We start from the raw sequence: 524,307 nt of genomic DNA on the forward strand, positions 1-524,307 counted from the left end.
CCATTGGAGCTGTTAGGTGTTGCTCAGCTGTTTTCTTCAGCTGTGGGGAACTTGGAGCTACAGGAGCAGAGCTGGGCATCACAGAAAGGAATGCTTAGACTTGCTGAGTAGTATTTCAGTGCAGTTTTTGATGCCACTTAACGATACTCATTTCAAGTACCACTCATTATAAAAGAAAAACAACACGGTGCGCATGTCCTACATATAAGAATGGTTATGTAATGGAGGGAGGTTGGTTCAATGAGAGAAACTGAAGAGAATCATGTGTATTGATTCATGCTGGTAAGGGCTGGGGGTGTAAGCACTCCCAGGCCCCCCACCAGTCAGGCTTCCAGAATATTTTGGCAGATCGCATTAAGTAATATAGTCACTTGCACAAAATACAGCAACATAACTTTCCAAAGCACATCTAGAAGAGGAAACATGCATTTTCCTTCAGCAATCAGAATACACCCATGTATTTGTTTGTTTTGATCTCACAGTTGTTGTGCGATTTGGTATACTACTTATATAGAACTTGTTTAGCATAACTTGCTTAGCATTAGTAGCTAAATTTGCTGAAGCCTTAGGCCACAAGCTGTGAACTTTCACCTAGATACGTTGAACTTTTACCTAGTCAAGTAAAAGAAGGGCCCAGAGCCAGTTCAAGCTGGAAGATAAGGAGGCTACAATCGTCAGCAAAAGCTGCAACTTTAGAGGTAAGAAAAGAAATGGCCTGCCTAGAGACAATAAAAGGACCCAATGAAGAACGGGAAGACTCCAGACCCTAATATTACTATGGGTCTGAACTGTCGCATGAGGGATGGGGAATTTAGATTGTAAGGGTATAATTGCCCAGGGATTTCTTTGTTCCAGGTCCCTCTTCAGAGGCACCCAGCTTGAGCTGTAGTGCTATTAATAAAAAGGACTTTATAGAAGAATTTCCTTTCAGCTTATTGATTCAGCAGAAACCTGGAGTCGAACCCTATTATGGTGCCTGGCACACATAATTCCCATAACACAGTAAGGGCAGTCAAACATTGACAGCACTTTGTTACAACAGTAATTTGCACAGACTTGTTGGTTCATTTATGAAACTGGTGAACGCACAGACTTGAGGTCTAGGAAAAACGACGGTGTTTAATCTTATCCTAATCGTGAATTTAATTGCATTTTTCTTTCATGTTCAGAAAGCAGCCATGCCCTTCCCAGGGGCGGAACAGCCGAGGCCACCTCCCCACCGCCCCTCCGGCGAGGCGCCAGGCGGCCGCCGGGGGCCGCACCCCCAACCAACCGTCCTGCCGGGCGGAATAACCGCCCGCCGCCGCCGGGGCTCCCAACGCAGCTCCAGGCCGGGACTGCGCGAAGTAACCGCCGGAGCCGCCGGTTCCCGCGGCTGCCCCGCCCCGCACGGGCACTACCCGCTCCTCTGCGGGGAACGCAGGCAGCACAGGGGTATACCAACCCTGGGAGAGAGAGAGCCAGTCAGCCCGCTCCATTCCCAGGCCCACCCTGGCTGCGGCTCCTCACCGTGGCACCGCCCGCAGCTGTACAGTGCTCTCACGCACATGCACACCCCCAGACTACAACTCCCAGAATGCACCGAGCAGTCAAACCGCACCCCTCGCCGCCTGCGTACCCTGTCGTGTGAAAGGTGACTCTGCCGTCACTTCCGCCGCGTGGTGCAGACCGGGAATGCGAGTCGCTATTGGCCGGTGCCTGCCCCGCTTTTCAACTTGCTGGGGAGCAGGAAGCGGTAATGGCGGAGCAAGCGCGGCAGGGCGAGGGGCTCCTTGCGGTGAGTACTTAGCGGAACCGCCTTCCCACCCCGCGGAGCGCTGTGACACCGTGGCGCGACTCGGCCGGGAATTGAAAAGGGATTGATTTAATGCGCGCTTTGATGACGTAATAACGACTGAGGTGGTGGTGCTGCTAAACGTATAGCTCGGGCCGGCACCGGTCGGGTCCCCTCCTTGGGGGCGCCCCCATGGGATACTCACACCTGCCGGCGGTCGCCCACGCCGCTCTCATAAGCGCCCGTGCCCAGTAGGCACTCGGTGCTGGCTAGGCCTTCCGCCTTCTCACGCTCCTGGGACTCGGCGAGCACTCATTGGTTCCTCCGCCTGGGGCGGGTTCTGCCGTCGCCTTACGATTGGCGGTGGTCGCGCTGACTGCCATCAGCGCCCGTCAATGGGGCTGCGGCGTGGAAGGCTGCGGCTGACCACAGGGTGTGCGGCCGTGAGGGGCTCAGGCGGGACCGGGCCTCCGAGAGTTCCGCGGAGTCTCGGGCCGGCGGGGACTGCAAGGGGCACTGGTGGCGGGTCGCGGCGCTGCCTTACAGCCGCTGTGGACAGCGCGGCACCCGGCGTGTGTCCTGCTCGGCTCGGTAGGGGGTGGGTGCTGTGGCTGAGAGGGGACTGAGGGGCTGGCGCTCGCATCCTTGCTCTGTAGCTGTTATTTTCGAAGAAAAACATAACAAAATGCACAAGAAGTTCTCATGTCTGTGTTATCTTGAAGTAACCACTGCGGTTACCCACCAAGCACCCCTCGTTCTCCTTTCCTGAGATGGCTACAACGAGATGGCAGTGGTTTGGCCAGTGCTCAGTCTGCTGATTAGTATTGTCTGAATTGCCATAACTCTGTTCTGCCTGCCTGCATTTGTGTATGATCCATATAGGCAAAGAAAACAAATGTCTAGTGCTGAAAATAAGAGGAGTTCCTCTTGAAGTCCAGGAGTATGGAAATAATAAGATGGCTTCATTGAGGTAGATTTATAAGAACAGATCTGCAAATTGCATGCATATCATGTGAGATGCATCCAGTGTCAGAAGTTGATATGGTTAAGTCAGTAGTCAACTGGGTCTTCCAAGAAAATCCAGGTAAATAACTGAATTAGTCTAGTTTCCATCACTCATCTATGGGCCTGCATGTAAGTGTCAACTTGGATCACTTCTGTCTGCCTGCCTTGGCTTCTTGGTTTTTCTCTGAGGACTGTGCCTTTCACTTCTTGCTCCAAAGTATTCATGTTCTCATTGAACATATGCTATTCTGTTGGGCTTTCTTCTGCAATATCAGTTTTAAATGAGAATACTCAATGAATGCTGCAACTGTGTTTAGATATGTGATAAATTTACTTTTTTTTACTAGTTTTGTGTTAATTCAGGGCAATAAATTACCTATCATAAGTTGTTGTTTTCTTATTCATGATTTTCAGTGTTCTGAGGGAGACTGAAACTCTTAAATGTCTTAGATTTTGGGAGGGGGGCTTGCTTTGTTATTTTGAGGGGGTTTTTTTGTAAGATCTTCCTACAAACATGCAATTTGGAAGTAAATTTTGGATAGGTGGAAATCATGAGATTTGGGGGTCAAATTTTTGTTTGGTTTAACTTTTAGGGAATTACACTTTTAAGTCATCTATCCTTGTACAATGTGTCAAAAATGGGCAAGAAGAATTAAACAGTGAAGTAAATGGCTGACAACTTCCCACATGAGACTTCATGTGGAATACCAGATAATGGAAGAAAGGCAGGAGCTGCTGGTCATCTGTCTTAGACCCATCATTACAGATGAGGTGAAGCGAAGGCAGCAGCAGCATTCTTCCTTCAACCTCACCTTCCCCCTTGCCCTCACAAGATCCTGATAGGTTTTTCAGCATCTGCTTGGCAAAGCAGTGATAGCAGATAGAACTAGACTTCCATAAGCAGTTGCTTCTGCTTTTCTTTTTTCATGCTCTTGGCAAAATGACTTCTCCATGGGACAGTTTTTCTGAGATGCAAGAAAGAGTGTGTTTTGTGGTAAAAACAGGAATTCCACGATTTCCTTTACTTGATGTCTGTTAGTCATAAGAAAATAACTTTGATTTTATCATAACCAGGTAATTCTTGTCCTCTCCATTTCTATTGAACTCCATATACCAGTATGTGTGTTTGTTGGAAGCAAGGTAGAATTTACACAGCTGCACAGGGGAGTTAGCAAGCATGGTGGCATCAGCTCAGATGTGGTTAGTACACATAAGTAACAGGTTTGTGCTCAGGACTTTCCAATTCCAATTGCACACAAAAAATCTGCACCAGAAGTTAGGAAGCACCTGCTATCTAGTTTCTTCTAGCACTCTGAAGATAACTGCTTCTTTGCCATGCCAGAATTTTCCATCTTCATATTCAATGTTTGGTTTGATACTAGCTGCTTTCCTGACTTTCTTCCTTTTGTCCGTGCTAAGTAGTATAGTGAAGGGTATGTCTTAAATTCCTTTAAGACTCATTCAAGCCTCATCATTGTCTTATCTCAGAAACCATATGTTCTTCAAAGTGAGTTAGACTGTGAAAAGAAACAAAGTTTCTGCATTAATGTGACTTTGAAATGTCTTTGCTTTTTTCTGTGACATTCTCAGTGTGAGAGCCATGTGAATGTGGGAGTTGAAGATGAGTGCTGCTGCACAGATCTGAAGTCATTTTGCCTGGAGTTAATTTGTGAAATGCTTTCATTGAAGCACTTGGACTCTCTCCAGAGTTTCTTTTGCATAAGCAGCACACTAACATCTGTGTCTCGTCCACAGACACAGAATTGTTCTAAACCTCTTTAGGTTTGAGAACCTCTGCAACTCCCACCCCCCAACTATGTTTGTTGTATAAGTAAGGGAGGAAGAGCCATCAGATTACAAGCCTACATGTCTCTTTCAAAAGGTTGGCAAAGAATATTTCACCTTGCAGGGGGAGAACTGTAAGAAGGCTGGGTGAATAAGCAGCTCTTTGCTCTTGGATGTGACAACACATTAGATCCCTGGCAACTCCTATGTACTCAGAAGATGGAAAGTGCTGCTTTATTACATCCTTATTTTAAGGAAGTAAACATCTTGTGTTCACTAGATACAAAACGTGACTTAAGCATGAAAATTTTCAGAACCATTCTTCCACCAAGTGGATTGGTAGAATTGCAAGAAGTAACTTTTTAAAGATTCTGACATTATGCTGCTGAGATGTTGTAGAATAGTTAGCTGTGGAGATGTTACATCCCTGCAATATTTGCTTTGAGGGAGGTGAGTCCCTGTTGAAACTGTAGAATAAAGAAATGTACTTACTCACTTTGACTGTTTTTTCATGTGTATAAATAAGGCCATATTCCACTTCATTAACCCTAATGTTTCCTACCTGTCAGCTAAAATCAGGTAAACCTGTTACCAAGACAGTTTGGTGTTTCTATTGGTTTTGTAGTCCCTGAAAAGTGCTAGTTAGTTCATGTTTGTATACTAACCTGACTGTGCGTGGTATTTACTGAGCGGCACAGTGTTCTTACTGCCCTACCACATCTTTTGCAGACTAGTCCTTTTGCCATGGAAGCCGAAGAAATGATGGAATGTATCCAGGAATTCCCTGAACACTATAAAGTTATTTTGGATAGACTGAATGAACAACGTGAGCAGGACCAGTTTACGGATATCACTCTGATTGTCGATGGTATGTACAGGCCTGAGAACCAGTTGGTATACAGAGAATTCTGAAAGCTGTGCTGGGAAGCTGTTGGGTTTGTCACAGGTCAACTGTCAAACCGGGTTGCTAACAAATTCTTGGTTCTGTATTGGTGTGTGAGTTGCTTGCAGAGTTTAATTTAAAATCTTGGGCTGAACAGAGTCTCCAGTAGTGATTAATAATTTTGCTTCTGCTTTTCCAAACAAGGGGCTAAATGTTTTCAGATAGAAGCCCACTTTGAAACTGCTGTACTATATTTAACGTGTTGTCTAAGGATTTCCAAAGCATTGTAAAAATATCTTTCCCTAACTTGAGCTGACTGTTTGCGTGCAGAGAACTTATACAAATATTGGTTGATTGTTTAAAAAAAAACCAAAACAAACAAAAAAACCCCCAGCTTGAAATAAGATTGCCTTCTTGCTTCTCTGGTATCTGCCTACTATTTTAATATATAGTTAAAATAGGGTAGAACAACTCACTTTTTCTATGTGTTCTAAAGACATAAGTATTAGTTTAAAAGGAAGATGAAGATATAAATGCTTATTATCTCATTAGAAAAGGTGGTGTCTGATAGACCACCTAAGATTGCTTCTTATCCCAAATGTATCTTAGAGTGGATGAGTGCTTCAGGGAAGATAGGCAGTGTCCACTAGGACAGACCTAGCTAAAGAAGTACCACCTGATCCTTAAAAGGATAGCAAGAACTCACTTGAAGGAAAAGGGTCCTACAGAGCATGGATTAGAAAAAAGTAAGCAAACGAAGAAAAAATTACTTTTCTGGAATCACCGTAGTTTCACTGACAATGCTTGCACAAAACTTATCCTGAATGTTTGTTTCTGCTCTAGTATTACCAAATCCACATGTTGAGCTCAAAACTGTTTTCTTGTGCAGCTGTGTAGTTCTAATCCATGTTGCTTCTCTTACCTGTGTCCCACGGAGCCTTATGAATGTTCATGCCTGCACCAGGGAGAAGGCAACACAGTGATGGGGAATACACAGTCTGGAAAACAGGAAGAACAGAGCAGAACTACTTCTGTTCTGCAAGGGTCTTTATGCTGGCAGAAGTGATGATAAAATACATCTGTATGTAAGAGCAGCAAAAACCAAGGAGAGCCTGGATAAAACCTGAGAGCTGAGCCCAAGACATACAGGAAAAAGTTTGCACAGGAATTTCCCATAACTTAAATATCTGAAGAGAGAAACACTCTGGAGTGAGTCCTCCAGCTGATTGAGTTGCAGAGCTTCAACAAGGTCAGTGATGTTAGCAAGAATCTGCATGAGATGGGACAGGCTAGCTGCAGTGGTATCCCATGTTACAAGGAGATATACTAAGTGACTATATGCTGCTGGAATAGATTTGTAGACTGGGTGCTTCTGCAGCCATTCCCTTCTCTGCATCTGCACTTATTCTGCACTATGAGTAAGGAAGGTGTTATCCTAAACCAAAATTTTTGTCTCTCTTTGTAGGTCACCATTTCAAAGCTCATAAGGCTGTTCTTGCTGCCTGCAGCCAGTTCTTCTACAAATTCTTCCAAGATTTCACTCAGGAGCCCTTGGTGGAGATTGAAGGTAGTCTGATTCATGCAAATAAAAACCTTCAGAGTTGTGTGCCCAAGCTCAAAATGCATGTAGTATCCTTGGTATGGGCTTAAATGCATGCTTGGTCATATCAATTAGCTTTCTAGATCTCGGCTCTTGAGTTGTTCTGAGGTAGTGTTGTGGTTTAACCCTGGCTGGCAACTAAGCACCACACAGCCAGGCTCTCGCATTCCCCCCTGGTGGGATGGGGGGTGAGAACCAGAAGGGTAAAAGTGAGAAATAAATTTGTGGGTTGAGATAAGAACAGTTTAATAATTAAAAAGAAATAATAATTTTTTAAAAATGGTAAGAGAAAAAATAACAGAGAGGAAAATAAACCCCAAGAAAGACAAGTGATGCAAATGAAAACAATTGCTTACCACCAACTGACCAATGCCCAGCTAGTCCCTGAGCAGTGGTCCCTCTGCCTGCCTCCCCCCCAGTTCTATTGCTGAGTGTGACATCATATGGTATAGAATATCCCTTTTGTCAGTTTGGGTCAGCTGTCCTGGCTGTGTCCCCTCCCAACTTCTTGTACACCTCCAACCTACTTGTTGGTGGGGCAATGTGAGGAGTAGAAAAGGCCTTGACTCTGTGTAAGCACTGCTCAGCAGTAACTAAAACATCAGTGCGTTATCAACACTATTTTCAGCACAAATCCAGAACATAGCTCCATACAGGCTACTATGAAGAAATCTAACTCTATTCCAGCCAGAACCAGTACAGGTAGCTATTGCCACTGGAAAAAACTTCCTCTGAAGAAAAATTAAAAAGGAAAAAGATGCTTTGGCTGGGGTGCAAGAACAGGATAGATGTGGAGCAATACTTGCCTGTTAGGCAAGGTGCAATTTTCTGGAGCAGTACTTCAGCTTCCGGTAACTTGCTGCTCAGAGGTCTCTTGAGAGACATCATATTTTAATATTTAAATTTATACTTTTTATTATTCTATACAAACAGCTTTTTGTCCATCTTATCCTTCCTTTTATCTTTGTCGTGGCATGATGTCATGGTTTAACCCCAGCTAGCTACTAAGCACCACACAGCCGCTCGCTTCCTCACTCCCTCCTTCCCCCCTCCCCCCCCCCCCCCATGGAATGCGGAGGAGAATCAAAAACAGGTAAAACTTGTGGGTTGAGATAAGAACAGTTTAATAATTGAAATAAAAAATAAAATATAATAATTGTAATGAAAAGGAAGATAACAAAAAGAGAGTGAAATAAAACCCAAGACAGGCAAGTGATGCACAGTGCAATTGCTCACCGCCCACTGACCAATGCTCAGCCAGTCCTTGAGCAATGTTCTGCCCCTCCTGGCCAACTGCCCGCAGTTTATATACTGGGCATGACATCACATGGTATGGAATACCCCTTTGGCCAGTTTGGGTCAGCTGTCCTGGCTGTGTCCCCTCCCAACTTCTTGTGCCCCTCCAGCCTTCTTGCTGGCTGGGCATGAGAAGCTGAAAAATCCTTGACTTTAGACTAAACACTACTTAGCAACAACTGAGAACATCAATGTGTTATTGACATTCTTCTCATACTGAATCAAAGACATAACACTATACCAGCTACTAGGAAGAAAACTAACTATCCCAGCTGAAACCAGGACACATGACTCTGTAGTTGTTCCAGATTGACATGTTTCTATAGTGACTTTTTATTCCAACGTGCGCCTTTCAAGGGTGGCATCTTCACGAAACTGGCTGTCAAAGTACCCATGAGCAAAATGGTGAGCAGGCAAGTGTGCAAGACTGAGGAACTGCTAAAAGAGGCTGTTTTTCTTGCTTGTAAACAGGTGTAAGTAACACAGCATTTCGTCACCTAATTGAGTTCACCTATACAGCAAAACTAATGGTCCAAGGTGAGGAAGAAGCAAATGATGTTTGGAAAGCAGCTGAGTATCTACAGATGTTAGAAGTGATCAAAGCACTTGAAATCAGGTAAACACATAAGCCTCTTTTTCTTCCTGATACCAAAATGTAGAGTCTTAAGAATCCTTTTACAAAAGCTGGCTGCCAGTATTTTGCAGTGCTGTTCTTTATCCTTGAACCTCCTAAACTTGTGTGGGACCGTATAATCTTCTAATATAATTATGGGTCAGAATTATATAGGCTAAAAAATTAACATCCCATTCTTTGGGCTATAACTCGATGACAAGTGACATGGCTCGTAAATGTTGCAGACATTGTAGGGTTGTGACTTTGTGGTAACTAATACCAGGTCTCTGTGCTATCTGACTGCCCACACCTGACTGACAGCTGGGTGTACAGTGAAGATGTGCCTCAGGTAATTAGACCACATTAACAAGTTTGTGCTGGTGTGTTGATTTCATGCAGCTCTTTCTGCTTTCAAGAGAATAGGCAGTGATTTTAAAACTTCTTGGTGCAAAATTAATCTCTCAAACTTCTTGAACAAATGTAATTGTTATGATCAGTTTTATATGGGATCAGTACTTAATCAAATGTTGCTGTGGCTCCTTTTATCCAGTATGAGGAACTGTACTCCATTACCAAACTTCAACCTGAGAAGCAGGTGCCATTCCCACATGTTTTTCTTCCCCTTCCTTCTGTTTCACAAAGTGCTGCCATGTTCTCATTCCTTCTGTATGTTATGCTGTTCCTCTGTCATGAAGCAGAGGGAGGGACAATAAATTCTTTCCAGCATTACAGTTATCCTTGCTTTCTCTTCCAGACCTGCTAAAAGGTCTTTGTGTTCAGGCTAAGGAAAGACTGTTGCTTCCTCTTTATCTCCCCATAGACACACTAGCTAAGGAGAGTGGCATTGACCCCAAGTTCCTCTAGTAGCCACACAAAACCTCCACGACACGGTACATTGGAAACTTGGTTTTCAACATCAGTGTTGATTTTTTTTTTTTTTTTTTTTTTTTTTTTTGAATCAACTTATTCTGTGCTTATTCTTTGGATTGGTAGCAGAGCTGAATAAGTATGGTTTTGTTTTGTTTTTTTAAATGGGAAAGATGGGATTGTGCATTTCTAGTCCTACCCTCCAACCCCACCAACACCCTTTTTTTGGTGTTATTAAGATTAAGCATGGTATCACCAAAAGAACTTTTTTTTTATTATTAAGGAAAAAAGCAGACCTTTGCTGTCTGCTTGAGAAATTTAAAAGACACTTGAAACTGAAAAAGTATGTTCTAATCGGTATCACTTTGAGTTTGTGTATGCTGGTAGAGCTGTTGAACCAGGATTCAGATCAGTCCGTCAAGCTAAACTGTCCAGCCTGCAATTATTTCCCACTATCTATAATGTTATGCAGTTTGTTGGTTATGCATCACTATTAAATGCTGTAATTCTTGCATTACAAGGAAACAAACGTTTTGCTTAACAAACACACGTGCAAGCCAGTCTATTCTTGGAGTCATTTCCATTGTTCATAAATTTTGATATTTTTTTTTTTATTTATTTTTGGTGGGGTTTTTTTGGTTAGAAAAACAAACTTGAGTACCACTGTCAGTCTCAGTTTTCTCCTCCACAGTAGGAGGGGAAGAATTGCAATACAGTGCCTCTGTCTGAGCTTTGACTGAAAGGGGTAAGCTTCGGAAAGTTCAGCTAAAGTAGAGAGAGATTATTATAGGACTAAACATTTGTGTAATGCATCAGAGTTGCACATCACATAATCTAGACTACAAAGAAAACCACCAGCTGTTATTCCTTGAAGTACAGTGTGTTGTATGTGTGTATCCCCATTCAAAGCTTCACACCTGAGCCACACAATGTGCTCAAGGATGGTAGTCTTCTCTTTGAGCAGATTATTATTTTGGTACGTTATCCTGGAGCTCCTTGCAGTAATGTGCAAAGTAACTGTCACCTTCTAGACATCAGAAATCCAGACTAGATGAAATTATAAGTTTAGCTGCTCTGTCTTCCTGTATCTGAATATAGTAAGGTGCAATTTAATAAGCTCTATCCTGTATTAGGTCATTAGCCACACATCTCTGCCATATGACATACAGATACTGGAGAAAAACCTTATCTCTCCTATTACTAGAAAACCTGAAAGTGATAGGGAGTAGGTTACATAAAAGGATTCATCAGGCTATAAAGGAAGGTAAAAGCACAAATTACTCGTCAGTCTGATTTGAGAGGAAGATAGCCACTCATTTTCAAAACTGATAATCAGTAGTAAAACCTCCAGCATGTAAGTGCTGTGGATAATTGTGAGGGTGTGACTTGAAAGCATTGGCCCACTCAGCTCTTTCTGTGTTTGAGATGGGATGCTATCCCTGACATCTTGGAGGAAGGGGGTTGTGTGTTTATGGTGCAAGGAGAAGAGGAACAGGGCTGGGGGTTGTGTTTAAGCCCAGAAAATTAAACTAGAATACTCTTTCCATATCCCAGTGGCTTTTTTTCTCTCAGCTGTTAGCTGTGTGCTTTCCTGAAGTACAAGATGTTATAATAATCATTGTGTGAAGTCACAGCTGTAGTGTTTTCTAACAGGCTGTAAGCACTGCAGGCAATTGCATGCACTCCAGAGCTTAAGAGGTGAATAGCGTAGGAAGGACTTGAATCTTATTTCTGAGTAGGCAGGCCAAAGAAGTCCTTCCTTCATGGAAGTTTTCTTTCCAAGTACAGAATTTCACAAGTTTCTTAGATAAACTTATGTCATTAGGTTAACTGGCCTTTCTTCTTGATAGGTGTTGTGTATCGTTCAAGTGAAGCTATTTAAAACACTTTAGTAACCTTGTGTCAAAGGCTCTACAGCTTTAACTATACTATTCTACAGCTCTAAGGAGTATAGATTAAGGACAAATTAGCTTCTGAAATGCATGCAGGTTATGTGGTCATTCATCATTCAGCTTCTTTGAGAAACAGCTAGTGAGTGTTTAATGCAGAAGCTCAGTATCAGGCAGGAATTGTTATGTAAGTGCTTATGGATCTTAACTATGTTTATGCAAATGCTTTGCAGGAACAAAGAAAATTCATCACCCTTAGAATCAAATCAAATGCAAGGTAAAAATAAACTGAAAAAGAGAAAGATAGCTGAAACCTCTAATGTTATCACAGAAACACTGCCATCTGCAGAATCGGAGCCTGTTGAAATTGAGGTTGAGATTGCTGAGGGGACAATTGAAGTGGAAGATGACAGCATCGAAACACTTGAAGTAGCTTCTGCAGAGCAATCTATAAAGTACATACAGACAACGAATACATCAGATGAATCTGCTTTGGCTCTTTTGGCAGATATCACCAGTAAGTATCGTCAGGGAGAGACAAAATGCCAGATCCAAGAAGAAGGTGATAGTGCAACTGATCCCTCGTGCAAACAGGTAGAAGGTATTGAAATTGTGGAACTTCAGCTGTCACACGTGAAGAACTTATTCCACTGCGAGAAATGTAACCGTTCATTTAAATTGTTTTACCATTTTAAGGAACACATGAAAACACACTCTACTGAGAGTTACAAGTGTGACACATGCAATAAAAGGTACCTACGAGAGAGTGCTTTGAAACAACACTTCACCTGTTACCACCTTGATGAAGGTGGTGCCAGTAAGAAGCAAAGACCTGGCAAAAAAATACATATATGCCAGTACTGTGATAAGCAGTTTGACCACTTTGGACATTTTAAAGAGCACCTCCGGAAGCACACAGGTAAGAGCACTGCTATGGTCTTGTACTTGTGGCTTTGGCTCTAGCATTTTAAGTTTTTGCATGTTTTGGGGAAATAGAGAATATGCTGAAGAGAACATGTGAGTCCTGAGTACTAGAAATACTTGGCTTCTAGTTACAACTAAAATGCTGTTTTATTTTATTTTTTTGTTTTGTTTTGTTTTGTTTTCCATTGATATAAACTCTGAGGGATTGAGGTAGTTAAAAATAGGCACCTAAAACCAGAAAGCGCTAATGAAGCTTCTCTCTCAAGTCTATTAAATCTTAAAGATTTTTTTCAAAATAATTTCTTAAAGCATGTTTTCTTCTTCAAAAGTACCAAACTGAGAAGTTACTCTTATTTTCACAATTCTACTAGTAAATGTTTCTGTTGAAATATGATCTGAACTGTGAGCTTCTCAGTGGAATACATAGTTTAAAGGGTTTCTTTAATTAACAGAACTTCTGAGCAAATGCCTATTAATACATTAGACATAAAATACTCCCCTAACAACTCTCTCTTGTACCATCTTGTTTGAAGCTTTCATCCTTGTTCTTGACATCTCATCTATGATTTCATTTTCTTTGTTAATTAACACAGCAAAACATTTCTAGTGACTATAGTAGATTTTTGTTACTGTAAAATTTGCCTCTATGAAATCTGGATAGCATCTTTTGAGTACAAAATGACTTGTGCTCCTTCTGTATAATATGGGAGGTTAAGATGATATTTCTTCATCTCACTGAAAAGTTTGTACTATCTGAATAGGTACTGAGCATTATATAGATAGCTCTCTGAATGTAAAATATATGTTGTCCTGATCTTTCAGATTTTTTTGTTTAATATATCGGTCATGAGTTTGCGGGAGCATAATAATGGACTCAATGACAGATCAATATGATCATAGTTGAAGACCCTTTACTAGAGCATCAGACATCATTTTATACATTGGTTACATCTGTACATGTGCTTAGCTATTTTACTATTGGTTACATACGTTATTCACACGCTGTCCACGCGCCTAGTTACACTTAATGATTGGTTATATCAACACTGTACACGCGCATAAACATAGGACATAATTGGTTATACTAACTAAAACATGCAAAACTTGTCTCAGTCTAATTGGTCAAGATAAACTGCCGAATTGAGGTTCTTTGTGCCAAGTTCCCTTTATCGTGGAATGCGCACCTGTGTTCTTCTAATTGGCATCTTTCTTTTTTTGTCTTCTTGTTTATTCTGTTCAAGGTCTTCTAAAGGCGTCTGAAATGCTCTTGCGACCGTTAGCTAAATATGTTTCCACATGAGTTCATCAGTAAGAATTTAATGGAGGGTAGCAATCCTGTTTCTTTTGTGGCTTGTTGTTGTTGCTAAAGCCTTTTAATTGGAACTTATTTGCATCTGTGTATGGGAGTGCTGAGTATTGATATATGACACTATCCAGTCTACTTCCAATAGCCCCTTAAAAGTTGAATTTATAAAAAGTCTTTGGCAAATCCTTATCCCCCATGAAGTAGGGAATGTTTCTCCATTATGACCAAGCCAAATACAAACTACTTAACAAAAGTCTTTTCAGAGAAAAGTTTGTGGCAGATTAACAAAGTAACCCAAATATCACAGTATGTTGGTTGCTGTTGTGACAAAGGATTTTGGGGATGAAGCAACTTAGCATATCACAGAGGATGCAGAGTACTTTCTAAATATTTACTGATACAAGTATAACACATGGAATCTAATTACTTCTAGTTCAGCATTTTGAAAGCCTTAAGCTTAAAATTAAACCAGATACTACTATTTAACTGTGGTCTCCTAAGGTCAGTGGAAAAACTCCCATTGAGCTACAGGCTTTCTAAGTTCTTAAATCTGTATAGCACTGGTTGAATACAAAAATGGAATTAAAAGGCTAGGGAGAAAATGTCCTACAAAGTATTTGATCCTGTTGCTGCTTAATCACAACACCAGCAATAACATGAAAGTAGCAATTGGAGCAGAAATAGACACCTTATCAGGGTTGGTAATTATTTTTGATGTAGGAATTTGACATTGCCAATGGCTATTATCTTTGTCTCAATAAAAGAAAGGAAGGAGAACTATGGAGTTTCTTTCTCGTGCGTGCATGCAATACCTTAAGCAGCTTCTGAATATCTGGGGAAAAAACCTCAAAATTGTCTTGTATGTCATGTAACTGAATGTACTAACAAAGTCATCTCCAGAACTTCTAAAGAGGGAAGTTTTTTTTGCCTGATCTAATGATTTTCTTTTTTTCCATTTATGAGAATGAATGAGATTTCACTTGCCAATCATAAGTAACTCATAGGACAAATTCTGTAAGGCTGCACTTAAATAATGTATATCTGTTGAGTTCAATAGCTCTAATTTGTCTTACACAAGAAGAGCAATTTCCTCATACAGAACTCAATCTTAGAATGAAGCTACTGCTCTCAATATGCTTGTCTAATCCTGGTATTTTGCAAAGCTTATATCCTCTAGCAGAAAGAAACACTGAATAGCCTTGATTCCCTCTGATTTTACTGGGAATTTTGACTGCTGAATATTTCTCAAAGTTAGGCCTTCTTGATTTTTTTTTTTTTCTTTCTTTTTTTTTCCTTTTATGGAGAGTGTGTGTACTCACATGAGTGAAGGTGGAAGTGAAGGAGTTGTGATATGTTCCAAGCAGCCAAATTAATCAGCCCTTGTCTGAAAACCCTGTAACTGAAGTAATTTGTATGCAGATTATACAAGTTTCTTAGGAAAAATTAATTAAGGTCCTTGCCATTCTTCATAAATCTAAAATATATTTTACAGGAAGTGTACTTTGAACTGCAAATAACATCTTCCATAGGAGTGAATAAAATGGACTCTATTTACATACCTTGAATAAATGATCCCAAGAAGTTCATTTGATAAACGCCTGCCTTGGGGGGGGGGGAGATTAAAAACAAACAAAAAAACCCCAACTTGGCTTACTATTTCTTTTTAAACCCAATCTAAATAATTATATGGCAGCTTTATGGTTATGGTTTAATTCCCTGGTATTTCTTACATATTAGGCAAATAAAAGTCACCATGTTGTTATGAATGTCTTTGAGTTAAAAATTATTTATTTTGGGCAATCTCCTTCCTGTGGCTGTAGGGTTATAAAGGACCAGCACAATATTGGACTGTTTTGGGTCAGAATTTCTGTCCTGTGAGTTACTTATGATTGGCAAGTGAAATCTCACCCATTCTCATAAATGGAAAAAAGATAATTGTTAGATCAGGCCAGAACCTTCCATCTTTATAAAATCTCACTTAGATGAGACTAAACCCATAGTTAGATGACACCCAGGGGAAGAGAAGCAAGTTGTCACCTTTAGGAGAGGAGTTTATCCCCCAGCTTGCCAGTGCATTTCTCAAGCTAGAGGCAGGCTGACACACTCTCTGTGTTTTCCATCACTGCTGTGACCAGTGCAGTCGAGGTTGCAGCATTGATTTGCACTGTGCAAGTCACACAATGTCTTTTGGCTTTTGGATATCTCCACTGTTGTCTTTGAATTGTCACTTTCAGATACTTTTGGCAGAATATGTTGAAGATTATTGAAGAATTTGAGTAAGAATAGAATAAATCTGTCCTTGACTGGGCGGTGCCTTGCTCCAAGTAACTTTAAATGTGACCAGATCGCAGGGCAGGTGAAGGTCTGTGGTGTGAGTTTTGTTCTGTAGTATCCTCTTGGCTCACCAATGTATTTGGTTGCTCACACAAAGTCCGTGACTTTTGATCTACAAGACTGATGGCAGTTCAGCCTTCTCTGCATTAACTGTACAACAGTCTCCAAAAACATAGCCTTTCATAACCATTAAGGGGAATATTCCCACCATTTAACATTTTTCTGTGGCCTTTATAAGCAAGAATTATAGGCTACTTGTGGATTTCATTTGAAAAGCTAGTTAGGTACTTCTGAATATCTTTATTTCTGAAAATACAGGTTTATTGGCTTTCCATCTCAGTAGTCAATAACTACTGCATTCCTGAAAATGTAAGCTTTTAAACTTAATCTAGCTAGAATAGATTCTTACGTTACTCACTGAAATGTCTCAGCCTCTTTTGGAGTTCATTAAGTAGTTTGTTTCAGTAGTTATGTTGGTATCAGTACCTCCACAGATTAATTATCAGACTTTTAGAAGAGACACACTGTTCCTAATTTTTTGTACTTTAATTTCCTTGAATTTCATTGCATTTGTGCATTATGAAATTACTAAACAGAGACACCAGTTGTTCTTTGTTACTACTTGATGATGGTAATAGCAATATACTACTTTGGATGAAAGTTTAGGTTTTTGTTTTGTTTGTTTTAATACTGATGCATTGTTACTTCATGGTCATTCTGTGACAACTTCTTTTTCTGGAGCTCGATTTCAGCTCTCAAGCATAAGCTGTTATTGTTCTTGAAAATAAAACTAGTATTTAAATACTTCCTTCTTTAATGTGTCACTTTGTATATACTAATGTTGAGTCTTTAACTGTTAATGTTATCAGGTGAAAAGAGAGAAATAGCTGCTATTTCTTTAAGATATTTTGTCAGAATAGTAATCTAACTTCCATAAAAACCTAAATGTACCTTAAATGGCACTGGGAATTATGTTACATTGTTGTTTGTTTTTTTTTTTATAAATGAGAGTTATGGCTCCATGTTAGGTTTTTGCCCTTTTATTTACATAAAGTTTACATAGAATGTCTTTCTCTTCTTCTGTAGAATAATCCAGTTGGCCACATCTTTACAGCATGTTTATCAACCTACACAAAAGGGAGAGGGGAAGAAGGGAGAGCTGACCAAAAATTGGCTGGTTTTATACACTTACAAATCCCTGTGTCTGTCTTAACAGGTGAAAAACCATTTGAATGTCCAAACTGCCATGAACATTTTGCTAGGAATAGCACACTCAAATGTCACCTGACAGCCTGTCAGTCTGGAGCTGGAGCTAAAAAGGGAAGAAAGAAGCTGTATGAATGTCAGGTGGGTAATGGAAGTAGCAGAGTCTGAGGTTAGATACCTCCTTCCTGTGCTGAGGGAGTGTGGGAGTACTGAGCAGGAAAGGCAACGAGAGTGAGCTTATGTCTCCAAGAACTACTTTTAGTAAAATAAATTATAAAGATTGCATTCAACCACAACATGAGGGTAAATTCTTATATCTAAATAGTTCCATTTAAAATATGGAATTACTGATATGGAGCTTCATAATGCTTTGTTAATCAGGGAGATTCTCGTGGGTAGGTAAGTGTTCATCTGCATCTTACGGACTTTCTGCTTTCTTTTCAAGGTTCTTGATGCACTGACCTAGGGCTTTCCTGCTTGTGAGCATGCTTCACTAAAGTCCAAAATACAAAGTAGTATTTTATTTCCTATTTTATTCTTCTTCTGTTTAATACCAATATATTGACTTTGTCTGGAAAGTCATTCCAATTTATGATGACAATCTGTAATGTCTTTTAAGCAAATATAAATGCTGTAGATGGATAGCTAGGGTACTTGGTCAATATATGTAGCTGACATTTGAAAAGCTGTTCAGAAGAATGTTACTTAGCTTTTAAAAGTTGATTCTGAAAAGCTAGAAATTATGAGAGCTGAGGTTGGTTGTAGCATTTTTATTTGCCATTTTGCTGCTTCACTGCTGTGACAGTCTCAAATAAGAACACGCCTGCCCCCTAAGGCTATCACCTTATTCAGTTCACAGAATGGCTGTGGTTTGAGGTTAAATTGGGTTGTGTAGTAAAGAAAACTGCTAGATATCGGCTTTATTTGTTCCAAAAAAACAGAGTGATCTTATTCACAGAAAGCAGTGAATACTGCAGGAGATGAATGAATTCTGTGTTGCTAATCAAATTATTATCAGAAGTTTCACCAATGCTGTTGCATCATTTAGTTGTTATGCTAGTCCGAAGTTAATTCTTGGGAACATACCTTTGTCTTAAAGATAAGTTTGTTTTTAACATGAGAACTACTGTATAACACAAAAATGTACCTAGTAGCTTCATTGAAGATACTGTTTTGTCTTTGTGACCCTTTGGTTTAATTGCTTCACCTCATAGCTTTCTCTGTTACAGATATTGTAAATGTGGGTTAGTGTTGTTTCAGCCAGCAGCAACTACAGCAATTCTTGGATAAATTTTTCTTGAATTTTTTTTCTTTTTAAAACTAAATTTGAATAGCGTTCAATAAATAAAATCTTGGCTCACTGAACAAAGAGGAGAAAACAAAATTGCACTTACTTATGAGCACTTTTGGTGCTCTTCCTTGTATGCCTTGAGTGCTGAATTAGGCTTCATGTGGCAAGAACAGTAATTATGTGCTTGGGCATTACTGATAGTCATTACCTTTATGCATGACTAAGTAATTTTGAGTGTTTATCTATAAGGTTAGTATTTTAAGAAGTGTGTATGCAACTTCTTTCTAAAGTGTGAGCCTGGGGGGGGGGGGGGGGGGGGGGGGGCAGGGGACAGACAAAAAGCATGTCACTAGCATCACAAACATGGTTTTAAGACTTCAACAGCAAAATGGGGATATTCAGCTCCATTACACAGACCTGTTCCTTGAGTTAATCCCTGTTAGATACTCCATCATCCTTCGGTGCTGTTGCTGAAAATTGAGGAGATGGAACATTCTGTTTCAAAAATATTTGCCAACAGCGAAGGGGTGCCAACAGTGAAATGCATGTTCTTTGCTTCTTTCTGCAGCCAAGAACACTTGCATGGACAAAGACCCCTGAGCCTGTTTCTTTACTCCGAGCCTGACTCTACCCCACTCTTCTTTCTCTTCTACCCTGGCACCTCATTCATTTCTGCAGTCTGTGTGTTTTCAGGCTACTTACCTCGGTGCCAGCTGAAGGGAAGGAAGTGTGCTCAAGTGCTTTGTGAAAATAGTATGTCTGCAGTCAAAGTAGTACTTTTAGCTGGAAGAGACTTAAAAGGGTTAAGAGATTTTTATCTGCTGAAATCACTCAAGTATTTTTTTTGAAATGGCAAAATGGGAAAGTTTAATCTAGCCAGGTAAATCTTACAACGCCATGAGCAAATGAAAGCTGATAAGGAAAAGTTGACTAGTAGTAGTGCATCTAGAACTTCAGTAAAAGGACAGTTTATATTACGCTTTCATCATACAATATTATTACATAAATGGCTTTCCACCCAAAATTCTAGCACCAGGCATTTATTGGGATGTGAATCTGTATGTGAATTTCACATAAGGTTAAAATAAGAAAACTTTCAAATGCTGTACTGACTCAAATTTTGTAGGTATCCTGTGTATGCACAACTCAAAATGGCACACTGTTTCTTAAAAATAAATAAATACCAGGTCTTCTGTTCATCTGAAGCTGACTTCTCAGCTTTACCTCTAATGTACATGTTTTTTTTAATCCATGTAGCAAAAAGCTACGCTACGTGAAGCTATGAAATAGGCATTATACTTTGTCATACTTCTGTTGGCACTGTTTAATATACTGTATCTTTTGTTTCAGGTTTGTAACAGTGTGTTTAACAGCTGGGATCAATTTAAAGATCACTTGGTAATACACACCGGTGACAAACCCAACCACTGTACCTTATGTGATTTGTGGTTTATGCAAGGCAGTGAGCTGAGAAGGCATCTCAAAGACATGCACAATATTTCAGAACGAATAGTGACAGAAGAGGTTCTTCCAGTGGAAGCCGAACCAGTAACATCAATGACTATAATAGAACAAGTGGAGCAAGTCCATGTCCTACCAGTAATTCAGGTACAAGTGGATCCTGCACAGGTAACTGTAGAACAGATGCACCAGGATCTCATACAGGAAAGTCAAGTGAAAAGCACACAGATGGAGGAACTGCAAGAACAGGTGCAAATTAGTTACTTGGAAGTTGAACACATTCAGACTGAACAAGGTGCTGAAGTTCATGTGGAGCAGTTACATGTTGAGCATGTAAATCAAATACAGATGGAAGAAGTACAGGCAGAACTTATAGGTGGAACAGACCTTGAACAAGTAGAATATGAAAGTGTTGATCAAGTAGAAGCAGAAGAAAAGGAAACTAGTCAAGTAGATGATGTAGATAAGGAAGATCATGAACAAGCAGAAGACTTAAAAACTCAACAATTAGTGGACACACAGAATGAAAAGGTGGATGACTAGGACAAATAACCACACTGTGCAGGTTTAGGAATTAAAAACCCAATTATTTTTGTTAGCTTTTACATTGGTTTTTGAACCATCAGCGGTCATCTTTCCAATATGCTGTCCTTGGGAAGCTGGACAAGTGGACCAAAGTTAGCTTTCTTCACGTACAACTAAACTTCTCTCATATGTGAAAAATAACTTTCCCATTCATGTAATACCATGGAACAGAAACTACCACAAAGATGAACAGCTTTGTGAGGATTTTAATAATGAATAGCTTGTATCACTGTTACACTATCCCCGGGTATATGTAAGAGTAACTTTACCTCTTTTCCTCTTGCCATAGAAGCAAACTCTTGTTATAAATTTGCAGGGTGTCTGTGGCAGAAGAATCAGTAAAATCTGGTGGGTTCTAATGTAAGTGGCCAATTGGGTACCTGTGAATTTTCTTAGCAGACTGTTTGCTGTTTCCTAACAGTGGTCCCTAACTTTCAGGCTGGGGAAAAAAAACATTGTTGCTGTGCCTTTTCAACACTGACTGGTTAAATTTCCACAAAGATAGAGTGTTCAAGAACCTAGTTCAGTAAAAGGTAATGTAGGTAATGTTATAGCGCTTTATATTTTTGCTTAAAATTGTCAACTGCTGATTTTTTTTATTATTTTTTTTTCATTAAATTTGGGGAGGGGTGAGGGAGGAAAGATTCCATGTGGAGGCAGCAGGACACTCTAAAAGGGATGCTTTAAATTAGGAAAAGCTCAGTAGAATCTGTGGTAAACATGAGATGGAAGAAAGCTACCAGCAGACTCTTCTTTTATAAATCATCATTTTTGAAAATGAATATTTTTAAACATAAATATAGAGAGGACTTGTCTGTGTGGTATCAGGTTCCTGTTTTTTTAAAATGAAATTCTGACACTTGACGCAAAGATGTTGTACTAAAAGTAAAAGCCATAGGTATGAGTGCTAAAATGTGGATTGAAAAGTAGGAGTGTAAATATTTTAATCAATATTAGACAATAAAACAATACCAGCCATGAAATATTGCATTATTTGTTTCATCCAATAAATTAGGAACTGAGTGACTGGCAATTACAGTGCCAGATCCCAGTGGCAAGAATCAATCTCATTTTAATAAGATTAAAAGCTCACTACTGTAAAGTTGTTTGTTTAGAAAATACTTGTCTAGCTCTATGTTTAAGGATGCTAAGGACTTCTAATTCTCAATTATTGCCTTGAGATTAGAGGTGCCTCCATACTTCTGAAAAACTTTCTTTTCAAAGCTTTAACTAAAGGGAGGAATTTTTGCAAGGACATTCTATAATGCTCTTGGTAATCCTGTAGATCTTTAGTTAAAATCAGGCTTTTCTATTCAGTCTTCTCCAAATGCAGAATTATTTCCTGAGATTTGTGCTTTTCTTTAGTCTCATTCAAAATGATTCTTGTGTTTCATCATAGCATAGCCTTTGAGAAACTGTTGCAAAACAAACATGGATCTCAATTAAAATTTCAAACAGTTTGATTAACATAACTTGCATTCTCTTTTTATGATGTTTTGTGTTTTCTGAGATGCAAGTAATATGTGATGAGATTCTGTGCAGAGGGAAGAATGTGGCCCAATGTTAATCATGAAAGTAAAAATTGACTATTGTATTTATACCTGGCTTCTGATAAGAAGCCTGTCTTTTGATAACATGCAGGGGACAGGCCTGCTTGCTTAGCTGCATAACTCTAATTTTTTAGGTATTTGTGCATATAGACACAAGGTCTGTATCTGTGGAATTAAAGGAACAATCTGGCTGCGTGTCTAACCACTGAAACTAACTTTTAGGTAATTTAAGGTCCAATGTAAATTGAGAAGGTACATGGTATTGGTAACAGGGCCATGGTTTGGTAAGCACGATTGGGCTATTTTTTTGTTCTGTTTGATCTCCCCTTTTCAACAACAGCTTGCGAATTTGGTAGGAGAGAAACAATGCTCTGTTGTTGCGCCCAGTGGTGCCTCCATCCAGACTTCTGCTGAGTCTGGGTGGGAGTGTGGTGGGGGCATGAGCAATCCCCTTCTCACCCTGAGGGACAGGGTGAAAGGCTCTCCTCAAGTAATAACTCCACTGGAAAGCATTTCCCTTTGTAATTCCCTCTTCGCTAGAATTTCCTTCTGAAACATCTAAAGCTCAAATTGCTTCTACCAGTGGAGTCCCCCATGCCTCCTTACTGCAACAGCTGATACTGGGGGAGGGATGATTGACTTGGAGAGTCAGAAGTTCTGGTTGCTCTCTCTAACAGCCACCACGCTATCCTCTTTCTGCCCCAAATGTCTGTATAGACACACAGACCTCTCCAAACTTTATATATCTACGCACCATTGGAGGAGTTCTTCCCTCTAAATAAGTATATACTGCTGATCCCCAGAGCACCCTGTGTTATGTAGGTACTGGTCTGTACCTTGCAATGGGGTGGGACATGGCTGCACTTGTTGCCTGGGGCCTGTGGTGGGCCATGTCATGTGGGGTGAATGCTTGAATTTATGCCAAATAAACTAATTGGCTAAAGCAGTGGGGTCTAGGCAGTGAGAAATTGAAAAGTGGGAATGAACAAAAACCTGTGACGTGTGTCTGGATACAAAATAAAAAGTGAGCATTAAATTGAGACCAAAGTTAGGGGTAGACTTGTAGATTTTTAGATAATATTTGTGAGAAGCCACAAGCTATTTCTGAAAGGGCAGGGAGGGGAAAGGGAGCTGATCAATAGTTTGAGAGCTGCTGAATTATTCAGACAATATAAGAAAGGATTAGCTGCTTTTTTTGAAAACAGTTGCCAAAGCATGTTTCATCTGCAGGCTTATGAGGATGAAATTAGATGTCAGTCCTGTGTTAAACCGTCACTAGAGGAGGATCATGCAGCCTTTGCTTTGTTTCATGCCTGCAGTGGAACTTTTAATTAGCTAATGGTGTAGAATATGGTACTCTTACACAAATTCTGTAACTCATTATTTTGAATGAGAAAACATTTAAATAGATGTTTAATTTGGTTGCTTATTTTTAAGGACTGAACTATCTCTTCTATAGAGACTATTGTGAAAATGTAATGTGCAGTTAGATTATTTTTTTTGTGTTGTTATTTCTAACAACTTTGTTCTTAAACTGTAGTGTTTGCTGCTAGCAAATAATTTAAAAATTAAAGCAACTTGTTTATAATGAAAATACAAATAATTTGTAGCTTGTCAAACACGTGGCAGCTCAGGCAGGTACAACAGAAGCTGGAGCCCTTTCCTGCTTCACCAGCTCAGATCTAGTCCAGCTTCAGCCATGGCTGGACCCAACTTTGGGAGTGTGCTCATGTTTGCATTGTTGCCACGGCTTAGTGTGTATTGTGAGAAATGCTCTCACAGCTCCCTGATACTTTCTGCCTGCTGGGGTTTTTTCCCCTAACTGGAACCTTGACATCTACAAAGGTCTTTGCTGGGGCTTGTCTTTCCAATTTCTTTAAATGAGGGCTGGTGGCCTTTTGAGGAAATATTTTGTACCATTAAAAGAACTGAAACTAAGAAGGGGGGTGCAGCCTGGAGCTCCTAGGGTGTGGGTTTCAAACGTGGGGGCACGAGGACCTGGAGGGTGTAAGTGGGGTGCGGGGGGCTTTGCCTGGCAGGTGATGGCCGGTCGCGAGACTGCAGCCCGCCGCCGGCGGAGCTGTCCAAGGTTTTGCAGCAAAGGTGGCGGCGGCCCCTCAGCCCGGGCTACCACCCCCCCTCAGCTGGGGCGTCGGCAAGCTGGGGGACGGGGTTAGGCAGGGAGGTCCGTCCCCGCCGCGTGAGGGGAAGAGTGAGGCGGGCTGCCTGACGGCAGCAAATGGCGGGCGGTTGGCAGGAGCTGCGGCGGTGAGGAGGCCGCGATCCGGGGCGGGCCGCCTCTGCCTGGGGTTAGTCACCTGGGAGGTGGGAAGGGGCGGCGAGGCCCTGCGGAGCCGGGGCTGGAGGTGGCAGGAGGGAGCCGGTTTTCAGGTACGACGGCGAGAGCGCGGCTCCAGTGGCAGCTGGCTGCGTCCCCCTGCCCGGGCGCAGATCCGGCCCCCGGAGGTGGCACTGCCTCAGGCGAGCGCCCCGGGGTGGTCCTTGCCGCTCTCCGCCGGCCGATCGCTGCAGGAAGCGGAGGCTAATCCGCTGCGCGTCGCCAGCGCGCTGCAAACACGCGTGGACTCCCTGCAACCGCGGGTGCCGAGTTTTATAGTTCTGGTGCTCTTCCAGCGCAACTGGGTCTTATAGCCTTTGCCACAGTGTGATGGATTGACCCTGGCTGGATGCCAGGTGCCGACTAAGCTGCTCTATTAGCCCCCCCTCCTCAGCTGGACAGGGGAGAAAAACTATAATGAAAGGCTTGTGGATCGAGATAAGGACAGGGAGAGATCACTCACCAATTACCATCATGGGAAAAACAGACTCGACTCAGGGAAAATAATTTTATTTATTGCCAATCAAATCAGAGTAGGATAATGAGAAATAAGAACAAATCTTAAACCACCTTCTTCCCATCCCTCCCTTCTTCCTGGGCACAACTCCACTCCCGATTTCTCTACCTCCTCCCCCTGCACAGCACAGGGGGACAGGGAATGAGTGTTGCAGTCAGCTCGTCACGTCACACGTTGTCTCTGCCGCTCCTTCCTCCTCAGGGGAGAACTCCTCACGCTCTTCCCCTGCACCAGTGTGGGGTCCCTCCCACAGGGTGCAGTCCTTTAGGAACAGATTGCTCCAGCATGGGTCTCCCATAGGCCACAGGTCCTGGCAGGTCGTGGTTTAACCCCAGCCAGCAACTAAGCACCACGCAGCCGCTCACTCACTCCCCCCCCCCATCAAGTGGGATGGGGGAGAAAATCGGGGGAAAAAAAAGTAAAACTCCTGGGTTGAGATAAGAACGGTTTAATAGAACAGAAAAGAGGAAACTAATAATGATAATGATAACACTAATAAAATGATAACAGTAGTAATAAAAGGATTGGAATGTACAAATGATGCGCAGGGCAATTGCTCACCACCCACTGACCAACACCCAGCTAGTACCCGAGCAGTGATTCGCCACCCCCGCTTCCCAATTCCTATACTAAATGCGGCATCACATGGTATGGAATACCCCGTTGGCCATTTTGAGTCAGGTGCCCTGGCTGTGTCCTGTGCCAACTTCTTGTGCCCCTCCAGCTTTCTCGCTGGCTGGGCATGAGAAGCTGAAAAATCCTTGACTTTAGACTAAACATTACTTAGCAACAACTGAAAACATCAGTGTTATCAACATTCTTCACATGCTGAACTCAAAACATAGCACTGTACCAGCTACTAGGAAGACAGTTAACTCTATCCCAGCTGAAACCAGGACAGTATCCACCCCTTATTCTATACCACTGACGTCATGCTCAGGTCCCATACCTTTAGTTACATCCTGACCAATCATCATCACCTTTTCCGTCCCTTTGAGACATATGAACAATGAGAGAGAGATATATATATGTCTGTATGTATATATGCATACACACACAGAAATAGAATTCCTTTAGTTTATGGGTTCATAAAATGCTCGTTGAGTTCATTTAGTTCCTGACTCTGGGCTCCATCTGTCATACCAGTCTGTCTGGGCAGGAGGGATGGTGCAAAGTCCTGTCAGTCGGTAGAGCAGAATAGGGCTTCAGTGCGGTGTGACGAGCAGCTGACATTTGACGCAGCAGGAGGATGGTGTGCACCGTTGGATTGTTGCATGCTGGAGTCAGTTCTGGTTCCATCACTACTGCGCTTTGCTCAGTTTTATCACAGTTCTTTCTTGCTTGATCCAAGTGATTCTTACTATAGTACTATGGATATAGCATATAACAATTATAGTAATGATAACATACAGTAGCAGGGTTATATAGCAACTAATATCATACAGTTTAATTCTGGCTATTTTCACCTAAAATCAAATCCCCTTGAGGTACACATCGGACTTCTCCATATTTTCGCATCACCCACCAAGTGCACCCAGGCCCTTGAGCAAAAGCAATCCCACGAATGGGTTTACCTTTGCCTGAGGCAGGAGTAACCCAGACTGTCTTCCCTAACATGTTTTTTATGTGCACTATAGGGACTTTATCCCCTTCTATAGTATGTAAAAACTCTGATTGGGCAGGGCCACTCCGATTGGCAGATCCTCTAGTGTTGACTAATCAGGTGGCTTTTCTAAGTGTGTATCCCAATGTTTGAAGGTTCCACCCACCATTGCTTTCAATGTAGTCTTTAACAGTGCATTGTATCGCTCGATTTTCCCAGAGGCTGGTGCATGATAGGGGATATGATACACCCACTCAATGCCATGCTCTTTGGCCCAGGTGTCTATGAGGTTGTTTCAGAAATGAGTCCCGTTGTCTGACTCAATTCTTTCTGGGGTGCCATGTCGCCCCAAGACCTGCTTCTCAAGGCCCAGGATAGTGTTCTGGGCAGTGGCATGGGGCACAGGATATGTTTCCAGCCATCCGGTGGTTGCTTCCACCACTGTCAGCACATAGCGCTTGCCTTGGTGAGTTTGTGGGAGTGTGATATAGTCAATCTGCCAGGCTTCCTCATATTTGTATTTCAGCCATCGCCCTCCATACCACAGGGGCTTTAACCGCTTGGCTTGCTTAATTGCAGCACGTGTGTCACATTCATGGATAACCTGCGCGATAGCGTCCATGGTCAAGTCCACCTCTCGATCACGAGCCCATCTATATGTTGCATCTCTTGCCTGATGGTCTGAGGTGTCATGGGCCTACAGAGCCATCAATAGTTCTCCCTTATGTTGCCAGTCCAGGTCCACCTGTGCCACTTCAATCTTGGCAGCCTGATCCACCTGTTGGTTGTTCTGATGTTCTTCAGTGGCCCGAATCATGGGTACGTGAGCATCTACATGACGTACTTTTACAACCAGATTCTCTAGCTGAACAGCAATATCTTGCCACAGTGTGGCAGCCCAGATGGGTTTACCTCTGTGCTGCCAGTTGCTCTGCTTCCATTGCTGTAACCACCCCCACAGGGCATTTGCCACCATCCATGAGTCAGTATAGAGATAGAGCACTGGCCACTTCTCCCTTTCAGCAATGTCTAATGCTAACTGGATGGCTTTCACCTCTGCAAACTGACTCGATTCACCTTCTCCCTCAGGAGTTTCTGCGACTTGTCGTATAAGACTCCATACAGCAGCCTTCCACCTCCGATGTTTTCCCACAATGCGACAGGACCCATCAGTGAACAGGGCATATTGCCTCTCATTTTCTGACAGTCTATTATACAGCGGGGCTTCTTCAGCACACGTCACCTCCTCCTATGCCGACATTCCAAAATCTTTGCCTTCTGGCCAGTCTGTGATCACTTCCACAATTCCTGGGTGACTGGGGTTTCTTATGCGAGCTCGTTTTGTGATCAGTGCAATCCACTTACTCCACGTGGCATCACTCACGTGATGTGTAGAGGAGACCCTCCCTTTGAACATCCAGCCCAGCACTGGCATTCGGGGTGCTAAGAAGAGCTGTGTTTCAGTACCAACCATTTCTGATGCGGCTCGAACTCCTTCATATGCTGCCAAGATCTCTTTTTCAGTTGGAGTATAGCGAGCCTTGGATCATCTGTATCCCTGACTCCAAAACCCCAGGGGTCGGCCTTGGGTCTCCCCAGGTGCTTTCTGCCAGAGGCTCCAGGTAGGGCCATTCTCCCCAGCTGCAGTGTAGAGCACATTTTTAACGTTGAGGATTTCTTGGCTGGGCGAGGGCATGTGAGCAATCCAGCCGTTAGGTGGGAACGAAGCATAAGTTTACAAAGTGCCGGAGCAGACAAGGATGCTGTGTCCTTGTACGCTGGGAAAAAGGAAGATAAGAAGAACCTGACAAACAACTCCTGGATGCCGAAGAATGAGATAAGTAACTGCTGGACACCTCGTGAAGAAGCTTGCACAGCCAGTAGAGGATAAGATAGTGTCGCGTGAACCGGGGTATTGGACCAATTAGAGTATTGTATAAGGCGCGTGCACAAGCACATAAGGTATATAACTGTGCTAAAAGTTGTAGTAAATGGGCTTCACTTGATCACATTGGTCTGTGCGTGATTTCCCCTGTGGATCCTCTGCCGCAGAATTGGACATCACTCAGAATTTAAACCTAGCCGCCCCCAGCCCCTCTGACATCTGAGGATAAACTGGAATGCAAGGGGGTTTATTTTCTGCCAAAATTCTTTACCCTTTAATGCAGCAGGAATTCATTCCCAAACCAAAGGTAGGCAGCACTGCGTGGGTCACCTGCATGGCGAGCATCATAGTTAAGTCTATTTGTATATGTACAGCTTTGCAAAGAAAGATGCTGTACTTTAAGTACACATATAGGTAGTATGTGCCTTTTTTTTGTTGTCGTTGTGTGAATCTATAGGCAGTCACAGATAAATGCTTAGATTTGGATTAGTCTTTAAAGCAGCCAGAAATATTTTTTCTAGATGGTAGATATTACAAGAAAAATTAGTATTTGCACTTTGGGGAGTTAACACATCTTGCCCCATGGCTCAAGCACCCCCACAGTTTGTACAACTGGTCCTGTCCATCTGTTATCTTCCCTGCCCCAGCTCACGGGCTGCAGGGCTATAGGTGCATAAACCCCCAGGGCAGCTTGGCTAGGCATGCTCCTGCCTGCAGCCAGAGTTAGCAAGGTTGCCTTTGTTTCATAGCAAATTTTACTAGTATGGATGAGGCTTTTATTTGGGCACAGTAATTTTTGTAAGAAATTTTATGCCTGCTTTACTGACTCATTTGCAGGGGGTTTATTAACATAAAAATGCTGGGACAGGATATAGGTGTGGGCTGAGTAGGTGCAGGGAAATGAGCTTTGGTACAGCCAAACCAGGGTAGAAGGCAGTGCTGAACTATCCATTATTTTTCTTTTTATAAGCAGAAAAAAGCACCCTATATGCTGTTTCTAGGAAGAAGTAGAAAGGCTAGGTGACTGCAACAAACACTGCAGTTATAAGTATAATTAAGAATTGTCTTCATCTATCCTGTTTCTACTTCTGCCTCTGACAATAATAAAAACTGTTCTTGTTTTCCCTCAGGGATGACTAGTTTTCCCCACATCTTTGTACACTACTATCTCCTGGTTTTCTCATAGTCTTTCTTTTCCAATTTGATTGATTCTCCTTTTCTCCATCATCTTAACAGGTGAGAGAATGAGATATGACCCAAAGCCTTCATGCCATATTATCTGTTATTTTCTCTGACCACCTTGTTCAGCCCAGACTGCAGAGGTGTGAAAGCTCATGTTTACCCCCCCCCTCCAACCCCCTTTCCTCTTGGTTTACATGATCAATATGCTACCACTGTGACAAGGATTTTAGTCTTTCACCCCTAGGGTCAGCAGTCAGAGCTCTCCCAGGAGCAGTGTCATGTGCTGTTATCATTCAAACTGCATTTCCTTCCAATTCAGCACACCACCATCAGCACCATGTAGGAGTAACCTCTTTCCTAGCAGGCTCACTAAAGCATGAAATGGGTAAGACAAAAGCAGCGTAGGGAAGACTGCCTTATACAATGCACAAGGTTCTCGGTGCATCAAGGAATAATTCAGCACCTTTTACAAGAATCACATTTCCTTAGAATATCTGCGTGCTCTGGTAGGGGGATCAATTTATGCATTTTTTTCTTACTAAGATGTAAATACAACAAACAGTTTTCTTGATCTGTACAGAGATATATGTATCTATAGCACTTCTAGAAATGTTGAAACACTAAACTTGAGTTAAATAACTTCAGAATATTAAATAAAAACATTTTGAATGTTTTTATACCAAAACACATGTACAAATGTAATAGCCTTCTTAATCTTCTCTTAAAGGAACAGGTAAACAGTACTAACTTTTTAAATTTACTTCCATGTGCTAGAAAGTAAGGTGAAGTCTTTTTCTAAAAGATTTGATAAAAATGATTAATTGTTAAGAAATGTGTGAATGATTGACTAAGATATTTGTCATGGTTTAATCTTCAGTCTTGGAGGCCTGATCCGCCTGCTGGTTGTTTTGATGTTCTTCAGCGACCCGACCCTTGGGTATGTGAGCATCTACATGACAAACTTTTACAACCAGATTCTCTAGTCGAACAGCAATATCTTGCCACAGTGCGGCAGCCCAAATGGGTTTACCTCTGTGCTGCCAGTTGCCCTTCTTCCATTGCTGTAGCCACCCCCACAGGGCATTTGCCACCATCCATGAGTCAGTATAGAGATAGAGCACTGGCCACTTCTCCCTTTCAGCAATGTCTAAAGCCAGCTGGATGGCTTTCACCTCTGCAAACTGACTCGATTCACCTTCTCCTTCAGCAGTCTCTGCGATTTGTCGTGTAGGACTCCATACAGCAGCCTTCCACCTTCGATGTTTTCCCACAATGCAACAGGACCCATCAGTGAACAGGGCATATTGCCTCTCATTTTCTGGCAGTTTATTATACAGCGGGGCTTCTTCAGCCCATGCCACCTCCTCCTCTGGCGACATTCCAAAATCTTTGCCTTCTGGCCAGTCCGTGATCACTTCTAACACTCCTGGGTGACTGGGGTTTCCTATGCGAGCCTGTTGTGGGACCAGTGCAATCCACATACCCCACATGGCATCAGTTGCATGATGTGTAGAGGAGACCCTCCCTTTGAACATCCAGCCCAGCACCAGCAGTCGGGCCATTCTCCCCAGCTGCAGTACAGATCACATTTTTAACATCTTGTCCTGTCCAGACTGGTCTAAGGGCTACTGCATGAACAATCTCCCATTTAATTTGTTCAAAGGCTTGTTGTTATTCAGGCCCCCATTTAAAATCATTCTTGTTCCGGGTTACTTGGTAGAGAGGGCTTACAATCAGACTGTAATTTGGAATATGCATTCTCCAAAAGCTGAGAACACCTAGAAGGCCTGTGTTCCCTTTTTATGTTGGTGGAGACATAGCTGCTATTTTGCTGACCACGTCCATTGGGACCTGACGACGTCCATCTTGCCATTTTATTCCCAAAAACTGGATCTCCCATGCAGGTTCCTTGATCTTACTTTTTTTATGGCAAAACTGGCTTTCAGAAGGATTTGGATTATTTTCTTCCCCTTCTCAAAGACTTCTTCTGCCATGTTGCCCCATACGATGATGTCATCAATGTACTGCAGGTGTTCCTGAGCTTCACCTTTTTTCAGTGCAGTCTGGATCAGTCCATGGCAAATGGTGGGGCTGTGTTTCCACCCCTGGGGCAATCGATTCCAAGTGTACTGGACACCCCTCCAATTAAAGGCAAATTGTGGACGACACTCTGCTGCCAAAGGGATTGAGAAAAATGCATTAGTATTGTTAATTGTGGCATACCACTCGGCTGCCTTTGATTCCAGTTCACACTGAAGCTCTAACACATCTGGCACAGCAGCGCTCAGCAGTGGCGTGACTTCATTCAGCCCACGATAATCTACTGTTAGTCTCCATTCCCCATTAGATTTCCACACTGGCCGTATGGGACTATTAAAGGGTGAGTCAGTTCTGCTGATCACTCCTTGGGTCTCCAGTTGGCAAATCAATTTGTGGTTGGGAATCAGGGAGTCTCGGTTGGTGCGATATTGCTGCCAGCGCACCGTTGTGGTAGCAATTGGTACCTGTTGTTCTTCAACCCTCAGCAACCCTACAATCGAAGGGTATTGAGAGAGGCCAAGCAAGGCGGACAGCTGTTCAATTTCCTCTGTCTCCAATGCAGCTATACCAAAGGCCCAACGGTACCCTTTTGGGTCCTTGAAATACCCTCTCCTGAGGTGTTCTATGCCAAGGATGCACGGAGCCTCTGGACCACTCACAATGGGGTGTTTCTGCCATTCATTCCCAGTTAGACTCATTTCAGCTTCCAATGCAGTTAACTCTTGGGATCCCCCTGTCACACCAGAGATACAGATGGGTTCTGCCCCTTTAGAACTTGATGGCATTAGAGTACACTGTGCACCGGTGTCTACTAGAACCTTGTACTCCTGCGGGTCTAACGTGCCAGGCCATCAAATCCACACAGTCCAAAAGACCCGGTTATCCCTTTCCTCCACCTGGCTGGAGGCAGGGCCCCTCTAATTCTGGTTAGAGTGTCCAGTACTCACTTCTTATAAAATTGGCTCAGAATTCCCTTCAAGAGGATCAGAAATAAAATCAGCCCTTCTACTATTCTGTTTGGAAACTGGAGCAGCATTTTTCCTAGTAGAATCCCCTTTGTGATGGTTTTTCCTTGCAACTCACGTACCCGTGCATTTAGGATGGAGGTAGGTTTTGCGTCCCTTTTCCTCATGTCCTCTCCAAGATAACATAGGTAAAACCACAGGGCACCTCGCGGTGTGTACCTTCTATGTTCTCTCTCTTGGGCAGAGGAGCGCTCACTCCTAATAGCTGAGACATTGGTCCTTACAAGTGCGGAGTAGGACATACCCTCTTTGATTTGTTGGACATCCTGGGACAGCTTCTCCACAGCCGAAATGCAGGCTTGTAGGGAGGAGGAGAGATTTTCTTCATATTGACGGAGTTGGCGAGCCACTTCATCCACTGTCAGTGCCTCTTCATATTTCCATGTCATTATTGGCAGTGAGTTGCCATAGGACGATGGTGCGCTCCATACAAACTTCCGCCACATGGGTCATGTGCATGGGACTTCATCTGGATCTTTAGGTAATTGTGGGTTGTCCGGGTCATAATGAATCATCTCTAGCACAGCTAATTCCTTCAGATATTGGATACCTTTTTCCATGTTTGTCCACTTGCCTGGTTGATATTTAACATCTTCCTTAAGGGGGTAACTTTCTTTCACGCTGTCCTGGGTTCAGCTGGGATTAGAGTTAATTTTCACAGGAATCTGGGAGGGGGCACAGCCAGGACAGCTGACCTGAACTAGCCAAGGAGCTATTGAATACCATGTGCCATCATGCTCAGTATATAACTGGGGAGCGGGGTGGGGGGGGGCTCTCTCGGCTTTCGGTGGGGGAAGTGGCGGAGTGTCAGGTTCTGGGTGGTGAGCAGTTGCATTGTGCATCACTCGCTTTGTATATTCTTTTATTAGTACCATTCTTGTTGTTGTAACTTCTCTTTTTGTGTTGTCCCAGTAAACTGCCTTTATCTCAACCCTTGAGGTCCCGTTTGTTTTTTTTTCTTTTCTCCTTTCTGATTCTCCTCCCTATCTCAACTGGGGGGGGGGGGGGGGGGGGGGAAGGCAGGCAGGAGAAGGGAGCAAGCAACTGCATGGTCCTTTGTTGCCAGTTGGGCTGAAACCATGACTCACACTTGACAGGTGTCACCTCCAGAGGCTCATGGCTTCTGTCCCTTTTCCAATCACCTTGTCAATGCCACCTTCCCCAGCAAGCGATCCCAGCTGCTTTGCTTCCCTACCTTCTAAGTCCAAGCTATTAGCTCCATTGTCCCAGCATTGGAGGAGCTAGGTACAGCAGCCAAAATCTTTTTGCATATCCTGCAGCTCACTCAAGGATAGGGATCAGGTGATTACCTCTGGTTCTGCCTCTTCTTCCTATTCCCATGATGGCCCCGTCTCATCTTCATCCTTCGCTAAGCAAACTGAATTTTTGTATATTTCTTCTTCTGTATGGGGGCCAGCTGCGGGCTGGTCCACTGGTTCAGTTGCAGTATCGCTCACTGGATTTTGGATAACCGCAGTGCTCATCACTGGGGCTGGAGGGACTACAGTGCCCGTAGCTGAGGTTTGGGTAGCCACAGTGCCTGTCGTTTTGTTGTTAGATCCACAGAGACTTTCTCTTCCCCTTGAGGGTACTGAGTGTTGTCGAACAGGGCTCGATAGGCATGGGCCAGGCCCCAGCATGTTGCAGCAATTTGTATCTCTCTGGAGTTGCCAGGGCAACAGCATACCATTTCCAAATATTTTACTAGTTCTTCTGGATTGTGCACTTGTTTAGGGGTGAATTTCCAAAACATTGGAGGTGCCCACTTTTCTAGGTACTTGCCCATACTACCCCCCCCCCCCCCCCCCCCCCCCGCCACTCATAATTATCCAGCCTCGGGGCAGATCTCTGGGTGATCTTCTTAAATAGCTGTTTAACCTTAAACGAGAGCTGAACCACATTCAGGAACATGCTAGTTCCTAGCAGTAGGGCTAGGACCATGCTGGTCCCAACATCCCAAGATTATTCAAATTTTTCAAAATTCTCAAACACCATTGTAACTGGACTGAAGGAGAAGGGAAAAGGAAAGAAAGGTACCCCACCGATAGATTGGGTCTCTGAGGAGGAAAGGTAAAGGGTGTAATTATTAATAGTTTCCAGCAGATAGGTCCCAAAGTATAATGTAGATATGCTACAGAAACACATAGAACTTAACAGCAGCTTTGCATTACCAGGACAGTGTAAGACAGCTAGATTTGCTGTCTTACAGGATCCCTGCAACTTATTCTACTTCACTAGGTGGGTTTTTTTCCCCTTCCTCAGAATAAAATCTGTGTGGTGTGGATTCATGGCCCACTGTGGCATACAGACCTAAAAACCCAAAATAAATAATGTATTTTTCCTGTATTCTGTACAGTACAAAGAACTACTCGTCCATGAACACGTTGGAAAAACTGGCACAGCTATCCTGAGAAAGACAAATCTCTACAACACTGATTTTGGTAACTGAGAATTTGTGGGGGTAAGAAGTTAAGGAAAAGTTCTGTAAGTCACACCAACTTAAACACACCTTTCCATTATAAACTTGCAGAGTTATAACCAGAGCCCCTAAATTACCCCCAAGTTTGTCTACTCTGAAACAGAGTACCTAAATTTGACACCCCCATTAGTCTGCAAGTACCAGGCTCAGGCCCAGCTCATCTGAACAGCATTGAGCTAACAATGCAAGAGAAAGTGCAGACTTTCTTTACCAGCATTAGACACCAGAAATAGATGCTATAACTTTGGCCATCAGACACATATTAGCTTGATGGCAGTGGAGCACACTAAGACAGCAGATGATTTGATTAGCCCTTGCCAATACTCTACCAGCCTTTAGCTAGCTACATCAGCAGTGAATAGGATGCTGGAGACAGAAAGGAACACAGGTGTTTATGAAACTTTACAGGGCTTAGTAGGCCTCTGCAGCTTAGCTTATACCGATCAGAGGTGAAATTTTATCGCGCTTCTACAACCAAGCTTTGTTATAAGTAAATAGTATTACCATTTTGTACCTATTGCATTAATACCTGAAAAGAAAAATGCTTTTCATGAGAAAGTCACAATTAGGATTTTGGACAAGACAAAGCTAAGATCAGAAGATTCAGCCTTTGCTATCTCGTGAAATATCCAGCATGGAAAACCAGCACCACTCAAATATCATCAGACTGTATGAAGTGGTGGAGACACTCTCAAAACTGCACCTGGTGATGGAGTATGCAGGAGGTGGGGAGCTCTTCACTAAAATCAGTACAGAAGGGAAGCTACTAGAAATAGAGTGTAAAATAATCTTCTCTCAGATTGTATCTGCTGTGAAGCACATGGTAAGTTGTTCTTCCACAGGCATGTTGCCCCTCGCTACTGTAGCAGATTCTGTGGATGTATCTTTTGGTTTCCAACTAGTAGGTTTACTGTTACCAAGGTTTCAGGCCCATGTTTCTGAAGAGCAAAACAGCTAGTGAATAGCTATCTTAAAAGTATCTAAGAGAGCTTTCACATCCACCTCAAGTTACTGCCTCTCTATTGACAGCTTTTGGGAGGAGACTGAACTGGGAACATCCGGTGGGTGGAACCATCCCTTTAGCAACAGCATTCTCCTGGTTTGCTTTAGGTTGCTGTAGGCACCAACTAATAAAGCTTAATATCTTTTCTCCAGCTATTTTAACATAGGATCAGTCACTCTTCCACTAAAAGAAAGTGTTCCAAAGAGGCTTGTTGTTAGGTATTGCAAACAGCCAGCTTGCTTATTAATGAATGTGCAATTTGCAATCTTCACTTTGGAACAAATCTGTGAAGTTAACACCCAGCAAGTCACTTCCCCTTGCCTAGTCTTCAGTATTGCAACTGGATTTAGGATGATGCTATTTGTGTAGAGCCCAAAGCATCTTATAAAGGCAGAAAAGGGCAGTTAACTACTTCCAGTACCATCTCCTCTGAACCTTGCATAGTAACTACAGCTACTTAAAACAACAGCATAAAAACACAGGAAGACTGTTCTGCAAGTTTGAGAAGTAAAACTAGTATTTGTTAAAGTTGGCTCAGGGTGCCCTCCGGCAGCTCATATTCTCATATGCCACATAATAGCCTTGGGCTCTGAAAGCCTGAAAAGCTCTGAGAGTCAAAAGCAAGTGTTCCCAGGTCAGATGTCTAGAAACTACATTACAAACTGCTCATAGTATATGTAAACAGTATGCATTTTTTGTTAATGTATTTTGACAAAATGCTCAGACATCCTGTAAGTGATGGATTAGCTTCAACACCTTTTCCATAGGACAGATATTCAGGAGCTACTGGAACTTACATTTCAAGATTGCATCTATTTCTTAGCATTAAACCCAGACTACCAAGCTGGCCAACCTCTTCACTCATACACAGACTTCTGCAAAAACTTTTTTCTTTTTTTGCTAAGCCATCAAATCCAGGCTACTTAAATCCATTCTCACTGCTGTCAATCCACACAAGGACAGAAGATCCCTGCCTGGTACTGATGACTGTTTAAAAATCTTAGGATGCTGAAGAGTTTCCTTATTGCCTCCAGGTACACATATACCTTGTTAATTCAAAGGGTAGGGCAGAGAAAGCTCAAACACATCGATTCCTCCTAGTTATTTCAAAGATGAAGCTAAACCCTTACTTAATCAAGACAGATATATCTCTACTAAGCAGAGGAAATTCAGTTTGAGTCTTTGACCACTACTGCCATTTTCAAGGAAAAAGAGTACAAGTTACATTAGATTTCTAAAACTTGAAGATACCACTAAACTTGGTGTCCTACAAGGACATGAAATACCACAAGGCACAAGTCTGTGGTCCTTTTCTCCTGCCACCACCAGTTCTTCACGACATTAGATCACAAAAAAATTGTAGCAGCTTTCTTACTTTATATGTGATTATGTTCACTTCATGGCCTTGGTAAACTAGCAGCTTTCACTTTGTGAGTCCACAAACTTACAATACATACAAAAATGGAATTAGTTAAAAATAAATTATTTTGTTACTTACATCATTACAGAAATGTAGTAATTGCAAAGTGTTCTGAATCCTGAAAAAATAAAATACACAGATTTCGCACGTGAAGATATCTAGTCTTGTAGGATCAGCCATGATGCCATCACAAATCTGCTTAATGAAGTTGTTGATATTAGTTAACAAAAGACTGCTATTCTTCTAAAACCAGCATCCTCCTCCTTATCTTCTCCATCTACTCTATTGGTTTTTATCAGTAGAGAATAAGTTAAATTTGTTTAAATACTGTAACTTTTTCAATTTCATTGCAATGCTCATTTCTGACTTTGTCCAAGGTAATTCCCTTTCACCTGTGTGGTAATTAATCAATTAGGGGTAGGCACTTGAGAACTTTCTTGTTAACAAGCTAATACCAAATTTTCTTCTTGTTCTACAGCATGAGAACATCATCATTCACCAGGACTTGAAAGCAGAAAATGTATTCTACACCAGTAACACCTACGTTGGGGACGACGACAACACTTTGGATTCAGCAAAGTAAGAGATGAAACTTTAAATACTTTCTGTGGCTCTCCTCCTTATGCTGCTCCTGAACTCTTCCAAGGTGAAAACCATGTTGGCATTTACACAGCTATCTGGGCACTACCTCATCTCCTTTGTATTTCTCAAGTCACGCTGTAGCGCTCAAATGTGGAGTGCTCATACACTTGTTTGCCCCTTGCTCCAGTGTCATGGTTTAAGCCCAGACAGCAACTAAGCACCACACAGCTGCTCGCTCACTCCCCCCACGGCTGGACAAGGGAGAGAATCAGAAGGGTAAGAGTGAGAAAACTCATGGGTCTGAGATAAAGACAGTTTAATAGGTAAAGCAAAAGCTGCGCGCACAAGCAAAGCAAAATAAGGAATTCCTTCACTACTTCCCATTGGCAGGCAGGTGTTCAGCCATCTCCAGGAAAGCAGGGCTTCCATCACATGTAACGGTTACATGGGAAGACAAACTCCATCACTCCAAACATCCCCCCCCCCCCCCCCCCCCCCCAGCTTTATATGCTGAGCATGACGTCATATGGTCTGGAATATCCCTTTGGTCAGTTGGGGTCAGCTGTCCCAGCTGTGTCCCCTCCCAACTTCTTGTGCACCCCCAGCCTACTCACTGGTGGGGTGGTATGAGAAGCAGAAAAGGCCTTGACTCTGTGCAAGCACTGCTCAGCAGTAACTTCTCCGCATTATCAACACTGTTTTCAGCACAAATCCAAAACACAGCCCCATACTAGCTACTATGAAGAAAATTAACTCTATCCCAGCCAAAACCAGCACATCCAGAAACTTGGTATAGCTAGTGCAAGAACTCAAGTAAAACAGGCAAGAGATCATTTGTGGATATGATATTTATTAAAAAAATCATGTAGTATTTCACTTAACATGCTTGGGAGATTCTCAGTACAGGCATATAACAGCTAATTTCTTGAAAAGTTTTACCTTAGCTTGACACAACTTTACCACTGCAAACCAGAACAATTTTTGCAGAGAACTAAATTTAAGCAGAAACCAGACAATAATCTAAACAACTTCAAATTCTTTTCTAAAACTTCTTCAGCAAATCAAACATGATAAGATGTATATTGGAGCCTTTCTTTTTAAATTTTGTTTCAAGAAATAGCCATGCTGTTGTTGACCATTGTTCCTGATTTGTCACAATTCAGAAAGACAAGTTAGGATATGTTGTTTTAACCCTGCATGTGTGGTTGCAATTCCCAGTGCATAAGATGATTGGGCTACCATCTACTAACCTACTGACACCTTCCATTACTTGTACAATTCTGACAGTCTAAAACTGCTTGGACTCACATTGCACTCCAAAAAAGATAAGCATATTCCAAAACTCATGTAAGTTTTAAATTCTTGCTTTAGCACTAGGTATCACAGTAAGTTGAATACAATCAGTAACAAAATCCACTTATATACTGAGCATTACAGGCTTGTACTAACTTCTGCCATACTACTACCAGCACAAAGCTGATCTTGACACTCTTGACTACTGCAAGTTAAAAGTTCAATAGCCTGACCCTTTCAACTGTTCTGATCATCAAGACCTTCAGCTTTAATCAGGTACTTTATACTTTAATTTTCAATATCATCAGCTCCAATACAAACAGTAGAAGAGTACAGTAGCTGTCCTCTGAACAGGCACAATTGAAATGCCTAAGCTAAGAGCCTATATTTTAGTTAAGGCAAGTAAACCAAGACAAGGTTTAGAGAGGTACAGCTGGTGCTTTCAAATTTAAGGGCAGAGATGCCTTATCTATTATGGGGACTGATGAGATTATCAGTTGACTTTAAAGGAGTAATTAATGTAAATGAGCAACAGAAAGACTCTGAAAAGCCACCCATAGGAATTTGGACTCAGTGAGGCTCAGGTAAGTACAAAGCAAGAACCAATCCCCTTTCACAATTTTTGTGAGAAGGGGATAAAACAATACCATCTTTCATAAGACAGTAATAAGATGAATTGTATTTCATAAGCTGGGAACAAATTCTTCCACTATAAACAGTTTCCATCTGAAAACATTTAAGTTACCTTGAAACACATTCCTGAAATAAGTTTCCCACCAGCCTAAGCAACCCTTTCTTTCCACTTTTGTAATGGAATGATATTAAGAAAGATCCAGAAGGTCCACACAGATTGTGACCCCACAACTTTGGGTTTTCACAGGGACAGTTTCCTTTCTTTCCTGTTAAAGAAAAATGCATCCTGAAAACCCAAGTCAGCACTACTTGAACAGGTTTCAAGTATCTCCAACTTTATTTTAATAAAGGATCAGCCTCACAGGAAGTGAGGTCCCTGTGGTTAATTTTTTGTGCCAGTAGCTCACTTCTTAGCTTGTCCACTGCCAGCAATGGACTTTGTTCCATGGCAATATTTTTTTTCTGGTACCAAGATAAGTTTCACAAGGGCAACCTAAACAAAAATACTTGCAAACACTATCTTCATGCATCATCACTCCATCATTTTCAGCAGAACAAACTGATTAGTATTCATCAATTTATAATAAACGACTATTTTACACCAAGGGTTGACTGTAAAAAATAGTGTTATCAAATCCTAGTGAGTGACATAATACAAACACTTCATTGCACACACACACACAAAATAATTGTAATTTGACAAATAATTTTTTTTTTGCTACTTTGTATTAGATAATGTAGCTTTGTAGAATTAGCAAAGAAATAAAATTCAACAAAACTTCATTCTGTACATTAGCTCAATTTAAGTATATATTACAAGGTTACAAGGCTCATGTCATAGTTCATTTCCAGTCTGGGCTTTAGAAGTCTACCAGAATAGATGCACCATTAGCATTGTGTATCTACCACTTGCAAAATGGATAGCTTTTAGCTTGCATTTGGGGTGGGGGGGAAGACCCCACTCCTACAACATTACCAATAGTGAGAAGAACTTCAAAGTACAAGCCAAATTCAAAGTCAGAAATAGTCTCTTAGAAACGTATTATTTAAAGAATAGTGAGAGGCCAGAGTTCCAGACAAAGTGATCTTCCTCCCTTCCTTAGTTTGCTAATTAAAACAGCTCCATAATATCCAGAAGCTTTATTTGAAAATGCTGCTACCTTAAATACTTCTATTACAGTTAAACAATTCTGAAAGGTGCCAAATCAATGAACCCAAGAAATATACCCTTTTTGTTCTTTAGAAGAAAAAACTACCTCCCTTCTTGTTCCTCTTTCCTCCCAGGGTGCTGGGATTTATAACGCAGGTAATAAAACAGGTAATATGGATATTAGGAGGAATTACATAGTAACTAACACAGTAGGTCAGAGTTTCTTGGGAAAAAAACACACCTGTCAGTCTAGCCATTCTTGATCCAGTCACCTTGACAGGGGCGAGAGACTCTATTCCAGTAATGAATGTTAATTAGTTCTATACCTTTCCCAAAGCAATGGTGTGATGAAAGGTAGACTGGGAGAAGAAAGGGAAAGTGATAAAGAGAAAGACAAGTGCAGTATTCAGAAGACTGATTGCTTACTGTTAAGGCATTGAAAACCCCAACATTAAAAGCTTGGACTATTTTGCCACCCACTTAAGTACAAGTAGAAAAGTTAACAGCGTAGGTTTCAAGTAATTTTACATGGAAAAAGCAAGTAGAAGATACTTTTTTTCTATGTACAAAGATCTTGTAATAGATTACAGCTACTATGCAGCAATTAAATTCAGATGCATTAAGGAATCCACAAAGCCCCTGGCAAGTTCCTTCATCTCCAGTATATTCATTATTTTAGTGTTCTGAAAATACTAAAAGCATCAGCATACCATATTATGAAAAATCTTTTCAAAGGAGTTTAAACAGTTTTTCCATACACCCAATGAAGTACTACTGTACACTGAAATTTCAGTACTACTGCAATCCTTTCTCTCACCCTACCCTCACAACTCTTTTCATTCCCCACCTCACAGAGGTATCTTAATGCTCCCCATTGGAAACGGCAACAGTAACACCTTCAGATTCTGTTGTTGCAGGGATTCTTGGCACTTTCTTAGCAGGGCTTGGGATCTGCTAAGAAGGGGGGGAAAAAACCAAAACAAAACATTAAATATGGTTTTCTAGTTCACAAACATTCATACTTCATGGCTAGTCCAACTCTCAACATTCATGCTACACTGGATGGCTTGGCCTCAAGTCATTTAAATCTGTCATGCTTCATGCAAACTGATTGTGTAAAAAGAGCCAGTTTGTTCTTGTTTCATTCTTGTGCAGTTTTGTTCTTGTTTCATTCTTGTGCAGTTTTGTTCTTGTTATGATGAAATGTGGTTTTTAAAATCCCATGCTCTTTTTTCCCCTGGCTTATATGTTACATATTTTAACAAAGTACCTGCTATAACTTATTAAACCACTTCCTCTTTTAACATACGTGCACATGTTAAGACAAGCAAACTATTCCGCCATTTATATCAAACTAAAGAATGCTGAGTGTTCACCTCATGAACAATGCCTGGGTGGACAACTTCAACTCCTGCCTCCAGAGGTCCATCACCCATGAGCGGGCGCCGTGCATAAGTTCTTCTGTGTTTTTCATCCACACGCACAAGGTACCATGTTCCTTCAAAGAGATCTTCTACTGAAGACTGTGGAATATAGTTGGCTGTAAAAAAGCCAATAACATACCAGTTGGTTCCTGGTGAGAACTTTATACAACACAGGCCTTTGCAGTTTGAAAGTAGTAAGACAAGAAAACCAAGTCTACATTTTTATTTCAAACATACTGGGCCAATGAAGACAAGCTATAGATAAGCACTTTACAAGCTATTCTGAAGTAGAAAGAGTTAAATATTTCCTTTATTCTTGTCCTGGTTTCAGCTGGGATAAAGTTAATTGTCTTCCTAGTAGCCAGTAGAGTGTCACGTCTTGGGTTCAGTATGAGGAGAATGTTGATAACACACTGATGTTTTCAGTTGTTGCCAAGTAGTGTTTAGTCTCAAGTCAAGGATTTTTCAGCTTCTCATGCCCAGCCAGCAGGAAGGCTGGAGGGGCACAAGAAGTTGGCACAGGACACAGCCAGGGCAGCTGACCCAAACTGGCCAAGGGGGTATTGCATACCATGTGACATCATGCCTAGTATATAAACTGGGGGGAGTGGGGGTGGAGGGATTGCCGCTCGGGGACTAACTAGGCATCAGTCAGCAGGTGGTGAGCAATTACATTGTGCATCACTTGTTTTGTATATTCCAATCCTTTTATTACTACTATTGTAATTTTATTAGTATTATCATTATTAGTTTCTTCCTTTTTGTTCTATTAAACTGTTCTTATCTCAACCCACGAGTTTTACCTTCCCCCCCCCCCCCCGCAATTCTCTCCGCCATCCCACTGGGTGGGGGAAAGTGAGTGAGCAGCTGCGTGGTGCTTAGTTGCTGGCTGGGGTTAAACCACAGCAATTCTACACCTTAATAATTTAAATCATGCAAATTAAGCAATGAGTATCTTGCTGTAGGACTAGGAATTATTTATATTTATGACATTCTTACCCAAATTATGCGTTTCCTGTCTAATCTTCATGTTTTCAGCAAATACATCAGGTGCAATGCATTTTCTTGAGTCAAGTCTTGTTTTAAGATCAGAAAGGCTGGCAGTTATTTTGTCCAGTGCAGAACCTACAATATAAAGCCATCATGTAAGGCACCAGTACCAAGAACTGCACACTAGCATGTTAACATTTCAAGCCCATTCAAAATATGTTGCATCAGAGAAGCTGAAGTTTTAGTCATTTAAAAATATTCCCAATTACTCAAACAAAACACTTAAAGCATTAGAAGAATATTATCTATATGCCCAAAGAGACACTTAAAACATTCCCTGGAGCTGGGACATTTTGTTTAACACTACTGTCATTAGGCATTGTTCTGCAGGTTTACTTATGCTGGTGGGCATAACAAAGCATTTAGAGGTGAGCTGTGCAAGGGAGTTAACATATCTTCCTTTCACTCACCAGGAGTGGCATCCTGTGTAACTCTGATGGAATACAGCGTAGCAGCAAAACCAGAGCCATATGAGAACACACTAATTCTCTGTCCTGCAAGCTGCTCTGGGGAGTACCTGCAAACCAAGCAACAGTTGTTTAAAGTGAGAACTAAGCCAAGGTGCCAATTTTAAATAACTAGAAAGCACAGCTAGCTTAGAAAAAGCAGCCAGCAAAATTATATTGGCTACAATACACATTTAGTGTGCTAAATGCATAAATGACAACTTTTAAAAACAGGATTTCAAACACTGCTGTTACACAATGATTTTCAAAGCTACCTAAGCAAAAGAAAACAAAGAAATGCCCAGAACATGATTATCTAAAAGGCAGCCAATTTTCATTCTTAAGTGACCTAAAGCCTAAAATGAACCATCACATCTTAGAATGCAAAGTCACAATAAAGAAAAAAGGACCCAAGAGGAGTGGTTTAATTTAAACTTAACATGATTTTTTTAAATGACAGACTTTTACAAAAACAAAACAAAAAACACAACAACAATGTTAAGTAAATAGTAATTTAATTTGGCTTTGCTTATTATTGCTAGGCAGAGTGGATTGAGAGCAGCCCTGCAGAGGAAGACTCGGGGGGTACTGGTGGATTAAAAACTGATTATGAGCCGGCAATGTGCACTTGCAGCCCAGAAAGCCAATCACATCCTGGGCTGCATCAAAAGAAGCATAACCAGCAGGTCGAGGGAGGTGATTCTGCCCCTCTACTCCACTCTCATGAGACCCTACTTGGAGTACTGTGTTCAGCTCTGGGGCCCCCAGCATAAGAAAGACACGGACCTACTTGAGCAGGTCCAGAAGAGGGCCACAAAGATGATCAGGGGCTAGAGCACCTCCCCTATGAGGATAGGCTGAGAAAGAGTTGGGGTTGTTTAGCCTGGAGAAGAAAGAGCTCTGGAGAAACCTTATAGCAGCCTTCCAGTACTTAAAGTGGGCCTACAGGAAAGATGGGGAGGGACTCTATCAGGGAGCATAACAATAGGACAAGGGGTAATGGTTTTAAACTAAGATGGTAGATCTAGATTAGATATTAGGAAGAAATTCTTTACTTTGAGGGTGGTAAGACACCAGAACAGGTTGCCCAAATAAGTTGTGGATACCCCATCTCTGGAAGTGTTGGATGGGGCTTTGAGCAACCTGGTCTAGTGGAAGGTGTCCCTGCCCATGGCAGGGGGGTTGGAACTAGGTGACCTTTAAGGTCCCTTCCAACCCAAACCATTCTGATTCTAGTGGAACAGAGAAGGCATTCAGATTCTCTTTTCCACTGGGGTGTTTGGGGGTGGGTGTGTGTGTGTGTGTTGAGGCTGGGAAAAGATACACCACCTTACAAATAAGATCCTACTTTGGAAGGCATTAAGCTGCTGTTTCAGATCAGCTTCTGAAAGAGAAATTTTGAATCTGCTTGTCACTTGACCCAACTGTATACACAGATTAATTTTCTAACTTTAGTCTTGCTACTTAAGGCAATCTAGTAGGAAAAGGTTTGCTAGATGGTGCTTTTACAAAAGACTTTCTGGAACAAAAACTTTTTATGTGCCTACATATGAAAAGCTATGACTTTTTCCAATTTTATGCTTACTGAGCTAGAAGAGAAGCAAGGCAACCATAGACTGAAGGGGTATACATATTTCCATTCTGATTGGATATGAGCAACGAAGCTTTGGTTTTCTGATCGAAGAGTTCTGCACTGGCTTTCATAAAAGCTTTTTCCACATCTCTTTCAAAATATGTATCTTCAAGTTTTACATCTCTATTAAAACAAAGGTTCAGAAACAGTTACTAAAATGGCAGCAAGGGAAACCACCTTGGATATTTAACAAATTAAGACTATCTGAATAAGGAAGACAGCAGCCATTCTCACCTGAAAGCTTCCAAACCACCGAAAACACCATTTGCTGTTTCTAGGTTCTGGTCACTGAGAAAGTCATTCAGCAATAGTCTAGCCACAGATTTCTGTACCAGTTTACAGTAGGGAGAATGAAAGATCATGAATCCAAAATCATTCAAGGTGAAATGTCTGTCTGTCCCCTCTGGAAGCAGCAGAAATGTTGGTGTTGCAGCTTATGTTTAGTACTCACTTCAAGTATTAAAATAAAATAGGGGGATGGCAGGATACCAATCATCATAACACATCAGCACACAAAAGACAACCGTAAGACTAACTATTGCTGGCAAGTTCATTTAACACACTGCTGCTACTTCTATTTAAAAATTAGTTTCTTACTGATCTTGTGCACCAGCTAGCAATGTTTGCCCTTTTTCTTCTAGAAGAAAGTTATAAGCTTAACAGAATTGCCATATTTCTACCCAGCATTTTGAAATAAGAAATAATCTACTTCATCTAACTACTTATGCTTCTTAATACAGGTGAAGCAATTACTAAACATATGGGGGTAAAAATAATAATCAGTATCCTTATACAACACATAAATATTAATCTCAATATCTTAAGAGCCTTGGTAGAGGAGAGAACAACACACTTAAGCAAGATATTATACATTACACCAACAAAAGCTTGTAGAGACTACTGTTTATTGACTATCAGGTACTTAGCCACACCAGAAGAGAACTAAGACATTTCTTTATGGGAGAGCACAAACATTTCAATTGTCTCAGAACACACAAACACAAGAGGGACCACGTACTACTCTTTAGATTGAATACTAAAACTTGAAAATACATTGTCTGTGTAGCTACACATTCCAATATTTGCCAGATCTTGCAATATCACATGAGGCTACGTACCCTTTTGCCACTGGGCATGGATTTTGTTGCGATAGACAGCATAGCAGCAATCTAATGCATGGAGGTAGCACTGTATAGATAGTTTACCATCAACTACAGGATATTCAGAGACCATATCTGGTTTATAGAAGTCATATGCATGCTGCATGTGGGTTCCACGCAATCCTGATGGAGAGAAATTGACAAGAGTTGAAAATTACTTTATTCAGCTACTTTGAGTCAGTCTGAACACATTGCTTAAGGTATGAAAAACAAACAATATTTGGCCTCAGTCAAGCAGGTTTTCATAGCACTTCAGGCCCTTTAAGGTAATGTTTCACACAGTTCTCAATCACCTGTTACTCAAGTACGGTAGGACTGAGCATGACAAACACAAGTAACAAATTATTTTCATCATTTCACCTTGAAAGTAGAGCACTGTGTTATTCAGCTCTAGTCTACTCTATCAATTTTATTGGAAAATCCCCAAGGAAAAAAAACAGATAGAAGCATCTCTAGTTGTTTCTTGCTGCCTCCTATAACAGGACTTGGCCAAATTAGCCCAGAGCAAGAGGAGACAAAGTACAATTTCTGACATTAGTGGGAGTTAAGCCAGCCTTCCAGCAACCCACAAAAACAGAGGACGGGCTTCAGAACAGATCCAGTATCTGGCTGAACAGCATTTGTTTCCTCATAGGACTAACCTCTCTCAAAAATTAATGGAGCATTTGGACCAACTAGCATAGCAACAGCACCAGCTCCACCTGTTGGCCTGGCATTTCCAGTGGCATACACAGCTATGTCTCCAGCAACAACAAGTGCATAACGTCCTGTGAAAAACACAGAAATAAGTATGAAAAGTAGCCAAGAATCTAGCACATTTTAATATCCATCAGCAATTTTTAGACTTTAGTTATAGAGGAGATGACTTCAGGATTAAGGGGCTCTTCAATCCTGGCATCCACCAAAACTTACAGAAAAAAACCAGTGATGATTACCCATGTCATTATTTTTTGCATGTAACTGAACTAGTGGCAAATTCCCAGAGCATTTAAGAAAAATACTTCAGAAGCATATAAGAGTTTACCCTCTAGGTTTTACATGGTTAAACATGGACACTGTAATTGCAAGGCAGAACACTCAAAAATAGAGACTGACACAACTTTTCAAGAAAATACCCTGAACTTACCATCCCAAGAACTGGACTCAATCCAATTAATAGCATTTAAAAGAGCAGCAGTGCCTCCATAGCATGCATTCATGGTGTCAATTCCTTCTACATCCGTATTACCAGATTCTTCAAAAAGTTGCATCAGGACAGTCTTTACAGATTTTGATTTATCAATTATTGTCTCCGTTCCAACTTCTAATCTCCCAATACAATCATAGGAAAGGCTGTTCCTCTCCATGAGCTTCTGAACCACAGTCAAACAGATAGAATTGATATCCTCCCGGTCAGAGCAGAATCCCATCTTTGACTGGCCTAACCCAATGGTGTATTTGCCAGCATTCACACCATCATACTTCTCCAGCTCTGCCTGGTCAACATACTGAGAGGGAAAATATATTTCCAGTGCAACAATTCCCACATCTTTGGGCCAGCAGGATTCAGCATTCACTGGAAGAGACCCAGGCATCGTGGTAAATCTTTAAGAAAAAAAGAAAACCACAAACCCAGCTGATTTATTCGCATCCATTTTTAGAGACCTACTTCATACTTTAATTTTCTGTAGATTTATAGAAAAGGTTAAGTTTTAGGTATTCTACAAGTTCATTTGCAAAAGGCAAGCCTTTGCCTCCAGGTGAAATTTTTGTCTGAGCATACTGTAAACATCATTAGAAGTTTTATAACATTTTATGTTAAGATCTTTTAAGCAAAAGTACAATTTCAGCCCTGGAGATGAATATACATAGCTTAAGCCCAAGTTATTTCACTGAAGCAAAACACATGCTTAACAAATGTTAAGCGTTTGAGAAATTAGTCTTAATGTTCATTATTCTACTTCTGCTTATATGCAAAGTCTCAATTTTACACAACCAAGCTGGAAACACTGTGGTATTTTTTTTGTTTTGTTTTTTAAATGTTGCTAGTTGAGACATTAAGTTTAAAGTTTATACTTACCAGGAAATCTTAGCCTTAAAACAGGCCAGGACTTTTCAAAATTGTTTTTTATTTTTAAACTAAGTGGTCCAAGTTGCTTCATTTTGTTTATACTTGTAACAAAAATATAAGTTTTCTTGGTATTTTTGGTTGGGTTTTTTGTTTGTTCATTTGAGGCTTTTTTTTTTAAGCATACTCTGTTTTGGCATTCCTGAACACTGGAACTCCTAATGCCAGGCCTGGAGGAATATTTCACAGACTGAGATAAACACACAGGGATTCTTCCTGGTAGACCAAATTTTCTTGTTTTAACCCTATAACTTTACTATCATTATACTCTAGGATATAGTATATCCTATTAATTTAACGCTATCTACATTACACAGACAGGCACCATCATCCTGTACATTTGCTTACATCCTTACAGAACACTTGTACAGCTGGGCACAAAAGGGACATTGACCTTACCCAGCTTCTTCCATAAAATCACAATGAGCTGTATAATGGAATAAAGCCTTCCTATGCAGGAATGATGACTTTACACAATGCATGTTAAAACAAGTGTTAGGAAAGCATTAAAAGTGCCTTCTGCTACCTGTACAGTTAGATAACAAAGTCTTACATAAGACCTAAAGTAAGAGCACATGGCTTGCCATTCATTTTGATTGCTTCTAACAAAGTTTCAAACATACCTATGATGATCTTAAAATAATCCATTTTAAAGTATTTATAGCATTTATTCATATTAAAACGTGTAAATTGCAGAAGGCTGCTATTTAAAACGGCTTACTGGAGCACTACAGAACAGCCATATATAGTGTACTGCCACAAGATTTCAAGCAAGAAAACCAATTTCGCATTTTTTGTGTGTTCTGCTGCCACCCCAGGCTAACCGCTCACCCGAAAGCGCAGTGCCCGCAAACTCCTCACTACAACGTCCGGATAAAACCGAGCGCCGCTGCTGACCGGAACTTTTTCCTAATCCATCCCGTTGCGAAGCCCCTCAGCTCAAACGATCGCGCCACGGGCTGCAGCGCCCGGCCAGGAGCCTGCCACCCCACTCCCCCCGCCGAACCGGCCCCGCGACGCTACTAAGGGCACCCCTACGCCTCAAGGTTACCCGTGACCCGGCCAGGGAGACTAGAAGGACCCACCGAGGTGGAGGTGTCGCGCCCCCACCCGCAGCATAGGACCCGCCCAGCTCCCGCCGGCCGCGATCCCGACCCTTACACGTAGCGGAATCCCATTGCTGGCTCTCGGCGCGGGGGAGGGGTGCGCGCATGCGCGCGGCGGCGTCCAGCTCGGGCAGGCGGGCTGTACGTAGGCGCGGGAAGCTCGCCTTGCCCGCCCCCCCCAGGCGGGGCTTCATCCACAGCACTCCTGCCGTGCCATTCCAATGGGGTCCCTCGAGGTGAGGGCAACGTTGTTGTCTTAAGCGCCTTGCACAATAAACACAGCAGCACCAGCATATGGAGGCAAACCCAATAAAAACTTGAAATAAAACCCACCAGCATCCAAAATTCCTAGTTTTAACAGTCCCTGACCACAGACTACCCCATCCTGCAGGCACCTCGCCTCTATTAGCATTTAATTTTTAAAGTTTCTCAAATGCTTTTAAGTTGCACCTTTTTGCATACCATGGCAGTAAGGGCAAGTAGCTGCACTACAAAAAAAAAAAAAAAAGAGCAAGCAGCAAGGAAGAATAATTTCTGCCTCCAGGAAGCTGACCCTGGTGGGCAGGATTAAGGATTTGTCATGGCACAACAGCAGTCTTACACTGTGAGAAACAGAGTAGCAGTCATAGCTTTCCTGAAGCCACAGCCAGGGAAGGGAGCACAGTGGCCTGGAGACCCCCCAGGAGATGCCAGGGCAAGTTCACATCTCGTCTCAGCAGCACAACTAGCAAGTTACACACCTTCCGGGGACAAGGAGCAGCACTGAGCTTCAGACCCAGCTCCAAGAGCTGCCTTTTACCTCAAATCTGCACAAGCACTGAAGATGAGAACGAGGGTGGTTTCCTGCTCTCTGTATGAATGCAGACACACTACTGACAGTGAAATTCCCAAGGTTCCATCTGGGAAAAGGACTTTGGGGTCCAGCCCTCTTTGTGGCATAAAACACCTCCCTTTCTTTGAAAGGGGACAAAAAGGAGATACAGACAGCTGCTGGCAGACTTCAGGCAGGTCCCAACTCAGCGTGGTGTCTGGCAGCCACCCTGAGGCTGAGCCTTCTACCCATAGCAGAGCTTGGTTCGGCTCCAAGAGTTAGAAGGATGAAAGTTAGAGGCTACAGAGACTCTTAGATGCTTAATTTTAATTAAGTTATGTACTAAAAGACAATGCACAACTGATATAGAGAACAAACTACTAATTGCTCAGTGATTGTCTCTCTATAACTTTACATATGAGACAAAGACTGGTGTTTGTAAGAAGGAACCATGAACAATCACAAAATCTTGTCGAGAAGACACAAGTAGAGGCCTTGCTTGAATAGATAGGGCTAGCAAAGATACGAACTCCTGCCTTTGTTCTCGTAACCATATGATTCTTGTAACACTGCTTACCAAGGACTGGTGTCTGTCAGGGATTAAGCTTGTCAGGGACCGGTACTCGTCAAGGACGGATGCGTCAACCAAGGAAGTGATAATAAGAACTGAAATATAGGTCTAAGATAAGGTGTATGAGAAGCAACCATAAAACTGTTATAATTGCCTAGTAAGAAGAGAGCATGCGTGAATGACTAAAGTTCATCTAAAGGACAGAAGAGGAAGAAGAAGATAGAACCCCTGAAGAAGTAAACGACCACCAGAGACAAATCTGAGCATGCGCAATGATGACATATACATTTTAGAATTGCTGACACAAGCCTTTTTAATTACTCCGCCTCACTTATGCATATGTATGTTTTTGTATTGAATAACCTTATGAATATGTATATTTACATTGTATAAATTTCTGGTAGATTGTGCAACGGTGTGCACGATAGGTGGAGCGATCCCCCGTGCAACCAGCGCTGTCAATAAAGAATACCTACTTAATAGTTAATCAAACTATTGAGTTAATTTCTTTGAATCACAACAGCACATAATGAACTTGACCTGCAGCAGCCATAGAACAAGAAGGGTTTTTAACCAGGCAGTGAATTAAGAAATTCGATGTGCCAAAAGGATTTACATTATTGGTGAGGGCTACAGAAAACACTCTGCCCTGTGCTTGTTCATTACAGAACTTTGAGATCAAAACTGGCATTTAATTTCATACTACTTGATGCAGTTCTCATCAGAAAACTTTTTGCAGAAGATAACTAAAGGGAGACTTCTTTCTATTGTATTTGCATGGCTCACCAAATACACCTAATATAGCAGCAGTCAGGGCTATCAGGTTATACCACAATAAAAAACACTGCTTTATAAGCTTGCTCTGATCACTTAAGAAAATGGGACATATGACATCTTAAGTCAGTCATTACAGGGGAAAAAAAATTGTTTACTTGATGCAAAACAAACAGCCTTTTGTCCTCTTGGTCAAACTGCAAACAAAATCCCATCACTGAATTTTTCTGAAAATGAAAGAATACTCAAAAGTACTATTTCTTTTAAAACACTAAGAATCCAAAATGCTTTAATATAAAGAAATGAGAAGCCTACTTTTTTTGTGTTCTCTTAAGATTCTATAGGGAACGATGAGCAGCATAAAACAGCCACTACTTTCTGCTAATGCTTCCAGACACCAGAAATACATTCTCCCACAACAACTGGTGGCTTTCATTGTCTTTAAGAATTTGAGACTATTCTGTTAATAATTTGAATCCATTATTTCCTAAATAAGTTTTTAATTCATACAAAACACTTGACTGAAAGTTAGAAAATAAAAACCCAAGCCTGTTTGCTACAAGTAATATTTAGTAATTCCCTTTGGCTTTTGATTTCTGGAGGACTTGTAGAACAGACTTTACTCATGAAAGAAAAGCCACTTCAGGCTGTTTTTCAGAAGTTAAACAGTGATGATCTGGTAGCTTCTGTTACATCATTTAGATAAATCTAGTTATTCCCACACAGCTAAAAGGTTTATAGGTATCGAGTGCAAGTACATGCAAGACACTTGTCACGCCACGAGAGGTCACTGCTTTTACCCGGATTGCTGCGACTCGCCACGACGTGGACTATGCATGAGCATGGCATCACCATGTCCCCCGCTCACCTGAGCCAAAAGAATGAGACTAATTGAGAAACAAGCAAACAGCGTAAAAGCCCCACCAAACTGCAGAAGACAGATCTTTATGGATGAATTCAAGATAATATCTGAAGCGTCTCTCCCCGCGGGGGTCAGCGTGCCACAGGGACCCGAGGTACCCTCCCCTCTGGGTTTAGCCCTGAGCACATTCAGGACCGAGACTCCGTTAGCAACACGGGTGGGCTAGCAGGAAGCCCACACCTGTGCAACAAACACTATTACGAAAGAAAGTGATGGCATCCCTGGGGGCAGCACCAGGCTGCCTTTGCCCTGCGCGATGAGGGGGGGGTGGCACGCCCACCCCGCCGTCTCCGGCGTGGGTGGGCGCCTCTATCGCGACACAGACGATTAAAGGACGCGCTTAGGGCACCGTCGCTTTCGGGTTTCTTTGGGGACACTCCGCAGGCGGGGGAAGAGCCCAGAGGAGCCCCGCAGCAACAGCCCGCGGAGCCTCGCTGCGCAGGGCAGCGGCAGGAACGCGCCCACCATAGCTTCACCCAGCCAGGGTGCTTCTTGGGGGGGGGGGGGGGGGGCGTTGGGCAGCACGCGAGACAGCACCCAGGGTCCTCCAACACCAGGGCTATGGAGTCTTTCACGATGCATTTTGCCTCGCCAGCTACACCGGGCGAGAGCGGCGCTGCTCGATAATGCTCCGGGCATCGCCCAGCGCCGTTTGCAGGCTACCTATCTTAAGTGACACTCAAAAACGCCTCCTTTCCCCCCCTTTTTTTTTTTTCCTCCTCTTGCTGTACTGCAGACACTACTTCAAACGCGCTTACATCCATTGAAAACACCACTCCCAACTATGCCGACCTATCCCCACGCCCCGCGAGCGGCTCCAGCTCCATGCGATGCCGCAGCTCTGCGCCGCGGCCGCCCCCCCCCCCCAGGAGAGGCAGGGGATACCGCCCGGCCCAAGGGCCTCTGGGGGCCGAGCCGCCCTCACCTATCCGAGGCGATAGCTCCCGGTACCGCTCACCACTCCACACCTTCGCTCGCATGCACAGTAAAAAGGCACTATACTGGCGCGCGGCGCCTTTAAACAGCCCCGCCGCCCGGGCTCCGGCCAGCACCCTGAGCGGCGTCTGCCCCGGCCAATCACAGCTGCCACCGTCCAGGTCCCGCCCGCCCGTCGGCCGGCCCGCAGCTGGCGGAGAAGGCGGGAGGAATGGTGTGAGAAAGTGACGCAGCGTGGCCAGAGGGCAGCGCGCCAATGAGGACGCGGCAGAGGCGGTGGGCGCTCAATGGGAGCCGAGCGCAGCGTGGGGGCAGCCAATGGGAGCGCGCTGCCGACCGCGGGTGAAAGTAGGATGACTGTCGGTCCCCGGCGAGGCGAGGAAGTGGTTGCCCGGCAACGGGAGGCGAGGTCCGCCCGGCCCCAGTGAAGGCCGGCTGTCGTGTCGCCTCGGCCCCGGTCCGGGTGCCCTAGCGCTGTCCAGGACTGGGGCCGGGCGCGAAGGGCCGCGGGTGAGGGGCTGGGAGGCAGCAGCGGCGGGCCGAGAGGAGCAGTGGGGCTGGTGGGGGTGCCGAGGCCGTGAGGCGCAGGCCGGGGCGGGCAGGGGTCTGCGGGGGCGGGCAGGGCGCCCGGTGCCACCCGGTGTGGCAGCCTGTGACATCTCCCTTGCCTGTAAAACCTACCCTCCGTCCTTCTCCTTGGTGGGCGAGGACGAGGCACTCGGGGCATGCACGGGCGCTCTGCCAGTGAAATTGCTTCACAGAGGATGTGATGTCCTGTCCTACCTGCCCTGAATCCTCCTGTAACAGTCTCTTCCCAGCTTGTTAAATCCACAGCATATCTCATGGCATTGTTATTTGGCAAATTCACAATTAGCTAATGTATGGGTTTCACATGCCACAGGTTCCAGAGCATCCCCAGAGGATTCCTCCCTGCCAGTACTGGGAGTACAAATGTTTGTTTGCAGATGGGAAACTGCTTGATAAATTCACATGGAAATTTTAAAGCCTGGCTAATTTGGTGTCCTGGTTTCAGCTGGGATAGAGTTAACCGTCTTCCTAGTAGCTGGTACAGTGCTGTGTTTTGAGTTCAGTATGTGAAGAATGTTGATAACACTGATGTTTTTCAGTTGGTGCTCAGTAGTGTTTAGACTAAAGTCAAGGATTTTTCAGCTTCTCATGCCCAGCCAGGGCACAAGAAGTTGGCACAGGACACAACCAGGACACCTGACCCAAATTGGCCAATGGTGTATTCCATACCATGTGACGTCCCATCTAGTTTAGGAACTGGGAAGTGGGGGGCAGGGAATCGCCGCTCGGGGACTAGCTGGGTGTCGGTCGGCGGGTGGTGAGCAATTGCCCTGCGCATCATTTGTACATTCCAATCCTTTCATTATTGCTGTTGTCATTTTATTAGTGTTATCATTATCATTATTAGTTTCTTCTTTTCTGTTCTATTAAACCGTTCTTATCTCAACCCATGGGTTTTGCTTCTTTTCCCGATTTCCTCCCCCATCCCACTGGATGGGGGGGAGTGAGTGAGCGGCTGCATGGTGCTTAGTTGCTGGCTGGGGTTAAACCACGACATTTGGTTATAAAACACCACTCAAGTCAAAGAAATATACTCCCTTAGCAACTGGTGTCAGGTTCTGTGACATCTGATTGCTACAGCTAGCGGAAGACAACACCTTGCTCACCTCACACAGTATCAGGACACTACAACCAGATCATTTCCACCATCTTAGGGACAGGTAAAAATAATGCAAAAAGAAAGGGAAAAACTCTCATTGAAATTCTTAACTCCTACCCTGTTTGTTCAATTGGTTTTGAACTTGTAACCATTCTGCTGTGGTCATGTCAAATCACAGATTTGTCATATAACTCTTTGTAGTGCAAGGATTGAGAAATACTACTGAGAAATTGAAGGAAGTTTTGTTTGCGCATGTTACCCTGCAGTCTTCTAATAAGCTTATGCCAGTCTGTGTACAAGCTAGTTCCATTTGTAATTCTGAAAAAACACGTTGACAAAATGCAAACTCAATAGACCATGGCATAGTTACATCATGTAGATACACTGTATCTTCTGTGCCTATAGACCAAATGGACTTCTTGTTAGAAAAATTGAACTTTTGCTCTGGGAATCTAAAACTTCAATTCCTTCTTCTTTTCCCTTCCTACTACAAAAAAACAACAAACAAACAAACAAAAAACAAATCCATAACTGTGTCCTTGTTCTAGACTTCAAAATGGTTTCCTAATACCAGCCTCTCATTATATAGTTTGGTGGCATAATGTTTCCTCACATCAGGGTACTTTGACTGTTCTGGCTTTAGAGAAGAACAGACGCTCAGTCCATCTCATTGAATTTGCAGGAGCTTACATTAGGGCTGCGAGTGCACCCCGAGACTTTTGCAACCCCTTGCCCACTCCCTGGGGTCTTAGCTGCCTGTGCATGAGGCTGGCTCTGATACAACATGCTCAAGTAGCCTGGGAATGGGGCGGCAGTGAAAAGAGCTGTGTGACAAGGAGCTGTGAGAAGCCTCGGTGGCCTCTTCCCCTTCATTTGGGAGCTTCATTCAAACTTGGGCCTTTGCCTGAGCAGTGCTGTGGGTGTGCCTGTGCCTGGCTACATCCCTTGCTGATCCTGACCCACTGACTTCCCAACTTCACCTCTAACCTGCCTCATCACTACAGACTTGTCCAAAAATCTGGACTCTTGGCTGATCCTGCTTGCTGTCACTGGCCCTGCTCTGCTTTTTTGTTTGGGCACTGCGAGAGCATGCCCTTGTCAGCAAGGTCACTGCCCTGCCTGCCTTGTTGTCATGTTCTGGCTCACCCTCCCTTACAGAGCAGCCTGCCCTTGCTGCTCCCTGACAGCTTAAATGGGCTCACCTGTAACCCTGTACTTACATGGTTGGGTGGGTTTTTTTTCTGATAAATGTTGTATATGCTTTCAAAATGGTAAAGGCAGAATTGGTTTTTGCAATTGTTTTTTGGTGTGTAGTCAACAATATATGCAGATGTAAATAGCAATCTTCTGATTTTTATTATATCTTCACAGATCTTATCAAAAAAGGTGCCAAAATGGCTAAGATTAGCTTGGGGAGACAATCTATATTATTGCTTTCTTTTCCATGGTACGAGTTGATGAATGACTTCCCATAGTCTTTGACACTGTGTTGTAGAAGATAGTATGACATAGACATGCATGAAATAATTGTTATTTATTAATTTAAAATAATGTATTTTTAAAAAAACAAACAACAACAAACCCACCAAATTAACCACCTATAGCCAATAGAACTACAACCATGTTCTCCTATTGTGCCTGTACCAAAGCGCATTTAAAGATTACACCCTGCAGATGATGAAGGAAAGCTAAAAGGTAAAATGTAACAGTTGCTGGATTTTCAGAATTTTAAAACTGAGGTTAAAGGCACAATGCAGTCCTATTTTTTTAATAATTATCTGAAGTTAAAGTCAGGGACCAGGTATCTAATCTACCCTGTTATAAAAGCAGTATTTGTCTCCTAAGGATGTTTCTAGATCCAAATACTACATCAAGTCCAGATGTCCTCCTCTTGCAGACTAGTCCAATGACTAATTCTTTATAGCCTAAGATTTACTACTTTTTCTTATTAATCAGTACAATTTATTTTATAATTGTTGTCAAGAGTGTTATTCCTTTTCTTCAGCTTTATGAGGCTCCTATCTGCTTTTCCTGTCACTGAGTGTATTGCAAGGGAATACTTATAAAAATTACTATTATTTCTTCACAAGAAAGTATCCGCCTATACTGCTGTTGCGATAGAATTGACAACAATTGCTTTATATGGATTTCTCAGAAAGATTGCAATAATAACATTAAAGTTGTTGGTGGATCTTGTTCCAAACCTCTTAGTTAATTAATTATAGTCCTCTAACCAAATTATGCTCCAGACATGTGATTGCCACTATTTCCAGCCCAGCTTGTGAGAATGCAGGTCATTTTCCTTTCGTGACTCTAGAGCTTAACCAATCTGTCCAGTGAGATTTTTCAATCAAGACTGTATTTGGTAATTTGGACCAGTGTACCAAAATGTATGCTGCACCTCAGTAACCTTAGAACTGGAAACCTGAGAAAGGAGAGGTCCATTTACTAAAGATGGTATTACCAAGGAAACTCAGAATAACTCTGAATAACCTTGGAGCAAAAACATGCTCAGATGCTGCTAGTGAGAGGATAAACACACTTCCTCTTCCTCTGTTAAAATCCATTCATTGTTTGAGTCTGTTTTGATAAAAGAGTTTGAATTTGAGTCTCTCACCATTTTTCACTTGTATAAAAGTGGGTGGGATCTCCTAATCCAGTACTGTTTTGAAAGAAAAATGTTTGTGATCCGATGACTCACCTTTACTTCTAGTTTTAAGCCACTGTATCAAATTTAGGGCACTGGTTTTATCTCAATAGACCCAACAGGTTTTTTGCTTCTGTTTAGTAATTCTTAAGCAATCCTATCAGTGACATTTTTTTCTAAAGCCTCCTAGAGATAGAGACTATCATATTAGGTTAATAACTCTTAAAATAAATGAAACAGCTAGATGATTAAAGCTGTTTCTTAAAACTCTTTAAGAGTGAATTTATTGGAATTTTCAAGAATATTAAATGAATTCCAGGCCTAATTTGGATTGAATTCAATAGGAGCTAGGCTTCTAAGTCACTAAAACACTCACTGGGGTTTTCAGACGCAGCCAACTACATCTTTAAGTGCCTAAACCCATTGAAAAAAGACCTTTAGCCAGCATTTTCAGGGAAAACAGTCATGTGCTATAATAATTTCTTCCACAAAACAAGGTGTTGAGATGACTTTACTGAAAAAAATATTGATTTTATTTTGTTGCCAAGTACAAAATAGCAAAGGTCAAAAATAATGCTCGGGTACAGAGAGCGTGAGGTGACCTAAGTGAAGGTTTGGAAACTGGAAGGGTTTTCTTTTACATATTTTTGTGTCAGGGTTCAAGGATAAATGAAACTGTACCAGACAGTAGATCTTTCAAGTGCTGTTTTGATACTTCATATACCAATATTGAGGAAGAAAGTTTTTTAGATTGAATGACTAGTAGAAGTTATTTCTAATTCAATTCCTAAAAGAATGCACAGGAACCCAAACTTGAAATGTACTTGGCAGCTGGGAGATGACTTCTATCTTCTCATAATTTCTGAATTTGATCTACTGAATCCAAGAGAACCTAATATGAGATAACAGACACTCTGAAGAACTGGGAGATGTAAACAAACCTATCAAAGCTTGTCTTTTAAAGTAGGTCCAGTAAATGCAAATATTTCAATAGTATTTGAGTTGCAGATTTGGCTGGGTCTTAAAATATTTGTGATATTGTAACAATCCCAGTTATTAAAAACTATAAAAATGCATTTAGATCACACTTTGCTGCTTTTATACAGTATGCGTAAGAGGAGGAAATGAAGCAGTGTTATAATTTCAAATGCAAAGCAATAATTTTTGATCACCCAAGAATCTAGGATTCGGGAGCCAGAAAAGCTGACAGTATGAAAAGAGGTCACCACTAGGAAGCAGATACTGCTCTCCAAACCGGAGGGAGAAATGAGTGAGCTGTGCTGCATTCTTACAACCAACAGAGGACAGGTCTGCAAGCCAGGATTGTATGGAGCTTCCCAGCAGCCTGTACCTAAACCAACAGGGACTTCTCTTCCCATAACAGACTGAGTATCCTACTCTTGATGGCAGCACTGCTGTGGTCTCATCTAGAGCCTCAGTTTCACTTTTTCTTATCTTTACTGTCAGCTTGACTTTGCTCCCTTCTTTCTCCAATCTCCCAAACTTTCCTGACTTGCCTCTACCATGTGGGAATATTTAATGATTCTGTAAGTGAAACAGTCAGATGGTTCACAGGGGACTCAGACATGCCTGCGTCAGCCTGGAAAGTTAGTTGCATAGCTCTAATCCTGTGAAATGCTGAATACCTCTGATAGAACAGGCATGGAAATTAGGGTACACTCCATACTTTACTCAATACTTAGGGTACACTCAATACACTCAAAAGGGCACTGGTTGCATTGATAGGAAAGCTATGAGGAGCTGAGATATCATAAACCCACCTAGAAATCTATGACTAAAGAGGGAAGCATGAAGGTAAAATCTGGAATCATTAGCAGAACATGAGGAAGAAAATAAATAGAAACAGTAAGATACTGATACCATAGTGTTATTCAGCAATTTGGCGTTCTTGGTGCTCTGCTGACCCAGGTCCACAAGGATTGGATTCACAAAATCATAGAATAATTTAGGTTGGAAAAGACTCTTAAGATCATCGAGTCCAACCATTAACCTAATACTACCAAGTCCACCACTAAACCATGTCCCTAAGCGCTACGTCTACACATCTTTTAAATACCTCCAGGGATGGTGGCTCAACCCCTTCCCTGGGCAGCCTGTTCCAATGCTTGACAACCCTTTCGGTGAAGAAATTTTTCCTAATATCCAATCTAAACCTCCCCTGGTGCAACTTGAGGCCATATCCTCTTGTCCTATCACTTGCTACTTGAGAAAAGAGACTGACACCCACCTCGCTACAACCTCCTTTCAGGTAGCTGTAGAGAACAAGAAGGTCTCCCCTTAGCCTCCTTTTCTCCAGACTAAACAACCCCAGTTCCCTCAGCTGCTCCTCATAAGACTTGTGCTCCAGGCCCTTCACCAGCTTCGTTGCTCTTCTTTGGATGCACTCCAGTGCCTCAATGTCTTTCTTGTGGTGAGGGGCCCAAAACCAAACACAGTATTCAAGGTGCAGCCTCACCAGTGCTGAGTACAAAGGAATGATCACTTCCCTAGTCCTGCTGGCCATGCTATTTATGATACAAGCTAAGATGCTATTGGCCGCCTTCGCCACCTGGGCAAACTGCTGGCTCATATTCAGCTGGCTGTCGACCAACACTGTCGTGGTTTAACCCCAGCCAGTAACCAAGCACCACGCAGCTGTTCACACACTCCCCCCACCCAGTGGGATGGGGGACAGAATCGGGAAAAATAAAAGGTAAAACTCATGGGTTGAGATAAGAACAGTTTAATAGAATAGAAAGGAAGAAACTAATAATGATAATAATAACAATAATAAAATTACAATAATAATAATAAAAGGATTGGAATATACAAAACAAGTGATGCACAATATAATTGCTCACCACTTGACGACCGATGCCCAGTTAGTTCCCTGAGCAGAGATCCATCCCAGGCCAACTCCCCCCAGTTTATATACTAGACATGATGTCACATGGTATGGAATACCCCCTTGGCCAGTTTGGGTCAGGTGCCCTGGCTGTGTCCGCTCTCAACTTCTTGTGCCCCTCCAGCCTTCTTGCTGGCTGGGCATCAGAAGCTGAAAAATCCTTGACTTGAGACTAAAACATTACTTAGCAACAACTGAAAACATCGGTGTTATTAACATTCTTCTCATACTAAATCCAAAACATAACACTATACCAGCTACTACGAAGAAAATTAACTCTATCCCAGCCAAAACCAGGACACACCCCCAGGTCCTTTTCTGCCAGGCAGCTTTCCAGCCACTCTTCCCCAAGCCTGTAGCGCTGCATGGGGTTGTTATGACCCAAATGCAGGACCCGGCACTTGGCCTTGTTGAATCTCATACAATTGGCATTGGCCCATCGATCCAGCCTGTCCAGATCCCTCTGTAGAGCCTTTCTACCCTCAAGGAATGTGTATTCCATCTAATATACATTCACTATATCTGTGTGGTGTCCAGGCAGTGTAGCATCAGAATGCAAATGAAATGTGTGTGCCAATTTCCGCTTGCATCAGCCAGGGTCACATCCTCTGCCTCCCCAGTGTGCTGTACAAGGCATTTGGGAGGAAGAGCTTCTGTGCGTGTTCAAAGTCATAGAGAAAAATCCTGGCTCCTGCTCCTGGCAGAATGTTTTCTACATGTCATTTTAGGAAGCAGAGGATGGAGCTATGCCAAATATAAGTGGTGTACACAATATTCCCTAGAAACGGGAAGAAGAGTTAGATGAGTTGCCTCATCCCTGTTAGGAGGCTGTTGGCTCATCAGAGATGATAATTATGTTTCTTGTTTTATCTATTTTGGAAGGAGTCAGTTTCTTTCATCAGATATCCATCTGTGGGACTGTCCTGGTTTCAGCTGGGATAGAGTTAACTGTCTTCCTAGTAGCAGGTACAGTGCTATGTTTTGGGTTCAGTATGAGAAGAATGTTGATAACACTGATGTTTTTCAGTTGTTGCTCAGTAGCGTTTAGTCTCAAGTCAAGGAGTTTTCAGCTTCTGATGCCCAGCCAGCAAGAAAGCTGGAGGGGCACAAGAAGTTGGGAGGGGACACAGCCAGGACACCTGACCCAAAGTGGCCAACGGTGTATTCTATACCATGTGACGTCCCATCTAGTATAGGAAGTGGGAAGTGGGGGCAGGGAATTGCCGCTCGGGGACTGGCTGGGTGGCGGTCGGCAGGTGGTGAGCAATTGCCCTGCGCATCATTTGTATATTCCAATCCTTTTATTACTACTGTTGTAATTTTATTAGTGTTATCATTATCATTATTAGTTTCTTCTTTTCTGTTCTATTAAACTGTTCTTATCTCAACCCACGGGTTTTGCTTCTTTTCCGGATTTTCTCCCCCATCCCACTGGATGGGGGGGATTGAGTGAGCGGCTGCGTGGTGCTTGGTTGCTGGCTGGCGTTGAACCACGACAGTCCATTTTGGCGTCCAACATGGGGCACGAATGGTTGAGATAACAACAAACCTGACCAGAGCTTGTTAAAACAAATTTGTTGTAAGCATTCATTATATTGGTCTAATAGTCGCTGGTCATTCTCTTGATTTATGTGTTCTTAGAGTTGTTGCTCTGGTTTTTAAAGTTCTGTTATGTATCACCTCGCTTGCTGTATGTAGTTCCTCTTCTGCCGCTTATCACCTGTGGGAGGTGGATTAAGGTTTTTGTTTTGATGTATTGTATAACACTGGTTTATGGTATGATAAAGTCATCGGCTGTGGGATTAATCCGGTATTTGCACTCAGCATTGTCATCTTGATACTGCAGGAGCCATCTGTGGGAAACTGTTGGGAATTGGCTTGATGAAAAAGGACATGGGTCTATAGAAAAGTTGTGCGAGCAGAGTTCTGTGTGAAAGAATGTCAGTTTGAGCAGCAAGACTAGGCCTTGGCCGAAAATAGCTGGCTTTACTGATATTGGGAGAAAAACAACAGCTGGTCTCGCTGTTATCAGGAGAAAGACAGGGACGGTGTGACCTTGGCATAACTTCACAAGTAACTTTTGAAGAAGTTCTCATGAGAAAGTTACTGAACACGCGTAGCTGCCAACCACAAGTGGGTGTGTTTTAGTAATGAATAAACATTAGCAATGTAACAATCATATTAGGACTAGTAGGCATAATTATCGCAAACTGTATAAATATGAGCTATCCGTGCAAATAAAGTTGAATCACTTCTGTCACTCATATTGGGTCGACTTATGTGCATTCCTCTGCCGCTCCAACAAGAAACTATTGATAATTATACCATTTACCTTTCCTCCTTGGAAAACCAGTCTATGGGTGGGGTACCTTTCTTCCCCTCTCCTTTCTCCTTCAGTCCAGTTACAATGGCATTTGGGAACTTTGAAATATTTGAATACTCTTGGGATGTTGGGACCAGCATGGTCCTAGCCCTACTCCTAGGAATTAGCATGCTTCTGAATGTGGTTCAGCTCTCATTTAAGGTTAAACAACTATTTAAGAAGATCACCCAGAGATCTGCCCCAAGGCTGGATAATTATGAGTGGCAGGGTGTGTGGGGTAGTATGGGCAAGTACCTAGAAAAGTGGGCACCTCCAATGTTTTGGAAATTCACCCCTGAACAAGTGCAGGATCCAGAAGAACTAGTAAAATATTTGGAAAAGGTATGCTGTCACCCCGGCAGCTCCAGAGAGATACAAATCACTGCAACATGCTGGGGCCTGGCCCATGCCTATCGAGCCCTGTTCGACATTACTCAGTACCCTCAAGGGGAAGAGAAAGTCTCTGGACCTAACAACAAAACGATGAGCACCGCGGCCACCCAAACCTCGGCAACGGGTGCTACGGCCCCTCCAGCCCCGGCAAGGAGCATTGCAGGCACCCAGAACTTGGTGACAGGCACTGCGATCCATCCAGCCCCGACGACGAGAATTCGGGCTACCCAAACCTCAGCCACAGGCACTGCAGCCCCTCCAGCCGTGGCAACGAGTACTGCTGCTACCCAAACCTCAGCGACAGACACTGCGGTTATCCAAAATCCAGTGAGCGATACTGCAACTGAACCAGCAGACCAACCTGGACCAGTATCAGTTGCCCCCGTACAGAAAAAGAAATATACAAAAAAATCAGTTCACTTAGCGAAGGATGAAGGTGAACCAGGGTCATCATGGGAACAGGAGGAAGAGGCAGAACCAGAGGTAATAACCTGGTCCCTATCCTTGAGTGAGCTGCGGGATATGCAAAAAGATTTTGGCCACCGTATAGGTGAGCATATAATCACCTGGCTCCTCCAATGCTGTGACAATGGGGTTACTAGCTTGGAATTAGAAGGTAGGGAAGCCAAGCAGCTGGGATCGCTTGCCAGGGAAGGTGGCATTGACATGGCAATTGGAAAAGGGACACAAGCCATCAGCCTCTGGAGACGACTCCTGTCAAGAGTGAAGGAAAGGTACCCCTTTAAGGAAGATGTTATATGTCAATCAAGCAAGTGGACCACCATGGAGAGAGATATCCAAAATCTGAGGGAATTAGCTGTGCTAGAGACGATTCATCATGACCTGGACAACCCACAATTACCCAAAGATCCAGACAAAGTCCAATGCACACGACCCATGTGGCAGAAGTTTGTATGGAGCGCACCATCGTCCTATTGCAACTCACTGCCAATAATGACCTGGAAATATGAAGAGGCACTGACAGTGGATGAAGTGGCTCGCCAACTCCGTCAATATGAAGAAAATCTCTCCTCCTCCCTACAAGCCTGCATTTCAGCTGTGGAGAAGCTGTTCGAGGATTTCCAGCAATTCAAAGAGTATATGTCCTATTCCACACCTGTAAGGACCAATGTCTCAGCTATTAGGAGTGAGCGCTCCTCTGCCCAAGAGAGACAATATAGAAGGTACACACCGCGAGGTGCCCTGTGGTTTTACCTATGTGATCATAGAGAGGACATGAGGAAATAGGACGGAAAACCTACCTTGGTCCTAAATGCACGGTTACGTGAACTGCGAGGAAAAACCACCACAAAAGGGGATTCTACCAGGAAAAATGCCGCTCCAGTTTCCAAACAGAGTAGAAGGGCTGATTTTATTTCTGATCCTCTTGAAGGGACTTCTGAGCCAATTTTACGAGAAGTGAATACTGAATACTCTGACCAGAATTAGAGGGGCTCTGCCTCCAGCCAGGTGGAGAAAAGAGATAACCGGGTCTATTGGACTGTGTGGATTCGATGGCCTGGCACGTCAGACCCACAGGAGTACAAGGCTCTAGTAGACACCGGTGCACAGTGTACTCTAATGCCATCAAGTTGTAAAGGGGCAGGATCCATTTGTATTTCTGGTGTGACAGGGGGATCCCAAGAGTTAGCTATATTGGAAGCTGAAGTAAGCCTAACTGGGAATGAATGGCAGGAACACCCCATTGTGACTGGTCCAGAGGCTCCGTGTATCCTTGGCATAGACTACCTCAGGACAGGGTATTTTAAGGACCCGAAGGGGTATCAATGCGCTTTTGGTATAGCTGCCTTGGAGATGGAGGGCACTGAACAGCTGTCTACCCTGCTTGGTCTCTCTCAAGACCCTTTGATTGTGGGGTTGTTGAAGGCTGAAGAACAACAAGTGCCAATTGCTACCAGAACGGTGCACCATCAGCAATATCGCACCAACCGAGACTCTCTGATTCCCATCCATAAGTTGATTCGCCAACTGGATACCCAAGGAGCGATCAGCAAAACTCATTCACCCTTTAATAGTCCCATATGGCCAATGCGAAAGTCTAATGTGGAGTGGAGACTAACAGTTGACTATCATAGCCTGAATGAAGTCATGCCGCCACCGTTGAGTGCTGCCGTTCCAGATGTGTTAGAACTTCAATACAAACTAGAGTGAAAGGCAGTCAGGTGGTATGCCACAATTAACATTGCTAATGCATTTTTCTCAATCCCTCTGGCAGCAGAGTGTCGTCCACAGTTTGCCTTTACTTGGAGGGGTGTCCAGTACACTTGGAATCGATTGCCCCAGGGGTGGAAACACAGCCCCACCATTTGCCATGGACTGATCCAGACTGCACTGGAAAAAGGTGAAGCTCTGGAACACCTGCAATACATTGATGACATCATCGTATGGGGCAACATGGCAGAAGAAGTATTTTAGAAAGGGAAGAAAATAATCCAAATCCTTCTGAAAGCCAGTTTTGCCATAAAAGAAAGCAGGGTCAAGGGACCTGCATGGGAGATCCAGTTTTTGGGAATAAAATGGCAAGATGGACGTCGTCAGGTCCCAATGGACGTGGTCAACAAAATACCAGCTATGTCTCCACCAACTAATAAAAAGGGAACACAGGCCTTCTTAGGTGTTGTGGGTTTTTGGAGAATGCATATTCCAAATTACAGTCTGATTGTAAGCCCTCTCTATCAAGTGACCTGGAAGAAGAATGATTTTAAATGGGGCCTTGAGCAATAGCAAGCCTTTGAACAAATTAAACGGGTGATGGTTTGTTGAGGATTTCTTGGCTGGGCGAGGGCATGTGAGCAATCCAGCCATTAGGTGGGAACGAAGCATAAGCATACAAAGTGCTGGGGCGGAAAAGTGTAGGGTTCAGCGTCCGGAAGATCTCACGATGTTACGGAAAGACGGAGGGTTAGTCGCAGCCCTATGACGTATCTGTAACCCCGCCTACCCTTGTTAATAGAAAAGGAATCAACTGTGCGATAAAATGCGGAAGTTGGCACTCACACTGTGTGTGTTATCTGTCTCTTTCCCTGGTCCGGGTCGACCAGTGATCTAATCACAGCACCTTGATATGTAGCAAACGCTACATAGTGGTGACCCCGACGTGATCGGTCGCACAGGCGACGATGGAACTTGCACAGGTGATTAAGGTATTGAAGGTGTTAGCTAATGAGGTGGGTGCCCGCGGAACCATTAGGAAGGGCCCCACGGGCGAATGCATCCAATGGATGTTGCGCCGGGGAGGTATTGGTTCTCCTAGAGAAGTTTTAAACCCCCAAAAATGGGGAGAGATTCGGGAGTCTTTGCTCCAATCTGCACTCAGGGGCGAGCGCAGAGCTGCAGAACGATTACAAACTTGGGGAAAAGTGGAGAGGGTGGTTACGGAAGGACAGAAAGCCAGGGCGTGCTGGTTGGCGGCGCCTTTGAAGCAAGTTTTGCAAGGGGGTACAGGCGCCTGTCACCGATGTGGGGGTAGGGGCCATATAGCGAGGAATTGCACAACCAGACCCGGAGGGTTCCTCAGGAGGTGGGGCGGGCAACGTCCGTTGTTGGAGATGTGGTAAGCCCGGAGACAGAGCTCGAGACTGCCGTGTACCCAGGGCCCAGCGGGGGACTCCATGGTATGCAAAACAACGAGAACCAATGTCGGGAAACGAGATGGGGGAAGGGGTGGGGTCCGGGCTCTCCCCTTTAAATTTTGTACAGGACCCAGCGACAACAACTCAGGATCAAACGGTGCTTCCGTGGAACTGACCGCCAAGAAGGAGGGACAGGATCAGTGCAATGTAACAACCGTTCTGGCAGTTCCTCCTGTTGCCCAAATAGCATTGACCATGGAAGATTGTGAGCGGTTTGCCCTCTCTCTCCCGGAAAGGAACCATCAAGTGCCCATGCAACGGTATCAGTGGAAAATGCTCCCCCAAGGCATGAAAAATTCGCCAACTCTCTGTCAGACCGCGGTGTCTGCTTTACAGGGTGCATTAGCAGAGTTTACGGGGACAATAGCGAGACATGAGGTCCATCCTTGTGGGGAGATCTTGCATGCCTTACCCATTCTTCCAGCACAGCAGGTGGTGAAACACCCTAATGACGAGTGCACAATTTTTACTGACGCATCCTCCAAGACCAGCAAAGCCGCTTGTGTTTGGAAAGAAGATGGGGCATGTCACCAGGTAGACTATACTGAACCAAGTTGCTCAGTACAGTTTTTGGGGGCCACGGCAGTGACCATGGCATTGTTACATTGGCCGACAGAGCCCTTAAATGTGGTCATGGATTCACTGTATGTATATAAGCTTTTGGTTGCAGGGAAATGCGCACTAGCTTCTTCTACGGAGATAGCCGGTATGCTGCTGAACGCCTTGCAGTTACGTAGTGCACCAGTTTTCCCTATTCATGTTACCAGTCGCTCTGGTCTCCCTGGACCATTAGCTGAAGGGAACAGCCGTGCTGACCAGGCAGCACAAGCGTTGTTGGCTGTTGTTGGTGATGATAACATTACGCCACCAAGGGCACGTGCGATAATGTTACACCGCCTTTTGCATTGTGGCCCACAAGGCCTGGTGACACTAACGGGTATTTCTCATGCTGAAGCCAAAGAAATTGTCGCGGCTTGCCCTCATTGTGCCCAAGGACCCCTTTGGGAAGCTGGGGTCAACCCTCGTGGTTTGCGGCCAAATCAGATCTGGCAAACAGATATTACAGAATATGCTCCTTTTAAGCCACAGCAGCATTTACATGTTACAGTAGACATTTATAGTAGATGTATTTTTGCTACACTGCATACTAAACGGAATAGTTTGGCAGTTATACAACACTGGTGTGTTTGCATAGCTCAACTAGGTATTCTGCAACAGACAGACAGACAATGGTGCAGTTTATACTAAGGAAAAGGTGGAACGGTTTTGTGCAACCTGGGGTATTAACCTTATACATGGCATCTCTTGTAATGGCAACGGCCAGGCCATTGTAGAACGAGCACATCGAACCTTAAAGACCTTGCTCGATCGGCTTAGGGAGGGGGAGCAGGAGGAGCCCTCCTGGTTACAGGATAATGTACCTGTTCTCCGTATACAGTGTCTTCTGTTAACTGCATTAACTTCATTAAATCAGACAGTTCGAGGGGACCTGGAGCAGACGGTGGCGCAGCGATATTTTACGAGCATGGAAGAGGAAGGTCCCTACCCATTGGTCTGTGTGCGTGACTTTCAGACACGCCAATGGGAAGGGCCATTTGAGCTGCGTGGTCTCGGGCGAGGGTATGCCTGTGTACAGATGCCTGAAGGGCTACTGAAATGGGTCCATAGTCATATGGTTCGTCCTGCCCTAACCTCGTAGTGTTTGAGTGTTTTTCTTTATAGATCGCTGTCATCCTATCCTGGCTTGTGATGCCTTGGGTATCCGCTACAAATTTCTGGCAGTGGATGCAGGGCCAGTTCGGGAGACCGATGCGTGTCCGGATGATGTCCCTCTCAGAGTCCATCAATGCGTGCCTTTATGGGATCTGGCTGTCAGGGACGGAGTTGCAGAGTTGCTTACAGCCAGGAATCTGGATGCCCCAGACAATAAGCCTTGGTTTTCCATTTACCATTTGTGTGGATTACATTTATGTGTGTTTAAGATATAGTGTTTAAACTTAGTTGTAGAAATATGCTTATGTTTATAGTACTTTACACAGTTAGTTCTTTGTGCGAAGCTGTTTATAAGAATAGAAACTAGTTAGTCATAGGGAGGGGGAGATGTAGGGTTCGGTGTCCAGAAGATCTTGCGATGTTACGGAAAGATGGAGGGTTAGTCGCAGCCCTATGACTTATCTGTAACCCCACCTACCCTTGTTAATATAAAAGGAATCAACTGCAAAATAAAAGGCGGAAGTTGGCACTCACACTGTGTGTGTTATCTGTCTCTTTCCCTGGTCCGGGTCGACCACTGATCTAATTGCAGCACCTTGATTTGTAGCAAATGCTACAGAAAAGGACGCTGTGTCCTTGTACGCTGGGAAAAGGAAGAAAAGAAGAGCCTGACAAACAACTCCTGGATGCCAAAGAACGAGATAAGTAATCACTGGACACCTCGTGAAGAAGATTGAGAAGCCAATAAAGGATAAGATAGCGCCGCGTGAAACGGGGTATTGTAACAATTAGAGTATTGTATAAGGCGCATGCATAAGCACATAAGGTATATAACTGTGCTAAAAGTTGTAATAAAGGGGCTTCACTTGATCACATTGGTCTGTGTGTGATATCCCCTGTGGATCCTCCGCGGCAATTGTTCATGCAGTAGCCCTTGGGCCAGTCCGGGCAGGACAAGATGTTAAAAATGTGCTCTATACTGCAGCCGGAGAGAATGGCCCTACCTGGAGCCTCTGGCAGAAAGCACCTGGGGAGATCCGAGGCCGACCCCTGGGGTTTTGGAGTTGGGGATACAAAGGATACAAGGCTCGCTATACTCCAACTGAAAAAGAGATCTTGGCAGCATATGAAGGAGTTCGAGCCGCATCAGAAATGGTTGGTACTGAAACACAGCTCTTCTTAGCACCCCGACTGCCAGTGCTGGGCTGGATGTTCAAAGGGAGGGTCTCCTCTACACATCACGTGAGTGATGCCACGTGGAGTAAGTGGATTGCACTGATCACAAAACGAGCTCGCATAGGAAACCCCAGTCGCCCAGGAATTTTGGAAGTGATCATGGACTGGCCAGAAGGCAAATATTTTGGAATGTTGCCAGAGGAGGAGGTGGTGTGTGCTGAAGAAACCGACTGTATAATAGACTGTCAGAAAATGAGAGGCAATATGCCCTGTTCACTGATGGGTCCTGTTGCATTGTGGGAAAGCATCGGAGGTGGAAGGCTGCTGTATGGAGTCCTACATGACAAGTTGCAGAAACTGCTGAAGGAGAAGGTGAATCGAGTCGGTTTGCAGAGGTGAAAGCCATCCAGCTGGCTTTAGACATTGCTGAAAGGGAGAAGTGGCCAGTGCTCTATCTCTATACTGACTCATGGATGGCGGTAAATGCCCTGTGGGGGTGGTTACAGCAATGGAAGCAGAGCAACTGGCAGTGCAGAGGTAAACCCATCTGGGCTGCCACACTCTGGCAAGATATTGCTATTCAACTAGAGAATCTGGTTTTAAAAGTACGTCACGTAGATGCTCATGTACCCAAGGGTCAGGCCACTGAAGAACATTGAAACAACCAACGGCTGCCAAGATCGAAGTGGCTCAGGTGGACCTGGACTGGCAACATAAGGGTGAGCTATTTATGGCTCAGTGGGCCCATGATACTTCAGGCCATCAGGGAAGAGATGCAACATATAGATGGGCTCGTGATAGAGGGGTGGACCTGATCATGGACACTATCGCGCAGGTTATCCATGAATGTGAAACATGTGCTGCAATTAAGCAAGCCAAGCGGTTAAAGCCCCTGTGGTATGGAGGGCGATGGCTGAAATACAAATATGGGGAAGCCTGGCAGATTGACTATATCACACTCCCACAAACTCGCCAAGGCAAGCGCTATGTGCTGACAATGGTAGAAGCAACCACCGGATGTCTGGAAACATATTCTGTACCCCATGCCACTGCCCGGAACACTATCCTGGGCCTCGAGAAGCAGGTCTTGTGGCGACCTGGCACCGCAGAAAGAATTGAGTCAGACAACGGGACTCATTTCCGAAACAACCTCATAGACACCTGGGCCAAAGAGCATGGCATTGAGTGGGTGTATCTTATCCCCTATCATGCACCAGCCTCTGGGAAAATCGAGCGATACAATGCACTGTTAAAGACTACATTGAAAGCAATAGGGGGTGGAACTTTCAAACACTGGGATACACATCTAGCAAAAGCCACCTGGTTAGTCAACACAAGAGGATCTGCCAATCGGAGTGGCCCTGCCCAATCAGAATTTTTACACACTATAGAAGGGGATAAAGTCCCTGTAGTGCACGTGAAAAATATGTTAGGGAAGACAGTCTGGGTTACTCCTGCTTCAGGCAAAGGTAAACCCATTCGTGGGATTGCTTTTGCTCAAGGGCCTGGGTGCACTTGGTGGGTGATGCGAAAAGATGGGGAAGTCCGATGTGTGCCTCAAGGGGATTTGATTTTAGGTGAAAATAGCCAGAATTAAACTGTATGTTATTAGTTGTTATATAACCCTGCTACTGTATGTTATCATTACTATAATTGTTATATGCTATATCCATAGTACTATAGTAAGAATCACTTGGATCAAGCAAGTAAGAACTGTGATAAAACTGAGCAAAGCGCAGTAGTGATGGAACCAGAACTGACTCCAGCATGCAACAATCCAACGGTGCACACCATCCTCCTGCTGCGTCAAATGTCAGCTGCTCGTCACACTGCACTGAAGCCCAATTCTGCTCTACCGACTGACAGGACTTTGCACCATCCCTCCTGCCCAGACAGACTGGTATGACAGATGGAGCCCAGAGTCAGAAACTAAATGAACTCAACAAATGTTTTAAAAACATAACTCATGAACTAAAGGAATGATATCTCTGTGTGTGTATACATATATATATCATTGTTCATATGTCTCAAAAGGATGGAAAGGTGGTGATGATTGATCAGGATGTAACTAAAGGTATGAGAACTGAGCATGACGTCAGTGGTATAGAATAAGGGGTGGATACTGTCCTGGTTTCAGCTGGGATAGAGTTAACTGTCTTCCTAGTAGCTGGTACAGTGCTATGTTTTGAGTTCAGAATGAGAAGAAAGTTGATAACACTGATGTTTTCAGTTGTTGCTCAGTAGTGTTTAGACTATAGTCAAGGATTTTCCAGCTTCTCATGCCCAGCCAGGGCACAAGAATTTGGCACAGGACACAGCCAGGGCAGCTGACCCAAACTGGCCAATGGTGTATTCCATACCATGTGACGTCCCATCTAGTTTAGGAACTGGGAAGTGGGGGTGGGGAATCGCCGCTCAGGGACTAGCTGGGTGTCGGTCGGCAGGTGGTGAGCAATTGCCCTGCGCATCATTTGTGCATTCCAATCCTTTTATTACTACTGTTGTGATTTTATTAGTGTTATCATTATCATTATTAGTTTCTTCTTTTCTGTTCTATTAAACCATTCTTATCTCAACCCACGAGTTTTACCTTTTTTTCCCCTGATTTTCTCCCCGATCCCACTTGATGGGGGGGAGTGAGTGAGCAGCTGCGTGGTGCTTAGTTGCTGGCTGGCTGGGGTTAAACCATGACAGTAGAGAATCCGGGAGTGAAGTTGTGCCTGGTAGGGAAGGGAGGAGTGGAGCGAAGGTGGTTTGAGATTTGGTTTTATTTCTCATTACCCTACTCTGGTTGATTGGTAATAAATTGAGTTAATTTTCCCCAAGTTGAGTCTGTTTTGCCTGTGACTGTAATTCATGAGTGATCTCTCCTGTCCTTATCTTGACCCATGAACCCTTTGTTATATTTTCTTTCCCCTGTCCTGCTGAGGAGGGGGAGTGATAGAGCGGCTTTGGTGGGCACCTGGCATCCAGCCAGGGTCAACCTACCACAAGGTGAGAAGAGGAATCCCGCTGAAGTCCATAGTGCTGCACAGGACAGAACCAACATCGAGCTTCTGCTCAGGGTGGGGCTTTGAGTCACATTCATCCCCAGCAGCCAGGAGGTAGAGTCAGGTATTAGTTCCTGCAGCTCACCACTTGCTCTGTGGCTGTGCTCCTGCAGCTCCTAGGAGGAATGGATGTGAACTTGGTCACTGTTTTAGCTATTCTAATAGTCATGGTTAGTCAGACATCTGAGAATAAGTAAAATTGTACTTTATCTATTTCTATAATTTAATCTCCTAAAAGTAAAAAAAAATAAAAGACCCAAAGGGTGTCTACCTGGAATTGTGTCTGGTTGAGCCTTTGCAGCTCTGTATGGGATCAAAGATGATAGCTTGAAGGTCTGTGTTAGCGTGGGAAGATTTTAAAAGTGAAACCTGGCTCTCAAACTGTAGAGGGAAAGTACGGAGCAAGGAATACTTATCATCACTGGAGGAGGACCAAATTAGGGAGCACTTAAAAAAAATGGACATACATAAGGCCATGGGGACTGATGGGTTGCACCACCCACAAATGCTGAGGGAGCTGGCTGATGTCATTGTAAGGCCACTGTCAACCATATTTGAACAGTCATGGCGACTGGGAGAGGTTCCTGAATACTTGAAGAGAGCAAATATCACTCCTATCTTCAAAAAGGGAAAGAAGGAAGATCCAGGGAACTACAGGCTGATCAACCTCACCTCAATTCCTGGGAAGGTGTCGTGGTTTAACCCCAGCCAGCAACTAAGCACCACGCAGCCGCTCACTCACTCCCCCCCCATCCAGTGGGATCGGGGAGAAAATCAGGGAAAAAAAAGTAAACCTCCTGGGTTGAGATAAGAATGGTTTAATAGAACAGAAAAGAAGAAACTAATAATGATACTGATAACACTAATAAAATGACAACAGTAGTAATAAAAGGATTGGAATGTACAAATGATGCGCAGGGCAATAGCTCACCACCTGCCGACTGACACCCAGCTAGTCCCTGAGCGGCGATTCCCCACCCCCACTTCCCACTTCCTATACTAGATGGGACGTCCCATGGTATGGAATACCCTATTGGCCACTTTGGGTCAGTTGCCCTGACTGTGTCCTGTGCCAACTTCTTGTGCCCCTCCAGCTTTATCGCTGGCTGGGCATGAGAAGCTGAAAAATCCTTGACTTGAGACTAAACACTACTGAGCAACAACTGAAAACATCAGTGTTATCAACATTCTTCCCATACTGAACTCAAAACATAGCACTGTACCAGCTACTAGGAAGACAATTAACTCTATCCCAGCTGAAACCAGGACGGGGGGCACAGGGGGATGGGGAATGCGGTTTACGGTCAGTTCATCACACATTATCTCTGCCACTTCATCCTCTTCAGGGGCAGGACTCATCACACTCTTCCCCTTCTCCAGCGTGGGGTCCATCTCACGGGCTGCAGGGGGACAGCCTGCCTCACCATGGTCTTCACCATGGGCTGCAGGGGAATCTCTGCTCCAGTGCCTGGAGCATCTCCTCCCCCTCCTTCTTCACTGACCTGGGGGTCTGCAGGGTTGTTTCTCTTACATGTTCTCACTCCTCTCTCTGGCTGCCATTTCTGTGTGTTCCGCAACTTTTTTCCCTTCTTAAATATGTTATTACAGAGGCGTTACTACTATCGCTGATTGGCTCAGCCTTAGCTGGTGGCGGGTCCATCTTAGAGCTGGCTGGTATTGGCTCTGTCGGACATAGGGGAAGCTTCCAGCAGGTTCTCACAGAAGCAACCCCTGTAACCCCCCCCGCTACTATAACCTTGCCACACAAACCCAATACACACCTATAGATGCATAGTTAAGAGTTTTACCAGATGGGAAAATAGGCTTTTATCACTTAGCAGCCCCAAGGGTGTACTTCCATATGGCCAGATCCTACCAGCCCTCCTCACTGATGAGGTTCTTCAACTACAGAAGTGCTGAGGGTGGAAATACTTCAGAAACAAACATTTGCAGGGTTAGGTCAGAAGAAAAAGATTTTGCTATTAGATATTGTCTCTATGTGAAAGCTAAACATGCAATGTCTTGGGCCAAACCTGCTGTAGTATAAACAGGCACAACATCAAGAAGCCACGAGCCTTGCACTAGCTTTGCATTTGACCTATGTGTTTTCAGCCTGTCAAGACTCTTGTCGTGGTTTAACCCCAGCCAGCAACTAAGCACCACACAGCTGCTTGCTCACTTCCCCCCCACCCAGTGGGATGGGGGAGAGAATCAGGGGAAAAAAAAGTAAAACCCATGGGTTGAGATAAAGACAGCTTAATAGGACAGAAAGGAAGAAACTAATAATGACAATAATAATAATAATAAAATTACAATAATAATAATAAAAGGATTGGAATATACAAAACAAGTGATGCACAATGCAATTGCTCACCACTCGCCAACCGATGCCCAGTTAGTCCCTGAGCAGCAGTCTGCCCCCCCCAGCCAACTCCCCCCAGTTTATATACTAGACATGACATCACATGGTATGGAATACCCCTTTGGCCACTTTGGGTCAGCTGCCCTGCCTGTGTCCCCTCCCAACTTAATGTGCCCCTCCAGCTTTCTCGCTGGCTGGGCATGAGAAGCTGAAAAATCCTGGACTTAGTCTAAACACTACTGAGCACCAACTGAAAACATCAGTGTGTTATCAACATTCTTCTCATACTGAACCCAAAACATAGCACTGTACCAGCTACTAGGAAGACAATTAACTCTATCCCAGCCAAAACCAGATCAGTATCCACCCCTTATTCTATACCATTTAGGTCATGCTCAGGTCCCATAATTTCCAATATATCCCATTTAATCACCATCACCTTTCCCGTCCTTCAAGATATATATATACACACACAGAGATATCATTCCCTTAGTTTATGGGCCATCCCTATAAAATGTCTTTTGAGTTAATTTAGTCCATGACTTTGGGCTCCATCTATTATAACAGTCTTTCTGGGCAGGGGAGATGGTGCAATGTGCGATGAGTTGCCAGAGCAGGATTGGGCTTCGTTGTGGTGCAGCAGGCGGGTGACATTGGGCACAGCAGGAGGATGGTGTGTCGTGTTAGATTGTTGCATTCTGAAGTCGGTTCTGGTTCCATCACTACTGTGCTTCATTCAGTTTTATCAAAGTTCATTCTTCCTTAATCTAAGTGATTCTTACTGTAATAGCATTGATATAGCATATAAAAGCTATAGTAGTGATGGGATACAGTGGCAGGGTTATATAGCAATTAACATCATACAGTTTAATCGATTGGCTATTTTCACCTAAAATCAAATCCCTTTGAGGCACATATCGGACTTCCCCATTGTTCCATTCCCCATTTAAAATCATTCTTCTTCCGAGTCACTTGATAGAGAGGGCTTACAATCAGACTGTAATTTGGAATATGCATTCTCCAAAGCCCCACGACACCTAAGAAGGCCTGTGTGTCCTTTTTATTAGTCAGTGGGGACATAGCTGCTCTTCTGTTGATCGCATCCATGGGGATCTGATGATGTCCATCTTGCCATTTTATTCCCAAAAACTGGATCTCCTGTGCAAGTCCCTTGACCATACTTTCTTTTATGGCAAAACTGGGTTTCAGAAGGATGTGGATTATTTTCTTCCCTTTCTCAAAAAGTTCTTCTGCTGTGTCGCCCCATACGATGATGTCATCAATGTATTGCAGGTGTTCCGGAGCTTCACCTTTTTCCAGTGCAGTCTGGATCAGTCCATGGCAAATGGTGGGGCTGTGTTTCCACCCCTGGGGCAGTTGATTCCAGGTGTACTGGACACCCCTCCAAGTGAAAGCAAACTGTGGCCTGCACTCCGCTGCCAAAGGGATTGAGAAAAATGCATTAACAACGTTAATAGTGGCGTACCACTTGGCTGCCTTCGACTCTAGTTTGTATTGAAGTTCTAGCATATCTGGAACGGCAGCACTCAGCGGCGGCAGCATGACTTCATTCAGGCTATGATAGTCTACTGTTAGTCTCCACTCCCCATTAGACTTTTGTACTGGCCATATGGGACTATTAAAGGGAAAGTGAGTTTTGCTGATCACCCCTTGGGTCTCCAGTTGGTGAATCAACTTGTGGATGGGAATCAGAGAGTCTCGGTTGGTGCGATATTGCTGATGGTGCACTGTTGTGGTAGCAATTGGCACTTGTTGTTCTTCAACCCTCAGCAACCCACAATCAAAGGGTCTTGAAAGAAACCAGGCAGGGTAGACAGCTGTTCAATTCCCTCTGTCTCCAAGGCAGCTATACCAAAAGCCCATCGATACCCCTTTGGGTCCTTAAAATACCCTCTCCTGAGGTAGTCTATGCCAAGGATACACGGAGCCTCTGGACCACTCACAATGGGGTGTTTCTGCCATTCATTTCCAGTTAGGCTTACTTCGTCCTCCAATACAGTTAGTTGTTGGGATCCCCCTGTCACACCAGAAATACAGATGGGTTCTGCCCCTTTATAACTTGATGGCATTAGAGTGCATTGTGCACCGGTGCCTTGTACTCCTGTGGGTCTGACGTGCAAGGCCATCAAATCCACACAGTCCAATAGACCCAGTTGTCCCTTTCCTCCACCTGGCTGGAGGCAGGGCCCCTCTAATCCAGTATTCACTTCTTGTAAAATTGGCTCAGAAGTCCCTTCAAGAGGATCAGAAGTAAGATCAGCCATTCTACTACTCTGTTTGGAAACTGGAGCAGCATTTTTTCTGGTAGAATCCCCTTTTGTGGTAGTTTTTCCTCGCCACTCATGTACCTGTGCATCTAGGATCAAGGTAGGTTTTCCATCCCACTTCCTCATGTCCTCTCCGTGGTCACACAGGTAAAACCACAGGGTACCCCATGGTGTGTACCTTCTATATATTGTCTCTTGGGCAGAGGAACACTCACTCCTAATAGCTGAGATATTGGTCCATAGAGGTGGGGAATATGACTTTTTGATCAGTTTTTTGAACTTTTCAGACAGCTTCTCCACAGCCAAGATGCAGGGTCGTAGGGAGGAAGAGATTTTTTTCTTTGTATTGCCTGTTCGTCTTTCCAGATCAGTACTGCTAGTGGGTTGGCATATGACAGTGGTGTGCTCCATACAAACTTTCCACCACATGGGTTGTGTGCATTGGACTTCATCTGGATCTGTGGGCATCTATGTTTTGTCCGGGTGATAATAAATCATATCCAGCATGACTAATTCTGTCAGATATTGGATACCTCTCTCCATGGTGGTCCACTTGCCTGGTTGACATACAACATCTTTTTTGAAGGGGTACCTTTCGTTCACGCTTGACAGGAGTCGCCTCCAGAGGCCGTGTTACAGATGCACGACTAACCAAATCCAACAGGTGTTAAGACTCAGATTTATTCTTCAGCAAAAGTTAGTTAGAAGTCCGGTAACATTTTATAAAACCATAGGCTCAACAATGTAAAGAGAATTAATACTACACGGCCGACTCAAGAATCCCCAAGATTTAAAGTGATGGCTCAAAATGTGCATATCACTCACCTAAAAGCTGAGGGCTCTCTCCCTCGAGGAGTTACCTCGGGCAGTGCCCTGACCTGAGGGGGAGTTCCCGACTGCAGACCCGCTGCTCTGAGGAGGACTGCCAACATGTCCTCCAGCGGGACCCCATTTATACCCCTGTCGAATCTGACCTGTGGTCATTTCATCCCTATTGGCCAGGAGGGTCACCTTGGTGTACCTGGGGCATCTCGACTGGCCAGTTCAATTTTCAACCTGCAGCCTCCAGGGTTTCCTTCCCCTTCTCCCTTCCTGGAGAAGTTTCGTTTCCTGCTGGCGGGATGGGGGCGGGATGTACTGCCACAGGCTGAGGGCTTGTGTCCCTTTTCCAATTGCCTTGTCAATACCGCCTTCCCTTGCAAGCAATCCCAGCTGCTTGGCTTCCCTACCTGCTAATTTGAGGCTACTAGCCCCATTGTCCCAGCATTGGAGGAGACAGGTGATGATGTGCTCACCTATACGATGGCTGAAATCTTTTCACATATCTCACAGATCACTCAGGGATAGGGATCGAGTGATTATCTCTGGTTCTGCCTATTCCTCCTGTTCTCATGATGACCCTGGTTCATCTTCTCCCTTCACTAAGCAACCTGATTTTTTTGTATATTTCCTCTTCTGTATGGGGGTGACACAGGTTGGTTCTCTGGTTCAGCTGCAGTGCCTGTCGTGGGAGTTGGAGCAGCTGCAGTGCCTGTTGTGGGGGATGGAGTAACCACAGTACCTGTCATTTTGTTGTCAGATCCAGAGACCTTCTCTTCCCCTTGAGGGTACTGAATAGTTTTGAACAGGGCTCTGTAGGCATGGGTGAGGTCCCAGCACATTGCAGTGATTTGTGTCTCTCTGGAATTGCCAGGGTAACAGCATACTTTTTCCAAATATTTTACTATTTTTTCGGATTCAGCTGTCGCGGTAGAGATGGACACGACAAGTAATAGATCACGCAAAATGGCTACTTTATTGTTCTAACACACCTTTTTATCCCCTTCTTCAGAGTATGTGTTAGTATATGATTGGCTTAGTTAGTTACTAACAATTCATGATTGGTGAGTTTGTCAGGACGGTTCTTCTTATCACTATCTTGTTTTCATATTGGTCTTCTCGGATCTTTCCAGACTTCTCAAGGATATAGTACAAGCTGCTCAAGGTCGCGCTGTTCTTGAACTGTCAGGAATTCCGTAGACTCGTTGCATCCCCCGACAATTCCCCCTTTTTGTATTTGTGCTAAAAATATCATCCCGGCTGCCCTCTGCAGGGCCCTTTGCAGAAGGCCGAAAAGACAGGGCAACATTAGGAGCATCGTTATCACAATCAAGATCACTACCCCCACAGTCTTGAGCAGAGATATCAACCATCCAGATAATCCCCAACCCTCAAATATCTTTGTCCTTCTGCTAAAAGCAAGAAATCAATTGCAGCTCTATTTTATAGCGTAGCATGTCTGACACTATCCATGTCTAGCAGTAAATCTGATAATACTACACCAGTCTGTATTCAGGGACCCCAGAATTTGTGATTCCTGGGGTGGCAATGAGGGTTAATGCCCGATCCGTGAAAACCAGGCATTCCCATCCATTGAGTCCATGACCTGCTGCACAGGGGTCTCCATCAATAAGTTCTTAAACTTTGTTGATGTCAGTGTAACCCCCTATTAAACCTGTGAAAAAGGGATTGCTTGGTGTTGCTGTACTAAGGTATAAGCAATCTTGTCCGGTCACGTCAGCCAGGGTCATCCAGATGTTTTCTTTGGTTTGCGGTGGTATCCATGACTACGTCCATCCGAGGACTGTGAGGTAGATGAACCATCTGTACATTCTTGTGCTGTCTTGCTCCGCAAATTCAGCCCAGCAATAGGTAGGTGCCAGCTTTATGTGGGTGTCCCCACGGAGGCAACAATGGCCTTGCCGTACACCAGTCCGATGCTCTTCGGAAAATCCCGGTATTTATACATTTGTAGAGGAACGGATTTCAGCACACGTGGCCAGCGGGTGCCAAAAATCCACCTCATTTGCAACGTATGACACATGCGCTTGCTGGCCAGGTGCGCTGCATGAGTCATAGTCATCCTGTCTATTGGTTCATGGACTTTGTGATGCAGTTGCAATGCACAGAGAATCTTGACCTGTTATATTGGTCAAGGTGACCTACACTTAGTTTTTGGTTGAGGTGGTATTCATATTGCCGCACCCTCTGGGATGTTCCAGGTGATGATGGTCGTACAAATCAAGCGGGAGTCCATTGTGGGCCTGTATCTGTAGAAACACAAGCATAACCTCGCCCCCAGGTTAACAGCTCACATGGTCCACTCCACTGACCAGTAACTAAATCTTTAACGTGCACTTTGATGCCTCTTTGCAAATTCTGTGTTGAAAAAAGTGTTGACAAAAGGAGCTAGAGAAGAATTATCCCCGTAATAGAGAAAGTTAAGAACATAAACCACGTTATCTAAACATGCCTGTGGTGGTTCCCCAATCATTCCCCCTTTTTGTTTTTGAAGCTGCTGCTTCAGTGTGCCATGTGCACGCAGCTCTACTATTTGTGGAGAACCATTTTGATACACTACTGTGCTGTTCCAGTTGTTGTTTTCATACCACACTACTGCTGCTTTACCTGTTTTTCCAGAACCATCTGTGAAGACAGTGGGGCCTTTCACAGGTTCCGGCTGGCTTAAGCTTTTCTGACCAAATGGTATTTCTCGAGCAAATTTCAGGAGCGGGTGCGACGGTAGATGATACGAGATCTGTCCTTGAAAACCCGCCATAGCCACTTGCAGCTTGTAATTGTTTGCCAGACACCATTCAAAGTACCAATTTTGAACAGCTAAAACAATCGTAGCTGGATCACGTCCTGTTAGTTCTACACATCGTTTTTTGGCTTTTATGATTACATCAGCAATAAGTTCAAACAAGCCAGGAGCAGTTTTTCGTGGCTAGAAATGACAAAAACATCCATTCTAAAATATGTAATGGGTCATCCCACTCAGAATTCCACTGCACCAAAGCACCAAAAGGCACGGTTTTGTCAATTAGTACAAAGAATTGTACCAATTGAGACAGATCAATTTGAGAAACAAATTTCTTGTGTATACATTGTTCCACCCTGTGAATTACATTTAACGCTTCCTTATTCAATATTCTGGGTTCTGTTGGATCATTGGAATTTTTTAATAAGTCCAATAAAGGTTGTAACTGCGAATTGGTCAGTCCAAGATAGGGCCTGATCCAGTTCAAGGATCCCATTAATTTCTGTACATCACTGAGTGTCTTAACTGCAGGGTTAAGTTTCACAGGTTGGGGCACAACCTGCTTATTTGTAATTGTCATTCCCAAATATTTCCAGGGTGCTATTTTTTGCTCTTTTTCAGGGGCAATAACTAACTCATATTGTTGTAGCAAATTCATAGCCAAATTTTTCATGCCATTCAACTGCTCCTTGTTGTCTGATGCTAACAGAATGTCATCCATATAGTGATAACTATAACTAGTAGGGAATTTTTCCCGTACAGGTGACAGAGCTTGTGCAACAAACGATTGACAAGTGGTTGGTGAATTTTTCATGCCCTGCGGCAGAACTCTCCATTGATATCTTTTTGCCGGTTCTGCATGATTGATAGAAGGCACAAAGAACGCAAAAATTTTTTAATTTTTTTTTTTTTTTTTTGCCTAGGGAAGCTAATGGAATTGTAAAAAAAACCCAACCCTTAAGGTCCATGACAATGATTTCCCAATCTTGAGGGATCATGGCAGGTGAAGGCATGCCTGGTTGCAGAGCCCCCATCATGGCCATGACAGCATTGACTTGCCACAGGTCATGCAAAAATCGCCATTTTCCTGATTTCTTTTTTTTTTTTTTTTTCACAAACACTGGAGTATTCCACGGACTGTGAGATGGTTCAATGTGTCCGGCAACTAGTTGTTCTGCTACCGATTCTTGCAGGGCCTTTAATTTTTTCAATTGGTAGGGGCCACTGATCCACCCACACAGGGTTATTTGTTAACCAAGTTAAAACAAGCGTGGGTTGTCTAACACCCTGCAGCACAGTGGCCCCCGTTAAAAATCTGTGATAATTCTCACCCCCTACTGCGACAAGCAATCCCTCCCCCATAAATTGAGGGGAGCTGCCATCACATATGGTTTAACAACTGCTTGGTGGCCCTCAGGATTGGTAATCAGAACTGGAGTGGCTGCTATCTTTGCACATGTGGATCCTCCCAGCCCCACTACTCCCATACCAGCCTCCTCTGTTGGCCAGGTAGACGGCCACAGATAATCGGCAATAATAGTCACATCGGCTCCGGTGTCCAGGAGCCCTGCAAGCCTTACTGTAGTCGGAGATCTTCCATGATTTGACAGCGTGCACGTCATATGTGGTCAGGATGATGAGACAGTCTGAGACCAGCAGACCTGAGGGGGTCCCATAGAGCCGAAGCCTCCATCGCATCGCAGTCGCTGTTCTGCTTTTGAAATAGAACTCGAAAAAGGAACAAGTTGAGCAATGCGAGTACCTTTAGGGATTGGTACTGGTGGGTAGGGGGTCGAAATCATCGTGCAAATTTGACCTGTAAAAGCAGCATCAATAACTCCCACATGCACGATTATTCCATTCAACGTGCTACCTGATCTTCCCGGTAGCAATGCACTCAGTCCCCGTCCTATAGGACCCCTTGCATTAAGAGGGACCTTAACAATGTCTTTCGTGACTAGAGTTACTGTGTCGGCGGTGGATACATCCAGTCCTGCTGAGCCAGCTGTTGCAGCTGACAGTTGTTCGCAGAGAGGAATTGGCCGGCTGTCAGGAGGGGATTTGTTCTCCTCACGCGCCCTCTCGCACTCGTTTTGTGGTTTTCCTGTAGCGGCTGTCCATTAGCATGAAATTTGGAACGACATTGTTTTGCAAAATGTCCTAATTTCCCACATTTCTTGCAAGTAATCTCTGGTGAGTGGTGCACCGGTTGTTTACCTGGTGATGTTTTGTGTGGAGAAGTTACCATGATGTGCCCTTCACTGCCACACCCAAAGCACTTTCCAGAATTTCTCATAGCATTGGCTAGGGTGGTCACCGTGTGTTCCAGTGTCCCAACTTTAGAACATGCAGCCACCATGTCGGGAACAGAAGGATCTCCTGGTAAAGGCTGTATGATCTTTTGACAGTCCTCATTAGCATTATCTTTTACCAACTGTTTGCACAGCATTTGTCTTAAGACCTCATCTTCTACCTGTTTTTCCAGGGCAGCAGATATTTTTTCTACAAATTGTAAAAAGGGTTCTGTGGGGCCTTGGCGGATAGTGATGTATTTTTGCTTTGGAGCTGCCATATCCATGGTTCGCTTTATTGCCATAAGGCCTATATTTTGTGCTTGTTCGAGAGCCATCGGACGCCATGTAGCCTGTAGCTGAGGGTTACTATACTGCCCTTCTCCAAGCAAAGCATCCTCTCCAAGGCCTAATCTTGGGTCACCCTGTGGCAGTCGTGAATTATGCAGCACCGCCGTGCCATCTGCCTCCAGGTGGATTGAAATACTTGCAATTGTATGGGCTGAAACAGCACTTGTGCTAGATGCATAATGTCATATGGACACAGCAGATCTGTGCTAATTATACGAATAAGCTGCATTACCTCAGGAGAATTGATTCCAAATTTTTGTACTTTATTCTGCAAATCCTGCACTACTCTCCAGCCTATTGGATTGTGCTCATCGTGCCGGTTTGTGCCTGCAGCAGCTTTGAAAACAGGAAATGTAACAGGAGCCTCTGCTGCGTTATCTAGAGGCTTTAGAAATGCTGGTGTTAGAGAGCACGGGCTGAGGCGTTCTACTAGATCCCAGTTGCCGGAGTCGGCAGCACATCTTCTAACTCCCTCCCAAAATTGATCAGGGGATCTTGGGACTACAGTTATTGTGGATGGAGGGAGAGTCCGTGGCAGGGGTTCTTTCGGTATGGTTTTATCTGCGAGCTGCAGAGATTGCATAGCGTCAATAGCTTTTTCTGCCTCAGTTTCATTTTGGCTCTCACTTTCCGTTCGGCCCTCATATTCAGTTTGACTCTCACCATCCTTTTGGCCCTCAATTTCATTACGGCCCGCACTTTCCGGCTTGGTGTTAGGCACCGCATTTTTCTCCTTGCGGGGGGCTGATGGAGTCATCCCTTCCGCTGCTGCACCACTAGGTGAGGAGGGCCTCTCATCGCCTGGTAAAGTAATTAATGGCGTAGGAGGAGGAGGTGAATAAGGGTATGATCTGATTTTGCTTGTGAGGGGTTTTCTGCCCGCAACTGCTGATATTGCAGCATCGGCCACAGCTGTTACTTGAGCAGCAACTTTTGCATTGATAACATTTTCTGATTTCTCATCTTTCTTTTGCTGATCATTTGCATCACATTCTGCTTTCCATTCCTTCAGGGTCTCGCGTAATAGACGCCATACGATTGCCAACTTACACAGCTCTTTCTGTCCTTTAGAGATCTCACCAAACATTTTCCAGCCCACTGCTTGCCATGCACCCACACTGAATGCAGTAACTGTTGTGGCTGTAAAGCCTTGCATCTTACACCGTATTAAAATCCTTTTCAGGCTTTGTTCTGGGGTTTTAACCCCTTTTCTTTTTAATAGGACTTTCCAGGTAGACAAATTTGTCTCCTTTTCTTTTGTTAATTGCTGCCCCATTCTAACAGTTTGGTCCCCGGTGACTCACCTTTTTAGGTGTCTAGGCTCAGGTCCAGACCAGGCAGATTCCATTGCTCTCAGCTTCACCGGGCTCTATCTCCGCAGCATTTCTCGCTGCCGGTATACTCTTTCGCAGCTCTCGTCGCCGCTGGTATACTCTCTAGTGCTGGATTTATCGCCATTAGATGATCTGTTCGCTCAGACACATCGGGGTCACCATTTGTCGCGGTAGAGACGGACACGACAAGTAATAGATCACGCAAAATGGCTACTTTATTGTTCTAACACACCTTTTTATCCCCTTCTTCAGAGTATGTGTTAGTATATGATTGGCTTAGTTACTAACAATTCATGATTGGTGAGTTTGTCAGGACGGTTCTTCTTATCACTATCTTGTTTTCGTACTGGTCTTCTCGGATCTTTCCAGACTTCTCAAGGATATAGTACAAGCTGCTCGAGGTCACGCTGTTCTCGAACTGTCAGGAATTCCGTAGACTTGTTGCATCCCCCGACATTCAGCACTTTTTCAGGGTAAAGTTCCAAAACACTGGAGGTGCCCACTGTCTTAGGTACTTGCCCATACTACCCTACACACCCTGCCACTCATAATTATCCAGTCTGAGGGTAGATCTTTGGGTGATTGTCACAACCCGGGCTGGACAGACCAGGGAGTCGTGTTGAGTTTGGAATTCCCTCGGGGTAAATTAAGGTGAAACGACATCAAATGATCAGTTAAACATTTTACCCATGGAAGAAGCAAACTGAACTTGGAAGGCATTAACAATAGGTGGCGGGGTTTCTCTCAACAGGAATTGGCATGAACTATCTCAGTAAACCGTGTAACCTGTGGTAGCCATGTACATCAATTCAGGGAAGAAGGAAAGCCCTCCTGTTGAGTCACAAGGTTCAGAGTGGACCCCCTTGCTTTCTAGACTCCTTCTTAGAGAAGAGCCTAGGGGCAGCTGGATCCACTCCTAGTCCCAGACTTGGTCAACAGGTTTATGAATAAAGGGATGAGGTGTAGGGATTATGAAAAAGGAAAGAGAAAGAAAGAGCAAGATAGAGAGAGAAAAAGGAAAAGAAAAGAGAAAGATTTCACTGGTACTTGGTCAAGCGTTGGCCCAGCCAGTCTAGAGGTCCAGTTCCGGAGGGCATGCACATGGAGCTTCAATTTGTGTCCTTTTATAATCTCCTTGCCCCTCCTTCAGGTGGGCACTTGAACTCATTAGGCTAATTAGGTGTCATGCTTTCCCATCCCAAAGTTGGAGTGCACACATGCACAGCTTGTGCTTTCAGAACCTTCGGGAAATGGGTCAGTGGGCTTGGGGGTCGTTTGGGGAGTAACTTCCCCTTCCCTGCAGGTATGACCGTTCTTTGACCTTTGGCCATATATGGTGAGCTGCCCTGCTCAGTGTATCAGAACACAGAACTGCGCACCCTCTGGCCTGCCCTCCCCTTCCTGTTGCTGATGTCCTGTGCTGATGGGCTTCTTTTCACCTGTGGTTCCTTGCTATGCAGGGTTCGTTGTTATGCAGAGTTCGTCATTAAGCGGAACTTGCCCCACCACAATGTTTCAGACATTAACTCCTTCAGTCTCTCACAGTGATATTCTTAAATAGTTGTTTAACCCTAAACAAGACCTGAACCACATTCAGGAACATGCTAGTTCCTAGCAAGAGGACCATGCTGGTTTCAACAAGGATATTCAAAATTTCCAAAATACTCAAACACTATTGTTATTAGCCTGGAGGAGAAAGGGAAGGTGAAGAAAGGTATCATCTCACCCATAGATTGGCTCCCCAAGGAGAAAAGGTAAAGGGTGTAATTATTAATAGTTTCCCACAGATGGCTCCCGAAGTATAGAGATGATGACAATGCTGAGTACAAATACTGAATTAGTCCCACGACTGATAATTTTATCATAACATAAGCCAAAGTTATATAATACATCAAAGCGAAAACCTTAATCCACCTCCCACAGATGATAAGCAGCAGCACAGGGACTACATACAGCAAGCGAGGTGATATTGTTGCCGAAATCTGGAATAAAACTCCTTAACAGCAATGTGAAGTTAAGAAGCAGGCACTTCGTTTATTGCAGCGCTGGATGCACCGGGGATAGTTCCACCTAGCATGCATACCACAACTTTAGCACTAACAGGTTATATAGAATGACTAATTGCATATTAATCGGATTATGCCCAGTATAGGTATGGAAGCTGGGGAAGAGGAAAAAGAGCTTCAAGACTTCTTTTATGCTTCTCATACCCTGGGCTAAGAAATAAGAGGGCAGCACTAACAAAGGATGTTTCTTTTCTGAAAGGGCCCCCTGGCCCACTGAACGTGAAACAAGAGTGGTATGTTTTCACCCTGGGTCCTTGCATAAATTTCCTATCTATGGTCATCCTGTTTCAGGATCTGCCAGGTAACTTGGCAGAAGTGGGGAAAACTCACCATGTAAGGAGCATTCATCCAAAACAGCTTCTTCCCCATACTTTTTTGATTTTTTTATTTCCTTTTTCCCAGAAGGGCACAAAAGAACTTCAGTATAAAACTCAGTCATGTGTTATTAAGAAACACAGTAGGTAGGACTGCAGCTGGGTTAATGTTGTAATTTCCACTGCCTACTTCATAGGAAATCTGATATGCACAGCTTTTGAAAAAGGCCATACTTTACCAACAATGGGAGACATAATATTAAAATTCTGAACAGTAAAATGATGCATGAGTTGGATATAGATCCTTCCCATCCTCCTCTGTGATGTCACTGTCTATGGAAAATCTATTTAAGATATTTTTTTAAAAGATAATTTAAAAAAAAATATATGCGTCGGCCTATTTTTGGCAGCTCTCTTTTTGGAATACCAGATGCATGAGTTCCATAAGTCCAAGGGGTATGGGAAATGCCAACATTTTGAAAAAAGAAGTTCTAATTTGCATTTATAAAGTCTGTTACTTGAAGCTAAACAAGATCAGAATCACTGCCTCCATTTTCATATTTTTATAGTTAAATGTTATCTACATGATATAAACCAGATTATTTAGATTGTAAGACTACTTGAGCAGGGACTGTCTTATTGTTACACACCAGTTAACATAATGAGTAACTGAAACCTTCCTGCATTACCCAGAACAAATACATTAATAAGAATGTTGTTAATATGCTCGCTTCTGCAGTTCTCACTCACTAATACTGGAAAGAGCTTTGGTTGCTGGATTTGGCCTGCTTTGCTTTTGAATTCCACTTAAAGTAATGTGATCACCAATGTATTGGTTTTGTGTGGCAAGGTTTTGGCAGCGGGGGGGGGGGGGGGGAGGTTACAGGGGTCGCTTCTGTAAGAAGCTGCTGGAAACTTCCCCTGTGTTTGAGAGAGAGCGAGCCCATACCAGCCGGCTCTAAGACGGACCCGCCGCTGGCCAAGGCTGAGCCAATCAGTGATAGTGGTAACGCCTCTGTGATAACATTTTTAAGAAGGGAAAAAAGTTGGGACGGACAGAAAAACAGCTGCCGGAGTGAGGAGTGAGAACATGTAAGAGAAACAAGCCTGCAGACACCAAGGTCAGTGAAGAAGGAGGGGGAGGAGATGCTCCAGGCGCTGGAGCGAAGATTCCCCTGCAGCCCGTGGTGAAGACCCTGGTGAGGCAGGCTGTCCCCCTGCAGTCCAGGGAGGTCCACAGTGGAGCAGATCTGCACCTGCAGCCTGTGGAGGACCCCACGCCGGAGCAGGTGGGTTCCCAAAGGAGGCTGTGACCCCGTGGGAACCCCGCGCTGGAGCAGGCTCCTGGCAGGACCTGCGGATCTGTGGAGAGAGGAGCCCATGGAGCAGGTTTTCTGGCAGGACTTGTGACCCCATGGGGGACCCACGCTGGAGCAGTGTGCTCCTGAAGGACTGCACACCGTGGAATGGACCCATGCTGGAGCAGTTCGTGAAGAACTGCAGCCCGTGGGAATGGCCCACGTTGGAGAAGTTTGTGGAGGACTGTCTCCCGTGGGTGGGATCCCACGCTGGAGCAGGGGAAGAGTGTGATGAGCCCTCGCCCTGAGGAGGTGAAGCGGCAGAAAATAACGTGTGATGACCATAAACCCCATCCCTGTCCCCCTGTGCCGCTGGGGGGGCTTGGTGGTGAAATCCGGGAGGGTAGTTGTGCCCAGGAAGAAGGGAGGGGTGGTGGGAAGGTGTTCTGAGATTTCATTTTATTTCTCATTACCTTGCTCTGGTTGATTTGTAATAAATTGAGTTAACTTTCCCAAATTGAGTCTGTTTTGGCCGTGACGGTAATTAGTGAATGATCTCTCCTGTCCTTATCTCGACCCGCAAGCTTTTTGTTATAATTTTCTCTCTCCCCTGTCCAGCTGAGGATGGGGGAGTGATAGAACGGCTTTGGTGGGCACCTGGTGTTCAGCCAGGGTCAACCCATCACAACCAAATATTCCTCATTTGCAATAAAGGTTACACTATGAAACTTGCACAGTGAACTAAGTTAATTTCTCTGCTAACAGATCAAGGCTGTACAGATGTAACAGAGTAAAATTTGATCCAGAAAAATACACAGGAACAAATTTGCACTCAAATCTCTTTTAGGTTGTTACCCACTTAAAGTTGAGCAAGTAAATATTCCCTTTTGTTTCATCTCATTTACACTCAGGTACCACTGACTGTATGTTGCCAGTTAAAGATGGGCCACCCTGACTTGTCCACTCCTTTAGGGATCCAGTCTTTGGGTTGCAACAAAAAAACCCCAAAAACACAGGAAAAAGAGACAAACTTTGCAGTAATTACTGACTGTTCTTCCCAGGGGTGATTCCATGCCCTCCAGAGGACATGACACACACTTGCTGCTGTAATCTCTTTCACTGCCTTTTTTTCAAATTATCCAATGGTTTCCACTCCATCAAATACTTGGATGGAAGAAGAGTCTTGCACATTTGTATTTATTGATTAACTTGGGGCAGGGAGGTGATTTACTTTGGCAAGTGAATTTAATATCTTAGTTCCTCATCATTATTCCAAAGCCTATTTCCTGGCATTGGAAAGTTGTTTGCAATAACCTGCTCTCTTTTTGTAGTTTTAAAACCCAAACTGTTTCATCACTTTAGGTCGGCTAGCAGGAAGTGACTGATATATATCATTTAACCATGGAGTTTCATGGTTAGTAATTACAGAGTTTGAAACAAGTTTCTTTCTAGAGCAGTCTTTTTCTTGAAAAACTACATTTCATCCTAACATTCCCCAGTCAGGTCTACTTCTTCATGTTTGAAGAATTTATCTTTGAACACACTTATCTGGCCCAGCTTCCTCATTTGTTCATAGAAGACAATAAACCTTTTTTTTTTTCCCGTAAACTACTTAGGGGCTTAGTGAGATTAGGTAATGCTTATAAAACACTTTGGAGATAAAAGTAGCTGTGTGAAATTCTACCACCAGGTGACTCATGGAGATAGGAATACTAGAAGAAAGCAAACAGGTGTCAGTTAAGAAGTTTTACTTTGATAAATTATGAAGGGATATAACATTCCGATAGCATTAAAGTGTATTTTATGCATGTCATAGGACACCTCTCTTCAACTGTTTTGATATTGAAAGCCTAGCTGTTACCTCCTCCAGAAGGTCTGTGTGCTCTGAGTAACACAATAAACCTTACAGTCACTCTCACAACCTAAAAAAAGGCCATACAGCTCTGGCAATAAACAAACAGGTTGGTAAACCATTTTCTCCTGTATGTACCTCTGCATGTCCTTTCCTTCTCCATAAAGTAGACTATTCAATTATTCCTAAAGGCCAGCAAGTATGGGTTACTTTGGGATAGAAAGTAAGCAGAAATACCAAATACCCTCTGTAAACATGACAGAAGAGTGTTTTCAAACAATGTCTTAAACACAAAGTATTCTGCCACTTTTTTTTTTTTTTCCCCAAGTCTGGATATGGTACAAACTTGGAAAATTTTAGTAGAAGCTGATCTCATTACACAGAGAAAAATCAATGTTTGTTACCTCTGTAGATGTAATTATGTCAGTGTGCCAAATCAGCTGGAATCTCAAATGAAAACTAAAGCTTTTATCTCCATCAATACAGTAACTCCTGCCAGGGAAGCTGGAGTGATATCCTGGCATAAGGAAATATCACTAGCACCAGGGAAATAATCTGTTCTCTACCTTCAATCAATACTACTCCTTTTGAGAGATGCTTCCCCCACCTCCCCAGTTGGTATCACATACCATCAGCAACTCGGGAACAGAGCATTCTGCTATAATCATGCAATTCACCTTCACCTGTGCACTTGAAACCTTTCATCTTCCATGAAATGTAGAGTATGTGTACACTATGGGGCAATGCAAACAAACTCACTAGAAGGCCGGTCCTTCTGCAAGTTAGGGAGGTAGAATAACCGGATGAAGAAAAAATTAGAGCAAAGCAACTCTGTCTTCAATGCTTTGTTTTTCTATAGCCTATTTTATGATTTCACTTACTTTCTTCCAGGGGAGATGCATCTACAGTCTGTTGCATAAGCAGTTTGGACAGATTCTGATTAAATGCTCAGTATATGCCTAGTCCAAAGCATTTCCCATCTTTTATTAAATACCTTTCATGACCATGATAGGTGAATGTTTGTAAACATGTGCCAAAGGCAAAAAAGTTGTACTCAACTTTTTTCCAAATTTTTGTATCCGTTCACTATAAAGAGGGAAAATGCTCACACTCTTGATGACTAAGAAGACACTACCTTTTCTTGCAGAGCTAACCCAGTGTTGTGGTTTAAGCCCAGCTGGCAACTAAACACCACACAGCCACTTGCTCATTCCTCCCCACCCCTGGTGGGATGGGGAGAAGAATCGGAAGAAAAAGGTAAAACCTCGTGAGTTGAGAAAAGGACAGATTAATAGGACAACACAAGGAGAGATGAAGTAATAATAACAATACTACTAATAAAAGAATGTATAAAGTGAATGATGCACAATGCAATTGCTCACGACCCAGAACCCAATGCTCAGCCCATTCCAGAGCCGCAATCCCTTACCCTTGCCTGGCCAGCTCCCCCAGTTCTATACTGAGCATGACATCATATGGTATGGACTATCCCCTTGGCTAGTTCTGGTCAGCTGTTCTGGCTGTGCCCCCTCCGAGCTTCTTCTGAAAATTAACTCTATCCCAGCTGAACCTGGGACATTATTCAATCCTTATTCTATACCATCTACATCATGCCCAGATCCTACACTTGCCAATTAATCACGACCACTTTCCCTGTCTGTGAGATATATATTGTGGTGGTGTGATGGGTTGACCCTGGCTGAACACCAGGTGCCCACCAAAGCCATTCTATCACTCCCCCATCCTCAGCTGGACAGGGGAGAGAGAAAATTATAACAAAAAGCTTGCGGGTCGAGATAAGGACAGGAGAGATCATTCACTAATTACCGTCACGGCCAAAACAGACTCAATTTGGGAAAGTTAACTCAATTTATTACAAATCAACCAGAGCAAGGTAATGAGAAATAAAACGAAATCTCAGAACACCTTCCCACCACCCCTCCCTTCTTCCCGGGCACAACTACCCTCCCGGATTTCACCACCAAGCCCCCCAAGCAGCACAGGGGGACAGGGATGGGGTTTACGGTCATCACACGTTATTTTCTGCTGCTTCATCCTCCTCAGGGGGAGGGCTCATCACACTCTTCCCCTGCTCCAGCGTGGGGTCCCACCCACGGGAGACAGTCCTCCACAAACTTCTCCAACGTGGGTCCTTCCCATGGGCTGCAGTTCTTCACGAACTGCTCCAGCATGGGTCCTTTCCATGGTGTGCAGTCCTTCAGGAGCACACTGCTCCAGCGTGAGTCCCCCACGGGGTCACAGGTCCTGCCAGAAAACCTGCTCCTTTGGCTCCTCTCTCCACGGGTCCACAGGTCCTGCCAGGAACCTGCTCCAGCACGGGGTTCCCACGGGGTCACGGCCTCCTTTGGGCATCCACCTGCTCCAGCGTGGGGTCCTCCCCGGGCTGCAGGTGGAGATCTGCTCCCCCATGGACCTCCCTGGGCTGCAGGGGGACAGCCTGCCTCACCAGGGTCTTCACCACGGGCTGCAGGGGAATCTCTGCTCTGGCACCTGGAGCATCTCCTCCCCCTCCTTCTTCAGTGACCTTCGTGTCTGCAGGGTTGTTTCTCTTATGTGTTCTCACCCCTCTCTCCGGCTGCAGTTTCTGTGCCCCCTGCAACTTTTTTTCCCTTCTTAAATATGTTATCCCAGAGGCGCTACCAGTATCGCTGATTGGCTCAGCCTTGGCTGGTGGTGGGTCCGTCTTAGAGCCGGCTGGTATTGGCTCTGTTGTACATATACACACACACACAGAGTGATATAATTCCCTTTGTCTATGGGCCATCCTTCTAACATGTCTGCTGAGTTCATTTAATCCATGACTTTGGGGCTCCATCTGTTGTAACAGTCTTTCAGGGCAGGAGAGATGATGTGTGGTGTTGGATTGTTGCATACTGCATCCAGGGCTTGCAGCGGGTGTATTTGGCATGGCCTGTGCCCATGGTCTGCAGGTTGAAGATGTCAATCTTGAGGAAGTTGCTGGGCACCAGTTGCTGAAGCCAATTCAAGTTCCATCACTGCTGCACTTCGCTCAGTTTCATCAAAGTCCATCCTTCAGTGATTTGGGTGATTCTTACTGTAGTACTATTGATATGACATATAGCATCTGTAGTAGTGATGACATAGAGCAGCAGGGTTATTTAGTAATTAACATCATACAATATAATTCACTGGCTATTCTCACATAAAATCAAATCCCCTTGAGGCACACATTGGACTTCCCCATCCTTCTGCATCACCCACCAAGCGCACCCAGGTCCCTGAGCAAAAGCAATCCTGCAGATGGGTTTGCCTTTGCCTGAGGCAGGACTAGGCCAGACTGTCTTCCCTAACATATTCTTCATGTGCGCTACAGGGACTTTATCCCCTTATACAGTACGTAAAAGTTCTGATTGGGCAGGGCCACCCCCATTGGCAGATCCTCTGGTGTTGACTAACCAGGTGGCTTTTGCTAAATGTGTATCCCAATGTTTGAAGGTCCCACACACCCCCATTGCTCTCAGTGCAGTCTTTAACAGTCCATTGTATTGTTCGTTTTTCCCAGAGGCTGGCGCATGTTAGAGGATGTGATATACCCACTGTCATGTCCCAATTTCTCAAGACGATGACTCAGGTTCGCCGATTCCCAGGTCAGGATTAAGGTGAAACAAAACCAGGGATCCTTTAACTCACAAAACTCAACTTTTATTCACTCACAACAAGAATTGGCATGAAACTATGTCAGAAAACCATATAATATGTGCTAACCTTACGTCACCAAACATATACTACAATCCTCGATTATTTGGGGATCAATTCAAGGAAGAAAATAAGGAGAGCCCTCCTGTTGCATCACAAGGTTCAGAGTGGACCCCCTTGCTTTCTAGACTCCTCCTTAGAGAAGAGCCTAGGGGCAGCTGGATCCACTCCTAGTCCCTGACTTGCTCAACAGTTTATGTCTAAAGGGATGAGGTGTAGGGTTTATGAAAACAGAGAGAGAGAGAGAGAACAAAAGAGAAAGATTTCACTGGTCCTGGGTCCAGTGTTGGTCCAGCCAGTCTAGAGGTCCAGTTGCAGAGGGCGTGCGCACGCAGGGCTTCAATTCATGCCCTTTTATAATGTCCTTGCCCCTCCTTCGGGCGGGCACTTGAACTCATTAGGCTAATTAGGTGTCATGAGCAGTTTGTGCTTTTAGAACCTTCAGGAAATGGGTCGGTGGGCTTGGGGGGTTATTTGAGGAGTAACTTATCCCTCCATGCAGGCATGAGCATTCTTTGACCTTTGGCCATATATGGTGAGCTGCCCTGCTCAGCGTATCAGAACACGGAATTGTACATCCTAAAAGTCCTGTTGCTAACCGTCTTCTCACCTGAGGTTCATTGTTCTTATGCAGAACTTGCCCTGCCACAATGTTTGAGACATTAACTCTTTCAGTCTCTCGCACACACTTAATACCATGCTTTTTGGCCCAGGTGTATAGGAGGTTGTTTTGGAAGTAAGTCCGGTTATCCAACTCAATTCTTTCTGGGGTGCCATGTCGCCATAAAACTTGCTTTTTAACACCCAGGATAGTGTTCCCGGTAGTGGCATAGGACACGATATATCTTTCCAGACATCTGGGGTGGTTGCTTCCACCATTGTAAGCACATGGCACTTGCCTTGGCGAGTTTGTGGGAGTGTGATATAGTCAATCTACCAGGCCTCCCCATATTTATATTTCAGCCATCACCCTTGTCGTGGTTTAGCCCCAGCCAGCAACTAAGCACCACGCAGCCACTCACTCACTCCCCCCCATCCAGTGGGATGGGGGAGAAAATCAGGAAAAGAAGTAAAACTCATGGGTTAAGATAAGAACAGTTTAATAGAACAGAAAAGAAGAAACTAATAATGATAATGATAACACTAATAAAATGAAAACAGTAGTAATAAAAGGATTGGAATGTACTAATGATGCGCAGGGCAATAGCTCACCACCCACCGACCGACACCCAGCTAGTCCCTGAGCGGCGATTCCCTGCCCCCACTTCCCAGTTCCTATACTAGATGGGACGTCACATGGTATGGAATACCCTGCTGACCACATTGGGTCAGGAGCCCTGGTTGTGTCCTGTGCCAACTTCTTGTGCCCCCCCAGCTTTCTCACTGGCTGGGCATGAGAAGCTGAAAAATCCTTGACTTGAGACTAAACACTACTGAGCAACAACTGAAAACATCAGTGTTGTGATGGGTTAACCCTGGCTGAACACCAGGTGCCCACCAAAGCCGTTCTATCACTCCCCCATCCTCAGCTGGATAGGGGAGAGAAAATATAACAAAAGGCTCGCGGGTCGAGATAAGGACAGGAGAGATCATTCACTATTACCGTCACGGGCAAAACAGACTCAATTTTTTGCAAAACATACTCAATTTATTACAAATCAACCAGAGCAAGGTAATGAGAAGTAAAATGAAATCTCAGAACACCTTCCCACCACCCCTCCCTTCTTCCCGGGCACAACTACCCTCCCGGATTTCACCACCAAGCCCCCCCAGCGGCACAGGGGGACAGGGATGGGGTTTATGGTCATCACACGTTATTTTCTGCCGCTTCACCTCCTCAGGACGAGGGCTGATCACACTCTTCCCCTGCTCTAGCGTGGGGTCCCACCCACGGGAGACAGTCCTCCACGAACTCCTCCAACGTGGGCCATTCCCACGGGCTGCAGTTCTTCACGAACTGCTCCAGCATGGGTCCATTCCACGGTGTGCAGTCCTTCAGGAGCACACTGCTCCAGCGCGGGTCCCCCACGGGGTCACAAGTCCTGCCAGAAAACCTGCTCCGTGGGCTCCTCTCTCCACAGATCCGCAGGTCCTGCCAGGAGCCTGCTCCAGCGCGGGGTTCCCACGGGGTCACAGCCTCCTTCGGGAACCCATCTGCTCCGGCGTGGGGTCCTCCACGGGCTACAGGTGGATATCTGCTCCACCGTGGACCTCCCTGGACTGCAGGGGGACAGCCTGCCTCACCAGGGTCTTCACCACGGGCTGCAGGGGAATCTTCGCTCCGGCGCCTGGAGCATCTCCTCCCCCTCCTTCTTCACTGACCTTGGTGTCCGCAGGCTTGTTTCTCTTACATGTTCTCACTCCTCACTCCGGCGGCAGTTTTCTCTCCGTCCCAACTTTTTCTCCTTCTTAAAAATGTTATCACAGAGGCGTTACCACTATCACTGATTGGCTCGGCCTTGGCCGGCGGCGGGTCCGTCTCAGAGCCGGCTAATATGGGCTCTCTCTCTCTCTCGAACGCAGAGGAAGCTTCCAGCAGTTTCTTACAGAAGCCACCCCTGTAACCCCCCCCCGCTACGAAAACCTTGCCAAACAAAACCAATACAAGTGTTATCAACATTCTTCTCATACTGAACTCAAAACATAGCACTGTACCAGCTACTAGGAAGACAGTTAACTCTATCCCAGATGAAACTAGGACAGCCCTCCATACCACAGGGGCTTTAACCACTTGGCTTGCTTAATTGCAGCACGTTTCACATTCATGGATAACCTGCGTGATAGTGTCCATCGTCAAGTCCATCCCTTGATCACGAGCCCATCTATATGTTGCATCTCTTCCCTGATGGCCTGAAGTATAATGGGCCCACTGAGCCATAAATAGCTCACCCTTATGTTGCAAGTCCAGGTCCACCTGTGCCACTTCAATCTTGGCAGCCTGATCCACCTGTTGGTTGTTTCGATGTTCTTCAGTGGCCTGACTCTTAGGTACGTGAGCATCTACGTGACGTACTTTTACAACCAGATTCTCTAGCCAGAACGCAATATCTTGCCACAGTGTGGCACCCCAAATGGGTTTACCTCTGCGCTGCCAGTTGCTCTGCTTCCATTGCTGTAGCCACCCCCACAGGGCATTTGCCACCATCCATGAGTCAGTATAGACATAGAGCACTGGCCACTTTTCTCTTTCAGCAACATCTAACGCTAGCTGGATGGCTTTCACCTCTGCAAACTGACTCGATTCACCTTCTCCTTCAGCAGTTTCTGCAACTTGTCATATAGGACTCAATACAGCAACCTTCCAACTACAATGTTTTCCCACAGTGCAACAGGATCCATCAGTAAACAGGGCATATTGCCTCTCATTTTCTGGCAGTTTCTTAAGCAGTGGGGCCTCTTCAGCATGCGTCACTTCCTCCTATGGCAACATTCCAAAATCTTTGCCTTCTGGCCAGTCCGTGATCACTTCCAATATCCCTGGGTGATAGGGGTTTCCTATGCGAGCCCATTGTGGGATCAGTGTGACCCACTTACTCCACGTGGCATCAGTCACGTCATGTGTAGAGGAGACCCTCCCTTTGAACATCCAGCCCAGCGCTGGCAGTCGGGGTGCTAAGAGGAGCTGTGTCTCAGTACCAACCACTTCTGAGGCAGCTCAAACTCCTTCATATGCTGCCAATACCTCTTTTTCAGTTGGAGTATAGCAAGCCTCAGATCCTTGATATCCTCAACTCCAAAACCCCAGGGGTCGGCCTCGGGTCTCCCCAGGTGCTTTCTGCCAAAGGCTCCAGGTAGGGCCATTCTCCCCAGCTGCAGTGTAGAGCACATTTTTAACAGCTTGTCCTGCCCGGACTGGTCCAAGGGCTACTGCATGAACAATCTCCCGCTTAATTTGTTCAAAGGCTTGTTGTTGCTCAGGGCCCCATTTAAAATCATTCTTCTTCTGGGTCACTTGATAGAGAGGGCTTACAATCAGACTGTAATTTGGAATATGCATTCTCCAAAAACCCACAACACCTAAGAAGGCCTGTGTGTCCTTTTTATTAGTCGGTGGAGACGTAGCTGCTATTTTGTTAATCACGTCCATTGGGATCTGACGACGTCCATCTTGCCATTTTATCCCCAAAAACTGGATCTCCCATGCAGATCCCTTGACCTTACTTTCTTTTATGGCAAAACCGGTTTTCAGAAGGATTTGGATTATTTTCTTCCCTTTCTCAAAGACTTCTTCTGCCATGTTGCCCCATATGATGATGCCATCAATGTATTGCAGGTGTTCCAGAGCCTCACCTTTTTCCAGTGCATCCTGGATTAGTCCATGGCAAATGGTGGGGCTGTGTTTCCACCCCTGGGGCAGTTGATTCCAAGTGTACTGGACACCCCTCCAAGTTAAGGCAAATTGTGGACGACACTCTGCTGCCAGAGGGATTGAGAAAAATGCATTAGAAATGTCAGTTGTGGCATGTCACTTGGCTGCCTTTAATTCCAGTTCATATTGAAGCTCTAACATATCTGGCACAGCAGCACTCAGCGGCAGCGTGACTTTATTCAGCCCACGATAGTCTACTGTTAGTCTCCATTCCCCATTAGACTTTTGCACTCGCCATATGGGACTATTAAAGGGTGAGCGAGTTCTGCTGATCACCCCTTGTCTCTCCAGTTGACGAATCAACTCATGGATGGGAATCAGGGAGTCTCGGTTGGTGCGGTATTGCCCCTGGTGCACTGTTGTGGTAGCAATTGGCACATTCAGGAGACATAGCGATAAGAGCATGCTGGCTTGAACATCCCAAGGTTATTCAAAATTCTCAAAAGCTGTTGTAATTAGCCAGAAGGTGAAAGATCAGGAGAAAGTATCCCCTTGTCTTCCCCATAGATTGCGTGCAATTACTAATAAATTCCAATAGAAGGCACCTGAGGTATGGGCATGACAGCAATGCCACATACAGATACCAGCTTAACCTCATGACCAGTGATGTAATCATATCATAAGTCGACATTACCCAGTACAGCAAAATGATAGTCCTGATCCCTCTCCCAGAGGTGCTAAACATCACCGCAGGGAATACATAGTGCATGTAAGAACTAACATAACACCGCCATGTGAACAAATGAACCAACATTGTGACCAGCGATTATTTAACTAATGTAAGAAATGCATATAACAAATTTGTTTTAACACGCTCTGGTCAGATCTCTGTCGTTATTTCAACCCTTCGGGCCCTACGTTGGGCGCCAAAAACAACTCTCGTGGTTTAGGCCCAGCTGGCAACTAAGCACCACGTGGCCACTCACTCACTCCTCCCCCCCCAGTGGGATGGGGAGAAGAATCGCAAGAAAAAGGTAAAACCTCATGGGTTGCGATAAGGACAGTTTAATAGGACAACACAAGGAGAGAAGAAATAATAATAACAATACTACTAATAAAAGAATATATAAAGCGAGTGATGCACAATGCAATTGCTCACGACCCAGAACCCAATGCTCAGCCTGTTCCTGAGCCACGATCCCTCACCGTCCCCCCCAGCCAGCTCCCCAGTTCTATACTGAGCATGACATCATATAGTATGGACTATCCCCTTGGCTAGTTCTGGTCAGCTGTCCTGGCTGTGCCCCCTCCCAGCTTCTTCTGAAAATTAACTCTATCCCAGCTGAACCCAGGACACCCAGGCAACAGAGAACCACAGAAATGTGTCAACATTCAGCCCTTTGAAATAGACAGCAAGAATATACTTTCTTGTAAGACTAGTCACAGCCAAACTGGTTTTCTTATCTGAAATGAGTTTTCAAGAAGTTTGATCATTCAACAAGCCTTTTAGTGGCAGACATTAATTGGGAAACAGCTCACTCTTAGAAACTCAGGATTGTATTTTTAACAGAAGCAGGTTTTAACACCCAGGGGAACTGCTGAAGCATGGAACCCCATATATCACATACTCAAGCCTCAGTTTTCCTTAACTAACAGTGCAGCTCACCTTTGCACTGAATGTGCAAATGGCAGCAGCAAGTACAACACACATCTCCTTGATAGTGCCAGAGAGTAATATCAGAGGTTTCTAACTGCTTTTACAAATATTTATTGTAGGGTTTAGGGTTATTCCATGCGGGGCCTGGAGGATAGAACACCAATATGATGATTAAAGTCGCCACTTTATTGAGCCTAGCTGATCATTCTTATATAATTCTCTAAGTTCCTAAGAAGCTTTGATTGGCTGCTGCATGCAAGCATTTGGTGTCCACACGCACAAGCATAAGCGGTGATTGGTTACATCGATACTGTCCACGTGTATAAACATAAGATACAGTTAGTTATACTCACTCTGTACATGCACATACACACAGGACATAACTGGCTATGTTAACTAGAGCATGCGAAACTTGTCTAAGTCCGATTGGTCAAGATAAGCCCCTGAATTGAGGTTATTTGTGCCAAGTTCCCTTTATCGTGGAATGTGCACCTGTGTTTTTCTAATTGGGATCTTTCTTCTTCTATCTTCTTGTTTATTCTGTTCAAGGCCTTCTAAAGGCGTCTGGAATGCTCTTGTGACCATGAGCTACTTTCAGGCCCAGTAACTAAGTTCCATATAATTGAACCCTACAATTTATCATGACAATAACAGGTGATCAGCTTTTATATATTGCCATTAAGAGAGACTGACAGTAAGTACATAGTACAAGCTCCACTGTAGGATACTGTCCTGGTTTCAGCTGGGATAGAGTTAATTTTCATTCTAGTAGCTGGTATAGTGTTATGTTTTGGGTTCAGTATGAGAAGAATGTTGATAACACTGATGTTTTCAGTTGTTGCTAAGCAGTGTGTAGACTAAGTCAAGAATTTTTCAGCTTCTCATGCCCAGCCAGCAGGAAGGCTGGAGGGGCACAAGAAGTTGGCACAGGACACAGCCAGGGCACCTGACCCAAAGTGGCCAACGGGGTATTCCATACCATGTGATGTCACATCTAGTATATAAACTGGGGGGAGTGGGGGTGGGGGGATTGCCACTCAGGGACTAACTGGGCATCAGTTGGCAAGTGGTGAGCAATTGCATTGTGCATCACTTGCATATTCCAATCCTTTTATTATTACTGTTGTCATCTTATTAGTGTTATCATTATCATTATTAGTTTCTTCTTTTCTGTTCTATTAAACCGTTCTTATCTCAACCCACGAGTTTTACTTCTTTTTCCCAATTTTCTCCCCCATCCCACTGGATGGTGGGGAGTGAGTGAGTGGCTGCGTGGTGCTTTAGTTGCTGGCTGGGTGTGGTGGCTTGACCCTGGCTGGGCACCAGGTGCCCACCAAAGCCACTCTATGACTCCCCCTCCTCAGCTGGACAGGGGAGAGAAAATATAACAAAAGGCTCGTGGATCAAGATAAGGACAGTTTAATAAAAAAAAAACTAAGGTCAAGCATGAAAACAAATGATGTTATTTTCTACTTCCCATCAGCAGGCGATGTCTGGCCACTTCCTGGGAAACAGGGCTTCAGTACGCATAGTGGTTGCTCCGGAAGACAAAAATGCCCCCCTTCCATCTCCCTTTACTTAGCTTTTATAGCTGAGCTGATGTCATATGGTATGGAATATCCGTTTGGTCAGTCAGCTGTCCTGGCTATGTCCCCTCCCAAGATCTTGCCCAGCCCCAGCCTGCTGGTGAGACAGCCTTGATGCTGTGCCAGCACTGCCCAGCAGTAGCCAAAACACTGGTGAGTTATCAACACCTTTCTAGCTACCAATGCAGAGCACAGCACTACAAGGGCTGCTATGGGGAGAATTAAGTCCATCTCAGCCAGACCCAATACACTGGGGTTAAACAACAACAGATACACAAGTAGAGCCTCTTCTAAGCCTTATAAATGGAAAAATCTGGATCAACTTTCAAGGGAGAAAGAGGTGCAATCTTATAACAAATTTTATGTTCCTAGTCCAAGTCCCCATACATTGGAGCTAGAGCAAATTATTTTTTTCAAAGAAATGTAAACTGAAGCAAAGACTTAGCATTGAAAATTTCAGCCACAATAAATGTAAGCATACTAACTGCAATTGTTAAATCTTTTAGAGAAACTCCTGGCTTTGGACAGATTTTGATTTTGAGAAAGAAAGTGGTCTAATTTTACAATAAATGTTTGGTTTGCATTAAAAAAGTTACAATTCATTTGAAAAAGCTCCACTTAGCACCCTGACTGCCAGTGCTGGGCTGGATGTTCAAAGGGAGGGTCTCCTCTACACATCACGCGACTGATGCCACGTGGAGTAAGTGGGCCGCACTGATCACACAACGGGCTCGCATAGGAAACCCCAGTCGCCCAGGAATTGTGGAAGTGATCACGGACTGGCCAGAAGGCAAAGATTTTGGAATGTCGCCATAGGAGGAGGTGGCGTGTGCTGAAAAAGCCCCGCTGTAATATAAACTGTCAGAAAATGAGAGGCAATATGCCCTGTTCACTGATGGGTCCTGTCACATTGTGGGAAAACATCGGAGGTGGAAGGCTGCTGTATGGAGTCCTACACAACAAGTTGCAGAAACTGCTGAAGGAGAAGGTGAATCGAGTCAGTTTGCAGAGGTGAAAGCCATCCAGCTAGCTTTAGATGTTGCTGAAAGAGAGAAGTGGCCAGTGGTCTATCTCTATACTGACTCATGGATGGTGGCAAATGCCCTATGGGGGTGGCTACAGCAATGGAAGAAGGGCAACTGGCAGTGCAGAGGTAAACCCATCTGGGCTGCCACACTCTGGCAAGATATTGCTGTTTGGCTAGAGAATCTGGTTGTAAAAGTACGTCATGTAGATGCTCACATACCCAAGGGTCGGGACACTGAAGAACATCGAAACAACCAGCAGGCGGATCAGGCCACCAAGATTGAAGTGGCTCAGGTGGACCTGGACTGGCAACATAAGGGTGAGCTATTTATGGCTCAGTGGGCCCATGATACTTCAGACCATCAGAGAAGAGATGCAACATATAGATGGGCTCGAGATCGAGGGGTGGACCTGACCATGGACACTATTGCACAGGTTATCCATGAATGTGAAACATGTGCTGCAATTAAGCAAGCCAAGCGGTTAAAGCCCCTGTGGTATGGAGGGCGATGGCTGAAATACAAATATGGGGAAGCCTGGCAGATTGACTATATCACACTCCCACAAACTCGCCAAGGCAAGCGCTATGTGCTGACAATGGTAGAAGCAACCACCGGATGTCTGGAAACATATTCTGTACCCCATGCCACTGCCCGGAACACTATCCTGGGCCTTGAGAAGCAGGTTTTGTGGCGACATGGCACCCCAGAAAGAATTGAGTCAGACAACGGGACTCATTTCCGAAACAACCTCATAGACACCTGGGCCAAAGAACATGGCATTGAGTGGGTGTATCATATCCCCTATCATGCACCAGCCTCTGGGAAAATTGAGCGATACAATGGACTGTTAAAGACTACATTGAAAGCAATGGGGGGTGGAACTTTCAAACATTGGGATACACATTTAGCAAAAGCCACCTGGTTAGTCAACACCAGAGGATCTGCCAATTGGAGTGGCCCTGCCGAATCAGAATTTTTACATACTGTAGAAGGGGATAAAGTCCCTGTAGTGCACATGAAAAATATGTTAGGGAAAACAGTCTGGGTTACTCCTGCCTCAGGCAAAGACAAACCCATTCGTGGGATTGCTTTTGCTCAAGGGCCTGGGTGCACTTGGTGGGTGATGCGAAAAGATGGGGAAGTCCGATGTGTGCCTCAAGGGGATTTGATTTTAGGTGAAAATAGCCAGAATTAAACTGTATGTTATTAGTTGTTATATAACCCTGCTACTGTATGTTATCATTACTATAATTGTTATATGCTATATCCATAGTACTATAGTAAGAATCACTTGGATCAAGCAAGAAAGAACTGTGATAAAACTGAGCAAAGCGCAGTAGTGATGGAACCAGAACTGACTCCAGCATGCAACAATCCAACGGTGCACACCATCCTCCTGCTGCGTCAAATGTCAGCTGCTCGTCACACTGCACTGAAGCCCAATTCTGCTCTACCGACTGACAGGACTTTGCACCATCCCTCCTGCCCAGACAGACTGGTATGACAGATGGAGCCCAGAGTCGGAAACTGAATGAACTCAACAAACATTTTAAAAACATAATGGATGAACTAAAGGAATGATATCTCTGTGTGTGTATACATATATATATATATATATCATTGTTCATATGTCTCAAAGGGATGGAAAGGTGGTGATGATTGATCAGGATGTAACTAAAGGTATGGGAACTGAGCATGACGTCAGTGGTATAGAATAAGGGGTGGATACTGTCCTGGTTTCAGCTGGGATAGAGTTAACTGTCTTCCTAGTAGCTGGTACAGTGCTATGTTTTGAGTTCAGTATGAGAAGAATGTTGATAACACTGATGTTTTCAGTTGTTGCTCAGTAGTGTTTAGACTATAGTCAAGGATTTTCCAGCTTCTCACGCCCAGCCAGCGAGAAAGCTGGAGGGGCACAAGAAGTTGGGAGGGGACACAGCGAGGGCACCTGACCCAACGTGGCCAACAGGGTATTCCATACCATGTGACGTCCCATCTAGTATAGGAACTGGGAAGTGGGGGCAGGGAACCGCCACTCAGGGACTAGCTGGGTGTCGGTTGGCGGGTGGTGAGCAATTGCCCTGCGCATCATTTGTACATTCCAATCCTTTTATTACTACTGTTGTCATTTTATTAGTGTTATCATTATCATTATTAGTTTCTTCTTTTCTGTTCTATTAAACCGTTCTTATCTCAACCCACAGGTTTTACTTCTTTTTTTCCTGATTTTCTCCCCCATCCCACTGGATGGGGGGTGTAGTGTTTGCTACATATCAAGGTGCCGCAATTAGATGACTGGTCGACCCGGACCAGGGAAAGAGACAGATAACACACACAGTGTGAGTGCCAACTTCCGCCTTATATTGCGCAGTTAATTCCTTTTATACTAACAAGGGCAGCCGGGGTTACAGATGTGTCATAGGGCTGCGACTAACCCTCCATCTTTCCGTAACATCGCGAGATCTTCCGGACGCCGAACCCTACATGGGGGGAGTGAGTGAGCGAGCGGCTGCATGGTGCTTAGTTGCTGGCTGGGGTTACACCACTACAATTAGCATAGTAAATGAACCACTGAAATAACGGTAATATTTTAGTGATATGTCTCACACATTGTGCATGGAAATTATTAGCTTGAGTTTGTTAACAATTTTTCTGTAATTCACATGCTTTTTGTATTTCACATTTAATCTTTATTGTAATGCATGCAGTAAAGCACAAATTCATTAAGATATGTTTTTAGTATCTTAGTTTATTTTTGCCATAGTGTCCTGGATTCAGCTGGGATAATTAATTTTCTTCCTAGTAGCTGGTACACTGCTGTGTTTTGGATTTAGTGTGAGAAGAATGTTGATAGCAACAACTAAAACATCAGTGTATTAAGTAGTGCTTATCCTAAGTTAAAGATTTTTCAGTTTCCCATGCTCTGCCAGCAAGCAGGTGTATAAGAAGCTGGGAGGGAGCATAGCCAGGACAGCTGACCTGAACTAGCCAAAGGGATCTTCCATACCATAGAATATCACACTCAGTATATAAACTGGAGGGAGTTGGCCAGGAGGGGCAGATCACTGCTCAGGCATCAGTCAGCAGGTGGTGAACAATTGCATCGTGCATCACTTGTCTTTTCTTGGGTTTTATTTCTCTCTTTTTATTATATTCCTTTTCATTACAATTGTTATTGTTATTATATTTTATTTCAGTTATTATACCATTCTTATCTCAAGCCACAAGTTTTACTTTTTTTTTTTTCTCCCCAATTCTCCTCCCCATCCCACTGGGAGTGGGGAAGAGTGAACAAGCAGCTGTGTGGTACTTCATTGCCGGCTGGGGTTAAACCACGACACGTGGTTTTCCTACACATGGCAGGTATCAATGCATAGTTAGAAATATCAATGAATTTGATATGTACATGAAATACTGGTAAGGAATTGTTAGGAAATTCGTTCGTAATAGGGAGGTCTATCTCCTAAGTGACATGGGCTGAAACAAATATTTAACTTCACCTTTGTTCTCTAAGCTGGCTACCCACAAATTACAGCATTACATGCAACATGTCAGTTTACCTTAAAAAGTTGTCAGTGGCCTAAGCTAAAGCTGCCTAAATGTCAGAAGGAGGCGTGAGACTGCCCTGTCTGTTTGGAGGGAGAGAGAAAAGTTATGCGTCACATGTGCTTGCTGCTTTCCTTAATACATTTCTGAGTGGTGTTCATCTATTGCTGTGGTAGAACTGGTATAAGAACATGACCAGAAAAATAATATTTTGAAATACAGCTGAAAATTCCTTAGTTCCAAACTAAATAATATTCAGAATTAATATTTTTTTTTTAAAATTAAATAATTTGGTCAATACACATAATACTGTAACCAAACTGTCTTTTCCTTTCTAACCACAAATAATAGCTAGTAATCATCTGTGAATTGAGTATCAAGCAACTACAAAGGAATAGAATTTAGTAGAAACACTATATTATAGCAGCATTCAAAGAGGTGCAGATATGCAGCTGCGCATTGTGAAATACAAACAGCATTTCCTTTAAAACAGTTGAATACAAGAGTTCAGCAGGAAAATAAATAAATTCAAAAGGCTAATTGATGTTTTTTACAAGTGCCATAAACTACTAAATTCTCACTAATACTTAGCATTTATATAGTACTTTACATTTTTGAAGCACTATAGAAATTCTATCTAGATGAAATGTATTATCTAAAGGCAAAATACAAATCCAAAGTGAATGGTGATCAGATGAATGGCACCATGACAGTAAAATGTAACGCAATTACTACAGAGAGACTGAGTACTTTATAAATCAGCTAGCTATGCATGAACTATAATGGAAGACCACATATTTTACAAGGGGAATGTTTAGATATGAAATTATTACCATTCATGAAATAGGTTTCTATGAGCACAAGGAATTGACACAGGAGCTGTAACTGGCTCCACAGGCTTAAAATGCGTACCTTGGAAATCATAGGGAACATAAGGAAACCACTTCAGTGATAAACAGACAGCTTATTTCAAGTGCTAATATAAACAACATTTAAGATACATCATCCTTATACATCAATGTGGATTCCATGTTTTGTAGACATTAATTCTCTAGTGCCTGTTAAATACATAATAAATGAACATAGATGAGGTAAAGATGCTGTAATTGCCACATGCAGCCAATATGGCAAAGGAGGAGTTTTTCCAAATGGGCAGATCCAGAGGCCATGATGAATCCCATCACGGACATGATGAGAAGTCCAGGATATGAACAACATCCAGGGAAGAAAGCACCATGAGTCCTTAAGCCTGAAAAGGTGCATAATAAACTTTAATGTCAGAGCCGCAACAGGAATCACAGTAGAACAATGAAGTGGTCTCAGTGGAAGAATCAGAGCAGCCTGCAGAAAGGAAAAATATAATTGGCAATAGCTACAATTGTGACAAGAAAATAAATGTTTCATGGATGTTTACAGGCATATTATCAAAGTGGAAGTGCAAAGAAAAACATACTGTTCCTTTCCACTGCAGCTGATCAAAATCAACGATTTGACTATTTAGATGTACAAGAGCTGTGTGATGCCCTGTCAGTAGCAGGGCTCAGGGTACTGGGACAGGCTTTTCTCTATTGTATGATATGAATCATGCATCCTACTAAGCAGTACCAATGGCAAAACAGGGAGGGAGAGGGATGAGGTATGCTATTTGTCATATAGTCATGTGGTATATAGGAACATATATAGCATGCTGCACTGATTGTATGTATTTAATTTCAATATAATTAAAAGGAAAACAACCATACAACATACTTTAAATATTTCATATGCTTTACTTGAAATATTTAATATGCTCTAATGCCATTTCTTTACAAAAATACATCCTGTATAATACTATTATAATGTATATGCATAATACACCTGTGAAGTTATTTTAGTTCGACAATATCTAATACAGAGCAGTAGTTTCCAATGCAACAAAATTGGACGGGGAAAAGACACGTTCAGAAGCTAACATCTGAGTCATTTGTGATTGGGGTTTTTATATTAACAACTTTGCCTAATGTTAACTCAGTTGAAAGCCTGATATTTGGACTTAATAAAGGTGAACATCATGCTAGTGAGAGTCCTTGCTACAAAGGAGATTAAATTTAGCCATTTTAAGAAGTGATAATTATCAGTTTAGTATACATACTTGAGAAAATATTTTGGATGTACTTACTAGCAACAGCTAGAACTATCTCCACAAACTATAAGACAGTAAAAAAAAAAATATTTTTTTATTTCAGAGAACTTGTTTAAGCAACAAATAAGTAGATTCTTGTTTCTGTAAGCACAGGAGAAATGATAGCACATTACTAAAAGATCTATACTGGTGAAAAACGAGAGGCATGACTAGCAAAGCAGGGTGAGCCCCTCAGCAAACTCTGGTTACCAATGCTTAGTAACTAACATTCACCAGTTTCATCAGCATGACTGTAACCAGCAGCAAAGAATCTCCAACAGTAGTAACCTTCAATCTTCTCTCCTAGCTTTCCAGAAGTAATTGATTTTTTGCTCATTTAACCCTATTTCCTTCACTGCTTTCCAGAGACTGATCAGCCTAGTCCTCAGTATCTTCTGTTCCATAAACATAACTACAATTTGCTGATATAATATTAATTGGCTCAATTCAGATACTGGTGAACATTTGGAAAGACTGTAACAGGCCCCAGAGACATACTCTTTGCACATGATGGTGCATCTGACTTAAGTTGAACATATCCCTCACTCCATCAAGCAAACAAACATCACTACAAGACACAAGCCAGTAACAGGTCTTTTCCAACCTAAATGATTCTATGCAGGGGAGGTTTAGGTTGCATATTAAGAAAAACTTCTTTACTGAAAGGGTTGTCAGGTATTGGAACAGGCTGCCCAGGGAAGTGGTTGAGTCACCATCCCTGGAGGCATTCAAAAAGCACGTAGACAAGGCACTTCAGAACATGGTTTAGTGGGCATGGTTGATGGTTGGACTCGATCTTGAAGGTCTTTTCCAACCTAAATGATTCTATAACCCATTAATACTTCAGTTGTGTTAATTGTTACAGGATTCATCAGCTATGGTACCTGCAACTATGGGACTCTGGAATAGCTTAATTGAGTTCTCATGGATAATTTAGACAACTGCTTGGAACCCTGTCTTCTCTGTAAGGAAACTGATGTAGCCAAGAAATGGGAAGTTGCGGACTGTAGGGTTTAGGGATTAATCCGTGCGGGGCCTGGACGACGGAACACCAATGTGATGATTAAAGTCGCCAGTTTATTGAGCTTAGCTAATCATTTTTATACAATTCTCTAAGTTGTTGAGAGACTTTGATTGGCTACTACATGCAAGCACTTGGTGTCCACACGCACAAGCATAAGCGGTGATTGGTTACATCGGTACTGTCCACGCGCACAAGCATAAGCGGTGATTGGTTACATCGATACTGTCCACGCGCACAAACATAAGACATAATTGGTTGTGTTAATTAGAGCATACAAGACTTGTCTTAGTCCAATTGGTCAAGATAAGCCCCTGAATTGAGGTTGTTTGTGCCAAGTTCCCTTTATCGTGGAATGTGCACCTGTGTTTTCCTAATTGGGATCTTTCTTCTTCTATCTTCTTATTTATTCTGTTCAAGGCCTTCTAAAGGCGCCTGGAACAATCTTGTGACCATGAGCTATTTTCAGGTCCAATAACTAACTTCCATATAACTGAACCCTACAGCGGACTACCTTGGAATATAACAGCCTGTGCCCTAAACCAAAGCCAATGTTAAAAGGCTTACAGAAAGCTTTCTCTATTAGCTTCCCACCACATGCTTGTCCATGACTCTCTCAATCAGGTGACAGGGTTAAAAAGTTCAAAAAACATCTCAACACCTTTTAACTGTGATGGTACGGACCCAAGTCCTTTAAGTTGGTGCAAAGGGTGTATTTTCTGCAACTTCATTTCTGTGTCATACAAGCAGATTGGTCACAGATTAAAATAGAAAAATCTTGTGATGGTGAAATTGTTTATCACCTACCCTACAAAGATAGTCAGATTTTTGTTACTGTCAGCAAGAGGCTAAAACGTTCATACTAGCCTATTTTTGAAAAACCACCCTGGATGGCAATAAATTTTGGCAGATATCCTATTGACTGATCACTATTTCTGCACTTTGGGGAATAAATAAATAAATAAATAAAATCAGTGAAGCTTTCAGTTGCAAAGTCCAAATGATTCTTTTTCCCTCTGCCCTATGGAGGTTAGGTGCCAACAGCAACACAGTGAATAAGGAGAATTTGAATGTTGATTACTTATGCAATTTATCAGTATTAGTGCTGATCTTTATCCAGTTTTGGGGAGGTGATGTTTGAAAGTTTTTCATACAGAATTTTAGATGGTAGGGTTGTTCATACAGCAAACCTGAGCGCTCAATTTTAGCAAGAGAAAACCCTATTTTGTAATTGCAGTACAGTCATCAGGCTTCTGAAATGCTGTTGCCCAAGTTCTGAGAAGAATAGTCTGTTTTCTCTTTTATATTCTGTAACTAGAGGAATATTTACACCCTTGAGTTGCTAAGCCCAAGAGACAGACACATAGTTCTATTTGGCAATATAAGCTGTTATACTCTTTCTCCTAACAGGCAAATTTGTTTGCTTTTAGAAATCACCAGATTTAATAAACAAATAAATAAATAATACACAAGCCTTTTCTGTTTTAAACCTCCTGGAAAGAGATCATCATGGTTTGGGTAGATTTAGGGAGACATCTACCATGAAAGAGATCAGGCTGCAATTGCAAACAGAATTTATTCACAACATAAATGACCTTTTCCATTTGCCTAAATGTTCAATCAGGTGCAAGATCTTCTTGAAGTTCCTGCTCTTCCAGCCCCTCAAACACTACAATGAGCAGCTAGAGACAGGAGACAACAATCACATCCAGCAGAACCCAAGCAAACTCTTTGCTTTAATGCTCAAGGGGACAGCAAGGAATTTACGTGACAACATGGGCTCCCTTGCTCATATTCTGTGATGCTTCCTTCATAAGCCTGAAGTCCTTAGTTTTGAGGCTGTCCAGATCTGTAAATTCAATATTAAATTAATTGTATATGTGCAAAGCTTATTCTCCAGTTCCAGAAATGCTCCTGTGCAGCCCAGGTTGGTCAGCAATGGCACATTAACCAACTCTGTAATGTACATTTGCTGGTACAATCTTGTTTGCCACCAATTGCATTCTCTACACTTTTAGAAGCTAGTGAGTCTTAAGTAGCAAGCTAGCAATTTCTGCACGTCTGTTCCACAACATGAGTGTTTGGGCTAAAATCCTGGGGGATACTTCTCATTGAAGTCATACCTGTATCACATTTAGCCCACCATGCTGCTCTTGTTTATCAATGCTGAATGTGATGGCAGGCTGCCATAACTTTCACCTTTAGAGCTAGTCAATGAGACAGATTCTTCAAACATGGATTCTTAGATTCTTCTACATTTGTGTGCACATAATACATAGTAAAAACAACCTGGAATACAAAGAACTACAAAATCTAAGTAGCAAGACCTTTGTAGACTTAATACTTGTTACAAAAAATAATGTGGACAAAAGGGCAGATCACATGCTACTTGGTACACAAGTATTTATCAGGGTAAACATATAAATACCACAGGTGACTATTTACCCTGAATACTCCAGAAAAATAATGATGAAACCGTGAAAAACAGCCCAATAGCCAAATAGTCCAAGCAGCAAGCTGTGTCAGCAGGAACAGGAGCAGATGACTGGAGGAGTGTGAAGGTAGCAACTGGAGGTAGATGGCAATACTGCCTTGTACTGCACAGAAAGGTTACTTCAAAAAAGTAACCTGTCATCAGATTTAAGAGTGATGATGAAGAGCTTTATAGATAATTGTATATAGTAATGTGAAAAATACCACTGTTACAAATTAATAATAGTGGTGTGGTTAGGTAATTAGATTTCTTAATTTATTAGTTACTTAGTAATGTGTTGCATAAGCAATAAACATTGTAGTCTCTTAAATCAGTTACTCTCAATCCTGCAATTTAAAGAGGAAGAATGGGACTGGAACTAACAAATAAGTAGTAAAAAAAGTATCCCATGAAGTAATAAATTACATAGGCAACAGCCTGAAATTATGACACGAAACTGAGAAGTGCATCATAGTAAGGTGAGGAAAGCAAAATCACATATTATAATCAGGTCTAGCTAGCCAGGCAACAACACAGCAGAAAAGTTTATGGGGATTACGTTATATCACAAACTAAAAAGACTCCGATGGCATTACAAGAAGACATAAGACCTGTAACAGATTTTTTTTTCCTTTTTAAAAAGACAGAAGTGTTGTTTGCATGTGACATTAAAAGGAATTAATTTATGCTATTTGGCTCAAATTAAGTCTCACCTAAAATACTATACACAGTTTAGGACAGGACCCTTTAAAGATAATTTAGGCAAAAGGCAATCCAGAGGAGACCAGAAAAATGGTAAGAGCTTTAGAAAACTTAAATCCAGGTCCTTCAGCCTTTTCTTGTGACTTAGTCAAGAAGAGACTTTTTGTAAAGCATAACGGTTTTTCAAATTGTAAGAGTAATGCTGTTACTGCTGTAAGGGTCTAGAGACCTACACAGGATATGGTTTACAGGTAAACATCCTTTATTAGCCCAATTAACATATGGAAGGGGCAGTGTAGGAGTCAATTATATGGAACTTAGTGACTGGGCCTGAAAGTAGCTCATGGTCGCAAGAGCATTCCAGACGCCTTTAGAAGGCCTTGAACAGAAGGAACAACAAGACAGAAAAAGAAAGATCCCAATTAGAAAAACACTGGTGCACATTCCACGATAAAGGGAACTTGGCACAAACAACCTCAATTCAGGGGCTTATCTTGACCAATTAGACTGAGATAAGTTTCGCATGTTTTAGTTGATATAGCCAATTATGTCCTATGTTTATGCACGTGTACAGAGTGAGTATAACCAACTATATCTTTATGTTTATACGCGTGTACAGTGTCGATATAACCAATCATATTTTATGCTTGTGCGCGTGGACACCAAATGCTTGCATGCAGCAGCCAATCAAAGCTTCTTAGGAACTTGGAGAATTATATAAGAATGATCAGCTAGGCTCAATAAACTGGTGACTTTGATCATCATATTGGTGTCCTGTTGTCTGTCACCGCATGGAATTTCTCTACAGGGGAGGATTTGTAAAACATTTTTGGAGACAGCATAGCAATCAGCTGTCTTTTGCAGAGAAGCCTTAAAGAAAACAAGATCTAACTGTCAACAACGATAATTTAGGCTGGATATTAGAAAAACAATTTCTAGCTCCTTGGCAATTGAAAAAACACAGGAACAAATTAACACATTAAATTGCAATAATTTACTTTGTTTGGGATACTAGGGATAGGCTACAAATATTCTCCATCATGGAAAGTGTAAGCATATTTAACCTTGCCTCACTGAAGACAGTAAAGAGACAGGTCACCTCCCAATTCTATGATATAATACTCAACTTCCTAAACAAACACTGGTGACGTGTGTCATCTAGTGGTCATAATTAAGACAAAAATACTGGTGATAATATCAAATGCAAGAATAAGTAGCAATAATATTTTAACAATACTTTTTAATAAGTAGTCATTACTTGCATTTACTGATTTTCAAGTACGAAAATATACATGAGAATAATTATAGATTTAAATGCTATACCAAAATGTTAATATTATAGGACCCATTAATCAACCAAACTAACTTTCCTTTTCTTTATGTGGTTTTATAATTTTACAGTATTTCCATATACACAAAAAGTACAGAAAAGGGGAGAACTAGGGACTACCTAGGAACAACCCCAGGTGCCAGTACATGCTAGAGGCCAACTGGATAGAAAGCAGCTTTGTAGAAAATGACCTGAGGGTCCTGGTGGACAACAAGTTGAATATGAGCCAGCAACATGTCCTTGCGGCAAAGGCAGCCAGTGGTATCCTGGGCTGCACTAGGAGGAGTGTTGCCAGCAGGTGGAGGGAGGTGATCCTTCCCCTCAGCACTGGTGAGGCCACCTCTGGAGTGCTGAGTCCAGTTCTGGGCTCCCCAGTACAAGAGAGACATGAAGCTACTGGAGACAGTAGTCCAGAGAAGGGCCACTAAGATGATGAAGGGACTGAGAGAGCTGGGACTGTGCAGCCTGGAAAAGAGAAGGCTCAGGGGGGATCTCATCAAGGTGTACAAATATCTGAAGGGAATGTGTAAAGATGACAGAGCCAGGCTCTTTCCATTGGTGTCCACTGACAAGACAAGAGGCAACAGGCACAGACTGAAACACAGAAGGTTCCTCCTGAACTTAAAGAAACACTTTTTTACTGTGAGGGTGACTGAGCATGGGAACAGGTTGCCCAGAGATGTTGTGGAGTCTCCATCCTTGGAGATATTAAAAAGTTGTCTGTACATGGTCCTGAGCAACTGGCTCCAGGTGAGCCTGCTTGAGCAGAGGATTGGAGAAAATGACCTCCAGAAGACCCCTCCAACCACAACCACTCTGTGATTCTGTCTGTGAAAATGCCCTCTTTGTCAAAGACAAATAAAGGGGAAACTGATCATATTAAAAGGTCTACCAAATGCACAAATAGGAAAACTTTTACCTACAACAAATAGCAATACTGTAGGTAAACAAAAACCTATTTTCCCATCAGAAGCCTAATTTTTACATCTCAACTATAACCAGTAATACTGCTTGCATTTATCTGTCTCCTACATATTTAAAAACAATAATTGATAAACCATTTTGTATTGTTCTTCTTTAATTAAAGGATTACAAAGAACATCAATTTTTCCCTCCACCTCCTTCCTTCCTAGGAGTTATTTCTTCTGTCATCCACGTGAAGAGTGTAACACTACTCTGAGCAAACTGAGGGAGAAGGCAGCAAGATGGTCAAACTACTAACCTATTCTCTGGTTGAATAAATAAAGGCTGGTATCTTTCCCTTTTCCTGTGCAACAACAGCAGGTCAATGTGTAGGTGGGGGTGTACATTTTTGGGGAGGGGAGAGTAAGTAGCATGTATGTATATGTATGCTAGCAACACCAGCATAATCAAACTCTGAGGACTTGTGTTGCTGAGCAGAGCAAATTCCTGATAACAAGCAAGAGTGGCCAGGTTCTAGCTATGGGGACCAGAAGCCAGCTGAGGGCAAGGAGTGTCTGCCCAAGGTATGAGATCTGGAGGGCAGTGTTAAGAGAATTGTGGCCTGGGCTGGCACAGATGGAGCTTGCAGAAGGTACAAACGTTTTGGAGAGTATACAGAACAGACTATTGTGGTCAAGGAAAGCTGGGTATATATGTTTGGAGCAGGCAAGAAGACAGGGATATATGTATGTGTGTGAATGGAGGAGCAGGAACAGGATACACCTAAAACACTGGAGAACCACTGAAAAAGAATGCCATAATCCAACAGTACCAATTCTATTGAGAAACTCTCTCCTAACAAGCAGTTCTGCAAATGGATGATGATCACATATATTCTTTCACAGGAGCCAATTCACTTTTTTCTTTCCATTAAAAAGTTTGACACTTGATTTATTATTTTGTTTTTACAGCCAACTATATTTAAGGACAAACTCAGACTGCCTTTTTAAAGGTGAACAGCTCATATAGCTTGTTTGTGGGAGAAATATTTAGGGTTGGCTAAAACCAAATATACTACTACTCAGTAAGACTGAATGAAACAAAACAGCAGCTGGATGATCTACTTTCTAGATATTTCTACACCTTATTGTAAACAGAAATGGAATGACCCACTTTATACACAAAGCAGGCATAGCAGCACTTAACTGTTTAACTTGGATAACAAAGCAAATACGTGATACACATAGGATATAATGTACAAGGGCTCTCAGAACTCTTTTTCAGAGCCTTGTAAGAGGCAGAACTTAACAGTGGATATAAAATACATTTTAGGGCTTTTAAAAATCATAACAACTGTATAAAAAAATAATTCCCATATATCTTTTAAAAATTTATCTAATTAAATTATCATTGGAATTTTTAGGGTTTTTTTAAGGATATGGTAGAAGAACAATAAAGTAAACAGTAATGAACAAAAAAAATAAGCAATCACTGGTCTATTGACTTACCTTTAATGACAGGGAGCCAGCAAGAAAGAAGTAGTCCACATCAATGATAGAGGCAAGGAAGCCAGCCAGAGTGACTTCAGTGCAATCACTTTTCTTCCTGAGTCCAATCACTATTGCCCAGGACCACATTCCTAGTATACCATGCACTGCATTATCAGAGAAGGCTCGGAGCCAGTCATTTTGCTGAATGAAGGAAAACTGCAGAAGTCTGTCTGCTACAAAGCAGAATATTCCCAAACCTAGACTAGAAATAACTGAAGCTGTGCTGAAAGTTTGGAGAAGAGCATGGGCCTTTTCAGTCTCAGATGCCATGGCAAAAACCATATCACAGCACACAAAATGTCATCAGGATATACGCTGTGCATTGTCCTTTGTATCATCAGTTGTTCTGTAAATGTCAGAGAACAGAAAGAAAACTATTAGAGAAAAAAATCCATTAGCACAAAGCATTTGTTATCACAGCTACAACCGAGCATAAAAAAAAACCAATTCAATGTTTGCATTTAATATTCCTAAGGAATCTTTGATTTCAGCTAAGTTAATTTGTTAACTTGAACACTACAGTTCTGAATTAAAACACTTGTCCTGTTTTAATTAGAACAAGCACCTTCATAACATGGAAAGCTCTAACTCCACTTTCTGAAATCTTCAATTTTACAAAATAATTTGCAACATGTCTATGATAATACATTGAATATGTTTCAAGCTTTCTTCTGGGCTTAAATACATGATATTCACCAAATTAAATCCTTTACACTGTAACAGCAACAACAACAAGATTCAATTTGGAGGATTCCTAGGACTGATACTCAAAAATCCCAAATCTCTCTATGCAACAACTGTTAAAATTGAGTTTCTAATCTATAATCCCAAAACAGTTCATTTGCATACTTTGTAAACATATGTATTATCACCCTAGTATCCCTCTCTGAGCAACTCCTTCTTTATCTTGGAGACTGGCACGTAGAATAAGCATTAAGAAAACCAGAACTGCTAAAATATCTTCACTATTTATCATAAACACAAAGACAACAACCATTCAGTCAAGCAGAAGTAACCAAAACTAACTCCTTACAGAGAAAAACTACATATACTTGTAGGGGTCAATTATATGGAACTTCGTGACTGGGCCTGAAAGTAGCTCATGGTCGCAAGAGTGTTCCAGACGCCTTTAGAAGGCCTTGAACAGAACAAACAAGAAGATAGAAGAAGAAAGATCCCAATTAGAAAAACGCAGGTGCGCATTCCACAATAAAGGGAACTTGGCACAAACAACCTCAATTCAGGGGCTTATCTTGACCAATTAGACTGAGACAAGTTTCGCATGCTCTAGTTAACGTAGCCAACTATGTCCTGTGTTTATGCGTGTGTACAGAGTGAGTATAACTAACTGTATCTTATGTTCATACGCATGGGCAGTATCGATATAACCAATCACATTTTATGCTTGTGTGCGTGGACACCAAATGCTTGCATGCAGCAGCCAATAAAAGCTTCTAAACAACTTAGAGAATTGTATAAAAATGATCAGCTAGGCTCAATAAACTGGCGACTTTAATCATCATATTGGTGTCCTGTCGTCTGGGTCCCGCATGGAATAACCCTATAACTGGCAACCTCCGATGTGATCTGGTAAGGAACAAGAGGGAACGCTAACTGAAAAGGCGGGGGAAATTGCTGTGGGTGCCAGCGGGCTTAGAAGAAAAGCGCCAGGCTGCTTGAGAGAGGCAGGAAATCGTAAGCTTACGTGATAAAAGGCAGCATGGGTTTCGCAGCATCTGCGAGGGAAAAGGCAGATGTAAAGACATTTATGAGGCTGGTTGAAAAAACAGAGACGGATATTAAAACGGACTCTCCCGTAAAGGAGGTGAGCGGTCGGGGGAGGAGATGAGGTCTACGCTTTCCAAAGAAGAAGAAGCGGTAGTTAAGCTCCCCCAAAATATACTCTCAGAGAGAGACATAAAATACGATAAAGCCTGTTTAAAGCGGTGTGTGGGGTTGACCCTGGTTGGATGCCAGGTGCCCACCAAAGCCGCTCTATCACTCCCCCTCCTCAGCTGGACGGGGGGGAGAAAACATAACAAAAGGCTCGTGGGTCAAGATAAGGACAGTTTAATAAAGTGATAGCAAAGGTTGCGTGCATGAAAGTAAAGAAAAAACAAATGATGTTACTCTCTACTTCCCATCAGCAGGCGATGTCTAGCCGCTTCTCGGGAAGCAGGGCTTCAGTACTCATAGTGGTTGCTCTGGAAGTCAAAATGCCTCCACCTTCCGTCTCCCTTCACTTAGCTTTTATATCTGAGCTGACGTCATATGGTATGGAGTATCTGTTTGGTTAGTTTAGGTCAGCTGTCCTGGTTATGTCCCCTCCTGAGATCTTGCCCAGCCCCAGCCTGCCATTCAGGGGAGGGCAAAAATGTTGGAGAGCCAGCCTTGATGCTGTGCCAGCACTGCTCAGCAGTAGCCAAAACACTGGTGTGTTATCAACACCTTTCTAGCTACCGATGCAGAGCACAGCACTGCGAGGGCTGCTATGGGGAGAATTAACTCCATCTCAGCCAGACCCAGTACAATCTCTACCCCTTATTCCATATCATTTGCGTCCTGCTCAGGTCCCACATAATTTAATACACGTATCTTCTAACCATATTATTGTATTTAATTCTCATTACTGAAATCCTTTCTTACCAACACTTACAACTGAAACTACATACTTAAACAACTTTTATACCCAACATACAGATTTATACATTCTTATTAATTACTATCCCATGTCCTTTAAGAGATAGATATTCCATGGGCTTCTTCCACTCCTACAGATGTTCACACACAGGTTATGATTTGGGCCCCATCTGTCAAGATGAGTGGTCAGAACAGAAGCAGTATGTTCGATTGTTGGGCACCAACACCGGCTTGGTTTGGGTCACCGATGCACTTGTCTGGTTCCTTGCGAAGTTCACTCCTCTGCAGTTCAGGTCATTCCTGCTATATTACTTCCTACAACATACAACTCGCATCACAGATTATTTTTCCCCCAAGGTTAAATGTCCTTGAGGCACACACTGGGTCTCCCCATCCTTCCACATTACCCACCAAGTACACCCAGGTCCCTGAGCAAAGACAATCCCACAAATGGGTTTGCCTTTTCCCATGGGAGGTGCAATCCACACTGCCTTCCCCAGCCACTTCCCTATGTGCACTACGGGGACCTTATCTCCTCCCACAGTATGTAGGGGTTTTGTTTGGGCAGGACCAGGACGGTTAGCAGATCCTCTGGTGTTAACTAGCCAAGTGGCTTCTGCTAAATTTGTATCCCAATGCTTCCATGTCCCATTGCCTAGCGCTCTCAACATACTCTTCAACAGTCCATTATATCTCTCAATTTTTCCAGATGATTGTGGGTGATAGGGTATGTGGTACACCCACTCAATGCCATGTTTCTTTGCCCAGCAGCACGTTTCACATTCATGAGTGACCTGTGTGATGGCCTCCATGGTCAGGTGCACCCCTCGATCACGAGCCCACCTATATGTTGCATCTCTCCCTAGATGTCCCGATGTCTCATGGGCCCATCGAGCTACAAATAGCTCACCTTTATGCTCCCAGTCCAGGTCCACCTGAGCTACTTCTATTTTGGCAGCCTTGTCCACCTGTTCATTGTTTCGATGTTCTTCAGTGGCACGGCTTTTGGGCACGTGAGCATCTACATGACGTACCTTTAGAGTCATGTGTTCTACAAGGGCAGCAATGTCCTGCCACAATGCTGCTGCCCAGATGGGTTTACCCCTGTGTTGCCAATTGGTCTTCTTCCACTGCTGTAGCCACCCCAATAGGGCATTAGCCACCATCCAGGAGCCGGTATAGAGGTAGAGTACCGGCCACTTTTCTCGTTCAGCAATGTCTAGGGCTAGTTGGATGGCTTTCACTTCTGCAAACTGACTTGACTCACCTTCTCCTTCAGTGGCCTCAACGACTTGTCGTGTGGGACTCCACACAGCAGCTTTCCACTTCCGATGGTTCCCTACCACACGACAGGATCCATCAGTAAACAAAGCATAACACCTTTCGTCTTCTGATAACTCATTATATGGTGGTGCCTCTTGGGTACGAGCCGCCTCCTCAGGTGATGCTCCAAAATCTCTGCCTTCTGGCCAGTCCATGATCTCTTCCAGGATTCCTGGGCGGTTAGATTTCCCTAGTCGAGCCCGTTGCGTGATCAATGCTATCCACTTACTCCATGTAGCGCTGGTTGCATGATGTGTAGAGGGGATGTTTCCTTTGAAGATCCAGTGTAGCACGGGCAATCGTGGTGCCAATAGGAGACATGCTTCCGTACCAACAACTTCTGAAGTGACTCAAACCCCCTCATATGCTGCTAGTATCTCTTTTTCAGTTGGGGTGTAGTGGGCTTCTGATCCTCGGTACCCCCGACTCCAAAACCCTAATGGTCGACCTTGGGTTTCTCCTGGTGTTTTCTGCCACAGGCTCCAGGTGAGACCATGTTCCCCAGCTGCAGTGTAGAGTACATTTTGTACATCTGGTCCTGTCCGGACAGGCCCAAGAGCTACTGCACGAGCTATTTCCTGTCTGATATGCTCAAAGGCTTGTTGTTGCTCAGGGCCCCATTCAAAATAGTTCTTTTTCCACATTACTCAATAGAGAGGGCTCACAAGCTATAACCTGGAATATGCATTCTCCAGAACCCCACAAGGCCTAGGAAAGCTTGTGTTTCTTTCTTGTTAACTGGTGGAGACATAGCTGCTATCTTGTTAACCACATCCATAGGCACATGACGGCGTCCATCCTGCCATTTTATTCCCAAGAACTGAATCTCCTGTGCAGGTCCCTTGACCTTGCTTTTCTTTATGGCGAAACCAGCTTTCAGAAGAATCTGAATTATTCTTTTTCCCTTCTCAAACACTTCTTCTGCCTCGTTGCCCCACACGATGATGTCATCTATGTATTGTAAATGTTCAGGGGCATCGCCTTGTTCCAGTGCCATTTGGATTAGTCCGTGACAAATGGTAGGACTGTGCTTCCACTCCTGGAGCAGTCGATTCCAGGTGTATTGGACACCTCTCCACGTGAAAGCAAACTGTGGCCTGCACTCTGCTGCCAAAGGAATGGAGAAAAATGCATTGGCAATATCAATTGTAGCATACCACATGGCTGCCTTTGATGCCAGTTCATATTGGAGCTCTAACATGTCTGGTACAGCAGCACTCAGTGGCGGTGTCACTTCATTCAGGCCGCGATAATCTACTGTTAACCTCCATCCTCCATCAGACTTTTGCACTGGCCATATAGGACTATTAAAAGGTGAGTGAGTCTTGCTGATGACTCCTTGGCTCTCTAGGTGATGAATCAGCTCATGGGTGGGAGCCAGGGAGTCTCGGTTTGTCCGATATTGCCGACGGTGCACCGTCCTGGTAGCGATTGGCACCTGCTGTTCTTCAACTTGCAGTAATCCCACAATTAAGGGATCTTCCGAGAGGCCAGGCAGGGTAGATAGCTGTTTGATCTCCTCTGCATTTACAGTGGCTACACCAAAAGCCCATCGGTACCCCTTTGGGTCCTTGAAGTACCCTCTCTTGAGGTAGTCTATGCCAAGGATATAAGGAGCCTCTGGGCCAGTCACAATGGGGTGTTTTTCCCACTTGTCCCCTGTCAAGCTCAAATCAGCCTCCAATATAGTCAATTCTTGGCATCCCCCTGTCACTCCAGAGATCCAGATGGGTTCCGTGCCCCTGTACCCTGATGGCATCAGCGTACACTGTGCACCAGTGTCTACCAAAGCCTTATACTTCTGTGGGTCTGATGTGCCAGGCCATCGAATCCACACAGTCCAGTATATCCGGTCATCCCTTTCCTCCTCCTGGCCGAAGGCAGGGACCCTCTATTGCTGTTCCTCATCAGAATATTCACTGTCCGATCCTTGCGGTACCAGACCAGAAGTCCCCTCACCAGAATCAAGGAAAGTAGTTTCAGTTCTTCTAGGCCTGGAGGATCGCTGAGTGCTTTCTTGGGCCTCTACAGCAACGACACTGACAGCCTTCTTCTTGGGTGACCCCTTCTTAACAGCTGTCTTCCCTCTCAGTTCACGTACACGGGCTTCCAGCTTAAAGGTGGGTTCACCATCCCACTTCCTCATGTCCTCCCCTTGGTCACGCAGGAAGAACCAGAGTGTACCACGTGGCATACACCTTGGGCTCCCTTTCCCTCTGACCGGGGCAGGAGAGGACTGATTTCTTGGAGCATCCCTAACAGCCAAGGCACTGTCCTGTAGGGATGAGGAGACACAGAGATTTTCCTCAAAGTTTTGGAGCCAAGACGACACTTTCTCCACAGTAGGTGTTTCCATATCTGGGCAATACATTGCTGCCAAGCTGTTAGAATACGACCCTGGGGCACCTTGAATCACCTTTCTCCACATGGTCCGTGTGCACAGAACATCCTCTGGATCTTTGGAGACTTCCTCATCATCCAGATCACTGTAGATGACTTCCACCACTGCTAACTCTCTCAGGTACTGGATGCCTTCATCTGCGGTAGTCCACTTTTCTGAGGAATTGACAAGATCTTCCTTGAATGGATATCTTGCCCTCACACTTGAGAGGAGCCGGCTCCAGAGACTGCAAATTGCTGCCTCTTTTCCAATTCCTCTCTCAATTCCCCGGTTTCTAGCGAGGGATCCCAGCTGTTGGGCTTCCTTGCCTTCCAGTTGCTGACTATCAGCCCCATTATCCCAGCATTGGAGCAGCCAGGCAGCAATCCGCTCACCTGGCTGGCAGCTGTAATCTTTCCGCAAGTCCCAAAGTTCTGAGGACGTCAGGGACCAGGTAGTTTCCGCTTCCTGTTTAAGTTCCCTCACTCTTTCCTCCAATTTCTTTATCAAAGGACCAGCTTCTAGATCAAGCCTTTCCTCTTCTTCTTCTTCCCTCACTAATCGATGGTATGGATCCGTTGATCTCCTTGTCCACTGTTTCCTTTTCACTATTGGGGCAATTACTATAGTTGTTGTTTGTTGGAGCGGCGGAGGAATGCACATAAGTCGACCCAATATGAGTGATAGAAGTGATTCAACTTTATTTGCACGGATAGCTCATATTTATACAGTTTGCGATAATTATGCCTACTAGTCCTAATATGATTGGTACATTGCTAATGTTTGTTCATTACTAAAACACACCCACTTGTGGTTGGCAGCTACGCGTGTTCAGTAACTTTCTCATGAGAACTTCTTCAAAAGTTACTTATGAAGTTATGCCAAGGTCACACCGTCCGTGTCTTTCTCCTGATAACAGCGAGACCAGCTGCTGTTTTTCTCCTGCTATCAGTAAAGCCAGCTATTTTTGGCCAAGGCCTAGTCTTGCTGCTCAAACTGACATTCTTTCACACAGAACTCTGCTCGCACAACTTTTCCACAGGCCCATGTCCTTTTTCAGCAAGCCAGTTCCCAACAGTTGTTGTTTGGGTCCCTATCTTGAGCATGGTGTCCTTAGATGCAGTCTGGGTCCCTGCCTCAACCATGGTCCTCTGAGAGTGTTGAACTGTGGCTCGGTAGGCATAGGCCAGGCCCCAGTACAGTGCGCGAAGCTGCTGGTTTTCATTGGGATAAGCATGGCACCCTTCTATCAGGTGGCATGTCAGTTTGCCAGGGTTACTTGCCTGTTCGGATGTAAAATCCCAGATTATGGGAGGTGATAACCGTCCTAGGAATCTGCCCAAATCCTTCCATATACCCTGCCACCCAGGGACCGGTCGCTTGAGGGCACATTTCAGTATTGCCTCACCTAAAACTTGCCTTCTCTTATACCAGGACGAGACCAGATTCCACAATACCCATAATATGCCTCCAGTATTAATTATTAGTATTGAACAGCTCACATAAGGGTGAACAAGGACCTCAGGAGCCTGCATAATAAAACCATTCACATCAATGCCTGGTAGGGAGAGAGAGATGTATTCCCTCATCTCCTCCACAAAATAGCTCCCACAGCACAACAAAGCCATCAGTGCCAGGACAAAGCACACAGCCATTATTTGTATTAACATGTTCCCAAACTCAGCAAGATAGAGATAAGCAAGCAGCTAACAAGCTCCGTGACCTGCACAGCAGCTTGCCACTTAATAACTAGCTATAGAATGCTTAATGCAAAACTGCCGTTGTTGAGCCCCACGTTGGGCGCCAAAAAGGACTGTGGTGGGTTGACCCTGGTTGGATGCCAGGTGCCCACCAAAGCCGCTCTATCACTCCCCCTCCTCAGCTGGACGGGGGGGAGAAAACATAACAAAAGGCTCGTGGGTCAAGATAAGGACAGTTTAATAAAGTGATAGCAAAGGTTGCGTGCATGAAAGTAAAGAAAAAACAAATGATGTTACTCTACTTCCCATCAGCAGGCGATGTCTAGCCGCTTCTCGGGAAGCAGGGCTTCAGTATGCGTAGTGGTTGCTCCGGAAGACAAAATGCCTCCACCTTCCGTCTCCCTTCACTTAGCTTTTATATCTGAGCTGACGTCATATGGTATGGAATATCTGTTTGGTTAGTTTAGGTCAGCTGTCCTGGCTATATCCCCTCCTGAGATCTTGCCCAACCTCAGCCTGCCATTCAGGGGAGGGCAAAAATGTTGGAGAGCCAGCCTTGATGCTGTGCCAGCACTGCTCAGCAGTAGCCAAAACACTGGTGTGTTATCAACACCTTTCTAGCTACTGATGCAGAGCACAGCGCTGAGGGCTGCTATGGGGAGTATTAACTCCGTCTCAGCCAGACCCAATACAAGCGGCTTCTACAATGGAGCAAGGACAGAAACCTTTTAATGAGTGTGGGTACAGCTTTTCAGCTTAGTACCTGGGAAGCTATCGGAACCTCCCTATGGGATGAAATTAGTGGCGGGCCTAAAGAAGTTAAAGGTCTTGCAACTTTATGGAAATTGATTAAGACAACTCTGCAAGAAATGAAAGCAGATCGTAAAGCGTCTGCATCTGCTTTTGCTGCTCTCTCTCCAACCGCAAGCTAAGGGGAAAAGCGGGGAGAAAAACATAATGCAGCGAGAGAGACTTTTTGGAGCTTGTTCGCCTGCTCCTGTGCCCTTGACTTCTGCTCCACTCCCTGGGACTGCCGATATTAATCAGCCATCTGACAGTTCCCAAGCCTCCCTAACCGTACGATTAAAGGAAACCCTACAGAATCAGGGAGTGAGTAAAAATCCGCCTACGAGAAAACAGCCCCCAGATACTACCGTTCAACATGAACAAATTATACCTCGCATATACCCTGATTCAAATAATGCAAACAAGGATTTGGCTACTATAATACAAGAACAAGAGAAAGCTAAAATACATGCTGAAGCTCACGCTGCAGGGCTCGCGGTAGCATTACGACAGATGGTGCAATGGGGAAAAGGAGAACACAGCCCACACAAAGACCCCTTAGCGTGTTATCGGTGTGGTCAACCGGGGCATTTGAAACATATGTGCCCTCAGCGCATAGCAACGCAGCCTCGATCTATGCCAGCACTAACAGCAGTCAGTCAAACTTTCCTGGGGTCTGTGACAAGTGTAACAAGTTCGGACACAAAGCCAGCGACTGTCGATCAAAGTTTAAAAAAGACGAAACGCCATTAACACTATATCCGGGTTTGCAAGTTGTGGAAGCCTCTGTCCACAAAAGCTGTCGCTACATAAAGACATACGAAATATACATGATGTACAAAAACTTGTCGGGGACCTACAGTGCATTCGGCCTTATTGTGGTATTACCAATACAGACTTACAGCCGCTGCTGGATTTATTGTGGGGCAGCGAGATCTTAACTTCTGCAATACAACTAAGTGCATCAGGGCAGCAAGCCTTGACAGCAATTGAGCAGAAAATCACATCATCTATGTCTGGCAGATATGTCCCTGATTTGTCCATAAATTTATATGTATATAACTCAGATAAGGAAGTTGCGGGAATTTTGGGTCAGTGGGATGAGCGACAGAAACGAAACCCATTGGTAATACTAGAATAGATATTCTTGCCTGCTAACATGTCAAAAACTGTAGTCACTAGAGTTGAAGGTCTGGGAATGTGCATTCAAAAAGCAGGGGCAAGGGCGACACAAATTTCAGGAAAGCAAATGGACAAAATTATTTTACCTATGTCACTTGATATTGTGGATAATGCTATGATGAAAAATGACTGCCTTGCAGTAGCTCTGATGGGCTTTAAGGGGGAAGTGGATAATCACTACCCCCCTCACCCATTGTTTAAAACAATGTTGACAGTGGAACCACGCTCTATTTGCAGCGATAAGCCGCTGGAGGCCATTACCGTTTTTACTGATGCTAACAGCGGAACAGGTAAAGCGGGATTTGTATATCTTCAGGATGGATCCTGGAAATCCGAAGTTGTTCTGTCAGAGGGGTCAGTACAGGTGCTTGAGCTATTAGCCATATGCTCTGTTTTCAAAAAATGGGATAAAACATCTGTCAACATTGTTTTGGATTCTCAATATGTCGTTGGGATAGTCAAACATATGCATAGATCCTTGATAAAAACTGTAAGTAATAAGCAGCTGTTTATGGCACTTTTGAAATTATGGACGTTATTAGAAAGACGAACAGACTTATTTTTTATCGATCATATCCGTAGCCATACAACGTTGCTGGGATTTATTGTGGAAGGTAATGCGCGCGCAGATCGACTGGTAGTAGCCAATGCAGACATCTGTTTTAATACACCCAAACCTGATTTGTTTGGACAAGCACTGCTATCCCATAAATTTTATCATCAGTCGGCAAAAGCGCTGAGTAAGCAATTTGTTCTCCCATTGCAGCAAGCCAGAACTATTATTGCTGCTTGCCCTGACTGTGCAAATATTCCAAACTTACAACCACAAGGAGTGAAACCCCGGGGACTATCACCATTGCAAATTTGGCAAACAGATGTTACGGAGTATCCCAGTTTGGGGAAATATAAATACGTTCATGTATCTATTAACACATATTCGAACCTTATGTGGGCTACTGTTCATGTATCAACTAATGCCAGATCCGTAATTAAGCACCTTTTGGCAGCATTTGCTGCCATGGGAGCACCAACAGAAATTAAAACAGACAACAGCCCAGGATATCGCACACAGTCATTAGAAACATTTTTACAGCTATGGGGGGTAACTCATAATTTTGGCGTACCCCATAATTCTACTGGTCAAGCTATCGTTGAACGTGCACATCGGACCTTAAAGGATCGTTTAAACATTTTAAAATGGGGGAAGACATGCGGCATTGTACCCCCCAAGAGTTAATAAGCAAAGCACTATATGTTTTGAATTGGCTACAGCCACGTGGTACTGAGGATCAGATCCCAACTACTAGGCATATGTGTGGGAGCAAAAATGTTGATAAAAACCAGCCACAAGATTCCATATTTGATCCAGTTTTACAGCAATGGCAGGGACCTTGCAAGTTATTCACGTGGGGAAGAGGGTATGCTTGTGTTTCCACAGGTAATGAACAGCCCCATTGGATACCAGCAAAATGGGTCAAGCCACGGATTGAGCAATCAGATGTCACAAACAACTCAAAAGATAGGGAACAAGAGGCAGTGGAGACTTCAGCAGGTCCTGAAGCCCTAAATAGACTGCCTAGACAAATCACGACAGAGACCGACAGTCAATGCGGAAATTAAGAACACGTGTGAAAAACACGGAGTACGGTGCCAGCCTTGGATATGCATCTTCGTGTGAGTGGGTGAAAGGGATAGAAAATTTTTTTGTCTGATCATTGTGACAGAAATTTAACTAACCAACTAACCTTGCGTGAGCAGGCAGATTTTTCAATAGATCGCTTACTGATTTTGGCTTTGTGTATGCTACTAATCGTATAGAGAATAAGAAGCTTAGAGCTATTGCAGCAAATATATATGATTTAATGTTGATCAGCATCCGGCTAAACATTACTCATAAGAGCAGAGTGTGGAAGTAGTATTAAGATACCCTGATATGTAGTCATTTATGACAAAGACTAAAAAAAAAAAAAAAAGGATTTGGAAAAGCAAATGGTAGTGATAATGATTGTGATGACCTTAGTCACAGGATCTGTATTTAAAATTGACTGATTTTTGTCTGTCCTTAGCTATACCAGGGGATCCTTTTCGCACATGTCCAATTGGGTATCTAGACTTTAACCCTAAATTTTACAGCTCATGGTACAACCAGACTAATTACAATATAGAATTTGAGAAATTCAACATCATGACAACAAGCAATGTGGTGATGTGCATAAAGATTGGTGAAAAGTGGTGGCCCTCTTTGATAGGAGCTAAACAGCAACAATTGCTTGTGGAAAACCTTCTGATTAGTGCGAGCTTGCCCCTTCAGGAAGTGGATCTAATGTTTTCTTTACCCCCGGTTGAGGTAACCGATATTTCCCATTTAAAAGGATTGTCGATATCTCCGATCACAATTACAACCATATAATGGTATAGGAGTGATATTTTTTGGGGGGACACCATTTTGGTAAAGAAGGAGAAAGAGCGATCAGGGTCATACTTTATAGGATGGCAGAACATAACAGGGTTACCTTTATGGCCTGACGTTGATACTGCAAGTTTGGAAGTAAATGCTGCGGGGGGAAAGTTGTTGCCCCCAGGAGTGTTTTTGATCTGTGGAGATAGGACATGGGTGTGAAGAGTTTGAAGGAATGTGTTGCATGAACCTGTTGGACCATTCTATAAGCATTCACAAACAGTTAAGTCAATTACAAGAGAACCTAAACAAGATCGGATACTATACTGACCCATTTAGTGACTGGTTAGGATCATTGGGGTTTGGGCCTTGGATACGGCAAATATTAAAGTGGTTGATTTTCTTGGTGGCTCCTATATTCATACTCTTGGCTATTATCCCATGTATGATTCGATGCTTGCGAATGAAGGTGAGTAGATCTGTTAATGCTCTTTAAAAAAAAAAAAAAAAAAAGAGTAGGGAATCTCTCTCCACAAGAAAAGTTAGATAAAGCCAAAATTAGGGGTAAGGTCATGGTCTTGGTTAAGAATCTAGAAACAGGGCAATGGGAAGGTCCATTTCCATTAATAACCTGGGGGCGAGATTATGCTTGTGTTTCCACAGATACAGGCCCACAATGGAATCCTGCTCGATTTGTACGACCATCATCATCTGGAACATCCCAGAGGGTGCAGCAATATGAATACCACCTCAGCCAAAAACTAAAGTATAGTTCAACTTGGCTAACATAACAGGTCAAGATTCTCTGTGCATTGCAACCGCATCACAAAGTCCATGAACCAATAGACAGGATGACTATGACTCATGCAGCGCCCCTGGCCAGCGAGCGCATGCATCATAGGTTGCAAATGAGGTGGATTTTTGGCACCCGCTGGCCACGTGTGCTGAAATCCATTCCTCTACAAATGTATAAATACCGGGATTTTCCGAAGAGCATTGGACTGGTGTATGGGAAGGCCATTGTTGCCTCCGTGGGGACGCCCACATAAAGCTGACACCTACCGATTGCTGGGCTGAGTTTGCAGACCAAGACGGCACAAGAATGCACAGATGGTCCATCCTTGTATGTTGCAATGTGTTCAAAAATTAATTGATAGATCAAGTAAGGCTGTGTTAATTGACAAAAAACAAAAAAGGGGGAGATGTAGGGTTCAATTATATAGAACTTAGTGACTGGGCCTGAAAGTAGCTCATGGTCACAAGAGCATTCCAGACGCCTTTAGAAGGCCTTGAACAGAAGGAACAACAAGACAGAAAAAGAAAGATCCCAATTAGAAAAACACAGGTGCACATTCCACGATAAAGGGAACTTGGCACAAACAACCTCAATTCAGGGGCTTATCTTGACCAATTAGACTGAGACAAGTTTCGCATGCTCTAGTTAACGTAGCCAATTATGTCCTGTGTTTATGCGTGTGTACAGAGTGAGTATAACTAACTGTATCTTATGTTTATACGCGTGTACAGTATCGATATAACCAATCACATTTTATGCTTGTGCACATGGACACCAAATGCTTGCATGCAGCAGCCAATCAAAGCTTCTAAGCAACTTGGAGAATTGTATAAGAATGATCAGCTAGGCTCAATAAACTGGCGACTTTAATCATCATATTGGTGTCCTGTCATCCGGGTCCCGCATGGAATAACCCTACATCTGCTTTTCCTCAGTACGTGCTCCAGTAGCAAACTCTACTGTTACTTTTAGGACTTGTCTACCATGTGCTACATTACCTTCAACAGCTCTTTTTGCAGAAAAAAAAAAAATAATTAACTAATCCCAGTCATTTTACTTTTGAAAAGTTGACCACTGTAATTTGAAAATAAAGGCATTGTTATTAGCATTAATAATCACTCAAAAGTCCTTTAAAACTATTTATGTTCTGTAATTATTATGAAACCCTCTTGTACAAGGTGATTTCTTGGGGAATAATTACCCCGTCCTTAAAGAACTGCTTGACACCTCAGAAGAAATTCCAAAAATAATTCAAGGTCTAAAAGGCCCCCCACAAGAAGCAACTACAGGATACCTGGATTATAAAGACAGAGTACTCATTTCTGTGATAACATTAAAAAGAACACTTTTGAAATAAAAATCCTCATATAAATGATGTATTCCCTAGCTTCATTATGTTAAACACACTGAAAAGCAGACTTTGAAGGACAGTATCAATTTTAACTGTCCAACTATCTGTCTTTTGGGGGAGCCAGGGAGATAGGATGTAGGCTTTGAAACTGTGGTCTATCTAAAAATGGATTCTTCCCAAGAGGTTACTATTTCTGTGCAATATGTTAAATTCTGATAATCCTTCTTACAGTTGTATCAGGTAAATTTTTATTCTAAATGGGCTTTTTATGAGTGTATTAGACTTCCTTTAAAAATGAATACTTCTAACAACATTGATACATAATATTTAATGATTTTGATCACATTGATTATAAGCCCCAGAAAATATAAAATGTTTTTTCTAGCTTATTTACATGCCTGTTTATTGTAGAATTATCCCCAAGACATGACTAACATTGATCTTCATAGAAAAAAAGCTCACTGAAGCATTCATTTAGAAAAGGTTAAAAAAAGAGAAGAAATCATGAATAATACATAAGCTTTGCACACAGATGAAAAAAAATGGGGTCAAGTTTAGAGTCTGTTAACCATGACTGTGCCTCTTCTGAACGAACACATAGACACAGTATTTCCTGAAACACTGGAACTGTCATTTTCTGGGCGGTGACTTTACAATATACAGTACATTTCTGAATAAATTCCATTTTAAGGAACAAATGGTGATATCTTCAAAATGTTTCTTCTATATAACCATCACGTCAGACTGGATTTTATTTAAAATTACCATAAGATCTGTATAAGAATCCAATCTGGGAAGAGCTGATATAGCAACATACCCTTAAAAAGCATACCAATATTCAAAGTCAAACTTACCCCGGGACTAGGACTTTTTTTTTTCCATTGCAGATGCTTTATTCCTGTAGGAAATGCGGTCTATGCCTCAGAGTTGAGCCTCTGTGTTTGCTGAATCCAGTCCATCCAGTCCAACGCAGGAAAGACCAAACACAGTGTGTTCCATACCTAAATAAATCAAATGAGGCAACAGTAAGCACTAATACTACACAAAGCTCTACAAACCCTGTACAAAACATACATGAAAACTGAATAGTCAAAAATACAGAAGGAAGCAACATCTTTTTAATGAATTCCTGAACAAATATAATTGAGCTAAAAGCAACTTCAGCTAGGGCTTAGAAGCTCTGTTAAAGAAAGCAGGGGAAAAAAAAAAAGTCAAAACCATAAAACAAGAGAAGGGCACAAAGATGGAACAAGATGATAATTAAAAGATAATAAACCCCTATGTCATAAAGTCAGAAAAGGGCACTTCCAGCTTTCTGTTTTAAGTAACCATATTTTAAAATATACAGAAATCCATTTTAACAGATTTTTCCTTTTAACTGTGTGCCTGAAAGATTCCCACCTAATGAAACGTACATGAGTCACATTCAGGGATGTCTTTTTAATTTCATCCCATCAATTAGTGACCTTGGTATAGATAAACAGAAACCTATAAATTCAAATAGCAACAGAGGTCTGTGTCGGTTCTGTGGTAGGCTTACACTGCTTTACTATGGATATTATTAACATGTGCATAAAGCATACAGGAAAAGTATCACTACAGACTTTAAAAAAAAATCCAAAAATGAATATGTTCTGGGAATTATGTACCATGAGTGAAATAAAGGTATCAATACCAACTGGAAAACAAGGACAATACGTGGATGGGTGTCTTTGAGCAAGAACGAAGAACAGAAAGCAAAAACGTGGCTTCAGATTATCCTTACTCAAGAGCCATGTCTATGGCATAACTGTTCTTTTTAAAACAGTCTGTCTCTGCCATCTCTTACAGACAAAAATGACCGCTGTCTTTGGAAAAATCAAGTCATGTTCCCAAGTACAACAGCATAAGTATAAATGTTCTGCGGGTCAAGAGTGAAATCAGACTAGAAAAAGCAAAACTCTGTTCCACCAAAATAATCTTTGAAATTATTATTTTTAATATAAAATTAGAAACTGTATTTTAGTCTGAAAAAAAATCTTTTCAGAATGTTTACAAAATATTGCAATAAAGTGCAATAGGTTTTTCTATCCTATAAATCTCAGAAAGCATAGTTGTGGCGCTTACATGTTAAAACAGAAAAGTGGGAAATAGATGTATTGCACAAGAATGCTTAGAAAGCTAACTTCACAACTAAAGAGTATGGGTGGTCAGTACAGTTAACTTATCGAAGAAAAGATTTAGGTTGGGTTTACATAAAACACATGCACACAACAGTTGATATAACAACACTACTTAGAGTTGTGATTTCTCATATTTTTATATGGGATAAAGCATTAAAGCATTATCTCTGCCTATACCCACAAAATGCAATTTTGTTGATATATTTAATTTCATTTAAGAAAATTATAAAAATAATTTTAATAAATGCACAGTTGACATTGATCTAAATATTTTGTTGTGTCCGTAACTTACAAAGCTGTAAATATGCATTTGAGGAAATACCTGACACTAAGAGGCCTTTCAACTCATGGTGTAAGACCAAAACAAAAATCCAAGGGCTAAAATTACCATTTAGAAATATTATCACTCTCCAAAATTTTTGCTCCAATTTTGCAAGAAGTTATCGGGTACATGAATACATATAGGAATTTAATGCATAAAATTCTATTGTCCATTTTATGCAAGAACTGAAAAGATTGCAGTAGTCCCTTATAGTTCTATAATCTAAAAAAACATTATTTGATGTTAATTTACGTTAAAAATTTAATAAAATTACCTTTTAAGACACAAGCGCAAACCTTTAATGCATTATCTCCTGGAAAAGCAGATCCAAGCATAAAACAATCTGTGATGGACTGATAATTCAAATATTTTGGGGTCAGATAATTATAATGGTGTTTTTGAGGTTGGAGGATAGAAGGAGGTTGAAGAGGAAAGAGGACAAAAGCACGCAATACATCAGTAGGATTTTACCAAGATAGTTAGGAACAAACTGAATTAAAACCAAAAGGAAATTGAGACAAATAAGCAAACAATTAAACAAAACAAACATAAAATCAGGATCCACACTGTTTAATTAAATTATTTATTTCAGGGACCATAAATTGAAGTGTTTGAAAACAGCCTTCCCAAGCTACTAAAATACAGACCTTCTCCTTAACGAGTACTTCGGAACTGAGGTGTATCTAAGAGGAAAGAAAGAGTTGAAAGAAATATCCTAAGAGTATTTAGTAACTTGAAACAAACCATAGTACTATCCAGTTGAAAAAAATTCATTTGTCATGCTAGACAAAAAAAAAAAAAAAAAAAAAAAGCATAAGCAGTTTTCGTATTACCCTCATTAATTACAACAGCATTCGGATCGTAAACAGCTAATCCAATTTAAGATTTAAATACAGTCAGTATGCATAACTAAAGAGAGGGATAAAGGAAAGACAGACATGCAGCAGAGACATGCAAAATTACAGACATCAGCAACATTTTTTTATGTCTTGAAGTAAGGGTATTCTTTGTCTCAACATCCAGCACCAAAACCCCTCATTAACCATGTCCTCAGTCATTAAAAAATAAAAATATACTGTCATCTTTACCGCAAAAATGGAACCAAGAGTCTTACGACAGCCTTCTCCCGCTTTAGCTTCTTCTCAGTAAAAAACATCGTATTGGAAACGCTTGGCCCCGGGTTCCCCTCACCAACGGACCCCGAAACCGAAACCCCAACCCCGCCGCAGGCAACCCGGAGCGATAAGGAAAAGCCCACGCCTCCCGCTGGCGGGGGCTGCCCAGCTAGTTGTCGGCAGGCCGGCGGAGGGCACACTACGCGGGGAAACGCCACCTTCCGCACCACAGGGAGCGAGGCCGCCGAGGCAGGGCGCAGCTCTGCCCAGCCCGGGCAGAGGCAGGAAGCCGGCCACCGCCACTCCCTATGCCCACCCGACGAGCGGCGGACCGCCAGGCACCTCATGAGGTGAAACGGAGCCGACCACCTCGAGCCCCGTCGGCGCGGGGCTAGGAAACATGCGTAGCCGCGAAGAACGCTGGGACTGCGACCCGCCCACCACGGCTGGGGGAGCGGCCCGTCTCCTTCCTCTTCGCCCGGGACCGCACTGGGGTGAAGGGAGAAATTTTTTTTAGAAAAATTGAAAACAGTTTGAGTATTTCCCACAAGATTAAGTAAAGCGCTGGGGAAAAAAAAGCAACGGTAAAAGGTTAGTGTTCTATTACTAAAGATAGCGTGCACCACCAAGTGACTGACCACACACCAGAAAGGACTAAACACACTTCAAATAAATATTTATTTACTACAAAACAGTGGAGTAGAAAGCATTTGGAAAACTTTTTACTCTATTCAATACTGGACTACTTGGTGTAAGCTTATGAATAAAAGAACGTTTTTACAGTTAAAAACTGCTTATCCCTACTCTAGTCACTTGAGCAGTTTAGCTAAGATGTTTGCACCATCCTCTATAAAATTAAACTATTCAAACAGACATTCATACATTTGTAAAGTAGCACTGTCATGTCAGCCCTGTCATATTTATACAGCTGTGCTCTATTATTTCACCCATATTTTTTGCCTATCCACATTATACAATTGTGGTATTTTAATACCAAATTAAACACTTTGCTAGTCCTGAAAAAGCATTCAACTACAGCTTCAGCCTTTCTTCCTCTTACACCTCTGTAGCCATATGTTTGAGTTAATGCCTAGGCTGTGGTGATACTGCTTAATTTAGGGTTAAACATGATGCATTGTCCTTTAAGGAGGACCATTACTCCATAGTTTCACTATGCAGGCCCCATTACTTTGTATCATACCTTACTAATGACTATGCCCTCAAAGAGGAACTAAAGACTGATAAAAAGGAAACACCCTACTCCAGAAGGCACCAAAGGCAGGATGATTGCCAAAGAAACATGAAGTCAGAAAAACAGTGATAACTAGGGGAAAGGGAAAGGCAGCAGGAGGAAATAATGACCACGGACTCAACTCAAGACTGGAAAAACTTGACAACCCCCCCCCACACACACACACACTTGCAAGCAGCATGCTTGCTAATTTACATAGCAAGCGAGGCTAATTTAAATGTAACTAACCAATAGTAGATGAGATGGTGACTACTAACCAATGAATGTAAATTTAGGCAGGTTTTTACTAATCATGTAACAGGATCAATACGCTGTAGTTCTTTGATGTGGTGTGCTAGCTTTGTGGAATTATCACCTGTTGCAGAGGACCCACAGGGGACATCACACACAGACCAATGTGATCAAGTGAAGCCCATTTACTACAACGTTTGACAGTTATATACCTTATGCGCTTGTGCACGCGCCTTATACAATACTCTAATTGGTCCAATACCCCGGTTCACGCGACACTATCTTATCCTCTATTGGCTGTGCAAGCTTCTTCACGAGGTGTCCAGCAGTTACTTATCTCATTCTTCGGCATCCAGGAGTTGTTTGTCAGGCTCTTCTTATCTTCCTTTTCCCAGCGTACAAGGACACAGCATCCTTGTCCGCTCCAGCACTTTCTAAACTTATGCCTCGTTCCCACCTAACGGCTGGATTGCTCACATGCCCTCGCCCAGCCAAGAAATCCTCAACAAATCCCCCTTTTTGTTTTTGAGCAATCCAGGCTTGCTTAAAATTTTGTGATGCCATTTTTTCTTAACAAGCTAAACAAGGTAAAATTATTACAATAGCTGAAATCACAATAACTACAACAATGCCCATAATTCTTTCAGCCAACCCGTTACCCCTAATGGCCCAGACCATGAGGACTATGAGGAAGATGAACCATCCATACATTCTTGTGCCATCTTGGTCCGCGAACTCAGCCCAGCAATCGGTAGGTGCCAGCTTTCCGTGGGCGTCCCCACAGAGGCAACGATGGCCTCACCGTACCCCAGCCCAATGCTCTTCAGAAAATCCCCGTATTTATACATTTGCAGAGGAACGGGTTTCAGCGCACGTGGCCAGCGGGTGCCAAAAGTCCGCCTCGGTTGCAATCTATGATGCATGCGCTCACTGGCCAGGCGCGCTGCACGAGTCATAGCCATCTTGTCTATTGGTTCATGGGCTTTACGATGCAGTTGCGATGCACAGAGAATCTTGACCTGTTATGTTAGCCAAGGTGACCTATACATTAGTTTTTGGCTGAGGTGGTATTCATATTGCTGCACCATCTATGATGTTCCAGATGATGATGGTCGTACAAATCGAACAAGAGTCCGTCGTGGGCCTGTATCTGTGGAAACACAATCAACCTCGTTCCCAGGTTATTAATGGAAATAGACCTTACCCCTAATTTTGGCTTTAACTTACTTTTACGTTTACCCCACACTGTCTTCCCGTAATCACACTATGCTTAATCAAATTATGCTTAACACACTTTTTACCTAAAGCAAGTTCTATATACAATAAAGCACGCTGTTCTAAGTCTTCTACAAGTGATAATTCCTTATAATGCCCTAACCAGAAAACCTCTCTGAAGGACTCAATGTCCACTAGTCCTCTAAAGTGTACTACTCTATTAGTCGGAATCTGTCGGATCAGTGGCTCCAGCACCCACCGGTGCCGCGCCAGTTGCCGTTGGGACAATTCCGGGTCCAGCATCAGTGCGAAGCCATGGCTTGGCCCACTTAGCCAAGATCCAGCGAAGGCCTCGATCTGTAAGCAGACGCATATACCCTCTCCCAGTAAGCTTTACTTCTGCGGGTCCGCACCATTGCCCGGACTCTGGGTCCTAATACATTACCATGATTCCTGTAATTTGTTGCATCCTTTCGGCCTGTAAAAGAGCATGATGCACTACCATCGGTGGGTCTTTGTGATCACCTGTCAATCTAAGATAATTTAGCATAAATAAGGCTTTGGCCAAATGTTCCTCTGGGAGTAAGGCCTGGGTTCCCCCCTTTTGTCTTTGCAGCATGCTCTTTAAGGTTTGGTTGGCTCATTCAACAATAGCCTGTCGTGTGGGAAGATGTGGAATACCCAACCATGGTGAATTCCCCACAAATTACAAAATCGAGCAAATCGTGTAGAACCATAGGCCGGGCCGTTATCCATCTTAATTTCCTTAGGCACACCCAGCACTGCAAAGGAAGCGTGAAGATGTTGTTCAACATGTAAGGCCTTTTCTCCAGTTTGTGCTGTGGCCCACATGGCAGCAGAATAGGTATCAATACACACATACACATAACGCTTTGCACCAAACCACGTGACATGGGTGACATCCATTTGCCACAACTGTAATGGCAAGAGACCTCGTGGGTTAACCCCACAGCCCAAGCCCAGCCCTTCCTTTTGACAATTGGGGCATGCTTTAACGATACCTTGGGCATCAGTGAGCGGTAAGTCAAATTGCTTTGCTAACATCTGTCCTGGGTTCAGCTGGGATAGAGTTAATTTTTACAGGAACCTGGGAGGTGGGGGGCATAGCCGGGGCAGCTGACCTGAACTAGCCAAGGAGCTATTCCATACCATGTGCCATCATGCTCAGTATATAAATGGGGAGCGGGCCGGGGGGTGGTCTCGACTTTCGGTGGGGGAAGTGGCGGAGCGTCAGGTCCCGGGTGGTGAGCAGTTGCACTGTGCATCACTCTTTTTGTATATTCTTTCATTAGTACCGTTGATGTTGTTGTAATTTTTTTGTGTTTGTCCCAGTAAACTGCCTTTATCTCAACCCTCGAGGTTCCAGGTTTTTTTTTCTTTTCTCTCCTCCGTCTCCCCCCCATCCCACTGGAGGGGGGCGGAGGAGTGAGTGAGCGGCTGTGTGGTCCTTTGTTACCGGCTGGGCTGAAACCACGACACATACTAGCAGGTTGGAGCAAGAACGCATGTGATTGCCGTGCTTGTTGAAAACGATTCCCTGGAGGAGGCTCCCATGCCGCTGCAACCAGTTGGGCAGCTCTGTCATTTCCCTCTGACAAACCTGGTAGCTTTTGATGACTTCTTATATGCGTTATAAAATACTCTATGCTCCGAGAGTTCAAGCACCACCCCAACTACATAAAGAGAATCGGATACAATATTCAGCAGCTCCTTAGCCCAATGCTGCAGTGCCCAAATCACAGACTTTAATTCTAGCATCTGTAAGGAATCCCCAGGTTCTCCTTTTTCAACATGGTCATACCACTGATCGTTAGCATCTTTCCACATACAGGGGGCCGTACCTGTCTTTTTCCCAGCATCAGTAAACACTGTTACCCTGTGTACAGGTGTTTCCGACCTCCATGGTTTTTGCTCAAAGGTTTGCTGTTCCAATGGTGACCACAGCTTATGCTTTGGATATTGATTACTTACTGTACCTCCAAACCCCGCTAATGCAACTTGTAGCGCTACAGAATGCCGAATTCCCCATTCCAAATACCATTTTACCAGAGGTATCAGTATCATTTCTGGTTCCGTCCCTGCAATCTCTACAATCCTCGTTCTTCCCCTAATGATCAGTTGTGCAAATAATTCCAATTGGGTTACAATAGATTTGTCTGGCCATATGGCCAAGAAGACCCATTCCAGAATTCTCAAGGGATCTGAGCGCTTTGTGTCCCACTGACAAATTACCGCATAAGGGTGTTGTTTCCGAGAGTCCCCTGTACTAATGATCATCAACATGATCGGTAAATCCTCATTGCATCTGGATGCAAAGCTAGATGCAATTTTCTTTGATATATATTCTAAGGCTTTTTGCTGTTCTGTCATTTCCCATTTCTCATCTGCACGTGCGCTCGTACCCAAGAGTTCTACCAGAGGGGTCATATCGCCATTAGTGATACCGCAAAGATTCCGCACCCACTGGATATCTCCCACAAGCTTCTGGACATCATGTACCGTTGAAATTTCTCATGTTATTTGAACCTTCTGAGGTTTAACATTGCTAGCATCTATGTGCCACCCCAAATACTTCCAAGGTGCTGACATTTGCGCCTTTTCAGGAGTGATTATTACTCCGCGATGGCTTAAGATGTCCTGCAATTGAGTTAAAATTTCACCCTGTGGCAAGTTCCTTCCCGCTATCAAAATGTCATCCATATAATGATAAATAATTGACTGAGGAAACTGCTTTCTTACAGGCTCTAATGCCCAGGCCACATACACCTGACACATCGTGGGGGAATTGCGCATTCATTGCGGTAACACGACCCAATGGTATCTCTTATAGGGCTCTGCCTTGTTAATCGATGGTACCAAAAAGGCGAACTGTTCAGCGTCATCTGGGTGCAAGGGAATGGTGAAAAAACAATTGTTGGGAACTGGCTTGATGAAAAAGAACATGGGTCTATAGAAAAGTTGTGCGAGCAGAGTTCTGTGTGAAAGAATGTCAGCCTGAGCAGCAAGATTAGGCCTTGGCCGAAAATAGCTGGCTTTACTGATAGCAGGAGAAAAACAGCAGCTGGTCTCGCTGTTATCGGGAGAAAAATAAAAACAGTGTGACCTTGGCATAAGTTCACAAGTAACTTTTGAAGAAGTTCTCATGAGAAAGTTACTGAACACGCATAGCTGCCAGCCACAAGTGGGTGTGTTTTAGTAATGAATAAACATTAGCAATGTACCAATCATATTAGGGCTAGTAGGCATAATTATCGCAAACTGTATAAATATGAGCTATCCGTGCAAATAAAGTGGAATCACTTCTATCACTCATATTGGGTCGACTTATGTGCATTCCTCCGCCGCTCCAACAAATGGCGCCCGAACAGGGACCGAAGAAAGGGGGATTGGAGCGACGGACACTGAGAAGCACCGGTAGCAGCGACCGGGGGGCAAAAGATTAACCGAACGCTGATCGTCTTGGTTGGTGTGTTAACTCTCGTGCCTGGACCGTCCAAAAGGGGTTCGCCGTCAGTGAGGGCTACTGGAAAAAGGCTGCAAAGACTTTTTAACTGAGGTGCCTTAATCAAGGTAGCACCAAGGAGTATCAAGAAGCCGGCCGGCAATGGATCAAGAGGTAGCCCTAAAATTATTACAGTGCTTTTTAGAAATGCGGGGGGTAAATTGCGTTAAGCAAGTTTCGGGATTAGTTGCTTTAGGTCATGTTAAGGGATGCTTTAGGAATCCGGATTTATTATTTAAGGAGAGTGAATGGCGTAGATTAGGAGACGTATTATGGGATATGGTAATTGACGATGATAAATCAGCTAAAAAACTAATGAAGCAAGGACAGAAACCTTTCAATTAGTGTGGGTACAGCTTTTGAGCTTAGTACCTGGAATGCTATCGGAACCTCCCTATGGGATGAAATTAGTGACGGGTCTAAAGAAGTTAAAGGTCTTGCAACTTTATGGAAATTGATTAAGACAACTCTGCAAAAAATGAAAGCAGATCGTAAAGCGTCTGCGTCTGCTTTTGCTGCTCTCTCTCTCCAACCGCAAGCAAAAGGGAAAAGTGGGGAGAAAAATATAATGCAGCGAGAGAGAATTTTGGAGCTTGTTCGCCTGCTCTTGTGCCCTTGACTTCTGTTCCACTCCCTGGGACTGCCGATATTAATCAGCCATCCGACAGTTCCCAAGCCTCCCTAACTGTACGATTAAAGGAAACCCTACAGAATCAGGGACTGACTAAAAATCTGCCTACGAAAAAACAGCCCCCAGATACCACCGTTCAACATGAACAAATTATACCTAGCATACACCCTGATTCAAATAATGCAAACAAGGACTTGGCTACTCTAATAATAGAACAAAAAGAGACAATGTTAGAATTGTTAAAGGAAATGGGGAAAAGAGACGGGGAAACCAACCGCACCCGCCATAGACGCGGAGCCGCTTGTAATAGCCGCTGCAGAAGAAAGGCAGAGACATTGGAGGGGTGTAATAAAAGATGCCATTATAGAAGGGACTATGCTCCAAGCATTCCCAGTTATTGCATCAAATGGACAGAAAAAATGGGAGGTGTTTGACTGGAAGGTCATTGAGAAATTAAGGAATGCTGTGAGTCAGTACGGAATCAAATCTGCGTTAACTCACCAAATACTGCAATTCATTTTTTCTGCTGATACGCTGATTCCTCAAGATATTAAACAGCTAGCACAGTTGATTTTGACACCCGCCCAAATGTCAGTGTTTTTCCGGCAGTGGGAGAAGCTCTGTGATAGGGAACAAGCAACACCACGACAATAAACAGATCCCCTATGGGGAGTAACCATGCAGATGCTGATGGGTACTGGACCCTTCGCATCAGGGAACGCTCAGTTACAATGTATCACTGAGGTTCATCATCTATCACAGATCTTGGTGTATCAAGCTTTTCTTACCATACCAGACAATATGCGCAGCCATGCTTTTACCCAGGTGTCATGGTTTCAGCCCGGCCGGTAACAAAGGACCACGCAGCCGCTCGCTCACTCCTCCACCCCCCTCCAGTGGGATGGGGAGGAGACGGAGGAGAGAAAAGAAAAAGAAACTGGAACCTCGAGGGTTGAGATAAAGGCAGTTTACTGGGACAAACACAAAGAGATTACAACAACAACAACGGCACTAATGAAAAAGTATATAAAGAGAGTGATGCACAGTGCAACTGCTCACCACCCGGGACCCGACGCTCTGCCACTTCCCCCACCGAAAGTCAAGAGAGCTCCCCCCAGCCCGCTCACCATTTATATACTGAGCATGATGTGACGTGGTATGGAATAGCTCCTTGGCTAGTTCAGGTCAGCTGCCCCAGCTATGCCCCCACCTCCCAGGTTCCTGTAAAAATTAACTCTATCACAGCTGAACCCAGGACATTATCCACCCCTTATTCTATACCATCTACATCATGCCCAGATCTTACATTTTTTTCCAATCAACCACTACTACTTTCCTGGTCTTATATATAAGTATATGGACTCCACCCCACCCCGACCTCACACACACACACACATGGTGTTCCTTTAGCCTATGGGCTATCCCTCTAATGTGTCCATCGATTTTGGGGCTCTATCTGTTGTAAAAGTTCTTCAGGATAAGAGAGAGACGGTGTGAGATGTTGGGTTGTTGTACGCTGCCTCTGGAACTTGTGGCTAGTACAGTTGGTGCAACTCATGCCCTTGGTCTGCAGGTCGAGGATGTTGATCTTGAGGAAATTGCTGGGTGCCAGTTCAAGTTCTATCGCTGTTGTACTTGGCTCAGTTTCAAAAGTCCATCCTGTAGTCATTTGGATAATTCTCACAATAATACCCTTGATATGGCATATAGACACTATAGATACAATGACATGCATTGGCAGGTTATTTAGCAGTTAAATATCATACAGCCCAATTCACTGGCTATTCTCTCCCAAAATCAAATCTCCCTGAGGTACACATCGAGCTTCCCCATCCTTCTGCATCACCCACCAGGTGTACCCAAGTCCTTGAGCAAAAACAACCCCTTGAATGGGTTTGCCTCTGCTTGAGGGAGGACTAACCCAGACTGTCTTTCCTAACATACTCCTCATGCGCACTACAGGGACTTTATCCCCTTCTACAGTATGTGGAAGTCTTGGTTGGGCGGGGCCAGCCTGATTGGCGGATCCTCTAGTATTAACTAACCAGGTGGCTTTCGTTAAATGTGTATCCCAATGCTTAAAAGTTCCACCCCCCATCGCTCTCAATGTAGTTTTCAGCAGTCCATTGTATCGTTCAATTTTTCCGGAGGCCAGTGCGTGATAAGGGATGTGATACACCCACTCAATGCCATGTTCTTTGGCCCAGGTGTCTACGAGGTTGTTTCGGAAGTGAGTCCCGTTGTCCGACTCGATTCTTTCTGGGGTGCCCTGTTGCCATAAAATTTTCTCTTCAAGGCCCAGGATAGTGTTCTGGGCAGTGGCATGGGACACAGGGTATGTTTCCAGCCATCCAGTGGTTGCTTCCACCATTGTAAGCACATGGCACTTGCCTTGGCGTGTTCGTGGGAGTGTGATATAGTCAATCTGCCAGGCCTCCCACTGTTTATATTTCAGCCATCGCCCTCCATGCGACAGGGTTTTTTGCCGCTTGGCTTGCTTAATTGCAGCACGTTTCACATTCATGGATGACCTGTGCGATAGTGTCCATGGTCAAGTCCACCCCTCGATCTCGAGCCCATCTATATGTTGCATCTCTTCCCTGATGGCCTGAGGTATCGTGGGCCCACTGAGCCATAAATAGCTCACCTCTACGTTGCCAGTCCAGGTCCACCTGAGACACTTCAATCTTGGCGGCCTGATCCGCCTGCTGGTTGTTTTGATGTTCTTCAGTGGCTCGACTCTTGGGTACATGAGCATCTACGTGACGTACTTTTACCACTAGCTTCTCTATCCGAACAGCGATATCTTGCCACAGTGCAGCAGCCCAGATGGGTTTACCTCTGTGCTGCCAGTTGCCCTTCTTCCATTGCTGTAGCCACCCCCATAGGGCATTTGCCACCATCCATGAGTCAGTATAGAGATAGAGCACTGGCCAGTTTTCTCTTTCAGCAATGTCTAACGCTAGCTGGATGGCTTTCACCTCTGCAAACTGACTCGATTCACCTTCTCCTTCAGCAGTTTCTGCAACTTGTTGTGTAGGACTCCATACAGCAGCCTTCCACCTTCGATGTTTCCCCACAATTCGACTGGACCCATCAGTGAACAGGGCATATTGCCTCTCATTTTCTGGCAGTTTATTACACAGCGGGGCTTCTTCAGCCCGTGTCACCTCTTTCTCTGGCGACATTCCAAAATCTTTGCCTTCTGGCCAGTCCGTGATCACTTCTAACATTCCTGGGCGACTGGGGTTTCCTATGCGAGCTCGCTGTGTGATCAGTGCGATCCACTTACTCCACGTGGCGTCAGTCGCGTGATGCGTAGAGGAAACTTTCCCTTTGAACATCCAGCCCAGCACTGGCAGTCGAGGTGCTAAGAAGAGCTGTGTTTCAGTACCAACCACTTCTGAGGTGGCTCGAACTCCTTCATATGCTGCCAGTATCTCTTTTTCAGTTGGAGTATAGCGAGCCTCGGATCCTCGATATCCCCGACTCCAAAACCCCAGAGGTCAGCCTCGGGTCTCCCCAGGTGCTTTCTGCCAAAGGCTCCAGGTAGGGCCATTCTCCCCAGCTGCAGTGTAGAGCATATTTTTAATATCTTGTCCTGTCCGGACTGGCCCAAGAGCTACTGCGTGAACAATCTCCCGCTTAATCTGTTCAAAGGCTTGTTGTTGCTCAGGCCCCCATTTAAAATCGTTCTTCTTCCGAGTAACTTGGTAGAGAGGGCTTACAATTTGACTGTAATTTGGAATATGCATTCTCCAAAAACCCACAACACTTAAGAAAGCCTGTGTTTCCTTTTTATTAGTCAGTGAGGACATAGCTGCTATTTTGTTGATGACGTCCACAGGGATCTGACGACGCCCATCTTGCCATTTTACTCCTAAGAACTGGATCTCCTCCGCAGGTCCCTTGACCTTACTTTCTTTTATGGCAAAACCAGCCTTCAAAAGGATTTGGATTATTTACTTCCCTTTCTCAAAAATTTCTTCTGCCGTGTTGCCCCATATGATGATGTCATCAATATATTGCAGGTGCTCTGGAGCTTCACCTTTTTCTAGTGCAGCCTGGATCAGTCCATGGCAAATGGTGGGGCTGTGTTTCCACCCCTGGGGCAGTCGATTCCAGGTGTACTGGACGCCCCTCCAAGTGAAAGCAAACTGAGGCCTGCACTCCGCTGCCAAAGGAATGGAGAAAAATGCATTAGCAATGTCAATTGTGGCATACCGCTTAGCTGCCTTTGATTCCAGTTCATATTGAAGCTCTAACATATCTGGCACAGCAGCGCTCAGCGGTGGTGTGACTTCATTCAGCCCACGATAATCTACTGTTAGTCGCCATTCCCCATTGGATGTGTGCACGGGCCATATGGAACTATTAAAGGGTGAGTGAGTTTTGCTGATCACTCCTTGGCTCTCCAATTGGCAAATCAGCTTATGGATGGGGATCAGGGAGTCTCGATTGGTGCAATATTGTCGCCGGTGCACCGTCGTGGTAGCAATTGGCACCTGTTGTTCTTCAACCTTCAGCAACCCCACAACCGAAGGGTCTTGGGAGAGACCCGGCAGGGTAGACAGCTGTTCAATCTCCTCCGTCTCCAATGCAGCTATACCAAAGGCCCAACGGTACCCTTTTGGGTCCTTGAAATACCCCCTCCTGAGATAATCTATCCCAAGGATGCACGGGGCCTCTGGGCCAGTCGCAATGGGGTGTTTATGCCACTCATTCCCGGTTAGACTCATTTCAGCTTCCAATACGGTTAGCTGTTGGGATCCCCCTGTCACACCAGAGATACAGATGGGTTCTGCCCCTTTATAACTTGATGGCATTAGGGTACATTGTGCACCAGTGTCTACTAGAGCCTTATATTCCTGTGGGTCTGATGTGCCAGGCCATCGAATCCACACTGTCCAGTAGACTCGTTTGTCCCTCTCCTCCACCTGGCTGGAGGCAGGGCCCCTCTAATCCTGGTTAGAATATCCGTTACTCACTTTCTGCACACGTAAATCAGAAGTCCCTTCAAGGGGATCAGAAATGAGATCAGCCTATCTACTGCGTCTGGGGCACTGCTCACGGGAAACTGGAGCAGCAGTTTTCCAAGAAGAATTCTCTTTTCTGGTTGCTTTTTCTTGCAACTCCTGTACCCGTGCATCCAAGACTGAAGTGGGTTTTCCATCCCACTTCCTCATGTCCTCTCCATGGTCACGCAGGTAAAACCACAGGTTAGCCCGTCGAGTGTACTTTCTCTCTCCTCTCTCTTGGGCAGAGGAACGTTTACTCCCAATAACTGCGATGCGGGCCTGTACAGGTGAGGAGGAGGACAGATCCACTTTGAATTGCTGGAACTCTCGGGACAATTCCTCTACAGCTGAGACACAGGCCCGTAGGGAGGAAGAGAGACTCCCTTCGTATTGCCGGAGTTGGACAGCCAATTCATCCACCGTTTGTCCATAGCCTTCTCTCCAGGACATTACTGCCAATGAGTTGGCATAGGTTGGTGGTGCACTTCGTAGAAACTTCCGCCACATGGGTTGTGTGCATTGGACTTCATGTGGATCTGTGGGTGACTGTCCATTTTCTGGATCATTGTAAATCACCTCCAGCACGGCTAATTCTCTCAGGTACTGGATACCTCTCTCCATGGTGGTCCACTTGCCTTGGTGACATGTAACTTCATCCCTGAAGGGGTATCTTTCCTTTACACCTAACAGAAGTCGCCTCCAGAGGCTGAGGACTTGTGTTTTTCTCCCAATTGCCTTGTTGATGCCCCCTTCCCTAGACAGAGATCCCAACTGCTTGGCTTCCTTACCCTCTAATTCCACACTACTAGCCCAGCTATCCCAGCATCGGAGCAGCCAGGTAACAATGTGCTCACCTGGGTGGCGGCTAAAATCTTTTCGCATGTCACGCAACTCATGGATAGAGATCGGGTAATTATTTCAGGTTCTGCCTCTACCTCCTGTTCTCGCGATGACCCTGGTTCATCTTCATCTCTCGCTAAGCGAACTGATTTCTTTGTGTGTTTCTTTTTCTGTACAGGGGCGACTCATACTGGCACAGGTTGGTTCTCTGGTTTAGCTGCAGTGTCTGTCACCGGGGTAGGGGTAGTCACGGTACCTGTTGTCAGGGTAGGGGCAGCCACAGTGCTTGTTGTCGGGGTAGGGGCAGCCACAGTGTCTGTTGTCGGGGTTGGGGTAGCCACGGTGCCTGTTGTTCTGTTTTCCATCTTTTCTCCCTGAGGGTGCTGCCTAGTATCAAGCAGTGTTTGGTAGATACTGGCCAGGGCCCAGCACAGTGAGGCGAGTTGTACGTCTTTGGAATAGCAGCAGCATTTTTCTTTCAAATATTCTGTCACGTCATGAGGGTTCTGTAGTTGTTCGGGAGTGAACTTCCAAGCCACTGGCGGTGAGAAGTTCTCTAGATACCTGCCCACATCCTCCCACATGCCGTGCCACCCATGAATATCCAGCTTTGGGGGAGATCTCTGAGTGGTACTCTTAAAGAGCCTTTTTGTAGCCCTAAACAAGACCTGAAACATATTCAGGATGCATAGCACTAACAGCACACTGGCTTGCGCATCCCAAGGATATTCAAAATTATCAAAAGCTGTTGTAATTAGTCGGAAGGAGAAAAGGGAGGCGAACGGACGAGGGGAAGTATCCCCCCCAACTTCCCCGTGGATGGGGTGTAATTACCAATAAAATCCGACAGAAGTTGCCCAAAGTATGGAAATGATATCACTGCTTCATACAGATTCCAGCTTAACCTCATGACCAGTGATGTAATCATTTCACAAGTTGACATTGCCCAGTACAGCAAAATGATAATCCCAATCACTCTCCCAGAGATGAGATACGCAAGTACAGGCAAATAGAGCATATAAGAGCTTACAAAACGCCACCATGTAAACAAATGAAACAACTAACAGATGTGACTAACATCTATTTATCTAAGAAATGCGTTTGGCAAATTTGTTTCAACACGCTCTGGCCAGATCTGTCGTTATCTCAACCCTTCGCCCCACGTTGGGCGCCAAAAAGGACTGTCGTGGTTTCAGCCCAGCGGGTAACAAAGGACCACGCAGCCGCTCGCTCACTCCTCCGCCCCCCTCCGGTGGGATGGGGAGGAGACGGAGGAGAGAAAAGAAAAAGAAACTGGAACCTCGAGGGTTGAGATAAAGGCAGTTTACTGGGACAACACAAAGAAATTACAACAACAACGGTAGTAATGAAAGAGTATACAAAAAGAGTGATGCACAGTGCAACTGCTCACCACCCGGGACCCGACGCTCTGCCACTTCCCCCACCGAAAGACAGAGACCACCCCCCGGCCCGCTCCCCATTTATATACTGAGCATGATGTCACATGGTATGGAATAGCTCCTTGGCTAGTTCAGGTCAGCTGCCCCGGCTATGCCCCCACCTCCCAGGTTCCTTTAAAAATTAACTCTATCCCAGCTGAACCCAGGACACCAGGTGAAACAGGAGCATAACGAACCTTTTGCACAGTTTATTAATAGACTGCATAGGGCAATCTATGAGCACCCTGACATGAATGAGAGCATGAAAGAAAACATGTTCAAAATACTTGCTTTTGAAAATGCTACTGAAAAGACACGCAAAGCATTTTGTAATTTGCCGAAAAATGCAGACGTCGTTGATATGATAGAATACATGGATCGATCAGTGGACTCACAGAAAGTAGCCTATGCTGCCACAGCTCTACAACGAGCTACAAAGAAACACAAGGCCAGTAAGACACCCTTGTTCAAGTGTTCTAACTGTGGCAAACGTGGTCACATTAGGAGCAAATGTACAGGTACTGTTAACAGTAAGTGCTGCAACAAGTGTAAGAAAGATAACCATACCACCAAGAATACAGGAAGAAGGGAAAATTCACACCGAACGCGAAGGCCCCTCACACAACGACACAAATGCAAGGGGCTTGGGCTGCCAGCCCTCAGGCAGCCTCGCATCCACCAGATCCGCCACCGCAGGAAGCTCCAGAGTGGATGTGGAAACCACAGTCAACATAAAGGGACCATTGGGGTTTGGACTTAGTGCATTTTTAATGGGGTGATCTTCAACAGCTCTAGAAGGAATTCTGGTGCTCCCAGGGCTTATTGATGCAGATTATTGTGGGACTGTGAAAATTATGATCCATGTTTTAATCCCTCCTGTTTCTATTCCTAAAGGTACCAGAATAGCACAATTAGTTCCATTCAGGTCGTGTGTTCCGAACCCAGGTGAAGTACAACGTGGAGATGGTGGATTCAGCTCCACAGGGAAACCGCAGGTATACTTTGCCATGGACACAACAAGAGGTAAACCAGAAAAGGTAGTGCAATTGAAAGGGCCTGACGGAGTTGTCGTCAAGAAACCAATGACATTCGATACAGGAGCTGATGTTACGATTATTTCACGATGCATTTGGCCTCCATCATGGCCATTGATCAATCCAAATTTTGGCATTGCAGGGATAGGGGGCACACAAGCCACCTTAGTAAGTCAGCTACCGATTACATTTGTGTTCCCCGACAGTGAACACATTACGATGCGTCTGTATATCATGACTACCCCAACTGAATTGTTTGGCCTCGTAGGCCATGATTTATTGAGCCAAATGAAGGCAATGTTAGTGACCCATCCTTTTTAGGAGCGGTCACTGAGGGGCAGCCAATCCTGAAAATTAGCTGGAAAACAGATGAGCCTGTGTGGATTGATCAGTGGCCGCTAAATTCTGAAAGGCTGCTAAGAATACAATAGTTAGTTGAGGAGCAATCGAGAGCGGGACATGTTGTTCCTTCTACTAGTCCATGGAATACACCAATATTTACCATTCCCAAGAAAAGTGGGAAATGGAGACTGTTACATGACCTTAGAGCTGTGAATGCGGTGATGCATAGTATGGGAGCCCTGCAGCCAGGTTTGCCATCTCCAGTTATGCTTCCAGAAGAATGGGATTTGCTAATTATAGATCTAAAGGATTGTCTTTTCACCATTCCCTTGCACCCAGATGATGCCGAACAGTTCGCCTTTTTGGTACCATCGATTAACAAGGCAGAGCCCTATAAGAGATACCATTGGGTCGTGTTACCGCAATGAATGCGCAATTCCCCCACGATGTGTCAGGTGTATGTGGCCTGGGCATTAGAGCCTGTAAGAAAGCAGTTTCCTCAGTCAATTATTTATCATTATATGGATGACATTTTGATAGCGGGAAGGAACTTGCCACAGGGTGAAATTTTAACTCAATTGCAGGACATCTTAAGCCATCGCGGAGTAATAATCACTCCTGAAAAGGCGCAAATGTCAGCACCTTGGAAGTATTTGGGGTGGCACATAGATGCTAGCAATGTTAAACCTCAGAAGGTTCAAATAACATGAGAAATTTCAACGGTACATGATGTCCAGAAGCTTGTGGGAGATATCCAGTGGGTGCGGAATCTTTGCGGTATCACTAATGGCGATATGACCCCTCTGGTAGAACTCTTGGGTACGAGCGCACGTGCAGATGAGAAAGGGGAAATGACAGAGCTGACCAATGGGTTGCAGCGGCATGGGAGCCTCCTCCAGGGAACCGTTTTCAACAAAGCACGGCAATCATATGCGTTCTTGCACCAACCCGCTAGGATGTTAGCAAAGCAATTTGACTTACCACTTACTGATGCCCAAGGTATCGTTAAAGCATGCCCCGATTGTCAAAAGGAAGGGCTGGGCTTGGGCTGTGGGGTTAACCCATGAGGTCTTTTGCCATTGCAGTTGTGGCAAATGGATGTCACCCATGTCACGTGGTTTGGTGCAAAGCGTTCTGTGCATGTGTGTATTGATACCTATCCTGCTGCCATGTGGGCCACGGCACGAACTGGAGAAAAGGTCTTACATATTGAATGACATCTTCATGCTTCTTTTGCAGTGCTGGGTGTGCCTAAAGAAATTAAGATGGACAACGGCCCAGCCTATGGTTCTACACGGTTTGCTCGATTTTGTAATTTGTGGGGAATTCACCACAGTACCGGTATTCCACATCTTCCCACACAACAGGCTATTGTCGAATGGGCCAACTAAACCCTAAAAGAACATGCTGCAAAAACAAAAAGGGGGAACCCAGGCCTTACTCCCAGAGGAACGATTGGCCAAAGCCTTATTTGTGCTAAATTATCTTAGATTGACAGGTGATCACAAAGACCCACCAATGGTAGTGCATCATGGTCTTTTACAGGCAGAAAGGACACAACAAAGTACAGGAATCATGGTAATGTATAAGGACCCAGAATCCGGGAAATGGTGCGGATCAGCAGAAGTAAAACTTACTGGGAGATCCCGGCTAAGTGGGTCAAGCCATGGCTTCGCACTGATGCTGGACCCGGAATTGTCCCAATGGCAATTGGCACGGCACCGGCGGGTGCTGGAGCCACTGATCCGACAGATTCTAACTAATAGAGTATTACTAGCGGACACTGAGTCCTTCAGAGAGGTTTTTAGAACAGCGTGCCTTATTGTATATAGAACTTGCTTTAGGTAAAAAGTGTGTTAAGCATAATTTGATTAAACATAGTGTGATTACGGGAAGACAGTGTGGGGTAAATGTAAAGTTAGTTAAAGCCAAAATTAGGGGTAAGGTCTATTTCCATTAATAACCTGGGAACGAGGTTGATTGTGTTTCCACAGATACACGCCCACGACGGACTCCTGTTCGATTTGCACGACCATCATCATCTGGAGCATCATAGATGATGCGGCAATATGAATACTACCTCAGCTGAAAACTAATGTATAGGTCACCTTGGCTAACATAACAGGTCAAGGTTCTCTGTGCATCGCAACTGTATCGTAAAGCCCACGAACCAATAGACAAGATGGCTATGACTCGTGCAGCGTGCCTGGCCAGCGAGCATATGCGTCATAGATTGCAACCGAGGCGGACTTTTGGCACCCGCTGGCCACGTGTGCTAAAACCCGTTCCTCTGCAAATGTATAAATACCGGGATTTTCCGAAGAGCATCGGGCTGGTGTACGGTGAGGCCATCCTTGCCTCTGTGGGGACGCCCACGGAAAGCTGGCACCTACCGATTGCTGGGCTGAGTTCATGGAACAAGATGGCACAAGAATGTATGGATGGTTCATCTTCCTCATAGTCCTCATGGTCTGGGCCATTAGGGGTAACGGGTTGGCTGAAAGAATTATGGGCATTGTTGTAGTTATTGTGATTTTAGCTATTGTAATAATTTTACCTTGTTCAGCTTGTTAAGAAAAAATGGCATCCCAAGTTATTACGCAAGCCTAGATTGCTCAAAAACAAAAAGGGGGAATTGTTGAGGATTTCTTGGCTGGGCAAGGGCATGTGAGCAATCCAGCCGTTAGGTGGGAACGAAGCATAAGTTTAGAAAGTGCTGGAGCAGACAAGGACGCTGTGCCCTCGTATGCTGGGAAAAAGGAAGATAAGAAGAGCCTGACAAACAACTCCTGGATGCCAAAGAATGAGATAAGTAACTGCTGGACACCTCGTGAAGAAGCTTGCACAGCCAATAGAGGATAAGATAGTGTTGCGTGAACCGGGGTATTGTACCAATTAGAGTATTGTATAAGGCGCGTGCACAAGCACATAAGGTATATAACTGTGCTAAAAGTTGTAGTAAATGGGCTTCACTTGATCACATTGGTCTGTGCGTGATTTCCCCTGTGGATCCTCCGCAACAGGTAACCACTACTGAGAAGGTAATTGAATCATGAGGTTTGCCTTCAAATATATCTGCCCAAAAGGCTGAATTGATAGCTCTTACTCAAGCACTGGAACTACGTCAAGGGAAGCGAGTCAACATTTGGACAGACTCAAGGTATGCTTTTTGAGTAGTACATGCACATGGAGCAATATGGAAAGAGAGGACTGTTATCTGCACAAGGAACCACCATTCAGCATGCAGAACAAATACTGAAATTGTAAGAAGCTATTCAAAAGCCAACAGCAGTGGCGATAATGCACTGTAAAGCACATCAGTCAGGTAGGACTGTCCCTGAAACAGGTAACCGATTGGCTGATAGAGCTGCTAAAGAGGCTGCAGAAAAAGGCATCCTAGCACTAGTTCCAGAGAAAAGTGTAAATTTGCCTAAATATGCTCCAAATTATAATAAAAAAGATGAAGAATTAATTATTAAATTGAAGGCTAACAAAAATGAAACAGGATGGGCTGTAACATCGACAGGTCAAATAATAGTCCCACCCACAATAATGAGAGAAATTGCCCAGGCTGAACATAACAAAGTACATTGAGGAACAGAAAACCTTGTTAAACATTTACAAAAGTGTATTTTGAATAGAGATATGACAAAAATTATTAGAACAATTACAAGTAGATGTGAAATTTGTATACGTAATAATCCCAAAACTGATAATAAATCATTTTTGGAATTACTAAGCAAGGAAATTCTCCAGGAGAATATTGGCAAATTGATTTTACAGAATTGCCTCGAAAAGAAGGATATTGACATATCCTAGTTCTAGTTGATACCTTTACTGGGTGGCCTGAGGCTTTCCCTTGTTGCACCAACAAAGCAAGAGTAGTTATCATCATTGTTATAATCTGTGTTGCTTTTAGCTGTCTTAAACGAGCTGTGACACAATCTATGTTCAAGTGAGACTACTAAAAGAATTAGTAGCCTCAAACAGAAAGGAGGGAATTGATAACATATTTCCATACATTCTGTATGGTATGTCTAAATATTTTGATGGTTTTAATATTTTGTACCAGCCGTGGAAACTAGTTTGCTGCTAGGTGACTGTAAAAGTGAGATTTGGTGAATAATTATTAGAAATCTTATACTAACACTATGACTGAAACAATAGACAAAAGTGTAGCCAAGCAATTAACTAGTAGAGGTAGTTCCTCATAAGTTTTGCAGTTCTTGGCTCTTATGACTAGATGTTCCTGTACGCTAGAGGAGAACAATGTCGAAACTGACCACATGTGATTGAAGCTGCGTTAAGCTTCAAGATCAAACAACAAGGACAAGAACAAACACTTCAAGGACAGCCAACAGAATCTCCAATGGGTCGGTGGTTGTAAAAGCAGCCCTTCGTCTTGAATTCTTCATTGTGCATGATCAGATGTAGGCAGTACTTTGATAATCAGTTACAATAATTTTTATGTATATATATACTAATCTGATTAATATGCAATCAGTTATTCTATATAACCTGTTAGTGCTAAAGCTGTGGCATGCACGCTAGGTGGAACTATCCCCCGTGCATCCAGTGCTGCAATAAAGAATGCCTGCTTTCTAAAACTACAAAATGAGTCTTAGAGAGTTTCTTCGACCGGCTTTTTGGTATCAAAGGTGTGACTCAAATATATCCCGAGACCCCAGAACCGGCTGCTGACACAAATAAACCCCGCGCTTCTTTGTTGTTGGAAATCGATCCGGGGGAGGGGAACGAGACGCTGACTCATCAGTTCTGAACACGTGGGGTTTGCAACGCGGCCCGAAATCCGGGCGAGAGCCTTTAACTCGTGGCAGCCGAACTGGCCTCCTCGACGGTGGTAGCTCTCGCGGATACCCCGCCTGGTCCACACCTGCGGGAGGTAACGGCGCGAGGCGCGGCAGCCCGGGCACCCCTCGGGACGGCGGAGCCGCGGCCGCCTGGCGGGCCGCACTCCTCCCACTCCCGGCGGCGGGCTGTGCTAGGCCCCGGCGGCGCCGATGTTGTCGCGAGGCCGCGAGGTGGCGCTGTGAACCGCTCTGGGTCGCGACCATCGTGGCGGTGCGTGTGGGGTTGAAACTGAAAGTGAAGGGCTCGGGCCGCGGCGAAGCGGGACTCAGTCGCTGGCTCCTTCCCATGAGCGCCTGAGCCACCCCGGCCCGAGCATGTCGGATAGTTTCGATCGAGCTCCAGGTGCTGGCCGGGGCCAGGGTCGAGGAGGCGCTGCTCCCCTCAGTGGTGCGGACTTATCGGAGAGTAGTGGTGAGGCCTGCTTCGGGGGCAGTGGTTCCTACAGCTTAGGCTCGGCTGAGCAGCAGCAGAAAACAGGCGGCCTCTTCCCGCAGCAGGAACCGTTACGGCCTCCGAAGACGGCGCCGCTGGGCACCGGAAACGCAGGTACTAGCCGCCATGCAGCGGCCCCCTCCCCGCCCTTCCAGAAGCCCCCGATGGCGAAGGTGTCGGGGAGCGGCCCCCTAAAGCCCGCCCCGCTCCCCTCTCTCTTGCGCGCACCGCCCTGCTCCTGCTTCGCTTGCTGATCTCTCCCCCCCCCCCTTCTCTGTCCCACTGAGAGTGGAGCCCTGGGGTTTCCCTTCCCACCTCCCTTCGGCCTGGTCACGGGGATGCGTCCTTTCTCCCATCTCCCGCACCTAGGGGCTGAGAGGTCACCGTGGCCTTGAGGGCCAGCATTCTCGCATCCGGGGCGCCTGCCTGGCTCCTCTTGGCACCGCATAGAGATGAGCCGCGTAGGGGTCCTGGCAACTGCAGTTTTCCTTAGATGAGCGGTCATGTTTCTGGGCTATGGACCTGTGCTCAAGTAAAGGTGTGATGTTGTGTTGCAGCCTGCTTGCAACACCTCTCTGTCCATCCCTCCCTTTCTGTGCCCATACATCCGTATATGTGTTTTATCTATTAATCTGACTGCAGATGGTCTCGGTCTTCCCCTTATTGAAGAACTCTTTAACTCTGGTCTAAAGGTTTGCCAAAAAATAAACCCAATCCAACAGTAACATAAAGTGTTGTTTGTTGGTTAGCTTTTTCAGGTAGATATCAGATTCTGTTTTCAATAAATTTAGGAGCTAATCTATAAAGATAGATTTGGAAAATGTGGTTTAAAAAACACCTTCATTGGATTTTTTTGCAAATGGTGTACGAGAACAATGATAGTTAAGTGTCTTTCAGGATTATGTTAAAAATTAGTGATGTCTTCCATTTATTGACCTTCAAAGTCTTGCCTTTGCATCTGAAATCTATGAAAACCCCACAAAACCAGCAAGTATATCATAAGATTTACTAGTTTCTCAGGTTAGCTCTTTTAGAAAACATGTTTTCATGGGGGGGAGAGGGCTCTTTCCCCCACCCACCCCTTTTTTTTTTTTTTTTTGGTCACCTTCACATGAACATTGTGTTCACTTTCTGTCATGTAGAAAGGCATCTAGAGTTTGCTAAAGTGAAAACTTTATCCATATTTAAGAAAAATCAATATATTTGAAGTATACTTGAAAATATATTTATAGTATAAGTAAAAGTATATTTAAAGTCCAAAAAGTGATGTGTTCTGTGTGTACTCTGTGTGAATACATACTAATTTAGTGATTTCTAAGAAAAACTCTTAACAAACTTTTCAGAACACCTGCAACAGGCAAGAATTCCATCTGGATCACAAGATAAAGTTTCAGTTCCTGATTCTGGACCGGAAATGGCTGAATCTCAGGTGGCTGTGGCTCCTGTGGTAAAGTCAAAGTTGTCTGTTAAAGCACCTGAGTTTTATCCATCAGGATACAATCAGAACTTCAATCAGAACTTCACAGTAAGTGTTTATCTTCTCTTCTTAGTATATGCCAATTTACTTATATTCACATTAACAATGTTTTCTTGAGATCTTGTGTATCAGATAACTCGAATGCTGCATTTGCCAAAGAGATTCCAAAAAATTTGGATGATAACCTCCAGAGACACAGTCAGAATGTTAAGTGATAATGAGTGAATATTATGCTGTGCTGAGAGCCTTTAGTGTGGGATATTTTGCTAAAGCTTGCTGCAGATAACATTCCTTGTTGATTACACCCAACATCAGAGTAAGCTGTCTTTTTGGTGACTGCCTCTGTTGTAGTTACATCTGCACTGCATTTTAAGTAAAAGCTTAGCTGCACTTTTATTCAGGTTTCACAGGCTTTTGAAGCAAGTGTGGGAGAAAGCTTGAACTTTAGCTTTTCTAAGCCCAGGCTTTACTTTTCCTAAATTTACTGTGCCATGGATATGATTGGCCATGACTGCCTAACTTTATGTACCGTCGTGTGTCTTTTAATTCCTTCAGTGATATTGTATCACCAAAGGGCAAAAAAGTAGGGTTGGGCTCATTCCTAGCAGTTAACCTACCCACGTATGTAATATGAAATATATTTGCAGCCAGACTAAGGGTAATGTCGGATCAATATTGTAGATTCATCACATAATAAAAGTTGGTGGTGCTTATTTTCTACTCCCCTTGTCTTCCATATTATTGCTACGGTAATTCTATTCCAGGGAAGATCTATGTGAATTCTTGGAATATCCTTTTGTTATGCAAGCAGACAAACTCTGGTACTATATATAAATAGGTGGGAACTATTATTTTTACAAATCCAATCAAATGATAATAAACAATTATACCGAAACAAATACATTTTGAGTAACTTGCAGAAAAATACTTGATTTGAATGTTAAACATAGTGGTTTGGTGTTTTGAAGTTTTTTCCTTGCCAGTAGAATTTATGTTATCTGGATGTTACCAGTTTTGCCATCTTACTGAATAAAATAACTGTCTTGTATATTGGCTGTGGGTTTGTATTATCCAACTGTTGACAAATGCCAATGTGAATGTGCTTCAGTGAATGGATAATCTAGGGGAAAAAAACCCCTACTTTGACCCAGTATATTACATGTTTTCTATAAATAAAGAAAAAATGCCATTTGGAATGGCATGCATGTGCATATGTATAATTACAAAGTTTTGAGGCCAGCAATGTTGCTTTTCAGCTGTTTTGCAAAACCACAGAAGCATGTGGGACTTCCTGGTTGCTATGTTGTAGGAATATGTTATGAATAGAAGTGACTCATCTATTAATTAAAATAACTCTTAAAATGCTAGTAAAACCTAGAAGATTTATTTGAAAGTATGTTGCAGGGACCCTAATCTAATCAGAGTATACTGGGCATAGAATAGTGATGTTTCAGACTTTTTAGTCCTTCATTATTACGAAGTTTGGGGTTTGTTTTTGGTTTTTTTTGTTTGTTTTTTACTTTAATGACTGAATTAATTTCATAAACTGGGTCCACCTGCAATAAAAATAAGGAATTTAGCACACTTTACACAGATTTTCACCATGAGTTTTAAAATTTGAATCAAAACAAAGTTTTGAGAAATTTCTGTTTTTCTGACTTATAAATGAAAGCTAAAAAGTATTAATTCTAATGTTCCCTGGAATTTTTAGATCTGAAAACTCACATTGGTTTTGCTATTTATTAAGCATTTCTTGTTTTAGAAATAATGTACAGTCAAACAAGGAATCAACACATTACTGTAATTACTATGTGTGTCCATATAACGCTTGATTATTAGATTAGTTAATCTCCAGTTAGTTCTGATACTCAAAACTATCAGTTACCTGTGAAGATACTTTAAGGGGTACAGCATCCAAGGCATACTAGAATTTTCAGAAAAACTTTACCAGGACTTTGGGGAGGAAAGACCTCCATGGGATTCTCTGTTTGCATATAGCTGTCCATCCCATAGGAAGTTGTGGATGTCTGCAGCAGAATTGGTGACAAGATTTAGGTTTGGATTGCCTGTAGGAAATGTCAGACTTGTTCTCTGGCATGGGTATATAAGAATAATATGGCTGTCACTCCATCAGAAGGGCATAATGTTCTCACTTCATAGTTTTAGGAGTGAGATTTGTATTATTTTAGGTGGAATCATCCCCCTGCCCCTCCCCCTTCCCCCCCCCCCCCACCTAATTTAAAAAAGGAGGCTAAGCAGCCTCAGTGGTGGGTTTTATACTTTTAGCCAAGCATGAAGGTGCCACTTAACCTCATACAACATGAATGGGTGATTTTGTACTTAATTTTGCGATAACTTTATTGTTGAGTACATATAATCTGAAGGGGGGGGGGGGGGGGAAGCTTGTTCATAGGAAATCTGAAGAAATCAAATCAATGATAAACTGTTGGTGACTAAGTTCCTAAGTGGAAATGTTGTGAATACTTCTCGGGTATAGGAAAGTGGTAATTAGCACACTGAAACAGACCCTGAGAGCAGATTTGGATCATGGATCTTTTCTATAGACTTTCTGGGTTTTATCTTTATGTAAATGGGAGGGATTTTAGTACCTACTTAGCCTTTGCATTGTTATGTCTTTAAACTCATGAAGTGACTCTTAGTAGAAGAGAAGCAAATCTATTACCTTTAAGTTAGTGACTATTGTGTTTTGTTGTGAATTAATCCAGGATCCAGTCCTATAGCTATCAAACATAAAGGAGAAGGATTAGACAGTGTTGGCCTGACTGAGAAAACATTGAAATGAATGGAAAATTTCTAGTTGACTTTCATGGCTTTGAATCATAAATTTGTAATGAATGTGTAAACTTATAGCCTCCTGTTAGCCAACTATTGTTTAAAAATAACCAAGAGGAATTTGCTTTACTTTCCCTTAGTTGATACAGTATGTGGGGCTGTCTTCTCTGCTAAATCTTAAAATCTGCCAATGAGAAACATGAGTGGTTTATGTGTAGAAGTTACTGGACTAAATCTAATTAGTTTTTAAAGTATTGAGTGTTACTAATTTAGCAATATACAACATATAATAATGTTTGAATTATTAATTTATCTCCCATTTGTTCTGTTCCCTGGCATAGTTATTAAACCTAGACCACCTTTGGAGTTGCCTATTTGGTATAGGTAGATGAATGTGGTGCTGAGTTTAGTTTCTGTGTTTAGGCTTTTAATTACAAAATGGGAAGAAGAGTATGAATACAGGGACACCAATATACCAAATGGGATTGGAGCCCCTTCCAGAACAAGGATGCTTTCCTCCAAGATTGAATTTTTATCAGTTGAGGATGAGAGGAAGATACCTTCTTCTCTGCTAAATGAGGATCCCATAACAACCTGATGGCTGTCAGAAAGAGCAGCTTCTCTTACTAGCTACAGCAATTGCATCCCCTGCAACCTGGCTGGAGAGTTTTCAGACAGGTTGTTTGAAGAGATGCTAGTTCAGCTGTATGTGACTAAGCTGCAGTTGTTGCACAATAACGTCATAGTTCTGTGGAACAAAATAGTTTAACTTTATTGTACAGAGCTTTTACTGGGCTATTTGAAATTGCCTAGTAAAAGTTGATTTCCTTTAGAGAAATAGAATATTTAGCAAGTTACACAGAGGCCTGATAGCTTTTATTCTTTGGCATCATAAGCTCCAAATCGTTAGAATTGTAGAATAATTTAGGTTGGAAAGGACCTCTGAAGTTCCTCTGGTCCAATCCCCAACTCAAAGCAAAACCAACTTGGATTAGGTTGTTGAAGGCTTTATCCTTATGAGTAGTAACAATTTGCCACCATTTCCTTAAACTCGTATTTTTTTTTCCTATTTCTGGTAGGCCACATCAAGTAACTTTGTCTTCAGTATTATTTACTGGGCAAATATTCTACTTAATTAAACATCATATGAAATCGTTCTAGTTATTCTTCTGTTATATTGATGTGTCCCTGTCCTGGGTTCAGCTGGGATAGAGTTAATTTTTACAGGAACCTGGGAGGTGGGGGCACAGCCAGGACAGCTGACCTGAACTAGCCAAGGAGCTATTCCATACCATGTCACATCATGCTCAGTATATAACTGAGGAGCGGGCGGGGGGGGGGCTCTCGGCTTTCTGTGGGGGAAGTGGCGGAGCATTGGGTTCCGGGTGGTGAGCAGTTGCACTGTGCATCACTCTTTTTGTATATTCGTTCATTAGTACCGTTGTTGTTGTTGTAACTTCTTTTTTTGTGTGTTGTCCCAGTAAACTGCCTTTATCTCAACCCTCGAGGTTCCAGGTTTTTATTTTCTTTTCTCTCCTCTGTCTCCTCCCCATCCCACCGGAGGGGGGCGGGAGGAGTGAGCGAGTGGCTGCGTGGTCCTTTGTTACCGGCTGGGCTGAAACCACGACAGTCCCTTATTAGCTTAAGTTGTATACCCTTACAACGTGGGTCTTTCAAGAATTTTGGAAAATCTGCATTTTCCCCACACACATTGTAATAAACTTTGCATAACCAATTTGTTAATCAAACCTGTTGGTTGTTAAAATATATTGATCTCTACAACTTAGTAATTAAGCTGCTTTTAACCACACTAACTTATTAGACAATAAGCACAGCAACAATTGTAGAAACTAGATATTGAGCTAAGTAAGCAGGATGTGCCTGTCTTGATTACCTTATCATATAACTCCTCAAGAGCAGTTTTCTGAGAAAATAAGGAACTGGTCCCAGAAACTGTCCAAGGCCTATTCCGTGGCTTGGACAGATAAACTTGAGGGAGTGTCCTCTTGGAACTAATTGTAATACCCCTTGGAAGTAATTGTAATACCCCTTGGAACTAATTTTAATACGAAGCGGTAATAGGTCATGAATATGTGTAGGCGTACCAGGAAATCCCATACATATATAACACTTAACTGTTTAACTGTGAAACACGTTACCATATCAGGTGCGCGCCGTTGGTGGAGCGGAGACTCCCCGGCCGCCCAGCGCTGTTTTGCCTGCTTGATCGCTTGCTTCAATAAACCTTGATTGGATTATCCATGGGCTGTTGTACAAATTTTCGTCGCAACTTATAACAATTTGGTGCCGTGACTCGGATAAGGTTAACTTGGTTTGGAATCTAAACTCTGGGGAGGCGCCCCATCCTTGGATGGCCCCGGAGTGGACGATATCCTTTCCAAGACCCTTACCGCCGAACCCTAAATTTGCCAAGCAGGCAAAAGAACAATGCAGTACCCCATAATTTTCGTGCACGAAGATCTGGACGAAGACTCCAGGTTAAGTGAGTATTGAAAGTGTTTCCCGTTCTGTCAGGGTGGGTTTCCCGAAGTGCGCATACACGAGATGCTCCCGAGAGGAGTGAAGTGAGTGCGGACCCTCTTGTAGTGCGGTTCTCATTGCCCGCGAGGGTGTGAGCCACGAACAAGGGGCGCGAGTGTGTGTGTGTGTGTGTGTGTGTGAGAGAGGCACTTCGGAAGATGGGGCAGAAGAAAAGCAAGCCTTCTGACTCCATGGTGGGTTCCCCGGGGTGTAATTCGCCTGGGAAGATGGGGCAGAAGAGAAGCAAGCCTTCTGACTCCATGGTGGGTTCCCCGGGGTGTAGTTCGCCTGGGAAGAGGGATGACTCCATAGGGCATCCTAAGGTCAGTCTCCCTATGATACCGCCAGATAGTCCTTTAGGGGTAATAATTGCCCATTGGGATGACTGGCTGCCCAGACAGGGCAAAAGCAGAGAAAAAATGATATATTATTGCATACAGGTGTGGGGTGGTAAACAAATTAGAAGAGATCAGGTATTTTGGCCTGGTTTTGGGACGTTTGAGGATTGGATGTGTCGAGCCCTAAACATATATGTAAATTCTAAGGAACCCTTTGGTTTGGAGGAGAGTGAATATGCTAATTTGTGGATGGGATTGGATACCCGAATCCATGTGTTTGCTCTGGGTGAAAAGAACCATGGGAGGAGGACTGGAGGCCCCGAGGAGCTTCCCACACCTCCTCCCCGTTGTGTTCCCCCTGCACTCACGCCTGGCCTGGCCCACCCCCTTCCTCCTCTTCCCCGACAGCCCCGGACCCAGACTTGGACCCTCCGAGTTCCCCTGAAGAGAGCGGGGGAGTGGCAAGGAGTCAGACCAGAAAGAGGGAGCAGTCAGGGGAGAAATTGTGCCCCTTGAGAGAGATGGCTGGGGGGGGGGGGTGTCCACAGCCTGGCGTGGGATTTGTGTCAGTACCCTTGAATTCCAGAGATGTAAGGGAATTCAGGAAGGAGATGGGGAACCTTTTAGAAGACCCCTTGGGAGTATCCGATAGGTTGGACCAGTTTTTGCATCCTAATATATATATACTTGGGAAGAGCAGGAGTGAGAGTTTGGGATCAGCAGCACCAACACGGTCCAGGCACAGATATTAAATGGCCACTACAGCGGCCAAACTGGGATAACCAGAATGCAGAACATAAAACTCATATGGCAGATCTGCGTACTATAATTGTTCAAGGCATTAAGGAATCTGTTCCCCGAGGACAGAATATTAACAAAGCATTTAGTGGACACCAGAAGAAAGATGAGACCCCCACTGAATGGTTAGAGAGATTGAGAAAGAATCTGCAGCTCTATTCCAGGCTGGATCCTGCCACTTCAGTGGGGCAAGCCCTGTTAAAAACTCAGTTTGTGGCGAAATCATGGGTAGACGTTAGAAAGAAACAACAGGATGAACAGATGTTTGGAAATGAATGGGGGGGGGGTCGGGGGCTCTACTTATTGGGGACTGAAACATCTGCGGAGCCCCGAGTAAAATTGAAATTAGGTCCCCAAAAGGAGGAGGTAGAATTTTTAGTAGATACAGGAGCCGAAAGATCCACCGTTCAAAAACTACCCTCCGGTTGCACCCTTACTAAAAACACCATAAATATTGTAGGTGCAAAAGGGAAACCTTTTAAAGTCCTTAGTGATTTACTCTTGCTCCCTGAGGCAGAATACAATTTATTAAGAAGGGATTTGATTTTGAAATTAAACTTAAGCATTCAAAGTCGAGGAGAGGGGTCCGGCTCCGTGCGGTCGCGGCGGAGCCGGCGCTGCAGCAGCAGCGGGCGAACTCCTTTGTTGCAGCCGCGGCGGCGGCAGCAGCAGCAGCAGCCGCGGCGGTAGCGGCGGCAGCGGCGGGGGCAGCCCCCCCCCTCGGCAGCGGCCGCCGCCTCTCCTCGCGCCGCGGGGCTATAATTGAGGTCAACTCTAAACAGCCAAAGAGAGTGGGGCTTTCTGTGCGACTGCTGTATCGCTATCGATGAAAACAATTAAGATGGACCGTGCTACCACAAGGGTTCACAGAGTCACCAAATCTATTTGGACAAACTTTAGAGAAAATTTTACAAGATTTCATTCTTACCCAGAGAAGTAAAGTTATTACAATATGTGAACGATCTATTAGTAGCGGGAGAAACTAAAGAAAGAACCTGAGAAACCACTATTAAATTGTTAAACCCCCACAAACTAAAAAGGAAATTCGACAAATGTTGGGATCACTAAGATATTGTAGACCATGGCTTGAAAGATACAGTGAAAAGGTGAAATTAACTAATAACCAACTTAAAAGGTCTACAGAAGATGATCAGAAATTGGAGGAAATTAAAAGGGCATTAATACAAGCACCTGTATTAAGCCTCACAGATCTTAAAAAAAAAAAAAACAAACAAAAAAACCCCAAACCTTTTTTTTGTGAATAGTCCTTGCTCAAGACTGGGCAGGAATTAAGAAACCCGTGAGGTATTGTTCTAAGTTACTTGATCCAGTAAGTAGAGAATGGCCTACTTGTCTCCAAGCTTTGGTCACTAGGGCGTTATTAATGGAGGAAGTTAGAAAGATTACCTTTAGTACCCCTTTAAAAGTGTATACTCCACATAATGTCAGAAATGTTTACAACAGAAGTGGAAAAATGGCTAACAGATAGCTGGATCCTAAAATATGAAGCAATATTGATTGACTCCCCTAATTTAGAACTGAGAGTAACCTCTGCTCAGAGTCCAGCACATTTTGTTTGGAAAACCATCGGAGAAATTGCAACATAACTGCTTAGAGGTAATTGAGACCCACACTAAAGTGAGACAATAATTAATAAGGACCTAAAACCTGTGGAATCAGGACCTCTAAGCCCATCATGGTCAGCTCAGGCTTGTGAGCTGTATGCCCTATATAGGGCCCTAGAATTAATTAAAGAAAAAAAAAATTGGGACTATATTTAAAGATTACAAAAATACATATGGAGTAGTTCACACTTTTGGAAAAATTTGGAAAGAAAAAGGTTTGATTAATACTCAAGGGAGGAATCTTATACATCAGGAATTAATAGCAAAAATTTTAAGAGCATTAAGAAAACCAAGGGAGATAGCAGCGGTACATATGAGAGGACATCAAAAGAGATTAGATTACCGAATCAGAGGGAATAATTTGTCAGACAGAGAGGCCCAGGAAGCAGCCCTGAGGACTCAGGTCACCAGAAGTAACATAGTAATTTTCTTTGTGTTCCTATATAATGGTTCTAAGGGTCAAATATGTTGCTCTGCTGTAAAGCCTCTGTGCCAGGGAATTGTGTTTTGCCTCTGAATATTTAAGGTTGCCAATAAACTATTCTTGTTGGCAGGTTAATAAGAATATAAACACTATACAGTCCTGTGTTAATACTTAATTGTGTTTATAGGCAAAATTAAGACTTTACTAGCTATCTGAGAAGTAATACTCATTTTAAGTTGTTAAATGCCAATTGAACACCCAAAGATAGAAGAAAAATTCTTACAGGAGTATATCATTGAACTCATGAAGAGACGGCAAGAACTAATAAAGAAAGGACTGATAGTGCAGAGGCCACCCTTAGATATTGCAATACACAAAATTACGCCTGGAGATAAGGTATTGATCAAAACCTGGAAAGAATCATTTCTAACTCCCTGTTGGGAGGGACCGTTTCTTGTTCTGCTTACTACAGACACTGCAGTCCGGACTGCCGAAAGAGGATGGACTCATGCAAGTAGAATCAAAGGACCAATTCAAAGTTCTCACTGGGAGGCGACCAGAGACCCTGACAGCTTGAAAATTAAGTTCCGAAGAAAAGTGGATGAGTGAGACTATCTTTTGTAAAGATCCTCACTGTATATGTTATCCCTTTGTATGTTATAGGTGTAAACTCTGTAGAGAAAAGTGGTGGACACATTGCTCCTATGGGTATTCCCCTAGTGGTATTTGCCACAAATGTTATAATTACGAACGGGAATTAACTGAGCAAGCATTACGTGTGGGAGTATCAACCGGGAAAATTATAAAGGACTCCAAAGAGTGGTGGGATATTTTTGCTAAAGGCATAAACCCTGAGAGGTGTTGTCTTTACGTAAACGAGCCATGTCCAACGAAGGCTGAAATAGTGCAAGTATCTTGCAGACGAACAGTGGTCAGAGTGGGATGGGGAGCTTGGAAAGTGAAGGATAAAAACTGGGACGCATATAAGTCAAAGCAAATCAAATATAAAGGAGGTTCCCCTGAAGAATACAACTGCTGCCGAGAAGATGGTACACCTCGCTGCTCTAAGCAACAGAGTAGGCAGAGAAGAAGGCAGAGACGTACTGCTGTGGGGATTAAGGTTGATGAACCACCTCCAGAGAAGGCTCACGGAGCCTCTTGACTTATTACTCCCAAACAAAACGTCCTCAGAGCTTCCCCAAAGTCTCCCATCTGTCACCAGGGATAAAGACAAAAACCAAAATTATTATCAACACCCTCGGAATACCTGTCGCAAGGGTAAGGGTACACCACTTTTCTCGAACTTAAAATTAAGCACTTGGATGATAAGACTGTTACTAATGCTGACAGGGATAACCCAAGGGAACGGGAACCCCCACCAACCTTATAAATGGACGCTCTATAGGTGGGAGGATCAAATGATATTACAGCAAGTAATTGCTACCGGGGCCCCAAGTTTTAATCAATCTTTATGTCAACTCGTACCCAGAGACCCATGTCTACATAACTCAGGCTTTTATTTTTGTCCTAGTTCTAACCCTGGAAAGGGGTATTGCACCCATCCCAACTCTTACTATTGTTCTTATTGGGGTTGCGAAACTATAGCTTCTGACTGGACTCCTGGGGGAGGTCCAGATAAATTCCTATCCGTAGGATGGGGACCTCATGGATGTACACCTGCTTCACATGGTTGGGATGGAAGCCAAACAGGACCATGGAGTGGAAATTGCCCATATATTTATATTAATGTAACCAACCCAATAGATCCTGCTTGGTTAACAGGAAAAACCTGGGGAGTAAGATATTGGGAACCTGGTATTGATAGGGGAGGTCTTATCTTTATTAAGAAGAAAGAATAGAAAAATCAATAACAGCATTAGAAAAATCTTTAACCTCACTATCAGAAGTAGTGCTACAAAACCGGAGAGGAATGGATCTCCTATTCCTACAGCAAGGAGGGCTCTGTGCAGCCCTAAGAGAGGAATGATGCTTTTATGCTGATCACACAGGAGTAGTTAGAGATACCATGACAAAATTACGAGAGGGATTAGAAAACCGGAAAAGAGAAAGAGAAGCCCAACAGAACTGGTATGAGTCCTGGTTTACTAAATCCCCTTGGTTAACTACTTTGTTGTCAACCATAATAGGACCAGTAGCTGTATTAATGTTGATATTAACTTTTGAACCTTGTATATTGAATAGAATTATTGGATTGGTAAAAAAAAATCGATTAGAAGCTGTACACCTAATGTTGATAAGAAGACACTATAAGCACCTAGAAGAAGACGAGATTGTTAAAGAAACTCCCCTTCTCTCCCTAGCTCGAGAAACTCTTGCCCGGTTTGATGAACAAAATAATAAAAACAAGAAGGGGGAATTGTAATAAACTTTGCATAACCAATTTGTTAATCAAACCTGTTGGTTGTTAAAATATATTGATCTCTACAACTTAGTAATTAAGCTGCTTTTAACCACACTAACTTATTAGACAATAAGCACAGCAACAATTGTAGAAACTAGATATTGAGCTAAGTAAGCAGGATGTGCCTGTCTTGATTACCTTATCATATAACTCCTCAAGAGCAGTTTTCTGAGAAAATAAGGAACTGGTCCCAGAAACTGTCCAAGGCCGATTCTGTGGCTTGGACAGATAAACTTGAGGGAGTGTCCTCTTGGAACTAATTGTAATACCCCTTGGAACTAATTGTAATACCTCTTGGAACTAATTTTAATACGAAGCGGGAATAGGTCATGAATATGTGTAGGCGTACTGGGAAATCCCATACATAGGTAACACTTAACTGTTTAACTGTGAAACATGTTACCATATCAGGTGCGCGCCGTTGGTGGAGCGGAGACTCCCTGGCCGCCCAGCGCTGTTTTGCCTGCTTGATTGCTTGCAATAAACCTTGATTGGATTATCCATGGGCTGGTGTACAAATTTTCATCGCAACTTATAACACACATTCTTCACAGGTTGTGAAATTAATGTCAGTACTTGATTTTCAGCAATGCGTATCTGTCTGTCTCCACAGTTTGTATCCAGGGCTTTTTATCTTTCACAGATCCATGTTGCTTCACAGTACAAGAGAGACTGAGGCATTTTGAAGATAAAGTAAAGGATATCCCCTCATTAAGGGAGGGATGGTGGGGAGAGGGAGAATATAATTATAAACCTTATCAATGTATTTATGTCCACTAAGTAAAGACAAATTGGTTTATCATTTTTAGCTCAATTTTTCATTACAGTAGATATATTTTAAATCTTTTTCATGTGAAATAGTAGATCAGTTGAGAATTCTGATATCCTGTATGTTACCCTTATTTCTTGAATCACTAATTATAAGTCAGTTCTTTAGCAATCCCTCTTCAGGCTCCTGCTTGCACTTCTGAGATCTCCTATGTGATACTTTTCACAATCTTTTGTATAGTGTGACAAAGTGAATTATTTGTACTGTGTTATTACTAGTTACATCACAAAGTATGTTGCTTCCTATGCTATTTCTCTCATACTAGCATTGTAATCATCCAGCATTGACTTTAGAGACTGTTATGTACATTCATTTTTGAATGGACAAAATTAGCAGCCTTCTGTTCCATCAGCAGGTGCATAAACATTGATAAAGTGGTATTGTTCTAGCTCCTCCTTTCTTTAGGGACCAGGTGTGTTTTACTGTCTGTTTTTTAACTTTAGTTAACTGCAAATTAATGCAATACCATTTGAATAGTTTCATTTCATGCCTTGTAGTTTTTCATCCATTGCCAAGAGATGCAAATTTGCTGATTTTAAAAGATCAGTTTTCCTGGCTGTATTTTATATATGGGAACACTACACTGTATTGTATTTCTGTAATTTCTCCCTCTCCTGCGTATTTTGGAGCACTTTTGCGCTCTATGTAAGCTCAAAATATTTTGTTTCCAATTTTCAATTATTTTTCCTTTTACAGTTCATCTATCTGCAGCACAGTCTGCACATCAGGAAAGGGTGTTGAGCCTCAGTTTGGTAGTTTTATTCTTAACAGGTATACTTACTTGTTAGTTTGTTAGTTAATCTTACACTCAACTTGGCAAACTGATTTCTTTTTTAATCTGTCTTTTTGTCCTTGTTTTGGCTGGGATAGAGTGAATTTTCTTCTTAGCTGGTACGGTGTGTTTTGGATTTAGTGTGAGAAGAATGTTGATAACACACTGATGTTTTCAGTTGTTGCTAAGTAGTGCTTAGACTAAGTGAAGGGATTTTTCAGTTTCCCATGCTCTGCCAGCAAGCAGGTGTACGAGAAAGCTGGGAGGGAACGTAGCCAGGACAGCTGACCCAAACTAGCCAAAGGGGTATTCCATGCCATAGAACATCATGCTCACTATATAAACTGGGGGGAGTTGGCTGGGAGAGGTAGATGGCTGCTCAGGCATCAGTCAGCAGGTGGTGAAGAATTGCATTGTGCATCACTTGTTTTTTTTCTTGGGGTTTATTTTTTTTCTTTTAATTTTATTATATTCTTTTTCATTACCATTATTATTATATTTTATTGTTATTATTGTTAGTATTACATTTTATTTTACTTTAGTTATTAAATTGTTCTTATCTCAACCCATGAGTTTTACCTTTTTTTTTTTTTTTTCCCCTCTGATTCTCTCCCCCATCCTACTGGGTGGGGAGGAGTGAGCGAGTGGCTGCATGGTGCCTAGTTGCTGGCTGGGCCTAAACCATGACACTTTTGATGTGTTTTGCTGGGAGACCCTAATCTCTATAAAAACATGTTACCTAGTTCTTGAGGTGATAGGAGTACTGGAGCTTTCTGATGCATTGAGGTCTATGCTCCTTAAAAATGTTTAAGTGAACCATGTAATAAAGATCACTCTCAAGTATGCAGAGTGTCAGGAGTTACTCAAGACTAAGGGCTATATGGTTACTTCTGGAGGTAGTAAGTGTAACAACTTTATTTTAGGTTCCTTTTAAATAGCTGGTATATTCTTTTACTGCTATAGGATTCTTCCTTTGAAGATGGATATGATGGCTATCTGACTTTGGCAGAATATGTACAAGACTTCCTAAATCACCTCACCGAGCAACCAGGTTGTTTTGAAACTGAAATAGAGCAGTTTGCTGAAACACTGAATGGCTGGGTCACTGCAGATGAAACTTTGCAAGAACTTGTTGAACTCGTATATCAGCAGGTAGCCTGTGTATTCTGTCTTATAACATGGATGTTATGCCTCTCTTACCTAGTGTCCAAGATATGCATATTAGTAGTATTTGTTATATCATTGTACCTACATAGTATTTTAATGGTTTGAATTTTTCTTTTTAGACTTAAACGTATAGGGAAAGTTTTTTCTCAATAAACTGAAATGATAGCTCAAGTGTGGGATACTTAGGTAGTTGATAAATTTCCCCTACTTACTCTGTTTCCTTTGCTGTGTATTTGAATCTTCTGGGTCACATACTAGAGCTGAAATTACAGCAGTTAATTAAAGGAGTTATATTTGAATTGCTGGTTTTATATAGTAGAGACTGAAGAAACTCTTAAGCAATGTCAGTTGTACATTTTTATTCTATCCTACAAAAAAATTCTTCATAATACTTAGATATTTTTCATTCCTTGGTATTTTAAAAAAAATTATACCTACTGTACACGTCACATTGGAAAATGCTCTTTTACTGACAGGCTTTGTTATTCATTTGAAATTATACCTATTTCAGAACAGCATAATTGGAAAAAAGGAAAGCTAGTCTGCTGGTAACTAGGTCCAGTCCCATTGATGGGCATGGAAATGAGGACAGAGACCTTGAACTGAACTCTGTACTAATTGGGGGAGCCATTGGAAAGAACAGCTTAATCTGTGTTGCTAAGCAAATGAGCTGCTGTTACGGTCTTCTGGGCTTGCTGCAGAGAATGAAGTCACACTTGTGCTTGCTATTTATTACATTGGGTCTCTCTCGCTTTCCTGAGTTGCTTTCAAATTCTACCTTGAAGAATGTAAACTTTATTTACCTTTTAAGTGCAGATACTTGCAGAATTTTTTTACTGTGAAATAATCTGGGGTATGTAGAAGCTGTGTAAATGGTTGGTCATTGTACAGAACTGTAGAGTATTAAGTTTCTTATTATAATACAGAATTGATGCACATTTAATTCAGAACAGTTTAGTTAGACGTTAAGATTACCTGTGCTGTGTTTGGCAGCAGCATTTTCCCATCCTTTATTTGGACACATGGAGAATAGTTAATAAAAGATGAAAATATTCCATATAACTTCATTGGAAGAAAAAAAGATGAATTTATCCTATTTATAACTTCATATATGTTAAATAAATTGACTCTCATTTAATGGAAGTCTTTTAATGTTGCCTCTTCTCTCCCCCTATTTAAAACAAGTCCAATGTTAGGGTTGGCTGTGCCTTCCTTAACTGAGAAGCATTGAGTGTTATCAGTCTGAAATATAACAGTTTTATATGAAAAATAAAACTTAGCTCAGTGCAAAATGCTGTTCTAGTATCCAAAAGCATATGATTTTAGCTTTGTTGTATGTCAGGGATATGATAGTGTTTGAGTGTCAGTCAACTATGCTTATTAATTCTTCTGTCTTGAGCTTCTGCTCAAGTATTTGTTTCCTCATCCTGGTTTATCACAAAACTTCAATTAAAATTGCTGAAGTGTGTTTATAAGCATCTGCTTCAGTGATGTTTGAGCAGATTTACAGATGTTAGATTTGTGAAGGAAAAAGGCTAAAATGAAAGAAACCCAAGTCCTGTACAGTCTTTCCTTCATCTGGGTATTGGGTATCTTAGCCTGTCTATAAGAATTAATTATCTACTTCCCCCGTTCTTCCTAATCCATTTATGTCTCAACAGGGTGAAGTGCCAGTTCTCTTGTTTTCCAAAAGCTGAACACTCTGACTTCATGGGTTAAGAATCTTGACTGTTGTCTAGTTAATACAGTGGATTGTTGCTGTTACAGCAACTAAAATTTCTCAAGATATGTATTGGTAGACTAGCCTTCATGCTTAGATTGTGACTTTTTTTGAGTTGGAAATAAGATGGGATTACCAAACAACAATAATTCAGGGAAGGCATTATTGCACTATAATGATTGGTTATTAAGATGATATGAGGTGGTTTTCTTTGGTCTCTGTGTACTATACCAGGTCATAATACCCCAAATTGAATTGTTTCAGTATATGATGCAACCACAAATACAGACCAGCTAATTGGGAAGATAATGGTTTAGAAAAACACAGATGAGGTTTGAAGAAGTTATGGGTTTTGGTTGTGTGGTGTTTTGGTGGGTTTTTTTGTAGGTTTGTTTTGTTTTGTGGTGGGTTTTGGTCGGCTTGTTTTGTTTTGTTTTAGGAAAGAGAAGTGTAATTTAAGTGATGTATTTTGCCTTATTAAAAGGGGGACACCTCTTCTAGTCCAAGCAACTGATTGAACCAAAGCACCAAAAAGCTCATTAGCTATTTCACGTGCCTCTTTACTGGAAACTGAAGTCGATTTGGCTATCTTAATAATTTAAATTTGTTGTATCTTCCAAAGATACCTCAGTTCTTTCCAGCAACATTATGCACATAGAACAGTTACATTGAGTGTATATTTTCCTCTGCCTGTAGGAGGTAACTAGCTATAATGCATTGACATGCTAACAGCAAGATGCTTTTTTCAAACATGTTAGAAGCAGAAGCATGCAAGCACATCTATAGCACTGATAGATGATCAAGATGTAAAGGGAATGTTCAAAGATGATAAAGCCAAAGGATAAGTTTAATGAATTCTTAGTATCTCTGGGTTTTTTTTGGCAGAGCTGATTGAGTTACTTAGACCAGAGCCTCTTTTCCCTGAAGCTGTATTTGAGAAATAATCTCAAATTCAAGTCTTATTAGAAGAGAGTTCAAAACAAATGAACAGTAATAAACTGCCAAAATAAGGGGATGTTCTGCTTTAAGTCCTAAGAGAGATTGAATGTAGACACTAATGAATTCCCAATTACTTTTTCCACCTCTTGGAATTTTCAAGTATCAGATTTAAAGCAAAATATTTTTCAGACAGTGTGTAACTTATGTTGTGGAATTTCATTGCCACCACCTGTTTTTAGATGATAAAAGTATAAATGTTCAATGGTAACAGTATTTGCTTTAGAAAAAAGGACCCATCAAGAGCTATTAACTGTAATGATAGAGTTTTAATATCTGAATCAGGAGTTTGCTATTCTGCAGTTTGTTGGAGCATGTACAGGAGAAAGTATTTATCTTTACTTGTCATGTTCTTGTGCTCTTTCCCTGGGCATTTGCTATTGCCAAAAATAGATTTTGGGATAAAAAGCACTTAGACTGAATGAAGGTGATTTATTTATTTATTTTGTTTTAATGCACTCATTGCTCCTTGAGAGAGTGCATGTCCTTGAAAAAGTGTCTTAATGTCCACTGTTGATTTTTTTCTTCTTCTTTTTTTTTTTGTATAAACAGTTTGTAAGTGACTTTCAGACACTCTTTGGTGTAGGTCACAATGGAGAAGTAGAATCGAGGTCACATGGCATAATGGTGGTTGTTTTTCTTAAAGCCACAAAATCACAGTATAATGAACTTTTAAGTGCTGAAATGCATATAGCAAAGTGTTGATGAGATTACAGAAAGTAACAGTAGAAATAGTAATTATTAATCTTCTGCTCTTCAACTGTCTAGTCAACTGTTGTTAAACACAGTTTTCCAAAAAGCTTTTAAAGATATTTCCTGATAAACTAATCATGGCTTTTATGACTAATTTATTTTTCCACTTTTATTTTGGAAGGCCACATCTGTCCCAAATTTTTCCTACATGGGAGCACGGTTGTGTAACTATCTATCTCACCATCTAACCATTAGTCCGCAAAGTGGGAACTTCCGACAGTTGTTACTTCAAAGGTCAGTATCAGCATGTCATTTTAAGCCCCTTACTTTCTCAGGTTAAGTGTCTTCCTCTTTTGTATGTAACTCTTAACATAGCATGCAAAGAGGTATATATTTAAAATAGAAGTTTAGATTGAGGATTATTAAAGCGCAGGTATGTACTGGATATCAAATACATATATTTTAAAATATTTTTATATTTTTTAATATGGAAATAGGACTCAATTTGGGGTTCTGTAGGCTCTTTTGAACCAAGTATATTAGGCTGATACTGAATTACAGGGTAAATTTGAAAGCTAGTCAACTTTAAAAGTATACTAAATGCACATATATGTACTGTACTTGTCCTTTGACTCTTGCCAGGACTTATTTAATTGTGTTTTTTCTTTAATTACTTTTCTGGCTGGAGTTGCTCTGTAAGGTTTATTCATTGATTGGCTAACTGACTTTACACCTATGAAGTAGATGCATAAAATCCAGAAGGATAAATTTCTTCAATTTTCAGTTACTACAGAATTTGGGGGCTTACGGTTTAATAATGATTAGACTTCATAGTTGACAAAGATGCAACATTTTTTAAATGGATGTATTTTCTTTTTAAATTTTACTGTATGACATTTGAAGGAGTAGTACACTTCAGAATTCTTTAGAAATTAGCCTTTTTTCTTTAGGGACTTTTGGTTTTCTAAGCTTCAGACTTGCTTCTTATTTTAAAATAAGTTTCACTTAGTCTACCTATGTTTAGGAGCAAAAGCATGATAAACTTAAAAGATAATCAAAATGCATTGCTGTTAATCGGGAGCAGTACCTTATGGAGAAGCTGAATTTCTGAGCCTTTTTGCCTTCAAAATTATCACTTTTATTTTGTGTGGTTTTGTTTTGGTTTTTTTTAACTATGTTTGTTACTTGAACAATACCATGAAGGAAATCCCTGTTAATGTTGGATTATCTGATTCCTGGTTTTAAAGCCAACCCAATAGATAATATTCCTTTTAGCACCCTGAAGCCATAAATTTAAAGTTGCTTATGTTTTTATTGCTAATATGGATGGAATTGGGGGGGAAAGGAAGAGGGAGATAAACAAGCTAACAATATGAATACAGAGAACTCCTGTTTCTCAGCCCAAGTTTCTACTTCAAATTTTTTATTTCAACTCCTTAGATTTTTCAGTTTCTCAGGTATTTCTTAATCTATTACATAACCATTGAGAATACATTGGAGGTTGTCTTGCTTTCCTTTTTATTTCAAATATTTTTTAATTTGTTTTTGAACTGCTATGTAAATGTGTATATTTTTGACACCGTTGTTGAATACTAGAAAATTACCTCACTGCCATGTTATCTTAATCCTCAGCATTTGCATTTATATTTAAATTATGCATTGCTGTCACTTAAAATGGTAGGATAAAGTATTTATCGAATAAGTGTAAAGGCATCTAAGACAATGTGGGCAGCACCCTGAAAGGGGGAAAATGTCTTTCAGAGTATACCTACTTTTTATTTCTGTTGATGTTTGGCTGCCTATGTTAAACTTCCTGGACCCATATTCTATTATATAAATTGTGTAACTGTCTTTTACATGTTGCAATTTGCTCTATTTCATTTTGCTGTCTCGGATATTTCAGTGCTTGAAAACACAATCATGTAGTCATATGTATTCATCTAGAGGACAAAAATCCACATTGTCTTTGCGAAGTCCTCTCACTTCCTTCACAAATCATACTTCCTAGCATTCAGCATTTAACAGTTTTAATGCAGTGAATAAGTTCTTAGCATTCTACTAAATAAGTAACATTACATATGTTGGGATGTCTACAGATTATATGATTTTTGGTTTAATGTTTTCAGGTGTCGAACAGAATATGAAAACAGAGATGAAGCTGCCAAAGGAGATGAGACTACTCGAAAACAATTTCATGCCTTTGTGTTGTTCTTAGCTGAACTTTACCTTAACCTAGAGGTAAGAAGAAAGTTGTGTCAGATGGTTCTTCATTAACTTTTGTTGTGTTTAGGTAAACACTAAAATGGAATATAATTTGAGGTGTGTGGTTTTTGGTTTGTTTTGTTTTTTTAAAGGGAGAGGGGAATAAAGTAGAAGAACTTTAGAACAGTTTCATTATAATGTGTGTCCAAGAAACAGACAAACAAAAAAAGACAAGATCATCAGAAGAGAAATGTATAAAGATTAAAAAAAAAGTGTAAGAATTCATAAAAAGAACCAACCATAAACCACCTTTGGAATGAAGCTTTTGGTATTTTCTTTTGTCTGGTAAACTCACCAGATTACTACACTTAACCAACATAGGAAATGTTACAACCTAGCAGAAGCAGGTCAGGATCAATAACCCATCAAATGCTTGAGGAAGTATGGGAATCTTCAAAATGAGCAATTAAAAATGCAGACCTTTAAAGAGATTTCTTCTGAAGGTTGAGTCCTTGACTTATGCATGAAGCCTGAAATCTTGTATTTAAATCAGTTTTTTGTATCTGATATGTACAGAAAAGTGTATGTACACATAAAAATTCTTTGACTCTTATACCTGTGAGTTCAATAAGTTCACTGACTGCTGTAGTGTCCTTAAAAATATATTTTTCACTGGATTATTTCAAGGATTTGATTTAAGCAGGCACTATAAAAATGTTCTGCTGGCATGAGGAAAGAAAACTCTCTGACTCTTCCATTTTTGTTCATAAGTGGGCCTTGAAATCTAATTTTCACTTGCTAGAAGTAAAAAGGAAGCTTTCCAAAGGATTTGGGGGAGGAGGAGTTGCCCAGTTTGGAGTACACCATTTATTTTTAAACCATTTTCTATAATTTTTAAATATATAAAGAGTGCCTTCTAGAAGAAGTAAGCTACTCTACAGCTGTAGAGAATGTATAATGTAGGATGGGGAAGAGCATAGGATTCTGAGAATTTGGGATGATGTGGACCACTTGCCAGGCATTTTGCAGCTTTTCTTAGCAATTTATTAGCAAGGAAACAAAATGCTAGACAAGCATTGTTATGTATATGTCAGAATAGTAAGGATACTACTCAAAGTCTGTGTTCTAGAATAGTTACGGTATTTGGCATATTCTTCCAACTGAAGAGTTCAACTATGTTAATCACAAACCAAATCATACAGCATTTGAGAGAGAAAATGTGACTAAATTAATTTCTAAAACTTAAGTCTTTTAAATATGGTTTGGTTTTGGTTTTTTAAATATATTTTGCAGATTAAAGGAACAAAGGGACAGGTAACGCGAGCAGAAATTCTTCAAGAAGGCCTTCGGCAATTACTAAATGCGCTCTTCTCTAATCCTGTGGATAATAATTTGATGTGTGCAGTGAAACTGCTGAAGGTGAGACAGTAGTTTTAAAAGAAGGAAAAAAAAAAAAAGTTGGTTTTTTTAAAAAATATATCATCATAGTCCTGAATGAAAGAGGGAAGCTCATGAGCACTACTTGTTTATATAATTATATGTAGATCATAATATATTTTAAATGCAAATACTAAGATCTTTTTTTTTTTTCTTCTTGAGATTTTTTTCATCTGGGATAAGTAAAAATAGAGTACATGACAGCTGATGGTGAACTGGTGGGGGGGAGAAAAAAAATCAAGTGAAAGCCTATTTTTTTGTGCCACAGGCTAGAATGGATTCCTGGGCCACAGATTCAAGATTCAGGCTAACAGAGGTAGCCACATCACACAATTCCTTCTGTAGGTCAGTGCTATAGTATGTGGTTAACAGCTCTAATTAAATGAAGTAATATGGAGAGGTTTCTAATTATGGGTAATTAGAAATTCAGAATTTATTAGGTAAAAGGAGGGGAAGGGAGTGTTTTGTCTCTTAATCAGTATGAACATTATTGGAGTTAAGCAACTGTCCGTCATTCTTGGATGTCCAGCTCATATGCTTCCATGCCCTGCAAATGCTTTAATTGGATGCCTCAAAAGAGAAATGAGCAATGCATAAAGTCAGTGGGTTGTGCTTCTGGAACACATAAAGTGTAGGTGACAGTGTCTTATGAAAGTATTTCTTGTCAGAAAGATGAGAATTTTTGCATATCTAAATGAAGTGCTTGAAGATTGGGAAGAGAAAGTGGAGAGGCTTTGCCCTACTAGACAAGGAAATGTATGCAGGGAGCATTCATTATGTTTCTTTTTGAGACAATGGATGTACCTTCATACCTTTGGGAGCAGTGGAGGAAACAACTGCAAATGAGGAAATATTTATGGGGTTTTATGCATTACATCATTAGTGGAGCAAGCTGTACTTTTTTTTTTTTTTTGTAGTACCATTATGAAATTGAGCAAACAAACAAAAAAAAAGTAACATACTACTCTAAAAGTAAAATGCAAGGCCATTTGTGTACATATAAGAGCAGTAGAACTGAAGCCAAGGTGCAAAGGAGTAAGCAGTCCCTTTAGCGCTCTCTTTGCCACTTCTGGTGTGGGAGAAAACTGTAACCAACTTGAATGAATGTGGGGTTTTGGGTACATTCTCTGTTCTGAAGAACACTTGGCAGTTAGGGTTTATCGCTTGAGGTTTGTTTCTTTTTTTTTGTGGCAAAATGTTCTTCATATCAGTTATTTCCTACTGTATTGTCTGCATCATTACTAATGTAGAAATATATTTCTCTTTCACGATGAAGACAAGCCTCTTTGCTCTTAAATTTTACTTAGGAAAAAAATTATTAAGCTTTATGCAGGGAGAAACTTTTATCTTCACAAGCCATGGTTATACTTGTAGTTGGGAAGACAGCTTATTTTAGGAATGAAGGTCAAAAGCTAAACAGTATTTTTGTGGAGGTTTTTTTCTGTTGTTTTTTTTTTTTTTGTGGTTGGTTGGTTTGGTTTTCCTCATTCTTCCTCCTACTATAATTTTTTTTCAGACTCTTCTATCTTAAATTCCAATTCTGGGAACTTCTTTTGATATGGTGAATAGGGAAGAGAGGTTTTACATCCTCCAATTTAAGCCCTTCAAATGAAGTTTGGATGTTTAAGCAGATTGCTTCACAGCAAGTGTGAGGTTGTGTTCAACAAGCATATTCACTCCTGTGGTCAATCCTTATGTTGAAAGTGCTTCCCTGAGGCAAGGCCCACTGAAGGACCTTTCAAAAAGACAGTACACAAATTGGGAAACTTTCCAGTGCTGCTGTGTTTTCTGATTGTTCCCCAAAGAAGATGGAGGGCTCACTATTTCTGTGAATATTCACAGAAATATTTATTTGGCTTCACTGTCCATTCCAGAATAAAAGACAGTTTTGTGGGGTTTTTGTTTTGGTTTTTTTTTGTGGGTGTATTTTTTGTTTGGGGTTGGTTGTTTTTTTTTAATGCAAGTGTTTTCTGATGTCTCGAAGTATCTACAAATGTTGGAGTGTATCTGTAGCTAGACAGGGCTACCTCATGAAACCTTGGTTTCACTACTGAAGCAATAAATGTCTCCTGTTGTCCTTTCCATTTAATATAGTGATAGATACAGGGTTTTCACCTATTTGCTTTGCAATATATTTATTTTTAATTAAACCTTCTTGGTGCTGTTATCTAATTACCTAGTATCAAGGCAGGACCACAGTAGAAAACTGGGAATGTGAAACAAGTGCTGACCAAGATGCTTGCTTTTATCTTTGCGTTTTATTCCTTTGTATCATCAGATGCCATTCCAAGCATTTTTGGATCAGGTAATATTTATGCTGAGTTGTCATGGTTTAACCCCAGCCAGCAAATAAGCACCACACAGCTGCTCACTCACTTCCCCCCCACCCAGTGGGGTGGGGGAGAGAATCAGGAAAAGAAGTAAAACTCGTGGGTTGAGATAAGAACAGTTTAATAGAACAGAAAAGAAGAAACTAATAATGATGATGATAACACTAATAAAACAACAACAGCAATAATGAAAGGATTGGAATATACAAATGATGCACAATGCAATTGCTCACCATCCACTGATCGGCACCCAGTTAGTCCCTGAGTGGCGATCCCCCCACCCCCACTCCCCCCAGTTTATATACTAGACATGATGTCACATGGTATGGAATACCCCGTTGGCCAGTTTGGGTCAGGTGTCCTGGCTGTGTCCTGTGCCAACTTCTTGTGCCCCTCCAGCTTTCTCGCTGGCTGGGCATGAGAAGCTGAGAAATCCTTGACTTTAGTCTAAATGCTACTTAGCAACAACTGAAAACATCGGTGTGTTATCAACATTCTTCTCATACCTAACTCAAAAACCTAGCACTGTACCAGCTGCTAGGAAGACAATTAACTCTATCCCAGCTGAAACCAGGACATGAGTAGATCAGGAATTGCTATTAACTCTCACCTTAGTGACAAACTAATTTTTCCTAGTTTAACTCTTATGTCTTACTGTTCAGTTATTGGGCAATGAAGTACCTATTCTTAACAGAAAAGGCTTTCATCCACAGCAGTTCTAGACTGTCTGCTGCTAAAGCTCTCTCAGCAGCAGCTTAAGTTTCAGGCTGGCTTGGTCAGATAATTCTTGGCTCCTCTTATATATGCCCAGATGAAATTCTCTGGCATGTCTGATGCTAGGTATGTTGACTGAAGTCTTTCTAAAGCTTACTTAAACTATTGTTATTCTCGGGTAAGTGTGTGGCATTATCTGCAAAAATATGGTCTCTTTTTTTCATAGCACATACTTAAAGCAATTAAGATCTAATAAATGCTGTTAGTCCTTTCAAACAGGATTCAGAATGTTGCAATATTTCTGTGTCAATGTGACCCAAGGAACAGTATGGTTAAATGCAATCTCTGTGTCCCACTGATGCACAACTTCAGAAAGATGAAGAAGTGTGATGATTTTTCACAAGAAATCACTGCAATATTAAAAAAAAAAAAAAGGTTACATGTCTACGTTTTGTTGTAATGCACCTGTTTCACAGTGTAATTAAATCGCTGGAGAGTTGTTTCAAAATCGTGTTTCAAGACTGAAAGGAGGGAAGTGGCTATGAACTTCTAGGCAACATAAACATTGGACAGAGTTACCATATTGTCTGTAGTCTAAAATAAACTATTTACAAGGTCCATTAATCTGTTTAGTAAAAAGATGTAGGAGATTGGGACCTTCAACCCTCAGGTAGTCACACAATGCATCTAAATGTTAGGGATTGTTACAGAATCTCTTCTGTTGACAGTTTCTTGAAGTTTTATAATTTGCTTTTTAAAAAAAATAAAATTATTAATCCCTTGTCTTTAGTTGACAGGCTCAGTTTTAGAAGATGCCTGGAAAGAAAAAGGAAAGAATGATATGGAGGAAATGATTCAGAGAATTGAAAATGTTGTGTTGGATGCAAACTGTAGCAGGTGAGAAGATAAATTTATGTGCAGTGTTCTGTTTTTATACAAAACAGAACACCTTAAAAATCTTCAAGAATAATGAACAGGCCAAAACATTACCTTAAAAATTTTCATTTATGATAAGTAAAGTGATATTTGGGTCACTTCCCATGTAACAAAAAGTAATTTTCAGTTGGGGGTGCGTGTGTTTGTTTAATTTTTGGTTTTCTTTATCTTTTGCTAGAGATGCATCTTCCACTTAATGAGATGGTGGTGTGTGGTAGTTTGTTTAACCCTTTAGGTGTTGAAATCTCCCTTAAGTGCTTTAGGCTCTAAAAGCATGTATAAATAGAATAGTGGCAATATCTCATAGTTTATACTTTTTAAATCTGAATTTAACAGCATTAAATATAGTATACAAATCACTATAAATGTAAGGGCAAAATGGAATAATCTTTTTTTTTTTTTTTTCCTGGAAAATGGACCTTTTTGGCAGGTTCTTACTACAGGCTGGAAAAGATTGAGTAGTTGGCTAATTTATTCTGCTTCTCAATTTGCAATCAACTGCATGCATGAGGTTATCTTATTCTGCTGTATTTCATTCTCATTCTTGCAAGCTTACTAAAAACCTATAGAGGGTTCAAACACTGTGACCTGATCTCTTCCCATATGGAGGGAGGACAGCAGGTAGCTGGTAGCATCTGTTGGTTGTAATTTAGCTGCCTCCCAGGGAGGATGAGGAAAATCTTGCTTAAGGAACCAGAGAAAATAGATAGCACAAGCCCAAGGCTTCAAAGACAGAGAAGCATGAACCTCTTTTAATAGAGGAAACAACTGAAGGTATTTTTAATTTATTTTTTTTTCCCTTAATGAGACTCACTGAACTTTTCTCCATGGACTTGCTTAAAAGAAAGCAATTTCTCTTATTTTAGGGATTAAATGGGTGGTGGCATCTAATGTATTGGAGACATTACTTTTCACTGTTGACTACAGAATTTCAATGTGATTTAGAGGGCTAAAGTTAGGAGCATAAATTAGATGATTAAAATACAATTTGAAGATCACCCCTGTTTTCCTCAGTACTATCCTTTTATAAGAAAAGGATTTGTTCCTCAACTTGTGCTGCAGGTTTGGTATCTTGATTTAAAAACTATAGCAATTTCTATTTCATATGGACACCTTACTTTACCACAGAGGAAGCGGAGAGAGTGTTTAATAATTGAGAGGGATACACAAAGCATCTAGACTTGCAGGGAGAAAAACCCCCTAACTCAAAATTATCTGCAGACTGGACCAAATTTTGTCCTTTTTTGAGCTTTTTTTGAGATTTAGCTATCTAGTATATGCAAGATATAGCCCAATTATTGCTTAGCATAAAACACTCTAACTTTTGTGGAGCTTCTGTTTATTTCAGAGATGTAAAGCATATGCTTCTGAAACTAGTAGAACTACGATCAAGTAACTGGGGTAGAGTTCATGGAACTTCTCCACATACAGAAGCTACCCCTGAAAATGACCCAAACTATTTTATGGTAAGAATGTACTGACACTTCAGTTCCTTAATTAAATGTGAATTTAACTTGATTCGTAGACAGTCACATTGCTGAAAGCTACAAACAGCTGCCTCTCTGAACACATATAACTTACTGTATAACTTTATTCTTAGAATGAACCAACATTTTACACTTCTGATGGCGTTCCTTTCACTGCAGCAGATCCAGGTACATCACAAGCTTAGTATACCTGTCTTCTCAGTCTTCTTTAAAAAGTTGTACTTAATTTTATGTCCTGTTGAAGTACATAAAAAGTTGTTCTTAAAATATCTGAAACTCGTACAACTTAAAAGAGAAAATTACGTCTGAATTCCTGGCTTTGTATAACACATGCCTTATTCTGTATTAAAAGAAGGTAAATGTTTGAGATGGAGAATGTGCATTTGAGTTCATATAGTTCAGAAGAATTTGCACCATAGTCCTCAGCACTTGGTCTCTCCAGGAAGCCAGAAATCTTCATCTTTTGTTTGTCCGTTGTTAGTAGCAAAAGGGTTTGTTTCTTCCTTGGTTTCTTTGTTTTCTATAATCTGAGTGCAACATGGCATGACATCATTTGAGGTAAAGACATCTGTGACTACCTTACAGTTCTCTGGGAAGATAGGTATCATTCTTAGAGGTTGATTGATGTCCTGAGAAAACACTGTAGCAGGAGTTTTTTCTAGAATATGTTTTATGCCATTTATGGTTTCATTAAATAGGCTATTTTCAAACTGTATAGATGTATGTTAATTTAGATGACTAGTCATATATTACTTGGTCTCATTTTTACTATGCCAGATTACCAAGAAAAATACCAAGAGCTGCTTGAAAGAGAGGATTTGTTTCCAGATTATGAAGAAAATGGAACAGATTTATCGGGACCTGGAGATCAGTATGTTTTCTTTTTGAGTGATAGTTGGGGGTTTTTAACACTAGCTATTTTTACTGCAGACTTAGGAATCAAATCTTGACAAAACCTGAAACTAAATAATATTATTTAGCCCTACAATGGAAGCTATGTATTTGTTCAAGTGTAAGTTGGTTTGTAATCAATCACATAAGTTTGAAACAGACTTTATATTTATCCAACTGAGTAGGGCAATTACATTTCAGATATTTTTGCACACGTGCAAACATTCTCTCTTCTGCACTTAAAAAAAATAAATTTACAAGCAAAATGAAGCACCAGACCTTCAAGTGTTGGTAGTGAGGCAACCTGAATTAATTTGACTGATGTGCATACACATCCTAGCTAGAGATAATTAAAAAATTTTCAGTGTCTTTGAGGGAGGTGGTTAAGTTTCTCTCCTCAGGATAAGTAGTAGTCTCTCAATTAAATGGCTATTCAGTATTCCTGTAGAACAAGAAAAGCAACCTAATGGCAAAAGGGGAAGCAATAGATGGGAATATAGTCTGACTTTCTGATACTGGTTTATAAGAATTTGATAGGAAACCAGTGAAAGAAATACAGTTTAAAAAAAATTGCTCTGAGCTTTGTACTCATCTGGTTGAAGGAGGACTTTCAGGTCATGATTTAATACCCAAAAACATTTTCAGTGTTGTGTTTATGTGTGATAAAAGTGCTGGTCTGGATTGATATTTTTGTTAGTAAATTAGAAAACTTCTAGATGGCACCTAGTTGAGGGGAGTTGCAGGAACTTTGGAAGATAAATCAGGTGTCATCAGAAATCAACAAGCTCATACTGTGGAAAAAAACTACCCTCATGAACTGCTGTGCTTAGAACAAATTAAATACAAAATGGAGACAAACAGCAGTTAAACACAGCAAATCTGAAGAGTGACATGTAGAAGATTGTGAGTCAACCTTCACACAAGGTGACTGTGGAACCTTCTTTGTTGGAGGCTTAAGAAGAGCTTAGACAAATCTATCCTGATCCTCTGTCAGCTATTTCTCATGACTGACATCAGGGAGAAGGGTTCTATGTTGAGTTCCTTCTCAAGTCTATACTTCTACAGGAAAGGAGGAACAAATAAAATGTGTAGACTGTTTCTTTAATGCGTATGCCAATTCCCTTGTTTGGAACTAAGGCACAGAAGATGATAAACTGGGCACCTGAAACTAATGCACACTTTCTGAGAGTCAATAGCTGCTGACTTTTTTAAGACTGTTTAGAATTATATACACTATCATGTTCAAGTTACAACTCCATTGTCCTAGTTTATGGTGATGAATGCTCCAGTTGGACCTAGCGAAAACAAGGAACACTCAAGTTACTTCCTAATAACTGTGAGGAGAAAGCAAGCTGTTAAGTGATCTCCATCACTTCCCAGCTTTATTTTGAAACTCTGTAGTAGTCTCCATTCTGTGCAATATTGATTATCATTAGTGGGATCCAGTCTTTTCTCTTACCTAAATGAGACAGATCATTTCTGAAAGACTGGTTACCATGTAATAGAAGGTAATATAATGCAGATGCAAAAGGGAGGTGAATTAAGGTTGCCTTCTTTCATCTATCAACAAATAGGAATACAGGTTTTCTATATAAATATATTTTTCTGACTAGTGTGCAACCAAGATGGCTGATGCAGTATTTGAACTAGGATGTTAACCAACCAAAAATATGCTAGTATGATGTTAATTATGTTTTTTGTAAATACATCAGTGCAAATGCATTATTAAATTTTTGAAAGCTTGTATTGCATTTTTCTATCATCTTGGAAACTATTTCTGTCTCAACCTGTGGACAGCATAAGATGATCTAAAATGGTGACAAACACTGTAGCAATTTGTACATATCTATGCTGCTTTGAGGTTTCTGTTTGTTTTCCTAGTACCCATACTTTTTTCTTCTTCATCCCCTTTTAGTAAATGTCATAGTTAACTACTATTTATAAAGCTCTGTTTTATTCTTGACATCTACATAAATATTTCACCTATTTACTGTTTCTGAAAATCTGTACATAAATCTGATTATTATTTTTTTTAGGTATTTTCATGACCTTGATGACAAGATGGATCCAGAAATTGAAGAAGCATATGAAAAATTTTGTCTAGAATCAGAACATAAGAGAAAACAGTGAGATGTTACACATTAATGTTAGTTTATTAAACCAGTTTAGGTATGGTTAGAATACAGGGGGACACAAAACGTTTGTACCAAAATAAGGAAGTTTAGTTTCTCTAAGTACTAACTAAAGTTATACAATTTCCATTTTGTTAAACAGAATCTGCTAAAAATTGTAAACTTATGCCCTGTAACTTAAAATGTTGTGTATATATCATAGTTTATTTTATGGACAGGTATATGAACAATGCTTTGGCTGCAATAAAATTGATTTTAAAAGTATAATGGAAATGAAAATTTAATGGGGAACTGTCCCAAAAAATTTCCGGGGGGGGAATAACTTGATCTAAATTTAATTGCTTGCTTGGTTTAGTATACATTAGGACTTAGCCTTTTTACCATATACAAGATCTGGTATTTAATTTTTTTTTTTTTAAATAAGGACCATATGATCCAAATATGGATTTTATTTTTTTTAATTTTTTTTTCTGTAGATCACAATCATGAAATCATGAGAAGTGGTTTGTGAAGGGTTTGTTTTGTGTGTGTGTGTGTGGTGTTTTGTTTTTTTTCCTTTTCCTTCCTCTTTGTGGCGGTGTGCTTCCCCCCCCCCCCCCCCAACCTGACCTGTATTTCCCATAACCCTGCTCAAGTGATAACCACCAGTGGCAGTCGTATCCGGCTCAAAGTAGATTCAGGGGACACAGATAATACAATAGACACGGGCTAATTTGAGCAATGCACCCACCTAACCACAATGCCGGTCAATGTCTGACTCGAGCCAAATTTGGAAGAAACTAACACCTGTAGTCAGTATGCAAATATGACTGAGTCAATTATCTTACTCCATAAATAGTGGACAGCCCAGGGCCTGTTGAGCTCTCCTCTGTGGCAGTGGGATACATGCCAGGATCTTCCCTTGAGTAGGGATGCCTCTCAAGGTTGAGAGATTACTTGCTGCAACAGGTTCTCAGTAAGTGATTAATAGCATACTAAATTTTGAAAGCTAAGTGATATAAAGGATTGATTGTGCATATATAATCCTTTAGACTTAAACCGTTGACCAAGTCTGGGACTAGGAGTGGATCTAGGAGACTCCTCTCTGAGAAGGAGTTTAGAACGCAAGGGGATCCATTCTGAACCTCGTGCCTCAATGGGAGGATCTCCCCAACAGTTTTGTCTGACCCTGTCCTCTGTGCAGTAAATATCAAGTGAATCTTGCCATCAAATCTTGTTAACCCACTGTCGCGTTTACTATCAAACTTTGTTAAATCGATGTTTTATATCAATAAACATATTGCTACTTCTCTCTCATGAGTGAAGCGCGTCACTCCATCCGCGACACTTCTAAAACACATGAATGAGATCTGGACTCTTTCCTGGCATAAACATGTTATATGTTGATATGTGAAAAAGCCAGCAGTATTTTGGAAGTTGGGTGCTTTCAAGACCTTTGGTTCAGGTAAGCTTATTTTCAACTTTTACAAGCAAAAAATATCCTTTAATTTGCTCTGTTCTTCAAGACTACATGAATATAGTTATGTTTTAACCCATGCTTCTCCAAGAGTATGTGCATTGCTTGATATATTTTTTTAAGGTATCTTGTCGGGGGATGCAATGAGTCTATGGAATTCCTGACAGTTCGAGAACAGCGCGACCTTGAGCAGCTTGTACTATATCCTTGAGAAGTCTGGAAAGATCCGAGAAGACCAGTACGAAAACAAGATAGTGATAAGAAGAACCGTCCTGACAAACTCACCAATCATGGATTGTTAGTTACTAACTAAGCCAATCATATACTAACACATACTCTGAAGAAGGGGATAAAAAGGTGTTAGAACAATAAAGTAGCCATTTTGCATGATCTATTACTTGTCGTGTCCGTCTCTATCGCGACAGTATCTAACATGTCTAACCTTCCAGCAACCCCTGTAACTTTCTCCATTCTTCTAGTTATTTTATATAGTCTGTTTTAATTTTGTATTTTGAGTAAATTCATGTATTTCATAAATGTTAACATTCTGAAGCCAACTGCTCTTTTTTGACCCCATATAATCATGTTAGTCTTCCTAGGATACACCATTGTTGTTGTTGCCAAACTCAGTTGTACTTCTTCCTCTTACCTGTTATTGGTTAAACTGAGTAGAGCCCCTTACCAAAACCAAATGGGAAATATTTCCCAAAACATAGCTACTATAAAGAACACATTGCAAATATGCATGTAAATAAATATGTTATTTGTTTGGTGAAATAACTTGTGTGTCTGCTAATACAGTGAGCACTGACTGTTTTTTGGATGTTTATTTAACACACTCGTTTAGGTTGGAGTTTTGGAAAAAAAAATGAACTAGCTTTACTTCATTTGGTATAATTTCCACTGTCTTGTCTTTTTTGCTTTTAAAAAAAAGATTTTTAATTTTTTTTTTAATTCAAATATGCATTATAGTAAGGTAATAGTGTTTTCAAGGGACTCTGCATTATGTGTTTAGTTTTGCATCTTTTGATTTTTGTACAGTCTTTTTTCCTGAAAAGTAGCTTTCAGACTCCACATGTATGCTCTGTCGTGGTTTAACCCCAGCCAGCAACTAAGCACCACACAGCCGCTCACTCGCTCCCCCCCCACCCAGTGGGATGGGGGAGAAAATCGGGGAAAAAAGTAAAACTCGTGGGTTGAGATAAGAATGGTTTAATAGAACAGAAAAGAAGAAACTAATAATGATAACACTAATAAAATGACAACAGTAGTAATAAAAGGATTGGAATGTACAAATGATGCGCAGGGCAATTGCTCACCACCAGCCGACCGCCACCCAGCCAGTCCCCGAGCGGCGATCCCCCGCCCCCACTTCCCAGTTCCTAAACTAGATGGGACGTCACATGGTATGGAATACACCGTTGGCCACTTTGGGTCAGGTGCCCTCGCTGTGTCCCCTCCCAACTTCTTGTGCCCCTCCAGCTTTCTCGCTGGCTGGGCATGAGAAGCTGAAAAATCCTTGACTATAGTCTAAACACTACTGAGCAACAACTGAAAACGTCAGTGTTATCAACATTCTTCACATACTGAACTGAAAACATAGCACTGTACCTGCTACTAGGAAGACAGTTAACTCTATCCCAGCTGAAACCAGGACATGGGACTGGCAAGGTTTTGGTAGCGGGGGAGGGGGGGTTACAGGGGTGGCTTCTGTAAGAAGCTGCTGGAAGCTTCCCCTGTGTTCGAGAGCGAGCCCATACCAGCCGGCTCCGAGACTGACCCGCCGCCGGCCAAGGCCGAGCCAATCAGTGATAGTGGTAACACCTCTGTGATAACATTTTTAAGAAGGAAAAAAAGTTGGGACGGACAGAAAAACAGCTGCCAGAGTGAGGAGTGAGAACATGTAAGAGAAACAAGCCTGCGGAAACCAAGGTCAGTGAAGAAGGAGGGGGAGGAGATGCTCCAGGCACCAGAGCAGAGATTCCCCTGCAGCCCGTGGCGAAGACCCTGGTGAGGCAGGCTGTCCCCCTGCAGTCCAGGGAGGTCCACGGTGGAGCAGATATCCACCTGCAGCCCGGGGAGGACCCCACACTGGAGCAGGTGGGTTCCCGAAGGAGGCTGTGACCCCGTGGGAACCCCGTGCTGGAGCAGGTTCCTGGCAGGACCTGCGGATCTGTGGAGAGAGGAGCCCACGGAGCAGGTTTTCTGGCAGGACTTGTGACCCCGTGGGGGACCCACGCTGGAGCAGTGTGCTCCTGAAGGACTGCACACCGTGGAATGGACCCATGCTGGAGCAGTTCGTGAAGAACTGCAGCCCGTGGGAAGGACCCATGCTGGAGGAGTTCGTGGAGGACTGTCTCCCGTGGGTGGGACCCCACGCTGGAGCAGGGGAAGAGTGTGATCAGCCCTCGCCCTGAGGAGGTGAAGCGGCAGAAAATAACGTGTGATGACCATAAACCCCATCCCTGTCCCCCTGTGCCGCTGGGGGGGCTTGGTGGTGAAATCCGGGAGTGAAGTTTTGCCCGGGAAGAAGGGAGGGGTAGAGGGAAGGTCTTCTGAGATTTCATTTTATTTCTCATTACCTTGCTCTGGTTGATTTGTAATAAATTGAGTTAATTTTCCCAAATTGAGTCCCGTGAAGATAATAGTGAATGATCTCTCCTGTCCTTATCTCGACCCCCAAGCCTTTTGTTATATTTTCTCTCCCCTGTCCAGCTGAGGAGGGGGAGTGATAGAGTGGCTTTGGTGGGCACTTGGTGTCCAGCCAGGGTCAACCCATCACAACAAAATAAGTAGGTAATCTACATCTCCAAGCTTTAGAAATCAAACAAAAATAACTATAAAAGCAATCTTCTCCATTTAACTTCCATCTACAAACTGAGCGTTTAGAGAGGATCCTAAATTAAAACTGTCAAGAAAACTCAGAACATTGTATGTAGAAAAAGAGAAAAATACAGGGTTTTATCTCCTTAACCTGATTTCGGGAAGTAGCCTGTAGCAAAATGTTGTCAACAAATATTAGAGATTGACTTAGAGAAAGGAGAAGTTTTGACTATATGCCACATGTTCTGGGATGGGAAAACAGGATAAAAAACCTGTCTATCTTCTAAGGTACTCTAACATCAGCTTTAAACAAACCACCTCACCTGTTCTGAAGGTGAGGACATATTCCGAAGAACAGCAATATGATGTTTGGGGAGAAAAAAAAAAAAAAAAAAAAAGGAATGGTACAGAAGATTAAACAAACACCTCTTCTTACACAAGTAAGGAGATACAAAAAACCCACAGAAATTAAAAGAGAATGTCTATTGTTTATAAATAATGTACAGCTTATCTAGAGAATTAATTGACAATAAACTGTTATAAGTTTAAAAGTTCTGCAAGGTTTAGGAAAAAAAAAAGAAGGAAATTTTAAGAAAAAGGCAGAAAAATAAAAAGGACATTAAAAATCCTAAGATAGAGAGGGGTAAAAGTCACAGAGCTGTAGGACAAACCAATCTGGAAGCATATTGGAAGCCTCAGAATTGGTCACTCCATAAGCACCTTTCCCAGGGTTTGGAAAAGTTTTGCATCTGTTTCTGAAGCATCTGGTGCTAGTGACTATTTGAGATAGGTTACTGGAACACTTGTTTATTCCTGTATGAAAATTCCTATGTTTCTAAGTAAACAAAGAAAACAGCAGCAAAATAAATAGCAATAAGAAAAGTATCCATCCTCCAAGTTTACTTTTCAACCGACTCCAAATCTCTTCACTCCCCAGGCAGCTGTTACTCCTGTATATAGCATATCCTGGACTAAACGTAAGCTAATCTGAAAGAATGGAAGTAATAACTACAGTCTTAAGAAGAATTACTGTGACACTAGTCTTTTTGGAAAACTTACTCTTCTTAGTATTACAGTGATTTTACCAAGTGTCACTATAATCAAAGACAATTTCTAAAAGCAAGAATAAAACGTAGTTATTGTATATGCTGTTAAATTTTGATTCAAGAGCACTTAAAAAGTATACATATGCAATAGTACTGCTGCTAATTTGTCATTCAATTTCTGTCCCAGACTGAGAAGACCCTAGATCAGCACTGAAGCAGGGTCTCTAAATTCCTTCAGGGAGACACGACCCATGCAGGATAATGGACAAAACCATCATTAAACCAGTTTTACATATTTTCCAGTCTTCTAGCTGTCAGGCTATGCACAGTGTAGGACAGAGCAAAAAAAAGTCAGTTCTGATTTTCATACACCTGGCTCACATCGTAAGCTGGAACCAAGGATGCCCCCCTCCCCCCGAAAATACTTCAATCTGTCTGTTATCTGCACTAAAATGTAATCAGTACAAATATACCAACAAACCCTACGTGAAAAGATGCAGATCAAAAGTCCTTCAAGGTGGTACAACATAAAAGTTTCCTGAACAAAGAGATTATTTTAGATGGGATAATTACAACTACGTATAGTCATGCTTGCAGATGCTCTCTTTGTGAGGGCTGTATTTTCCCCTGCATGCACACACAGAGTTGCACTACCAAAACTCGTGGGGAACTCAGGCTTTTAACCAAGAAAAACATTTGTTTAAATACTTCCCTCAAGCAAGGTTTCAGCAGGAGCTCTGACCACCTACCCTTAAAGACTATTTGGATCCAAAGTATTCATAATAAACACAAATACCTTCTGCATAAGCCCTTTAAAACCAGTGTAAAATTGTACTGCAACTGACTGACTCAAGTAAGCTGACGACATCATTTAAGAGTGTTCTTTTTATTTTAAGTCTTTTCTGTACTAACGCATATCCGAAAGAAAAATTCAAGCTATCTTCAAGTGTAGGGTTCAATTATATGGAACTTAGTTATCAGGCCTGAAAGTAGCTCATGGTCACAAGAGTGTTCCAGACGCCTTTAGAAGGCTTTGAACAGAATAAACAAGAAGATAGAAGAAGAAAGATCCCAATTAGGAAAACACAGGTGCACATTCCACGATAAAGGGAACTTGGCACAAACTACGTCAATTCAGAGGCTTATCTCGACCAATTGGACTAAGACAAGTCTTGCATGCTCTAATTAACACAGCCAATTATGTCCTGTGTTTATGCACGTGGACAGAGTGAGTATAACTAACTGTATCTTATGTTTATGCGCGTGGACAGTATCATTGTAACCAATCACCGCTTATGCTTGTGCACGTGGACACCAAATGCTTGCATGCAGCAGCCAATCAAAGCTTCTAAACATCTTAGAGAATTGTGTAAGAATGATCAGCTAAGCTCAATAAAGTGGCGACTTTAATCATCATATTGGCGTTCTATCGTCCGGGCCCCGCACGGAATAATCCCTAAACCCTACATTCAAGTTTTAAAATAAAAGATTATTTGCGAGCAGCGGAGGAATGCACATAAGTCGACTCAATATGAGTGATAGAAGTGATTCAACTTTATTTGCACGGATAGCTCATATTTATACAACTTACGATAGTTATGCCTACTAGTCCTATTATGATTGGTACATTGCTAATGATTATTCATTAATAAAACACACCCACTTGTGGTTTGCAGCTATGGTTGTTCCGCAATTTTCTCATGGGAAGTTTCTCAAAGTTGTCTATGAAACTCTGCCAAGGTCACAGTGTCCTTATCTTTCTCCTGATATCAGCAAGACCAGCAGTTTTGGCCGAGGCCTAGTCTTGCTGCCCATGCTAACATTCCTTCACACACCACTCTGCTCGCACAACCTTTTTATAGACCCATGTCCTTTCTCATCAAGCCAATTCCCAACAATTCCCCCTTTTTCTTTTTGTGCGAGTAGAGCTTGGTTGGTCAGCTTTGAGAATCCTCTCATCATGCACCCATACACAATCCTGACTATTACACAGACCAATATCAACATACCTAAGCATCGTAAGGCTTCCTTAATCAATGACATTAGCCATGGTGTTATCCCGCCAAATATTGACTGTAACACTCCATCAAACCAACTAGTTTCTTGTTGGATCTTTTGCGTATGTTTCTTCAGCCAATCTATTTGTTTGTATATAGTTTGAGAATGATCACTTAAATTAAAGCAACACATCCCATCAACATCTTCACACCCGTGTTCTTGTGCCAACAACAGAAAATCAAGAGCTGCTCTATTTTGTAAAATTTTAACACCTGCTGTATTGCCCTTTGCAAAGATCTATGAACACAATTAATTAAACACAGTAAAAGCAACATTATACCTAATAAAATACATAAGAATAACAGACTGTTCAGGTAATGCCAATGACACACAAAAAGAGGTTTGATTAATAGCTTTAGCTAGTGACACCCAAACATTCTTACTGTCCCATGGCGTTAACCGATGTGGATCAATCACCGCTGTCACTGTCATGCTGCTTACTACAGTCAGTGTGTTCCATATCAATCTCAGCATAAGGTTGCAAATTTATGGGTAAATCAGGAACATATCTGCCAGACATGGATGATGTGATTTTTTGTCCAATTGCTGCCAAGGCTTGCCATCCCGGTGCACTTAGTTGTCTTGTAGAAGTTAAGCTATCACTGCACCGCAATAAATCCAGCAGCGGCTGTAAGTCTGTATTTGTAATACCACAACAAGGTGGAATCCACTGTAGGTCTCCGTTTAAATCTTTCTCCCTCTTTGGGCATTATTTCCCCTTTTTGTACACACAAGTCAATCAATTCCTGCATTTTATCCTTGGGGGATTTCTCTTCCACCTTACCCACTACTTTGGCAAAAGAGTCCATACTTTCTACAATCGCATTTGCTGTTTTTTCATATGCTTTTTTCGTCAACGGTTGCCTACACTTACCCCCGTCTCTTTTCCGCATTTCCTTTAACAATTCTAACATTGTCTCTTTTTGTTCTATTATTAGAGTAGCCAAGTCCTTGTTTGCATTATTTGAATCAGGGTATATGCTAGGTATAATTTGTTCATGTTGAACGGTGGTATCTGGGGGCTGTTTTCTCGTAGGCGGATTTTTACTCACTCCCTGATTCTGTAGGGTTTCCTTTAATCGTACGGTTAGGGAGGCTTGGGAACTGTCAGATGGCTGATTAATATCAGCAGTCCCAGGGAGTGGAGCAGAAGTCAAGGACACAGGAGTGGAGCAGAAGTCAAGGGCACAGGAGTAGGCGGACAAGCTCCAAAAAGTCTCTCTCGCTGCATTATGTTTTTCTCCCCGCTTTTCCCTTTCGCTTGCGGTTGGAGACAGAGAGCAGCAAAAGCAGACGCAGATGCTTTATGATCTGCTTTCATTTCTTGCAGAGTTGTCTTAATCAATTTCCATAAAGTTGCAAGACCTTTAACTTCTTTAGACCCATCACTAATTTCATCCCATAGGGAGGTTCCGATAGCTTCCCAGGTACTAAGCTCAAAAGCTGTACCCACACTCATTAAAAGGTTTCTGTCCTTGCTCCATTGTAGAAGCCGCTTTAAATCCCAAAACTTGCTTAACGCAATTTACCCCCTGCTTTTCTAAAAAGCGCTGTAATAATTCTAGGGCTACCTCTAGATCCATTGCCGGCCAGCGTCTCGATGCTCCTTGATTAAGGCACCTTGAATAAAAAGTCTTTGCAGCCTTTTTCCAGTAGCCCTCACTGACAGCGAACCCCTTTTGGACGGTCCAGGCACGAGAATTAACACACCAACCAAGACGATCAGCGTTCGGTTAATCTGTTGCCCCCCGGTCGCTGCTACCGGTGCTTCTCAGTGTCCGCCGCTCCTATTCTCCGTTTTTCGGTCCCTGTACGGGCGCCATTTGCGAGCGGCGGAGGAATGCACATAAGTCGACTCAATATGAGTGATAGAAGTGATTCAACTTTATTTGCATGGATAGCTCATATTTATACAGCTTACGATAATTATGCCTATTATGGCAATCCTATTATGATTGGTACATTGCTAATGTTTATTCATTACTAAAACACACCCACTTGTGGTTTGCAGCTATGCATGTTCCACAACTTTCTCATGGGAACTTTCTCAAAGTTGTTTATGAGACTCTGCCAAGGTCACAGTGTCCTTATCTTTCTCCTGATATCAGCAAGACCAGCAGTTTTGGCCGAGGCCTAGTCTTGCTGCCCACGCTAACATTCCTTCACACACCACTCTGCTCGCACAACCTTTTCATAGACCCATGTCCTTTCTCATCAAGCCAATTCCCAACAATTATTTACAATAGTTTAATCAATTTACCTGGCTTTGGAGCTGCCCGAGACCTGAACATCTGGTGGATTCTAAACATTCGCAAACATAGCATCTTTGCAGAATGCACCTTAGGTGGTAACACATTGCCAAAACCAGGAGTTGAGCACCCACTAACAGCAACACGCAGAAGGCTCGCCATTTCACCCAGACCTCACAGCAGACTCCTTGCCCTGTATGGAATCCCTGCTGCACACGTAAAAACAAAGCATGAATTATTAATGATACTAGATAGAAGGTATGTAAACTCAGCAGCTTAAGTCCAGTCAACTGATGCTAGCCACGAGATGATCATTTCTCCCCACCTTTTCTTTCTAGCTAGAAAACAAAATCCACTGGTTTTCCAAACTGAGTAAGGCAAATATCAAACTGAAGCAGTAAGCCCATGAGAGAACTGACATTACAAGTTGACCTACTGGTTTGGGTTTGTGTGGTGGGATTTTGTTAGCGGGGGAGGGGGCCACAGAGGTGGGTCCTGTGAGAAGCTGCTAGAAGCTTCCCCGGCTCCAAGTCGAACCTGCCTCTGGCCAAGGACGACCCAATCAGCAACGGTCAGAGAACGTATTTAAGAAGGGGAACCTGTCAGCGGGGGAGGAGATCGGAATGTGAGAGAAACACCTATGCAGATCTGAAGATGGCCATGACTCCATGGGAAAGCCTGCACTGGAGCAGCCTGTGTCTGAAGATCTGCAGCCCGCAGAAAAGACCCATGCCAGAGAAGTTCATGAAGGATTGCAGCCCGTGGGAGGGACCCCACGGTGGAGCAGGGAAAGAGTGCGAGGAGTCCTCCCCCTGAGGAAGAAGGAGCGGCAGAGACAAGGTGTAGCGAACTGACCACAACCCCCATTCCCCGTCCCCCTGCGCCGCATGGGGGGAGGAGGTAGAGAAAACCGGCAGTGGAGTTGAGCCGGGAAGGAGGGAAGGTGTTTTTAAGATCTGGGTTTTACTTCTCATTATCCTTGTTTTGAGTTGATTGGTAGTAAATTAAATTGATTTTGTTTTTTCCCCCGAGTCTTTTTTTTTTTTTTTTTTTTTTCCCCGTGACCATAAGTGGTGAGTGATCCCTCCCTGTCCTTGTCTCGACCCATGAGCGTTTCTTTATATTTTCTCCTCCTCATCCCAATGGGGCCGGGGGCAGGGGGGAGGAGCGAGCGGCTTCGTGGTGCTTTGTTGCCGGCTTGGCTTAAACCACGACACCTACAGATTGATATTTCTGTGACTCAAGACCGTGTTCTCTTTACACCCTTGCTCTAAACAAGCAACTCCAACAAGTGAAAACCTCCTGTGCCCCAAAGAACCAGACAAACAATTCAAACCCCAGCCAGAGCTCCCAGAGGAGTTACCCTGAGCAGGACAGCAGCTTACAGGTGTCAGGAGACATACCAAAGCAGGCAGTTGACGTGGGAAAGGCACCACTGGGGAAAGTGGGGCAGCGGGGAACGGGCAGAGGAGCTGGTGCGCGCTCCCCGCCGGCTGCCAGGCCGCCCTCGCTAGCAGGTGGCTACTGGCTGCTGGTAGAGGGGCTCTTCGCCCGGAATCCCACTGTCCGCATTTATGGAGGCACTAACGCGACGTCCCATCCCTCCCCATGGCTCACAGCAGCGGCCCACCGCTCTAAGTCAAGGATTTTTCAGCTTCTCATGCCCAGCCAGCACGAAGGCTGAAGGGGCACAAGAAGTTGGGAGGGGACACAGCCAGGACAGCTGACCCAAAGTGGCTGTGGTGGGTTGACCCTGGCTGGGTGCCAGGTGCCCACCAAAGCCACTCTATCACTCCCCCTCCTCAGCTAGACAGGGGGTAGAAAATATGACAAAAGGCTCTTGGGTCAAGATAAGGACAGTTTAATAAAGTGAAAGCAAAGGTTGCGCACGAAAGGAAAGAAAAACAAATGATGTTATTCTCTACTTCCCATCAGCAGGAGATGTCTGGCCACTTCTCAGGAAGCAGGGCTTCAGTACATGTAGTGGTTGCTCCGGAAGACAAAATGCCCCCATTCCGTCTCCCTTCACTTAGCTTTTATATCTGAGCTGACGTCATATGGTATGGAATATCTGTTTGGTTAGTTTAGGTCAGCTGTCCTGGTTTTGTCCCCTCCCAAGATCTTGCCCTGCCCCAGCCTGCCATTGAGGGGAGGGCAAAAATGCTGGAGAGCCAGCCTTGATGCTGTGCCAGCACTGCTCAGCAGTAGCCAAAACACTGGTGTGTTATCAACACCTTTCTAGCTACCGATACAGAGCACAGCACTGCGAGGGCTGCTATGGGGAGAATTAACTCCATCTCAGCCAGACCCAATACAGTGGCCAAAGGGATATTCCATACCATGTGATGTCATGCCCAGTATATAAACTGGGGGGCGTTGGCTGGGTGGGCGGATCACTGCTCTGGGACTTACTGGGCATCGGTCAGTGAGTGATGAGCAATTGCACTGTGCATTACTTGTTTTATGTATTCCAATCCTTTTATTATTATTATTCTCATTTTATTACTATTATTATCATTATTATTTTCTTCCTTTCTGTCCTATTAAATTGTCTTTATCTCAACCCACAAGTTTTACATTTTTTTTCCCCTGATTCTCTCCCTCATCCCACTGGGTGTGGGGGAGTGAGTGAGTGAGTGAGTGGCTGTGTGGTGCTTAGTTGCTGGCTGGGGTTAAACCATGACAATATGAAGGAGAGTCTAGGGAAAAATAGTGGGAATCAAAAAATGGCAAAGAAACCTAGAGAAAAAGTTAGATTTTGAATCATGGCTTTTTCTTTCAGATCCAGGTGTATTGCTTTAATGCCTTCAATTTTATTGGCTTGAATTACTAGAGTATATTTCTCATCGAAATAACTACTTCTTTTGTGAATTTTCATGTTAACATAGGTACATCAGAACTGCAATAGAATGGTGTAAAGTTTTGCATGAATGTAAGGAGATTCCTGAATATACTGCACACTGTGTAACTGAAGAAAATTGGTAGTTATCTTTATCCTAAATAATTGGCTACAAATATTGTTGAAAATAATGGTCAGAAAGACTATGAACTCTGAAATTTATAGACTGCATTTCTTAAAGGTCAAAAATGAAAACTGTAAATCCATTTATTTTGTATGGTTTCTTATTTTACTTATAGTGTTTAAAATGTTAGATGAGTTTTAGGTGAAGCTTGTTTCATTGTGCTTCTGCCTGTCTTATTTAAAAATCAGAATTATGGTTACTTTGCCAAAGTAGGATTAATGTTGCAGAAATAGTATCTTGCAAGGTGAAAAGGAGAAACTAGACTAAGAAATGAATCTTTTAACAGAATACCAAGCAGTTCAAAACAATACTTTGAACTGTTAAATGACATTTGGATCTCTTGCTAATATATTTGTCCTTTTTAATACATGCTAGTGACCGAAGGTCTACTGACATCATATACAAACATAATTGGGAATTAAAAATGTGTTAATTGAAATCGATTACACAAGCACTTGTTATTCAAATTATAGCAGATTCAGTAGCTGATGAAATGAAAATTATATCTATATTTATACATATATACGGCAAAGAGACTATTCTTAGCAGAGCCCTGATTTTTGGAAACACATGATTGACAAATGGCAGCCATTGACTAGTGATATGAAAGACAAAAATAAAGCATTTTTTTCCATGTGGATTTTGTTCACCTAATTTTCGCTATTGTTGGAAACTATTAAAAATTAAATCTGAAGTAGAAAAATACATTTGAGAACCTTTTTTGATACTAAATTGATTAACAATCTTTTTTTTTTCTTGGACAGGTCTGCTGATGCTGAGCTTGAAAAAAATACAGGGATTTAACTATCTTTTTGAAAGCTGTAAAGATTTTTCACTTTTATATTCCGTAATTCATCTGCACTTTTAGATCATCAAAGGCTCTCTATCCTGTTCTCACCACCTTCTACTGTTTTACCCACTTCTTAAAATTAGCTTTTTAAGACATTTTTTGTTTTCTCATCATTTTTGTTTTATCATATATCTTATCCAACTTGTGTGTAACAGCACCAGAAACAAAAACAGCAGCAGAGTTAAAAACTAAAATTTAAAAATTCACCAAAAAAACCACAAACCCTTTAATGGGTATTGCATCAGTTTTGCTAACACTCATCTGCTAATCTGCTCTTGAAAGAGGGATGATGCAGTTGCCTTTGGGCTTGTTGCAGTACAATACCTTTTTGTTTATCAACTACCTCAGTATTGTTCCACAGTTCAGCCAGCTCAAAAATGTATGCAGCACTGCATGTCTTTAAGCTAGCATTCAATTTTATTAGTATGAAAAGTACATGCTGTTAAATTGTGCAATGTCACATCAGATAGTTTCCTTTTTAAAGTAACTTTTGGATGAATTGAAGTCTTAGTAAAGACCTTTTCTAGAAATGTTATAGATGTTTTAAGTAACATACTCCCCCCCCTTTTTTTTAGCTTTATGTAATTACCATGCTATGAAATGTGATACTTTGTAATGCAGAATGATGAGTACAAATATAGAGAAGCATTTTTCTCCTTATTAGGGGGATGTCATGGATTAAGCCCAGCTGGCAACAAAGCACCATGAGGCCACTTGTTCACTCCTTCCCCCAAGTGGGATGGGGAGGAGAAAATATAAAGAAAAGCTTGTGAGTTGACACAAGGACAGGGAGGGATCACTCACCACTTACGGTCACGGGCAAAAAAACAGACTCAACTTGGGGAAAAAAACCAAAATCTATTCAATTTACTACCAATCAAATCAAAACAAGGATATTAGGAAGTAAAACCAAATCTTAAAACACCTTCCCCCCATGCCACCTTCCTTTCCGGGCACAATTCCACTCCCAATTTTCTCTACCTTCTCCCCATGAGTGGTGCAGGGGGATGGGGAATGGGAGTTGCAGTCACTTCATCACATGTTGTCTCTGCTGCTCCTTCCTCCTCAAGAGGAGGACTCTTCACTCTTCCCCCTGCTCCAGCGTGGGGTCCCTCCCACAAGTGACAGTTCTCCATGAACTTCTCCGATGTTTGTCCTTCCCATGGGCTGCAGTCCTTCGTGAACTGCTCTAGTATGGGTCCTTTCTGCAGGCTGCAGTCCTTTGGTCACAGACTGCTCCAGCATGGGCAGTCACAGCCATCTGTGGGGGTATCCCCCTGCTCCGGCGTGGGGTCCTCTCTCCCCGGGCTGCAGGTGGGCATCTGCTCCCCCGCTCCCCTCCATGGGCTGCAGGGGGACAGCCTGCCGTCTCACCGCGGGCTGCAGGGGCATCACCTCCTTCGGTGCACCTCCTCCCCCTCCTTCTTCAATGACCTTGGTATCAGCATAGATATTTCTCTCACATTCTACTCCCCTCTCTGCTGCAGGTTTCCACTTCTTAAATATGTTATTCTGGGACACTACCACCGTCACTGATTGGGTTGGCCTTGGCCAGAGGCAGGTCCGACTTGCAGAATAGGAGTGTTATATTCTGAAGAGCATTCAATTAATAGTCCGAACTTTATAAATTCCTCTATAATACTTTTCACTCCTCGCCTGTCTTCCAATTCCAGGGGATATTGCTTTATCTTAACAGTTCATGCTCCTCCTTTGATTTTAACAACAACCAATTCTGCATTTTTAGCCTTTCCAGGTATTCCTGAGGCCCATACTCCTGGGTATACCTGGTCTTTTATTTCTTGTACAATTTCCTTTTCCCCAATTTGGGGTTCAATAAGAGCCAAACTTAAAATTTCAATGTGGTTTTCCTCTGGTATTTTAAATTCAATTTCACATCTTTAAATTTTATCCCAGCATTCAATTGTTCTAATAAATCCCTTCCCAAAAGTGGTCTAGGAGCTTCAGTTTCTAATGCACTGAATTTTGTACTTTCAATGAGATTGGCTGCACCCATTATCTTTGCCGTCTCAGATTTCAGTGCCTCCTCCTGTGCACAAGTTAGACATGCTCCAAAAATAGTGCACAGGATACCTTTAACTTTCCCATATTTTTAAATATTTTTTTTCTTTCTGACTGTCGTGGTTTCAGCCCAGCCGGTAACAAAGGACCACGCAGCCGCTCGCTCACTCCTCCGCCCCACTCCGGTGGGATGGGGAGGAGACGGAGGAGAGAAAAGAAAAAGAAACTGGAACCTCGAGGGTTGAGATAAAGGCAGTTTACTGGGACAAACACAAAGAAATTACAACAACAACAACGGTACTAATGAAAGAGTATACAAAAAGAGTGATGCACAGTGCAACTGCTCACCACCCGGGACCCGACGCTCCGCCACTTCCCCCACCAAAAACAGAGAGCACCCCCCGGCCCACTCCCCATTTATATACTGAGCATGATGGCACATGGTATGGAATAGCTCCTTGGCTAGTTCAGGTCAGCTGCCCCGGCTATGCCCCCACCTCCCAGGTTCCTGTAAAAATGAACTCTATCCCAGCTGAACCCAGGACATTATCCACCCCTTATTCTATACCATCTACATCATGCCCAGATCTTACATTTTTTTCCAATCAACCACTACTACTTTCCTGGTCTTATATATAAGTATATGGACTCCACCCCACCCCGACCTCGCACACACACACATGGTGTTCCTTTAGCCTATGGGCTATCCCTCTAATGTGTCCATCAGTTTTGGGGCTCTATCTGTTGTAACAGTTCTTCAGGATAAGAGAGAGATGGTGTGAGATGTTGGGTTGTTGCATGCTGCCTCTGGAACTTGTGACTAGTACATCTGGTGCAACCCACGCCCTTGGTCTGCAGGTCGAAGATGTTGATCTTGAGGAAATTGTTGGGCGCCAGTTCAAGTTCTATCGCTGTTGTACTTGGCTCAGTTTCAAAAGTCCATCCTATAGTCATTTGGATAATTCTCACAATAATACCCTTGATATGGCATATAGACACTACAGATACAATGACATGCATTGGCAGGTTATTTAGCAGTTAAATATCATACAGCCCAATTCACCGGCTATTCTCTCCCAAAATCAAATCTCCCTGAGGTACACATCGAGCTTCCCCATCCTTCTGCATCACCCACCAGGTGTACCCAGGTCCTTGAGCAAAAACAACCCCTTGAATGGGTTTGCCTCTGCTTGAGGGAGGACTAACCCAGACTGTCTTTCCTAACATACTCCTCATGCGCACTACAGGGACTTTATCCCCTTCTACAGTATGTGGAATTCTTGGTTGGGCGGGGCCAGCCCGATTGGCGGATCCTCTAGTATTAACTAACCAGGTGACTTTTGTTAAATGTGTATCCCAATGCTTGAAAGTTCCACGCCCACATCGCTCTCAATGTAGTTTTCAGCAGTCCATTGTATCGTTCGATTTTTCCGGAGGCTGGTACGTGATAAGGGATGTGATATACCCACTCAATGCCATGTTCTTTGGCCCAGGTGTCTACGAGGTTGTTTCGGAAGTGAGTCCCGTTGTCCGACTCAATTCTTTCTGGGGTGCCGTGTTGCCATAAAATTTTCTCTTCAAGGCCCAGGATAGTGTTCTGGGCAGTGGCATGGGACACAGGGTATGTTTCCAGCCATCCAGTGGTTGCTTCCACCATTGTAAGCACATGGCACTTGACTTGGCGTGTTCGTGGGAGTGTGATATAGTCAATCTGCCAGGCCTCCCACTGCTTATATTTCAGCCATCGCCCTCCATGCGACAGGGGGTTTTGCCGCTTGGCTTGCTTAATTGCAGCACATGTTTCACATTCATGGATGACCTGTGCGATAGTGTCCATGGTCAAGTCTACCCCTCGATCTCAAGCCCATCTATATGTAGCATCTCTTCTCTTATGGCCTGAGGTATCGTGGGCCCACTGAGCCATAAATAGCTCACCCCTACGTTGCCAGTCCAGGTCCACCTGAGACACTTCAATCTTGGCAGCCTGATCCGCCTGCTGGTTGTTTTGATGTTCTTCAGTGGGACGACCCATGGGTACATGAGCATTTATGTGACGTACTTTTACCACTAGCTTCTCTATCTGAACAGCGATACCTTGCCACAGTGCGGCAGCCCAGATGGGTTTACCTCTGCGCTGCCAGTTGCCCTTCTTCCATTGCTGTAACCACCCCCATAGGGCATTTGCCACCATCCCTGAGTCAGTATAGAGATCGAGCACTGGCCACTTTTCTCTTTCAGCAATGTCTAATGCTAGCTGGATGGCTTTCACCTCTGCAAACTGACTCGATTCACCTTCTCCTTCAGCAGTTTCTGCAACTTGTCGTGTAGGACTCCATACAGCAGCCTTTCACCTCCGATGTTTTCCCACAATGCGACAGGACCCATCTCAACAGGGCATGTTGCCTCTCATTTTCTGGCAGTTTATTATTGTTGCCTCTTGTGAGGCAAGGCGACCCGGTTCGGAGAAGACACGACGGCAAAACGTACAGGCCGTTCGGGCTAGTCACACACGGACACCAATGTGGTGGATGGCGAAAAGCGTTTATTTCCCGTGTTGCTTCCTTATATAGCCACGGTGCGCTTGCGTCATCACTGAACTGCTATTGGTTAACGTAACTGGAGGGGGTGGGGCCCTACCTTTCCGTACATGGCGAAATCTTCCGATCGGGTTACCTGTCTAACCACATTTCCCCCCCCTCCATGAACAAATAAACTTATATAACTGTGTTAGTAACAACAAGCAAAGACAGATTACTGACAGATACACAAAACTGCGACTATAATACGTTAGTTACTTATCATAATGCGTTTCAAGCGAATTGTTATCACTACACAAGCTGCCTTTGTTCTAAGTACATAATATCAATTTGATTTAGGCGGGCTTTAACAAATTGAGCTAGCTTGTTTAAAAGGCAAGGACCGATTATAAGCGTGAGAACAATAACAATAACTGGTCCCATCAAAGTAGATATAAGGGTAACGATCCAGGGGGATTGGGTAAAGAGCGAATTAAACCAATTTTGCTGAGAATATTCTTTGCGGCGTTGCTCCAGCCTTTCTTGGAGCTCTGCCATAGATTTTTTAATTGTTCCTGAATGGTTGGTATAAAAACAGCACTCTTCATTAAGGGCAGCGCATAGACCTCCTTGATGCATAAGTAGGAGATCTAGTCCACGCCTATTCTGTAACGCCACTTCAGATAGGGAGTTAAGGGACGACTCTAGGAAGGAAATGGATTGCTGAATTTCGCGTAAGTCTTCATCGATAGTCATCTGCAGTTGCGTCAGGCTTTGTTCCTGGGATACTAACGCTGCGATGCCTGTCGCTGTACCTGTCACACCCAAACTTAAAAGCACCGCGAGACTAATAGCGGTTACTACCTCCCGTTTCTGTCGTGGGAGATTTTCCTCAAAGCTGCGAAGTACTTCATCATCGGAATGGTACAGGATTCTAGGAATAATAACAACCTGAACACAAAAGTCGTTAGCTTCATTAAAGTCCTTGATGGAAATGCATGGGGTGACACCTGTGGAGTTGCAAGCCCATACCCCTGAAGGGACAGCCCAGGAGTAGGTCCCATCCAGGACAACAGAGGTATTGCAAATATGTCTGTTACGCTGCACTACCTGTTGATTGCCTATGCAAACTCCTTCACCCGAAACTTGTTCTAGTGTGATTCCCTTTCGAGGAGTATTCCACAAGCATTGACTGGGGCTACTTTCTTTGGAGTAACTGAACTGGGCGCTAAGGGCTACACCCTCGTAAAAGGGCGGAATGGTGTCATAGCAAAGCCAACAGGAATCAGTAAGGTCTGGCTTTGTTGCGTTTAGTGATAAAAATGCTGCATCTAGCATGCGGTAAAATAAGGTAAAAGGAGTCGTTTGAGGCACTCTATAAGGGGGTGCTAAAACCGTATTAGGTTCTGGCGTAGCGCCAATAGGGTCAGGTGCTGGGGTGTTACTTAAGCTTTTACGTTCTTGAGCCATAATTTGGTTAGGTCCAACGGCAGTATGATGCTGCGGTGGAAATCTAATAACTTCTACGACCACGCTTGGGTCTTGACCCCATTTATGAATGAATACTGACCACATTTTGCCCAACGTCCAGCCTACATCTTGGGGTCGCAAAACTGTTACATTTAAGTGGGAACAACTTCCCCTTTCACTAACCATCCCGTCTACAGCAAAGGTGGGTTGTTTGCATTCTTGCGGCCAGTAGCTTACGTACAGGAAGCTATCTCTCTTAGGCGGTTTCCACCGATTACTAGTTACGAGAGTTTCACAGCCCCAATATCCGCAGAACCAATAACCGGGATAGGTACAGTAGCTTTTCCCGGGGTTGGAACCGGGACACCAATACGTTTGCCAGTTAACGCGATTCTCTCCTCGAAAGTTAAATATGTCTTTGAGACTAACAATAAAACTAGGGGTGTTAGACACGACTTGTGCTATTACTCTACCATCTGTAGGGTTGCGAAGTGTCCAGGTGCATGGCTGATAAGGGTGAATGTCCGATCTTGCCTGTACTGTATAAGTTAAGCTCAGGAACAGGGAGACACAGAGGCATAGATGCTGTCGCGGGATCGACGGTGTTCGCTCTGGCGGTGAAATGTGAAACTGACGAGGGGAATCACAGCTGCAGACCTGTTAAAAGAAACTCAGAAGTTTCGTTAGTTTCGTTACGCAACGTGGGTTTTATCGACTTTAAAGGACACCACTTAATAATGTTGTCTTTTTCTACTGCCGCATACCCCCAACTTGTCAGGACTAACTTCCATCCTGACTCCCAATTTCCTAGCTCATTTTTGATACTAACTGGTGGACCTTCTTTTAAGGCTTCGGTGGCCCAGTGCTTTTGGGAAGGGGTCTGTGTTTGATCTCCCCTTGGAAATTGATTTAGCGCTAGCATGGCGGTGGCTAACAAGCGTGGTTGTTCCGGCGGAGGGATATTGTTCGTGAACCCTTCTGCTCTGGCTAGAGTCTCTAGCTTAGATTTTAGAGTTTGATTCGCCCTTTCTACGATGGCTTGTCCTGTGCTATTGTAGGGGATGCCTTGTTTTAAGGTGATGTTCCATTTTGTGGCGAACTCTTGAGTTGACTTGGAAATGAAGTTTGTACCATTATCTGTTTTAATTTGTTTTGGAATGCCAAGCCATGCCATAGCGGTTAGCCAATGCTGGATTGTCACTTTAGAGTTCGTTTTCGCATGCTGGGTTGCAACAATCATGCCGCTATATGTGTCGACTGTTACGGCGAGCCAGACTCTGGGTTTTAACAATTGGCAGAGGGTAAAGTCTGTTTGCCAAATCTCCGAGGCCCTAAGACCTCTGGGGTTAACTCCACTGGACCACAGGGGCGCTTTTTGGCAATGGGGGCAGGTGGCCACTATGTGCCTGGCGTCTGCTATTGAGATGTCGCACTTTTTGACGAGTGCTTTGGCTCCGACGTGCAGTGACTCATGCAGTTGTCGCGCGTCTCGCAGAGTCCAGAGTCCCTTTGCTGCGGCATCAGCTTTATCATTGCCAATTTGATATAATCCTTTGACAGGGTCGTGGCTGTTGACATGTATAACTGACACAGTACCTTGATGCGAGAAAAGTGCTTCTTCGATCATGGCTGCGGCAGGGGATGCTGAGATGCCTGGTCCGGACATTGCTTGGCAAAGTCTGGCAACGAACATGGAGTCTGTTACGATGTTAAGGTGCTCAGATTGAAACAGCCCACACGCCAAAACTACAGCAGAGGCTTCTAATAGTTGGACTGACAGCAACATATCTGTCATTTTGATACATTGCCACTGTTCTTGTGCTCGCCACACCACGGCTGCGGTAGAGGTGGTTGAGGAAGCGTCGGTGAAGATGGTCTGTCCTGGTAGTGGCCGGTCTCTGACCTTTTGTGGAAGGTCAATATCTACTATCGCTAGCAGCTGAGTCCATGGGGGTTTTATGGCATAACAAAGCTCTCCTACAAATCCAAAAAGGGCCAAGGCAAGATGCTCTGAGACTGCCACTGATGATGTTGGGATTTGTTTCCGGAAAGGTAAGTATATTTTTGCAGGTTCGAAACCCAAGTGACTTAGGGCAAGTTTTCTGCCCTTCATAATGAGGCTTCCGAGACACTCTACTCCCGGGGTAAATGCGCGTGAGGTTTTTCCGAGGGCTATCCATTGTACTGGTTTAGCTGTATCAGGGGGTCCTTGTGCTAGCACTCCCACTCCTCCCTCTTTGGTGAAATGGACGTAAAGGTCCAATGGTAGGCTTGGATTCCATCTGGAGAGGACCGCTGTAGACAACTGTCGTTTGATGAAATCGAGTGAGCGCGTGGCCTTGTCTGAGAGGGTCTTTTGTTCCCATGGATGCTTGCCGCTAACAAGCTCATACAGTGGAGACATAACTTCTGGTGGGATGAGGATGACGTTGCGCAACTACTGCAAAGATCCTACTAGCTGCTGTGCGTTGTGAAGCGTTTTGATACTACGGCGAATTTTAACTGCCGGGGGTGTTACATGGGAGCTAGCGATTTTTACACCTAAAAATGTAACTGAAGGACCTCTTTTTATTTTTGCTTCAGCTATTTCAAAGCCATTGGCCTTTAGAACCTTGGAGATTGCTGACACGAGGTTGTCTACGAGGTCTGGCGTTGGAGCTGCAATGAGAATATCATCCATATATTGGATAATGGTAGCTTCTGGGTTCACTGATCGAACGGGCACTAAGGCTCGGCCTACAATAATTTGGCATATGGTAGGAGAGTTAACCATTCCTTGGGGAAGAACCTTCCAGTGGAATCGCAAACTGGGTTGCTGACCATTAGGGAACACAACAGAAAAGGCAAATCGTTCTCTGTCTTGTTCGTGTAGGGGTATAGAGAAGAAGCAGTCCTTGATATCGAGTACCGCGCATGGTTGGTTCGTTGGAACGAAGGAGTTGACGGGTAGTCGTGTTTGTACTGGGCCCATGGCCTGGATTTTTTTGTTGACAGCACGCAGATCGTGGAGCAGACGAAAGCCTTCACCGCTGCGTTTCGGTATAACAAACCCTGGTGTGTTCCACGGGGAAGTAGATGGCTGAATATGCCCTTTTTCTAATTCTCGCTGGAGCAATTGAAGGAGGATTGACAATCGAGGCTCGGGGATGGGCCACTGCTCGACCCACACCGGGTCTGACGATTTCCAGGTTAGCTTGATTGGAGGTGGAGGGTATACTGCAGTGGCCCTTAAGGTAAATTTGTCACTCTGACGTTCAGCCGGGATAGAGCGTCTCGTCCGAGCAAAGGTGGGATGTTCGAAAGAACGTAAACATGTATTTGGACTTCTGTTTCGGGCCTTCTTTTGTCGTAGAGGGTTATTGATATTAATTCAATGCTTTTCTTTGCGATGGAAACTCCTCCTACTCCGCCTACGGTGGGGGCATCTTCTAACTTCCAGCCTGGGGGCCAAAGCGTCTGCGGAATGACTGTTACATCCGTGCCGGTGTCGATCAGGAAGGGGACACTGATTGCGGTATCACTGAGCCGAGAGCGGTTTGAAGGGCTGTTACCGGGGATTATGTCGGAGTTGTAAAAGTACTGCCGGCAAATTCCCCATATTATTGGCGGGGTATTGCATTGTACTGCCAGGGCCACTCGAAGGTTTTGATCTCCAAATTGTCCTTCGAAGTTGCGAATGTAGTTAGGTCTGGCTGGGTCATCGGCTGGGGGAACGACTGCTGTGGGGGCATTGGCTGGGCCATAAAGTTGGTGGCTTCTTGAGGAGGTAGCGGATTCGGAAGCTGCTCGCCCCATGCGGGGTTCACATAACTGGGCCGCCGAATATCCCAGCTGGGAGGGGGCCTCGTGCGGCCCGCAGGTCCCCTCCCCTGCCCGTTTCCCTGCTTTTTTAGCCTGCATTCTCTGGCAATATGACCTTTTTTGCCACAAGCCCAGCATGGCCCTCTCAGCTTGCCTTGGGGTGGGGGATCAGGCGGTACTGGTTGGCTGTGGCCATGGCGACTTTGGACGGCCATTACTCCGGCCACGGCAGCGCTCACTGCAGCGTGAATTGGGGTCAGATGTTCTTCCCTTGCCACATGCTTGATCATTGCCGCAACACTAGAGCCTGGTGGCACTGATCGCAAAATTTCTTTGGTGTTTTGGTTGCATTGTTGTCGCAGGCAGTTGGCGACGACTGGGCCTTTGGCTTCTGCTGGCAAGTTGGAAGAGTCTACGGCAGCTTGGAGACGGTCTACAAATTGGGTGAAGCTTTCGCTTTCACTTTGTTTTATGGTAGACCACGGGGCTGGCTTAGCGACTATCCCGCAAGTGGTACGGATGGCTTCCCTAGCTGTGCGAGTTGTAGCCGCGATTTCTGGGGCTCTCATCTTTTGGGCTTGTGCCTGAGGAGTGACCATTGTTGGGTCTCTGCCCATTAACCGCTGTAGGCTAGAGTTTCGCAATGGGTGGTCGTCCCCGGCAACCTTGGCCAGCATATTTGAGCAATTATCCTCCCATTCTTGCTTAAATACTATCATCCCTGCGCCATCGAAAATCATTCTGCACGTTTGTTTAATGTCGAAAGGGAGCATATCATCGTTGCCAAACACACTGTCAATTAGGGTGGAAACCATCGCGGAGTTTATTCCTTTTTCAGCAATTGCCTTAACGATTGCTTGTATGTCTTTAGGGTTAATTGGAGAGCAAGTCTTTTGGCCGTTTATTTCCCTGACCGGGAAAGCTAGCGCTGTGGGTGGGGCCCACTCGGCACACACCCTTTGAATTTTTTTCCAATCTGTGAGCGGCGTAGATTTTTGCAAGCTTTTCTTGACCATATATGACGAGGCCAAGCCTTTAAGTTTGTTAGAGCTTGCTTGCATTTCCTCATTATCCGAGTCGGAACTTGGGCTGGATGTATAACACTTTGCATCCCACACGCGCCACTGGCCACCCCCGTCGTCCTCCGAGTCAGAGGCGGAAGTCGAGTGGTCCGAGACTTCCGGGCTACGGTATCTTTTGTTTGGGCTCCGCCCTCTCCCCTTTCCGCGGGTGGGCTTCTTCCCACCCCCTCTCCGCCTCCCTTCCGGGGAGTTTCTTTCCTTATAAGGAAACGCCTTAGGACGCGCGCCCCGATTGGGCCCCGGGCTCCCCTCCCTTTTTCCGTCCGCGATCTCCTCCCACTTTTCCTTGGATTCCCGACTGCGCATGTTTGTGGCGGGAAACGGCTCACCGCCCCGCCCCGCCCCTCTCCCTCTTCACCGGCGCCATTTTGTGGCGCATACGGTGGGGGTCTTTCGCAAACCTCCTCGGGACCCTCGTTGTTAAACGCGTTCTCGCGCACATCGACATTATCACATTTTTGCCGCTGAACCTGTTTTACGGCCAAATTGGGGGTAGGACTGGGGGACCGAGACAACGATTGCGGGCAATCTTTGTCTTTGGATGGTGGGTCAGGATCGGCAGGACAATCACTAAACATCGTTTGAGTAGTTGCTCCAACCCCCACTTTAGGAGTAACTTTCAAACAACTTTGGGCCGCTTTCCAGGTCTCTTGCTCTTGCAATGCTTTTCGCAATGCTTGCGTAACCCTCCCCCAACTCTTAAGACACTTGCTGGACCCTGAACACATTACGTCCTCTGCAAGCGTTTTCGTACATCTGTCCCAACACTCTGAGTGAAGAATGTCTACAGGACGCTCAATGGTGCTTAATTTAAGCAATCTTGTAACCGCGCATTCGAAGTCTTTAGCCTTACAGTCAATCCCCCACTGCTTATGCAGTTGCGAAACTACCTTGCCGAGAGCTTCCATCCTGGCGGTACGGGAGCGTCCTCCCCGCCGAAGTTGGTCCCGCCGCTCCGGCCATCTTCTCGCGTCCGTTGAGTTTCCCAATATCCAGGCCGCGCCTTCCCGTGTACTGGGGGCGCGGTTATTTTTCGTCCTGGGTTTCGGCACCACTATGTTGCCTCTTGTGAGGCAAGGCGACCCGGTTCGGAGAAGACACGACGGCAAAACGTACAGGCCGTTCGGGCTAGTCACACATGGACACCAATGTGGTAGATGGCGAAAAGCATTTATTTCCCGTGTTACTTCCTTATATAGCCACGGTGCGCTTGCGTCATCACTGAACTGCTATTGGTTAACGTAACTGGAGGGAGTGGGGCCCTACCTTTCTGTACATCGCGAAATCTTCCGATCGGGTTACCTGTCTAACCACAATTATACAGCGGGGCTTCCTCAGCCCGTGTCACCTCCTCCTCTGGCAACATTCCAAAATCTTTGGCTTCTGGCCAGTCCATGATCACTTCTAACATTCCTGGGCGGCTGGGGTTTCCTATGCAAGCTCGCTGTGTGATCAGTGTGATCCACTTACTCCATGTGGCGTCAGTCACGTGATGTGTAGAGGAGACCCTCCCTTTGAACATCCAGCCCAGCACTGGCAGTCGAGGTGCTAAGAGGAGCTGTGTTTCAGTACCAACCACTTCTGAGGCAGCTCGAACTCCTTCATATGCTGCCAAGATCTCTTTTCAGTTTGAGTATAGCGAGCCTCGGATCCTCGATATCCTCGACTCCAAAACCCCAGAGGTCGGCCTCGGGTCTCCCCAGGTGCTTTCTGCCAAAGGCTCCAGGTAGGGCCATTCTCCCCAGCTGCAGTAGAGAGCACATTTTTAATATCTTGTCCTGTCCGGACTGGCCCAAGAGCTACTGCATGAACAATCTCCCACTTAATTTGTTCAAAGGCTTGTTGTTGCTCAGGGCCCCATTTAAAATCATTCTTCTTCTGGGTCACTTGATAGAGAGGGCTTACAATCAGACTGTAATTTGGAATATGCATTCTCCAAAAACCCACAACACCTAAGAAGGCCTGTGTTTCCTTTTTATTAGGCGGTGGAGACGTAGCTGCTATTTTGTTAATCACGTCCATTGGGATCTGACGACGTCCATCTTGCCATTGTATCCCCAAAAACTGGATCTCCCATGCAGATCCCTTGACCTTACTTTCTTTTATGGCAAAACCAGCCTTCAAAAGGATTTGGATTATTTACTTCCCTTTCTCAAAAACTTCTTCTGCCGTGTTGCCCCATACAATGATGTCATCAATATATTGCAGGTGCTCCGGAGCTTCACCTTTTTCCAGTGCAGCCTGGATCAGTCCATGGCAAATGGTGGGGCTGTGTTTCCACCCCTGGGGCAGTCGATTCCAGGTGTACTGGACGCCCCTCCAAGTGAAAGCAAACTGTGGCCTGCATTCCGCTGCCAAAGGAATGGAGAAAAATGCATTAGCAATGTCAATTGTGGCATACCGCTTAGCTGCCTTTGATTCCAGTTCATATTGAAGCTCTAACATATCTGGCACAGCAGCGCTCAGCGGTGGCGTGACTTCATTCAGCCCACGATAATCTACTGTTAGTCGCCATTCCCCATTGGATGTCTGCACGGGCCATATGGAACTATTAAAGGGTGAGTGAGTTTTGCTGATCACTCCTTGGCTCTCCAATTGGCAAATCAGCTTATGGATGGGGATCAGGGAGTCTCGGTTGGTGCGATATTGTCGCCGGTGCACCGTCGTGGTAGCAATTGGCACCTGTTGTTCTTCAACCTTCAGCAACCCCACAACCGAAGGGTCTTGGGAGAGACCCGGCAGGGTAGACAGCTGTTCAATCTCCTCCGTCTCCAATGCAGCTATACCAAAGGCCCAACGGTACCCTTTTGGGTCCTTGAAATACCCCGTCCTGAGATAATCTATACCAAGGATGCACGGGGCCTCTGGGCCAGTCGCAATGGGGTGTTTCTGCCACTCATTCCAGGATAGACTCATTTCAGCTTCCAATACGGTTAGCTCTTGGGATCCCCCTGTCACACCAGAGATACAGATGGGTTCTGCCCCTTTATAACTTGATGGAATTAGGGTACATTGTGCACCAGTGTCCACTAGAGCCTTATATTCCTGTGGGTCTGATGTGCCAGGCCATCGAATCCACACTGTCCAGTAGACTCGGTTGTCCCTCTCCTCCACCTGGCTGGAGGCAGGGCCCCTCTAATCCTGGTTAGAATATCCGTTACTCACTTTCTTCACACGTGAATCAGAAGTCCCCTCAATAGGATCAGAAATGAGATCAGCCCATCTACTGCGTCTGGGGGACTGCTCACGGGAAACTGGAGCAGCAGTTTTCCAAGAAGAGTCCTCTTTTCTGGTTGCTTTTTCTTGCAACTCCTGTACCCGTGCATCCAGGACTGAGGTAGGTTTTCCATCCCACTTCCTCATGTCCTCTCCATGGTCACACAGGTAAAACCACAGGTTAGCCCTTCGTGAGTACTTTCTCTCTCCTCTCTCTTGGGCAGAGGAACGCTTACTCCCAATAACTGCGATGCGGGCCTGTACAGGTGGGGAGGAGGACAGATCCACTTTGAATTGCTGGAACTGTCGGGACAACTCCTCTACAGCTGAGACACAGGCCCGTAAGGAGGAAGAGAGACTTCCTTCATATTGCCCCCCCCTAATTCCCCTGTTTCTTGTGGAGTAACAGATGGGGGAATTTTTTCGGCGCCAACGGCCTGGCTGGGTATGGGCAAAGGCTGCGTCTGTGCAGGCGTCTCAGCATTAACAGAAATGGATGTCAGGGGTGGTGGAGATAGTTGTGTAGAGAATGTCCCCCCAACTCCAGCGGGGTAGGCTGACGTGGCAGCCGTGGAGGCAGCAGAGGGGGTCACGGCCGCGCAGGCAGGGGTGGCGGCCTGCCGGTCTGCCCTCATTGCCTTCAGCATGTCTCAAATTACTTTCCCGAGCGCTGCATATTTTTTCATCTCCTTTATCTTACCCCCCTTGCAGTTAGCAGCGTCCCACAGCGCCTTGCCTATTTTATCCCAGGTCGCTTCTTCAAATGCGACATTTACATTCGGGATAAGTTCTTTCTTCCAGGCCCATAAAAGTAACCCCTTTAACACAGAATTACCGAATTTCAGTCCTCTCTCAGAGAGAAAATGACGAAGGAGCTTTAGGACTGCTTCCTGCATTTTGTCCAACCCCATCTCCTTCCCGCTCACCTAATCAGGGCAAGATTCAAGCTTCCGCACGTCTCCTCGTTTTCCCAGCTCAGGGCGAGATTCAAGGTTACGCGTGTCCCAGCTCAGCTGAAGCTCATGTCGTGCTTCCCAGCTTAGCTGACGCTCATGCCATCCTGCCGGGGCAGCAGGAACACTTTCGGCTGGCTCCTCCGCTTCCTCGTCGGTTCAGCTGCACCAGAAATTCCCATAGAGACGATAAAGTGCTGATCTGAGGGTCCCTGTTCGGGCGCCAAATGTTGCGGAGGATCCACAGGGGAAATCACGCACAGACCAATGTGATCAAGTGAAGTCCATTTACTACAACTTTCAGCACAGTTATATACCTTATGTGCTTGCGCACGCGCCTTATACAATACTCTAATTGGTACAATACCCCGGTTCACGCGGCGCTATCTTATCCTCTATTGGCTGTGCAAGCTTCTTCACGAGGTGTCCAGCAGTTACTTATCTCATTCTTCGGCATCCAGGAGTTGCTTGTCAGGCTCTTCTTATCTTCCTTTTTCCCAGCATACAAGGGCACAGCGTCCTTGTCTGCTCCAGCACTTTGTAAACTTATGCTTCGTTCCCACCTAACGGCTGGATTGCTCACATGCCCTCACCCAGCCAAGAAATCCTCAGCAGTTACCGCATATCCTGATAGACGTTTTCCTTCACGGATTAAACTGCTTCCGTCAGTATATAGTTCCCAATCTGTTTCTTCCAGTGGCGCATCTCGGAGATCCAGTTGGCTGTAGTAGACTTCTTCAATTGTCTGCAGGCAGTCATGTTCCAGTTCTCCTTCAACTTGATCAGTTGTTAAAAACACAGCAGGGTTAACGCTGGTAGTAGTTTTTAAGTAAACATCATCTTGCTCCAGCCACACCACTTGGTATTTCAGCATTCCACTAGGGTATAACCAATGCCCCCCTTTCTGTTTGAGCACAGTAATTACCACATGGGGAACATACACTGTAATTCTCTGTCCTAGGGTGAACTTGTGAGCTTCTTAGATCAATAGCACAGTTGCAGTGACAGCTCTCAAACAACCAGGCCATCCCAGACTCACATTGTCTAATTGTTTCGAGAAGTAGGCCACAGCTTGCCAACTTGGTCCCAGATATTGGAACAGGACACCCAGAGCTATACCTTTTCTTTCATGAGTAAAGAGTTCAAATGTCTTTGTGAGATCTGGCAGGCCTAGGGCTGGCGCCCCCATTAGAGCCTGTTGTAGTTCTTTGAAAGTAGCTTTCCCGGCATCAGTCCAATCTATAAATCCATTGTTTGAGGTTTTGAACTGCTCATATAAAGGTCGGACCAGCAGGCCATAATTTGCAATCCACAGGCGATGCCACCCAAACATTCCCAGAAAGGCTTGCAATTCTTTTAGAGTCTTAGGTTCAGGGAGATGGCAAATTGCCTCTTTTCTCTCAGTTCCTAATTGTCTCCGTCCTTTAGGATTTCAAAACTCAAATAAGTTACTTCTTTCTGGGTTATTTGGGCTTAGTCTTTTGACACTCGATATCCACTGATTCCCAAAAAGTTCAAAAGGCTAATAGTTAACTTTGTGCATTGTTCTTCTGTCTCAGCTGCAATTAACATACCATCCGCATATTGCAACAAGATCCCTTCATTATTTTCTTTCTTCCAAATCTCTAATTCTCATGCCAATTGGTAGGGCTGTTCTTAAAGCCTTGAGGCAAGACTGTCCATGTATATTGTGGTTTTCTCCCAGTCTCAGGATTTTCCGGACTCAATCCTGGCTTTAAATCAATTCTCACAGGCTCTGCTCCTTTGGATTTACCAGGATTTAATCTTTTGGATTCACCAGCTCAGATGATTGGAATTACAGCATTATTTACTTTGACTGGTATGATCCCCTGCTTTCGGTGACCGTCCTGTAACAACAAAGCCACTGCTTCGATATGTTTAGTTTCTGGAATTAGAATTTTAATCTCACCATTTTTAAATTTAATTTCTGCTTCCAATTTCTCAAGTAGGTCTCTCCCTAACAGGGGTTTAGGAGAATTTGGCAAATACAGAAATTGATGAGTGACCCATTGCTTTCCTAATTTCATTGTCAAAGGTTTAAAGAAGGGTCTAGTCTCTCGTTCACCTGTCGCACCAACAACACTAATTTCTTCAGAACTTAATTCCCCCTCTAAGGTGTTTAAAACTGAAAAGGTGGCTCCAGTGTCAACTAAAAATTCAATTTTCTGTTCTCCCAGGTTAGCTGTAACCAGAGGTTCTGCTGGGAGACTCCCCTCTGGTCCCCATCAGATACTTTCACCCAACTTTCCCAAGAAAGGGTGAACTTGCTGAGATTGTGCAGTCAAGATTGGGATCACCTGTGACCTTGTAGATCTCAGGGGACACTCCCCTTTCCAGTGTCCTTCTTGTTTACAGTATGCACACTGATTCGGTCCCAGGGGCTGGTTTAATCCCACTGGTGACCCCAATCCAGTTCCTCTCCCTCATTCCATTCTTCGACCCCATCCCCTTCCTCAAGGAATAACTCCTCTGCCTCATCCCACGCCAGCTCCTACTTCCAGAGCAGCTACTAACCTTGTATTCATTTCACTCTGTAATTCATCTCTATTTCTATATGCCAGCCAAGCAACTTCTAATCATTTTCCCCAATCTCGAGAATCTGCTCCTTGTTATTTTTGTAATTTCCTTCTCATATCATCAGAAGATTGTCCTATAAATAAAGGAGCCAATTGAGCTTTTCCTTCTTCAGACTCAGTATATTTCCTAGCAGCATCTTTTAATCTGCTTAGAAATTCAGTGGGAGACTCTTTTCTATCTTGTTTAATTTCATATAATTTAGACATGTTAATTGCCTTAGGCATAGCATTTCTGATTCTGAATAGAACCCATTTTTTATATTGATCTAGCAATCTTCTCTGAGCCAAATTATTAGGATCCCATCTGGGATCAGTAGATGGAAAATTTTGTTCCACCGTTCCCTGTAATACTCCAGAAGCTACTTGTGCTTCTACCTGGGTTCTAGCAGCCCTCCGGATCATGCGGCAGAGGATCCACAGGGGACATCACACACAGACCAATGTGATCAAGTGAAGCCCATTTACTACAACTTTCAGCACAGTTATATACCCTATGTGCTTATGCACGCGCCTTATACAATACTCTAATTGGTCCAATACCCCGTTTCACGCGGCGCTATCTTACCCTTTATTGGCTGCTCAAGCTTCTTCACGAGGCATCTTGTGGTTGCTTATCTCGTTCTTTGGCATCCAGGAGTTGTTTGTCAGGCTCTTCTTATCTTCCTTTTCCCAGCGAACAAGGACACAGCGTCCTTGTCCGCTTCAGCACTTTGTAAACTTATGCTTCGTTCCCACCTAAAGGCTGGATTGCTCACATGCCCTCGCCCAGCCAAGAAATCCTCAGCAGGATCATATCTCTTTCTGCGCTATTGTCATGGGTTCAGCTGGGATAGGGTTAATTTTTACAGGAACCTGGGAGGTGGGGGGCACAGCCGGGACAGCTGACCTGAACTAGCCAAGGAGCTATTCCATACCATGTGCCATCATGCTCAGTATATATCTGAGGAGCGGACTGGGGGGAGTTCTCTCAACTGACTTTCGGTGGGGGAAGTGGCGGAGCATCGGGTTCCGGGTGGTGAGCAGTTGCACTGTGCATCACTCGCTTTGTATATTCTTTTATTAGTACCGTTGTTGATGTTGTAACTTCTCTTTTTGTGTGTGTTGTCCCAGTAAACTGCCCTTGTCTCAACCCTCGAGGTTCCAGTTTGGGTTTTTTTCCTTTTCTCTCCTCCGTCTCCCCCCCATCCCACCGCAGGGGGGCAGGAGGAGTGAGCGAGCGGCTGCGTGGTCCTTTGTTACCGGCTGGGCTGAAACCACGACAGTCCTTTTTAGCGCCCAACGTGGGGCAACGAAGGGTTGAGATTGAGATAACGACAGATCTGACCAGAGCGTGTTGAAACAAATTTGTCATATGCATTTCTTATATTGGATAAATAGACGTGAGTCATAATGTTGGTACATTTGTTTACATGGTGGCGTTTTGTAAGCTCTTATATGCTCTATGTATTGCCTGTAGTTGCGTATCTCATCTCTGGGAGAGTGATTGGGATTATCATTTTGCTGTACTGGGCAATGTCGACTTGTGAAATGATTACATCACTGGTCATGAGGTTAAGCTGGTATCTGTATGAGGCAGTGATATCATTTCCATACTTTGGGCACCTTCTGTCGGATTTTATTGGTAATTACACCCAATCCATGGGGAAGTTAGGGGGGGACACTTCCCCCCGTCCGTTCGCCTCCCTTCTCTCCTTCCAGCTAATTACAACAGCTTTTGAGAATTTTGAATATCCTTGGGATGCGCAAGCCAGTGTGCTGTTAGTGCTATGCATCCTGAATATGTTTCAGGTCTTGTTTAGGGCTACAAAAAGGCTCTTTAAGAGGACCACCCAGAGATCTGCCCCAAAGCTGGATATTCATGGGTGGCACGGCATGTGGGAGGATATGGGCAAGTATCTAGAGAACTTCTCACCTCCAGTGGCTTGGAAGTTCACTCCCAAACAACTACAGAACCCTCATGAAGTGGTAGAATATTTGAAAGGAAAATGCTGTGGCTATTCCAGAGACGCACAACTCACTGCATTGTGCTGGGCCCTGGCCAGTATCTACCAAACACTGCTTGATATTAGGCAGCACCCTCAGGGAGAAAATGGGGAAAATATGGAAAATAGGGCAACAGGCAGCGTGGCTACCCCTACCCCGGCAATAGGCAGTGTGGCTACCCCAACCCCGGTGACAGGTACTGCAGCTAAACCAGAGAACCAACCTGTGCCAGTATCAGTCGCCCCTGTACAGAAAAAGAAACACACAAAGAAATCAGTTCGCTTAGTGAGAGATGAAGATGAACCAGGGTCATCATGGGAACAGGAGGAAGAGACAGAACCTGAAATAATTACCCGATCTCTATCCCTGAGTGAGTTGCGTGACATGCGAAAAGATATTAGCCGCCACCCAGGTGAGCACATTGTTACCTGGCTGCTCCGATGCTGGGATAGCGGGGCTAGTAGTGTGGAATTAGAGGGTAAGGAAGCCAAGCAGTTGGGATCTCTGTCTAGGGAAGGGGGCATCGACAAGGCGATTGGGAGAAAACCCCAAGTCCTCAGCCTCTGGAGGCAACTTCTGTTAGGTGTAAAGGAAAGATACCCCTTCAGGGATGAAGTTACATGTCACCAAGGCAAGTGGACCACCATGGAGAGAGGTATCCAGTACCTGAGAGAATTAGCCATGCTGGAGGTGATTTATAATGATCCAGAAAATGCGCAGTCACCCACAGATCCAGATGAAGTCCAATGCACACAACCCATGTGGCGGAAGTTTCTACGAAGTGCACCACCAACCTATGCCAACTCATTGGCAGTAACGTCCTGGAGAGAAGGCTATGGACAAACGGTGGACGAATTGTCTGTCCAACTCCGGCAATACGAAGGAAGTCTTTCTTCCTCCCTACAGGCCTGTGTCTCGGCTGTAGAGGAATTGTCCCGAGAGTTCCAGCAATTCAAAGTGGATATGTCCACCTCCCCACCTGTACAGGCCCGCATCGCAGCTATTGGGAGTAAGCATTCGTCTGCCCAAGGGGGATGAGAGAGAAAGTACACTCGATGGGCTAACCTGTGGTTTTACCTGCGTGACCATGGAGAGGACATGAGGAAGTGGGATGGAAAACCTACCTCAGTCCTGGATGCACAGGTACGGGAGTTGCGAGAAAAAGCAACCAGAAAAGAGGATTCTTCTTGGAAAACTGCTGCTCCATGTCGGGGGATGCAACGGGTCTGCAGAATGCCTGACAGTTCGAGAACAGCGCGATCTTGAGCAGCTTGTAGCGTATCCTTCAAAGTCTGGAAAGATCCGAGAAGACCAGTACAAAAACAAGACAGTGATAAGAAGAACCGTCCTAACGATCTCACCAATCATGAATTGTTAGTTACTAACTAAGCCAATCATATACTAACAGATACTCTGAAGAAGGGGATAAAAAGGTGTGTTAGAACAATAAAGTAGCCATTTTGCATGATCTATTACTTGTCATGTCCGTCTCTACCACGACAAATGGTGACCCCGATGCGCCTGAGTGAACAGATCATCTAACGGCGATAAATCCAGCACTAGCAAGAAGTATACCGGCGGCGACAAGAGCTGCGAAAGAGTATACTAGCGGTGAGAAGAGCTGCAGAGATGGAGCCTGGTGAAGCTCAGAGCAGTGGGAATCTGCTTGGTCTGGACCTGAACTTCGACACCTAAAAAGGTGAGTCACCGGGGACCAAACTGTTAGAATGGGGCAGCAATTAACGAAAGAAAAGGAGACGATTTTGTCTACCTGGAAAGCCCTGTTAAAAAGAAAAGGGGTTAAAACCCCAGAACAAAGCCTGAAAAGGATTTTAATACGGTGTAAGATGCAAGGCTTTACAGCCACAACAGTTACTGCATTCAGTGTGGGTGCATGGCAAGCAGTGGGCTGGAAAATGTTTGGTGAGATCTCTAAAGGACAGAAAGAGCTGTGTAAATTGGCGATCCTATGGCGTCTATTACGCGAGACCCTGAAGGAATGGAAAGCAGAATGTGATGCGAATGATCAGCAAAAGAAAGATGAGAAAGCAGAACATGTTAGCAAGGAAAAAGATTCTGACCAAGGAACAGCTGCAGCCGATGCTGCCGTATCAGCAGTAGCAGGCAGAAAACCCCTCACGGGTGAAATCAGATCATGCCCTTATCCATCTCCTCCTCCTACGCCATTAAATACTTCACTGGGCGATGAGGGGCCCTCCTCACCTAGTGGTGCAGCAGCGGAAGGGGTGACTCCATCAGCCCCCCCCCCCCCCAGGAGAAAAATACGGCAACTCCGGCAAATAACACCGAGCTGGAAACTGAGGGCCGAAAGGAAAGTGAGAGCCAAACTGAAACTGAGGCAGAAGAAGCTCTAATTGACGCTATGCAATCTCTGCATCTTGCAGATAAAACCATAACGACAGAACCCCTGCCATGGACTCTCCCCCCATCCACAATAACTGTAGTCCTGTTGAGGATTTCTTGGCTGGGTGAGGGCATGTGAGCAATCCAGCCTTTAGCTGGGAACGAAGCATAAGTTTACAAAGTGCTGAAGCAGACAAGGATGCTGTGCCCTTGTACGCTGGGAAAAAGGAAGACAAGAAGAGCCTGACAAGCAACTCCTGGATGCCGAAGAATGAGATAAGTAACTGCTGGACACCTCGTGAAGAAGCTTGCACAGCCAATAGAGGATAAGATAGCGCCGCGTGAACCGGGGTATTGTACCAATTAGAGTATTGTATAAGGCGCGTGCGTAAGCACATAACGTATATAACTGTGCTAAAAGTTGTAGTAAATGGGCTTCACTTGATCACACTGTTCTGTGTGTGATTTCCCCTGTGGATCCTCTGCAACATTTGGCACCTGAACAGGGACCCTCAGATCAGCACTTTATCGTCTCTATGGGAATTTCTGGTGCAGCTGAACTGACGAGGGAGCGGAGGAACTGGCTGAGAGTGTTCCTGCTGCCCCGGCAGGATGGCATGAGCGTCAGCTAAGCTGGGAAGCACGACATGAGCTTCAGCTGAGCTGGGACACGCGTAACCTTGAATCTCGCCCTGAGCTGGGAAGATGAGGAGACGTGCGTAAGCTTGAATCTCGCCCTGATCAGGTGAGCGGTCGGAGAAGGAGATGGGGTTGGACAAAATGCAGGAAGCAGTCCTAAAGCTCCTTCGTAATTTTCTCTCTGAGAGAGGACTGAAATTCGATAATTCTGTGTTAAAGGGGTTGCTTTTATGGGCCTGGAAGAAAGAACTTATTCTGAGTATAAACGTCGCATTTGAAGAAGCGACCTGGGATAATATAGGCAAGGTGCTGTGGGACACTATTAGCGGCGGGGGGGATAAGGCAAAGGAAGCAAACAAATACGCAGAGCACTGGAAGGTAATTCGAGATGTGCTACAGGCACTGAGGGCGGACCGGCAGGCAGCCGCCGCTGAGTGCGCGGCCGTGACCCCCTCTGCTGCCTCCACGGCTGCCGCGTCAGCCCACCCCGCTGGAGTTGGGGGGACATTCTCTACACAGCTATCTCTACCCCCCCGAACATCCATTTCTGTTAATGCTGAGACGCCTGCACAGACACAGCCTTTGCCTATACCCAGCCAGGCCGTTGGCGCCGAAAAAATTCCCCTGCCTGTTACTCCGCGAGAAGCGGGGGAATTAGGGGGGGCCGATTGTCGCCCGGCAGGTCCGGAGCCGACAGACTCGGGGGTGACTAATGCGGATAAACAGGTTGCGGGGGTGAGGGAACCATCTCCATCGGGTAGTGCGATGGAAGAGCTGAGGGAGGTGGTGCACCAATTACAAAAACTGACAGTACGGTCGGGAGAGCCAGAAGTGAGGGAGAAACGTTCACCCTCCCGAAAGGATGAACCGAGAAGGCAAGAGAATGAAGATTCCGGCCGTATACCAGTCCCGCTCCCTTCCCCCCCTTCTCGCCACCCCCTCCGCCCCCTCCCTCGACCCTCCCCTCCCGCCCCCTCCCTCCGCCCCTCCCTCTCCGCCCACCCCCCCCCCCCGCCCGTTTGCAGCGGCGCGTGTCAGCCGGCCATGGAGTGGCCGCCGCCAGCCGCGGCCGTGGCCGGCCCCCGGGCAGAACCGTCCGCGCCCCCGCCCCCGCCCGTTAATCCATCCCGCCTCTCGGAACCAGAGACGGTGAAACCAACTGCGCCCGCGATAGACGCGGAGCCGCTTGTAATAGCCGCTGCAGAAGAAAGGCAGAGACATTGGAGGGGAGTAATAAAAGAGGCCATTATAGAAGGGACTATGCTCCAAGCATTCCCAGTTATTGCACCCAATGGACAGAAAAAATGGGAGGCGTTTGACTGGAAGGTCATTGAAAGATTAAGGAATGCTGTGAGTCAGTACGGAATCAAATCCGCCTTAACTCACCAAATACTGCAATTCATTTTTTCTGCTGATACACTGATACCTCAAGATATTAAACAGCTAGCACAGTTGGTTTTGACACCCGCCCAAATGTTAGTGTTTTTCCGGCAGTGGGAGACGTTCTGTGATAGGGAACAAGCAACATCACGACAACAAACAGATCCCTTATGGGGAGTAACCACACAGATGCTGATGGGTACTGGACCCTTCGCATCAGGGAACGCTCAGTTACAATGTATCACTGAGGTTCATCATCTATCACAGATCTTGGCGTATCAAGCTTTTCTTACCATACCAGACAATATGTACAGCCATGCTTTTACCCAGGTGAAACAGGAGTATAACAAACCTTTCACACAGTTTATTAATAGACTGCATAGGGCAATCTATGACCACCCTGACATGGACGAGGGCATGAAAGAAAAAATGTTCAAAATACTCGCTTTTGAAAATGCTACTGAAAAGACACGCAAAGCATTGTGTAATTTGCCGAAAAATGCAGACATCGTTGATATGATAGAATACATGGATCAATCAATGAACTCACAGAAAGCAGCCTATGTTGCCGCAGCTCTACAAGGAGCTATAAAGAAGTACAAGGCCACTAAGACACCCTTGGTCAAGTGTTTTAACTGTGGCAAACGTGGTCACATTAGGAGCAAATGTACAGTTACTGCTAACAGTAAGCGCTGCAACAAGTTGTAAGAAAGATGACCATACTGCCCCAGAATTCAAGAGGAAAGGAAACTTCACTCTGAGCGTGAAAGCCCCTCGCGCGACGACACAAATGCAAGGGGCTTGGGCTGCCAGCCCTCAGGCAGCCTCACAACTACCAGATCCGCCAATGCAGGAAGCTCCAGAGTGGATGTGGAAACCGCCGTAGACGTTACGTTGATGGATGCAGGGGTACACTTGGTGGATAGCAACATAAAAGTGACCGTTGGGGTTCGGGCTTAGTGCATTTTTCATGGGGCGATCTTCAACAGCTCTAAAAGCAATTTTAGTAGTCCCAGGGCTTATTGATGCAGATTTTTGTGGGACTGTGAAAATTATGATTAGTGTTTTAATCCCTCCTGTTTCTATTCCTAAAGGTACCAGAATAGCACAATTAGTTCCATTCAGGTCATGTGTTCCAAACCCAGGTGAAGTACCACGTGGAGATGGTGGATTCGGCTCCACAGGGAAACTGCAGGTATACTTTGCCATGGACATAACAAAAGGTAAACCAGAAAAGGTAGTGCAATTGGAAGGGCCCAATGGAGTTGTCGTCAAGAAACCAATGACATTCGATACAGGAGCTGATGTTATGATTATTTCACAATGCATTTGGCCTCCATCATGGACATTGATCAATCCAAATTTTGGCATTGCAGGGATAGGGGGCACACAAGCCACCTTAGTAAGTCAGCTACCCATTACATTTGTGTTCCCCAACGGTGAACACATTACGATCCGTCCGTATATCATGACTACCCCAACTGAATTGTTTGGCCTCATAGGCCATGATTTATTGAGCCAAATGAAGGCAATGTTAGTGACCCATCCTTTTTAGGAGCGGTCACTGAGGGGCAGCCAATCCTGAAAATTAGCTGGAAAACAGATGAGCCTGTGTGGATTGATCAGTGGCCGATAAATTCTGAAAGGCTGCTAAGAATACAAGAGTTAGTTGAGGAGCAATTGAGAGCGGGACATGTTGTTCCTTCTACTAGTCCATGGAATACACTGATATTTACCATTCCCAAGAAAAGTGGGAAATGGAGACTGTTACATGACCTTAGAGCTGTGAATGCGGTGATGCGTAGCATGGGAGCCCTGCAGCCAGGTTTGCCATCTCCAGTTATGCTTCCAGAAGAATGGGATTTGTTAATTATAGATCTAAAGGATTGTTTTTTCACCATTCCCTTGCACCCAGATGATGCCGAACAGTTCGCCTTTTTGGTACCATCGATTAACAAGGCAGATCCCTATAAGAGATACCATTGGGTCGTGTTACCGCAATGAATGCGCAATTCCCCCACGATGTGTCAGGTGTATGTGGCCTGGGCATTAGAGCCTGTAAGAAAGCAGTTTCCTCAGTCAATTATTTATCATTATATGGATGACATTTTGATAGCGGGAAGGAACTTGCCACAGGGTGAAATTTTAACTCAATTGCAGGACATCTTAAGCCATCGCGGAGTAATAATCACTCCTGAAAAGGCGCAAATGTCAGCACCTTGGAAGTATTTGGGGTGGCACATAGATGCTAGCAATGTTAAACCTCAGAAGGTTCAAATAACATGAGAAATTTCAACGGTACATGATGTCCAGAAGCTTGTGGGAGATATCCAGTGGGTGCGGAATCTTTGCGGTATCACTAATGGCGATATGACCCCTCTGGTAGAACTCTTGGGTACGAGCGCACGTGCAGATGAGAAATGGGAAATGACAGAACAGCAAAAAGCCTTAGAATATATATCAAAGAAAATTGCATCTAGCTTTGCATCCAGATGCAATGAGGATTTACCGATCATGTTGATGATCATTAGTACAGGGGACTCTCGGAAACAACACCCTTATGCGGTAATTTGTCAGTGGGACACAAAGCGCTCAGATCCCTTGAGAATTCTGGAATGGGTCTTCTTGGCCATATGGCCAGACAAATCTATTGTAACCCAATTGGAATTATTTGCACAACTGATCATTAGGGGAAGAACGAGGATTGTAGAGATTGCAGGGACGGAACCAGAAATGATACTGATACCTCTGGTAAAATGGTATTTGGAATGGGGAATTCGGCATTCTGTAGCGCTACAAGTTGCATTAGCGGGGTTTGGAGGTACAGTAAGTAATCAATATCCAAAGCATAAGCTGTGGTCACCATTGGAACAGCAAACCTTTGAGCAAAAACCATGGAGGTCGGAAACACCTGTACACAGGGTAACAGTGTTTACTGATGCTGGGAAAAAGACAGGTACGGCCCCCTGTATGTGGAAAGATGCTAACGATCAGTGGTATGACCATGTTGAAAAAGGAGAACCTGGGGATTCCTTACAGATGCTAGAATTAAAGTCTGTGATTTGGGCACTGCAGCATTGGGCTAAGGAGCTGCTGAATATTGTATCCGATTCTCTTTATGTAGTTGGGGTGGTGCTTGAACTCTCGGAGCATAGAGTATTTTATAACGCATATAAGAAGTCATCAAAAGCTACCAGGTTTGTCAGAGGGAAATGACAGAGCTGCCCAACTGGTTGCAGCGGCATGGGAGCCTCCTCCAGGGAATCGTTTTCAACAAGCACGGCAATCACATGCGTTCTTGCTCCAACCTGCTAGTATGTGTCGTGGTTTCAGCCCAGCCGGTAACAAAGGACCACACAGCCGCTCACTCACTCCTCCGCCCCCCTCCAGTGGGATGGGGGGGAGACGGAGGAGAGAAAAGAAAAAAAAACCTGGAACCTCGAGGGTTGAGATAAAGGCAGTTTACTGGGACAAACACAAAAAAATTACAACAACATCAACGGTACTAATGAAAGAATATACAAAAAGAGTGATGCACAGTGCAACTGCTCACCACCCGGGACCTGACGCTCCGCCACTTCCCCCACCGAAAGTCGAGACCACCCCCCGGCCCGCTCCCCATTTATATACTGAGCATGATGGCACATGGTATGGAATAGCTCCTTGGCTAGTTCAGGTCAGCTGCCCCGGCTATGCCCCCCACCTCCCAGGTTCCTGTAAAAATTAACTCTATCCCAGCTGAACCCAGGACAGATGTTAGCAAAGCAATTTGACTTACCGCTCACTGATGCCCAAGGTATCGTTAAAGCATGCCCCAATTGTCAAAAGGAAGGGCTGGGCTTGGGCTGTGGGGTTAACCCACGAGGTCTCTTGCCATTACAGTTGTGGCAAATGGATGTCACCCATGTCACGTGGTTTGGTGCAAAGCGTTATGTGTATGTGTGTATTGATACCTATTCTGCTGCCATGTGGGCCACAGCACAAACTGGAGAAAAGGCCTTACATGTTGAACAACATCTTCACGCTTCCTTTGCAGTGCTGGGTGTGCCTAAGGAAATTAAGATGGATAACGGCCCGGCCTATGGTTCTACACGATTTGCTCGATTTTGTAATTTGTGGGGAATTCACCATGGTTGGGTATTCCACATCTTCCCACACGACAGGCTATTGTTGAATGAGCCAACCAAACCTTAAAGAGCATGCTGCAAAGACAAAAGGGGGGAACCCAGGCCTTACTCCCAGAGGAACATTTGGCCAAAGCCTTATTTATGCTAAATTATCTTAGATTGACAGGTGATCACAAAGACCCACCGATGGTAGTGCATCATGCTCTTTTACAGGCCGAAAGGATGCAACAAATTACAGGAATCATGGTAATGTATTAGGACCCAGAGTCCGGGCAATGGTGCGGACCCGCAGAAGTAAAGCTTACTGGGAGAGGGTATATGCGTCTGCTTACAGATCGAGGCCTTCGCTGGATCTTGGCTAAGTGGGCCAAGCCATGGCTTCGCACTGATGCTGGACCCGGAATTGTCCCAACGGCAACTGGCGCGGCACCGGTGGGTGCTGGAGCCACTGATCCGACAGATTCCGACTAATAGAGTAGTACACTTTAGAGGACTAGTGGACATTGAGTCCTTCAGAGAGGTTTTCTGGTTAGGGCATTATAAGGAATTATCACTTGTAGAAGACTTAGAACAGCGTGCTTTATTGTATATAGAACTTGCTTTAGGTAAAAAGTGTGTTAAGCATAATTTGATTAAGCATAGTGTGATTACGGGAAGACAGTGTGGGGTAAACGTAAAAGTAAGTTAAAGCCAAAATTAGGGGTAAGGTCTATTTCCATTAATAACCTGGGAACGAGGTTGATTGTGTTTCCACAGATACAGGCCCACGACGGACTCTTGTTCGATTTGTACGACCATCATCATCTGGAACATCATAGATGGTGCAGCAATATGAATACCACCTCAGCCAAAAACTAATGTATAGGTCACCTTGGCTAACATAACAGGTCAAGATTCTCTGTGCATCGCAACTGCATCGTAAAGCCCATGAACCAATAGACAAGATGGCTATGACTCGTGCAGCGCGCCTGGCCAGTGAGCGCATGCATCATAGATTGCAACCGAGGCGGACTTTTGGCACCCGCTGGCCACGTGCGCTGAAACCCGTTCCTCTGCAAATGTATAAATACGGGGATTTTCTGAAGAGCATTGGGCTGGGGTACGGTGAGGCCATCGTTGCCTCTGTGGGGACGCCCACGGAAAGCTGGCACCTACCGATTGCTGGGCTGAGTTCGCGGACCAAGATGGCACAAGAATGTATGGATGGTTCATCTTCCTCATAGTCCTCATGGTCTGGGCCATTAGGGGTAACGGGTTGGCTGAAAGAATTATGGGCATTGTTGTAGTTATTGTGATTTCAGCTATTGTAATAATTTTACCTTGTTTAGCTTGTTAAGAAAAAATGGCATCACAAAATTTTAAGCAAGCCTGGATTGCTCAAAAACAAAAAGGGGGATTTGTTGAGGATTTCTTGGCTGGGCGAGGGCATGTGAGCAATCCAGCCGTTAGGTGGGAACGAGGCATAAGTTTAGAAAGTGCTGGAGCGGACAAGGATGCTGTGTCCTTGTACGCTGGGAAAAGGAAGATAAGAAGAGCCTGACAAACAACTCCTGGATGCCGAAGAATGAGATAAGTAACTGCTGGACACCTCGTGAAGAAGCTTGCACAGCCAATAGAGGATAAGATAGTGTCGCGTGAACCGGGGTATTGGACCAATTAGAGTATTGTATAAGGCGCGTGCACAAGCGCATAAGGTATATAACTGTCAAACGTTGTAGTAAATGGGCTTCACTTGATCACATTGGTCTGTGTGTGATGTCCCCTGTGGGTCCTCTGCAACAGGTGATAATTCCACAAAGCTAGCACACCACATCAAAGAACTACAGCGTATTGATCCTGTTACATGATTAGTAAAAACCTGCCTAAATTTACATTCATTGGTTAGTAGTCACCATCTCATCTACTATTGGTTAGTTACATTTAAATTAGCCTCGCTTGCTATGTAAATTAGCAAGCATGCTGCTTGCAAGTGTGTGTGTGTGTGGGGGGGGGTTGTCAAGTTTTTCCAGTCTTGAGTTGAGTCCGTGGTCATTATTTCCTCCTGCTGCCTTTCCCTTTCCCCTAGTTATCACTGTTTTTCTGACTTCATGTTTCTTTGGCAATCATCCTGCCTTTGGTGCCTTCTGGAGTAGGGTGTTTCCTTTTTATCAGTCTTTAGTTCCTCTTTGAGGGCATAGTCATTAGTAAGGTATGATACAAAGTAATGGGGCCTGCATAGTGAAACTATGGAGTAATGGTCCTCCTTAAAGGACAATGCATCATGTTTAACCCTAAATTAAGCAGTATCACCACAGCCTAGGCATTAACTCAAACATATGGCTACAGAGGTGTAAGAGGAAGAAAGGCTGAAGCTGTAGTTGAATGCTTTTTCAGGACTAGCAAAGTGTTTAATTTGGTATTAAAATACCACAATTGTATAATGTGGATAGGCAAAAAATATGGGTGAAATAATAGAGCACAGCTGTATAAATATGACAGGGCTGACATGACAGTGCTACTTTACAAATGTATGAATGTCTGTTTGAATAGTTTAATTTTATAGAGGATGGTGCAAACATCTTAGCTAAACTGCTCAAGTGACTAGAGTAGGGATAAGCAGTTTTTAACTGTAAAAACGTTCTTTTATTCATAAGCTTACACCAAGTAGTCCAGTATTGAATAGAGTAAAAAGTTTTCCAAATGCTTTCTACTCCACTGTTTTGTAGTAAATAAATATTTATTTGAAGTGTGTTTAGTCCTTTCTGGTGTGTGGTCAGTCACTTGGTGGTGCACGCTATCTTTAGTAATAGAACACTAACCTTTTACCGTTGCTTTTTTTTCCCCAGCGCTTTACTTAATCTTGTGGGAAATACTCAAACTGTTTTCAATTTTTCTAAAAAAAATTTCTCCCTTCACCCCAGTGCGGTCCCGGGCGAAGAGGAAGGAGACGGGCCGCTCCCCCAGCCGTGGTGGGCGGGTCGCAGTCCCAGCGTTCTTCGCGGCTACGCATGTTTCCTAGCCCCGCGCCGACGGGGCTCGAGGTGGTCGGCTCCGTTTCACCTCATGAGGTGCCTGGCGGTCCGCCGCTCGTCGGGTGGGCATAGGGAGTGGCGGTGGCCGGCTTCCTGCCTCTGCCCGGGCTGGGCAGAGCTGCGCCCTGCCTCGGCGGCCTCGCTCCCTGTGGTGCGGAAGGTGGCGTTTCCCCGCGTAGTGTGCCCTCCGCCGGCCTGCCGACAACTAGCTGGGCAGCCCCCGCCAGCGGGAGGCGTGGGCTTTTCCTTATCGCTCCGGGTTGCCTGCGGCGGGGTTGGGGTTTCGGTTTCGGGGTCCGTTGGTGAGGGGAACCCGGGGCCAAGCGTTTCCAATACGATGTTTTTTACTGAGAAGAAGCTAAAGCGGGAGAAGGCTGTCGTAAGACTCTTGGTTCCATTTTTGCGGTAAAGATGACAGTATATTTTTATTTTTTAATGACTGAGGACATGGTTAATGAGGGGTTTTGGTGCTGGATGTTGAGACAAAGAATACCCTTACTTCAAGACATAAAAAAATGTTGCTGATGTCTGTAATTTTGCATGTCTCTGCTGCATGTCTGTCTTTCCTTTATCCCTCTCTTTAGTTATGCATACTGACTGTATTTAAATCTTAAATTGGATTAGCTGTTTACGATCCGAATGCTGTTGTAATTAATGAGGGTAATACGAAAACTGCTTATGCTTTTTTTTTTTTTTTTTTTTTTTGTCTAGCATGACAAATGAATTTTTTTCAACTGGATAGTACTATGGTTTGTTTCAAGTTACTAAATACTCTTAGGATATTTCTTTCAACTCTTTCTTTCCTCTTAGATACACCTCAGTTCCGAAGTACTCGTTAAGGAGAAGGTCTGTATTTTAGTAGCTTGGGAAGGCTGTTTTCAAACACTTCAATTTATGGTCCCTGAAATAAATAATTTAATTAAACAGTGTGGATCCTGATTTTATGTTTGTTTTGTTTAATTGTTTGCTTATTTGTCTCAATTTCCTTTTGGTTTTAATTCAGTTTGTTCCTAACTATCTTGGTAAAATCCTACTGATGTATTGCGTGCTTTTGTCCTCTTTCCTCTTCAACCTCCTTCTATCCTCCAACCTCAAAAACACCATTATAATTATCTGACCCCAAAATATTTGAATTATCAGTCCATCACAGATTGTTTTATGCTTGGATCTGCTTTTCCAGGAGATAATGCATTAAAGGTTTGCGCTTGTGTCTTAAAAGGTAATTTTATTAAATTTTTAACGTAAATTAACATCAAATAATGTTTTTTTAGATTATAGAACTATAAGGGACTACTGCAATCTTTTCAGTTCTTGCATAAAATGGACAATAGAATTTTATGCATTAAATTCCTATATGTATTCATGTACCCGATAACTTCTTGCAAAATTGGAGCAAAAATTAGGCATCAACTCAAACATATGGCTACATTTCCCCCCTTTGAGACTCTAAAAGAGGAACCTCAATGTGGTTTCTCTTATATCAATCTCACCTCAAATTATTTTCTCATAAACCTTCACAACTATTATATAGCTCAATAACCTTTTTACCCATAAACTTAAACTGGGGAACCAGGAAGTCAACCATTTAAATGTTTCTTCAAATCCGTAAGATGTGTCATCCTTTTGTATCTCATGGAGCATTTTAGTGTGTCTCAAGGTTTCTTCTAGGTCTGTAGAAATTCTACCACTCTGATCCACATATACACAGCAGCTAGTATTTAGAATTGTGCATACCCCTCCCTGAGAGGTTAACATCATATCAAGAGCCATCCTATATTGCAAAGTGATTTTGGCCAATTCTGATACTTCTTCCTGCAAAGCTTTAATAGGATCATAGAGAAATGGAGGGGTATTCCTATTAAAGGAATACCTTTGTTAGAATGCTCAGGAAGATGAGTACAGATCCAACAATTAGACTTGTTTGCCATTTGTACTGTTTTTTGCATCAAACGCCAATTCTGCTCCCATGGATTTCCTGATTCTCCACAGAACACTGTGGCATTTTTTAACTTTATTCATAGGCAACAGAGGAATATTACCTCCTTAGCTCCTTCATTTATTTTCTTAAAGAAATCTGTATATATACATAATTTACATTAACAAAGGTATGAAAACAATAATCAAAATGCAATACAAAGACACTAGGCCTTGTATACAGTCTAACTCAATATATGACTTTTCAGAGTGTTATCCCAAAAACTTGGGTCCGTTACCCGGTGTGCATTGCCCAATTTACACACAAAGTCGAGGTATTTTCTTTTATTGTGTAAATGGGCAGATACAGGTGCATGGCATAAACCAGCACCCTGTCAGTACAAACTGACAGTTATTTATACACAAAATTTAGTCAGCTAATACATATTCATTGTTATTCTATTAAATGATTGCCTAAAATTCTTCGCCTATCATGTAAATAGCTACTCATGCCCGCCACGATTTTTGAGACCTTTGCTTCCTTAACTTTTTGGGTTGGTAGGTTTCTTGAGTGGGTGGTCCTTGAGTCGGTGGTCGTGATCTCCCCCATCAGAATTACCTTTCCTCTAGTTTCACTTAAACTTGGCAACACTAAGCAGTCCTTTATGGACCTTTAACAAAGCAAACTATCATTCAATTTGGGGTTTTGTTCTTAGACAGCAATATCCTGGTTTACAATGCTAAAGTATTGTTAGGGTAAAATGAACTAAGTTAATCTTTATCCATATCAAGAGTCCCAGCCACAGTTCATTGGGATCGAGAGAGCTTCAGCTTCAGTGGTCCCGTTTTTTCAGAGATCCATTCCTTCCGTGGAGCTTTCTTCACACGGGTATAGTGTATCCATGAATCTATATGCTTTACTTTCACAGTGGTATAAGTAATAAGTAGCACCAAGTAAAGTCCATTCCACCTTTCTTTCAAAGGCTCATCTTTCCAGGTGTGGATGTAAACTTCATCTCTGGGTTGAAATTCATGCACCAGTGAGACTAAAGGCAAAGGAGCTCGCTGGTTAAGGTACCCGTGCAAGGAAGCTAAAGTCTGCAACAAGGATAATAAGTAATTGATCAACATTTCCTCTCCCTTCATGTGCATTTGGTCCCCTTTTCCTGTCGTCAAGTTTACAGGATATGGTTTCCCATACAGAGTTTCAAAAGGACTCACTCCTTCTGTTACTCTAGGAGTAATTCAAATTCTCATTAATGCTATAGGTAGGACATCTACCCACTTCATCTGTGTTTCTTGACACAACTTTGAGATTTGTCTCTTTAGGGTCCGATTAATCCTTTCTACTTTCCCACTTGATTGGGGTCTCTAAGGTATATGTAGATCCCATTGTATTTGTAGGAACTTGGTGACTCCCTGAACTACTTCAGCTATAAAGTGAGGGCCATTGTCTGATGACATCCCTTCTGGGATGCTGAATCTCGGAATCTCTTCTTTGAGCAAGATTCTAACTACTTCTCTAGATTTGTTGGTATAGCATGGGAAGGCTTCAGGCCACCCAGAAAAAGTATCTACCAAAACCAAAAGATACTTAAACTGATTATATTTTGGTAATTCAGAAAAATCTATTTGCCTGTATTCCCCCAGGGTTCGGCCTCATCTCACTTCTCTGAAAGGAGGCTTCCTTTGAATTTTTGGGTTATTCTTGCAACACTGCTGACATTGTCGTACAATTATATCAGATCATTTTTGCATTTTTGGTCCTACAGCATATCTTTTAACGCTCTCGCAACCAGAGCATCTGCTCCCATATGGGATTCATTATGGGTTTTCTTCGATATTTCTCTTACCATTGAGGTGGTGATCAATACCTGTCCGTCTTTAGTTACCCACCAACCTTCCTCTGATTTGGTACATTCCAAATATTTGGCAAGCCGATCCTCCTCTTCAGAATATTCCGGAGGTTCCCATTGAACTCTTGGTGGGATCAATGCCCCAATCAATGATCCCCTTTCTGCAACTCTTTTAGCCATTTCATCTGCCTTTTGATTTCCTTTTATTATCTCAGTTTGTCCTTTCTGGTGAGCTTTGCAGTGTACAATTGCAACTTCTTTTGGTCTTAGAACAGCTTGCAGCAGTTTTAAAATCTCTGGTCCATATTTGATAGGGGTTCCTTGAGAGGATAACAATCCATGCTCTTTCAAAATGGCTCCATGTGTGTGGACCACTCCAAATGCATATTTGGAGTCTGTATATATGTTTATCTTTTTATCTTTGGATAGCTCTAAAGCTCGAGTTAGAGCTATGATTTCTGCTTTCTGAGTGGAGGTATTGGGTGGCAATGCTTGCGCTTCAACCTCCTCTTGTAGGCTTACCACAGCATACCCAGCTTTCCGTTCTCCATTCACCATGAAGCTACTTCCATCTGTAAAAAGTTCAATTTCTGGATTGATTAATGGTACATCTTTGAAATCAGGTTGGCTAGAGTATACCTGTTCCATAACCTGCAGGTGTTGGAGCGGCGGAGGAATGCACATAAGTCGACCCAATATGAGTGATAGAAGTGATTCAACTTTATTTGCACGGATAGCTCATATTTATACAGTTTGCGATAATTATGCCTACTAGTCCTAATATGATTGGTACATTGCTAATGTTTATTCATTACTAAAACACACCCACTTGTGATTTGCAGCTATGCGTGTTCCGTAACTTTCTCATGGGAACTTCTTCAAAAGTTACATATGAAGTTATGCCAAGGTCACACCGTCCCTGTCTTTCTCCTGATAACAGCGAGACCAGCTGCTGTTTTTCTCCCAATATCAGTAAAGCCAGCTATTTTCGGCCAAGGCCTAGTCTTGCTGCTCAAACTGACATTCTTTCACACAGAACTCTGCTCGCACAACTTTTCCACAGGCCCATGTCCTTTTTCAGCAAGCCACTTCCCAACAATTCCCCCTTTTTCTTTTTGTGCGAGTAGAGCTTGGTGTGTCAGCTTTTAGACTCCTTTTTTCATGCACCCATAAGCAATTTTAACTATTACACAGATTAATATCAATATACCCTAACCATCGTAAGGCTTCCTTAATCAATGACATTAGCCATGGTGTTATCCCGCCAAATATTGACTCTAACACCCCATCAAACCAACTAGTTTCTTGATGGATCTTTGTGTATGTTTCTTCAGCCAATCTATTTGTTTGTGAATAGATTGAGGTAAAATTTTAACACCTGCTGTATTGCCCTTTGCAAAGATCTGTGAACACAATTAATTAAGCACAGTAAAAACAACATTATACCTAATAAAATACATAAGCACACAAAAACAGATTTGATTAATAGCTTTAGCTAGTGACACCCAAACATTCTTACTGTCCCATGGCGTTAACCGATGTGGATCAGTCACCGGTGTCACTGTCATGCTGCTTACTACAGTCAGTGTGTTCCATATCAATCTCAGCATAAGGTTTCAAAATTATGGGTAAATCAGGAACGTATCTGCCAGACATGGATGATGTGATTTTTTGTCCAATTGCTGTCAAGGCTTGCCATCCCGGTGCACTTAGTTGTCTTGTAGAAGTTAAGCTATCGCTGCCCCTCAATAAATCCAGCAGCGGCTGTAAGTCTGTATTTGTAATACCACAACAAGGTCGAATCCACTGTAGGTCTCCGTTTAAATCTTTCTCCCTCTTTTTGTTTTTGAGCAATCCAGGCTTGCTTAATAACTTGGGATGCCATTTTCCTTAATAAGCTGAACAAGGTAAAACTATTACAATAGCTACAATCACAGTAACTACAATAATGCCCATAATTCTTTGAGCCAACCTGTTACCCCTAATGACCCAGACCATGAGGACTATGAGGAAAATGAACCATCCATACATTATTGTACCATCTTGCTCCACGAACTCAGCCCAGCAATCGGTAGGTGCCAGCTTTCCGTGGGCATCCCCACAGAGGCAACGATGACCTCACCGTACACCAGCCCGATGCTCTTCGGAAAATCCCGGTATTTATACATTTGCAGAGGAACGGGTTTTAGCACACGTGGCCAGCGGGTGCCAAAAGTCCGCCTCGGTTGCAATCTATGACGCATGCGCTTGCTGGCCAGGCACGCTGCACGAGTCATAGCCATCTTGTCTATTGGTTCGTGGGCTTTACGATACAGTTGCGATGCACAAAGAATCTTGACCTGTTATGTTAGCCAAGGTGACCTATACATTAGTTTTCGGCTGAGGTAGTATTCATATTGCCACATCATCTATGATGCTCCAGATGATGATGGTCGTGCAAATCGAACAGGAGTCCATCGTGGGCCTGTATCTGTGGAAACACAATCAACCTCGTTCCCAGGTTATTAATGGAAATAGACCTTACCCCTAATTTTGGCTTTAACTAACTTTTACATTTACCCCACACTGTCTTCCCGTAATCACGCTATGTTTAATCAAATTATGCTTAACACACTTTTTACCTAAAGCAAGTTCTATATACAATAAGGCACGCTGTTCTAAAAACCTGTCTGAAGGACTCGGTGTCCGCTAGTAATACTCTATTAGTTAGAATCTGTCGGATCAGTGGCTTCAGCACCCACCGGTGCCGTGCCAGTTGCCATTGGGACAGTTCCGGGTCCAGCATCAGTGCGAAGCCATGGCTTGACCCACTTAGCCGGGATCTCCCAGTAAGTTTTACTTCTGCTGATCCGCACCATTTCCCGGATTCTGGGTCCTTATACATTACCATGATTCCTGTACTTTGTTGCGTCCTTTCTGCCTGTAAAAGACCATGATGCACTACCATTGGTGGGTCTTTGTGATCACCTGTCAATCTAAGATAATTTAGCACAAATAAGGCTTTGGCCAATCGTTCCTCTGGGAGTAAGCCCTGGGTTCCCCCCTTTTTGTTTTTGCAGCATGTTCTTTTAGGGTTTGGTTGGCCCATTCAACAATAGCCTGTCCTGTGGGAAGATGTGGAATACCGGTACCGTGGTGAATTCCCCACAAATTACAAAATCGAGCAAATCGTGTAGAACCATAGGCTGGGCCGTTGTCCGTCTTAATTTCTTTAGGCACACCCAGTACTGCAAAAGAAGCATGAAGATGTCATTCAATATGTAAGGCCTTTTCTCCAGTTCATGCTGTGGCCCACATGGCAGCAGGATAGGTATCAATACACACGTGCACAGAACGCTTTGCACCAAACCATGTGACATGGGTGAAATCCATTTGCCACAACTGCAATAGCAAAAGACCTCATCGGTTAACCCCACGGCCCAAGCCCAGCCCTTCCTTTTGACAATCGGGGCATGCTTTAAAGATACCTTGGGCGTCAGTAAGTGGTAAGTCAAATTGCTTTGTTAACATCCTAGCAGGTTGGTGCAAGAACGCATGTGATTGCCGTGCTTTGTTGAAAACGATTCCCTGGAGGAGGCTCCCGTGGCGCAGCAACCAATTGGTCAGCTCTGTCATTTCCCGTTTCTCATCTGCACAGTGTTCTCATACCCAAGAGTTCTACCAGAGGGGTCATATCGCCATTAGTGATACCGCAAAGATTCCGCACCCACTGGATATCTCCCACAAGCTTCTGTACATCATGTAACGTTGAAATTTCTCATGTTATTTGAACCTTCTGAGGTTTAACACTGCTAACATCTATGTGCCACCCCAAATACTTCCAAGGTGCTGCCTCTTGCACCTTTTCAGGAGTGATTATTACTCCGTGATGGCTTAAGATGTCCTGCAATTGAGTTAAAATCTCATCCTGTGGCAAGTTACTGAGGAAACTGCTTTCTTACAGGCTCTGATGCCCAGGCCACATACACCTGACACATCGTGGGGGAATTGCGCATTCATTGCGGTAACACGACCCAATGGTATCTCTTATAGGGATCTGCCTTGTTAATCGATGGTACCGAAAAGGCGAACCGTTCAGCGCCATCTGGGTGCAATCTTTTAAACTTATAATTAACAAATCCCATTCTTCTGGAAGCATAACTGGAGACGGCAAACCTGGCTGCAGGGCTCCCATACTGTCCATCACCGCATTCACAGCTCTGAGATCATGTAACAGTCTCCATTTCCCACTTTTCTTGGGAATGGTAAATATTGATGTATTCCATGGACTAGTAGAAGGGACAACATGTCCCGATCTCAATTGGTCTTCAACTAACCCTTGTATTTTTAGCAACCTTTCAGAATTTAGCAGCTACTGATCAATCCACACAGGCTCATCTGTTTTCCAGCTAATTTTCAGGATTGGCTGCCCCTCAGTGACCGCTCCTAAAAAGGATGGGTCACTAACATTGCCTTCATTTGGCTCAATAAATCATGGCCTACGAGGCCAAACAATTCAGTTGGGGTAGTCATGACATACGGACACGTCGTAATGTGTTCACCATCGGGGAACACAAATGTAATCGGTAGCTGACTTACTAAGGTGGCTTGTGTGCCCCCTATCCCTGCAATACCAAAGTTCGGATTGATCGATGGCCGTGATGGAGGCCAAATGCATCATAAAATAATCGTAACATCAGCTCCTGTATTGATTGTCATCGGTTTCTTGACGACAACTCCATTGGGCCCTTCCAATTGCACTACCTTTTCTGGTTTACCTCTTGTTGTGTCCATGGCAAAGTATACCTGCCGTTTCCCTGTGGAGCCGAATCCACCATCTCCACGTTGTACTTCACCTGGGTTCGGAACGCACGACCTGAATGGAACTAATTGTGCTATTCTGGTACCTTTAGGAATAGAAACAGGAGGGATTAAAACATGAATCATAATTTTCACAGTCCCACAATAATCTGCATCAATAAGCCCTGGGAGCACCAGAATTCCTTCTAGAGCTGTTGAAGATTGCCCCATTAAAAATGCACTAAGTCCAAACCCCAATGGTCCCTTTATGTTGACTGTGGTTTCCACATCCACTCTGGAGCTTCCTGCAGTGGCGGATCTGGTGGATGCAAGACTGCCTGAGGGCTGGCAGCTCAAGCCCCTTGCATTCGTGTCGCCGCGCGAGGGGCCTTCGTGGTCGGTGTAAAGTTTCCCTTCTTCCTGTATTCTTGGTGGTATGGTTATCTTTCTTACACTTGTTGCAGCACTTACTGTTAACAGTACCTGTACATTTGCTCCTAATGTGTCCATGTTTGCCACAGTTAGAACACTTCCAAGGGTGTCTTACTGGCCTTGTGTTTCTTTGTAGCTCGTTGTAGAGCTGTGGCAGCATAGGCTACTTTCTGTGAGTCCACTGATCGATCCGTGTATTCTATCATATCAACAACGTCTGCATTTTTCGGCAAATTACACAATGCTTTGCGTGTCTTTTCAGTAGCATTTTCAAAAGCGAGTATTGAGGTATCAGCGTATCAGCAGAAAAAATGAATTGCAGTATTTGGTGAGTTAAGGCGGATTTGATTCCGTACTGACTCACAGCATTCCTTAATTTCTCAATGACCTCCCAGTCAAACACCTCCCATTTTTTCTGTCCATTTGATGCAATAACTGGGAATGCTTGGAGCATAGTCCCTTCTATAATGGCATCTTTTATTACACCCCTCCAATGTCTCTGCCTTTCTTCTGCAGCGGCTATTACAAGCGGCTATTACAGGCGGCTCCGCGTCTATCACAGGTGCGGTTGGTTTCCCCGTCTCTTTTCCGCATTTCCTTTAACAATTCTAACATTGTCTCTTTTTGTTCTATTATTAGAGTAGACAAGTCCTTGTTTGCATTATTTGAATCAGGGTGTATGCTAGGTATAATTTGTTCATGTTGAACGGTGGTATCTGAGGGCTGTTTTTTCGTAGGCAGATTTTTACTCACTCCCTGATTCTGTAGGGTTTCCTTTAATTGTACGGTTAGGGAGGCTTAGGAACTGTCAGATGTCTGATTAATATCGGCAGTCCCAGGGAGTGGAGCAGAAATCAAGGGCACAAGAGTAGGCGAACAAGCTCCAAAAAGTCTCTCTTGCTGCATTATGTTTTTCTCCCCGCTTTTCCCTTTCGCTTGTGGTTGGAGAGAGAGAGCAGCAAAAGCAGACGCAGACGCTTTACGATCTGCTTTCATTTTTTGCAGAGTTGTCTTAATCAATTTCCATAAAGTTGCAAGATCTTTAACTTCTTTAGACCCGTCACTGATTTCATCCCATAGGGAGGTTCCGATAGCATTCCAGGTACTAAGCTCAAAAGCTGTACCCACACTAATTGAAAGGTTTCTGTCCTTGCTTCATTAGTTTTTTAGCTGATTTATCATCGTCAATTACCATATCCCATAATACGTCTCCTAATCTACGCCATTCACTCTCCTCAAATAATAAATCCGGATTCTTAAAGCATCCCTTAACACGACCTAAAGCAACTAATCCCAAAACTTGCTTAACGCAATTTACCCCCCGCTTTTCTAAAAAGCACTGTAATAATTTTAGGGCTACCTCTTGATCCATTGCCGGCCGGCTTCTTGATATTCCTGGGTGCTACCTTGATTAAGGCACCTCGGTTAAAAAGTCTTTGCAGCCTTTTTCCAGTAGCCCTCACTGACGGCGAACCCCTTTTGGATGGTCCAGGCACGAGAGTTAACACACCAACCAAGACGATCAGCGTTCGGTTAATCTTTTGCCCCCCGGTCGCTGCTACCGGTGCTTCTCAGTGTCCGTCGCTCCAATTCCCCTTTCTTCGGTCCCTGTTCGGGTGCCATTTGTTGGAGCGGCGGAGGAATGCACATAAGTCGACCCAATATGAGTGATAGAAGTGATTCAACTTTATTTGCACGGATAGCTCATATTTATACAGTTTGCGATAATTATGCCTACTAGTCCTAATATGATTGGTACATTGCTAATGTTTATTCATTACTAAAACACACCCACTTGTGGCTGGCAGCTATGCGTGTTCCGTAACTTTCTCATGGGAACTTCTTCAAAAGTTGCTTATGAAACTATGCCAAGATCACACCGTCCCTGTCTTTCTCCTGATAACAGCGAGACCAGCTGTTGTTTTTCTCCCAATATCAGTAAAGCCAGCTATTTTCGGCCAAGGCCTAGTCTTGCTGCTCAAACTGACATTCTTTCACACAGAACTCTGCTCGCACAACTTTTCTATAGACCCATGTTCTTTTTCAGCAAGCCACTTCCCAACATGCAGGCAGTCATATTCCAGCTCTCCCTTTTCATCTATTGGCATTAAAGTGGCAGTATTCAAGGTTGAAGACATTTTTAAAGTGACATCAGCCTGTTTGATCAGCACCACCTGATATTGGGCTAACCTGCTAGGAGAGATTCAGCAGTGCCCCTTTTGTTCAAGTACAGCTATCACTGCGTGTGGTACAAAAACTGTGATAGGCTGCCCCAAGTAGGATGTCATCTACATACTGCAGCAAAGTAATGGAAGGATTCTTACCTTGCCAATTTTCCAATTCCTTGGCAAGTACATTACCAAACAGTGTTGGGCTATTCTTGAATCCTTGTGGAAGCACGATCCAGCAGAGTTGTATTTTCCTCCCTGTGGTAGGACTCTCCCACTCAAAGGCGAATATCCTCTGGCTTTCTTCTTCCAAGGGGATGCAAAAGAAGGCATCTTTTAGATCTAACACTGTAAAATACACACTATCTTCTGGTATTGCCAACAAAAAGGTATAAGGATTTGGGACAACTGGATGTACATCAACTGTGAGTTTATTAATTTCTCTCAAGTCTTGTACCAACTGATACTCTTGAGTTCAAGGTTTCTTAACTGGTAAGATGGGAGTATTATACTCTGATTGACATTCCTGCAACAGTCCATACTGCACAAAAGTATTAATCAACAGTTCTAAGCCCACTCTGGCCTCTAATTTCATAGGATATTGTTTTTTCCTTAACCAGTTGAGCTTCTGATTTTAGTTCAACTTTTACCGGAGTAGCATTCTTGGCTTGTCCAGGTTTCTTGGAGGCCCATACCAGGGGTATTACAGCATCCAAAATTTCCTCTGGGATTCTGGTCTGTTCTTGTTTTTTTTCAGCCAATAGACACAACTGAGCTCTCCATACTGTCTCCTCAGGCACGTGTAGCTGAATAGACTCATCAGAAAATGTTAGTTGCACTTTCAATTTACAGAATGGGTCACATCCCAGCAATGGGAGGGGGCATTCTGGCATATATAAAAATTCATGAGTCAATGTAGTATTTCCAATTGTACATTCCATAGGTTTTAAAAATGGCTTAAAAGCTCGTTTTCCCGTGACCCCAACAATCAGCATATACATTTTACTTAAAGGCCCCTTACAACTAGTTACTACTGAATGGGTTGCTCTGCTATCTATCAGGAAATCTATAACTTTGTTCCCCAGCTTTACGGGAACCAGGGGATCGGCTGGGGAAATCTTGATATTCTCCCCCAGTCCCCTTCATTCAGTATCAGATGTCCCTAGCATGATTAGGTTAGTATCTGATTCTGGCCCTCCTTTTCCTGAGGATTCAACAAATAATTTTTCTCTCTGCAGGCATTTATTTTTTCAGTGTCCTTCTTTTCTGCAAAAAGCACACCGATTAGGACCCAAAGGGGTATGATTCAAGGAGTTAACTCTCTGTCCTTGTCCTTCTCTGTTCCATCCACTTCTTCCCTTACCTCTACTTTGGCCCGCATCTTTATCTCTACTGGGGCCCTCAGCAATTGTCACTGCCAACAACGAGGCTTGTAATTTTATTCCTTTTTGCTTTTCCCTAAATCTTTCCTTCCTTTCTCTCTCCTCTCTATTATTATAAACCTTGTATGCTATTTCTATCAACTGAGATATAGACATTCCTCCAGCTCCATCTACACGCTTGTATTGGTTTTGTTTGGCAAGGTTTTGGTAGCGGGGGGGGGGAGGTTACAGGGGTGGCTTCTGTAAGAAGCTGCTGGAAGCTTCCCCTGTGTTCGAGAGAGAGCGAGCCCATATTAGCCGGCTCTAAGACGGACCCGCCGCTGGCCAAGGCCGAGCCAATCAGTGATAGTGGTAACGCCTCTGTGATAACATTTTTAAGAAGGAAAAAAAAGTTGGGACGGAGAGAAACTGCCGCCGGAGTGAGGAGTGAGAACATGTAAGAGAAACAAGCCTGCGGACACCAAGGTCAGTGAAGAAGGAGGGGGAGGAGATGCTCCAGGCGCCGGAGCGAAGATTCCCCTGCAGCCCGTGGTGAAGACCCTGGTGAGGCAGGCTGTCCCCCTGCAGTCCAGGGAGGTCCACGGTGGAGCAGATCTCCACCTGCAGCCCGTGGAGGACCCCACGCCGGAGCAGGTGGGTTCCCGAAGGAGGCTGTGACCCCGTGGGAACCCCGCGCTGGAGCAGGCTCCTGGCAGGACCTGCGGATCTGTGGAGAGAGGACCCCACGTTGGAGCAGGTTTGCTGGCAGGACTTGTGACCCCGTGGGGGACCCGCGCTGGAGCAGTGTGCTCCTGAAGGACTGCACACCGTGGAATGGACCCATGCTGGAGCAGTTCGTGAAGAACTGCAGCCCGTGGGAATGGCCCACGTTGGAGGAGTTCGTGGAGGACTGTCTCCCGTGGGTGGGACCCCACGCTGGAGCAGGGGAAGAGTGTGATCAGCCCTCGTCCTGAGGAGGTGAAGTGGCAGAAAATAACGTGTGATGACCATAAACCCCATCCCTGTCCCCCTGTGCCACTGGGGGGGCTTGGTGGTGAAATCCGGGAGGGTAGTTGTGCCCGGGAAGAAGGGAGGGGTGGTGGGAAGGTGTTCTGAGATTTCATTTTATTTCTCATTACCTTGCTCTGGTTGATTTGTAATAAATTGAGTTAATTTTGCAAACTGAGTCTGTTTTGCCCGTGACGGTAATAGTGAATGATCTCTCCTGTCCTTATCTCGACCCACGAGCCTTTTGTTATATTTTCTCCCCCCTATCCAGCTGAGGATGGGGGAGTGATAGAACGGCTTTGGTGGGCACCTGGTGTTCAGCCAGGGTCAACCCATCACAACGCTGCAGCTTCTTTCTAATGTTGGAAGCAGATTGTCCTATAAACAACATATTAAACATTTTCTTATTGGCTTCATCCTCTAGATCTAAGTCAGTCTACCTGCGGGCAACCTCGCATAACCTCTCATATAAGGCTGAGGGGTTTTCTTCAGACTCCTGTCTCACTTCATATAATTTTGACACATTTTTAGGTTTTGGGACTCCATGTTGAACCCCATATAGGATCAGTTGTTGATATCGTTTCAACATAGGTTTTCCTACAGCTCTATTCGGGTCCCAGTCAGGTTCTGTCTTTGGCATATAGTCATCTATACTCCCTGCTGCATTTCTTCTTTCGCATTCCTCCCTTGCCTTTTCTAACACCATTCACATTTCTTCTGTTGTGAAGAAAGTATTCAATGTAGCTTGTATATCCCCCCAGTTTGGATTATGACTCAACATAATAGTTTCTAACAATTGATGTATTCCTTCTGCATTATCCCAATAAGATCCCACTGACTGTTTCCAATTCAATAAATCTGAAGTAGCGAACGGGACATGTACAAACACTGGTTTTCCCTCCATTCCTATTGCCTGTCTCAAGGGAGCTTGTATAAGGGGACACTGTCCCCTCATTCTCCTGGAGACCGGACTAAAATGTGCTTCATTATCACCGTCATCACTACTGTCGCTACCACTACTATTTTGCGACTTCCCTCCTTCAGCCCTTCTCTCCATGTTCGCCAAGTCCCCCTTCAGAACCAACATCTGCATATCCTCAACCTCCCCACCATCCTTAATGCACTTATTTTCACATTCTTTGTCACCACTCTTTTTCTTTCTTTTTCCATTAACACTTTCTGCTAATACATACATCCCATCAGCATCCTCCATCAACAATTTACATTTTTTACAAGTTTCATGATCACGTCTCAGAACAAAAACCAAATCAACATATGCAACTTCATCCCACTTATCCATTCTTCTACAGAATAACATCAACTGTAAAATAGTGTTATAGTTCAATGATCCATTCTCTGGCCATTTTTCTCCACCATCCAATTCATATATCGGCCACCATTGTGCACAATGAGCTTTTAATTTATCTTTCTTTAGGGGATCCCCTTCAAACTTTTTCCAATTTTTCAAGATGCATCCTAAGGGAGTACACCGGGGTACTTCGGTAGAAGCAGCCACACCCATACTATACCAATTTCTGACCCCCTGTCAGACCAGGATTCCTCTATCTAAACTCTGTTGCGGGCCTTCTCCTGGCGTGTCTTATGCAGAGCAGTACTGAGCTACTCTAAAAGCAGCTAATTGATATCTGACCCCTGTGGGACTAGGAATCCCTTTTAAACTCTGTTGTGGGCCTTTCTGGGTGTGTCTTATGCAGAGCAAGTCTAAGCTTATGCAAAAAGCAGCTACTCACCTCCGTAGTCCCTTGCCTCCTTTTAAATATCTTGTATTGGTGTTGCACCGTTGGGTTGCCTGTTGTCCATCCGCAGAGAGGAACTGGAGGATTCCCTGATCAAAAGGTCGGTGCACGCTGGAGTCCTTCCTGGTCCCATCTCCTGTCTGGAGCAGCAGGACAATCCAGGCAAGGCTTAAAATGGCTGTCCCACCTGGGTGACCAGAAACTGTTGTCCCACAAGCAGAGCTCAATACCCAGTGTGCAATAAGCCAATCTTACACACAGAGACGAGATATTTATTTATTTCATGTCTGCACAAAGATGGGTGCTAGGTGATAATTCCACAAAGCTAGCACACCACACTAATGAACTACAACGTATTGATCCTGTTACGTGATTAGTAAAAACCCACCTAAATTTACGTTCATTGGTTAGTAGTCACCATCTCATCTACTATTGGTTAGTTACATTTAAATTAGCCTCGCTTGCTATGTAAATTAGCAAGCATGCTCCTTGCGGGGGGTGGGGGCAAGTCTTTCCAGTCTTGAATTGAGTTGGTGGTCATGATCTCCCCCTGCCGTCTTTACCTTTCCCCCAGTTCATGCTTCTTTGGCGATCATCTGACTTTCGGCACTTTCTGGATCAGGATGTTTCCTTTTTATCAGTCTTTAGTTCCTCTTCAAGACCACAGTTGTTAGTAAGGTATGTCGCATCCCAAAGTTGGAGCGACTCAGGTTCATGGATTTCCTTTGTCAGAATTAAGGTGAAATGACACCAGGGGAGTCCAAACAACGATCAACATTTATTCGACCAAGTTAACCTTGCCCAAGTACAAGTGAACTTATCAATATGAACCTTGCATCATGTCATTAAGCCACTGTTTGAAAAGAGAAGAGAGGTGTAGAAAAAGAAGCAGAAAAAGGAACATGAAACTGTGTCAGAAGGAGAGCCCTCCCGTTGAGTCACGAGGTTCAGAGCAGACCCCCTTGCTTTTTGGACTCCTTCTCAAAGAGGAGCCCAGGGGCAGCTGGATATACTCCTAGTCTCAGACTTGGTCAATGGTTTATGTTTAAAAGGATGAGGTGTAGGGACTGTGGAAAAGAGAGGGAGAGAGAGAGGAAGAAAGAGAGAAGAAAAGGGTTTCACCAGTCCTGGGTCCAGTGTTGGTCCAGCCAACCTAGAGATCCATTTCCAGAGGGCGCATGCCAAGAACTCGTCCTCCCTTCTTTTATACCTAAAGGGGTCTGCCTGTGTGGGTGTGGGTTTGCCATCATTGAGCAAGCGCAGTGTGAGCTTAGGAGTGTTCCAGAAATGAGTCGATGGTCTCGACATGCGCAGTTCATGTTCCCGGGATTCTCTGGAAATGGGTTGGTGGGCTTGGGGGGTCATTGGGGAGTTGCCTCTCTCTCCCTGCAGGCATGACCGCTTAAGATAGAAGCACAGTCCCACCCTCTGTGGGGCCCTCTCCTCCAGCCACGTTTTCTTGTTCACACAACTCCAGCGCTTTTACAGAGGCCATCTTCTCCACCAAAGTTCTTTAACAAATGTTTGAGACATTGACTATAATTTGTCAGACCTTCACAAGGTATGATACAAAGTAATCAGGCCTGCATAGTGAAACTATGGAGTAATGGTCCTGCTTAAAGGACAATGCATCATGTTTAACCCTAAATTAAGCAGTATCACCACAGCCTAGGCATTAACTCAAACATATGGCTACAGCATCACACCACACTGTGCATATACAGCTGATTTCCACAAGAAAGGGGTTTGTGTAAATTGTAAATTTAAGCCAACAAATTTAAGCCTCCAATGTGACATTATTGTACTGTTAGGTCTACTTAATATAACTGTTCAGAATAATGTATTTTATGTAGAATTTATACATGATGTGATAACAAATGGTCTTCTGATTTAATTTTTAAAACCTTCTATGCCAACAGGAACTAACTGAAGGAGACGGTCCATGTAACGCATTTTTCTAATATTATCACCTTAACTGCAAATTATTTAATTCACACATCCATTCACAATTTAATTCACCTATTTATGTTCAATTTTAGTCCAGAGTCTTGCTCTACTTGCTTTGCGAACTCTAGATTACAATCTGCTTTCAAGATTAGGAAGATAACTGAGAACTGGGATGCCCAGAATACACCTCAGCTGATGTTTGTATTTTGTCTCCCTTGTCCTGGTTTCAGCTGGGATAGAGTTAACTGTCTTCCTAGTAGCTGGTACAGTGTTATGTTTTGGGTTCAGTATGAGAAGAATGTTGATAACACACAGATGTTTTCAGTTGTTGCTAAGTAGTGTTTAGTCTCAAGTCAAGGATTTTTCAGCTTCTCATGCCCAGCCAGCGAGAAAGCTGGAGGGGCAAAAGAAGTTGGGAGGGGACACAGCCAGGACAGCTGACCCAAAGTGGCCAAAGGGGTATTCCATACCATGGGACGTCATGTCTAGTATGTAAACTGGGGGGAGTTGGCCTGGGGGGCGGATCACTGCTCAGAAACTAACTGGGCATTGGTCGGTGAGTAATTGCATTGTACATCACTTGTTTTGCATATTTCAATTCTTTTATTATTATTATTATTATTGTCATTTTATTATTATTATCACCATCATTATTATTTTCTTCATTTCTGTCCTATTAAACTGTTCTTATCTCAACCCATGAGTTTTACTTTTATTTTCTGATTCTCTCCCCTATCCCACTGGGTGTGGGGGGGGAGTGAGTGAGCAGCTGCATGGTGCTTAGTTGCTGGCTGGGGTTAAACCACAACACCTATATTGTGACCTCTGGTCACATTTGTAGACTTTATCTTACCAGGAAGAGAATGAAAAGCTTACATTAATGTGAAAAAGAAAGTTGAGATTCTCAATCACTCGATTCAGGATCCTGAGGCTTTAAGAAAATCATCATTATATACTGGCATCACATTTAAATATGCCAATCTTTTAAGAAAGTAAATCTAATTCTTCAAGTTATATACCTATGAGGAATTAAATGCCTCAGGTTATCATTACTGAACCAGACAACTTTTCACATTCTTTTCACTTAGCAGACATTCTTTATTATCTTAATTTAATGACTGCTTGGCAACTACTTACCATGCAGAGTGGAATGTGATCCCAGATCCATCTTTTCATTACAGATATACTACTGAAGTTTGGATGAGAGCAGTTGTGTTTGGTTGGGAACCCAATTTCTCCTCCCCAATGTAGACACCTAAAAAAAAATCTTTCAGGCAGTTAAATCCAAAATTACAATCCCCAAATACTACCTACAATAGTCAATCCCTTTAGACAATGCCTGAAATTCTGCTTAGTGTGTTCTGGCCAGAGTAGCTGAGGTCCTGTCAATTACTTCAGTCTTCTGAGACCAAACAGCAGAAAACTTGAGATAGCTAAGCTAGCAAGACATATCCTAAGCACCCAATAACTGGATTAAAACTTTCACCAAATGCAGTTATGACTGCTTATAAATATCCACTAGAGGATTTACCTGCTTTATCCTAAGTATGTTACCTAATAGTCTAAAACTTAATTCAGAAGCAATACTGCACAGACCTGCAGTGCCTGGTGCTGAGAAACCACAAACTGCAACTTTGTCACTGTTCAGAACACAAGTGCTATATGGTAGTTGATATATATTCCAGATGTCAATTATATTTTGTAGTTTGTAAGCAATAAGTAGGTACAAGCAGAATATATGGTTTCCTTTAATGAGATAAGACATCCTGCAACTCAAGTAATTAAAGGATGTGTAGATAGATTTGTGAGAACACAGGAAAACAGACATATGGACTCAAGGATGAGAAAAACTGAGAACGCAAGTAAGAAGATAAGGGGTGATTTGTTGGCATGAGAACAGTACTTTGGAGGTCAAAGATTATTTGGCATGAAAGATACAAGAAGAACAAAGGAAAAACAGAAGTTTAATATCAAAATATTGAAAAGGGTAAAGAACGGTTAAGCGAGGAAGAGGATGATAAGACCCCCAAAGAACACCCGCCGACCACCCAAGGCAACAACTGCGACTGTGCAAAGGGCATTTGCATATGTTAATTATTTCTCAGAAATGTAATGAATATGTATAAGGTTTCTGGGAAATGTAATGAATATTTATATCACACATGTATTTAAACTTCACTAATGAGCTTTACGGTGTGCATGATAGGTGGAGCGATCCCCCGTATACCCAGCGCTGAAATAAACATGCCTGCTTTATAATTCACTCTCTGAGTTGTAAAGTTTGTTCCACGTGTCACAAGCACTTTTACATGTTTGGGGTTTTTTTTATGCTGACAATATATTTCTAATTAGAAAGACAGAGAGGGCTGGTTCTACCTTTTAAAACAGCATTATTAATAATTGGAATTACATTGATCCATATCATACTGATGAGGCACATTTTTGCACTAGTCAGTGGTTACTGAACCCAAAAACCAAAGCACATATTAGCACATAAGCTGTAACTCTAAATGGAATTTTTCTCACAAATTTATTTAAAAGCACAGTAGTCTCCTGAACATCTAGTAGTAGGGTATCCTATTAGTCACTCTGAGACTCTATTTTCAGCACTTCCAGTCATAATTCACCAGTTGTGAGACTGGAAGCTGTATGACACCGTAAAATGCCTCAGGCAAAGCATATTTTGCATAAACAGTTGCACAGATGTAAATAAAAAAAAGCCTAATTTATACCTAGAAATTACAGATTGTGTGAAATAGGACAACATACACAAGCAATAGCGTAGGCAACCTGACAAGCTGTTCTCTGTAAATTGTCTCTTTAATAGCACGTTCTCTTTATCGATTCATATATTAGTATTTATACAGTTGCAAGAGTTCCTCTTTTTCTTTTATCCTCCCATATAGTAGAGAGCCGCCGGGCCACCCCTCCCCCGCGCGCGGGTGCCTAAAGCACGAGCCGCCGGCGGCACGCAAGCGCCACGTGACGAGTACCTTTCGCTGTCCCCTTCCAGAGTGGGTAGAGAGACGCTGCGTTTTCCTCACTCCTTCCGGGTTGGCGGGCGGGCAGGCAGGCGGGCCTGCCCTGGGACTGCCTCGCCTCAAGGTTGGTTAGTACCGCGGCGGGGCAGGTGGGTGTGTAGTTCTGTGGTGCGGTGGGAGGCCCCTCCCTGGCGCGGGCGGTCGTCGTCGAGGAAAAGGCTGTGGTGTCCCGCTTTCGCAGCGCCCAGGGAGCGGTGGGAACGAAGGCAGGTGGGCGTGTGGAGGAGGCAGGTGACACGGAAAGGGGCCTCCGGGAGTGCTCTCAGGCGCGGGACGGAGAGGCGGTGGCTCTGGGCTTCCTCCTGGGCAGGCACGATGGCCGTCGGCCATTGTGACTGTGGGGAGCGGCGGGCCCGGGTGGCGAGCCGCCTGCCCAAGGTCAGTTAGTGGCCGCGGGCTATAAGTAGCGGCAGCATTGAAACGGGGCCGCTGCCCTGTAGGCCGGGCTGGCGGGGAGCGGCGGGCCACCGGCGCGAGCCGTGGGGAGGGACGAGACGTCGCGTTAGTGCCTCCATAAATGCGGACAGTGGGATTCCGGGCGAAGAGCCCCTCTACCAGCAGCCAGTAGCCACCTGCTAGCGAGGGCGGCCTGGCAGCCGGCGGGGAGCGCGCACCAGCTCCTCTGCCCGTTCCCCGCTGCCCCACTTTCCCCAGTGGTGCCTTTCCCACGTCAACTGCCTGCTTTGGTATGTCTCCTGACACCTGTAAGCTGCTGTCCTGCTCAGGGTAACTCCTCTGGGAGCTCTGGCTGGGGTTTGAATTGTTTGTCTGGTTCTTTGGGGCACAGGAGGTTTTCACTTGTTGGAGTTGCTTGTTTAGAGCAAGGGTGTAAAGAGAACACGGTCTTGAGTCACAGAAATATCAATCTGTAGGTGTCGTGGTTTAAGCCAAGCCGGCAACAAAGCACCACGAAGCCGCTCGCTCCTCCCCCCTGCCCCCGGCCCCATTGGGATGAGGAGGAGAAAATATAAAGAAACGCTCATGGGTCGAGACAAGGACAGGGAGGGATCACTCACCACTTATGGTCACGGGGAAAAAAAAAAAAAAAAAAAAAAGACTCGGGGGAAAAAACAAAATCAATTTAATTTACTACCAATCAACTCAAAACAAGGATAATGAGAAGTAAAACCCAGATCTTAAAAACACCTTCCCTCCTTCCCAGCTCAACTCCACTGCCGGTTTTCTCTACCTCCTCCCCCCATGCGGCGCAGGGGGACGGGGAATGGGGGTTGTGGTCAGTTCGCTACACCTTGTCTCTGCCGCTCCTTCTTCCTCAGGGGGAGGACTCCTCGCACTCTTTCCCTGCTCCACCGTGGGGTCCCTCCCACGGGCTGCAATCCTTCATGAACTTCTCTGGCATGGGTCTTTTCTGCGGGCTGCAGATCTTCAGACACAGGCTGCTCCAGCGCAGGCTTTCCCGTGGAGTCATGGCCATCTTCAGATCTGCATAGGTGTTTCTCTCACATTCCGATCTCCTCCCCCGCTGACAGGTTCCCCTTCTTAAATACGTTCTCTGACCGTTGCTGATTGGGTCGTCCTTGGCCAGAGGCAGGTTCGACTTGGAGCCGGGGAAGCTTCTAGCAGCTTCTCACAGGACCCACCTCTGTGGCCCCCTCCCCCGCTAACAAAATCCCACCACACAAACCCAAACCAGTAGGTCAACTTGTAATGTCAGTTCTCTCATGGGCTTACTGCTTCAGTTTGATATTTGCCTTACTCAGTTTGGAAAACCAGTGGATTTTGTTTTCTAGCTAGAAAGAAAAGGTGGGGAGAAATGATCATCTCGTGGCTAGCATCAGTTGACTGGACTTAAGCTGCTGAGTTTACATACCTTCTATCTAGTATCATTAATAATTCATGCTTTGTTTTTACGTGTGCAGCAGGGATTCCATACAGGGCAAGGAGTCTGCTGTGAGGTCTGGGTGAAATGGCGAGCCTTCTGCGTGTTGCTGTTAGTGGGTGCTCAACTCCTGGTTTTGGCAATGTGTTACCACCTAAGGTGCATTCTGCAAAGATGCTATGTTTGCGAATGTTTAGAATCCACCAGATGTTCAGGTCTCGGGCAGCTCCAAAGCCAGGTAAATTGATTAAACTATTGTAAATAATTGTTGGGAATTGGCTTGATGAGAAAGGACATGGGTCTATGAAAAGGTTGTGCGAGCAGAGTGGTGTGTGAAGGAATGTTAGCGTGGGCAGCAAGACTAGGCCTCGGCCAAAACTGCTGGTCTTGCTGATATCAGGAGAAAGATAAGGACACTGTGACCTTGGCAGAGTCTCATAAACAACTTTGAGAAAGTTCCCATGAGAAAGTTGTGGAACATGCATAGCTGCAAACCACAAGTGGGTGTGTTTTAGTAATGAATAAACATTAGCAATGTACCAATCATAATAGGATTGCCATAATAGGCATAATTATCGTAAGCTGTATAAATATGAGCTATCCATGCAAATAAAGTTGAATCACTTCTATCACTCATATTGAGTCGACTTATGTGCATTCCTCCGCCGCTCGCAAATGGCGCCCGTACAGGGACCGAAAAACGGAGAATAGGAGCGGCGGACACTGAGAAGCACCGGTAGCAGCGACCGGGGGGCAACAGATTAACCGAACGCTGATCGTCTTGGTTGGTGTGTTAATTCTCGTGCCTGGACCGTCCAAAAGGGGTTCGCTGTCAGTGAGGGCTACTGGAAAAAGGCTGCAAAGACTTTTTATTCAAGGTGCCTTAATCAAGGAGCATCGAGACGCTGGCCGGCAATGGATCTAGAGGTAGCCCTAGAATTATTACAGCGCTTTTTAGAAAAGCAGGGGGTAAATTGCGTTAAGCAAGTTTTGGGATTTAAAGCGGCTTCTACAATGGAGCAAGGACAGAAACCTTTTAATGAGTGTGGGTACAGCTTTTGAGCTTAGTACCTGGGAAGCTATCGGAACCTCCCTATGGGATGAAATTAGTGATGGGTGTAAAGAAGTTAAAGGTCTTGCAACTTTATGGAAATTGATTAAGACAACTCTGCAAGAAATGAAAGCAGATCATAAAGCATCTGCATCTGCTTTTGCTGCTCTCTTGTCTCCAACCGCAAGCGAAAGGGAAAAGCGGGGAGAAAAACATAATGCAGCGAGAGAGACTTTTTGGAGCTTGTCCGCCTACTCCTGTGCCCTTGACTTCTGCTCCACTCCCTGGGACTGCCGATATTAATCAGCCATCTGACAGTTCCTAAGCCTCCCTAACTGTACGATTAAAGGAAACCCTACAGAATCAGGGAGTGAGTAAAAATCCGCCTACGAGAAAACAGCCCCCAGATACCACCGTTCAACTTGGGAGTCACAATCTTCAGGCAATTGATGAGTTGTTCTTTTTTGCCTTTCCTCAATTTTCAAATCCTACTTGTTTAGGAGCAGTGGGGCTAATCTCCCAATTGAGCAAGGGCCTCCAGTGATTTTGGATGGGACATAAGTATAGGCTAGTCACCCGCAAAGTAAAAACCATTCCAGAGGTAGTTGAGTGTGGGCCCAAGCATAACTTACATTTTCTGTTTCTTTACATGCTGAAGGGGGTTGCAATTGCATTGGATTGTCACACTTTGAAGAACAATTCACAAAAGTAGCGCAATGTCTTGCAGGTAGAGTTCCTCATACCTTTATTCTCAGCATTCCCCTTTCTTTGATTTTAGTAGTTCTTACCATTGTTGTGGTTTAACCCCAGCCAGTAACTAAGCACCACGCAGCTGCTCACTCACTCCCCCCCATCCAGTGGGATCGGGGAGAAAATCTGAAAAAAGAAGCAAAACTCGTGGGTTGAGATAAGAACGGTTTAATAGAACAGAAAAGAAGAAACTAATAATGATAATGATAACACTAATAAAATGACAACAGTAGTAATAAAAGGATTGGAAAGTAAAATGATGCGCAGGGCAATTGCTCACCACCCGCCGACCGACACCCAGCTAGTCCCCCAGCGGTGATTCCCTGCCCCCACTTCCCAGTTCCTAAACTAGATGGGACGTCACATGGTATGGAATACCCCGTTGGCCACTTTGGGTCAGGTGCCCTGGCTGTGTCCTGTGCCAACTTCTTGTGCCCTGGCTGGGCATGAGAAGCTGAAAAATCCTTGACTTTAGTCTAAACACTACTGAGCACCAACTGAAAACATCAGTGTTATCAACATTCTTCACATGCTGATCTCAAAACATAGCACTGTACCAGCTACTAGGAAGACAGTTAACTCTATCCCAGCTGAAACCAGGACAACCCAAATTATCAAAATATTTACAACTAGCAACTTCATTATTGTTTCTGCAAAAATACTATACTGTAACTTAATATTGGGTTTTCTTTAGTTTCAATTTTAAAGGTTCTTCTGATGTGGAAGTCCACAAGGGGGATGGTATCTTCTTTAGCCTTGTATAGTGAATCCAGGATTCAACTCCCTGGAGCTTCACTGCAGTGTTTGTAGTCAGTAGCACTTGATAGGGTCCTCTTCACTTCTCTGCAAGTGGTTCGTCTTTCCACATCCACAGATATACCGAGTCTCCCGGCTTGAAGGGGTGTACTGGTGAATCCAAAGGCACAGGAGCTTTAACCAGGATGTATCTATGGAGAGAATTAATTACTTTGCCCAAAGATATTAATCCCCCAAGATCTGTTCTCCTTTCAGGTGCATCTGACTATCTTTTCCTGTCAAATTTGTAACATAAGGCCTTCCATATAATATTTCAAATGGACTAATCTTCTCTTTTGTCCTAGGTGTTATTCTGATTCTAAGTAATGCCAGAGGCAAGACTTCAATCCATTTCATCTGAGTTTCCTGACATAATTTTCTAGTTTGTTGTTTAATTGTTTGAGTCATTCTTTCTACTTTCCCACTAGACTGTGGTCTCCATGGAGTGTGTAAATCCCATTTTATCTGTAAGAATTTAGAAATTTCCTGTATGATTTCTGCTACAAAATGGGGTCCCCTATCTGAAGAAAGTCCTTTGGGAACTCCAAGCCTAGGTATTATTTCTTTCAAAAGCACTTTTAGTACCTCCCTGGCTTTGTTGGTGTGACATGGGAAAGCTTCTGGCCAACCTGAAAAGGTATCAACAATTACCAATAAATATTTATATCCTTTACACTTTGGTAATTCAGAGAAATCAATTTGCCAGTAATTCCCAGGTATAAAACCTCTTCTTACCTCTCCTGGTAAGGGTCTTTTTTGAATTTTGGGATTATTCTTCAAACAAATTTCACAACCTTGTGTAATACCTTTAGCAATTTTTAGCATGTTAATGCCTATTGCATATGTTCTCACCATTTCTACCAGGGCCTCAGCTCCCATATGAGTGGTATCATGTGTTCCTTTCATAAGTTCCCTCATTATTTGAGGGGTAACAATACATTGTCCATCTGAAGTTTTCCATCATCTTTCAGAAGTCTTAATACATTTTAGAAATTCAGCCAATTTACCTTCTTTCTCTGTATATTCAGGGACATGAACATTAAAAGCTCTTTCAGGAACTAAGGTTGCAATGTTTGTAAATGAAGCGGCTCTTTTTGCAGTCTCATTGGCCTTTCGATTTCCTTTGATTATATCAGTCTGTCCAGATTGGTGTGCTCTGCAATGTATTACTGCCACTTCCTTTGGTTTATTGACTGCTTTGAGTAATCTCAAAATTTCTTTGCTATATTTTATAGGATTTCCTTGTAGTGATAATAATCTTCTCTCTTTCCAAATTGTACCATGTGCATGTATTATTCCAAAGGCATACTTTGAGTCAGTATAGATGTTGGCCCACTTTCCTTCTGAAATCTCTAAAGCTCGGGTTAATGCAATTAGTTCAGCCTTCTGAGCAGAAGTGTTCACTGGCAGCGACGTTGCCTCTATCTCTTCTTCCAGAGTAATGACAGCATATCCAGCTTTCCGTTCCCCATTGATGACAAAACTGCTTCCATTGGTGAACAGTTCCCAATCAGGATCTCATAAAGGGACATCTTTCAGGTCTGCATGGCTGGAATATACCTGCTCAATAGTTTGCAAGCAGTCACACATCAGTTCTTCTCTTTAGTGTAGGGGTAGCAGAGATGCTGGATTTAAGGCACTAGATACTTTCATTATTATGTCTTCTTGTTTGAGCAGTATTGCTTGGAACTGTACCATTCTGCTCAGGGACAGCCAATGATGTCCTTTCTGTTCTAACACTGCTGTAACAGCATGCAGCACATAGACAGTAATTTTCTGTCCCAAGGTCAGCTTTTGTGCCTCCTGTATCAACAATACAGCAGCTGCCACTGCCCTTAGGCATCCTGGCTACCTGGAGCTTACTTTATCTAGTTGTTTTGAAAAGTAAGCTACCGGCCTTTTCCAACTTCCCAAAGTCTGCACCAGTATTCCCAGTGCCTGATGTTCCCTTTCATGCACATAGAGTTCAAAAGGCTTCGTCAGATTCGGAAGGCCTAAAGCCGGAGCACTCATGAGAGCAATTTTTATTGCATCAAATTCTTTTCTACAATCTGGAGTCCATTCTAATAGCTCCCCTGGCCCCTTAACGGCTTCATACGGGGGTTTAGCCAGTAATCTGAAATTAGGAATCCACAAGCGACACCATCCGGCCATTCCCAGAAATGCTCAAAGTTCTCTTTTTGAGCTAGGAGGTGCAATTTGAACATATCGCTTCCTTTCTTTCGATTCCTAACTTCCTCTCTCCCCGGGATATCTCAAATCCTAAATAAGTCACAGTTGTCTGAAAGACTTGCACCTTTTTCCATGACACTCTATATCCTGCTTGCCCCCCAAAGTTTAATAAACTTATGGTTGATTTTTTTGCATTCCTCAGCCGTGTCTGCCCCCAGCAGTATGTCATCTACGTACTGTAACAAGGTAACGCTAGCTTCCTTACCTTGCCACTGCTCCAGTTCTTTCAAAGTATGTTACCAAAAATCGTGGGGCTATTCTTGAATCTTTGGGGAAGCACTGTCCAGCATGACTGCATCTTTCATCCTGTCGAGGGACTTTCCCATTCAAAAGCAAACAGTTTCTGACTTTGTTCTTCTATAGGGATGCAGAAGAAAGTATCCTTCAAGTCCAGTACTGTAAAATAAACATTAGAATCAATAATAGTCATTAGCAAGGTATAGGGATTAGGTACCACTAGATGGACATCCACTACTATTTGGTTGATATCTCTTAGATCTTGTACTAATCTGTATTCCTGTGAATGTGGCTTTTTGACAGATAGAACTGGAGTGTTATATTCTTACTGGCACTCTAGCAACAGTCCATACTTGAGGAAGTTGTTTATGATAGGTTCCAATCCAACACAGGCTTCCAATTTTATAGGATACTGTTTTCGTCTTACTGGCTTAGCTCTTGTCTTCAATTCTATTTTTACCAGTTCAGCAGATTTAGCTCTTCCAGGTCTCTCAGTTGCCCATACAAAGGGAGTTACAGCATCTTCTATTTCCGCAACAGAGTTGACTTCCTTTTCTTTGTCTTCTGCTGTCCCAAGTACTTCCTGTAACACATATATCTGCGCTTCCCAAGCATTATTTTGTGGAATAGGCTGCTTTTTATAGGTGTGGGGGTGGCCACGGTTGCTCTGGCAACACCCAGGCCTCGTCAGCATCTCTCATGAGAGCTGCTGGCTCCTGGTGGGTCTTGCTACTGCCCTGGTGTTTCCCTGCCTCAGGGAATCCCCCTGTATGCCAAGATCTTCCACTGCACTGCGGATTGGGCTGTCTCTGGAGCAGCTCGCCTCGGTGGCTTCTATTCCCTATATGATATAATTTATTCCTTCCTTCTTTTGTATTTGTGCACTGCAAAAACTTCTAAAAGGAGAAAGGGAAGGTAGTATTCCAGTTTTTATTTTCTCAGTTCTTCTTGAGAAGCTTTTTGCCTTCTGTCCTGGAGCTACTTCCTTTCTAAAATTATGATTCATCTCTGTTATTCTAACATATTTCATTTTTCTAGCTTTTGTTTCTGCTTTTAAAAGACAAGAGAGCTCATTTCTGCTCAGTTTGTTTAATGAAAACCAAAAGCAGGACTTTTATTGTGTAGTAATTAGGAGAAGAGGTGAGGGGAAAGTTCTCCTCAAATGATGAGGGTAATTTGTATGAGTGACAGCAACAGTTACCATAGCTTTCAAGTGGCTAGTGCTGCTGTGATAGGGATGCCCTGAGTTGCACAGTGATGCTTAGATGTGGTGTATGCTGATGAAGCAAATCTCTGCAAAGCATTGTTACCTTTGTGAGTCTGTTGTTTTAGATGCACATTCTTGCTCCTGTTATGACTTTGTGTTCCTTTAAAGCATGTTTTTCTGAATTTGATTTTGTGTTGTAATTTAATGAATTTTAAATGTTCTCCAACGTATTAAATACAAAACCACTTGCGGTCTCAAATTATTTCTTACCATTTTATTAGTTTAATTTCAAAGAGAAAGCTAAAATAAAATTTAAAAAAGGTAAAAATAATTAGAAGTAATGCACTTCTTTGGTCATCTTTCATTCTGTCTTCTTTTTGGATGTGTTCAATCATTAGGTTTTTTTCAATGGGTGAGACGACTGACAAGTACAGGTAGATATTTAAGTACCAGTTCTTAGCGACTCTGTATTGTTTTAGATTAGTAACTCTCATGATACTATCAACTTATGTTCTGAAAATACATTTTCAGATGTTCAATTTTAAGCACCTTGCAGTCCCAGTTTTATTTCATAGAGAGATTTAGATTTAAAAATATCAAAATAATTAAATTCCTCAAAGTTCTTATAGTGTGGTATGTTTTTGGCTTTGTTTTGATTGTTTCTATCTTAAAAAACAAACAGGAAAAAAAGTGAAAAGCAGGCCTTCCTAAAACATGCAACACATTACTAGTCTGGTAAATTTTTTTGTAGCAAAATGCATAGTATTGGTGGCCAAATTAAAAGCAGATTTGTAATTTAAAAGAAACCTTTCATCCTTTTTTTTGTGTGTGTGTTTGGTTATGGTTTTTGGTGCTGTGTTGTGGGGTTTTTTGATTTTTTGTTTGTTTGTTTGCTTGACCTTTAATATGAGTGATTGCTTAGGCTGCTTAAGTTATATTTCATTAATATATATGTGGTGTAGGTCTCTCATGTATCAATGTCACAATCCAGGTTTAAATTCTGGATAGATATCAGTGAAAGCTGTTGCGGATAGACGTCAGCTAAAGCTGGTGTAGAACTGGGCCTGATTGCTGGACTGCATGCTGTCTAGTGTAATTGAATCAATGTGGTAGTTTGATATACTATTATTCTGCCTGAGTCCGTGTATTTAGAAATAATGTATTTAAACACTTGATTGGATCAGAGAAGTTTAACTGTCAGATATTAGACTGGAAGCCTGCAAATTGTACATGAACAAAGTTAGATATTTGTAATTTGAAACCTTAAGCTAAAACTGATAAATTACATCTTCTGCAGTTTTCTGGTGTTGTTTAGTAGAGCTTGGAACAAGTTAAGACAAGGAGATAACATTGAAGAGAAGTATAATTGAATAAACTAGTAGACTGATATTCCATTATTCTTCAGCTACTCCTGAATTCACATTTTTAATTTCTGTTGCAACTCTTAGAGTACCTTATCAATGTAATTGTGCCTTTCAGTGTACTTTTGTGGTACACTCATTAATAGTGATCTGAGACAACTGTGATTTGGTTTTGATAGACATTTAAAACATGTTCAGTTAAAATGCAGTTCATCTGTTCAAGCTCATTTGTTTATTTCTTCACAGTAAAGTTGAAGTAACCAGAGAGGGATTTAAATTCTTCTTACCCCCGTTAGAATGTGTTATCACCAGAACACTGTGTATTGTATAATTGGTATTCTGATTTATACAATCAGAACTGTATAATTTCAGATGGGTATGACCTGCACCAAACACTTGTTATTGTTTGTGTGGCTGATTGTGATGACCTGCTGATGCCTGAGAGAACAGGGATTTCTAGAAAGATGGTGTAATTTAAGGAAATGTAAACTACACTGAGGAGGGAGAATTGCTGGTGTGACATGTCTACATGTGTCTGTACAACACTGAAGAGTTCTGTTAATATAAATTCAATAATCTTTAATGCAACTAATGCTGTCTTATCTGCCACTCTTACAGGAATTCCTTATAAACAGCTGACTGTAGGTGTCCCCAAGGAGATATTTGAGAATGAGAAGAGAGTGGTTCTATCACCAGCTGGAGTTCAAGCCTTGGTTAAACAAGGCTTCAATATTGTAGTGGAGTCTCGTGCTGGAGAAGCTTCCAAATTTTCTGATGACCATTACAGAGAAGTCGGAGCAAAGATCCAGGGGACCAAGGTAGTCCTGGCTTCTGATCTGATTATCAAAGTAATTGCTTTATTAATATATTTCCTACCACATTCTTTTTGCAGAAACATATAGGTCAAACTTTTTGAATAGTCTGCTGAAAGTTCAGTAAATAAGCTCCTTTAAATTCATATTTTCCATTCTAAGTTCTGATTTAATTTTAGTATGTTTTTTTTTAATAGCTCAGATGTGTACCTACAGTAATAAACTAGTAAATGGCAGCATTGAAAAAAAAAAAAAGAGGATAACTTCTTATCAAGTTTTTAACTACCTTGGAGAAGTTGTGTTTTCTAGAGCAAGGTAGACTAGTTCCGGACTCTAATCAGACAGGATCCCTGCTCTAAGAAACCTTTGCTCAAAGAGTAGCAACGTACAACTCCAAGTTACTCTTCAGAGAAAGTTGCTTGGAATTTTGAAGATGCGGGTTTCTAACTTTTCTCAATAAGACATCCAACAACTTTACAGCAGCAGTGTGTTTCAAAAGTACTTCTAACTAGAGGAGTTGTAGCTGGTCTGGGAAGACCACTAAAAGTAAAGTTGCTTGAGAGGTATTAGGTTGTGCAGAGTCCTGAAGGGAAAAAAAAAAACAAAAAACCAAAGACCTTAAACTTGATGTTGAGGCTTCCTTTTAAATGTTTTATATGGAGTTATCCTGTCAGGATTGAACGCAGAATTTCTGTGTGCTAGTTTGTGAACAACCCTTTTAAGTAGGTTTCTTTTTGAAGAAAAGTGAGAAATTCCAAAGAAATGACTACAGATCAAGATGGGTTTCTTCTGGACTTCATGCTTCAAATTCCCTGTCTGATGGTGCATTGCAAACTAATTAGTGATTCTTAGCCTGTAGAGTTTAATTGGCACATCTGTTCAGTAATAATTTTGCCTGAGAATGGCTGGTTTTGGGGCAGCTGTCTGTCATTAAAAGCCAGTAAAGCTGGTTAGAAGCCATCAGAACTTTCTAAAACTGTGTGCTGACTATTACTGCTCTGTCGCCCATCTGCCTAGAGTTAATTCTAATATGTGGACTGCAACTAAGGAGTGCAGTTAATCAGTTTAGTTGTGTAAACTAACATGCTCCTTCCTCGTGTACTTTGTGGATGGGAATAGACAGACAGCAAGCTGGGAGAAAGGAAGTGGAGTGTGCACTGATTTACTTCTGATTAATTTGGAAACCTCTCCCTTTCTTCAGGTGAGGGCTCCTATATATAACTCGGCTCTAGGTGTACATGAGGCAGATCTTTTTAAGACAGCAGCTACCCTGATTAGTTTTATCTACCCAACACAAAATCCAGACCTCCTGACAAAACTTGCAGAAAAAAAGACTACTGTCTTGGCTATGGATCAGGTTCCACGGGTCACCATTGCTCAGGGTTATGATGCACTTAGTTCCATGGCCAACATTGCTGGACATGAACCTTACATTTTATTTTATTTTTTTTTTTCTCTAGCTTGATTAAGTATAGCTGGATTAAAAGCTATGCACTTTGATATTAGGTATATCTAAACCAATTCTGCATCTCTATTTTCATATAGCTGTTTCAAGCAGGATGAAGCTGTTGGAGGTGCCAAACAACTTTTTAAGTTTCTTATGGTCAGCTTTGCAGCAGATCAGAGGAAACCTTTTTAAAAATAAACAAACAAACAAAAATTGAAGGCAATTCTTCTAATTCCTTGACTGCTTTGTCTAGTGCCTCTTTGTTCTGAACTAGATCAGAGCAGGCTCAAAGATATCCTTAAGACAGGTTGAACACAGATTGTCTGTCATTGGGATCTGATGTCATTGGGAGAAGGCTGCCAGATTATTTTGTGGACAGCAGCAGTATATATCAATGTTTGGTTGATTCTCTGTGTTTTCATTCTGTGTAATTTTACTAAAATATCATAAGACTATTTAAAGGTATAAAATCTACAAGCTATATTCCAAATTAAAACTGATTTTACGGCATACAGCCCTCCATATGTCCCTGTTAGGGATGGGAAAGAGAGTAGAATGGGACTGTTGAGTTGAACCACAACAGTGCTAGTAAAAATGCAAGAAAATGTGCACTGTTGTTAAGAAAAGACATAACTGCACGTTAATCTGCATTTTCAGATAGCTCTACTGATGTTAACTTGGTGTCCAGCTGTTCATTCTAGGATGGCTAAAAAGCAGATGGGGCAAAAGAAGCAGCAAGGTTAAGCTACTTGCCCTAAGCCACATAGCTCTGCAGAGTTAGGGTATCTGGGCATCTCTTTTGAATGTGTGCTTGCTTGCCTAAGTGAGCTTACTGCAAAATTACCCTGGGTTTTGCAATTGCTCGTTTGCGTTTCCTTCCCTAAACAAGCCTCAGGTTACAGCCTTTGAAGGTAGCTTCAAAGATGACAAAGTTAACATTTATTAATCATTTAAAATTTTATTTGAGTGAATAGTTGTGGACACCCAGTATAATTCTCTCTGAAAATGCATTCCATGATTAAAAAAAAGCAAGAAATATGAACAAAGACAGAGACTATTAAACTTGTGCTCAATACTAAAATATTAAACTTGCTTTATCCTATGCATGCTATGGTCAAATGTACATCCTTGTGATTGCTGTCATGAATGGAATCGTGCTGAGCCTGGGAAAATACTGATATGTGTTTGTCCTTACTTGACAGTTACAAGGCTGTGGTACTGGCAGCAAATCACTTTGGTCAATTTTTCACGGGTCAGATCACAGCTGCTGGTAAAGTTCCTCCAGCGAAGGTATGTGCTATTAAACAAATACTGTGGCAGAAGAATATGTGAGTTCCTGCGCACAACTAACCACTGCTGAACCTGTGTTAAAGGCTTTTTTCCTGCCTTGGGGCTAGTTCTAGAGACTTTGGAAACCCATATAGTTATTCCCATACCAATTTTTGTTCACTACCTGTAGTGTAGTTTGGTTTTTGGTATGGTGGTTTGTTTTTTTAATAATAGAATAATTTGAGTTTTATGTAAGCTTGCTTAGTTTTAAACTTCAGACTAGCTATACATGGATGGGAGGGGTTTTTTTTGTTGTTTTTTTTTTCCCAGATGGGGAAAGGCAAGGAAGCAGTTAAGAAAAGTCAGAGATGTTGAGATTTCTGGTGTGTTGAAGGCTGTGATGGAAGGGATTGCTTGATTGGAATTGCAGGTGGCTCAGGATGAAGAGAAATGAAAGTAAAAGAATTAGAGGAGAAAAAAAAGGAAGAGAAATTAAGTAGAAAACCTGTATTTACTTACATAAACTGTTAGCTACAGATGAGTCTGCTCTCAAATAAGTGAAGTTAGCAGTTACGGCTTAAACCGTTACATTTACAGGGCAGCTTTACCGAAGTCATTTTTGGTTCTGTGTTACAAAGGTAACTTAAATCGCTGGTTAATGAGGTGTATCTGCTGTTGCAAAAGCAGTATAATGCTGATGCTTTTCTAACCAGCTCTAGTTTTAGTTTATGCTCCAAGCATGATGATGGTATCATTCTAGGTCTTAATCATTGGAGGAAGAGTTGCTGGCCTGGCTTCTGCAGGAGCAGCTAAATCAATGGGTGCAGTTGTTCGTGGATTTGATACTAGGTAGGTATGTGGAATGGTAGTAGCAATCTAAAATTATTTTAAGATTAAGTAGTTTGTAGCTGTATTACAGGTGAAAGCACTTGTACTGTACTGAATCACAGTTCCCTTGATACCATTTTTATTCCTGTATTATTCCTCCATTTTATTATTCCCCAAAGCAACCAAACCTTCCAAAGAGTCCATCTCATTAAATCATTCAGAACTATATGAATAAAAAATCATTGCTTTATGAAAATGAAAGTTAGGGCTTTTGTCCAGAATTTAATGTCCACCCAGTTCTTGGGGACATAGGGAAGAATAGTAAAGAAAGAATCTGTATGCCCTCATTTAGAGCTTGCTTTGATCCAGGTTCGTAGCTGCATACTCTCATTCACCTCTACTCTCCTGATCCCAGAGAGACCAGCTAGGAACATTTTGGAGACACACTTCTTCAATCTGCTGAAGGAAAGACAGACATAAAGTTATTTTATATATGAAACTCAAGATGAAAGATCAGGAACTGCAGTTGAAGCTGCTGTCTTGGGGTCTCTCCTTTATGTTCAGAAAGATTTTTTTTGTCCCATAGGCATTTTCAGAGCAATAGACTGGGAAAATTACAGACCACAAACATTTTTCTTCTTATTGCTACAGGAACTGCAAACTTGATTAATTTTTTTTTCTATTAAATGCCCTTGTTGTATTAAGCACATATAAATTCAATATTATATCTGCATTAAAATTACTTATATGTGTTTGGTTTTATGCAAAAGTGGCATCTAGTGTTACTTAGCTATATCTAATATAAAAGAATATATCTCCAGGTTTATGATGTGCAATATGAAAAAACCTTTACTCTGGTTAGAAAATCTGCATATGCCTTAAAACAAACTGGAAAGAGTTTCTTAAAAGCATGATCAAAACCTGTCTAAAACTTTTCAGATTATTTTTTTTTTAATTCCCTTCTCTAAGCATCCTTGTATACTTTTATCTTGACGTGCAAGTGTAGTGTTCGCTACATATCAAGGTGCCGCGATTAGATCACTGGTCGACCCGGACCAGGGAAAGAGACAGATAACACACACGGTGTGAGTGCCAACTTCCGCCTTTTATTGCGCAGTTAATTCCTTTTATACTAAACAGGGCAGGCAGGGTTACAGGTGTGTCATAGGGCTGCGACTAACCCTCCATCTTTCCATAACATCGCGAGATCTTCCGGACACCAAACCCTACATCTCCCCCTCCCTATGACTAACTAGCTTCTATTGTTATAAACAGCTTCGCACAAAGAACTAACTGTGTAAAGTACTATAAACATAAGCATATTTCTACAACTAAGTTTAAACACTACATCTTAAACACACGTAAATGTAATCCACACAAACGGTAAATGGAAAACCAAGGCTTATTGTCTGGGGCATCCAGATTCGCGGCTGCAAGCAACTCCGCCCCTGACAGCCAGACCCCATGAAGGCATGCGTTGATGGGCTCCGAGAGGGATGTCGTCCAGACATGCATCGGTCTCCCCGACTGGCCCTGCATCCACTGCCAGAAATTGTAGCGGATACCCAAGGCATCACAAGCCAGGATAGGATGACAGCGATCTATAAGGAAAAACACTCAAACACTACAAGGTTAGGGCAGGACGAACCATACGACTATGGACCCATTTCAGTGGCCCTTCAGGCATCTGTACACAGGCATACCCTCGCCCGAGACCACGCAGCTCAAATGGCCCTTCCCATTGGCGTGTCTAAAGGTCACGCACACAGACCAATGGGTAGGGACCTTCCTCTTCCATGCTCGTAAAATGTCGCTGCGCCATCGTCTGCTCCAGGTCCCTTCGAACTGTCTGATTTAATGAAGTTAATGCAGTTAACAGATGATGCTGTATACGGAGAACAGGTACATTATCCTGTAACCAGGAGGGCTCCTCCTGCTCCCCCTCCCTAAGCCGATCGAGCAAGGTCTTTAAGGTTCGATGTGCTCGTTTTACAATGGCCTGGCCGTTGCCATTACAAGAGATGCCATGTATAAGGTTAATACCCCAGGTTGTACAAAACCATTCCACCTTTTCCGCAGTAAAAGGTGCACCATTGTCTGTCTTAGTCTGTTGCGGAATACGTAGTTGAGCTATGCAAACACACCAGTGTTGTATAAGTGCCAAACTATTCCATTTAGTGTGCAGTATAGGAAAAATACATCTACTATAAATGTCTACTGTAACATGTAAATGCTGCCGTGGCTTAAAAGGAGCATATTCTGCAATATCTGTTTGCCAGATCTGATTTGGCCGCAAACCACGAGGGTTGACCCCACCCTCCCAAAGGGGTCCTTGGGCACAATGAGGGCGAGCTGCGACAATTTCTTTGGCTTCAGCACGAGAAATAACCGTTAGTGTCACCAGGCCTCGTGGACCGCAATGCAAAAGGCGGTGTAACGTCATCGCGCGTGCCCTTGCCGGCGTAATGTTATCATCACCAACAACAGCCAACAACGCTTGTGCTGCCTGGTCAGCACGGCTGTTCCCTTCAGCTAATGGTCCAGGGAAACCAGAGTGACTGGTAACATGAGTAGGGAAAACTGGTGCACTACATAACTGTAAGGCGTTCAGCAGCATACCGGCTATCTCCGTAGAAGAGGCTAGTGCCCATTCCCCTGCAACCAAAAGCTTATATACATACAGTGAATCCATGACCACATTTAAGGGTTCTGCCAGCCAACGTAACAATGCCATGGTCACTGCCGTGGTCCTCAAAAACTGTGCTAAGCAACTTGGTTCAGTATAGTCTACCTGGTGACATGCCCCATCTTCTTTCCAAACACAAACGGCTTTGCTGGTCTGGGAGGATGCGTCAGTAAAAATTGTGCACTCATCATTAGGGTGTTTCACCACCTGCTGTGCTGGAAAAACGGGTAAGGCATGCAAGATCTCCCCACAAGGATGGACCTCATGTCCCACTATTGTCCCCGTAAACCCTGCTAATGCACCCTGTAAAGCAGACACCGCGGTCTGACAGAGAGTTGGCGAATTTTTCATGCCTTGGGGGAGCATTTTCCACTGATACCGTTGCATGGGCACTTGATGGTTCCTTTCCGGGAGAGAGAGGGCAAACCGCTCACGATCTTCCATGGTCAATGCTATTTGGACAACAGGAGGAACTGCCGGAACAGTTGTTACATTGCCCTGAACCTGTCCCTCCTTCTCGGCGGGCAGTTCCACGGAAGCACCAGTTGATCCTGAGTTGCTGTCACTGGGTCCTGTACAAAATTTAAAGGGGAGAGCCCGGACCCCACCCCTTCCCCCATCTCGTTTCCCGACATCGGTTCTCGTTGTGTGGCATACCACGGATCCCCCTGCTGGGCCCTGGGTACACGGCAGTCTCGAACTCTGTGTCCGGGCTTACCACATCTCCAACAACGGAGGTTGCCGGCCCCCACCTCCTGAGCCAACCCTCCGGGTCTGGTTGCGCAATTCCTCGCTCTATGGCCCCTACCCCCACATCGGTGACAGGCGCCTGTACCCCCTTGCAAAACTTGCTTCAAAGGCGCCGCCATCGGACACGATTCTTGTTGCTCCCTTTCCAGTACGTGATGTATCATTTCGCCCAGCGATGAGCCTGCTGGCAAATGAGAGAGAAACGCTGCGGTCTGTGGGTTGGCTTGAGCCTTAGCACACTCAACTACAACCGCTTCCTTAGCCGCCTCCGGAAGGTTTGCAGCCTGTACAGCAAGCTGAAGCCGATCTAAAAAGGCAGTAAACCTCTCGGCAATCCCCTGGCGGATCTTCACCCAAGGAGGATCTGCGCTCTGTCCATAGCCGCGACACGTTTAAATGCGGCCAAGGCGGTAGCCGCGACTGCCGCAAAGTCACGCCCGCGCATGCCCTGTGCCTGCGCCTGAGGTGTCGCAAACTGCCCCTCCCTCATGAGTTGTTCTATGGTCACTCCCGCCAGGTGGTGACCAGGATCCTGAGCATCAGTCACGACCTTAAGGCACTGAGCTCGCCATTCCTCCTTAAACAACAGCAGCAATGATGGGGGCAGCACCCCTCTCGTCAGCTGCATCACATCAAAGGGCGCAACAGGCGTTGAAAGCAGACACTCGAACAAAGTGAGCGCCTGCGCGGAATTCACTCCATGCGCCTGCACAGTACTCGCGAGTTCCCGAACGGTCTTTACGTCAAAAGGTGTCCACTCATACCGTCCCCGCGCCGCTGCCCGAATAGGGAGAACGACCGGCTGAAACTGCACCCCTGAAAGGCAACATTCTTTGGCAATCAGTCGCCAGTCTGTGCCCTCTCGGGTGCCCTCTTACTGGCCATCCCCGGCCCCCTGTGTGGGGGGCACTAGCGGCACTGCACGCTCCGCATTCTGTATGGCCCCCTCAAGTCTCCGCAACAGACCCTGTACTCTCTGCAAAATGTTCGGTCCCTCCTCTATTTGAGTCTGTGGCGCAGGTTTTGACGGCCTCCGTATTGCACCACCCCCCTTCTCCTCGTCAGAACTATCGGAATTGCCCTGCGCTGGCACCTCGCGCCACTTCCGCAAGGACCCAGACGAGGGTTTAACCCGTTCCGGCAAAGGCGCAGTAGGCTTAGGCTCAGCAGGCACAGGAGGCTCAATCCGCTCTCCCAGCAAGGGCGCCTGATCTCCTTCACAGGGGGGTGTTTCCTCCTCTGCCACCGTCTCCAACCCCCACAGCCTCCTAACTGCTCCCTCCGCGGGTGGCCGTTCCTCCCGCTCTCTCAACTTACAGTATAAATGTCCCTTAACATCCCTGTCTGGAACCCAGTCCAAGAGGCATTCCTCTAAGCCCTTCCGAACCACCCGCCGTAATTCTTCCCAGGGAAACTTCCGAGGGGGGGCGTACCCGGCCCCGCTGGTGCCGTTTCAATAGGAAAACCCTCGGTCTCCGCCGCACCTCCCGCGTCCCCGCCCTTAATCAGAGAGAGATCGGTCTGCGAGCCCCGCTCCACGACCGCCCACTCGTCTGAGTCTGACTCACTGTCCCCGAGGGCACCGTCTCCCGCTGTTCCTGAGGCGGCGCCTCATCCGCAAACAAAGCAGCTCGCGCCGCCAACCAGCACGCCCCGGGTTTCTGTCCTTCCGTAACCACCCTCTCCACTTTTCCCCAAGTTTGTAATCATTCTGCAGCCCTGCGCTCGCCCCCGAGCGCAGATTGGAGCAAAGACTCCCGAATCTCTCCCCATTTTGGGGGGTTTAAAACTTCTCTAGGAGAACCAATACCTCCCCGGCGCAGCATCCACTGGATGCATTCGCCCGTGGGGCCCTTCCTAATCGTTCCGCGGGCACCCGCCTCATTAGCTAACACCTTAATCACCTGCGCAAGTTCCATCGTTGCCTGTGCGACCGATCACGTCGGGGTCACCACTATGTAGCGTTCGCTACGTATCAAGGTGCCGCGATTAGATCACTGGCCGACCCGGACCAGGGAAAGAGACAGATAACACACACAGTGTAAGTACCAACTTCCGCCTTTTATTGCGCAGTTAATTCCTTTTATACTAACCAGGGCAGGCGGGGTTACAGGTGTGTCATAGGGCTGCGACTAACCCTCCGTCTTTCCGTAACATCGCGAGATCTTCCGGGCGCCGAACCCTATATGCAAGAATGTTTGTGTTAAAGTCTCTGCATGTTGTGAATGTTCACCTCACACTGGAATTTAGTCTTTCATTATTTACTGTGATATCACATGATGCAAAATGAATGACAGATTTACAGGATAACTGTAAAACAAAAAAATCCCTGTGAAAAAACAGACTTGCTGTTATTTCCCATTTCACAGCCTGTGGCCCTCTCTTTAATCTGTGTATTTATCACCTATCTTAGGCATCTATGTTTGGACTGTAGACTTACCTAGCCATGACAAGAGAAATGGGTGAGCAGTGTTAGTCAACATTTAAGCTCCCAGCTTTGAGTCTCTTCTCGGAGCAACTGTTGACTATACAGGAAACTGTAGGCTGCCTTCATTCCTTATCCAAGTATCTTCATTAGGGACCTAAAATTAGTGATGCAATTACTTTTTTCACTAAACACAGAAAGTTGAGGACTTTAGTTATGGTCTCCTAGTCCTCTTGTCTGAAGAAGACTACTACTAAAAAGACCAGAAAAGTCATGGTGGATTAAGGTGCCTCTAAAGATCGATCTCCTTTTTAAAGTAGTGGTTATGTGTCCCCCGCCCATGTCTGTGTCCTGTCCCGTGTCCTCTGTACACACACACACACACCCTCCCACACACCCCAATTTTCTTTCCCTAGATCTGCAGCTCTGGAACAGTTCGAGTCTCTTGGTGCTGAGCCTTTGGAAGTAGACTTAAAGGAATCTGGAGAGGGACAAGGTGGTTATGCTAAAGAAATGTCCAAAGAATTTATTGAAGCTGAAATGAAACTCTTTGCCAAACAGTGCCAAGACGTTGATATTATCAGCACTACAGCACTTATTCCAGGTATGTTTTACATGCAAGATACTAATTTTTTTTTAAATCTTGTGTAAGTTTGCATGTTTTGGAGCTGTGCCTGCAGTGAAAACAGAGGTGTTAATGAATTATCTCCATGTAAGCATGTACCTTTCCCCTTCCCTGATAAATGCCTGTTTTTAAAGTGTGTGTCTTTTTTTACAACTTTTGTTTTCACAAACTAGCAGTCTTTGGCTCAATATCATCATGTTTTCTTATTAAACAAGGACTAGATAGTAATAAGGTAAGAATATATAATTCTCTTGCATAATTATTGCATCACTGCTACTTCTGCTATGCAGCTTGTGCACTGCGAAACAAGTCTATTGAAACAGTACTGTCTTTTGTTATTGAAACATAGTAAGGTAGAACTTAGGTTTTAGTACTTTGTATTGCACAACATCTGTCTTTTAATAACTTATGATGTGGTGTTTCTTCTTTTCAGTTATGACTTGAATTGTAAGATTGGATGTTGTGTGTTTACTGAGGACAAACTTGGACTTGCCAGCATCTTTGGTAGACTGCCCATGCATACCTCTTTTTTTTCTTTTATATGCTTGGGAGCAAGATGTTTTAGCATCTCTTCTCTCTGCCTGTATAAACAAACGCTCTGTGACGTTTCATCTTAGATATCAATTAGTTGAAAACTTTGCTTACAAAAATAAGATAGAGAGAGAGAGAAGGGGAGAACTTATCTCCTGAGCTCTACAAATAAAAGCTATGTTTTGTGTTTAACTTCCTATGCCTTGTCTTGTCAGGCAAAAGAGCTCCCATCTTGTTTAAGAAAGATATGATTGAATCAATGAAGGAAGGTTCAGTTGTGGATTTAGCTGCAGAAGCAGGGGGAAACATTGAGACTACAAAGCCTGGATAAATATATGTTCATAAGGTGACCATTTTGGTCTGCAGATCATTCTCTGTTTGCATGAATTCACATTGTATTTTGTAAACTGTATGCTGAAAATGAGTAGCTGATTTTGCTATTTAGGCTTAAGTAATCCTTTAGATTTGCATTTGGTCACTAATCATCTCTACGTATAATAATTTGAAGATTTTTAAAGAAACAAATACCTTTGTATAGTGTTAATTTGGTTGGTAAGTATGGAAGTGTTATTTCTTAGACTTCCAAGTCCAGTGATTTGTCTCTGATTTGAGGGTGTGGTTTGATGTCTATTTCTTGGTATACCTAAAGAGACAGCAGTAGCAATAGATTTTTTGACTTGCTCATCACCTCCCACAACTGGAGGTTACAATCCCTGTCACAAGTACAGCTAAACAGGTTCAGACTATGTCAGTATTTACTTCAGTGCAAAGTCTCTGGCTTAGCTCAATATAATTTCAGCTTCAGGAGGGTGCCATCTTTGTGTGTCTTTATCTTCACCAACATGAGTGTGTCTGCCCTAGAGTATCCAAACCACTTGTAACCCAAACTAGGAGTAGCATGAATTGGTTCATTAAACTAAGCAAATTTGCCCTGGACTGAGCTAACTACTTTGGGTTTGCTCCAGTGTTCATTGGCTCAGTTGAGAGCTTGTTTTCTGGGTTTTGGGGGTTTATTTTTGGTACCTGTGAGAAACCTACTAGCAGTTATAGAAATCTGGGTGATGAGATTTAAAGTAGCAGATTTCCAAGTTTGTTATTTGGTAATGTAAGGGTGTCGTGGTTTCAGCCCAGCCGGTAACAAAGGACCACGCAGCTGCTCACTCACTCCTCCCGCCCCCCTCCGGTGGGATGGGGGGGAGACGGAGGAGAGAAAAGGAAAAAAACCCTGGAACCTCGAGGGTTGAGATAAAGGCAGTTTACTGGGACAACACAAAGAAATTACAACAACAACAACGGTACTAATGAAAGAATATACAAAAAGAGTGATGCACAGTGCAACTGCTCACCACCCGGGACCCGACGCTCCACCACTTCCCCCACCGAAAACAGAGACCACCCCCCGGCCCGCTCCCCATTTATATACTGAGCATGATGTCACATGGTATGGAATAGCTCCTTGGCTAGTTCAGGTCAGCTGCCCCGGCTATGCCCCCCCCCCCTCCCAGGTTCCTGTAAAAATTAACTCTATCCCAGCTGAACCCAGGACATTATCCACCCCTTATTCTATACCATCTACATCATGCCCAGATCTTACATTTTGCCCCTCTAATTTGTCTATCGATTTTGGGGTTCTATCTGTTGTAACAGTTCTTCAGGATAAGAGAGATGGTGTGAGATGTTGGGTTGTTGCATGCTGCCTCTGGAACTTGTGGCTGGTACATTTGGTGCAACCCATGCCCTTGGTCTGCAAGGTGAAGATGTTGATCTTGAGGAAATTCCTGGGCGCCAGTTCAAGTTCCATCACTGTGGTACTTGGCTCAGTTTCAAAAGTCCATCCTGTAGTCATTTGGGTAATTCTTACAGTAATACCCTTGATATGGCATATAGACACTATAGATACAATGACATGCATTGGCAGGTTATTTAGCAGTTAAATATCATACAGCCCAATTCACTGGCTATTCTCTCCCAAAACCAAATCTCCCTCAGGTACACATCGAACTTCCCCATCCTTCTGCATCACCCACCAGGTGTACCCAGGTCCTTGAGCAAAAACAACCCCTTGAATGGGTTTGCCTCTGCTTGAGGGAGGACTAACCCAGACTGTCTTCCCTAACATACTCCTCATGCGCACTACAGGGACTTTATCCCCTTCTACAGTATGTGGAAGTCTTGGTTGGGCGGGGCCAGCCTGATTGGCAGATCCTCTAGTATTAACTAACCAGGTGGCTTTTGTTAAATGTGTATCCCAATGCTTAAAAGTTCCACCCCCCATCGCTCTCAATGTAGTTTTCATTGTATCATTTGATTTTTCCGGAGGCTGGTGCATGATAAGGGATGTGATATACCCACTCAATGCCATGTTCTTTGGCCCAGGTGTCTACGAGGTTGTTTCGGAAGTGAGTCCCGTTGTCCGACTCGATTCTTTCTGGGATGTCGTGTTGCCATAAAATTTTCTCTTCAAGGCCCGGGATAGTGTTCTGGGCAGTGGCATGGGACACAGGGTATGTTTCCAGCCATCCAGTGGTTGCTTCCACCATTGTAAGCACATGGCACTTGCCTTGGCGTGTTCGTGGGAGTGTGATATAGTCAGTCTGCCAGGCCTCCCACTGTTTATGTTTCAGCAATCGCCCTCCATGTGACAGGGGGTTTTGCCGCTTGGCTTGCTTAATTGCAGCACATGTTTCACATTCATGGATGACCTGTGCGATAGTGTCCATGGTCAAGTCTACCCCTCGATCTCGAGCCCATCTATGTGTTGCATCTCTTCCCTGATGCCCTGAGGTATCGTGGGCCCACTGAGCCATAAATAGCTCACCCCTACGTTGCCAGTCCAGGTCCACCTGAGCCACTTCAATCTTGGCGGCCTGATCCGCCTGCTGGTTGTTTTGATGTTCTTCAGTGGCTCGACTCTTGGGTACATGAGCATTTATGTGACGTACTTTTACCACTAGCTTCTCTATCTGAACAGCGATACCTTGCCACAGTGCGGCAGCCCAGATGGGTTTACCTCTGCGCTGCCAATTGCCCTTCTTCCATTGCTGTAGCCACCCCCATAGGGCATTTGCCACCATCCATGAGTCAGTATAGAGACAGAGCACTGGCCACTTTTCTCTGTCAGCAATATCTAAAGCCAGCTGGATGGCTTTCACCTCTGCAAACTGACTCGATTCACCTTCTCCTTCAGCAGTTTCTGCGACTAGTCGTGTAGCACTCCATACAGCAGCCTTCCACCTTCGATGCTTTCCCACAATGCGACAGGACCCATCAGTGAACAGGGCATATTGCCTCTCATTTTCTGGCAGTTTATTATACAGTGGGGCCTCTTCAGCCCGTGTCACTTCCTCTGGTGACATTCCAAAATCTTTGCCTTCTGGCCAGTCCGTGATCACTTCTAACATTCCTGGGCGGCTGAGGTTTCCTATGCGAGCCCATTGTGTGATCAGTGCAATCCACTTACTCCACGTGGCGTCAGTCGCATGATGTGTAGAGGAGACTTTCCCTTTGAACATCCAGCCCAGCACTGGCAGTCGGGGTGCTAAGAGGAGCTGTGTTTCAGTACCAACCACTTCTGAGGCAGCTCAAACTCCTTCATATGCTGCCAGTATCTCTTTTTCAGTTGGAGTATAGCGAGCCTCGGATCCTTGATACCCTCAACTCCAAAACCCGCAGGGGTCGGCCTCGGGTTTCCCCAGGTGCTTTCTGCCAAAGGCTCCAGGTAGGGCCATTCTCCCCAGCTGCAGTGTAGAGCACATTTTTAACATCTTGTCCTCTCCGGACTGGCCCAAGAGCTACTGCATGAACAATCTCTTGCTTAATCTGTTCAAAGGCTTGTTGTTGCTCAGGGCCCCATTTAAAATCATTCTTCTTCCGGGTCACTTGATAGAGAGGGCTTACAATCAGACTGTAATTTGGAATATGCATGCTACAATACTCCACGACACCTAAGAAGGCCTGTGTGTCCTTTTTATATTAGTTGGGGGAGACATAGCTGCTATTTTGTTAATCACATCCATTGGGATCTGACGACGCCCACCTTGCCATTTTACTCCTGAGAACTGGATCTCCTCCGCAGGTCCCTTGACCTTACTTTCTTTTATGGCAAAACCAGCCTTCAAAAGGATTTGGATTTGTCCTGGGTTCAGCTGGGATAGAGTTAATTTTTACAGGAAACTGGGACGTGGGCGCATAGCTGGGGCAGCTGACCTGAACTAGCCAAGGAGCTATTCCATACCATGTGCCATCATGCTCAGTATATAAATGGGGAGCGGGCCGGGGGGGTGGTCTCTGTTTTCCGTGGGGGAAGTGGCGGAGCGTCGGGTCCCGTGCATCCTTGGTATAGATTATCTCAGGACGGGGTATTTCAAGGACCCAAAAGGGTACCGTTGTGCCTTTGGTATAGCTGCATTGGAGACGGAGGAGATTGAACAGCTGTCTACCCTGCCGGGTCTCTCCCAAGACCCTTCGGTTGTGGGGTTGCTGAAGGTTGAAGAACAACAGGTGCCAATTGCTACCACGACGGTGCACCGGCGACAATATCGCACCAACCGAGACTCCCTGATCCCCATCCATAAGCTGATTTGCCAATTAGAGAACCAAGGAGTGATCAACAAGACTCACTCACCCTTTAGTAGTCCCATATGGACCGTGGGGTCACAGCCTCCTTTGGGCATCCACCTGCTCCGGCGTGGGGTCCTCCACGGGCTGCAGGTGGAGATCTGCTCCACCGTGGACCTCCCTGGGCTGCAGGGGGACAGCCTGCCTCACCAGGGTCTTCACCATGGGCTGCAGGGGAATCTTCGCTCCGGCGCCTGGAGCATCTCCTCCCCCTCCTTCTTCACTGACCTTGGTGTCCGCAGGCTTGTTTCTCTTACATGTTCTCACTCCTCTCTCCGGCTGCTGTTTCTGTCTGTCCCAGCAACTTTTTTTTCCTTCTTAAATCTGTTATCCCAGAGGCACTATCACTATCGCTGATTGGCTCGGCCTTGGCCGGTGGTGGGTCTGTCTTAGAGCCGGCTGGTATTGGCTCTGTCAGACACAAGGGAAGCTTCTAGCAGCTTCTCATAGAAGCCACCCCTGTAGCCTCCGCCCCACTACCAAAACCTTGCCATACAAAGCCAATACAGAGTGGTGCAGTCTCTCCTTTCATACAACACATCTTTCCTCCCAAAATTTTGCTCTGAAAATAACTTGTCTTTCATGTTTTCTGCTTTCTTTTTTTTTTCTCTCCTTAAACTACGTGTTTTGAAGAGGGGGAAAAAAGAAAAATTTCCTAACAGTGACCTGTAAGATGCATAACCTTATAAATATGTAAGATTTTATATATCTCTGTGTGTATATACGTGGCAGGTTATGAGTCTGATCTATTTTGACTATTAAAAGCAAAGTTTCTTTTATCGAACAAGTACTTGGAGGCTGACTCTGTGCTTGAGGTACTGTACTTCAAAACTACACTCATATACTATTTTTTTTCTTTTGAAACATTTATATTGCTGAAAAAGATCATGGCAGTCTTTGTTTAAGTAGTAATGTGGAGAGTAGGGGTAAAAATTTGAGCTGACTGGTATTTTTTTGACAAGTGGAAGGAAACTTGCTCTAGGTATAGAGCCTTTTAAGGTTCAGTAACACTTTTTTTCCCTTTCAATAGGACTAACTGCAGTTGGTGGACTGGTATTGATGGGTGGAAACTATCTCCCTGAAAACATTCCTCAAAGTCTAGCAGTGCTTTCAGCCTTTATCTCTTCAGTCAACATTGCAGGTATGAATGTTAGGTGGTAGGGTTTTTTTGTTGGTTTCTTCCCCCCCCCGAGGCTAAGTTAAAGCACTTGTGTAATTCTTTTAATTCTTCTAGCTCTTACAGCGTGTAGATTCCAGAAATATTCTGGGAATAGGATCCGAGAACATCATCAATAAAGAATAAAAATCAACCATATTTCATGGTAGCTACTGTATCTGGTTCACACACCCTGTGGTGTAATCTTTTTTTATGGAAGCATTTAAATGTGTATTTTTCTTTTACGGTATCCTTTGGGTGATGACTACATAAAATAGCTTTTTTCTGTTGTCCTGGTTTCAGCCCAGCTGGTAACAAAGGACCACGCAGCCGCTCACTCACTCCTCCCGCCCCCCTCCGGTGAGATGGGGAGGAGAATCAGAAAAGAGAAAAGAAAAAAAACCCCGGAACCTCGAGAGTTGAGATAAGGACAATTTACTGGGACAACACAAAAAGAGAAGTTACAACATCAAGAACGGTACTAATAAAAGAATATACAAAGCGAGTGATGCACAGTGCAACTGTTCACCACCCGAAACCCGACGCTCCGCCACTTCCCCCACCGAAAGCCGAGAGAGCCCCCCCAGCCTGCTCCCCAGTTATATACTGAGCATGATGGCACATGGTATGGAATAGCTCCTTGGCTAGTTCAGGTCAGCTGTCCCGGCTGTGCCCCCTCCCAGGTTCCTGTGGAAATTAACTCTATCCCAGCTGAACCCAGGACACCTGTATATCCCAAGACGGTACTGCATTTGTCTTTGTATTCCTTTTCCCACTTGAAAAATATACTGGTGTTATAGAACAAAATTCTGCTTGCTCAATCTTCAAAAGTCCTAGCTTCATGAATAAAAAAAGATGCGCAAGTGAGCAATGTGACTTATAAATACTATTTTTCACTAGAGTAGACAGGAAAAACAGCATAGTCGTAAACTAAGCTGTACCCTATAGTTCAGCGTAGAGTATGGAACCAGAGCAAGTCCTCCAGGCTTTCATAAATTCCCTCCAAAGGTTAAAAAAGGAAACAGGATCTCACCCTGATTACACCTTTTTTTTCTGGTGGTTTTCCAGCTTACTAGCTTTTCAGAGACTTTATTGGTGTCAGTTGCTAACTTTGTGTGGTAATATGGTTTAACCAAATATTTCTCTTTTAGCTTGGTATATGCTTAGTTTTAGATTTTGTTTCTTAAAAATTGTTGTTTTCTTTTGGCCAGGTGGGTTTCTAGTTACACAGAGAATGCTGGATATGTTCAAACGTCCTACAGATCCTCTTGAGTACAACTACATGTACTTACTTCCTGGCAGTGTATTTGTAGGAGGCTATGCAGCTGCTCTCAATGTTGGCTATAATATTGAACAGGTAAGAAGATAACTTTCTGGCTCTCAGCTTGCTGTTCACAGCAAGGTATGCTTCTTCACTGCTTACTCTGTTAAGGAGTTGTCGTGGTTTAACCCCAGCCAGCAACTAAGCACCGTGCAGCCGCTCACTCACTGCCCCCCACCCAGTGGGATGGGGGAGAAAATCGGGAAAAGAAGTAAAACTCCTGGGTTGAGATAAGAACGGTTTAATAGAACAGAAAAGAAGAAACTAATAATGATAATGATAACACTAATAAAATGACAACAGTAGTAATAAAAGGATTGGAATGTACAAATGTTGCGCAGTGCAATTGCTCACCACCCGCCAATTGACACCCAGCTAGTCCCTGAGCGGCGATCCCCCACTCCCACTCCCCAGTTCCTAAACTAGATGTGACGTCACATGGTATGGAATACCCCGTTGGCCAGTTTGGGTCAGGTGCCCTGGTTGTGTCCTGTGCCAACTTCTTGTGCCCCTCCAGCTTTCTCGCTGGCTGGGCATGAGAAGCTGAAAAATCCTTGACTGTAGTCTAAACACTACTGAGCAACAACTGAAAACATCAGTGTTATCAACATTCTTCACATACTGAACTCAAAACATAGCACTCTACCAGCTACTAGGAAGACAATTAACTCTATCCCAGCTGAAACCAGGACAGGAGTAAATAGCAAATTAGCCATGCATGGTCTTTTAATCAGCTATGTATTCCAACAAAGCCAATATGAAGTTGATTAACTTAAGCTTGTAATCATACCTCAAATGCTGAATCTGCAAATTTTAAAAGTGTCAATTCAACCCCCCCCCCCCCCCAAGCAGCAGATACTTTGTTATTTATTGGACAGTTTTCCTAAATTACAGCTTAAATATTAGAGCAACTGTAGAAACCAGTCTTTGGTTTAAATATTTCTGAAAGATTTACTTGGAGTGACAGTTAAAGTAGGTATGACATGTGGATGGGATGAAATTTCAGCACAGAGGGATATACAGGGATTGTACCTATAGCACCTTTTATGATAGACCGACTTCTGTTTGCATTTGTTTTAATAGTAAGAAAAATCAATGTGTATTGCCTTCTGTGTTTTGAAAATGTGAATCCAAGCATAGGTTTATCCTGGGAGCTTGCAATACATTGAGGTTTTTTTAGTTATCTAGACATGTATAGCTCAGTTCATCTAAGCTTGTTTATACTTTTTGAAAACAGGAGTTCAGATGTACCATAAGCAGTTCCAAAGCTATACCTATAATGAACAGGACAGTTTAGCTTTGGGATTGTACTAAAGAAAAACTTGCTTCTGAACTGATGAGGAAAGTTGGCTTGATACAAGTTTAGTATTCACAGTAGAGATAAACCAAGTTCATAAAGTAGGGAAAAAGTTTTAATAGATATCACATATTAATTGGCCAAAATCACATCCCATACAATTTCTCACAGTCAAGAGTTTGACTTCTACTTTGGTTAAGAACAAGCCATCTGGTGACTTATACGCATCCTGGAGAAATTTGCCCTTTTGTGTAATAATCAGAAAGATTTTTATAATGATTATGCACTTTGTGCCTCTACTTCATATATGCATCTTGATGTTTTTCTTATTTTAAAGATGATGTATCTGGGCTCAGGCTTATGCTGTGTTGGTGCCCTGGCTGGTCCATCCACCCAAGGAACAGCTCGTCTTGGAAATGCTTTGGGTATGATTGGTGTTGCAGGAGGTCTAGCAGCAACTCTTGGAGGCCTTAAACCCTCACCTGAATTGTTGTTGCATATGTCAAGTGCAGCAGCACTTGGTGGTACCATAGGTATGTGTATGATACTATAAACTAACAATATATGCTGTATATGTGCATTTATGCAAGCTGTATATATGCAAAATATTGTATAGGTCACAGGCAAATTGACTAACTTACATTTATGGCTTGCTTATGTTAGTTTGCAAGTATGTGAACAAAGAATCATAAGTCCCAGGGCTTTTATTAATGCATCAGGATGCAGTAAAGAATGGAGAGAGTGGTGGAAAAGCAGGTGCATCATCTCTGTTAGGGAAACTGGGTATGCAGAGGTGAATGAACTTGCCCAACTTCATACTTCTGTTCAGTTGCTGACTGAATGCTGCCAAATTCACTTTTTCACACTGTGCTTTCTTAACAGAAAATATTGAATTTCTCAATATTTAATGAAGCTTCTAAGAACATGATATGCTTTAATCTTCTCTCTAATTTCCATTATATCCTTACTGCACAAAATACACATATGCAGCTTTCAGTTAAATGCCATAGCAATTTCTAGTATAGAACAAATTTTTCCATTGGAACAGGCACGTGTGTGCATGTATTCATTGCACACTGAACCATGATTTATCAGTTTCTAGCTGCATAGATTAGATGTGTTTTGTAAGACTTCCCTCCTGTCTTCAACTCTTAATAGGTTTGACAATTGCTAAATGCATCCAGATTACAGATCTGCCTCAGCTAGTGGCTGCTTTCCATAGTTTGGTTGGTTTGGCTGCTGTGCTCACCTGTGTAGCAGAATATATGATCGAATATCCTCATTTTGCTACTGATCCAGCTGCAAACCTCACCAAGATTGTGGCGCACCTTGGCACATACATTAGCAGGGTGACTTTCAGTGGCTCTCTTGTTGCTTATGGAAAACTGCAAAGTGAGACCTTCCATTCAGAACTAAGTATTTGTTAAAGCTGTCCGTCCCCTGTTCCCCCCCCCCCAAGATTTAGCTCTGCCTTTAGACGGCTGTGTAATTGGAAAGAAACATTGTATTTTGCATCAGCTAAAAGTTTATATGTTTAATTATTATGAGTGTACTTTTTAAAATTCTCTTCTTGCTTGTGTACAGCTTTAGTTATGAATGGTTTGTCTTCAGTGCTTCGACATATTACTGCTATTAATTACCAAATCATATAAGCTTCCCTCAGTTCATCTCATCTAGAAATGAGGGTTGCTTTATTGTTGTTAAGACACTGTACCTGACTCTATTTTATTTAACCCTTATGATCACAACTTCGTCTTCCTGAGCAGACATTTTAATTGAAACCCTGGTGTTGCTGGACTCAGTGAGCACTGCTAATATTTATGGGACTTTGTTCTTAGCATTGCAGGCTTCATTTAGGTAGGTAGTTTTGCAGTATCAGTTAAGACTGACTCACTTTAAACCATCCAATCCACTATCTATTTACCTACTATGCAAACTCCATGCCTCTTACTGTTTTAGTAAATATGCCTTCTAAATTAAACACTCGCTAATTCCTGATTCTTATGCACCTGAAGGTTTCTTTATTGCATTTATTTTTGGTTTTGTAAGCACACAGCTTTTGAGAGACTGAGATAGCTGGAACTTCTTAGTAAAGGTAGTAAGAGCTTCCTATTACTAATCTTGTTATTAGCCTTGCAATAGTTTCTTTGGGAAACATCTGTTTGCTTTCTTCAGTGTTTATGAGACCAGCCATTGAAGGAGGAAGCATGATATGGATGGAAAGCAGTCTTCTCTAATAATCTTTTGAAGGCTTTTTCAGTAGTATGTATTTCTGAGAAGAAATAAATGAGTAACTACTTGGCAATTATTTTCTTTCTCCATCTTCCCCTCTCCACCCCTCCTAGTGATTTGTGCGTATGTCCCTAGTGAACTTCACTGCCTGTTTCAGCCCACTCTCCTGGTTGGTTTTTTTTGTGTTCTCCCCCCCCCCCCCCCTTTGTCATATCAGCACCATAATAGTAAGCTTGTCTATACTATTGAACTAGAGGTAGCAGGTCACACACTTTGATCAGTTCATTCTTTCTCTTGAATTCAGCTAAATGTAAATGAGACACTCGGTAAGTAGTTACTTACACCAAAAGTAATGGATAATTATTTTTACTCTTTGCTGTGTTGTTTTAAAGCCTAGGGTGACGATAAATACTTGTTTGTCTTTTTAAACTGAATCACACAAATCCCCAAACCTCTCTTCCCTTCAAGACTCTGCCAATGTGGGAAGTCTGTGTGACTGAGGGTACTGGTGAACTAAAGCATTTGAAAGCAGGAGTACTTTATATTTGGGGTTATCTGTGTAGTCATATTTTTTCTAAGCATACAGCTGTTGAGTGACTGAGATATGTTGGGAATTGGCTTGATGAAAAAGGACATGGGTCTATGGAAAAGTTGTGCGAGCAGAGTTCTGTGTGAAAGAATGTCAGTTTGAGCAGCAAGACTAGGCCTTGGCTGAAAATAGCTGGCCTTGCTGATATTGGGAGAAAAACAACAGCTGGTTTCGCTGTTATCAGGAGAAAGACAGGGACGGTGTGACCTTGGCATAACTTCATAAGTAACTTTTGAAGAAGTTCCCATGAGAAAGTTACGGAACACGCATAGCTGCAAATCACAAGTGGGTGTGTTTTAGTAATGAATGAACATTAGCACTGTACCAATCATATTAGGACTAGTAGGCATAATTATCGCAAACTGTATAAATATGAGCTATCCGTGCAAATAAAGTTGAATCACTTCTATCACTCATATTGGGTCGACTTATGTGCATTCCTCTGCCGCTCCAACAGAGATAATACCTGTACTAAGAAGTTCCAGCTAAGAGCTTCCTATTACAGCGGTTCATGCACAGCATGCAAAGACTTGGGGCCAGAATTTAAGTAAGTTTAATGAAGAAAAAAAAAAAAAAGAGGTGCTTTTCAAGAGGAAAGGAGGTCTTTGTGATTATTCTGAAACACCTGAGAGAGATTAGGAAGTAAAACAAGAGTTTAAGCAGGAGTATTTGAGAATCTAGAATAAGTCTGAATATGTTGCAGTACTGAGTCAGCACAAGGTCTCAGCTTCAACTAACTTGTTTTATCTTCTGCTCCTCCTTTTTTTTTCTCTTCTTTTTTATAATTTTTCTTTTGCTGAGGTATTCAGTCTTCTCTGGGGCAAGAGACAGGTTCTTCTGTATGTATGTGTCAATCTCTGAATATGCGTTTGACTGCAGGTGTCCTGAATTCTGCACCACTGCTCTTGCCTGGTCGACATGCATTGAATGCAGGATTGCTGGCTGCCAGCGTTGGAGGAATGGTTCCATACATGATTGATCCTGGTTACACTATTGGAATTACTTGTTTAGGTTCTGTATCAGCTCTCTCAGCCATAATGGTAAGTTGGAAGGTGAAACAAATTAAACAAGCAGTTCATTCTTCAGCTTTGCAAGTTTCCTCTTGATGATTGTATTTTACCATCCTGAGTCACTATCATCATAGTGTCAGTATGTTAACTTGCAGTAGCAAGTAGCAACTGACTTTCCTAAATCTAGCTATAAAACAGAACTGTTCCAAAGAACAGGCATGTGTGCATATAATTACTTTTTGCAGCTATGACTTAATGGAGGCTTTTATATAATAAACTGATATTTTAAAAGACTTTTTGGAAAGTTCATCCTTAAAATACTTATAAAGGCACTGGATGTACAGGTTGTCATGATAATAAGATTATCCCCATGTGTAACTTCTCCCATTCACTCACACCAGTTGTTGCAAAATTTACCCTACGTATTACCATTCTGTAAGCTGAGTCTTGCAAAGTCTGCTCAGTATGAATACTTTACTGGTATGAACAATTCCATGGAGCTGGTAGGATATTTTTGTGAGTAAAAATATGTGACTAAGCACAGGATGAGGACAGTGGAGTGCCTTCCTGTCCTCTCTCAGAAGGTAGAATCGGTAAGTCAAATTCTCAGGCCACAGCTTGATGTCTCCTACGTTGAAAATACTTGGATTGGGTTATTAAGTAACATCATATTTATTTTTTAATGCTACAGGCAGACTGTCCTCTTTGCATATTCTCCTTAGTCGTGGCTTATGCTGAAGTGTATATTTTCTTTCCTTTTCCAGGGTGTCACTTTAACAGCAGCTATTGGAGGTGCTGACATGCCTGTAGTTATTACTGTCCTGAACAGTTATTCTGGATGGGCTTTGTGTGCTGAGGGCTTCCTACTGAACAACAACTTGCTGACCATTGTTGGTGCACTCATTGGCTCCTCTGGTGCCGTCCTCTCTTACATCATGTGTGTGGTAAGAAGTGAGCAGAAATTGTGCTTGTTTTCAAAGTAATGAGAAACCTTATTCAGCATGTTTGCTAGGAAGATAAGCAATCAGAAGACCAGACTGCTAGGTGTTTAAAGACTAGAAAATTCTTGACTGAAACTGTTGGACTAGATGTCAGTCATCTCTCTGGTTTGGAGAGATACCCACTTCAAAACTGAGGAAAGCCTTTGCATTGACTTAGGCATTCAGGGTTTGAATCTGGGCTCAAATAGATATGATTACTTGTGCTCAGCTGTCTTTTTAGTCATGTCACTCTGCAGTGTTGTTAAACTAAATTTAAAATTTATCAGTAGGAGATAAGTAGTGAGTTCCTTTTTAAAAAAACAAAACAAAACCCAACAACAAACCAACACGTTTGGTTTGACTAGAGAGTAATTTAAAGTTTGGTTTCGGAAGGATAGGAGTGTGCTACTTTCTTCAGAGCAGCTACTTTGAAGCACCACGGGGTGGCAGCAGGCTTGCATTAATGTATTGCTGATACTAACGTCTGTGTCGGAGCAAACTTGAGCTTCAACTCTGTGTAATCATATTGCATTATTAGTAATAGTCTCCTTTTTTCCTGGAACATTTGTACAGAAGTGTCTTGTCTTCCCGTGTGTGTCTCCTTTTTGTTTTTGAAGATGGAGAGGTAATGACTTAAAGAAAACTGTTCACAGTGCAACAGCTGCCAGCCTCCTGATTCTCTGTTGTATAATTCTGTTTAACTTCTGCTCTTGTGTTCTTGTATGATCAGTGTTGCTATTCTCCTGTCCTGATGTTTTTCTATGGTCAGTCCTGGCTGTCGACTTTTACAACCTCTCTACTGATAAATAGTGTTGTTATCATGTTAGGAATGTTCAGTATCATTCATTTTCATCTCTCTTGAGGAACAATTTCAGAAAAGCTTAAAAAAGTATTTTTGTGCAGCTTCATGGAGGTGAGTTCAAATGAACAATCCCAGGTATAAATTTTAAAGAATCTTGTCCTTTCCTGAACATTTTGTATCTCCTTATCAAAAGGAAATCAGATTATGTGGTTTATAGGATATCTTTTTATATATAAATATATATAATTTTTTGTATACAGTCAGAAATTTAGTAAATATCAGTAGAAAGATGATGCTCATGGGGTAACACAGGTATGAAAAGTATGTTCTTTAAAGATCAAATTCTTGTAAGTCTTGGTGAAAATATGATCTGTTGGATACGTATTTACCAGTAGGCATAGTCATTATAGCTTCATTTTTCTTTTACTTTCCCCTTTTTATTGCTAGCTCCTCTCAGAACTCACAAAATTTTGAGATACTTGCATCTGTTGTTTGGAAGGATCTAGGTAAATAGGAAGACTGGGGAAATAATTAGCAAAATAGTTATGCAGTGACAGTGGCTTTCCTCTATGTATTTCTCAAACTTCAGGAAGTTTAGTTTTTGAGGTAATATTCTAGAAATCTTGTGCTGCTTCACATAAGCTTAGAAAATTAAAGTTGATCAGCTAGTAAAATTAAAATTGTTTTGTATAATTTCTAAACAATAAGCAGAATAACTTGTTTCTCCTCCAGCATTTTTCTTTTCTGCTTTACTTCCTTTAATGGAAATCATTACTTTTAAAAGTGTTCCTATAATCAAGGGATTCAGTATCACTGTCTTCAAGCTGTGTTTCAGGAGAAAAAATGTTCAAGAGTTTCAATAAACTCCTGCTTTAGGCTGTTGCAACCTGTGCTAATGAAGCAACACAGTTCCCCCCCCCCCCCCCCCCCCCGTATGACTTTCATCTAAAGCAGTATATTTATTGAAGCTTATCTAGTACAGATTAAAAGGTGTTTGTGGAAACATCTTAATGGTTGAAAACTTCTTTTTACAACATTTCCAATTACTTTTTGTGATAAAACTGTAGCTTAATCATCCAAAGCCTATCCAGATAATCTCTTAAAGCTTTTACATGAGTTAATAAAATTGGCCAACATATATTCAGATAATATCTTAATTTTTGCACTCATATCAGTTTGATTTTTCCACCCATCCCTCTTTTGTGCCTATTGAGGTGAGTTAAGGACAAAAAAATTTAACTTCAAAACAAAAAAGCAAAGTCCTGTACTGTTCGCTCATCCTGTGAATTGTGACTTCTTTTAAAACACTAACACAACATAACTTTTTCAGAAAATTTGATTGTATTAGCATGTCCTTCTCTCTCTCTCTCCCCCTCCCTCCCTTTCTCCCCTCCCCCCCTCGAGTGAATACTTGATTATTGCAACTGTAGTATTAGAATCAGTATGCTTAGGGATGAGGAAAATGCTTCAGGTAGAAGAGGAACCATTAATTGGGGTGATGAAAGAGAGCAAGAGAAGGGACAAATTGTGTTACTATTACAAATTGTATGCTGGCCCATCACCTGTACTAGCTGTGTGGTTTATGTGGGCACAGTGTGGTATGCAAGGACTTGGAGTTCTCAGGGATGAAGGGTTTGGTTTTCCCTGGCTTGGAAGCTCCTGGCCAGTATCACCTGTGTATGCACAGCAGAGAGGGCTTTTTGCTGGTAGTTGGATTATCTGTGAATGGTGAAGCCTGCACTTTGTTCATATGTTTGTGGTCTGTGGTGGTAAAGAAGGTGAAAGAGGCTATAGAGGACTTACCACAGTGCCCCATGGTGGGTAGGTCTTAGCTGCGTTGATTAATTGTTGCTTGATGAGGCCTTGGCTCATTTTCATAGAATCATAGAATCGTTTAGGTTGGAAAAGACCTTTAAGATCATCGAGTCCAACCATCAATCATGCCCACTAAACCATGTCCTGAAGTGCCTTATCTACACGCTTTTTGAATACCTCCAGGGATGGTGACTCAACCACTTCCCTGGGCAGCCTATTCCAATGCCTGACAACCCTTTCAGTAAAGAAATTTTTCCTAATATCCAACCTAAACCTCCCCTGCCACAACGTGAGGCCATTTCCTCTTGTCTTATCTCCAGCCACCTGACAGGAGACCAGCACCCACCTCACTACAACCTCCTTTCAGGTAGTTGTAGAGAGCGATAAGGTCTCCCCTCAGCCTCCTTTTCTCCAGACTAAACAACCCCAGTTCCCTCAGCCACTCCTTGTAAGACTTGTGCTCCAGGCCCTTCACCAGCTTGGTTGCCCTTCTCTGGACACACTCCAGCAACTCAATGTCTTTCCTGTAGTGAGGGGCCCAAAAATGAACACAGTACTCAAGGTGCAGCCTCATCAGTGCCAAGTACAGGGGACAATCACTTCCCTGCTCCTGCTGGCCACACTATTTCTGATACAGGCCAGGATGCTGTTGGCCTTCTTGGCCACCTGGACACACTGCTGGCTCATATTCAGCCGGCTGTCAACCAGCACACCCAGGTCTTTTTCTGCCAGGCAGCTTTCCAGCCACTCTTCCCCAAGCCTGTAGTACTGCACGGGGTTGCCGTGACCAAAGTGTAGGACCTGACACTTGGCCTTGTTGAACCTCATACAATTGGCCTCGGCCCATCAATCCAGCCTGTCCAGATCCCTCTGTAGAGCCTTCCTACCCTCAAGCAGATTGACCCTGCCTCCCAACTTGGTGTCGTCTGCAAACTTGCTGAGGGTGCACTCGATCCCCTCGTCCAGATCATTGATAAAGATATTAAACAGAACTGGCCCCTATACTGAGCCCTGGGGAACACCACTTGTGACCGGCCACCAACTGGGTTTAACTCCATTCACCACAACCCTCTGGGCTCATCCATCCAGCCAGTTTTTTACCCAGCAAAGAGTACACCTGTCTAAGCCATGAGCTGCCAACTTCTCAAGGAGTATGCTGTAAGAGACAGTGTCAAAGGCCTTTCTAAAATCCAGGTAGACAACATCCACATCCTTCCCCTCATCCACTAGATGGGTCACCTGGTCATAGAAGGAGATCAGGTTGGTCAAGCAGGACCTGCCTTTCGTAAACCCATGCTGGCTGGGCCTGATCCCCTGGTTGTCCTGCACATGCCATGTGAGCGCACTCAAGATGAACCACTCTCTAATCTTCTCTGGTACCGAGGTCAGGCTGACAGGCCTGTAGTTCCCTGGATCCTCCCTCCGACCCTTCTTGTAAATGGGCGTCACATTGGCAATCCTCCAGTCATCTGGGACCTCCCCCGTTGACCAGGACTACTGATAAATGATGGAGAGTGGCTTGGCAAGCTCCTCCGCCAGCTCCTTCAGTACTCTCAGATGGATCCCATCTGGTCCCATAGACCTGTGAGTGTCCAGGCAGCATAGCCGGTCATTAACTATTTCCTCCTTTTGAAGCCTTCTGTACCACCCCCTTTTTGCCAGACTTCCCTCCTCTTTCCTCAGCTCCGTGGTGCATAGCCAGGCAAGAGTGCTTCAATCTCATGCTTGCTTTGTGTGGATTCTCAGATTTCTAATATTTGAACTTTTTTCCTTTGCTGTGGTCTTACTGTTGTCTTTCGGTTTAGATATGAGTAGAAAGTGCTTTGCTGCTTGTAAGCTTAGCGTGTGTAACATCTGAAGAGGATATTCTTCTGTCTGGACTGTCTTACCTGACACTTAACTGATGCAGTATACTAAGTAGTCTGTTTTTCTCTTTGAAGGTTTAATATTGTGATACACATCTGTATTGGTTTTGTGTGGCAAGGTTTTGGTAGCGGGGGGGGGGGGGGGTTACAGGGGTGGCTTCTGTAAGAAGCTGCTGGAAGCTTTCCCTGTGTTCGAGAGAGAGAGTGAGCCCATACCAGCCGGCTCTAAGACGGACCCGCCGCTGGCCAAGGCCGAGCCAATCAGTGATAGTGGTAACACCTCTGTGATAACATTTTTAAGAAGGAAAAAAAGTTGGGACGCGGAGAAACAGCCACCAGAGAGAAGAGTGAGAACATGTAAGAGAAACAAGCCTGCAGACACCAAGGTCAGTGAAAAAGGAGGGGGAGGAGGTGCTCCAGGCGCCGGAGCGAAGATTCCCCTGCAGCCCGTGGTGAAGACCCTGGTGAGGCAGGCTGTCCCCCTGCAGTCCAGGGAGGTCCACGGTGGAGCAGATCTCCACCTGCAGCCCATGGAGGACCCCACGCTGGACCAGGTGGGTTCCTGAAGGAGGCTGTGACCCTGTGGGAACCCCGTGCTGGAGCAGGCTCCTGGCAGGACCTGCGGATCTGTGGAGAGAGGACCCCATGTTGGAGCAGGTTTGCTGGCAGGACTTGTGACCCCGTGGGGGACCCACGCTGGAGCAGTGTGCTCCTGAAGGACTGCACCTTGTGAAAGGGACCCATGCTGGAGCAGTTCGTAAAGAACTGCAGCCCGTGGGAATGGCCCACGCTGGAGGAGTTCGTGGAGGACTGTCTCCTGTGGGTGGGACCCCACGCTGGAGCAGGGGAACAGTGTGATCAGCCCTCCCCCTGAGGAGGATTGAAGCAGCAGAAAATAACGTGTGATGACCGTAAACCCCATCCCCATCCCCCTTGTGCCTCTGGGGGGGGCTTGGTAAAGAAATCCGGGAGTGAAGTTGTGCCCGGGAAGAAGTGAGGGGTGGAGGGAAGGTGTTCTGAGAATTGGGTTTTATTTCTCATTACCTTGCTCTCGTTGATTTGTAATAAATTGAGTTAATTTTCCCCAAACTGAGTCTCTCTTGCCCATGATGGTAATTGGTCAATGATCTCTCCTGTCCTTATCACAACCCGCAAGCTCTTTGTTATATTTTCTCTCCCCTGTCCAGCTGAGGATGGGGGAGTGATAGAACGGCTTTGGTGGGCACCTGGTGTCCAGCCAGGGTCAACCCATCACAACATCAGAGGCAGCATGTTCTTAGAGGATATGAACTACTGCCCACTGCAGTCAGTAGAAAGATGCTGATTTCACAGAGCCTGCATTTGTGTGCCTGCCTTACCGTATCTGAAATGGTGATGACGTATTGACGTGTGGAAAACAGACTCCACAATCAGTGAGATTGTAAAGTAGGTATGTGTAGGGTCAGTTATATGGAACTTAGTTATTGGGCCTGAAAATAGCTCATGGTCACAAGACCGTTCCAGGCGCCTTTAGAAGGCCTTGAACAGAATAAACAAGAAGATAGAAGAAGAAAGATCCCAATTAGGAAAACACAGGTGCACATTCCACGATAAAGGGAACTTGGCACAAACTACGTCAATTCAGGGGCTTATCTTGACCAATTGGACTAAGACAAGTCTTGCATGCTCTAATTAACACAGCCAATTATGTCCTGTGTTTATGCACGTGTACAGAGTGAGTATAACTAACTTTATCTTATGTTTAGGCGCGTGGACAGTATTGCTGTAACCAATCACCGCTTATGCTTGTGCACGTGGATACCAAATGCTTGCATGCAGCAGCCAATCAAAGTCTCTGAACAACTTAGAGAATTGTATAAAAATGATCAGCTAAGCTCAATAAACTGGCGACTTTAATCATCACAGTGGTGTTCCGTCGTCCGGGCCCCGCACGGATTAATCCCTAAACCCTACAGGTATGTTCATTCAGCGCTGGGCAGCACGGGGGGTGGTCCCACCAAAGTCGTGCGCACCTGACTCGGCAGTTCGCTTCAAATTTATACAGTCAAGTGTTACATATACATAGAGTTTTGCAATGCACCTATACATAGGCATGACCTATCCCCGCTTCATATTAAAATTAGTTCCAAGAAGTCATTTCCCTAAATTCTTCCCAACTGCGCCGTGCTTCCTTGTGGTGGTCGTCGGGGGTCATGAAGATGAAGGCTGTATGTCTTCTTCACGGTGAACTCTTAACCTTCTGTCCCTGCGCAGACTCAGTCGCTCCTTGGCATTTATCCAAATCACAAGGCCCGTCTTGGCTGGTTCTTGGGGTCGACTTCTGCTTATCAGGGACTATCTCTTGCCCCAGCCAGCCTCAACAATGCAAACGTTAAACATCACCTCTCATCCCCTTGGGCCATGTCTACCTCTATTGAAATTTCTTTAACTTCATTATAAGCTAGATAATTATTAAACAATTCCTATCTACATCCATATATCTACTATATCTACTAAGGTTCCTTTGGCTCCCTGTCTCAGTATGTCCTGTTCCACTTGGTGGGCTCGGGGGAGGTTATCTTTTAGATAGTCCATTGCTGCACACAGGAGTCATGACGACTCAGGAAGGACAGGGAAAATTTCAATACCCCATTTCGCTCAGTGAATTGCAGGGCAGGAGTCACGACAATAGCTCCTAAATGCTTGAAATATGTTTTATTTAACTTATAACACAAGCGTGGCTAAATTTGGCATAGCAGATATTTTGAATAAAAAACTTGACACCTAACAGCCGTAGCAAAATATTCCTAACAACAAGGTAGGAGGAAGAGAAAAGAGATAAGAAAGAGAAAAAAGGAGAGGTAAGTATCACCACCCTTGGATCCAGCGAAGAAAGAGTCTCAGTATTAGCTGTCTGGATTCCTCAGGCATCGGGCATGCACCTGGGGTTGGTCTCCCCTCCTTTTATACCCTCCTCCGAGAGCTCTTCACGTGTGCATCGTGGAGTTTTCTTGAAAGTTCTTTAGGAGGGTGTGTGTGGGGGATGGGGTGTCACTGATGCCCCCTTATCCCATTTAACTTGTTTACACAACTGCTGTGGTAAGGGCCTGTGGCAAAACTCCGAACCTGTGACAAAATGTTCGAAGCACAACCGCTAGAAAGCTTCCCAGAAAGACAATCGCCAGAAAGCCTCTTTGAGGCACAACTTCTAGAAAGCTTTCCAGAAACAGTTTACTACCCCACCTCTGCAGGGCACATCCTGTCTTGGCTGCTTGCGGCTACCTGCTTGGTTGTTTGAGACAAAATGGTTGCCAGTCTCTCACGGTGTCTTGGTCCCTCACAATGTATCAGGATAAACAAAAGTTCTAACATCTTTGTTGTGCTTATTTGCTAGATGTGGAATTTCACAGAATCACACATCTTCTCAGGCTATAGCAAAAACCTGTGGAGTTGCATGATTTGAAATGTCAGTGGAAAATGGACACTTGGAAGCATACTTCTGTGTGGGTGTTTCCTTTTGCTTGTATGTGTGCCTCTCCAGATCCATTCTTAAATTTTGCTGTGGTTTCTGAGCTAGCACAGCAGATGTATGACACATATGTTTGTTTAAAGAAGCGATTTATCCTGTTCCTTTCCTGCTTCTAAAGTTTTATTTACTGCAATTTTGCCTATTTCCAGATATTGCTTTGGGACCATGTTCACAAGGAGACATGCCAGTAAAAGCATTTAGCCAGTTGCTTTTCCTGGCTATGTATCTACAGAGCCAAATTTTCAGGATGTGTTCTCTTAAAGCTCCTAGTCTAAGATCTCTTGTTCCCCTTTGGTGCTCTGACAGTAAGTTAATGGCCCCTTTTCAGTTCATTACAATTTGTTTTGAGTTAGCATTTGGTTAGTTTGGTGTGGCTACTTAGCTTTGTTCTGTTCTTTTCTGTCTTGCTGTAGGAGCTTTGCTTCTGTGCTATCTCTAAGAGATATGTGGCTTCCATGCTGTTATATAGCAGTTCTGTGCTTATGTGTTGAATTGCTCAAGAACTAAAGAAAATATCTTGCAAAAATTGTGTGTATATTTTATTTATATATATACGAAAATAAAAACCTCTCACCAAATATGCATTCTTTTATAGCCCTCCCTTTTAAGAACAGAAAGATTCCAATATTTGCTGAGATATTTTTTTTTTAATTTGTGTTGTTTTGTTCTTTGCCTTGGGGAAATGCTGATGATCTCTTGTTACATGTGTAATGTGTTAGAAGCTGATGTTTGGCTATTGCTGTTTTAATCTAGGTCTATGTTTTAAGGAGCCTGTTTTAAGAAGTTTTGAGTTGAAAACAGGCAAAACCAGCAGACAAAGACTATTGTCAGGAAGGTTTTAATATCTTCAGAAGTTTTATTTGTGGTCATCTCCTCTCCTTTGTTTTTGGATTTCATCTTTAGCTGATCAGAAAACTCTTGTCTTTCAGGCTATGAACCGTTCCCTTGCAAATGTGATTCTAGGGGGCTATGGCACCACATCAACAGCTGATGGGGAGCCCATGGAAATTACTGGAACCCACATGGAAATCAATGTGGACAATGCAATTGAAGTGATAAAGGAAGCCAATAACGTTATTATTACTCCTGGTAAGATGCTCTTGACTCACACAGCAAGATGTTCAGAGGATGTATTATTAAAAAAAACCAAACCAACACAACAAAAAAAACCCGAAACCAAAACAAAAACCCTGTAGCCTGTCTTGCAGTTGCAACATAGCAGCAGCATGTCAAATGTTAACTGGGATTGTGGGATCTGTTTTTGTTCACAGGTTAGTCATCATTTCTCTGTGTAGAAATGTGTACGTCACTTTATTTTTCCTCGTGTGTGTCTTTTCAAACTTTGTCCTATTTAACTTAGATTTTAAATTCTTCAGGACAGAGGCTCTCTTTTGTAAATTATATTTACAGTTCATTTTGTGTACAGCTGTTGTGGTGCGAGTTTCCAAGCACTACCACAGTACCAATGGAACAAATAACAAAAAATCCGTCCCTTAAGTTACTGAAAGAGAGGATTTTGTTTATGCTTCTTGTCTACTTGCTCAATTCTGCATTGTTTTGTTAAAAAGCCTCCAGAAAAAAAAAAATCAAACTTAATTAGTATCCAATAAATACTGGAATTAAAGTAGAAAAAACCTGAAAACCAAAATCCTGAGTGCTCTGAAACTCTTATGTTGGCCATAGGCTTATATAGTTCAATAGCACATTTCCTGTTAGAAGTCAGGTGGGGAGTAGTTCAAGACTTGTTTTCCTTCAAATGAATGGCACAACCATTTTGTTAAATTATATTTTAGCATCGGAATGAGGAGAATGCTAAAAACTGAAGTAGTCTTTCATTTTGCTTCAGCTTAAATGAAAACATCAGTGAGATGGGGTTCTAATTTGGGAAGTTAACTTTGTTTCAAACAAAGCTTGCAAACATCTTCAAGGAGTTTGTCTCTTGCTCCTGTGGTCAAACCTTGAGGACACCATTAATAATTTATACTCTGCATTTTCTTCCTGGGCTTTATTTATTGCTCTGCTGAATTAATTCAGATAGAAAGACTGAAAAGATTATTTGCTGCTAAAAGCCATATTCAGCTACTGAATTATAGTGGTCAGGCTGAAACTCCCCTGGGAATATATAAGTATCTGATGTATATATTGTTTATTTTTAATTATGAGAGCTTCTGTTTGTGTGGAAGGTACACTTATTCCCCATAACTATTCTGTCTGCACTGAAACATAAAACATAGCTTAAAATTTGGAAATTCTTTCAGGTTATGGTTTGTGTGCAGCAAAAGCTCAGTACCCCATAGCTGATCTAGTGAAGATGTTGAGAGAACAAGGGAAAAATGTCAGGTAAGTACTTTACTTGGTGAAAAGTATTATTAATTTTTTTTTAATTCCACGAAAATCTCCTACAAGTCTGTGTTTTGGTTTAATTTTTCTTTCAGCAGTCATTCTTATGCTGATCTCTCTCAGAAATACTAGCTGGAAGAATGCTCTAGTCTTATTAACTTATAGCTGAATATCTAGACATTTCATGCTTTAGTGTTGTCGTGGTTTCAGCCCAGCCGGTAACAAAGGACCACGCAGCCGATCGCTCACTCCTCCGCCCCCCTCCGGTGGGATGGGGAGGAGACGGAGGAGAGAAAAGAAAAAAAAACCTGGAACCTCGAGGGTTGAGATAAAGGCGGTTTACTGGGACAAACACAAAGAAATTACAACAACAACAACGGCAATAATGAAAAAAAAGTATACAAAAAGAGTGATGCACAGTGCAACTGCTCACCACCCGGGACCCGACGCTCCGCCACTTCCCCCACCGAAAACAGAGACCACCCCCCAGCCCGCTCCCCATTTATATACTGAGCATGATGGCACATGGTATGGAACAGCTCCTTGGCTAGTTCAGGTCAGCTGCCCCGGCTATGCCCCCACCTCCCAGTTTCCTGTAAAAATTAACTCTATCCCAGCTGAACCCAGGACAAGTGTAAAAGGCATTTCTACCTTTTACTATTTCAGGGAATTAAGATCCCTTAGACTGTTCTTAAATTTGGGGTTTGGAAGTAGCCCCAGCAGTTGGAGAATAATTTTATTTCTTGTTTCTTTGTTTGGTGTCATGCTCAAGTTTAGTTAAAAAGAATGGTTTTAAAATTTAATACTACTTTATTGTAGCAACAAAATCTTACTTTTTTTTGTAAGGTAAGTTAGCTAGCTCCTTTAGATACATACGTTCTGCCTTTAGATATAGTAGTATTTTTCTACAAAAAAAGCAGTGAAGTTTTTTGAAAAATAAAATTTCAATGTAGCTTTTTGTATTCTGTTCAAGAGAACAGTTAGCAACCTTTTCTAAAGGTGGATTTTGGAGACCTCTGTCGAAAATTGTTACTGTGTGGAGTAATTGCAACAGCTGACTTCAGTGCAGGGAGAATAGATTTTCCTCTATGGGGAGAGAGAACAGGCCTAACTTAAGTGCTTTGAATTGCCTCCTAGGGAAACCTCCATTAAGGAGGATTGTTTACTAGGCTAAAGTAGCTTTATTTTATTTAAGTCCTAATTTCCTAAGGAAACTGACCCCTCTGCTTGTGAAACTGTTTGTGAATAGTTAAAGGGGTGCAATGGGAGGAGTTGAGGATTCTAGGCAGGAAATGAGGGCCTCCTTGCAGTATGGAGAAAGTGTTTGCTAGGGTCAGTCTGGTATGAAATGGAAGAGTAGATCAGGTAGCAGCCTCTGCACCAAGAACACAAGACTTATTTCTTTCCTGGGATTGCAGCGACTGAATCAAGCGCTCAAGCTCTCTGTGCAAGATTCCCTTTATTTCACAAAAGAATCCAACTTATATATGTTTCAACAAAGATCTAGAAAGAACTAACGGCATACAGCCAACTACTAACGCAGGAGGGCATATCTGGCTCAGCTGGGATGTTTGCCAGTCCTCAGAACAGTTAAAGATAAAAACATTCCATAGACATACTCGTGACTGTCTTCAGCCACATCTTCCCAGGCCTACACAAGGCCATCCTCCAACCTGACCTTGTGAGACTAGTTCTTCAAAGGCTTGGCAAACATGCAGCACAACAAATCCTGACGTTCACTCTTGAAAACAAATGCCAGGTGTTCAGAGCTGCTCCCACAGGGATAACTGACTTGCATTAATAGCAACCAAAAAGAAAAACCCACCCAAAAAAACAAACCACAAACCAATAAACCACAAAAAACCAAAAAAACCCACAAACAACCCCCCCCCCAACCAAGCAAATAAACAAAAAACCACCCCCAAAACCCAAACCAAACAAAAAACCACCACCCCACAAAAAAATGGACAGTAACATCCAATTCTGACTGGCATGTTTGAAACAATGCTGGAAAAAATTTAACCACATTGTAATGTTAGATGCCCTCCTTTGGTTAAAAATCCACAGTCTACATTACCTTTTTACTCTTCTACTAACCCCTTCTGCACTCTGGGATAGCTAAAGACATTCAGTGTGTATTGATGAGAGGTGTCTTGCAGATGTTCAAGAGCTCCTGTGTTTGGACTGATGCACTGCACACAGTGTCTCTGTTAAAAGTACATCTCCTGTGTAGGGTTCAATTATATGGAGCTTAGTGACTGGGCCTGAAAGTAGCTCATGGTCGCAAGAGCATTCCAGATGCCTTTAGGCGGCCTTGAACAGAATAAACAAGAAGACAGAAAAAGAAAGATGCCAATTAGAAAAACACAGGTGCACATTCCACGATAAAGGGAACTTGGCACAAAGAACCTCAATTCGGCAGTTTATCTTGACCAATTGGACTGAGACAAGTTTCGCGTGCTCTAGTTAATATAGCCAATTATGTCCTATGTTTATGTGTGTGTACAGAGTTAGTATAACCAACTATATCTTATGTTTATATGCATGTACAGTGTCGATATAACCAATCATATTTTATGCTTGTGCGCGTGGACACCAAATGCTTGCATGCAGCAGGCAATCAAAGCTTCTTAGGAACTTGGAGAATTGTATAAGAATGATCAGCTAGGCTCAATAAACTGGTGACTTTGATCATCATATTGGTGCCCTGTCATCCGTCCCCGCATGGAATTTCTCTACTCTCCTGTCTGTTATATTCCTTGAAATCCTCATAAGTCAATCCATGGGATCTTATGTTAGCAGCAGAATTTTAGCTTCCACAGGATATACTGCCTGATTTCCGTTTGCCTCTTCCAAGCATTAGGGCTGTGGTATCTTCTCTCACACCATGCTTTTAAGGTTTCTAAAGTCAACTAGAGCAGGTTGCTTAGGATCTTGTCCAGTTGGATTTTGAATATCCAGTCTCCAGGGATGGAGATTTGACAGCCTCTCTGGGCAATCTGTTCCAATGTTCAATGAGTAAATGCACCACCACACACCCTTAGAGTAAAATGGGTTTTTCTTGTATTTAAATTTGTGACCATTGCCTCTTGTCTGTTCACTGGATACCACTGAGAAGAATCTGGCTCTGTCTTCTTTACTGCCCTCCATCAGTATTTATACACAGTGATAAGATTCCCCTGAGCCTTCTCTTCTCCAGGCTGAAGAATCCCAGCTCTCAGCCTTTCTTCTCATGACAAATACTCCAATTCCTTAAGCATTTTAGTCCTACTCTTATCAGGTTCCCATAAATTTTTGCTATTGCAAGCAATAGTGTTATTAGAGTTCTTTGAGTGTTGCATGGAAGGATTATTGGAGTGCATATGGCCAGTCCCATGGACTTATTCTGCTGGAGTGCTACTCCAAAAACCAGAGATAATTCTTAGGTGCTAGTATTGGCCCAATTCCTTTCCTCCTTCAGTTTTTCATAGACCTTATAGGTATTGAAAGTACTGGAAAGCTAACATCATGCCTCCCTTGCTGATTGATTGGGAAACTATTTTCTAATTATGGTAATTAATATTTTAAAATCAGTCAAGGTTCAGTTTTCATTTGAAACAAGATATTTGGACAGATGCTGGTTAGCCAGACTAATTCTCTGATTTCTATGTGATTATTTCAATCAGATGGTGACTTTCCTTTGGAATCAATACTCCAGCAGTTAGTGGGTGGTTTTTTTGTTGTTTTGCTTTTCTTCTTCCACTGTTTTTTCAAGTTCTTGGAAAAGTTGCATATATAAGTCTTCACAGTGTTTTACAGCATGTATTGTGATGGATAACAGCAGGGTTGTTGTAGGGTTTAGCAGCAATTACTGGTTAGCGTTCACCCAGAATGTTGCAATTTTGCATATTAAATTGCTTTTTAGATGTATTTGTGCATGCATACATGAGAAATGAGGGTGTGTGCTGGCGTATCTGATTCCTGGAGCAGTTCTTTTAACACCTTATTTCTCCATGTTTAGCAAAAGCTGTACGTGTGTCCAAACTGCATTAAAAACTTTGAAGACCCATTAGTTGTGCAACAAAAGAACCTTTCTTGGTGTCCTGGTTTTGGCTGGGATAGAGTTAATTTCTTCCTAGTAGCTGGTATAGTGTTATGTCTTGGATTTAGTATGAGAAGAATGTTGATAACACCGATGTTTTCAGTTGTTGCTAAGTAATGTTTAGTCTAAAGTCAAGGATTTTTCAGCTTCTCATGCCCAGCCAGCAAGAAGGCTGGAGGGGCACAAGAAGTTGGGAGGGGACACAGCCAGGGCAGCTGACCCAAAGTGGCCAACAGGGTATTCCATACCATGTGACGTCATGCCCAGTAGGTAAACAGGGGGGAGTTGGCCTGGGGACTATACTGGATTTGTGTGGCAAGGTTTTGGTAGCAGGGGGGATACAGGAGTGGCTTCTGTGAGAAGCTGCTAGAAGCTTCCTCTATGTCCGACAGAGCCAATACCAGTCGGCTCTAAGACAGACCCGCTGCCGGCCAAGGCCGAGCCAATCAGTGATAGTGGTAGGGCCTCTGTGATAACAGATTTAAGAAGGGGAAAAAAGTTGCTGGGACAGACAGAAACGGCAGCCAGAGTGAGGAGTGAGAACATGTAAGAGAAACAAGCCTGTGGAGACCAAGGTCAGTGAAGAAGGAGGGGGAGGAGATGCTCCAGGCGCTGGAGCGAAGATTCCCCTGCAGCCCTTGGGGAAGACCCTGGTGAGGCAGGCTGTCCCCCTGCAGCCCAGGGAGGTCCACGGTGGAGCAGATCTCCACCTGCAGCCTGTGGAGGACCCCACGCCAGAGCAGGTGGGTGCCCAATGGTGGCTGTGACCCCATGGGAAACCCGGGCTGGAGCAGGCTCCTGGCAGGACCCGTGGACCCATGGAGAGAGGAGCCCACAGAGCAGGTTTTCTGGCAGGACTTGTGACCCCCAGTAGTGTGCTCCTGAAGGACTGCACACCGTGGAATGGACCCATGCTGGAGCAGTTTGTGAAGAACTGCAGCCTGTGGGAAGGACCCACGTTGGAGAAGTTCGTGGAGGACTGTGTCCCGTGGGAGGGACCCCACGGTGGAGCAGGGGAAGAGTGTGATGAGTCCTGTCCCTGAAGAAGATGAAGCGGCAGAGACAATGTGTGATGAACTGATCATAACCCATGTTCCCTGTCCCCCTGTGCCGCTTGGGGGGCTAGGTAGAGAATCCGGGAGTGAAGTTGTGCCCAGGAAGAAGGGAGGGGTGGGGGGAAGGTGTTTTGAGATTTGGTTTTATTTCTCATTACCCTACTCTGGTTGATTGGCAATAAATTAATTTTCCCCAAACTGAGTCTGTTTTGCCCGTGATGGTAATTGGTTGAATGATCTCTCCCTGTCCTTATCTCAACCCAGAAGCCCTTTGTTATATTTTCTCTCCCCTGTCCAGTTGAGGATGGGGGAGTGATAGAACAGCTTTGGTGGGCACCTGGCATCCAGCCAGGGTCAACCCGCCACAGGGCAGATCTCTGCTTGGGAACTAACTGGGCATCAATTGGCGAGTGGCAAGGAATTGCATTGTGCATCACTTGCTTTGTATATTCTAATTCTTTTATTATTATTATAGTCATTTTTTTATTATTATCATTATTATTAGTTTCTTCCTGTCTGTCCTATTAAACTGTCTTTATCTCAACCCACGAGTTTTACTATTTTTTCCCCAATTATCTCCCCCATCCCACTTGGTGGGGGGGGAGTGAGCGAGTGGCTGTGTGGTGCTTAGTTGCTGGCTGGGGTTAAACCATGATACTTGGCTAATGTGATGACAATGTTGCATACTTTTGGCTTTCCTTTCAGTGCTTCTGTGTCGGCAAGTTTTATTTTTTATCAACCTTGGTGATATAAAAGATTATTGGTTTTGCCTTTTATGTTGGCTTTGCAGGGGAGAAACGTGAATGAATTCTTGAAATAACTGGCTTATACTTGAAATGAGTCAATTTCAGGAAGGGATCACTGCAGTGGTTACCTAGTATTTTAATTAAATAAATCTGTATTTACAGTTTGTGGTCATTTAGGCCTTTCATCACTTTGCGGAGCTCCATGGTGTTCATTGAGTGCAGCTGCTGTCCCTCTGGTTTCAGTAGGCCTGGAGTGCCTCAGACCCTAGTACGCTCACCATCCAGATGTAGTGACACTCTCACACATCTACTGTGGAAGGGTGCCAGTGTGGACATACGGTTGTTTATAATGCCCCTACTGTGCCAAGAAAAATTGCATCTGTCATATGGTCTTTTTTTGCTTCATGGCTCATGATTCGTCTAGAGACACTGCTGTTTTCATTTACTTTGACTATAGCCATAACATTCTCAGTGAAGAGCACAGATTATATAACATGATGCATAACCTTTTATGACTAGGGTTTAAATTTAGAAATAGGGGAGAGTTTGGAAACTTCAGACTGTTTTATTTATTAAATTGCATAGCTAACATCATCACTTACTTGAGATGGTCTTGCAGATCACATCTTTAATGCATTAGTAGGATCGCGTAGAAAGCTGGATACTGCTGACCCTTCATTATAGCTTTTCCTTGTTATGGATGGGAAAAACAACAAAACTTTTCATAGGTTAAATCCCACAGTCCCCAGAATTCATTGGCCTTGGAGAGGAAATGCATGTTCTACAACTAGTGTTGTATTTCTGCAAAGTTACAACTGAATAAATTGGTAAGGTGAGAACTTTCAACAAAGTTCTTCAACCATATGCTGTGTTGTTTGTAGGCCCCTAGTTGTGAAATTCAGACTTCTTATATATAATTAAATTATATTCTATAATAATTCTATATATAGTATATATAATTCTTCTATAGTATTATAATAGAGTTTAAAACTATACATTCTTATATGTGCATGGGTAATTGACACTGTCCATGTCCACATAAAGTTAAGTATCTTAGCTTTTGCCACAGCATAACTTTCCTAAGACTTTTTCTATCAATGTGGGTTTTTTTCCTGCATAGTACTCTTAATGAGAAAATTGAATTCCAGGGTACAAGGAGTCTTGAAATTGTGCTTTGTATGGACTTTCTAAATCTGACTCATAAATAAAGTATGGTGGTTTTCTGGTAACTCTCATAGTTGAGGGAAATGCAGATTATCTTTTTAACAGCCTTTCAAATTAGTTGCTACTATGTTAGTGTGATTTGTGTAGGTTTGATTTTTTTTTAACCCTAATTTTTATAGGTGGATATCTTGGAGGACTTGCATTTCTGTCTTTTGATGCTGGAGAATCTAATTATTTTTGAGCACATGGAAACACAGCTTTCTTATATATTTGAAAACGTGACAGAATGGATTCAGTGTTATATCTGTATTTTTGCATATCTGAATTTTTATTGTTACCTCTACACCTGAGCTCTAATCAAATGTGTTTAGGGTTCTGTTGTTTTTTCTCTCCGTGGTTCTAATTGCTTGTGAGTAATAGAACATGTGAATGGGTACCACTTGCACATTTCTCTAACTTAATAAATAGAAATTATTAATTTTAATTGTTTAATTATTTCAGTTTACAGTCATCATTCTTTGTTGCTCTACAAGAAAATCTGGAAGAATTTTAAAGGATGAGTGGTTAAGATACTGTCCCAATCAATCTTAACATACTGCATAGCTCAGGTGTGCATAAGATGGAAATTACCGTCACAGTGCTGAATGGCAGCTTAAGAACAATGTGTGCTGATGCAAGTTTCTAGGAAGCTGAAGTATGTTTACTAGGAAGACACTAAGTGTGTATGTGTGTGTCAGTTCTCGGTTTCTTTCTTATAGTCAAATTAACTGGGTGGGTTCTGAATTATTAATGCTGCAGATGGAGGGACAAATGGAGTCTAGCAGATCTGTTAGCTCAAGTGCTGTATCGGTGTAGCTAGAGAGAATTAGCAAACCTTTCTGTACCTGATCTGCTTCTGTAAGGATGCGTCTGTAGCTGCATGCTCCTGGGGGTGTATTGTAGGTATGCCATTGGTTCCATATGGGTCAGCTTAGCTCTGGGTGACCCTACTAGGTCAGTTTGTGGAGGCAGGCTCTTCTTTCTTCCCTGCAGTTGGGTTCTTGGGAGGGTTATTACATTGAGCTAAGGTTCATGCCATGTACTTGGATCTTGCCCTTGCTGTGATAAACCATAGTGGTCAGAAATAGGGAGCCAGTACCAACACTCACTTAAATATGCTTAATTTAACTAATTAAATTCAGTTTAAATTTAATTGACCTGACCCCAGCAGAGCCACTGAGCTTAGTCCATGCTGAAGTACTGTTTCTGGGGACATCTTGTTGCTTCAGGCATGTTACCAGGATGAGATGGGTTGACCCTGGCTGAACACCAGGTGCCCACCAAAGCCGTTCTATCACTCCCCCATCCTCAGCTGGACAGGGGAGAGAAAAATATAACAAAAAACTTGCGGGTCGAAATAAGGACAGGAGAGATCATTCACTAATTACCGTCATGGGCAAAACAGACTCAATTTGGGAAAATTAACTCAATTTATTACAAATCAACCAGAGCAAGGTAATGAGAAATAAAATGAAATCTCAGAACACCTTCCCACCACCCCTCCCTTCTTCCCGGGCACAACTTCACTCCCGGATTTCACCACCAAGCCCCCCCAGCGGCACAGGGGGACATGGATGGGGTTTATGGTCATCACACATTATTTTCTGCCGCTTCACCTCCTCAGAGCGAGGGCTCATCACACTCTTCCCCTGCTCCAGCGTGGGGTCCCATGTTGGGGGATGCAACGAGTCTATGGAATTCCTCACAGTTCGAGAACAGCGCGACCTTGAGCAGCTTGTAGTATATCCTTGAGAAGTCTGGAAAGATCCGAGAAGACCAGTACGAAAACAAGATAGTGATAAGAAGAACCGTCCTGACAAACTCACCAATCATGAATTGTTAGTTACTAAGCCAATCATATACTAACACATACTCTGAAGAAGGGGATAAAAAGGTGTGTTAGAACAATAAAGTAGCCATTTTGCGTGATCTATTACTTGTCGTGTCCGTCTCTACCGCGACAAATGGTGACCCCGATGTGCCTGAGCGAACAGATCATCTAACGGCGATAAATCCAGCACTAGAGAGAAGTATACCAGCGGCGACGAGAGCTGCGAAAGAGTATACCGGCAGCGAGAAAAGCTGTGGAGATAGAGCCCGGTGAAGCTGAGAGCAGTGGAATCTGCCTGGTCTGGACCTGAGCCTAGACACCTAATAAGGTGAGCCACCGGGGACTAAACTGTTAGAATGAGGCAGCAATTAACAAAAGAAAAGGAGACGACTTTGTCTACAAGGAAAGCCCTATTAAAAAGAAAAGGGGTTAAAACTCCAGAACAAAGCCTGAAAAGGATTTCAATACGGTGTAAGATGCAAGGCTTTACAGCCACAACAGTTACTGCATTCAGTGTGGATGCATGGCAAGCAGTGGGCTGGAAAATGTTTGATGAGATCTCTAAAGGACAAAAAGAGCTGTGTAAGTTGGCAATCGTATGGCGTCTATTACACGAGACCCTGAAGGAATGGAAAACAGAATGTGATGCAAATGATCAGCAAAAGAAAGATGAGAAATCAGAAAATGTTATCAATGAAAAAGTTGCTGCTCAAGTAACAGCTGCGGCCGAACAACTGAAGCCGGTGCTGCAATATCAGCAGTTGCGGGCAGAAAACCCCTCACGAGCAAAATCAGATCATACCCTTATTCACCTCCTCCTCTGTATTGGTTTTGTTTGGCAAGGTTTTGGTAGCGGGGGGGGGGGGGGGGGGGTTACAGGGGTGGCTTCTGTAAGAAACTGCTGGAAGCTTCCCCTGTGTTCGAGAGAGAGCGAGCCCATACTAGCTGGCTCTAAGACGGACCCGCCGCTGGCCAAGGCTGAGCCAATCAGTGATAGTGGTAACGCCTCTGTGATAACATTTTTAAGAAGGAAAAAAGTTGGGACGGAGAGAAACTGCCGCCGGAGTGAGGAGTGAGAACATGTAAGAGAAACAAGCCTGCGGACACCAAAGTCAGTGCAGAAGGAGGGGGAGGAGATGCTCCAGGCGCCGGAGCGAAGATTCCCCTGCAGCCCGTGGTGAAGACCCTGGTGAGGCAGGCTGTCCCCCTGCAGTCCAGGGAGGTCCACGGAGGAGCAGATATCCACCTGCAGCCCAGGGAGGACCCCACGCCGGAGCAGGTGGGTTCCCGAAGGAGGCTGTGACCCCGTGGGAACCCCGCGCTGGAGCAGGCTCCTGGCAGGACCTGCGGATCTGTGGAGAGAGGAGCCCACGGAGCAGGTTTTCTGGCAGGACTTGTGACCCCGTGGGGGACCCGTGCTGGAGCAGTGTGCTCCTGAAGGACTGCACACCGTGGAATGGACCCATGCTGGAGCAGTTCGTGAAGAACTGCAGCCTGTGGGAATGGCCCACGTTGGAGGAGTTCGTGGAGGACTGTCTCCCGTGGGTGGGACCCCACACTGGAGCAGGGGAAGAGTGTGATCAGCCCTCGTCCTGAGGAGGTGAAGTGGCAGAAAATAACGTGTGATGACCATAAACCCCATCCCTGTCCCCCTGTGCCGCTGGGGGGGCTTGGTGGTGAAATCCGGGAGGGTAGTTGTGCCCGGGAAGAAGGGAGGGGTGGTGGGAAGGTGTTCTGAGATTTCATTTTATTTCTCATTACCTTGCTCTGGTTGATTTGTAATAAATTGAGTTAATTTTGCAAATTGAGTCTGTTTTGCCCGTGACGGTAATAGTGAATGATCTCTCCTGTCCTTATCTCGACCCGCGAGCCTTTTGTTATATTTTCTCTCCCCTATCCAGCTGAGGATGGGGGAGTGATAGAACGGCTTTGGTGGGCACCTGGTGTTGAGCCAGGGTCAACCCATCACATCCTCCTACGCCATTAATTACTTTATCGGGCGATGAGGGGCCCTCCTCACATTCTGGTGCGGCAGCGGAAGGGGTGACTCCATCAGCCCCCCGCAAGGAGAAAAATGCGGTGACTAGCACCAAGCCGGAAAGTGCGGGCCGTAATGAAATTGAGGGCCAAAAGGACGGTGAGAGTCAAACTGAATATGAGGGCCGAACGGAAAGTGAGAGCCAAAATGAAACTGAGGCAGAAAAAGCTATTGACGCTATGCAATCTCTGCAGCTCGCAGATAAAACCATACCGAAAGAACCCCTGCCACGGACTCTCCCTCCATCCACAATAACTGTAGTCCCAAGATCCCCTGATCAATTTTGGGAGGGAGTTAGAAGATGTGCTGCCGACTCTGGCAACTGGGATCTAGTAGAACGCCTCAGCCCGTGCTCTCTAACACCTGCATTTCTAAAGCCTCTAGATAACACAGCAGAGGCTCCTGTTACATTTCCTGTTTTCAAAGCTGCTGCAGGCACAAACCGGCACGATGAGCACAATCCAATCAGCTGGAGAGTAGTGCAGGATTTGCAGAATAAAGTACAAAAATTTGGAATCAATTCTCCTGAGGTAATGTAGCTTATTCGTATAATTAGCACAGATCTGCTGTGTCCATATGACATTATGCATCTAGCACAAGTGCTGTTTCAGCCCATACAATTGCAAGTATTTCAATCCACCTGGAGGCAGATGGCACGCGCGGCGGTGCTGCATAATTCACGACTGCCACAGGGTGACCCGAGATTAGGCCTTGGAGAGGATGCTTTGCTTGGAGAAGGGCAGTATAGTAACCCTCAGCTGCAGGCTACATGGCCTCCGATGGCTCTCAAACAAGCCCAAAATATAGGCCTTATGGCAATAAAGCGATCCATGGATATGGCAGCTCCGAAGCAAAAATACATCACTATCCGCCAAGGACCCACAGAACCCTTTTTACAATTTGTAGAAAAAATATCTGCTGCCCTGGAAAAACAGGTAGAAGATGAGGTCTTAAGACAAATGCTGTGCAAACAGTTGGCAAAAGATAATGCTAATGAGGACTGTCAAAAGATCATACAGCCTTTACCAGGAGATCCTTCTGTTCCCGACATGGTGGCTGCATGTTCTAAAGTTGGGACACTGGAACACACGGTGGCCACCCTAGCCAATGCTATGAGAAATTCTGGAAAGTGCTTTGGGTGTGGCAGTGAAGGGCACATCACGGTAACTTCTCCACACAAAACATCACCAGGTAAACAACCAGTGCACCACTCACCGGAGATTACTTGCAAGAAATGTGGGAAATTAGGACATTTTGCAAAACAATGTCATTCCAAATTTCATGCTAATGGACAGCCGCTACAGGAAAACCACAAAACGAGTGCGAGAGGGCGCGCGAGGAGAACAAATCCCCTCCCGACGGCTGGCCAATTCCTCTCTGTGAACAATTGTCAGCTGCAACAGCTGGCTCAGCAGGGTTGGATGTATCCACCGCCGACACAGTAACTCTAGTCACGAAAGACATCGTTAAGGTCCCTCTTAATGCAAGGGGTCCTATAGGACGGGGACTGAGTGCATTGCTACCGGGAAGATCAGGTAGCACGTTGAATGGAATAATCGTGCATGTGGGAGTTATTGATGCTGCTTTTACAGGTCAAATTTGCGCGATGATGTCGACCCCACCAGTACCACTCCCTAAAGGTACTCGCATTGCTCAACTTGTTCCTTTTTCGAGTTCTATTTCAAAAGCAGAACAGCGACTGCGATGCGATGGAGGCTTCGGCTCCACGGGACCCCCTCAGGTCTGCTGGTCTCAGACTGTCTCATCATCCCGACCACATATGACGTGCACGCTGTCGAATCACGGAAGATCGCCGACTACAGTAAGGCTTGCAGGGCTCCTGGATACCAGAGCCGATGTGACTATTATTGCCGATTATCTGTGGCCGTCTACCTGGCCAACAGAGGAGGCTGGTATGGGAGTAGTGGGGCTGGGAGGATCCACATGAGCAAAGATGGCAGCCACTCCAGTTCCGATTACCAATCCTGAGGGCCAACAAGCACTTATTAAACCGTATGTGATGGCAGCTCCCCTCAATTTATGGGGGAGGGATTGCTTGTCGCAGTGGGGGGTGAGAATTATCACAGATTTTTAACGGGGGCCACTGTGCTGCAGGGTGTTGGATAACCCATGCTTGGCCCCTACCAATTGAAAAAATTAAAGGCCCTGCAAGAATTGGTAGCAGAACAACTAGCTGCCGGACACATTGAACCATCTCACACTCCGTGGAATACTCCAGTGTTTGTGAAAAAAAAGAAATCAGGAAAATGGCGATTTTTGCATGACCTGTGGCAAGTCAATGCTGTCATGGCCACGATGGGGGCTCTGCAACCAGGCATGCCTTCACCTGCCATGATCCCTCAAGATTGGGAAATCATTGTCATGGACCTTAAGGATTGGGTTTTTTTACAATCCCATTAGCTTCCCAAGACCAAAAAAAAAAAAAATATATAAAAAAAAATTAAAAATTTTTTGCATTCTCTGTGCCTTCTATCAATCATGCAGAACCGGCAAAAAGATCTCAATGGAGAGTTCTGCCGCAGGGCATGAAAAATTCACCAACCACTTGTCAATCGTTTGTTGCACAAGCTCTGTCACCTGTAAGGGAAAAATCCCCTACTAGTTATTGTTATCACTATATGGATGACATTCTGTTAGCATCAGACAACAAGGAGCAGTTGAATGGCATGAACAATTTGGCCACGAATTTGCTACAACAATATGAATTAGTTATTGCCCCTGAAAAAGAGCAAAAAATAGTACCCTGGAAATATTTGGGAATGACAATTACAAATAAGCAGGTTGTGCCCCAACCCGTGAAACTTAAGCCTGTGGTTAAGACACTCAGTGATGTACAGAAATTAATGGGATCCTTGAACTGGATCAAGCCCTATCTTGGACTGACCAATTCGCAGTTACAACCTCTATTAGACTTATTGAAAAATTCCAGTGATCCAACAGAACCCAGAATATTGAATAAGGAAGCGTTAAATGTAATTCACAGGGTGGAACAATGTATGCACAAGAAATTTGTTTCTCAAATTGATCTGTCTCACTTGGTACAATTCTTTGTACTAATTGACAAAACTGTGCCTTTTGGTGCTTTGGTGCAGTGGAATTCTGAGTGGGATGACCCATTATATATTTTAGAATGGATGTTTTTGTCATTTCTGGCCACGAAAAACTGCTCCTGGCTTGTTTGAACTTATTGCTGATGTAATCATAAAAGCCAGAAAACGATGTGTAGAACTAACAGGACGTGATCCAGCTACGATTGTTTTAGCTGTTCAAAATTGGTACTTTGAATGGTGTCTGGCAAACAATTACAAGCTGCAAGTGGCTATGGCGGGTTTTCAAGGACAGATCTCGTATCATCTACTGTCGCACCCGCTCCTGAAATTTGCTCGAGAAATACCATTTGGTCAGAAAAGCTTAAGCCAGCCGGAACCTGTGAAAGGCCCCACTGTCTTCACAGATGGTTCTGGAAAAACAGGTAAAGCAGCAGTAGTATGGTATGAAAACAACAAATGGAACAGCACAGTAGTGTATCAAAATGGTTCTCCACAAATAGTAGAGCTGCGTGCACATGGCACACTGAAGCAGCAGCTTCAAAAACAAAAAGGGGGAATGATTGGGGAACCACCACAGGCATGTTTAGATAACGTGGTTTATGTTCTTAGCTTTCTCTATTATGGGGATAATTCTTCTCTACCTCCTTTTGTCAACACTTCTCTTTTTTCAACACAGAATTTGCAAAGAGGCATCAAAGTGCACATTAAAGATTTAGTTACTGGTCAGTGGAGTGGACCATGTGAGCTATTAACCTGGGGGCGAGGTTATGCTTGTGTTTCTACAGATACAGGCCCACAATGGACTCCCGCTTGATTTGTACGACCATCATCACCTGGAACATCCCAGAGGGTGCGGCAATATGAATACCACCTCAACCAAAAACTAAGTGTAGGTCACCCTGACCAATATAACAGGTCAAGATTCTCTGTGCATTGCAACCGCATCACAAAGCCCATGAACCAATAGACAGGATGACTATGACTCATGCAGCGCGCCTGGCCAGCGAGCGCATGCGTCATAGGTTGCAAATGAGGTGGATTTTTGGCACCCGCTGGCCACGTGTGCTGAAATCCGTTCCTCTACAAATGTATAAATACCGGGATTTTCCGAAGAGCATCGGACTGGTGTACGGCAAGGCCATCGTTGCCTCCGTGGGGACGCCCACATGAAGCTGGCACCTACCTATTGCTGGGCTGAGTTTGCGGAGCAAGACAGCACAAGAATGTACAGATGGTTCATCTACCTCACAGTCCTCAGATGGACGTAGTCATGGATACCACCGCAAACCAAAGAAAACATCTGGATGACCCTGGCTGACATGACTGGACAAGATTTCTTATACCCTAGTACAGCAACACCAAGCAATCCCTTTTTCACAGGTTTAATAGGGGGTTACACTGACATCAACAAAGTTTAAGAACTTATTGATGGAGACCCCTGTGCAGCAGGTCATGGACTCAATGGATGGGAATGCCTGGTTTTCACGGATCGGGCATTAACCCTCATTGCCACCCCAGGAATCACAAATTCTGGGGTCCCTGAATACAGACTGGTGTAGTATTATCAGATTTACTGCTAGACATGGATAGTGTCAGACATGCTACGCTATAAAATAGAGCTGCAATTGATTTCTTGCTTTTAGCAGAAGGACAAAGATATTTGAGGGTTGGGGATTGTCTGGATGGTTGATATCTCTGCTCAAGACTGTGGGGGTAGTGATCTTGATTGTGATAACGATGCTTCTAATGTTGCCCTGTCTTTTCGGCCTTCTGCAAAGGGCCCTGCAGAGGGCAGCCAGGACAATATTTTTAGCACAAATACAAAAAGGGGGAATTGTCGGGGGATGCAACAAGTCTACGGAATTCCTGACAGTTCGAGAACAGCGCGACCTTGAGCAGCTTGTAGTATATCCTTGAGAAGTCTGGAAAGATCCGAGAAGACCAGTACGAAAACAAGATAGTGATAAGAAGAACCGTCCTGACAAACTCACCAATCATGAATTGTTAGTTACTAACTAAGCCAATCATATACTAACACATACTCTGAAGAAGGGGATAAAAAGGTGTGTTAGAACAATAAAATAACCATTTTGCGTGATCTATTACTTGTCGTGTCCGCGACAGCCCCACCCACGGGAGACAGTCCTGCATGAACTCCTCCAAGGTGGGCCATTCCCATGGGCTGCAGTTCTTCACGAACTGCTCCAGCATGGGTCCATTCCACGGTGTGCAGTCTTTCAGGAGCACACTGCTCCAGCATGGGTCCCCCACGGGGTCACAAGTCCTGCCAGCAAACCTGCTCCAACGTGGGGTCCTCTCTCCACAGAACCGCAGGGCCTGCCAGGAACCTGCTCCAGCGCAGGGTTCCCACGGGGTCACAGCCTCCTTCGGGAACCTACCTGCTCCGGCGTGGGGTCCTCCACGGGCTGCAGGTGGAGATCTGCTCCACTGTGGACCTCCCTGGGCTGCAGGGGGACAGCCTGCCTCACCATGGTCTTCCCCACGGGCTGCAGGGGAATCTTCGCTCCGGCGCCTGGAGCACCTCCTCCCCCTCCTTCACTGACCTTGGTCTCCACAGGCTTGTTTCTCTTACATGTTCTCACTCCTCACTCTGGCAGCTGTTTCTCCCTGTGCCAACTTTTTTTTTCCTTCTTAAAAATGTTATCACAGAGGCGTTACCACTATCACTGATTGGCTCAGCCTTGGCCAGCGGCGGGTCCGTCTTAGAGCCGGATGGCATGGGCTCTCTCTCTCTCTCGAACACAGGGAAAGCTTCCAGCAGCTTCTTACAGAAGCCACCCCTGTAACCGCCCCCCCCCCCCCGCTACCAAAACATTGCAACACAAAACCAATACACAGGCCTGAGCTAGCTTAGCTAGCTATGTGCTTTGATGCTTGTCCTGGTTTCAGCTGGGATAGAGTTCACTGTCTTCCTAGTAGCTGATACAGTGCTATGTTTTGAGTTCAGCATGTGAAGAATGTTGATAACACTGATGTTTTCAGTTGTTGCTCAGTAGTGTTTAGACTAAAGTCAAGGATTTTTCAGCTTCTCATGCCCAGCCAGGGCACAAGAAGTTGGCACAGGACACAACCAGGGCAGCTGACCCAAACTGGCCAACGGTGTATTCCATACCATGTGACGTCCCATCTAGTTTAGGAACTGGGAAGTGGGGGGCAGGGAATCGCCGCTCGGGGACTAGCTGGGTGTCGGTTGGCGGGTGGTGAGCAATTGCCCTGCGCATCATTTGTACATTCCAATCCTTTTATTACTACTGTTGTCATTTTATTAGTGTTATCAGTATCATTATTAGTTTCGTCTTTTCTGTTGTATTAAACTGCTCTTATCTCAACCCAGGAGTTTTACTTCTTTTCCCGATTTCCTCCCCCATCCCACTGGATGGGGGAGAGTGAGTGAGCGGCTGCGTGGTGCTTAGTTGCTGGCTGGGGTTAAACCACGACAGTCCATTTTGGCGCCCAACGTGGGGCATGAAGGGTTGAGATAATGACAAACCTGACCAGAGCTTGTTAAAACAAATTTGTTCCAAGCATTCATTATGTTGATTTATGTGTTCTTAGAGTTGTTGCTCTGGCTTTTAAACCTCTGTTATGTATCACCTCGCTTGCTGTATATAGTTCCTCTTTTACTGCTTATCATCCGTGGGAGGTGGATTAAGTTTTTCGCTTTGATGTATGGTATAACACTGGTTTATGGTATGATAAAGTCATCGGCTGTGGGATTAATCTGGTATTTGCACTTAGCATTGTCACCTTTATACGGTGGGAGCCACCTGTGGGAAACTATTAATAATTATACCATTTACCTTTCCTCCATGGAAAACCAGTCTATGGGTGGGGTACCTTTCTTCCCCTCTCCTTTCTCCTTCAGTCCAGTTACAATGGTGTTTGAGAATTTTGAAAAATTTGAATACTCCTGGGGTGTTGGGACTAGCATGGTCCTAGCCCTACTGCTAGGAATTAGCATGCTTCTGAATGTGGTTCAGGTCTCATTTAAGGTTAAACAACTATTTAAGAAGATCACCCAGAGATCTGACCCAAGGCTGGATAATTATGAGTGGCAGGGTGTGTGGGGTAGTATGGGCAAGTACCTAGAAAAGTGGGCACCTCCAGTGTTTTGGAAATTCACCCCTGAACAAGTGCAGGATCCAGAAGAACTAGTAAAATATTTGGAAAAGGTATGCTGTCACCCCGGCAGCTCCAGAGAGATACAAATCACTGCAACGTGCTGGGGCCTGGCCCATGCCTACCGAGCCCTGTTCGACACTACTCAGTACCCTCAAGGGGAAGAGAAAGTCTCTAGACCTAACAACAAAACGATGAGCACCGCGGCCACCCAAACCTCGGCAACGGGCGCTGCGGCCCCTCCAGGCCTGGCAAGGAGCATTGCAGGCATCCAGACCTTGGCGACAGGCACCATGACCCCTCCAGCCCCCACAACGAGAACTCGGGCTACCCAAACCTCAACAACAGGCACTGCAGCCCCTCCAGCCCCGGCAATGAGCACAGCAGCTACCCAAACCTTGGGAACGAGCACTGCGGTCCCTCCAACCCCACCGACGAGCACTGCTGCTACCCAAACCTCGGCGATAAGACACTGCGTTTATCCAGAACCCGATGAGCAATACTGCAACTGAACCAGAGGACCAACCTGGACCAGTATCGGTTGCCCCCGTACAGAAAAAGAAATATACAAAAAAAATCAGTTCGCTTAGCGAAGGATGAAGATGAGCCAGGGTCATCACGGGAACCGGAGAAAGAGGCAGAACCGGAGGTAATAACCCGGTCCCTATCCTTGAGTGAGCTGCGGGACATGCGAAAAGATTTTGGCCGCCGTATAGGTGAGCATATTATCACCTGGCTCCTCCGATGCTGGGACAATGGGGCTAATAGCTTGGAATTAGAAGGTAGGGAAGCCAAGCAGCTGGGATCACTTGCCAGGGAAGGTGGCATTGACAAGGCACTTGGAAAAGGGACACAAGCCATCAGCCTCTGGAGGCGACTCCTGTCAAGTGTTAAGGAAAGGTACCCCTTTAAGGAAGATGTTATATGTCAATCAAGCAAGTGGACCACCATGGAAAAAGGTATCCAAAATCTGAGGGAATTAGCTGTGCTAGAGACGATTCATCATGACCCGGACAACCAACAATTACCCAAAGATCCAGACGAAGTCCAATGCACACAACCCATGTGGCGGAAGTTTGTATGGAGCGCACCATCGTCCTATGCCAACGCATTGGCAGTAATATCCTGGAAGGATGAAGAGGCACCAACAGTGGAGGAAGTGGCTCGCCAACTGCGTCAATACGAAGAAAATCTCTCCTCCTCCCTAGAAGCCTGCATTTCGGCTGTGGAGAAGCTGTCCCAGGATGTCCAACAAATCAAAGAGGATATGTCCTACTCCGCACTTGTAAGGACCAATGTCTCAGCTATTAGGAGTGAACGTTCTGCCCAAGAAAGAGAATATAGAAGGTACACACCGTGAGGTGTCCTGTGGTTTTACCTACGTGATCAGGGAGAGGACGTGAGGAAATGGGACGGAAAACCTACCTCAGTCCTAAATGCACGGGTACGTGAAGTGCGAGGAAAAAACACCACAAAAGGGGATTCTACCAGTAAAAATGCCGCTCCAGTTTCCAAACAGAGTAGAAGGGCTGACTTTATTTCCGATCCTCTTGAAGGGACTTCTGAGCCAATTCTATGAGAAGTGAATACTGAATACTCTAACCAGAATTAGAGGGGCCCTGCCTCCAGCCAGGTGGAGGAAAGGGATAACCGGGTCTATTGGACTGTGTGGATTCGATGGCCTGGCACGTCAGACCCACAGAAGTATAAGGCTCTAGTAGACACCGGTGCACAGTGCACTCTAATGCCATCAAGTTATAAAGGGACAGAACCCATTTGTATTTCTGGTGTGACAGGGGGATCTCAAGAGTTAATTGTATTGGAAGCTGAAGTAAGCCTAACTGGGAATGAATGGCAAAAACACCCCATTGTGACTGGTCCAGAGGCTCCGTGTATCCTTGGCATAGACTATCTCAGGAGGGGGTATTTTAAGGACCCAAAGGGGTATCGATGGTCTTTCGGTATAACTGCCTTGGAGACGGAGGGCACTGAACAGTTGTCTACCCTGCCTGGTCTCTCTCAAGACCCTTCGATTGTGGGGTTGCTGAAGGTTGAAGAACAACAAGTGCCAATTGCTACCACGACGGTACACTGGCGGCAATATCGCACCAACCGAGACTCCCTGATTCCCAACCACAAATTGATTCGCCAACTGGAGACCCAAGGAGTGATCAGCAAAACTCGCTCACCCTTTAATAGTCCCATATGGCCAGTGCGGAAGTCTAATGGGGAATGGAGATTAACAGTTGACTATTGCGGCCTGAATGAAGTTACCCCACCGCTGAGTGCTGCCATTCCAGATTTGCTAGAACTTCAATACGAGCTAGAGTCAAAGGCAGCCAAGTGGTATGCCACAAGTGACATTGCTAATGTGTTTTTCTCAATCCCTCTGGCAGCAGAGTGTCATCCACAATTTGCCTTTACTTGGAGGGGTGTCCAGTACACTTGGAATCGATTGCCCCAGGGGTGGAAACACAGCCCCACCATTTGCTATGGACTAATCTAGACTGCACTGGAAAAAGGTGAAGCTCCGGAACACCTGCAATACATTGATGACATCATCGTATGAGGCAATACTGCAGAAGAAGTCTTTGAGAAAGGGAAGAAAATAATCCAAATCCTTCTGAAAGCCGGTTTTGCCATAAAAGAAAGTAAGGTCAAGGGACCTGCACAAGAGATCCAGTTTTTGGGAATAAAATGGCAAGATGAACGTCGTCAGATCCCAATGGACGTGATTAACAAAATAGCAGCTATGTCTCCCCCAACTAATAAAAAGGACACACAGGCCTTCTTAGGTGTCGTGGGGCTTTGGAGAATGCATATTCCAAATTACAGTTTGATTGTAAGCCCTCTCTATCAAGTGACCCGGAAGAAGAATGATTTTAAATGGGGCCCTGAGCAACAACAAGCCTTCGAACAAATTAAACGGGAGATTATTCATGCCGTAGCTCTTGGACCAGTCCGGACAGGACCAGATGTTAAAAATGTGCTCTACACTGCAGCTGGGGAGAATGGCCCTACCTGGAGCCTCTGGCAGAAAGCACCTGGGGAGACCTGAGGCCGACCCCTGGGGTTTTGGAGTCGAGGATATCGAGGATCCGAGGCTCGCTATACTCCAACTGAAAAAGAGATATTGGCAGCATATGAAGGAGTTTGAGCCACCTCAGAAGTGGTTGGTACTGAAACACAGCTCCTCTTAGCACCCCGACTGCCAGTGCTGGGCTGGATGTTCAAAGGGAAAGTCTCCTCTACACATCATGCGACTGACGCCACGTGGAGTAAGTGGATCGCACTAATCACACAACGGGCTCGCATAGGAAACCCCAGCCGCCCAGGAATGTTAGAAGTGATCACGGACTGGCCAGAAGGCAAAGATTTTGGGATGTCACCAGAGAAGGAGGTGGCACAGGCTGAAGAGGTCCCGCTGTATAATAAACTCAGAAAATGAGAGGCAATATGCCCTGTTCACTGATGGGTCCTGTTGCATTGTGGGAAAGCATCGAAGGTGGAAAGCTTCTGTATGGAGTCCTACACGACAAGTTGCAGAAACTGCTGAAGGAGAAGGTGAATCAAGTCAGGTTGCAGAGGTGAAAGCCATCCAGTTAGCATTAGACATTGCTGAAAGAGAGAAGTGGCCAGTGCTCTATCTCTATACTGACTCATGGATGGTGGCAAATGCCCTGTGGGGGTGGCTACAGCAATGGAAGCAGAACAACTGGCAGCGCAGAGGTAAACCCATTTGGGCTGCTGCACTGTGGCAAGATATTGTGTCCCGGCTAGAGAATCTGGTTGTAAAAGTACGTCATGTAGATGCTCACGTACCCAAGGGTCGGGCCACTGAGGAACATCGAAACAACGAACAGGTGGATCAGGCTGCCATGACTGAAGTGGCTCAGGTGGACCTGGACTGGCAACATAAGGGTGAGCTATCTATGGCTCGGTGGGCCCATTATACTTCAGGCCATCAGGGAAGAGATGCAACATATAGATGGGCTCAAGATCGAGGGGTGGACCTGACCATGGACACTATCACGCAGGTTATCCATGAATGTGAAACATGTGCTGCAATTAAGCAAGCCAAGCGGTTGAAGCCCCTGTGGTATGGAGGGCGATGGCTGAAATACAAATATGGAGAAGCCTGGCAGATTGACTATATCAAACTCTCACAAGCTCACCAAGGCAAGCGCTATGTGCTTACAATGGTAGAAGCAACCACCGGATGTCTGGAAACATATTCTGTACCCCATGCCACTGCCCAGAACACTATCCTGGGCCTCGAGAAGCAGGTTTTGTGGCGACATGTCACCCCAGAAAGAATTGAGTCAGACAACGGGACTCATTTCTGAAACAACCTCATAGACACCTGGGCCAAAGAGCATGGCATTGAGTGGGTGTATCATATCCCCTATCATGCACCAGCTTCTGGGAAAATCGAGCGATACAATGGACTGTTAAAGACTACATTGAGAGCAATGGGGGGTGGAACTTTCAAACATTGGGATACACATGTAGCAAAAGCCACCTGGTTAGTCAACACCAGAGGTTCTGCCAATCGGAGTGGCCCTGCCCAATCAGAATTTTTACATAATGTAGAAGGGGATAAAGTCCCTGTAGTGCACATGAAAAATATGTTAGGGAAAACAGTCTGGGTTACTCCTGCCTCAGGCAAAGGTAAACCCATTCGTGGGATTGCTTTTGCTCAAGGGCCTGGGTGCACTTGGTGGGTGATGCGAAAAGATGGGGAAGTCTGATTTGTACCTCAAGGGGATTTGATTTTAGGTGAAAATAGCCAGAATTAAACTGTATGATATTAGTTGCTATATAACCCTGCAACTGTATGTTATCATTACTATAATTGTTATATGCTATATCCATAGTACTATAGTAAGAATCACTTGGATCAAGCAAGAAAGAACTACGATGAAACTGAGCAAAGCGCAGTAGTGATGGAACCAGAACTGACTCCAGCATGCAACAATCCAACGGTGCACACCATCCTCCTGCTGCGTCAAATGTCAGCTGCTCGTCACACCGCACTGAAGCCCAATTCTGCTCTACCGACTGACAGGACTTTGCACCATTCCTCCTGCCCAGAATGGTATGACAGATGGAGCCCAGAGTCAGAAACTAAATGAACTCAACAAATGTTTTATGAACATAACTCATGAACTAAAGGAATGATATCTCTGTGTGTGTATACATATATATATATGTCATTGTTCACATGTCTCAAAGGGATGGAAAGGTGGTGATGATTGATCAGGATGTAACTAAAGGTATGGGAACTGAGCATGACGTCAATGGTATAGAATAAGGGGTGGATACTGTCCTGGTTTCAGCTGGGATAGAGTTAACCGTCTTCCTAGTAGCTGGTACAGTGCTATGTTTTGAGTTCAGCATGTGAAGAATGTTGATAACACTGATGTTTTCAGTTGTTGCTCAGTAGTGTTTAGACTATAGTCAAGGATTTTTCAGCTTCTCATGCCCAGCCAGGGCACAAGAAGTTGGCACAGGACACAGCCAGGGCAGCTGACCCAAACTGGCCAACGGGGTATTCCATACCATGTGACGTCCCATCTAGTTTAGGAACTGGGAAGTGGGGGTGGGGAATCGCCACTGGGGGACTAGCTGGGTGTCGGTCGGCGGGTGGTGAGCAATTGCCCTGCGCATCGTTTGTACATTCTAATCCTTTTATTACTACTGTTGTCATTTTATTAGTGTTATCATTATCATTATTAGTTTCTTCTTTTCTGTTGTATTAAACTGCTCTTATCTCAACCCAGGAGTTTTACTTCTTTTCCCAATTTACTCCCCCATCCCACTGGATGGGGGGGAGTGAGTGAGCAGCTGCGTGGTGCTTAGTTGCTGGCTGGGGTTAAACCACGACATGCTAGTAGTCTACATAGTCATCTATAATGTTTGATGAGAGCATTATACTGTGATACTTACAAGTCATGCAATACTGCAACTGTTATATGGCAGGATTCAAGCTGTGGAATATCTGAACGATGTACTTCTCAGTTCATCTAGGTTGGTGGGTGGTTTGGGTTTTTTTTTGGGGGGGGGTGTTTTTTGTTTTTTTTTCTCCTCCTGTTACCTTGAATAACAGATTCTTGTTTGTACTGGAAACAGAGCTGGAAAGGTGTCAAAACACAAAGTGAATGGGGGTGAAGAGGGGTGAGGCAAAAGCCTTGGGCAAATTATTCTCTGTATATACAGCTTCTAAAGTGTTGAGTAAGCTAAATTAGGCACCAGCCAGATGTTTCTTGCATCACTCTGTCCAGTTTTGGCATAATGACAAGAATCCTATCTTTACATGGATGAAGTGATCCTGAAACACTTCTGCATTGGGTTAGGTAGGTGCTAGCTCTTTCAGTATTTATGACAAGAATATTATCTAGCCAGCTGTAATAAAAATAGATGCTGACTTAATGAACTACAGAAAAAGTAATTTTCATCCTGAAATTTTTCAGTAATTTTTAATGCAATAGTTGTCTTTTTCATACTACTATAATTATCTTCATACTACTTTAAGTAACTCCCCACCCCCTGTCGCAAGGGGGGAATTAAAAATGAGAGAGAGGTTCGGATCGCTTAAAGAATTACCTCCAATTGTATTAACTATAGAAAAATGATTTAATAGAAATTTGTATAAAAGTGCGACTTCACAGAATTTGTTGGCAAGGTTCACTCTATTACGTAGTGCATGGATGAAATGCACACAGGAAAATTAAATCAGAATCAAACTAAACTTATGTATATAGGGACCAAAAACATAATAGGGTAAAAGGGAATGTGTGAAAGGGTAAGGGAGACCCTCCCGTTGAGTCATGAGGTTCAGAGAAGACCCCCCTGCTTTCTAAACTCCTGTCGGAGTCTAGGTGTGGCTGGATTGACTCCTAGTCCCAGACTTGGGAACGGTTTATATCTAAAGGGATTATGAATGCAATAGCAGCCTAAAATTCATTCACAGTTGAATAAAAATCACAACAGTAATTTAAGTATAAATTTGAAAGTATTAACTTATTATATACTTGCTATAACATACTTAATAACTTACAATATACTTTCTATGACTTAATATCTTATAATGTGCTTGCTATAACTTAATGTAGACTATTGAAGTTAGTACACGCGCATGCATAAATACACTAAGAGAAATAAATAAAAGAATATAAAAGAGAGTAAAAGAGAGAGAAAAAGAGGTATAGCTGTTACAAATTTCCCTCGAGGTCAGTGAAAATATTCATGTCGAATGCTTCGGCTCAAGCCTCAAGGAGCGAAGTGAATCATCTCAGATTGTGTCGGCTTTTGGTGACAGACCTCTGATTTTCGCAAATGGGAAAGCTTGCAAGCTCTGAGAGGTGTCCCACTCAGAGGGAGATGCTGGTTGCAGCCCGCTGCGGTCCAGGAGAGCTCAAAGGGCCTCACTTAGTACTGCTGTTTATAGGTTCGGGATGTGATTGACTTTCATCATTAACAAATTGCTAGAATCCCAGCTGCACTGGAAAATTCCAAGACTGTTGGAAAATAACTCAAAACAGATACAGAATGCTCCAAGATTGTCAGGGGAGGATTGTAATGTCTCAAGGTTATTATGAGAAAGAACTGGCTGCAGGTTGTTATGAGAACTGGCTATTTCTACTCCCATCTCCCTGCCTTCGCCAGGCAGCAGGAGTCCTTGAGACACACAGCATATCTCCCTGTCTTAGCTGTGTAAGAGTTCCTGGCACAGTCAAGAGTCGCTTAACTGCCGGACTCATTACACTTATGCTAAGGCCTAGTGAGCCTTCCTGAGTTCATAAATCAGCCTGGAGAGGGGGAAAGAAATGCACACACCCCACACCTCCCCTGCCAATTTAAATGCTTTCTGTGCTGAAAGTGCTGTCCTAGATATGCCATGTATGTTGGGAGTTTTAGATCTTTAGTCTAAATTTAAAAGAAAATGTTGCATTCTTTGTATTATAAGAAAAGGTTCAAAATAAGAACTAATTTTTCAGTGTTCTGTGTTGTCTTCCTAAATCTAAAAAGTATCCGAAAGAGGCCGATTAAAAAGGCTGAATATTCTTTCCTGGTACTCATACTGTTTAGGTGTGAAGTCTGTTACTAGCAAGGAGGTGTATGCTCACTTCAGTATATCTGACATTTGGAGGTGATAAGCAAGCCCCATGTTATACAGTCAGGGTCAAGAGAGAAAAATTCCTGGTGAATTCTGTGTTTTGGTGAACTACCAGAATAATCGTTTCAACTCAGATATACATCATGATTGTGAATCTTTGTTTTGGGTGAAGTATATGTAGACTGAAAACTTAATGTCAGGTAAACAGAAAGTCAAAAGGAGTGTGAGATTTCTGCTTGATTTAAAACCAAACCAACCAACCTATAGGAGTTCTTGCCTAACTGATATTAAAAGCATATCAAAGAAACTTAGCAATTTTTCACTTTAAAACATTTTTATCATAAAACATGCTTCTCAATTCATGTTTTGAATTTTTACATATGAATGAGGTTCATACTTTGAACATCTGGGAGAGCCTATGTGACAAAATGTTTCTGCCATAATGCACGTAGCTTTGAAGAACTGCTACTGTTGAGAGTCAGGCGCAAGATACACAGCTTTTGTTAGACATGCTGTGAACCATCAAGGATTTTAGCTATCTCTCTTCCATGCTTACATGAATTCTGCTGTCAATTGGACAGGCTAATTTCACTCCAGATATATGTAGGTCTTATCTTGTGAAACAATGAAAGCCTTAGAGAGGAGAATATTTTTTATGATTCTTTTTGACACACTTGTACATCCAGTTTCAAGAGGTACTGGAAGGCTACCGTCATATTTGGTTAACAGGCTCTCAGAAGCAGACTTCTGGGAGTCACTTCAATATTTGTCCAAAAGGCTTTTGTATGAGCAGCTTTCTCAAACTTTGTGAATATGCAGTATGTGGTTTCAAGCAGTCTGTCAGAAGTCTCTAACTACTGATGGTTCATGCCATAATTCTTCTTGAATTAAGATTACTTGTCCCTTTCTTTTTCTTTCTTTGCATCTTGCCAGGAATGGTGAAATCAAAGGTGAAATTCATTCTCTTGGCAGCTTAAAATTTGGCTTTCCAGCCCTTGAAATAAGATTGTATATAGTATTTAATAGAAACCTCACAAGTATTTTGTTTTGTGTATTGCCAAAGCAGCTTTGGATACAAAGACGCTCAAATAATTTTATTAGAAACAAAAGAGAATTTTGTTGGAAAATCTATTTGCGCTGCCAGAGGACTGATGGGCTTTCTCAAGTGTACTTCAGAATAAGAGTTCTCCTACTGTACTCTAAGTGATTGAATTTGGTACACTTTAGGACTAGCTGCAGTAGTACACACTGCTTATATTACTGAGTGGTGTGAAACGTAAGCTATTAATGTTTTGTCTTGTATATTTGCTTTCATTTTTCTGATTCTAGTTATTATCCTTTGCAACAGGATCCCAAATGTTTACTAGCTGAATACAATCTATTCTCTTTGGTTTTTTTTTAAAGCTAGCTTTTATCCTGCTGTTTGACATAGAGCTTAAAATTGTAGTATATTTAGCATTATGTGGATTAGTCATACGTCCTTAATTCTGTTTCTGGAGTTCCAATTGTCTCATCTTTGCATTGTCTTAATGTTGTCTTGCTGATGGAGCACTGAGTTGACCTTTTAAGGATGTATTTGTACAGTGTTAAATTCATAGAATCATAGAATAGATTGGGTTGGAAGGGACCTTTAAAGGTCATCTACTCCAACCCTCCCTGCAACGAGCAGAGACATCTTCAACTAGATCAGGTTGCTCAGAGCCCCATCCAACCTGGCCTTGAATGTTTCCAGGGATAGGGCATCAACCACCTCTCTGGGCAACCTGTGCTAGTGTTTCACCACCCTCCTTGTAAAACATTTCTTCCTTGTATCTAGTCTGAATCTACCCTCTTTTAGTTTAAAACCATTACCCCTTGTCCTATCACAACAGGCCCTACTTAAATGTCTGTCCCCATCTTTCTTAGAAGCCCCCTTTAAGTACTGAAAGGCTGCAATAAGGTCTCCCCGGAGCCTTCTCTTCTCCAGGCTAAACAACCCCAACTCTCTCAGCCTTACCTCGTAGGAGAGGTGTTCCAGCCCTCTGATCATTTTTGTGGCCCTCCTCTGGACCTGCTAAAACAAGTCCATGTCTTTCCTGTGCTGAGGACTCCAGAGCTGGATGCAGTACTCCAAGTGGGGTCTCACTAGAGCAGAGGGGCAGAATCACCTCCCTCAACCTGCTGGCCACACTTTTGATGCAGCCCAGGATATAGCTGGCTTTCTGGGCTGTGAGTGCACATTGCCAGCTCATGTCCAGCTTTTCATCCACCAGTACCCCCAAATCCTTCTCCACAGGGCTGCTCTCAGTCCCTTCATCCCCCAGCCTGTATTGATACCAGGGGTTGCCCCAACCCAGGTGCAGGACCTTGCACTTGGCCTTGTTGAACTTTATGAGGTTCACAAGGGCCTACTTCTCAAGCTTGTCCAGATCCCTCTGAATGGCATCCCATCCCTCAGGCATGTCAACCATACCACTCAGCTTGGTGTCATCTGCAAACTTGCTGAGGGTGCACTCGATCCCACTGTCCATGTCCCCAACAAAGATGTTAAATAATACTGGTCCCCATACAGACCCCTGAGGGACACAACTCATCACTGATCTCCATCTGGAAATTGAGCTGTTGACCACTACCCTCTGGATGTGACCATCCAACCAATTCCTCATCCACCAAACATTCCACCCATCAAATCCATATCTCTCCAGAGGTGAGGCTGACAGGTCAGTAGTTCCCAGGGTCCTTCTTTCTACCCTTTTTAAAAATGGGTGCAATGTTTCCCCTTTTCTAGTCACCAGGGACTTCACCTGACTGCCATGACTTTTCAAATATCATGGAGAGTGGCTTGGCAACTACATCAGCCAATTCCCTCAGGACTCTGGGATGCATCTCATAGGGTCTCATAGACTTACATATGTTCAGGTTCCTCAGGTGGTCACAAACCTGACTTCTCTTGCAGTGGGAGGGACTTTGCTCCTTCCAGTCCCTGCCTTGTGGTCCATCCACTTGAGAGGTGTGGGAAGAGAGGTTGCCAGTGAGGACTGAGACAAAAAAAGTTTTTGAGTACCTCAGCCTTCTCCTTGTCTGTTGTTACCAGTTTGCCAGTTGTGTTCATCAGCAGGGGTACACTTTCTTTGACCTTCCTTTTCTGGCTGACATACCTATAGAAGCCCTTCTTATTATTCTTTGCATCCCTTGCCAATTTCAGCTCCAGCCACACCTTGGCCTTCCTGACCCTATCCCTATACAACTGGGCAGCGTCCCTATACTCTTCCCAGGATACCTGTCCCTGCTTCCACTGCCTGTGCATTTCCTTCTTGCCCTTTAGTTTGACCAGCTGGTCTCAACTCAACCATGTTGGTCTCTTGCCTTCCTTTCCTGATTTCTTATGCCTGGGGATCAAGAGCTCTTGCGCTCTATGGAAAGTGTCCTTAAAGATCTGCCAGCTCTGTCCTGCTCCCTTGTCCCTGAGGGCAGTTTCCCAGGGGGTTCTATTGACTAACTCCTTGAACAGCTGGAAGTTTTCTTTCCTAAAATTCAAGGTTCTTACTTTACTCTTTGCCTGTCCCATATCCCTCAGGACTGCGAACTCCACCAGTGCACGATCACTGCAGCCCAGGCTGCCTCCAGTCTTGACGTCACCGATTAGCTCACTTGCGTTGGTGACCATCAGGTCTAGTATCGCATCCCCTCTGGGTAGGGCTGTCTATTACCTGGCTTAAGAAGTTATCCTCAATGCACTCCAGGAGTCTCCTGGATTGCCTGCAGCTCGCTGTGCTACTTTTCCAGCAGATGTTGGGGTGATTGAAGTCCCCCAGCAGGACGAGAGCCTGCGAGCGCGATGCCTCCTGTAGCTGGAGTAAGAAAGCTTTGTCAGTAGATTCCCCTCGATCAGGCAGCCTGCAGTAAACACCAACCACAAGGTTCCCTTTGTTGCCTCGGTCTCTGTTTGTTACCCATAAGCTTTCAACCTGCTCGTGGCTATTCTTCAGAGACAGCTCTTCACAATCTATCAATTTCTTGATGTAGAGAGCAACCCCTCCGCCCCTCCTTCCTCGCCTGTCCCTTCTGAACAGCCTGTAGCCATCGATAGCTGTGTTCCAGTCATGGGATTCGTTCCACCAAGTTTCAGTAATGGCAACTAGGTCATCGCTTTCTAGCAGCATGGTGGCTTCCAGCTCCTCCTGTTTGTTGCCCATGCTGCGTGCATTGGTGTAGAGGCACTTCAGTTGGGCTGTTGGCTGTGTCACCTTTTTAGAGGAACACCCCTTAATTCCTTTGAGGTATTATTTCACTGGTGTTTCCCTGTTGGCTCCTATTACCTCAGGAGCCCCTGGCTCCTCTCTGTAAGACTTCAAGTGTGCTCCAGTATACCCAGTATGTCTCAGAGCAACAGGCTGAGGGCCCTCGCTAGCACCCTGTCCCTCTAACCTTGGCGTGTCGTCCGTTGGCTTGCCACGGGCGAGCCTGATATTATCCCCCTCCCCCTTCAAGTCTAGTTTAAAACTCTGTCAACAAGCCCTGCTAGCTCATGAGCAAAGACCCTCTTCCCCCTTTGAGAAAGGTGAATCCCATCTGACAGCAGCAGGCCTGGTGCCGTGTAGACCATCCTGTTATTGAAAAACCCAAAATTCTGGCAGTGACACCAGCCACAGAGCCATGTATTAATAGACCGAGTCCATCTGTTTCTTCCAATGTCACTGCCTGCAACTGGAAGGATAGAGGAAAAAATTACCTGTGCTCCAGATTCCCTTACCAACTGTCCCAAGGCCCTGAAGTCTCTTTTGATTGCCCTTGGACTACGTGTTGCAACTTCATTGCCACCCACATGGAAGAGCAATAATGGTTAATAGTCAGCGGGCTGTACCAGACTAGGAAGTTTCCTGGTGATGTCCTTAACTCAGGCCCCAGGGAGGCAGCAGGCTTCCCTAAGAGGAGGGTATGTCTGGCATATTGGACCCTCTGTTCCCCTCAGAAGGGAGTCACCTACAACTATAACCCCTCTTTTGTTCCTCGTGGAGGTGGTCGTGATATTGGAGGGTAGGCCTTTCTGACCTTGGCAGCACCTCTGGTGTAGATGAGATGGACCATTGTCCACTGACTGGCCTTCCACATCCAGAGCCTCATACCTGTTGTACAGAGGCACCTGGGAAGGCGAGGTAGGCAAGGAGGGGGTTCGCCTGCTGCCCCGAGTGTGGACTTGCCTCCATTCACGCCTTTCCTTTAAGCTACTGCCTTCTGCCTGGTGGGGAGAGGATACAGGATCCCCTTGATCTTGTGTTTTTTTCTGGTGGCTGTTCCTGTCTCGGGGAGGGCAGAGCATGGTTCCACCAGTCTATCTCTTTCTCAGACTCCCTGATGCTCCTTAGCCTTTCTACTTCCTCTCATAGCTCTGCCACCAAGCTGAGCAGATCATCTACTTGGTCACACCTGTGATGGGTTAACCCTGGCTGGACACCAGGTGCCCACCAAAGCCACTCTATCACTCCCTCTCCTCAGCTGGACAAGCAATCGCTCCCCCATAAATTGAGGGGAGCTGCCATCACATATGGTTTAACAACTGCTTGGTGGCCCTCAGGATTGGTAATCAAAACTGGTGTGGCTGCCATCTTTGCTCGCGCGGATCCTCCCAGCCCCACTACTCCCATACCAGCCTCCTCTGTTGGCCAGGTAGACGGCCACAGATAATCGGCAATAATAGTCACATCGGCTCTGGTATCCAGGAGCCCTGCAAGCCTTACTGTAGTCGGCGATCTTCCGTGATTCGACAGCGTGCACGTCATATGTGGTCGGGATGATGAGACAGTCTGAGACCAGCAGACCTGAGGGGGTCCCGTGGAGCCGAAGCCTCCATCGCATCTCATTCGCTGTTCTGCTTTTGAAATAGAACTCGAAAAAGGAACAAGTTGAGCAATGCGAGTACCTTTAGGGATTGGTACTGGTGGGTAGGGGGTCGAAATCATCGCGCAAATTTGACCTGTAAAAGCAGCATCAATAACTCCCACATGCACGATTATTCCATTTAATGTGCTACTTGATCTTCCCGGTAGCAATGCATTCAATCCCCATCCTATTGGACTTGATCTGTTTTGCAAAATATCCTGATTTTCTGCATTTGTTGCAATTAATCTCCGGTGGGTTGTTCACCAGTTGTTTACCTGGTGATGTTTTGTGTGGACAAGATACCTTTATGTGCCCTTCTCTGCCACTCCCAAAGCATTTCCCTGAATTTCTCATAGCATTGGCTAGGGCGGCCACGTGTGCTGCCGAGTGGACGGCCACCATGTGTTCCACTGTCCCAACCTTAAAACATGGAGCCACCATGTCGGGAACAGAAGGATCTCCTGGTAAAGCCTGTATGAACTTTTGACAGTCCTCATTAGCATTATCTTTTGCCAACTGTTTGCACAGCATTTGTCTTAAGACTTCATCTTCTACCTGTTTTTCCAGTGCAGCAGATATTTTTTCTACAAACTGTAAAAAGGGTTCTGTGGGGCCTTGGCAGATAGCGATGTATTTTTGCTTTGGAGCTGCCATTTCCATGGTTCGCTTTAATGCCATAAGTGCTAGTTTTTGTGCTTGTTTGAGAACAATCGGAGGCCATGTTGCCTGCAGCTGAGGGTTACTAAATGGTCCTTCACCAAGCAAAGCATCCTCTCCAAGGCCTAATCTCGGGTCACCCTGTGGCAGTCGTAAATTATTCTGTGCTGCTGTGCATGCCATCTGCCTCCAAGTAGACTGAAACACTTGCAACTGTACAGGCTGAAACAGCACTTGCGCAAGGTGCATAATGTCATATGGACACAGCAGATCTGTGCTGATAATTCGAGTAAGTTGCATCACCTCAGGAGAATTGATTCCAAATTTTTGTACTTTATTCTGCAAATCCTGCACTACTTTCCAGCTGATTGGATTGTGCTCATCGTGCTGGTTTGTGCCTGCAGCAGCTCTGAAAACAGGAAATGTAGCAGGAGCCCCTGCTGTGTTATCTAGAGGCTTTAGAAATGCAGGTGTTAGAGAGCACGGGCTGAGGCGTTCTACTAGATCCCAGTTGCGAGTGTCGGCAGCATATCTCTTAACTCCCTCCCAAAATTGATCAGGGGATCTTGGGACTACAGTTATTGTGGATGGAGGGAGAGTCCATGGCAGGGGTTCTTTCGGTATGGTTTTATCTGCGAGATGCAGAGATCGCATAGCGTCAAGTAGAGCTTCTTCTGCCTCACTTTCATTTCAGCTCTCGCTTTCCGGCTCAGTATTATTCGCTGGATTCGCCGTATTTTTCTCCTCAGAGGGGGCTGATGGAGTCACCCCTTCCGCTGCTGCACCAGTAGGTGAGGAGGGCCCCTCATCGCCCAGTAAAGTATTTAATGGCGTAGGAGGAGGAGGTGGATAAGGGCATGATCTGATTTTGCCCGTGATAGGTTTTCTGCCTGCTACTGCTGATACTGCAGCACCGGCTTCAGTTGTTCCTTAGTCAGAATCTTTTTCCTTCCTAACATTTTCTGGTTTTTCATCTTTCTTTTGCTGATCATTCGCATCACATTCTGCTTTCCATTCCTTCAGGGTCTCGCGTAATAGACGCCATACGATCGCCAACTTACACAGCTCTTTCTGTCCTTTAGAGATCTCATTAAACATTTTCCATCTCACTGCTTGCCATGCACCCACACTGAATGCAGTAACTGTTGTGGCTGCAAAGCCTTGCATCTTACACCATATCAAAATCCTTTTCAGGCTTTGTTCTGGGGTTTTAACCACTTTTATTTTTAATAGGGCTTTCCAGGTAGACAAAATCGTCTCCTTGTCTTTCGTTAATTGCTGCCCCATTCTAACAGTTTGGTCCCCGGTGGCTCACCTTTTTAGGTGTTGAAGTTCAGGTCTGGACCAAGCAGATTCCCACTGCTCTGAGCGTCACCAGGCTCCATCTCTGCAGCTCTTCTCACCGCTAGTATACTCTTTCGCAGCTCTCATCGCCGCCGGTATACTTCTTGCTAGTGCTGGATTTATTGCCTTTAAATGATCTGTTTACTCAGGCGCATTGGGGTCACCATTTGTCACAGTAGAGACAGACACGACAAGTAATAGATCATGCAAAATAGCTACTTTATTGTTCTAACACACCTTTTTATCCCCTTCTTCAGAGTATGTGTTAGTATATGATTGGTTTAGTTAGTAACTAACAATTCATGATTGGTGAGTTTGTCAGGACGGTTCTTCTTATCATTATCTTGTTTTTGTACCACTCTTCTCGGATCTTTCCAGACTTTGAAGGATATACTACAAGCTGCTCAAGGTCACGCTGTTCTCGAACTGTCAGGCATTCTGCAGACCCATTGCATCCCCCGACATGTATCCATTCGCATGGCTACAGCAAAAGCATTGGCCATTAATGTAGTTTTATGCTCCAAAGACCCAACTTTGTTACAGGCCTCTATCATATCTACTAGTGTCACTCTTCCTGGCATCGATTGTAGTATGTTTTTTACAATCTGCATTTGCATTTTCCACGGCCAATTTTATTATCAATGCTTCTTTGGCATCAGCATTATCTATTTGCTTTTCAATAGCATCTCGCAGACGATCAATAAAGGACATGTAAGGTTCCGTATTACCCTGCCTTATACTTGTAAATGATTGTTCTGGCTTTCCAGCTTCAGGCAAGGTTACCATTGCCTTCAGAGCTAAGGAAGCTGATTCTTGTAATGCTTCCACCGGTAGCCTTGCTTGCCTATTAACATCTGCAAAGTCACCAGTCCCCATCATTTGTGCAGCAGTGATCATATACCGCGGATCTCCTTCTGGGCGGTCGAAATTTCTTAGTGCCGCTAAATCACATAATTCTGCCCATTTCACCTTCCATAACAGACGCTGAGTCGGGGTTAAAATCATTGTAGCCAATTGTGTACAGTCAAAGCCCGTTAAAATTTGACCAGAAAATATATTCTCCAATCATGCCTGACTAAACGGAGCAGACAGTCCATTAGCCATTACTGTTTTCCGTACTTCTTTTATTAAATCCCAATTGAAAGGTTGCCACACATTTGGGGCATTCTGCCTGACTGTAACTGGAAAAGCCACAGGATTAAGACCTTTGGTTAACATTTTATCATTTATGTGCTTCCATCGCTTTTTCATAGCTTCTCCTGGGGATGTATCTGCCTCATAGGGAGGTGCAGAGGGGATAGGTCTCTGCTCGAGAGGCAGGTTACTTAAAGGTTGATCGTTGCCTCCATTAATGACATCTCCCTCGGTGTTTAATTCCTCATCACTGTCCGAATTATTTACCACCTCGCCACACACACTTTTGTTTTTTTCCGGGGTATCTTCAATTGAAATTTTTGCAGCGGCAGCCACCTCCTTTTCTGCCTTAAGGGCTTTCAACATTTCCAGCACCAATCTCCATGTAGCAGAGATTTTCTGAGCCTTCACGTCCCCACGCAATACAAAGTCCCAAATTACTTTTCCCATTTCTTCCCAATTTTTAACTTCAAAGACTTCTACATTCGAAGTGGGGGCACCATGGTCCTTAAGCCACTTCAGCATCATACGTAAATTATTTGAATCATACTTAATCCCTCTCATGGAGAGGATATGGGAAAGCATTCGTACAATTGCCCCTTCTTCCACAAACATCTGGGCACCTGTTTTAATCCTTCTAGCCGCTCACCTTACTTCTAAACGAGCAGGGTGATTGATCTCCCGGGAGAATGTTGTCCACTCAGTCCAGCTGGCTAGACGATCGTTCGGCTAGAGTCTCCTCCGGATGCGCCTCCAGCAATTCCAGCATTTTCTCAGCTCGCAGTCACATCGGGGTCACCATTTGATGAGACTGAAGTAGACGGACGCCTGTAATCTTGAAAGCAGACGACAGACGACCCTTTATTGCTAAAACACACACATACTTATAGTCACATATTCTGCAAAGTCACTGTACACGCGCACAAGCATAAAATATGATTGGTTATATTGACACTGTACACGCGCATAAACAAGATATAATTGGTTATACTAACTCTGTACACGCACATAAACATAGGACATAATTGGTTATATCAACTAAAACATGCAAAACTTGTCTCAGTCTAATTGGTCAAGATAAACTGCCGAATTGAGGTTGTTTGTGCCAAGTTCCCTTTATCGTGGAATGCGCACCTGTGTTCTTCTAATTGGCATCTTTCTTTTTTTGTCTTCTTGTTTATTCTGTTCAAGGCTTTCTAAAAGCATCTGGAATGCTCTTGTGACCGTTAGCTAAGTATGTGTCTACATCCTCCCACCTTCCTTGCAGAAATGTTGAAGATCCAGAAATAGAAAAAGCCAAAAATTGCTGTTTTGAGCCCTTCTTGGTCACATTAAATCTATTATGAGTTTTGCCCGTAAATCTATTTGAATTGGGACAGGAGGCTGTGTGAGAATATTTAATGTGGCTGAGACAAACAATCCTACTTTTTTCCCACCAGAGAAAACTTACTAAATGGTAAGAAAATGAAAATAAGTGATGTAATCAGGAAGCTTTTTTAGCCACACTGATGGTTTGCAGAAGGGTAGGTGCCATACAAACAATGCTGCATGAGCCTCAAAACCTCCTGGCAGGGAAGTCAGTTCTGAATGAAAAATCCTTGCCAAATGCACCCTGTCATATTTTCCATCAGTAGAGCTGGATATTTGTGTATAATTCCTGTGGGATTGGAGGATAGTAATGTATACATACAGAAAAAGTTCAATTTCAAGTAGTTGTTAACATCCAGTAAACAATATGTTCCAAATTCCTTTGAAGGCTCCTAGAACACTGAATTTTTTTCTAAACACTGCCATTTTCTGTGATGTTCAAGAATATTGGTGAGAAGCCTTCATAACTATAAAAAGAAAATAATTGGACACAAAATATTTTGTATTGAAGCTGCAACAGATAGTGTGCCTTCCTCCTAGCCACAGTCTTCTATTTTCACTGTAGCCATCACCATGGCATTTTGGCAAAAAAGGATTCCAGGCTACTTCAAAGCTGTGTGCCTCCATGCTGTTTTCCTGTTTGATAATATCAGATGGCCTTGCTACAGTTCATTTTTTTATCATCATAAAATGGGGAGAATCTAGACCCTTATACTACGGTACTTTATGACCAAGGCAGGCAGAACACACAAAGCTGTTGTTGGTACTGAAGAGGCACTGAGAACTCAGGAGAGTTTGAGATGCACCTCTGAGTTCACTGACTTTTTAAAAAGGAAATAAAATCCCTGCTCAAGGTTTTTTTCAAAGCATCACATGCATGTATTTGTGTTTATGCATACTCACAATGAGCAGAACCTTTGCCTAGCCACATGGCAGCATTGCAATCCCTATCCTCAACAGTAAGGTTACAAAAGAAAATTTCTGTGTTTAACCCACAGTTTGTTTCTTCACACAGCACAGGCCATAAACATCAACAACTACAGCTCATCCAAACACAATGAATTCCCTTTCAACTCAAAGGCCTGAAGAGTGCATGGATGTATGCATACATACATTCCTCACTATTCTCAAAGGCCTCTCAGACAGCCTCTTGCACACTTGCCATTAATGCTGTCAAGAGAATGAAGCTGCTTGGGCTTCATTTAAAGAGGAAGAGACATGATGGGTCATACCTGAGAGCCGGAATATTTATTCAAAAGCTTATGCAGTGCTTCTGGATATTCAATAAACAGACTTCAAAAGACATGAGGATAACTTCAAAATCATGACTTGGCACATCATAAAATGTACCATGCTTTGCCTTTTGAGTTTGAACTTTTAGTCATGAGGGATGTGCATCTTTAAACCTCAGCATGAGAAACTCTGTTTGGTACCCAGGCCATCTAACCTGTGGCTTCATTTTAACCACATCAGGACACTACTCCCGGATCCCTTTCTCATCAAGGGAGAGAGGGAAGTGTCTTTGGAGGCCTGTAGAGGGAGATCCTGTCTGCTTAAGTTTTGCAGGAAGGATAGATTCTTTGGGTGCTTCAGGGTTGCCATACAAGTTGAGTGCTTAAAGTAAGCACCGGATGCTCCTGCTTAAAACCAGAAAACTGAGGTTCTTCATGAACTGGGATTTTAAGAAAAATATAATGTACTGGAATATTCTTGATAAAATCCTTTGAGCTGACAACACTATGAGTGAGCAGGTAACAACAATACAGTTTTGTTTGGATTACTTAGGGCCATTGAATGCCTACAACTGCAGATCTCAGCGTTTCCTTACCTTCTCCTTATCTTCTTCCTTAATCACAAATTATGATTAAAAGGTTTGTTATGTTATGATGAAATACTATTAATTGTCAAGCCACAAACTGTACTCCAGAAGTAGTTGAATACATGGCTATCCTGTGTTTATAAGCTGATTTTCCAATAAATTCTCAAAGTGCAAATGATGAGTGATTTGGACTGCACGTATCACAGTGGATGGACACACTGGATTGTGCCCGTTCATGTGTGTCTGAATAATCTTACTATTGTGAGTCTTATGGAGAGCTTGCTAAGAATTTGCAATGCAGTTGTTTCCAGTCCTCACAAGCTTATCACACCCTTACACAAATAAAATAGGAACTCAGAATCTTCTGACTCCTGATGGCTAACATCACTAGGTACTTCTACCCCCTGCCTGGAGGCTAAAATGACATTTTTAATCATCATTTGTGATTATGAGGTGAATGTGTGTGACGGATGCTGAGTTTAGTTAACAACAGAGAGTAAAGGTAAGAAAGGAAATTTTCCCATCAGTTGTAACAGAAATGGATCAACCTTGAGGTCTGTGAGTGTAGATCAATACTTATTTGTTTTTGCTGCTTTGCTAGGATTATTCATAGGTTGAAAATTAATCATTTGTATTGCATTACTGCTTTCAGTCACTGACTATGTGGGCGATGCTGAAGTCAAGGGCCTTCAGTTAATCTCTATCTTTCAAATAAGAAATAATTTCACTAGAGAGGATATAATTTACCTTGTAAAAGCTGTCATTATAATGTTAGCTACTGTATCACTGCTAATATCATATACTGTCCCATGAACAGCTAAAGCCCATAACATTTTTCCTATATGTCACACCTCCAATGACTTCATCCTTTGACTTTGTGCAGGACTTCAAACACAGAAGTAAAAAGCAGGATCCAAACAGGGTGACATTCCACTAAACTGGAGAAGAACATATTTTGAACTTTACTAGTAAAAACTGATTTTCTGTTCTAATTGGTGAAAGGCATTGCCATGTCCTAAATAAGTTGTGAACTGAGAGAAAGAAAAAATTTCCATGTTTTAAAATATGGAATCAATCATTATGACCTGTGAGCAGGAAGGTTCATCACACTGGTAGTTTTATTTGTTGTGCAAGCAGTCTAGCTTCTATTGACAAGATAACAAAAGTGCCTAAAAATGTTTCCAACACTACTGGTTAAATATAGCCATAAATGGCAATTTATGAAGCAGCTTTAATAGGTGTGATAACACTTTGCATTTTGAACAGGGCCTGTTATCTAAGCTAGAAGACTTATAAATATTAATTGAGCTTCAGAAAATTCTTGTAAGTATAGTAAATATAGCAATATTAAGTTTAGAAGAAAGATTATCTAAAATGTTAAGCAACTTGTCAAAAGTCATATAGTACCCAGTGCCTGACCTGGGAATACAGCTCTCAAGTTAATGCTCTAAGTTGTTAGGCTGCACTAGATTACAGTTCACTGGAACTGCAAATGAACTCAGAGCAGTCCTAGCACATATGGAAATGATGCCTTAATGTCTTCTGTCAGCAAATTACAAGGCAACATCAGCCACACTGGAACTTACCAGAGAATTTGATGCTGGAGCAGTTGGAGTCAATAATGCAACTAATTATACTTGATGTGGCATTATATGAAAGGGTTCTCCAGCACATACAGAAATGACATGTTTGTTTTGAGAGTAGGAGAATCCCATCTTGGGAAAGTCAGTTGAGTATTCAGGCTTGACTTTGAAGCCTTTGATGAGAGAAGCATGTCTGGTCTAATCTCTGAGTGATGGGTTCATAAGTGCACACACTACAGTTGATACGCTAATGGCCATATTATGCTCTGCTGATTTTCTTTGTCCTGCTCATTCAATTTCCTTAGAGACATCCAGAGATGAAAGAGAAAAATGCACAATATGTTGTAAAGACCAAAAGGAGTTTTTGTTTGCAAACTCTCTTATTATCAAGCAAAGCATTAGAAATGTACGGCAGCTCATGTAACTTAAAGAGGCCATGTAGTATGAAAGAATACCAGTCTTTTAGATGAAAACCTGTCAGTGTCCATGAGAGGTTGTCGGGGGATGCAACGGGTCTGCGGAATGCCTGACAGTTTGAGAACAGCGTGACCTTTGACCTTGAGCAGCTTGTAGTGTATCCTTCAAAGTATGGAAAGATCCGAGAAGAGCGGTACAAAAACAAGATAATGAGAAGAAGAACCGTCCTGATGAACTCACCAATCATGAATTGTTAGTTACTAACTAAACCAATCATATACTAACACATACTCTGAAGAAGGGGATAAAAAGGTGTGTTAGAACAATAAAGTAGCCATTTTGCATGATCTATTACTTGTCGTGTCTGTCTCTACCGCGACAAGAGGTAAACGTAGATTAGTGAAGATACAATGTCACTGAGAACTGCAGGCTTCTGTCTTTGCTCACATTGCTGGTCACATCTATGGAAATAATTTGCTATAAATTATTATTCTCTCCTGCTTTATGTCATGATGTGACTTATAAGCAGAAGAACAATTGGCTTCGGTTCTTACTAGGGAATTCTTCCAGAGTAGGATGAAACAAGTGTTCTGCAAGTGTGAACTGATGGTGAAAACAAGGGTTGCTATAATGCTGTATCTCTTATTGGTAGCTGCTAAAGCTGCACTGAAGCTCTAGGCAGCTGGGACAAAAATAAAAAAGTAGTCTATGAGCTGTGTGAATGTAAAGCAATTGAGTGAAGGCCACTGATTTTCTGTGCATCCAGCAGGGTAGAAAACTCTGTCTCTGTAGCCCTTAGCAACAGCTGGTACAGAACATTACCAAGTCCATCATACAAAAATCTTTGGAATCTTTGTTTATTCTGCTTCAAAATCAAGTAATTTCATAGAGATAGTTTCATTTGATGCCCCACTGGAAAATCATCTCTCTTTAAGATCTCTGAGTTTAATTCTTGGTATATGATTTTCTCTTACAAAAGATAAAGTGAAAATGCTAGTCTTGCATTCATAGGCAAGATTTCTTGCCAGTTTTATAGGCATAAAACTATTAATCTTGCCATTAACTGTTTTTTAAAAAAAGTGTATTAGAGCCTGGGTTGCAAGAAAATTATATAGCTCTTGTAGCTATATTTTCTCATTTTCAAATGTCCTCTCATGTCAAAAGCTTAACTACATTAATTCAGGGATATGTCATGCTGTGGAAAAGAGCACTGAGCTGGGATGCTGGGGTTTATCCCCAACAGTGCCACTCTCCTGTTCGGTGGCCTATGGTGAGTAACCTTCCAGTATAGCATGTCTAAATACTCCCTGCCCTTTGCCCACTCAGAGCTTACGCACTGTCTCCTGCACTCTAGAAAAAATGGGATTCTATCTTGATTAGGCATTAAGAGGCATTCAAATGATGATTAATAAAGTTTATTTGTACATCTTGATAGTGAAAAGTAAGACAATGGGTAGGAATCCACTTAATACTCTAAGATTCCCTCTCTCCCTCTATGCTCCTCTTCTTTCTCTCTCTCCCCAACCCCTGAGTGTAAAAGGGACCAAAAAGGCTATGAATAGCAGCTGTGCTCTCCTCTATGACCTTGGTGGGAACTGAAAATCTGAAAATACAGCTCACAGTTGATAATAAATTTGGAAGCTGACTCCTGTTACTGAAAACACACTGCTCCTCCTCAGCCCTTCCCTCAGTTTGGACGTATCTGTTAACTGCACAAGGGAGCTGCATTCTTCTTTGATTTGAATGTCTGGAAAACCATCACCTTACTGTAATACCACATGACTCTGAGATTTGCAGCCTGTTCTTTTTTACATGCTGTTGTGCCCATAAATGCTCATCAAATATTTGCTCTTTGCTGTCTGTTGTAACTGTCCCCAAAAGTATCATCTGGCAAATATATTCAGTTATAAATCTAAAGGTTTATTATGGTACTATAAAATTGCCTTCAACTGACTGGGTCAGAGCAGTAGATAAGTCATGTCAATTTTTACATGTATTTTCTGTTGGACAACTGTATTCTTTGGATTCTTGTTGCATGCAAAGGGTCTAGACACAGCCATAAAAAAATACATATGGATTAGTTAATATTTGTGTGATCCCTTTGTGCTGTTTCATCTACCTATTTAGGTGAATATATGCATGGTGTAGTCCTAATGGTGTGTAAGATACTCCATTCTTCAATGCAGACTGTCCTTATATGCACTCTATATGGCTTGATGATCTGCCTTCAGATCTATCTCACTAGCAAAACATTTGGTCCATTTCTTCGTGCTCTTAGGAAGTCAGCTGGATAACAAACAGCTTGCATTGCTTGATGCTCCTGTCCCCTCAGTGAACTTGATGCCTCAGCCAAGTGACATTTCATTTCCAGTGAGCGTGAAATGACGAGAGCTGGACACAGGACACCACACAGTTCTGTTCTCTTCTTTAGCCTTTCTCTGGTCCCTAGGTCAATAGATACTGGGATTGCAGTGAGACTGGTGTATGTCATGTGCAAGGCCTCAGAGACCTTCCTGGCAACCTAAGGAATGGATCATCCTACTGGACTTTGAAGATCCTTTTAATCATTGGCAGGCAGTGTGTGATGACTGTTAAAAGCTGTTTTGTGGATGGGGTATAAGAAAACAGAATAGCTTTCTCTGAGCTCTGATTATCCCAAGCAATTGATCTTTGAGCTGTTATAACAGAGCATTTATTAATTTGGCCTAATTTGCATAATACTCATAAATTAACATAGTAAGTTATAAAACTACTTTTTCCAGGCAGATAGATACCTTATTAGTGCAGCTCAGTTCATAAACTAAAATAATGCAACACCTTCCTCCCATGTTGTAATTTACAAAAATTGCATCAATAGCAGAGAAAGAAAAAAAGAGCATTCGGGCACAGATGAGCAGCTTTACAGATGAAAAGTAACAGAGATGGATGGAACCCTGAAAGAAAAAGAGCAAGAAATAGCATTCAAAAGGAAAATATCTTTTAGTAGTATACTTGCTTTATAGGAGACTGGGCTAGAAAACAGAAAGGCAGAAATCCTAAGTCCTGCAGTATAGCTGTCTCTAAGTTTGTGCACTTCAAAGCCCTAATTACAAGACCTGCAGCGGTCTTAATACATTGTTATCAGAGAATGTGTACTAACAACTTAGAAAATAAGGAAATAGAGAGGTTTCAGAGGGTTATTTCTTTCATACAAGGCAAGGTAATGGGTTTGCTTACAAAACAGGTGATATACAATTTGACTCAATTGATCACTGTCTCACTTTTGTGATTTGGTTTTCTAACTGAAGTGAGAAGCATATCTAATACTGTCAAGTAGAACTGTAATTAAGAGAGGGTATGAGAGTACTTTGTTTTTAGAACTTAATTAGGCTTGTAATTAAGCCATTAGTGAGACAGAAAAGAAGACAAATAAGAGTATTACATTGTGCCACAGGAAAGTTTAGTAGCATGAAAGAAAAGTTGAAAAGATGGAATAAAATGTTTGAAGGGATAAACAGAAGATATGGAATGAAGGAATAATTAGTATTAAGAGGATTTGCATAACCATCAGTACACGCTGTCCCTCATACTCTGAACAGAATGCTAGAGCTTGTCATTGATATTAATGGAAATGGAGGCTCAGTCCTTCAAAGAAGCTGACTCTGCAGAAACTAAAAAACTAGAAGGCCCTGTGAAACAGAGAACCAGGAAAAGTAATGCAGAGCAAGGAGGGGATACAGTCATGGAATCAAACATTAAATGCAGAGGAGGAACAGAACGATTACATAGTGAAGTTGAGAGAGTAAAAGATAAGAAAAGCAATACTGGCAAATGAAATTAATACTCTGAGATTAAGATAATAGAATTTCCAGGAAAGCGGATAGTGCATGAAGTCAGTAAAGAAAGGAGAAGGGCCTCTAAGAGCAGCCTGAATTAATTTACTGCCAGAAAAGTTAGAAATTGCTAAAATCTCTTTTAAAGCTGTGCCCCTGCAAAAAGGAATTCAGCACAAATGAAGAATCTGGCAAACTATGGATCACTTGAAATATTATGTAAAAATGCTCCTGAATCTTAAATACAATTACATAAATGTTAGCCTGTAGGTTCAGTGAGAAAGGGGAGTTGACTCCCTTTGAATGAAGACCTAGCTTGGAAGCAGAATGCTACGGCGAAGCCCTTTCCTCCCTGTGAGAGTGGACCTTCGATGACCAAATCAGTTTGATTGAACCTCTAGGTTTTGGGTCCTGGGCAGTCTAGCTCTGTGCCTCAGGAATCTGAGGCAGTATTACAACTCTTGGGCAGTCAGCTCCATCTGCACAAAGAGGTTGGGTCTTCCAGAGACTTCGCTGACAATAGGCATTCCCAGCACCATGCTGCTTGGATGTATTTCCAGAGAGCCTACCTGGTGGTGGAGCTCTTGTTTCTAATTTTTAGGGATAAAGTAGCAGGCAGGCAAGGAGCTTGGGCTTAGCCAAACCACAATCACTTTTACTCTGGAAAACACTAGACAGTTACAAAACAACATCCTGTACATAACCTCCTCCCTCGCTTAGTGTGATCTCATCTCTCCTGGGAGTCCCGGTTTGGACATCTTTCCTGCCTTTTCATCAGGCATGTGGTAGTGGTTTGGCCTTTTTACTTACACAATCAACTTTTATCATGGTCTCTCTCCTTTTGTTTGCATACTTCAACTGGGAGCAGTCTAGTTTGCATACTCCCCAGCCTCCCCTGGCTTCTTTACACAATCTGCCAAAGCAATGACCTTACTGGTAGAAACCCCCTTTTTCCAGTAAAGAGAGATTATCAAACACCAATGGATCTTGACTGCTCTCTCATTGTTAATCCCCTCTGAGGTCTCCATATGCCAGCATGAGTGTTGTCAATATTCAAAAGAGAGTGAGCTTGAGGCTCAGTTGGTCAGTGGGGACATTTGGATCTGAGGAAAAGTTACATCAAAATGGTATTTCCCAAAGGAGGAGTCATTCCTGGGATAATGTAAACAGATCCCAGTGCAGAAGTCCAGTTGTCATCTCTAAGATAAAAGAGGAGGAACTGGGTCATTTAAGTGCAAGTATCACACACTGGTACAGCATAAAGTTTTGCTCCCACAACCCACCTGTTTTACCCTTTCCATACCATAAAATCAGTACTCATACATTGGTAACTTGTATTTACAAACTGCAAGTCAACTGCTAACCCACTTCACACCATTCAGGTGCTTTCCAAGTCACTAGAGAGGTTGATGAGCTCTCATGTTCTCCAGAGCCCATGCTTTTGCTTGCAATTCTTTCCTCTATTGACCCTTTTCATCTCAGTTTGGCTTCTTTTCTTTCAAAATGTTCATTTTGTAGCTGACTGAAAATCTCTTAGATTGTCTTGATCCAGATCATTGTGAGGATGAATTTACATCACAGAAAAACACTGCTACTATGTTTGGCTTTAGCTGAGATCCTTGCTGGCTGTTTGAGCAGAGAGGCCAAGGATTTAATTTATCAAGGGACTGAATTTTTTTGTTAGCTCTCCTATGATTTGGTCTCTACTCTACTTTGGACTCTATCCAATGCTAAGTCTGGCATTGTTTTCAAGCAGCATAACACTTGCATCAAAGAAGAAAGGGGGGCAAAAAGGCACTTTAAAATGTTCTTTCAGTTTTTACTTGTAAACACCCCCATGGGAGTAATTTACTGTGATGATCCAAACATGCTATTTTGCAGTAGTGTTTTAGAACTCTACTGCAGAATTGGTAAATAAAGAATTAAACTTTCCTAAGTTGAGATGAATGGACCAAGGCTGGAAATCTAGAATGGGTCAGTGCAGATGAAGGTGCTGGAGAGGGTCACAGGTGAATATATTTCTCCTATAGTGTTAGTTTACTTGTTACCAACTGCTGTGGTTTCATAAAGGAACATTTGGTAAAAGTACATGATTCCAGTGGGGAAAAAAAATCCAAATAGTGTTTTGCCATCTTTTATTTTTTGGCTTTTTGGGGACTGCTGTCTGTTAGAAGGAACATAGTTGTTTGAGCACTGTGCTGTCTCAGTACACAGAAAACACTGCCTTTTTTCTGCTCAGTTAATGAAAAGGCTCCAGTAATGTTGGTCATGTCTGGTAGAAAAAAATAAATATTTATTTCATATTTGGGGAGCTATTCATATTTTTGTATCCTAATACTTGAGAATTTTTTTTGTCCCTGTCTTTCCAAACAAGCTGTGGAGGCTTCTTTTAGCTGCATGCCATATTATGGATATTTGAGATTAAAGTGACTGCAGTGGAAAGAACAGCTGATACTGGGGAAGGAGCATTATAAATCATTCCTGTCTCTAAATCAGTTTTGTCTCAGACATATTTTTGTCATATTTTTTGACTAGCCCCTGAGTTTAATTTTCCATAGTGAAAGCTAAGATGGATATCTTTTTAATAGCTGTAAGAAAACAAAAATGATTCCATTGCACACATATGGATGAACTGAAATCGAGCCTTCCAGGAAATCCATTCTCTCTACTGCTATTTTGAGAAATTATTGTGCTGTCTTATTTAGGATTATTTTAAATACTCTGGTTTATTTGCAAGAAGTATTATTTCCTGATTTATAACTCTTGCAGCCCTATTGACTTATATGGAGAACTAGACAGTATCAGACTCATTGCCATTCTCAAAGGTATGTAAATAACAGCTGTCAGTACAAACAAGACTGCAAAGGACCTTCCTTTGGAGGCCATGCATGAAGTCTGGCTGTTTACTTAGTGTTGGAAGAAAAGTGGCTTAATGTGTTCTCTGCAGGCACTGATCCAAAGCCAGTCTGTCACGACAAGGCATCTCTTTGTCAGAGCATTTTGGGGGGGGGGTGTTTGGAGTGCATTTTGCTATTTTTATAGAGTATAAACTCATGCCTGGAGTAACCCCACTGAAGGCAGTAGAGCTATCTTGGGAAGCTGAGTTCTTTTTGCCATATGTACAATCTGTCTTGTGTGGGGTATGTAGATAGTAGAGAGTTGGAAACTGGAGGATCATAGGCTGCTTGTGTGGTAACTGTAAAAGATATAATTCTGTGATATACAGTATTGGACTCAATTTCTGACTAGAAAGCACAACTGGATTACTTAATTAGAAAATATAGCCAGCTAGCTCAGCATTTGGTCTTATAGAAACTCTTGTAAGATTATTGTTTCAGTCTGAGCCAAATGGCATACTTCTAATTAACCAGATAAGAGATGGGAGCATTGTGTAAGTGATAGTATCAAACCATGGCAGTGCTGTGTAGGGGAGAGGAGATGATAATGTCTTATCCAGGAAGGCATCTGTGAAACAGATCTGGTGGAGTCAGAAAGCATGGAAGATGCTTGAGAAGGCAGTGAAAGCTGGCTTTTATTCATAGCTCCTTTGGCAGGAGCAGTGCTCTGAGGGAAAGCAGAGAATTAAAGGGGTTTTGTTTGTTGTTTTTTTAAAGCAAGCTTCTCGCTGACAAAAAAAGTATGTTAGAAATTGACTCGATATTCAGAGGAGAGATGAAACAAGGGAAAGAGAAAAGCTTATTTATTTAAATAGCAAATTATTTTAGTTACCCATTTGATGCGCACAGTTGTCAAAAAATCACCATAAATATAGTAGTAGCTCTCAGTGTTCACAACAGTTTATGTATTTGTAATATCTTGTATAGTGCATAGTATTGGTAGGAGACATGCTTATATCTTGGTCCCAGCTATATGTAGAGCTGGATGCAGCCACATACTGATAGAGGGAAAGAGGTGGAGTATGACATAGTGTTGCAAAAGGTGATAGTCCAACTCCTGCATAGACTAGAATCACTGTTGAGAGGAGAGCAGTTGCTCTTGCAAAGTAATCTACAAGCCTATGTGTGAAACTGCAAAGTTACAGTGCTTTGTCTCTTCTTTTTCACGTGTTGCCAGGATTTGTTTTCCTTTTCCAAAGCACTCTGCTTGGCAAGCCTTCTGTTTTGATTTCAGCAGGGCATTTCTTCCTAAGGGCTTCTACAAATACCAGTGCATACACTGTTTGCTACTATTCCTACTGTTGTCCATAAAAGTTCCAGCTAGATTAAAGGCAAAACGTAAAGGAAGAGAAAAAACTGTGTGTACAGTTTATACCTAAAGGGCAGTTGTACCACAGACTAGGTACAAACTTGTACTCAGATGCAAAGGTTTGCTAGAATAAACCCTCCTCTACATTTCTGCTATTGCTAGTCTAGAAAGTGCTCTGCAGCATTACAGAATCGACAAGGTGTCAAGTAAAGATGTGAAATAGCAAATGTAGATTTTGCTGAATTCTTCCATTTTGGAATCTCCCTCAAAAGAAATTGCCTCTGAACCTCATATGCTTATTTTCTGCCATTTGCAAGTCCCCGTCATTGTTGTTACCAATTTATCTGTAGGTGGAAGGGAGCCGGTGTTTTCCAAATTCTTTCTAGTTCTGTGGTTGTAAGCACTCCTCCTAGGGGATGTTTGCTCTTCTTCACTGTATATGTTTCATTCTTTTACTTCATTATTTTCTGGGTGCACTATTCTCCAGAATATGCAGAGGTACATATTGTATAGTTTCCTCTTTCTTTTAGAATTTGAGAATCTAAATAGCCTTAATAGCTGATCTCTCCACACCTGTAAATTTCCATAATTTCTTTTGCTTTATTGATTTTTATTGCTTTCCTTTTTCTTGCATAAAATGACCTTTATGTTGCACATTCTATGTGTAAAATGATTAACAAAATTCTCCACAGATCTTTCTCTTCCACATCCCTAAGCAACTTCTCAAAACAATTTTAGTGCACTTTAGATGACAGCATTCTTAAGAAGGAAACAATATGTAAGGATTGAAAAAAAAAAAAAGATGTGGGCATCAGTGTGGAACAGTAGGAGGAAAACAATTGGAAAATAAAGAGGTCATAAAGAAATTAATTTGGAAAAAGAAGTAAATTAAAATACTTTTTTAAAGTAGACTGGAAGCTGAGGACAGAGCTTTGTGAGGAGATAAAGGTTTATGCAGAGAAAGACTGGCAAAACCTTACAACATTATTCTGAATTAGATTTGGACTCGATGATCCTAGAGATCTTTTCTAAATGTAATGATTCTATTCTATTCTATTGCAGGGGAGTTGGACTAGATTACTTTTAAAGGTCCCTTCCAACCCAAATTACTCTATGATTTAGGAATTAAAACAAAAATATTCTGAGAGTCATGATCTGCAGAGTACATATCTTACTCTACGTAGCTTTCCTTTCAAACTGTTGCGCAAGTTGTTATTACCAAAATAAACTCTCCTGTTGGCTTCAGCTGGGCTTGCAAGATCAGACCCATGTCAATGGAACTGGAAGAAATGTCTCCTCATTAACTTCTATCAAGGAGTTCTGCAACCTATTGTGGAGTTAAATGAGGCCTGAGGCTGCTTTTCAGTCTTCCATGTAGACTTAGGAACAGGATCAGGCTACAGTGGTGGGGTAGGGCTACAGCTCTAATTATCTTTTAGATAATCTTTGCAGTAGCTTTGCTAAGTTTCAGGTTCCTGTTCTTATCCTTTCTGATGCATGTTGCTTTTAGGTCAGAATTCTTAGAGTTGCTACTGCTCCTGACTTCTGTAGAAGCAATGGGGTAATGACAATTTTTAATGCTTCTTAGCTAAAGGCAGGCTGTTCCTAGACATATGCAGAGCTCCTAGAGGAAGCAGCAAGGGAATAAGCTGAACAACATTCATAGAGAGGGGGTTGAAGGAAAGGAAAAAGAAATAGTTCCTGCAATAATTACTAGACTCTCAGTTAAAATTCAGCCTGGGTTGTTGAAATCTAAAAATGTTGCTATGAATGTGAAAGACAATTTAGTGGGGTCACATGGGAGTCCCACCTGGCACTCTCCATTTAGAGATGAAATTAGGGAATAGACCGTGTGTCTATTAATAATGCATTTGTGATGTTGTTGTTCTGTACCTGCTCCATGGATAAAGAAGAGATTCTAGCCTTCATGACTGTCAAGCCAGGCCTTTTAATGAATATTAGATATCTACATTGCAAAGTAGCTTTAAATCATTGTTGTGGTTTAAACCCAGCCGGTAACAAAGCACCACGCAGCCGCTCACTCACTCCTCCCCCTGCCCCGGCCATGGTGGGCTGGGGAGAAAATATAAAGGCAGGCTCGTGGGTCGAGACAAGGACAGGGAGGGATCACTCACCACTTATGGTCACGGGCAAAAGACAGGCTCAACTTGGGGAAGAAACAAATCAGTTTAATTTACTGCCAATTAAACCAAAACAAGGACACTGAGAAATAAACCCAACCTTGGAACACCTTCCCCCCACCCCTCCCTCCTTCCCGCCTCAACCCCACTCCGGGTTCTCTCTCCCTCCTCCCCCCGGCGGCGCAGGGGAACAGGGGGTGGGGGTTGGGGTCAGCTCACCACACGTTGTCTCTGCCGCTCCTTCCTCCTCAGGGGGAGGACTCCTCACTCGGCCCCTGCTCCACCGTGGGGTCCCTCCCACAGGAGACAGTCTTTCACGAACTTCTCCAACGTGGGTCCTTTCCGCGGGCTGCAGTTCCTCACAAACTTCCCTGGCGTGGGTCCTTTCCACGGGCCACAGATCTTCAGTCACAGACTGCTCCAGCGTGGGCTTTCCCATGGAGTCACGGCCATCTGTGGGAGCATCCCCCTGCTCCGGCGTGGGCTCCTCTCTCCCCGGGCTGCAGGTGGGCATCTGCTCCCCCGCTCCCCTCCATGGGCTGGGGGGGACAGCCTGCCGTCTCACCACGGGCTGCAGGGGCATCCCCTCCTCTGGTGCACCTCCTCCCCCTCCTTCTTAACTGCCCTTGGTATCAGCATCAGAGGTATCCTCTCACATTCCAATCTCCTCCCCCAGAGTAGTTTCCCCTTCTGAAATCTGTTCTCCCAGAGGCGCCACCACCGTCTCACTGATTGGGTCGGCCTGGGCCAGAGGCGGGTCCGGCTTGGAGCCAGGGAAGCTTCTAGCAGCTTCTCACAGGAGCCACCCCTGCTACAAAAAAACACCCCTGCGCCACACAAACCCCTAACAATCACGAAGAGAGTCTTGTCAACTTTACCATTTGCTGACTTGTAAGAAGAAAGTGAGGTGTGAGCTCTTTATTTTTGTGTGAAATAGTGTCATCACAAATATACACCATAGCTGCAATGTAAGCATCTCAATGGGATTTGAAAGTATGGCACAGAGTTCAATAAACTATTGCATGGTAACTGGAAGGAATGAGTTTACCTGATCCAAAATGTAATTAGAAAGCAGAGATAACACTAGCAATGGTGACCCTTTCATTATAAAAAAAAATATCTTGATGTAGGTGATGACTTTGGTTTTACTATCTCTCTTTAGTGATAGTGCCAACAGAGCACAGTGTCACTAAATTAAAACTTGCTCTCAAATTAATAGTCCAGAGCCAAGCACCTTTGGAATTCATCAGTAATGGTTGGGCCAGTTTGGACTTCTCTATCAGCCTCAGAGCCACTCAGTTTACACTGGGTGCATTTAGTAGTTTAGTATAGCTATTAGCTTAGTCACTGCCATCCTAATGTGACTTCATTATCTCATTTGTATAGTCCTGCCAGTAACTGGATATCTAACCTTATACTAGAGAGGACAGAAATTATTTCTTTAAACCCACTTCCAATTTTCCAGTAATTTTGATTTTTGGTCAGTTTGAAATGTTAGGAATATGTAATTGGAAATGAATGGTTAAGATTATAAAATGTTTGTGCTTTCAGTGCTGCAGCATTTTTAGTGAATTAGCCTCAGTGTTTACAAGAGACTTGCAAAGTTAAGCCTTCAAAGCTTTAAAGTGAATTGTACCATTTGTATAATTCTCTGAGGAGGAAAATGTTTTTGCAAGGTTCTTGGCATGACTTTCTTTGAAATTCTTAGGGCCTTTTATTTACTCAGCAGTGTACATTGTTAAAAGTAAAACTTCCCCTGTGCTCTAAATTTTGGCCCAGTTAATCTTTCAGGAGTGCTGAAAACAGGGTTTTAATTAGCAGCTTTATCAGTTAACTCAGTCACTCATCACAATGCTTATCTGATACCATGTCCATGCAGGCACTTGGGAACATCAGAAAAAGGCTGACTTGTCAGTGGGACAGTTGAGAGGACCTTGGTGGCAGGGGAAAAAAAGAGACCACAGAAATGGATGGCATTAAATGGAATTTGATACAAATCTGAAAGGAATTATCTGACCAAAGTAGCCTAGGATAGGCATGGATTTCTCTTGTATTTCTCCCTGATCTTCTCTTGTATGTCACCCACAAGAATACAGTGGAAGTCAATGGTCCCTTGCAGTGCAAAAGTAGGGCCTGGTGTGATTGAATTCCTTCGCTGAGGAGGTGCTGACTGAGCTGAGAATAAAACTGCACTGATGCTGTCATCGCAAGAACAGTTGGCTCAAGCCAGTGTGGGGCTCTCAGCCAAAGTGCTCATTAAGCACTTTTGCTGTCTTCAGTAACAAAGATTTAGTGAGCAATCTTCTCCCCCTACTTGCCTCTATTTTTTCTGTTTTCTGTTTAAGGGAAAGAGGGTGTGTGTATATGAGTGTAGTTGAGGGGCTGACGTTGGTTTTAGGAAGAGTGGACGGAATATCATACATGCTTGCCTGTAAAGGGAACTGGGAAGAATAATGGATGAAGACTTTCTGGTAGATGGCCAGAGCAGAGGAAACCCATGCTGATTTGTCTTGGGGATCAAAAGGGAAGACACCTTGTTTCCATAGGGTGAGCCTGTCATCACAGACCTCATCTAGCAGAAAGTGGCTCAAGCTCCAGTTCATGCAGCACTCAATCATTAGCAGTAAATGTTATGTGAATACTTCAGTCTGTGCCTGGTGGACTCTGTGACCGGTCAGGCAGGGCTTATCCTATGGCTTTAGAGGCCCTGGCTGGTCCTCTGAAACAATTAAATAACAACACCCAAGGACTTAGGGGGAAATTAAAAAATAAGCCAAACCAAAAGAACTTAGGTGATCTGCTTCAAGTACTCCTGCTTAGTAATAAATATGGAAAGTAAAAAATAAAAATCAGAAAATAAACATGGAAATTGCAAAGAATGAAGGCTATTAAAAAAAATCCACAAAAAACATTTTGGGGAGAGCTGGAATTTCATTTTATTCTTCACTTCATTTGTGTTTGCGAAGTAGTCTGTAACACTTTTTGTGTTTAATTTAGTCTTTCACATGGCATCATTTGTGATTCAGAATTCTTACTCACCTCATTTTTTCCCCTAAACAAACATGTACCATTCATGTAGTTCTAAACCTGTCTTGTCAGCAAAAAATCTGTAGCTCTCACCAATGCAAGGAAGTCTGATATTAAAAACATGAATTTCTTTGCTATCTTAAGATGAACTTAAAACACTTGACCAAGGGTGTCTTACTGGCCTTGTGCTTCTTTGTAGCTCCTTGGAGAGCTGTGGCAGCATAGGCTACTTTCTGTGAGTCCACTGATTGATCCATATATTCTATCATATCAACGACATCTGCAATTTTCGGCAAATTACACAATGCTTTGCGTGTCTTTTCAGTAGCATTTTCAAAAGCGAGTATTTTGAACATGTTTTCTTTCATGCTTTCATTCATGTCAGGGTGGTCATAGATTGCCCTATGCAGTCTATTAATAAACTGTGCAAAAGGTTCGTTATGCTCCTGTTTCACCTGGGTAAAAGCATGGCTTCGCATATTGTCTGGTATGGTAAGAAAAGCTTGATACGCCAAGATCTGTGATAGATGATGAACCTCAGTGACACATTGTAACTGAGCGTTCCCTGATGCGAAGGGTCCAGTACCCATCAGCATCTGCGTGGTTACTCCCCATAAGGGATCTGTTTGTTGTTGTGATGTTGCTTGTTCCCTATCACAGAACGTCTCCCACTGCCGGAAAAACACTAACGTTTGGGCGGGTGTCAAAATCAACTGTGCTAGCTGTTTAATATCTTGAGGTATCAGTGTATCAGCAGAAAAAATGAATTGCAGTATTTGGTGAGTTAACGCAGATTTGATTCCATACTGACTCACAGCATTCCTTAATTTCTCAATGACCTTCCAGTCAAACGCCTCCCATTTTTTCTGTCCATTTGATGCAATAACTGGGAATGCTTGGAGCATAGTCCCTTCTATAATGGCATATTTTATAACACCCCTCCAATGTCTCTGCGGCTGAAGAGTAAGTTCAAGAGAGAAATTGCATTAAGAGGATGGAGTGACTACCTGGTGCCAAGAAGATATTTTATGCTTGCTCAAGCAGTTCTGATGAGTTGATAGCTGAAATGTTAATGCTTTTATTCACATAGATAGCATACTAAAGATGTCTATTTTAAAAAACAGATAATCCAAGTGGTGCATTTATTTTGTGATGTAACTGTGGCTGGTGTTCTAGGGCTTGCAAGGTTTGCTCCTGCTCTTGTTGACTTCTAGTTGGGCTCTGCAAAGCTAGGCCCTTGACTTCTTTCCAACCTGAAAACAAAGGCAAAAAAAACAAACAAAAAAGGAAGACGTACTGGCTGTAAATTTTGTGTTCCTGCTGATGCAGAATACAAATGCAAAGCATCGTAACGATTTTCACTCCACTACTAAAATGTGTAAAGTCATGAAGAGTTCTGTTTATAAATGGAAAATTTGGGTCTCAGGAATGTCTTAGTGTTTAACACTCTGATATACAGGATTTAATGAAGCCCAGTTCCAAATGGCTGTTTGATATGATGCAAGAATTTAAATGTCATCAGCAACTTCACTCTGGGGGATCCTTCAGACCTCATTTCTTAATTTTTCTTATGTTCTGTCACCTTCTTCAAACTGCCACACTCGCTACCTTTCATTGCTCATTTCCCCCAACAGCTATTATCTTGTTTTTCTCATTCTTTCTCTGGGAAAAGGAATAGTATTGTCACTACATTATCCTTTAAAAAAGAAAAGTGCATTTTTTTTCCTGCCTGGATCACTTAATATCCCCAGCATCAGATCTTGGCTGCATATTGAGACCAGTGGTTTATGTGTCCAGTCTTACATTCTTAGTCTTTTTTTCCACTTTATTGTAATTCTAGAACGTGTAAGGGACTTTTTAACATAGAGCCCACATAAAAAGAGCCTAGATACTTCTTGCAGCTTCTGGGCATTTTCACCTGTCTATGGAGGGGTATTTATTTTGATATAGCTTCTCACACATTCAGAAGATGCATTAAACTAGAGTAATCAAAATAAAACAAGCATAAAAGGAACAATAAAATATTTCTTTGACATCTGTTTATCCTATACTTAACCACTTTCATCCTTTCTTACAAATCCTCTCCCCTGGTAATCGTAGGTTAGTAGGCCATTATAATAATTTCTAGATGTATGTTACTGTCCAGACTATTCCAAAACCACAAGAGGCTGGTCCAGCTTCTTGTATTTACTGCAGCTGAATTTATCGTTAGCTGGGGCAACCTTTCGTTGACAAGCTTCCCATGCAAGCAAATTTCCGGTGTCTTTGTAGAAAAGCTGGTTGAAAAATTAAGCTATGTAAACTTTTCAATCTTTTTCTCCAAAGGAGTGACATTTTACCAAGCCACTTGGTAGTTTCTGTGATAGATTATGTAGCTAGTGTTATGACACCTCCTCAGTTTGTATCACTTATGTCTATTCATTGCTGTTAGTATTTGTCAAGGGCTGCACAACAGTGACTGCCATGTGCCATCTCTGTTTGGGATTGCTCATGTGTGATGGGTTGACCCTGGCTGAACACCAGGTACCCACCAAAGCCGTTCTATCACTCACCCATCCTCAGCTGGATAGGGGAGAGAAAATATAACAAAAGGCTTGCGGGTTGAGATAAGGACAGGAGAGAGATCATTCACTATTACCGTCACGGGCAAAACAGACTCAGTTTGGGAAAATTAGGAGCAAATGTACAGTTACTGCTAACAGTAAGTGCTGCAACAAGTGTAAGAAAGATAACCATACCACCAAGAATACAGGAAGAAGGGAAAATTCACACCGAACGCAAAGGCCCCTCACGCAACGACACGAATGCAAGGGGCTTGAGCTGCCAGCCCTCAGGCAGCCTCGCAACCACCAGATCCGCCACTGCAGGAAGCTCCGGAGTGGATGTGGAAACCTCAGTACACATCCAACATAAAGGGACCATTGGGGTTTGGACTTAGTGCATTTTTAATGGGGCAATCTTCAACAGCACTAGAAGGAATTTTGGTAGTCCCTGGGCTTATTGATGCAGATTATTGTGGGACTGTGAAAATTATGATTCATGTTGTAATCCTTCCTGTTTCTATTCCTAAAGGTACCAGAATAGCACAATTAGTTCCATTCAGGTTGTGTGTTCCGAACCCAGGTGAAGTACGATGTGGAGATGGTGGATTCGGCTCCACAGGGAAACCGCAGGTATACTTTGCCATGGACACAACAAGAGGTAAACCAGAACAGGTAGTGCAATTGGAAGGGTCCGATGGAGTTGTCGTCAAGAAACCGATGACAATCAATACAGGAGCTGATGTTATGATTATTTCACGATGCATTTGGCCTCCATGATGGCCATCGATCAATCCAAATTTTGGTATTGCAGGGATAGGGGGCACACATCCACCTTAGTAAGTCAGCTACCGATTACCCATTTGTGTTCCCCGACAGTGAACACGTTACGATGCGTCTGTATATCATGACTACCCCAACTGAATTGTTTGGCCTCATAGGCCGTGATTTATTGAGCCAAACGAAGGCAATGTTAGTGACCCATCCTTTTTAGGAGGGGTCACTGAGGAGCAGCCAATCCTGAAAATTAGCTGGAAAACAGATGAGCCTGTGTGGATTGATCAGTAGCTGCTAAATTCTGAAAGGCTGCTAAAAATACAAGAGTTAGTTGAGGAGTAGTGAGAGCGGGACACGTTGTTCCTTCTACTAGTCCATGGAATACATCAATATTTACCATTCCCAAGAAAAGTGGGACATGGAGACTGTTACATGATCTCAGAGCTATGAATGCGGTGATGGACAGTATGGGAGCCCTGCAGCCAGGTTTGCCGTCTCCAGTTATGCTTCCAGAAGAATGGGATTTGTTAATTATAGATCTAAAAGATTGTTTTTTCACCATTCCCTTGCACCCAGATAACGCTGAACAGTTCGCCTTTTCAATACCGTCGATTAACAAGGCAGAGCCCTATAAGAGATACCATTGGGTCGTGTTACCACAATGAATGCGCAATTCCCCCACGATGTGTCAGGTGTATGTGGCCTAGGCATTAGAGCCTGTAAGAAAGCAGTTTCCTCAGTCAATTATTTATCATTATATGGATGACATTTTGATAGCAGGAAGGAACTTGCCACAGGATGAAATTTTAACTCAACTGCAGGACATCTTAAGCCATCGCGGAGTAATAATCACTCCTGAAAAGGTGCAAAAGGCGGCACCTTGGAAGTATTTGGGGTGGCACATAGATGCTAGCAATGTTAAACCTCAGAAGGTTCAAATAACATCAGAAATTTCAACAGTACATGATGTCCAGAAACTTGTGGGATATATCCAGTGGGTGCAGAATCTTTGCGGTATCACTAATGATGAGATGGCCCCTCTGGTAGAACTCTTGGGTACGAGCGCACGTGCAGATGAGAAAGGGGAAATGACAGAGCTGACCAATGGGTTGCAGCGGCATGGGAGCCTCCTCCAGGGAATCGTTTTCAACAAAGCACGGCAATCGCATGCGTTCTTGCACCAACCCGCTAGGATGTTAGCAAAGCAATTTCACTTACTGTTGGAGCGGCGGAGGAATGCACATAAGTCGACCCAATATGAGTGATAGAAGTGATTCAACTTTATTTGCACGGATAGCTCATATTTATACAGTTTGCGATAATTATGCCTACTAGTCCTAATATGATTGGTACATTGCTAATGTTTATTCATTACTAAAACACACCCACTTGTGATTTGCAGCTATGCGTGTTCCGTAACTTTCTCATGGGAACTTCTTCAAAAGTTACTTATGAAGTTATGCCAAGGTCACACCGTCCCTGTCTTTCTCCTGATAACAGCGAGACCAGCTGTTGTTTTTCTCCTGATATCAGCAAAGCCAGCTATTTTCGGCCAAGGCCTAGACTTGCTGCTCAAACTGACATTCTTTCACACAGAACTCTGCCCGCACAACTTTTCTATAGACCCATGTCCTTTTTCATCAAGCCAATTCCGAACAACTTACCACTTACTGATGCTCAAGGTATCGTTAAAGCATGCCCCGATTGTCAAAAGGAAGGGCTGGGTTTGGGCTGTGGGGTTAACCCACGAGGTCTTTTGCCATTGCACTTGTGGCAAATGGATTTCACCCATGTCATGCGGCTTGGTGCAAAGCGTTCTGTGCATGTGTGTATTGATCACTATCATGCTGCCATGTGGGCCACGACACAAACTGGAGAAAAGGCCTTACATGTTGAATGACATCTTCACGCTTCTTTTGCAGTACTGGGTGTGCCTAAAGAAATTAAGATGGACAACGGCCCAGCCTATGGTTCTACATGATTTGCTCGATTTTGTAATTTGTGGGGAATTCACCATGGTACCGGTATTCCACATCTTCCCACAGGACAGGCTATTGTCGAATGGGCCAACCAGACCCTAAAGAACATGCTGCAAAAACAAAAGGGGGGAACCCAGGCCTTACTCCCAGAGGAACGATTGGCCAAAGCCTTATTTGTGCTAAATTATCTTAGATTGACAGGTGATCACAAAGACCCACCAATGGTAGTGCATCATGTTCTTCTACAGGCAGAAAGGACGCAACAAAGTACAGGAATCATGGTAATGTATAAGGACCCAGAATCCGGGAAATGGTGCGGATCAGCAGAAGTAAAACTTACTGGGAGATCCCGGCTAAGTGGGTCAAGCCATGGCTTCACACTGATGCTGGACCCGGAATTGTCCCAATGGCAACTGGCAGGGCACCGGCGGGTGCTGGAGCCACTGATCCGACAGATTCCGACTAATAGAGTATCGCTTGTAGAGGAGTTAGAACAGTGTGCCTTATTGTATATAGAACTTGCTTTAGGTAAGACGTGTGTTAAGCATAATTTGATTAAACATAGTGTGATTACGGGAAGACAGTGTGGGTAAATGTAAAGTTAGTTAAAGCCAAAATTAGGGGTAAGGTCTATTTCCATTAATAACCTGGGAACGAGGTTGATTGTGTTTCCACAGATACAGGCCCACGACGGACTCCTGTTCGATTTGCACGATCCTCATCATCTGGAGCATCATAGATGATGTGGCAAAATGAATACTACCTCAGCCGAAAAGCAATGTATAGGTCACCTTGGCTAACATAACAGGTCAAGATTCTCTGTGCATCGCAACTGTATCGTAAAGCCCACGAACCAATAGACAAGATGGCTATGACTCGTGCAGCGCGCCTGGCCAGCGAGCACATGCGTCATAGATTGCAACCAAGGTGGACTTTTGGCACCCGCTGGCCACGTGTGCTAAAACCCGTTCCTCTGCAAATGTATAAATACCGGGATTTTCCGAAGAGCGTCGGGCTGGTGTACGGTGAGGCCATCGTTGCCTCTGTGGGGATGCCCATGGAAAGCTGGCACCTACCGATTGCTGGGCTGAGTTCGTGGAGCAAGATGGCACAAGAATGTATGGATGGTTCATCTTCCTCATAGTCCTCATGGTCTGGGTCACTAGGGGTAACGGGTTGGCTCAAAGAATTATGGGCATTGTTGTAGTTACTGTGATTTTAGCTATTGTAATAATTTTACCTTGTTCAGCTTGTTAAGAAAAAATGGCATCCCAAGTTATTAAGCAAGCCTGGATTGCTCAAAAACAAAACAGGGGAATTGTTGAGGATTTCTTGGCTGGGCAAGGGCATGTGAGCAATCCAGCCGTTAGGTGGAAACGAAGCATAAGTTTACAAAGTGCTGAAGCAGACAAGGACGCTGTGCCCTTGTACGCTGGGAAAAAGGAAGATAAGAAGAGCCTGACAAGTAACTCCTGGATGCCAAAGAATGAGATAAGTAACTGCTGGACACCTCGTGAAGAAGCTTGCACAGCCAATAGAGGATAAGATAGTGTTGCGTGAACCGGGGTATTGGACCAATTAGAGTATTGTATAAGGCGCGTGCACAAGCACATAAGGTATATAACTGTGCTAAAAGTTGTAGTAAATGGACTTCATTGATCACATTGGTCTGTGCGTGATTTCCCCTGTGGATCCTCCGCAACACAAATCTTTCTGAAAGCCGGTTTTGCCATAAAAGAAAGTAAGGTCAAGGGACCTGCATGGGAGATCCAGTTTTTGGGAATAAAATGGCAAGATGGACGTCGTCAGATCCCAATGGACGTGATTAACAAAATAGCAGCTATGTCTCCACCGACTAATAAAAAGGAAACACAGGCTTTCTTAGGTGTTGTGGGCTTTTGGAGAATGCATATTCCAAATTACAGTCAAATTGTAAGCTTTCTCTACCAAGTGACCTGGAAGAAGAAGGATTTTAAATGGGGCCGTGAACAATGACAAGACTTTGAACAAATTAAATGGGAGATTGTTCATGCAGTACCCCTTGGGACAGTCCGGACAGGACAAGATGTTAAAAATATGCTCTATAGTGCAGCTGGGGAGAATGGCCCTACCTGGAGCTTCTGGCAGAAAACACCTGGGGAGACCCGAGGCTGACCCCTGGGGTTTTGGAGTTGGGGATACAGAGGATCTGAGGCTCACTATACTCCCACTGAATAAGAGATATTGGAAAAACATCAAAACAATCAACAGGTGGATCAGGCTGCCAAGATTGAAGTGGCTCAGGTGGATCTGGACTGGCAACATAAGGGTGAGCTATTTATGGCTCAGTGGGCCCATGACACCTCAGGCCATCAGGCAAGAGATGCAACATATAGATGGGCTCAAGATCGAGTGGTGGACTTGATCATGGACACTATCGCACATTTTATCCATGAATGTGAAACATGTGCTGCAATTAAGCAAGCCAAGTGGCTAAAACCCCTGTGGTATGGAGGGCGATGGCTGAAATATAAACAGTGGGAGGCCTGGCAGATTGACTATATCACACTCCCACAAACTCGCCAAGGCAAGCACTATGTGCTTACAATGGTGGAAGCAACCACCGGATGGCCGGAAACATATTCTGTACCCCATGCCACTGCCCGGAACACTATCCTGGGCCTTGAGAAGTAGGTTTTGTGGCGACATGGCACCCCAGAAAGAATTGAGTCAGACAACGGGACTCATTTCCGAAACAACCTCATAGACACCTGGGCCAAAGAGCATGGCATTGACTGGGTGTATCATAGTCCCTATCACGCACCTGCCTCTGGGAAAATTGAACGATACAATGGGCTGTTAAACACGATATTGAGAGCAATGGGGGGGTGGGACCTTCAAACATTTGGTTACACATTTATCAAAAGCCACCTGGTTAGTCAACACCAGAGGATCTGCCAATCGGAGTTGCCCTGCCCAATCAGAACTTTTACGTACTGTAGAAGGGGATAAAGTCCCTGTAGTGCACATAAAAAAACATGCTAGGGAAGACAGTTTGGGTTACTCCTGCCTCAGACAAAGGTAAACCCGTTTGTGTAATTGCTTTTGCTCAAGGACCTGGGTACACTTGGTGGGTGATGTGGAATGATGCGGAAGTCCGATGTATGCCTCAAGGGGATTTGATTTTAGGTGAGAATAGCCAGTGAATTAAGTTGTATGATGTTAATTGCTATATAACCCTGTGTCGTGGTTTCAGCCCAGCCGGTAACAAAGGACCACGCAGCCGCTCGCTCACTCCTCCGCCCCACTCCGGTGGGATAGGGGGGAGACGGAGGAGAGAAAAGAAAAAAAAACCTGGAACCTCAAGGGTTGAGATAAAGGCAGTTTACTGGGACAAACACAAAAAAATTACAACAACAACAACGGTACTAATGAATATACAAAAAGAGTGATGCACAGTGCAACTGCTCACCACCCGGGACCCAACGCTCCGCCACTTCCCCCACTGAAAGCCGAGACCACCCCCCCGGCCCGCTCCCCAGTTATATACTGAGCATGATGTCACATGGTATGGAATAGCTCCTTGGCTAGTTCAGGTCTGCTGCCCCGGCTATGCCTCCCCCCACACACCTCCCAGGTTCCTGTAAAAATGAACTCTATCCCAGCTGAACCCAGGACACCCTGCCACTGTATGTCACCATTACTATAAATGTTATATGCTATATCAATGGTATTACAGTAAGAATGACTTAGATCAAGCAAGGAAGAACTGTGATAAAACTGAGCGAAGCGCAGTAGTGATGGAACCAGAACTGACTCCAGGATGCAACAATCCAACATTACACACCGTCATCATGCTGCGGCCAATGTCACCTGCTCGCCATGCCGCACTGAAGCCCCATCCTGCTCTGCCAACTGAGAGGACTTTGCACCATCCCTCCTGCCCAGAAAGACTGGTATGACAGAGGGACCCTAAAGTCATGGACTAAATGAACTCAACAAACATTTTATAGCGATAGCCCATAGACTAAGGGAATGATATCTGTGTTTGTGTATACACATATATCTCAAAGGATGGAAAAGGTGATTGTGATTGATTAGTTTGTATTGGAAAGTATGGGACTTGAGCATGACCTAAATGGTATAGAATAAGGGGTGGATACTGGTCTGGTTTTACCTGGGATAGAGTTAATTTTCTTTCTTTAAGCTGGTATAGTACTATGTTTTGGACTCAATATGAGAAGAATGTTGATAACACTGATGTTTTCAGTTGTTGCTAAGTAGTGTTTAGACTAAGTCAAGGATTTTTCAGCTTCTCATGCCCAGCCAGCAAGAAAGCTGGAGGGGCACAAGAAGTTGGCACAGGACACAGCCAGGACAGCTGACTCAAAGTGGCTAACAGGGTATTCCATACCATGTGACATCACATCTAGTATATAAGCTGGGGGGGGAATGGGTCTGGGAGGAATTGCTGCTCGGGAACTAACTGGGCGTCAGTCGGCGGGTGGTGAGCAATTTCATTGTGCATCACTTGTTTTGTATATTCAAATCCTTTTATTATTACTATTGTCATTGTATTAGTGTTATCATTATCATTATTAGTTTCTTCTTTTCTGTTCTATTAAAGCGTTCTTATCTCAACCCAGGAGTTTTACTTCTTTTCCTGATTTCCTCCCCCATCCCACTGGGTGGGGGGAGTGAGTGAGCAGCTGTGTGGTGCTTAGTTGCTGGCTGGTGTTAAACTACAACAGTCCCACAAGCCAACAAGACAATTTTGGCAGACTGGATCTCTTAAAACTTTGGGTGAATGTGGAACGTTTTGGTTTTAGCTGCCTCTGATGCAACATTTACTTCTTTGTCTCTCCCAGATGTACAGCATTGCAAGTGGAATTATTTAGGGTTTCATCAGTTGTGTTTAATTCTTCTGGGCTTTCCTGCTAACCACATGGAGGTTATTACCCATGTACCCTTTTTCAAAAACCATCTACATATAATCTTTGTATGGAATAAGAACAAAAGAAAGCATAACTTCATAGTGCTTTTTTTCTTTTCTTCTTAGAAATACAAGATATTTGATAATCTAAGTACTTTGCATTTGCATGTACTGCTTCTTAGTGCCAAGTCCTGAGGGCTTGTGACCAGCTCTATTTGTAGATTGTGTTTCCACAGGATGCAGAGAAGCAAAGCAGCATGGCAGAAGATCTTTCATTCTAGTGCTTGAAGTAATCTGCTGTGGGATGGTACCTCTGAGAACAAAGAAAGGTCACTGATCATGATTCAACACCTTCAAAGTGTTGCCGAAATCCGGAATAAAACTCCTTAACAGCAATGAGAAGTTAAGAAGCAGGCACTCCTTTATTGCAGCGCTGGGCACACAGGGGATCACTCCACCTAGTGTGTGCGCCTGTCTGGTTTAATCATGCAGGTTAAATACACACCTGTTATACATATTCACTAAATTTCTGTAAAATGTCATACATAATCATCAACTTTCCAATAATTCTTTAGCGTATGTAAATGTCCCTTTATGCAGGTGCAGTGAAGTCTCTGGTGGTCTTCAGAAGCCCTCTGGTGGTCTTCCATAGTCTTCCTCACTTTGTCCGATAGTTGACCTCTCTTATGTGATTCTGCACAGTACGATTTTCGCCATCATGTATTAGATTACATAAAAATACATTCTATGTTAATTCTTGAATTTAATGTTTCTAATGATTGGCCCTTCAGTCACACCACCTTATCAATATTCTTATACTAAAACAATCATTGGTTAATCTTACTTAATTCCACTAACTGGAATCTTGATCAAAGTGGGGTTTCTAAGCAACAGAACTAAGGTCCATTAACGATCTCCCTTAATTTCTTAAAACAAAACACTACAGACTAACAAATCTGTCAAAGTTTCTATGGTTAACTAATTTTAGACAATACTTTTTTTTTTTATGATTGTATACAACACATCTTGTATGTTCCTGAGTTTCTATGACTACATTGCGAGCTTCAAACCCCTATGTTCTACGATCTTTACCTTTTGATCAAACCCAGCTTATAAAATTTTAACTTTTATCAAAATATTTGTAACAAAAAGTCTTCCCAGTAAAAATTCTTGACACCTACTCTCTCCTTACTTTTGTCCCATCCCTGTTTTAAATTAGTTCTTCCAGAAGAGACCAGGGAAAACATGACTGTAAAGATGCAGATGTAAAAGTGAAAGATAACATGCCGCTATGTTTTTTTAACAAATCGGTTATTAGGAGTGACTTGGAAACTGGAGGCTATGTGAAATTCATGTGTGCAAAGAAAATGTGTGGCAGATGCCTCAATGTCATGGCATGGCTATTTGCACATCACTTATTTTGGTGCTGGAAAGTGCACATATATAACTGTGATGTGGCATGAATTGCTCCATAAAGCAAATTTAACTTGAAAACTTGAAGTCATCTTGAAAGACTTGGCTCATGGTTAACAGCTCAAAAAACCCAGCTGATCAATACTGTGAAACAAATACTTAAGAAGGTGTGGTGGTGCAGCCCCCTGGGGCCACTCTGAGATCTCAGGATAATCTATGCATGCTTTGGGAAAAACCTCCCATTGTGCTGTTATCTCGGTTGCAAGTGCAGAGACTTATGGGTGCTAGGCACCCCCTGGCCACACCTGGGCCAACTGCTGCCTGAATTGTATATCAGAATGACTCAGCACAAATTGTGGCCAGAATGTAAAATAATGACCAAAGCAAATAATCTCTGAGACCCTATAAATAACGACACAAGGTGAGACCTTTTGAGCTCTCTGGGACTGCAGTGAGCTGTGTGACCCAGTATCTCCCTCTGAGCTGGGACACCTCTCGGTAGATTTTGCGAGGATCATCTGTTGACGATTTCACGAGGACTTAAAGGCCTGATTTCGGTTCACTGACCATCCGTTGATGAATGCCGGCACATAAAAGTGAGTAATTCATGAAACTCATGAAAGGGAAATTTTAATCATAGGTTAACCTCTGTGTGCATGTGTATAAAATTTGGTTCAGAACTGTTGTACCTGTGCATGTGCATTTGCAGTTTGGTTCGGAACTATTTGCCTGTCTGTGTATGGTTTGGTTTGGAACTATTTTGACTGTATGTGTGGTTCAGAACTGTTTGTCTGTGCGTGTGTGTGATTTGATTTAACCTCCATCTGTGTGTAACCCTGCTGTAAGTTTCGGGTGATCCTTGCCATTTTCGAATCTTTAACCAAGTCGCAAATTTGATTGTAACAAATTCCATCGAATCACTCTGTTAAACTGGCTGATGATTAAGTGCTGTTAAAATTATACAACCTTGTTACCGAAATCCGGAATAAAACTCTTTAACAGCAATGAGAAGTTATGAAGCAGGCACTCCTTTATTGCAGCGCTGGGCACATGGGGGATCGCTCCACGTAGTGTGTGCACCTGTCTGGTTTAATCATGCAGGTTAAATACACACCTGTTATACATATTAACTTAATTTCTGTAAAATGTTATACATAATCATTAACTTTCTGATAATTCATTAGCATATGTAAATGTCTCTTCACGCAGGCACAGTGAAGGTCTCTGGTGGTCTTCAGAAGCCCTCTGGTGGTCTTCCATAGTCTTCCTCACTTGTCTGCTTCTTGACCTCTCTTAGGTGATTCTGTGCAGTACGATTCTCACCATCATCTATATTAATTTACATAAAAATGCATACTATGTCTATTCTTAAATGTAACCTTTCTAATAATTGGTCCTTCAGTCACACCATCTTATTAATATTCTTATGTTAAAACAATCATTGGTTAATCTCACTTAACTCTACTGATTGGAATCCTCGATAATTAGATCGAGGTGGGAAGGGTAGGGGTGTTGCCGAAAACCTCGGAATAAAGAACTTATCAACACCAATTTAGTGCAGATAAGCAGACACTTCTTTATTAACGGCCGGGTGCGTGGGTGAGTCCTCTCAAAAGACCACGCACACCGAATACCAAAATCATACACCTTATATTGAACTTATTCATTCATATTCATTAGATTTCCGAGAAAGGTTATACATATCCATTAGATTTCTGGGAAGTCATTAGCATATGTTAATGTCCTTTACGCATGCGCATTGAAGGTCTCTGGTGGTCTTCTAGAGTCCTCTGGTGGTCTTTCATAGTCTTCCTCACCTTGTCCGATAGTTGACCTCTCAGGTGATTCTGCGCAGTACGACTTTCGCCATCATGTATTTGATTACATAAAATACATTCAATGTTAATTCTTAAATTTAACCTTTCTAATGATTGGCTCTCAGTCACACCACTTCATCAATATTCTTATGCTAAAACATTCATTGGTTGATTTTACTTAATTCCATTAACTGGAATCTTGACCAAAGTGGGGTTTCTAAGCAACAGAACTAAGGTCCATAACGATCTCTCTTAGTTTCTTAAGACAACACTGTAAAACTAACAAATCGGTCAAAGTTTCTATGGTTAACCAATTTTAGACAATACATATTCTTTTGTGATTGTATACAGCACATTTTGTATGTTCCTAAGTTTTTATATGTTCTTATTGCTTATTATCTAAATTCTAAATGTTCCTACTAAATGATTTTGGCCAATTCCTTCGGCCTTGGTACCGGGTTATACAGAGGGTTTCACAGCAGCTGTCGGTTGTTAATTAAATGTGCAAAATACAATAGAGGTACTTTTGCTAAACTGCTTCTTACCATTTTATATTCTTATTAAACATGAGCTATTCTACCTACTACCAAATCAATAATAAATCAAAGCTACTAACTAGTCAATAACAAATAACATAATCAATAACCAATCAGTAACAGGGGGTTTCCAAGCAGCAAACTGGTGTCCATAACAGTTTCCTTAGTTTCCTAAACCAAAACACTACAAATCAACAAATCTTTGTCAAAGTTTCTGTGATTAACTGATTTTGGACAATACTTGAATTCTTATGGTTACACATAGTACATTTTCTAAAGTTCCTAAGTTCCTATGACTACATTTCAAACTTAACACTCCCATACCTATGCTTCACAATTTTCTACGTCTTAATCAAACCAAACTCCTTTATGTGATTAAATTTTTATTTCTTTACCAGAATATTTGCAAACAACCTACTCTTGTGATCTATCTCAAAAATATTAATAAATCCTAAATTGCTGCTAAACCAAAGCCGTGTAACAAAATCTCATTCATGACAGACAGTTCAGTCAATTCTATATATTAATCTGATCTCTAGGCCTCCTGGGACATTTAAGGCAAGACAGGAGAGAACATTGTCAGACTGCCATGTGAAAAATATCTATATCTTCTCCCTACTGAGAGCCCTTGAATTACAATTATTGTTTTTTTCCCACTGAACACTGAATTTGGACTGTTTTGGGTTCTATTTATGATGTCAGATATAGAAAATTCTTTTTTAAATTAAGTTAATAATTTTCAAATTCAAACAATTTTAATAATACCTAGAGAAGTAACCAAGATCATTCTGACCCTTTCTGTTCTTCCTGATTGATGATACGTCCCTCTTGGCAGGATGTGCTGGGTTCAGCTGGGATAGAGTTAATTTTTACAGGAACCTGGGAGGTGTGGGGGGGGGCATAGCCGGGATAGCTGACCTGAACTAGCCAAGGAGCTATTCCATACCATGTGCCATCATGCTCAGTATATAAATGGGGAGCGGGCCGGGGGGGTGCTTTCTCGGCTTTTGGTGGGGGAAGTGGCGGAGCGTCGGGTTCCGGGTGGTGAGCAGTTGCACTGTGCATGACTCGCTTTGTATACTCTTTCATTAGTACAGTTATTGTTTTTGTAACTTTTTTTGTGTTTGTCCCAGTAAACTGCCTTTATCTCAACCCTCGAGGTTCTGTGTTTTTTGGGTTTTTTTCTCTCCTCCGATTGTCCTCCCTATCCCACCGGAGGGGGACGGGAGGAGTGAGCGAGCGGCTGCGTGGTCCTTTGTTACCGGCTGGGCTGGAACCACGACAATCATTTCCATACGTCGGGCACCTTCTATCGGATTTTATTGGTAATTACACCCAATCCATGGGGAAGTTAGGGAGGAGATACTTCCCCCTGTCCGTTCCCCTCCCTTCTCTCCTTCCAGCTAATTACAACAGCTTTTGAGAATTTTTAATATCCTGGGGATGCGCAAGCTACTGTGCTGTTAGTACTATGCCTCCTGACTATGTTTCAGGTCTTGTTTAGGGCTACAAAAAGGTTCTTTAAGAGGACCACCCAGAGATCTGCCCCAAAGCTGGATATTCATGGGTGGCATGGCATGTGGGAGGATATGAGCAGGTATCTAGAGAACTTCTCACCTCCAGTGGCTTGGAAGTTCACTCCCAAACAACTACAGAACCCTCATGAAGTGGTAGAATATTTGAAAGGAAAATGCTGTGGCTATTCCAAAGACGTACAACTAGCTGCACTATGCTGGGCCCTGGCCAGTGTCTACCAAACACTGCTTGATATTAGGCAGCACCCTCAGGGGGAAAAGAGGCAAAATATGGAAAATAGGGCAACAGGCACCATGGCTACCCCTACCCCGGCAATAGGCAGCGTGGCTACCCCAACCCCGGTGACAGGTACTACAGCTAAACCAGAGAACCAACCTGTGCCAGTATCAGTCGCCCCTGTACAGAAAAAGAAACACACAAAGAAATCAGTTCGCTTAGTGAGAGATGAAGATGAACCAGGGTCATCGTGGGAACAGGAGGAAGAGACAGAACCTGAAATAATTACCCGATCTCTATCCCTGAGTGACTTGCATGACATGCGAAAAGATTTTAGCTGCCACCCAGGTGAGCACATTGTTACCTGGCTGCTCCGATGCTGGGATAATGGGGACAGTAGTTTGGAATTAGAGGGTAAGGAAGCCAAGCAGTTGGGATGTCTGTCTAGGGAAGGGGGCATCGACAAGGCGATTGGGAGAAAAACACAAGTCCTCAGCCTCTGGAGGCGACTTCTGTCAGGTGTGAAAGAAAGATACCCCTTCAGGGATGAAGTTACATGTCACCAAGGCAAGTGGACCACCATGGAGAGAGGCATCCAGTACCTGAGGGAATTAGCTGTGCTGGAGGTGACTTCTAAGGATCCAGAAAATGTGCAGTCACCCACAGATCCAGATGAAGTCCAATGCACACAACCCATGTGGCGGAAGTTTCTACGAAGTGCACCACCAAGCTATGCCAACTCATTGACAGTAATGTCCTGGAAAGAAGGCTATGGACAAACGGTGGATGAATTGGCTGTCCAACTCTGGCAATACGAAGGAAGTCTCTCTTCCTCCCTACGGGCCTTTGTCTCGGCTGTAGAGGAATTGTCCTGAGAGTTCCAGCAATTCAAAGTGGATATGTCCTCCTCCCCACCTGTACAGGCCCGCATCGCAGTTATTGGGAGTAAACGTTCCTCTGCCCAAGAGAGAGGAGAGAGAAAGTACACTCGACGGGCTAACCTGTGGTTTTACCTGCGTGACCATGGAGAGGACATGAGGAAGTGGGATGGAGAACCTACCTCAGTCCTGGAAGCATGGGTACAGGAGTTGCGAGAAAAAGCAATCAGAAAAGAGAATTCTTCTTGGAAAACTGCTGCTCCAGTTTCCCCTGAGCAGTGCCCCAGACGCAGTAGATGGGCTGATCTCATTTCTGATCCCCTTGAAGGGACTTCTGATTCATGTGTGCAGAAAGTGAGTAACGGATATTCTAACCAGGATTAGAGGGGCCCTGCCTCCAGCCAGGTGGAGGAGAGGGACAACCGAGTCTACTGGACAGTGTGGATTCGATGGCCTGGCACATCAGACCCACAGGAATATAAGGCTCTAGTAGACACTGGTGCACAATGCACCCTAATGCCATCAAGTTCTAAAGGGGCAGAACCCATCTGTATGTCTGGTGTGACAGGGGGATCCCAAGAGCTAACCGTATTGGAAGCTGAAATTAGTCTAACCGGGAATGAGTGGCAGAAACACCCCATTGCGACTGGCCCAGAGGCCCCATGTGTTGGGAATTGGCTTAATGAGAAAGGACATGGGTCTATGGAAAGGTTGTGCGAGCAGAGTGGTGTGTGAAGGAATGTTAGCGTGGGCAGCAAGACTAGGCCTCGGCCAAAACTGCTGGTCTTGCTGATATCAGGAGAAAGATAAGGACACTGTGACCTTGGCAGAGTTTCATAGACAACTTTGAGAAACTTCCCATGAGAAAATTGCGGAACAACCATAGCTGCAAACCACAAGTGGGTGTGTTTTAGTAATGAATAAACATTAGCAATGTACCAATCATATTAGGACTAGTAGGCATAATTATCGTAAGCTGTATAAATATGAGCTATCCATGCAAATAAAGTTGAATCACTTCTATCACTCATATTGAGTCGACTTATGTGCATTCCTCCGCCGCTCACAAATGGTGCCCGTACAGGGACCGAAAAACGGGGAATAGGAGCAGCGGACACTGAGAAGCACCGGTAGCAGTGACCGGGGGACAAAAGATTAACCGAACGCTGATCGTCTTGGTTGGTGTGTTAACTCTCGTGCCTGGACCATCCAAAAGGGGTTCGCCATCAGTGACGGCTACTGGAAAAGGCTGCAAAGACTTTTTATTCAAGGTGCCTTATAAAGGAGCATCGAGAAGCCAGCCGGCAATGGATCAAGAGGTAGCCCTAAAATTATTACAGCGCTTTTTAGAAAAGTGGGGGGTAAATTGCATTAAGCAAGTTTTGGGATTTAAAGCGGCTTCTACAATGGAGCAAGGACAGAAACCTTTTATTGAGTGTGGGTACAGCTTTTGAGCTTAGTACCTGGGAAGCTATCGGAACCTCCCTATGGGATGAAATTAGTGACGGGTCTAAAGAAGTTAAAGGTCTTGCAACTCTATGGAAATTGATTAAGACAACTCTGCAAGAAATGAAAGCAGATCATAAAGCATCTGCGTCTGCTTTTGCTGTTCTCTCTCTCCAACCGCAAGCGAAAGGGAAAAGCGGGTAGAAAAACATAATGCAGCAAGAGAGACTTTTTGGAGCTTGTCCGCCTACTCCTGTGCCCTTGACTTCTGCTCCACTCCTGTGTCCTTGACTTCTGCTCCACTCCCTGGGACTGCTGATATTAATCAGCCATCTGACAGTTCCCAAGCCTCCCTAACCGTACGATTAAAGGAAACCCTACAGAATCAGGGAGTGAGTAAAAATCCGCCTACGAGAAAACAGCCCCCAGATACCACCGTTCAACATGAACAAATTATACCTAGCATATACCCTGATTCAAATAATGCAAACAAGGACTTGGCTACTCTAATAATAGAACAAAAAGAGACAATGTTAGAATTGTTAAAGGAAATGCGGAAAAGAGACGGGGGTAAGTGTAGGCAACCGTTGACGAAAAAATCATATGAAAAAACAGCAAATGCGATTGTAGAAAGTATGGACTCTTTTGCCAAAGTAGTGGGTAAGGTGGAAGAGAAATCCCCCAAGGATAAAATGCAGGAATTGATTGACTTGTGTGTACAAAAAGGGGAAATAACGCCCAAAGAGGGAGAAAGATTTAAACGGAGACCTACAGTGGATTCGACCTTGTTGTGGTATTACAAATACAGACTTACAGCCGCTGCTGGATTTATTGCAGGGCAGCGATAGCTTAACTTCTACAAGACAACTAAGTGCACCGGGACGACAAGCCTTGACAGCAATTGGACAAAAAATCACATCATCCATGTCTGGCAGATACGTTCCTGATTTACCCATAAATTTGAAACCTTATGCTGAGATTGATATGGAACACACTGACTGTAGTAAGCAGCATGACAGTGACACCAGTTATTGATCCACATCGGTTAATGCCGTGGGACAGTAAGAATGTTTGGGTGTCACTAGCTAAAGCTATTAATCAAACCTCTTTTTGTGTGTCATTGGCATTACCTGAACAGTCTGTTATTCTTATGTATTTTATTAGGTATAATGTTGTTTTTACTGTGTTTAATTAATTGTGTTCACAGATCTTTGCAAAGGGCAATACAGCAGGTGTTAAAATTTTACAAAATAGAGCAGCTCTTGATTTTCTGTTGTTGGCACAAGAACACGGGTGTGAAGATGTTGATGGGATGTGTTGCTTTAATTTAAGTGATCATTCTCAAACTATATACAAACAAATAGATTGGCTGAAGAAACATACGCAAAAGATCCAACAAGAAACTAGTTGGTTTGATGGGGTGTTACAGTCAATATTTGGCGGGATAACACCATGGCTAATGTCATTGATTAAGGAAGCCTTACGATGCTTAGGTATGTTGATATTGGTCTGTGTAATAGTCAGGATTGTGTATGGGTACATGATGAGAGGATTCTCAAAGGTGACCAACCAAGCTCTACTCACACAAAAAGAAAAAGGGGGAATTGTTGGGAATTGGCTTGATGAGAAAGGACATGGGTCTATAAAAAGGTTGTGCGAGCAGAGTGGTGTGTGAAGGAATGTTAGCATGGGCAGCAAGACTAGGCCTCGGCCAAAACTGCTGGTCTTGCTGATATCAGGAGAAAGATAAGGACACTGTGACCTTGGCAGAGTTTCATAGACAACTTTGAGAAACTTCCCATGAGAAAATTGCGGAACATCCATAGCTGCAAACCACAAGTGGGTGTGTTTTATTAATGAATAATCATTAGCAATGTACCAATCATAATAGGACTAGTAGGCATAACTATCGTAAGTTGTATAAATATGAGCTATGCGTGCAAATAAAGTTGAATCACTTCTATCACTCATATTGAGTCGACTTATGTGCATTCCTCCGCCGCTCGCACCCATGCATCCTTGGTATAGATTATCTCAGTAGGGGGTATTTCAAGGACCCAAAAGGGTACTGTTGGGCCTTTGGTATAGCTGCCTTGGAGATGGAGGAGATTGAACAGCTGTCAACCCTGCCTGGTCTCTCTCAAGACCCTTCGGTTGTGGGGTTGCTGAAGGTTGAAGAATAACAGGTGCCAATTGCTACCACGACGGTGCACTGGCGGCAAGGTCGCACCAACCGAGACTCCCTGATCCCCATCCATAAGCTGATTTGCCAGTTGGAGAGCCAAGAAGTGATCAGCACAACTCACTGACGCTTTAATAGTGCCATATGGCCCGTGCGGAAATCTAATGGGGAATGGAGACTAACAGTAGATTATCGTGGGCTGAATGAAGTCACGCCACCGCTGAGCGCTGCTGTGCCAGATATGTTAGAGCTTCAATATGAACTGGAATCAAAGGCAGCTAAGTGGTATGCCACAATTGACATTGCTGATGCATTTTTCTCCATTCCTTTAGCAACAGAGTGCAGGAATCAGTTTGCTTTCACTTGGAGGGGCGTCCAGTACACCTGGAATCGACTGCCCCAGGGGTGGAAACACAGCTCCACCATTTGCCATGGACTGATCCAGGCTGCACTGGAAAAAGGTGAAGCTGCAGAGTACCTGCAATACATTGATGACATCATCGTATGGGGCAACACAGCAGAAGAAGTCTTTGAGAAAGGGAAGAAAATAATCCAAATCCTTTTGAAGGCTGGTTTTGCCATAAAAGAAAGTAAGGTCAAGGGACCTGCACAGGGAGTAAAATGGCAAGATGGGCGTCGTCAGATCCCTGCTGACGTGATCAACAAAATAACAGCTATGTCCTCACCGACTAATAAAAAGTAAACACAGGCTTTCGTAGGTGTTGTGGGCTTTTGGAGAATACATATTCCAAATTACAGTCAAATTGTAAGTCCTCTCTACCAAGTTACTCGGAAGAAGAACGATTTTAAATGGGGGCCTGAGCAACAACAAGCCCTTGAACAAATTAAGCGGGATATTGTTCATGCAGTACCCCTTGGACCAGTCCGGGCAGGACAAGATGTTAAAAATGTGCTCTACACTGCAGCTGGGGTGAATGGCCCTACCTGGAGCCTCTGGCAGAAAGCACCTGGGGAGACCCGAGTCCAACCCCTGGGGTTTTGGAGTTGGGGATACACAGGATCCGAGGCTCGCTATACTCCAACTGAAAAAGAGATATTGGCAGCATATGAAGGAGTTTGAGCTGCCTCAGAAGTGGTTGGTACTGAGACACAGCTCTTCTTAGCACCCCGACTGCCAGTGCCGGGCTGGATGTTCAAAGGGAAAGTCTCCTCTACACATCATGCAACTGATGCCACGTGGAGTAAGTGGATCGCAATGATCATACAACGGGCTCACATAGGAAACCCTAGTCACCCAGGAATTGTGGAAGTGATCACGGACTGGCCAGAAGGCAAATATTTTGGAATGTCGCCAGAGGAGGAGGTGACACGGGGTGAAGAGGCCCCACTGTATAATAAACTGCCAGAAAATGAGAGGCAATATGCCCTGTTCACTGATGGGTCCTGTTGCATTGTGGGAATGATTTGGAGGTGGAAGAATGCTGTATGGAGTCCTACACGACTAGTCGCAGAAACTGCTGAAGGAGAAGGTGAATCAAGTCAGGTTGCAGAGGTGAAAGCCATCCAGCTAGCGTTAGACATTGCTGAAAGGGAGAAATGGCCTGTGCTCTATCTCTATACTGACTCATGGATGGTGGCAAATGCCCTGTGGGGGTGGCTAAAGCAATGGAATCAGAGCAACTGGTAGCGCAGAGGTAAACCCATTTGGGCTGCTGCACTGTGGCAAGATATCGCTGTTCGGATAGAGAAGCTAGTGGTAAAAGTACGTCACGTAGATGCTCATATACCCAAGAGTTAGGCCACTGAAGAACATCAAAACAACCAGCAGGCAGATCAGGCCGCCAAGATTGAAGTGTCTCAGGTGGATCTGGACTGGCAACATAAGGGTGAGTGTTGGGAAGTGGCTTGCTGAAAAAGGACATGGGCCTGTGGAAAAGTTGTGCGAGCAGAGTTCTGTGTGAAAGAATGTCAGTTTGAGCAACAAGACTAGGCCTTGGCTGAAAATAGCTGGCTTTACTGATATTGGAAGAAAAACAACAGCTGGTCTCGCTGTTATCAGGAGAAAGACAGGGACGGTGTGACCTTGGCATAACTTCACAAGTAACTTTTGAAGAAGTTCTCATGAGAAAGTTACTGAACACGCGTAGCTGCCAACCACAAGTGGGTGTGTTTTAGTAATAAATAAACATTAGCAATGTACCAATCATATTAGGACTAGTAGGCATAATTATCGCAAACTGTATAAATATGAGCTATCCGTGCAAATAAAGTTGAATCACTTCTATCACTCATATTGGGTCGACTTATGTGCATTCCTCCGCTGCTTCAACAGGTGAGCTATTTATGGCTCAGTGGGCCCATGACACCTCAGGCCATCAGGCAAGAGATGCAACATATAGATGGGCTCAAGATCGAGTGGTGGACTTGATCATGGACACTATCGCACATTTTATCCATGAATGTGAAACATGTGCTGCAATTAAGCAAGCCAAGTGGCTAAAACCCCTGTGGTATGGAGGGCGATGGCTGAAATATAAACAGTGGGAGGCCTGGCAGATTGACTATATCACACTCCCACAAACTCGCCAAGGCAAGCACTATGTGCTTACAATGGTGGAAGCAACCACTGGATGGCTGGAAACATACCCTGTGTCCCATGCCACTGCCGAGAATACTATCCTGGGCCTTGAAAAGAAAATTTTATGACGACACGGCACCCCAGAAAGAATTGAGTCGGAGAACAGGACTCACTTCCGAAACAACCTCGTAGACACCTGGGCCAAAGAACATGGCATTGAGTGGGTGTATCACATCCCTTATCATGCACCGGCGTCCGGAAAAATCGAACGATACAATGGACTGCTGAAAACTACATTGAGAGCAATGGGGGGTGGAACTTTCAAACATTGGGATACACATTTAACAAAAGCCACCTGGTTAGTTAATACTAGAGGATCCGCCAATCAGGCTGGCCCCGCCCAACCAAGACTTCCACATACTGTAGAAGGGGATAAAGTCCCTGTAGTGCGCATGAGGAGTATGTTAGGGAAGATAGTCTGGGTTAGTCCTCCCTCAAGCAGAGGCAAACCCATTCAAGGGATTGTTTTTGCTCAAGCACCTGGGTACACCTGGTGGGTGATGCAGAAGGATGGGGAAGTTCGATGTGTACCTCAGGGAGATTTGGTTTTGGGAGAGAATAGCCAGTGAATTGGGCTGTATGATATTTAACTGCTAAATAACCTGCCAATGCATGTCATTGTATCTATAGTGTCTATATGCCATATCAAGGGTATTACTGTAAGAATTACCCAAATGACTGCAGGATGGACTTTGAATCCGAGCCAAGTGCAACAGTGATAGAACTTGAACTGGCGCCCAGCAATTTCCTCAAGATCAACATCTTCGACCTGCAGACAAAGGGCGTGGGTTGCACCAAATGTACCAGCCACAAGTTCCAGAGGCAGCATGCAACAACGTAACACCTCACACCATCTCTCTTATCCTGAAGGACTGTTACAACAGATGGAGCCCCAAAGTCATGGACTAAATAAAATTGATGAACACATTGGAGGGATAGCCCATCAAGTAAGGGAATACTATTTGTGTGTGTGTGTGGGTGTGGGGGTGTGTCCATATGCATATATATATATATAAGACAAGGAAAGTGGTAGTGGTTGATTAGAAAATGTAAGATCTGGGCATGATGTAGATGGTATAGAATAAGGGGTCGATAATGTCCTGGGTTCAGCTGGGATAGAGTTAATTTTTACAGGAACCTGGGAGGTGAGTGGGGCACAGCCAGGACAGCTGACCTGAACTAGCCAAGGAGCTATTCCATACCATGTGCCATCATGCTCAGTATATAAATGGGGAGCGGGCTGGGGGTGCTCTCTCGACTTTCGGTGGGGGAAGTGGTGGAGCGTCGGGTTCTGGGTGGTGAGCAGTTGCACTGTGCATCACTCTTTTTGTATACTCTTTCATTAGTATCATTGTTGTTGTTGTAACTTTTTTTGTGTTGTCCCAGTAAACTGCCTTTATCTCAACCCTCTAGGTTCCAGGTGTTTTTTTTTTCTTTTCTCTCCTCCGATTATCCTCCCTATCCCACCGGAGTGGGGCGGGAGGAGTGAGCGAATGGCTGCGTGGTCCTTTGTTACCAGCTGGACTGAAACCACGACACAGGAAAATGAAACATTGACCCAATACAGAGCGACTTAGCAGTCAAAGTGAGGGGGGATATCTGCCTGAACGACCACCGAAGACCCCCACACATGCGGAGAAGGCATTTGATGTGTCATGGTTATATAAACCTATGCATATGCATTAAATAGATTGAATATGTACTAGTTCGGAGTAGTTTAATGAATTATACGCAATTGTTACTGTATAAAAGAGACACACCTGATGAACCTAGTGTGTTTGATTTGTAGAAAGTCCACTGAGCACCTAGGCCTGAATAAAAAGCAATATCTCTCCTGAGTGTGTGAGATTGGTCTATTGCACAATGGTAACAAATCTGCTTTTAGGACATTTATGTCTCTCTGGGAAGTGATGGTCATTGCAGAACTCTAGTCTCCTTTTCCAAAATACTTCTGACTTACGTAAAAACATTTGTCCCATCAAGGATGACAGTGTTTTCCGACACTTTCCATGGTTTTCTGTCTTTTCTTACAAAAGCAGATTTTTTTTGCGTTCACTGAAGTGCATTCACTGGGTCGAGTGCATTACCATAAACCCATATCTTCAGCACTTACCTGATTGTTGCTTTTCTCATCAGCTCTATGAGAAAGGAAAAAAGCCCTACACTTTTTCTCTGTCTGGATGATATTATGAATAATTAAAAATGTCTACTTCATTTCTTATATAAGTCATATCAGATTCTAGGAGTGAAACTCCAGTTTCCTTTCCTTATCTTCTGGATTCAGTGCAAAATAAGGCAAATTAATTACCTTTCCAGAAGATATTTAGGATGTCCAAGAGATACTGAACTACTGTGCCTTGGCAGCTTCTTTCTGTTTGATAAATGTATAAATCCATAGTCTGCTGTGTAATTTAGAGTGCTCCCTTCCCATCCTGGCACAAGGTTAGTATTCCTTCTCTTCCTGCACTGAACTACCTTAGACACTTTTATGAATCATGTATCTTAACATTTAAAACAGGCTTTCAATTGATTGTGATTAAGAATCAGGTAATAATGTACAGGTTTTTCTAGGCAGTTTATCTGAACCTGTATGCATTTGAATAATGGGATTTTACTGGGAAACCCGTTTAAAGGTGTATGCAGAAAAATGTGTGGTAGAAATTCTTGAGTTCCTTTCCAAGCAGAGAACGGATTTAGGGAACAAGACTAACATGTGTTTTGAGTGGGTATGATCTGTGCTTTCAAGCACATCACATTCTTGGTCACTCATCCAACTGATCACAACTCAGTAGCATAGCTCAAATTTCAGATATGCAAAAACACTTGATGAACTAAGCAAGTATCTCAATTCAGTGAATATCAAGTAAGTTCAGTGAAAATGATCTATCCACAGATGTGTGATAAGTAGAGAAGGAGCTTAAAACTCATGCAATTACTTTTGTAGCAAATTAATCACTCAGTATGAGATGTGGTCCACTTCCAACCAGAAAGAGCACCGTCTTTGGTAAAGACAAGATACCGAAGTGCACATATTCCATTGTTACATCTATCTCCTGCTTTCTAAGGTATTTCCTGTAACATGCTGTAAAATTCTATAGCAAACCCCCACTCTGAAATGTATATTTCTCAAGTTTCTTTTCTCCTTTTATTTGTAAATATTTACAGAGAATTTCTAAATAAGTGTAAAGGGTAGAATGGAATTGATTCATTGATCATTCTGTTAGAACAAAATAAAATCCTCTCTGAACATATTAAAGCTTAGAAAAAGTCCCATATTTAATTTTTGGGAAACCCAGTGCCAATTTAGGGCCTCTTTCAAGGTGCACTGAAGTTAAATAGAAAGACAAAGTTTAAACCAGACCCACATTCCTTAAATGGCCCCTCTACCTTTATGGCAATCCTTAAGATTAATCATAATGGCTGTGTTTACATTGATGGGCTGGAGCAGCCCAAAGGTCAAACTGGAGAATAAATTTACTGCCTGTCATAATATTTGCCAGTAGGAGCAAGTCTAGGAAGTAGGATTCGTCTCTGAATGAATTCAAAAAGTCTATGGAAAAGTCTTATCAGGTGAAAGAGAAGGCCAAACCCCTTAAAAAATGTATACTATAGTTAGCACATACACAAAATCATGTGCAGGTATTCAGATGATCATTTCATGTCTGCTTCAGTCTCCATTGAAACTGCTTTTTTTCTGATTTCAGTATGCTTGGTAAGTCTACTGTTTTATCCAACTAGTATAGCTTCAAGTATGAAGCTGGGTTTCAAAGAAGCTAGCTGGTGTTTTCTACTTATTCAGCTTTAGCTGATGTTGATCATAGCATGTTCCCAGTACACAGGAGGACAATTTTCTCTGCAGCAGTGCAGTAGTGCACCTTTTGTGCATCAAAGAGATCCTCTTCAATGTGTACTGTTGAGGCTTTCCGGTTGTCTACATTTCCCTTGTGCACAATTTGGTTATTTTGAGTGGTGTCCTGGTTTCAGCTGGGATAGAGTTAACTGTCTTCCTAGTAGCTGGTACTGTGCTATGTTTTGAGTTCAGTATGCAAAGAATGTTGATAACACTGATGTTTTCAGTTGTTGCTCAGTATTGTTTAGACTATAGTCAAGGATTTTCCAACTTCTTGTGTCCTGGCTGGGCACAACTATATCCCAGCTGAAACCAGGACAGTGGTAAATGCTATAAGCATGCAGCATAGATACCGCCTCTGACAGAAGTCCCCCTAAGCCTCCCCAGGGGTATGGGGGGGCATACCTTCCAGCTGTAGGCAGTGGGATTGTGCTGGCTCCTTAGTTGCTAAACCGCAAAACAAAAGCTGCCTTACAGCTTCTGTGTGCCCATGACTTTGATTTGCACCTGCAAATGCCTCTTGGCTGTGAACATGACAAATCAAATGTAGTCCTGAATCCTTACTGATGTGAAACATGCTGTACATATGGGTGCCCAGGCCACAAACACAGCTTCTGTGGCTCTGACAGGTTCTGGGGCAACAAGTGGAAGATCAGCATTTAAAAATATATTTCTCAGTATTCTTACTTTAAATTTAAAACAGATCCTTGATATTATTATAACAGCTTTCTATTATGTTTTTATCTTAATGTTAAACTGAAGAGTGAAACTGTGATGCTGGAGCCGAGGGACCAGGTTTTGTTAGGAAAAACTTGTGTTACGCTGTACTATTTCATGGGCAGCTAATAGAGACACGTGTTGGTTCTTTTACATGTGACAAGCTTCCTACTTGAGTGGCAAGTGGAATATGATTTGAAAAGGTAAGCAAGAGACTGCACTTGCACATCTGACCCTCCTTCACCGAAATCATAGTCCCAGCGTATAGATGTGCCCATACTGTAATTAGTTTTCTTCCTCCAAGCCTCCTGTCTTGCCTGCTTGAAGGCAGAAGGCACACAAATGTGAGGAAAGCCCTGGCTCCCACTCTGGAGATATAAAACAGCCTATGTAGCTATTTCATGAGCAAGTTATATGGCACCTAATTCACAAATGTAAAAAAGCATATAAGTTTAGAGAATGGAGAAAACTTTTAGGAAGGGAGAGCAGCAAAGACAGATCACATAATCTAAATATGTGACATATCTTTAGATAAAGCTGAAACTACAGCCAACAACTGCTGCTGGAGTCTGCCAGGGAGTAGGTGCCATGACTAGCAAATATGCTTCCTCTGCTTGGTGTATTGGTAGTGCTGACTGTTGACACCACAAGTACTGGAAAGAACCAAGAGAAATGGGTCAGTAAATGTATTGGGTTTGTGTAGCAAGGTTTTGGTAGCGGGGGAGGCAACAGGGGTGGCTTCTGTGAGAAGCTGCTAGAGGCTTCCCCTATGTCTGATAGAGCCAATGCCAGCTGGCTCCAAGATGGACCTGCCGCTGGCCAAGGCCGAGCCAATCAACAACAGTGGTAGCACCTCTGTGATAACATATTTAAGAAGGGGAAAAAGTTGCTGCGGCACAGAAACTGCAGCCAGAGAGAGGAGTGAGAACATGTAAGAGAAACAACCCTGCAGACCCCCAGGTCAGTGAAGAAGGAGGGGGAGGAGGTGCTCCAGGTGCCGGAGCAGAGATTCCCCTGCAGCCCATGGTGAAGGCCATGGTGAGGCAGGCTGTCCCCCTGCAGTCCATGGAGGTCCACGGTGGAGCAGATCTCCACCTGCAGCCCAGGGAGGACCCACGCCAGAGCAGGTGGGTTCCCAAAGGAGGCTGTGACCCCATGGAAAGCCCGCGCTGGAGCAGGCTCCTGGCAGGACCTGCGGATCTGTGGAGAGAGGACCCCACGTTGGAGCAGGTTTGCTGGCAGGACTTCGAGACCCCACGGGGGTCATTGTTCAGAAGAATGCTTATTGGTGCTTATTTACCTTAAGAAAACAGTTGTGAGAATCATGTTTTCAGCTCTGACTGCACCAGACTTCCACGTTAGCAAGTGCAAGTGATGATTATTCCCAGTTCAGCAGAGTATTCGGGCACAGCTTAACTTCAGTTCTTACTGCAGTTGAATTTAATACCACCTAACTAAATTCAGTAAGCGCTTTGTTGAAATGTGTCTTTGTATGATGTACAAAGTTGTCATGATTTAGCCCCAGACGGCAACTAAGCACCATGCAGCTGCTCACTCACCTCCCTCACAGTGGGAATGGGGAGAGAATCAGAAGGGTAAAAGTGAGAAAACTCGTGGGCTGAGATAAACACAATTTAATAGGTAAAGCAAAAGCTGCACACACAAGCAAAGCAAAACAAGGAATTCATTCACTACTTCTCATCGGCAGGCAGGTGTTCAGCCATCTCCAGGAAAGCAGAGCTCCATCATGCATAAGAGTTACTTGGGAAGACAAATGCCATCACTCTGAACGTCCCCCCTTCCTTCTTCTTCCCCCAGCTTTATATGCTGAGCATGACGTCATATGGTCTGGAATATCCCTTTGGTCAGTTGGGGTCAGCTGTCCCAGCTGTGTCCCCTCCCACCTTCCTGTGCCCCCCCCAGTCTACTTGCTGGTGGAGTGGGGTGAGAAGCAGAAAAGGCCTTGACTCTGTGTAAGCACTGCTCAGCAGTAACGAAAACATCTCAGCATTATCAACACTGTTTTCAGCACAAATCCAAAACATAGCCCCATACTAGCTACTATGAAGAAAATTACCTCCATCCCAGCCAAAACCAGCACAGAAGTGCATCCCAAATTATGTTTTTCGTGGACTTCAGAAGTATAAATTTAGATGTTTAGAATTTAGATATTTAGACTTTAGAATATCCACAAAATATCAGTCACTGGTGCTGTTTAAATATTCAGCTGTTTACAGTAACTTACCTAAATGCTAGTCATTGCTTGCTCTTGCAATTAGGTGTACCTGGGGCTTTGTTACTCTAAAACCTAAAAAAGAAATTGATTTTAAGGTATAAAAACTCCTGATGCCCTGGTTAGAATATACATATCTAGCTTTTTATAGGAACTGTTAGTTTTCTTTATTTTTTTGTAAATTAAGTTGTGATAAACTAGTAGGAAAATGTCTGGCATTTAAACAAATGTGATCTTGGTATTACATTTTAACTACTATATTTCAAAATTATTATCAATTTGGTTATATATGAAGACTACTTTGATTACTTCATGTTCTAAGCTATTGGATAAGTTGAAACAATTACTCAGCTATGGTTATGGCTGCTAGCAAATTTTCACTCATTATAAGCACTATGAAAATATTAAATCATTTTGAAAAAAGCTTGAAACTACACAATTAGTGCTAGTTATACCACTCATCTTGTTGAATTGTAAATTTTATCCAACAATATATGCCTGTGGATCCTCATTGAATTTTTTTTTTTGTTATTGATAAGTAGTTGGAGTGTAGACCTTGGACATGGATGAAACCTTTTTCATCCAAGAATCTCCAGGCACCGTTAAATGAAATTACACCGCTGAATCAAGACTTTTTGATGCAAATAGTAACATTCCTATGCTACAGGTAGATAAGGTGACGTATCTGTAGATATAAAAGTGGTCTGCTGAAAGTCACAAAGCAAGTGACTGGCAAGGAACCAGGAATGTAGATCTTGGGACTTTGGTATATAAATATGCACCATTTATTTCTATCTAAGATGCAGAGTACAAAACATCAGTGTCTTATTGTTATTAAAATTATTTGAAATACATTGGGATTTCTTATAGATTTATTACTTACATCACAGCAGTACTGAGATCCCTAATTCCATTTTGCTGGGCAATGTGTACCTAAAAAAAAAAATGCAGTCCCTGTGCTGAGAGGAGACATAATAAAGATATGCTGTGTCTTTTGCTGTGCAGTTCAAGGACATTACTCTGATCTTTTTACTTTTTAAACCTTGAAAGCATACCATTTTGAACTGAATGATGATTATATGGGCAAAGTATCACAACATGCATAGGTTATATTTGCAAGGTGCCTTATCTAGGAATAATCCTCTTACATTTTTCCTCTAGTGCCAGGACACCATAACACACAAACAATGTACTATAAGTATATATTTTGCTGGGCTCCCTTCATTCTTTTGTTTAATAAAGAGTGGTTTCCATCATTTGCAAGGTAAACTATAAAAACTCCCTACTAATGCTGATGCAGTACTGAAAAGTGAGCTGCAATATTTCAGCAGACGGCTCTTGCTTTGTACATTTGTATCACAGAATCCCAAAGCACTAATGGAATCTTTACAAGGAGGAAAATAAAGTAGTAGCTGACAACTCAAAGACATACCTTATCTGAATAGTGTTATTATGAAGAGAGTAGACTTGTGAACAAAAGATGGAAATTACAGAAACAGGAATCAGATATCACAGGTCCAGAATACGAATGGAAAATAGAATATGGGGCAAAAGACTCAAAGTCTGAGTGACCGCTCAAAGACAAGATGGTATTTCCATACATTTTCTAGACATTGCTTCTGTGCTTTCTTCAAAGAAATTTTAAAGAATAGTGAGTGTTCTATAGATAGGAAATGTGTGTGTGCAAGTAGGAAGGGAATGGATGATATTTACCCTTTTCTCACTATGATCAGTTCTATTTAAAAGTATGTGAATCTTGAGGACGTAAATGTATATTAGTGTGAAACTGAATAGTTTCAAGTTAAGCATAGCAGATTTTTTAGGGGGGGGAGGGAGCAAGAGGAAGGAAAAAAAGCAAATGTGTGTGGAAATAGTTTGAGGTCTTGCAAACCGATGACATAAAAACTCTTGTCTGATACTATAGTCCAATATAGGTGCTTTGAAGCATGTTTTCTTCTGTTGCTTCCTCTCAGGGTTTAGTCCCTTGAAATTATACTCTCTTGGAGCAGAGGCAGAAATGTTTTGGGGAGTTTTGTGACAATACAAGGAAAAATCAGTTTTGTACTTATAGGATAAGTTAAAATTGTAACCACAGGGAATCAGGTGCAATGAATCATGTTAGGTGTAACCATAGAAACCTCATATAATTTCTAATGAATTTTGTGTTTGACTATGGAAACTAACATTATGATTGAAACAGTAGAGGTAATTACAAAAGTGTAGTCAAGTGATTAACTAGTACTCATAAGTTTTGCAGTTCTTTGCTTTCATGACTAGATGTTCCTGTACGTTAGATGAGAACAATATTGGAACTGACCACCTGCAATTGAAACTGTGATTGAAATTGTGTTAAGCTTCAAGATCACAGAACAAGAACAAAGACTTCAAGGATTCCAATCAGTAGAGATAGGTCTGAGTGACCAATGATTACTTTTAAATAAGAATATTAATAAAGTTATGTAATCAAAGAACCAATCATTATAAAGGTTAAATTTAAGAGTGTAAGAGACTGAATTGTTATCTCCAGCCATTTGCCTCAAAGATTGTTAGGTGTGAGGGACTGGACTGTCATCTCAAGGAACTGTGAACTGTTTATCTCGAGCCCTTTGTCTCTGAGATGGCCTGTTTAAGCAGGACACTCCTCTGTCCATAAGGACGATTACCAGGCCATTGAGGCATTCAGGGGAGGAAACTGGGGCTGGAGCTGATAAGATACTGGTTTCTGGTGTTGATCACATGAATGTCGTGTGATAGACAAAATCTGCAGCACATGACATCATCAAAATATGCCCTATAAAAACCATGGAGACAAGCCGTGGGGGCTCCCACCACCAAAGAATTGAAGATTGAGGACCAACAGGACGCTGCTGGATCCGTAGTGGTGACCATCCTTGCAACTCCCACCACCAACTGCTTGCCTGAGGACCAACGGGACGCCACTGGATCCATGGTGATGACTATCCTTGCAATCCTATCCCAACTGCTCACTTGATTTCTGCCTTTTCTTCCCTTCTATCCTATCGCCACTATTTTCCAATTTTGATACTTTTGATAATAAAAACTCTTTTGACTATACGGCATTTGACCTTGTTTGTGTCTTAATATTGCTCTTGGGATCATATCGAAACCTTCCCCGACATTGGAGCGGGACAAAGAGTGAGCATAGTATGCATTGTTATGTAAAAGAACTTATGTAATAATGCCTGAACAGAAAAAGTGTATAAAAACTGATGGATTTTGATACCAAGGTTGGTGTATTGGGTTTGTGTGGCAAGGTTTTGGTAGCGGGGGGTTACAGGAGTGGCTTCTGTGAGAAGATGCCAGAAGCTTCCTCTATGTCTGACAGAGCCAATACCAGCCAGCTCTAAGACGGACCTGCTGCCGGCCAAGGCCGAGCCAATCAGCGATAGTGGTAGCGCCTCTGGGATAACATATTTAAGAAGGAAAAAAAGTTGCTGGGACACAGAAATGGCAGCCAGAGAGAGAGTGAGAATATGTAAGAGAAACAACTCTGCAGACCCCAAGGTCAGTGAAGAAGGAGGGGAAGGAGGTGCTCCAGGTGCCAGAGTAGAGATGCCCCTGCAGCCCGTGGGGAAGACCATGGTGAGGCAGGCTGTCCCCCTGCAGCCCAGGGAGGTCCACAGTGGAGCAGATATCCCCCTGCAGCCCATAGGAGGACCCCATGCTGGAGCAGGTGGGTTCCTGAAGGAGGCTGTGACCCCACGGAAAGCCCGCGCTGGAGCAGGCTCCTGGCAGGACCTGCAGATCTGTGGAGAGAGGACCCCACGTTGGAGCAGGTTTTCTGGCAGGACTTGTGACCCCGTGGGGGACCCACGCTGGAGCAGTGTGCTCCTGAAGGACTGCACACTGTGGAAGGGACCCATGCTGGAGCAGTTCGTGAAGAACTGCAGCCCATGGAAAGGACCCATGTTGGAGAAGTTTGTGGAGGACTGTTTCCCATGGGAGGGACCCCACGCTGGAGCAGGGGAAGAGTGTGATGAGTCCTGTCCCTGAAGAGGACGAGGTGGCAGAGACAACGTGTGATGAACTTACTGTAACCCCCATTCCCCATCCCCTGTGCCTCTGGGGGGGGGGTGTAGGTAGAGAATCCAGGAGTGAAGCTGTTACTGATTTGTTATTGATTTGTTATTAGTTAGAATTAATCATATTCAATTTAATAGGAATATAGAATTATATATCTCTATTGCATTTTATACATTTAACCAATAGCTGCTGTGAAATCCTCTGTATAACCCTGTACCAAGGCCGGAGGAATTGGCCAAAATCATCTAGTAAGAACATTTAGAACTTAGATAACAAGCTTAAGATTTAAGATAATTTGGATATAGTAGGAGTATATTATAACCTAGAATAATGTATAAGATGTCAGAATTTAAAATTAATGGAAACTGATAAGTTCTTTATGAAGCAACTTGTGGTTATCTGCCAAGAAACAGTTAATTACCTGCCAAGGGCCAAACTGCGCAGAATCACCTAAGGAAGGTCAAGAAGCGGACAAGTGAGGAAGACTATGAAAGACGACCAGAGGACTCTAGAAGACCACCAGAGACCTTCAATGCGCTTGCGTAAAGGACATTAACATATGCTAATAACTTCCCAGAAATCTAATGAATATGCATAACATTTCTCAGAAATCTAATGAATATGAATGAATAAGTTCAATATAAGGTGTATGATTTTGGTGTTCAGGTGTGCGTGGTTTTTTTGAGAGGACTCACCCGCGCACCCGGCCGTCAATAAAGAAGTGTCTGCTTATCTACACTAAATTGGTGTTGATAAGTTCTTTATTCCAAGTTTTTCGGCAACAAAGCTGTGCCTAGGAAGAAGGGAGGGTTGGGGGAAAGGTGTTTTGAGATTTGGTTTTATTTCTCATTACTCTGCTCTGGTTGATTGGCAATAAATTAAGTTAATTTTCCCCAAGTTGAGTCTGTTTTGCCCGTGACGGTAATTGGTTGTAGTGATCTCTCCTGTCATCTCGACTCATGAGCCCTTTGTTTTATTTTCTCTGCCTTGTCTAGCTGAGGAGGAGGAGTGATAGAACGGCTTTGGTGGGCACCTGGCGTCCAGCCAGGGTCAACCCTCCACAGTTAGACATGTTGGGTGGAGCTATCCCCCGTGTCCCCAGCGCTGTAATAAAAGAAATGCCTGCTTATCTATTTCGTGTAGATGAGTTTTTCTTCCCATCACTAACAGTTTGACATGGAGTTGCTATTCATTTGACAATGCCTTCTAGGTCAGTCATTTCTGAAAGAGCAATATGTTTTGCACAGGATATTTTGGTTTTTAAATCTCTGAGTTGCTCTTTTAATTATTCTTAATTTGGACTATTTATTCAGATTTATACTATATCACAGTCAAGTGATGACTGGCAGGTTATGAAAGTTGAGGAAACAGGGAGATGAACAAGAACTATATGAGCAGAATATACAGGATTTGTACCCAATTAACTGGTAAGTAATGATAATGGAAAAAAAGTAGCAGAATAGGGAGAATGATGAAGGGAAAAAGTTGAGGAAGGCTGTCTCATTTCATTATATTGTTCCTCTATTTTCAGAGCTGCTCCAAAAATATTTTCCCTAGTTATTTTTTTTAATTTCTCTCTCTTCTTAGCTATTTGCAAAATTTGCAGTTGTTTTATTTATCTTGTAATGCATTTGGAGTGATATTATATATGGAACATGTTACCTAAAAAAAGATATACTGCATATTTATAATTTCTTCTATGACATAGGGCCAAATTCAGCCAGTATATAAACAGGTTCAACTCAGTTTGAGGTCTACAGTATTCATACTCATTTATATCAAGACTGAATTTGGTCCAGAACATATCTGTAAAAATCTATGCCTCTTTCTTGTGGACCCAGTCTTCATGCATCACTAACCTAATACATTTCTGTTTTTACAATGATTATACAAATTCCTGCTTCATTTTAGAAAAGCTTGAAAGTAGAAAAAAAACCATAGAGCCTAATAAAGAAGCAGTCTTGATCAGGATAATTTTACTCCAACAATATAAAGACAGTGATATTAAGATACCGGATGTTTTGTCAGAGCTACAATTATAACTGAATTGATTTGGAATTCAGTTTGCAAGAACAGTGTGTTTACATCATAGCAAAGCAATAGATGAATATAGCCTAAGAGTAATAGAGCATCCTGCCTGTCAGAAGTAAATACCTAGAATTTAGGCATTTTACATCCTACCTAAATCTCTGCCCAGGGCACTATTATAGCACCTGAGCTCTTTACAACCTTTGCATGTGTCTGTTCTCAGTACAGTCCTGTAAAGCTGGCAAATAAAGAACCAAAAGAAGACACACTAGAAGAAATGGTATATCCTTAGTCATACAGAAGATCAGTGATATGGTACGATCTAACTGCCAGCTTTTAACAGGAAGTATTAAAAAGTAACCCAAGTCTAAGAGATCAGTTTTATAGTTTCTTTACTTCAACTGTCTTTTGTTTCAGCCAATTGTCTGCCACATCATGTGTTCCTGTCCCTTCTGCTCTTACTTTTCTCCCCTTACTTTGCAATTCCATTGCCTCCCTCCCTTAAAAACAAAAATTTACCCTTCCTTTTTTTCCTTGCCTGGGTGGAATAAGCTTCTAACCACTTACACATGACTCAGTTTGCAGACAAACCAAGATAAAAAGGTCAGCAGTTGCGTATAAACCTGTCTATAATTTCTTTATAAGATGCTCTTCTACTCTATCCTTTGCTCTTGTGATGCTAATGAAAGGCATATATATGAACACTCAGCAAGTCATCTGACCTGATCTAAAGTGGCATCAAGCAGAATGTCTCATTGGCTAATTCACCTGCTTAGAGGCAAAATTCAGACCAGGTTGTGAAAACCCATGTTTGGACTGCTTTATATAAGGACAAGTGTAATAAAGACACAGCTGCTTTGGTTTTGTACTAAATTCTTTTTTTGCATTTGGCTATAGATCAGATTATAAAGAGTGCTTTCTCTTTCTAGTTGAGTCTTTGCATAGCTCTCTCTTTAGAGATCTTCCCTTACAGTAGCCTCCTACTTAGCATGAACTGAGCTCTCGAGATCCATTTCTACTTTCTGAAATCACTGCCTAAAGCTGCAGGGACTGTTTTGTAGCTAGGAGTTCTAGGGATCTTTTCATAGCTAGTGAAAGCCTTTCAGAGATATTTGCATCATGAAGTCTTAAGATTATACAAAATGAAACATATTTTCAGATATGTCATCCTTTCCCACACACCATGGCTCTTCTCTCAGAAAAGGGCTGGCTAAGAAAGCTTGCATCTCTGACAATATCCTTCCTGTGGAGAGGCAAAAGCAAAAGTTATGGCTTCTGGGAAAATACTGTGTTAGTAAGAGGTGTCTTTAATGCTTTTTACTGAGATCAAGGATTATTGTGGGTCTAAATTGGTACTTTAATTGGTGACTGAAAAGAAGAAGTAATGAGCTTGATATCAACATTTATGTGTAATATTAAAGTGCCTGGGAGGAACTGAGCGCATAGTGAGACTACAGAAATATTGCAGCAGAGGTTGGAGAGATGGGAAAAAAAATCCTTTACTTAGGAAAAAATGTAAACCACTTAAAACTGTGTAAAGATAACCTGAAATAGTTATCCAGTCAGAGGAAGGAGTCTAGAGTGGGTGTTGGTCCAGAGATAGCTAGTTGTGTAATGTAAATTAGACTTTTCCACTGAAGTTTTGTCATGCCTTTTGCTGCCTAAATGACAAAACGCATATGAAAGAGCCTCTATGCTGAGTCTCAAATAATTGTTTACAGGCATGGAAGAGCCAGTTACCTACTGCCGCTCTATTGAGGCTTACAACAGCATCTAACAAACTGTTTTGGGTTTGTGTGGTGGGTTTTTTTGGTAGCGGGGGAGGGGCTGCCCAATCAGCGACTGTGGTAGCGCCTCTGGGAGAACAGATTTCAGAAGGGGAAACTACTCTGGGGGAGGAGATTGGAATGTGAGAGGATACCTCTGATGCTGATACCAAGGGCAGTTAAGAAGGAGGGGGAGGAGGTGCACCAGAGGAGGGGATGCCCCTGCAGCCCGTGGTGAGACGGCAGGCTGTCCCCCCCAGCCCATGGAGGGGAGCGGGGGAGCAGATGCCCACCTGCAGCCCGGGGAGAGAGGAGCCCACGCCGGAGCAGGGGGATGCTCCCACAGATGGCCGTGACTCCATGGGAAAGCCCACGCTGGAGCAGTCTGTGACTGAAGATCTGTGGCCCGTGGAAAGGACCCACGCCAGGGAAGTTTGTGAGGAACTGCAGCCCGCGGAAAGGACCCACGTTGGAGAAGTTCGTGAAAGACTGTCTCCTGTGGGAGGGACCCCACGGTGGAGCAGGGGCCGAGTGAGGAGTCCTCCCCCTGAGGAGGAAGGAGCGGCAGAGACAACGTGTGGTGAGCTGACCCCAACCCCCATCCCCTGTTCCCCTGCGCCGCCGGGGGGAGGAGGGAGAGAGAACCCGGAGTGGGGTTGAGGCGGGAAGGAGGGAGGGGTGGGGGGAAGGTGTTCTAAGGTTTGGATTTACTTCTCAGTGTCCTTGTTTTGGTTTAATTGGTAGTAAATTAAACTGATTTTTTTTTCCACAAGTTGAGCCTGTCTTTTGCCTGTGACCATAAGTGGGTGATCCCTCCCTGTCCTTGTCTCGACCCACGAGCTTTTCTTTATATTTTCTCCTCCTCATCCCACCGTGGCCGGGGCGGGGGGGAGGAGTGAGCGAGCGGCTTCGTGGTGCTTTGTTACCGGCTGGGCTGAAACCACGACACAAACAAACGTCAGCGAACTCCTATTCAGCATTCATAGACTGTCTTATTCCTCAGTTTGTGGTTATCATACAAAAACCTATGCATCAAAACATGCTAGTGGAATAGGGCTGTGTACAGATTCATGTCAAAAAGGTGGGTGGTAACGTTCCTTCTGCCAGAAAGGTGCTATGGTTGTACCTGAAATATGATCTGGGCAATGCAACAAATGGTGCTGCCAGCATGATACTGACAGGAGGGGGAATTCAGCATTAAGGAGGGCTGCTGTAGAAATGGAGCATAGACATTTTTCTTGAAGAATTAAGCATTTTAAATATGACTAAACTCTTGAAGGAGGAGAAGCTGTGGACAACATATGCATGAACATATGTAGAGATGGACACATCAGCAATACAGAGTAATTATTTAAAATCGCTTAGCAATACGGGAGTTAGCTAAGAACAGTAGGAGAGAAGGAAACTTTTGGGCCATGAGAGCTATTAGCAGTGGAATAATCCCCCCCCGGGGAGGAGCAGAGACTCTGTCCTATGGAACATGAAAAGCCAGACTGGATAAAATGCTGCTAGAAATACAAAATGGGTTATGCTCCTGCACTGAAAGACACTTAGAACAGAGGAGCCTGTAGGTTATTATTTGCAGATCCTATGATTACTGAAAGGATTGATAGCTCTCCTCTGCCCCCACAAAATGGCACCCTGCTGCTCCTTTTGGACAGTGGGATAAAACTGACCCTTTCTGCACAGGAGGAAGGCTCAGATACCTGTACACAAGTCACTTCATCTGGATTAATGCCCAACCATATTTTTGTTGGTGGTGGGGTTTCTTTTGTTTTTAAGCCCTAAGGCATACTTCTGCTTCCATCTACCCCTGCTTAACTAGCTGGGTTGTACATTTCAGAGGTTTACAGCCTGGCGCTGCTATTCAGACTCTTGAAGCTTTTGACAAGATCTATCATATTTTCAGAGAAATGCTGGCTTTCAGGCAGCTTCCTCAAATAATTCAACAAATTCTGGATCTAACCATGCCATTCTGAGAATTGAGTGGTTATAAATCAGGGCAGAACTTGCCAGAATGCTTTGAGACTCAGCAGGGGGAAAAAAGATATTAAAATAAACGGAGCATCTCATTTGATTTGAAACACTGACAATTAACATTCTCCAATTTTGCAAAGCTTGCTAGCAAATATATGGGTAATGCTAAAATTTTCTGACCCAGAGAAGAAATTCAAGACAGACTTGTCTTTTCTGCATGTTATAATTCTCGATGCATGGCCATTCAACATATCCTTTATTCTTTAGAGAGGTGTAAGTCTATGAAAATGGAACTGAGGCTTCTTCATACTTGATTGATAAATGTATAAACCACCAGTTGCATGATTTCTTTTAATTAATCAAATTTTGGATACTATAAGGGATCAGTGACTACCCCTATATAGAGGCTGGGAGTAAAGAAACACTCACATCCTGGGAAATTTGCCCTTCCTGGGGCAGAAAGATTCTACCTGAAAGCTTCAAGTGGTACCTCACATGCATTCCCAGCAAGTAATCCACCTACAGGAAGAGTAAGTTCTCTTCAGAGATTCACTTTTAGTGTGATTTGTGGATGAGAGAACTCCTTTAGGCTTGTTTCCACTGAAAATGAGACATTCATGCATGCATGCACAATATTTTCAGAGCATACGAGTGTTTAAAATGCACTTGCATGCTGCAACAACTGGGAATCACCAGGACCTCACCTTATTGTTATATACATCTTAAAATGAATTAATAGGGAGTGGCTCAAATCATCACTATCATTTCTTCACTGCACACAATGAGAACTTCTGTTCCTCCCCTAATTATTGTAAAATTATGCTAGTAGGCAGAGTATGCTCTTTCCAGTTCAGGAATAACTGAAGAAGCAAGCTGTTAGGGTGAGGGGAAATACTTTCTCTGTCATTTGGGAGAATAGAAGTCACTGCCTGTCCCGGGTTCAGCTGGGATAGAGTTAATTTCCACAGGAAGCTGGGAGGGGGCACAGCCGGGGCAGCTGACCTGAACTAGCCAAGGAGCTATTCCATACCATGTGCCATCATGCTCAGTATATAAGTGGGGAGCGGGCTAGGGGTGCTCTCTCGGCTTTCAGTGGGGGAAGTGGCGGAGCGTCGGGTTCTGGGTGGTGAGCAGTTGCATTGTGCATCACTCGCTTTGTATATTCTTTTATTAGTACCATTCTTGTTGTTGTAACTTCTCTTTTTGTGTTGTCCCAGTAAACTGCCTTTATCTCAACCCTCGAGGTTTCGGTTGTTTTTTTTTCTTTTCTCCTTTCTGATTCTCCTCCCCATCCCACCGGAGGGTGATCGAGCGGCTGCATGGTCCTTTGTTACCGGCTGGGCTGAAACCACGACAGTCCTTTTTGGCGCCCAACGTGGGGCAACGAATGGTTGAGATTGAGATAACGACAGATCTGACCAGAGCGTGTTGAAACAAATTTGTCATATGCATTTCTTATATTAGATAAATAGATGTTAGTCACAATGTTGATTCATTTGTTTACATGGTGGCGTTTTGTAAGATCTTATTTGCACTATGTATTGCCTGTAGTTACGTTTCTCACCTCTGGGAGAGTGATTGGGATTATTATTTTGCTGTACTGGGCAATGTCGACTTGTGAAATGATTACATCACTGGTCATGAGGTTAAGCTGGTATCTGTATGAGGCAGTGATATCATTTCCATACTTCAGGCACCTTCTATCGGATTTTATTGGTAATTACACCCAATCCATGGGGAAGTTAGGGGGGAGACACTTCCCCCTGTCGGTTCACCTCCCTTCTCTCCTTCAGACTAATTACAACAGCTTTTGAGAATTTTTAATATCCTTGGGATGCGCAAGCCAGTGTGCTGTTAGTGCTATGCCTCCTGACTATGTTTCAAGTCTTGTTTAGGGCTACAAAAAGGCTCTTTAAGAGGACCACCCAGAGATCTGCCCCAAAGCTGGATATTCATGGGTGGCACGGCATGTGGGAGGATATAGGCAGGTATCTAGAGAACTTCTCACCTCCAGTGGCTTGGAAGTTCACTCCTGAACAACTACAGAACCCTCATGAAGTGGTAGAATATTTGAAAGGAAAATGCTGTTGCTATTCCAGAGACGCACAACTCACTGCACTGTGCTGAGCCCTGGCCAGTATCTACCAAACACTGCTTGATATTAGGCAGCACCCTCAGGGGGAAAAGAGGCAAAATATGGAAAATAGGGCAACAGGCACCATGGCTACCCCTACCCCGGCAATAGGCAGCGTGGCTACCCCAACCCCGGTGAAAGGTACTGCAGCTAAACCAGAGAACCAACCTGTGCCAGTATCAGTCGCCCCTGTACAGAAAAAAAAAACACACAAAGAAATCAGTTCGCTTAGTGAGAGATGAAGATGAATCAGGGTCATCGCGGGAACAGGAGGAAGAGACAGAACCTGAAATAATTACCCGATCTCTATCCCTGAGTGAGTTGCATGACATGCAAAAAGATTTTAGCTGCCACCCAGGTGAGCACATTGTTACCTGGCTGCTCCGATGCTGGGATAATGGGGACAGTAGTTTGGAATTAGAGGGTAAGGAAGCCAAGCAGTTGGGATGTCTGTCTAGGGAAGGGGGCATCGACAAGGCGATTGGGAGAAAAACACAAGTCCTCAGCCTCTGGAGGCGACTTCTGTCAGGTGTGAAAGAAAGATACCCCTTCAGGGATGAAGTTACATGTCACCAAGGCAAGTGGACCACCATGGAGAGAGGCATCCAGTACCTGAGGGAATTAGCTGTGCTGGAGGTGACTTCTAAGGATCCAGAAAATGCGCAGTCACCCACAGATCCAGATGAAGTCCAATGCACACAACCCATGTGGCGGAAGTTTCTACGAAGTGCACCACCAACCTATGCCAACTCATTGGCAGTAATGTCCTGGAGAGAAGGCTATGGACAAACGGTGGATGAACTGGCTGTCCAACTCCGGCAATACAAAGGGAGTCTCTCTTCCTCCCTATGGGCCTGTGTCTCAGCTGTAGAGCAATTGTCCCAAGAGTTCCAGCAATTCAAAGTGGATCTGTCCTCCTCCTCACCTGTACAGGCCCGCATCGCAGTTATTGGGAGTAAACGTTCCTCTGCCCAAGAGAGAGGAGAGAGAAAGTACACTCGACGGGCTAACCTGTGGTTTTACCTTCGTGACCATGGAGAGGACATGAGGAAGTGGGATGGAAAACCCACTTCAGTCTTGGATGCACGGGTACAGGAGTTGCAAGAAAAAGCAATCAGAAAAGAGAATTCTTCTTGGAAAACTGCTGCTCCAGTTTCCCGTGAGCAGTCCCCCAGATGCAGTAGATGGGCTGATCTCATTTCTGATCCTCTTGAAGGGACTTCTGATTCACGTGAGCAAAAAGTGAGTAACAGATATTCTAACCAGGATTAGAGGGGCCCTGCCTCCAGCCAGGTGGAGGAGAGGGACAACCGAGTCTACTGGACAGTGTGGATTCGATGGCCTGGCACATCAGACCCACAGGAATATAAGGCTCTAGTAGACACTGGTGCACAATGTACCCTAATGCCATCAAGTTATAAAGGGGCAGAACCCATCTGTATCTCTGGTGTGACAGGGGGATCCCAAGAGCTAACCGTATTGGAAGCTGAAATTAGTCTAACCGGGAATGAGTGGCAGAAACACCCCATTGCGACTGGCCCAGAGGCCCCGTGCATCCTTGGTATAGATTATCTCAGGAGGGGGTATTTCAAGGACCCAAAAGGGTACTGTTGGGCCTTTGGTATAGCTGCATTGGAGACGGAGGAGATTGAACAGCTGTCTACCCTGCCGGGTCTCTCCCAAGACCCTTCGGTTGTGGGGTTGCTGAAGGTTGAAGAACAACAGGTGCCAATTGCTACCACGACAGTGCACCCGCGGCAATATTGCACCAACCGAGACTCCCTGATCCCCATCCATAAGCTGATTTGCCAGTTGGAGAGCCAAGAAGTGATCAGCACGACTCACTGACGCTTTAATAGTGCCATATGGCCCGTGCGGAAATCTAATGGGGAATGGAGACTAACAGTAGATTATCGTGGGCTGAATGAAGTCACGCCACCGCTGAGCGCTGCTGTGCCAGATATGTTAGGACTTCAATATGAACTGGAATCAAAGGCAGCTAAGCGGTATGCCACAACTGACATTGCTAATGCATTTTTCTCCATTCGTTTGGTAGCGGACTGCAGGCCACAGTTTGCTTTCACTTGGAGGGGCGTCCAGTACACCTGGAATCGACTGCCCCAGGGGTGAAAACACAGCCCCACCATTTGCCATGGACTGATCTGTTGGAGCGGCGGAGGAATGCACATAAGTCGACCCAATATGAGTGATAGAAGTGATTCAACTTTTTTTGCACGGATAGCTCATATTTATACAGTTTGTGATAATTATGCCTACTAGTCCTAATATGATTGGTACATTGCTAATGTTTATTCATTACTAAAACACACCCACTTGTGGTTGGCAGCTACGCGTGTTCAGTAACTTTCTCATGAGAACTTCTTCAAAAGTTACTTGTGAAGTTATGCCAAGGTCACACTGTCCCTGTCTTTCTCCTGATAACAGCGAGACCAGCTGTTGTTCTTCTCCTGATATCAGCAAAGCCAGCTATTTTCAGCCAAGGCCTAATCTTGCTGCTCAAACTGACATTCTTTCACACAGAACTCTGCTCGCACAACTTTTCCACAGGCCCATGTCCTTTTTCAGCAAGCCACTTCCCAACAATTCCCCCTTTTTCTTTTTGTGCGAGTAGAGCTTGGTGTGTCAGCTTTGAGACTCCTCTCATGTACCCATACGCAATTCTAACTATTACACAGATTAATATCAATATACCCAGCCATCGTAAGGCTTCCTTAATCAATGACATTAGCCATGGTGTTATCCCGCCGAATATTGACTGTAACACCCCATCAAACCAATTAGTTTCTTGCTGGATCTTTGTGTATGTTTCTTCAGCCAATTTATCTGTTTGTGAATAGATTGAGGTAAAATTTTAACACCTGCTGTATTGCCCTTTGCAAAGATCTGTGAACACAATTAATTAAGCACAGTAAAAACAACATTATATCTAATAAAATACATAAGCACACAAAAACAGATTTGATTAATAGCTTTAGCTAGTGACAACCAAACATTCTTACTGTCCCATGGCGTTAACCGATGTGGATCAATCACCGGTGTCACTGTCATGCTGCTTACTACAGTCAGTGTGTTCCATATCAATCTCAGCATAAGGTTTCAAAATTATGGGTAAATCAGGAACGTATCTACCAGACATGGAGGATGTGATTTTTTGTCCAATTGCTGTCAAGGCTTGCCGTCCCGGTGCACTTAGTTGTCTTGTAGAAGTTAAGCTATCGCTGCCCCTCAATAAATCCAGCAGCGGCTGTAAGTCTCTATTTGTAATACCAAAACAAGGTTGAATCCACTGTAGGTCTCTGTTTAAATCTTTCTCTCTCTTTTTGTTTTTGAGCAATCCAGGCTTGCTTAATAACTTGGGATGCCATTTTCCTTAATAAGCTGAACAAGGTAAAACTATTACAATAGCTACAATCACAGTAACTACAATAATGCCCATAATTCTTTGAGCCAACCTGTTACCCCTAATGACCCAGACCATGAGGACTATGAGGAAAATGAACCATCCATACATTCTTGTGCCATCTTGCTCCACGAACTCAGCCCAGCAATAGGTAGGTGCCAGCTTTCCGTGGGCGTCCCCACAAAGGCAACGACGGCCTCACCGTACACCAGCCCGATGCTCTTCGGAAAATCCCGGTATTTATACATTTGCAGAGGAACGGGTTTTAGCACACGTGGCCAGCGGGTGCCAAAAGTCCGCCTCGGTTGCAATCTATGACGCATGCGCTCGCTGGCCAGGCGCGCTGCACGAGTCATAGCCATCTTGTCTATTGGTTCGTGGGCTTTACGATACAGTTGCGATGCACAGAGAATCTTGACCTGTTATGTTAGCCAAGGTGACCTATACATTAGTTTTTGGCTGAGGTGGTATTCATATTGCCACATCATCTATGATGCTCCAGATGATGATGGTCGTGCAAATCGAACAGGAGTCCATCGTGGGCCTGTATCTGTGGAAACACAATCAACCTCGTTCCCAGGTTATTAATGGAAATAGATCTTACCCCTGATTTTGGCTTTAACTAACTTTTACATTTACCCCACACTGTCTTCCCGTAATCACACTATGTTTAATCAAATTATGCTTAACACACTTTTTACCTAAAGCAAGTTCTATATACAATAAGGCACGCTGTTCTAAAAACCTCTCTGAAGGACTCGGTGTCCGCTAGTAATACTCTATTAGTTAGAATCTGTCGGATCAGTGGCTTCAGCACCCGCCGGTGCCGTGCCAGTTGCCATTGGGACAATTCCGGGTCCAGCATCAGTGCGAAGCCATGGCTTGACCCACTTAGCCGGGATCTCCCAGTAAGTTTTACTTCTGCTGATCTGCACCATTTCCCAGATTCTGGGTGCTTATACATTACCATGATTCCTGTACTTTGTTGTGTCCTTTCTGCCTGTAAAAGACCATGATGCACTACCATTGGTGGGTCTTTGTGATCACCTGTCAATCTAAGATAATTTAGCACAAATAAGGCTTTGGCCAATCGTTCCTCTGGGAGTAAGCCCTGGGTTCCCACTTTTTGTTTTTGCAGCATGTTCTTTTAGGGTTTAGTTGGCCCATTCGACAATAGCCTGTCCTGTAGGAAGATGTGGAATACTGGTACCTTGGTGAATTTCCCACAAATTACAAAATCGAGCAAATCGTGTAGAACCATCGGCTGGGCCGTTGTCCATCTTAATTTCTTTAGGGACACCCAGTACTGCAAAAGAAGCGTGAAGATGTCATTCAATATGTAAGGCCTTTTCTCCAGTTCGTGCCGTGGCCCACATGGCAGCAGGATAGGTATCAATACACACATGCACAGAATGCTTTGCACCAAACCACGTGACATGGGTGACATCCATTTGCCACAACTGCAATGGCAAAAGACCTCGTCGGTTAACCCCACGGCCCAAGCCCAGCCCTTCCTTTTGACAATCGGGGCATGCTTTAAAGATACCTTGGGCGTCAGTAAGTGGTAAGTCAAATTGCTTTGCTAACATCCTAGCGGGTTGGTGCAAGAACGCATGTGATTGCCGTGCTTTGTTGAAAACGATTCCCTGGAGGAGGCTCCCATGCCGCTGCAACCAATTGGTCAGCTCTGTCATTTCCCTTTGACAAACCTGGTAGCTTTTGATGACTTCTTATATGCGTTATAAAATACTGTACGCTCCGAGAGTTCAAGCAGCGTAGTAATGACAAAAACAACATGCCCAATCTTTTGTTTGTGACCTCCTTTACCATTGCTCTTTCCATCCTTTGTACAACCCCAACTACATAAAGAGAATCGGATACTATATTAAGCAGCTCCTTAGCCCAATGCTGCAGTGCCCAAATCACAGACTTTAATTCTAGCATCTGTAAGGAATCCCCAGGTCCTCCTTTTTCAACATGGTCACACCACTGATCGTTAGCATCTTTCCACATACAGGCGGCTGTACCTGTCTTTTTCCCAGCATCAGTAAACACTGTTACCCTGTGTACAGGTGTTTCCGACCTCCATGGTTTTTGCTCAAAGGTTTGCTGTTCCAATGGTGACCACAACTTATGCTTTGGATATTGATTACTTACTGTACCTCCAAACCCCGCTAATGCCACTTGTAGCTCTACAGAGTGCCGAATTCCCCATTCCAAATACCATTTTACCAGAGGTATCAGTATCATTTCTGGTTCCGTCCCTGCAATCTCTACAATCCTCATTCTTCCCCTAATGATCAGTTGTGCAAATAATTCCAATCGGGTTACAATAGATTTGTCCGGCCGCATGGCCAAGAAGACCCATTCCAGAATTCTCAAGGGATCTGAGCGCTCTGTGTCCCACTGACAAATTACCGCATAAGGGTGTTTTTCCTGAGAGTCCCCTGTACTAATGATCATCAACATGATCAGTAAATCCTCATTGCATCTGGATGCAAAGCTAGATGCAATTTTCTTTGATATATGTTCTAAGGCTTTTTGCTGTTCTCCTGTCATTTCCCGTTTCTCATCTGCACATGCGCTCATACCCAGGAGTTCTACCAAAGGGGCCATATCGTCATTAGTGATACCGCAAAGATTCCGCACCCACTGGATATCTCCCACAAGCTTCTGGACATCATGTACCGTTGAAATTTCTGATGTTATTTGAACCTTCTGAGGTTTAACATTGCTAGCATCTATGTGCCACCCCAAATGCTTCCAAGGTGCTGACATTTGCGCCTTTTCAGGAGTGATTATTACTCCGCGATGGCTTAAGATGTCCTGCAATTGAGTTAAAATTTCACCCTGTGGCAAGTTCCTTCCCGCTATCAAAATGTCATCCATATAATGATAAATAATTAACTGAGGAAACTGCTTTCTTACAGGCTCTAATGCCCAGGCCACATACACCTGACACATCGTGGGGGAATTGCACATTCCTGCGGTAACACGACCCAATGGTATCTCTTATAGGGCTCTACCTTATTAATTGATGGTACCGAAAAGGCGAACTGTTCAGCGTCATCTGGGTGCAAGGGAATGGTGAAAAAACCAATCCTTTAGATCTATAATTAACAAATCCCATTCTTCTGGAAGCATAACTGGAGACGGCAAACCTGGCTGCAGGGCTCCCATACTGTGCATCACCGCATTCATAGCTCTGAGATCATGTAACAGTCTCCATTTCCCACTTTTCTTGGGAATGGTAAATATTGATGTATTCCATGGACTAGTAGAAGGGACAACTTGACCCGCTCTCAATTGGTCATCAACTAACCCTTGTATTTTTAGCAACCTTTCAGAATGTAGCAGCTACTGATCAATCCACACAGGCTCATCTGTTTTCCAGTTAATTTTCAGGATTGGCTACCCCTCAGTGACCGCTCCTAAAAAGGATGGGTCACTAACATTGCCTTCATTTGGCTCAATAAATCACGGCCTATGAGGCCAAACAATTCAGTTGGGGTAGTCATGACTTACGGACGTGTCATAACATGTTCACCGTCGGGGAACACAAATGTAATGGGTACCTGACTTACTAAGGTGGCTTGTGTGCCCTCTATCCCTGCAATACCAAAATTTGGATTGATCAATAGCCACAATGGAGGCCGAATATATCGTGAAATAATCGTAACATCAGCTCCTGTATTGAATGTCATTGGTTTCTTGATGATAACTCCGTCAGGCCCTTCCAATTTGTCGTGGTTTAACTCCTGCCAGCAACTTAGCACCACACAGCCACTCACTCACTCCCCCCCATCCAGTGGGATGGGGGAGAAAATCGGAAAAAAAAGAAGTAAAACTCCTGGGTTGAGATAAGAACGGTTTAATACAACAGAAAAGAAGAAACTAATAATGATAATGATAACACTAATGGAATGACAACAGTAGTAATAAAAGGATTGGAATGTACAAATGATGCGCAGGGCAATTGCTCACCACCCGCCGACCGACACCCCGCCAATCCCCGAGCGGCGATTCCCCGCCCCCACTTCCCAGTTCCTAAAGTAGATGGGACATCACATGGTATGGAATACACCGTTGGCCAATTTGGGTCAGCTGCCCTGGCTGTGTCCTGTGCCAACTTCTTGTGCCCTGGCTGGGCATGAGAAGCTGAGAAATCCTTGACTATACTTGACTATACACTACTGAGAACCAACTGAAAACATCAGTGTTATCAACATTCTTCTCATACTGAACTCAAAACATAGCACTGTACCAGCTACTAGGAAGACAGTTAACTCTATCCCAGCTGAAACCAGGACACAATTGCACTACCTTTTCTGGTTTACCTCTTTTTACGTTCATGGCAAAATATACCTGCGGTTCCCCTGTGGAGCCGTATCCACCATCTCCACGTTGTACTTCACCTGGTGTCGTGGTTTCAGCCCAGCTGGTAACAAAGGACCACGCAGCCGCTCGCTCACTCCTCCGCCCCCCTCCGGTGGGATGGGGAGGAGACGGAGGAGACAAAAGGAAAAAGAAACTGGAACCTCAAGGGTTGAGATAAAGGCAGTTTACTGGGACAAACACAAAGAGATTACAACAACAACAACGGCACTAATGAAAAAGTATACAAAAAGAGTGATGCACAGTGCAACTGCTCACCACCCGGGACCCGACGCTCCGCCACTTCCCCCGCCGAAAAACAGAGACCACCCCCCGGCCCGCTCCCCATTTATATACTGAGCATGATGTCACATGGTATGGAATAGCTCCTTGGCTAGTCCAGGTCAGCTGCCCCAGCTATGCCCCCACCTCCCAGGTTCCTGTAAAAATTAACTCTATCCCAGCTGAACCCAGGACACGTGGGTTCGGAACACACGACCTGAATGGAACTAATTGTGCTATTCTGGTACCTTTAGGAATAGAAAGAGGAGGGATTAAGACATGAATCATAATTTTCACAGTCCCACAATAATCTGCATCAATAAGCCCTGGGACTACCAGAATTCCTTTTAGAGCTGTTGAAGATCGCCCCATTAAAAATGCACTAAGCCCAAACCCCAGTGGTCCCTTTATGTTGCTATCCACCAAGTGGACTCCTGCATCCACCAACGTAATGTCTACTGCGGTTTTGTCCTGGCAAAGCGGCAGAAAATAACGTGTGATGACCATAAACCCCATCCCTGTCCCCCTGTGCCGCTGGGGGGGCTTGGTGGTGAAATCCGGGAGGGTAGTTGTGCCCGGGAAGAAGGGAGGGGTGGTGGGAAGGTGTTCTGAAATTTCATTTTACTTCTCATTACCTTGCTCTGGTTGATTTGTAATAAATTGAGTTAATTTTGCAAATTGAGTCTGTTTTGCCCGTGACGGTAATAGTGAATGATCTCTCCTGTCCTTATCTCGACCCGTGAGCCTTTTGTTATATTTTCTCTCCCCTATCCAGCTGAGGATGGGGGAGTGATAGAACGGCTTTGGTGGGCACCTGGTGTTGAGCCAGGGTCAACCCATCACACTCTCGCATTCCAATCTCCTCCCCCGCTGCAGGTTTCCCTTCTTAAATCTGTTCTTCCAGAGGCGCTACCACAGTTGCTGATTGGGTCGGCCTTGGCCAGAGGCGGATCCGACTTGGAGCTGGGAAGCTTCTAGCAGCTTCTCACAGGAGCCACCCCTGCAGCCCATCCCCTGCTACTAATCCCTCGCTGCATGAACCCAAAACAAAGGACAATGGGAAGAAAGGACTGAAGTGCTATCATTGAAGTGGAGGGTGTGAGAGGGAGAGAGGGAGGTTGTTATCTCGCTTCTGCTGAAATCAAAGCTCTGTCCTTCTTTACTATCCTGCTGCTGGGCTGTAGTGCGACTGAACAGGTGTCTCTTCTTACAAATGGGTAAGACCTCGTTCCTTGGCACTCTTGAGTGATGGCTATCTTGAAGAAATAGGGTCCTTCAGTGTTTCTGTGTATGAAGGAAGTTTGCTTTTGAAAATTGTTGAACACTGCTTGAGTCTTCAGTGGGTATTAAAAAAAAAAAAACAAACGGGGAGCTTGCAACTGGAAGAGACAAGGTCTCTATATAATTTGAGACAAATATCTTGTCATTTGAACCTTTTTATGCTTTTTAGTTTAACACAGGATGCTACAAGAAATTTCCTTCAGTGACTAGGAGCACATCCAAGACACAGCCAGGCCTTAGCAGGTGTTTGCCACATGCTGTTGTGATGGCTAGGATTAGTTGGGTAACAGTGAGCCAACATCTGTCTTGTATTATTCATACAGACTTTGTTTCAGTTCATATCAATGTTCCTATCATTATGTAATGATTGATTTGATTCTCCAAAGTTCAGTACAAGGGCTGGTGGCAATGTATCCAGTAAATGTGTCTTTCTATGCAGGGACACAGTTTCTTCCCAACGGTGCTGACAGGACTTCCCAGGTCATCTGAACATGAAGAAAGGAAAACTTTCCCAATCGGTATGTGAGGGTTGTTTCCTAACAATTTTTTATTCTGGCTATACAAAGCAAATAAATCTTCAAAACATATCTTACCCAAAAGCAAAGTTTACCATAGTAAACTCCAATGGGAAATTAAACTATCAGGAAACAATGTTTATTTTCTAATGTTTTGCCAGCTGCAGAACAGAGTTCAATAAGTAGAACAGACCTGACGTGTTTGGTTGTTTCCTCTCTTGTGGCCAGATTTCTCTTGCTAGTCCTTTCTCAGTCCTCTTTTAGGCTATTTATTCTCCCCTACATACTGACTGGCAAACAGAAATCCAGGCAAAGAAAATATGTAGGAGACATTTCCTAATGTTTCACTTGCCGTTAGGAAAGGAAAACCCAGTTGAGATTACAAAGAGTGTAAACCTGTTATTTATGTAGTAAAGAGCAGCGTGATGCAGATAAGGTAATTAACCCTGAGGAAAAGTTTCCATATGAGAAAAAAATGAGGCTGCTGTCAGGGCATAACTCCATTTTCACAGATTTTCTTCTCTGGCTCTTGCAATGGCTTATTTAAGTTCTCTTCAGGGAACTGTTCTGGAGTTTGCTCCTCAAGATGTGTTGAGAAAACAAAGGAGATTGGCTTTTGAGCTTTTGTTTACTTAGTTGGGTTTTTTTGTCCTAGGAAGTAATTCAAGATTTTACAATAAACTTGTTGATCTGAATTAAGATGAAAAGGTGAAATCTAAAAAGCATACAAAGCCAGTCAGAAAAATTTACTGTTATCAATCAAAACATTTTGGTAATTTTAGAGGATTTTGTTGCATTTTGTTTTTCCACCCAGCCAGGGTGAGGAAGTCAACAAAATATTCTTTAAACAACTGGAGGAAGTCTCTATATCACAAACCTTGTTTACTGGGGGGAACTTTAACTTCCCTGACATCTGCTGGAAGGGCAACATGGAGGGATGCAGCCAGTCGAGAAGACTTCTGGAGGGTGTAAGGGTGTCACGTGCCAATTTCTCAGGACGAAGACTCAGGTTTGCTGATTCCCAGGTCAGGATTAAGGTGAAATGACACCAGGGATCCTTTAACTCACAAAACTCAATTTTTATTTGCTCACAACAAAAATTGGCATGAAACTATGTCAGTAAACTGTGTAACACATGCTAACCATACATCACCAAACATGTACTACAGGCCTTGCTTATTTGGGGATCAGTTCAGGGAAGACAATAAGGAGAGCCCTCCTGTTGAGTCACGAGATTCAGAGTGGACCCCCTTGCTTTCTAGACTCCTTCTCAGAGAGGAGCCTAGGGGCGGCTGAATCCACTCCTAGTCCCAGACTTGGTCAACGGTTTATGTCTAAAGGGATGAGGTGTAGGGATTATGGAAAAGGGAAAAAGAGAGAGAGAGAGAAAAAAGAGAAAGATTTCACCGGTCCTGGGTCCAGCAATGGTTCAGTCAGCTGAGGAGTCCAGTCAGCCGGGGGGTCCAGTTCTGGTGGGCTTGCACACCTGGGGCTTCAGTTTGTGTCCTTTTATCATCCTTGCCCCTCCTTTGGGCAGGCACTCAAACTTATTAGGCTAATGAGCAGTTTGTGAGCCTTTGGGCTTGGGGGTTGTTTGGGGAGTAACTTCCCCTTCCCTGCATGGTGAGCTGTCCTGCTCAGCATATCAGAACAGCACCTCAGAACAGGGAGCTGTGCACCCTCCAGCACATCCTCCCCCTCCTGTTGCTGATGGGTGCTGATCCGCTTCTTTTCACCTGTGGTTCCTTGCTAGGCAGAGTTCCTTGTTATGCACAGAACTTGCCCCACCACAATGTTTGAGACATTAACTCTTTCAGTCTCTCACAAAGGGGTAACTTCTTGATAATGGATTGGCCAACCAAGGGTGAGGCACAGCTGGATCTTGTCGGAGTGGGAGACGGTCCCGGAGTAACGATGTTGTCTCAATATATGATCATTTTTTTTTATTACAGGGTTTACAGGGTTTATATAGAAAAAAGCGATAGCGCGCACTAACAACAACGTTATTATTGGCTAAGCTTCTATGTCCACGCACCTTAAGCATTATTGCGATTGGAGCAGCGCTTTGTTCACACGAAGTGGAGACTCGACTCTTATCAGCTAGATTTCTGCTTATTCTACTTGCAGCACCACCTGCGTACATCTGGCTGGTCACAGAGAGTCCAAGGCCACCTCCTTTGGGCCTAACTCTTGCTCAAAGCCTGGGTTGCTCAGTGGTACGAAATTGTGTCCCTTCTCGCTCAACCATGTTTCCACAATTCCCCCTTCTTGTTTTTGAGCAATCCAGGCTTGGTCAACTATCTTCATCATGGCCTTTTTAGCGCAGCTAAGTGCTACACACAGAAAAATACCTAAAATTAAAAAAGTAATGAGAATGTGTAAGCCTTCAGTAAGCAACTCTAACAGCCAAGTCGGCAAGCTCCCAAAAATACTAGTCAGCCATCCGTCAAGAAAGCCATGGTTCTGATGAATCTGATTGGCATGCGTTTTTAACCATTGCAACTGCTTATGTATGGATTCACTGTGGTCAGACATTTTTATACAACACATACCTTCAAAATCGTTACAACCATGTCCTTGAGCCAATAATAAAAAATCTATCGCTGCTCTATTTTGTAAAATTGTGTGACGTAGGCTCTTTTGGTCATCTAAAAGTGCTTCTAACACTTCCGTGGTAGCATTGGCTTGTTTCTCTGCCCAGCAAGCTAGTTTTCCTAGTTCATTTAGCGCTCTTCCTGCAGCTGCACCTGGAACAAACAATGATAAAAACACCCGTTCTGTGGGGCTAAGTAGGGTGACCTGATCATTACAGTCAGGAGCGAGACCTGTGACGCTTCGCTTCTGACAACCAGATATACTATTTCTGTTTAAATTTTTCCACCAATTTTGATTTGGAGCCAGCAATGTTAATTTGCCTAGATAACACGGTCCGCCAAATACATTCTTTGGAATTCCCTGCCATGCTCTATCGCCATATATTAAAAAGACATCAGGAGGCAGGGCCTTGGGTGTGCCATTGTTCCAGATGGGCAGACCGCCTCTAGCTTCTCCCCCAAGGGCTACTAGTTCCTGCGGCCACGAGGTGTCATTTGTACCACAAAAGCTGCCTATGTCCATGTAGTCGTAATAGGTGGCAGCTGAGGTGATATTTGTCCATCCTGACCAATTATAAGATCGATAATAGTTCAAACCAGTGAGGCCAGGTCCTCCAAAAATTATACCGTTTTGGGTCCAATTCTGTGAAGTGTTACCAATGCGCATTGAGCCTAACAAGTTCAATTCTTGGGGGTCCCACGGTAATGTGCGGTTCAAGTTATTCAAAAGCAAAGCAGAACAATGACTAACACTTATTGCGGCAGTACAGTTTGTTGTACTATAAGTGGCAAAATTTTCTGCTTGAAAGCTAGGCACTCCTATTAAACAGGTTCGAAAAGGCTCTGTTGCAGAAGCAAGGGATAGACAAAAAGCAGGTTGGCCTGTCATGTTCGCCCAGGTAACCCACATGTTTTGTCTGGGCTCAATGTGATGGAGGGTCGTTGTCACTGGTACCATCATACCTACAATCAAAATCCTGATCATTACAGTAACTTCCTGCCCTTTCTCAGTTTCCATGCAAATCGCTTTTGGCATTTTTCTTTCGCTTGGGTCCAATCTGGTTTGGGAACAGCCCATATAGCGGGCACTAGGTTTGTTCTGCTACACTCGAGGTCACAAATTAACACTTCTTCTGCCTTTTTAAACACCAAATTGGCCCAGTCTCCACGACTATGCAAATAACAACTACTCCCCAATGTTTCGTGCCCTGTGACATGCAAGACCTTAGCTACATCAACTTCCTTTTGCAAACAGCTATCACACCAGCGTCTGGCAAGTGACACCCGACGCCACCATTCCTTCATAAAAATATAGCAAATACACAAGACCCAGGGTTTACAGGTTGCACAAGAAGTACAAACTATTTCTGTAATAAGCGTTTCCTTGTACCCGCTCATATAGAGTTCTTTTCTACTTATGTTACTCCTTCTCTGTTGTCTTGGTCCTTTTCAAGAGATTCTCCACTTTGCTGATCAGACGGCTGGTCTCGGTGATCCAATGCAGGCTTCACTGCTCGGCTGGGCACCCACACTGGACCGCGATCTGTGGAAACACACATAACCTTGCCCCCAGGTTATTAATGGAAATGGACCTTCCCATTGCCCTGTTTCTAGATTCTTAACTAAAACCATGACCTTACCCCTAATTTTGGCTTTAGCTAACTTTTCTTGTGGAGAGAGATTCCCTACTCCCCCTTTTTGTGTTTCATCAATTAACACCTGCTGTATTGCCCTTTGCAAAGATCTATGAACACAATTAATTAAACACAGTAAAAGCAACATTATACCTAATAAAATACATAAGAATAACAGACTGTTCAGGTAATGCCAATGGCACACAAAAAGAGGTTTGATTAATAGCTTTAGCTAGTGACACCCAAACATTCTTACTGTCCCACGGCATTAACCGATGTGGATCAATAACTGGTGTCACTGTCATGCTGCTTACTACAGTCAGTGTGTTCCATATCAATCTCAGCATAAGGTTTCAAATTTATGGGTAAATCAGGAACATATCTGCCAGACATGGATGATATGATTTTTTGTCCAATTGCTGTCAAGGCTTGTCGTCCCGGTGCACTTAGTTGTCTTGTAGAAGTTAAGCTATCGCTGCCCCGCAATAAATCCAGCAGCGGCTGTAAGTCTGTATTTGTAATACCACAACAAGGTCGAATCCACTGTAGGTCTCCGTTTAAATCTTTCTCCCTCTTTGGGCGTTATTTCCCCTTTTTGTACACACAAGTCAATCAATTCCTGCATTTTATCCTTGGGGGATTTCTCTTCCACCTTACCCACTACTTTGGCAAAAGAGTCCATACTTTCTGCAATCGCATTTGCTGGTTTTTATATGCTTTTTTCATCAATGGTTGCCTACATTTACCCCATCTCTTTTTTGCATTTCCTTTAACAATTCTAACATTGTCTCTTTTTGTTCTATTATTAGAGTAGCCAAGTCCTTGTTTGCATCATTTGAATCAGGGTATATGCTAGGTATAATTTGTTCATGTTGAACGGTGGTATCTGGGGGCTGTTTTCTCGTAGGCGGATTTTTACTCGCTTCCTGATTCTGTAGGGTTTCCTTTAATCGTACGGTTAGGGAGGCTTGGGAACTGTCAGATGGCTGATTAATATCGGCAGTCCCAGGGAGTGGAGCAGAAGTCAAGGGCACAGGAGTAGGCGGACAAGCTCCAAAAAGTCTCTCTCGCTGCATTATGTTTTTCTCCCCGCTTTTCCCTTTTGCTTGCGGTTAGAGAGAGAGAGCAGCAAAAGCAGACGCAGATGCTTTGTGATCTGCTTTCATTTCTTGCAGAGTTGTCTTAATCAATTTCCATAAAGTTGCAAGACCTTTAACTTCTTTAGACCCATCACTAATTTCATCCCATAGGGAGGTTCCGATAGCTTCCCAGGTACTAAGCTCAAAAGCTGTACCCACACTCATTAAAAGGTTTCTGTCCTTGCTCCATTGTAGAAGCCGCTTTAAATAAACTTTATCATATATTTTGCCTCTCTCTGAGAGTATATGTTGGAGGAGCTTAACTACTGCTTCTTCTTTGGAAAGCGCAGACCCCATCTCCTCCCCCGACCGCTCACCTCCTTTACGGGCGAGTCCTTTTTAATATCCGTCTCTGTTTTTTCAACCAGCCTCATAAATGTCTTTACGGCTGCCTTTTCCCTCGCAGATGCTGCGAGTTGTTTTACCGTTGTCTCGATCCCTCTCTTAGAGAGGATACTTGCGAGCAACGTCGCTGCAGCTTCTATTTCCATTGCTGCGCCTTGTCCTCTGGGAGACGAGAGGCCACCTCGAACCGTGTCTGCTCTGACTATGCACCCAAGCAGCACTTCTCCCAGCCGTTTAGTTTTCCCACTCCCCTCCTCTCGCTGCTTACCACAGTCTCGGAGAATTCAGTCGTGCAGAACCATCCTCTGCTACCAGATATCGGAGTGGGAGACGGTCCCGGAGTAACGATGGAATCTCAATATGAGTATGATCATTATTTTTTTATTACAGGGTTTACAGGGTTTATGTAGAAAAAAGCGATAGCATGTGCTAACAACAATGTTATTATTGGCTAAGCTTCTATGTCCACGCGCCTTAAGCATTATTGCAATTGGAGCAGCGCTTTGTTCACGCAAAGTGGAGACTCGACTCTTATCAGCTAGATTTCCGCTTATTCTACCTGCAGCACCACCTGCGTACATCTGGCTGGTCACAGAGAGTCCAAGGCCACCTCCTTTGGGCCTAACTCTTGCTCAAAGCCTGGGTTGCTCAGTGGTACGAAATTGTGTCCCTTCTCGCTCAACCATGTTTCCACAGGATCTCCTATTCAATAACAGAGAAGATGTGATTGGGAACATGATAATCAGTGTCAGCCTTGGCTGTAGCAACCATGAACTAGTGGAGGTCAAGATCCTGAAGGAAGTGAGGAAAGTGAGTAGCAGACTTCAGCTCATTCAGAACACTGGTAAATGGGATCCCATGAAAGGCAGCTCTGAAGGGCAAAGGAGATAAAGAAAGCTTATGGATCTTTAAGGACAGTATCATCAAAGCTTTTTTTCTTATATTCAGGAGAAAACAGGCATATCAGGAGAAAATGCAAAGTTGTGCATTGCTAGTCATACCTGGGAAGGCAGAGCCCCTACCCTTTGCAACAGTCCAGGCTGGGTACTGGCTGCCTGAGCAGCAGCTCTGTGGATAAAACCCCAGGGCTTTGGGAGACAGTGAACTGCACAGGAATGAGCCGCCCATGGGGCTGGCAGCAGCAAAGATCAGCACCATCCAGTGCTGTATGAGCAAGGACACAGCCAGGAGATGGAGGGAAGTGATTATTCCCCTCAACTTGGCAGTTCTTGGACAACACCTAAGCACTGCATCCTCTGGTTTGGTCTTCTGAATCCAAGGTAGACATTGCCAGACTTGAGTGAGCCCAGTGGAGGGCTGCCAGGATGCTCAGAGGCTGGAGCACCTGCCCTGTGAGGGGACCTTGAGAGACAGGGCTGCTTCAGCCTGGAGAAGGCTCAGAGCAGCCTTCCCCTACCTATGAGTAGGTTATTGAGAAGATGAGGCCAGGATGTCTGCAGCAGTGTGTAGCAGCAGGGCAGGAGACAACAGCCATAAGTTGAGAAGTTTGGACTGGATATAAAGGGAAAACTTCTGCATGAGGACAGTTCAGTGTGGAGCAGGTTGCCCACAGAGGCTGTGTGGTCTGCGTCCTTGGAGCTTTTCAAGACCAGTCTGGAGAAAGCCCCAAGCCACATGGTCTGATCTCCTCAGTGATGCTGCTTTGAGCAGGCAGTTGCAGTGGGGGACCTCCTGATGTTCTTTCCAACCTGCATATGATTCTATGACTTTTCTGCTTACAGTTATCGGAACAGAGAAACTGTTCTGTATTTTGAACAGAAAAACCATAGAAAATGTCAAAAGAAGCATTTTCAACATTTCTGATTTTTTCCCTACTTTTTTTCCCAGATGAGCGTGATAGCCTGGTTTTGAAGGCTCAGTTTTCTGAAAGACAAAATATTTTGTTGAAAAATAGCTAACCACCTCTACTGTGGCAATTGCATTTCATACTCTAGCTCATGTAAGATTAAAGGAAAGGTTCAGAATGATATTGGGTCAGTATGAAAGAAAGGCTTTATTAGTAAAAAGATCTTTGTGAGAGGTGCTTTGTTGGCAGACTTCCTTCTTCCACCCTTGCTTTGCTAAAGCCCATACCTGTTAGCCTGCCAGTTGTGCTGAGTTTTCAACTGCACTTTGCCATATGGCAGAAGATGAAAGTGATTGGAAACTAAGGAGAGTTCTGTTTATGGGCATTCCCTTGGTTCTACTCTGATTTTTTAAAATATCAGATCATGATTTAAATTGTCTGTGCATTTAAACAGATGAGCCAACTGAAAATGCTGTCCTAGCTGTTGAACACTGGGGACTGAGAAAAAGTAACTCGTGTTACTTTGAGTAATTTTGACAGATTTAGTGCATTTTTTAATACTTTGGTATTCAGCAGCTATTACTTTTTCTGAAAATTAATAAAATTAATTCACAACATCACTTTTGTGAATATTCTCAGCCAAAGACAGGCTAGGCCCAACAAGATATTTTTAGTATTTTATCCAGAACCAGTCATGAGCAAGTTGTAAATGTTGTTCATGAAACAAGTAGTTGTGACAGTTTATGTTTGCAGCCATCTGCTTTTCTTCTGTGTCCAGAACTGGGTAAGAAAAATATGTAACAAAGGAGTCAAACTACAGTAGATGACATAGCACTCATTGAAAATGAATGTTTTTGACATAATCGGAGTGTTTGGAAATGACCTAGCCTTATGAGCTGTTGCAGATACATCTCATGTGGTTTGAAATCCCCTTCCCCACATCAGCCACTGGGTTATAAGGGATAGATCTTTGATGACAGAATAGGCAACAAGAAACATGCATGATAGTCTTTCATACCAGATCTGTGTGGCTTTACTCAGTAAGTTGCCTTGATTTGAAATAAAAAAAATTTTGCCTCTAAAGGTTAATAAGGATTCAATTACTTATTTGGGGACCTGACAATGACAATAATAAATGATTTGGTGAGAATGAGCAGTAGCTTTCATGCATAAATATTTTCAAGGTCTTGTCAAAATTGTAAACTTTCTTCGAGAAAATATTTGGCCAAAGAAGTTAGATCATCTGGTTACACAGAGCCTGCAGCACATAGACAATCTGGTGATGAGTAGCTGTAAGTGAGAACAGATTGTTAAGACAAGTCTGTAATCAGATGTGGAGACTTCAGAACTACCTAAGATGTAAATAGGTCAATGAATCAATAATTCTGTATTGCAGTTTTGATTCCGTTCAGTGCTGAATCCTGGTGATTAAAAAATAAGGCACATTGTTGCCTGATCAAGGCCTGATCAAACTCACTGAAATGAATATTTAAACTTTCTGTGCCATCAGCATGAATCACATCATCCACATGGAACTCATTCATAGGAAAACTAAAATACTTTATCACCTATGCAAATCAAACAAAAATGATATAAAATGAACCATTTATTTCTATATATTTTTAATGCCTTACACTTTTCTGAAATTCCCTTTGAAAAATTTGAGACAGTATTTTTTCTATATTATCTTTTTATTTTCTCACATTAGTCTTATCATTTCAGATATATTCTATAAACCCACAATCTTCTGCTTATTTAAATCTTCATGTACTAATGGCATGGTTATTTAGTTCAGTCTGTTCAAGATCCTAAATCACTGCGTTCAAACTACATTCCATCATCAACCATATATATTGCTTTCCTGGAAATTGTATTATTTATCATTGGTTCTTTTTTGACATGATGTTTTTGAAGTGATACTATACAAATGTGGATAACTCAGTAATGCCAACTGTTGCCTTGACTTACATCTTTTCTCTGGTTAGTGTATACATCTACCTTAAAGTTTTGCTTTGTTATGATACCAAGAAAAAAACAGCCAAACAAGAAGTGGAACATAACCCTCTTGATGATGGTTGGGCTGCTGATATACTGAGGCTATTGTGCATCTTGTTATCCGTATGTCTTTAACTTTTTCCTTTCCTTTCCTCCTATTGCCTCACACTGCAGTGACAGGGATTGGTTTCTTGTTAAAGGACCATACAGTTCCCAGCAAAAAGGGGCTTTGGTCCATAGCTGTAGCTCCTAAGCATTATAGTAATAGAAATTATAACAGATGTTTGTAATCAGAGAAACTGTGTGGTGTTTTTGAGACAAATATATTTGGACCATATCCTAGAGTTTATGTCTTTGTTCCAAACAAGTGGTACATATAAATAAATAGTAATTCCACTGAAGTCTACTGTATATATAAAGAGTAATTCCATTCAAATTCTTGAAATTACACTAGTGTAAAACATTTTATTTACATAATCCTTTGGTGTACACCTAAAATACTGAGCATATTCTACCACATCTTTTCCATTAAAAAGGCCAGAAAAAAATTTTCCCCAAATTTAAAATTTGACCTAAGTTCATAAATCAGCTTACCTTGGAAGAATTAGCAAACTGTTCCACTAACATTGTTTAGAGCAATCTCTGTAATCTCCGTTGTCTGTCATAGAAACATACTTGCTATAATTTTTTATTACAGTCTCATGATAAAATAGTTGTGATGAACCATCTTGCTTCAGAAAACATGTGAACAATGTTTTTGTGTTGATTAGTGATGATTACTTGTTATGGTTGACTTCACAGGTCGGTGATTTTTGGATTTAATCTGAAAATAGACAGCAGTTTTGGGGAAATTATTTTAATTCCTTACCTTTATCATAACCATCTGATGCTCCCAGTCATCCATATTCCGAAAGCTTGCAATTTTTGGTGAGGAAAGAAAAGGACACTGTCGTGGTAGAGACGGACACGACAAGTAATAGATCATGCAAAATGGCTACTTTATTGTTCTAACACACCTTTTTATCCCCTTCTTCAGAGTATGTGTTAGTATATGATTGGCTTAGTTAGTAACTAACAATTCATGATTGGTGAGTTTGTCAGGACGGTTCTTCTTATCACTATCTTGTTTTCGTACTGGTCTTCTCGGATCTTTCCAGACTTCTCAAGGATATACTACAAGCTGCTCAAGGTCGTGCTGTTCTCAAACTGTCAGGAATTCCGTAGACTTGTTGCATCCCCCGACAATTCCCCCTTTTTGTATTTGTGCTAAAAATATCATCCCGGCTGCCCTCTGCAGGGCCCTTTGCAGAAGGCCGAAAAGACAGGGCAACATTAGGAGCATCGTTATCACAATCAAGATCACTACCCCCACAGTCTTGAGCAGAGATATCAACCATCCAGACAATCCCCAACCCTCAAATATCTTTGTCCTTCTGCTAAAAGCAAGAAATCAATTGCAGCTCTATTTTATAGCGTAGCATGTCTGACACTATCCATGTCTAGCAGTAAATCTGATAATACTACACCAGTCTGTATTCAGGGACCCCAGAATTTGTGATTCCTGGGGTGGCAATGAGGGTTAATGCCCGATCCGTGAAAACCAGGGTTCAATCAATAAGTTCTTAAACTTTGTTGATGTCAGTGTAACCCCCTATTAAACCTGTGAAAAAGGGATTGCTTGGTGTTGCTGTACTAGGGTATAAGCAATCTTGTCCGGTCACGTCAGCCAGGGTCATCCAGATGTTTTCTTTGGTTTGCGGTGGTATCCATGACTACGTCCATCTGAGGACTGTGAGGTAGATGAACCATCTGTACATTCTTGTGCTGTCTTGCTCCGCAAATTCAGCCCAGCAATCGGTAGGTGCCAGCTTTATGTGGGCGTCCCCACGGAGGCAACGATGGCCTTGCCGTACACCAGTCCGATGCTCTTCGGAAAATCCCGGTATTTATACATTTGTAGAGGAACGGATTTCAGCACACGTGGCCAGCGGGTGCCAAAAATCCACCTCATTTGCAACCTATGACGCATGCGCTCGCTGGCCAGGCGCGCTGCATGAGTCATAGTCATCCTGTCTATTGGTTCATGGGCTTTGTGATGCGGTTGCAATGCACAGAGAATCTTGACCTGTTATATTGGTGTCCTGGTTTCAGCTGGGATAGAGTTAACTGTCTTCCTAGTAGCTGGTACAGTGCTATGTTTTGAGTTCAGTATGAGAAGAATGTTGATAACACTGATGTTTTCAGTTGTTGCTCAGTAGTGTTTAGTCTCAAAGTCAAGGATTTTTCAGCTTCTCATGCCCAGCCAGGGCACAAGAAGTTGACACAGGACACAACAAGGGCAGCTGACCCAAATTGGCCAACGGTGTATTCCATACCATGTGACGTCACATCTAGTTTAGGAACGGGGAAGTGGGGGTGGGGAATCGCCGCTCGGGGACTAGCTGGGTGTTGGTCGGTGGGTGGTGAGCAATTGCCCTGCGCATCATTAGTACATTCCAATCCTTTTATTACTACTGTTGTCATTTTATTAGTGTTATCATTATCATTATTAGTTTCTTCTTTTCTGTTCTATTAAACCATTCTTATCTCAACCCAGGATTTTTACTTTTTTTTCCCGATTTCCTCCCCCATCCCACTGGATGGGGGGGAGTGAGTGAGCGACTGCGTGGTGCTTAGTTGCTGGCTGAGGTTAAACCACAACAATTGGCCAAGGTGACCTACACTTAGTTTTTGGTTGAGGTGGTATTCATATTGCCACACCCTCTGGGATGTTCCAGATGATGATGGTCGTACAAATCAAGCGGGAGTCCATTGTGGGCCTGTATCTGTAGAAACACAAGCATAACCTCGCCCCCAGGTTAATAGCTCACATGGTCCACTCCACTGACCAGTAACTAAATCTTTAACATGTACTTTGATGCCTCTTTGCAAATTCTGTGTTGAAAAAAGAGAAGTGTTTAAAAAAGGAGGTAGAAAAGGATTATCCCCATAATGGAGAAAGCTAAGAACATAAACTGCGTTATCTAAATATGCCTGTGGTGGCTCCCCAATCATTCCCCCTTTTTGTTTTTGAAGCAGCCGCTTCAATGTGCCATGTGCATGCAGCTCTACTATTTGTGGAGAACCATTTTGATACACTACTTTGCTGTTCCAGTTGTTGTTCTCATACCATACTACTGCTGCTTTACCTGTTTTTCCAGAACCATCTTTGCAGACAGTAGGACCTTTCACAGGTTCCGGCTGGCTTAAGCTTTTCTGGCCAAATGGTATTTCTCGAGCAAATTTCAGGAGCGGGTATGACGGTAGATGATACGAGATCTGTCCTTGAAAACCTGCCATAGCCACTTGCAGCTTGTAATTGTTTGCCAGACACCATTCAAAGTACCAATTTTGAACAGCTAAAACAATCGTAGCTGGATCACGTCCTGTTAGTTCTACACATCGTTTTTTGGCTTTTATGATTACATCAGCAATAAGTTCAAACAAGCCAGGAGCAGTTTTTCGTGGCCAGAAATGACAAAAACATCCATTCTAAAATATATAATGGGTCATCCCACTCAGAATTCCACTGCACCAAAGCACCAAAAGGCACAGTTTTGTCAATTAGTACAAAGAATTGTACCAATTGAGACAGATCAATTTGAGAAACAAATTTCTGGTGTATACATTGTTCCACCCTGTGAATTACATTTAACGCTTCCTTATTCAATATTCTGGGTTCTGTTGGATCATTGGAACTTTTTAATAAGTGCAACAGAGGTTGTAACTGCGAATTGGTCAGTCCAAGATAGGGCCTGATCCAGTTCAAGGATCCCATTAATTTCTGTACATCAGAGAGTGTCTTAACCGCAGGGTTAAGTTTCACAGGTTGGGGCACAACCTGCTTATTTGTAATTGTCATTCCCAAATATTTCCAGGGTGCTATTTTTTGCTCTTTTTCAGGGGCAATAACCAACTCATATTGTTGTAGCAAATTCGTGGCCAAATTTTTCATGCCATTCAACTGCTCCTTGTTGTCTGATGCTAACAGAATGTCATCCATATAATGATAACAATAACTAGTAGGGAATTTTTCCCTTACAGGTGACAGAGCTTGTGCAACAAACGATTGACAAATGGTTGCTGAATTTTTCATCACTGATATCTTTTTGCCGGTTCTGCATGATTGATAGAAGGCACAGAGAATGCAATTTTTTTTTTTTTTTATCTTGGGAAGCTAAAAAACCAATCCTTAAGGTCCATGACAATGATTTCCCAATCTTGAGGGATCATGGCAGGTGAAGGCATGCCTGGTTGCAGAGCCCCCATCATGGCCATGACAGCATTGACTTGCCACAGGTCATGCAAAAATCGCCATTTTCCTGATTTCTTTTTTTTTTCACAAACACTGGAGTATTCCACGGAGTGTGAGATGGTTCAATGTGTCCGGCAGCTAGTTGTTCTGCTACCAATTCTTGCAGGGCCTTTAATTTTTCAATTGGTAGGGGCCGCTGATCCACCCACACAGGGTTATTTGTTAACCAACTTAAAACAAGCATGGGTTGTCTAACACCCTGCAGCACAGTGGCCCCCGTTAAAAATCCATGGTAATTCTCACCCCCCACTGCGACAAGCAATCCCTCCCCCATAAATTGAGGGGAGCTGCCATCACATATGGTTTAATGACTGCTTGGTGGCCCTCAGGATTGGTAATCAGAACTGGAGTGGCTGCCGTCTTTGCTTGTGTGGATCCTCCCAGCCCCACTACTCCCATACCAGCCTCCTCTGTTGGCCAGGTAGACGGCCACAGATAATCGGCAATAATAGTCACATAGGCTCTGGTGCCCTTACTGTAGTCGGAGATCTTCCGTGATTCGACAGCATGCACATCATATGTGGTCGGGATGATGAGACAGTCTGAGACCAGCAGACCTCAGGGGGTCCCGTGGAGCCGAAGCCTCCATCGCATCGCAGTCGCTGTTCTGCTTTTGAAATAGAACTCGAAAAAGGAACAAGTTGAGCAATGCGAGTACCTTTAGGGATTGTTACTGGTGGGTAGGGGGTCGAAATCATCGTGCAAATTTGACCTGTAAAAGCAGCATCAATAACTCCCACATGCACGATTATTCCATTCAATGTGCTACCTGATCTTCCCGGTAGCAATGCACTCAGTCCCCATCCTATAGGACCCCTTGCATTAAGAGGGACCTTAACGATGTCTTTTTTGACTACAGTTATTGTGTCGGCGGTGGATACATCCAACCCTGCTGAGCCAGCTGTTGCAGCTGACAATTGTTCGCAGAGAGGAATTGGCCAGCCGTCGGGAGGGGATTTGTTCTCCTCGCGCGCCCTCTCGCACTCGTTTTGTGGTTTTCCTGTAGCGGCTGTCCATTAGCATGAAATTTGGAATGACATTGTTTTGCAAAATGTCCTAATTTTCCACATTTCTTGCAAGTAATCTCTGGTGAGTGGTGCACCGGTTGTTTACCTGATGATATTTTGTGTGGAGAAGTTACCGTGATGTGCCCTTCACTGCCACACCCAAAGCACTTTCCAGAATTTCTCATAGCATTGGCTAGGGTGGCCACCGTGTGTTCCAGTGTCCCGACCTTAGAACATGCAGCCACCATGTCGGGAACAGAAGGATCTCCTGGTAAAGCCTGTATGATCTTTTGACAGTCCTCATTAGCATTATCTTTTGCCAACTGTTTGCACAGCATTTGTCTTAAGACCTCATCTTCTACCTGTTTTTCCAGGGCAGCAGATATTTTTTCTACAAATTGTAAAAAGGGTTCTGTGGGGCCTTGGCGGATAGTGGCATATTTTTGCTTCGGAGCTGCCATATCCATGGTTCGCTTTTTTGCCATAAGGCCTATATTTTGTGCTTGTTCGAGAGCCATCAGAGGTCATGTAGCCTGCAGCTGAGGGTTACTATACTGCCCTTCTCCAAGCAAAGCATCCTCTCCAAGGCCTAATCTCGGGTCACCCTGTGGCAGTCGTGAATTATGCAGCGCCACCACGCGTGCCATCTGCCTCCAGGTGGATTGAAATACTTGCAATTGTACGGGCTGAAACAGCACTTGCGCAAGGTGCATAATGTCATATGGACACAGCAGATCTGTGCTGATTATACGAATAAGCTGCATTACCTCAGGAGAACTGATTCCAAATTTTTGTACTTTATTCTGCAAATCCTGCACTACTCTCCAGCTGATTGGATTGTGCTCATCGTGCCGGTTTGTGCCTGCAGCAGCTTTGAAAACAGGAAATGTAGCAGGAGCCTCTGCTGTGTTATCTAGAGGCTTTAGAAATGCAGGTGTTAGAGAGCACGGGCTGAGGCGTTCTACTAGATCCCAGTTGCCAGAGTCGGCAGCACATCTTCTAACTCCCTCCCAAAACTGATCAGGGGATCTCGGGACTACAGTTATTGTGGATGGAGGGAGAGTCCGTGGCAGGGGTTCTTTCGGTATGGTTTTATCTGCGAGCTGCAGAGATCGCATAGCATCAATTAGAGCTTTTTCTGCCTCAGTTTCATTTTGGCTCTCACTTTCCGTTCGGCCCTCATATTCGGTTTAGACTCTCACCATCCTTTCGGCCCTCAATTTCATTACGGCCTGCACTTTCCAGCTCGGTGTTAGGCACCGCATTTTTCTCCTCGGGGGGGGCTGATGGAGTCATCCCTTCCGCTGCTGCACCAGTAGGTGAGGAGGGCCTCTCATCGCCTGGTAAAGTAATTAATGGCGTAGGAGGAGGAGGTGAATAAGGGTATGATCTGATTTTGCTCGTCAGGGGTTTTCTGCCCACAACTGCTGATATTGCAGCATCGGCCGCAGCTGTTACTTGAGCAGAAACTTTTTCATTGCTAACATTTTCTGATTTCTTATCTTTATTTTGCTGATCTTTTGCATCACATTCTGCTTTCCATTCCTTCAGGGTCTCGTGTAATAGACGCCATACGATCGCCAGCTTACACAGCTCTTTCTGTCCTTTAGAGATCTCATCAAACATTTTCCAGCCCACTGCTTGCCATGCATCCACATTGAATGCAGTAACTGTTGTGGCTGTAAAGCCTTGCATCTTACACCATATTAAAATCCTTTTCAGGCTTTGTTCTGGGGTTTTAACCCCTTTTCTTTTTAATAGGGCTTTCCAGGTAGACAAAGTCGTCTCCTTTTCTTTTGTTAATTGCTGCCTCATTCTAACAGTTTAGTCCCCGGTGGCTCACCTTATTAGGTGTCTAGGCTCAGGTCCGGACCAGGCAGATTCCACTGCTCTCAGCTTCACCGGGCTCTATCTCCACAGCTTTTCTCGCTGCCGGTATACTCTTTCGCAGCTCTCGTCGCCGCTGGTATACTTCTCTCTAGTGCTGGATTTATCGCCGTTAGATGATCTGTTCAGTCAGGCGCATCGGGGTCACCATTTGTCGCAGTAGAGACGGACACGACAAGTAATAGATCATGCAAAATGGCTACTTTATTGTTCTAACACACCTTTTTATCCCCTTCTTCAGAGTATGTGTTAGTATATGATTGGCTTAGTTAGTAACTAACAATTCATGATTGGTGAGTTTGTCAGGACGGTTCTTCTTATCACTATCTTGTTTTCGTACTGGTCTTCTCGGATCTTTCCAGACTTCTCAAGGATATAGTACAAGCTGCTCAAGGTCACGCTGTTCTCGAACTGTCAGGAATTCCGTAGACTCATTGCATCCCCCGACAGGACACTTAATCCTGGATGTAGATACCCAAGGGAATGTCTCATTTGAATTAATTTGATGCAACTATTTCAAGATCCCTCTGCTTTTTACTCAGGGTAAAAAAAGAGATATGTGTATATTTTTAAGTACTCTTTCTCTCATATTTCATAGGAAAGGCAGTTAACACAGTCAAATGCAATTTTGTGGTTTTGGTTTTTTTTGTCTTGCTTGGTATCTTTCACTGTCATGGCTGTGCTTTGCAGCAGGTGTGGTCAAAGGCATTCTACTGCATTTGAACCTTCTGGCTTCCTTGGGCTTCTTGTCTGAGAAGGTATTAAAATATCTCAAGAACATTTTTGCTCTTGGAAACTTCTGTACTAACAATGTTAAGTAGCAGTTGTTTCAGAAATCCAGTTGCTCTGGACTCTTCATGAGAAGGTGGCAGAATAGACAATAGTCACTTTTTTCCCTTTGCAGCAAACATGCACAGTCATCAGTTTGATAACTGGCCATGCAGTACTTATTATTTTAATAAACTTGCAGTATGTCTTTCCTGTTTTAAGCAATAGCTTTAAAACTAGAAGGACCTAGGAGTTCAGCTTCAGTTATGCTGTGTCGTTATCTTGGGTTAAATGAGGCCCTGCACACTGTTTTCTGACTCCAGCCTCTAAGAGCACTTTGTAGCTTCTGCCAGTTTACGTAGATTACTACTTAGCTCCTTAAAATAACAAATCTTTGATAACCCTAAGTCTAACTGAAGGTTTAGACAGGGGCATAACAAGAGTATCAGGCAGAACAGACTGTAGAAGGAATGGATTTGTGGTTTGCAGCTCTATACAGTGAAAGACAACTCTTGCCAAGACTGTTGTTTCTTAAATATAGCACCCATGCACAATGACTTTCGTTAGGCTATCAAACCATGATTACTGAAATATAAGTCAACATATGACAGCTAATTTAGTTATTGTTTTTGGCTCTTCTAGCAGTGAGAGACTTGCACTAACATATCACCTGGGGAAATTGTGCTCATCTACCAATGCCTGGATACTGATGCAAAATATCAGCCCATCTAAGGGATTTTGGAGGGCATTTTGACCCTCAGTGGTTCAGGGATCAAATAACAAAATAATTGAGAGCTACCTTTCCCTCTTTACACTAACGAGGTCTTGTAGGACTGGATTTTAGGACTCAGGCCATAGATTACAAAAAGGCATTCTTCTGGGAGTTATTTTAGACAATTCATGCTTGCTACTTTCTTAAGGAAAACCAGGCAGTATTTTCTGTACCAGCAATAATTTTCTGAGTTAATTATCATTATTTCACTCCCAAATCAAGTAGTCTAAAAAGATAGTCTTTCTTTCTCTCTTTCATAAGAGTTGTTTCCTCTCTGCCTTTCCAAATATCGACAGCTATTTCTGGTAGACGATTGCTCCAAGTACATGCAGTGTTATATATGGTGCTAATAGGGCATAGATCTTTGCTGACTGTCACTCTTCTGACTGAAAAATGAGGCTACAGAAATACCTGCTTGGCATGAGCTTTGTCTAAAATACCATGTAAGAACCTTTTCACTCTCACACAGGCTGGACCTGAAATATTAGAATTTAGTCATCTCTGACCTAATGTCTATGTATGGAAAAAAGGGGAAAACAATTTTCATTAGTTCAATCTATTATCTGAAATGCTGGAACATCCTCTTAATTCTTGTCTTTTAGCAAAAACCTAAGAATAATCAAAGGGCATGTCCAGACTGCCATCAGACGAGAGAACATGCTGTAGATCTTCCTTTTTCAATGCATCCAGGTTTTCTTGCTTGGAAATCATAGAATGGGGGTGTCATGAAATGGAGTGGTTTGAACTGCTTAAAGAATCACTTCTAATGGTATCAACAAAAGAAAAATGATTTAATAGGAATTTATATGAAAGTGCAACTTCAAGGAATTCGATGGCAAGGTTCAATCTATTACTTATGTGGTGGGTTGACCCTGGCTGAACGCCAGGTGCCCACCAAAGCCGTTCTATCACTCCCCCTCCTCAGCTGGACAGGGTAGAGAAAATATAACAAAAGGCTCGTGGGTTGAGATAAGGACAGGAGAGATCATTCACTAATTACCGTCACGGGCAAAACAGACTCAGATTGGGGAAAATTAACTTAATTTATTACCAATCAACCAGAGTAGGGTAATGAGAAATAAACCCAAATCTCAGAAAACCTTCCCTCCACTCCTCCCTTCTTCCCAGGCACAACTTCACTCCTGGATTCTCTACCAAGCCCCCCCCAGCGGCACAGGGGGACAGGGAATGGGGGTGGCGGTCAGTTCATCACACATCTCTGCCGCTATTTTCTCTTCAGGGGCAGGGCTCATCACACTCTTCCCCTGCTCCAGCATTGGGTCCCCCCCACGGGAGACAGTCCTCCATGAACTTCTCCAACGTGGGTCCTTTCCACAGGCTGCAGTTCTTCACAAACCGCTCCAGCATGGGTCCATTCCACGGTGTGCAGTCCTTCAGGAGCACACTGCTCCAGCGTGGGTCCCCCACGGGGTCACAAGTCCTGCCAGAAAACCTGCTCCAACGTGGGCTTCTCTCTCCCCACAGATCTAGAGGTCCTGCCAGGAGCCTGCTCCAGCGCGGGCTTCCCACAGGGTCACAGCCTCCTTTGGGCACCCACCTGCTCCGGCGTGGGGTCCTCCCCAGGCTGCAGGTGGAGATCTGCTCCACCGTGGACCTCCCTGGGCTGCAGGGGGACAGCCTGCCTCACCAGGGTCTTCCCCACGGGCTGCAGGGGAATCTCTGCTCTGGCGCCTGGAGCACCTCCTCCCCCTCCTTCTTCACTGACCTTGGGGTCTGCAGAGTTGTTTCTCTTACATATTCTCACTCTCTCTCTGGCTGCCATTTCTGTGTCCCAGCAACTTTTTTTCCTTCTTAAATATATTATCCCAGAGGCGCTACCACTATCGCTGATTGGCTCGGCCTTGGCCGGCAGCAGGTCCATCTTAGAGCTGGCTGGTATTGGCTCTGTCGGACATAGGGGAAGCTTCCAGCAGCTTCTTATGGAAGCCACCCCTGTAACTGCCCCCCGTGACCAAAACCTTGCCACACAAAGCCAATACAACTCTAGTACATGGATGAAATGCTGTAGTGGTTTAACCCCAGCTGGCAACTAAGCACTATGCAGCCGCTCACTCATCTCCCTCACAGTGGGATGGTGGAGAGAATCAGAAGGGTAAAAGTGAGAAAACTCGTGGGCTGAGATAAAGACAGTTTAATAAAAACTGTAAAGCAAAAGCTGCACACACAAGCAAAGCAAAACAAGGAATTCATTCACTACTTCCCATCGGCAGGCAGGTGTTCAGCCATCTCCAGGAAAGCAGAGCTCCATCATGCATAAGAGTTACTTGGGAAGACAAATGCCATCACTCTGAACGTCCCCCCTTCCTTCTTCTTCCCCCAGCTTTATATGCTGAGCATGACATCATATGGCATGGAATATCCCTTTGGTCAGTTGGGGTCAGCTGTCCCAGCTGTGTCCCCTCCCGACTTCTTGTGCACCCCCAGTCTACTCGCTGGTGGGGTGGTATGAGAAGCAGAAAAGGCCTTGACTCTGTGTAAGCACTGCTCAGCAGTAATGAAAACATCTCAGCATTATCAACACTGTTTTCAGCACAAATCCAAAACATAGCCCCATACTAGCTACTATGAGGAAAATTACCTCTATCCCAGCCAAAACTAGCACAAATGCACACAGGAAAATTAAGTTAGGATCAGACTAAAATTAGGTATACAGAGACCGAAAGCGCAGTAAGTTAAAAAAGAGAAATATACAAATAAAAATCGAGTTAGAATTAATTTTTCATGATTTGTACAGAGGTCATGAATGTAAAAAGGGTAGGGGAGACCCTCCCGTTGAGTCACGAGGTTCAGAGAAGACCGCCTTGCTTTCTAAACTCCTGTTGGAGTCTTGGTGCGGCTGGATCAACTCCTAGTCACAGACTTGGTCAACAGTTTATATCTAAAGGGATTATGAGTATAATAATAGCCTGAGATTCATTCACAGTCGAATAAAGTTCATGACAGTAATTTAAGTATAGATTTGAAAAGCAATAACTTGCAATATACTTGCTATAGAATATTCAGGTTAGTATACACACACATGCAGTAAGAGATATACATATAAGCAGGTAAAAGAGGTATACCTGTGTCCTGGTTTCAGCTGGGATAGAGCTAACTGTCTTCCTAGTAGCTGGTACAGTGCTATGTTTTGAGTTCAGTATGCGAAGAATGTTGATAACACTGATGTTTTTCAGTTGTTGCTAAGTAGTGTTTAGACTATAGTCAAGGATTTTCCAGCTTCTCATGCCCAGCCAGGGCACAAGAATTTGGCACAGGACACAACCAGGGCACCTGACTCAAATTGGCCAACGGTGTATTCCATACCATGTGACATCCCATCTAGTTTAGGAACTGGGAGGTGGGGGGCAGGGAATCGCCGCTCGGGGACTAGCTGTGTGTCAGTCGGCAGGTGGTGAGCAATTGTCCTGCGCATCATTTGTACATTCCAATCCTTTTATTACTACTGTAGTCATTTTATTAGTGTTATCATTATCATTATTAGTTTCTTTCTTTCTGTTCTATTAAACCGTTCTTATCTCAACCCAGGATTTTTACTTCTTTTCCCGATTTTCTCCCCCATCCTACTGGGTGGGGGGGGGAGTGAATGAGCGGCTGCGTGGTGCTTAGTTGCTGGCTGGGCTTAAACCACGACAACCTGTTATAAATTCTCCTTGAGTTCAGTCAAAATATTCGTGTTGAATACTTTGGTATCTTTCTGAACGGGCGAAGGGTAGAGCCTCAAGTAGCAAAGAGAATCAGCCCAGATCATGTCAGCTTTCGGTGACAGACCTCCAATCTTCGCAAACAGAAAAGTTTGTGATCTCTGAGAGGCGTCCCACTCAGAGGGAGATGCTGGTCGCAGCCTGCTGCGGTCCAGGAGAGCTCAAAGGGTCTCACTTAGTACCGCTGCTTATAGGTTTGGGAGATGATTGGATTTAGTCATAAGCAAATTATTGGAATTCCAGCTGCACTGGTACTGTTTCATGTGTTTTGATTCAGATAAGGAGGGCTCTGGGGCTGTCAGAGAATGACTTAAGATTCAGATATGGGATGCTCCAAGGTTGTCAGAGGAGGGCTGGGATGTCTCAAGGTTGTTATGAAAGAACTAGTTATCTCTACTTTTGTTTTTTGTTTTCACCGGACAGCAGGAGTCCTTGAGACGGTCCACATGACTCCCTGTCTTAGCTATGTGAGAGTTCCAGGTATGGTCAAGGGATGCTTAACCGCCTGACTCATTACACTTATGCTACGGCCTAGCGAGACTTCCCGAGTTTATAAATCAGCCCAGAGAGGGGGAAAGAAATGCACCACCACAGGGGGGAAGTGGCACAAGTAGGAACACACTAAGAATCCACCTGGCCTTGGGAGCTGGAAGTGCTCTGGCTTTGACTCACGCTGTTATGAGTCACACTGGCACTCATGTGTGATAACCTCACATTTGTGTGTACAGACCAGCTTTACAGGCATTTTCTAGGCTCTGCTTTCTGCAAATGTTTTCCATTGATCGTTGCTTCAGGTTTTTTTTCCCCAGTTCAACTCTTAATCAATTTTACCCACTGATGCTGTTTACCAGAATCCTTTTGGAAAGCCAAAGATTAGAGGGACAGCAGCATAGCAAGTTCAGCAGACTTAAGAGAACTGGAAAAAAAGTAGCTACTAAAATGAATTAAGAAATTATCTTATCCTGTGTTCACAGTGCTAGAGGAGCTTGCCATTCAGCAAGGCTTCCAATTCAACACAACTTCAGTTTCTTAGTTGACCAACTTTTAAAGTTGCTTATTGCTGTTCACATCATTGTTATGCCACATGAATTTTCTTTCATCTCCAGGTTCAGGTTTTGGATACACTGTCTTCTGTATATATTTCAAAGCCAGTAAGCCAAGGGCTTATAGTGCTGAAGAGGTTAGTCATAGCTTGGTCCAAATTCTGAACAATGATTAAACTTAGGATTTCTGAAATATTTGTGTAAGTTGTGTCTTGTATTGTTTATTGCTGTTGTTGATACTAACATGTACAGTCCAGATGACAGAATAAGATCTGCATTTGAGATTATGTGGTGTATTGTAAACTCAATTTTGCAGATGTACTTCTAACTAATCAAAGACAGAGGAATTGCTTTGAGTAACATGTTGGAAAGTTAATAGGGATGTTTAACACAACTCTTCCATTTCTAACTTGGAGAAGCTGACAGACACAAATAACTGGAGGCTTAGTGAGACATTTCTGAAGCTACTAACAGGCTCCTTTCTTTGGAAAACCCTAAGTGCAGCTGAAAGAGAACTCTACAAATTATTTACAAAATAAAATAATAATTAATACCTGTTGGTGGGAGCAGACTTAATAAATACTGAGTGTTCTGAAAAGTGATCTAAACTAATTCCCTCACAAGAGTCACAACATATGACTACTCCCATGTTGCAGCTGGGGAAAAAGATGCAGACTTTCATATCATGGGGACATAACTAAGCCTGGAGCCTTATTACCAGAATTTCCCTCTCAGTCTGCTGCAATAGCTGCATAACTCTAGGAAACAAATCATTTTTAGGATGAATGAGATGAGACGGGGATCATTTTTCTCTGAGAAGTACCAACAAAGAAGTAAGTAGACTGGATTTCTGGAAAAGGTTAGGATCAGAAGTCCGGTGTGGTCATTGTACCAGATTCGAGAGGTTTCCATCCCTATTTTCCTGTACATCTCATATTTGTTTTTATCTTTGTCAGGCAGCTGCTGGACATCCTCTGCACAGGTAGGTGACCTGTGCCTGTCCCCCTTTATTTGCTATTTCCATGGACAGGGAACCAGTTAGACTTCCTGTTACACTAAGCTGGATGTTCTACAAATTACAATTTCATTAGGCTCCTCTGTCCTTTTATTGTCCTCTTGAAAATGATTTATCTGTGATAACATCTGATGTGATTTAGCATAAGGAACTTTGCATCTTTATTACGTAAAATATTTAATATCTTTAGCTGTACTAAGTGCTTTGCACAGGAGAAACTCTTCCTGTTTTCTACTTATCTTTCAGCTCTCTCTAGAAATTATATACTTTCAATGTCAATGCTTTTTTAATGAGCAATATGTTCTGCATGCCTTTGTTCTGGTGTTACGATGATGCCATACAATGTGAGTAATTTTTTTTATAAACCACATTGCTTGTCAATAAATTGCAAATATGTGCTTTATAAAGAAATAAACCACAGCCTAATTACCTACAAATGTGGTGCAGCCTTGTTTCTTATGGTTTTCGTTATTACTGCAGTATTGATAAACCATTAAGAAACAAAAAGGAACACTGTTGTTTTTTTTAATACTTAACACAAGTTTTACATGTGTTTATGTGAAAAGAAGTAGGTGTTATGAATGATCAAACAAAATAAATCTCAGTAGCAAAAGCCCCCAAAAGCCAAATGTATACTTTTTTTCCACACTCAAAGATTTTGATTTATGAATGTTTTAACATTGTTATTCAGAAATCACCAAATATCTCCAGGTGTTAATATATTTAAATTTAGTTTCACCACAGTAAACATAGCAACTAGAACTTAATTTGGATTTCATTTGTATTGTTTGAAATATGATCTTGTAAAATTGGGTCACATTTCACCATTTGTATTTATATATCTCCTCCCGTCAAATATAAATTTGAATTATACAATCATGCTACGTGAAACGCATTGTTTTAGTACCAAAGCATTTCTCTAATCTCTTTTGCTGTTTAGTATTATTTGTTTTGTAAATATTTACAAGTTTGTTTCTAAAAGCAAGAATTTTAAATTAGGTAGGAAAGACAAACACAACAAAAGTAACAAATCAGGAAAGTATTTTTTCTTGGCTATAGACTGATTGGCTTCAGAGGCTGATGAGTGTTGCAACATAGCAGTTGCACAGAGGTAGGGGTTCCCTTTATCTTTCTCCCACAATAGCTAACACTGTACATACCAGACTTTTTCATCTTTGTCAGCTGATCTTTACATTTAACCACATTCTACAGCAGCTTTTTGTAGCTACACTAGAACAGCAGAGCTCAGATGTCACCCCAAACTTCTTTATTTAAATTCTGATACACTGACCTTTTAAAGGACAGTTTGTCCTCCTGTTTTGAGAGAAGCCTTATGTAGTGATTTTTGAATTGTTATCTAGAAAATAGTTTTATTTATTCATATGTTTATGTTTGATTTCTATCACTTTTCATTAAAGTTGCATTGTGACAGTTTTAACAAGACTGGGTTTCATGCAGAAGTTACTTATGTTGAAAATCTAGCCAGAAATGTCTACAGAGATTCTTCTGAAGGAGAACGGGAGAAATTTCCATCACGATAACATGCCATCTAGGACATAAACAAGCTCTAGGGAGTGGGACTGGCCAAGAGAATAAAACAGAGCAGTCTTTATTTGATCTGAATGAGACAGAAACTGTATGCAAAATAAATGGCAGAAGCACTCAGAGAACTGCAGAAACAACTTCTTGACACTGGGAGAGCATGGAAGCCTTTCACTGAAATGGGGATGTGGCTGGACAGAGCTGGGTGGATGTTGCTTATAAATATTTATTTGACTCAAAGGTGCAAACTTCATGCTGATTCATTCCCTTTTCTCTCTTTACTGCAAGCATTTTATGAAAGAAACTTTATTTGCAGAAGTACCCTTGGAGAAGGAATCCATCATTGTGTGGTAGATTTACCCATGCAGTCATATAGGAAATATATGCAAACCCATTTTGAAAACTCTTCACTTGTTTGAGGATTGTGCAATCAAAGGAAAGATGATGGTAAAAATCAGATAAATCACACAACCAAGTGCACTGAATTCTGCAGAGTGTAAGTTCAAGACACTGAGCATGGCCATTACTTAATAAGCAAAAGACATGGCATCAACAATTCACATTTGTTTTAAAATGGAATAATTGACAGTAATTAATAATGGAAAAAGGGCTGAAGTCTTTAAATTTTTTAATTTTTTTTTGTATCCTACAGGAAAAAACCCCTCCTCCTGGATTGCACTACAGCTTTTTATTTTCTGTGCCTCCCTGCATACTAAACTGTGTCTTTTTAATGCCAACTTCACAGTGGCCATCTCAGCCTTTGTCTACTGTGCTCTTTTCTGCTAGCAGCTCCTGTCTCTAGGAAGCCTATTCCAGTGTTTGACCACCCTCTCAGTAAATAAATGCTTCTTAATGTCAAGTCTAAATGAAAGCTTCCAAGAACTGTTTTCATAAGTTATATATGCATAGTACAGGGAACCAAATCAAATTGTTTCAGGATTTCAAGTATTAATCTCATTGTCAAATAGTCTATTCAATTTATGACATTTTTTTCAATTTCTAAATTTCAAATTCGATTTGACTAGTAGTTTCCATATTGAAGGTAGTTTCACAGTATAAGCAAAGTAGGCATTTTTACCATGAAAAGAACACTAAAAATTTGAACAATATTCATCAAGTGTGATAGAAATGGGAAGATGCAGTCTCTCTTTGAACACAGAGGTCGTGCAACCACGTGCTTGTTCCACACAGGACAGTATGTGCCAAGCTGGTTGGTGCTCGACAAGTCCCAAGGCACCAGTAAATATCAGCCTAAAACTGTGGTGTCCAATTGTCTGAGTCCTGTGAGTGATATATGAATGAATGGAGTGTCTTTTCTATTGCTGAGTTAAAACCTCACAATTTTTTAAATACTAGATCAGGTGATGATTTGAGATACCTGCCTCCTGCAAATACATTTGGAAAGATTGTGCTGGAGACAACAGGCTTTAATATGCTCTTATAGAATTATGCATTCAGGGTTTCATTCATATTAATTCATATTATATATAGGTGTATTGGGTCTGGCTGAGATGGAGTTAATACTCCCCATAGCAGCCCTCATAGCACTGTGCTCTGCATCAGTAGCTAGAAAGGTGTTGATAACACCCCAGTGTTTTGGCTACTGCTGAGCAGTGCTGGCACAGCATCAAGGCTGGCTCTCCAACATTTTTGCCCTCCCTCAATGGCAGGCTGGGGCAGGGCAAGATCTTGGGAGGGGACATAACCAGGACAGCTGACCTAAACTAACCAAACAGATATTCCATACCATATGACGTCAGCTGAGATATAAAAGCTAAGTGAAGGGAGACGGAAGGGGGGGCATTTTTGTCTTCCGGAGCAACCACTACGCGTACTGAAGCCCTGCTTCCCGAGAAGCGGCTAGACATCGCCTGCTGATGGGAAGTAGAGAGTAACATCATTTGTTTTTTCTTTGCTTTCGCATGCGATCTTTGCTATCATTTATTAAACTGTCCTTATCTTGACCCATGAGCCTATTGTTATATTTTCTCTTCCCCATCCAGCTGAGGAGGGGGAGTGATAGAGTGGCTTTGGTGGGCACCTGGCATCCAACCAGGGTCAACCAACCACAACAGGAAAAATGTAATGCTGAAAAAAGATTTTTAAAGTGTATAATTTAGTAATTTCATAGGTGTTGATGAGGTATAGTTGATCACTTTTAATATAAAAAAAATTACAGGAGAGTAAATAAAATAAGAATCAAAATAATTTCTTATCAAGAATTTTTTTAAGCTGCTTTTCAGTTTGACAGTTGCTGTAAATTCCAGAAGTGTTTAACCCCAGCCAGCAACTAAGCACCATGCAGCCGCTCACTCACTCCCCCCCATCCAGTGGGATGGGGGAGAAAATCAGGAAAAAAAAATAAAACTCCTGGGTTGAGATAAGAATGGTTTAATAGAACATAAAAGAAGAAACTAATAATGATAATGATAACACTAATAAAATGACAACAGTAGTAATAAAAGGATTGGAATGTACAAATGATGCGCAGGGCAATTGCTCACCACCCGCCGACCGACACCCAGCTAGTCCCCAAGCGGCGATTCCCCGCCCCCACTTCCCAGTTCCTAAACTAGATGTGACGTCACATGGTATGGAATACACCGTTGGCCAGTTTGGGTCAGGTGCCCTGGCTGTGTCCCCTCCCAACTTCTTGTGCCCTGGCTGGGCATGAGAAGCTGGAAAATCCTTGACTGTAGTCTAAACACTACTGAGCACCAACTGAAAACATCAGTGTTATCAACATTCTTCACATGCTGAACTCAAAACATAGCACTGTACCAGCTACTAGGAAGACAGTTAACTCTATCCCAGCTGAAACCAGGACAGAATAGCATGTACTGTATGTTAGAATATATGTTATTATATAAATTGTAGATACTGTTACTGCTGTCACTACAGTGGTAGCCCATGAGTTACAGCTACACTAACTCATCTATCACACTCATTTATGATATTGCTGATATGCATTCAAATCCTCTCTCTGGCTTGGAAGACAGATTTTGGTCCTGGACCTTCCATATTTGAAGACGTGGTCTGTATCTCTGAACTGACAAACAACATTTAGACTCTCCTGGTGAAGATGTTTTAATTCTCTGAAGTTACATAAGAATTAGTTGGGCCAGTAGTGTGGTGGTGACTGCTGTGGTGATACAGACAGCCAGCACTGAAATATCTTCCCAAGTGAAGCAGTGGCAGGGTTTGGAATGGACTCTCCTGCATCTCAGGTGCTCTTGAATCTAAGTGGAGAACTAGCTCCTTTTTACAGTAAAGCCTGATCTGATTTAGACTGCCTAACTCTGGGAAATAGTTAATTTCTGAGGACATGTAGCCAGGTTGCAAGGTTAAACATGTGGCCTCTTGAGGAAGATGAAGCCTAGAAATGCATTTCTTTGCATTTCTTAGCTCTGTGTTCAGTGCAGGAATTTCAGTGTTGTGTTCAACTCTCACCATTCCTGCTTTAACTGGCCAATGCTGTGATGCAAATCCTACAGTCAAGTTGACAACTGAATCTCACTGACAGCTTTTGAAATGTCTTTCATTTAATAGAAATTAAATTTTTGACAAGCTCCAGTGATAAGCACAGCAGAGCTTTCAGCAGCATCTGCCCATTCATCCAGCTCTTCCCTTCATGTCACTTGTGACTGAAAACTTTCACAAGCAACAAGTACAGTGAAATGCCAATGGTTTTCATTCGGAACTGACAAACCTTACCTCAAGCTTCAGTGGGATTTCGGCACAGAATCAAAGGATAATTCAAGCTGGAAGACTTAAAGTTAACTGGAAGCTTAAATTCTTTGTTGACTGTAAGTCTTTAATGTTTATATGTTGGGTTCTAGTCTTCTGCAATACCAAGTGACTCTCAAACACATATTAAAAACCTCAGCTTCCCACATGACCACCACATTACAGAGCAGGAAAGCAAGGCCTGGAGAATTTATGAGTGGCTTGGATAACACAGGAAGCCATAACTAGAACATAGCTTCTGACTTTTAATGATATTGACTCTTGACTCTGTTTTTGTCATGGTAATATCCACCATAGTAGGAATGAGAACATGGATTTACTGATCACCAAACACATTTTTGGATTATGTAGCACTGTTAAGAATATTTGTTTCTAGTTTGGATTAAAGAATCACAAATAAAGGAATGTTTTAAGGGTCACTTGCTTTTAATTTCTTGTGGGCACATATGCCTTTTTAATCAGTATACACATAATTTTAATCAAGCAAATCCAAATTAAATTCAAACAAATAAGAAGATTCTAGCCTGTGGAAGTATGGAGAGATCATTTAGCTAGGCAAAATGTGATTATCTCTGCATAGAGTCTGACCAACACAGCAGGACTAATGTATGTTCTGTTAGAATGGTGGTGCGACATTTTTCATGACACGAATAAGCATTACGTACACATTATATGACAGTTGAAATATGGTGCTTCCAGCAGTCCTGTATTTCTACTTACAGCAACAGGTTGACATTAGCCAAGAGAGGAAAATACATCTTCTTGTAACTCCCAGGCTCTCTTATCTATATTTTAATTTGGCCTGCATCCAAGACTTAGTTTATGACCTCTGATGAGCTCACACTACAAAGTAGAAAAGACACAACTTTCATACGCATATTCTTACCCATTTCCCTTCTATTATATTATTTCTCACTGTTTCTGTAACTTTCCATGCTTATATTAACGTTGCACAATTTATTGGCAATGTAGCTTAATTACTTGTTTTTATTAAAAATTAATTTATATTGGAAACCCATGCTCTGGAGATACTTATGAATGGAAATTTTAGTTTTAATAACTAGAAAAAATAACAGTCTGTAAGTTGAACTCTTTTTATGTGGCATATTTTGTAGGGGTTTTTCCTTTCACATCTCATCAACTGCTAGTCAAATGTATAACATTAATAAAATGTAAGTAGAGAATATCTGATGACAGGAATATTATTTTCCTAAGCCATAAGCTAAGCTTAGTGTTTTAATATCATCATCTATGGTGGGTACATTAAGATACCTTATGCCTTTTTCATTTGTATGCCAAACTTTAATTTTTTATATTCCCTCTTATTATTAAAATAAGATTCTGTTTTAATTTAATACAAAGCAGTATGTTTCTTAAATTACCTGAGAGCACTATTAATTCACAGTAGTAGAGTTTATCTGAGTTAGCTGAGACAACTATTCTAAATCAGCATTTTTGAACACTGAGGTGGTGACTTCTCTGAGGAGAACTGAAGTCTTGTAATAGAGACTCAAGAAGGACCTAGGAAAATAAAAAAATAACCCCAATTTTTCTTTCTTATTAGGTCTTTTTCTTCTGGGACCTACTAAAGGCTGAACTATTTATTGAATATCCTGTAAGCATTTTGGTTTCTGTGTCCTAAGTGTAAGAGAGCAACTAGCTAGCTGCTGTGCTCTTTCTGGGGTGAGTGAACAGCAGACTTGGTCAGTGGGGGAGTTGCTTTTTCAGTTCTTGGCTGGGATGGCCATCTCCTCTACACTGCATGGTGGAGGGAGACCTGGAGGTGAGAACAGGACTGTTCAAAGGCCTGGGGATGGGCAGGGGCTTTGGGGTTTTGGTAGTATGTTGAAGACATCAACTCTGTGCTGTGATCAGCCAGGGTGGACATTCACGCAGCTGCTGTGGCACATGAGTCTCATTCACTGCACTGGAGATGGGCATTGTTTTCATTCTATGTCCTCTCTATCTGCTGGCATAGATAACAATTGTAAAGATGGTCTAGAATATTAGCAGACACAACTTCAATACCTTCTCAGTTCCTGCCTGTCTCCTCTCTGTCATAACAATCTAGCATTTGGTAGGGTCTTTTGTCTGGCTGCTGTGCAAGTGGAAACTTCTTTGGACATGGCCAACCCATACCACTTCCCTGTCAATTTACCAATAACCTTAAGATCTCTTTGTATGTAAATTCATGTTATTTCTTCCAATGGTGCTGCTGGGCAAATATCTCTTTCAATTTCATACATAATGTGCTACAAAGTGTCCAAGAAATAAATGTATTTTATGCTGAAAATCTTTTTTTTAAAATTACTTCTGGGTCATTTGATGGGTAAGGCTATCACCAGGATTCACAATGAAGGTCAGAGGCTATTTTAGTCTGTGGCCAAGTAGTGAAAGTAAAGAGTTCTTGCCCTTGACATTCCCAAACTAGAGGCAAACAAGGACAGAAGTACTCATTTAAGCACTGGTAGTGGCATGCTTAACAATAGAAGTGGGAAAATGGATGCATCGATGTAATTAAAATAGATTAAACAGACATGGAATGTATTAGTCATGGAAAAATCACAGCTTCCAGCTCTTGAGGAGACAGTTTCTGGAAGGCTATTTTCATGTTATGATTAACTTCAAAATGGAATCCACAATGCTTTGAGAATTATCTGGAGGCAAGACCAGAAAATGCATTCAAAATATCATACATCAGTGTTGGGAATACTGACAATTTGTAAATAGCACTTCCAATGTTTTCTGAAATGCCCTGCTACTTGGGAGCTACTGTGGTTGCCTTCCCTTCTGCAGGCTAAGAAAAAAGGCAGTGCCCTGCTTTCTTTTGCACCCAGTATGGGAGCAGCGGGGACGTGGAGAGAGGTTGGGTGTTGGAGCGGCAGAGGAATGCACATAAGTCGACCCAATATGAGTGATAGAAGTGATTCAACTTTATTTGCACGGATAGCTCATATTTATAGAGTTTGCAATAATTATGCCTACTAGTCCTAATATGATTGGTACATTGCTAATGTTTATTCATTACTAAAACACACCCACTTGTGATTTGCAGCTATGTGTGTTCCGTAACTTTCTCATGGGAACTTCTTCAAAAGCTACTTATGAAGTTATGCCAAGGTCACACTGTCCCTGTCTTTCTCCTGATAACAGCGAGACCAGCTGTTGTTTTTCTCCTGATATCAGCAAAGCCAGCTATTTTCAGCCAAGGCCTAATCTTGCTGCTCAAACTGACATTCTTTCACACAGAACTCTGCTCGCACAACTTTTCTATAGACCCATGTCCTTTTTCATCAAGCCAATTCCCAACAATTCCCCCTTTTTCTTTTTGTGCGAGTAGAGCTTGGTGTGTCAGCTTTGAGACTCCTCTCATCATGTACCTATACGCAATCCTGACTATTACCCAGATTAATATCAATATACCTAACCATCCTAAGGCTTCCTTAATACATGCCATTAGCCATGGTGTTATCCCGCCGAATATTGACTGTAACACTCCATCAAACCAACTAGTTTCTTGCTGCATCTTTTGTGTATGTTTTTTCAGCCAATCTATTTGTTTGTGTATAGACTGAGGTAAAATTTTAACACCTGCTGTATTGTCCTTTGCAAAGATCTATGAACACAATTAATTAAACACAGTAAAAGCAACATTATACCTAATAAAATACATAAGAATAACAGACTGTTCAGGTAATGCCAATGGCACACAAAAAGAGGTTTGATTAATAGCTTTAGCTAGTGACACCCAAACATTCTTACTGTCCCACGGCATTAACCGATGTGGATCAATAACTGGTGTCACTGTCATGCTGCTTACTACAGTCAGTGTGTTCCATATCAATCTCAGCATAAGGTTTCAAATTTATGGGTAAATCAGGAACGTATCTGCCAGACATGGATGATATGATTTTTTGTCCAATTGCTGTCAAGGCTTGTCGTCCCGGTGCACTTAGTTGTCTTGTAGAAGTTAAGCTATCGCTGCCCCGCAATAAATCCAGCAGCGGCTGTAAGTCTGTATTTGTAATACCACAACAAGGTCGAATCCACTGTAGGTCTCCGTTTAAATCTTTCTCCCTCTTTGGGCGTTATTTCCCCTTTTTGTACACACAAGTCAATCAATTCCTGCATTTTATCCTTGGGGGATTTCTCTTCCACCTTACCCACTACTTTGGCAAAAGAGTCCATACTTTCTGCAATCGCATTTGCTGGTTTTTATATGCTTTTTTCATCAATGGTTGCCTACATTTACCCCATCTCTTTTTTGCATTTCCTTTAACAATTCTAACATTGTCTCTTTTTGTTCTATTATTAGAGTAGCCAAGTCCTTGTTTGCATCATTTGAATCAGGGTATATGCTAGGTATAATTTGTTCATGTTGAACGGTGGTATCTGGGGGCTGTTTTCTCGTAGGCGGATTTTTACTCGCTTCCTGATTCTGTAGGGTGCACTTAGTTCTCTTGTAGAAGTTAAGCTATCACTGCACCGCAATAAATCCAGCAGCGGCTGTAAGTCTGTGTATTGGGTCTGGCTGAGATGGAGTTAGTACTCCCTATAGCAGCCCTCATAGCACTGTGCTCTGCAGCTCTGTAGCTAGAAAGGTGTTGATAACACACCAGTGTTTTGGCTACTGCTGAGCAGTGCTGGCACAGCATCAAGGCTGTCTCTCCAACATTTTTGCCCTCCCTCAATGGCAGGCTGGGGCAGGGCAAGATCTTGGGAGGGGACATAACCAGGACAGCTGACCTAAACTAACCAAACAGATATTCCATACCATATGACGTCAGCTCAGATATAAAAGCTAAGTGAAGGGAGACGGAGGAGGGGGGGCATTTTTGTCTTCTGGAGCAAGCACTACGCGTACTGGAGCCCTGCTTCCCAGGAAGTGGCCAGACATCGCCTGCTGATGGGAAGTAGAGAGTAACATCATTTGTTTTTTCTTTGCTTTCGCGCGCAACTTTTGCTATCATTTTATTAAACTGCCCTTATCTTGACCCACGAGCCTTTCGTTATATTTTTTCTCTCCCCCTTCCAGCTGAGGAGGGGGAGTGATAGAGCGGTTTTGGTGGGTACCTGGCATCCAGCCAGGGTCAACCCACCACAGTCTGTATTTGTAATACCACAACAAGGTCGAATCCACTGTAGGTCTCCGTTTAAATCTTTCTCTCTCTTTTTGTTTTTGAGCAATCCAGGCTTGCTTAATCACTTGGGATGCCATTTTCCTTAATAAGCTGAACAAGGTAAAACTATTACAATAGCTACAATCACAGTAACTACAATAATGCCCATAATTCTTTGAGCCAACCTGTTACCCCTAATGGCCCAGACCATGAGGACTATGAGGAAAATGAACCATCCATACATTCTTGTGCCATCCTGCTCCACGAACTCAGCCCAGCAATCGGTAGGTGCCAGCTTTCCGTGGGCGTCCCCACAGAGGCAACGATGGCCTCACCGTACACCAGCCCGATGCTCTTCGGAAAATCCCGGTATTTATACATTTGCAGAGGAACGGGTTTTAGCACACGTGGCCAGCGGGATCCAAAAGTCCGCCTCGGTTGCAATCTATGACACATGCGCTCGCTGGCCAGGTGCGCTGCATGAGTCATAGCCATCTTGTCTATTGGTTCGTGGGCTTTACGATGCAGTTGCGATGCACAGAGAATCTTGACATGTTATGTTAGCCAAGGTGACCTATACATTAGTTTTCAGCTGAGGTAGTATTCATATTGCCGCATCATCTATGATGCTCCAGATGATGATGGTCGTACAAATCAAACAGGAGTCCATCGTGGGCCTGTATCTGTGGAAACACAATCAACCTCGTTCCCAGGTTATTAATGGAAATAGACCTTACCCCTAATTTTGGCTTTAACTAACTTTTACATTTACCCCACACTGTCTTCCCGTAATCACGCTATGTTTAATCAAATTATGCTTAACACACTTTTTACCTAAAGCAAGTTCTATATACAATAAGGCACGCTGTTCTAAAAACCTCTCTGAAGGACTCGGTGTCCGCTAGTAATACTCTATTAGTTAGAATCTGTCGGATCAGTGGCTTCAGCACCCGCCGGTGCCGTGCCAGTTGCCATTGGGACAATTCCGGGTCCAGCATCAGTGCGAAGCCATGGCTTGACCCACTTAGCGGGGATCTCCCAGTAAGTTTTACTTCTGCTGATCCGCACCTTTTCCTGGATTCTGGGTGCTTATACATTACCATGATTCCCGTACTTTGTTGCGTTCTTTCTGCCTGTAAAAGAACATGATGCACTACCATTGGTGGGTCTTTGTGATCACCTGTCAATCTAAGATAATTTAGCACAAATAAGGCTTTGGCCAATCGTTCCTCTGGGAGTAAGCCCTGGGTTCCCACTTTTTGTTTTTGCAGCATGTTCTTTTAGGGTTTAGTTGGCCCATTCGACAATAGCCTGTCCTGTGGGAAGATGTGGAATACCCGTACCATGGTGAATTCCCCACAAATTACAAAATCGAGCAAATCGTGTAGAACCATAGGCTGGGCCGTTGTCCATCTTAATTTCTTTAAGGCACACCCAGCACTGCAAAGGAAGCATGAAGATGTCATTCAACATGTAAGGCCTTTTCTCCAGTTTGTGTCGTGGCCCACATGGCAGCAGGATAGGTATCAATACACACATGTACAGAACACTTTGCACCAAACCACATGACATGGGTGACATCCATTTGCCACAACTGCAATGGCAAAAGACCTCGTGGGTTAACCACACGGCCCAAGCCGAGCCCCTCCTTTTGACAATCAGGGCATGCTTTAACGATACCTTGGGCATCAGTAAGTGGTAAGTCAAATTGCTTTGCTAACATCCTAGCGGGTTGGTGCAAGAACGCATATGATTGAGATCTATAATTAACAAATCCCATTCTTCTGGAAGCATAACTGGAGATGGCAAACCTGGCTGCAGGGATCCCGTACTGTGTATCACCGCATTCACAGCTCTGAGTTCATGTAACAGTCTCCATTTCCCACTTTTCTTGGGAATGGTAAATATTGATGTATTCCATGGACTAGTAGAAGGGACAACTTGACCCGCTCTCAATTGGTCATCAAGTAACCCTTGTATTTTTAGCAACCTTTCAGAATTTAGCAGCTACTGATCAATCCAAACAGGCTCATCTGTTTTCCAGCTAATTTTCAGGATTGGCTACCCCTCAGTGACTGCTCCTAAAAAGGATGCGTCACTAACATTGCCTTCATTTGGCTCAATAAATCACGGCCTATGAGGCCAAACAATTCAGTTGGGGTAGTCAAGACATACGAACACGTCGTAATGTTATCACCATCGGGGAACACAAGTGGGTAATGGGTACCTGACTTACTAAGGTGGCTTGTGTGCCCCCTATCCCTGCAATAGCAAAATATGGATTGATCGATGGCCATCATGGAGGCCAAATGCATCGTGAAATAATCGTAACATCAGCTCCTGTATTGATTGTCATCGGTTTCTTGACGACAACTCCATCGGACCCTTCCAATTGCACTACCTTTTCTGGTTTACCTCTTGTTGTGTCCATGGCAAAGTATACCTGCCGTTTCCCTGTGGAGCCGAATCCACCATCTCCACGTTGCACTTCACCTGGGTTCGGAACACACGACCTGAATGGAACGAATTGTGCTATTCTGGTACCTTTAGGAATAGAAACAGGAGGGATTAAAACATGAATCATAATTTTCACAGTCCCACAATAATCTGGGAGCGCCAGAATTCCTTCTAGAGCTGTTGAAGATTGCCCCATTAAAAATGCACTACGTCCAAACCCCAATGGTCCCTTTATGTTTACTGTGGTTTCCACATCCACTCCGGAGCTTCCTGCAGTGGCGGATCTGGTGGATGCGAGACTGCCTGAGGGCTGGCAGCTCAAGCCCCTTGCATTCGTGTTGTCGTGCGAGGGGCCTTTGCGGTCGGTGTAAAGTTTCCCTTCTTCCTGTATTCTTGGTGGTATGGTTATCTTTCTTACACTTTTGCAGCACTTATTGTTAACAGTACCTGTACATTTGCTCCTAATGTGACCACGTTTGCCACAGTTAAAACACTTGAACAAGGGTGTCTTACTGGCCTTGTGTTTCTTTGTAGCTCCTTGGAGAGCTGTGGCAGCATAGGCTACTTTCTGTGAGTCCACTGATCGATCCATGTATTCTATCATATCAACAACGTCTGCATTTTTTGGCAAATTACACAATGCTTTGCGTGTCTTTTCAGTAGCATTCTCAAAAGCAAGTATTTTGAACATGTTTTCTTTCATGCCCTCGTTCATGTCAGGGTGGTCATAAATTGTATTCTCCTGTTTCACCTGGGTAAAAGCATGGCTGTACATATTGTCTGGTATGGTAAGAAAAGCTTGATACGCCAAGATCTGTGATAGATGATGAACCTCAGTGACACATTGTAACTGAGCGTTCCCTGATGCGAAGGGTCCAGTACCCATCGGCATCTGCGTGGTTACTCCCCATAGGGGATCTGTTTGTTGTCATGATGTTGCTTGTTCCCTATCACAGAACGTCTCCCACTGCTGGAAAAACACTAACATTTGGGCGGGTGTCAAAATCAACTGTGCTAGCTGTTTAATATCTTGAGGTATCAGCGTATCAGCAGAAAAAATGAATTGCAGTATTTGGTGAGTTAACGCAGATTTGATTCCGTACTGACTCACAGCATTCCTTAATTTCTCAATGACCTTCCAGTCAAACACCTCCCATTTTTTCTGTCCATTTGATGCAATAACTGGGAATGCTTGGAGCATAGTCCCTTCTATAATGGCATCTTTTATTACACCCCTCCAATGTCTCTGCCTTTCTTCTGCAGCGGCTATTACAAGCGGCTCTGCATCTATCACGGGTGCGGTTGGTTTCCCCGTCTCTTTTCCGCATTTCCTTTAACAATTCTAACATTGTCTCTTTTTGTTCTATTATTAGTGTAGCCAAGTCCTTGTTTGCATTATTCGAATCAGGGTGTATGCTAGGTATAATTTGTTCATGTTGAACAGTGGTATCTGGGGGCTGTTTTTTCGTAGGCAGATTTTTACTCACTCCCTGATTCTGTAGGGTTTCCTTTCATCGTACAGTTAGGGAGGCTTGGGAACTGTCAGATGGCTGATTAATATCGGCAGTCCCAGGGCGTGGGGCAGAAGTCAAGGGCACAAGAGCAGGTGAACAAGCTCCAAAAAGTCTCTCTCGCTGCATTATGTTTTTCTCCCCACTTTTCCCTTTCGCTTGCGGTTGGAGAGAGAGAGCAGCAAAAGCAGCCGCAGACGCTTTACGATCTGCTTTCATTTCTTACAGAGTTGTCTTAATCAATTTCCATAAAGTTGCAAGACCTTTAACTTCTTTACACCCATCACTAATTTCATCCCATAGGGAGGTTCCGATAGCATTCCAGGTACTAAGCTCAAAAGCTGTACCCACACTAATTGAAAGGTTTCTGTCCTTGCTTCATTAGTTTTTTAGCTGATTTATCATCGTCAATTACCATATCCCATAATACGTCTCCTAATCTACGCCATTCACTCTCCTCAAATAATAAATCCGGATTCTTAAAGCATCCCTTAACACGACCTAAAGCAACTAATCCCGAAACTTGCTTAACGCAATTTACCCCCCGCATTTCTAAAAAGCACTGTAATAATTTTAGGGCTACCTCTTGATCCATTGCCGGCCGGCTTCTTGATACTCCTGGGTGCTACCTTGATTAAGGCACCTCGGTTAAAAAGTCTTTGCAGCCTTTTTCCAGTAGCCCTCACTGACGGCGAACCCCTTTTGGATGGTCCAGGCACGAGAGTTAACACACCAACCAAGACGATCAGCGTTCGGTTAATCTTTTGCCCCCCGGTCGCTGCTACCGGTGCTTCTCAGTGTCCGTCGCTCCAATTCCCCTTTCTTCGGTCCCTGTTCGGGTGCCATTTGTTGGCGCGGCGGAGGAATGCACATAAGTCGACTCAATATGAGTGATAGAAGTGATTCAACTTTATTTGCACGGATAGCTCATATTTATACAGTTTGCGATAATTATGCCTACTAGTCCTAATATGATTGGTACATTGCTAATGTTTATTCATTACTAAAACACACCCACTTGTAATTTGCAGCTATGCGTGTTCCGTAACTTTCTCATGGGAACTTCTTCAAAAGCTACTTATGAAGTTATGCCAAGGTCACACTGTCCCTGTCTTTCTCCTGATAACAGCGAGACCAGCTGTTGTTTTTCTCCTGATATCAGCAAAGCCAGCTATTTTCAGCCTAGTCTTGCTGCTCAAACTGACATTCTTTCACACAGAACTCTGCTCGCACAACTTTTCTATAGACCCATGTCCTTTTTCAGCAAGCCAATTCCCAACAGTTTGGCAAGGTGTAGAGGAAGAAAATGGAATAGGCCTGATGAGACTAGAAAAGTAGGAAGAAATCTGCAATTCCAAGTACAGCTGATCAAGACAAGCACAGATCTACCCTAATACCTACAAGGTGATGTGAGCTTGGTGACCATGCAGCTTCCTCTCTCCCCGCCATATAGTCAGAGTTGCATCTGCTCCTACTCAAGCTCATAAATTGCTCCCTCCAAGTCAGCTCTTCCAGCTGATATATCACCTGTTTACTTGGGAGTTTGGAGAGCAGTGGAATATTTGATCTTAATGAATTAAGTAGAATTTTTACACTGGGAAATGGTTTCCTCTCTTATGGCTACAAGTGGATTCAAGTAGTAATAATAAGAATGCTATGTGCATGAAGAGCTTGACTTTTCTCTGATTAGAGACTCTCATGCTCATCAGAGCTTTAAGAAATTTTATAACCTGTTGTATGTGTGGTGCTTTATAAACAGAGTTTATCTTCAATGATTACATGATGCAAGGAAACAGATGTGTTTTATAAACAGTTTTAATATTTTTGAAGGGAGCAAAATACTTTGAACAACACAATGAAAATATCAGCCATTACTTGTCCAAGCCAATGCACTAAATTAACATCATATTGTTCTCTGTGTGAAAAATAAGAGGTCTGATTCTGAAGCAACCTATTTAAATATTTCACTAGTGTAACATTCTTGACCTTAAGAGAATTGTATGAGATTCATACCTGAGCAAAATATACTCAAAGTTGAATAATATTTTTACTTGTGTGATGAGAAAGACTGGGAGAGACAAAACTCTTTATGAAGCTGATACATTTTTCAGGTATCTTAGGACAAGCAGCAAAATATAAAGCAGAGATATTTATTATAATGTTTCCAATCTTAAGTTCCTGGGCCCTACCAAAAGGCTTTGAAACTGTCAACATGGCCCCTTATAAGTTTATTACTTGCCTATAACTGACATGTGTTTTAGATTTGTTAGAGGAAGTTTTCTAATGTACACTTTCAGTGTTTCTCTACTGTAAACAACTCTTAAATACAGAAACTTGTACTGTGAGCCAAGCTGGACTTTTGCTGATCACCAGGGTCAACTGCAGAACCAAGTCTGACCTCCAATCTCTGACTTCAGTTAGTCACAGAACTAATTTATTTTTCATTTTCCAGGCCATTTGTCTTCTTGGAAACCACAGTGACTTATATGATTCCAAGAGTTGCACTTGGAAAAAATTATTGTAGTGTGTTCGTCTGTATTTAGTTTTAACATGTATTCATACCAGTGATTTATACATTACAAAAGGTGCTAGTTTATTTGAATTAGAAGATTTGGTGGTTCTGTTAGTATTTGTGTCTGGAATATGTTGGGGATTGGCTTAATGAGAAAGAACATGGGTCTATGGAAAGGTTGTGCGAGCAGAGTGGTGTGTGAAGGAATGTTAGCGTGGGCAGCAAGACTAGGCCTCGGCCAAAACTGCTGGTCTTGCTGATATCAGGAGAAAGATAAGGACACTGTGACCTTGGCAGAGTTTCATAGACAACTTTGAGAAACTTCCCATGAGAAAATTGCGGAACAACCATAGCTGCAAACCACAAGTGGGTGTGTTTTATTAATGAATAATCATTAGCAATGTACCAATCATAATAGGACTAGTAGGCATAATTATCGTAAGCTGTATAAATATGAGCTATCCGTGCAAATAAAGTTGAATCACTTCTATCACTCATATTGAGTCGACTTATGTGCATTCCTCCGCCGCTCGCAGGAATATGTTCTTTTCAGGATGAATGTGGTTTGATTTTGATATTTTTATGGTTTCCTAAGCATAGGTACATAGGTATACTGGAGCACATATCAGGTTGTCATGTTTTAGCTATTTGGTCAAATTTTCTACTGCTCTATATTGTGAACAGCACTGCAGGAATCTTTTAAAAACACAGTTTCTATTAATTTGCACTAAAATTAAATGTGACTGTTCAGTGAAAAAAAGTTTTCTTTGCACCTATTGGAGTTACAATAGCCATATGATTTCCAGAATTTAATAAATCATAGGCTGTGGTATACCAGCAGTATTTTTTCACCACTGAATAAGAATTACATTTCCTTTGTGGTACAGTACTATGTACACACAATTACCATGAACGATAACTAGAATTATGCACATTGCTCATCATGAGGTAGGGTAAATAATAATCTCTAAATGTCTTTCTAGAGAGTTAGATTTTTTTTAGATTTTAGATTTAGATTTTAGATTTTTTTTCTAGATTCTAGATAATATACATAATATATGCATACACACATGAAAGGCAAATATCAACATTAGCAGTGGAAGTTTAGACAATGATAACTAGGAAGACTACAATCAGAAAAGAAAAAAAAAAAGCAGATGTCACAGGTCAAGGGGACCCACAGCATGTCCCTGTAGTCTAGACATAGCCTCACTCTTCTTCAGCTGAAACAGCTGTGCCACTACAGCCTGGTCTTAGTATAAGCTACTGGCTACAATCTTGCAGCAAGACAGGATTAGGTTGGGAATCATGCCTCTCTCTGAAAACACTCTGTCCCTGAGTCCTTCTTACAGCTATGGTGTCCTGGCCTTTTTGAAGTTTAAATTTGCAAGTGCACAATTTCTCCCTTCTTGATTACAAATCCATTGCTCTGATACAAAAGCACATGCACGAGCACACTGTGTTTTTCATAAATCTATGAAAAAATATGATTTGAAAAAATATCTTCTTGAATGGTAGGAATTTATATATTAATTCTATTTGTGTCAAGCTATTTAAATTGGGGTTTTTTGTTTTCTACTTCTAATCTTGGAACACATTGTCCAGGGAGACAGACAATGGAAGAATTTTGAGGTTGATTTCTAAAAGCATCCCAATTTCTCTGTTCGTAACATCTGTGGGATTTTTTGGAAGCCATATGGAATGCACTTTTTACAGTTTTCCAGTGAAACATCCAGTATGGGCATTCTCAGAGCCCTTACATTCTTTCTAGATTAGCAGCTAAACCTTCTCCCACTAGAGCTTCAGCTGATAGATGACATATTGCATGATATCGCTTTAAATGACTTTAGCAATCATTGTATGAAAAACACACAGTACTGCTTATGTTTTCTTGAGAAAAAGGAAGAAAAAATAAAAGTTTTTTGTACACATTAGCAAGTCAGTGGGAAGATGAGACCTTGGATTTTTTCAGATGAGCAGTGGAAACAGGCTAATTATAAGCTGACAGTGGAAAAATAGCTTATATGGTTTAATGCTTTAGATATTCTGCAGAAAGTGAAGGCTCAGAATCTCACTGGTGATCTAGCTGTTTTAAAGGGGCCCTTGAGAGACTTATTTTTCATAGTGCAGGCACTGTGGTAGTCTGCTGTAAAGATGTCTTTGGGGATCCTTCTAGAAGTCCTGTTGTGAGAGGCAAACTAGAATGGCGCTGAGACCAAGGAGACTGCTGTGGTATGACTGCACTGTGCAGCACTGGAGAGTCTGGGAGACTCTGAGGCTGACAGGGAAACCCTGGTGCCTGATACATTTGTCCTGAGGTGCGAGTAAAAGGTAATGTCTGAGACGTCTTGGGTTGTCAGATTAGGTATGGAGGAGCTTGCTCATCTCACTTCCCGCCTTGCAAGTTGTGCTATAGCTTGCCTGTGCAATGTGTATGCATATGATGCATATCCATCTACATCCATTGAGAATACATCTCAGTTTACTAGACTTAAAAAATAAACTAACAACCCTAAAACTAATATGTAAAGTCTATTGGAAGTCTAAATAAGCAGGAAAATGTATGAGTGGATGCTATAGAAAACAAAACATAGAGCATTTTCAGAAATAATGATAAGGAAAAATAATGAGACATATTGTTAGTCTCTGACTCCAAGAGACAATTTGGGAAGAAAAAGCTCATGGATGGCTCAGGATGTTTAAAATTCTAGATTCGCTGTACTAGAAAATTGGTACTTTATGCAAAAATCAGTGTAAGAAAGTAAAATGTCATATGGGTTTCCTTTTCCAAGTAGAGCCACACCTGAGCATTGCATGAAAGACTAAAGACTTCAGATGAAAGATTTGGAAATTTCTTTTTTTCTGTAACACAGCAGAGAAATTTCTAGAAAACAACTTATGGATAATAAGAATAAGATCATTGCCAAAGCTTTTTCCTGGGATATACTCCTAAAAATCTAATTAAAATGTTTTGCTGTTTCCTCCTTCAGATCTTCAGTTGAGGAAGAGATAATCAAAGCATCACATTCTTTATTTCTAATGCCTTTGACATATGTCCCTTCACTCCATAAATGCCTGTATCTGTAAGCTGAGCTTCAGCGTCCAATGTGTGAAGCCTGCTTTCTTTGCTTTAGGTTTCACCCAGAATTGTTTGTTTGTTTGTTTGCTTTTTCCATTTTTGCTATCATTATTAGCTCACTTTGTGAGGTCAGTGCAGTGCAAGATATAGAAAGAAGAAATCTCTGGCTGATTCCTAAAGATGCTGACCGCCTGTTTTGCCATAAATATAAAATGAAATGCAGGGATTCATCATGTTTCCAATAATAAGGACTCATTCATTTTATGCTGTTTGCTAGATTGCTGAATATTTCTAGTCATTTACCACAGTTATGGTCAGTCAATCAATATAAAAGAGGAGGAAAATAGTAAAGAGAAAAAAAGAATGAGCAATAAAGGGACCATAAAGAAAAGTTCAAATCAAAGGAAGAAAAAAACCAATCCAAAGAATAAGAATAAGGAAAGAATCAGAAGCTTGGGGGGGAGGTTTTCAGAACAAGCAATATGTGGAGGAGAGAGAACCATTATATAACAGAATTTGGAAATGCATACTAGGCAGACATACAGCTTTGGTTTAACAGCAAGAGAGCCTGAGGCCTGACTCAGTGTTGGATTCATATACCTCCCATATTGCTCAAAACTCAGACCCTGAATTTACTAGCTCAATCTGCATTTAATATTTAAGTTATTGAGACTGCAACAATGAATCCTCTTATTCTCAAACCAGACACAGGACTGTGGCACAGCTCTGTTCCCACTTAGCAAGGGACTGCAGTCATGGGCCTGGTTTCAGTCCACATTGGGATGAGATAAAGTCTCTAAGTTTGGAATAATATTTTTAGCTCATCTGTTCCTCAGTTCTGGATCATTTATATCCAGGTTTTTAGTTTCTATTCTGTCATCTTTTATCCATTGCCCTTCTGATTAATGATATTAAGTCTGGGGATTGGGCTGGGTTGGGTTTGGGTTGGATTGCATGCATACTCACTTCCATTGCTGGCAAATCTTTAATCATTTCTCTCCCAAAATAGATGGAAATATTTGTTTACTACAGTCTTATGACACAAATCTTACAGAAAATAAATAAATTTTATTTTATAGTGAAAGCATCACAAAAGCCTGTGCCAGTAGGAAGGAGAGTAGACATCAATAAATGAAAAACCTTCATGTTACTTACAAATAATGGTGTCTGTCCTGGTTTCAGCTGGGATAGAGTTAATTGTCTTCCTAGTAGCTGGTATGGTGCTATGTTTTGAGTTCAGTATGAGAAGAATGTTGATAACACTGATGTTTTCAGTTGGTTCTCAGTAGTGTTTAGTCTCAAGTCAAGGATTTTTCAGCTTCTCATGCCCAGCCACCAAGAAAGCTGGAGGGGCACAAGAAGTTGGCACAGGACACAACCAGGGCACCTGACCCAAGCTGGCCAATGGTGTATTCCATACCATGTGATGTCATGTCTAGTATATAAACTGGGGGAAGTGGGGGTGGGGGGATCGTCGCTCGGGGACTAGTTGGGTGTCGATCAGTGGGTGGTGAGCAATTGCCCTGCGCATCATTTGTACATTCCAATCCTTTTATTACTACTGTTGTCATTTTATTAGTGTTATCATTATCATTATTAGTTTCTTCTTTTCTGTTCTATTAAACCATTCTTATCTCAACCCATGAGTTTTACTTCTTTTCCCGATTTTCTCCCCCATCCCACTGGGTTGGGGGGAGTGAGTGAGCGGCTGCATGGTGCTTAGTTGCTGGCTGGGGTTAAACCATGACAGTGCCACATTAAAAAAATCCATAGGGGGGTGCACTGCTTCTAATAGGTTTTTTTCCCACTTTGAAAAAAAATACTTTTTCCCATAGTTTACATTCACAACTTCTTTTTTTCCCAAAGCATCTTTTGCGGTTGATTTTCTTATTCCTGTGCACCAAAACGAGGTTCTCGGATTGAAGGAGGGTTCAAAAGTACTTTAAAACCTATTTTGCAATAGTTTCTTGGACTGATCATCAGCCACAGAAAAAGTGCATCAGTAGCTAAGTCTTGTTGCTTATTCTGTGGTGCAGGAAGGGCTGTGATTAAAGCTGTTCTTGTTATAAAACAGTGCGCTTACAATTGAAGGAAGAAATATTGCTCATATTCAGTAGAGCTGCTAACTTAGTTCTTCTCTGTAATGTACATTTTTTTCTCAAAGCTGGTGGAGCAGTCCTGAATAGCAGACCTAAGGTAGTATCCCTGTAGATAATAACTGAGCTAGGGAGAATTATGTAGTAGAAAGATTCCTTGGAGACACATATGTGGGTTGTTGTTAAACTGGATTTGTTACTTAGAGGGTAAGCTACCAGTTATTATGTTTTCTGTTAACTCACAGGGCTGTTGTTTTCTGAGCAAAGAAATCTTTATTTGCATTTACCATTGGTCTCTGAAATAAAACAATTCCAGTTGCTTACTACTCTTGTTGCTGCTGGCACAAAAACTTCTACAAGCCATACAAGTAAGTATAATAGTAATGTCTTCTGGAGGCTTGCTGTTCAACACACCTTTACCGTATTTAACACTGGGACAATTCCAATTGGGACCACCCATTCTTCGAAATATAAAGGACCAGCACAAACTGGAAAAATGTTGACTGTTGAATCATCGTATGTAATATTCAGTTCCAGTTCCTCAGGGCAACACTTATAGCAACCCACATGGCATGCTGGGTCACAGAGAGAAGTTCTGAGCCTGTCTGTGGCCCTGATTCAGGAAAACACTTTGGTTTAGAAATGGTGCTTAAGCATATTCTAATAGTTAGCGTGTGTTTTAAAGCCTTTTGGTTTCAGTGGCTTTTAGACACAATCATAAGGTCTCTTGTGAGCTAAGGTCTAAGCCAGTAGACACCATCTTTCTCTGAAGAATTTTATGAAGCTTATGTGACCCCCTGCCAGCCTTTCCCAGCTGCTTATTTTAAGTTACTTTGTCTTACTGACACTTCTGCAGTGACATAAAAGTTACTACTGTGCATTCAATTATTGTATTGGTTTTGTTTGGCAAGGTTTTGGTAGCGGTGTGTGTGGGGGGGGTTACAGGGGTGGCTTCTGTAAGAAGCTGCTGGAAGCTTCCCCTGTGTTCGAGAGAGAGCAAGCCCATACTAGCCGGCTCTAAGACGGACCCGCCGCCGGCCAAGGCCGAGCCAATCAGTGATAGTGGTAACGCCTCTGTGATAACATTTTTAAGAAGGAAAAAAAAAAGTTGGGACAGGGAGAAACTGCCGCCGGAGTGAGGAGTGAGAACATGTAAGAGAAACAAGCCTGCGGACACCAAGGTCAGTGCAGAAGGAGGGGGAGGAGATGCTCCAGGCGCCGGAGCGAAGATTCCCCTGCAGCCCGTGGTGAAGACCCTGGTGAGGCAGGCTGTCCCCCTGCAGTCCAGGGAGGTCCACGGTGGAGCAGATCTCCACCTGTAGCCCGTGGAGGACCCCACGCCGGAGCAGGTGGGTTCCTGAAGGAGGCTGTGACCCCGTGGGAACCCCGCGCTGGAGCAGGCTCCTGGCAGGACCTGCGGATCTGTGGAGAGAGGAGCCCACGGAGCAGGCTTTCTGGCAGGACTTGTGACCCCGTGGGGGACCCGCGCTGGAGCAGTGTGCTCCTGAAGGACTGCACACCGTGGAATGGACCCATGCTGGAGCAGTTCGTGAAGAACTGCAGCCCGTGGGAATGGCCCACGTTGGAGGAGTTCGTGGAGGACTGTCTCCCGTGGGTGGGACCCCACGCTGGAGCAGGGGAAGAGTGTAATCAGCCCTCGTCCTGAGGAGGTGAAGCGGCAGAAAATAACGTGTGATGACCATAAACCCCATCCCTGTCCCCCTGTGCTGCTGGGGGGGCTTGGTGGTGAAATCCGGGAGGGTAGTTGTGCCCGGGAAGAAGGGAGGGGTGGTGGGAAGGTGTTCTGAGATTTCATTTTATTTCTCATTACCTTGCTCTGGTTGATTTGTAATAAATTGAGTTAATTTTGCAAACTGAGTCTGTTTTGCCTGTGACGGTAATAGTGAATGATCTCTCCTGTCCTTATCTCGACCCGCGAGCCTTTTGTTATATTTTCTCTCCCCTATCCAGCTGAGGATGGGGGAGTGATAGAACGGCTTTGGTGGGCACCTGGTGTTCAGCCAGGGTCAACCTGTCACAATTATGCAGATATAAAAGTGTTACAATTAATCTATACCCTGTAAGAAGGCAAATAAGCTTACTGAAATAAAAGGATCCCTATTAGCTCTATATCAATACAGGTTTTGGTTAAAATAATCCCATTTATCTGAAAATCTATCTCAGGACAAAATGTGTGTGTAGACCCACCAAGGCCTTGGTTTCAAGCAGAAATTATGAGGTCACTTAATTGGATTCATAGACTTTTCACTCCTGCTGGGAATTTAATAGAAAGCACCCTTGTGTGGTTTAGCTTTCTGGTATTTTTAATAGGTTCCAGCTCTAGAATAATTAGCAACTCTCATATTACTTAATATGTTATCAGGATATGAAGCTACTGACAATTCTGACAATGTATATTAGTGAATCTAGCATTCAGGTATTTAAATTTGGTCTGTTATATGTAATACATGGATAAAACAAAATATTGGGCAGAAAGAAATCAGTGGATTAATATGCCAATGTCACATTTAATAATTAAGACTATTTGGAAGGAATTTATTGTTAACATAAAGTAATCCAAAGAAGGTAAGAGTGATGCTCATTCCTGTGCAGAAAAGCAACCACTGTCTCACAAAGTCACATAGGATCTGTCTTAATCAGAAAAGTTGCATTAACTTTTGGAAGAGGTTTTCATAGTATTTCAAGCCCTTTTTTATAGCACTGTTTATAAACAGACTTTACTGGGGTTCTGATTTTCCTTGTGGATATAAATGTCTTCTATGAGGTGACTATGTCCATTCCAGCTGTAAGATTTGTGAAATTCAAAATCTGGGATTTCTGTAAATATTTTTTGGTCTAGGTAAATGAGGATTATATACAAAACAGCAGCACGGTAATATATTCTTGTAAGCACTCCCAGACTTCAGCAATAACCAGGAAGTCTACCAAAATGCCCATGCAGCTCTTTTCCAGAGAAAGTCAATGAGATGAAGCACTCAGCAAGGTCTGGAAAAGTCCTGGACATTTACATGAGGTTTGAGAACTGCAGAGTTATACCTGCTAAAGTTAACACATTTTGAAAGAACTCAGTGTCATGTTTTGATGCATAAACCATTTGTCCTAGTTTCAGCTGGGATAGAGTTAACTGTCTTCCTAGTAGCTGGTACAGTGCTATGTTTTGAGTTCAGTATGAGAAGAATGTTGATAACACTGATGTTTTCAGTTGGTGCTCAGTAGTGTTTAGACTAATGTCAAGGATTTTTCAGCTTCTCATGCCCAGCTGGAGGGGCACAAGAAGTTGGCACAGGACACAGCCAGGGCAGCTGACCCAAAATGGCCAACGGGGTATCCATACCATGTGACGTCCCATCTAGTATAGGAACTGGGAAGTGGGGGCGGGGAATCGCCGCTCGGGGACTGGCTGGGTGTCGGTCGGCGGGTGGTGAGCAATTGCCCTGCGCACCATTAGTACATTCCAATCCTTTTATTACTACTGTTGTCATTTTATTAGTATTATCATTATCATTATTAGTTTCTTCTTTTCTGTTCTATTAAACCATTCTTATCTCAACCCAGGAGTTTTACTTTTCTTTTTTTCCCAATTTTCTTCCCCATCCCACTGGATGGGGAGGGGAGTGAGTGAGCGGCTGCATGGTGCTTAGTTGCCGGCTGTGGTTAAACCATGACACCATTGTCAAAGACTAGGATTCAAGATGAAAGCTAAAATGACAGATGATTATCCAACACCTGCCTATGTTGAAATTCTTATACCTTTCTCTGGTATTTACAACTATTACAGATAAGGTATTAACCTCTAAGTCTGAATGGCAGAACAACTGAATGGCAGATGTTGGGATTGCTTTGAGATGGTTTCTGATGATTATGCTTTTCAAAAGTATTTCCCATGCTACGAGGTGTGAATGTGCAGGTAGAGAAAAAAGTGTGTTACTTGGCTATTCTGTTGATTTTTGAGATTGATCTAACACCCTTTATTACGGGTATTTATTATGGGCATTGGGTCTTTGTCTTTGACTAACTGAGATAATGCCATAAAGAATAATAGTTGTCATGGAATCATGCCACAAAGCTTGGTTTTGATTATGAGAGGAAAATATATATTCTGCAAGTTAGTGAGATTTCCTTTTGCTTTTTCTTCTTGGCATAACTGTACAATTTTATGTATCTATGTCACTGAAATATATGTATCCTTGACTTTTTTATGAAAAGCAATTAGAAATAGTGAAAAGACAGAAAAACAAATATAGAAAAAACATCCAGCCACCCAAGTCACTAAATTGTATTGAATTCCAAACTGGGACTTAAAATTGGAGTAATTTAAACATGCAATCATCTTCCTGAAGGGGAGATCACATGTGTGATAACTGCTGGGATCACTCCAAGAGGAAAGGAACCCTACATTCTTGCTGATGTTTTTATGTTTTTCTGACTAAAGAGACCGTAGTGTGGGGCAGAAATACCATGTAGCTAGAGAGTTCCAGGTAATGGTGAAGAGGTACTAATGCTGTGACTGGCTGGAAATCTTGGTGAATGGACTGCAGTTCATATATTTTCATAAGTTAGAGTTTATGTCAGTGGTAAAGACTCAAGAACATATATGGTTTGCGTATCACAACTAAAGGACACAATGCACATTTTGCTTATCTATCTTTGTATCAGTTCTGCAAATCTTATTTTGTCCATGAATAAAAGGGTCTTTTGTCCAAGAATAAAAGGCAGCAGGAGACAATGAGGTATTTTATTATTCTCTCAGCGTCTTACTTGTCTCCCTGTATTTCCAAGGGAACAACTCATGTGGAACAAACATGTGCAAAGAACACAAGATCCACATAAAAGGGCACCAAGCATCCTGTTTGTGAATAGTTGTCATGTAGTTGCAGGCAGCTGCCAGCATGTAATGATGATTTACGCTTTGGCTACCATTTTCTTGGCTTACTTGTGACTGGCTCTTAATCCTGCCTAGATGGAATGATTGGGCTGCTTTCAAAAGACATGGCACTTGAAATGGAGCAGTTGTTAATGCTTTTCCTAATCTGTCCATCAGCTGAAGAGCTCTAATCAATCTGGTTCTAACACTGATGAATAAAGCTCACAGATAACATAGGTGGGCAGGAAGAGGCAGCTACAAGGTGCATATTTGGGCTCAAGGAGCAGCAGCCATACCAGGTAGTCATGCTGATTTCTCTGTTGTGCTTACAGCAGCTTTGATTAAGAGAGATTTTGAGAAAGACGCTTTACCTTGCCAAAGACTACAGAGAAGAAGGAAAATTCTGGTGAAGAGGATGTGTCATTGGTAATCTAGGCTGGGGAACAATGAAATTTTGACTGTTTGCATGAGGCCTCTGCTTAAATGGTCAAAAATAGTTACATGTAATTACCAAGTTTTCAGCTGAATAATGTGGCAGGGTTATGAAACATGTAGAGGCTTTCCATTGCCTCATGTGGTCTTTGTGCTTGTGAAGGGTGAGAAAAATTTAAACTGAAACAGTCTTGATATATGAGTTCTCTGCTGTACCAGTATTTTTAACTTAGTTCCCAAAGGACAATTACTTTTGAGTTGGGAAGTTTTGCTAATTAATTCCTAGCCAACGTGGCTTTTCAGCTTATAAAAGCAAGCAAAACAGGGACAACAAAAAACTTCCTAAGGAGAGCGTTACAAATTAAAAAAAACAAAACAAAACTCCAACTCTTTAAAATGTCATATAAAGTTCAAGTGTTGTTTCTGTGAGTAAAAGGCCTTGGGAAGACACATTCTATCTATGCAGCAGAGCAACAGAGTATGTCTATTACTGTGACCCATACATAAAGTACCTAGAATACAGTACCAGGCAATCTGACCTAAAAATAACATCTACAGTATGTACAATACATTTTAACTGTGATCTGGAAATGTATGGAGAAAAAGGACCTATGCGCTTTTTTTTTTTTTTTTTTTTTTTAGCATGGATAATATAAGAATTCCTCAGAGTTAAAAATTATGATTTTAAAGGCTTCAAGATGTCTCACTAGATTTTTCTTCCTGGACATAAGCCAAACAACATGAGTGGTTCTGGTTTTTAAGTGTATATAACCTCCATTTCCTTAGGCTTTTTAATTCCCCCTTTTCCCACCATTTTTAGTAAAAAGTGCAAAATCTTCCTCTCCCTTCTGTCCCAAAAATAATTATAAAAAAAAAATAGTTCCAAATATCCCAGCTATTAAATTCAAATGGAAAGTTATAAAAACAATCAATACAGAATCATTATTTTCAGACAAGTTTCTATGTTGAATGTAGCAAATTTGTAGAATGTCATGCACATGTATTTGTCTTCGGTGAACAATTTTAGTGGGTTGAAGTGTCTGCTTTATATGTAATTTATATGCCCGTTGAATTCTCTTTCCATAAACCATTGACTGACCACATAATGGTGAACCTCGAAGTCACCATTTCTTGGGCAAGGTCCCATTCTGTGTTAAGCAAAACATGAAAAGAGCCAGTCTAGTTTGGAGTTTAGGAAGAAATTCCATTAAAAAAATTAATTCACATAAATTTGTATGAATAGGAATTACTGTAAGAATATTTTAAGTTTTCTTTTTTCAATATGGGAAGACCTCAAGTAACAGGTCTAACAAAGTGTCCCGTCCCGTCCTCCCGAAAAATCATTTATGATTTTCTCAGTTGAGAATATGCAAGAATTCTGATGATTTGGGGAGGATTTTTTTTCCAGTTGCAAATGAAACTATTTCTTTGAGGAAATGAGAAAACTTGTGTCATTTGCAGTGATTTTGAAGTCAGCTACCTTCACCAACATCCACTTAACTACAGGGAATTTTTAAGAAAAAAGTAGAACAAAATATGCAAGCACTGCTGTACTACTTTGGAAATGGCTTATATGAAGCAACCTAGATTTTTCATTCAGGATTCTCTCCTGGGTGCCTTCTTGCAATGTGCAAGAATAGTGAAGCATTGTGAGAACTCAAGGTAGATGATACCACATATAATATTTATTCACTAGACTAATTCAGTAGTCATAATTCTTTCATACTTCAACAATAAACTGGAGAAAGAATAAGAGATCCGTGTTAAGCCTACAGTTAAATACGTAAAAAACCCTGCTTATAGGAAGGGTGAAATAAAAACAGCAAGCAAAACTGAGTGAAAACTCAGTATTGAAAGCTAAGCAAAATTAGTGTATGTACAGGGGTGGCAAAGATAGAATTAGACATAGATAATTCTGATGTTTTTCCCCCCAAAAAATCATTAAAAAACTTAGTAAAAAAATTTTTTGGTACTGTGCTCAATTGTTGCAATTTTAAAGAAGACCACTATGAAAAGCTTAAAATGGTTACAGCTCTCATCCCCTTTTCCAGCTGAAAAAGATAAGGAAAACCAGAACAATTGTTTTTCCACTTTTTCTTTCCTTTTTAAAAAATTCTTTCTATTCCCAAAAGAATCATTAAAAAAAAAAAAATCAGAGCAAATATGGCTCAGTTTTGTATAAGTTTAATTAGAAAGTTATAGAATTATTTTAATATAGTATCATTGTTTTCTGATCAATTTCTAGACTGACAGTATAACATAACACATAATTTGAAGATTTAAAACAGAGTCTCTTTTGTTGGAAATAACATTAAAAAATTCAGATAAAACAAATATTTTATGTATACTTTAAAAATGTGTAAAATGTTGAGCAACACTCTATATAACCTCTTTATAATCTTCAACTTTGTTAAGATTTGGAAGTAAAGACAGGAGGAATAGAAGGTAATAGCTGGAGGAGAAAAATGTTCCATAGAAGTAAGTGGCAGAACTCATGATGACTTCAGTTGTACTGGAGCTAAAGTATAAATCATTGGTTTATAGACAGCTGAAGAGAAAAAAAAAATGTTTCAGATCATTCAAAATAAATTACTCTTTTCTGTTGCGGAGGATCCACAGGGGAAATCACGCACAGACCAATGTGATCAAGTGAAGTCCATTTACTACAACTTTTAGCACAGTTATATACCTTATGTGCTTGTGCACGCGCCTTATACAATACTCTAATTGGTACAATACCCCAGTTCACGCGACGCTATCTTATCCTCTATTGGCTGTGCAAGCTTCTTCACGAGGTGTCCAGCAGTTACTTATCTCGTTCTTCGGCATCCAGGAGTTGCTTGTCAGGCTCTTCTTATCTTCCTTTTTCCCATCGTACAAGGGCACAGTGTCCTTGTCTGCTCCAGCACTTTGTAAACTTATGCTTCGTTCCCACCTAAAGGCTGGATTGCTCACATGCCCTCGCCCAGCCAAGAAATCCTCAACACTTTTCAGCAAGCCAAAGGTATATAGGTGTATTTTCAAGTTAAAAAAAAAAAAAAATCAAACATCAATGCATCATTAATTCAGATAATACAATAAATGCATAAATTGAAATATGTAAACTATTTTACTTTTTTTTTTTTTAATGGAGAATGAAGGTTAACCAAAATACCCATGAAAATCAGCATATATAGAGTCCATGGAAGTTTGATTTCTTCTTTGTTTTTATTTGGTAACAGATATTTCAAGACTCTTCTTTCCTAGAACTCCATGTTCAAAAGCTTCCCTTGTGTTTTTAGTTGTTTCTTCGATTTTTGGACAAAGAGCTGTTTGAATTTCCCAGTGGCTTGGGGGTAGAATGTTCCAGGGTTTTATAAGGCTGATTTGTTTTCTTGGGACATAACAAGCCCTTTCAGATGAAATCATGGACATCTTGAATGGCCAAAAGGCAATTAATTACCTCAAGATGAGAAGGTCTTTTTCACTAGCATTTAAAAATTTAGCAAATAGAGCTAATTAACTTTCATCTTGCTGTCAAACCAGTTGAACCTAGGCACTAATTTAGGCTCTTTAAAGAATTGTTCTTGTTGATTGCTTCTGACTAGACATACAAGAGGAGTAAATTTGTCCTGGGAGTAATTACTCTTATGATCACTAGATTCAAAGTCATTCACTTGCATTCAGTAGGTAGTCTTGATGTAGTCCTGGGGAAATTAGGGTCTACTAAAGGCTGGCACTGCTGAAAGTGAGCAAGTGTGACAGAATATGTGGCAGGATGATCTGGAAGTGTGGAGCTCATGTGACTTTATGTAAGTTCTCCAAGTGCATTTCCCTTGCTTTGGGTGAAACATCTATAATATACTGGCACAGAGAAATAGTACCAAATACCTGTATGTGAGATACTTAATGGCAGATCTAAAAATAATAGAAAGAATAGAAAGAACTGGCTTTTATAAAAGGGTATCTTTCATTTAAAGGATAGTTATGTCCTACCAATCCTTATTCACCTAAGTTAGGGGGTGAAATTAATGGAAGATAAATAGATTTTAATGTGAAAAAATTGGTGCCAAAATGATCTAAGTTGAGAAATGGGACTGCTCAAAGCTGGACATTTTTTAGACTAAAATAAATATTCATCATTACATTGCTGAGATCAGTGAGGTTCTTAACTTCATTTCCATGTGTTACACTTGCTGTAATTATGCCTAAAATAAGGGCCTGATTCTGCAAGCTGGAGAAAATCCTACTGTGAAGTAGGTATTGCCATCTAGTACGTGACATTGTGTGGGGAACGAAGAACCCTAGTTTTCCTACTGAGCTTTGCCTTTGATCTGTTAGACATCCTTGGGTGAAGTCCTTTAGCCCTTCAAGCCATTATTCCCCCCCCCACCACACTTTGCCAATGTGTTCAGTTCCTTCTTAGGTGTTTAAACTGCTAATAGGGCAATGGGGTGTATGAGGCATGGGGATTCACCATGCCTTACATAGTTTAAGCACAAATATATGGAGCATTACAACAGCAGCAACAATATTAGTGAATGTAATGAGCACTATTTGTTACATTTGGTAGTATATATAACAAACTGGAAAATCCAGTCCTTTGAATAGTTCTGTTGAGTCTAGCGGGAATACTTATACATGTGAGTTTGCAGGATTATAGTTCAGGTCTGTAGAGCCAGTAAGTCTGATTGCAAAATATAAAACAAACATGTGCATGTGGCCAGAATCCCCTATCCACATTGCCTATGCACTAAGTTACTTAAAAGGTTTTCAACAATTATTTGTGTTAGAGATGGCTTTTAAAATGCATTGTTCTCCTTTTAGTGTTTAAGTGCTTCAGATATCCCTTGGACAAGTGCAGATAATTAAAGCAAAGATTTCCCAGAGTCTCATGAAAGCACACTTGTCAGGCAATCTTTACTATTATTTTAATCTCCATTGTTTCACAGATAGTTTATGTTTATCTTGTCCTGCCCTTTTTACTGTTCCAGGCAATTTTGTGGCAGAATTGAAAGTGGAGGAGGCTGAGACAGACAGCATGAGACATGACAGCCACTCGAGCTCTCCTAGTCTGTGTATGGTTTTATGTACTTCTAATTATCAATGTGTGGGAGTTCTGTCAAAAAAGCTGGGTGTGTGGTTCCTTTTGTTCTTCTGTGTCTGTTGTTGTTTATATTTTAAATGGGACACAAATGTGACTCATAATGTGTGGCATGATGCAGTTAGGGAAAATTGGTCTTTTCCAGGCAACACAAACATGAGCAGGAGAAAGAGTGCATGTGAACAGTATGTTCCTCTCAGTGAAGAAACACTCCAGTAAAACTCACAGAGATGGAAGAGAGTAAACATGTGAGAAGTCCTCTTCAAAAAAAGGAGAAAAATGTCAATGGCTTACTTCCACCACATCTAAAAATACATACCATCAAAAGGTAGATCTGTGAGAGATCAAAGATAACAGTCTTTCAGCAGAATCACACTGAAGTGTGAGAAGCACCATGACAGCATGGAAAGTGCTGTATACTCACCAGCAAAGCGTGCACCATAACACCAGGGCTTGCCTTCTGGCAAGCCCAACACTGGATGGCACAGCTCAGAGGAATCCTGCATGAAGATTCACATGGGGTCCTATCCTGCCCCCCAATAATGTGGAAAAAAATTTTCCAGGCTTGCAGTCACTTATGAGCCCATAAGAGAGAATGACACAATACTGTGACAGGGATGAAAATCTCATGGATAAACTGTGTGACCTGGGAAAGGTAAAGTATAAGAGAAACATGCCTATTCCTTTAAAAAATATCGCTACATAAACAGACAGAAGATTCTCATGATCACAGTGGGCTACTAATGAAGTACACTTCACATTTAATTTAATGAAATTAAAGTATAAAGTATATAAAGAATAAAATAAAATATATTTGAGGGCTTGTTCTTTATACAACTGCTGTTTCCTGATATATAGTCTCAGAACAACTGAAAAAAATTACAAGGAAAACTAATAGAACACACTGCTTTTTCCTTCTCTAATTAAATGGGAGATTATTTTGGACTAAGGCATAGCATCTGAAGTACAAGCTTTTAGTGCAGAGGTCATCATCCCAAGCAAGGGTATGGAAAGGGCCAGCCTTCTCCTATTTCTAAGGATGCTATAATGCATAGTGACTTTAAACTCCCTCAAAAAGACATAACTCAAGCTGCTTATTTTATGACTGGTAATTAGAGTAATAGACAACATATGAACCTGAAAAGAAACACAGAAATGATTTGTGAAAAGAATGAATACATGGATATGCAATCCAAAAGACAAAGATAGGAAGTAAAGTTTTAATTAAAAGCAGGTATTCTGAAGATAGCACTTTGTAGCCAATGCCTGAATTCTGCAAAGCTCAGTCAGTGGGTGGGAGGTTGTTCACAGAGGCATTTTTTTCTTTGTTTAATGAAGTCTGATCTTGCAATGGGTTAAAAAAATCTTCAGGGTGTTTGGATTCTTACTGGACTACCTGTTTGGGAAGGACAAGAAGGGATCTACTGATATCTCCCAGCCCTGAAACACTACAGCTCTCAGTTGCTAAATTCTTTGCCTCAGAGCTAGGGAAAAAGAGAATAAAGAAAAAAGTGGTTCCAAAAGAAAATGGATTTTTGACTATGGCAGTAAAAAATAAACAAGCAATACTAGAAGTATACATTGTCTGCAATCTGCATTATATTTGCATACAGGAAAAGGCAGGAGAATAGTTTGGTGGTTAGAAGAGAGAGGAAAGTGAAAACCTATGTGAGGGAAAGTAGAAATTTTTCAAGGCACTTTGGCATATAGTTTGTGACCCTAGACAGAGACCTGCTCTTTAGCCCCAAAAATATCTGCAAAGACCTTCTAGAATGTTGCTCAGCTCCTTCTTTCGAGTGTCCCTGTCATGGTTTAAGCCCAGCCAGCAACTAAGCACCACGCAGCCACTCACTCACTCCCCCCCCATCCAGTGGGATGGGGAAGAAAATTGGGAAAAAAAATAAGTAAAACTCCTGGGTTGAGTTAAGAACGGTTTAATAGAACAGAAAAGAAGAAACTAATAATGATAATGATAACACTAATAAAATGACAACAGTAGTAATAAAAGGATTGGAATGTACAAATGATGTGCAGGGCAATTGCTCACCACCCACCGACCGACACCCAGCTAGTCCCCGAGCGGCGATCCTGCCCCCCCCCCCCCAGTTCCTATACTAGATGGCATGTCACATGGTATGGAATACACCGTTGGCCAGTTTGGGTCAGCTACCCTGGTTGTGTCCTGTGCCAACTTTTTGTGCCCTGGCTGGGCATGAGAAGCTGGAAAATCCTTGACTATAGTCTAAACACTACTGAGCACCAACTGAAAACATCAGTGTTATCAACATTCTTCGCATACTGAACTCAAAACACAGCACTGTACCAGCTACTAGGAAGACAGTTAACTCTATCCCAGCTGAAACCAGGACAGCATCCACCCCTTATTCTATACCATTGACGTCATGCTCAGTTCCCATACATTTAGTTACATCCTGATCAATCATCACCACCTTTCCATCCTTTCGAGACATATGAACAATGATATATATATATATATGTATACACACACAGAGATATCATTCCTTTAGTTCATGAGTTCTGTTTTTAAAATATTTGTTGAGTTCATTTAGTTTCCGACTCTGGGCTCCGTCATACCAGTCTGTCTGGTCAGGAGGGATGGTGCAAAGTCCTGTCAGTCGGTAGAGCAGAATTGGGCTTCAGTGCGGTGTGACGAGCAGATGACATGGGACGCAGCAGGAGGATGGTGTGCACCGTTGGATTGTTGCATGCTGGAGTCAGTTCTAGTTCCATCATTACTGTGCTTTGATCAGTTTTATCACAGTTCTTTCTTGCTTGATCCAAATGATTCTTACTATAGTACTATGGATATAGCATATAACAATTATAGTAATGATAACATACAGTGGCAGGGTTATATAGTAGTGTCCTGGGTTCAGCTGGGATAGAGTTAATTTTTACAGGAACCTGGGAGGTGGGGGCATAGCCGGGGCAGCTGACCTGAACTAGCCAAGGAGCTATTCCATACCATCTACCATCATGCTCAGTATATAAATGGGGATCGGGCCGGGGGGTGCTCTCTGTTTTTCGGTGGGGGAAGTGGCGGAACGTCAGGTCCCGGGTGGTGAGCAGTTGCACTGTGCATCACTCTTTTTTGTATACTCTTTCATTAGTACCGTTGTTGTTGTTGTAATTTTTCTTTGTGTTTGTCCCAGTAAACTGCCTTTATCTCAACCCTCGAGGTTCCAGTTTCTTTTTTTTTCTCTCCTCCGTCTCCTCCCCATCCCACCGGAGGGGGGGCAGAGGAGTGAGCGAGCGGCTGCGTGGTCCTTTGTTACCGGCTGGGCTGAAACCATGACAGTCCTTTTTTTGGTGCCCAACGTGGGGCAGAAGGCTTGAGATAACGACAGATCTGGCCAGAGCGTGTTGAAACAAATTTGTCAAATGCATTTCTTAGATAAATAGATGTTAGTCACATCTGTTAGTTGTTTCATTTGTTTACATGGTGGCGTTTTGTAAGCTCTTATATGCTCTATTTGCCTGTACTTGCGTATCTCATCTCTGGGAGAGTGATTGGGATTATCATTTTGCTGTACTGGGCAATGTCGACTTGTGAAATGATTACATCACTGGTCATGAGGTTAAGCTGGAATCTGTATGAAGCAGTGATATAATTTCCATACTTTGGGCAACTTCTGTCGGATTTTATTGGTAATTACACCCCATCCACGGGGAAGCTGGGGGGGATACTTCCCCTCATCCGTTCGCCTCCCTTTTCTCCTTCCGACTAATTACAACAGCTTTTGAGAATTTTGAATATCCTTGGGATGCGCAAGCCAGTGTGCTGTTAGTGCTATGCCTCCTGAATATGTTTCAGGTCTTGTTTAGGGCTACAAAAAGGCTCTTTAAGAGGACCACCCAGAGATCTGCCCCAAAGCTGGATACTCATGGGTGGCACGGCATGTGGGAGTATGTGGGCAGGTATCTAGAGAACTTCTCACCTCCAGTGGCTTGGAAGTTCACTCCTGAACAACTACAGAACCCTCATGAAGTGGTAGAATATTTGAAAGACAAATGCTGTGGCTATCCCAGAGACACACAACTCACTACATTGTGCTGGGCCCTGGCCAGTATATACCAAACACTGCTTGATATTAGGCAGCACCCTCAGGGGGAAAAGATGGAAAACAGGACAACAGGCCCCATGGCTACCCCAACCCCGACAACAGGCCCCGTGGCTACCCCAACCCCGACAACAGGCACCATGGCTGCCCCTACCATGACAACAGGTACCGTGGCTGCCCCTACCCTGGTGACAGATACTGCAGCTAAACCAGAGAACCAACCTGTGCCAGTATCAGTCGCCCCTGTACAGAAAAAGAAACACACAAAGAAATCAGTTCACTTAGTGAGAGATGAAGATGAACCAGGGTCATCGCGAGAACAGGAGGAAGAGGCAGAACCTGAAATAATTACCCGATCTCTATCCCTGGGTGAGTTGCGTGACATGCGAAAAGATTTTAGCTGCCACCCAGGTGAGCACATTTTTACCTGGCTGCTCCGAAGCTGGGATAGCGGGGCTAGTAATGTGGAATTAGAGGGTAAGGAAGCTAAGCAGTTGGGATCTCTGTCTAGGGAAGGGGGCATCGACAAGGCAATTGGAAAAAAGACACAAGCCCTCAGCCTCTGGAGGCGACTTCTGTTAGGTGTAAAGGAAAGATACCCCTTCAGGGATGAAGTTACATGTCACCAAGGCAAGTGGACCACCATGGAGAGAGGTATCCAGTACCTGAGAGAATTAGCCATGCTGGAGGTGATTTACAATGATCCAGAAAATGCGCAGTCACCTGTTGGAACGGCGGAGGAATGCACATAAGTCGACCCAATATGAGTGATAGAAGTGATTCAACTTTATTTGCACGGATAGCTCATATTTATACAGTTTGCGATAATTATGCCTACTAGTCCTAATATGATTGGTACATTGCTAATGTTTATTCATTACTAAAACACACCCACTTGTGATTTGCAGCTATGCGTGTTCCGTAACTTTCTCATGGGAACTTCTTCAAAAGTTACTTATGAAGTTATGCCAAGGTCACACCGTCCCTGTCTTTCTCCTGATAACAGCGAGACCAGCTGTTGTTTTTCTCCTGATATCAGCAAAGCCAGCTATTTTCGGCCAAGGCCTAGTCTTGCTGCTCAAACTGACATTCTTTCACACAGAACTCTGCTCGCACAACTTTTCTATAGACCCATGTCCTTTTTCATCAAGCCAATTCCCAACAGTCACCCACAGATCCAGATGAAGTCCAATGCACACAACCCATGTGGCGGAAGTTTCTACGAAGTGCACCACCAACCTATGCCAACTCATTGGCAGTGATGTCCTGGAGAGAAGGCTATGGACAAACGGTGGATGAATTGGCTGTCCAACTCCGGCAATACGAAGGGAGTCTCTCTTCCTCCCTACGGGCCTGTGTCTCAGCTGTAGAGGAGTTGTCCCGAGAGTTCCAGCAATTCAAAGTAGATCTGTCCTCCTCCCCACCTGTACAGGCCCGCATCGCAGTTATTGGGAGTAAACGTTCCTCTGCCCAAGAGAGAGGAGAGAGAAAGTACACACGACGCGCTAACCTGTGGTTTTACATGCATGACCATGGAGAGGACATGAGGAAGTGGGATGGAAAACCTACCTCAGTCCTGGATGCACGGGTACAGGAGTTGCGAGAAAAAGCAACCAGAAAAGAGGATTCTTCTTGGAAAACTGCTGCTCCAGTTTCCCGTGAGCAGTGCCCCAGACGCAGTAGATGGGCTGATCTCATTTCTGATCCCCTTGAAGGGACTTCTGATTCATGTGTGCAGAAAGTGAGTAACGGATATTCTAACCAGGATTAGAGGGGCCCTGCCTCCAGCCAGGTGGAGGAGAGGGACAACCGAGTCTACTGGACAGTGTGGATTCGATGGCCTGGCACATCAGACCCACAGGAATATAAGGCTCTAGTAGACACTGGTGCACAGTGCACCCTAATGCCATCAAGTTCTAAAGGGGCAGAACCCTTCTGTATGTCTGGTGTGACAGGGGGATCCCAAGAGCTAACCGTATTGGAAGCTGAAATGAGTCTAACCGGGAATGAGTGGCAGAAACACCCCATTGCGACTGGCCCAGAGGCCCCGTGCATCCTTGGTATAGATTATCTCAGGAGGGGGTATTTCAAGGACCCAAAAGGGTATCATTGGGCTTTTGGTATAGCTGCATTGGAGGCAGAGGAGATTGAACAGCTGTCTACTGTAGGGTTCAGTTATATGGAACTTAGTTATTGGGCCTGAAAATAGCTCATGGTCACAAGATTGTTCCAGGCGCCTTTAGAAGGCCTTGAACAGAATAAATAAGAAGATAGAAGAAGAAAGATCCCAATTAGGAAAACACAGGTGCACATTCCACGATAAAGGGAACTTGGCACAAACAACCTCAATTCAGGGGCTTATCTTGACCAATTGGACTAAGACAAGTCTTGTATGCTCTAATTAACACAACCAATTATGTCTTATGTTTGTGCGCGTGGACAGTACCGATGTAACCAATCACCGCTTATGCTTATGCGCGTGGACAGTACCGATGTAACCAATCACTGCTTATGCTTGTGCGTGTGGACACCAAGTGCTTGCATGTAGTAGCCAATCAAAGTCTCTCAACAACTTAGAGAATTGTATAAAAATGATTAGCTAAGCTCAATAAACTGGCGACTTTAATCATCACATTGGTGTTCCGTCGTCCGGGCCCCGCACGGATTAATCCCTAAACCCTACATTTGGTGACCCCAACGTGATCCGAAGAGGAACAAGAGGCAACGCTACTGAAAAGGCGGGGGAATTGCCGCGGACCACGGTGGCTTGAAAGACAGCACCGGCACTGCTCGAAAGAGGCAGGACACTGCTTGGGAAAGGCAGGTAAAATCATAAGCTTACGTTGATAAAAAGGGCGGCAAGGGTTTCGCAGCATCTGCGAGGGAAAAGACAGCCAGAAAGATATTTATGAGGCTGGTTCAAAAAACAGAGAAAAATATTAAAAAGTACAGAAACCTTTCAATTAGTGTGGATACAGCTTTTGAGCTTAGTACCTGGAAAGCTATCGGAACCTCCCTATGGGATGAAATTAGTGACAGGTCTAAAGAAGTTAAAGGTCTTGCAACTTTAGGGAAATTGATTAAGATAACTTTGCAAGAAATGAAAGCAGATCGTAAAGTGTCTGCATCTGCTTTTGCTGCTCTCTCTCTCCAACCGCAAGCGAAAGGGAAAAGCGGGGAGAAAAACATAATGCAGCGAGAGAGACTTTTTGGAGCTTGTCCGCCTGCTCCTGTGCTCTTGACTTCTGCTCCACTCCCTGGGACTGCCGATATTAATCAGCCATCTGACAGTTCCCAAGCCTCCCTAACTGTACAATTAAAGGAAACTCTAAAGAATCAGGGAGTGAGTAAAAATCCGCCTACGAGAAAACAGCCCCCAGATACCACCGTTAAACATGAACAAATTATACCTAGCATATACCTTGATTCAAATAATGCAAACGAGGATTTGGCTACTATAATACAAGAACAAGAGAAAGCTAAAATACATGCTGAAGCTCACGCTGTAGCACTCGCGGTAGCATTACGACTGATGGTGCGACAGGGAAAAGGAGACTACGGCCCATACAAAGACCCCCCGGCGTGTCATCGGTGCGGTCAACCAGGGCATTTGAGACGTGCGTGCCCTCAACACATAGCAACGCAGCCTCGGTCTGTGCCGGCACGGACTAACAGCAGCCGGTCAAACTTTCCTGGGGTCTGTGAGAGGTTGCAGAAGCCTCTGTACATCCACAAAAGCTATCGCTACACAAAGACATACAAAATGTACATGATGTACAAAAACTTGTCGGAGACCTGCAGTGGATCCGGCCTTATTGTGGTATCACCAATACAGACTTACAACCACTGTTGGACTTATTGCGGGGCAGCAATAGCCTAACTTCTGTACTACATCTAAGTGCGCCCGAGCAGCAAACCTTGACAGCAATTGAGCAGAAAATCACATCATCTATGTCTGGCAGATATATCCCTGATTTGCCCATAAATTTGTATGTATGTAACTCAGACAAGGAAGTTGCGGGAATTCTGGGTCAGTGGGATGAGCAGCGAAACCAAAACCCATTGGTAATACTAGAATGGATATTCTTGCCTGCTAGCATGTCAAAAACGGTAGTCACTAGAATTGAAGCTCTGGGGATGTGCATTCAAAAAGCAGGGGTAAGGGCGATACAAATTTCAGGGAAGCAAATGGACAAAATCATTTTACCTATGTCACTTGATATCGTGAGTAATGCCATGATGAAAAATGACTGCCTTGCAGTAGCTCTGCTGGACTTCAAGGGGGAAGTGGATAATCACTACCCCCCCCCCCCCACCCATTATTTAAAACAATGTTAACAATGGAACCACACTCTCTGCAGCAATAAGCCGCTGGAGGCCATTACCGTTTTTACTGATGCTAGCAGCAAGACAGGTAAAGCAGGATTTGTATATTTACAGGACGGATCCTGGAAATCCGAAGTCATTCTGTCAGAGGGGTCAGTACAAGTGCTTGAGCTATTAGCCGTATGCTCTGTTTTTAAAAAGTGGGATAAAACACCTGTCAACATTATTTCGGATTCTCAATATCTCGTGGGGATAGTCAAACGTATGCATAGGTCCCTACTAAAAACTGTAAACAATAAGCAGCTGTTTATGACACTTTTAAAATTATGGATGTTACTAGAAAAACGGACAGACTTATTTTTTATCGATCATGTTCGTAGCCATACAACGCTGCCGGGATTCATTGTGGAAGGTAATGCGCGCGCGGATCAACTGGTAGTAGCCAATGCAAACATCTATTTTAATACACCCAAACCTGATTTGTTTGGACAAGCACTGCTATCCCATAAATTTTATCATCAGTCGGCAAAAGCGCCGAGTAAACAATTTAATCTTCCATTGCAGCAAACCAGAGCTATTCTTGCTGCTTGCCCAGACTGTGCGAATATTCCAAACTTACAACCACAGGGGGTGAACCCCCAGGGATTATCACCATTGCAAATTTGGCAAACAGATGTTACGGAATATCCCAGTTTTGGGAGATATAAATTTATTCACGTATCTATTGACACATATTCGAACCTTATGTGGGCTACTGTTCATATATCAACCAATGCTAAAGCCGTAATTAAGCACCTTTTGGCAGCATTTGCCGCCATGGGAGTGCCAACAGAAATTAAAACAGACAATGGCCCGGGATATCGCGCACAGTCATTAGAAACATTTTTACAGATGTGGGGGGTAGCTCATAATTTTGGCGTACCCCACAATTCCACTGGTCAAACTATTGTTGAACGTGCACATCAGACCTTAAAGGATCGTTTAAACATTTTAAAAACGGGGGAAGATATGCGGCACTGTACTCCCCAAGAGTTAATAAGTAAAGCACTGTATGTTTTGAATTGGCTACAGCCACGTGGTACTGAGGATCAGATCCCAATTAATAGGCATATGTGTGGGAACAAATATGTTGATAAAAATCAGCTGCAAGTTTCAGTATTCGATCCGGTTTTACAGCAGTGGCAAGGACCTTGCAAATTATTTACGTGGGGAAGAGGGTATGCTTGTGTTTCCACAGGTAACGAACAACCCCATTGGATACCAGCGAAATGGGTCAAGCCATGGATCGAGCAACCAGATGCCATAAACAACTCAGAAGAGCAAGAGCAAGAGGCAGAGGAGACGTCAGCAGGTCCTGAAGCCCTAGATAGACCGACTAGACAAATCACGACGGAGACCGGCAGTCAATGTGGAGATTAAGAATGTGTGTAAAAAACATGGAATATGATATCGGGTTTGGATATGTACTTTAGTGCGAGTGGGTAGAAAAGAGAGTAAATCCTAAAAAAAAAAAAAAAAAAATAAAAATAAAATTTTTTTTTTAACCACTGTAACAGACATTCAACTAATCATAATCAACTAACCTACTAACCTATAACTAATTGTATAGAGGCTAAGCAGTTTAGAATAAGTGCTGTAGAGAATAAGTAAATATATATATATAGTTTAATGTTAATCAGTCCTCAGCGAAACATTACTCACAGAAGCTGAGTGTGGAAGTAGTTTTCAGATACCTGATATGTAGTCATTCATTAAAAAAAAAAAAAAAAAAATAAAATTACTGAAATTAGAAGTAAGGTCATAGACTCAGTTAACAATCTAGAAATAGGGTGATGGGAGAGTCCATTTTTCATTAATAACCTCGGGGCGAGATTATGCTTATGTTTTCACAGGTGCAAGCCCCTGATGGACTTCCGTTTGATTTATGCGACCATCATCACCTGAAGCATCATAGATGGTGCGGCAATACGAATTCCACCTCAGCCAAAAACTAATGCGTAGGTCATCTTAGCTAACATAACAGATTAAAATTCTCAGTGCATTACGGCCGCATCAAAAAGCCCATGAACGAATTGATAAGATAACTATGACTTGTGCAGTGCGCCTGGCCAGCGAGTGCATGCGTCATAGGTTTTCAATTGAGGTGGATTTTGGCACCCGCCGGCCACGTGTGCTAAAATCCATTCCTCTGAAAATGTATAAATACCGGGATTTTCCGAAGAGCATCAGGCTGGTGTGCAGCAAAACCATAGTTGCCTCCGTAGGGACACCCACATAAAACTGACACCTACTGATTGCTGGGCTAAGTTTGCGGAACAAGGCAGCAATATGTTTTCAAAAAAAAAAAAAAAAAAAAAAAAAAGTGAGAGAGGGGGAGATGTAGGGTTCAGTTATATGGAACTTAGTTATTGGGCCTGAAAATAGCTCATGGTCACAAGATTGTTCCAGGCGCCTTTAGAAGGCCTTGAACAGAATAAATAAGAAGATAGAAGAAGAAAGATCCCAATTAGGAAAACACAGGTGCACATTCCACGATAAAGGGAACTTGGCACAAACAACCTCAATTCAGGGGCTTATCTTGACCAATTGGACGAACACAAGTCTTGTATGCTCTAATTAACACAACCAATTATGTCTTGTGTTTGTGCGCGTGGACAGTACCGATGTAACCAATCACCGCTTATGCTTATGCGCGTGGACAGTACCGATGTAACCAATCACCGCTTATGCTTGTGCGTGTGGACACCAAGTGCTTGCATGTAGTAGCCAATCAAAGTCTCTCAACAACTTAGAGAATTGTATAAAAATGATTAGCTAAGCTCAATAAACTGGCGACTTTAATCATCACATTGGTGTTCCGTCGTCCGGGCCCCGCACGGATTAATCCCTAAACCCTACAGTCTACCCTGCCGGGTCTCTCCCAAGACCCTTCGGTTGTGGGGTTGCTGAAGGTTGAAGAACAACAGGTGCCAATTGCTACCATGACGGTGCACGGGCGACAATATCGCACCAACCGAGACTCCTTGATCCCCATCCATAAGCTGATTTGCCAATTGGAGGGCCAAGGAGTGATCAGCAAGACTCACTCACCCTTTAATAGTCCCATATGGCCCATGCGGAAATCCAATGGGGAATGGCGACTAACAGTAGATTATCGTGGGCTGAATGAAGTCACGCCACCGCTGAGCGCTGCTGTGCCAGATATGTTAGGACTTCATTATGAACTGGAATCAAAGGCAGCTAAGCGGTATGCCACAATTGACATTGCTGATGCATTTTTCTCCATTCCTTTGGTAGCGGAGTGCAGGCCTTATTTTGCTTTCACTTGGAGGGGCGTCCAGTACACCTGGAATCGACTGCCCCAGGGGTGGAAACACAGCCCCACCATTTGCCATGGACTGATCCAGGCTGCACTAGAAAAATGTGAAGCTCCAGAGCACCTGCAATATATTGATGACGTCATCGTATGGGGCAACACGGCAGAGGAAGTTTTTGAGAAAGGGAAGAAAATAATCCAAATCCTTTTGAAGGCTGGTTTTGCCATAAAAGAAAGTAAGGTCAAGGGACCTGCGCAGGAGATCCAGTTCTTAGGATTAAAATGGGAAGATGGGCATCGTCAGATCCCTGCTGACGTGATCAACAAGATAGCAGCTATGTCCTCACCGACTAATAAAAAGTAAACACAGGCTTTCGTAGGTGTCGTGGGCTTTTGGAGAATACATATTCCAAATTACAGTCAAATTGTAAGTCCTCTCTACCAAGTTACTCGGAAGAAGAACGATTTTAAATGGGGGCCTGAGCAACGACAAGCCTTTGAATAAATTAAACGGGAGATTGTTCATACAGTAGCAACAACTGAAAACATCAGTGTTATCAACATTCTTCTCATACTGAACTCAAAACATAGCACTGTACCAGCTACTAGGAAGACAGTTAACTCTATCCCAGCTGAAACCAGGACAGTCCCCTACCTCATTCCATGAACACACACATACTCAAGAAAATGCTGTGCTATGACAAGAAAACTAAAACGACTTCTACCTCAGGGTATGCATGCTTTACTTTACTGCATTATATTGCTTCATTCCTGATGTTTCATCCACTTAAATCATTCAGAAAACATTTGATTTGTGTACATTAATGCAAAACACACTCTACTAGAAGTTTCATGCATTCTTACTCTCCCCATTTCAGGTATTTACTGTTTACAGATGTGGAAATTCCGTATTTTGGCACCTTTCAATTCTGAGGTCTAACAATATTTAGATTTTAAACTGACTGATTTAAATGAACAGGTCTGTTATACATTATGAATTTTTAGGGTAGCTTTGTCTTGAAAAGTTACAGTCTCCTTTGTTTAAGGTGGTAGCCAATGTACATGGAATGCTCCTTCTAAGCTGAAAATTTAAAAACCTATAATGGCAGAAGGAATACTGTACATTTTAGAAATCCACTAACTTTACTAAAACTCTTTAATCTGAATGGAAATAGGAAGATCCTCTGTGAAATATACAATGGCTTCTGCCATCTGTGGCCTTGTCTTGATCTTTGCAAAGTTTGATTTTCATATCAGCAGAGGGATTTGCAGTTGTATATCTAATTCAGAGTATTTAAGTATGGTCAAGTCAGTTATTTTGTGAGATAATAAATTCCCCCAACTCCGCAGATGCTCTATTTATTTTTTTAACTTTAAAAGTGGTAATGGAGATAATTTTCCTTTGCAGAAATACCACAGAATGCAGTAAATTCAATTGTAGCTGCACTGGAAGTGAGCTTAGCCCATGTTTTTTACGCCTTTTCTAAATTATGTAGGTGGGGTATTTAGAGTGAATCTAAGGGTAACATTTCCATCAATCATCTGGTTTGTTGTCATAGTAGTATTGCCTTGTCCCCAGATAATTCCTCCTCTTTCCCCCATTGAAATTCCAGTCAAGCAGAGCTCTGAGGTAGCTCAAGTCACACGTTTTCTCAGCTGTGCACTGAGCTACACACCACCACTGAAACCTGACCCTGTCCCCACAGCTTGGCTCCAGAGCTCCTGCATCCTGTTGTCCTTTGCCTCCATTTCTGGCTTGTTCCACTTGTGAGGCAGCACCCTCACCTTGCATTTTGCTGCATTCCTGTGGAAACTGTGACTGTCTGGCCCCTCTGTCTTTGGCCAAGCCTCTCTCTATCCTTGTAGCATTTGGAGCCACTGACCAAGTGAGGAGGACACCTCCAGCCTAGGGAGAGCCTCACAGAAACAGTGGCTGGAGCTGAGGCTCCCTGTACAGACAGTGCTGCATTTTGCTGCCCCATGGACGCTGAATTCAGGTTTTCAGTGGCAGCCCCACAGCTCCCCAGGAAGGCTGGTTTCAGGGAGCTCTGAAAAAGGGCTGCCAATAGGATTTTAGGATCTCCCTTTGCCCTCGCTGCTCCCCTGACCCCCCATATGATCTGTTTCCCCTGGGGTTCGTGGCCTGTCCTGGAAGGGAAGCTAACTCCCTGGCACAGCATGGAGGGCAAGCAGGAGCTGTGTCCTGCTGCTGTGAGGAGCATCTGCCCTATTGTATTATGGTGTAGGACTCCCATCTCCAGAGCAGTTGATGAAGGAAGGTTAATGCTGCTTGTCCCTGGAGGGAAAAGAGACTTTCTGCCTTTATGGGAACCTGCGCAGCCTGGAAACTGAGCCTCACTGCCTCCATTGTTCATAGAGCTGCTCATTTTGACATTCAAGGTTACTTGCCAACAAGAGAGTGGAAGATCCTTGGAGTCTGCAAAGGTAATGAAAGTTTATTTTATTGAGTCACGATGATATAGACATTACATGAAACTTTGATCATTAACTCTGTATTATGGGGCTGAAATATCTTTCTCAAGCAGACAAAACAGTCGATCCAGATGAGAGTCTGCAGGAAAGTGCTTATTAGAGCTGACTCTAAGGGGTGGGTCGGGGCTCGCAGGCTCCAGGGTTTCAGGCTGGGAAGGAATGGCCCATCTGCCTGACCTCTTGCACTTCACAAGCCTTTCAATTTCACCTAGTTATGCCTGTATGTTGCCCAACAAGTTGTGGCTGAGCTAAAGCATAACTTCAAAGCAGACACGAGCTACTGCTGCTTTTACTATTTTCCTTTGATACCAATCTTTTTATTTTCTTTTTTTTTTCTTTTTTCCCCCTCCTTGTTTTGACACATACTGGGAGCATTTGTTTTGTCCTCGGTCGGCCATCTGGTGCCTATCCATTATCACCTTTTGAGAAAGTGCCTGATTTCCATCGGACCAGAGTCTGTTTAGTTTAAGCTCTCTGTAGGCTGAATTCCTGGAGCTTACACTAGCTCAGGAGTTTTAATTGCGGGGAACTGATGATTTATTTTGAGATCAATACTGCAACATGGAAGGCAATGTAATTACATAGAAATAGGAAAGATCATGCACTTAAATCCATCTTTGAGACATTTAACCTCTGCTGGAGTAAATATATGGTGTTTTTAAATTAATATATAAAATACAGATGAAAACTAATATGCAAGGGAAAGAAAATCAGCGAGGCAACAAGCTCAGGATGATTGCGTAACAAATATGAAGCTAACATGCCTCTTTTTGGAAAAGCTCATCAAGCTCTGCTCCACCATTATGTTTATCTTGAAAACATTGTTTATGTAGCAGATTATGCTGTTGCCTTCTAAGGTCACTGTCATATGGTGAAAAGTCCAGTTTGCTGTGAGTAGAAACAGTAGGAAAAAACTTGTAGGTCAGCCAGTATAAAGTGGAGAGTCAAACAATTACACACTTTCCCTTGAATAAATGACTAGTTACAGGTCAACATGTGCCTGAGGATTCCTGGCAGTTACAGAAGGTCACCATCTGTTAAAGAAAAAAAATAAAATCTAAAATTAAATAGATTAAGTTAATCACCTTTTCTCAGGAGCCCAGTTTTCCCTCAGAGTATTAGTGATTAGATTTAAGATTGCAGAAGACTGCACAGTAGGGAGACTCTTGCACTTGCATGAAGTAAGCAAGTAGCATGAAACCCAGGTTTTAAGGACCCTAGTTTAAATAAAATTAAACATAAAACATATAAATAAGTATCTAAGGCTTTAAAGTATTAGTGGGATCTAGGAAATTGAATGATGGATTAATTTGCCCAATTTGGGTATCTAACAGACATTCCATAGCTTCTTTCAGAGTCAGTGGAATACCATGGCTTTTTCTAGGGAAGGTGATTTTTAGACACACTCTCTCAGGAGGATATGAATTGCACACAACTAAGTGAGTGCAACTCAAGCTCACATCTGTGTTATGCATAGCATTATGGATACTTTATTACTCTTCATTGACTGGACAAAGAGACCAAATGTTGACTATCTATGACTTTAGAACTTTAACAATTTGACATCTAAATTTATCTGAGATGAATCTGACCCTTGATAAAAGCCTGAAGAGGTACTTCTGTACATATTATGTGTCTAGAGACCCTGGAAAAAAGATCAGTAATTTTCAATGAGTATTGTTCTTTGTAAGATGTCGTGGTTTAACCCCAGCCAGCAACTAAGCACCACGCAGCCGCTCACTCACTCTCCCCCATCCAGTGGGATGGGAGAGAAAATCGGGGAAAAAAAAGTAAAACTCATGGGTTGAGATAAGAATGGTTTAATAGAACAGAAAAGAAGAAACTAATAATGATAATGATAACACTAATAAAATGACAACAGTAGTAATAAAAGGATTGGAATGTACAAATGATGCGCAGGGCAATCGCTCACCACCTGCCGACCAACACCCAGCCAGTCCCTGAGCGGCAAATCCCTGCCCCCACCTCCCAGTTCCTATACTAGATGGGACATCACATGGTATGGAATACCCCTTTGGCCATTTTGGGTCAGTTGCCCTGGTTGTGTCCTGTGCCAACTTCTTGTGCCCCTCCAGCTTTCTCACTGGCTCGGCATGAGAAGCTGGGCAGAAAAGTCTGGGCAAGCAGCAAGAATAGCTCTGGTTTGCTGCAATGGAAGATTAAATTGTTTACTCGGCGCTTTTGCCGACTGATGATAAAATTTATGGGATAGCAGTGCTTGTCCAAACAAATCAGGTTTGGGTGTATTAAAATAGATGTTTGCATTGGCTACTACCAGTTGATCCGCGCGCGCATTACCTTCCACAATGAATCCCGGCAGCGTTGTATGGCTACGAACATGATCGATAAAAAATAAGTCTGTCCGTTTTTCTAGTAACATCCATAATTTCAAAAGTGTCATCAACAGCTGCTTATTGTTTACAGTTTTTAGTAGGGACCTATGCATACGTTTGACTATCCCCACGAGATATTGAGAATCCGAAATAATGTTGACAGGTGTTTTATCCCATTTTTTAAAAACAGAGCATACGGCTAATAGCTCGAGCACCTGTACTGACCCCTCTGACAGAATGACTTTGGATTTCCAGGATCCATCCTGAAGATATACAAATCTGCTTTACCTGTCTTGCTGCTAGCATCAGTAAAAACGGTAATGGCCTCAGCAGCTTATCGCTGCAAATAGAGTGTGGTTCCATTGTTAACATTGTTTTAAATAATGGGTGAGGGGGGTAGTGATTATCCACTTCCCCCTTGAAGTCCAGCAGAGCTACTGCAAGACAGTCATTTTTTGTCATGGCATTACTCACGATATCAAGTGACATAGGTAAAATGATTTTGTCCATTTGCCTCCCTGAAATTTGTATCGCCCTTACCCCTGCTTTTTGAATGCACATCCCCAGAGCTTCAATTCTGTTTTCTCGTAGGCGGATTTTTACTCACTCCCTGATTCTGTAGGGTTTCCTTTAATCGTACGGTTAGGGAGGCTTGGGAACTGTCAGATGGCTGATTAATATCGGCAGTCCCAGGGAGTGGAGCAGAAGTCAAGAGCACAGGAGCAGGCGGACAAGCTCCAAAAAGTCTCTCTCGCTGCATTATGTTTTTCTCCCCGCTTTTCCCTTTCGCTTGCGGTTGGAAAGAGAGAGCAGCAAAAGCAGACGCTTTACGATCTCCTTTCATTTCTTGCAGAGTTATCTTAATCAATTTCCATAAAGTTGCAAGACCTTCAACTTCTTTAGACCCGTCACTAATTTCATCCCATAGGGAGGTTCCGATAGCTTTCCAGGTACTAAGCTCAAAAGCTGTAGCCACACTAATTAAAAGGTTTCTGTCCTTTTTAATATTTGTCTCTGTTTTTTCAACCAGTCTCATAAATATCTTTCTGGCTGTCTTTTCCCTCGCAGATGCTGCGAAACCCTTGCCGCCCTTTTTATCAACGTAAGCTTACGATTTTACCTGCTTTTCCCAAGCAGTGTCCTTCCTCTCTCGAGCAGTGCCGGCGCTGTCTTTCAAGCCACCATGGTCCGTGGCAATTCCCCCGCCTTTTCAGTAGCGTTGCCTCTTGTTCCTCTTCGGATCACGTCGGAGGTCGCCAAATGTAGGGTTTAGGGATTAATCCGTGCGGGGCCCGGATGACGGAACACCAATGTGATGATTAAAGTCGCCAGTTTATTGAGCTTAGCTGATTATTTTTATACAATTCTCTAAGTTGTTCAGAAACTTTGATTGGCTACTACATGCAAGCATTTGGTGTCCACACGCACAAGCATAAGCGGTGATTGGTTACATCGGTACTGTCCACGCGCACAAACACAAGACATAATTGGTTGTGTTAATTAGAGCATACAAGACTTGTGTTCGTCCAATTGGTCAAGATAAGCCCCTGAATTGAGGTTGTTTGTGCCAAGTTCCCCTTATCATGGAATGTGCACCTGTGTTTTTCTAATTGGGATCTTTCTTCTTCCATCTTCTTGTTTATTCTGTTCAAGGCCTTCTAAAGGTGCCTGGAACGGTCTTGTGACCGTGGGCTATTTTCAGGCCCAGTAACTAAGATCCATATAAATGAACCCTACATAGTACTATGGATATAGCATATAACAATTATAGTAATGATAACATACAGTAGCAGGGTTATATAGCAACTAATATCATACAGTTTAATTCTGGCTATTTTCACCTAAAATCAAATCCCCTTGAGGCACAAATCAGACTTCCCCATCTTTTCGCATCACCCACCAAGTGCACCCAGGCCCTTGAGCAAAAGCAATCCCACGAATGGGTTTACCTTTGCCTGAGGCAGGAGTAACCCAGACTGTCTTCCCTAGCATGTTTTTTATGTGCACTACAGGGACTTTATCCCCTTCTACAGTATGTAAAAATTCTGATTGGGCAGGGCCACTCCGATTTGCAGATCCTCTGGTGTTGACTAACCAGGTGGCTTTTGCTACATGTGTATCCCAATGTTTGAAGGTCCCATCCCCCCATTGCTCTCAATATCGTCTTTAACAGCCCATTGTATCGCTCAATTTTCCCAGAGGCTGGTGCATGATAGGGGATATGATACACTCACTCAATGCCATGCTCTTTGGCCCAGGTGTCTATGAGGTTGTTTCGGAAATGAGTCCCGTTGTCTGACTCAATTCTTTCTGCGGTGCCAGGTCGCCACAAGACCTCCTTTTCAAGGCCCAGGATAGTGTTCCGGGCAGTGGCATGGGGTACAGAATATGTTTCCAGCCATCCAGTGGTTGCTTCCACCATTGTCAGCACATAGCGCTTGCCTTGGTGAGTTTGTGGGAGTGTGATATAGTCAATCTGCCAGGCTTCTCCATATTTGTATTTCAGCCATCACCCTCCATACCACAGGGGCTTTAACCGCTTGGCTTGCTTAATTGCAGCACATGTTTCACATTCATGGATAACCTGCGCGATAGTGTCCATGGTCAGGTCCACCCCTCGATCTTGAGCCCATCTATATGTTGCATCTCTTCCCTGATGGCCTGAAGTATCATGGGCCCACCGAGCTGTAAATAGCTCACCCTTATGTTGCCAGTCCAGGTCCACCTGAGACACTTCAATCTTGGCAGCCTGATCCACCTGTTGGTTGTTTTGATGTTCTTCAGTGGCCCGACCCTTGGGTACGTGAGCATCTACATGACGTACTTTTACAAGCAGATTCTCCAGCCGGGACGCAATATCTTGCCACAGTGTGGCAGCCCAAATGGGTTTACCTCTGTGCTGCCAGTTGCTCTGCTTCCATTGCTGTAACCACCCCCACAGGATATTTGCCACCATCCATGAGTCAGTATAGAGATAGAGCACTGGCCACTTCTCCCTTTCAGCAATGTCTAACGCTAGCTGGATGGCTTTCACCTCTGCAAACTGACTCGATTCACCTTCTCCTTCAGCAGTTTCTGCAACTTGTCATGTAGGACTCCATACAGCAGCTTTCCACCTTCGATGCTTTCCCACAATGCGACAGGACCCATCAGTGAACAGGGCATATTGCCTCTCATTTTCTGACAGTCTATTATACAGCGGGGCCTCTTCAGCCCGTGCCACCTCCTCCTCTGGCGACATTCCAAAATCTTTGCCTTCTGGCCAGTCCATGATCACTTCCACAATTCCTGGGCTACTGGGGTTTCCTATGTGAGCCCGTTGTGTGATCAGTGCGATACACTTACTCCACGTGGCGTCTGTCGCATGATGTGTGGAGGAGACCCTCCCTTTGAACATCCAGCCCAGCACTGGCAGTCGGGGTGCTAAGAGGAGCTGTGTTTCAGTACCAACCACTTCTGAGGCAGCTCAAACTCCTTCATATGCTGCCAATATCTCTTTTTCAGTTGGAGTATAGCGAGCCTCAGATCCTTGATACCCTCAACTCCAAAACCCCAGGGGTCGGCCTCGGGTTTCCCCAGGTGCTTTCTGCCAGGGGCTCCAGGTAGGGCCATTCTCCCCAGCTGCAGTGTAGAGCACATTTTTAACATCTTGTCCTGTCCGGACTAGTCCAAGGGCTACTGCATGAGCAATCTCTTGCTTAATCTGTTCAAAGGCTTGTTGTTGCTCAGGGCCCCATTTAAAATCATTCTTCTTCCGGGTAACTTGATAGAGAGGGCTTACAATCAAACTGTAATCTGGAATATGCATTCTCCAAAACCCCACAACACCTAAGAAGGCCTGTGTTTCCTTTTTATTAGTCGGGGGAGACATAGCTGCTATTTTTTTAATCACGTCCATTGGGATCTTTCGACGTCCATTTTGCCATTTTATTCCCAAAAACTGGATCTCCTGTGCAGGTCCCTTGACCTTACTTTCTTTTATAGCAAAACTGGCTTTCAGAAGGATTTGGATTATTTCTTCCCTTTCTCAAAGACTTCTTCTTCTGTGTTGCCCCATATGATGATGTCATCAATGTATTGCAGGTCTTCTGGAGCTTCACCTTTTTCCAGTGCAGCCTGGGTCAGTCCATGGCAAATGGTGGGGCTGTGTTTCCACCCCTGGGGCAATCGATTCCAAGTGTACTGGACACCCCTCCAAGTAAAGGCAAATTGTGGATGACACTCTGCTGCCAGAGGGATTGAGAAAAACGCATTAGCAATGTCAATTTTGGCATACCACTTGGCTGCCTTTGACTCTAGCTCGTATTGAAGTTCTAGCATATCTGGAACGGCAGCACTCAGCGGTGGCGTAACTTCATTCAGGCCGCGATAGTCAACTGTTAGTCTCCACTCCCCATTCCTATACTAGATGGGACATCACATGGTATGGAATACCCCTTTGGCCATTTTGGGTCAGGTGCCCTGGCTGTGTCCTGTGCCAACTTCTTGTGTTCCTCCAGCTTTCTCGCTGGCTGGGCATGAGAAGCTGAAAAATCCTTGACTTTAGTCTAAATATGTCTTAGCAACAACTGAAAACATCAGTGTGTTATCAACATTCTTCACATACTGAACTCAAAACATAGCACTGTACCAGCTACTAGGAAGACAGTTAACTCTGTCCTAGCTGAAACCAGGACATAAGACTATAGAAATTGTTACAGAGCTGAATTTTCTTTCTCTAAATCTTTATTGATTTCACCTGGCTTTCAATTGCAGATGCTGGTTTCAGATAAAGTGACCCCCTTTAGTTCCTTTCCCCATAAATTAGAATTAATTTATGCTTTACAGAGACTATTTTTATTTGTGATATATTGTCGTGGTTTCAGCCCAGCCGGTAACAAAGGACCACGCAGCCGCTCGCTCACTCCTCCACCCCCCTCCGGTGGGATGGGGAGGAGATGGAGGAGAGAAAGGAAAAAGAAACCGGAACCTCGAGGGTTGAGATAAAGGCAGTTTACTGGGACAAACACAAAGAAATTACAACAACAACAACGGCACTAATGAAAAAGTATACAAAAAGAGTGATGCACAGTGCAACTGCTCACCACCCGGGACCCGACGCTCCGCCACTTCCCCCACCGAAAAACAGACACCACCCCCCGGCCCGCTCCCCATTTATATACTGAGCATGATGGCACATGGTATGGAACAGCTCCTTGGCTAGTTCAGGTCAGCTGCCCCGGCTATGCCCCCACCTCCCAGGTTCCTCTAAAAATTAACTCTATCCCAGCTGAACCCAGGACATGTGTATAATGTGTAACCATCACTGCACATTACCCTCTGTAATGTGGCTGCATCTGAGCAGGCAAAAATTATGAGTATGCTATTTTGTCTGAGTAGTTCAGCTGCACCTTTTAATAGTGGTTTCTGCTGTGTTAAGAGATTTATCCGCATGTAGGTAAATTTCTCATGGAAAATGATTGAATGGAATTTTCTTAAAGCCTTTGAGGATATATACGTACTGACTGTCCAAACACAGTTATGTGATTTGAAGGTTGCTTCTCTCAGAAATATAGACCTGTTAAGTAATCTTTTTGGAAAAATTAAACAAAATTGAGAGAGAGTACCTGATGAGAACTCCACATTGTGTCTGTCTTACACTGTCATAAGTAAAGCTACAAATCAGAACTTTATGGTTGCCTCTTTGAAATATAAACACCTATTCAGGATACAAACCACAGTATACAATTAATTAATCTCCTCAGAATTCGCATATTGATTTGTGAATTCTGTTCAGAATTTTGGATTCTTAGTTCAGTACTTTCCTGACCAAGCCATTTGTCCTGGATGCTAATGTTGATGTTTTTTTTCACAACTGATGGAGGATGGTTTAGTGTGTGACCAGCCTCCAGAGCACTGCAAAAAGCCTTCTCCCCCTCAGTGTTGCCTCTTCTGCTTTGGGGGGGAAGGGGTTTGCAAGGCTGGGGAAGATTGTTCCTCAGCTCTTCCTGGCCACCACTAAGATTTTGGTAGCCAAACTTGGATGCTTCAGGAAGCTGCTCCACTGACATGTTTTTGTAAGTGGGGGTAGAAGAGTGGAAAGATCAAAAAGACCCAGATGGTGGTGTAATGGTGGTGAGGATGTGAAGAACTGGAGTTGTCCACCTCAGGTAAAAGGGGCCAGACCCCTGTGCAGCATCTCACTAGGTACTTAGAAGAACTTGTAGGAGGAGCAGAGATGAGGATGGGAAGGGGACAAGTGAAGCCAGAATTAATGAGGTGGAGAAAGGGATATTACGTTGAGCACTGAGTTGCAGGACTGGTATAGTGTTTGAGAGACTGAATACACTGCAGAGCTAGAAAAAATATGATGTTTATGTTAGCCTTCTTTGGAGGGAAGTGGGAAGGAAAAAAAATGCAATATTCATTAAATTTGAGTGAATTGTCAATTAAACGTCTCACATCCAATGGGGTGAGGCAAGGAGTTTAAAAATGAAAAAAAACCCAGACCAAATATATGAAATGTGCTGCTGCAAGAAGAAAGAAGTGGTTGGAGGGAGGAGACATAACTGTAGTTAAAGTATGAAATGTTAACCCCTCTGGCACTGTTTGAAAGATACTTCAAGGCAATGTCCATTAGTATGTTGCCTGAGGAAGGGCAGAAACAGGCAAGATGAGTAAGAATCACCACCATGCTAGAACATGGCAGAGAAGAATATGTCACCGCTAACAATGCTGTCTATGAAAGTCAGTGATTGTAGACCAGTGACCTGTCTGTCTATGGTGATGTCCATGTTCTCTGCAAATGAATGAAGTTTTGAGTGGAAGCTGCCAGTGTTCCTGTTCAGTTCATTGCTCAATATTAGTAATGAGATGTTCATTGTATAATATTAGCAACAGGATATGTCATAGCTCTCCTAGCTTTTGGTTTGAATCTCCCCTTGAACACACTTATGTTCTTTCATGCTTTTTTTTTTTTTTTTTTTTATCTCTGGATATTGCTGTTGTGTCATCTGGTGAATGGTACTGACTGTATTGTCTGAACTGTGTTATGCTCCTTTTTTTCAGCGGGAGGACTGAAAGACTTATTTGAAGTATCATTAATTAGTGTCCCCTTTTGATGATTCATAATCACAAACTGTGTTTTCATTATCAGTTGTAGATCTGTTAAAATGGTCTTCTTTTAATATGGTCTTCTTTAGGTATCTGTGACTTTGGCAAATCCATATCCGTGTAACATCTGATTGTGGATTCTTTGTGTCAGCTCTTATGGGTACTAGAGTGACATACATACCCATATGACTACTTGGGTATCATGCTGTTGTCCAGGACATTCTTGTGAATGGTTGCATTTTTCTCCTAGTAATATTTTTGCCTTCTTCCTTCTACCAGTGCCTCCCAGTGTTCATATCTTTTATTTTTTTGTGACTTAGAATTCTGGAACAATAGAAAAAACTTTTATGGGAATTAGCATTTGTTCAGGTTTAGCCTTTCATTTTACAGTTCTCTTTTAGTGCAAAAATGGAGTAGAGGTCATGTCCACTTTAATTTGCCTTGCTTATTGTATGATTTTTCTCAGCTAGCCTGCTGGACTACAAGCAATAAGGACTTTAGTTATGGGTATGAAACATCAATCCTTTTCAAACCTACAAATCCCTCAGAGGTCAGTTGTATTCTGTTATCTCATGTGATGGGTTGACCCTGGCTGAACACCAGGTGCCCACCAAAGCCGTTCTATCACTCCCCCATCCTCAGCTGGATAGGGGAGAGAAAATATAACAAAAGGCTCGCGGGTCGAGATAAGGACAGGAGAGATCATTCACTATTACCGTCACAGGCAAAACAGACTCAGTTTGCAAAATTAACTCAATTTATTACAAATCAACCAGAGCAAGGTAATGAGAAATAAAATGAAATCTCAGAACACCTTCCCACCACCCCTCCCTTCTTCCCGGGCACAACTACCCTCCCGGATTTCACCACCAAGCCCCCCCAGTGGCACAGGGGGACAGGGATGGGGTTTATGGTCATCACACGTTATTTTCTGCCGCTTCACCTCCTCAGGACGAGGGCTGATCACACTCTTCCCCTGCTCCAGCGTGGGGTCCCACCCACGGGAGACAGTCCTCCACGAACTCCTCCAACGTGGGCCATTCCCACGGGCTGCAGTTCTTCATGAACTGCTCCAGCATGGGTCCATTCCACGGTGTGCAGTCCTTCAGGAGCACACTGCTCCAGCGCGGGCCCCCCACGGGGTCACAAGTCCTGCCAGAAAACCTGCTCCGTGGGCTCCTCTCTCCACAGATCCGCAGGTCCTGCCAGGAGCCTGCTCCAGCGCGGGGTTCCCACGGGGTCACAGCCTCCTTCGGGAACCCACCTGCTCCGGCGTGGGGTCCTCCACGGGCTACAGGTGGAGATCTGCTCCACCGTGGACCTCCCTGGACTGCAGGGGGACAGCCTGCCTCACCAGGGTCTTCACCACGGGCTGCAGGGGAATCTTCGCTCCGGCGCCTGGAGCATCTCCTCCCCCTCCTTCTGCACTGACCTTGGTGTCCGCAGGCTTGTTTCTCTTACATGTTCTCACTCCTCACTCCGGCGGCAGTTTCTCTCTGTCCCAACTTTTTTTTCCTTCTTAAAAATGTTATCACAGAGGCGTTACCACTATCACTGATTGGCTCGGCCTTGGCCAGCGGCGGGTCCGTCTTAGAGCCGGCTAGTATGGGCTCGCTCTCTCTCGAACACAGGGGAAGCTTCCAGCAGCTTCTTACAGAAGCCACCCCTGTAACCCCCCCCCCCCCCCCCGCTACCAAAACCTTGCCAAACAAAACCAATACATTCCACCCCTGGTAGCAGAGGATGGTTTCGATCCACGTTGGGCGCCAAAAAGGACTGTGATGGGTTGACCCTGGCTAGATGCCAGGTGCCCACCAAAGCCGCTCTATCACTCCCCCTCCTCAGCTGGACGGGGGAGAGAAAAAATATAACGAAAGGCTCGTGGGTCAAGATAAGGGCAGTTTAATAAAATGATAGCAAAGGTTGCGCGCGAAAGCAAAGAAAAAACAAATGATGTTACTCTCTACTTCCCATCAGCAGGCGATGTCTGGCCACTTCCTGGGAAGCAGGGCTCCAGTACGCGTAGTGCTTGCTCCGGAAGACAAAAATGCCCCCCTTCTGTCTCCCTTCACTTAGCTTTTATATCTGAGCTGACGTCATATGGTATGGAATATCTGGTTAGTTTAGGTCAGCTGTCGTGGTTATGTCCCGTCCCAAGATCTTGCCCTGCCCCAGCCTGCCATTGAGGGAGGGCAAAAATGTTGGAGAGCCAGCCTTGATGCTGTGCCAGCACTGCTCAGCAGTAGCCAAAACACTGGTGTGTTATCAACACCTTTCTAGCTACAGAGCTGCAGAGCACAGTGCTATGAGGGCTGCTATAGGGAGTACTAACTCCATCTCAGCCAGACCCAATACATCTCAAATTAGTTCTTTCCAACTAATAGGCTGTGTGAAAAGAAACCCTGAAGCTGCAGTAGTTCCAACAGCTATTTTCCCCCCCTGGTTTTAATTATGAGTGTTATATATAACCCTGTGACTCACTGTCCAGCCCTCCACAAACTCTGATCTATGGAGTCCTAATTTCTGTGTCTTGACATCTGTATCCTGCTGCCCCTAAACCCTTGCTCCCATGAAATGGGCTTACATCACTTCCAGTGCTGTCAGGGAGATTTCACAGAGTCAGAAGCAAGATTTTTTTCCAGTAAAAGTATTATGAATATACATTCGTTGAAACTCATTTTTTCTTTTACCTATGAATATGAACTAAGACCTGTTTTGAGCCATTGTAACTGCTGCTACAACTGGGAACATAATATTCAAAGTAATAGAAACAACTTGGGAATGCAGCTACTTTGTGTTGTCTTCAGAATTTGAGTCACAACATCTGAATTCCTGCAGGGGAATAGATACATGTTCTCAGCTCCGTGTAGAGAGAAGCCTAAGAATTAACAGAAAATTATACATCCTCATAAATAGTATCAATTACAAATTCTCAGTTATGACACACGTTGCTAGAACATTTTGTTTAGGAGTCAGTTGCTATAATCCCAAGAAGCTGAACTGTGGAAATAGCACCCCCTGCCCCTGAATACCTTGTTCATATTAATGAAGTCCATTGTTTGGTGATTACAGGAACCATGCAATGGTTTTGAGGCACACCCTGTTCTTTAAGAATCAACAGATCCTCTGCAAAGTTTGGCAGGATTTCAGGTAATTTTGTGTCTCCCCATCACTTCCTGCACCAAAAGATTGACATGTGTTCAAATGTTTTGTTTTTTTTTAATTTCCAGCCTCCAGTTCTTTCTCATAGTATTGGAGTCACTTTTATTAGAGTGAACTCAGGCTCCACTCAGGGAAATGATAGCCATTTTTCCCAAAAGAAAGTTTCAGATGACATGTTTATTTTAAACAGTTTTGTCTATATTCCAAAATGCTTGATTCTCTTGAACAACTGAACTTAGTAAATGGGAACATAATTTTTTCCCATCTTTTTATGTCTTTTTATTCAAATTACTTTGAGATTTTGCTCTTAAGAATATGGAAGTTGCAGTATTTCAGACCCTTTTCCAGCACTCATTAGGCTGGTCTTCATCAGGAAGCTGTGCTGTAGAGCAGTTCAGCTTTGTGAATCAGGAGTAATTCCACTGGAGCCACTGATTTTACCTTGGTTCTGTTCATTTCTAGAGAAGGAGAAATAGATCAGGCTTAAATATCGACTAGAGAAGGGATTTTAACAAACATGTAAGACATTCTCACAAGCACATTTAAGTTAGACACAGCATCTGCTGTAAACAAGAAAAATGGCAATGCAGAATCCAGGTGCAGTTTCTGTCTTACGACTACTGGTTCTACAATACCAATAGTCTGATCCTGTTTTATATCCCTGTGGAGGGTTGACCCTGGCTGGACACCAGGTGCCCACCAAAGCCGTTCTATCACTCCCCCATCCTCAGCTGGACAGGGAAGAGAAAATATAACAAAGAGCTTGTGGGTTGAGATAAGGACAGGAGAGATCATTCACCAATTACCGTCACGGGCAAAACAGACTCAGTTTGGGGAAAATTAACTCAATTTATTACAAATCAACCAGAGTAAGATAATGAGAAATAAAACCAAAACTCAGAACACCTTCCCTCCACCCCTCCCTTCTTCCCGGGCACAACTTCACTCCCGGATTCTCTACCAAGCCCCCCCCAGCGGCACAGGGGGACGGGGAATGGTGTTTATGGTCAGTTCATCACACGTTATCTTCTGCCACTTCATTCTCCTCAGGGGGAGGACTCATCACACTCTTCCCCTGCTCCAGCGTGGGGTCCCTCCCACAGGAGACAGTTCTCCACAAACTTCTCCAACGTGGGTCCTTCCCACAGGCTGCAGTTCTTCACGAACCGCTCCAGCATGGGTCCCTTCCACAGTGTGCAGTCCTTCAGGAGCACACTGCTTCAGCGTGGGTCCCCCACGGGGTCATAAGTCCTGCCAGAAAACCTGCTCCGTTGACTCTTCTCTCCACAGATCCGCAGGTCCTGCCAGGAGCCTTCTCCAGTGTGGGCTTCCCACAGGGTCACAGCCTCCTTCAGGCACCCACCTGCTCCAGCGTGGGGTCCTCCCCGGGCTGCAGGTGGAGATCTGCTCCACCGTGGACCTCCCTGGACTGCAGGGGGACAGCCTGCCTCACCATGGTCTTCACCACGGGCTGCAGGGGAATCTCCGCTCTGGCGCCTGGAGCATCTCCTCCCCCTCCTTCTTCACTGGCCTTGGTGTCTGCAGGGTTGTTTTCTCTTACATGTTCTCACTCCTCTCTCCGGCTGCCATTTCTGTCTGTCCCAAATTTATTTCCTTCTTAAAAATGTTATCACAGAGGCATTACCACTATCACTGATTGTCTCGGCCTTGGCTGGCGGTGGGTCCATCTTAGAGCTGGCTGGTATTGGCTCTCTCAAACACAGGGGAAGCTTCCAGCAGCTTCTTACAGAAGCCACCCCTGTAACCCCCCCACTACCAAAACCTTAATGGTCAACCTTGGGTCAATACCTCTAAAAAGAAAGAAATTGTCCAGGAGAAGTCACAGGAAGTCTCAGAAAAGATAACAGGAATTAGAGATGGACCTCTGGTACAGGTGGCATGCTACTATCCCTTCCCAAAATAAAAGTTGTCCTGTTGCGGTAGAGGCGGACAAGACAAGTAATAGATCATGCAAAATGGCTACTTTATTGTTCTAACACACCTTTTTATCCCCTTCTTCAGAGTATGTGTTAGTATATGATTGGCTTAGTTAGTAACTAACAATTCATGATTGGTGAGTTTGTCAGGACGGTTCTTCTTATCACTATCTTGTTTTCATACTGGTCTTCTCGGATCTTTCCAGACTTCTCAAGGATATACTACAAGCTGCTCAAGGTCACGCTATTCTCGAACTGTCAGGAATTCCGTAGACTTGTTGCATCCCCCGACAATTCCCCCTTTTTGTATTTGTGCTAAAAATATCATCCCGGCTGCCCTCTGCAGGGCCCTTTGCAGAAGGCCGAAAAGACAGGGCAACATTAGGAGCATCATTATCACAATCAAGATCACTACCCCCACAGTCTTGAGCAGAGATATCAACCATCCAGACAATCCCCAACCCTCAAATATCTTTGTCCTTCTGCTAAAAGCAAGAAATCAATTGCAGCTCTATTTTATAGCGTAGCATGTCTGACACTATCCATGTCTAGCAGTAAATCTGATAATACTACACCAGTCTGTATTCAGGGACCCCAGAATTTGTGATTCCTGGGGTGGCAATGAGGGTTAATGCCCGATCTGTGAAAACCAGGCATTCCCATCCGTTGAGTCCATGACCTGCTGCACAGGGGTCTCCATCAATAAGTTCTTAAACTTTGTTGATGTCAGTGTAACCCCCTATTAAACCTGTGAAAAAGGGATTGCTTGGTGTTGCTGTACTAGGGTATAAGAAATCTTGTCTGGTCACGTCAGCCAGGGTCATCCAGATGTTTTCTTTGGTTTGCAGTGGTATCCATGACTACGTCCATCCGAGGACTGTGAGGTAGATGAACCATCTGTACATTCTTGTGCTGTCTTGCTCCACAAACTTAGCCCAGCAATCGGTAGGTGCCAGCTTTATGTGGGCGTCCCCACGGAGGCAACGATGGCCTTGCTGTACACCAGTCCGATGCTCTTCGGAAAATCCCGGTATTTATACATTTGTAGAGGAACGGATTTCAGCACACGTGGCCAGCGGGTGCCAAAAATCCACCTCATTTGCAACCTATGACGTATGCGCTCGCTGGCCAGGCGCGCTGCATGAGTCATAGTCATCCTGTCTATTGGTTCATGGGCTTTGTGATGCGGTTGCAATGCACAGAGAATCTTGACCTGTTATATTGGTGTCCTGGTTTCAGCTGGGATAGAGTTAACTGTCTTCCTAGTAGCTGGTACAGTGCTATGTTTTGGGTTCAGTATGAGAAGAATGTTGATAACACTGATGTTTTCAGTTGTTGCTCAGTAGTGTTTAGTCTCAAAGTCAAGGATTTTTCAGATTCTCATGCCCAGCCAGGGCACAAGAAGTTGGCACAGGACACAACCAGGGCACCTGACCCAAAATGGCCAATGGTGTATTCCATACCATGTGATGTCCCATCTAGTTTAGGAACTGGGAAGTGGGGGGGCAGGTAATCGCCGCTCGGGGACTAGCTGGGTGTCGGTCGGCGGGTGGTGAGCAATTGCCCTGCGCATCATTAGTACATTCCAATCCTTTTATTACTACTGTTGTCATTTTATTAGTGTTATCATTATCATTATTAGTTTCTTCTTTTCTGTTCTATTAAACTGTTCTTATCTGTAGACATTCGTCTGATTACCCCGTGGGACTCGGCACAGGGTTCATCATACCCTGGGCCACAGAGCACTGACACCAATATGAGGATGCTGCAAATGGCGTTTATTCAACTGTGTCAAGCCCTTATATACTGTCTGTCGGTCATCCCGCCTCCTTTAACCCTTCTCTTTCCGTACATCGCGAGATCTTCCGAGCGCCAATCCCTACAAGTTCCCCCTCCCTATGGCGGATGACCGACGGTACAAACTGGCGTTACAGCTATAAGCGCGATTCCACCAACTCATGGTAATTCGTGCGTACTGGTCGGTACCCGCACTCTGTATAAAGAGTCTCCGCACGCAAACAGTCAGTGCTGGTATCCCACAACAAACCATGATAACCACCACAACCAAAAGGATTCCAAGCAGGGCCAACGTTTTCCAGTCAATCAAAGACAGGAGCCATTGCCAGGTCGACGAGAGGATATTGTCAAGCCACTGTCACCTGCCTCCTGTAACAGATTGGCTTTGTCCAAAAGCATATCATAGTCCCCTGCTTGTGGGGTACACACAGCGGTTGCTGTAAAGTGGATCTGCGGTGTTCAAAACATCGGTCACACCATTTTGATGCTCGGCTGGTGCGTCTCCAGAGTTGTTGTCCACAGCGGTCACACTTGACAAGCACCCAAGGGTCGCAGCGACCACAGTGCAGGCACTCAGACGATCTTTTGAACGGCATCCTGCAAAATAACTCACAATAAATCGTTATTGACTGAGGTCTGGTTTCAACCACCGTGCCGGCACCCAGCGCACGCGTGAGTCTGGGTGCTCTGATGATTGTACTGCAGCATACCCTCTTCCCTGTGTCACCAAGCGCCACCCACCTTCCCACTTTCCTGTTTCTGGGTCTTTCTTGTTGGGCCTCAACTAGTGCTGCCTGTAATCTGTTTGTCCAAGCTTCTTTCCAAATCAAGAAAAAGGTGGGAGTCAAAATCATACTACAAAACTGTTGCGAATCCCAGGGAGTCAGTGAACCTGAAAAAACCACATCTAAAAGAGAGCCTGTCATGGGATGTCCTAAGCCGTAATCATCCACGGCCTTCTTCACTTGTTGCAAAAGCTTGCTATCCAACGGAGACCACTCCACCCCTACACCGCCTGGACCAGCTCGGACTGGGCATACTAGAGGGGGTCCTTCAAAACGTATGCCGTCCATAATACACTCCTTTGCTACAATTTTCCAGTCCGGCAACGTGACCTTCGGTGAATTGGGGACTCCTTTCTGTTCCCCAGCTGCTTGTAGCAGCTCCCGCTGCTGCTTCACCTGCTCCTGCAACTCCTCTACTACTCGCTGCAGCATCTGCAGCGGATCTGTAGCTGGGTCGGGCGCAGGTGTTAAAGACATAGGCGTTGCCTTTTCACTGGCTGCTGCCGACTGCGCCTTACAGCCGGAAATAGCTTTTTGTCTTATCGCTGCATGTGGTGGACGACAGCGGTTTCCGCCCGCCAGTTGCCATGCCTCCTCTAACCGTTGAGCCAACCTCTCGATTGAGTCCGGCCCACTCTCTTCCTCTTCCGCTACTCGCGGAAGTGGGAGTGTCCTGGCTTTCCTTCCTCCTTCCTTTGGCCGTGCTCCGCCTCTCCCGACTTCCGGAGAGACATCCGGGGAGAAAGCGGATGTCGGCGCCATCTTAGGGTGCGCTTGTGGCGCGGTTCGCAAAACACGTCCCGGCACCCAATCCTCCGGATCATACAGGGGAACCGCTCCCTCCTCTACCTGCTCCTTTTCTGATCCCTTCATCACAGCCCTCTCTGCCTCCTCTAGTCTCTGCCTCTCCTTCTCCCGTCTACTTTGCTCAGCCACGGGTTCCTCTGCCTCCTGAATTAACTGTCGCTCTTTCTCCCGCTCCTCCTCTCTCGCCCGTTCACGCTCCCGTTCCAACTCCTCCCAAGGGTATCCCGGTGGTTCGGCCGGTGCCGACGGCTGCACTGGGAGCACCAGAGGCATCTGCTCCGCTACCTCCGTTAGCCCTTCTGTCTGCGCCTCCCCAGCCGCCTGTACGCCCCGATCCGCCTGCGCCTGCATCAATCTCTTCGCTTCCTTCCATGTTAAGCTCTCCTCCCGCATTTTCCTCAAAATCGCCCTAATCCGCCCCCACGTCTTTAACTCCGGACCATGCTGCGTCGCCATAGCCCGCTCCGCTAAAGCCGCGGTGCATTTCGGCCAGCACTCAGGAGACAATATGTCCCCCAGGCGCTCTATCGCTCCCTCTTTCAGGAGCCGCTCTAGGCAAGCTTTCGCTTCTTTTTGTCCCATAGGGATCTTTACCTCTCTAGAGCACGAGTCCAACACCTTCAGGACCGCTTCTATGCCTGGCCAGGCCTTCGATTACGCCCCGCGTAATCCGCCGATGTCCAATCACGTCGGGGTCACCACTTGTAGACATTCGTCTGATTACCCCGTGGGACTCGGCACAGGGTTCATCATACCCTGGGCCACAGAGCACTGACACCAATATGAGGATGCTGCAAATGGCGTTTATTCAACTGCGTCAAGCCCTTATATACTGTCTGTCGGTCATCCCGCCTCCTTTAACCCTTCTCTTTCCGTACATCGCGAGATCTTCCGAGCGCCAATCCCTACACTTATCTCAACCCAGGATTTTTACTTTTTTTCCCCGATTTCCTACCCCATCCCACTGGATGGGGGGGAGTGAGTGAGCGACTGCGTGGTGATTAGTTGCTGGCTGAGGTTAAACCACAACAATTGGCCAAGGTGACGTACACTTAGTTTTTGGTTGAGGTGGTATTCATATTGCCGCACCCTCTGGGATGTTCCAGATGATGATGGTCGTACAAATCAAGCGGGAGTCCATTGTGGGCCTGTATCTGTAGAAACACAAGCATAACCTCGCCCCCATGTTAATAGCTCACATGGTCCACTCCACTGACCAGTAACTAAATCTTTAATGTGCACTTTGATGCCTCTTTGCAAATTCTGTGTTGAAAAAAGTGTTGACAAAAGGAGCTAGAGAAGAATTATCCCCGTAATAGAGAAACTTAAGAACATAAACCACGTTATCTAAACATGCCTGTGGTGGTTCCCCAATCATTCCCCCTTTTTGTTTTTGAAGCTGCTGCTTCAGTGTGCCATGTGCACGCAGCTCTACTATTTGTGGAGAACCATTTTGATACACTACTGTGCTGTTCCAGTTGTTGTTCTCATACCACACTACTGCTGCTTTACCTGTTTTTCCAGAACCATCTGTGAAGACAGTGGGGCCTTTCACAGGTTCCGGCTGGCTTAAGCTTTTCTGGCCAAATGGTATTTCTCGAGCAAATTTCAGGAGCGGGTGCGACGGTAGATGATACGAGATCTGTCCTTGAAAACCCGCCATAGCCACTTGCAGCTTGTAATTGTTTGCCAGATACCATTGAAAGTACCAGTTTTGAACAGGTAAAACAATCATAGCTGGATCACGTCCTGTTAGTTCTACACATCGTTTTCTGGCTTTTATGATTATATCAGCAATAAGTTCAAACAAGCCAGGAGCAGTTTTTCGTGGCCAGAATGACAAAAACATCCATTCTAAAATATGTAACGGGTCATCCCACTCAGAATTCCACTGCACCAAAGCACCAAATGGCACAGTTTTGTCAATTAGTACAAAGAATTGTACCAATTGAGAGAGATCAATTTGAGAAACAAATTTCTGGTGTATACATTGTTCCACCCTGTGAATTACATTTAACGCTTCCTTATTCAATATTCTGGGTCCTGTTGGATCATTGGAATTTTTTAATAAGTGCAACAGAGGTTGTAACTGCGACTTGGTCAGTCCAAGATAGGGCCTGATCCAGTTCAAGGATCCAATTAATTTCTGTACATCACTGAGTGTCTTAACCGCAGGGTTAAGTTTCACAGGTTGGGGCACAACCTGCTTATTTGTAATTGTCATTCCCAAATATTTCCAGGGTGCTATTTTTTGCTCTTTTTCAGGGGCAATAACCAACTCATATTGTTGTAGCGAATTCGTGGCCAAATTTTTCATGCCATTCAACTGCTCCTTGTTGTCTGATGCTAACAGAATGTCATCCATATAGTGATAACTATAACTAGTAGGGAATTTTTCCCGTACAGGTGACAGACCTTGTGCAACAAACCATTGACAAATGGTTGGTGAATTTTTCATCATTGATATCTTTTTGCCGGTTCTGCATGATTGATAGAAGGCACAGAGAATGCAATTTTTTTTATTATTTTTTTTTTTGTCTTGGGAAGCTAGTGGAATTGTAAAAAAACCCAACCCTTAAGGTCCATGACAATGATTTCCCAATCTTGAGGGATCATGGCAGGTGAAGGCATGCCTGGTTGCAGAGCCCCCATCATGGCCATGACAGCATTGGGTTGCCACAGGTCATGCAAAAATCGCCATTTTTCTGATTTCTTTTTTTTCACAAACACTGGAGTATTCCACGGACTGTGAAATGGTTCAATGTGTCTGGCAGCTAGTTGTTCTGCTACCAATTCTTGCAGGGCCTTTAATTTTTTCAAGTGGTAGGGGCCACTGATCCACCCACACAGGGTTATTTGTTAACCAAGTTAAAACAAGCATGGGTTGTCTAACACCCTGCAGCACAGTGGCCCCCGTTAAAAATCCATGGTAATTCTCACCCCCCACTGTGACAAGCAATCCCTCCCCCATAAATTGAGGGGAGCTGCCATCACATATGGTTTAACAACTGCTTGGTGGCCCTCAGGATTGGTAATCAGAACTGGAGTGGCTGCTGTCTTTGCTCGTGTGGAACCTCCCAGCCCCACTACTCCCATACCAGCCTCCTCTGTTGGCCAGGTAGACGGCCACAGATAATCGGCAATAATAGTCACATGTGTCCAGGAGCCCTGCAAGCCTTACTGTAGTCGGAGATCTTCCGTGATTTGACAATGTGCATGTCATATGTGGTCAGGATGATGAGACAGTCTGAGACCAGCAGACCTGAGGGGGTCCCATAGAGCTGAAGCCTCCATCGCATCGCAGTCGCTGTTCTGCTTTTGAAATAGAACTTGAAAAAGGAACAAGTTGAGCAATGCGAGTACCTTTAGGGATTGTTACTGGTGGGTAGGGGGTCGAAATCATCGTGCAAATTTGACCTGTAAAAGCAGCATCAATAACTCCCACATGCACGATTATTCCATTCAACGTGCTACCTGATCTTCCCGGTAGCAATGCACTCAGTCCCCGTCCTATAGGACCCCTTGCATTAAGAGGGACCTTAACAATGTCTTTCGTGGCTAGAGTTACTGTGTCGGCGGTGGATACATCCAACCCTGCTGAGCCAGCTGTTGCAGCTGACAATTGTTCGCAGAGAGGAATTGGCCGGCTGTCAGGAGGGGATTTGTTCTCCTCGCGCGTCCTCTTGCACTCGTTTTGTGGTTTTCCTCTAGCGGCTGTCCATTAGCATGAAATTTGGAATGACATTGTTTTGCAAAGTGTCCTAATTTTCCGCATTTCTTGCAAGTAATCTCTGGTGAGTGGTGCACCGGTTGTTTACCTGGTGATGTTTTGTGTGGAGAAGTTACCATGATGTGCCCTTCGCTGCCACACCCAAAGCACTTTCCAGAATTTCTCATAGCATTGGCTAGGGTGGCCACCGTATGTTCCAGTGTCCCAACTTTAGAACATGCAGCTACCATGTCGGGAACAGAAGGATGTCTTGGTAAAGCCTGTATGATCTTTTGACAGTCCTCATTAGCATTATCTTTTACCAACTTTTGCATAGCATTTGTCTTAAGACCTCATCTTCTACCTGTTTTTCCAGGGCAGCAGATATTTTTTCTACAAACTGTAAAAAGGGTTCTTTGGGGCCTTAGCGGATAGTGGCATATTTTTGCTTCGGAGCTGCCATATCCATGGTTTGCTTTTTTGCCATAAGGCCTACATTTTGGGCTTGTTTAAGAGTCATCGGAGGCCATGTAGCCTGCAGCTGAGGGTTACTATACTGCCCTTCACCAAGCAAAGCATCCTCTCCAAGGCCTAATCTCGGGTCACCCTGTGGCAGTCGTGAATTATGCAGCGCCGCCGCGCGTGCCATCTGCCTCCAGGTGGATTGAAATACTTGCAATTGTACGGGCTGAAACAGCACTTGCGCAAGGTGCATAATGTCATATGGACACAGCAGATCTGTGCTGATTATACGAATAAGCTGCATTACCTCAGGAGAACTGATTCCAAATTTTTGTACTTTATTCTGCAAATCCTGCACTACTCTCCAGCTGATTGGATTGTGCTCATCGTGCCGGTTTGTGCCTGCAGCAGCTTTGAAAACAGGAAATGTAACAGGAGCCTCTGCTGTGTTATCTAGAGGCTTTAGAAATGCAGGTGTTAGAGAGCACGGGCTGAGGCGTTCTACTAGATCCCAGTTGCCGGAGTCGGCAGCACATCTTCTAACTCCCTCCCAAAATTGATCAGGGGATCTTGGGACTACAGTTATTGTGGATGGAGGGAGAGTCCGTGGCAGGGGTTCTTTCGGTATGGTTTTATCTGCGAGCTGCAGAGATCGCATAGCATCAATTAGAGCTTTTTCTGCCTCAGTTTCATTTTGGCTCTCACTTTCCGTTCGGCCCTCATATTCAGTTTAGACTCTCACCATCCTTTCGGCCCTCAATTTCATTACGGCCTGCACTTTCCGGCTCGGTGTTAGGCACCGCATTTTTCTCCTCGGGGGGGGGGCTGATGGAGTCATCCCTTCCGCTGCTGCACCAGTAGGTGAGGAGGGCCTCTCATCGCCTGGTAAAGTAATTAATGGCGTAGGAGGAGGAGGTGAATAAGGGTATGATCTGATTTTGCTCGTCAGGGGTTTTCTGCCCGCAACTGCTGATATTGCAGCATCGGCCGCAGCTGTTACTTGAGCAGAAACTTTTTCATTGCTAACATTTTCTGATTTCTTATCTTTCTTTTGCTGATCATTTGCATCACATTCTGCTTTCCATTCCTTCAGGGTCTCATGTAATAGACGCCATACGATTGCCAACTTACACAGCTCTTTCTGTCCTTTAGAGATCTCATCAAACATTTTCCAGCCCACTGCTTGCCATGCATCCACATTGAATGCAGTAACTGTTGTTGCTGTAAAGCCTTGCATCTTACACCATATTAAAATCCTTTTCAGGCTTTGTTCTGGGGTTTTAACCACTTTTATTTTTAATAGGGCTTTCCAGGTAGACAAAATCGTCTCCTTTTCTTTTGTTAATTGCTGCCCCATTCTAACAGTTTAGTCCCCGGTGGCTCACCTTATTAGGTGTCTAGGCTCAGGTCCGGACCAGGCAGATTCCACTGCTCTCAGCTTCATCGGGCTCCATCTCCACAGCTTTTCTCGCTGCCGGTATACTCTTTCGCAGCTCTCATCGCCGCTGGTATACTTCTCGCTAGTGCTGGATTTATCGCCGTTAGATGATCTGTTCGCTCAGGCGCATCGGGGTCACCATTTGTCGCAGTGGAGACGGACATGACAAGTAATAGATCACGCAAAATGGCTACTTTATTGTTCTAACACACCTTTTTATCCCCTTCTTCAGAGTATGTGTTAGTATATGATTGGCTTAGTTAGTAACTAACAATTCATGATTGGTGAGTTTGTCAGGACGGTTCTTCTTATCACTATCTTGTTTTCGTACTGGTCTTCTCGGATCTTTCCAGACTTCTCAAGGATATACTACAAGCTGCTCAAGGTCGCGCTGTTCTCGAACTGTCAGGAATTCTGTAGACTCATTGCATCCCCCGACATTGTCCTGTGTATTCAGTAATTCCCATCATGATAAAAGAAATTGTCTGTTATTCGGACCATACCAAGCCTTTTTCCACAGAGGAATCTATGGCATCTGTTGCCAGATGCTGGTTTTTGGCAGCCTAATGGATTCACACATACTTACAGATTTAGTGAAATGTTCAGGAATCACTCAGTTATAATACCTATTATGGTTAATTGTCTACTCAAAATTTTGCACATTGGTCAAGAATGTGTGATTGTTAGAAAAGAGGTTAGAGTTGCAGAGCAAGGTGATTTTATATCCTTGGCCACGGGTTGTGTTAATGTCATAAACTGAAGCCACAGAAAAATATCTAGCAGATCTAGTCCCTGGTTCTGATTCAGCTCTTATTTGCAGTCAGTTATATGTGCATGTGACAATGCAGTGCTCTGAAGAAATATCCAAGACTGCTTGATCAGAGAGTGCCTTCTTAATGTTGGGAATTAATATAAGCAGTAAACTTTGCCAGCATTCCTTATGGGCTATGTAAATACAACTTGCAAGTGTAACTAGGATTATACAGGCATCACTTTGCTGACATAAATAGAAGACATCTACTTGATGCATCTCCAGGTGAATGAAAGTTGGGTCTTCAGACCTTTAATGTGGAATTCATCTTGCAGATTGAGACACTTATGTTTAGGTGGTTTCATATAGGTGTCTGCATGTAAATTGTGTATCTACACTTCTATCACAGCCAATGGGGCCCTAGCTAACCTAGAGCATATCCTAGCTGTCCCTCAGCAATTCAAGACACAGTATAGCTCATACTCTTCAAATATCTTCTTGATAGATTCCTCAGTTCCTTTGCAATTTCAGTTCACGCTCCACACATTTTCCTATGGCTCTTCTCATGCCATGAACCTGGATACAGTGTATATGCTACGGAAATAAAGGAACGTATATAGGGGAGTTGATTTATTAATGATTAGTAGTTTGCTTTCAGGCTTGCTTTCTTATTTCTTGCTCTTTCAAACACTTTTTTGAAAGAATGCTAGTTTAAATCATGTAAATTTTAAACTAGATAAATAACTGTACTGGTTTTGGCTGGGATAGAGTTAATATAGCTGGTATAGTGTTATGTCTTGGATTCAGTATGAGAAGAATGTTGATAACACACCGATGTTTCTTCCCTATTCTCTCCCCCATCCCACTGGGTGGGGGGGTGTATTGGTTTTGTTTGGCAAGGTTTTGGTAGCGGGGGGGGGTTGCAGGGGTGGCTTCTGTAAGAAGCTGCTGGAAGCTTCCCCTGTGTTCGAGAGAGAGCGAGCCCATACCAGCCCGCTCTAAGACGGACCCGCCGCTGGCCAAGGCTGAGCCAATCAGTGATAGTGGTAACGCCTCTGTGATAACATTTTTAAGAAGGAAAAAAAAAGTTGGGACGGAGAAACTGCCGCCGGAGTGAGGAGTGAGAACATGTAAGAGAAACAAGCCTGCGGACACCAAGGTCAGTGCAGAAGGAGGGGGAGGAGATGCTCCAGGCGCCGGAGCGAAGATTCCCCTGCAGCCCGTGGTGAAGACCCTGGTGAGGCAGGCTGTCCCCCTGCAGTCCAGGGAGGTCCACGGTGGAGCAGATATCCACCTGTAGCCCGTGGAGGACCCCACGCCGGAGCAGGTGGGTTCCCGAAGGAGGCTGTGACCCCGTGGGAACCCCGCGCTGGAGCAGGCTCCTGGCAGGACCTGCGGATCTGTGGAGAGAGGAGCCCACGGAGCAGGTTTTCTGGCAGGACTTGTGACCCCGTGGGGGACCCGCGCTGGAGCAGTGTGCTCCTGAAGGACTGCACACCGTGGAATGGACCCATGCTGGAGCAGTTCATGAAGAACTGCAGCCCGTGGGAATGGCCCACGTTGGAGGAGTTCGTGGAGGACTGTCTCCCATGGGCGGGACCCCACGCTGGAGCAGGGGAAGAGTGTGATCAGCCCTCGTCCTGAGGAGGTGAAGCGGCAGAAAATAACGTGTGATGACCATAAACCCCATCCCTGTCTCCCTGTGCCGCTGGGGGGGCTTGGTGGTGAAATCCGGGAGGGTAGTTGTGCCCGGGAAGAAGGGAGGGGTGGTGGGAAGGTGTTCTGAGATTTCGTTTTATTTCTCATTACCTTGCTCTGGTTAATTTGTAATAAATTGAGTTAATTTTCTGAAACTGAGTCTGTTTTGCCCGTGACAGTAATAGTGAATGATCTCTCCTGTCCTTATCTCGACCCGCGAGCCTTTTGTTATATTTTCTCTCCCCTATCCAGCTGAGGATGGGCGAGTGATAGAACGGCTTTGGTGGGTACCTGGTGTTCAGCCAGGGTCAACCCATCACAGGGGGGGAAGTGAGTGAGTGAGTGGCTGTGTTGTGCTTAGTTGCTGGCTGGGGTTAAACAACGACAGTAACTAAAACCACAACCATTTTGGAATACATCTCATTTTTCATGTATACCATCCATAATATTTTATCAGAGGTTGAATTTGCTCTTACGTAATGGAAAAGCTTTGCAGTACCATTGAGAATGATTAGGAGCAGCAGGTTAGTAAGCAGCTTGAGCTTTCACAGAAACTGCTATAGTATCCCTTCTTACTTGATTAAATATAAAGTGAAATGTGCTTGACTGGAGCATATATGCTTTGACTATAGTGCTTGAACCACATTGCAAAGGCAGAATTGAAACCATACATTAATGGAATGCAGATACTGATGACAGGAAGGATGTTCTCATAAACAAAGCTATGGAAGCCATATCTCCCTCCTCTTTCTGCTTGTTTCCATCTGCTGGCCAAGTACATCCTATGACTCAGTCTGTATTAGTTACTGGAAATAAGCCTAAGAGTACAGTGGACTGCAAGAAAGGTAACCGCTTAAGCACAGCAGCAGCAGCAGTTGTGAAATCATTAGTATAAATATGAATTTGAACAAAATGTGTCTCCTGTGTGTGAGTGTAACCCTCTATTGTCAAGGTAAAAAACTTCTTGGTGCCAATAGACATATTTTTCTTCTGTGACATTTAGTTACTGGAAAAAAAGCACACAAGAAAACATTCAGTGTCAAGCAGTTAATCTGTCTTCATACAGCTGGAGAAATATCTATATAATGTATATTTGATTGGTTCAAGAGAAGTATCATCTGGAAATAAGAAAATGGTTGCTGTGAGATGAACTCTGAGAAAAAAGTTGTAGTCCTTATAGTGCAAACAGATGCTTTTGAAAAATGTACTTACCTCCTTATAATATACACAAATGAAATTGGCATCTATTTTGCTGCAACTGTGTCACTGCAAGCAATAGAATTGTTTTGCATCAAACCTCTTACTCATTAGAAAAGACTAAAGAGGCCTGGTAGTAAATACATTAAACATTATATAAGACTCTTCCATGGAAGATTTTCCATCTCTGCGGCCCATAACTGTCCATTGGCTCTCCTGTAAAACTGACAGTACTTTAGAGCCTTGTGGAAGAAGCCTTTTAAGGAGCTTTAGCATAAAGTAATCATATGAAATATCACTTTTCATGTTAAAGTGGAGGCAATCAATAAAATTTCCCCATGGTAGTTAGAGAAGCCTTATCTTCAGTTTGTTGGTGGGTCTTGACCCTGGAGATGATACATAATGGTTGGGTAGTGATGTGAGTTAGTGTGCATCTCTTAGCTTCCTTATAGAACCTGTTGGAGTTAGTAAGTGTATTATCAGTGAATGAAGGGACTGGGGGGACTGTAGGGAAAAAAGACTGTTGTACAACTTAAGCACTGGGATGTTGCCCTCGAAAACCATCCCTGCTTCTTCCACAGAGTTCCTTTTTGTATAAGCAAGTGCTGTAGAATCTGAGCATAAGTCATACTTTCCACTCATGGATGATATGCTTGGATTCCTCAGTTTCTGGGTACCCAATGTAGCACCATTCAGTCTTGGCATTTCTATCTGCAGCTAAAGTCAAAGAGCAATATAAGGCTAACTATTCTAAAAATAGGTGTGTCTTAGATTCAGTTGTTCCAACCCAATAGACATGTTTGACCTTCACAGCTGGTGAATTCTATGTATTCACCTCTTGGGAATGGGATGTCATAAAAAATAGAGTAGAATACAAACACTTCTCCAGAAAGATGATGATTAGGTAGTAGTTATTTATAAAGAATGAGCAAAGATCTTTGTACAAAAGACTGACATACTAGTCAGATATGGCAGGATGAGGACATGCTTTAGGTAACTCTTTAGAGGGAAAAGAAAGTGTAACATTGCCAAGAAATGCAGTACAACAAGAGAAATAACATCGGCAATGAGCTGGAATATGGCTAGAACTTTTCCAAATTCCTTCTTTGTATGATATCCATTTTGCCTGGTTTCATATGCTGCCTGTTCTGCATTGAGTAATCTGAAGAAATGCCTAAAGGTAGAATTTTTATCCTCTTCTGTGAAAGTAAGCAAAAGTAAGCACTTGTGTTGACTCACAATCTCAACAGTTGCCCGGAAATATTGCCCAGGAATAGCTGTTGTATTAAGACCAAAAAAAAGTCATTATATGCACATCTTTCTATGAACAAACATAACCACTCAGTGCTACCACATCAAGCAAAAACTACATGAAATAACTCAAGCATTTCCTTCACTGAAAATAGCTGAGATTCCTGCCTGGATACTTTATGCAGAAGGGATCAGAGAATGTGTTGTTTGTGTCATCCCCTCCAAGAAAAAGAAATAATCAGATACTGAAAAACCCATGCACTCAGCAGTAGCAAGACAGCTGGCAAACAGCAAATTGGTGGAGTTTGTTTGCATGGAGGAACCTAAATCTACTTAGTTTGCAGAGTTGAACAGTAGATATTCCTCTAATGTCTTCAGTTCATCCTCAAAGCAGAAACACGATTTCAGCTGATTTGTAAACATGAATGCAGAATATCCAGCTGTGGGAGGAAATGACTAGTAAGGAATGCATGACAACTTGACTTACTGTTGACTTCTCCAGCAACCAGTTCAAATAGCCAGATGATGTGTTAACTAAACCAACAACCAGATTCCAGTGGGTGGAGGTTATGACATTTGTCTTTCCAATCCCATGCCTGCCAACACAGACACAGGGTAGATTTCTATCGTTTCTGAAGGCTCTGACACATGAAGCAGCCTTAAAAGTTTGCATAACTCATTTTATCTTTGGATTGTAAGAAGATACAGAGTAAGAGCAGGGGAGAGGAAGTGATCTATACAAGGGAATAAAGTAAATAGCTCTAAACCCATGCTGCTTTTGCCTATTTAATTTTGATTTAGAATAGGTTGTACTTTTTGGCACTTGCCTAGCAGGTTAGAAAGACAAGGCATTATTCGTACTAAGTCATTAAGTCAAGATATTCCGGACAAGTTGGTGCAAAGCAGTAAAAGGAAGTATTATGACCCTTCTCTGAGTTTTCCAACAAGACCAGCTCTTTCTTACTGGAGTACTGTAAATTAACCTAATTTGCAGGCTCAGAGAGGATTCTTGCTCTAAGAGACTTGTGTTACGCTCTAACAAGATACAACTGGCTAGGGATTTTTTTTTTTATGGCTGAAGACATAAGAATCACTTTAGAGACTCCTATTTTAGTCACTTCTCTCTTGTTTTAGAAGACGAATCAAACAAAATGGCCTGTCATCATGAGATGCCAACACGCTATTGATATAGCCCCTCAAAAAAAAAAAACACCTTTGCATCCTTTCACTGTAATGGCAGACAAGGTACATAGACTTCAGTTTTGTAGTGTCAGAACATTTCACGTGAATGAATTTTATCCTCAGAAAGCTTCTATGAAATTTGGAGGTATCACCTCATACTTTTGGTGAAAATTGAGGCAAAGAGTATTGTGAGAGAATTGCCTTTGGTTATATAGAAAGTCTAAATTAGAAATTGTGTTCAGGTTACCCAAGTGCCAGAATGCAAGGAAATCATCCTTCCTATTGTGTTATCCTTTGTCAGTTTTGTAATTTATTGAATGCATAGATTGTGTGTGATCATGAAAATTAGGGCCGAGAGTTTTTAAATTCCTTCTGAAGCAGGTTAATTTCTTTTTGTCTTCAATCACACAACTTTGAAACCTAGCATTTCACTTTTAAAATTATAAGGAAATTGCTTTTGGCTGGAACATAGATCTCCATTTTCCTGCTTATTCTGGTTATTGCTTTTCCTTTGAAAAAGGCATTTGGAATACAGAACAGTTATATAGATGCCTGGAATTCTAGCACATCCCTGACTCTGAAAATGCATTTCAATATTGCATCTTCAGCTTTGTTAGCAAGAGTTTGAATCACTTTGGAGGGGCAAAAATATAGTTGCTTTTCCACTTGGATTTCTGTTTCATTACCCAAAACACAATTCATGCAGCAATCAGATATACAATATTCTTTCAGACACACAAAACTCTATAATTCTGCCTCACTAAAATATATGACTGTCTTAAAAATCATAAGATGTAGTAAAATGCCTTCTGGGATTTTATGTCTTCTGCTGCTTGAGTCTTCTGACTTTACATGTCCAAGCTTTATCTGTGAAGGTACAAATGTGCTAAAATAAACTTGTTTCTTAAATTAAAAACAAGGTTTTGACCTCTTCCTTTGACTCCCCTAGCTGACTCCATGCCTGAGGAAGTGACAACTAATACTGCAAAACTAACAATAAACTTGTGATTTGGACATAATATGTCAATTCTGTAGTAGAAGCTTAATTTTTATTACAACTTTGAAACTGTATTTGCATATGGAAATAATAACTACACTGAACAGGTAGCAGTAATCAAGTCCTTATAACTCTCTACTTTGTTCCATAGTTAATAGTATGGATTTAAAAGTGCCAGTGAATTTAATGCCAAGACATTGGTACTTTTAAAAACAAATATTATCTTATTGTTTTCCAGCACAAATCATTACAGAAGCATTTGCTGGTCCTGTTATCCACTGATGAAAGTTACAGGGGGGTTTTTTGGCAGATTTCACATAAATGTACACATTGCTCATAAACTTTGTGTGTCTCTTCCCTAAAAATTGTTTGTGTATCAGAGCTACCACTGCCTTTAAAGATCATTGGTGTTAGTTGATTGGTGAGCTAATGACAGTCCATATTTTTTAGCACTAGAATCTAGACCATGTACACTTAAATTTAATCCCTCCCTTTTTATTGCTTTTCTTCTTTAGTGTCATATCTTCCTTCTGAACTAAAGTAGACGGACCAACCCTGGAAATGTGTTCAGACAATTATTTCCTTTTGCTACTTTATTGTATAGTTTAAAATTGTCATATTTTTTTTTAAGCTTTTACATATAAAGTTATGTGTGTTTCTGTTAGCTTGCTACATGCCCAGCAGTGGATACCTAGGCTGAAGTGCTTTTAACTGTCTCATCAAAAAGGACCTTTCTTACAAAGCTGAATGTAGTATAGTTTCCTTAACAAAATGTCAAAATTTGACCAAGTCATATTCCATAATAACTTAATAGATTTTCCGCTACTGGAAATCCAGATAATGGATGTACACCTGATCTGTTCTGGGGCAGTCCAAAATGAATCAGCTTCCTCTTCCACTGTCTTTATGCACAGCCACAGGGAGAAAATTATAAGTAATGCTCCGAGGTGACTATTAATTGCCTCACTTCTGAAGGGGGAAAAGACAAAGGCCTGTCCCATAAATTGTCACTGTCTGTTACAACTCCTTTAATCTTTTCTTTCTTGTACGTTGGCTTTTCTTAAGTGGATTAATAATGGTTCCTACTTGGGCCTCACAGGAAAACTCCCTTTTCAACTTCCAAGCTAAGTAAGAAAACTATCCATCAATGCAGAGAACACAGGAAAGAAGAAATTAAAGCTAGAATCTGACCTCCTACTGAAGTTACACAAGGCATGAATCTCTTAGACAATATAAGGAGCAGTTTGCAAATAGAGCAAAGCATTTAACTATATGAGTCTGCTGTATTTATTAAGAATCGATATAATTTGTTGTGGCTTTATCAATGAATGACTGTGTACTTCGGAGAATAGAAATTACTGTAAAGTTCATTGATGGAATATAGCACTAATATAAAACTGAGTGGTTTGCATTTAGAGTGCCTTTTACAAGCATTTAGAGTAGTCTTTGCCCAGTGTAAATCAGTGACGTTCTGACTTAGAGATATGCTGATTTATCCTAGTTGAGGACTATGGTCGTTAATCTGTAAATCCCATAACTTTTTTTCTGAACCATTACTTTTTTAGTATCTGATAAGTGAGCGAGCTACAAGTGGCATATCAATGGTTATGTTTGAGGTAGATGTGTAAGTTATATACATAAAGACATGCACACATATATACATATATGTACATACTCTGTGAGAGTAGGTTGTTACAAACATGATTATAGCACTGGGCTGGGAGTCAAGACATCTCAGAATCTTGGCCACACTTATGACAGAATGAGACCAAAAGCTACAATATTGCAGGTAGTTATTGCAGGACTCTCTTGACAGAGAACAAAAGCACTACGTTCACTTGCATTTTACCTTACCTCTTATGAAGTGTATCCACTTCTCCCTACTTTTTTCCTGGTAAAGGGCAAAAGACAGAGAATCCTGTGTTTAGAATACCCAAGGGATATATTTAGTGTGAAAAGAATACCTGAGGGATATATATAGCGTTAAAAGCACCTGGGATACCATAGTGATTAGCAGAGAATGAACACTTAAAATAACAAGAGGGCTTGTGCATTTTGAAATCTTTGTATTTTCTGATTTAAGCTAAACCCAAACTGGAAAAATATTAAAATCAGATATGCCAATAAAGAAGTTATTTTTGTTTGTCTCTCCAAAATCAGACATGTAAAACCTTTGGAGAACACCTGTCTTCATGTGATTTTTTTACAATGAGACCTAAGAAGGAAATTAATTTTAGAAATACACAATAAAAAAATAAACAGATTAGCAAGCCTGTCACCCAAATCTCTTAAAGTTTGAAAAAGTTCATATTTTTAGATGGCAGTTTAGATTTACTGCTGCTTTATATGCTTTATTTTCCAGAGGAGCAGGTGCATCTATATATATTTATACTTTTTCTATTTCTGTAATATTTTGCAGAGCTATGCAACAACAATTGGAAAGGAATAAAGTTTTTTAGATGTGTAAACAGAGCAATGAAAAATACCCTCTGTTTGCTTTTTTGGATGGAAGTCCAAAGTCACATCTCACCCATAGCAATGACTTTGTATTCCTTTTCTTTCATGTTTTCTCTCTGCTCTCTATTTTTTGTATTTGATGACTTTTGCTTTAATTTACCTTATGGCCATAAAACAAAAGTGAACCAGTCATCATCAATTCATAGCTAATCCTGATGATGTGCTTATACCCAACTGTGGTGGGTTGACCCTGCCTGGATGCCAGGTGCCCACCAAAGCCGCTCTATCACTCCCCCTCCTCAGCTGGACAGGGGGGGAGAAAAATATAACAAAAGGCTCGTGGGTCAAGATAAGGAGAGTTTAATAACTTGTCCCCTGTCAAGCTCACTTCAGCCTCCAATATAGTGAATTCTTGGCATCCCCCTGTCACTCCAGAGATCCAGATGGGTTCTGTGCCCCTGTACCCTGATGGCACCAGCGTACACTGTGCACCAGTGTCTACTAAAGCATTATACTTCTGTGGGTCTGTGTTGGGAAGTGGCTTGCTGAAAAAGGACATGGGCCTGTGGAAAAGTTGTGCGAGCAGAGTTCTGTGTGAAAGAATGTCAGTTTGAGCAGCAAGACTAGGCCATGGCCGAAAATAGCTGGCTTTACTGATATCAGGAGAAAAACAACAGCTGGTCTCGCTGTTATCAGGAGAAAGACAGGGACGGTGTGACCTTGGCATAACTTCATAAGTAACTTTTGAAGAAGTTCCCATGAGAAAGTTACTGAACACGCGTAGCTGCCAGCCACAAGTGGGTGTGTTTTAGTAATGAATAAACATTAGCAATGTACCAATCATATTAGGACTAGTAGGCATAATTATCGCAAACTGTATAAATATGAGCTATCCGTGCAAATAAAGTTGAATCACTTCTATCACTCATATTGGGTCGACTTATGTGCATTCCTCCACCGCTCCAATAGGTATGATGTGCCAGGCCATCAAATTCACACTATCCAGTATATCCGGTCATCCCTTTCCTTCTCCTGGCCGAAGGCAGGGACCCTCTATTGTTGTTCCTCATCAGAATATTCACTGTCCGATCCTTGCACTGCCAGACCAGAAGTCCCTTCACCAGAATCAAGGTAGGTGGTTTCAGTTCTTCTAGGCCTGGAGGATCGCTGAGTGCTTTCTTGGGCCTCTACAGCAACGACACTGACAGCATTCTTCTTGGGTGACCCTTTCTTAACAGCTGTCTTCCCTCTCAGTTCACGTACACGGGCTTCCAGCTTAAAGGTGGGTTCACCATGCCACTTCCTCATGTCCTCCCCTTGGTCACATAGGAAAAACCAGAGTGCACCACGTGGCATATGCCTTGGGCTCCCTTTCCCTCTGACCGGGGCAGGAGAGGACTGATTTCTTGCAGCGTCCCTAACAGCCAAGGCACTGTCCTGTAGGGATGAGGAGACACAGAGATTTTCCTCAAAGTTTTGGAGCCAAGACGACGCTTTCTCCACAGTTGGTGTTTCCATATCTGGACAATACATTGCTGCCAAGCTGTTAGAATATGACGCTGGGGCACCTTGAATCACCTTTTGCCACATGGCCCGTGTGCACAGAACATCCTCTGGGTCTTTGGAGACTTCCTCATCATCCAGATCACTGTAGATGACTTCCACCACTGCTAACTCTCTCAGGTACTGGATGCCTTCATCTGCGGTAGTCCACTTTTCTGAGGAACTGACAAGATCTTCCTTGAATGGAAATCTTGCCCTCACACTTGAGAGGAGCCGGCTCCAGAGACTGCAAATTGCTGCCTCTTTCCCAATTCCTCTCTCAATTCCCCAGTTTCTAGGAAGGGATCCCAGCTGTTGGGCTTCCTTGCCTTCCAATTGCTGACTGTCAGCCCCGTTATCCCAGCATCGGAGCAACCAGGAAGCAATCCGCTCACCTGGCTGGAGGCTGTAGTCTTTCTGCAAGTTCCGAAGTTCTGAGGACATCAGGGACCGGGTAGTTTCTGCTTCCTGTTTAAGTTCCCTCACTCCTTCCTCCAGTTTCTTTGTTGAAGGACCAGCTTCTAGATTAAGCCTTTCCTCTTCTTCTTCTTCCCTCACTAATCGATGGTATGGACCTGTTGATCTCCTTGTCCACTGTTTCCTTTTCACTATTGGGGCAATTACTGTAGTTGTTGTTGTTTGGGTCCCTATCTTGAGCATGGTGTCCTTAGATGCAGTCTGGGTCCCTGCCTCAACCATGGTCCTCTGAGAGTGTTGAACTGTGGCTCGGTAGGCATAGGCCAGGCCCCAGTACAGTGCGAGAAGCTGCTGGTTTTCATTGGGATAGGCAAGGCACCCTTCTATCAGGTGGCACGTCAGTTTGCCAGGGTTACTTGCCTGTTCGGGTGTAAAGTCCCAGGTTATGGGAGGTGATAACTGTCCTAGGAATCTGCCCAAATCCTTCCATATAGCCTGCCACCCAGGGACCGGTCACTTGAGGGCACATTTCAGTATTGCCTCACCTTAAACTTGTCTTCTCTTATACCAGGACGAGACCAGATTCCACAATACCCATAATATACCACTAGTATTAATTATTAGTATTGAACAGCTCACATAAGGGTGAACAAGGACCTCGGGAGCCTGCATAATTTAACCATTCACATCAATGCCTGTTAGGGAGAGGGAGATGTGTTCCCTCATCTCCTCCAGAAGATAGCTTCCACAACACAGCAAGGCCATCAGTGCCAGGACAAAGCACATAGACATTATTTGTATTAGCACGTTCCTGAGTCCTTCATTCTCCCCACAAGATAGCTCCTGCAGCACAACAAAGCCATCAGTGCCAGGACAAAGCACATAGACATTATTTGCATTACCATGTTCCCAAACTCAGCAAGCTAGAGATAAGCAAGCAGTCAACAAACTCCGTGACCTGCACAGGAGCTTGCCACTTAATAACTAGTTATAGAACGCTTAATGCAAAACTTCCGTTGTCGCACACCACGTTGGGCACCAAAAAGGACTGTGGTGGGTTGACCCTGGCTGGATGCCAGGTGCCCACCAAAGCTGCTCTATCACTCCCCCTCCTCAGCTGGACAGGAGGGAGAAAATATAACAAAAGGCTCGTGGGTCAAGATAAGGACAGTTTAATAAAGTGATAGCAAAGGTCACACGCAAAAGCAAAGAAAAACAAATTATGTTATTCCCTACTTCCCATCAGCAGGCGATGTCTGGCCACTTCATGGGAAGCAGGGCTTCAGTATGCGTAGTGGTTGCTCCGGAAGACAAAAATGCCCCCCTTCTATCTCCCCCTAGTAAAGCTTTTATATCTGAGCTGACATCATATGGTATGAAATATCTGTTTGGTCAGTTTAGGTCATCTGTCCTGGTTTTGTCCCCTCCCAAGATCTTGCCCTGCCCCAGCCTGCCATTGAGGGGGGGCAAAAATGTTGGAGAGCCAACCTTGATGCTGTGCCAACACTGCTCAGCAGTAGCCAAAACACTGGTGTGTTATCAACACCTTTCTAGCTACTGATGCAGAGCACAGCGCTGAGGGCTGCTATGGGAAGAATTAACTCCATCTCAGCCAGACCCAATACACCAACTTTATGTATATGATGTGAGAAATTCTGTACAAATCAGTGAGGATTTTCTAATGTGTGGAATCAGGCATAGTAAAAAATGGCTGTAGAAACTGATCTGGTTTTTGCAGAGGTATGTGGAAAAGGTGGAGCTCAAAGTGTTGCATTCATCCCTTCCATGTTGCCAGTCAGCTGCTGTACATGGCAGGTTAATCACATCTCTATTTTTCAGTAGTGGAATTTCCTTTGCTTTCATTAGAGTTGAAAAAAAGCTTTTTAAGAGAAGGAAATGGTATTTTCTTTTCAGATGAAGAGTGCACTCATGATTGATGAATTTTTTGAGTTTGATGTACTACGTTCTCTCAAATATCTTGTTTTCAGTGATTGGTGAACTTATGGCAAGGGTATTTTGCAGACTGGTTCTTTTTCAAATTACACTAGTAAAAATTAAAAAACACAAATAAAAAAAAAGGAAGTTACTGCTTCTTCCACACTTCTCTAACTCAAACATTGCATTGTTTTTTGAAATGAAATTTTGCAAGCCCTCCCAATCCACCCTGTAGTGGTTACAGACTGGTACTTTTGGCTACTCAGGGAAGTAAATATTTTAAAATAACTAAATGCATCATTGTGGAAAAACCGGTCCTGCACATGTTTAGCCACAACTTAACCAAAAATGTCAGACAGTTTTAAAACTGGAACATGTGGAAGCTGCACCAAGACACATAATAATAAGCCACAACAAGGGTGTGTATTAGCAAATTGCTGGTGTACTTCTTGGATATGATGTGAGCCTGGAGACCAAAGGCTGAGAGACTTCAGTATCTTCAGAAGTGGGTTAATAGCACAATGCTGTACATCTTGGCATGATTAATTGGTCTTAAATGCAGCTTGCTGCTAACATATTTCATTCAACTCTTTAGAGTTTCATATACTGTATTTTTTCACTATGAACAATAAAGACCAGTAGAAAAATAAGAGAAAAATTACTTGTGATTTTTCAATACATTCTCTCACTTTTAACCATTTTTTTTTCTCAGCTTTCTTGGCTTATTCAGTCCCCTTTTGATGAATTCTTTTTGCCCCTTGAAGCTGGCCTGTCCTCTCAGTAGTAGTTTAAGATGCAACAACTATTATAAATAAAAATCAACAGCCAATTTGAGATATTGAAGAGATATACTTCAGTTTTTGCTTGTGTAATTTTAACTGTCTATTAATACTTATTCTTATTAAGGGCTCACTGTTATATTTCAGTGTAATTTCCATGTTAGAGGTTTAAAATTACCTTTAAGGCTCTGCAAATGCTTCAGGCAGATTTAACTTCCTGCAAATGCAGTCTATTGACCTGCCGTGTGCCTCTTCATGGGCAGAACAGAATTCTTGGCTGTCTGGTTCTTGAGACTGCATGTATGAAGTAGTAGGAGCAAGATTTTTGTTTTCAGAATAGATATATGCTTAGTTACTTCCATAGGAGTATCCAAAGTGTAGACATATCAGAGGTATTTTGCAATCTCTCTTTCTCATTCTCTTTATGCTCAGTTAAAGAACTGTAAATTTTGTGGAGAAGTTGTGTATGTTGTTTCTGCAAAATGCTTCCCACAGAAACTGTAGAGTGGTGAAATTATGCATCACTTGATTTTAATGATTTTTTTTTATTGTGGCCACAGACATGGCCTGTGTCCAAAGAATGCCTGTCTGTACCTGACAGTACACATTTCATTTCACATTCTCAACTAAGGGTGAGATTTTTCTCACCTATTCTTTTAGTCTTAGTGACTCCCTCTGATGGTCAATGGAAGGAGGTTGTCACCTCTGGAGAGTGATCATACCATACAATGAAAATATTTATCTTTGTACACTGACTAAAGAGGGGCCCCAGTTGCCATTTAGATGGCTAAAGATAAATCAGATGAACCTCGGCAAATATCTATAAATATATTTATATCATCTGAACTAGCAGGTTAAAAAATGTATTTCAAAAAAGAGTTTCCTATCTAGCACACTTTTTATTTAATTAACATGTAGGAAAAACAAAGTATATTGTCTCTGAAAAGGCAATGGAAACTGCAAATATATCTACTTAATGAGATAGAACCATGTTAAAGGATCAAAGTAAAGTATAACTATTTACATCTTTGTGGTTTGACAGACTGTCAATTGTAATTGAAGTAAGATAAAACCACAGTATCATTCCTACAAAGGAGGATACCATTCTTCCAGATGTCATAAGCAAATGCCAGACTGACTAATATAATTTCATATGGTAAGGATCAATATTTGCATCCTGCTTTTCTAGTAGTGTGAAATTACCCTAACTGGTTATATTGCAATGGTTCTTCTAAATGGCTGAAGTATATATGTGTTCTGAAATTGTAATTCACTTTTAGTAGAGTATAAACAAAATATAGAATAATTTTTAATGATGTGCCATAATCTACTAAACTAATGTCTGGAAAACAAAGATTCACCTTCTGGGCTGCCAGCCTAAGCACAAATTCTTTGTAAAATACCTGGCTCAGCATGTACTGTTTGCTTTGTGAGAGCAGGGAATGCCCAGTGGCATTTTATTTTATTTTATTTTATTTTATTGTTCTTTTAATAAGAAGGAGACTGGAATGTACGAGTGTGAGTGTTCCTTGAGCCATATTCTTCTGTGAGTGCAGCTACATACCGAGAGGTTCCTAGCAGGCTGAGACAGGGCAGAATTTCTTTCTTTTCCTCTAAGTTTTTAGTGCAAGCTTTTCACAAAGAACTTCTCATTACTTTTCTGGATGAAGAATCTAAATCTTTTAAAAGGTGTTCGGTTTATGTAACTTTAAATCTGTGCTCTCTTCATTTTCTGTGAATTGCATTTTCACCTTCAAAAGCACATTCCTGTGTGCAGACAACAGCCATTTTTCTTTGAGTGAGGCTAGAAGACAAAACATATACCTGTTTCTTACATGGTGATGTCTTTTTCATTACTCTCATTTTGCAGCTTTCATTGTGCAGGAGAGCACAACACAGATTCAGATTCTGGTTTAGAGTTAACACAGACATGCTGAACCAGATCCTAAGCAAGTATAAATCAGCACAGGTGCCCCGAAAGCTAGTGGCACAGTATCTCATGTCAGAGAAGGGTCTGGTCAAAGGTTTCTCTGTTGTTTCTTTTAGAACTGAAACCAAATGTAAATTTACTAAAAAATATCCAAACACAGGACAAATCCTAACACTTTTTATTCTGCTAATCAGGATGGATTCAGCAGGAGGGGCTAACAGGACTGTAGACCCCATGAACATGATCTTGTGTTGTGCACACTGCACATCTCCAGATGGTGGGAGATGATGTGCTTCTGCATTGCCAACAGCAATTTTGTGGCTACGTACAGTCCTGGTAGTAATAAGAAAATTACACAGAGAATGGCAGGAATGGCTGTTTTTCTGAAGTTTTTGCAATGAGACAAATGTCAGTATTTTTAAATCAAGCTGGCAAAACTAAAAAGTTGTCAATAAAGTCAAACTATGTGTCTGGTAAGAAAAAATATTGGCCTCTTCCTCCATGTGTGACTCAAAAGTTAGCAGTATTGAGTCTAATAATAACTCAATAGCACATTTCTCCCAGATTAGCAACAAAAATGATTGTTTATTAAACACAATGTTTGAGCTGTAATGCTGTCTGTAGCACTCAGTGAAAGTAAAGGCACTATTTGTTAAGATACATTCATACTATTGAAAGTACAGCATTATCAAGTTTTGCAGGATCCATGTGGAATTATCATATTACAGATTTACTTTCCTAATAAAATTCAATCATAAAACTAAGAAAATTGTCAGCCTTATGAAACAATCTACAAAGAAGTAAGTAAATTCCTTTAGATGATTTTTTTTTGTAAGTGGGAACATTTTTAATAAATGAGAATGAGGTATTTTACAGCTATCCCTTTTTAACATTTTTGTCTTTAGATGAAAATTTGTGATCAAAAATTTTCCAGAATTTATTTTAGTATCTCCAGGGACCTTTGAATCAGACCCTGGACTAGTCTTTTTCAGAAAGTCAGGGAGTACACTGTACACTGGCATGCTACAGTGTAGGTAGTAGTTACAATTTTTAGAAGGTGTTTACTGTCCCAAATCTTTTTCTTTTGATATATAAAATTATTCTTGCACAAGCTACTAAAGCAGCAGATTACTGTCATCTGGTAAGTTTTTGCTCTTGTTGCATTTAGTTAGCAATATGACTGTGCTAAACTAGTTTCATTTCTTGTTAGATCATATTTTCAGGATGTGAAATAAATGGAATATGGTTTCTGCATACAAGTTTGGTAAATATTAGCTTGGTGGGGATAAAGCAGTGGACTTTGAGTACACTGCTAAGTAGAAAATAGAAAGGTTTGACCATCAGATCATGTCTTCATTTCATTTTCTGAAGAACTTTCAACCCGGCATTTCTAGCAGTTTCATGTTAGGATGTAGTCTCAATGAGCCACAAACTTAAATGTCCTACTGTTGCTATCTCTGTACCCTGCCTTTCATTTTATAGGGTTCTTTCTATCACTGATCCTATTTCCAGATCTAGGTATTGTGCAGTGCAGCAGAAAATCCTCTAATTTTGGTGTTATTTGAAACCTACAGACTCAGAGCCAACATGGTGAAAAACTGGAATTATATCTGTCTGGAGTTATTTCTCAGATGTCACAAATGAAACCACTTTCCATAAAATTATTAATTGGAAATGATTTTAAAGTAAACAAAGAACTCAAATAAGGAAGAATAATTGTATTAGCAAAATTAGAACATCTTGAAATTGTATTCTAAGATGCAAAGCCTGTGCCTCTGAAAAGTAGTTCCTAAAAGTAACTACAGTAAATAAGAGCTTTGTGCCTTTGTGTTTTGTGATGCATTTTGAGAATCCAGGGGTACCATAATTAAGTGCCACTTGCCAATATTTTCCAGCACTGTGTAAAGTTAACTGCACATATAAAACATATTGTGTCCTGCTGCTGACTTTTTGTTGTCCTGTGTCTGTAATAAATGCTGAACTGGTATGCTTAGGATATAATCTTGTGCAGGAAACCACAATAAGGTCTAGGAATAATTGCAACATAAGATCAAGATTAAAAGATAGAATTTTGCAAAAATCATTTGACATTTTTATCAAAAGAGTTTCTCTAAATACAGTAATTCTAATGATCAGTTCATGTATAAAGATAAATGTTAGTGAGAGTAACTGACATTTAATGTTGCCACACACCAAAACAGTTATATAAGGCTTGATCAAGGCATGACATTACCTTGTCATCTGGTACAACACTCAGCTTGAAAACCATTTTGTTATAATATTTTAAAATCCTTCTAGCCATGAACAGTTTGGTTTTAAAGAGTATGTGTTAGATATGGAATTTGGCTCAGTCTTCCACTGACTCTGGTAAAGCTCTTCTTGAGGACAGTTGCCAGCCCTGGAGATCTATACAAGACATAGTTGAATCTAGTCTGTCTTCCATTTTAGGTTGTTCCAGTGGAGATTTTCTTTCTGATATATGAGGTCAGGAGAAAAAAGTTGTTTTATTCAGGCAGCTTCCTCTTTGTTTTATTCAGAAGGCTTCCTCTCCTTGATACAAAGTGGAAGGTTACCCTAGCCTCCCTGATCCTTGCCATTTTGCACAAAATTCCCTTTGAAATATTTTTTCTTTTCTTTGAGAGGGAAAAGAATTGATTTATGGTTCCAGTGGTTCACGGACAATTCAAACCAAGTCCACAGCAACAGAACAAGTAACACTATAATCCATATGGCATGTGCCATCTGTAGAGGATGTAATTGCAATAGTGTTATAACCTCTGTGGGCCAAACATGTGGAACATTCTCTAGATGTTATGTTCAGCTGAAAATGTTTAATATCGTGGTATTTCGAATTGGGATGAACATCCAGTAACGATGTACTGTTCCTATACATTGAACACTTGTATCAAACACAGCATTTGAAGACGGGCTTGTAAAACACAAGGGCTTATAAAAGCCATACAGACCTCCTTGGGGTCAGAATGGAGAAGCTGCACTTCAGAGCTTTGGTATAAGATTCATGAATTGTGCTTAACTGTGTTTAGTTAAACAAATCTCATCTTGATCTGAGGACTTAATTCATACCAGTGGGTCCAGCTGGACCAAAGAAATAAATGAGCAGCTACTTTCTTTCTATAGTGGCCAAAGAGTATAAAATGTCCATTAGTGCTTTTTGCTATTAAAATGCATTGCTTAAAGTAATGGATAGACTTAGAGAAGTCATAATTTTTAATAACAACACCTTAATTGCTATTTGTTGCCACAAAATCTCTTATCAAGATTATGGATGTTTTGTGGAAGGAAGTGGCACATAATAAAGACAGTACTTTTCCTGAAGAGCTTGAAGTCTTAAGATGGTCCAGCTTTAGCCTTATGAAAGTTAGCATCTAGTCCAAGCTGGATACCTAGGCTTCTTCTGTAGCCAAGGGGGAGACAGCTGACTTCAGGACATACATTTCAGGCTGAGAGAATTTTCTGCAGAGCTTAGTGTTAACCTGTATAATGGTAACCTCCTGGGAGTTGTCCTGGTTTCAGCTGGGATAGAGTTAACTGTCTTCCTAGTGCTATGTTTTGAGTTCGGTATGAGAAGAATGTTGATAACACTGATGTTTTCAGTTGTTGCTAAGTAGTGTTTAGTCTCAAGTCAAGGATTTTTCAGCTTCTCATGCCCAGCCAGCGAGAAAGCTGGAGGGGCACATTAAGTTGGGAGGGGACACAGCCAGGGCACCTGACCCAAACTGGCCAACAGGGTATTCCATACCATGTCACGTCACATCTAGTATATAAACTGGGGGAAGTGAGGGTGGGGAATCGCCGCTCAGGGACTAACGGGGTGTCGATCGGAGCGAGTTTTACTTCTTTTTCCCGATTTTCTCCCCCGTCCCACTGGGTGGGGGGGAGTGAGAGTGATTGTGTGGTGCTTAGTTGCTGTCTGGGGTTAAACCTCGACACAGTTTACTCTTGGAAGCCCTGAAAACATCCCTGCCACATATGATTCTGTCTGATTTCTAAGGAAACTGAGGTTTCGCCAGTTAAATTAAAAGTATTTAGTTGTTTCCTTAGTAATTGCAACTGTAACATGATGGACAGTGAGAGGGGGTTTGTCCCACAAGGGTGGATGAATCCCTGAAAAGGTCATAGTTACCAAAGCTCTGAGAACACTCTTCTGAGGGATAGATAAGGAAAACATTAGCTCTGCCAGTCACTGTGTTGTGGAAGACAGAAGCCATATTTTTTGTTGATTTGGTTTTGCTGATGTAAGATCAGCTGCCTGAATCCTCAGCTCTCATGAATACCCCACCCAGAAGAAAAACATGCTTAGAAGGGAGCTTGAAACTGAGATAGTGGATCACAATAAGAGGTACAACACATAGTTTAGGGAATCTTGACCAAAGAGAGAAAAGTGACTATGGAATTTAAGCAGCAGCCAAATGAAGGTTGTCAGATTACAAATTCGGATGCAGGCACCTATCATCTGCCACAGACGTACGTTTGAATCTTTATTTTAGGCATTTTCCCACTCTGACAGCTGAGATTTGAGGTCAGAATTCCAGTCCAGTGTCTTACCCACAAGATTATCTTTATGCTTAGACACTAGAGACATCTTTTGAAAAGTTTGGTCTGTGATTAAGATTGCAAACAGATTTCCTGTCTTCTACAGTAAACATTTCAAAGAGAGATAGCTTTTGGTTTGAGGTGACATGATGATCTAGCACTCAACAGTTGCCCTTCAGAAGTGGAGCATCAGGGTATAATAATACATTTAATATAGGTTTTCTCCTTTTCTCCCCAGCTTAGGCTGGAAAGAGAATTTCATTTTGTAAGAGTCAAATAAAATAGAAATTTCATATTATTTAACCTGCTTTCCTCATTTGAGGTTCCTTAGCAATTCAGTGCTGAAAACTAGTTGAAAAACACACTTGTTTGAGGCCCTAAGTTTAGCATTAAATAACTGCAAAACTAACTAGTCATTTTGTAATTAAAGACACACATTTAAATCACATCGGGACACCAGCCTTGGCATCTTAGTTTCAGCATCAAGCAGGTTTTAGTAAGGCACTGTTTATATTCAGAAACCTGCTTTTAGCATGCACCATAATATCAGAGCTTCTGTACATTTCTAGTCTCAAAGATAAGCTAATCTTCATACTGCTCCTTTATCACCCAAACACAATCTTAAAGATCTATCTCACTTCCAGTCCCTCCTGCTCCCCTGTATCATGAGTATCTTAACCTTTTGCTTTACTGGAACAGTGGCAGAGAAAACATCCCAAACGATATGTAGTGGAAATGTTAGCAGATATATATACAATATTTTCTAAAACACGTCTTGCAAAATTGGAAGCTGCCTTCTTTTTATCTATAAATTTTACAAAAAGTTAAAGAGCTTGAAGTTGATGACTTGCTGCTTTTATTCAATAGGCTAACTGAATCTCCCAAGTATCTTTTTGGAGTAAAAAAGAATAGTCTATCACTAAATGACAGAAAATTAAAAAAACATTTTTGTCAGAAATAGCATTTCTTTTATTTGTTTCTGTGAATAATGTGAACAGATAATGATACTCTGACTCTGTATATGGTAGACTAACACTGCAGGGGTGCAGGTATAGAAGTGTATGGGGTCTGAGCGTAAAGAAAAAGAAAGCTGAGTAATACATTACTTGTAAGACTTACTTGGTGACTTACATAGTGACCAGTTCTGGAGAACAGGTAAACAAGGCAGTTTCTTGGTAATTGGCCTTGCAAGTAGAGTTCAAAACCTGAATGAAGGATATGAGTACCCTAAAAATTAAGGGGAAGAATTTGGGATGCAGTGGGATTCTTGATGGTCTGCACATCAGTCTGGTGGAGCTCAGGCTGACTCAAGGAAAAGGTGCCCCAGATCCCATTGGTCTCCTGGCTATACATACATAACCTCTGCTTTCAATGTGTGTGTGAGAGTAGGGTTCACAGGGCAGAACCAGTCCCTTATAGATAGAGTCAGAGTTTGGCTAAGTGCTTTATACCTCAAATGCCATTGACTTTGCATCTACTTTTTCTTTTAAAACCCATCTGGGGAAGAAAATAGCCCCACCAGTCACCTTTCATATAATAATCTGAGGGCATTTACCATCCTCTGGCTCCTAAGAAAGTGCCCTAACCATCAGTTTAGAAGGTATGTAGGAGGTGGCAATTGTTCCACCTCTCACCATGAGGACCGCTACTGTAGAGACAGGGGACCAAGCCAAGTGTGGCTAAAGAGGAAGGAAGCAAGTGGAAACTTGCATCCATTTCAAGGATGAAGATGTGTTCAGGGACAGAAGGAGTCCTAGGTTCTGCTCCTTGGTTCCAAGACATTCTTTACATTAAAAAGCAGCTTGATGTAGGCATAAATAGCAGCTATAAATTAGCCCAAGTTGGACATATCTTCATAGGGAGAATGACAGAATGAAATTCAAATTTCTTGCCAACCTTCAAACCCTTTCTTCAAAGCATAGCAGTGCTAGAGTTGCTCAAAGTAAGCTGCTGTAATGTCTTCTTAAGACAGCATGTTTTTACTGAGGAATGTTGTCTGAACAATGTTCTTTTTCACTTCTGACATTTGGCTTCTTGTTTACTAAGTCTAATGAAAGGTAATTTGCATTTTGATTAAAAAAATTAGCAGAAAAAGATGTTCTCAAACAAAACTTTTGGATGATATGCAGTGATGAAAATGCTTTTCATTTCTCTTCTCTGTTGAGTTCAAGATAAATATCCTGAAATGTGATACTAATTTTCTATAAAAAGCTTCCAGAAGAACCTACAATTATACTGGCAAGTAGGACTAGTAGATACAAGGAAAATATAATAAGAGTGGAGGAGAACAACATGGATACTGTAGAGGGAAAGTTGTGCCTTTATGACAAACCTATGAATAATGAGATTTAATTGATGCACAGTATCTGTGTGGTATGATGTACCTGTGTTTCCAAAAAGAAGGACTTTTTTGATCTGATCACGTACAGCTGTATCTTTGCTCTTGTGTTATTTTATTCCATCTTGAAATTTCTGTTTCTTTGATGAGATCAATATGGAATTATTGTTGGAGTTTTGAGTCCTGTGATTTGTGTTTTCTTATTAAACATAAGAACAACCATGGGTGCACACACAAGCTGTACAGGGTGCATTTCAAAGATGTACTGCATCCTGATCACTCCTGTCCTAAGGCAGAGAGGCAAAAACCTAAAGAGGTTTCTAGTGCTGACCTCAAGTAATTAGCTGCTCATGACTATGACAGATGTTCCTGGTTTTTCTATATTATATAATATTGGGTGTAATATTCAGAAAATGGCCTGTTACTACAGACAGGCTAACTAGTTATTTCCAGATATTTAAAACATGATACCTGGGATCTGTAGGATTGCTTTAGATTATTATAGATGCAGATATAGCTGTCTGTTAAACACTCAGGCTTGGTGAGTGTTAAAGTAAACATTACATATGTTACATGTTAGAGTAAACTAACTAAACACTTGCCTATATGGAGTTTATATGAAAACCCAGCCAATTTAGCTTGACTCTTACTTTCTGGATCTCAAGAAGCAAACCTGTTAACTAAATTGTTAGAGCAGGAATAGGAGTGGGTAGATATGAGTCTGTAGAGAGTAAGGTTGGAGAGCAGAGAGAGGAGATTCTTAGTTTATATGAATTTTGGCTCTGGATAGGAATTATCAGAGTCTGGGTTAATATTTATCTGCAGTGGTTGGATGCTTTCCATGCAGTCCTCTGTTCCATGCTCAAGCAAACTAGGGACATATGGTCTCAGTGAAACTAATATAAAGTGATGTCATAGCTGGTCAAAACCCATCTTACCTATCATTCACTGACTATATGAATGCATATACGCAATGGACAAGGACTGGCTTGGCAAATGCAGGAAACAAGATGGGGACACAGATGCAAATCAATGTTCATTTATAAAAGAGGCAAATGTCATTCCAGAAAGTTATTAAAAGCATATCACTTGTTAGAATGAGGATGTGTTTATTTCATGCTACCTGGTATTGGTGAGCACTTCCGGGAGAGGGGACACATTTTCTGAAAGACACAGAAATTGGAAATAACATCATAAATAATACAGATGATAAGCAGTTTAGAAAACATGACCTACAAAGCAAGTATGAAAGACTGTAGCTTGTTTAGTCTGGAAAAGAGAAGAATGGAGAAGGGATATGATAACAGGCTTCAAATGCATAAAAGGTTATTACAAAGAAAATGGTGATTAAGTGTTTTCATCTCTGCAGAAGAGACAACATGAATTAGTTATATTAATTTGTAGCAAAGACAATTTATATTAGATATTAGATATTAGGAAAAACTTTCACATCAAAAGGCCAGTTCAACACCCAAGCAGGCAACTTGAGAAAGCAGCAGAATTTCCATAAATAGATATGTTAAAACTGTTGGATGAACTTCTGTCAGTGATAGTCTAGATAATGGATTATACCTTAGACAAAAGGACTGCAAGAGAAAATTTTGTGATCAGTTTTATATCTCCAGCTCACTCCAGAGATGTGCCCCAAGGCTGGATAATTATGAGTGGCAGGGTGTGTGGGGGTAGTATGGGCAAGTACCTAGAACAGTGGGCACCTCCAGTGTTTTGGAAATTCACCCCTGAACAAGTGCAGGATCCAGAAGAACTAGTAAAATATTTGGAAAAGGTATGCTGTCACCCCGGCAGCTGCAGAGAGATACAAATCACTGCAACGTGCTGGGTCCTGGCCCATGCCTATCGAGCCCTGTTCGACATCACTCAGTACCCTCAAGGGGAAGAGAAGGTCTCTAGACCTAACAACAAAACGATGAGCACCATGGCCACCCAAACCTCGGCAATGGGCGCTGCGGCCCCTCCAGGCCCGGCAAGGAGCATTGCAGGCACCCAGACCTTGGCGACAGGCACCATGACCCCTCCAGCCCCGGCGACAAGAACTCGGGCTACCCAAACCTCAACAACAGGCACTGCAGCTCCTCCATTCACGGCAATGAGCACAGCAGCTACCCAAACCTTGGCAATGAGCACTGCGGTCCCTCCAGCCCCAGCAACAAGCACTGCTGCTACCCAAACCTCGGCGACAGACACTGCGGTTATCCAAAACCCGGCGAGCGATACTGTAACTGAACCAGCGGACCAACCTGCACCAGCATCAGTTTCCCCCGTACAGAAAAAGAAATATACAAAAAAATCAGTTCTCTTAGCGAAGGATGAAGGTGAACCAGGGCCATCACAGGAACCAAAGGAAGAGGCAGAACCAGAGGTAATCACCCAGTCCCTATCCTTGAGTGAGCTGTGGGATATGCGACAAGATTTTGGCCGCCATATAGGTAAGCATATTATCACCTGGCTCCTCTGATGCTGGGACAATGGGGCTAATAGCTTGGAATTAGAAGGTAGGGAAGCCAAGCAGCTGGGATCACTTGCCAGGGAAGGTGGCATCGACAAGGCAATTGGAAGAGGGACACAAGCCATCAGCCTCTGGAGGCGACTCCTGTCAAGTGTTAAGGAAAGGTACCCCTTTAAGGAAGATGTTATATGTCAATCAAGCAAGTGGACCACAATGGAGAGAGATATCCAATATCTGATGGAATTAGCTGTGCTAGAGATGATTCGTCATGACCCGGACAACCCACAATTACCCAAAGATCCAGACGAAGTCCAAGGCACACGACCCATGTGGCGGAAGTTTGTACAGAGCGCACCATCGTCCTATGCCAATGCATTGGCAATAATGTCCTGGAATAATGAAGAGGCGCTAACAGTGGAAGAAGTGGCTCGCCAACTCCGTCAATACAAAGAAAATCTCTCCTCCTCCCTACAAGCCTGCATTTCGGCTGTGGAGTAGCTGTCCCAGGATGTCCAACAAATCAAAGAGGATATATCCTACTCCACGCTTGTAAGGACCAATGTCTCAGCTATTAGGAGTAAGCGTTTTTCTGCCCAAGAGAGAGAATATAGAAGGTACACACCGCGAGGTGCCCTGTGGTTTTACCTATGTGATCATTGAGAGGACATGCGGAAGTGGGATGGAAAACCTACCTCGGTCCTAAATGCATGGGTACGTCAACTGCGAGGAAAAACCACCACAAAAGGGGATTCTACCAGTAAAAATGCCGCTCCAGTTTCCAAAGAGAGTAGAAGGGCTGATTTTATTTCCGATCCTCTTGAAGGGACTTCTGAGCAATTTTACGAGAAGTGAATACTGGATACTCTGACCAGAATTAGAGGGTCCCTGCCTCCAGCCAGGTGGAGGAAAGGGACAACCGGGTCTATTGGACTGTGTGGATTTGATGGCCTGGCACGTCAGACCCACAGGAGTATAAGGCTCTAGTAGACACCGGCGCACAGTGCACTCTAATGCCATCAAGTTATAAAGGGGCAGAACCCATCTGTATTTCTGGTGTGACAGGGGGATCTCAAGAGTTAACTGTATTGGAAGCTGAAGTAAGCCTAACTGGGAATGAATGGCAGAAACATCCCATTGTGAGTGGTCCAGAGGCTCCAAATATCCTTGGCATAGACTATCTCAGGAGGGGGTATTTTAAGGACCCAAAGGGGTATCGATGGGCTTTCGGTATAGCTGCCTTGGAGACGGAGGGTACTGAACAGATGTCTACCCTGCCTGGTCTCTCTCAAGCCCCTTTGATTGTGGGGTTGCTGAGGGTTGAAGAACAAGTGCCAATTGCTACCACAACGGTACACCGGTGGCAATATCGCACCAACTGATACTCTGATTCCGATTCAGAAGTTGATTCGCCAACTGGAGAGCTAATGAGTGATCAGCAAAACTCGCTCACCCTTTAATAGTCCCATATGGCCAGTGCGGAAGTCTAATGGGGAATGGAGATTAACAGTTGACTATCACGGCCTGAATGAAGTTATGCCACCGCTGAGTGCTGCCGTTCCAGATATGCTAGAACTTCAATACGAGCTAGAGTCAAAGGCAGCCAAGTGGTATGCCACAAGTGACACTGCTAATGCGTTTTTCTCAATCCCTCTGGCAGCAGAGTGTCATCCACAGTTTGCCTTTACTTGGAGGGGTGTCCAGTACACTTGGAATCGATTGCCCCAGGGGTGGAAACACAGCCCCACCATTTGCCATGGACTGATCCAGACTGCACTGGAAAAAGGTGAAGCTCCGGAACACCTGCAATACATTGATGACATCATCATATGGGGCAACACAGAAGAAGAAGTCTTTGAGAAAGGGAAGAAAATAATCCAAATCCTTCTGAAAGCCAGTTTTGCCATAAACGAAAGTAAGGTCAAGGGACCTGCACAGAAGATCCAGGTTTTGGGAATAAAATGGCAAGATGGACATCATCAGATCTCAACGGATGTGATTAACAAAATAGCAGCTATTCTCCCCAAACTAATAAAAATGACACACAGGCCTTCTCTAGATGTCGTGGGGTTTTGGAGAATGCATATTCCAAATTACAGTTTGATTGTAAGCCCTCTCTATCAAGTGACCCGGAAGAAGAACAATTTTAACTGGGGCCCTGAACAAGAAGCCTTTGAACAAATTAAACGGGAGATTGTTCATGCCGTAGCCCTTGGACCAGTCCGGACAGGACAAGATGTTAAAAATGTGCTCTATACCGCAGCTGGGGAGAATGGCCCTACCTGGAGCCTCTGGCAGAAAGCACCTGGGGAAACCCAAGGCTGACCCCTGGGTTTTTGGAGTCAAGGATATCGAGGATCGGAGGCTCGCTATACTCCAACTGAAAAAGAGATATTGGCATCATATGAAGGAGTTTGAGCCGCCTCAGAAGTGGTTGTTACTGAGACACAGCTCCTCTTAGCACCCCGACTGCCAGTGCTGGGCCGGATGTTCAAAGGGAGGGTCTCCTCTACACATCATGCAACTGATGCCACATGGAGTAAGTGGATTGCACTGATCACACAACGGGCTCACATACGAAACGCCAGTTGCCCAGGAATGTTAAAAG

The 524,307-nt window shown here is 43.2% G+C and overlaps 6 protein-coding genes and 1 long non-coding RNA gene across 19 annotated transcripts; 4 read left to right on the forward strand and 3 right to left on the reverse strand.

Moving 5' to 3' along the window:
* The first annotated feature begins 1,166 nt into the window (after positions 1–1,166).
* LOC126035268 (zinc finger protein 131-like) lies at positions 1,167–23,874 on the forward strand. The gene is made up of 7 exons (XM_049793649.1): positions 1,167–1,777; positions 5,294–5,432; positions 6,913–7,014; positions 8,815–8,959; positions 11,946–12,631; positions 17,493–17,623; positions 20,124–23,874. The coding sequence occupies exons 1-7, from the start codon at positions 1,739–1,741 to the stop codon at positions 20,775–20,777; spliced, it is 1,896 nt and encodes a 631-aa protein (XP_049649606.1). The 5' UTR covers positions 1,167–1,738; the 3' UTR covers positions 20,778–23,874.
* Positions 23,875–39,273: 15,399 nt separating this feature from the next.
* Positions 39,274–54,562, reverse strand: LOC126035286 (hydroxymethylglutaryl-CoA synthase, cytoplasmic-like). Of its 4 annotated transcripts, none has more exons than XM_049793712.1 (10): positions 54,449–54,562; positions 48,359–48,816; positions 47,874–47,999; positions 47,191–47,355; positions 46,307–46,475; positions 46,025–46,195; positions 44,404–44,510; positions 43,943–44,068; positions 42,896–43,059; positions 39,274–42,473 (listed from the first exon to the last, which is right to left on the reverse strand). In XM_049793712.1, exons 2-10 carry the CDS (start codon positions 48,804–48,806, stop codon positions 42,381–42,383), a joined length of 1,569 nt encoding a protein of 522 aa, XP_049649669.1. In that variant the 5' UTR covers positions 48,807–48,816; positions 54,449–54,562; the 3' UTR covers positions 39,274–42,380. The 4 variants fall into 4 exon arrangements, with proteins under 4 accessions (XP_049649669.1, XP_049649668.1, XP_049649667.1 ...); XM_049793711.1 differs by lacking the exon at positions 54,449–54,562 and adding an exon at positions 50,501–50,537 and having other exon boundaries at positions 39,274–42,470; XM_049793710.1 differs by lacking the exon at positions 54,449–54,562 and adding an exon at positions 50,501–50,537.
* Positions 54,563–106,516: 51,954 nt separating this feature from the next.
* Positions 106,517–136,845, reverse strand: LOC126035382 (transmembrane protein 267-like). 7 transcript variants are annotated; one of them, XM_049793930.1, is made up of 7 exons: positions 135,914–136,845; positions 133,196–133,342; positions 130,526–130,684; positions 130,310–130,391; positions 128,058–128,185; positions 117,744–118,131; positions 106,517–108,986 (listed from the first exon to the last, which is right to left on the reverse strand). In XM_049793930.1, the coding sequence occupies exons 6-7, from the start codon at positions 118,065–118,067 to the stop codon at positions 108,654–108,656; spliced, it is 657 nt and encodes a 218-aa protein (XP_049649887.1). In that variant the 5' UTR covers positions 118,068–118,131; positions 128,058–128,185; positions 130,310–130,391; positions 130,526–130,684; positions 133,196–133,342; positions 135,914–136,845; the 3' UTR covers positions 106,517–108,653. The 7 variants fall into 7 exon arrangements, with proteins under 7 accessions (XP_049649887.1, XP_049649886.1, XP_049649888.1 ...); XM_049793929.1 differs by lacking the exon at positions 130,526–130,684; XM_049793931.1 differs by lacking the exons at positions 128,058–128,185; positions 130,310–130,391; positions 130,526–130,684 and adding exons at positions 135,100–135,138; positions 135,473–135,508.
* Positions 123,640–369,264, reverse strand: LOC126035320 (uncharacterized). Of its 2 annotated transcripts, XM_049793821.1 has the most exons (3): positions 225,065–225,368; positions 142,949–143,333; positions 123,640–127,005 (listed from the first exon to the last, which is right to left on the reverse strand). In XM_049793821.1, the coding sequence occupies exon 3, from the start codon at positions 124,789–124,791 to the stop codon at positions 123,640–123,642; it is 1,152 nt and encodes a 383-aa protein (XP_049649778.1). In that variant the 5' UTR covers positions 124,792–127,005; positions 142,949–143,333; positions 225,065–225,368. The 2 variants fall into 2 exon arrangements, with proteins under 2 accessions (XP_049649778.1, XP_049649779.1); XM_049793822.1 differs by lacking the exons at positions 142,949–143,333; positions 225,065–225,368 and adding an exon at positions 368,958–369,264.
* On the forward strand, positions 156,515–189,341 carry LOC126035295 (polyadenylate-binding protein-interacting protein 1-like). Of its 3 annotated transcripts, XR_007504893.1 has the most exons (12): positions 156,515–156,883; positions 158,113–158,294; positions 171,752–171,940; positions 175,546–175,658; positions 177,491–177,602; positions 178,860–178,985; positions 182,838–182,944; positions 184,332–184,449; positions 184,584–184,638; positions 185,248–185,341; positions 187,398–188,937; positions 189,073–189,341. XR_007504893.1 is itself a non-coding variant. In XM_049793732.1 (11 exons), exons 1-11 carry the CDS (start codon positions 156,652–156,654, stop codon positions 187,489–187,491), a joined length of 1,422 nt encoding a protein of 473 aa, XP_049649689.1. In that variant the 5' UTR covers positions 156,515–156,651; the 3' UTR covers positions 187,492–189,341. The 3 variants fall into 3 exon arrangements, 2 of the variants coding, with proteins under 2 accessions (XP_049649689.1, XP_049649690.1); XM_049793732.1 differs by having other exon boundaries at positions 187,398–189,341; XM_049793733.1 differs by lacking the exon at positions 171,752–171,940 and having other exon boundaries at positions 156,517–156,883; positions 187,398–189,341.
* Positions 252,411–267,242, forward strand: LOC126035427 (uncharacterized). The gene is made up of 3 exons (XR_007504926.1): positions 252,411–252,483; positions 262,511–262,740; positions 263,906–267,242. It is a non-coding gene; the product is annotated as an uncharacterized LOC126035427 (long non-coding RNA).
* LOC126035571 (NAD(P) transhydrogenase, mitochondrial-like) lies at positions 268,714–296,816 on the forward strand. The gene is made up of 11 exons (XM_049794212.1): positions 268,714–268,757; positions 269,628–269,894; positions 272,526–272,713; positions 278,913–279,023; positions 280,250–280,395; positions 281,994–282,189; positions 282,815–283,048; positions 285,357–285,517; positions 286,252–286,431; positions 295,387–295,546; positions 296,716–296,816. The coding sequence occupies exons 1-11, from the start codon at positions 268,714–268,716 to the stop codon at positions 296,799–296,801; spliced, it is 1,773 nt and encodes a 590-aa protein (XP_049650169.1). The 3' UTR covers positions 296,802–296,816.
* Positions 369,265–524,307: the final 155,043 nt, after the last annotated feature.

The sequence above is a fragment of the Accipiter gentilis genome, chromosome W, assembly GCF_929443795.1.
Source record: "Accipiter gentilis chromosome W, bAccGen1.1, whole genome shotgun sequence".
Classification (NCBI taxonomy): Eukaryota; Metazoa; Chordata; class Aves; order Accipitriformes; family Accipitridae; genus Astur; species Astur gentilis.

What these genes read in the sequence shown, in the direction of transcription:
- LOC126035268 (XM_049793649.1), top strand. Translation starts at nt 1,739, where the DNA reads ATGGCGGAGCAAGCGCGGCAGGGCGAGGGGCTCCTTGCG. An exon ending in GCACCTCCGGAAGCACACAG is followed by an intron (nt 12,632 to 17,492) that starts GTAAGAGCACTG and finishes CTGTCTTAACAG; the next exon opens with GTGAAAAACCATTTGAATGT. An exon ending in AGAAGCTGTATGAATGTCAG is followed by an intron (nt 17,624 to 20,123) that starts GTGGGTAATGGA and finishes CTTTTGTTTCAG; the next exon opens with GTTTGTAACAGTGTGTTTAA.
- LOC126035286 (XM_049793710.1), bottom strand. An exon ending in CCATGCCCAGTGGCAAAAGG is followed by an intron (nt 46,476 to 47,190) that starts GTACGTAGCCTC and finishes TGCTGCTTCCAG; the next exon opens with AGGGGACAGACAGACATTTC. An exon ending in CTTGCTTCTCTTCTAGCTCA is followed by an intron (nt 44,511 to 46,024) that starts GTAAGCATAAAA and finishes CTTGGTTTGCAG; the next exon opens with GTACTCCCCAGAGCAGCTTG.
- LOC126035382 (XM_049793927.1), bottom strand. Translation starts at nt 118,067, where the DNA reads ATGGTTTTTGCCATGGCATCTGAGACTGAAAAGGCCCATGCTCTTCTC. An exon ending in CTGGCTCCCTGTCATTAAAG is followed by an intron (nt 108,987 to 117,743) that starts GTAAGTCAATAG and finishes TCCTTTCTGCAG; the next exon opens with GCTGCTCTGATTCTTCCACT.
- LOC126035320 (XM_049793822.1), bottom strand. Translation starts at nt 124,791, where the DNA reads ATGTGCATTCCTCCGCCGCTCCAACAAACAACAACTATAGTAATTGCC.
- LOC126035295 (XM_049793732.1), top strand. Translation starts at nt 156,652, where the DNA reads ATGTCGGATAGTTTCGATCGAGCTCCAGGTGCTGGCCGGGGCCAGGGT. An exon ending in GCTGGGCACCGGAAACGCAG is followed by an intron (nt 156,884 to 158,112) that starts GTACTAGCCGCC and finishes CAAACTTTTCAG; the next exon opens with AACACCTGCAACAGGCAAGA. An exon ending in GTGCAGTGAAACTGCTGAAG is followed by an intron (nt 178,986 to 182,837) that starts GTGAGACAGTAG and finishes CCTTGTCTTTAG; the next exon opens with TTGACAGGCTCAGTTTTAGA.
- LOC126035571 (XM_049794212.1), top strand. Translation starts at nt 268,714, where the DNA reads ATGTTATCATCACCAACAACAGCCAACAACGCTTGTGCTGCCTG. An exon ending in CTCTTCAGTCAACATTGCAG is followed by an intron (nt 279,024 to 280,249) that starts GTATGAATGTTA and finishes TCTTTTGGCCAG; the next exon opens with GTGGGTTTCTAGTTACACAG. An exon ending in TAACGTTATTATTACTCCTG is followed by an intron (nt 295,547 to 296,715) that starts GTAAGATGCTCT and finishes AAATTCTTTCAG; the next exon opens with GTTATGGTTTGTGTGCAGCA.